The 551,160-nt window shown below is 39.7% G+C and overlaps 8 protein-coding genes and 5 long non-coding RNA genes across 19 annotated transcripts; 8 read left to right on the top strand and 5 right to left on the bottom strand.

Annotated features, from left to right (window-relative positions):
- Positions 1 to 3,439: 3,439 nt before the first annotated feature.
- Positions 3,440 to 35,185, bottom strand: SLC22A16 (solute carrier family 22 member 16). Of its 2 annotated transcripts, none has more exons than XM_061460101.1 (8): positions 35,048 to 35,185; positions 19,224 to 19,700; positions 16,309 to 16,426; positions 13,905 to 14,454; positions 11,878 to 12,005; positions 11,497 to 11,606; positions 10,863 to 10,962; positions 3,440 to 6,237 (listed from the first exon to the last, which is right to left on the bottom strand). In XM_061460101.1, exons 1-8 carry the CDS (start codon positions 35,095 to 35,097, stop codon positions 6,031 to 6,033), a joined length of 1,740 nt encoding a protein of 579 aa, XP_061316085.1. In that variant the 5' UTR covers positions 35,098 to 35,185; the 3' UTR covers positions 3,440 to 6,030. The 2 variants fall into 2 exon arrangements, with proteins under 2 accessions (XP_061316085.1, XP_061316087.1); XM_061460103.1 differs by lacking the exon at positions 35,048 to 35,185 and adding an exon at positions 30,466 to 30,503.
- A 31,601-nt stretch (positions 35,186 to 66,786) lies between these two features.
- Positions 66,787 to 202,817, bottom strand: CDK19 (cyclin dependent kinase 19). Of its 2 annotated transcripts, none has more exons than XM_061460118.1 (13): positions 202,155 to 202,817; positions 181,510 to 181,585; positions 137,903 to 138,013; positions 126,422 to 126,562; positions 99,816 to 99,873; positions 98,290 to 98,421; positions 83,361 to 83,504; positions 83,057 to 83,126; positions 81,754 to 81,826; positions 77,781 to 77,878; positions 76,138 to 76,216; positions 71,966 to 72,232; positions 66,787 to 68,371 (listed from the first exon to the last, which is right to left on the bottom strand). In XM_061460118.1, exons 1-13 carry the CDS (start codon positions 202,280 to 202,282, stop codon positions 68,240 to 68,242), a joined length of 1,509 nt encoding a protein of 502 aa, XP_061316102.1. In that variant the 5' UTR covers positions 202,283 to 202,817; the 3' UTR covers positions 66,787 to 68,239. The 2 variants fall into 2 exon arrangements, with proteins under 2 accessions (XP_061316102.1, XP_061316103.1); XM_061460119.1 differs by lacking the exon at positions 202,155 to 202,817 and adding an exon at positions 181,884 to 181,949.
- A 527-nt stretch (positions 202,818 to 203,344) lies between these two features.
- On the top strand, positions 203,345 to 214,661 carry LOC133272687 (uncharacterized). The gene is made up of 4 exons (XR_009744511.1): positions 203,345 to 203,842; positions 211,188 to 211,337; positions 212,237 to 212,304; positions 212,975 to 214,661. It is a non-coding gene; the product is annotated as an uncharacterized LOC133272687 (long non-coding RNA).
- Positions 214,662 to 231,921: 17,260 nt separating this feature from the next.
- On the top strand, positions 231,922 to 251,430 carry AMD1 (adenosylmethionine decarboxylase 1). Its single transcript, XM_061460120.1, has 9 exons — positions 231,922 to 232,460; positions 243,151 to 243,237; positions 245,311 to 245,437; positions 245,940 to 246,042; positions 246,895 to 246,937; positions 247,030 to 247,174; positions 248,163 to 248,255; positions 248,333 to 248,488; positions 249,253 to 251,430. Exons 1-9 carry the CDS (start codon positions 232,330 to 232,332, stop codon positions 249,391 to 249,393), a joined length of 1,026 nt encoding a protein of 341 aa, XP_061316104.1. The 5' UTR covers positions 231,922 to 232,329; the 3' UTR covers positions 249,394 to 251,430.
- Positions 251,431 to 268,686: 17,256 nt separating this feature from the next.
- LOC133272707 (uncharacterized) lies at positions 268,687 to 271,703 on the bottom strand. The gene is made up of 2 exons (XR_009744519.1): positions 271,348 to 271,703; positions 268,687 to 270,004 (listed from the first exon to the last, which is right to left on the bottom strand). It is a non-coding gene; the product is annotated as an uncharacterized LOC133272707 (long non-coding RNA).
- Positions 271,704 to 271,920: 217 nt separating this feature from the next.
- On the top strand, positions 271,921 to 278,458 carry GTF3C6 (general transcription factor IIIC subunit 6). 3 transcript variants are annotated; one of them, XM_061460123.1, is made up of 6 exons: positions 271,921 to 272,079; positions 273,313 to 273,393; positions 276,191 to 276,254; positions 276,798 to 276,842; positions 276,974 to 277,087; positions 277,888 to 278,458. In XM_061460123.1, exons 1-6 carry the CDS (start codon positions 272,011 to 272,013, stop codon positions 278,178 to 278,180), a joined length of 666 nt encoding a protein of 221 aa, XP_061316107.1. In that variant the 5' UTR covers positions 271,921 to 272,010; the 3' UTR covers positions 278,181 to 278,458. The 3 variants fall into 3 exon arrangements, with proteins under 3 accessions (XP_061316107.1, XP_061316108.1, XP_061316109.1); XM_061460124.1 differs by having other exon boundaries at positions 271,922 to 272,079; positions 276,977 to 277,087; XM_061460125.1 differs by lacking the exon at positions 271,921 to 272,079 and adding an exon at positions 272,238 to 272,430.
- Positions 278,459 to 279,661: 1,203 nt separating this feature from the next.
- Positions 279,662 to 293,861, top strand: RPF2 (ribosome production factor 2 homolog). Its single transcript, XM_061460122.1, has 10 exons — positions 279,662 to 279,773; positions 280,589 to 280,721; positions 281,538 to 281,575; positions 282,313 to 282,352; positions 284,849 to 284,930; positions 285,026 to 285,102; positions 286,309 to 286,408; positions 291,680 to 291,782; positions 293,008 to 293,152; positions 293,460 to 293,861. Exons 1-10 carry the CDS (start codon positions 279,700 to 279,702, stop codon positions 293,637 to 293,639), a joined length of 972 nt encoding a protein of 323 aa, XP_061316106.1. The 5' UTR covers positions 279,662 to 279,699; the 3' UTR covers positions 293,640 to 293,861.
- On the bottom strand, positions 281,017 to 317,795 carry LOC133272705 (uncharacterized). 2 transcript variants are annotated; one of them, XR_009744516.1, is made up of 4 exons: positions 317,741 to 317,795; positions 313,038 to 313,290; positions 302,441 to 302,509; positions 281,017 to 281,248 (listed from the first exon to the last, which is right to left on the bottom strand). It is a non-coding gene; the product is annotated as an uncharacterized LOC133272705 (long non-coding RNA). The 2 variants fall into 2 exon arrangements; XR_009744517.1 differs by lacking the exon at positions 317,741 to 317,795 and adding an exon at positions 317,359 to 317,697.
- A 313-nt stretch (positions 317,796 to 318,108) lies between these two features.
- SLC16A10 (solute carrier family 16 member 10) lies at positions 318,109 to 390,276 on the top strand. Its single transcript, XM_061460112.1, has 6 exons — positions 318,109 to 318,632; positions 359,963 to 360,107; positions 363,374 to 363,812; positions 384,822 to 384,965; positions 386,878 to 387,106; positions 388,161 to 390,276. The coding sequence occupies exons 1-6, from the start codon at positions 318,209 to 318,211 to the stop codon at positions 388,394 to 388,396; spliced, it is 1,617 nt and encodes a 538-aa protein (XP_061316096.1). The 5' UTR covers positions 318,109 to 318,208; the 3' UTR covers positions 388,397 to 390,276.
- Positions 329,436 to 332,337, top strand: LOC133272708 (uncharacterized). Its single transcript, XR_009744520.1, has 3 exons — positions 329,436 to 329,517; positions 331,084 to 331,163; positions 332,209 to 332,337. It is a non-coding gene; the product is annotated as an uncharacterized LOC133272708 (long non-coding RNA).
- Positions 390,277 to 398,341: 8,065 nt separating the features above from the next.
- Positions 398,342 to 409,328, top strand: MFSD4B (major facilitator superfamily domain containing 4B). Its single transcript, XM_061460108.1, has 4 exons — positions 398,342 to 398,554; positions 398,672 to 398,840; positions 401,906 to 402,022; positions 404,422 to 409,328. The coding sequence occupies exons 1-4, from the start codon at positions 398,357 to 398,359 to the stop codon at positions 405,663 to 405,665; spliced, it is 1,728 nt and encodes a 575-aa protein (XP_061316092.1). The 5' UTR covers positions 398,342 to 398,356; the 3' UTR covers positions 405,666 to 409,328.
- Positions 409,329 to 409,542: 214 nt separating this feature from the next.
- On the bottom strand, positions 409,543 to 531,398 carry REV3L (REV3 like, DNA directed polymerase zeta catalytic subunit). 2 transcript variants are annotated; one of them, XM_061460105.1, is made up of 32 exons: positions 531,245 to 531,398; positions 482,558 to 482,747; positions 479,238 to 479,312; positions 478,260 to 478,420; positions 474,056 to 474,152; positions 466,371 to 466,465; positions 465,721 to 465,825; positions 464,692 to 464,776; positions 464,457 to 464,605; positions 464,033 to 464,161; positions 461,204 to 461,438; positions 457,238 to 457,377; positions 450,129 to 454,335; positions 448,751 to 449,736; positions 448,079 to 448,161; positions 446,913 to 447,038; positions 445,190 to 445,382; positions 442,682 to 442,793; positions 433,383 to 433,498; positions 428,311 to 428,429; positions 427,551 to 427,669; positions 426,512 to 426,653; positions 423,362 to 423,606; positions 422,252 to 422,360; positions 421,173 to 421,379; positions 420,394 to 420,503; positions 419,200 to 419,314; positions 416,905 to 417,042; positions 415,845 to 416,035; positions 414,729 to 414,975; positions 413,167 to 413,376; positions 409,543 to 410,699 (listed from the first exon to the last, which is right to left on the bottom strand). In XM_061460105.1, the coding sequence occupies exons 1-32, from the start codon at positions 531,381 to 531,383 to the stop codon at positions 410,559 to 410,561; spliced, it is 9,516 nt and encodes a 3,171-aa protein (XP_061316089.1). In that variant the 5' UTR covers positions 531,384 to 531,398; the 3' UTR covers positions 409,543 to 410,558. The 2 variants fall into 2 exon arrangements, with proteins under 2 accessions (XP_061316089.1, XP_061316090.1); XM_061460106.1 differs by lacking the exons at positions 461,204 to 461,438; positions 464,033 to 464,161; positions 464,457 to 464,605; ... (6 more) ...; positions 482,558 to 482,747; positions 531,245 to 531,398 and having other exon boundaries at positions 450,129 to 454,371.
- LOC133272706 (uncharacterized) lies at positions 413,371 to 414,682 on the top strand. The gene is made up of 2 exons (XR_009744518.1): positions 413,371 to 414,304; positions 414,441 to 414,682. It is a non-coding gene; the product is annotated as an uncharacterized LOC133272706 (long non-coding RNA).
- Positions 531,399 to 551,160: the final 19,762 nt, after the last annotated feature.

Below are 551,160 nucleotides of genomic sequence, written 5' to 3'. Positions count from 1 at the left end.
CAAATGCCTAACGAGCACAGCCAGGCGGGGCTGTTTGGATTAACCTTTTCAGCAGAAAAACACAAATTTGTCAAAAGCAAACCTGTCTGGAGGATCACTGGGATGAAATCGTAGGCCAGGGCTTCCTGGCTCCAGGGCATTTGCCATTAGCAGGACATTTTGGCTAATATTTGACAGTCTGAGCTTTTGTCCCTAAGCAGGCTCAGCAAGGTGGTGTTTGCAGACCGTTTCCCTCCCTGACGCTGCCGAACAGCATTTGTCATGGAACTTCCAAATTTGTCATGGAACTTCCTATTCTTCATAGCCTTTTAAATACGGAACAGTAGCCATCCGAAGGGCATCTGTACGTACAGCAGCATCATGCAAAGCATGTGGCCAGCTGATCACCTTATTCAAAACGGCTTTTCTTTCTCATCACTGGCACTGAGACTGTGGAGAGAATCTTCACAAGAATCTCCCCTGGGTGCTGGTTTTTTCTTATTCCTGTGCAAGTCAGTTACCTTTACATGGAACATAATGAGGCAATGTTAATAATTAGGTGCCTGTAAGCACTCCGTAGCTGGATCCTGCTCATCCGCAACAAGCACCCAAGCAGCATTTCCCATTGCTTCCAATTACTCATAAACCTAGGTTAGTAATTTCTTTGAAAGAGCTGATTTTGTGTACAAACCTCTCTGCAATCATTTTTATGTATCAATCATATTGAAAAAAGGATGCCTCTCCATTTGAGGTATATACCTCAATCTCAGCTTCATTGAACTTGATGCTTCTGAAATCAGTATATCAGGGAGGATTCAAATATCTCAACTTGAGCAAATATTTGAACAATTCGCTATGTTCACTTTCAGGGAGAAACGTAAATCACCTGGCAAGGGCATACAGAGTCATTAAAACACAAATGATTAAACCAATTGATGGGTGTAACTTGATCAGAAAACATAACATTAATAAAATATGCATGGAAAAAATAATTTGCACTAATTAGAGGCTTAACGGAAGTGGAAGATAAATAGGTTCCTGAAATCAGCTAAGGGGACAAATCACAAACAGGCCTGTAAATTGCTGCAATTCTCATTTTCCTTGCACTGTCCGCCCACTCCAGTTCCTGTGTGACAGTTACAGTAAGTTTTCACATGCACTGAAGACCAAGTGGTTACAAGTTACATTGTTTTCAGTCCTGCAGTTACCTACTCTCTCTTCTGATCAACTCATACCCATTCTACACTATCTGCAGCTATTTTTGTCAGTACTGACTGTGTCTGAGGGACTACTGTCCCAGTCAGCTTACACAAATATAGGTAAAAACGAATTATATTCTTCCTGCAACTGAAATCCAAAACATGTGATGTTTTATTGCACATTTTGTCATAGTCGCCACCTAACACATTACCCAAACCTTCATTTACACCTGCAAACACAAACAGGGAAAAGACACACACGATACCTGTCAGCCTAAACCATGGGCTCTTCATGGAAGGCTGAAGCCCCAGCCCAGGTCTTGCAAGGGAACATGTACCAAACGCGGAGCTGCTGATAACAGTTCATTAAATTTCATAAAAGTGTTAAGATTAAATAACGTGTGTTTGACTTTATTCTTGCACATAATTGCAGATAATAAACACACATTAAAAAAGAACATACGTTGAATTAAATACATGTATTCTGGGCAAACAAACGCCTTCCTATGAGCACATACTTCCTCCACATTACCAAAATGCACACAGCACCTGGTACAGACTCTTGTACAAAATTATTAGATTACCAGAGCATAGAGTAGACCTCATAGCAGCCTTCCAGTGTCTGAAGGGGGCCTATAGGGATGCTGGGGAGGGACTCTTCATTAGGGACTGTAGTGATAGGACAAGGGGTAATGGGTTCAAACTTAAACAGGGGAAGTTTAGATTGGATATAAGGAGGAAATTCTTTCCTGTTAGGGTGGTGAGGCACAGGAATGGGTTGCCCAGGGAGGTTGTGAATGCTCTGTCCCTGGCAGTGTTCAAGACCAGGTTGGACGAGGCCTTGGGTGAGATGGTTTAGTGTGAGGTGTCCCTGCCCATGGCAGGGGGTTGGAACTTGATGATCTTAAGGTCCTTTACAACCCTAACTATTCTATGATTCTATGTGCTTTAATCTTTCTTCATGTGAGATGCAACAATGCAGATAATGCTTGACTGCATTATTAGAATTTTTCCAGACAGAATAAACTTGTTCTTTTGTCAACACTCTTTAAAAAAAAATAAAATAATCTTTGCATTTAATTTGTTCCCTACAAATCTGTTCTGAGATTGAGACAAGCATCTTTAAGATGTTTGTAAAAGGCATAGGAGGAATCCAGACCCTCCTGTTTGCAGCCACAAATGCCTTTTGGCATCATGCTTACGTGCCTTTTATAAGCGCTTATGAAAGACACTCACAGGCTTTGCGTGTTGATGAGCCCAATGCTGTGGAGGCTTCCTAAGTGACTGCACCTAAGAAGCTGGCAAAAATAAGCTATGGAAGATGCAGGAGAATGTCAATGAGTCCTCCACTCCATCTGGGATATGAGACCATCTTGTTTCCACAGAGCTATTACACAAAAGCCCTCAGCCTTCAGGCAGGATTCACCCCCTTGTTCAAACATTCGGGGCACCACCCAAAACATTTTACAGATTGCACAAAGTTTGCATAGCTTTCTTTTTTTTTTACATTGATGTTTAAACTATAGAAATTTGCACAAAGAAATTTAAGTGAGCTGTTGTTAAAGTAGAAAATATATCTTATCAGTTTCAAAATACAGATTCAAAATATCAAACACATTTACTCATTATTTTTCCTTAGTTATCATTAAACCAATGATAACTGCCTTCATTCCTATATTTAACCCAGAAAGTATGTCATTAACAAACTGCAAGACTGTCTAATAAAACATGATATGAAATTTAGGACAAAACCATTTGTCATTGTGCAGTAGTGACCAGCAATTAAGATGGGTAAGAATTCCAGTCTGTCTAATCTACCTCATAAACCATTATGTAACCCCCGAGACATTGATCAGCACAATTTGCACTAAGATAGAGATGGGAAATGCAAACATAAAGGAACTTAAGGACTCAGATAAGAAACTCTGAAAAGTAATTCTTTCCATGAGCAACAACAGTTAAATATACCCCACAGAGACAGAAGCCTTCTCAAACTCAATGTCCTTTTATGAGAGATTTAGATAATCTATGAATATTTAAAGAAAGACATCAACTCACCTTGTCAACACTACATTTATAATGTGTAACTAGTGTTAAACATATTTTTGTCCATATGGAAAAAACAAGCAAACAGAAATGCTAGAGACATATAGACACATGCTATTTCCTTCTCTACAGTAATATGCTTTCTCAGGTTAAAGAATAGGATAACCCGAGGCATCCTTTAAGCTATTCATGCATAAAATCACAAAAGGTGTACCTGTGGATCAATAAAAATTTTATTTCTAGGGCAAAAAGTAACATCATTAGTTCAGTGAAATCCAGATCTAATTTGAATCAAAGACCAAGTACCAACTGACTTCAGTGACAGGAGGAACTGACTTTTGGGATTAAAAGTTATCAAACTACATTGTACTTTAGAATCATCATTAGATTTTAGCTGGTAAGCATTGCTCAGTATCACTGGTTCATGTAAGTTTTTGCTTTCTTCTTTATTTTCTTTATGTATACCAGTAACAGATTACTAGGTCCTGAATCCCTCAAGTCAAAGGAACACAGAACATGCACTGTCTGTTCTTAGTAGGGTAACTCCCAGATCAGTTATTCAGCAGGTAAGGAAGTAGAAAAATTAATTTTAATAGTTCCTTAGTACCTTGCTAAAAGCAGACTTACTGTCCCCTGCACTTAAGACTAAGGAGTTTAAGATAGGACCTTGTACTAATAAAAGAGGGAGTTATCAGTGTGGAAAAACCCCAAAATAATGCAATTACTTGGAGCTGTCAAGGGGCAGGGTGGTTGCAATGCCAGACAGTACCAATTCAATTCCTTGTTAGGTGTATCGCATGACATTTTCCCTTAGCACGGTTAAACCCTTGTTTAAGGCAGAGCATGCAGGGTTAGCCAAAGGATCTTGCAGATAAGGAGAGTTCTGCTCTGTGAACTGGAGGGGGATATGAAAGCAGTGGAAGAATACTAGGTCTGCTCTTCAGCAAAACAAAAACCCACAGCATGTGAGTAATTGTATCTTCACTCATAAAAGTATGTATTCAAGTCATTATCTGAATAAAGATGTGGTTACTCATGCGGGTAAGGTTAAGCACATGCTTTTGCTGAACTAATATATTTGGACAGAAACCACAGTATTCTATGCCATTCTCTTTAGAGGTTTTCTCTGCAAATACTGGAACACCCACACAATTGAAGGAAACATGAAGATTCCTTTCTGCTTTCCATGTAATTATTACACAGAAACTCCCTGAACTTAAACTTACTGTTTTTTGCTTTGAAGCATTTTAGTCCTAATATAGGAGGTGATTTTGTCCTAACACCAGGACCAAAATGCTATTTGACGCTCTAGGACAATGCAGTGAAGAAAATAAAAATCTTTTATAAGGGGATATAAATCATTATTCTGGTTTCAGAAGTAATTGGAACTAATTTGACTGTGCAGATAGAATTGAAAAATGTGGCCACTAATCTCTACAGCATATAGAATATCTATCTACAGTAATATAGATGTCTGATTTTGGGGTAGATGGCAAAGAAGTAAACAAGGATAACTTGTTTTGATGAAATTGTACCAGCTAGTGTAAGGGTATGTGCCTAAGATGAGAAAAACTCTCATTTCAAACCAGGGATGACAGGGTTCACACAGCTCAAGCAAGAGAGAGCTGTCTGAACCTCAACATGCAGAAGTTTCTTCTGATGCTCCTCTCAAGCCAAGGGTGGCCAAGCAAAGAGGATACGGATACTCGGGCAAGCAAGAAACGCCCAGGTCTGGAGGTAGACTGAAAAAGGGGAGGTGGGACAGAAAGCCATAAAAGTAGCATGCATTCGTATTTACCAGTTTTCTGTGGTCCACAGTTGTAAGGCAGAATCACCACACCAGCCAGTAAGTGTTGATCTACACATGAGGTGTAGATCAACAGTGGGACATTTACAGACACTGACTAAAACTACAAGAGTAACTGGTACCTTCTGTTTGTGTTGATCAGTGTCCTCCAGCTAGCATTTTTAAAATTGTATTTTCCTAACTGATTTTGTGTAGTACAAGGAAAAAATGAGCTAAAGACAGCTGATCTATGAGGAAAATGGTGTAGATACCATCTCTACTAAGAAGTCTACCTCTGTGCAGAGAGCCTGAATGAGACCCATTTTTCTAAACCACTAATAAAAATACATTTCCCATTCAACAGAATGAATATACAAACTATTTGCACATTTTGCAAACTTAGTATTATTTTTTCAGTCTGAAGCTGTTCCACAGAATACTTTCCTTTATTAGTAATGGCACCTTTTCTAGTAGAAAATGGGGGGGGGGGGGGGGGGAAGAATAATAAATTAGTTTAACTTTAAAATTATTGATATGACTTAATGCAGCATTAGGGCTCCTGTCTTGAATCACAACTGTCTGAGTTTACTGTGTGTTGAAGTCTTAAGCCTGTAACTGTCAGCTGCAATAGGACAAGAGTGGACAGGGCACTTTGTGGTGGTTTTGCAAATCTAACAGCAGAAAACGTGAAGCAAAGAATTGCCATATTTTTTACCTATGTGTAATCAGGTATGTTGCAACATTTGCAGTAATCATTCCAACTCTCCACAGCAAGTCAGAAGGTTTTCTAAAGTCTGGGTAAGTTTCTAAAGTCTGGGTAAGGAACTATAAATCCTATCAAAGTTTATGCAGTACCTCAGTTGCAAAGGTCTTATATGCTTGCTCTAACGAAAAGGCAAGACGGGAAACAAAGTAAAAGGCACAGATATTATAGTACAGTAACATTTCTTGAATAAAAAGATCTTATAAATTAGATAATGATTAAAATTGGGAACAGCCATTTTGCTGTTGCTTTATTTCTCAGTGCTGACTGTTTTCTTGACCAAACATCTCTATCTTTTCTAATGGTGCACCACTACGTGCTGGAGGAGTCTTTTCTGAACAGCTTTTCTTGTTTCTTCCAATTTCTGTAGCTTCCACCAAAGTATTAGTCAATGGTTTTCCCAGTGTTTCTGGAAGCATTATTGTTAATATTCCACTCAGAAGAGCCATGATCCCAACAAGCAACTAGAAGAAATAAACAGTAGTTGTAAAGGTAGAAATGTCTTTCAAGTTATGCATATCTTCAGTCTTGCTTGAGAATATGTTTAGATTAAGCACAAAGAGCTGTAATTTAAAGCAAAGACTAAGTCTTAAATGTTGTCTGTATAAAAGGTCTCCCTTTTTGTTGCATAAATGAAAGATTATGCAGCAGAACTAACGAGGAGCAAGTGAAGTGTTTTGTTCACAAGAGATCAATACAGCACAAGGAGGAATCATTTTGAGAAAACAATACATATATCTTAATCTGGTATTTCTACTATCAGGTATGTATTTAAGAACTGATTCTAGGATTTCATACATTTATTTTTACATACATGCTCACAGAGGTACAATTTCCCTGCCACCTGTAATCTCAATCCATACTCCAGCTCCTGAACCTATTCCTCCTGTACCTGTGTGTGTGTTCCGCCTGCACACAGCCAGATCAGAATTCTTCAGTATGGCTTGTTTGCCTGATGTTGCACAAAAGTGTACTTCTCTGCTCTGGAGAGCTCTTCAGCAGATAATGAGCTAGCTCTCAACAAGAACATTTTGCTAAAATCAGTTTCAAAGAGCTGTTAAGGGTGCAGACATTAACTGAAATTTGCAGTGGGATCATATCTTGGATTTGTCCATGGTGTACACTGCTCCATAACAACAGCTTACTTCAGCATGAGTGGTGCAGGGATCAGGATTATGTGGGGTAGATACAGAAGCGCACACATGCTCTAGGAGTATCTTTCCTTTCCCTTAATTTCTGTGACTTGTTCAATGAGAACAATTCCCATTTCCCTCCTTTGAATACAGAACATTAAAACTCTGACATTCTTCCAACATTAGGTTATAAATGACCCAAATCTCTCTTGATAGAAAAACTTCTGCACAGCACATCAGGCCTGGCCTCAGTGTTTTTCCATTTTATGACTGTGCACTTTGATGCTGTATTATCCTTGTCTTGCCCTATGCTGATTCTCAGGTCTGTCCTCTTTGTTTAACACTTTCTTTCCAAGTGTGAGAGAGAACATTTGGAATCACTGTGCCTCTGTCTCTCACACACAGCTTGAGACTGTGTGTGAGAGACACAGAACTGGCCAGCTACCATCTGCAGTTAAGCCAGACTTTCTCTTTAAGTCAGAAAGGTGCTTTAAAATAGAAGTTCTCCCTTGTAGCCTTGAGCTGTGCTATTTTCATGCACATGCACCATGCTGCTTTTGCTTCCCCTCCCCTCTGACAGAAGAGGACAACTTATCTTAAGCAGAAGCAGAAGCTTTTAAAAAACAGAAGCCACACTGTTGCATACAGTCCTCTATTAAATATAGAGGCTGACAAAATACAAAAGAAAGCAAAATACTGTCAAATACTACAAACTACAGTGGAAATGAAATAGTCATGCTTTTACCATGAAAAATAAACTTTAAAAAATCCTAGCAGTAATATGACCATTGGAAGTGGCAATGAGTGGCAAACTGAAGGAAATCCTTGTAGACATAGATATGTGGCAGGAGTGATCTTTAAAAATTAATTCCAAAATACTAAGGTCTCACCTCTGAGTGGTAAAACTCTTCACTATCAAGATGTGATTTTCTGTCATGGTAAGACAGGATAAATTGACACATAGCAGCTATTCCACAGTAACCTTTCTTATAGATATCCTTTAGGCTGTTGTAAGTTTATATTTGAGGATATTAAGGGCTGTAAAGGATATTGAAGCTCATGGACACTCATACAGTTGGAGTTTAGGAGAACTGGGTCACTACTGATTGCCAGCTGAACACGGTTAAAGCAACCCTGTGTGCTTCAAGTATGTGTGTCTTCTCTGTTTTGGTTATTCTTTTAGACACTTTGCATTCTTTTCATGTTTTCCTTCCTCATGAACCTAACTTTTATTGCCCTGTGAACTCCCACTATTGGGTAAGCGTAAACACCACCAGCTTTCCTGCCTTTTCATCTCAACTCTCTTAACTCTAACTTCACCACGTGCTAGTTTTCTTTCTTTTTCAATGGGAAAACTACTGCATGCTGACTAATTCAGTGTATTTTCCTTCTCCCTCACTCTACAAAGCATTTTCCAAACTTTCCTACAAAAAAAGAGACTATAAGACAAGTCACACTATATTAACAAAAGGACTTCTCAAATGTCATCTACCTTTTCAGGGTCAGTAATCACACTTACCAATGAAGTTACTCACATTTAGTCAAAACAAGTCTGAAATCTTATCTTGGCATACTTCTTCATGAGGCATCTGACATAATTTAGCCCTTTGCTTGCTCATAAAAAACGTGTACATTTTGTATTTATGTACTATTTTACATATATAATTTAGCATCAGAAAATCTTCTTCTGATATAATCAATGAATTAAATGCTTATGGATTAAGATATTGCACAAAATATTTAAGTATGTTTAAGCTCCATTGAAGTTAATTTGACAGAAGTACCTGCTTAAATTCATTGCTTTTTCAGGGTCTTAATTTGAAATCTGACTTTCTGCTTAGTCAAATTCTTAGTGTATTCCCAGCATTTCAGTACAGCCAGCAGCTTCTAACAGCTGCCATGAAAAACTTCAAAATAAGGTTTACCACCGTTTTTCATATGTCCTCCCTATGTGGAGCAACAGTTTTAACTTCACAGTGGTCTAAGATCAGGACTTAATACATTTAGTCTAGAACAAAGATAATTTGAATTAAATATCCCTACAAAATAATACTTTTACTTCAGAGAGCAAATGATTATTCTAGTCTGCTGTTCATATTTATATCCACATCGGATGGCTCTGAACTAATCTAGATATGATCTTATTCACAAAATTCCTATTTCAACATAAAAAGGTTAAATTTTGTCCTGAAAATCAAGTACAAAGGATTTGCATTCATTTACTTTACTGAACTCAGCAGAGTTTTTTTTTAATTTATAATTTATAGTTTATCTGAGAGAAAAATCAAGCCTTTTAAAAGGCTACTGTAACATAATTCTTAACAGCTTAGAAACAGAAATAGGCTATACATAGAGCAGTTGCTTTACTGTAAGTTTTCTAGAAAGTTGTCACATGAAAAACATACTTGGCAAATTACTCTAGATTTATAGACATTCAGATGAGATGCTCGCATTATTCACAGGTGGCATAACCGTACATGAGACAGACTGTCTAGCAAATGGCAGTAGTAACTGCTTGACAATGTGTGGTGTATACAACAGATCAACACAATGTATATCAGTTTACTTACAAATGTAATCCATTTGATTTCATTTCCATTCCAAAACACTTACGTAACCTGAGACTTGCCACACTATGCTCCAACTCAAGGCAAGCCTATTTAATAAACTGAAAAAAGTTTTATAATAGGAGTTAATAATGAAAACATACTCACTGTGAACTATTACACAACTCTACAAATACTCTGATACTTTTTGTACACTGAGAATTGTTCATAGCTGAAATAATCCTCTGTTTATACTGCGATTTGCACTGCTCTCCAGCATGTTTGAGCATTTCCCCATCTGTGGTTTAACTGCAGCGCTTCTGCACAGATAAAGCTTATCTCAGCCAGTAAAGGCAAAACACTGACAACAGAAAAAGAATGCTCTCCCTTGACCACTCTGTTGTGCAAATGTTTCTTTGTCTTTCCTGGGATGATATCTTGGCTTGTATAGGAGCTTGAGGGAATAAATTAATTTGTGGTCTCCTTCATCCTCTTAATTTTAATCCAAAACAACTGAAAGTAATTAGTTTAAATAATGGAACGAGTTCCCAAGAATTATCTGAAACCAATCTCTAGCATCTGTAATTGAAGATTTTATAGTTGCAAAATCAAAGGAATACAATTCCACTTTTTCAGGAAATTCCAAACTGGTAAACAAAATTAGAGTAAGATTAAAGACACATCCTGTTACATTTTCACCTTCTGATATGAAGACAAAACCTAATGGTAGCATGACCTGGAGTTACCTACAAATAGGGTGTGCTTAATGAATCTAAGGTTCTGTTGCTTGTCAAAGTCACCATGAACCTCATCAATGTACAATTTGCTTCTCTTTTTCTATTTTATGAATTGTTTTGTTCAGTTCTTGTAAATGAAAAACACAAAAAGGAAGCTTTGGGTCAGCTCTGAAGACTAAGTATAGTAAGCATAAGATATTCTTGATCTTTTGGAAGGCTATTGCAAGGATGCAATGAAAAAACAGCCACCCATGGTGAATTCCAGAATGGAAGAACCATGCCTTTGAAAAAAGGTTACAATAAATCAGGAGCATGGTCCAGAACTTCTAGGCCTGCAAAGTAAATAATTACAGACTAAGACGCTTCCCAAATGTTATATAGTAGATGAAGTATATTTTTATGGAAAGTATTTTTAGCAATTTTATACTAGGATTCAGTGCATAAGCATTTTTATGTCTTCCATTTCAACAGATTTCAGTGACTCAAAGTTTCCCTTCTGCTTCAGCTGCATATTTTTAACAATATGAAGTTACTAATCTTTGAGACTTAAAATTTTAAACAGGAATGGTTCACTCAATTTCCTTTTCAAGATACAAGTTCAGCTTTTGGTTCCTGAAATTTTCAGGATGCATTTTCAAAACCAGAAATGTTCACCATTGAAATAAATACTTACAAGTGGCATGAAAATCCAGACACTTCTCAGATATACACAGAAAGGAGCAACCACACTTCCTACTCGACACATCATGCTTCCACTTCCAACAGCAAGTGATCTATACATAAAACAAAGACTTTGATAAAAATTCTGGCAGATAAAGGAAACAATTAGAAATGCACAGCCACTTAAAACATCAGTAAAATGTCCATGTGTCTTTAAGCAATTACACCAGGAGGCTATTGCTACACTGATGCAGATTTATATTGTAGCAAAATTCAGCTGCTTCTATAATTAAGATTAAAACCAGAGTCATCATTCAGCATCGACCAAAGGACTACGTAAGAAACCAGGACTTGTAAGAAAGGCATAAATAATGCTTAAGAAACTACTGTTCTTCTAGTTCCCATTGAGTATTCTTCTACTTCTGCAATGAAATCAATCAATGCACATGGTATGAAAACTGAGTCAAAATTTATGGTACAGCCAAGCCCTAGGCATCTCTGAAGCAGCCAAGGAACTCATCCCATCCCAAATCTTTCAGACCACTGCCACTGATGCCAAGAGCTGTTTGATCTAGCACAAGAGCGTAACAATGGAAAGGAAGTAAGAGCAAAGTAATAAAAAATACATAACTGGCAAAAGTTCTTACCTTACAATTGTTGGGTATAGTTCTGCTGTGTAGAGATATATAAGGCCAAATGCCACACCTATTGAAAATTTTCCAGCCATATTTGCCAAGATAATTAATATATTGAATTCCTATTGAAAGAGAGCACAATTAAATAAATCTCCAGAAAATAACAGTTCCAAACTTCATTTAAATCCTTCAAAAGTTGTGATCCTTCTTTAAACAAGCAGTAATAGTGAAGCCTGCACTGAAAATACAAAAATCTATCTTAGATTGATAGCTGCAATTTAAAAACCACTTTTAATCAGCTACATGCTTCAGAAAGAGCAGCTGCCATCTACAGACAAGAGCCTTTAAAATCGATTTTGACTATAGGAACACTTTCAACAATACATGACTAACCTGAGGTATGAACATAATTAAAACACAGATCAGTGCACTTAAAATAAGGAACGGAATGAGTGTGTTTCTCCTTCCCAGTTTGTCCATCCCAATGCAAGCAATGACATAGCAAGGCAACTCCACAGCACCTGTCAGGATGAAATTATTTTAAGTCATGATTACACACATTCATGTTGTAACTCTAACTTCCTCTTTATGAGGATTAGTTTAATCTAGAGGGTAATAAATAAGTGAAATCTAGAGATAAGCAGTGTGTTGGGCTAGTTCATTTGTTAACAGAAATGGCAGCAGAAGGCAGAAAACATGGCCTAAAATACGGTAGGAGTTGATAGAGGACAAGGGAAATGGGTTTCACAATGCAGGCCAGCTCTGTTTCTCTTTCAGGTGGAAAATTACACAAACCAGCAAGGCCATGACCCTGGCACTTGTGACTGAAAGCTCTCTATTTGCTGCTCTTCTGCTTCAGGTATTTTCACATCAACAGCTTAGATACCCCCCAAAGAACACTGCCAGTATTGCACTGACACACCTCTCAGGATTTGCCAGCTTCCACCTGGACATAGAACTAAAGGCACATCTGCATCCCCCAGCTTCAGCCCAGAATCACCCCAACATATAAGTCAAGCAAGGTCTCTCCAGGTCCAGTTTTTGAGTCCATTAAAAAGAGGGCAGTTGCTTACAATATCCCACTCTTACTCAGATCATCTCTTCCTAATGTCTCTTTCCAGAGAAAAACTTCTGCAGCTCTAAAGGAACTGGGGTTTCTTACCTTTAAATGAACAGGCTACAACTGTTCACAAACCATGCGTAAACATGATTTGCACCTAGACAAATTATATTGAACCTAAGCCAGTTCAGACATGTCTTAAACCCAACTTGCTTGTGAAGAACGCTGCTATGCCCAGTGTAAAATCAAGGGAGAATGTAAGATACAGCCCTGAACAAATATGTTGCACCCCTTCACTAAGCACATGTAATATGTCAATACATCTATAATAGCAGGAAACTATTTTGATCTTGTGTTGGTAAAAGCAGGTTGTAATTATTCTGTGTTTGTTAGTCTGCTAAAATATTTTTGGAAGAGGCGGATATGGTGATTTACGCGCTGTACCCCACCATGACGGTTTACTTATCTGTGCAATACTAGCATCCTCTCTTCAACATAGCAATCTATGAATATGCTATCATACATGACAACACAAACTGAATTCAGGAGAGACCAGTCCTTCTGTGTGTGTATGTACAGGAACAGTCGTGTTCACTCTACTGATGTGAATTCACTCTACTGATGTGAATTCACTCTACTGAGTGAATGTTGCATAAAGCAAAGCACATGATTCAGTTCTTCACTGGCTCAGAGCTGCGTGCCTGAACTAGAAGTCAATGGAATATTTCCACTGATCTTAACAAGCTTTGGGTCAGGCCTTTGATACACTGAGCTGCCTTTATAAACAACTTATGTACCAGAGGAAGACTATAGCCAGACTGTAGTTAAAATTAAAAGAATACTACAACTAAATTAAAAATACACTTTTGAGACAAATAAAGTTACTCTTGCTTCCGAGAATTATGAAATTATTTTCTACACAGTCATAAAATATCATGATTATAAGTGATTAAATTTTTTTTTTTCCTCTCATTTTCCTAGTTTGTGCCTTTAACAGAGCCATATAAATTTTGTGTTGCTGGACTGCTTCCCTTGGTGTTTGTGTAGATCTGCTATATGCTTGCAGGGCAAAGAGGAGACAAGAAGAATATGGTTTCACAAGCAAAGACAGATGGAGAAGAATTTTGTACACCAAAAAATTATTTTAAATTCTCTTTTTTTTTTTTTCCAGAAACAGTAATATTTGGAGTGAATGGCATTTCTGCGTTAGTCAACTTTCTGAAGAGTTAGCAAGAAACTTTTTGAAGAGGGTTCATAATTGAATGAAAACAGTTTTAAAATTGGCTGTCAAATCTATAGACGTTTCTAAATGTTATGTTCTAGTTCTGTCATAAACAGAATAAGGTACAAAAATATTTACCTATGAGAAAGAGATTTAAATATTCATTGCCTCCTAGACTGACAGAACTGAGGGAGAAGACGTAGTACCCCAAGCTCCCAGTGAACCAGATCAGCCAGACTGTGATGGTCCTTCTTGCAATGTGCCAGTTACAAAACAGGTCTAAGATGTTGTGCTTCTTTGTTGAGGATGTGTCACTGTCACCCATTCTGCCACTCACTACATCATCTTGTTGGACAGAGTAGAGTTCAGAAACTTTGCAGGGAGTGCTTACTTTATTCCATCTTGCCATTGTATGAATTACTTTTTGTGCATCTTCGTATCTTTCCTTTGACAGGAGCCAAAAAGGTGTTTCTGGGAGCATCCAGCAGCACAAGATAAAGGGAAGAGTTGCTATGGAGAGAAATATCTGATAGACCCACCAGGTCTGAACCAAAAATCCCACGAGTGCCACAACCATAATTCCCATGGCAAAAAAAGCATGGACATGCATAGAAGCCCAGGTTCGTGCTTTAATGCCAACAAATTCAGTCACATAAACAAAAGCCACAACCAGATAGCCACTTGAAACCTAGGGGTTTGGGGTGGGAGAGAGAAACAAAAACAGTAGTGAGGTTTGTATCTACTTTCTTTGTATATCAGCAGTAAAAACAAACAGCTAACAGTCTTCCACATTCATGTACGCTTGTCACTGTACTGGCATGTCCCTCACTGACAGAAAAACCCCTGCAAACAAATCAGATGGAGAAAAAGTTCACTCAAAGCTTCAGAATGCCCAGGCACTGTATTTATAAATGTGATTTTTGTATGTTTCTCTGTAGTGGGGGAGAGTCAGCAAGAAACACCTGAAAAAGAGCCTAATTTGCTGATGTCACTAAGCCCTTCACCTCCAAATATCACGTCCTCTCATGACATAGCAAACTGGATGCTGGGGAAAAGTGAGGTCCTGTGAACTAATTGCCACTTCTGAAAATCCTAACCTTGGCTTTTAAGTAGACTATTAATAATCTGTACATCAAGGAACTGCAAATTTACTGTGAATTACCTTCCAGACCCTTGTAAATTATCTCATTAAATCAAAGTTTGACAATGTTGGAAGAGAATCTCATATGGTTATAGGTTCTTATATGTTATCTACTGAATGCAATTACTGGCATGTTTTGCATTATAGTATTTCTTCATTGAATATATATTTCAATTTCTCTAGCAACAGTCAAACTCTTGGTACCTCAAAACATTTCAAAACACAGCTAGAAAATCTAGACTAGAAAATATTCCAGTATATTGTTTAGATTAGTCAGTTTTCTGGTTAAAAATATTCCAGTTAATAATTTCTGATTCTCAACCCACTTAACCTGTCAGGAAAGCTGTGCTGATCTTAGCGGCATGGGGCTAGAGCTTTAGACCTCCATCTAGCAGGTCAGTCACAGTGGGCAGTTAAAACCTACAGAATTGGTCTAGTCAGAGCTTTTTACTTTTCTAAATGACCACAGCCTCTAGCATCAACAGCTAAAGGAATCAGAAGAGGAACTCCTGATGATCTCACTGTTTAAGGCTCAAATGCCCATGCAGTTTTTCCTGCTAGGAAATCCTTCTGAGCTCTGATCAGGAAAAGGGTGCCTCAGATGCAAATGCTGTCTTGCCTAATGTACTGTCAGCAGGAACAAAATAAATTATGTGATTATTTTCAAATTTCTAACCTATTTTAAGTAAGTTGCATCATTTTTCTTGTGATAGCATTCTAATTTCTTTATGCATCATATACTGGAAGACTACAAATATACTTCTAGATGTAAAACAGCAACTCAAAATTGGTTACTATGTAAAAATATTGAATATCGGATAATGGATATATATCATACACATATATAAAATTATGTGTGTCATTACGCACAAACACGTATACTGGAATAACCGTAAGTACAGTGTAAACATCTAGGTGTTTAACAGGTCTACCTATGTATTTAGTATTTCAGATGTAGCTTAAAACACCAAAGAGATACATGGAAGAAAAAATGTGCATCTCTCCTCCATCACTCAAAACAGTAGAGATAAAAATCATAATTATAGATTCGCTATCTTAAGAAAAATATACTCCAATTCTAACAATAAGGAGAAATGCAATGGCAGCCGCAATGTGGAAATCAAAGTTTGCTGCTCACACTTGGTATTTAATTACCAGTCCAGCAGAGGTTGGGACGGAGGAAGTACCAAACACTGCTTCATACAGACGCTTTCTATTTATTCAAAGAGGTAAATTGCTGTGGTCCAAGAACATTCAGACTCTCCCTGCTCTGCTGAAATAAGTGCAACAGAGGGGACTTTAGAACAATGAAGTAGGTATGCAATAATATAAAGGGAGGTTCTCCTGAGAAGGGGTAGGAAATGACAAGTAGAAAGAACCAGGATGAACATCCTTTCTTACCATAGCAAGGAGGAAGCGCACAATCACAAAACTGTAGTAGTCAAATGTGAAGGCCACTGCGATGCCAAATACAAACTGACCAGTACTTGTGAACCATATAACACGCCGTCTTCCCAGTCTGAAAATCACAGCAGTAATAAAATTATGAATAACCACGAACATTCCATTAAAATATGACCAAAAAATGGAGTTGTATTTTTCTGCAACTCCAGAAAGCCTATCTGGAAGTGAGTCTGAAAATACTGTAATTAATACTTTCACTCACCACAAAAACATTAGTTTAGTTACCTGTATTCATTTTTCAGTACTTTCAACCTTCAAGAAAAGGAAGCTCCTATGGACGGAACTTCCATTCCACAATTCTTAGCTGGAAGCAACGTGCAGAAGGGAGAATTACTTACTGCTCATCTCCAGTTTCAGGTTTAACTTCTACGTAACTAATCTGCAAATGTATTCTGTTATTTATGAGGACAGTAGGTAAGACTCATTTTTTCACATATTTTATATTAAGTAGTATATAGTTAATAATTTCTAACACAATTCAGCTGTGATAACACATGACATCTCTTGCCAAACAACCAATTTGGATCGTAATGAAAGGCTTCTGTAACATATCTCTGTCCACTTATTTAAAGTTGAATTCCCCAATAAATGACAATCACATAGTTCCCCTGAATTTTCTGATTGCATCACAGCACAGAAGCATGCATGTGCAAATACAGAAATTCAGGAAGATCATTTACTAAAAGCAAAAATGTATGTCAAATACATCAACAACATAGTAATTTCCAGTGTAAAAGGAGGATATTTAGTAAAAAGAAACTTCTATTTGTTTATCTTCTTCCCATGTCTGAGAGAGAAAATATACCGAATAGAGCCAGTTCTCCCTAAATAAGGGAGCACATACTAGCAATAAGAAGCTCATCTGAGGAGAAAACCTAGAAATCAGCAGTATATCTACAAGACTCTATTGAGGATTCATTATATTTTATCTACAAATGTTCTGTAATACAAAATGTGTGTAATACAAAGCACCTTTCTTCCCTGATAATATTCTCTGGGACTCTTATTACCTAGTCCACTGCCAACAGCTTTTCACAGATGTGGATATTGTGTTTTCACAGACAGTCTGAAGACTTTCAGGGATGTGGGCTCATTTATCAGTTTTCCTTCATGAGTATTTCTGTATTGAAACAAACCCTATTTTTCTGCAACCTTGACCTGGAGTCATGCACATTTGGTTTGTGATCCCTGCCAGAAGAGATCCCATTGAGTCCTAGCTGACAGAACAATTCTGTTGGGAAGTCTGTTAATTGGGAATGGAAGAGACCCATAAACTTACTTCCCACCAGCCAGAATGTGTCAGAAAATAATCACTTTCAGCTGTAAAATCTACACTTGTATATCTGCAACTCAGAATGTATGTATTATCTTTACCGGCTGTCCATGGCTTGAATTAATGGAAATCAGAACAATATGATCATAACCTTATAAATCACATCTGAATATTAATTAATAAAGCTATGAATGATTTAAAGGGATCCAGAGCAAATGTTGGCACTATATTCTGGTTTTGTATTAAACACAGTTTTACAAAGCCTTGGATGGGGAAGCAGGATTGAGTCCACATGTTCTGAAAGCCAAATTAAAAAAAGGATCATCTTTACCTTTACATTGCCATGTTGTAACTATCCCACGATAGCGTTGTGCTAATGAAGGAAATCAGAAATTTACATGCCTGGTTTCCTTTTTCTGCTTATACTGTTGACTGCAGGATAAAACATAACCCTTCACCTGACAGAGCTGTTAGTCAACAAGCTCCTCTATAGAAAGAGATAAATAACACTAAACAAGCCTTCAAAGCAAAACACAGGTACATGAACTGCCAGAGACAAAACCAAGTACAACATAGTTTGGGTGTTTGATATGGATTGAGGGGCATAGCTGGGTGTTGTTCTCAGGTAGGAATGTATGTTCTTGTGTTGAGAGAGAAAACCAAAAGAAGCAGGATACAGATGTACAAACTGAATCTCTCTAATGCTTCTGAGACCTGCTCTGATGCTGGATCCCAGTGCGTGATCTGAGATAACATCCAGGGAGGAAGTGCTGGAGGGTGGAGGGCTGAAAGACAGCCTTAGTACTCTGCGCAAGAGACTGCTCAGGTTGAGTCCCTCCATGGACTGACTCTCCTCATACTCAAACAGAACTTTGTATGTGCTGGTAAGTAAGTGAAACTACAGCTCAGCTCATTGACAACCATTTTTCCTCCCATCTGGAGTAACCTTCAAGAGACTAAAGTTTAAGTTAACTATTCAGGGAAAAACTATATTTGGACAGCAAGGAAAAATACTGTATGGGTATTTATTTTAAGAACATGGGGCCTGATCAAACCCTCAAAGCCTTTTCATCAGCCCCACAGAGCCCTATTCATGACAGAGGTTAAGAAATTTGTGATTTTGAAATACACTATTTTTAATCTTCCAGTAGCCCTTTGGCTGTTTATAATATCCAGAAGTAAAAAAATATGTTTCCATAAGGAATCTCTCCTCATGGAAAATGAAATGAAAACCTACTCTCAGGTTTTACTGTTGCTATTACTACTAACTATTGCTATTCCTGTTAAACAAAGAGCCTAAAATGCTAGCTGCACAGAGCAATGGCCTAGAACAATTGATGATAATTGTAGATAAAGTACATAAAGTAGAAGTACATAAAAGTAGATGATTTGCAAATACATTTTAAAATAGTATCAGAGAAAGAAATTAAGTTAAACATAACTGTGAATAATACGATATCCAAAACTCCTGAATTAGGAGTACATAATTATGAATACACGATGAATGAGAACAACAAACAGGTAGATATACGTGAAGCTACTGCATTCTGAAGCTAGTTTTCAGAGGATGGCAATTTACCTGTCAGCAATGTCACCAAAAATCACTGCTCCAAACAAGACTCCAAGCATGAATGTAGGCTGTATTAATTTTGCAAGCCATTCTCGGTCACAGACCAGATCCCACTGTGTAACAACAGTGCTCTTCCACTTTGTATCATCATAGAGAAATCCATCAGAACAAGAAAATATGGACTTGTTGCCTTCGTATTCATATGTCAGATCCAAACCGACTTCTCGTTTGGACCTGCTGCACTGATCAAGTTCCCAAATTTCTCCATTTTCCAGCTGGACTACAATGTAATTTTCTGCTGATGCCCATAGTGTCCAGATGTCCTCTATGCTTGATCTGGAGGAGTTGTGGAAAAGAATACTACTCACATTTCCAGGGATCCCACATACAAATTTAGGAGTAACAGCCATGAACACAGATGCTAGGTAATGGATACCACATGACATAGCTTGAAAGACAGTTGCAAAATAAACACATGCTTGAAATCTGTAAAGGGAAAGAAAAATGTTTACCAAAGAAAAGCCCTCTATACATGAAAAAAAGAATAAATCAACAGAATTATTTTGCTAGGATCAGTAAATGGAGACATCATTCAAGTGTCTAGTATTTTGTTACATAGTGCTGCTTCAATATTATCTAAGCCCTGCAAGAGACCAAAGATGAGATCTACAGTAATCTGTTGCCAGAAAATAATATTACTTTTAGTCATGTGTTTAGCCATACACAGAGAAGAACATTTAAAAAGAAACAATTTTGAGTTTAAGCACTTAGTTTGAAGCAACCTTCTACCCTCTCAATTCTGTATAGTATATTCCCTCAAAATAAGGCCTTAGATTACTTGATTGGTTAGAAAAACCTCAGGTTCTGAGGGATGGAGGTATGTGCATCAAATAAAACAAACCAAATACATTATGCACTTCATTTCACCTAATTTATCCATATAAGTGTGTTCCATCTGTCTTCCATCTCCCTATTTTGTCTCCGAAAGGCAAAGAGAGAATGCATGTAGACACATGCAGAGGAAGATAGAATCTGAACAGCGTGAAATGTTTGGTACCAAAACATAGCTGTAAACTGGGTTGAGTTTTGGCTTCAACAGGGTGTGCAGTTTGCCATTAAAGATTGTATCATAAAGCAAATGTGGTAAAAGAATGTTTTATGCATAGCTTGAACTTTGGCATTTTAACAGCTTTTAAAACATGCTCAACATGCAAGTAAATCTCAGTATATAAATTGCACATGTATTCTGAATTTTGAAAGACTTGCAATGAAGTCTAGGATCACTGAATGCAAATTCTAGACAGTTTCTGGTAATCTAAGCATAAGGAGACTTTTCCTCAATTAAATGCGAAAACTATGCACATAATTAGTACATCTGTTCAGCAAAAACAACATAGCTTTGTCTTCTCTTCCACTTTTTATTTCCTGAAGGCAAATCAATTGCACTAATTGAAGAAGCAATTATTATTCAGTGAGCTTCTACATGTACATCCTTACTGCAGTACATGGTGGGCCTTGATCATATGAAAAGAAAAGCAGCTTTTTTTTGAAATTATCAGAGGCTATCTCTGCTGAAGTTCAAGGAAACGGTGCCTAAAAAATAATTGCCTTGAAATATCTTACGGGAAAAGTCAGAGCAATGCCAGTCCCCATAACAAACGTGACCTCTAGATTGCTCCTATTCAAAACAATCTCCAAAATGTACCTTTGAATTCCCATAATTAAGATCGCAGCACTATCTAGCCTAGGACTTTTAAATCATCTATCAGCACAATTTCCAATTAATTTCTAAACTATCCATAATCAAAGTATTTAAATAGAATTTGCTGAATACATTGTCTGAATGTCCAATTAATTTCTGCAATTAAACAGTTCTCTCATGTAACATAACTCCATTCACCATCCTCATTCTCCTTTGTCTTTTATCTCATGATTCCTCTTTCTTTCCTTGGTAAATGTAAACCCAGTTGCCCATCCTGTCTTTCCAATAGCATTGTTACTCTTCAGGTGCAGTGTTTTTTGGCCCCCTTTCTCTTGACAACAGCTCTATTAACTTATCCACAGCAGTCTGAAGAAAGGGTTGAATTGCTAAACCCATCATGGCAGCCTAAAATCTGGCTCCACTTCCGTCTTGATGACACTCCAAGGCAATCTCGCAGAGGTGCTGTGCTGCTTTTTCCCAACAAACCTTATGAGAGATACTGTAAAGAGAAGCTAAACATGCCCACAGCATCCCTTAAGCCTATCAATTCCCTCTCAAGAGAACAGCTTCTTAAGCATTAAGTAGCTAGCCATAAATCAAAGCAAGGCTAAAACAGTTCTGAAAGGCTTTGAGGCTATCTTGGACCACAAAAAAAGGTTATCTGAAATGTAACCTCTGTTGCCCTATTAATGCAGATAAATATGGTCAACAACAGTTTTTAGTTATTCTTCTCTAGTTTCATTTTAACTGTTCCCATCAAAAGTCACAAACACATTTTAAAAATCGCAATGCAAGACCAAAAATCAACAACTTTGGCTGTTGTTGCAGTATGCAGAATGACTGAAATCAGGACTGGAAGACCACTAGCAAGTAGCAAATTAAATCCCTAGAGCTTGTGCAGTTACATCTACTAGCTAATAAAAAGTGGTATGCCTGGTGCCAGGATCCCCAGCATTTGCAGCATCTGTCATTACGCATCAGGAAACTGCAGTCTCCAGTTGGTATTTCCCAGACAGAGGAAGAATGAAATAATTTCAGACTCCCACAGGGTCTTCTCAAGTTTCCTAATTAGCTCTTGCAGTACAAGAAATATGAAGAAATATAATTTCTCTTCCACCCAGTGAGCAGGACAATTATATTTATGACCTTTCTTGTTGGAGAGGCTTCAGAGAAGATAACAACTTCTAAGGATACAGACTGTGAAGATGTCATGAACCAATGCACCACACTAATTTTTAAAACCCAAAACCCAAGAGCATCACCAGGGCTCTGATTTGAATCAGGTCTAGCTAAGCTTAACTGCTCCCTTGAGATTTTCATCTTATCTCTTCCTGAACGATGCTTGTGATCATACTTTAATAACCATTGTGACAGACTACTCCACTGTCAAATCTTTTTGTTGGAAAGTTTCTCATTAAATCTAATCTTGATGTCTCTTTTTCCAGTGTGAGATTATTAGCAGCTTATAAAACATCCATATGCAACCTTAGATAAATCTTCCCTGTTTTTTATAATTTCTTTACAGATTTATCAGTTATCCCCCTCTACTTACTAAAACTATATACATTATGGTCCCTTACCCTTTCCTCATTTTTTCTTTTTGTCATATAGCACAGTTTCCACCCCTATAAAAAGCAATAAAGGATTTATTTAAAAAAAAATTCATGTCATGCCGTATTTCATTCATCTTTCAAGGGTTTAACTTAGAACATGATATAACTGATTTTCGTAAAACCATTCTTCCATTTTACTTCTCCTTATTTATCTCCAATGAAGAAATCCACTCTGCAGTTATTTTTCTTACCTAATTTGCAGCACCTGTGCTAAGCAAACAGAAAAAGTCAAACAGAATGCCAGATACACATTAATAGATGCAATTTATGCTGCCTATGAATTCATTTAAGAACAGGAAAACATGTTTTTTACAACAAAATGGCCATGTTGCTGCAGAATGTTGCAAGGTTGATTGAAGTGCAGTTTTTAACCTCTACATGCTCAAGCCAAGGAGTAGGCATGGGGAGAAGGAACAGGAGAGAATGAGGCCTGATATGAAGCTAGAAATATATTCGGCAGCAGCAGTGGCTGGAGGCATCCCAAACTACACAAGTGGGCTGCCACCTCACTATGGGCTTCTCCCCTGCTTGTAAAACCTAAGTACTGGTCTCTCCAGTAAAATTCCATGTTGGGCTGGGCTAAGACTCTCTGTATACATACATACATATATATATATATATACACACACGTATATATATGTAAAAAACACACACAAAGTATTCTGAAAGCCCTCTTTTGCTCTGAAGACAAAATCCATTGCCAGCTGCAGTAGTCATGTAGTCATCCCCACTAGGTGCTAGATTGAAAAGCCCAACATTACGAGCAGCGGAGACTCTCCTCTGGGTGGGAAGAGCTTTTCTAGAAAGACCTGTTGGACAGAGGTCAGAAAATTTGTTAGCTTGCACAGTTACCAAAAAGGAATTAATTTGGCCATTAGTGCAAACATAAAGAAAGCATGAAAAGTATGTGGGGAGGTTGATATGTGGGATGGAAGAATACTATAGATCCATTGAACTTTGCTTTCCAGAACAGCTGAAGATTGAAAAGGAACAGCAGAGACACAGGCCCGGCCCCGTGGTAGACATGGTAGATCTCAGGTTTCTAGAACAGGGTTTGAGGCAGCAGACAGTGCTGAACACAGAGGAACATAAAGCTATTGCCTCTTCTACTGCTAATTTGGGACCCCTCTTTTGCACCTTTGGGTGCGTGATTTTTTTTTCTCAGCCCTCTTGTCTGTGACCATTTCAATGTTCTTCTCTAATCTTAAAACCCTAGAGTCGCAGCTTCTCTTCCTTGTGGGAGAACTTGATGCTGGGGGAGCGCCGCCCACCTGCCTGGGGAACCAGGAACAACCCCTGGCAAGGCTTTGCTGTGTCAGGAGGTCTCAGCAGAACGTATACAGGTCATACACTTCGCTGACCCTGAGGCACAGGTTAAAGTTTATGCTATCCTTGATACCTACTGTAAATTATTAACTCTTTTCCTGAATTCTTAAGAACACTGGACTGATAAGTAACTCCTTGATTACTAAGCTTTAATCTCTCTATTACAGGCAAACATGTAATAGAAACCTTTTAGTAAGCTCACCAAACTCCATTCTAAAGTTATATTTCCCTGAAAAAAAAAAATATTGCTGGTCATGCATCAGAATTGCACAAAAATACCATTGCAGCAGCAATAAATGCTCTCTAAATTCACCAAAAGAAAGACAAGTCTGTGATCTGTTGTCCTGAGCTGATCTCAAAAAGGGCAGGTTTTGGCAAGGGTGATTTATAAACCAGTTATTTTCACGTGCACCCACTGGATTACATAACACATATTGCTGCAAACAGTAGTTTTCAATGACCTATTTTACAGACTTTTTTTTCTTTTAAAATAAACATGCTTTTCGCATTCTTTAAGATCTGTAAACATGATTATCCTAAAAGGTATGATAATCTCTCCCAGTGTTTTTCCATCTCTTCAGTGACTTGCCATGGGAGATAATTATTTGGCAAGCACATTTCGTCACTCTTGCCAAGAGTGTCAAATATAGAAGTCAAGAAGACTTTGTAAGTTACTGCTCTAGTATAGAGACTCCTAATGAATGCCAGAAGTCAAATGAGCATAAAACTGTCTTCACAAAAGCTTGAGCAAGACACAACATGAAAATGTTCCAGTCTTTCTTAAATATTTCTGAGAAATTTCCTCCCCATTATTCTTTTTTCAGTTTACAGCTTATAGTAAACAAGACTTTACATTTTCTAACTTTTCCTCACAAGTTTTAAGATCTCACCAGTAAGAAAAGCAACAGGTAATATGATAATGTCAATGTTGAATTGAAGAAGTATTATTCCATAAAGATAATTAACCAGATCTCAGACCAGTGGTACTCTGTCTGTAGTCTCATGACACAACATCTCTGTGATCCTGTCACTGTAAGGTATTTCCTCCCTTCTCCTTTCCTGCTGTTCATGCATCCCCTGACACACAGTGCACTCTATCCTCAGTTGCAGTGGTACTTTTTTATGTGGACCAGCTGTGAATTTTCTCTGGGAAACTGATCTAACTTGGAAAAATAAAAAAGTCAAAATAGATGATGACTAAAAAAAATAAACCAAGCCACATTAGTTGCTTGATCCAATTTATACTGCATCCATGCAAATGATCTGCAGAAGTGTATTTAAAAGGTGGTATATCTCTCATGCAAAAATACCTGAATTGGACATTGCTGCATATGCATTAGAGAATAAAACCCCAGCCTCAGACTACTTCTACCATTGTCACTTACTGCAGGGACAAAACTTACTGTTGGACACTAATGTTAAATAGAAGATGTTTCTGATAATACATGTTTCCTTGTCTGTCCGTCAAAGAGAGGAGAGAGGGAATTACTACATATTCATCAAAAGCTAATATAAAAATTTAAAAGTCCTTTTAGTGTAGGAAAGACTCACAAGGCTGTTCTGAGATTAGCAAAAGATTAGTACAATTCCACAGACTTTACAAGAACTATTTTACTGTTGTTTGTCTTTTAAACAACTTTCTTAGCAAACTGCTTACTCAGAAAACACAGTATGTTTTTGTTGTGCAGTGTACACTCACCAGGATGGCTTCAGTGGAAAGAAACTTCCAGATACTTACTATTTCTGAAAGAACTTGTTTTCAGTAACCACTTTCACCTCTGTAGCCCATCCTGGTTTGTTCTTTTTTTTTTTTATTTTTTAATGTGAGAAAAGCCATTCAGCATTCTTTCCACTCTAAACCAAAAAGCTATGATGCACTTTAACGTTCAGTTTTCAAGAGGAAAGGAGTTGAATGAGTCTCAGGAGCTGTATTTTTGTTACGGTGCAGATTTGGAAGCAGCTTTAAATATACAACAGACATTGCCTTGTTTGACTTCTAGTGTCAAGATTAAACATTTTTCCCCCCTAAGGGTAGTTAAAACTACCAGTAAGGCTTGGTCTCAGCTATTTCCAGAATTTGCTTTCAGAGGCAGAAGATGTTGTGTTGGGCATACCAACAGCACAGGTGCAATAGGAATAAGAAAACATGTAGGGATCAGAAAGGCCCCAGGAATTATGTATCATCACTGGTGATAATGTATGTATGTATCAACATGCAGTCATCAAACAGCAGATATTTACCAAATCACTCTTACTATCGTTTAAACCTGCTTCTCTGAAGAATTGTAACACTTCTATCCCATTGAATTTATGTATGTTTCACTCTGATTAACACAAGCCAAATAGTTATTCACCAGAGTCAAGAAGAAAAATACATCGGCTGCTCACTACTGCACATTTGCGATAAGCAGGTCACATTAGCGTAAAAATCAAGAATTAGTGCTACAGAATTAAAAGCCATACTTTTAAAGTACCTTTTTTTTTGGCAATTAAGGGAACAGTTCTGTGGCTGTTTAGTCAGGCACATTAGCTTTCTGTCATCACTTGTGACTAAAATAATCCAGTTGATATATACTGCTGGGTTTCAACAGTTTAGTACCATAGCTTTCATCTATGGACAGCCATGGACTGCAGAAAGGGCAGCTGCCATTAAAGATGCCCTTAAAGGGCAGCAAGAAAAAAATCCTGACATCTTGCTTGCTGTCAGGAGAAACTGCAATTTTACTCCTTCATGAATTTATAGTATCTATATTACAACTAGTAGAAATAAAGGAATAAAAGGGAAATAAGAAATGGGCATTTAAAACTATCACCAAAAACACTGGTCAGACATGAAGTGGTGCACATTAACTTCTAACCCTCTTCTGGTCAGCCTTCTTCCTGATTATCAAAATCAGTATGAAACAAATTTTTGTAATTCTGGTAAATTTGCACCCACAGAGGTACCCGTAAAGCAGGCCTTGAACTTGAGATCATGGCTCCAAATGGGTCTACAGCAGTTACCACTGGAGCAGCAATCACAGTGGGAACAAGGCTGGCAAGCAGGAATGGACTGTGATTTCAACAGCAATTCCAACACCTTCCGATGGCAGAGCTGCAGTCAGTCTACTTCGTTCTAGTTTTTCACTTGTCTTTTCTGCTTTACGTGTGTCAAGGGCACATACAAGGTAAATTAATTAGAAAAGAACATGATCGAGCAGTTTTTAAGCTATTTAGGTTTGTTTTGGAATTAGTGTGAGGTGTCCCTGCCCATGGCAGCGGGGGTGAAACTTGATGATCTTAAAGTCCTTTCCAACCCTAACTATTCTGTGATTCTGTGATGGTTACACTTGAACAGTAGTAACACTTCAGGCTCTATAAGCATCTAACATCTGGAAAATTAGCATATACTCTCTCTGCATGCTATTACTAGCGTAATTTCTCACAGGGAAAACTCAAATCTTTGGTAACACTGTTTTCTTTGGGTCAGCCTTTTTATAGAGAACAAATACAAATCAGTTATTTAATTCACTTCCACACTGTAGTGTTTCCATCAGCTTATGTAAGCAAATCATTTCACATCATAATCTGTGAAGTGTCTAGCAGAATTTAAATGCTTTTATTGAGATTCCACGCAGTTACAGACATAGGCAGTACTTCATTATAAACAGTTATATTTCATTCTCCTTTTCCCATTTAGGAAATCTGACGTTTTCTGCTGCTTACCTTGATGACAGATTGCATTAACTTTGTTGAAACTATGTAAATTTACATTTTTTATCTTAATTCTTTTATCTGATTTTTTCTATCTATAATCCTGAAATAAAACTAACTGCTTTTCATATGAATTGTGTTCTTACTTATTTGTTATTCTAGTTACATATTTCTGTTGCAAAACCCTGAACTTGGTATAGCTGAAGGTACAAATACATGGATTGAATACCATGGATTGAATACCAATGATTGAATAACCTGGTGAAAATTGTCCATACTGAAGAAAATAGCAATTAAGCCTTACTATTGCATAGTATATTATTATAGTTATTATAGCAATATACAAGTATTACAAGCAATATACAGGTCCCATTCTCCACAAGAATCCAGTAAAGAAGCTGGATTCTGCTCAGACCTACCAGGATCCTTCTACTTATATCTGGTTTTGTACCAGCTTCTCCCTCTAGTCTCAATGGATAAGTGAGACAGAACTGAGCTTGACTACTCTGATCTACAAACAATGGCACTTATCTGAGGAGCCTAAAATACAAACATAAGTGAGATGAGGTCCCAGTTGCTCTGACCCTGGAACTAATACGTACTATCTCTCTCTGAAGGCTGGAGCTGTAACAAGCTTATGGTATTTCCCAGCTCTGCTGACCTACACCAGTTACAAAGACTAAAAAAAAAAAAAAAATACAAAAAAGAAAAAGAAAAATCCAAACAAGAACTTGTTCTGGAATATGAGACATTAATATAAATCACTTAACTTAAATGTGGTCTCATCAGTGTAATCTCACCATATATGCAATGGCTTCATGTCAGAGAATGCTTTTGGATAGTTCTTACCTAGTATTGCTCATTTTTCACCTTTTGTATTTGACTTGCTCTCTAGCACTAGGCAGACATCCACCAAATTAAATATTGTATCATAGATACGGTAATGTTTATTTACAGAACAAGGGCTAAACGAGTATTATTAGTAATATTTTCCAACTTTTCACCAAGGACACAAAGATCTATGCCTGCAATTTAAGGGCTAAAAAAAATTATTTCTGCCTACTTTTTAAGTTCTAAATGATTGCATTAATCTTCCTTTTTCTTTCTCAGAAAGTTTAAGGTTTTATTCCCTCACTTTCCATACCTTTGGTATTTCATGTTTCCAGAACAGGCTTGATCTCTTATTTCTCTGATCTGAATGCTCTCCATTCAACAGTTCAACAAAATCAGTCTTTCCTGGAATTACCTATTTTCAAGGAACTGACAGCAAGTATTAATGGAAGGCTAACAACATAGCAAGCATTGTAACAGTAGTATTGTTGCATACACAGCAGTTTCTCTGATGTCTGACAGTCTTGGCCTTGCAACTGAGACATAGCTACTTCGGTTGGTATTTTTTCTGTCTTGCTATTTTTTCCGTCTTTCTATTTTTTCCATATTTCTGAGAAGTTGAGAATCTCATCTTCTCCCTCAGCTGCTACAGCTTCATGCCTCAAGCTACCTTAAATAAAATGTCAGCTGCGTATGCATCTAAGTTCCATTCTTGTTGTGTATAGCAAAATGGTAGCACAGCAATTTTCGTAGCATGTGCTGAAGGCTTCTGGGGCCTTAGAAAAACTCTCTAAATTTAACATTGTTTTCTACTTGTATCATTTCACTTCCTGCAATAAACTGGTCAAATTTTCCATGAGTAAGCCCTTTAATACAACCTTTTCCTTCCAACTTTGAGATATCTTAGTACTGAAAATCATGACTACTGTGAGAAAACTATTGACAGAAACTTTCGTAAGAGTAGTATCTCAGTCCCAGGCATTGTATTACAGGGAACACACTGTGCAGTGCCTTATATATTTCATTTTCATTCATACCATAATATTTTGGGATGGGACAGCTGATCATTAGCTCCTTGATGCCTGTGATAATTGCCTCATGCTACCATAACTATATCCATGCTACAACTTTATGTAGAAGCCACCCTGGGGAGCTGCCAACATTTCAGAGGTGCAGTCTGAATCTCAGCAGCTGTTTTACAAATCGTAATTGATTTACTAGCCTTAACTGTGGCTTGTATTGCAGGTTTTAACCTTAAAGGGGTAATGGATAGTACAAGTGTAATTTCATCCTGGTTTTATGTGGTTATTTTTCTGTTATTGTGTTCTACTTTTTAATCTACTTCTACTGTTATAATCTATTTTTTCAATCCAGAAATAGGCAGGGTGATATTGTCACCACATTCTGCTGCTGTACGCTTTTGTCTATGCAGATCCTGCATTAGACTGCTTCCAGTACAACCTGGATCCCAGCAAGTACTATTAGTACCATTTGCAGGCCACACTGAAAGTGTGTTGTCACCATTATCCAGGAGCACTTACCAGTATCCAACTGATTATGAGACTTGAGTGTATTTCTACTTTTGTCTGGTCGGGCACAGATAATAAGATCTTTGTTTAAGCTTTAGAGTCTGCCCTGTGAAAACGCATGGCTTGTCTTGCTTCTCCAAGGTTATGATACCATTCAGAAACAGGATCAAGTACTCTTTGCAAAATATTCAGACATCACCACCACCCCCAAGAAAAAAAGGAAGAAAAAAGAAATGCAGTCAGGTCCACTTATTTTATCCTATGAACATCTGAGATGAGCACAGACTGACTCAGCTTTTATAATACAGCATAGCTATAAAGCTGAAGAACACTTATCAAACATTTCTATCAAACACCACCCCTGACTAGGAGCCAAAGGAGGACTTTGATTTGCGATTCTTCTGTCTGGTACATTCCAGTAAACACAAACAGCTGTCCACTTGCACATTTTGAAAAGTGAATGACAGATATGTTGCGATGAACTTTTCCACTGTATAGAATAGCCAGTATATCACAGAACTGTTAGAGTTCAAAGGGAACCCTAGGAGATCACCTACCATAGGCAGGGACACTTTCCACTAGACCAAGTTACTCAAAGCCCCATTCCAGAAAAAGCTGGTAATGCTTCCATTTTCTAAGTTAAAGCTAATCATCTGTTCAAATGCTGAATATGACTGTCCATTTCTCCATGCTAACTTGGAAAAGAAAAACCAATTTCTTTGCATGTCCAGCAAGTACACTTCTCCAATTGAAATATTTACTTTTCTTGGGGAAGAAGCTTTCAAGACATCTGTAAAATATTTCAGTTCGAAAAATAATTGCTTGAAAGTATTCTTATTTTCTTTTGTGTGTGTGTGTGTGTGTGTGTGTGTGTGTGTGTGTGAAAAGAAGTGGTGAACATGATCTTTGAGATACTTGGGATTCTTTGTTATTTGATAAAAACCCAAGGATTCCTGGAAGTAGCATGTACGCACCACAATTTGCAGAAGATGCAATCTGATCACATGGGCTGTGAGCTATGAAACAAGAAGGGTAAGGGCATCAGCATGAAAATAGGAGGCTGCAGAAGTTCTGAGATGTGAAAAGAAGGTACACCATTTGGTGTAGGACTTTAAAAGTGAACCAAGAACGCTGCAAAGGAGGGAGAAGAGAAATGGCATTAACACTAAGTGTTCTAATGTGGCTACTATGGCACTGACCAGTAGGGCCTGCGTTGTAGAAGTCCATTGCAAGAATCTCTCTATACAAAAGTCAAGCCTTTATTTCTTCACAAACTAAGCATAATCTCTGGTCTATTTATGAACACTACAAAAGTTTTGGGGAAATTAACAAAAATGTTGAAAGCGTCGGTAATTTTATTACTCTCTACTAAGCTCCACGTTTGGCTGCAACAGGTGAGATGTATCTGAAGTAGCAGCCCTTGCTAATCCTTGTATTGGTTGCTTCTAAAGTCCAAATTGTAGGAACTCCACTGACCAGGCAACAAGTTCATATAAGACAACAACGTAAAGATATCAAGAAGTGAATAAATACACAAACATTTCAGTAAAGAGCAGTTATTGCTAATTTATTAGATAGTCTAACTACTAGTAAAATACATTATAATACCAGCATTTGGAAATCTGGATAACTTACTCAGCTTTGTAAAAGGCAGAATATTTTAAGATAAAAGGCAATCCTTTAAAAGATTCTAGAAATACTTTATCACAAATCCCAGAAATAGTGTCAATGACACTCAATCTTTCTCTCTCCCTGACAATTTTCACCACCTGCTTTTAGCTAAAGTATAAGCCAAGTCTTGAAAACTGTAAATGACAGGGAAAACTCTACATATAATGTAAGCGGCATCTCATAGCTACCAGACACTCCAGCTGGGAAACCAAATCCTTACTCTTACCCACACTTACAATAGGAGGCACCTTACCAGATTTCTCTCTAGACAGCTATTCCTGATTAGATCATGTCTCCGTTCAGCACTCTGTCATGGTGTAGATCAGAGCTGCAATATACATAGACTGTTTCTCACCAGCAAGCAGATAAGTAAGTTCTGTGTCCTAATGGCAGTTTAAAGTCACTAAAGTTATTATAAGTCCTTTAGCTTACCTGGGAACTAGATGGATGGGCAGTGTGAGCTAGCCAGACTCCAAGGCACACCTCACAACTATGCACATGTTCTGCTGCCAACCTTATGCCCGTTAGTCATGTTACCTCTTTCAAAGCACGGGGGCCTGCCAATGATGGCAACTGCCTGACTATATCCTCTTTATCTGACAGGCCCCGTGCGGGTGTTTGCAGTTGAAGTGGGTGGGCAGAAAGGGAAAGGGGAAGGGGCAGGGGGCAGAAAGGCAAAGCCCATAGGCATAGTTGGGCATGGGAGAAGGGTGCAGTTCCATACAGGCAAACTGGGCACTGTAAGGCCTGACAGCACATTAGAGATGAGGCCATTTGAGGCAGTCAGGACTATTTTTTTCATTCACCTCTGCAATAGCGAGCAGTGATCTCATGCTCCAGAGACAGACTCAAGAACAAGGTTTAAAAAAACCTTGAATTTTCAGGCCACAGATGCTACCCATGTCCAAATTCAAAGACAGGCATAAAGTTTTCCTTTAATGGCAAAGGATACAGAAGCCATTACGTTTTCATGGTTGTTCATGAAAGAGCCCAGTCTAAAGACCCCTGAAAGAACTATAGCATCACTGACACTTGAAGGAGAGTCAACTGGAAAGCAAAATATTGTCAGAATCCATATGAATGTTAATTCTGCAAAATTCACAGTCTTACAGTGGAAGTTTTACGTATGTGTATGAAAATAATGTTTCTATAACTATATATTATATACATTACATATATATAAAGCAAACATACTCTCACCGTGTATGTATTCATATAGATAAACAGCTGGCAAATCTTCACTGCATCTGTCAGGTTTTCAGAAAATAAAAACAGCCTCAAAATACTAACACTCATGCTGGGATTGCTCAGACTTTGACTGTGGCAGATCTACAGAATCTATATGCATAGCTTATACAGGCCTTATAAGAAATGATTAAACTGAAGAAGTGATCAGTTATCTGTCAGTCATGATGATGCATAAATACCAAATAATCAGTACTAACTTCAGAGTCATAGTTAGAGCAACTTACCATTTGCCTAGCAGTACTGAGGGATTAGAAGGAGTTTTTTGTGTTTGTTTGAATAGGTGCATTACCATAAGCTACAATTATACTTACTCCAAGGACATGATCTCTGAAATCTCAAACAGCCATGAGTCTAAGATGCCTATGCAAACCCTACTGAACTGCATCTCAAATATTCTGGCCCCTAGATGTGAGGTTATCACTGCAGAATTGTTCTCCCTTTAGTTGCAAGAAGTAGTTGTGAAAACTTTATCTGAAGCATAAATAAATGTTCCTAAGTAGGAAAACTACTTAAGTAGTTATTTCAGTATTCAGAGTCAAATGCCTGCTTTCCACAGACCACACAAGACAGAATAACGACAGCAACAGTGAAATAAACTGATTGCTAGGATTTCTCTCCTAGTTTGCACAGAACAAAGTTTTGTTGCTGATCCAGAACTGATAATGAATGAGATACTGTTCAGATAGGCCTGTAAATCACAACTTAGCCAAACATGTAATTTAAGCATAGGTCCCCGTTAAGCAAAGAAACAAGTCTTTCCATTCTAGGTATCTGCACAGGTTATTGATACCCACCACTACTGCTTGCACATGATACTGAAGAGCCACTTCTGATGTAAAGCTCAGGTATGCACTTCTACCATTAAAAAGGAGCTCACACTACTTGTTCAAAACACTGCTCCTACCCTCATAGACAGGAGATCAACATTGTGGGTTAGGCTAGCCCATTGGTGACTGAGCTAGAAAGTGCAACATTGCAATTCAATTGCTTGAGCTTGTAGCCAAATTGTGACACACTGGTCTGTTCCAGACATCTGCTCTGAGGAGTTTGTGGCTGCAAGATCCATGCTGACCAGCATATCATGAAAGTACAGGACAGAACCCACTGTGAAGATATGTGCCTCTTAAGCTCACATCTAAAATTTCATTTCCTCATGAAACATTTCCTCTCCATTACTTGCTATAAGAAGAGTCTCATACACCAGCCCTGCATCCACATCTACAGAAGCATACACGCACCCATCAGTGTATCCCATCTAACTAGCCCAGGCCTGCATACACACACATCAGAGCCACAAACCACATTGAAGAAACCTTGTCACTATGCAACCCACCATTTACCATATAGATAATCCCCTGCTGATAAATATGCATACATATATTACATATCCATGTATGACATACAAGACAACAATAAAAACACACTATCTACCCCATTCCTCTGTGCAGAAACAGCCCACCTGTGTGTTGCACAATACCCCTATACATACTGCTTGTACCTCCTGTCACCCCTGAAGAGCTCAGGCTGTTTCAGGCCTGGGACTCTGTGTGTGGGGCTGCATGCCGACATGTACAAGAATCATGTGAACATTGTCTAAGAGTGCATGTACACGAATGTGTGACTGCATAAATAGTGTGTATGAATGCCTATACGTGTGTGAGCCTAGTGTGACTGCTAGTGTATGCATGCATATGTGAAAGTGGCATGTATATACGTGCCTGCATAGCTTATGTGAGCATATGCATGGTTCACAACACACGCATAAAAGACTATATATGGGTGATGTGTAGAGCGCTGCGAATAGATGCACCAATGCCTAGCTCTAGAGTGTGACTTTATACACCGGGCTGCAGCGTGTGTGTCAGTTTCTGTGTGTGTGTGTGTGTGTATGCTAATATGTGTGTAGTGCATGTGTCAGCTCCTCTGTGTGTGTGCAGTGTATGTGCACGTGTGTAATGCATGTGTCAGCCCCTCCGTGTGTGCGCCGGTGCTTGTGCCTGCCCCTGCAGTACACTCCGCGACAGACGATAACGTGTTCCTGCGCCTGCCCCCTGTCCCTGTGAGTCCCGAGGGTAGCTTGCTACCCTGTCGCGCGGCTGTCCGTCAGCCCCTAAGTGCGGATGCGTGACTGCGGGTGTGACGGTGCCCGTGTGCGCGGGGCACAGGACGCAGCCCACCGCTGCGGTCCCCACTCGGGACGGGACGGGGCTGCGCCGGTACCTGCCGAAGTGTCCCAGGGAGTCGAAGAGCAGCTCGAAGCCGAGAGCCATGGCGGGACGGCAGCAACCCAGGAGCCTCCTTGTCGCTGTCCCGGCCGTGCGGAGACGGGCACCTTCTTTCCTGCCCCGTCCCGTCCCGTGCGGTGCCCCGGCGGGGTCCAGCGCCCCGCCCGCAGCCCCGCGGCAAGGGCGGTGTGCGCGGCCCCTCCGCCTCAGCGGGCGGGACGGGGGGCGGGCATAACGGTCGCCGCCCCGCTGCCAACCGTCACCCGCACGGAGCCGGTCAGCAGCCGGCGGCCCCAAACTATTGTCCCTTTTCGGAGCTCTCGCTCCTGAGCGAGTGGCTCGATCCCTCTCCCAGGCCGAGTGCCTCGGGCAGCTCCTTCTAAAAGGTGGGTCTCTGCCCACGCCGCCGAGAGGCATCTCTGTTTTCCGCACTAAAATGAACATTAAAGGAGGCAATTGTATGCTTACATCTTCCTGTGGCAATCGTGTATAATCTAATGTACTTAGGCTCTTGCGTATTTCACATGGGTGTTTTCAATCAGAGGAAGGTATAAACGATTTTCTCCTCAGGACATTACCGCGCTGTTCGTTATTTTTAGTAGCCTTATAATCTGCTCTGTTATTCGAATATATTATGTTTGTTTTTCCAAAGTTATAGTACACAATGTAAAATAATATCGTTTAATAAGGGTAAAATACGTAATCTGTCCCGTATCTGTATGACTGCCATTAGTACTCCGATTTGTCACAAAGCCTTAATTATTTTGGGGTTTACTTTTCTGTCTTACCCAGATAATAAATTTGAACTTAAGGATGAGGAAAGCGAGTTACAATGGGAGATTGTTGTATTTATTTAGCGGGTTTTGTTGGAGCAGCTAGGCTCGAGCAGCCCAGTCACTCTGGGCTCTGAGAATTAGGCAAGATATAGAAAAAAACGGGTGGAGCTGCAGCTCTCATGTTTAAGGGGTTTCTTCTCTGCAGCATCTGATTTCCCTCAAAGTTCAAAGTTGTCCCTGCTCTGATTGAGGAGATGGATCAGAGGCTGTCCAAAGCCTCCTTCCAACCTAAGCAATTTAATGATTCTGTGATGAGACGCATTTCCAGCAGATTGCATGAGCTCCTTCTGGGATGCCCTATTGAAAAACACAGGGGAAAAAAACAAATCAAACAAACAAAACCACAAGACAAAAAACCACCCCCTGAAACCAATAGAAACAAAAAAGCCAAGTCAATTCAATCTTATTATATTCATACTTCATTTTTAGGAAGCGCAGAAAAAATTGAGAAGTAAACCCCCTGTTAAATCACTGGAAGTCAACCTTCCTTTTCCAAAATCTGACCCAAAAACTTCTGCTACCTCATAGGCTGTCAGGCTCCACCGTTTCACAAGGAAATGTGCCTTTAAGAGCCTCTGGCACCAAGCAAGCACCACAACTGTTCCTCTGCACAGAGCAGATGTTGGGGCTTCAGGGTGACAATGTGTTCCAATGTAGACCTGGAAAAAGCAGATGTTCCTCAGGCTCCTTGGCTCCGAGTGACTCCTGACCAGACCAGCAAAATGAGCAAACATCACGTTACACAACTCGGAATCTGAATAATAAGGTCAGCAGAGGATTGCTTCTCACAGCTACTGTATTGTTAGGCCCCTCACCTCACCCAAGAGCTTTGAAGGCAATGCTGCTTTTGACAATGCTCCCCATACACATTTGTGCATCTGAAGAGTTTTGACACAGAGTTTGTTGCAGCTACTTTCTTAGGGAGTTTGTCGCAGTTACTTTCTTAGAATGTATAAACTAGTAAGTCTAAAGGCAGATTTGTTTGCTTTCAGTAAGATTTTTTTAATTGCTTGGGGTTTAGCTTATAAATATAGCATTAAATTTAATCACCCTGGGTTTTTTCTGGAGAATGTTTTCCAGGTTTGAAATGGTATGTGCTTGAGCGCAGCACTGGTACTTTAACAAAGTCTTTCTTTCTCCAAAGAGCCACACTAGTTAAATAGCTATTTGCAAAAACAAACACCAATGAATAGTAAACATTCCAGCTAAATACTGCATTGCTACTCATGTGCCTGGTTTTAGTGTCTTGTCTCTTACAGCAAGTAAATTCATCAGTTTTCAACAGCATTATGGTACAGGGAATATCTATTTTTGGTGTAAAAGTCAAGCAGGAAAGAAACAGATAAATCCCTTTCAGCGCCTTTTATATATATATATATATATATATATATATATATACCTAAAATGATCCATAAATAATTTTCTCTCTGTGGAATCTCTCACAGGCATCCTTGCACAAACTTCTCTGTATGCTTGCCTTTGATAATATTATGACTTTAGTGCCCATATCAGAGTAAAAAAAGGAAATTTGTACTCACTCCTATTAAAGTTAATAACAAACTTCCACATGCCTCCATTTGTAAAGGTTATTAATGTAATGTCTGCAATGTCTGCTCTCTTAAACATGTGGTGGTCACAAATTTGCCTGGTTCCTTTCAAGCCTGAAAAGATGCTCAACATGCTTTAAGCCTGCCCTCCTCCTATCCTGTTACACCAGTGCTACATGAAGCAGTAACTGTGCTTTTAGTCCCTCTTCACTAAGCTGTTTTTCACCAGAGTCACCTAGAAATAGTCATAGTACAGTTCACATAGACTACACGTGGCTCTTTCAAAAGGATTGTGCTGTGTGATAAACCCTATGCTACAGAAAATACAGGGAACATCTAAAGAAGTGAAAGATACCTATAACTAAAACATGCCAAGACTGTCTACACCCAAGCTCTACTTACTCCAGAATTTTAGGGCTTTTATTAGCAGAAGGAACTGAAAGGAGGTTATGATCTCTTCCCTATAATGTCTTTGCAAACCACTGGGATGGAAAGATTGAGGGTGTCCACAACAGACAACACTCTTCAAGGCATTCCAGAGGTTTCAAATGTTGGTCTTTTAATCCTGCAAGGGGAATATGTAATGGCGCATCACAAGGAAGCCTTCAGTTACAGGTTTAACCTAATTTCTGGTACTCAGAAGAAGGCTGTTTTTCAACTGAGCCACTTAATATTGCACAATCCTTGAGGAAAAAGTGATCTTAACTTGTAATGGGAGAAGACACAGTTTACAAAATAATCTCCTTCAGTTTGTCATTCCCACTAGGGAAAATCCGACATCTACTAGCAAGGGCTATTTCTGGTCTCCCATTTTTTTAAGTCAGATTGTAGTATCGCCAAAATATGAGAGGTATATGAGGAACATGCCTGTGACATGGCTCTGATACATTCATACATGAACACTAAGCTTCAAATTACAGCTGAACCTTAAACACCGAAATGATGTGGATGGCAGATAATTGGTAGTGTTGCCAACAGTTTTCCATGGACTCTTCATAAATGGAGATAGTTTCTGACCCATCTGTTTCCTCACTCCCTTTGACAAGGCTTGTAACCCACAGATGAGGAGCAGTATTTACAGGGAGTGCAGGGAGTGCAGCTGTGCCGAACAAGAAACACAAATCATCTTACTACTGCCACAAGCACTCGAGTCCAGCATGTGGGTGGAGTCCATCCCTTAGTGATCTCCAATGTCTGCTTTTATCACACTAGTGAAAAAAACTCCCTGAAATCAATCACAGCATAGCTTGAATGTAACATTCTCTCACCTCCTGTCGTGAAGTTACCCATTTATCTTCTCTTCCAGGGAAAACCTGCAGGACCATTGCAAATGCATTTATCAATGAAAACACAATGTAATCTTCTAGAGAGTAAGCCCCAAACGAGTCTTACTTGCATAAATGTCTGCCAGTCATTGAATTGCTGGTGTTGAAAAAAGCTCACAGAAATTTTGTCTTCATTAAAAGTAGTGAAGTAATGCAGAGTTGTTGTCTTCTGGGAGGTAAAGTAAAGCATTATATGAGTTTGACTTCAGTGGTTTTGGGGTTCTGCAATTAGACTGCAACCGCTTGTGTATCATTATACACTTAACAGACTTAAAAACATGGTTAGTAGTGCAGCAAGTTGGTTGATAGAGCAGATAAAGCATATGCGCACAGCTATGCAAAAACTTCTGTGATTCTCCTGAACTATGAGGAAGGAAGCCTGCAATTTGCTGTTTCCTTGTGACACTCCAAGCATTTTCTCATCAACCTTAAAGAACTAGAGCCAGAGCCATAATCTCTGTCTAGTGGGAGAGTGGTTTTTCAGCAGCTGCTACATGACAAATAGGCTCAATACACCTTTTCCTGCCTGCTGCTACTCAAACCAGAGGCCAGGCAGGCAAAGGCAGTTGTAGCAGTCCAAAGTAATTTGCTATGGCTTTGGCTATATTTTTTCTTCCACTGTCTCCTGGATGGGACTCTGGAATAATCACAAGAGACTCCTCTAGAGACATCACTCAGGATTTATATTCAGTGCAATAAAGGCCCAGACAGGATTTTGGAATCCTAGAGAGTGTCTCCTAGTTGTACTACAGACATTTGCAAGGGTGCATCCAACCATGATACTTCAGTGGGGGCTACTTCAGTTTCACGTTTTCAAGAGCTCGTCCTCCACAGTATCCTTTTGTCTGGAGTTATTCCAGCCATACAGATGGTGAATGCATGTGAACAGAGTACTTCATAATGGAAACTTTCTTTACTGGTCCAATATGAATAAACACCCTTCTTGAATAATCTAAAAAGTATTCAGAAATTCAGAAAAGCAAGTTGAATGTGCAGGAAAACAATGGGAGCTTTACAAGTCATTACTCCGTATAAACTCTTTGGGGTAACAGAGGCCCACTAGTCTGAAAGGAATTTGGCAATGAGAATTTATCTGAAAATGGTTTCCATTTTGGACTACAGCTACAGGCTGTACAAATAGACTTTGCCTTCTAGGGAAAGCAGAAGCTAAACTCTTATGCTGTCTTTACAATAGAGTTCTTCAGGGGTGCCTTATAAAAGTCAGAGAAATACAATAGACATCTTAAAAATACTTTAAGCAAAAGTTTAATCTAAAGAGAAATTCCAAAGGGAAAACTCTAATTAAACATAACGTGGTACACTCAAAAGCCCACCTTTGGATTTGTTCTACTTATTATTATTTTAGTATGCTTCCCCCTTTCCTGTAGGATCAGTGATCACGTATTAGCTAAGGCACAGCATCAGAAAGCACACCTAGGGATATAGTAGCAAAGTCTGGGCAATATTCTCTCTAGCTCTGTCTGCTCCAAGGTTTTCGTTACAACTTTCTCACCATTAGCGTGACCAGAAGGGTGACAACATGACCTTAAAAACTTCCCAGAGCCCTCCTAAAACAGCAGTATGTATGACTGCCCCTCTACTCTCCTTTCGTGAGACCTCACCTGGAGTATTGTGTGCAGTTCTGGTGTCCTCAACACAAAAAGGACATGGAACTTTTAGAACAAGTCCAGAGGAGGGCCACGAGGATGATCAGGGGACTGGAGCACCTCCTGTATGAAGAGAGGCCGGGAAGGCTGGGGCTGTTCAGCCTGGAGAAGAGAAGGCTGCGTGGAGACCTCATAGCAGCCTTCCGGTATCTGAAGGGGGCCTATAGGGATGCTGGAGAGAGACTCTTCATTAGGGCATGTAGTGACAGGACAAGGGGTAACGGGTTAAAACTTAAACAGGGGAAGTTTAGATTGGATATAAGGAGGAAGTTCTTTACTGTAAGGGTGGTGAGGCACTGGAATGGGTTGCCCAGGGAAGCTGTGAATGCTCCATCCCTGGCAGTGTTCAATTCCAGGTTGGACAGAGCCTTGGGTGATACGGTTTAGTGTGAGGTGTCCCTGCCCATGGCAGGGGGGTTGGAACTTGATGATCTTAAGGTCCTTTCCAACCTTAACTATTCTATGATTCCATGATCCTGTGACTGCAGCAGCACCTTTAGCAGGGTTACAAAATTGTTCTCTGCCAGTCTGTACTTAACTGGGGAACAGAGAAGGCATCTTTAGAATATGCTTCATATAGAATATCCTGCATTTTGTAGTGGTTATGATTTGCTGTTTTCTGCATACCAATAAAAGATGTTGATAAAAACATGTTTTGAAGAAGGGGAAGGGAGCTCACAGTTCTATTTTGTAATCTTTTTAGAAGTAAAATTAAGAAGTGACTAGAATTTATGCTGTGTTTGAACCTGAAAAAGAAAAAAGAATATAATTACCAAGTGGTCCTATACATTAAGCAGAGACAGAGATAACATAAACCAGAAGCTGAGGGTTAAAGCCAGATTCGTTGAAATGAGAAACAAGATCCATGCCAATATCAGATAGTGTAAATAACTATTGGAACCATCAGTCAAAGGAACTGATGAAATTTTCCACGCCTTGAAATTTTCCAAGCATCATCATTAAATGGATGTATTTCTCCATAGATAGATAGATAGACAGATAATCTCTGACAGGGATATTCTAATATAGACAGATATTTATAAAATTAGATAATAAGTGAAGTAGAAATTCTATATCCTTTGTTATGTAAGTGATCAGGCATGCAAATAGTGCCTTCTAGTTTCTAAATGTATGCGGAGAGGAAATTGATGAGACTTTTTTTTGTTGCAGTTGATAAGGTAAGCCGTGCCAGTAATTACTGAATTCCTCACACTTCTTCCATGCCGATATATGGAGCTGTTTCTGACAACTGGGGGCTCTTTGGGAAATCACAAACATTATGGTTTCTTAACAGTGCAGAAAAAAACTCAGCAACATATCATGTTAGCTTAAGCTATTTAGCATGGATAACCAAGGACAGAGTCTAACAGTGCAGAGAAAAACCCAGCAACATATCATGTTAGCTTAAGCTATTTAGCATGGATAACCAAGGACAGAGTCTAACAGTGCAGAGAAAAACCCAGCAACATATCATGTTAGCTTAAGCTATTTAGCATGGATAACCAAGGACAGAGTCTAACAGTGCAGAGAAAAACCCAGCAACATATCATGTTAGCTTAAGCTATTTAGCATGGATAACCAAGGACAGAGTCGAGAGATGTGACAGATTTAGATGAAGTGACTAGAGATGATACCAGTACCAGCTGTCTGCTCCATGGACCTCTGCTTCATGCCTCAGCAAATATATGGTCTATGAAATAGGCTGACTGAGCTACAGATTTCATATTATTTGGCCCTGTTAGAAGAAACATGGGATGGACCTGAGTGCCAGTAGTGTCTTAAACCACTGCATTTTGGACTCCCAGATCCTGTCTGTTGGTGGTCTCAGCAATGAGGAAGTGGCAGCACAGATTTCAAAGGAGAAAGGGTGCCAAGAACAAATGCCTCAGGGATCTGGAATACATACTGTGTGTACTGTGTACTGCAAAATAGCACCCTGGCTAATAAAGCAGACAAGCAGAAATCACATTACATACGTCAGCAGGAGCTACTTATTTCCTAATGTAAGATGACTTTAACATAGCATGAAAAGCAATGAAGCGTAACTGAAATTTTTGAGAAAAAAACTATTCCTCACAAGAAATGCACTAAAAAGGAGAGGTATATTTTGTGCCTATTTCAGCAAAAATCAGACGGGGATTAGGCATGGATATGCAGCCAGGTAGTGCCAGATATTCCCATAAAGAATTCCAATTTGAAGGCAAAAATTTTAGACTGCTTTGCCAACAGCTTCAAAAGCTATTGCTACACACAGTTATAGAATCATTTGCATTCTGTGTACCGGTTAGGGATACCAAACTCCACAGGTGAGTTAGCATTCACTGGACTGATTCTATTTAGGCTATGAAGAGCCAAAACAAAAGAGGCTTGTTAAGCTGAGTCTTCAAAGACACATGCAAGCATGCCTCCCTCAGGAAGTCCAATCTCAGGCTGACGTTGGCTATGTAAACATTTTACAGTTTTAAAGATTACTGCAGAGCTGAGCCAGGTGAAATCCACAAAGCAAATCCATATTCTAACTGTACAGCCTTGTCCAAGCACAACCCCATAGAAAGCCTCCTACCAAGTCCTGTTGCCACATCCATTGTTTCTTAAGAGGTATGCAAGAGCCACTCTCATCAAGCAATACTCCAGGTGGGTTTTTTCTACACAGAAGTAGTGCAAGGGAAGCAGGAGCAGGTGAAACTAATGCCAAAGCTAAGCAGTACAGATGGCAAACGCTACAGCAAGGACCTTCCAGGAGAAACCCTACCAAGCAGTGGTCTTATCTCTCCTTGCAGGCACACCATCACTCCTGGACAACAGAGGCCAGAAATTACATATTTTGTCAAAGTTTGCTGGCAAGTTTGGGAACTATGCACATAACCGGGACTCTTCAGTTTCCTGCACAGGGTAATTCATGTCTGCGTGGAGCGTCCCACAGCAGATGGAATTTCATGCTCTGTAGCACACATGCTGAACTGAAAAATCAATGCATTTCCAGTGCCTCTCTTCAGTGAGCTATCAAAACCCACTGCTAGTTTAACATGGTGCCAGCTGAAGCTGTCATTTCTTTTCACTTCTGAAATTGGTACGTGTGATTCTTCAAGATTCGTAGAGTCCTGGTGCTCTTTGGACAAACATTCAAACATTGCTGTTAAAGTAAAGTACAATGTGATCTTTGGTAGTATAGTAGCAAAGCCTGTTTCCCTACAGCATTTCTGCTGCTTTACTGTCCCTTTAATGCACTTGGCTCTTAAACCTTGCAGTGGAAAGGAGCTGAATTACACCTAGTTTTTTTCTTTTCCTTTTTTGGAGTTGCTTTTCTCCCAGTTGACCCAGTTTGTCTTTAACTGGCTGTGCTGATGCCTGCTATACGCTGAAAGACCACAGTGAGGCAGGTATGCTCAGCAAGTCCTCGCCAAGCCTTTGGGATGAACAGTTGGTTTAGTATTCCTCCTACACGCTGTCACGCTGGCCTCTGTGGGATTTCTAGCAGAAAGCAGTGATTATTCACAATGCTGCTCCTGTTGGTTTTGAATTTGCTTGGCTGACTCGGGAGGCACTGTACTAAATCTGCACATGCTCAAGGACTTCAGTCCTCTCAAGGTAATTATTTGAAGGTACTAAATATTGTTTGTGTTCAGAACAAATAGCACAGGATACACAGCTGAGTTTTCTGAAGGGCATCATTAAAACACAAGGCTTAACACAAGCACTTGATTGAAAAACCAAACCACTCAGTATTTTGACAGCTGTAACACCAGCAACTCAGGGAACTAAGGGAGTAATTTCATGACCTTACTATACATCTCGTGTTTCTCTGAGATTCCCCAACATACAAACACAAATCATCCCAGGAGAGTTACTCCCAACGTAAACTTGGGTAAAGGGAAAAATCAGGTCCTCCATTGCTGCTTCAATTTAGGTGGATAAAAAGGGCAGAAAACTGTGAAATGAAAGAAGTAAAATAATGAGGCTCTGGATTTTCTTCCATTTATTTGGGAAACATAGAGCTATGATTGATTTGAAGTGCACATGAAACAGGCACAAGGGACAGAAAGTCCAAACTTGTGGCTTTGGATATGTCACCAAAGTGTGTTCCAACAGCCTGTGTCCCTTCCCTGTTGAAATAAAATCAGGTGAAATATTTCTTAATGAAATTGCCTATTCAGTGATGTCGAAACATTCTGTGAAAAGGCTGTGACTTTGATACAGATCCAGCAAAGCCCACACATGTCCTACGCAGTCCCTCGGCACTCTTGCCTGGCTGTCTGACAAGGAGTCATGCACCCAGCAACACAAGTGGCTGTATTTTCAACTCCATAGGAGCCCACAGTCCCATAATTTCCAGGGTCTGAGACCTGCTGCTTTCCCCAGAGCCAAGGCTGCAGTCCCTTTCACAGAAAGTCTGACACACTGGAGTTTTGTGGCTAGGTGGAACAAAGCCAGGATATTAAAACACCCTGTGGCGGTGCCAGAGGAGGCCCCCAGTGCAACCTGCTTCCTCCTAACTCAGCAGTTGCTCCACCAGCTGCTGGGCACTTGCAACCTAGTGTGAGCAGCAGGCGTTGCTCAGGCTGGGACGCAGGCTGTGGTTGCTGTGGCACATTGCAAATGCACAGAACAATAGATTGAAGAGGGAGACAACAGTGATGGATGGACAGAGAGGATTTGAACAGTATTTTCTTGAAGCACAGAGGTGTTTCTCTGCTTTATGATGGCCTTTTGCAAAGAGGGGGCAGATGAGGGTGCTTAAAAAGAAGTCATAATGTCCTCAGTAAGGAAAAAAGTAAAACACCTAAAGATAAAGTGACTCTTAGTCCCTCTTCCTTCATATTGCTTTTTAGCTGGCAATCAGAAGCAAAGTCAAGATTTAGTAGGGCTCAGTGGTGTCTATCCTAGAAGTCCACATGACACACCTGCTGGGTGCTGGTGTTCCCAGGAATTCCTCTTAAAGTATTCAACACGACAGGTCCAAGTAGCTTGGGAGGAAGAGACACATCTCCTGTGCATCTTTACTGACAAGTGACACAAAGGTATGCACAGTTTCTATCCTGCTGTCTCAGGCAGCTGCAGCAACACAGAGCTCAGCCCAGGCTTCAAAACCCATCCAGCAAGTAGGGGAAATGACTGTGTAAGGAATAAAGATGTGAGCCTACATTGCACTGTAGCCTCCAGGGTGACTGCCACCTTGACATGCTCTGCATGTAAACCAAAGGTAAGGTTTTATCAGAAAGCCAAGTCACACAAGTATTTTGGGAAATAGGGCGAGCTGCTGCTATTGAAGGAGATCCCCCAACAGTGCCATGAAATCCTCAGTCAGTTTCCCAGCTGCTTTCTGATGTCACTTAACTCTATTTCCTCCCATCACCTCCCTTGCTCCACCGCTCCATCTCCCCCAGACCCTGCAGGTCCCTGTGAGCACTGGCCAAAGATGGGCTAGGACATGTCAGCAGCCCCTTGGGGAAGTTATTGCCCAAGTGGGTGAGAGTAGTCCTTCGCCTGCTGCTGGTGGTCGGTTCCATGGGCTCTATGCCCTCAGTTCAACACAAGTGTGCCCATGCCACAGGTCTATCTCGGTGCCACTGCCTATACACCATTGCCTTTTCCTGCCTTCAGTGGATGGGACTTGACAGCTATGGGAACAAAGAGATCCCATCCCCAGCGCTGTTCCCTTTATCCCTGTCTCCAGCCATGCTCACCTGCTGAGAGCTGTGCCTGGGCTGCGGGACACAACAACTCCTCTGGGGCACTTCTGGAGAGTGCAAGCCAAGCCATAGCTGTGCTTTCCCAACTTATTCAAGGACAGCAGCAAAGCTGTGGACTGTGGAGCACTCCTCTGTCACCAGGAGATGATCCCACTTCCTATTCTCCAGGCCATGGGAGCTTGTCACATCCCTGTCTGATCTCAACAGCCCATCAAGAGGTGTGAATCAAAGCAGCAAATAGCATCTTCCTATCTTCATACACTTCTGCTCTGGATTCACAGGTCACCTTGCTGCAAAGGGTGTAGCAGAAACGGAATCTTCTCTGTACTTGACACCTGGCTGGGACAACCTGGAAGCTGTCCAGAGACCTGAGACCAGCTCCAGTGGGAAAGGGCAGCTTGTTTCCTGGTGTAGCATGGTTCATGGCCACAGCCTTCATTTCCACCTCCAGACAACCAAACCACAACTGCTCCAGCCCATCAAAGTGTCACCCAATGTGATGCGGTGCCAGGAGTGTCACCCTTTCCTGCACCCAAGACCAAAGGGCAGGTACGACCACAGCAAGGGTGAGTTAGAAATACCCTGCCAGGCTTCAGCTGCTCTAATGCATCCAAGGAGGCTTCGGGGGGGGGGGGGGGGGGGAACCTCCAGGGCGAGGCAGTGCAGAGCCTCCTTCCCCTCCCTTGGAGCAGGACTCTTTGCAGCATCTCACATGGTTACCTGGCAAAAGCACAGCCAATTCTTGTATCTTACTACTTTCTAAAATGCTCTGTCGTTATCCTTTCAGCTGCCAGTAGATGGTGGTACTTTATCTCCACCCGGCATGTGTGTGTGCACTGGAGAGGCAGGGAGGCAGCGTGGTAGCCTGTCTGAGGAGAGATTGAAAAATAACAAAATGCATATAAATCCTAAAGTCAGGCTCCAGAGAACCCTCTTCTTGTGCAGACATTGATTTTGGAGGTCTAGCTAATATCCCCAGCCTCACTCAGGGATCCTGGCCAGATTTCCAGAGCTACAAAAGCTGCATTTTCAACTGCATCACTTGCTTCCTGGTGTGATCCTTTGTGTGTGTTTGAATGAGCACATGAGAGGAGCACAGCACTTCATGGAAGCTGCACAGCCTGGGCACCAGACAGATAAAGGAAAATTATTTATTGCTGAGAATGCAAATAACATACTAGCCATCTCTAACAAAGCAAAATGCTGGAGGTGTGTCTGATGATCGCATTCTCTTGAAAAGCTCCCTCTATTTTACAGATTTCTCTTCTTCAGCAAGTGAAAAAACAGTGTAAACCCCTGATCTGCACAGTCCTCTGCGGAAAATGTACTCTCACGCTTTCAGCTCTTACAAATTGCCCTAAGAGCTGTGCTTGTACAACAACTAACCTGATCATAATGGAAAAAAAATAGAGCAGATCTGGCTAACCCCTGCCTGAAATTGCAATGGCAACATTTTTGTCATTCCTGATTTATTGATCTGTCATTTACTTCGGGGCAAGACTGGTGTGGTCATGAATTATGTGGTCTTAAGCGCAGGCAACAGGAGGCAGGATAAGAAAGCCCTGCCTAACGCTAAGCCACATGGCCAGCCACCTTGCAGGCATGCTAGGAGTGCCTGAAAAAATATGGACCGCAGCAGATCTTTCCCCTGCTATTGCTCCAATTACAGGCCTGATCTTCCTGTCCCAGAAATTCTGTGGGTTACATGCATGATCATTTTGTCTGTCCTAAGACTATTGCTGACAGACTCTTACCCATTCAGCTGGGAGCCATTTTTTGGCAGGTGCATTTCTTAGATGTTCCTGTCTCCATTGCCTCCTTAGGGCCTCCTCACTAACTCATCCTTGTTTTGCCTGTATCCACTCCACAGGTGCTCCAGGTTGTGGCATCTGTGCCACCAGCCTGCGCAGGTATTTCATGGCTTGGGATTTGTCCAGCTTGTGTCCTTCAACAGCAGATGCTAAACCATGGTAGGGAGGACAGGGCACAACTTGGAACACATGAGGCTGGGCTCAATTCCTTAGTTTGCATGGGGCATTAAGATACTACCAATATGAGCCCACATTATGAAAATGGGGATCTAAAATCAGTTCTCCCTCTTACATAAACAGTCCATGTAGCCCAGGGAAGTGGGCGTCTGAGAAGACAGTGGTCTTGATTAAATCTCCACAACTAGTAGACATGGGTATCGGTTGGGTTTCGGCCTTACCTACTGCAGTTAGCAGTATGGTTTTTCCCACAAAGTACAATTTCCAGACAACTAATTTGGACTCAAAATATCTCTCTCTTTTTAGGGTTTGACGAAGACAGAAACGCAAATTAGAGAGGAACTGTTCCGATTTAGCAAGAGGCTGTAAACCTTTCACCCAGCTGAGAGAATAAGCATCAGCCGATAATTTTAGAATCCCATAAAAGAGGCAAAAGCCACCCTGGCAGACCTCAGAGAAAGACCTCCAAAGTACACATACAGAAATAGGAGATAAAGCAATGAAGTGCCATCAGTCCCGAGACACTCCTGCTCTCAGCGGTAAGGCGAGATTATGCTGGCCAGGCCCAGGAGGGAGAGAAAAGAGCAGTTAGGGCTCTGGGAGCACCCCGGTGAGGGAGCAGTGCTGGTCAGCAGCCCCAGTCTGTGCGCTTCTCACCTTCTGTGGAATGAAGTCCTGCTTTGAGTCTCTGCTGCCTGGGTGGGGAATAGTGAACTGCGGCAGCTGGCAAATGGCTCTGGGGAGAGCAGTAAAAGCTGTCATTAAAGTGAGAAAAAAAATAATAGCGAGAGCAACAGATACATTTGACAGAAAAATCACATCGGAAGCAGGTTATGGGGAAAGGCCTGTGGTGAAATTGCAGCTTCGGGCTAAAGAGGCACCTGCTGCACCCTGTTAATCAATTGCCACAGCGTCAGACGCTGCTCAAAACGCCTCACCACGGCAATGTGACGTACCATAATGTTACAGGGTGTGCCTAGCCTGTGAAAAGCTTTCACTCGGCGCATCCCGCTAAGCAGCCTGCTCTGGAATAACACCCCTCAAGCTGTCTGGTGGGACAAACACTCCCAGATAGCCTGGATCCTGCAGTTCCAGGATGGGACTGGGCCAGGTGAAGGTTCAAACACCTGTGCCAGGGGGCCTTCAAACCTCCATCGTATTAAGTCAGTGGTCTTGACACAGGCACAGGAGGAGCTGCTCGTGGGAGATGCTCCCCGCACAAACTACTCCATATGATAATATACAAGATGCATCACGCCATGCTGTGGTGGATGACAGAGCTGGACCAGCGGGAGCTGCAGCAGCATCTCCTCCCAGGTCTGTACAAGGCCGTGGAAGAGAAATGTGAATCCTCAGACCAGACACTCGAACCCAGACCAGCAGCATTCACTTCCCTGCAGGTACAGGGGGATTCTTCCTGCTAGCGCACAGCTCCTTCTTCTGGGCAAAGCCTCGGAGATGTCCCCTGGGTCAGGCTCCATCCTCTCTGCCTTCCCTCTGTCCCACTGAGTCACTCACCACCTGTGAGATGCAGGGACTTGACTGCCCCCTGCCTCCATCCTTTCCAAAACCAGGACATCATCCCACTCCCCATCCTGCAAGCCCCATGTCCCTGCTCTCTCTGCCTGGAGGGTCCAGCTGTTTGCAAGGGGTGGAAACACTGCCACAGGACACTCGGTCTCAGTGCAACATCAGGAGGAGCACCAGACCTGCGATACCTTCATCCTCCCTTCTCTCAGCACCAAAGTTTTTTCACTACTTCCATGCCTCCCAGCTCTCTTAGTCACTCCTCTTATCCCTTAATTTTAGCCATCGTAATTTATCCCCTTAATTTATCCCCATTTGTAAAATATTCTCAGAGAGGTATTTGCCATGAGAGTGGCTCCCACCCTGAGCCCCCACCACATGCCAGGGATGCAGACAGCCCCAGCTTATGGCATTTCAGTGCCAGATTTATTATTAATGACTGATGCCATTATTACAGAGCACCTATGAGCCCCGGCTGTCCAGCAAAGCCCTTGCAGAATATTAAAATGCTAATTTCCCTCCAAGAGGAGAACTTGGTGTCTCTCTGCTCATTTGTTTGCAAATGTCATTTTTCTATCAAGGCTGTATTCCCAGCAGGCATGGCAAGGAACTGCACGCATAAACAGCCCCTGTTTAAGAAACCATGTATCTCACGCATTCGTGCATTATAGCCCTAATCGGGATTACTGTGACACTAGAAGAAAACCGTATCGTTTTGTCTGATGCATTTTTAAGCTTTTATTGTGCCTTCAGAATGCCTCGATGCAGCAGCAGCTTTAGGATACATGGCGGAGGATTCAGTTTCCTCCTGCGAAGCGTGGCTTAGCTGGCTGTAATAAGTTATATTGAGGGGCAGCTCATTTTTGTGCCACTGTGTAAGTCTCCAAACGGCTCGCTGGTGTGTGACTGCTGCAGCTGTCCTGGGCTCTGCCCTGGTATCGGGTTCTCGCTTGGATAGCAGGCGGCAGCACAGCTCTTGGCAGTGGCGGCTGTCCTGGGCCAGGAGCCAGCACCCACTGGATCGATGGAAGCCCTTGTGCCACTGCCAAGGGACTCAGGGGCTAACACCCTCTCTACTGGCACAGGGCAGAAAGCCCTCTATTTTTAATGACAGCGATTAATAGGGTATGAGTTTTAACGGTAATGATAAGTGGGTCGAGAGGTGGCTCAGGGAAAGCAGGGTAAGTCTGCGGCTCTGCAAGTGAAGCAAAGAAGAGCTGTTGATTCCTTTCCCCCACAGTTGGAGAGCTGCATGTGAGGTGCCAAACCCCTGAGCATCACCTTCCCCTTTCACTGCCAAAGTATCTCCTGAAAATGCCTGGATTCTTTTCTCCTCAGCTGCATGATTTCCAGCAGTTGATGAAGTAGGAATTGTTTCAGGCTGCATTTTGAGGTAACTAAACAAGCACTCAGCTATATGGCAGAAGGAGCGAAAGAATTTGGCACCAACAAATGCAAATATGGCAGTTCGGCTTTAAACAAACAAGCAAATGAAACCAGGATCTCTCCCTGCAGGTATTTTTGTAAGAGCCTGCCACTATTATCCCTCTGCCATTGAGTAAGATTTGCAGCGTTATCTCAAGTTGTGCAATACCCCTGATGTTTAGAACTATTTCAACAGCTCTGAATCAGGGGTATACAGAAACACAGCCAGAAAGTAGCTTGGAGAGAAAGAAGGACAGTTTTTATAGCTTTGCAGCAAATGTCACACATATACATAGTACAGGCCACCTCATTAAGCAGGGTCTTCCTTCTTCTTATAGTTACAGCACTTACCCCGCTCACAAATACTTGCCTTATATTAAAGCCATGTCTCCAGGCGCTGTTACAAAGCAATTGCAGTGGGGTTTGCTGCTGCCAGATGGGAACTCTAAGTCATCAGTAATAATCCCCTCTCCAGGTTAGGGATGCGATCGTGTTTGCAAGTGTTGATTTGTTCATTACAAAATAGGCATAGCTAGCACACCTGGGCGAGACAGGAGTCAGACAGGGACAATACGTGGATAAAAAAATTACGGTTAAGATGGAGCAAAAAGCATCCCAGGTACTGGCTCCTGTAACTCTCAGGGCTAAAGGAGTGACTGTTGCAGCAGCCAGAGCTGATACCTGAGGGTGCCTATCTCATGGTAACAGAACTACTCCTGGGTTCATTTCCAAGCTGCCCACACAAAGCTTTAACTCAGAGATGGTTCTAAAAGAACAGAAGGGCCAGAGCAGACTCACTGGCTGATTTTGCGTGGACAGATGTGCTGGAATGCCACAAACTTCTAGAAAAACTCACCAAAATGTGTCTCACATGACTGCCACAGGTCACAGACAGGGTCTGGCTCTACCCCAGGTTGCCCAGCCACAAAACTGAGCCTGATCCAGCCCTAGTGAGGAAAAAAATGAAAGCAACAGAGAAATATAAATGGGAACCATGGCTGTGGTGGGCAGTGCTGTGCAGTTTATCTCAGCCCAGCTTTACATAGAGTGGGGAGCAAGACTGAGCCAACAGCACAACCAGCAGTGCTTTCTAGAGCAGGGGCTGGTTCTCGGTCTCCTGCTGAAGCCCCCGTGCTGCCTGGGGCTGGCCTCACTGTTGGCAAGATGCTCATGTGGTCAAATCTGCTGCACCCATTGATGGTGCTAATGGTGCTTGACCCGGCAGGCCTGGGCTCTTGCGATGCCTTTCCTCGGTGCATTAACTTAGTCTCCAGCATTATCTGACAACTCGGACATGAAAAAGCCAAAATACATACCCAGTAATGTGGGAAACAGGTTCCCTGCGCAAGCAGCAAAACATTGCTTATCTCCATGGCAGAGATAGGGGGAGAGAGGCATTTCCTGTAAACCACAGTGTTGTTCTGCACCAGGAACACGTACAGATCCTCTTTGACTGGTTACTCAGGCCCCAGACCACAAGAGCACTCTGATATGTAAATAGATTCAGGCACTGCTGTTGAGAGGCACAGTACTCACAGCCAGGCACTGTGAACTCACTGACATCTACCCCATTGCATTGCCAGTGCCCAGCTGCCTGCTCACCCTTGACCAGACAGACCTTGCTGCTCTGCGTGGCCCAGCCAGCAGCCCCTTCCCAGCCTGATGGAGATCAGACTCAGCTCTGGCATTGGTCCTAGTGTGGGCAGGTCAGGGGCTCATCCCTGGGGGCCACTCATGTCTGTGGCCTTGCCCTCTGGCCCCGAAGCCAACACTCTTCCGTGGGATCATCCTCATGTCATCCTCCTCCAGCCCCAGAGGAAAGGCACTGATGATGCCTGCTTTGGCAAGAAAGTGCCATAGCCCCGAGCCCAGCACAGTTTGGGGCTATGAAGCTCTGCAGAGAACAGGCGGACCCTGAGGGGTGGTCACTGTGGACCTTTCTGGAGGTGGGCAAATGTCGGACACAGAGCACTAGGATGAATGTGGGTGCCAGGTAGTGCAGATCTGGCATTTCAGGGCTTTGCTTTGCCAGGGCCACATCCCTCTGCAGCCCAGCCAGAACGATGAGGTTATGGAAACAGGTTGGATGGTAATGCTGCCTTCAGTCTTGCCAGCTGGAACCATCACTCTGATGGGCCCCACCAGAAAAACATAGTATTGTCTCTGGTCAGAATGATACCACCAAACCACAACTGCTTTCCTTTTCCAGCTCCCTCCTGGGTTCCATCCATCCCACGGGATTTGCCAGCAGATGGCAGGCAACCCCTGGCAGAGGTCCTCGCCGGCCGAAGAGGTCCTGGCCAGCAACACTGGGCTGCTGAGCTCCTCGGTCCCATCCAAACAGCAGCGAAGTCTCCCCCGAGCTTGCGCAGCACTGAGCCAACCACCTGGACCTGTGGGTGCAGCAACACGCTGGGGGAGTTTGCAGCACCGTGGACAAGAAAGGGCCGGTGCTCAGCTAAGGCTGCACAGAGGTGTTTGGTTCCAACACCAGCAGTGTGCAGAAGAGAGCACTCAGCTACCCGATAGCCATTTAGCCCAGAGAAACACTTCTGCGTTAAAATTTAGAAGAAAGAAAGAGCAGGCCTTGGACCCTGTGAAGGTTTATCTGCTCAGATCAACCTTTGGTGTTAAAGATTGGGGGTTATATAATGAAAAAGAGTCTCATTAGTGTTGACATGGGACACCATGTCAAGGCCAAACAGATACTGCACCGCAGACTTCTGTTTCAGGGCCCCCAAACCTATTCACCCTGGTTGGGCATTGCCCAGGACACAGGCAAACAAAAACATAACACCATGGAGTCTGCTGACAGAGACACACACCGAGCAGAAAATGGCAGTGGCTAGGGACAGACAGCTCATTCTCAAGCAGCTGTTTGCAAAAGCAAAGTCGGACTGCACCAGCTTTGTTCTGAAGCCTCCCACGAAACCAGCGACAAGTCTGATCTGAAAGGCTCTAGGAAAGGAATTGGCTCAGACCTGTGCTCAAATTGTTCACAGTTTATGCGATGGAAAGCATTTAGCCAAACTCCTGTTGAGAAATGTGAATTTCAACGTTTGTATGTACCTGACCATTAAGAGGGGGAAAACCCATAAAACAACCCCCCTCACTGATAAACAGCACCAGGTTCCTAAAGAACATCTCTGTTGGCTGTCCCCTGGCACACCCAGGCTCATTGGGAGCCACAGCTGGTACCAGTGGGACAGCACTGCCTCCAAAGCCATTTCAACTCAACTGTGGGTTGCTGGGCTGGGCAGCAGGGCTGCATGGCTCTTCCCTCTCCTCCAGCTTGCACATTCTCTCACCAGCTGCCAAAGAGCATCATATGGAGCCTGTATGTTATTCATGCTCTGGCACCTTGGATGTGCAGAGCCCGGGAGCTTATTTCTCACTGTGGCTCTCCTCTTGCGGGTGCACAGAGGAGTTGAGCATCTCTCCCAGCTTTGGTTAACCAGCATGACCGCCCCTTGGCACTGCCAGTGGTTGGCTGGCACACAGGAGGACTGCTGACTGCAGCATCCACCAGCCTGGTCACCTCCATCCCACCTGCATACACACACCAGGCAGGCTGGCATGCTTTCAGTGCAGCTGCACTCGCCTCTCTAGGCATGACAGGATCTGTGGCACAGCCCTCGAGGGACCAGCTCTGCCAGTACAGAGTACATGATACCTGCACCTCTCCTCTTCTATACGTTCCCACGGGGACTGTACCAGCTCCTCTGGGCCAGGACAGCCCCGGCTCTGCAGCAGTGCCCAGTGGGCACCTGTCCTCCGAGCAGAGCTGGGGTTTGGGACAGTGACAGCTCTACTGTCCTGATGCCTCAACTTGCTGCAGCCCAGCCCTGGGCAGCCCTGCGCCTGGAACGCACCAGACGGTCCTGTGCCTTTGGGCCAGCAGTGGCTCACATTCCAGGCCTTTTTCTCCCAGATGCAGGTTGCTTCTGGAGCTTTCAACAGCCCTCCTGAGAGAGGGTTTGTGAGGATCAGCTTCTGGTGAACACTGTCATACTGCTGCTGTGAGCCATATCACGAGTGTCTCTCTTGGCCTGGGTGTGTCCCCATCTGAGGTTGCTGCCTCAGAGTTGTGCTCTCCTAAACACAGCAGTACGAAATGATAATCCCAAATCTGCCTCCCGAGGTGCTGCTGCTTGACACAGCCCTGCTCACACGCAGCTAGATTTAGATAGACTTTTTACATTAAACAGGTCAGAACTCACTTATTCCCTTACACTTCACAATACAACAGGCAAGAACATTTTAGAATCATAGAGTCATAGAATCACAGCATCACAGAATTCTATGATCACAGAATGGTTTGGGTTGGAAAGGACCTTAAAGCTCACCCAGTTCCAACCCCCTGCCATGGGCAGGGACACCTTCCACTAGACCAGGTTACTCCTGGTCCCCATTCAACCTGGCCGTGAACACTGCAAGGAACGGGACAGCCACAACTCTGTGCAACTGTGCCAGCGCCTCACCACCCTCACAAGGAAGAATTTCTTCCTAATATCTAATATAAATCTCTCCTCTTTCAGCTTGAAGCGATTCCCCTTTGTCCTGTCACCACATGTCTCCGAAAAAGGTCCCTCTCCAGACTTCTTGTTGGCCCCTTTATGTGCAGGAAATCTGCTCTAAAGTCTCACCGGAGCCTCCTCTTGTCCAGGCTGGACAAGCCCAGCTCTCTCAGCCTGTCTTCATAGCCCTCTGATCATCATCATGGCCCTTCTGTGGACTCACTCGACTTGTCTTTGGACTGTGGGTGGGAGCCACTGGTCTGTGACGACCCCACCACCACTGAGCTGCTACAGCAGTGACTGCTGCAAGCTTACACTGCCCAGCTGTGCAACAAGGAGAATAAGCATGCTGGTGTTCCAAGAGACCAGTGGAGGAGTCAAAAAGGGGCTCCCGTCTCCTCATTGGAGAACCTCATGTGAAAAACAGAAGCCAGGAGAAACTCCTGCAGAATGGCATTTGCTCATAGAATCACTTTGGTTGGAAAAGACATTTAAAATCCAGTCCAACCGTAAACACAACACTGCCAAGTCCACCAAGCTGAGACAAAGCCAGCCCAGCCTGTTCCCACCAGGCTCACTGTGTCTCGCACACACACACACGCATGTACACGTGGCTGCTGAAGCGTGTTCTGGTGTCAGAGAAATGTGGGGTGATTCAAAAGAAAACAATGGAACCACTCCCACCTGCCCATGTGAACATGACTCATGTAGGCTCGGACCCCGGCCAGGTGGAAATCAGCAGATCATAAATGAAATATGAAGGAGCATCCCATGAGGGCTGCCAGCCTTCCCCACCTCTTTCCCCCTCCCAGGACATCAGTCCCTTTCATGGGATCTGGCAGGGTTTGTTCACATCATCCCTGAGTGACGCTGTGCTCATTCCCTGCCAGCACCTGCAAAGGGAACAAGTGTTCATTTCCAAGGGCCTTCCCAGGAAGGTCCAGCTCATGCCCTCTTTTGCACTGGGAAAGTCATTTGAGTCAGTGTAGGCCTTTTGCTGATAGTTTTTCTCCAAAGAAGTTGCCACCACACAGGGCAGGCAGGACTGCAGAGGGAGGAGGCCAAGACAATGATGCTTGTGGGGTGATAAGGGTCCCCTTCTGCAAAGCACAAAGGACAGGCCCCTGCCTGTCATCTGAGGCAGCAAATCATCCTGCAGCCCTGCAACGTGATGCCAGAGACTCCCTTCTTGCTTCAGCCCCTCTACTGTCTCCCTTCCCTCCCTCAGCAGGGAGCTCCTGCTCCATAAACCCTCCATGATTTATGGAGGGCTTGCATGAACCTCAACTCACCTCACCGGGAGCCCCACGTCAGCACAGCATTTACAGACCTACTTTTGTCATGGCCAAGGGACCCAGTTTTCCATCAGTCCTTTATGTTTGACTTGTAGGTCAGCGAGGTGCATTTCCTCAGCAAGACTCGTGTCCTCCATGACACAGAAGATCCAGGTTCATGGCAGATGATGTCTGCCATACTGCTGAACTGCCTGGCTCCCTCCCGTTTTCTTTCTAGCTTCCTCAGTAGTCTCCCACAAGACACATGATGCTTCCACAAAGAACACTTGAAGACAATAATCCCAAGAGGGCTCATGCCGTGCTCTGAAATGTGTGCTGGATCATCAGATGTCCTGATGGACAAACACCAGAGCTGTCAGACAGCTCCCCAGGACAGCCACAACCCAGGCAGCACTGGCAGCTGAAAACCCTCTCCATCAATAAAAGCCACAAGTGAAGCAAACCACCCAAGGGCTCTCTGAATATGGTGTTTGCTTTAAATGCATCTACCATTAGCCATAAAATGGTATCACAGAATCATTAGGGTTGGAAGGATCTCTGGAGATCATCTAGTCCACTGTCCTCCTCAAGTGCAGGCTGCCAGGTGTGTGGAGAAGGGGATTTGTGCAGGACTGGCCAGTGTGAGGCGCAGTGTGAAGAAGGGCATTTCAGCCAAAGCGTAGAGCAGCCTCGCAAGTGAGAACACAGTGGGGGATAAACATTGGATGGAATCAGACCTCCCACAACTACATTCAAATCCAGTGAACTGCCAGCTACTGTGTGGAACAGACCTTAAACACAGCAAAGCAAGGTCTGGACCTGGGGCACTGCAGAAAAACAGGAGAACATGCTTCAAAAAACATCAAAAAGTCCTACCCTCGCCCACATGTGGGACTCGTCAGATCCTCCAAGAAACATCAGGGCCTAAAACATGTTAGAAGATGGGTACTGAAGGCACACCCCATGGAGGCACGCAACCATGGAGCTCAGTGCGTCACCGTGGTCCTCACGTGGCACCTTCCACCTCTGCCTCTCCTGCCTGGAGGCCCTCGGGAGCGGCATACGTGGGGAGCAGAGGCAGTGTGCAACATGCCCATCGCTGAGCAGGCTGGCACCTTGCTTCTGGCTTCAGTCTTTTTCATGCTTTCAGCTGCTTGTGCTCTAATTTGCAGGGGTGGGAATTGTGATCGGGCTCCAGGGGATCCACAGAGCTCTTGCGAAGCACCAAGGTGTTTGTAAAGCACCTGAGAACACAGACCCGCTGCCAGACCCTCTCTGTCCCAGATGGGAGAGCAGCGCAGCAGCAGCACTACCCTCTCCCAGTTCACCCCAGGCGCTTCTGGTACCATCCCAAGACACCCACTGCCTGCAACATGTGCTGACAGCTTGCATAGAGTGGGCCTGTTGCTCCTGGGGGTTGGATAATCTCCCCATCTCCACATGCGGGTCTCACAGTTGGAGCAGCTCCACAATGGCGCATTATGTTCACCGCCCCTTGCATTCACCACTGCAGCCAGAACGCAAGAGGTGACGTCTGCACTGACCCCACTGCTTCCAACCCCCCTCAAAGCATGGGCCCACTCAATACTGTGCAAATATCCACAGTAGCAAACCTCTACATCAGGTGGGTGCCATGGTCCATGCAGGGGCTGACATATCTGTCCTCCTCGTGCAGGAGGGATGGTTCTGGTTATGAGGAGCTGGGTCTGGTGCATTGCCCACCAGCAGCTGTGGAGCTGGGTCCTGCACCCAGCTGAAGGAAGCCCTCATCTTACACAGAAAGGATGTCTGGCCCCTGACATCCTAAGCTGCAGTACATGGCACAAAACTGAAACCTGCTCTGTGAATGCTCAGCACCGTTATATTTAGCATGAACAGCTATGCTGGCTACACATGGTATCCTGTTTTCTCACTGCATGTTTGGGAAATGGATTATTCCTTAGCTCCACATTTGGATATGTGCATGAGAGGAACAAGACATAGGAAACATACGCACCTAAAGGGGCATACAAGAAATCAGGAGAGGGACTTTTTACAAGGGCATGTAGGGATAGGACAAAGGGGAATGGCTTTAAATTGACAGTGGGGAGATTAAGATTAGCTATTGGGAAGAAATTCTTTACTGTGAAGGTGCTGAGGTACTGGCACAGGTTGCCTGGAGAAGCTGCGGCTGCCCCATCCCTGTTCGAGGCCAGGTTGGATCTACCTGGTCTCTTGGAAGGTTGTAGATGATCTTTAAGGTCCCTTCCAACCCAAACCATTCTGTGATTCTATGGAACTTGGCTGGCCTTTTTATATTTAAGGGGTGACAGATGACTACCAATGCCAGTAGTTTCATCAGCCATGCTGGCCTAAACAAATTTAGGACATATCCTACTAATTTAAATGAGTATACTGCTAGAGTTCACCTGTCTGGCAAGATCCTGAAATCCAAAAGCAGAAGTGTGTTTTGTTTCCACATCAACACGCAGAGACCATTCTTGACCCCCCAGAAGAAGGGATCCTTCCCACTTTTTCCTCACTGTGCTGATCTCCGCAAGTGTGCCTTGTCACACGCATTGGAATTTTATTCCACACCAGGGCAAGACTGAATACTGCTACAGTGCATTGATTTCATTTTCAAGGTAGTGTACAGACTACCCAGAGTCACAGACCAGAGAATTGCTGGTCTCCCCAGTCACACACCAAACATCATGAAGGAGCTAGGTAGAATATAAATGGATTATCTCAGCTGTGATATGTGAGAAGCTGCAGTGATAACGTGGTCTTGGAATAGTACCACCACTGTGTATTAATAAAAGCATGACGCACGGCGACTGACACATGAGTTCGGCACGTTAGGTTGGAAAGAACATGTCTGCTTCTGATCCAGCTGGCAAGTCATTCTTACATCCTCCAGCACACACAATCCCCTGACAAGCATTTTATAAGATCTACATTAACAAGCCACAGTTGAGCATTTCTCCACAATGTATGTAAATGTTATCATGCAAGATGGAGTTCTTGGAGATGAAAGTGTACGGCCACTGTGCAAATACGATACACGTCACAATCCCAGATGACTCAAATACACTTAAACAGCTCCAACATCACTCTGGGTGATAAGAAAAGTTACCTCATTCCTGCTTCCCAGAACTGACTGTCCCAAAGTCACAGGGGACTTCCAGCTTTGAACCAGCAGCAGCACGATGTAGAAGCAAGTCTTGATAATCCCCACTGGGACATACCCAGCAGGGCGTGTTAGTAGATGTCCCCATTGTTTCTGAAATGGGTAGGGTTTTATTTCTATGCCTGTGGGATACTGCAAATACAAGAAACTTTTAAATGTTTAAACGAAAGCTTCATTATTACCGGGGGGGTATTTTTAAACCATAAACTATGCAGATTCACATGCAAACGGGTGGGTAACACCACAGTCTATAACCCCCTTGACATGATTAAGTCAGTCTGCTTGCTATGTGCAAGGAATTTGGTAATGGTGACTCACTCCTGTCAACTTCTCTAGGCATACCTTCTACAGTTGTGATGTGATACTTGGGAGATAAGCCTTTCTCTTTCCCAAGAGCTGCAGTTACTGCACACCACCACGATATGATCTGCCTGCTTGAATCAGCTCTGCTGCAGCAAAAAGAGGACACCAGCAAGGGAGAAGCCTGATCTCGTGTGGTTCCTCTTCATTAGCAGGTTAATGTTCTGAGTTTTACAGCCAAACTACTAGAAACTTACCTTTCTTCTCTACCACTGCAAGAACAAATCATACAATGAAGATAGGTTGAAAAAAGAAAATCATGATTTTGCAAACTACTCATTCTGTATCATATTAGATAATGGCAAGACCAACAACAGATATTACTGAACTGTACAACCTACCAATACTAATGTGAACTATTCACTATCATCTCATAGCACTATCTGTCATACTGGAGGACTACAGAAGCCTTCTGCAGTAAGACTTTAACCCTTTAGTATTGCAGTTCTCTGTCTCACCTTTCAGCCAGGGAAGTATGTTTTCTTTAAAAGCTGATTGCTTTTCCATAGACCTGAGTGACCCAAGCTTACAGGTTAAAAGTTCAGCGTTCACTTGCGTTGTCTGCAAGACTCCAAATTGACAACCACGGCCCTGACCAGGTCAGGCATGCAGCGTTAGAGGCCACCCTTCCATGTTGCCCACATAAGGATAGGAAGTATTTTTAACAACTTAAAAATACACATTTAAATGTACTTAAAAGTATGCCATTTTCTGGAGAATTTCAGACACCTGAACCTGATAGCATCAAAACTTTGTTACAAAATCAGAAGGCTGCACACTTCCAGTCCTTCCCCCCTACCCCAACATTCTAAGGAATATGTGGACGTAGGGAAGAATCTTCCCAATGTAGGCTCAAATGCAGGCTGTGGAAATGACATCCAAACCATACATCATTTGGCAGGATCTGGTCCATAATTAAAAGTTTGTCTGCTGATGATAGGTGTGAAGATTTTCTTTCTTCAGTGCTTCACATATTGGGTTTTTCATTACTTAAGACACATGATTAGTCTTGTGGGATGGAGACCTCACAAACTGCATTATTGCTGGCTAGTAGGTCACACCAAAGACTTGGCAGCAAATACCTGATTTTTTATATTTGTTGTTGTTCCTTATTTTAAAAAGTCCTATTTAAAAAATAATGCAGATTTTCCTTTACTAACTCATTTGTAACAGTCACTGCTAAGTAAGCAAAGCAAAACTCCATTCTGACACTGGACCGGAGCAAAGCGTAACCTTTCTGCAATGACTTCAAACACCAGTTTAAGGTTTCACTAACTTCTTACTATACATCATCAAAAGAGAATTTAGCTAAAGGAATGCATTGATGAGTATTTCATTCAGGCATGTACTCAAAATGTGTGCAATGTACACATAAAAGCTACATCCTCTCAAGTTCTCCATCCTCTTTCAAAGGTCTTCAAAGATACCTTGGAAAACAGACTACGGAATTATCACAGAAACGGCCTGTTAGAGTCTATACAACAGCCTTAAGCAGTATGCCAGTATAGAAAACTGACCCTATAGCAGTATTCCAAGGCAAGGACACTACATAAAAATTATTAGGTAGGTTGGCATTACTTTCAGACTTCAAATTATTATTATTATTATTTTAAACACCGACTCTGGATTATCTTGGGTATCTGTTACATAACTGTGGTACTCCCACAGCAATTTTGGCAGCTCAGCTGTGACTGTACAAACATCTTTCATAACCTTATTGGTGGTTTTAATCTACCTCAAACAATTATTGCTCTAATAAATATTTCTTGCAAATGAAAAAATAATTGTAGTAATCATGCAATAATATTTTTCTACATTACAATAAAAATAAAATAAATCAAAGCTTCTGTTCTTACTGTGATCTTAAACAAAGGCATGAATTTCTCTGGAGCTTAAAAAAGCTGTATTACCTGTTAAAAAACATTATAGGTAAGCCACTGTCAATCTTTGATGGCCATTGGAACAATGTTTGCTCAAGTTCTATGTTTAGCCAGATCAGATTGATACGTGGCAACAAAATGATGTGGGTTTTTGTGTTCAAACAGTACATGGAAATTTGTGTGTTGTCCAGTAGTAAAACCCCATGAGACTACAGTGATTATTATCTGCATTGCAAAGTGGCTGCAATGCCAGTCTTGAAGCTACCGTGTCAAGGCAAAACACACATTCCTGTCTCAGGGAGCTTACAGCAGGTGCACAGGGAGGTGACAGACAAACACAGATGGACTGGAGAGTATAATGAAACATTGTGATAGTTTTCATTGACACAACAGGTACACCTCATGGCCCAAAAGTAGCTTAAAATATTAAGCTTCTGGAAACATCAAAGCCAAAGGGCTTCAATGAGTGATGCAGCAGACACCTAGGAGGGAATTTTTCAGAAATTTATGCATCGGATCTTCAGGAAAAATGGGCAATTGGAAACAACATAAAAATGCTCATTTGGAAATCCAAAATGGGTGGCGTAGAGGTTGACCTTAGATAACTTCTTAATTTGAGTAAGAGGGATGGGGTAACAGCAGGCTTTGGCAGTGATGTGCAAGTGAAGAGAGTAGCTTTACATCTAATGCAACAGAGATGACAAAGCCAGGGCAGTAACACGAAGCAGGAAGCAACAAGTCAAAGCAAGAGACTAATAAACAACCTACTCTGCAACTTTCTGAAAGAGTCTGAAATCTAAGTTGCCTAGCTGTCAAGGATAGAAAAAGAAATTACACCATAATTCAGATCAGTAGGATGAGGCTGGATTAGACTGTAAATTGCATGACCAAGTAGAAAAAACAGTGAGAGATGCTGTATAAGAACAAAGACTGGGACAGAGCCAACACAGGTTTTAGGAAAGACATCCAAGTCAAAGCTGCTGAATAAGCACAACAAACAGGACAACAGACGCAGAAAGGAAACTGCTAGGATTACAGAGCTTTGCAGTGCTCAGTTGCGCTGAGGCTGAAGCAACAGCTCTTCATCCATGAGGTGTCAGAGATGCAGACTAAGCTTTTTTGGCTAAAGGCTACTTCTGTTCCCACCCTTGTGCAAAAGGCACACCAGAAATCAAATCTCTTTCTTAACGGGATTGGTAGTGTAAGTAAACCCCAATCATTCCTACCTGTGTAACTATTATGGAGAAGACAAGTAGAATTTCTGGCAGAAGTTACCTATCCATCCTATCCTATCATCCATCCATCTGTGAAACAACAGTTAGATGAAACAGAAACACACAGACTAGCAAAGCACACAAAACCCCACTTTGAAAACCCACCAATATGCTCCAGCCTGTGCTTTCCATGTTGTCACCTGAAATACTTGAAATCTTCCAAGTTCCCACATGAGGAAAAGGTAAGAGGGCATTTAGCTTTAGAATGCAGTAACCCAGGTTTTTGGGTTGTTTTTTTTTTTCAGAAGACACGTCTATAGGATCATCACACAAGTAATAATGAATCTCAACAAGTGCCATCAGCGTGGCATGGCAGGATACTTTTAAGCAGAGGGCAAAAACTAAGACAACCACTCCATCGATTCTGTTTTCCATAAGGCTTCATTCTATTTTGATAGACACATACCCATGAATATCCTTGTGGGCATTTTAAAAGCTGCAATTTCATCTGAGGTTTTGCAAGCTTTGTTTTGTGTGGTGTATGATATCATAAACATCCTGAATATAATTACAACTGCAATTTTGTGGGCTATATTTTCCCTCTTGGTAGTCCAAAGCCAATGTTTACAGAAACTTTTCAGCATGCTCATTTGATTTGAACTTTTTATTATTATTATTACAAATGTATATTATTTTATTAAAAAAAATTCACACTGAAGCAAAGTCAATTCCATTTCATTACAACCAAGAATATAAAATAAATGCAATGAACTCATAGTTTAGTTTTAACAGTCATTTCAAGAGTGACATCAGGACAACTTGAAAGCAGTAAACTCTCAATTCCAGAATGAGAAACAAGTATTTTGCTTTGTGGTTTTTCTACCCCATTGGCACTGGCACTGCCAAATGTGGCCACCACAGACCTACAGCGGCAAAATTTTGTGGCAGCATGAGGCACATACACAATAATTTCTAATGAAAACTACAAAAATGAAAGATGCGTGCATGAAACTATTAGAAAAAAAAATAACTGAAGAGAGACAGGCACACTTCCACAAATAGTAAACATGGGAAAATACAACTAGAACAATTTGAAAAGTTACTACCTTACATATATAAAAAGTTCTTTAAATTGCTGTTAAAAAGGACACGTTCTGTCCAGATTTTGTGTAATACTTTTTAGTGTCTACACAAGACAAATTTATAAAAAAATTAAATAGTATTAATTTACTACTAAATATTTAGGAGATAACAGTGCATTAAGGACTTTTTTTTTTTCATATAGTAATACACATCGCTCCTGTCTGGCGACATTTTTAGAAGATTATGTATGGCCTTATGTACATTTATTTAATCCTAAAACAATTCTCGGCTTAATGGTGTTAAAGTACCATTCCTGAAGATTATGAAGGGGGACTAAGCTTATTATGCTTATATAAAATATTATACATATTTGAACACTTCTAGCTTCCCGCCACCCCTTCCGCTACGAATGCTCTTCCCTCCCCCTCCCCAGTTACAGTGTCACAGATACAGTGCAGGACTCGCAGCTTTCCCTATATTTTTCCTTCATTGTGCAGTCTGTGCTACATAAAAACTTCAACGCAGACCAGGCTGCTCATCCCATTCATTCTCCATGCACTTGTTTCCTCTGAGCCATGATGGGAAAAGCTGTACTCAGCGCCCACTCTCCCACCACGCGACCAGGATGGAGAAGACAGCTCTGCCGGTGTCACCCACCTCTCTTGGTACTGGTGTGAAACACTTTGGTCAGGGTGTAAAGTTATGGGCAGAGACAGAGCTATGAGTACTAAGGAAACTGCACAGGTAGAAAAGAACATAAAAATGATGTGGTCCTGGCTTCCTATGACACACTGCACAATTCACTTCTGAAAGCAGAGCATTTTTACCTCACGGGATGACCCCTGGAAAGCAAGGCTTCTTCTGCTACAACTGCCACCCACTGCAGCAACATGTCAAGCTCACAAGGACAGGCGAACTATTTCACCACCAGGAAGCAACTAGAAGAGTGTGCACAGCTTAAGTTTTGCAGAAAACACTTTTGCTTTTATACACTCTCCTTCCAATTGTGAGTTTGAAGGCAACAGAGGAAGTAAGCTCGGCTTCATGCGTGCACACAAAAGCTAGAGAGGAATGGCGTGTAGTCATCTATCAAACCAAGGCAGAAACGTCAGTTCAGCTTAGAGAGAGGTCATGGCAGTCATTCTAGAAGCTGGAAGCTCACTCAATTAAAGTACCTTACATTGCTGTGAAGTTTCATACTCTACATACAGATTAATCTACACCATGATTTTGTCTTATTGGCACAAGAGCCCACCTTAAGTAACTGTATGGTAACACTTCCTTTTCCTGACATTATATGAATTTTGATGATCAGATGCAGTAGGGAGAATTGTTAGGTAACTGTACTGGAGAAGACAACAGAAGGGTGAAAAGAACAGGCAGGGACAAAAATTACTCTGCCAAAGGTTCATTTCCAGAAATGTGACATTCAAGTCACAGAAATACAGATAAATGTTACTTTATGGTACTGCCCAAATATCCATTGGCTAAAAGGTACCCCATCCTAAGCTCAGTAAGAGGTGAGACATCCTACTTAAGGAAAGAATGTAACCCCAGGCTCACTGAAATAAAATAAAGGAACAATTAAAGTCTGTTATTTCAAACAGGCTACTAGAGTACATATAATATGTAGCAGTTCAAAGGTTACACATTGAAAGTACCTTTTGCGAGATTACTTTTCCCCAGAAATATTTTTTTCCTTTAAGTTACTTAATTTCATTTTCATCACCTTCTTGCCCAGTTGATGACAAAAACAAGTTTTGGTTGCTTTTCCAGAGAAGCTGGGTATTGTCAAAACCGCATTGTGGTAGATAGAGCCAAGGTAAGCCAACTAACTGCTCACAAAAAGTATGAAAACAACACCTGTTTGAGGAGGAACGGAGCACTAAAAGCGACGGGGAGATCAAATCCAGTAGAAACATGTACATGTCTAGCTGTGATGAAAAACATTCTCCTCAGAGCAAACAGATTCACTCACTTTGTTAGGTCTGATCACAACTTGAGTGTGAATGTGTATGTATATATACGATTTTTTTTTTTTTTTTATGGATACAATACAGAAGAGAACATGCTGCAGTATAAAAGCCTGTAAGATTAACCATTTACAGATGAACTCTACTCACTTCATCTCTTCTCTGGACACTAGTTATAGAAGTTCACTGATGTTACATTGCTAGTAGCTTTCTAAAACCATTTTTCAAGGTTTTCTGCAACAAGAGCCAGCCTTATTTCTGAAGGCTGAGAGAAAAATGAAGTGGTCCCAAATTACATGTTGTGTCTCCCCGAGTAACTGTGGTTGCAGAAGTTGGACAATAATCCTCTGATTATGCTTCTGAACTCTTGCTTAATTACTGGGGATTTTCTGCCAGCTACCCATCCACTTACAATCCTTAGGCACAATCAAAATATGTTTGCTCTAGGGAAAAAGAAACATCTCAGTGCAATCAAGCGCATCTGGTGTAACTAATCTGGGTTAATCACAGCAATATGAGGGACACAGAATATGTATTATAGACATGAAAAAGGAACAATTTTCAACATGCTTTTCAAACTGCACAATAATTTCTCTTAATTATTAATTCTAATATAAAATTATTAAATGCATTTGTTTTCTCAAGTCTTAGTATTTTTGTCACCTTTACATTTAGAAAACTGGCTCAGGAATGTGAAAGAAAGCTAAATTTATAGAACTCTCATGTACATTAATCAGCTGCTTAACAGAAAAACAAAACCATCATCCACATTCCTACTGAGACTTGAGGGCAGTAAATACCTTTTCCTGACTATTTTGGTGTCCAGCCTGGGAAGACATTCCATTCTTCTGTTCCAACAGATCCTGAAAGCATCTCCTTTTCATGTGACTGTCCTGGTTTCATTTAAAATAACGCTTAGTTTAAAACTAGTCAGAGCACGATCACTGTGATTTCAAGAATTCAATGTGAATGAGTTAAGAAATATCAGCAATCTTCTGTTTGGCGTTCAGTCCAGTAGCATGAAGCATATATTTTGCTGCAGAGACTTGGGTGTTGTTTTTTTTTTTCTTTTCTTTTTTAAATTTTATTTCTTTTTTAAATTTTCTATTTTTAAGACCTCGCCTGAAAACTAGACTAATAAAAACAGAATAGTAAAATACTCTGGAACAGTAAAATCTTGCTGTTCTTGACATCCATGAGCAAAACAGTAATATCCTGTGAAAATAACATAGTGCTTTAAAAAGGTGCAATATACCTGTATAGCTAAACTGGTTTGCCTAGTATAAAACTAACTATATACAAGCTTGAAAGCCTGGGAGTTCAAGATTTTAAAACTTTAAAATCCCATCAAAGAGATTGAAAAGACAGATTTATGGCAATCACTACAGCATAAGGAAGGTGCACCAGGAATCCTTCAAAATTCCAAAGGTTAAAGAAGTTAAGTGCTGGGTTCAGATCAGAAGAGTTCATTAGAGTAACCACAATGGAGCACATGCAAGGGCAGGGAGGAAGGAAAACTTCACGAGAATCTCTTTTATGGCAATAAAGGGATGGGGGGCTATGGGGAGAGTCTTCAGTGAGTGAAGTTTTCCTTTTGTCATCGTGAATTTAATTCTGCATCATAAGTTTGTATTTTTGGTTCTTCTCATTGTTATGAACTTCATATTGCTGGAGTCTTCTGGCTTTTAGTCCTTTCCTTTGAGTCAGCCCTCTCAGTACCTGTGAGACTGATGAGATTGGTGATACTGGGAGCTCTGCTGAGATGACGTGGAATAGCCCATTGTACTCTGGGACTGAGAAGATCCCTGAATGTTGCTTTGGTAACTCAGGCGTGAGCTGGAGTGCTGCAGGAAAATAAAACGGGAACATGGGAATGAAAACCAGCCTGTTAGGACTATGCAACTCAGGAAACAAAAAAACCTCCCTGAAGCTCATTAAAACGTGACTGTTGGAGAAGCTGACTAAATACTCTTACTATTTAAGGCACTATAAAACAAGTAATCAATCTGATCTGCAATCAGCCTTAGCACAGCACACAAAATACACGAGGTCACTGGCAGGCACCTAGAAGTACAGCAGGCACACATGTATTTTTTGAAGGAAAAATACACAAGACACAAGAGAGGGCAGATTCCATCTCAGAATTCAGCTGTTGCTTAAATTTACATCTATCATTATAAGTAGAAAACCAAACTGCTAAGGCCACAAGCACCCTTTCTGAGATAGGCAATATGAAACATTATGAGTAATAGTTTATTCTGTTCCTGAGAAAAAGACAATCTTGACCTAAGAGCTACTCAATTTATCTAAATGAAAAATGTCCAGTGGGATAGAATAAAATAATTTTAGGTGAGTCTTTCAATCTGCTGCCATAACTACTAGAAGCAAGGACAACTGCTTAAAGATGGGCTTGTGTATGTGCAATAACCTAACATTAATTTTCCTGAATGCTTTTTTTTTCCCCTTCACTGTTTGGGTGGACCACAATCTCAGCAAGCCAAATTCATGGATCATTTGCAGCCTGTAGTTTGCTGAATTTGCCTTTTATTACCATATCCATTCCCTGTCCAGAATTAATAATGAGCTGCAATAAAGTGAAGCTGCAAACTAATGCAAGTTGCAAAATCACTTTGCCTGAGAAGTACTGCTCGATGGATAGGAGACTCTCCAGCAAGGTATACCCCACCCCAACCCACAAGAGAGTTTACAAAAAAAAAACCCCAAAACTATTTGCAATCAGCAAACAATTTGCTTCTAGCCAAGGTAAGTGCAGGGTCAGGCAGCCATTTGATAGAGTTCTGTTCACTGTTTAGTTAATGGGTGTTCTTGGCTGTCTCCAGGGGTCATCAGCAAGACTGTGGCCAACAGCAATCATCTAGGAAAAGTGTTAAGAACCTACATTCTGATTAAATATCAGGATTATGAGTTACAGAAAGCCTCTGGAGAAGTTTGAGTTCTGAAAGGAAATTCAACGGAGACATGGGCATGTAAGAACATCACATCCTCTGCTGACTAAGAATCTACTCAGCGAAAGCAACACCTCAGTCAGTGATCTCATTTAACCATTAGATCCCAACCAGGAGGGCTGTGAAAGCCTCCTGACAACTTCTCAGCTGGATGATGAAGAGCAGGAACCTAAAGTTCAGGCAGTGTAAAGCTTCTGCCTGTTGTTTCTGTACATAGCTTCATACCTTTAATTTTACACAAACTGTAAAACATACTAAACCTGAAAAAGATCACATTACTTTTTCTGTGTTCTGTCTAATGTAGGAATATGATATTAATGTAGGAATATAATATTAATACAACTAATAGTTGTATGGGCTAACTTCACTTGTTTGAAAATGTCCGTTTGGGAGATAACAGCACACTCGCTTTGGAAGAGATGTCTTCCAGCAGCATGTATGCCATTAATAACCAAATTATGCTTGGCCTGCATGATTAGATTAACAGTATCTGAAACCTGGAATACTGAAATTTGTCTCAAAATTCTGAAAGTTTTTGCAACTTCTAACATAAAAGAATTGTAGTAAGTTCTGTGACTTTATAAGAGCTAGTTCTGGATGAAAAACATTAGCATGGTGAGCTGAGCAGAACACCCAAGGTCACATAAGGAATGCTCAGTAAAATTCAACACAGAATTTAGACTGACATTTGTGGAAGCAGCATACACTGGAGTTGGTGAACTACAAAAAATTTCAGTGGAGACTTTAAATCACAGCTAAATGAAACTCAAACGGAATCATCTTCAAACTTCTCAATAAGGTATAATGTAATAAAATCACTGCCATAAGACAACAAGAATGTATTAACTTGCCCATGCTTATTTTTGTTCACAGAAGAGAATTTGGTTTTAACAAAGTCAGACTTGGACAAATTGCAGACATTCCTTTCTGGAACAGAAGAAAGTCAACTAGAATTTAAGGGCAGATAGCCAAATGCAGTGTAAAAATGGATAATCACACCATACAATTTAGCGAGTGACATATAGGAAACATACAGATCATCATTTTTATGCCTGTGCTGTTAAACTTTTGAAGGAAAGAGCCATGGGGTAAAAAGTAATAATCTGTCACAAAAAAAGAACCCCACAGGATATTTAGACTGCTAACAACTTATAAGGGGGAAGTTTGCCAACAATTCAGAGAGCTGTATAAGGATTCTATAATGGGTATTATCAAATGCAGCCCACCAGTCCTCAAAATACAGACCAAACCAGGCCAGCCATAAATACTGCATAGTCAGACAGCTGTAGTGATCTGTCCAGACCTCAAGGCTGTCTGGAACTCTTCAAAAAAGAAACCTAGTTGTCCTTACCCTTACACTGCCCTCAACGCCTTCATGATCATTTGTAATTAAAAGAGTAAGACAGAAATGGGAGAAAAATGTCTGGCACTGAGAAATCAATTGTCTGTGGTGCTCTGGAGGCAGCTTCAGTCAAGGCAACTCCAGAGCTGGTTTTTTATTTTAAAAAGTTACTTATTTTAAGTTTAAAGCTGCCTGACAAGACCATTCTTCATGGTGGGATCCTCTTGAAGGCCAGTGGCAAACAAAATCCCTAACATCTTTTAAAAGCTACCCTTAATATCTACATTTTTCTTATTCTGTTTTCAACTAGTTACTATCCCAACAAGTATAAACCCAAGTACTGAAGATCCTGGTAAGTTCAATGTTTTCTGTATTTAGCGTAAGTCACTTTTTCACTGGAAAACACAATTCCAGTAAGCAGACACAAATATGCAAATCCAAAAATATTTCATGCTTTTACTCATGAATGCTACTGTACTGGAAAACATGAAAGCTATTCAACTTTGGTCACATTAGGAACAATACTTGTCTTTCTGCCCTACTTCAGCATGAATCATGCTGATGAACCAAAACGTCACTCCTGTGCTAACATGCTCATTTTCTTTAACATCAGAAGTAGACTTAGCAAGATTGTAGAATAAACTACAGAACCACTCCACACATGTAACGATATGAGGTAAAATGAAGCAGGAATCAAATGTGAGAGCCTGGTTCTAACTTTGCTTCTGCTATTCACACAGAATTTAATACTGCAGAGAGAAGAGTATCCTAAACTTGATCTCACGCAGCACTTACATGCATGAAATAGTTCCAGTGGCTTCAACAAGATTACTCCCAAACATAAAATGAGTCATGTGTTGAAGTGCTTTCCTGGAGAGGACTAGTGCTTGACACTTCACAGGGTGCAGCAAATACAACTCGTACTGGCATTCTATTGAAAATTACTAACCACAGAACATAACCTTTTAACTTTAAAGCTTCAGGCCCACATTTTTGTCCAATATATCACAGCACACCCGCTGAAGTTACATGGGAAATTCATTAAAACGTGATTTATGCTTGCAGTGGGGAAGGCAGAAAACAATATTTTGGCCGTACAGTATCAGAAGCAGCAAAAACTCCAGAGGTACCTGATAATCTGAAGGCATGACAGGCCCGCCTGAGTTAGCGCCTGAAGGCCCTATGCGTGGTTTCTTGTTGGGAGGCACCTGGTTGAGGCTGGAGTCCTGGCTGTGCTGGAGCCCTGCACCTGCTCCCCCTCCTCCCGCGCCAGCGGCCCCGGCCGTCCCATTGGTCTGGGTGCTGTTCTGCTGCTGTGGCTGCGGCTGCTGTGGCGCTGCCTGCTGCTGCTGCTGAGGTGCTGTTTGCTGCTGATGTTGATTCTGCTGCTGTTGATTCTACGGGAAGAAGCAACACAGACCATCACTTACTCTGAGCTAGTCTGGGAGCCGTATGGAGCTGCCAGCCCCTGTGCCAGTGGAGAAGGAGGCAGGCCTGCTTGCTCAATGGGAAAACACAGCAAGTCCGCATGTCAGGAGAAATGTGTCCTCAGTACACTCACACACACTTTGTGGGGTATCCCATTCGTGATCATTTTGTATTTTTAACAAAGCAAGCTAGAGTAAAACTGGAAGGACAGACTAGTGCCTCCTACAGCTAGCCAAGCACTCAGAGAGGAGGATGGAAGGAACAATTTACAAAGCAGTAATTGCCTACTGAGCTGAATCAAACCCCCCAAAATTTCACTAGAGCTCAGTGGCACATGTGATGAACCATAATAAATTATTCTAAGTGTTTCAACAGCCTTGTTCACTCAGAATCAAACCCACTTTTCAAACTTTCACAAATGACGTGTTACAATAACATGATGGAGGTTGGAGCTTTACTGCCGGAAAGGTAAGCAAATTGAGGCCAGAGAAATTACCTAATTTCTTCCAGATTGTGAGGAAATTCTGTAGTAGAACCAGAAACAGGTTTCGTTACTGTTTTGCTCTACTGTGCTTTTAGGTTCCTTGTCAGAATGGTACACTAGGAACACGGTCCAGCATAGTGCACTAAGTACAGGATCAGAAAATCTCATTGAAATAGCAGAAAAGTGAAAATTGACCAGAGACAAATAGTTGAAGACAAAAGAGGCGGAAACAGCTGAAGGAAGAATTTGGCCAGGGAAGGGAAGCCAGACAATTAAGATGACATTGGGACCTAGCAGGAAGAGAGACAAAGAGAAAAGGGCCACGAAGGGGAGAAAAAAGAAGGGAAACACAAGAGCCAAAGACATTGTATTCTTCTGGCTTCAGAGGGCTACAGACTAAAAAGAGCATTAGGGAACTGGAGGGAAGGTCAGAAAAACAGCAGGGTGCAACTCTGCCCTCCATGGTTAGACAGTTACAAGGGAAGACCACCCATTTGTCTGCTTTCAAACACCAGGGATGGCTCCTCCATCAGAGCACTAAAGCACATAAGAGAATTGCAGAGAAAAGCAATTTCTCTCCAAATGGGATGTATGTCACTTGTTCATCATGGAAAAAAAACAACAATTGTCATGGCTCAAATTAGAAACTACCCTCCCCCCAGTACCCTCTAGGGAATATTTTAGGATAGTCTTTTCTCCCCTACAATATATCATGTAATTATAAAAGCTTTAGTATGGCATCCTTTTATAAAAGCCTCACTTTATTAGCTTCTCAGAAATCATGACAACCAGTTGCCACCAGCAGAAAATTCCTGATGCCCCTGATCACCAAAAGGCATTCAGTTACCTCAGATAAATGACATAAAAGATCTGTATCTATGCCATGCATCACAATGGTCTCCCAAGATACAGTCAGATGAAATTTCTAATGATGTATTCATTTAGGATTACAAAGGATCTTACAGGACTCACAGGTGGCTTGCTTGTGCCATTTCACATACAATAACGTATCCTCCTGCTTACAGTCCTCAAATCCCATCTCAGTCAGATTCTGTTTCCCAGGAGATCTAAACTTCAGTAATATTAAAAGTTAATGAAGCTAGCTTGTAAAAAAAAAAAGTAAATGTTAAGAAGCAATTTATCTTTTCATAATGGTTTGAACTTCACTTACACAAACAACTAACGCAGTAGTTGTGCCAGAATTCCAAAACTTGTGTTTTCATAGGGTGTTTGGATGCAAATAAGGTGGTTGCTACTGTGAGAGCTGAAAAATGCAGTTTTGTTATGTGTAAACAAATATTGCAGGAACTTTCATAGTTAAAGGCATGAGTTTGTCGTAGGTCCTATGTTTTGCACTTTGGATATTAGTATAAAATTTACCTGACTACTCTGAGCTTGCTCTTCTGTGCAGCAACTACTGCTACTGCCTGGATAAAGACTGGGATCTACTTTGCAGGCTCTGGTAGGGTTCTAGCTGCAACTCCTTAGTGTACAAAACCAGCTTATGCCAGCAAAAACACTGTCTTCAGGTCAGTCTAGCTCATGGCGGTCCCTAAATAAATAAACTAGTAAAAGGTCTACAGTTAGCAACATAATACCATGTTTCAACTCACAGGTACAAATTACAAAAATGAAATTCCAGTCCTACCTCCAAAGGAACCCAGCAGAAACTTGCCTAACACAATTTGAGGTTGTTTTACAAACACTCATTTTAGCTTTTCTAACTAATGATTAACCATTTTGAAGTAGAGATGCTTACATTAAAGGTTATTCAGTTCAGATGCAAGTTCCAAATAAGCAAACACAGAGAACATCTCTAGGTTTCCAAAGGACTATACAGATATTTATGGTTTTAAGAACAAACTAGAAACTAGCACTATTAAAAAGAAATTTAAATCCTTTCACTTGCATCATCATAAAGAAACAGAACATGGCACCAATCCAATTTTCAGGATATCCTTTACCTGTACATTTTCTACACTGTAGGAACACATTCAATAAGTAACGCGTGACTTGTATTACCTAAAAGGTTTCACAGAAGTTTAATTTGGAGCGTGTATAATATGTGACTGTCCCCAACAATTTCAAAGACCATTTATACAATGGCTGTTTTGAATATAAATATGCCATTGTTCCCCCCCCAACACTCCAGGAAAAAGGCAGATACCTACTTTTAAGTACACTGACTCAACAGAAGGCAGAGTAATTTCAATTCATAAGATTTGTTCTTGTTTTGAAGCTGAGTTTAAATAAAGCTAGTAACTAATTTACAATCAAATCAGGTATTTTATTTTTGCTTAGGTGTCTGTTTCCTCTTTTTTTAAAAAATAAACAAACAAACACCCCAACTATCTGGACACAAAAATCCAGGATGTTACCATTTGTTCTCAATACAGAAAAATCTAAAATGCCTGTTCTGAAACCAAAATCTGCTGTCTGAAATGTATTGTGATAGACATACTTCTAAATTCAGCTAGCATCTCCTGTTACACAGAAAAATCTGAAAACAGAAGATGCATGTAGTCAAATGGTTTCTCCAAAAGATTTACAGTCCTTCCCATGTACTCCTCAGATGATTACCATTTAAGGCTGTTTCCTTTACATTTTGCTAGCTATACATTACTGGTGGTGTCTTACTGTACAGTACTGTACATGTGAAAACAGCAAGCTGCTTCATGCACTACAGCACCATTGTCCAGGCTTCACAGCATGATGGGGCAATTCACTGCAGTCACGTAGCACAGCTGAGCTACATGCACAAAGCCGGTCAGATTATGCTGCAAACATGCCACAATTTACTCTGCACACAAACAAGTTCTTGCCCATGTCTTTGGGGCTATGGGAAAGACAGGAATCAGGGCAGACTGTCGTTACCAGAACAGTTCATGCTCCTTATTACTCCTTTGTCTGAGGGCCCTTAAAACATGATCAGGAAACTGTGCAGATGGATGAAATGTTGTGATGTAGTGCCAGAAGCAGGCTGCCACTATTTACTTGAGACCCTGACAGCCATCAACTTTCAAATGGCTGGATGTATGCCAGTCATCCACTGGAAATGACATTCTTTTCATATGATCACAATGTATTTTCACCATGTGATGCAGGAGGAGGTAGCAAGTTCCTCTTGGAATGCTGGCAGCTGAAAGCAGGCTACTGTTGACCAAACAACACATCCAGTTCATTCCCCACAGGTCAGGGCAAACTGTGCTGGTGATACTGCCTGAGACACTCCAAAACCACCTGATAATCTGTCTGGGAAGCAGTTTTGAGAGAGCCTTGCCTGGAAAACACGTTTTTGGTTAACTCCTCACATTTCATTAGTTTTCATTTGGTAGCACCATGATTCTTTCTTACTGCATACTTACGGGGGAAAAAATTAAACTATTATACCTTATCCCCTTTCTCTTCGGGTTCATCTTCATTGAGGAATTCTCTTTTAGGATATGGAATCTGACAGCCAGCAAATACACTGAAACACAGTAAACATTAAACACTTCCACAAATATATACATATGACATACATTTACTTAACACTGTATTAAAAACAAGTGAATATAACACAATTTAATTTCATGCATTTCACGAGTCCTGTTTCCCTAAGCAGCAGTGTGAGCACCCAAGACAACAGCAGATACTAGCAACTAGGTGCTGATCAGAAAGTCGGATCTCTTTCTTTGCTGTTGGCACAAGGTCATAATTTAGAAATCATGGCATGGTTGAGCATGCCCAAATGCCAGAATGACCACTTGCTGATCCAGATGGCAAAATGAACAAACACAGTGTCAGAGGTTCCATTAACACCTAGTTCAAACATGCAGGGCTCACTGAATAAAAGGCCTGATCCAAAAAGTATTAATGTCTTATAAGCCTGCCTTGGCTTACAGAGGGCTTAAATATATTTGCCAATCACAACTGCAGAGTTACTTTCAATTAGCTTCTCAGGTCTTGTTTAGAGAAAAAAAAAAGATAGATAGCTTCTAAATTAAGCTGGCTAATGAGATTTGGAACATTCCTTACTTATGTTTATGGCAGAGACTTTATCGTAATGTTACCTTGTAATCCATGGGGAGCTATAGCACTACATAGGACAGTATCAGATAAACACTAAATAGAAAATTACTGGTCGATCTTGACCAGTATCAGTTTCTTAGATTTCTGTGCCAGCACTCAGAATACAATCGGCATGACATGATTTTTTAAAGTTTTTAAACATATCTAGCTGCTATAGAGTGTTCGCTTATCCAAACAGAAAAAGAAAGAAAAGAAAACCAACCCCGACAACAACTAATCTCAGCTACACTCCTTTTGCACTCCAGTGGTTGTTCCCTCTTTTTAGTGTTGCCTGCTAGCTGAGGAAGCAGTGAAAGCAAAGGTGTAAATCCCCCTCCATTCAGCTTCTACAGATCATAATGCTACCAACCATCATGCTTCCAAAAACTGGGAAGAGAAATTGGAAGAGGAAAGTCTGCCAGTAGGAACTGAATATATAATTTTAATTTCTCCTTACAATAAAATACATAGAGATATAAAATCTGCACTCTCAAGCCTTCTGAACAAGGGACCTGTGGGAGTTTAGGCAGTCACTGATCTCTTTACTTTTCTCTCCCCATATTATTACCATGTGCAAGAGGGCATGGTTTGTAAGTCAGAGAACTGTCATAGTCCAACAGAGATGTGTAATGAAACCACGCAATGCAGAACAGGGCTCTGTGAGGCTGTGCAAGGCAGAACAGAACAGGGCACAGATGGATTCTCTAAATACTGCAAGAATATTGTCACACTAGCTTTGGTAGTACATTCAGAATTACAACATTAATGAGGTACTGGGTCACTGTCCACGACCATTCAGTTCTGGCACCAGTAGCGACAGACACTTCAGTACTACCGTAATAGTTTCAACTGACCGTGCCTGAGCTACTACTTCTTGTGGATATAGGCAGATATCTGAAATTTTCAGCTGTCATCTTGTTTCAAGGATTAGCATTTAGCAGAAAAAAGACATCCCTGAAGAGCACAGAAGAAGGAATACATACTCTGATGTAGGCAGAGGATCCTCTTGAAAGTAGGGGTCCTGCAAAGCCTGCTCTGAGGTAATTCTCTTTGTAGGGTCCATAGTAAGAAGCTTCTGAAGCTGAAAAGCAAAACATTAAAAATAGCAAAAAGCTTATCAAAGTATCATTTTTCAAACTATGACTTACATGCCTTGGACTGTGGATTGTTGTATTATTTGTAGCTTGTCCAGACAAGCCTAAGTTATCATTGCTTGCTCAGTGAAGTTCCCAAGAATTAGAATGCGCATCCATCAAAGCATGATGGCTGTGAAGCACTTTTCATGTAAGACATACAGTTAAGTCTATCAGGCAATATTAATTGCTAAGGCTGAACCACTGTGCTAAAGCAACACTAAATTCAGCTACTACAGGCTCATAAAGCATTATTTCTAAATAATGGTGCTTTGTTGTGGCACATGTACAGCTTTTATACTGTTCTGTACTGCTGATACAACAGGAAAAAAGTGTCAGAAGAGACTGAACATGACCAGAACTCTCCATATCGCTTTAGGGACAGAAACAATAAATCTTCATTTCTCACACTGGCAACATTCCAGAGTCAGAGCTCTCTGCCACTCACACAGCTTCCAGTCTCACTCTAATTGGTATTGAAATAACAAAGAGGAGGAGCAGATTGTTCCTAGTAACCTTTCTTCCTTGCTAGGAGGAAAGCAATAATAAATTTATTAGCTGGAATGCTGTTGACTGCAACAGGCTATAAAATGATTACAATATATTAGTAGCTTAAACCAGGAATTATAGGGATAACATGCTATTTTGAATAGGTACTTATTTATCACATTCTGATAAAGTCACAGTGGGAAATCTGAGGCTCAAATTACATCATACAGTATCCTTAATTCACACCAACAGTGAAAATAAAATTCTTTCTGCAAAGTGCATCTTAGCTCAAACTCTATCTTCCAGGCCTCCAACATAAATTCCCTGGATATTCAGCAAAAGAATGTGATTTTAGACTGGTGTTTGGGGCTTTCTGTCCAAGAAACAAAAAATCTGGTAACAATTCTATATTCCATATACATGGTACAGTAAACAACCTCAGTAAAAATATTCATCCTCATCAATAACATGATTCCCTGCATTTCTTTTCTGAATAGCTGTAGTTAACCCTACCTTGTAGATTACATCTCAAAATTCTCTGTACTTTTGCCACTTTCTTTCCATCCCTCCTTATTCCCGTATTTTGTGGGCTATGGATCTCAACAGACTGACAACACAACACAACAAAGAGCCATTTTGGCTGTCTTCACCTATCAGTTCATTTGCAACCAACTCCTGAACTGATTCTGGCTGCTTGTGCAGAAATAGACCTCAAGATGTTTTTGCACTGCAGACACCTTGAGTTTGCATGGTACACTTATTTACTGTGTTTTGTATTATCAGATAACCCTTAGCCCTACTTTTCCTATGTATCTTAATAAATTCAACTTCTAATGTGCTGTTTGCTCTCTACACAGTGACCTCAAATGATGCAACTAATATAGACAACAGTTTTGGTATTCAGTACCTTTATTCCAAATCACCATCTCTCCCTACAGGCAAAATTTGACAGTTTTAGTGGCTTGTGACACCATTACAGATGGTACAGATTTCTTCTCCCCAGTTCCTCCACAACGACCCCAGAGACAAACACTTATGTTCTGTGTAAGGCCACTCCTGGTCTTCCTTACCAGCTGTCATCATTGACAGAAGAGTACAGGAGATCAGCCGCTGCTCCCTGGACTCCTACCTCAGAATTGGTTGCTGCAGTACTACTCAAGAGAAAGCTCCAGTTTTCTGCCATGTAACACTGTATCACAACCTGCCTCCAAACATGACCTGCATTCTTCATCATTCAAATATAAGGCTAATGTACCACAGCAGAAGATCTAAGGATACCTTACACTTAATAGTCTGCTCATCCCCTTAGTAATTCCCCTCCATACCCAAGCATATAACCTATTTGCCCGTTGCAGATGATGCAACAGACGATACCACTCCAAATAAGATATCCTGCCTGTCAGGCTACTGTGAACCAACTTTCTTTGACAAAATCTGGTTTTCTGTAGCTTCTGTTGCTGCTAGGAAAGTGAATAAAAATGTCTGGACATAATTTGCTGCTAACACAATACAGAAAGCTTGTGAGACTGGACTTCATCAACAACCTCATACTTCTCAGCAGCTCTCAAGATTGCTTGCTCTCAGATTCTACTTTTCCAGGACAGCCTCTTCTGGATGGAAAACATTCCGCCCTTCATGTATATATCACGATTCAATGTCAATATCCTCCTCTTTGGGAAGAATCACTTGCTATCCTGCAGTGGTCTACTCAATGCCCTGTTTTCTCTCTGTGCCACATTTTCTGTACCCATTAGTACAAAGTCTAAGGACTTTGTACAGGTACATGGACCTCCCCAGTGCAGCAGTGAGATACCAAGAAAACTGTCCATGTTCCTGAGCATTCTTACACAGAGCTCTGCAAGACTGACCTACTTAAAACCAGACTCCATGTTCATGGCTGATCACTAAAACCACCCTTATTCATCCCCATTTATGAACAGGAGAAAAATTTGACTATTTGACTAAGAGAACCTACCTTGCTAAGTGAACTGAGTCTTCTTCACGATCTTCAGAAAAAGCCCCTATCCTTTTGGAATCAGTTCTCATTCTCACAATCATACTGGGGAATTCACAGGTAGACACCTACCTATTTGTTCAGTCACTCTATAATAACTTTGCCTCACCACTTCTCCATCATGGTAAGTTCATTTGTTTATATATATAAACATATATACTATGCTACAGGGGGGCAAAATATGGTTAGTTTTGTGTTGTTTAGACATCTGGTTAATATTTCCCCTGAAAAAGTAGCTTACCCACTGAAAGTGACTCTTAACTTAGTGTTCATAGCCTTGATGAATTAGCCATACAAGCTGATAGCAACCCTGGCTTTTCACCAGGCTTTCTGATGACTTCCACTTTAACTAGGAAAATGAGGAAATTCAGGTGCTAACAATGTCTTTTACGGTTATAATCATTCTGGTTAGACTCTTCCTCCAGATGATTCCAATGTGTGCCCAGTAAGTTGAGTTTGAGAAATATTAACTATTTTTTCTTGAAGTCTCACACTTCTTACATGAACACTTCCCTTCCACCCACCTGGACAAACCTATTCTATTACCACAGCTATTTGTGTCACCATCCAGCAGCTACTAACAAGTCTTCACCAGGACCCAGAAAGAAGACTACTACGCTGAATCCATAACTGAGAATGGGCCACTAGAACTCAAGCTGCACTAACAGCCTCATTACAAAGACTCCCTTTTTACAGCACTAGCAAAGTCACTTTGAACTTCATTTCTAAATTTAGACAGCACTAAATCATCACAGAGGCATCTAAAAATGATGCTGTATTAGAGCAACTCTATATTCACCTACAGTGAGTGACTCAACTAGATAACCAGCAAATAAATGTTTATGGATGTTGTTTGGAATCACCCACAGAACAGAGGTGGACTATTATCAGAGGGAAGAAAAAGAAAAAAAGGCAAAGGAAAAAAAAAGAAAAAAAGAAAAAAACATTAACTACAGGAAATAATTAAATTTCTCCTTTCCTCTTCCCTTCCTTCACAAAACTCTCTAGCTCTCTGAAACAACATGGAATCAAGGGATATAACACTATCCTATTTGCACAGCAGATATAAGGTTAAGGCTGGGTATACAAGTGCCTTGCAGCTCATAATTACATAAGACCTTCAGATCTTCAATACCAGCACTTCAAGCACACCCTCAGCATGTGCGTATGTGAAGAAAACACATCTCAAAAATTGCCAGTTAGTGATAAATATCTTTAATATCAGTGTTCACTAGAATGAGATAGAACAACAGACATGGATATTACCATCAGAAGTGCATTTCATTCTTACAATCACAGTGATTTTAAAGTTGTACCTACCAAAAGAAAAACTTTGCTGTCAGGCTTGACTTTGTGTTTCTCCATGTATTTTATGAGGCTACTATTGGCATATCTGAAAAATACAGTTAAACAAAGACATTTCTGAAATAATACAGCATTAAGAATATGGATTGTACCAAATGTACAAATTGTACAAATGTACAAATTTACCAAATTGTACCAAATGATCACAAAAACATTTACTGGTCTTTAATAAATGAGCTGTGAGAAGAACTGCTATCAGAAAACATGTCAGATATTTATCAAGCAGTTGCACACAAAGCGTGCTTTTCACAACAGGAATAACTGTGTACAGATTATTTCCATGGAACATGCAACTTCTATGGCATACAGATAAACTGTTGACATGGGCATACGACAGAGAAACTGAAGCTGAAGTTTATACTCTAGTTTTCTAAAGCATTTCCGATACAGAAAGTGTACAGCAGTTTGTAACAGTGCAAATCTGAACAATATTGTTTCCAACTGCAATCTGGCAAAGCAGTTGTTTACCATTCTCTCTCCTTGACCCCAACCTGCAGCAAACCACACAGCCTTTGTAGTTCCAAGCTCAAAAATGCCTCAGATACATATGACCTGTGTTTTGTCTTTAATCCACAAATCCAGAAATCATCTACAGTCATCTTCAAAAGAAAAGCTTTGTGCACAGATAAGCTTCACATATTGTCTAAAGCCAGTATAATGAATCCATGGCAGAGCTGGAAACAGAATCCAAAACTCCTGAATCCATGTCCTCAGAGTCTGCTCCTTGCACCCTCTGATCTATTACCATCACTTGAATAATTTAGCCAAAGCACCAGCGAACACTAAAAGTGTAAAATTCTTTGTAAAGTGCAAAAGGCTTTGCATCATAAACTACTGAACACATTATTCTCTCTAGAAGTTTCTGTCCACTGCTTTATTCTCCACAGTAAAAAAAGCTGGTAAAAAGTACCGGGGAGCTGTTTCCCTATCTTTTCTCACACAAAAAGAATGAAGTTATCCTTACCAGCTAATAGAAGTGGTTTAAACAAGCTCATTTGTCTATGCCTGCCATAGATTAAATGGCACTTATGAAAACCCCCTTCTACAGAAATGAGGAGGCCACTCAGCTGATGCTTTTAACAAGCAGCTGAAGGAAAGAACACCATTCAAGCAAAATGGCTAATTCAAATAGGACAGCAGTCACAGCTTTAGAACCCAAAAACTACAAAACTGCCCCCTCCCCCTCAGAGGGTAGGAGCCAATTTCTGCCCATCTTCTGCTGCATTCACTGAACTGTTGTTGAATGATCATCACTTACGTTGTTCTCCTAAAATCTTTCTGAAGAGTTGGGTATTCTGGCATCTTCCTTATGTCTTCCCAATCTTTATCTTTGGTGGGGGGAAAAGAAGAAGCATTTACAATTTTGAAAGTGTAAACAAGAAGGAATAACTACAGCAGTTGTTTGACTCTGTTGGCCAGTACTACTGTTCCACAATTGCCAGCATTTCCAAATCCATCAAACTGACAGCTTCTTCATACCTATACAAACAACTAGTCATCTCCTTTAGTAAAAAAATCCACTCTGTAGCATTACATCTGACACTTTAATGAAAATAAATTACCTGCAGGGAATCCCATTACACTGAAAATGCGATCTAGCTGATCATGATGAAAAGGATTACTTGTTTTGATGTCCTCCTGACGACAGTGAAATATAGGTTCTGAAGTCAACAGTTCAGCAAATATGCAGCCAATTGCCCAAATATCTAAGGAAAAAGGAGAATAACTCATGCAAGTTTACTGTACTTCATCACTGTTTGTTTCATTTCTCAACATCTGTAACACAATAAGGTAAAATGCCGCTCAGTGTAATTACAGTACTTTAAAAATAATGCATCAATGTAATACATAAAAAAGGGTAAAATCTGGAGATAGAAGTTTTTCAGTCAAAATTAGAGTCTCCAAATTCTGTTTCAAGTTGTACACTGCCAGTGCAGTACTTTATTCACAGTTACAGCAGAAACCTACGCAGCTTAAAGGGCATTCAACTGACCATCAAAACCAAACTACAGATCCCCCATAAAGATACACTGAAATAAAAGTTCTGTCACATATTTCAGAACATTTCCAAACAGATAGTTGATAATCAAATAAGAACTAAAAAGGAAAAGACTAATGATTCATACATTTAGCCAAATAATGCAAGCTAGTTAAAATGGAGAAACAAGATCTTTATTTTAATCAAGAATAGAAGCATGATTGCCAAACTTGAAAAAAATTTAAAACAAAATCCTACTTGACAACTGACTCCCACTGAAATTGTCTCATCTACATGTCATGTACATACAGAAAATAACAGGGTGATATACTGATGTTTTAATGAAAGAAAATAACTTCTATTTCATCAATTTCTCATTAATATGCTTTTCAAAATTAAATCTACTGTGGGCAAGAACATTAATGTCATTTACAGAAGACATTTCTAGATTACATGTATTCATTCTAGTTACTACTATCAACACCCATCTTAGTGTTCTGTATGACCCGAATGCTTTATTATGCATCTTAAAATGAAAGTGTGAATTTCTCAGTGAGAAGGTAAACAGCAGAAAAGAAATGGATTTGCTACATTGACAAATACATGTCTGGGATAACTCTGGAAAAAAGATCTTGAGAACAAATGAGTAATGAGCATAGATTGCTGAACACAAAAGCATGGAATTTGGTTTATCGGAGAAGACCAAGTCTCTCGTTAGTTGCAACTAATCTCAGACTCAAAACTCCATTTCCACCATGTTTCAGGTGTGGAGCTTGGTGTACCTCAATTTACAAGCCTTTCTCCCTACCTCCTTCACAGGAAAGTCTGATAACATTTTGTTCAGACTTTACAGTTTCAACACGGTATAACTTGCTCTGTGCATTACATCACTTTTCCAGGGTTTTATCTTCCTTTGATTTTCTTATTAGCCTTATCTGCATGAAAATAAGATATTTACTTCTTAAGATTTGATCTGCTCAAGCTGCTAATGCAGCATATTAATCACAATTCCTACCTGGGTAGTCAGAATAAATTATCAGCTCCAGAATGGAAATTACTTATTATTTGAAGAATAGCATCTTCATTTAACAGTATTTATTCAGTCATTTTCATAATAGATAGAAAATCCTTTGGGAGTTAGTTTATCTAGAGGCCAAATGAGTTGCAGACCTCTTGGTTTTCACTGCTTTCTGCAGTGCTCACTGTCCACCACATAGTGAGAGAGGGGCTGGGCCACTGCTTATTATTCTATTACTGCTCTATCCAGGCTGACCTTTTCAACAACCACAAAAATAAAACCTAGTATTCTTGTTGACAGTGAAGTGGAACTGCAAAATCTCCCTGTGTGACATGTCAAATGTCAAAACTCATTCCTTGTTCACCAGAAAACAGAACTACTGTGGCAACACATTCCCACTTCCTGGCTCTGTGATTTAATAACAGAGAATCCTTTGAGAATTCAGAAAGACTGACAATGTACCAACTGGATGTTAGATCTGAATAAACACTGGTAACGCCCAAGCTGGTGGTGTATTTTCTTTAATTCTGATCAGTCATTATATTATCTAGTAGTTGATAGTGCTGGGTTTCTTGCCAGATACGTTTTAGCTTCAAAGAACTAATCTAAAGTAACCCAGAATACTTAATATAGAAAAAACGAAACTAACATCTGTATGTGAAGACTGAACAGCTGGAAAAGGCCTTATAGCTGTGCAGCTCAAGCAGGTCAGGGTCTTCCCTTTCTGAATCTAACTTTTATGTAACCTGATCTTGAACACATCCTTGGCACATACTGAAACCATTCTCACAGTTAATTATTTTCTGTCATGTTTGGCTAGTCTTTTTTTTTTAAAAAAATTGAAATAACATTCATCATTTACAGTGATTATTTACCACGTGGCATTTTTCTAGCTGGAACACCTCATTAAAATCTGGCAAGTTTAAAAGCTTCATCAGTACAAGCAGTCCTAATAAGTATTTATCTCCTACATTGTTCATATTAGTTAACCAAATTCAAACATCAGCTCTAAGTATGGAAAAATTTGTCAATAACTAGCAACTTCCCTATACAGGGCCATTTCATATGTTTTCAGTTTATGGTGTCCATTCTTCCCCATCTTTGTTCGTTGTTCCCCCCTGCCCCCCCCCCCCCCCCCCAAAAAAAAACAAATTATTACATCTATTCCAAATAAAACATACTGTCCCTCAGAAGTGGGCATTTACATGGACAAGGCTTAAAATATGTAAGCAGTATTTTATGAGTACAGTGCATTATTAGTTTAGTGCATGTCATCTGTCTCTAGCACAACAGGAACTTCTTATAATGCTATATAACAGTTACTTTTTTAAAGCAACCATCAAAAATAAGGGGCAAAAATTATCCAACAATTGGGTCTCTGCTCCCCCCCTTTACTAATGATCAACTCACTGTTCCCGAGGCAAAGCTAGCCTACAGACAGTATCTACTTTAACTTGTTATGTTCCAGACCCATTGAAAACTGGGACATAAAGGTCCTACAAAGTTGCACTGAATACCGAATCTTTTTCCATTTGATGTCCTATGAGGATCCTAGTACATTTACTACAGTAACATAACACTTCCTGCAAGGATGGTCCTGTTTCCTACAGTCTCTTCTACTATCATCAGGTTTCAGGAATGATCAGTGGTAAAACGTTTTTACTTCAGTTTACACTGAACCTGAGTGCACACCAATCTTGCTCCCTGGCTCTTCAAAGAAGGGTGGGAGTGAACATCTTTGTAGCATACTCCCCTAGACTCCTCACCAAACAGCTTGCTCAGGTCCCATTCAAACCTATTCATCAGTGAAATATCTTTCTAGCATAACAACCTTTCTTAAGTACTACATAATTTTATAAAAGGATAAAACAGCCTTTTAAAGATGGTCACTTATGGCTGGTAAACACACTTTACATATATATGCCTGAGTACACAGATTATTAGAATATTTGTATGTCTGTCCATGTCCCAGTTTTCAAACCTGTGACTCTAGTAGCTCTATAGGTCAGCTACTAAAGCTGAGAAAAAGTCTGCATGTCTTGCTCTATTTCTATTTCCTGCTGTAGCCAAGAAGCATGTACAAAAGGATGTTGACATAGCTGTTTTAATGATAGGGCTGATTAAGCATAAAAATGCTCATGTATCCTTCCCTTTCTATGGAACAATAATCTCATTTCTGTATTTGTCCAGGATTTTTGGAAACATTAAGAATATTATGACCATTTAAGACAACAGGACAATTGAGCAATAGCCTTGATTCTCAAAATGACGCATCTTTTCCCATGCATTTTAACTAAAATGTTTCACTGAACACAGGACAGAGTCCAAGATGAAATACCTCATGATTCTTAACTATATCTAAGAAATATATGCATAAGCTTAGTCTCATATAATTCTGTAATAAAATTATGTTAAAGAAAGTTAAGTCAAGAATTGGAAAACGTCTGTTTATCTACAACTGACCAGAGGAATTCATCATTAGTGATGTTTGGTTTAGTAGCACCAGTACTTCAAACAACATGCTTTTTTTGTTTCATTTGAACCCCAAGTCTAGACTCTAGGAGACACCCAAATCTGGTAAAAGAAGTGAAGGAGCTGAGGGACCTCTTTATAAAAAATCTTGCATCATACACCGACCACAGCCACAGATTCTAAACTTACCCAGAATATTTACACACAGTGACCTAGGAGCACAGAGATACTATAGAAAAGAATTTATTTACTTTAAGACTGGCTTTAAATATCTCAGAATTAGAGAGAATAATATATATTTTAAGGGGAATTTCTCATTTGTTTGGTCCAATAAGGTGAACAGAACATACCCACTATATACCTGTTTCTATCACATACAGACACAAGGGAAAGATCTTCCCATTTGTACATTAAGGCTTCTTTTTGTGTATGCTTCACTTAAACGTCAGCAAAACAGTAACTAGCCTGTTAAATCTGACATTTTCTACTGAGAACTGAAAATGGGGTCAAACATTTACAGGTGACAGTTTTTTCAAAGGGAAGCAAAAAGTGGTGTCAGTGGGCTAAGGGTCAGAAATTTGCTATCACTCACTGGTAAGTTAGGCAATGTTTACCAATCTTTAACAGTATCTCAACAGAACTTGACTGAATAACAGAAGTCTATACTGTAAAGCCACAAAGATGACTGTTCAGCAGACAGAAATAATACCTCCCAGTAATGTGAAGGATACTCACAGCCAGCCAAACATGTATCTAAGAGCAGTATTTTATTTCAAGAGTGCCACGGTGCAGAGTCACGATAATTCAAAACTTTTAAAGGCAAAACTATATTCATTCAAATTAGTCATGAAAACTATTACCCCAGGTTTTTTTACCTGTTTGCCTCCATCCTAGCCTTTTAAACTAAGCTGCCCTCTTCTCATATTTGTAATACAAATTTAATTAATTTCAATTAATACAAATTCTGAGTTCATGGAAATAAACTGTAATTTTCTACAGGGCTTTAGTGGGCAAGGACTTCTTCATTCTCTCTAAACAGAGTTAATTTAGGTTGTCAAATGATTTATTTTCCTCACTTAAATTCCTATTCTTCAGTATATCACCATTAAACAAAGATCCTGGATCATATGATTTCAGTCTTCTGCTGCACATTATCTAGCTTGCAACATCACACTTGAATTACTGTGGCAAGCTTGACAATACAGCTACAATAGATTTAATACAGGGAATGGCAACAGGACGAGAGTCCCTAAGTAGTTCTCTCATGCAGCAAAAATGATTGCCAACAAAGAAACCCTGTTAAGGAACTTTAATATTTAATTTACAGAACTTCAGATCCAAAATTTTGGAAATTCTAGGTTTATGGTTCTCTACAACAGACACACAAGCAACCTTCCTCTATAGAAGCAACCTTGTATTTAACTTCTGCAACCTATGTACTCAAGGTGGGGAAAATGCAATCTTAACAACTGTACACAGAGCACAAGAATTCAACTTTAACCAACATCAGAAGCTCAAGAATTAAACTTTTACCAACATTATACTGAAAGGATTTGTAAGGATTTTCAGTGCTTGTCTTCCCAAATACTCCTCCCCTACCTGCTCCCAAATCCTACATACCACATTTTCACCAGCAATTCTTTAACTCTTCACTTGTGTCACTAAGACTAATACTTTATAAACCACAGATTAACTACATTAGCTAGCAGTAGAGCAGGCTAACATCCTTGACAGACAGCACAGAGTGATGGTTGCATGAATGCAGAACAGACTGATGGTTCCATCCTCTTTCTTCTCTCAGTTCTTCTTCCAGAAACTGGGGTGGGCTCCAGCCTCAGGTGATGTCGCTTTAGGGCAGGGAAATTAGGTCACTGGGACGAGCACTGAGTTCAGGCAAGGAAAGTGTGTCACAGCCTCATCTTCTCCCTAAGCCTAAATTATCAGATGCATTACAGATGGCCAAGGGCTATTATTTTTATGCCAATTCCTGTATCTTGAAAATGCAGTACTTCTACTTTTGTTCCAGCAACAGCAGTGCTTATACCTCAGAGGGTCCAAGAGGTACTCTGGCAGGCTGCCAAAGCTTTTCAGGGAAACAAAAAGAGAAATGCTCCTTGAGTGACAACTCATCAAAAGCACAGGAATGCAATGGGTGACAGAAAAGGCAGCTTCATGGCCTTAGGGCTACTTCCCCCTACCAAGTATCAAGCAACTGCAACAAGTAAAGGAAGTATGAAAGCTTCTCATTGCAAAGGTCACAAGCTGCTTCTATCCTGCAAAGCATTAGGCATATCTAATACAGAAATTGTTACCATTTCCTCCTGTTATAATGAATGAAGAACAGTCAAGATGTGCGGCTGTGTGGTACAACAGTATTTACAAAGCTTTTCAGGGAACATCCACAGCTTTGTATTTGCAATTTATCATATGAAAAATGATTGGGAAAAAAAATTGAGTGATGGTAACGTCCAATCATAGGACTGGAAAGCCAGGAGCTCCCGATTCCCAACCATGGTGCTTTAGCATTAATTTCCCCCCTCCTCCACCATTTCTTTTCCCCATCTTTTTCCACCACTGCAGGTAAGTCTCCGATATCATATAATCTATTTCGTACAAATATCATAGCACATTAGCAAATTGTTCCTATTTTCTGTGCTCTTCTGAACTGTAACAAATGAGAAGAGAGCAGTACATATTTTTTGAATGACAAATACTTTTTTCCTAATTAAATGCAGACTATTTTAACAAACCAGCTTTTCTATACACAGTGGAGCTCTTTGGAGGTTAGTAACTCCATACTAAATGAAGAGGGACAGTGAGTTTATAATCTGTTGTATGCTCTCACTTGGCTTCTGTCATTAACTATTACAACTTTTTACTAGGTCCAACATGTCAACACCTTCAGAGCTAACATAAGGTGAGCAAAAGGCCTGCTATCTGGCATACTGAGTTATAAAAAAGGAACATGTGTGAAGAGCACTTTCCTGGCCTGTTCCAATTCACAAGCCCTGACAGTATTTTCTGGGAGTTATTAAAGCTTTTGATACCTACCTTATTTCAGTCAACAGAGAGGAATGCATATGAAAGTAACCTGCCTCTTAGCACAGAGCAGCTTATTTGTCCTTCTAAACAGATTGCTGTACAGTATGCTAATTTCTGTTACTAAGGGGTTCAGCCTTACTGCTATTTCTAATAAAGCACTGGCCATAACTCCAACATAAGAAACTCCATTGGACAAGCAATGAAATAAACTATTATGAAATGTAAATCTGCTGTCAGTCACAGCTATTGCCAAGAAGTCTACTTGCAAAGCAATCCCACCTGTCTTGAGAACAAGTCATACTACTCAATCAGAGCTGCAGTGTTGAGTTTCAGTTGATATTGCTGAAATAATTGTGATTGAAGATCAAGCTGATAGACTAGCTAAAAAAAATTCCTCTGCACCAGAAGTATGCATCTTGTTATGATAGTAGATACTTGGTTTTCAGCCAAAGTCAACTTTTGTGAGTGAACTTTTCAGATATGGTAGTAAACAGAGCACTTGTTAGTGAGGATAAAATGTTTATGGAACAAGGTCTTACAACAGACAACCTGGATCTTTAAATGGCAACTTCAGGTTTCATTTAAAAAAATGAAACCGTCCTTTAGTCCACTGCTTTGTAAAGGAATCCTTAAAAAAAAACAAAACTGAGTCAAACATCTCTGAGCTGCGAGTTCAACTCCACAGCAAATCATTCATCTCATTCATGCTCATATACAAAAGAAACAACGTATATCACAAAGAATCACAATATATCCCAACTGACATGTACAGAATGGAATTGACTATGATGAGAAAGTAGGCAAAATGCATCTCCTAACCTTCTCTAAACGCTGAGTCGTGCTTTCTCATGTCATCATTCTTTTTCCATTTCCACAATAGGATCCATTATTTGCTCTGGGCTATGACAGACACTGCAAGAACAACTCCTTCCTTACTACACTAAATCTTTGTTTTTCAGCTGAGTTCACAGCCTAGGTTGCTTGTGGAGGTTAGAGAATCAATCCTGCTTGCTGCAAAGCTCATCTGCCTGGTAAAGGGCAAAGTCACTGAGATACTAGGGAATGAAAAGCTTGCTCATACAAGAGGCCCTATGGTTATCAGGAGTTGGGAAGAACATGAAGTTGATACTCTGAGTGGAGCATAATTAGAAGGAAAAAGACAGGGAACAGACTATTACTGGCAGGTAGGGGATTTTGGCCCCCAGTTTTTGATGTACATGGAACTAAGCTATTAGTACAGAGGATATTCTGCCTTCCACGTACTTTTATGTTATTTTATTTTTCCTGCTCTAAAACAATCTGTATACAGTTAGGTCATAATCATCATCACACAATAGCAAATCTGCCAAAATACTGAATGAAAAGGCAAAAAGCACCTGATTCTTCCCTTTGTATGTTTTGCAAGGGCAGAGAACCACAAACATGTGAAAAAGTATTGGGTGACTATGGGCAGAAGTTTACAGGTTAACTTACAGAGTAACCTAAGTAGGACAATTAGTAGATTCTTGTTGTGACTAAAGATTCAATAGTTTTGTTTTCCTTTTTTTTTTTTGGTGTCCAAAATGGGTGTATTTCTCAAGCTAACTGCAGATGCTAAGTGACATCCCAGGTTCTCACACAAATTAATCCATTCACTGAGTTAACAAAAGTAATTTGTAACACACTTGTACTGGAGTTCCCTATTACTATTAACAGATTTTATCTTCAGGACAATACCATTAAGTAGCATCTCCACTTTTATAGATAATGATAAAACACATGGGATTAATTAAATTACATGCTGTATGCTACGTAAAACACTTGGGACTGAATCAGTATTTAAATCCAAGTGTCCTGAGACCCCGCTTACTATAGTAAGAGACGAAACTTTACTGTCTGTCTCACATTAGAGTATCTCCATTGGTTTTACAACAGCAGAGACAGGTCTAACACACTGCACTGTTAACAATTCTCCTGACTATCAAGCTAGTACAAATACAACTCTCAGACTCTTCAGAGCTGGCAGCAGATGCCAGCCGTACTAGCTAATCAACACTGTTTTAGAAGGAAGAGCAATAAGAAGAACAGTTAGAAGAAGGAAGAACAGAAGGCAGGAACTACTATACTAGATCTCAAAACAGTTAATGTATTTAAATATGTAACAATGATAGGACTAGGAGGTAACAGATTTAAACTTAAACAGGGGAAGCTCAGGTTAGATACAAGGAAGTTCTTTACTGTGCGGGTGGTAACTAGAACAGTTTTCCCAAAGAAGTGGTAAATGCTACATCCCTGCAGCGTTCAAGGCCATGTTGGACAGAGCTTTGGACAACATGGTCTAGTGTGAGGTGTCCCTGTCCATGCAAGGGGGTTGAAACTAAATGATCTTAAGGTCCTTTCCAACCCTAACTATTCTGTGATTCTATGAATCCTGTGGATGATATTCCTTAAATTGTTGTCAGCATCTCAAGCTTCCCAAAATACTTATTAAAGTAGCTTCAAAATGTAAGTGACCTAATAATTGTTTATAAAACTTCACATTTCTTATGTAATTGCAGTGATAAGATTGTGGAGTATAGCAAATGATCTTCTTTTCTTTTTCTTTTTTTTTTTTTCTCCTTTTGAAGAAGAAACTTGTATAGATTTTAGAGATCACTGTCAAGCAAGAGGAAAAACCAGCAGTAAATCATCCAGCACCTACAGTAACTAGATAAAAGAGCAATAATTAATCTTTGGTAGTAAAATATTTTGCCTCTCAGAACAACTGTGATAATCAAAATGAAGAATGTTTACCACATGCCAAAACAAGTTTACCACAAAGTATCATATGAATCCAATTACTTCCCGTGTCGTATAACATTGCCCAGGGCATGAAAAAGGCTCATGGTGTAGCCCAAGTTTTTCTTTTCAGAACACATGAATTAATGTTTTCTAAACTTCTCTACTTTTCTCGTTTTTCCACAACCCCATCCCCAAACTCACAACTTCTCACAAACAGGAACATGGATTCCTATGCAGCAAACAGAAGCTGACTGACTATAGATCTGCTCTTCTTAATTATCGCTCACAGATGTTTAAAACCAGTGCCCACATTCCCATGGCTCCACAGGTAGGTACCAGGTAGGTACCTCCCCGTACATCTTTCCTGAAGACTTTTCAATCTTCTGGTTGGCTTCTTTTATAATTACTGGTTTACCAGATTTTCCAGATAGGTCTAAGTTTTTAACTCCTTCTTCCCAACCCTCCAAGAACAAGAGACCAGAAGAGCTTTAGGCATTGGTCCAAGATTTCCAGAGGCCTACAGCCCATCCAGTGTGCCAACAATCTGTGTGCATACAGCAAGGACATCTGATGCACTCGGACCGTGTGGGGCTCTCTGCATAGGCAATATGGAACACATATGCCTATATTTGCATCCTAAATCCTACATAATACACCCTATGAAATTTCCCCTATTTTTTCCCTGCATGAAGTCAAATGGAGCTGTTGAAACTCTGATGTATCCCAGCATTCGTTATAAATTCATTCCCTCTGAGATACCTAATATTTTCCTGTGACATTTGCTTTCAAAGGCATTTTGATATCTGCTTATACCTTTCACATGTTTCCAGCTTCCATAACCATATGTTAGTCTGGAAATAGAATGAGGTGGCAGTGTGCTGCCCAAGTTTTGAGTTACAGTTTCTCTTTACCTATATCTTGTTCAGGCTGGTAAATGCAGTTGCCACATGGCCATTTCTGACATTCCTGCTGACTTACAAACTAGACAAGTAAGGAAAGGTAACTAAGCAATACAGATTTCTCAGGTTCCCAGACTTATTTTTCACACTAAATAACTCCATCCTTTTCCAGTGCAGGAAAATGCTTTAGCCCTGCTTAACGGGTGGTTGAATGATCGTTCTGAAGAGCTTTTTCAACAACAAAAACCACCCATCTAGAATACTATAAGCCATCCAATGCCACTAATGAAATATACTTTAATTAATGCAAGTGGCAAAGAGAGGTAAGATAACGTTCTTGTTTGATAGCAGTACTAACTGTACAAGCTGCAACTTGATAAAAAACAAGCCTTAATTATGCCTTGATATCATGCTACAAGTTGCCCCAGAATGAATCATAGTAAAGACTGCCACGTGCCTTCTTAACCTATAATGGAGTTCTTACTAGTCCTTACCAGTTCCTTGCTAAAATATCCCTTCTTATTTTGACGTTCCCAGAGTGAAAAATAACAATAAAAACCTGATTAATGTCTCCTTTCAAGGTGAAAGCGAGCTTACCTTTTCCTTCATTTTACCACAGCCATTTCCTTTACTTTCCTTAAAATTATAGCACTGAAGTCTTTGCCTACAAATGAAAGGAGCACTGTACCTTGCCACATACTTCAACCTTGTTTCTTTAGTATTTTGAGTATAAAGGCATTTTCTTCTGTGCTGGAGACTTTCTAAAAGTTCAGTAATTTTATCAATGTGTCCATGATAGCAAGCATTTTGTATTTTTGCAGTTCAGATTACTTTTATTTGCATGTTTTACTTCTTTGCAAAAGTATTAGGATTTGATGAACACACGGAAACAGATTCTGCTTTTAATTTATAGTACTGGAAATGCGGACCAACTTCCACAGGCCACACTGAATTTAGTAGAGATTTATACTGTGGTAACAGAATGTAGAGTGACCTCTGGCTTCTACAACACCATTTTCCCAATTTGTATTTATCTGGTAAGTTAGTTGCTTGTAACTATGGTAGCAGATTATATAGGAAACTTCATTAACAACTATGGCTTATATTGTAAATGTTCACAGTTCAGGAAACTAAATGTTATTCCCCATGAAACCCTAACATGGGCTTTTTACTATCCTTTAAACATGCAGAAAGTAAAAGCTATTTCTGGTTTTCACTAACATTATTTTCCTAACTCCTGTATCTCTTTAAAAAATTATGTTACAGATGTGATGAACAACTACTTGTTCTGCAAGCAAATGAATGAAGAGTAGACTATTTCATTAGTATTAAGGGACAAATTACATAAAGGGGAAAATGTCCCTGAAAAGCTACCTCTAAATTAATGAAATATACTTATATATTGTTTTGCATAATACACAGTTCTTTCTAAACAGACCGTGTTCAAGTCCAATTTTTTCTTAAAGTTAAACCCACAAAATGTAACTAAGATCAAGTCCAAAAAACAAGGACAAAAATCCTGAACAATCAAATTCTAATTTCATTCTTTGATCATGTATGAGAATTATTTTACATGCAAGCAAGGCTTTATTAGAAGAACAAAACCAAAATGGACACTATAGTAGACAGTGTCCAAGATATTAAGAATACATTGCTAATAATTAAAATTACATGTGAAGCTAAGATAGGGAAGAGCATACTACATACAGAATATATAAAATACATTGAAAATAAAATAAAATCAAGACTAAGCCAGTAAAAACCTAAGCAAACATCTGAATTATGCAGCAATTGTTGGACAATATCCAGCGTGCTGCAGTAGGGAACTAATGACAATGCACTTCTAGTCCATGCAAACAAAAATATTTCTCATGATGACAAAATTGTAAGAGAATAGACTAAAGCTGGCATGATATTGCTTTTAGCCTGATTTTATTGATATTTTAAAATTATATAAAATTATACACTATATAAAAGGCATGAGAAAACAACTATGGAAAATCAGCAGCTACACCAAATAACATGTCCTGTCCTTTTTCATAAATTGTTGTATCTAATCACCTTCTTTCTAAATTATTATTTCCAACTGAAGAACAGTTAAATGAGAATCTTATATAATTTGAGTTGTTATTAAAAGCAATGCATTAAGGCTCCTGAGATTTATGTAATATTAAGAGATGTTACAATTCTATTTCTTGCACGGAGATTTGAGAGAGAGAGTTTTAAGAGTTGCATCCTTTGCCAAAAACATTAGCATTCAAGTTAAACTCTCACTAGCATGCTTAGCTCATTAAGATTACCTTCTTTTAAGTGCATATAATGCTAGAAGCAAAACACAAGTCTGGACTCATAAACTGCAAAAAATCACTGCTGTCATTTTGTTACCGCTTCCTCCCTTTGCCTTAAAGCTGCACATAGATCACCTCCATGCAATTTTATTCTTTTCAGTCACATGCTCTTCTAATGCTTCAGTCAGCCTACAAATCTTATCTTCCAGCTTTCCTTGTTTTCATTTCTGTAATTTTTGGTTTGCTGTCCAAAGCATTTTGAGTGCCCTCAGCACTCACACTGCACACCAGGTATTATATGACCCATTTGCACCCCCCCGGGGATTCACTGGTGTGCGTCAGATACGAGAAATAAAAGCCTCAGAAATAATAAACTACTAGCAAAACCAGATCTCCCTAGAGATCACCCTCTAAAGTTTCATAGGGACTCCTTCTCTGTGTTGTACTGTAGACTACAGATCCCTTAAGGCAAGAATCAAGTAATTTATGACATAATTAAACAAACAATAGCATTATACTAATTCATTCTTCAAAGAGATATCCTGAGATAATGGTACATATCAGTCACCTAAATCTGCAAACAATATACTATCTATCAAAAATACGTAACTGTCAGTTAAGGTAACTCCCCAATACCACACACACAGGTCAGTAATCTGGTCCACTCACTTGTGCTTTACAAAATCAACAGTCAGGGCAGTTTAAGCACCCAATTTACAGACGTTTAAAGTAATACTGTTGGCATTTTCTTTGAACACTTCTAGTAACTGTTTATACTCACTACAGGGTGCAGCAAACAGAGACTTTAGAAGTTAGCAGCCCTGTTTACATGGTGGCAGATGAAAAGCAGGCCTTAAGAATCTGCTTCAGACAACATGGGATTGTGCCATAACCATGAAGGGGGAACACTGCAAGGCTCCATCCCCAGCACCCTAGGAAGACATCCTAGGAAAACAGAAGCCTCAACTGAGACAGAGCTCCAGACGGTGGGTGCTACCACCCAGAACTCACAATTCAGGGTGACAAGGGCCTTACAACAGACAACCCTCTGATTGAGGCACTGAGTCACCAACAAAAGGAGCCATGGGAGGAGGCGAACAGATTCTGCAGCATCATGAAGAAAGAGGACACAAATAGTATTGCCTCAGGGACCATGCAAAGATTTCTGGAGCATATTGGGCTAAATTTCTTTATGCAGATACTACATGTGTCATCTCCAAGATCAGTTACTCAGGAAGAAGGAAGAACTGGTTGGGGATATGCTGGTCCACCAACTGAGATGCTAGTGTAACACACATGTTACATAACTCTTTGAACAAAGGCCCACATAGCATCTCCAAGAGCTTCTCTAACAGGAAAAAGCCTGCAACTGCCAAATAAGCCACCTCTGTACACACACGACTGATTTAACCCCATTAACAAAGGCATACCATTTCCTTTTTATTTCTCTTCAACATACAACCTAATCACGCAGGCAGGATGGTTCCTGTGCATCTCAGTGTCTTCATTCTCTAAACAGCTAGGCATTAAAGTTGACTGTGCTTATAGAACTTACTAAGCTGGAAGAGCCTAGCCCCCAGCATTTCCTGAACTTCCAGCTTCCTAAGTTGTCAGGAGTGAATGATCTGAAGATTGTGGACAGTCATTATGCTGACACACTCCATAAAAGCACCTGGACATGAAGCACCCTAGAAGAACACCACTTAAAGAGCCTTCCCTTTTGAAGGCTTACACAATTACAAGATTTCTAAACCCATGTCAGAAAACCATATAAACCAATGCAAAGAATATTTTTATTTTAAAAACAGAATGAGAAAACTTAAAATGTCTAACATTAACCTTAACTTATATTGAAAAATAAAAGCACAGTCCTCAAAGTTTCAATCTGGATTAAGTTTTACAGATTGGATCATATGACATCTGCTGCTACTTCAGGAAAAAAAAAAACAGCTGGTTAGTTGATCACTGGATCTACTACAAGGCTACCCTCCTTTACAAAACTTAAAACAAAAACTCTCTTACAGACGAACGTACCAATAGCCTTTGTGTAATGCCTGGCTCCAAGTAACAGCTCTGGAGCTCTGTACCAGAATGTCACCACAACTGGATCCAAATCTGCCAATGGCTTCAAAGGTGAGTTGAACAATCTTGCAAAACCCATATCAGCTGGGGGCAGCAGCAGGGGGAGAACATGTAAAATTTTAATACAAAGAAATCAGAATTTAAAAGTATTGACTAAAAGCAATTAATAACACAAGCTCAAAAAAACATTAAAACTTACAAATCAAAGTTTCTAAGAGAGCAACAGGTTACTCATAACAATACTGGGCCGAATTGATCTAAGGTTAAATTCATTTACTTTATTTATAAGACTATGAAGGATGATATTGGACTTTTAAGTGTTTTCATCATGGTATTGTAAAACTTTACATAACACAGATGCCTATCGATTTAAACAGAACTGTAACAGAAACCTGTTTAACTGGAGTCAATAACAGATCTGTAATGTACATTTTCTCTTTCATTTTTATATATGTTTACAGAACTGTGAGCCTTTGTGACTGCTAAATATTCACCCACAGTGCAAAACCAAAACGACTGCAATGTAGATTATTTTGCACTATTTTTGTAGGTGTACCTAAGACATAATTTGGAGGAACAACCTCCAGATGCAGGAAAAAGTTTTTAACTGTAACCAATGAAATCAGTGAGGTTCACTGTTGCAGAAGCATATTTTAAATGCAAGCATTACATAACTCAAAAATTCCCTCTAGAAACAACCTTGTAAGTAACCTTAAGAAATGGTAGACAGGAAAATACAAATTTGGATCTACATTCAAAGCCACACATTTTAATCCAAGTCTGAAACTTATCTTTTACACAACTTCACTTAAATCTTTGTCTCGAAAGTTATAAAATGCAGAGCATAATTTTCTTGCAGTTACCCATACTAATAATACAAGCATATGTATCAGAAATGATCAGCTGAATATTTTCAAAATACAGAAGTCAATTAATAGAAAAGAGGCTCCAGTACGTTACTTTCTCAATGACTGCCACATGCTTTATTAAAAACTTTACATCCACGTGACTTGACTCAGGCTTATGATCTGAAGAGGAAACTACATTTTGGATAAAGACCATTACAATTACATGTGTTTCCCACCTTGATGCCAAATACCCTTTTGCATAGCAAACCTTTGGACCTCTACAAACACATGCATTGATGTTATTTATACACAAATAATTAAGAACAAATATAATACATAAATAACAAAGTTGTACTAACTAATCACGGTAGGAGTGAAAAGAACCCTGGCTATAGTCATTGTTCTACGTGGTTATTACTTTCTTGTTTACTACAGATGCTTTTCTCTTGTCTTTTATCTATGTTTGGAATCTCTCAAGCCTGTAAACTCAATGAATAAGACTTAAAATTGAACTAGATATTGTGCATACATATGCTCCAAGAACAACGAAGATTTGTTTCCATCTTACACTGAAGATGCATTTTTAAGTAATTCCTTAGCTGTGCAATGAATTTGTTTCAAAATGTTTACCTATTTTGACTCTTCCTCTTTCAGGACCTTCACCCATTACCAGAATATTTGCTGGTTTCTGGAAAACAAAAAGCAGGCATTTAGTTCACCAGTCTTTGATGATTATCTTCAAGAATACATTTATTCTGTAACGAAAACATTTCTATGAACACCCTTAGAAGTCTAAAATTACCGTATCTTTATGTTTTCATGACATTTAGTTTTTATCCCTAGTTAACAATTTAGAAAAATAGTAAAGTGCTTTGACATTTCACAGTAAAAAATATAATCTTTAACTGAGTTTGCATTCCCATTTTTACCAGAATGGTCACATTCACTGGGGAGATTTTCTTCTACCGGAAAACTTTATATGAGGATAACAGTTATGCTACACATCAGTGATCTGGCAGGAACTACTTTTGCTCGTATAACATATTTAAAATCATGCCAAATCTTGGTATTCAAATGCACAGATAAGAGTTGCTTTTGTTATCATCATATATAACTAGATTTTTTGAGCTGTGCTTGGCTTTGGTTTATGATTGATTAAAATCACGTTGGCAAAAGTACTTTTTTCCACAAAGTTGATTTCATGCTATGAGAATTCACTTAAAACAGAAGTATGTACAGACAGCTACAACCACAAGCTTTTGACAGTGTAGACAGCAGCTTTACAGTAGAACAAAACTTTATAGGCATTTTATGCAATCTGAAGTTGTTCACACGCCTCTTGTGAACACCATACAAAATCTGCACATGACATCACAGCAATTGTTCTGCAATTAGGACCTAGGTTCCCTCAGACATCAATAGTCATTCCTTGGAACCTTTTCCCCTATTGTGTTAACAGCTGTAAAAAAGTAAACAAGTTTGAAAATATTGATTTGAATGAAGAGATGCATTCAAAGCAGAATTTTTGGAAGGTTCATCTGAACATTAATTATATTTCAAATCACTAATGCCTGAAGAGGTCTGCTCGAGGAGGAGTCGTTCAAGAATCTAGAAGAGATGTCCAGAAAGCCAACATAATAATCTCAATTTCTAAATTTGTAACACTTGCCACTATTTACCTGAAATAAGACACACAAACTTAATTTGGCTCAAAATTACAGATCCTTAGCGTTTTTTAAAAGGAAAACCAACCAAATAAAAAACCCTTCCACCTCACCCCAGTGCTAGACAGTGCTTCTTCCCTGGCTCCAGTCACAGCCTCTCTCTCCTCATCTTTGCCATTGCTTCTTTTATTCCTCCTTTTTTAATCTCAGGATAATTCTCAACACCATCCCAGTGTTTGACCAGCCTCACAGTGAAAAACAATTTATTCATACATCTGATTTACACCTATTGCCTCTCAAACTGTCACTGGATAGCATTGAGAAGAGACCAGCTCAGTTTTCTTTACTCCTGCTTATCAGGTATGCATACACATTGACAAGATCCTCTCTAAACCTTCTCCTCTTGAGGCTGAACAGTCTCAGCTCCCTCAGCCTCAATAAGACACTGTGAATCCATAAGCAACTTAATGGCCCTATACATACAGTGGATACACTAGACTAAAATCTGTGGAAAGAAAGGGATTTGTCCACGAATGTATTTTTACATCAGAATGTTTTGAAGAGATGTTTTTCCATTTTAAATTTAAATACGTAATCCACCAAGGGTCAGAACCCTGCTCAGAAAGCCAGCAGAGAAGCACGATTTATAAACTTATCAGATTTCATGTTCATTAGCTCTTGTGAATCTCTCCATCTGAGAGAATCATGGCAAGGGAAAGAGAGAGGGAACACAGAGAAGGAATAAAGTTGGAAACAATTGAAAACTTGGTCTTATTTCCAAAAGAGCAAGTGCTTCTCCTGAGATACCACCACCAATGTGGAGATGACAGGCATATTATGGATGGCATCCTGATGCCTGCAGGATCCTCACTGATGCAACAGGCTGTTGTCTCAATAACAGCTTGCACCATGGCAGCTTCCTGCAAGGTGAGATGTCTTGGTTCAAACTTGTTCCTTAAGTCAGAAGGAGAAAACATCTGAACTCCTTATTTTCCAAGAGAGCAAATCAACCACTTGATTATCAGCTGCTAAAAAGGTAAGAACTTTCCAAATTCCCCTTGCAAATCAGAGCTGTTCTGGTTAGGAAAGCATTTTCAACTGGATGTACACTGAACCACTTAAGAACAACACTAACCTGACAGGATCTATCCTTCTGAGATGAGACAAACATTATCCACCTCTTGTACCCAAGAATTTTTACTTAATAAAAATAAACAGCTTCAGGGAAGCTTAAAATTTAGGTTATTTTTTGCGTGTGGTTACCTACTACATAATAGTAGGCTACACACTGTAAAGTAGAACTCCTCACCTCCCCCACATTCCTCATGATACACAAGCCATGCTAAGAGCAACCTAACCCTCATGGATCAGGAATGCTTGGCTGAACATTGGGCACCAAGGCAGAGTAGCAGAACTTCAGGTGCTCAGGTATGGAGGAAAGACCTTGGGTTATTTCAGAGGGATTAATCTGGCATAAGAAATCCTCAAGGAAGTAGGCAATTAATGTTTCCATCATGAGGTAAGAGAGAGAACTGCTAAAGGGAATGCAAACAACTGCTTTTTGGAGAAGGGAGAACATGTTAGTCTATTCTCTGGATATATAGTAGTTTCAGTATCAAAACATTTACTCTGAGATCAACACTTAATGGTCTACTATAGAACTACAGTCTAATATAATACAGTTACTATACAGCTGCAAAAATCAGATTTAAAAAGTAGGAATCTGATAAATTAAAAAGCTCTTCACTGCATGTATGTTCAGGCTACATGCAGGTTATAAGCACCTGTCTAGTTCCTGAAACAAATCCTACTGCTGTTCATGTTATGAAGAAAATGGGATTTTAGGAGGAAAAAACAGCTTGGGAAGGCCCAAGCAGCTAAGAGACCAAAACCTGACACATATCTGTCTCTGAGAGGACAGAATTTTATTGAAGTTTGCAATGCCCTGCTTAAAATCATTAAATAACTCCTTAATAAAGGGTAAAGGTAACTTAACAAGTATTAACACTTCTGAACCAGTTACATCCCAATTAATAGCTTATTTTCCTCAAACTCCCCCTTTGCTGAGAACACAAAACACCATTTGTGAAGCAAAGTGATGATGCTGCATCTTCACCTATCTAGTTACTATAGAAACAACAGAAACAGTAAGAGTTAGAAACCTCACACTTAAGATCAGATATAAAAATGAAGAGACAAATCCCTGCTGAGAAACACACTTGAGGCTGCACTGTCTAAAGAACATTTGCAAAAAGAGCAAGGTAAATAGCAACAAACAACTGGAGCGCAAAACTTGAAGTATCTGCAAAAAGAGATGTAGTTGATAATGGTTTCTTTACAAGTAACATGCATGGATAACAGTATTTACTTTCCTGTATCAGCAGAAAGTGGGAATAAAGCAATTAACAGATCTTGGTGGGAGAGAAACGAAAATGTTGGGCTAAGAAGTATGTTTTCATAAATAACTGTCATGAATGGGACTCATAAGGACATCCATGTTATCTTAATCAATACGCTGCCTATATAAATATTTAGGCAGTATCTTTGAAGAAATGCTGAAGGAAAAGAAACCATTTATGGTCTTGAAAGAGCATAATGGATCAAAACAGGAAAAAGAGCCTAACAATAGATGGCAATACTTTAGTTTTAATGGTTATTGTTGTTATCTCCTTAAGTACAGTGGTGACACAATTCTTCAGAGATTTGGTGCAGAATTACAGTCCTGTGAGAAAACGTCCATAGGGACATGCCACTTTCCATACACCATTCTTTATTGTTTATATCCAAACAAATGTGTTTCCCTTTTGGAATGTATTACTGGACAAAGAATAATCTGGAATTAGGAGGCTTCTATTGTAAAAGAGATTGAAAGTCTTCCAGATAAAAGCTCCCACCACAATTAAAGAAACTGGCTTGTGATGAGGTCTTTTCAAGTCTCAATTATTTCAAAAAAGCAATTGTAAACAGCGCAGTGTTGGTACATGAACATACGTCTCATCTCACAAGTCAAAACAAGAGCAGTGGTGATTTTACCTTAGCTTTTAGCACACTGCTCCACAAATGACAAAGTGAGATGACAGTGTTCTACTCCGGACACTACTCAAAAGACCACCAAGCCCTCAGGTTCAGCACTAGGAAGTAGCTGCAGATTGTTCACATAAATTTGCAAACGAAGTTTTTGTTCTTCTCACCTGCAAGGAAATGTAGGATCTTCCCTGCCTTACGTCAACACTGTTCAAACTGGTTTTGTAAAAAAACAGGTTTTAATAAAATTGTCTTGAGATCAGTATGGTGGCACACTGGCACCAATGCTTTTGGATAACAGCTGATCTAATTTATGGAGGGTTTAAAAAATAAATGGTTCTTAAAAGATTTTATTATGAACTGCAAACCTCCAAATCATCATAATTTGCATTTTAATTACCTTACATATATTGAAATACATACAGAAAAATTGTTATCCATACATATGGCAAACTCATATTAAGAGTCACTGCTCTGATCTCACAATCACTTCCAACTTGTTTTGTCAGCTGTTATCCTTAATTTTCAAAAAATTCCACCCTATCCCATTATATTTTTTGCATACCCTTGTAATCCATACAGTTTACTTCCACTGTTTCTCTACACTGTTGATATGACTGACCTAGCAAAGCAGTGTCATTAACAAAGCCCATCAAGATACTTATCATTCCATTCAAATCAGTAATGTTTCTACAGATACTATCAAATTGAGAAAGGCCAAATATAAAGCTGAATGAACTAAAAAGGCAGCAAAATCACAAGGAATGCAAAATGCTTTGAAGTGGTATATTATTCAACTGAACTCAAAACTTGTTTATATCTAAAAAGGAGGGGAAAAAAATTCAGAAACAAACACATTAAGTAAATATATGACAACACAGAAAGCAAAGAGTACCAAAGAAGTTCTTTATAGGTAAATTAAAAACAAAATATCAGTCCAAAAGTTACTGTGCAATAAAAAAATGAAAATACAAACAAATGTGTACACATAAAATTTTAAAGCTAAGTGTCACCAGACTGTTATGTTAAAAAAGTGTCAAAAATGTACTTGATTATCATTAGAGGAACATTAGTGGCAACAAAAACAATTGAAAACGTACTCATAGCATGGAGGAAATGAATGCAGTTAAATACAGTTATTAATATGATAATAATATATATATGGTAACATTTAGTTTTAGCTCCATTCTTCTTTCTTATAATTTCAAAGTGAAGCGCATACAGAACTGACAGAGACATGGAAGCATGTGCCACTATTTGAGAGGGGAAAAAAAAAATCTTTTGCACAGTTCTGAGAGCTAGAAACTGGATATTCAATCATAAAACATGCTGCCAGATTACTTTACAGACTTACAAATTTCATAGCTGCTGAAATTATATAGTCAAATAGTCAATAATTTCAAATAACAAAAACTCTAATAGCTACTGGAGGTACAGAATTTACCTCAAGCTCTGAGACTGATGGTAAAAACCATCACTAGCTAGAAGTCAGAACAAACTGCATGTAAAATATCTGAAATATTTCTTTGGAATGCCTCAGACAAAGATTTTGGTTAAACACATTCCTTGCCTGTATCTGTTACATGTTGAGGGGAAAACATACTGTTTTCATACAGAAGAAATCTTTCATGTTTATGTATTTTTATAAAATTTTTCTCTGCACAAAAAGCAAAAGAATGCAGAAATACTAAAACTATGTCCGTAGTGCAACCACAGATCTGCACACATTTAAAAAAGGTCCCTGAAACAAATTTAAGGTTACCTAGCTTACAACAACAGCAAAGATGTGACTATGCAGGCTTCATTACAGACTGATTTTAAACAGTCCATGAATCTGGATACCTACCTGCAGGATCAGACAAAATCATACACTGCTTTGGGATGGACAGGACATCTGGAGGTCATCTCATGCCAACCCTGCTCATAACAGGGCCAACTTCAAAGTTAGAGCAAACTTTGAAGCTGCATCAGCTTGCTGAGTGTCATAACCAAGGGAGCTGTAATTCTTCACAGCAGCTCCTCAGGCTTCCTGGTGGGCATTTCCTGGCACTGGCTGATGAAAAATAAGTTTCCCATCACCTAATAAAATGTCTCTTGTTGAATCGTATCTTCCCCCATCTCCTTCCTCTGCACATCTCATCTTCTCTACAGCCCCCCGCAGGCAGTTGAAGTCCACTCTGGAAATACTGCTTGCTGTTGAGTGCAGCGGCAGTACAGTTTATGCACACAAAGGTATCTCCGTCACCCTGTTGTGTTTGTATTGCACCTTTGGCTGAACAGGTACATAGCTCTATGCTTAACACTGGAAACACATACTTGAGATGACAGCATCAGCCTGGAAGTCTAGAGTCTAGAACAAACATATTTCACCATGGGAAAGACCCTTCCTCCTTCCCCTGCCTTCATATTAACTAAATTACATATAACCACACACAGAACTGCCCAGTACATTCTATTCAAAGTGCTTTGACTTCAGTTATTCTCGTATATAACCACCCTTACAATAATGAAATTACTTCATTTTTCACGGGTTAGATGTTCTCTCGAGAGATAATTAAGTATATACCTCAACTGACAAATTCTTTAAATTCACTCCCCTCAATCCTATCCAGGCACACCTCAGAAGTGGCCAAAATATTCATGTTCCTTGTAAGAATACTCTGCTCCAAAAACAATTTGAAACAATGGTTTCTAAAGCAGTTGCTAGAAAACAGATTTAATTTACAAACTCAAGGTGTTTGATTGTTGTTGAAACAGGAAAAGACTATTCACCAAACTCCATTCCTTGGTTAACCAATGGGTAATATACTTGTAGTAATGTCGCTGGAAAATTGACTGCAAACACAAGGGGAATATGAAATAAAAATAATCACAAGAGGAGAATGTAATTCTGGGTTACATAAAAGTTCAGAAATGAAACAATCCTTTCACACGCCATTTCTTTCACCCTTCTTAAGGCTGATAGAGCATTAAATTACTACAAGACAAAAATGAAAAATCCAGACAACTTTGGATCCTGGGCATTGCTTCTATTATAACAATCTTCACAATGTCCTAGTGTACTCAAATCAACGAGAATGCAGTTCAAGTAAAAAAGAAAAGAACGAAAACCCCTCAATTAGGAGAAAGCCAAAACACTGACACAAATTAAATTTTGTGTTGCTATGCTACATTATCCAAAGCGTTCGGTTGGTACTAGCGCTGCAATAGCATACTTGAACTTTAAATGTTACATGTAGCCTTGAGAAGGACAAAGAACGGGAAAAGCAGAAACAAAGAGAAAAATATGATCATAAATTATCAATGAAAAATAAAATGTCATAAAGCAAATGTTTAATACAGTAAATTCACATTACCCCTGGGATTTTTAACACATTACAGTCTACACTCCAGCAAAATACCCATAAAGCCACTCAGCAATTACCTAGGGCCTTGTCTTTAGACTCTGCCTGAGCTCTTTGGGAGCATCAAATATACACAGGACAGAACAGATTGCTCAACCTCTGCTACCCCATTTCTAAGCAGTGCAGATGTGCAGGCCCATCGTATATGGAAACAGAACAAAGACTCACCTCAGAAATAATTTGGAAAAATGTTCTGCTTTGTAATGTATTACAAAGAGGAAATGGATAAATAAATTTAATTCCATAAAAGTACAGTCAAACTCTGTTGGGGCTTCAAGAGACATCCTGAATGCCCCAAGATACTGCAGTCAAGCCAAGCCTATGCATCTCTCCCATTGAGTCCTTATTAGATATTCATCATACATGGTCTTTACTCAGAATAACTACTGCAAGGCAAGTAAACTGAGAAGATATTTCCACATGTGAAACATTACAAACACTATCACTTTCTTCACCTTTTTAAAGGAAAGAGCAGAAAGACAGTAAGTCTGAAAGAACACTAACATAAGAAAGCCTACGACCATACTAACCTTCGGACTAGAATTTGAAAGGAGGGGGAAACAAGATGACGCAATTCTCACCTGATCCAGTTGTTGGAACTCTGTATTACTTTCTGTTACAGCAGCATGAAAATTAGATACTGCAATTGCTATATCTGGTAATTCTTTCAGTTGCAGCACTAAATTCCACCACCGCCAAATCCTGGTATTTGGTTTACACAATATACTGACTACTCCTCTAGGCTTAGTATGGTTATTAAGACAGGAGGATGAAGCCTCTATCCAATCAAAGGACAAATGACTGAAAGTGAGACTGCTGACACTGTCATAAACCATTTTGTTAATTGCCTTTCACTAAGTATCTTTGGCAGTAAAACTCCAATACCTCCATTCCCCTGAGAGTCTGGTAGAGTCAAAGAATTAACAAAACTTTTCTGACTGCAATAAATAACATAATACCAAATGAACAGATATAAATGTAACTCATTTTCATTACACACCAGCTTCTGCTTGGATAGCTTAGAGGGACTGAATTAGCTTGAAATATTGGAAGTCCTTTAATGTAAATTTCAGAGGAGGAAAAGAATAAGGTATCATGGTTACCTACAGAGACTAGTTCCATGTTGAGTGGCTCTTACAAGCCCCTTTTTGTCTGTAAATGGACATGGGAATATAGCTGAAGGGACTCAGAGCTACAAAACAGTTTTTCTTCTATTATTTCAGAGTATAAACTTTTGGCAAGACTTAGAAAAGCAATAAATACATTAAGTTTTACAGGATTTTAGCAATTAAAGGTTTATGTCTAATAATATTTCCTAAAGTTTAACTACCTCATGTCAGTTTACTACATACATTACTTTGTAGCATCAAGCTACATTTTTTATCCACTTTTCATATGTGCTGGTTTTCTATGCTTACAATCTCAAGGAAAAAAAGGTGAGATCTTATCTCTTCTCCCCTCCTCCTCTAATGTGGAGTCTAAAGACTAAAAAATCTGACCCTACATGATGAATTTAAATGCCTGTTACACTATAGCGTCAACTTTTCCTTTGTGTGGAAATAACCTAGAATGGTGATTTACAATGTAACCCAAATCTTTCTATAGTCTTTCTCAGAGTATCTCCTTGAAGCAAGCACTCAGCTTCCAGTATCTGTAGGGCTAAGTTAAATTTCCCTTTTTCATCATGATTTGTCCAGCAGATCAGTTTTCAGACTTCAGGAAGAAATTTTATAACCCTAATATAAGCTTTGACAGCTACAGCAATACTAACGGGAATTTAACAGTCCACTGGACTGTAAGGTCTTAAACTCACCATCCAGTTACCATGTTCCAAACAACTTATTAATGTATCAGTTGGGGCAGCACAATGTCACGTAGCTTGCCATGCTAAAAAGCAACTATGAACTGCAAAGCAAACAGATTGACAAAGTACCACCGCTCAGCTGACATGTTCATTACAAACAAAGATAAGCAAAACATACCCTTTAAAATCCATCCTAATAGAAACTCTTTCCCTAATTCACCACGACTGTGTTCGCCTCAGGCACTGGATTACATCTCTCTCCATCTCTCAGTGAGCTCATGCTGAAGCTACTCCCTCACTTCTCAGTTTTCTGACTTCTGGGGGATCCTGAGGCCCACTCAGGCACTAATTTTTAGGGAGCTGAGCACCAATGGCCAGGTTCTCTAGCAACAGTTGTATTTCAGACCTAGTCTTACAACACTGAAGAAAACGGATTCTCCTAGTTTCCCCCTGAAGGTTGTCTGAGGGTGTCTCCATCTGAACAAGCAACTGTGTTGTGCCTAGGGCATCCATAATTGCGGCTACAATTTCATTTCAGTTATTTACAAGTGCAACTGTTTCACAACATTAACCAGAACTTATAGGAGAGCAGAACACCCACAGCATCTCAAGAGCTGTCTAGCATCACACAACCTCCAGTGCCACAACTGTGCCCTGCAGAACAGGCCTTCTGGGTATCTGGTATGCTCTGCCCCTGCACCAGAAGTTTGCTCTTGTGCTCAAGGTGCTCTGTCATGGCTGGGCTGCAATGATTACTTTAGATCAAAAGGCACTAATGAGATTTTATAGGGGGTGAACCTTTCAACAAGAGACACAGCAAAACGTTTCTGGATACACTGTTATACCAGTCTTCAGTAGACTTCAATATTATGATGTTAGCACAAGACAACCAAAGTATGATGATCCTCTTCAGTCTTTTTTAGGCTATTTTCATGCAGAAGAAAAAGTTAGGCCAAGGTAACTAAATGTTTACAGATAGACTTACAAGATTTCTACTTGTTTTCTGAAGCCTGAGATTTATACATTGCCTGCCAGCTTCAGATACTCCTACACACAAATGAGACTGAGATAGTCAGCAGCACATCTACATGTTTTTACATTATGATTTTATAATATTTCTCGATACAAAGTATTTTTAATGTATTCCCCCTCTATAAAATTTAGAAGAATGAAGCATTCCCTTTCTGCTTATTTTGTAAGTAAATACTATGAAAATGAGCCTGAATCTTCACCTGTCATTCAAATTTTTATGGTATTCCTTCTGTAGTATAAGCTCCAATCTTTACTGCAGCAAAAGCTCAGGCTGACAATAAAGGTCTATATGGTCTAGATTTGACTGAAGAATTGAAGACATAATGCTTAAATCAACAATAATTCAGAATTATCAGCATGTGAAAACAATTTGAAACCTTCTCATTAAGACAATTCTTCAGGTAAAGTAAAGGTTACTGTGCTTAAGCAGCAGCAATTTAAAATAATTTTCTAACAGATGAGGCAGGAGCAAGCATAAACAATCGCAATCTATAATGTGCTTTGGTTAACAACCACATACAACTGAAAGATACAGGTCTAGAATACAGCTATTCCAAACATGAGTGAACCCCGCCTACAAAACAACCCAGTTCAAGCATTTTATTGTTCATTTATGCAATCCTTCTTTTACACAAAGAACACAATGGGTAGAGTACTGAATAAACAGCTCCTGCTTTGGAAAGCTCCAATCTGAGAGATGCCAGTGCAGCAACAGGACACAGGAGTGAACACAGAGCAGTGCACATTGTGTAGGGAAGAAACAGCAACTGCAAAGATGAGGCTCAGGGATTTGGTGTCAAGGATGGAGAGAACCTGGAGAACAGTAAGCAGAGAGATTCTTTCGGGCAGAGATCAACCCATTAAAATAAATAAAAATTAAAAAAAAAAAAAAGAAAGAAAAAAGAGGTGCAGGAGGAAGGGACAGAGGCAAGGAAAATGTCTGCAGCCATGGGTATAGTTTGTGGAGGCTGGGAAAGGTATATGAGCAATAGGGGAAGAACTGGCTTTGAGTACAGAGATCAAAAACCTGAACTTGGTTCAAGAAAAGAGAAGTTATTTAAAGTTAAGATTTAATATGCCAATTAAAAAGTTATGGAGACCACAAATTATCTTTTAAGAGTCTGAAGCATTTATCCAAGTTACTTAGCTGCTGCATGTATATAGTATAGTTCAAGACAGTTAAGTTTTCTTGTCTTGGAAAAGAGGAATATTTTCGCTTCTCAGATACCACAGTATTTACACAGCTGGATTTTTTTTTTTTTTAGTGAACATAGAACAGTTTCACTTTGTAGAATGGCATTTGTTATTTATGTTTTAGTGTCAACCATACAGCCTAAGACATATTGGAAGCAAAGGCTGCAAGTGTTGTTAGGGACCATGCCATCTTGGGCATGAGAAGTATTTTCCCTGCCCGTTAACTGCTTCTACTCTTTCCAGGTTTTCACTAAGAAAAACATCATTGCTTTATCCAGAAAAGTCTTTCTTTCTGCAGAACACTTTGCAGCCATTCATTTCAAACCAGCACCTCCAAAATTTCAAAATAAAGATTCTGCAGACACTGTGATAAAAAAGTATAATGGGCACAACTAAGAAAGGTTCTTAACTCCACAACACTGTCACTTTAGAGCTGAAAACATTGCTCCCTCTGTTCCATCTATGTATGAAGGCAACCAGGCCAGAGTAATTTACACAAGAAACAAGTAATTTCTTCAGAAATGTAGAAGAATTTTCTTTTTTCAGTAAGTACATTTAACACATTTATTTTACAATACTTAGTGTAACATACTGCTACATTTCAGATTCTAGATGTTTGGTTTTGCAGTATATTGCTAGTATTTTTATTTTACTAATTAATAAAAATGCATCAAAAGACAATTATGTTAACAGATGCTTTCATGAACAAATACATTAGGTATTATTATTACTTGTCCTCATTAATTAACTGCAAAGAAAAAAGCAGTTCTTGGCAGAATATAAACAGGTGGTACTTAAATATTATAGGCAGCCATTCAAGACAAGGTGTGGGAGTCTGGTCATTAACCGCTTTTGAAGATTAGGCTCTTTCCAAGTGACATATGCAACACAAAACCAAAAAAGTCATTAAGTCATCTTAGAAAAATTTAACCTAACACATTATCATTTATTTATTAACTTGTTCATGTCTCAAGTTAATTGCAACACTTTTTCAGTAGTTCTATAGTAGGTATCAAGACCCCTCTTACACACTGAATTGAAGTTGCTGTAATGTACCTAATACCATGTGGAAGAGTTAATTAGTTATTGACTTGGAGTGCCTACAGTTTTCAGCACCAACTATTCAAAGCTTTTTTCAATCAACTGCCAATTGAGGATGATTCTGGAATGAAGTCTGTGTTTGAAGATTTTCAGACACATTACTAACTTGCCTTGCAAAATAACTGCAAGTTAATTAATCATGATATGGGATCACCTATGTAGTCAGTAATACACATGCTTCCAATAATATACATAACACAGACATTTCTGGCAAATTTAAATGGTTGTTGTTGTTGTTTGTTGCTTTTATAATTTTGAAGTGTAAGGACAAAAAGTTACCTACCGCTAAAAAGAAAAAAAAGCCTGTCAAAGCCAAAATGGATAAAAACCTTTTTTTATTTTGTAAAGGATAATCTCCAAATGCTGTACAAGAATTAGATATAGACTAAGGCATGTCAGAACTACAGACATGCCTTAGACTGTAGCAGCTTAAAAATACATGAACATGATCACACTATTCATTCTTAAAGCTACTAATGGAATTCATAAACTAGAAGGCATATAATCTGGTTTGGGAGGCAAAAGCCTTAGAAAAGCTGGTCTCAACATCTTTTCTGAGGCACAGGCACCACAGTAGGGGCCGTTGCCAACTTCAGCATCTAGAGATCCTTCAGTTTCAATGAGTCTATGAAGTTTTTAAATGAAATGGGTACTTTTAACAAGAGCCTAAAATAAAGGAGGGTCACTTCACCTGGAATGCATGAGCTTTCACCCCTGTGTTGGTCAAGGTATGAAACATTGTACCTGTACTAGCCACTGCAGAGCTTGAAGTTGCAAAGACCAAAAGGAGGAGCAGTAATTAAGGTTGCGAAGATGAAGAAAGAGGAGTATTTCAGGAAAGTCAAAGCTGAGTCAAGGTTATATGAGTAATGTTAGAGGTGGGAAAAGGCAGATCAACAGATACAGGAATGTGGGCAGAGGAGCAGGAAGCTGGAAGCAAATGAAAGATTTGTGTCAAGAAAGAAAACACAGAAGAAGAGTTGTGAAGAAGGCTCTACGTGCCGAAAACAAAATCTGAAATAGTTCAGAACTAATTATAATATTTTCCATTCAACAATTATGCCCTTTTAAAAAACTAAAACCAACCTGCATAGACATGCAGTGGCTGTGAGATACCGCCAAACTCATGAGAAATGTTCTGTGATTCACGCCAAAAACGTAAGCATGTTAAAGTGCGGCAGGTCAAGCTGTCCTAATTTTGGTTTTTTTTTTCGTTTTGATTTGTTTTGGTTTTTTTACATTAAACAACTCCAAACACACAGTACACTTTTGAAAGAAAGACATTATTGTCCTTCCTACAGAAAATTGGCCCCAGTTTACTAGGAAAAACATCTCTGATTTTAGTGCTCAAGTTTTAAAATTTACCTCAGTGTTGATGCTGCCAATGAGTCCTTGGACATTCCTACAAAACATCAAGTGCTTAAAATGCAAATAAAACTCCCTGTGGGAATTTTTAGTATCTTTGTTTCAAACTGCATATATAGGCTAGGCACTCAACTCCTGTTCCTCTAAGCCAGATTATGACTTCTGAAAAGCCTTCTGTGCAACAAAATGCCTTTGAGAAAACCCCTAGCTTTCAGAAACCACCACCAGAGCACTTTCCACACCCTGTTACACTTTCCCATGTTTTGTATATGCTATGCCCATCAGCTGAAATTCTTCTCTATAGTTTGCAATATCCATTCTGAAAATAGTCAGATTACAAATTTAGGACCAGGATGAAAGTCTAGGGAATCTTTATTAGAGGCAATATTAGCTTTAACAGATTTAATAGCTGTAATGACCCTACTGTTAGAAATCCAGAAGCTATGAACTCATTTGACAACTTTAAATCTGATTTAATAAGATGAAAAGGGATACTAACACACACCACCCCCGAATTCTGAACACAGTTTTTTGTAAGACTGAAGTGGTGCTTGAACACTAAAGACTAAACTAGACTTGCACTGTAGGAGGACTGTACCCAAAAGCTTGAATTGTTCTACAGGCTCAACATATGGGTACCAGTTAGAAGAAAAAAATCACAAAAGACAAATATACAGTCATTATTATATTGACATTTTGGTTACCAGCATTTTCATTAAATCATCTTCAGAAACAATGTAAGGCACTAAGAAATTAAGGCAGTAACTGTCCAGTTTTAATGATGGTATATTTGGTAATTTTATCTTACTCTCATTAAGGAGAGAGATATCAAAGGACTACGCATTTTCTGCAGGATAAAAACATGCAGGTGAGCAGTTACTACAGAGCAACTAATGCAGAGTAAATCCACACCCTAGACTGCCTTGCTGTAACTTGTTCATGTAGCCATACCCTCCACTTTAGTTTAAGTTTTTCTACCAAATTAAATTAAAACTACCTAAATACTGAAGAAGGGTTCCAAGTTGTGTGCACCAAGAAAAGCAGCTGTATAGTTTCAGCCGTTACTGCCTCTAGCAGTCCACACTGTCTCTCTGCTGGAGGTAATCACCCAGACAGCAGACTGTTGCAGTGAACATACTCCTCTGCTGCAGCCCTCCAGTCCACTGCAGCACCTCAGCAAGAATTCCTTTGTCAAGGGCAAAACTTAGCACTGGGACCATGGGCTGGGACAGCTGCAGTGGAGGAGCACACGTGCATCACTGACTGTGTGGTACCCAGCACCACCTCCAGTGCAGTAGAGAGCTGGACAGTCTGAGACAGCACCACTTCACACGGGCACAGCTGAATTGAGCACAACTCAGTTTTCAGGCAACTCAGAATAGGTACAAAGAAGTTGAACATAATTTAGTTAATCTATTTCAACAGTTAATGCAGACTTTGCTGAGTGTTCCCATGTATACCATCCCGAAGACAGAGATTAGCACCAAGAATTCTTCCAGTGAAGCAAAAAGTCACAACTGAGCAGAACTGTGGGATCAGCACTACAGTAAACTACAGATCATAAAGGGATATATAACCCTATAGATAGGAATACAATAAGCATCTAAACTTCAACACTGCAGGAGGCAAAACAGCTTGAAAATAAGATAAAGTAGGAAACAGCTCAATTTGTTTAACATTTTTTTCAAACTTAACACTCCACTTGTAATATACACTCAGGTATTTTTATATCACACAGAAAAGATGACTTTTAGGTCCCCTAAAATGTTCACTGCTACTGCAAGCCCTTTGAATCCCTCTACAGAAGCTTGCACCAAAGAACAGCAGCTCCCTACCAAAGTAAGGAGACGTGCATAAAGAAATACGCTTCCAAGTAAATCCTACATCCTAGCAGACAGCGGCAGTCAACCAGCCACAGCACATGCATTTGCTGACAGTAAAATTAGTAAAGAGCTACTGCAAAATAATTAAACTATCGAGATAGACAGAATTTCAAGCACACACAGTACCCAGTACCTAGATGGGCCTGCAATTCTTTTGGATTTAACTATCAAGAATCCAAATTAATATTTACTTGACAAGCAATCTGTTTTAGGGCTGAGACTGGAATTCAAATCCTGAATTTCAAGAAGCAAAACCAAAGTTAACACCCCATTCAAGAAACTTGATTTCAGATGAGCTGGCAAAGACCTAATCATACAGTTCAACAGCCACAAAAATTACTTTGATAGCATTAGATGTCAGTATCAGCTCACTAAAATGTAACCTACCGGTGTTAGCACTTAATTCACAATTCTAACAATCATCATCTACAACTGTTAGATCAAAAGTAACTATATGAAAGGCAAATCAAAGTAAAAATGTACAAGCATGTTCCATGGATTAAAGAAAAATGTAGAACAGAAGACATTTGTGAAAAACCCACTCTTTGGCAGCAATTACAGTGTGAAACAAAATGGCTTGAGTAGCTGAAAATCCCCCATTCCAAGGGGAATTTCAGGAATGAAAAATATTGTCTGCAGAACTACCTGGGCTCAACAGTTAAGCTAGCAGAATAAGCAAGCAGAAACTTTTAATACCATCTTACTTCATTTTTATTACTATTTTAAGGGGGAAGGGAGGGAGGAAGGGAGTGGTGTTTGGGTTTTTGGTGGGTTTGGTCTGTGTGTCCTCCATCCCCTCCCTCCTTCTTCAACATAAAAAACATAGAAGTGATACAAACCCAACCAAAATTTATATTCAAGTTTATTATAGCAGAAGGAACCAAAGCATCACAGAGGAGGACTAGCCAGAAGGTGGAAAGAAGGGGTTGTTTGAGAATGCAAATCCATAATCCCAATACAAAAACTGGTTTTCAGATGGCATCTATATTTTAAAATAGATTAAAATATTTAATCTATTTTATTAAATAGAATAAAAGAATTTCCACATTCTGGGCAAGTGCTTCTACACGCCACTGAAAGGAAAACAGAAGGTAATAGCAAGTTGTGCTCTAACATCACTGAGGTGCTGAACAGTGAAATGGACGTCTGTCAAAATGACTGTCATGTATTCACATGAGCTTTAGCTTCCAGAGGGCAGAAGAACAACAGAGACGAGAAAGAACAGCTCGAGAAATTCTGTTAGTACAGGGGTTTGGTATTTTGGTATACAGAGAACTGCAAGCATTTAAGACTGACACTGTGGACAGAGCCTTGAGTGACATGGTTTAGTGTGTGGTGTCCCTGCCCACAGCAGGGGGATTAGAACCAGATGATCTTAAGGTCCTCTCCAACCCTAACTATTCTATGACTCTATGACTACTTGCACTATGACAAGCCTTTCTTGTCTGGAAATGTTCACAGCTTCACTGTTAACGGGTGAAAGAAAATTATAAATACTTTTACCAGCTGTCTAGGTGTGCTGTTCCTGTATTTATTAAAATGCCTTGAAAATTTATTTCCAAGCTGGTTTACATAAAACTCAGGAAAATACAACTAAAAGACTACCATAACCATCAATAAAGAGAAATTTGAAGACCTAATGCCCAGTTCCTGAGAGGACCACTTCACAGACTGCATGAAGGATTTCCTTCATTTTCTTTAACTGACATAACTGTGGTATTTGGTATCACAGCTACAGTAAGGCCGGTAGTTTTTGAAACATTAGCCAGAAAGCAGAAAGAATGAAGGTCAGAGAAGACAAAGAGACCCTGAGATAAGCCATCGGTGAAATAACAGCTGATGAGTCATTTTCTGCAGCAGAGCCAGTTCCTTTGACAAGGTTCCCACATATCAGAACTGAAGAGTAAACTAACATCCTTTGCTAGTCATTGCAGCTTCCTCGATCACCGATCGAAGATGCTTAATTTAAATGCAAGACAATCTGCAGCGTTATTGCAACATCTTAGTAGAGCAGTAATAACTACAGTATGCTTGCAAATGAAGAGAAATGCACAACAGAAAGTACAAGACGGCAAGGAACACGAGGAACAAATGCAGTGTTTTCATTTTTCTTGATCATATGTTGTTACATTAGCTGTCTTCATTGATTTTAACATGCTACTTTTAAGCTTCATTAACTTCTATTACTGTAATATGAACATGTCAACAGCGTGATGCCAACCCTTGTTGGCTTATTCAGAAGGGGCAATGAGTCCAAACAGAAATAATCTGACAGACATGGCCAATCTGACAGCCAATCCCATCATCCCAAGAGTACCTTCCCCAACAGAAGTGACAATTCTTTTACAGAAGAAAAACTTTTAAAAGCTTCTTCTGAACCTTGCATTTTTTCAGTTAAAGTGCAAAGTCCAGTTTGCTTACTCCAAATGGTCAGTTGCACCAATAAGCCAAATACCTCATGTATTTCCTAGAAATCTTCATACAGCATATGGTATCTGAATTGGGGCTATTAGAAAAGACAACATTTTCCTTCTGTTTTCTTCTGTACTGGGGGAAAAAAAAAACAAACAAAACCCCCTCAATAAACTCTAGTATTACTTCAATACTTTTGCTTCCATCTCTCCCTTTTTCCACCTCAGGAAGAGAGATATGAACCTCACAGGAGCCATATGTCATCTGTTGACTTTAGCAGCAAAACACAGCCAAAAGAACATTAAATCAGTACCTTTGTTACTTCTGACTCATCTGAATTTATATACAGTCAGGGTTTTATGGGCATAAGCTTGTTCATAAGCTTGTTTCAGATCCTGAGGTAAAACATTTTTCCTTCAACTGTAATTATTTTTATTAGTAAAATTAATCTACAAACATCTTCTTAATACTCTTGCCACAAACCAAAAGGTATGCATTAGTCAGTCTTGGAAAAATTGCTGTTTCCATATACTCAGAAGAGGTAATAATCTGAATATGTCTTCATACACCTTTCTAAGTCACATGAATATTAGTTTTTATAACTGAAGGAGAAAAGCGAAGTTCTGAGTAATGAGAAATGCACCATTTTTGAGTTAGGTGCCCCTCAATATATGCTTAATGTTTAAGCAGAAAAAGAAAATAGGGTATGCTGACAAAACTCAGTTTGCTATTCATTATGTAACATTTCTGGTTCATTTATCTATCTAGAAGCATGTGTCCATATAGAAACCATCTACATGCTGTTGTTTCCTCTGCAGTAAATAAGAGTGTACCTTCTATCTAACAGTCTCCAGACAACCCTGAGAAAGAACAACTATTGCATTGGTCACTACACACCACTCCAGAAGAGATGTGGAGCTGGAGAACCAGGGAAAAGAGCTGGCTGGAGCCTGTACCAGTCACTATAAGGGAGCCTCTAACCAGATACAAAAGAGGAAAAATATGTTACCCTTCCAGCTAATAAATTCATCACAGAGCCTAATCTCTCAAAATATGTAGGTTTAGCTTGCATTTCTTTTCTTTTGGTAAATCTGAAAACTGAGTATGATCATTCATAAGAGTCTTTGACACTGTGGAACATCCCCTTCACCCAAAAGAGATCATGCAGATGAAATAACCAAGGATTAAGAGGCTCAAACCCATATACAGCTAGAGAAGAGAGTTGGGAGTGCATGTCCGCACACGTGTGTACCCTCCTCACGCACACAACACACACACACGATGACACAGAATGGTGGGCACCATAATTAGAGTGTTTTTAAGAAGTGTGAAGAAACTGGCAGACAGGTTGACTTGTTATTTATTTATAGGAGGCATGTGCGCACCCAAATAAGTGCAACAGGGCCAAGCAGCTTTTCAAGCCAGTACAAAATTACTGGCACAAAGCAGGACCCAACAGTTCTGCATTCCTACACAGCAGCTGTTTGTCAAGGGAGGGATGCATGAACCTATGTCTAAATTTACCTTTGATACCAGCACATAAAAACCCTTTCTCAGAATTGCTGGTAAAATGGGAGTTCCCCACACTCATAATTTTTTATCTTTCAAACCCTTGGTTTGCTTGCTTAGCAAAATGCAGGTGGAACATTAAAAAAAAACCAACATTTTGGTTCTGCTGCTTTTTAGGTAATTTTTCTAATTATTTATTGGCCTGGAAAATCTTCCTGCAAGAGCACAGAGAAGAAAAGGAGAGAGTAGTTAAATACTATAAGCTAGTAATAATAAGCACAGAGAGACTTTTTCAATTTTCAAAGGCTTTGACATGAAAGCAGAAGTAAAAAGTATCCAATTAACAAAGTTTTAGGAAATTTTCTGGTGCCTTCATACAATATGCATATTATTTTAATTCTCAGTCTTTGTTAATGCTTCCAGCTCATTAGAAGAAGAGTATCAGGCAACAAAAACAAGTTAACTACATAAACCACAGATATTATACTGCTTTCACTTGGAAGATTTCATAGCACATAAAGCAGTAAACTATAAATTAGCCCCATAAATAGCTAACTGATTGGGAAACAGAGGCAAAAGCAGTTGAAGTGAGTTGTGCAATGTGGAAGCAAAGCCCCAGAGCAGAGTCCAGGTACAGGTCCATGGTAAGAGACTGCAGGTTTACATACTGGTTAGAGGAGGATTCTTACGAGAAAATGACTGGTTTTTTTTTAATGAACCCCTTAAATGGAAGTCAACCAGTCAACTAAAAATTTGAAAACTGCTGGAGCTTTACTGAATACAACTGAATTACTGACAATTTACTAAAATCTCGTTATTCTATACAAACATCATGATGGATCACTTAAAATATTCTGAATAAATTGAGAATAATTTCTTTTTTAAAATTACAAATTTTCAGTTAGAAGATAAAACACTAATTAGTTTAATCGTTTCTGAACTAGCTGCACCTCTGAGGAAGACAGAAGTTGCTGATTCCCACATAAAGTCATGTCTGGCCCCTTCAGTTCGGCCTTTCCCTTTCCGCTTCTGACAGAAAAAAAAACACAGTCTCTAGACAACCCTGAGAGAGAACAACTATTACATTGGCCACTACACACCACTCCATAAGAGATACTGAGCTGGAGCACCAAGTTATAAAACCTTGTTCTGGCCAACTGGAGCATGCACCGGTCACTGCAACAACGTCTCTTGGCTCTGCTTATGGCTTACCCTTGGAACGATACAGGGTTTACTATTACTGCAGTGGCTAGATATTCAGGGGACCTGTTAAAAGCCTGAATCTAGGAGCTCATGTCTGATCATCCCAAAGGCTGTCTATAGAAATTTGCTATATAAGCAGATAAGCAGAGTCAAAATTGTATCAAACCTCAGCTGCCTGCTATGTCTTCCACAAAAAATACCCAGATTAGCACTCCACAAATTCTGCAGGTGGCAGAACTGTATGAACACACCACAATCCACTCCAGAAAGAAACACAAACTGATTAGCTTAAGCACACAACGAAAATAGCTTCTGCTAATACACACAACAGTGAAGCAAACTACAGATCACATACATGATCTTCACCTGCAGATGAAGCAGGCACCAATAAATTTACAGGTACCAGGATGGTTAAGGAGAAGGATTACAAATCATATGTTTAAAACTGCCAGCAGAATAGGATAGTGCCACTGAAAATTGAAATCTATCCTTCTCTTATGTCCCATCCTTGACCACTGGGCTTCCACACATACATCCCTCTTGCCCATATATCCATCTTATCTAAACATTTATGCAATTGTGTGCCAAACCAGACTGGGGAATGAACTTGCATACAGGTCAACCTCTTCTTCACAAACCTTGCCAATCCCCAGCTTAGAAGAGGAACATAGTGGAACGGGGAGAAGTAGAAGCAGCATGGCCTCCTCCTGCATCAACAGTAAGTTACGCATCCAAGCCTGCCCAGAGAACCATGTCATCTATAATCTGGCACCCTTATACTTTAGACACCTAAATCACTTTCTAAACAGAATAATAGAAATAAAATATTAAAGTGAAAAGGATATTTTTAAAAAAATATAGATGCAATTTAAGACTCATGAGACAAATTTTGAGTTCAAACGTGTGTCAAAGATTGCATATTTTCACTTATATTACTGCTGTTCCATCTAAAAGACTTCTGCTGTAAGATAATCTGTTTTATTGGTGAAAAAAACACAGTCAGCTTTAACATTCTAAAGCTGTAGAGGGCCAATACAAGAGAAAGTTGAGAAATTCTTAGCCAATAAGTATTTAAAATTTAGGAACTTGGCTCATTTGACAAAGGTAGTTCATATGACTCTTGCAATGAGCAAGTTTCTAATTTCAGAATGCTGAAAGCAACCATTTAACACAATCATAGGAGGAAGGGGGGTAAAACTGCATTTCTCTGGTGAGTTTGTTTTCCAACATTCCTTTTCCAACCAGTAGTTTTAATAACATTAAGCAGTATTCTAAAGAAATGCTCAAGGATATAAGTGGAGTCTTAAATGAATTCCTCAATGTGGTTTCTGTGCACTTAAAACATCTCATAGATAATACCTCCCTCCAGGAAAACACATCCTATTACGTATAGAAATTGCTTTTATCAAGTTCTAAGGGAAATGGTCTCTGCCTGCTTTTGTCCTTAAGCAACTAACATCAGCTACAGAAGGGTTATGAGCACAAGAAAAAGTGCCAGAATCCTTTCTGTTACTAACATGAGTGCACACTGTGAACACTGTATGGAAGATTTCCATTTTTAGATGTCTCTGCAAAGTAAGGCCTCTGCTGAATGTTCCTGTAGAATCTAACATTTGGGGGAGGAGAAGATAAAGATATCATAACACCCTGAAATACTATACTCCATGTGCTGCATCTTCTAGTTTGCTACTGACTCAGGGTACAGAGCACAATTTTGGATCTTCAAGCAGACACTCTGTATACAGAACACTTTAAAAATCAAAAGCTTAGTACTAAAGGTTATTTCTCTAATGTCTATCTATATGAAGCTCCTGTTCATAATGAAACGTCCCAGCAGCTAGCAGAGCCAGCAAAGCCTCCCTCCTCCCACATGCAGCTTTCAGGAATACTTCTATGTTGAAAAGGCAAAATTATCATTGCCCAACAACATGCAATTCCAACAACAAAACTGCACTCCAAATGGCTTGATAAGAGAACAAGTGTATGGATTTTTACAGACTTGCATCACCTCCAAGGTGTATAAACTGCCACAATGCTACTCAAAGAAACCAAAACTCTAATGCTCCTGTCCCATATTCTGTATTAGTTTGAATCTTGCCGTAAAGAAAGTTGCTGCTGAGTATTTTTTTAACTGACAGAAATTAACATGTTGGCCAAAAAATATATCTAAATAGTCACTTAGGACCTTTTAGCTACCTTCAGGATAAGAAAGCCAGAAACAATCCTGGTATTACAAGAAGCTGCAAGATACACTATGCTAAATTATTTTCAGATTTCTAGAAGCGTAAACAAGAGTGCATTTGGTGTTATAATTTGCCTCAGTTTGGACAGTCTCCAATGTTTGGACTTGTGTTGGGAAAGTTTAAGTTGACATAAGTCTCACATCAGAAGAGATTCAAGGTGAACATAAAAATTACAGTGATTTAGAACCACAACTGAATTTAATTTTCTAAAAACACTTTCATTTTATCTAAGAATTAAAAAAGGTGCATTTTAACAATGAAATAATCTGATGTAATGGCAGATGATACTAGAATGACCTGTTGCACTTACTGCCACTACCTCCAGCCTCGCGCTTCTTCTGCGCCAACTCCTGCACACGTAAGCCATAAGCTCCTAGTGAGATCCCTCAGGGAGTTAATCCTGCAGAAATTAAGCTCTGCAGGAGAAAAGTGAGTACTTTCTGCAGGTTCAGCTCCCTGAATGAGCCCACCATGAGTCGCGCATGTCATCTGCCAGGCCATCAGAATGGATGGCAATGCCTAGTGGAGTTGAAGAGGGGAACAAGACTGTCTCCTTGTGGTAGAAACTATCCATTAGCCCAGCCAAAGGACAGGCCATAGTATTGCAAGACTGCAAGTGCACACTGTTCATAAGTTTTATTACTCTGTTATGAATTTGCCAGCTACTGCTGACTTTAAAAATAACTTGAGTAACACTTTTAAGGTATCTAAAAATACAGATCCATTGAGAACAAGGGGTTTCTAAAAAACATTTAGTATTCTGAGAACCAGGGGTTTTTGAAAAGCACATTTGGTATTCTAGCTTCTTAAAAAACTCTATGACAGCAACAAATTAAGATTTAAACGACGTTCTTCAAATAACTCCAAGCAAGTACTCTCACAAATACCTTACCTCCCATGTTTCTGTTTTTTCATTGCAAAATCTGTTAAATAGATTCTGAAGGTCATTTCCACAGCTCAGGAGGACTTGACTAATGTTATGATAAATATTCTTGGAGAATTGTTTGTGGTTTTTTTTAAGCAACGAAATAAGCGTACCATGACTTTCATGGATGTTGCCATCTTTGGTCTACATCCAAACACATGCTAAAAATAGTAAGAACAGAGTTATATTAAACCAGCAAAGTACAAGGTGTCTTGATGTAAAATTTAGTTTACATAAAATAGAAAAATATTTTTCCAGCAGATGTAAATTAAAACAGCTAAGAGAAAAACACCAGACAAACTGCACCCCACCTTAAGACACTGAACAGTTGGTATGTATGTATTATGTAAGAAACTGATCCCAGTGAAATCATGCCTGAGATACCACTCTTAGAAGCAAAAATCACAGGTCTGAGTGTATGAATGAAAATTAGGGGAATATAAAATTTTTGATTAACTGAGAATTTAAGTTGGTTACTAAATGATTACATTAACTTTTAATTTTGAGAGCAGACAGGACACATCCAGAATAATAGCAGACTTTTCTTACTGTGTTCAAGGTACAAAATAACTGTTTGAAATACCTGAATGCTTCAGGAATTCGCAACAATTTTTAAAAAGGCAAAGACTCTCAATATGCCTTTAAATCACCAAAGTACCAAAGCAGGTTTTTAAATGGTTTCCTTTCTCTCACTGAGGTATCCCAGAATTGTCTTAAAGTTATCTGCATACAAAGAACACATAAAGACTTCAAAAATTTATGTTCTCCTGTTTCCATTATGCCAACATCATCAAGCACTCTCATTCCAGAGACAAGAAAAACAGCCATCTTTTTATAACAGCAGCTATCGCCTCCTGAAGTTCCAAGAAAAAAGATGGAGATACTAGGCATCAGTTTTGTTGCAACTCATCAACACCAGATAAGACTTATCAACTAGCAGCACTAGGCACACAGAACACCTGGTGCTGCAGGCTGGAAACAGCAACACCAGCAAGATAGTTCTCAAGGGTATTCATTATTATTATATTAAATACCATCTTGTATTTCCTATTGAGATACCAAGTTCGTGTATGGCACCCGAGTGTATACATACTTAATAGTTCCATGAACACATATACTTCCCCTAAACATAGCTGAATATAGATTTTTCAGGTGTTCCTTCTCAAGTTGTATCTAATTACATCTCAGAACTCTGCCAAAGCAACAGCTGTCTCCTAAGGAAAGTAGTAATTGCAGCATGAGAATCAGGGTTGTACTTGCTTCCTGCTTTTTACAGTTACTATTCCAAAGGTGACCTCCCCCTCCTACCAAGTATACTAATATCTGGAATTTAACAGAAAAACTTACAATAAATACCTAGGAAAAAGGGAATAAATAAATAAATAAATACACACATACATAAATAAATAAATAATGCATACCAAAGCCTGAAATCCCACTGCTGGCCACTGTTATTAGGTAGATAGACAGATAGATATTCAGTAGATAGACACAGAAGATGTCTGTGACTTCTATTTCAGGCTTGCCTTAGTTTTTTCGTATCTTTTAAGAAAGCGTTTGCTCTACATTCAAAAACTAATCCAAGCCCCTATTTGCTATTAAAGACCCAAGAAAAATTTACACCTCACCAAACTTTATTAGCGATTATAACTTTCTAGTTTTACATCCCTATTTTGATGTACTAGGTCAACTATGGAAAAATAACCAAATAAAAGCAGTTTACACTACACTTCCTACCATAGTTACTACTGATGTTACAATAGCATAACTATCAGAACGGTGTCTCGTGCCACAGATTCTAGTTACAATGCAAGTGGCAGAAAACACTACACCCACATTGGTAGTAGCCTTTTTGCAACCCTTGGCAGCACTTCATTGAAGTATGAGGAGTGGTGGGAAACTTTCAAGGGGAAAAGGATAACTAAGACAAGGCAACCAGCTGCCCTTGTAATCTGCAATCAATCTTCAGAGACACTTCAGGTCATGAGAAATTTCAAGAGGACAACCCTTTCATAGTTCTCTTCCCACAGTCAGAAAAAATAACACATGGAAAAGAAATACTCCATGAAAAAGTGACTTTTTCACTAACTTTTATGGTAACTTGCATGTAAGCCAAACAATGTACAAGGGTATCAATCACTTTCCTACTTAAATGCCTTTTCAAAGTCGTGCACAAACTTATAGGCATGTTCAACCAACCCATATCAGCTGACTCATGTACTGTTTTCGGATATTGGTATCCGCAAACCTTTTACCGGATTTAGCATCATTGCCTGAGCTCAGATGACTCAGATTAAAACAATGTGAAAACATAGTTTGTTTTCATGATTAAAGTCTCCATTGGTCTTCCTGCGACAATAACAGGAAGAGCTGTACGGATCGATATGGAAGATTACTAATAGGGACTTTTCTTCTCCTATCCAGTGATATGCACGTGAAACTTTCTTAACCAGGTAATACATGTGACGCTTACCAGATCTCTGTGAAGCACCCAGTTTGCATGGAGGTAATGGATTCCATCGAGGATCTGGTAGAGTAGGGATTTAACCATAGATCTTGGCAACTGCATGGGCTTTTTATTTGCTTTTGAGGCACGGTGAAACTTGATAATATGCTAGAAATAAAACAAGCAGAAACATGAAGCATGTTATATAAGTTTTTTGTTGCAGTTTTTTTCACAAACTATTAACACTAAATAATGGAATGAAATTCAAAGATTGTTAAACTTTGCAATTGAAAGTAATAGTGATGTGCTCACAATTTTCTTAAAGTGTTTTTACTCTCTGAGTTGCTTTAAAAACACAGCTGCCAAGCTTTTGTTACTATCTAAAGACTGGCTACTTACCTTCAGTAAAGGGTCTTAAGACTTTCTCCTCCCCCCCTCCTCCCCATTTGGGATCCTCTTATCCTCAGCAGCTAGAGCAGAAACTTCCAAACCAGCAGTATCTACCAGAAAGAGGACCACATTCTGTGCTTTCACACTTTCCCTCCTCCTCTCCAAAAGCATCAGGACACTGTACTCTCAACTACTTTAGTGTTTCCCCCCTGAATCAGAAACCCAGTAAAGAGAGATTAAATAAATACTTAAATAAATTGGGAGCAGGGGGCACACAACAGGACACAACTTCAAAAACCCCACACCACATTAGGGTGAGATCATGTTCAAACATCTAAAAATGGTTATATTCTTGCTTCCAAGTTTCGGGTCTATTACTTCACTGATGATGACCAGCTAGTGTTTTTTGGATTACAGAAGTCAGTCGGCTCGTTAGAGGACAAATACCACTTGAAAACAGGGAATGCAGAAAAGGAACCCAGCATTAGTCAGTTGAAGAATGAAAAAAAAAAATTCATTAAAAGATTACTGAGATATCATGAAATATTCATAACCTAATTAATATTCATTGTAAGATCAACGTGGAGATGGTGAGTTAGGCTGGTTTTGCTACTCGGTAGAAGAAATAAAGTGGGGTGAGGCCACTCTACCTTTTCAAACCTCAGACAAGGTGGGGCTATGCAAGGCACAAACCCAATCTTAACATATTGCCATTCAGTGAACTACTAAATCTATTCGTTCTGATGAAAAAAAAGAAAAAAATCTCCTTTTTGAAGGCAATTCAAAGAAGCATCTCAGATAACAAAAGTTTTCAATTATGTGCTTTTTGAAAGACAGAAATAATAAAGGCAGTTTGCATTTTTAGTGAAAGCAATTCAAAATGCTAATTTGCAGACTGACATGACTACTAATTACCCCGTTCTTTAAACAGCATTTGCCTAGTTCAAGATCATCCCCCTCTCCAGGTTAAAGAGGTAGCTAATGGCTGTGCTTTCATTAGATCTCTGCTCCCTCCACCATCACCACCCACCAAGTCTGTCACTACTGTTCCGAATGCAAATGGTAACAGGTTAATCTCATGGTAAATGCTACCTCTGGCTGTCACCAGTTCTCTAGCTGCTGTCAAGCTGTGCTTAGCAAAGGTGTAGACAATACTGTTTAAAAAGAAATTAAAAAAAAAAAAAAATTTTTTTTAAATTTAAAAAAAAGGCTCCCACTGAGCCTTCCACACTGCATGGACAACAGTGATGGCTGAATATTTTAAAAAGTACAGAAAAGAAAGCTACATGATTATCAGTTTTTAATACCCAAATGAGCATCAGTAAACAAAACAAGAGCTTAGTACCTGATCCTTTAATTATGCAATCACTCTGAAAACTATAACGAAAAACCTCAGCGGATCATTTCCTTAGAAAAGTTTTTTCTTGTCGTATCACAAGCAGATTGCGTCAAAACTTCAACTAGGAGTCCCTGCCTTCCAGTACTGCACAATGCTCGCCAGGTAATGACCTTCCTATGTAATTACAACATGATTTATAAATCAGTAATGATACTATAAACTTCCAAATGAATACCTTTATTAATACATGGTATAAAAAAATAGAGGAGCACCAATGGGCAAAGGTCACAACACAAAGACACATAAACCCAGCCCTTTTTCAACATGCATGTAATCACTAAAAGCATAGTGTGGGGGAAGGTTTTTTCCTGCAGCAACTCATAGCAGCAGCATCCCCTTTCTTCCTCTCATTACCAAGGAACACTTAAGTGAACTTTTGAGGCAGATAATCTGCCCTTACACTGAGCTTTAGGTATGCAAGTTACCTCTAAACCAAAGCTAGTGTAACTAAATCAGCACAATGCTAAGCTAAGTTACCCAACCAGACTTGACAGCTGAGGCTTTCCACCACACCGACCAAAGCTGGCACACGTTCCAGAAGATGACAAAGCCTGCTCTTATTTGCCTCTGAAATACCACTTACACACATTTTTAAAATCATCTTGTTTTGATGCTTGCTTGTCCCAGTCAGAAAGGCTAAGAAAGCAAGCTCCTTTCTTGAAAGTTATTGAATTGCAGAAGTGAATTAAAACTGATAGTTTTAAGTAAGCATGCACTATCACTATTAGATAAAATTAAATTTCCTAATAAAGCAAATAAAAAATATTGTTGCCAACTTACTCTCCTGAAGTGTATATTTGTCAAATCAAAAACTTTATCCTATCACAGTTTAGATTCAAGAAATGAACAAAAATTAAAAACATACTGCAGGGCCAAATAATACAGGGAACTGAAAAGCTGCATTTGCCTCATGCAGTGGTTGTGACCAACTCCTACCCTCAAGTGTTTTGTAGAAAAAGCAGTTCATCCAATTTCTTGTAGGGAACTACCCACACAAAGAAAGACCAATATACATACCCAGTGCTAATCAGTAATTTTAATGGCAGTGAGCATCTAAGAAACTGAAGGGCACACCAGTACCATTATGCTAAAGGAATTTCTTAAGCAATTCTGCTGACTTTCGGAGGGTATGGAGATGTGCTCTGAGTCAAAATATTTAATACTTAAAATTCAAAACCCCAAGTGTAGAAATGGATGCAAGTAAAAGCACAAACTAGTATGTTCTTTATACAGAACTGCACTACGCAAGTGATGAGGCACTCTCTACTAGCTTCACTTCCTGAATAGTCACAAAGTACAGCCTCAAGTACAGCATATAAAGGCTATAATCTTAGACGTAATAAAGGTACGAATAACTTACAGGAATTACAGGAATTGTAACCTGTTTCCCGTTCCCTAGATGACTCCCCTAACCAGTAGGCTTCAAAACCACACTCCTCCTTTCTCTCATTCAATAAATCTTTTTGCAGAATCACAGAGCATCAAGACTGCCCCACAAGTCAGGAGTACAGATTTGAAACCTGACACATAGAATAACATTCTGCATCTCTCTCCAGGAACCAGGAGGGGCGTTTGGACACTGCAGCTTTAGGTATGCTTAAGTTCTTTGCTGAATCTTACGCCTAATGGATAACCACTAAGAATAAAGCATAAGGACTTCCACAATTCACTCAAGTCAGAGAGGAGTGTTTGTAGCAAGAAGACAGACAGAATGAAATAGCTTCAGCATTCTCCACATTTTTTTTCACTGTTGCTCTCTAATGATGACTTAATTCCCATATTCTGATAGATCACCTGGCCACAAAAGCTGGAAAATACCCAGGCACTTTCACCAAAAATTTAAGGAAGCCTTAATTGTCTGTTCCCACCATACCATGCACAATGCTACAGAACAGAAACCCACCCACACCATTATCCAGTCATAATTTAATTTAAATTAGTTCATTAGAGCACTGCAGATGCAAGCTTTCCTTCTCGTATATCTAAAAAGCTTCAAAATGAAAGAACACGTCATATGAGGCAAATGAAATTCCAAGCAATATTCAAATCTATTCAGCAAAAGTAGCCAAGTTGCTTTTCCCTTCTGCGCATCTGTATTTTCATATTCCTAAATCTTAAAAGCATGCTGACCCTGACTGGATTCCAAAACCACTGTGAGCCAATTAAGGATTCACTTTTGAAAATAAACATAATGTAAAAATATTTCTATTGCTTTTACATATTTCGTTTTAAATTCAAACAAGGCATTAACTTTGTGGCAGTGGCTTTAAGTCTATACTCTAAATAAATACTTCACCGAAGAACATTAAAGAACACAGAATGGAATTTATTAATATTCTACAAAAGTAATGAAACCTCCAGAAGCATGCTATAATTTGTTGTTTGCAATATCTGAGACTACTGGTTTTGTTTCCTCACTGCTTATTCCCAATTTCCAACTCCAAAAAATAAAATAAAATTGAGAGGAAAAACAGATGAACTGGCTTATTTCAGCAAGACCATTTCAGCTTTTGCAAAGGCAAGACCATACAAACAATAACAGAAAGAAATTAAGAGCTAAGCATTTGGAAAGAAAATGCAGTGGTGACTTATGAAACAATATTCAATCTAGTCTTCAATTGGCTTTCTATGGTACCTAATGTGTTGAGATTTATGTGAAAATTGGCTGATGAAAGAACTATGTACATTTTCTAAATCCTTCACCATAAACAATGCATGACAATATAGAACAAACTCATTTGGTTTCATGAAAACCCCTAGTATTTACCAAGCAGTTAAATAAGCATTCAAAAAGATCCTAATTTGAGCCTGCTTCAAGGAAGCCAAGCTGATGCAAACATACTCTCTGTTTGTGTGGTCTCATTCCTGATTCTGAGAATTGCTCTTCAGTATAACAGAGGTTAAAACAAACAAGTCAGACCTGGAACATCTTCATGGAAGTAAGAAGCCAGCTAAAAGAGAGATTTTATGCATGTCTGACTAAATGCAGATACAGTGTGAGGTCCCACCTAAACAGATGGGATGATTCATAGACCTCAAGGCACAAACCCCTAGAAAACCTTACTACTTGAGTTCTACTGTTTAAGGCAATGCTTGTTTCAAACTTCCATGCATCTCCACCAAATGAAAATGCAATCATGTCAACACAGATGCTTCTCCCCACTGAAATAAACTGTCTGCTCTCACACTGAAGCAAAAATCCTTCTATACAATCCCTAACCCAACCTTTGAGAATAAAACAGAATTACGTCAATGCTACAATATAAAGTAAAATCACATTTTAATATTAAAGAGATGGAAGCTTGGATGCACATTAAATCTGTGCCATGGTCAAGAGGAAGATACAGATCATACAGCTTCAAGTCCTATTTTAAACAGAAAACTATTTCCATCTTCTCTCTTCAGCAATCGATACCCAAAAAAAGGTAACTAATATTGTTGAGTGCTAAATGTAAAGCACTTAAAAGGCTATGGGAGAATAAATCAAAATCTAAAGAGGATATAAAAACTAAACACGCATTGTTTGCAAAATTTTAAAAAAAGAAGCAGCAAAGATAGATCCAACTAACCTGAGCAACACTTGTGCTGTTTCAAAAATAAATCACAGCTTCATACGGCTACATTAAGGACTCGTTTCAGACACACACACACACACAAAAAATTGTCAAGGGTATATCAAAAATAAAATTTAATAAAATCAAAAGTGGGTAAAAGTCTTTCTACAATAATCATGTAGGCTTCCAATTTTGAAAGCATTACAACAACCAGCACACAACAGCCCTTTAAAAGACAGGGAGGGGAAAAAACATACCTCGACACATTCTAAACAGCGTCAGTACATGGCCACCAAGTATCGCTCTTAGAATGTCATTAACCAAAGTGTCAAACAAAAAATCCAATTCCCAGTGACAATAAGTGAGCATTTTAAGAAACACTGAAAGGAGCTTTAATACACTAAATTTTGCTAATGCCAACTCGCTTCAAATACCTAAGCTTTGAAACACAGAGCAGATATAAACAGATTCAGCATCATTTTCCCACGTTTTGCTGGGATCTTTCCAGGTCTTCTACATCTTTCAGACCTAAATATGTCAAAATAAGTCTACACAATGATAAGAAAACCCATCAGAATTCAGCTACCCTTTCTGCAACACTCAGTATTCACACCAGTCTTCACATTAATTCTTCACACACTTCATCCTTTTTTGCACACTTGCCTCTGTCTCTGAGGTCTGTTCCTACCTGTTGTTTCCTGCAATTCTCATGCTTTCGGTACAAAAAATGAACCCACACAAAATACCCTCAAATCCCTACAACTCTGGCAGAAAAAGCAAGTTTTGTGAGTGACAAGCGCATTCTCAGAACAGACAGCTATCAGCAAGGAATGTCACTGCTCTCTGCAGGAAATCCAACCACCACTTTAGTGTCAAAAAAAACCCATCCATTATATTTGGAAAGGATAAATCATGCTGTAAAGACTTTCAGTAATAGTGGCTGACAATAAAAATTGTAACTTTAAAGAAAACAAAACCTATGCTAGCACACTCCTTTCTATGCCAGCAAATCTTAAATTCTTCTGCCAGCTAGCACAATCCTATATTGCTAAATATGCACACTGTAGAGCAGTGTGAACAAAGAATTACCTAGTGGAGCAGGACTGAATTAGAACAAAAACATATACATGATTATAGAAAATTAACAGAGATAAAAAATAACACTGCTACGCTAAGTATTTCTATGTATGTAAAAACTGCTCTTGATCAAGTAGCATCTGAATTATCCTCAAGGGTAAGAGCTAAACTGAAGCTTAGTGGAAGAATTATAACTGGTTACACCATACTTGAGGAATACTTTAAAAATCGGATCTATTAGAAAACATCCACATGATTTAACAAATGTGCAGGTTTATTGCACAAATCAGTATGCAACACCCACACAATTTCATTTAGCATTTAAGAACATTACTCAAAATGTTGTTAGCTCAAATTACGTACATTTATTTGCATATTGAGAGAGTTAGGTAGTCCTAGGAAATTCACATGTAGGAAGAATATTTTCTATTTTCCATTATTTGATTATTATTTTTAGGTACATTTGGCTATGCTATAATCTCTATCCTACATTCTTAAAAAACAGAATATATATGTAACAAGTGTTTCACATAATACAAAGCCAGTCTGGCCATATATTTTTGTTACTATCAATCGTAATTTCAAGCTGAATTTTACTCCATGTTTCTTAGCGGTATGTGCTGCTAAGCAGTTAGTTATTATTAGATTGCAGTGAACTGTTAACAAGAAAGAAACATTCAACCAAACCTAAAAAAAAAACAAAAAAAACAAACCCAAACCAACCCATATAATGGTTATATGGTCTTGGATAGTGAATGTATCATCACATACAATATTATCAAATCATAGTTAATTTACTTACTCACTTATTAAGTGACCAACAATAGTTCTTATGGCTATAAAACAGATTCAACACATTTTACTGTGATAAAAGTGTCACTGTTTTTCAGAATGAAATGACAAAAAGAAAAAGAGTAATCCAGAAGCTTCTGATTTCAGTTACAACAGAAATCTCCAGAAAAGGGGATGTTAAAGCTTTGAAGTTACACACACATATTAAATGAGTCAGCGAATTAACTCTGTACCATAGCTTAAAAAGTGGATACCCTATCAATTCAGAATATATAAAAAAAGAGAGTTACAAAAATGTTGTTTAAAATCAAAAATTAAAAATATAGAGACTATGGAGTTGAAGATATTGAATGTGTGATTATCTGCATTACAAAAAGGAAAATGTGTGCTTCAGAAAGTATTTGAAATACTTAAAATCTGATGCTGTAAAAGTATAGGAGAGTAGCTTGGAACAAAAGAAAAGCTCTATTATTATAACCTATCCGGTGGGTAAAAGTACAACAAACAGTTGACCTCCAGAGAAGATCTCATTTGTATCAAACTTTTCTTAAAATCCATTTAATTAATTATCAAGCATTTAATGTATTTTATAGAAATTTGAATAATTGAAGTGCATAAGCTTTATATAGAAAGTTCTGGACAGCAGTATACAACTTAAGACCAAGTTAAATAAGAACATACATGAAAGTTAAATAGGAAAAAAGTTATACCCTAGTTGTAAAACAGCAAAAATTCATGCATGTAAAACAACCTTTTTTTTTTTTAAAAAAAAAAGGAAAAAAAAAGGTCAAAAATTAACATAACAGAAAAATACCATTATCAGTAGAACGAATTACACTTTTTCTTGGAAAGATTTAATCCATGCATAGTTTTGTAAGACTTTAAAGTCCTAACTGTGCACTGAAAAATGTAACTTTAAAAAATGGGATCAATTTGATCTGTTGACTTAAGATGAATTCAGCTATGTGTTAACTGAATTACTTTTTTTTTGTAATTCTGTATCTTTCAACATGAATTAATCAAGGCAGAAAACCTGGATACAATTTGAATTAAAAGCATCCAAGACCTTACAAGTAGATACTAAAAAAGGCATGTCCCTCAGAAGGGAAGGAACAGGAAATGGTTCTGTGGCTATGAACATCTGAAGCTCAAAGTTTCAGACAATTGGAATATAAAGGTATGAGACCGAAGCAAGTTACCAAGAATTAAGAAAGAATGTGGCCTATCATGTATGAGATGTTCTGTGACATCTGTGGACATACACATTTTTAACCTTCCACCGGATGCTCTTTTTTGCACTGAAGTATAAGCTAAGAAATCTTGCATTCATTTCATAGCAGGAGCATATATAAGCAGCGATGACAGTGTAGACAATACACTATAAATGAACATATGTGGTACATCCAACAGTCTAAGAACTTTATCAGCTGACAGAGACTAATAACCAAGAAAAATCATAAGGAAGTCATTTGTGGATTACACTAAGAATGTTGGTAATTAAATTAAACTTGAGTTATAAATCGACTGGTCAAAAATATTTGTCTATTCTTTATTGTAATCTCATGAATGGCTTTGCATTGTTTTGCATAATGTAACTTGAGAAGTGATGAAGGAAAAGTCATGGTCTTAGTTATTAAACACTGAATATCTTTAAGGGAAGGACAACGTAATACATCTTCATCAGTACCTGTCACTTAGTTCAAATTAGCATAGCTTTCTTCATCCCTTGGTAATGCTATTAAACAGAAGTTACACCAAATTATAAAGTATGCAGCTATCTATACTCAAATTTCAGATCTGAGCAGTCTAATCCTTGAGAATTAAATACAAAGTAAAAAAGAAAAAAAAAAAAGTTCTTGCTCACCATAAAAGAACTTTTTAATAAGCTTAACTGGCACCATCACGTTTCCTCATTAGAATGGGACTTTTTTTTTTTTAGTATTACAACATGAACAGAATAAGATAGCATCTAATATAGTTTATTCATCTCTTGCCAAATGTTTCCAGTACAGAAGCTGAAAAATGTAATGATTTTAATTAATCTCATGTTTGCAAGTGATTAGCATTTACTCTTCTCATTGAAGCCAATAGGAGTCACTAAAGCTGGGCAGCTTTGAAAAGAAGGATGATTCCCATACTTACAGATAGATTTTGCTAAGTAACTCTAAGCTACCTACATTTGAAACTGTTGGTCTCTGGAAATCTAAATCTCTCTAGTGACAGCACATCCAACCTTCCAAAACTTAAACCCTTCTAAACTGATACCCACAGTGAATAGAATTATTATTGTGTTTATGTAGTGCTGGGGGAGCACACGGTACTAAGCAATAACAAAATGTGCCAATCCCCTACTACAATTTCTACCCCAAAGAGCTGAAAGGGTGCAAGCTATAAAGCACAGGAAATGCAAAACACAATACAACACAGACAGAATGACAAGTGGTTGTTATTACTGAAATGCGTTACAAAATTAAGTGGATTTTGAGGAGTTTTTGAAGGAGGATAGTGAAGGATCTTTACGTACGTTAATTGGGAGGCTGTTCCATGTGTAGGAGGCAGCGTGGAAAAAGACACAAAGTTGGGAGTGAGCAAAAGAGACAAAAGGGGAATTAAGAGCGATGCTTGGGAAGTGCTGACAGTAAAGGAAATGAAGACCAAGTTTAAGCCAGAACCAAGAATGCCTTGAACATGGCTAACTTTATGCAAGGGAGGAAAAAGAATTCCTGGCAAAGGCTTAAGAAGCAAGGAAACATGGGCTATTATACAGGAAAGGAGAAATGATTTGTGTAGCATGTACCAAAGAAAAAAAATAATAAAAGAGCATTAAGAAGTGGGAGACCAGTTCACATCAAATAACTAGCGTAACAAACATTTCAGTCTCAAACAATAGAAAATAATTAACTTCTCCGTGATTATGACTAAAACCCAGCCAGATGTGAGGAGTGGTAAGAACATTAGACTGCAGTCAGTCTTTATCTAAAGCTGTTAATCATGTGAAAAATCACCACACACTGTAAAAAACACACACCCAAAATAAATTCAAATGGAAAAGGTTAGAAAAAAAGGTGTTTTAAACATGCCATTCAATGTAGCAGTTCAATGTGTTTGTTGTGATTGTTCTATAAAATGCGTAAACTCATTTGATGCACAAATAAATTCTGTCCATACGGGGTTTTAGCTGCTGCATTCTTATTCATCATCACTGTCACCAGTTATGAGAAATACACAAACTCTCAGCATACACTAAACTTTGGTGAAGAAAATTTCTAAAATACAAAGCTACTACATTTGAAAAATCAAATGATATTTTCAAAGCATAGGAAAGGGAATGAAATACCATGTCTTTACTTGTTCTGAGCCAGAAGTACCTTTTTACACGGTCTAAATTTATTTTCCTTCCAGATTACAAATTTGTGTCATTTACAGGCACACATTAATCAGGTCTTGAGAGCTAAGTATAAAAAAAACCTGACCAATTTGTTAATAATGTTAGTAAAAGCAACTTCTATATTACTGAAGCTTTAAAAAAACGATACTGGAATTAACATTGCCAATTCCTCTCCTTGCCGGTATTTTCAAAGGAATTACAAGCATATCGATTGTTCTTAGTGTTTCGTTTCTTTTGGGTTTAAGCACAAATCCAGGTCCAAGCAACTCATACCTTATCAGTAAGTGTGGAGCTTAAATATTTGTACCTCAGTTCAACTCATGATGTCATTGATGTCCAACAGATTATATCAAACCATATTTTGCTGGAAACTTAAACATGGACATACTCTTGTTCCACACAGTGATACTTCATTAGTAGGCCAAATTAGCAGGGCTTACTTATTTTCTTTCCACTCATACTGTCGCAAATTTACTGTTCAGAATTAGATGATTGAATGTTGGTCATTTCCACTGTACCTCAGTGAGAGGACTCAGTAAAGCAGTCTCTCCTTGTTTTCTTTGTGTGTGTGCATGTAAGTATGTGCAAAACTGCAGAAAAAACAGAAAATATCAAATATATTTCCAAACTCTAGTTTAGAAGGTCTCAATTTAGGAATGCTTTCCTTAAGTCCATTTAGAGCTTGTAGAAAAATTCTTTTAGCTTCAAAATATGATTTGACTTTAAAAAAATTTACATAGCCTTTCACAGGTTTTTAAAACGTACAAATAACAGGATGTCAGTTAGACCTTTAATTACAGAGAAAGAAATACTGTATCTCTGCGCTATATGAACATACGCCATATACATGTCACTTTGAAACAGATTATATTACACTATCTCAAACACTCAGGGAAATCTCTACTTACCCACAGATCATGTTCAGCATAATCAAACAGCAGCCAAACCTTTCTGTCACTATGAGAAAGGAAAACCTTCTGCAATGCAATCACGTTAGGGTGCTTCAACTCTCGTAAAAGCTGCAGAGAAATAGAGAAGCTCTTGTTACTTCTGTGCTTGTGAAGAAAACACAACAAAACAAGTCTTAGCACAAATAGCAAATGAGTAATGCTAAAACACGCCCTAGAAGAGCCATCACTGATTGAGTACCTTATCTTCAGAAAGGTCAAAATCAGGATATACACAGCCTCTGTGGCATGGATTGCTGCTCTGCCAACACAGCTGACCCTGAACCAGCCACCTTTGTCCCATACTCAGCATACAGCTATCCATCCCACGTGCCCTCAGCTTCTATTTTTTGTTTCTAAGATGCTATTACACACAAACATAACCATTATCAAAGGTGAACACCCAGATTTGAGTATGTCAGAATGAAGCTTATGCAGCTGGTCCAGTTCTTTGTGCGGATAACACAATTCTTGATCACCACGTAATTACTGTATTACTGACAATTTGTTTTGCGTTGGATCCCTGTCTGACTTGCCTTGAAGTCCCCTGGGTTGTTGCTCTCAGAACATAAGGGCATTTTCAAAGGAAGGTTTACCAAAACCATTTTTCTAATGGTTGTTGCAGCTACTATCCTGTAATCCAGAAATAAACCCAAGCTTATTTACTGGTTGCCAGAATGAAAACTAGGCCTCATGACTAATTAGACAGCACATTAAAAGAGGCACCACTGTTGAAGTCATCCTTCTGCCAGATTAAATCAGTCTCAGGAGGAGTTGGGAAGCAGTAGTCCCAAAAACATAATTTCCATGAAATCGCTTTTTTTTTTCCCCTCCATACTGCCATCTCTAGAATGATTGATCACTTCTGTTTTATCTGTAAATTGCTTGCATCTGCAGGACTAGTATATAAATTGCCAAGAATTAATTTATAATGGCAAAACAGTAAATGGAGTAGGTTCCAAGGCACATTTGAGAGAAATTAATCTTCCCCTTTCTCACCTGACAGAAAAAGACTCAATACATTTATTTGGGGGGAAAAATAAGGAAAAGGATTAATTTGAAATTATATTATCCTTTTTCTATATAGATATCTGTCAACACAAGAAATCTTCTAAAGAATGTTACAACTGCTTAAATCTATTCCACTTTTCAGAACATTAAATCAATTAAATAATTTTTCTCCCATGTAGGAAATGTTTTCTTCTTTTTATTTGTTCCTCTCCCAAACACTGAGCATTTCTAGCTGTAAAAGAAAGAAATTTCTCCCTAATGAACTGATCAATAGTCATGTCCAGGTACCACTTATGAGACAGAGTTATAATTTTGCCACTTAACAAATCATAGCAACGTGCAGAATTATAAACTAACAGAACGCTGTAGACTGAAACCATTTCTTTGACATGCATCAAGAGATGTTGCTTGTCTTTAATAATATTAAAAACTTTTTCAGTAGGGAACGTGATGCTGATGCCTTTTTTCTTGGCTTTTTTAATAAATAGGATCTCTCAATTTAGGATAATTTTAACTAAAAACCATTATAGTAGGCATATTATTTTTTTTAATTGCTATTAGATTTTTCTTAAAGATAGTGTTGGCAGCAATAGCAACATAAAATAATTCCAAATTGTTGATGGTTTTTAGGGAGGGAAAAAAAAAGCGCATTCTCTCAAAATAATAAAATAAGTAAAACTTTGCAGTAGGAAACAGCCAAAGAGTATATAGTTCTATACCAAATGCTAGCATACAGTAAACAAGTTAACAGAAATATTATATCGAGCATAAGGTTAAAAAGAATGCCTGAAGTGTTGTGCATTTTCAGAAAGGTGGTATATGAAAACAAGACAGGAATATGTATACTCTGCAGCTCTCAAGCATCTCTGCTCACACCATGATACACAGAGAAAGCAGTGTGTACACAGCAGTGGTCACCATTTATCAGAACAGCCTGATTAATAAATGAAACCCGAAATCTCTCCTTTTCATGCAAACTAGTGCAAAAGGATACTTTCTTATTAAAGCGGTACATTTCTTATCCAGAACAATGACATACACTCATTTTCAATGAGTAAGTTATTTCTAATGAATTATTCTCCTTTCTCATTCAACACAGATGACACAACAAGCACCTTTCTCCAAACCCAGCATTTTTCACACAACAGAATCAAATTATTAGTGGTATGATCTTAAATGGCGACTTTTGCAAAAAACATGAGAACATGAGGAAGAGATCATTATGTCACTTTTATACTACACGTGTTGAATTTCTAACAGCGAACATCTGTATCTGAACTGAAGCTGAAGAATAGAGTGCTCTAAGGCCAACAAACAGGCTCTGCAAAAAAGTTCTGAGGCTCTATTTTTCAGCTACTGGAGCACTGGTTACAGTTGCAGCCACAAACGGCAAGAACCAGATTAACAAAGTCTGATTCGCAGGTTACAGGCACACTCTCTACTCACCTGCTTCTCGAGTCTTCTCTGCTCAGAAAAGCTAGCAATAATTCATTTTCAATAAGACATGTTGTAAATTAACATGTTAAAAGCAATATGGTTATTTTTAAAGTTGCAATCTAGAAGATGCCAAGATGTTCCCAACACATTAATCATAGTGGCTACATTAGCCTTATAAAATAATAATTTTTTTCTCTCAAAAAGAGCAGTTACAAACCAAAACATTTCAGAGACATGAATGCTCACCACAACACAGCTTTTCTAATAGTTATATTTAAGATATTCATAATTTATTCAGAACATTTATGGACTTGATTCCCCAACTTAAACTCATTCTGTAATTATTTATACACCAACCAATTTTAAACACTAGACTGAAACTCGCCAAATCATCTTCTTCCATCTAACAGTGTGTAACAGAAAATACTGATTAAGTTATTAAGAATATTTTTAAAAGTTTTTGTGTTATCAATTCTGTACTCCAGCAGATGAACACATTTGTAATCAAGGAAGAAGGCAACTAAAATTTTATGGTTTTCTCATGTGTCTAGCTTAAGTGAATGCTTTAGCACTTATGTATAGTAATTCTGGAAGTGCTTTTGTAGTTTCAGCAAACAGACCTTTATACCTTCTTCTACTGCTGAGCCACAACCCCAATGTAACAGGATGACGTAAGAAATTTCATGTAAAGTAGATAGATGCAAGTGGAAAGAAGTGGTGCACATGCAAACCAGAATGGCTTTAAACAGCTTTGTTACATTCTGGCCATCATGACTGGTATTACTGCAGCAGCGAGTGCTCCAGCAGCAGGAGCCAGACCAAGGAAACGCCAGATCCAGAGTTCAACGCACTGAGTCAAGAATTGGAGCTCTGCTCTAGCTACACTGCACTTGCAACGGTGCTAGACACCAACTAGATGAGATCAGAAACGAAAGCTTAGGGTACAAGTAACCAGCACAAGTCACAAACAGAAAAATTGGTCAGATTTATGCCTAAAAATAACCTCATCTAGAGACACGACTACAGCAGAAGAGAGGGTGACCACAGGGACTGAACTGATGTTATCCACAGGTACATAAAGAGTAGAGATGAGCAGAGTATTCAAAAAGCATCAGAAAGATGCTATCAGAAAGGAATATAGAGTAGAACTAAACACACAGATATGGAAATCAAGAGACAGCAAACCTGAGACAGGTGTTTTGACAAGTATTGATCTAAGGTTTAGCTAAAAGAAGCCAGAGATTTCGGAAACAGTATTTTCCTTAAAGCAGACAGGCGGAAGCCAATTGTGTGAAAACATGAGGATGTATTTAAAGCTACTTGCATCATGGTTGTATCAACTACCTACTCTCATGACTTTTACATTTGACTAGAATTTTGCCAATATTTAACTTCTACAGCAATCACCTAACTGTATTGTCATTAATTTTTGTCTAAATGGCTTAAAAATCACATATTGCCTTAAAGGATGTCAGAGCAGCACTCAGTTCTTCAGCTAACCCTAATCTTGAAAACAAAACAAAAACAACTCATCTCATGCTAGTTTGTCACTTGTGCTTTTCCACCAGCTTCTGCTGTGAAGGCCTGAGGGTTCCTATAGCTTTTGTGCAGGCTGAAAACAAACCTGACTTCAAATTCTTCAAATAAGGGAGCAAAAGAACTAACTTTTAAATATCTTGTCCAAATAGGAGATATCGGGCAGAAGTGGGGGAAGGAGTGGTGTCATAAGACTTAGTTAGGTGAGACTTTAGCTTAATCTAATGGCTCACCTTCCAGTTTCGCCCTTCCACTACTCCCTTTATTAGCTAGTTGTCATGCACCTTTTCCTGAAATGGTTGAACTTCTGTTGAACACCAAAAATGTGCATTTTAGTCCTAGCTATAAGCCCAAGGACCATGTCAGAGACATGGAAAATCATTGCCTACAGCTTTTCTGCACTACAGATTGCCATATAAATATTAAACATACAAAACAGAAAAATGAAAGCTAATACCAATTTTTCTTAGGTGTTGTGCAGAAGCAAATCAGTTTGGAGACTTGGTTAATTCAAGTCTAAAAATAGCAAGGAGAAATTAATATACTGTCCTAGTAACTGAACGATTCCAGAGTACCTGAAAAAAATTTATTGCACGTTTACACCCGTACATAAAAAAACTACTAGAATTTATTACAAAGTGAACAGAGCATCATCTTTTAATAGTTATTTACCTTACTGTTCCGCTATAATTTTAGTCACATCATACCCAACTTGCAGTAAAATGCTAATAAAAGCCTGTCTCTCAGGTGAGTTCCAGTTTCATAGAATCATAGAATCATAGAATCCTTAGGGTTGGAAAGGACCTTAAGATCATCTAGTTCCAACCCCCTGCCATGGGCAGGGACACATCACACTAAACCCCATATCACCCAAGGCTTCGTCCAACCTGGTTTTGAACATGGCCAGGGATGGAGCATTCACAACCTTCCTGGGCAACCTATTCCAGTGCTTCAACACACTAACAGGAAAGAATTTCCTCCTTATATCCAATCTAAACTTCCCCTGAGTTTTAACCCCTTACCCCTTGTCCTACCACTACAGTCGCTAATGAAGAGTCCCTCTCCAGCATCCCTATAGACCCCTTTCAGATACTGGAAGGCTGCTATGAGGTCTCCATGCAGCCTTCTCTCCTCCAGGCTGAACAGCCCCAACTTCCTCAGCCTGTCTTCATACGGGAGGCGCTCCAGTCCCCTGATCATCCTCATGGCCCTTCTCTGGACTTGTTCCAACAGTTCCATGTCCTTTTTATGTTGAGGACACCAGAACTGCACACAATACTCCAGGTGAGGTCTCACGAGAGCAGAGTAGAGGGGCAGGATCACCTCCTTCAACCTGCTGGTCACGCTCCTTTTGATGCGGCCCAGGATACGGCTGGCTTTCTGGGCTGTGAGCGCACACTGAAGCCAGCTCATGTTCATTTTCTCATCAATCATCACCCCCAAGTCCTTCTCCGCAGGGCTGCTCTGAATCTCTTCTCTGACCAACCTGTAGCTGTACCTGGGATTGCTCCGACCCAGGTGTAGGGCCTTGCACTTGGCATGGTTAAACTTCATGAGGTTGGCATCAGCCCACCTCACAAGTGTGTCAAGGTCCCTCTGGATGGCATTCCTTCCCTCCAGCCTATCAACCGAACCACACAGCTTGCTGTCATTGGCAAACTTGCTGAGGGAGCACTCAATCCCACTGTCCATGTCACCGACAAAGATGTTGAACAAGATCGGTCCCAACACCAATCCCTGAGGGACACCACTCGTTACTGGTCTCCAGCCGGACATTGAGCCATTGACCACAATTCTTTGTGTGCGGCCATCCAGCCAGTTCTTTATCCACCGAGTGGTCCATCCATCAAATTGATGTCTCTCCAATTTAGAGACAAGGATGTCATGCAGGACAATGTAGAACACTTTGCACAAGTCCAGGTAGATGACATCAACTGTTCTACCCCTGTCCATCAGTTCCGTAGCCCCATCATAGAAGGCCACCAAACTGGTCAGGCAGGATTTCCCCTTAGTGAAGCCATGCTGGCTGTCACCAAGTACCTTGTTGTTTTTCATGTGCCTTAGCATGCCTTCCAGGAGAATCTGCTCCAAGATTTTGCCAGGCACAGAGGTGAGACTGACTGGTCTGTAATTCCCCGCGTCATCCATTTTCCCCTCCTTGAAAATGGGGGTTATATTTCCCTTTTTCCATTGCTGGGAACTTCACCTGACTGCCATGATTTCTCAAATATGATGGACAGCGGCTTCACAACTTCATTCGCCAGCTCCTTCAGGACCCGTGGATGGATCTCATCGGGACCCATGGACTTCTGCACATTCAGATTTTTAAGATGGTCTCGAACCAGTTCCTCTCCTACAGTGGGTGCAAGGTCTTCATTCTCACAGTCCCTGCATCTGCCTTCCAAGACTTGGGTGGTTTGGTGAGAGCTTTTGCCAGTGAAGACCGAGGCAAAGAAGTCATTCAGAACCTCAGCCTTCTCCAAATCCTGTGTAGCCAGTTCTCCCGAGAGCTTCCTGAGGGGGCCTACGTTCTCCCCAGTCTGTTTTTTATTTGCTATGTACCTGTAGAATCCCTTCCTGTTATCTTTAATGCTTCTAGCTAAGTTTAATTCTAACTGGGCCTTAGCTTTCCTAACCTGTCCCTAGCTTCCTGGACAACATCCCTGTATTCTTCCCATGCCACCTGTCCTTGCTTCCACTTATTATAAGCCTCTTCTTTCATTTGAATTTTCCTCAGGAGCTCCTTATCCATCCAAGGAGGTCTCCTGGCCCTCCTGCTGCACTTCCTTCTGGTTGGGATGAAACCCAGATGTTTCCTGGTAACAGCACACAAAGCAGCTTAGGCAAAAAGTCATTGAGAAAGGCATCATTCTGAATTATCAACATCTGTGCAACTTTGTTCTGTACAGTGGCTTTCTTGTACACATACTAAATTTTTATTATTATTATTCTACTGGTCAAGAGAACTGTACAAGCATCATCGCTCATCACAGCTCTTCGATGATGCCACAGTCTCAAATTTTAAAATGCTGCATTTGGATAGCTTAAGTAGTATGAAACAGGCAGCTACACACTATAAACAAAATTGACTGCAATTTCTTCTGACGCCTGATGAGCAAGCTCTCACAAAGGACACCAACCATTTCCCTCACAAGCGAATGCCTCTTACAGCAGTGGAGGGGTGGGAGTCATGATGGGGAAGTATCTGATGCCTGAGAAAGTTATGTTTGCAACAGAACTGATACAGAAGCTTGAAACATTGGAAACATAGTGTCAGCAGTCCAGCTAAATTAGACTTTGCATGGAAAGTCAAAACAGTAAAGATTGTCTAGCCAAAGAAGGAACACAAGAGTGCACAAGTGGTGTATCATATAGCTTTAATAGAAAAATAAAAAACTAAAAATATTTTACCCCATGTTTTAATGACAGCTATGATACTGATCATGGAGAGAGTGAACACACACATAATGGAAATGCCTCACATTTGAGAAAGTGAAAATGAGCACAAGTCAGATACAAGCAGAACTCAGAGGCAGCATCATATGATTAACAGATAGAGCACACAGATTTATAGAGGGGACAGGGAAGGGAGATTGTCGTGGTTTAAACCCTAGCCAGACAGCTACTGCTAAACCCAGGACAGAGATGAACCATTTGCAGACCTGCTAATCCAAAGCATGCAAAAAAATTTTGAAACAATGAATATAGAGAAAAATGTACTAAAAATAAACTACACTGTTTTTCTTCTCTGATAACTGAGTTTCTACAACAAGCAGAAGATCTGTGTTCAAATTTCAACTTTATAATAGTAGACTTTATCTGATAGGAAAGATGACAAAGGGAAGAATTTTGAGGTGAGCAAGAACTTACCTAAAAAGGCAGCTGATAATGGAAAAAATTTCAAGGTAAAGGAGTTCTAGATATTAACTATTTGCAGAGTTACAAAAGAATAGGTATTGTGACTGTTAATAAAATCCATCTTAGCATCCAAACCATGAGCGTGAGTTAAATTATCTGATTAAATAAAGGCAGCATTCCCAAAGGAGTGTGATAATACATTAACTTTTATGATACTTTATGCTATGACTGAATAAACAAAAGGTAACAGAAATGGGATGAAGCACAAAATCTGAATTCATGCACTTACCAACTAACCAAGAGTTTCTACTATAAACTGAGAAGCCATCAGAAACAAGTGACAAAATGGTAGAACTGTATTTCTATAAAATAAAGAAAATTAAGAGGGTAAATCTAATATTACAAATACTAGTTGAGGTATTTAGAGAAAGAGATGTATTGATATCAATACACAAAAGGTTTCTGTGATATATTTTTATAATAGTGAATACAGTTTTCTCTTCCTGTGCTCAAATACCTTCCCTTCTACACACACGCAGAAAGATGAATTCACCCTGAAAGAGGAAAAGCGTGACCAAAGGAGCAAATAAACTATCTCTCAACAGGGAAGAAAGCTTGCTCTATTACTGTAACTGATCAAATACTGAAAGGAAAGAAGATTGGTATCCACTAAGATACAAAGGTGTTAGCACCAAAGATGAAAGACATAATTACACTAAATGACAATCATGGTTCTAGAACAAACTGATAAAACTGATAAGAGACAAATTTACCCTGCAAGATGGCATCTCATGAACAGGAAGGTCCAGGAATAGTTTCTCAATAGCAGGGAAAACAGCATATCTCGTTTGCAGCTTGATCACCATTGGAAAAAAGTTACTTGATGAATCTGATCTAACAGTAAGCCAGTAGATTCAGTAATGCAATGTTTATGCACTTCTCAGAAGCCTTCATGAAAGGTGGGTTTGGTGAGCTTGTACTGATCATCTCCAGCAGATGAAAAAAAATCATGCACTGATTGACAGTCAGCTTCCACAGTAATTTGGTTTAAACTTTGAACTTCGCCTACAAACTTCCTATCACCATATAACTCAAGTAACTTTTAAATGAAGCAGTAAAAACAACTAGAAAGCCTCTTGCTTTTCTAAGCTATAGCCTCTGCTGTTTCCCCCCCCAACAAAAACACTTCTGTGAGACAGAAGGAAGAGAGTTACGCTGTTACTAATATAAACAACATGGTGAATTATGAAAGTGTTTAGCACATGTAAAAATAGTCAGACAGCACATTTCTCAAAGAAATAACTCTCACACGGAAATAATTTTACACCATAGGATGAATAATGCTTTCTAGCTACCACCTACAAAAGCAGGGTGAGGACAGACACTTTCATCTTGCTGTGAAGGAAACCTAAGAAAAATTTGAGAAAACTGGGAGGTAAGCACTGCTCTCGCTATGACACTAGTAAAACTTGCAGTAAACACGTATTTCTGTGTCAGCGATGACAAAACCTATAATCATCTTCAAAAATTTATTCTGAGGTCAATCTCATCTAAGAGGTGTCTCTATCTTCCACATGGTTTACTCCAGTCTTTTCATCTATGTACTTAAACTGATCTGGAACCACCTTGGTAGTTTCTTTGATGGAAACGCACTCTGTAATGCATTTAACCACTTTCAGGCCTGGAGCCAAAACCTTTAACAGGCAGAGATGCAGATCATAAGAAGTCAAAGGAAAGACCAAAGCATGAGCCTGATTGTTCATAAAAGCAATTGTACAGTGTAGAATTTTAAAGTTGCCTCTTGTGTGATAAATATATTCAAAGCCTCTAGGGTCACTGAAGTTAATTTTAAATCGAAGCTGAGGTTTTCAGAGGAACCTAAAGATCATCATTTTACTTCTTCAGAAGCTCTTTAAAAATTCCCATTTACTTAGATGTTATTAATCAAGACTAGATCCTCTCCTCCATGTTATTAATATTATCCTTTCCACAAAGCCTCTCTGATGTCTACTGAGCATCAGATGATACTGAGCTCATGCTGCAGCTGCTCCTTCAGGGAGGTATGCATATATAGGACTCTCAAAATAAAAAATAAGAGCAGGCAGCTATTAATTTTCTTAAACTTGTAAGAACAATCATTTGCTGACTATAATACAGGTCTCAAAGTTATCAGGAAGAAGAAAAGAGAAATGAATTAAAACAGCACACCATATTTAAAAAATACTCAAAATTAAGCTTTGTTTAGTGATACAACTGATTGTCAAGTTCGGCATTTTCCAATTTGGATTCCCTTTTGTATTTGGAGAAAAGTCCACTTACAGTGGTACTGCATAACTGAAGCAAAATAAATAAATAAATTAATAAATTAATCTTTACCTAGTACTAAGCTTCAGACTAAGCAGGTTTGGAGAGTTTATCAGTCCTTCAAGTTGTAAACTGTCTGTGGCTGGCATATGTTTAAGAGGCCTCAGAAAGAAGCAGACAACATAAAAATGGACATGAAAACACATACACACATCAAAAAGGAAAAAAAAAAAAAAGGAAAGAAAGAAAACAAAAATTAAAATGTCCAAAGAACCTAAGAAGAAAGGTAAAAGTTTAAAGTTGCAGCTTAGGCTCTGCTTCAGAGAGGACACATTCTTTGTACATCAACCTGGTCAAGCTCTGTCTTTTGGCAGCATTTGGCACATGAAATCAAACAGGGGATGCAGACTGAAATGCCATTCTTACAGGAACTGCTAGGAGTGCTGCCCCAGTTTACAAGGCACATTCCAAATTAAAATTAACAAACTATTTAAGAGCATGAGTCCAACCAGACTCTCTTCTTCTCCCTAATTCTCCTACACAAGCAACCAATTTTCATCAGTTTTATCCCAAGCAGTCCTCCATACTGAAACATCCCTCTAACTCATTCTACAACCCTCTCCTTTCTTCATGCTTACATCTCTCTAAAGCACACAGCCCCCAAACTGAGGGCTCTAAACTTCAACAGAAAGACACAGTTTTAAAAAATAAAGAAGTAAAAATACAGTGAACAGAATTTAGCTGGTAAACTGCCAAATGTCAGGACAGGAAAGAGGACAAAAACCCGCCCCACCATCCTCTTATGACAAGGATTAAGAAAGTATTTATTCTATAAATATTTTCATTTCAGGAGCTGAAAATGGTCTGGCATTGCTAAATAACATTATTATTCTCAAACAAAAGCTTGGCAAAAGACTTTTCATAAATATTGCATTTTAACTAAAGGAATAGAAACCAGGGTAACTGCATTTTTAATTCTTGAGGTTCCCAGCAAAAGAAAACTATGTGACTTCAGCACTTTTCTTGAAGAGTATAGGCAGAAATACAGTATAATGATTCTTCCCATTTCTTAGTTACCAATATGGTATACCATGGCATAGACTTCTAAATAGAAAGAGCTGTTATAAAATGACTTCCAAAAGAAGAAAATTGTTATGTTTTTATAAAAAAATATATAAGGAATTCCAACATTAAGATCATACAATACCAATTTAAATCCACTGCACAGATCAAATATATAATTTATTTTCATCTCTCCCATAAAATAGATCTGAATTATTACTGAATTTCTGCATCTTCCTAAAGGAAACAAGGCTTCCTTTAGGATGATCGCATTCTGTGCTTTCTTCTGTTAAAGGCAGCCTTGTAGTCAAATTTAGTCAGACTGAGAGATTTAACAGTAACCATTTTCCTCACAATTGAAAGGTATAGAGAAGTTTAAGCTCTGTCTCTCTCAACTGAGATTTTTCTCCTTATTTGGCTTACAATAAAAGAATCCATTCACTCAGTTAATACCAGTAACTAAACTCAAAACATCTATAGAATAGAATGAATATGGAACGTTTGTCAGGTCTTAAGATTTTGAGATACCCTGAATTCGCATTTCGGTTGACTAGAAATTTATTGTGCTACTGAGAAGAAGAAATTTCCCATCAAACTAACAAAGACTCTCAAACCTGAAGCTGTATTAGAGCAGCTTTTAACATGGGGTGGGGGGGAGGGGGACACACTACTCTGCTAGTATCTATCTTTAGAATTCAGAAATAACATCACGTAAATCCACAACCCTACACATTCAGTCTGGGGTTTTAAACTGCAACTAATTTTCCCTTGCAGTGCTTATTCTAACATTTCTGCACTTCTCTGATTTGCTGGCAAACAGTTATCACTTTGATCGTGCACTCTATCTCACAGAGAATAAATAGGGACAGCAACTGAAGCTTCCCAAAACTGTTGTAGAAGGGCAACCAGCAAGACTGGCTATCAATTCTGATCAACTGTCCATTTTTCAACTGTGCATGAGGAATGCTATGAATCCAACTCCAGAATTTAACTCTACTCCTCCTTTGTAAATGACTTGGTGTATTATCCAAGGTCAAAGAATACGTTGCTACAGAGTAAATGTCACATCCAAGTCCTCAAGTTGTATACAGTTATTTCCCTGGTACAAAACCACGCAAGAATACAGAGCAAGTGTTATAATTAGTCTAACAATAATTTAGAATTTCCAATGGCATATTAAAAAGGCACTCTCCTCATAACACAGAGTATTAATCCAACACCCTCCTGTGATTAAAAAACTGTTTGGGGAGGGGGAAAAAAAAAAAACCAACAATAAAATCAATGATGTCTTAACTTTGTATCCACTGTTTGTATGTTAGATCAGGTATGAGCTATTCTGCAGTCAGCCTAAAGGGACCATGAAGTCCTTAGTCGGATAAACTAAAAAGAGGTTAACTCAGGTGCCTATGCCCTAATCTGGATCCAGCAACACAATAGCAACCTCCAGTGAGGATACAATTCTGTCAGGTCCTGCTCTAATGATGCCAAATTACAGAAAAAGTAGATTTTTTTAGAGAGAAATAATACAATCTTGAAGATCACACTAAGTTTTCAGTGACAGCACTATTGTGACATAAATTGCATGGGTTTTAGCATCTCAGGATTAAAATTTAAAATTACCTTTGTACAGTTGGAGAGAGAAAAAAAGAAAAAAGAAGAAAAATTAATGATTATTTTTCACATGTACTCATCCTGCTTACTTAGGAAGCAGGAGTTTAGATGTATGATTTATAGTTCAGGTCTTCCTTAAATGGAAAATAAAATCAAATCCAAGGTGTGAATTCAAAATATGTTAAGCACATTAAACCTCCGTTCCTTATAGGAATCAAAGCTGCTTTAATTCTGAATGACAGCATCCATTAAAGTTTAATGTAATTCAACTGACTTGCTTAAATGTCTTACCTCTAGTTAAACAAGCTAATAGACAAGCCTATAGCTGTAAATATAGTCTAATGTCACACTCCAAGTGAGAAACACATGAACAGACTAGAGCAGAGAGTGTGAGCACATTTTTGTTCTTCACTTCCCTTCATTAACTCGGGTTTGTTTAACGTGGCAAGTTTTGCACACAGTTTTACAATCAGGTTTCTTGTATACTGTTTCAGGAAAAGATTCACTTAAGAGTATTACTCTTTCAGAGCTTTTACCCAAGAATGATAGAAGTAATTCCGTTGACAGTTATTTACAACAAATTTAACATTTCACTCTGGAAGCACAAGGCTTGGATTTACCATTAAATTTGTTCTGCCTTTGCTCATAGGTTTTCACTTTTTACCCAAATTTTATGCAATATTTTTAGCTATATGTTAGATAAATCTAATGTGTGAAGCAAGCTAAAACAAGATGTTCATTGGCGGCCTCCCAAGTCATTAAACGCCTACCACAAGATTCCTCTCATACTCTCAGGATCAGACTGCAACTGGATAAAAAAGTCAGTTTGCAATCTAAAGCCTGCTATTTCCTCATTCTTCTATTATTGAAGAAAAATTCTTCAGTGAGCAATGTAGGAAGCAAAACCAGTATTTTCCCCAGTGAGGAGCGATACAGTTTGGGAAGGCTCAAAAGGTGGCTTCATGTAATTCACAAAATCTGGTGAGCAAAGAGATAAAAATATAAACAAGATATGGTAAATATGCTCTTATGAGAACCCATAAAGACTTAGAACAACATCAGTTTTGTAAGAGAGGTTTTGAAAAAACAGTAGGTAATAAGATAAAGAAACTAGTAACTTGTAGAAACTAGTAACTGGTAAATATTTACCACCATGAGAGGTTGGGCATATGATGTTCTGCATTTAGTCTTACACTGAACATACCCTTTCTCTAAAGTAACTTTTACTGAAAGCAACTAGGTACTGCACTGACATTTTACCCAAGGCATTAAAAGCCATGTGGCCCTAAAAACAACATAGCATGAGAACTCACATTAGACTCTTCCCAAGAACTGAGGGCAGATACTGTCCCAAGTATTATGCAGAAATGAGTAACAGGAAGTCACTCTCAAGACCTGTAACAGAACTCTTCCTGATCTAGTTCATCTCAGTAAGCATGCAATTAGCAATATCAAATAACATTTTTAAAATCCGAGGCAAAATTACAGTGTTCATTTGTGTGCATCTTATTTAGAATCATAGAATAGTTAGGGCTGGAAAGGAACTTAAGATCATCTAGTTCCAAACCCCCTGCCATGAGCAGGGACACTGCGAACTAGACCATGTCACTCAAGGCTCTTGAACACTGCCAGGGATGAAGCACTTACCACTTCCTCGGGCAACCTGTTCCACCCTCACAGGAAAGAACTTCTTCCTTGTATCTAACCTGAATCTTCCCTTCTTAAATTTGAACCCATTACCCCTTGTCCTATCACTACAGTCGCTAATGAAGAGTCCATCCCCAGCATCCCTACAGCCCCCCTTCAGATACTGGAGGGCTGCTATGAGGTCTCCACGCAGCCTTCTCTTCTCCAGGCTGAACAGCCTCAGTTTTCTAACCATGTCTTCATATGGGAGGTGCTGCAACCCCTTACCCTCGTGGCCCTTCTCTGGACTTATTCCAACAGTTCCATGTCCTTTTTATGTTGAGGACACCAGAACTGCACACAATACTCCAGGTGAGGTCTCCTGAGAGCAGAGTAGAGGGGCAGGATCACCTCCTTCGACCTGCTGGTCACGCTCCTTTTGATGCAGCCCAGGATACGGTTGGCTTTCTGGGCTGCAAGCACACACTGAACCCAGCTCATGTTCATTTTCTCATCGACCAACATCCCAAGTCCTTCTCCCCAGGGCTGCTCTGAATCTCTTCTCCACCCAACCTGCTGCTGTGCCTGGGATCACCCCGACCCAGGTGTAGGACCTTGCACTTGGCTTGGCTGAACTTCACGCGGTTGGCACTGGCCCACCTCACAAGTGTGTGTCAAGGTCCCTTTGGATGGCATTCATTCCCTCCAGAGTATCAACAGAACCACAAAGCTTGGTGTTGTCGGCAAGCTTGCTGAGGGCGCACTCAATCCCACTGTCCATGTCAGCAACAAAGATGTTGAACAGGATTGATCTGAAAACTAACTCCTGAGTTACTGGTCTCCAACTGGACACTAAGCCATTGGCTGCAATTCGCTGCATGTAGCCATCCAGCCAATTCTTTATCCACTGAGTGGTCCATCTATCAAATTGATGTCTCTCCAATTTAGAGACAAGGATGTTGTGTGGGACAGTGTTGAACGCTTTACACAAGTCCAGGTAGATGACATCAGCTGCTCTACCCCTGTCCGACAGTTCCGCAGCCCCATCATAGAAGGCATCAAATTGGTCAGGCAGGATTTCCCCTTAGTGAATCCATTCTGGCTGTAACCAACCACCTCGTTGTTTTTCATGTGCCTTAGCATGCCTTCTAGTAGAAGCTGCTCCAAGATTTTGCCAGGCACAGGGGTGAGACTGACTGGTCTGTAATTCCCTGGGTCATCCATTTTCCTGGTCTTGAAAATGGGGGTTATATTTCCCTTTTTCCAGTCATCGGGAGCTTCACCTGAGTGCCATGATTTTTCAAGTAAGATGGACAGTGGCTTAGCATCTTCATTCGCCAGCTCCTTCAGAACTCACAGATGGATTTCATCAGGTCCTATGGTTCCTAAGATGATCTTGAATCTGATTATCTCCTACAGTGGGCCTAAGGTCCTCATGCCCCACATCTGCCTTTCAAGACTTGAGAGGTGTGGCTGGAACACTTTCTGGAATAAAAATTCAGACTGCCTAGAGAAAGAGAAATACATCTCTTGGAATTTAGGAACATTTCTTACACAATTATGCCATCTCCCACTGCTAAGAATCCACAAGAATACAACAAGCCTCCTGCATGTTTGTTGCTCCTAACTTTGCCAAGCTAATTGTATGAGCTGAGATTTTCCAGTCTGGGCGCTAGCAAACATCTGATTGTTCCCATAAGCCACTCACCCATTTACAAGAACAACACTGAAGACAAAACATGCAATACATGTATGTTCCTACTCAAAGAAGTAAGAGCTGCTCTACTTGATTCAGATTCAAGATTTATTTCAAGCCTACTTATTTTCCTGCCACAATGTAGCTGATGCAAACACTAAGGAAAAGAACACACTGAGCAGCTCACAAACAGTACAAGCCTTTTGCAGTATGAGCAGTCAGAATCCAGCAAGCCACCAGATAAGAGAAACAATTTAAACCAAGGCCATTTCACTGATTTTGTCATTTGCTTAAGTAGCCCCCAGTCATATTCTTCCTCCCAAAGTCCTAACCCCCCATATCTACAAGATGGGAAGCTATGTTTCAAAGTCAAGTTATACTGGCAAGAGACTGGCTATCTTCCTTTAGTTGCCCTAGTTCTTCGGTTCCAGTAAACACTAAAAAACATTTCCTTAATTAACTTTTCCATGTAAGTCTGTGATTTTAGACCTCCTGCATCTTCCTTCAGCATCATCCCCTTCCAACCCACAGATTCCCAATCTATTTTCTCATTGCTCATATGGAAGTAGTTTTGTATCACTAACTTTATTGATTCCCCTTCTCTTTACCTTTTCTACTGCTACTGTACCCTTTCTGAGGTGGAAAGGGATCAGGATGGCACATTCAACATGTGAACGCAGCAGGAACTTATGAGGTTGACAGAGTCTGGTTTGCTCTCAGGTCTTTAGTAATTCACTTTAAAGTCATTCTACTTTGAATCTAACTTTTTAACAGCTCCTAAACTTGTAGCTGCTTCGAGAAGAAAGAATAGTGATGAAGAGTCAAAGATTCTCCCCCTACCATCATTCTGCACCACAGTAATGACTGCTCAAGAAGCCATCTCTGTCTGTAAATAGCTAGGGTTGTTTCTCTTCCATTTCCACTACATTACAATTCAATGCTGATAGAAGCGAACACAATTTTACCACACAAGCTGCTCAGTAGTATGAGAAGATATTTTGCATTTCTGCACAGGCTAGCAATGAAACAAAACCAGGCTAAGCAATTTTGTACTGTTGAACTGTCATTTGATTTTTCACTTTCCCTGTGAAAGGGGGGGGGGGGGGGGGGGGGGAAGTTATTTGTGTATACTCTGTAGAAATGAACTTATGAGACCTTTAGAACTATTTAATGACACATAGAGACAGCTCTGGCACTAAAACAAAGGAGAACGTTTTCCCCATTTTTCTCGTGCTTAGTTTAATCCCTGAGGAGAAGGCTGACGTTGTCCAGGCCTGGGACACGAAACTCACTTCAGAAGAGGTAAAAAGAAGGTGAAGGAAGAGTTGGTCAGAAGAACTGCCCCAGGAAGAAGGATACCAGCAAGAGAGGGACACAGGCTGCAGCTTACTGTCTGTTCTGGGCAGCAACACCAGGACTGGGAGGAACTGCAAAGCTGGAATCAGCACTGAGGAGACACATGAGACCTTAGAGAAAGACGCTAGGAAAAATGAAAATATTAGATCAGGTGAAAAGGATACATGAACTACAATAGTGTATCAGTGGTGAGGAATGTGACTGGCTGTGGAAACAGAAGGGAAAGGGCGGGGGGCAGAGGGCAAGGCACACTAGCAAAGCTGAAGAAGGGAATAAAGGTGTTGGTGAGGTAAGGAGTGGGAAATGAGACAAAGAGTACAAAAAGGAATGAACTACATATCAAAAACAAGACTGAGGCAAAAGGCTATTGAAGGGGAAAGCAAAGGGCAAATGCTGAAAACGTCAAAGAGGAGAAAAGCACAGAAAAGTGTCTAACACAGCAAACATCCATCCTAGTATTGGCACGAAGTCCAGAGCCTGCCAACCCTCTGGCAAAAGTGCCCTCCTCCTTCTCCTTTTTTAAGCATTAGTTCCCATGAAACTGAAGTTATTTAGGCTAATGTCTGTGTTGTGAGCAGGTTGAAAAGAAGAAAAATGAGGCATAAGGAATGGAACCACTGCAGAGAAAAGAATGGCCATAAGGAAGAAGCTTCTATTTCCAAGGACAGAAAATGGCAAAATATACAGCACCTGTCAAATTCTTTTATCCTTTCAGCATGACCTTCAGGAATAAAATCAGTCAGATTCGCATGAAAAGGGAAGGCAGAAAAAGAAGAAAGCTCAAAGAGTACGTCAAGGGTGGTGACAAGAACTTGGGTCTGGCAGTATGTGATACAACTAAAGTGCAAAAATGGAGAAAACTCAAGAAAGTAGGGGAACAATCTGCAGAAGCTGATGGTAAGATTTCATTATAATCATTCTAACATAAAAAAAAAGAAGCTGCAAAAATAGTAAATATTGCTGCTGACAGACCCTGTGATAAAACAGGAAAACATGAGGCAAATCAAAAAGTATATCAACAGAAGAAAAGCAAGCAGGCACAAGAGGATATGAGAAGTCAGAAATACTTACACACCAGATACCATAAGGAAGTCTAAGCAATGGAATATGTAGGATACTATACAAAGAAGAATATATGACAAAGAAAAAGTTTAGAGCAGGAATTAGAGACAACAGCATTTGAAAATGACAACAAAACAGCAGCTCTGCTAGTAAATACGAACATTTAAGTAGTATTGCCCCTGACTGCAGAGGCAAACACAAGCTCATACATACAGCTAAGCGATCAGATGCATCATCTGCATTAAATTACAGAGAATGAACGCAGCAGAGTTCACAGAAAGACAGCCAGGAGCCAGAGTCAGAGGAAGGACGACAAGCCAAGATTAGAAGCTGTATGCAAGTAGCCTGGTAAAAAGGATTTTAAAACCCTACAAATAATATTTTTCCCCTACTCAGACAGCAAATGTTTTACAATGGTTATTGAAATAACCGAATGCAATAAAGACATTTTGTCCCAATCAACATGTCACTATTATACAATAGGATAACTCAGCCAAATAAACTAAGAAGTGCAATATGCACTTTGTTTCCACTCATGACATTTTCCACAGTTGGATAAAAATCAAAACAGCATGTCCTTTATCAGAGCTGATAAAAACAGAGTAGGTCAAGGATTCTTCCTTTATCCTATTATTGCCAACAGGGAAAACATGTTTCTGCAATGCCTTACCTAAAAAAAAAAACATAGAATAGACCTTTTATATTTGGCAAGAAGCATGGAAAAGTTCAGGCAAGGGGCCAGATGTTTTGTTAAAATGCATAATGGTATGGCTTAGCTTTGCTGGGGACCCACAAACAGTGCCCCAAGAATCTGGTCCCAGTGCCCTCCTTTCTTATTTAAAACCCAATGTCAGACTTTATCTCAAAGGTATAAAAATGTATTTACATACACATCTCCCAGATCTCTTACAAAGGACAATAGCATATACCACGCTGTAAAGACAAAAGTAATCTCCTAGGAAGACAAAGCTATATCTATAAGCAAGATAATTAATACATTAAGTTGCTGTAGCACAGCCTTCATAAAAACAAGGCACACTGCTGATGAATGCTGCAGTGAAAGAGCTTGTTCCACAGTCCCCTTCAGCTCTCCTCTCTTTTTTGCTACTGTCACCACCTGCTCATCCTACCACGTACATGCTATGTCCCCTCCTAAGCAGCACACAGAGGTTTCATGTATATACATGCTTATATAGCTTCCCTTTTGCCCCAGCTTTTTTATGGCATAGCCCCTATCTGAATAGCTGTGCCTAGATTTTGCCACCAAAAAAAAATAAAATCAAATCTCAACATATTTACATGACTTAGAAAACCCTTCAGTCTCTTATTCCACTGTATCGTTTTACCCCATTACCTTCAGATTTTAAGCATTTTAACCAAACACAATAATTTAATGTGATATGACACAGATCTGACAGAGCAATGGGAGTCAATGATCATGAATGAGATGTTACAAATACTAAACAAGAAGACTGAATAATATTGAAGAAAATACAATGATAAATGGAAGTGTGAAAAGACACACTGATGAGTGCTATTTTATAATTGCACATAAATTTTAGAAACCTCATTCAACAAAAGCCATGCAAGGAAGATTCCTTCCTTTAAATTTTCTTTACTATTCATAGCATATGAATTGGACTGTACGCAACAACAGAGCAATTAGTTTAAATACTGCCAATATTCTCAGTGGTGATAATTGGTTGCTTCTTGCAAGAACATCTGTTCCATCTTTCTTAAGAAATGAAGTACAGACCCTGTTACCTAGACAACAGAATCCTTCTGAGCATCATACACTACAAAAGGGCAATTTCAACCTAAGTCACACTTCATATTCGTTCTCCCCATCGCTCCCTTATCGCCATTAATGCAACCAAATGCTGTGACTTTTTAACATTAAGCCCACATTTATCAGATCACATAAACTCAGGCCCACTTTCACATGAATTAAACATAACAGCTGTGTTATTGTCCCTTGGCCAAGCAACAATCACTCTAAGGCTTTGTATCCAGCCAGTTTCTACCACCATGACTGCCAAGCTGTCAAGCTGAAAATGCTGCAGCTTATGAGTACTCTGAGAGCAAGTCTTATGAAATCTAGAAATATCAGCTCAGTCCCCTTGAATGTGGTATAGAAACAGTCACCCCCAGTGCCATGCTGCTGGATTATTGTAGATATTTAAATGGTACTGGGATTTATCCCATACTGACACTCGCTAGTGCCCTCCAGCCAAATTAAGGACAGCAGCAGCTAATTAACCTTTGTTGCCTCAGGAAACTCACCACAAATTTATGAATATTGATGAAATATGAACAACAATGAAGTCCACCAGCTGACAAATTCCTCTGCATGCTTTAGTTAAAGGGATAGATTTTTTTTCCTATGTGCATGTGATGGAGGACCAATGAACATGGAAGCTCACATGGTGCGTGAAACCTAAAGATTAATCACTCAGAAAGGAAGAGAGCTCACTGGGGCAGAACAAGCTGCGAAACAACCACCACCACTCAACTATTACCCTAATTTCATCTCACTTCATCTTTCTTCTGACAGTACCCTGAACTAACTTTCCCTCCTCCTTCACCTTCTTCTCAGCTGGGAGATGAGGAGCAGCACTGTCTATCCTCAAATGCATATGCTGTAGCTGTGGGAGAAACTTCTGTAAGAAAACCTCTAAAGCTTTTACATATTTAGTTTTGCACATGCAATAGCAATCATGCCCTGGGTGTGTCAATCAGAAAAACTCAACAGCACCAGAAAATGCCAAGCAAGTAAAGGAGAAAGGCTATTAAACGAAAATGCAAGCAAGCAGTTCACCACAGACCACACAAGAGAAATAAACACTTAAGGACTTTACTAATGCAAACATGACTGGTCTTTTATGAGAATGCTCTGACAAGTTATATTTCCACTAGTATGCAGAACAACACAGAAATAATTACATGAACATGTGATAAGCAAATAGATGGCATTTTGAGCATTAACTAGAGTAACCAGGAGTATATTAAATTTGGCCACAGAAGATAAGTGTGGGGTTTTGTTAGTTTTGCAGATTCTGCAATTTTAGAGGGAATTCAAAGCAACTTAATTTGATAAGACAGAAATGGCTTTAAAGGAAGGCTTCCACAGAAGCACCTTATCAGCAGGGTTTCATAGGAGAAAGACAACATTTAAAATAATCCCAGTGGGATAGGAATATAGATTCACTTCTCAGGCCCATCTGTGCTGAAAAAAAGCCCATGAGCTCTCTATAAAAGTACTGAAGAAAGAAACTACAAGCTTGAAAATGGTCTCTGTTTGAGATGCCCAGAAGAAGGAAAACTGAAATAATCTATCTGGCTTCAAACTGAAAATCTGAACAATGGAGATAGCTGAAAAAGATTAAAACTTAAAATCACAGTAGAATTCCTTAGACTACAAATCTTCGAGCAAGTTCAGTAAATTTCTGATGTGGAACGGTATGAAAGACAATTTAGTAGCTGTAAAATATTTTTAGGCCTCAAGTATAAAATACTTAGAATATAAAGCTGCAAGGATCACTAATCCTCAGAAAAATAAAACAGACTAGATAAAACCTAGGCAAGAACAAAATCACTAATACATAACAAAAATAAGTCAAAAAAGAAAGAACAGTTATTGGTCTGAAGTGCAGAAATAAGGCAGATGGGGATACTGAACAAACCTTGGAGTTTGGTCAGAGATAGAACATTAATCACAGTAATAAGAAACTTCCAGAGTAGAAGCTTAGAGAAGTCAAGCCAAAATAGATCCAAGACAGAGCTAGAGGGCAACTGTATTGCTTGTAAATATTAAAGGCATCTGGAGATAAAGGGAGAAGAAAGCAAGGAAAATAGTACAGAAGGCAACTGAGGTAAAAAAGAAACTAGAGCAGTAAGTGAAAATATGGAAAGACAATGAAAGTTGAGAAACAAACTCTGCAGGGACCATGGGGTGGGATAAATTCATTAGCAGTGAAAGAAAAGGCAGAGGCTTCCTCAAATGTCTTCAAGAACTGGCAGCAGATGTCATATTTCATAACTGCTTATAATCGGTATTATTCTACTGATAGTTTCTTTCAATATGCTGTTCCCATATTAAAAGAAAAAAAAAAATTACTTTTTCCAACTGTATGGCCTGTCAGGACTACCTTAACATCAGTATCCTTGGGTGGCAGCATATGAAAAAATCAAAGTCAAGTATACTGAGCATATACATATACCCACAATTTAGTAGATACACTGCACACAGGCAACAGGCAGGAAGCACACTGACACTGTTAATGAGATAGGAAGGATGACCATGATGCTCTTTCTACAGGAAAGGAGGATTTTGCCAGCCTGATGGACAAGTGGAGCAAAGAACAAAACCATGATTCTCACGCCTTTCTTATCAAAGTGCAAACTAAGCAAACTTTACATATTAAAAATCTCACACTGTAAGCCTGTGGAAAATGTATCACAAGCTTAAAGACATCCAGGCTATCCATTTAGTCACCACTGTACTGTTAACTACAGGAATGGGAACTAATGAGAACAGGAGGCCCTCCCCGAGTCTCAAAATCCCCATGCAATAATATATAAAGTCATCATAAAGACAAGAGAAAACTCAGTATGATACAGTGGAAGCTTTACTTATCGGAGATATTTTTCAGCTTACCACAGAAATAGACAGAGGTTCACAAGAAAACCAACAGCACACTGAAACTTATAATGAAACTCAATGAAGATATAATAGTTTCAGTAGAAGGTAACATAACATTTTGCCTTCAATAACAAATCTGACTACAACTTACATACAAAAACTTGCAGAGTAAAATATGACTGTAGACTAAAACCACTATCAACTTAGCCATACACAGGACAGAAACCAATGCCAAATGATGTATTGAAAAAAGTAACTTTTTTTATTAACATTTGGTCAAGCCCTAAAGATTTTTCCACTAATGTTCTGTTTTCAATCCAGCCATCCCTGTTCTGTATCTAGTTTAGGTATTACTAATAACATTTTATTTCTGCCTCAAAGACTCAATGGGTGCAGAGTAGCCTCAGTCAGCTTGTGGATCAGGATTAACAGAGACAACAGTAAGGATGACATTGTGTTGGGAATACATTACAAAACCACCTCCTGAGGATAAGGAATGGGGTGAAATCTTTCTGCAACTCAAAGTCTCTGAATCACAAACCCTGGTTCTTATGAGAAACCTTAACCTCCCTGAAATCCACTGGAAGGACAACACAGCAGGGCATAAGCAACTCAGGGAATTTTTGGAGAACAGAGGCAACTTATAGAGAATACATACTGGATGTGCCACCAATGGCAGCACACAGCTGTTCTCAAACAATGAAGAACTGTTTGGAGATGTGCCCACCAAAGGCAGCTTTGGCTATAGCAACAATAGAGTCAGGAAAGCCAAAGTTCACCTTGAATTGACACTTGCAAGGAATACTGAGGCCATCAGGAAGAGCTTCTGCTATGCTAGTTATGAAAGCTGAAATAAGAAAATGTGAGCCTGTTGCTGAATGAAGCAAGGAATGTAGTAAAGTATCTGAAGACAGAGGCCCCAACTTAAAAATAATCCAAAAATCTGAAAACCCACGCCACAACCTCTCAGTCTGAGGCATCAAAACCAGTCACGTGTAATGTTAAACTTGATAAAGGCATATTCTAGAGTTCTGTGGGCTAGGGATGTTAAGGATAACAGGAAGGGATTCTACAGGTACATAGCAAATAAAAGACAGACTAGGGACAACATAGGCCCCCTCAGGAAGCTCTCGGGAGAACTGGCTACCCTGGATTTGGAGAAGGCTGAGGTTCTGAATGACTTCTTTGCCTCGGTCTTCACTGGCAAAGGCTCTGACCAAACCACCCAAGTCTTGGAAGGCAGATGCAGGGACTGTGAGCATGAAGACCTTGCACCCACTGTAGGAGAGGAACTGGTTCGAGACCATCTTAAAAATCTGAATGTGCAGAAGTCCATGGGTCCTGATGAAATCCAACCATGGGTCCTGAAGGAGCTGGCGAATAAAGCTGCTAAGCAACTGTCCATCATATTTGAGAAATCATGGCAGTCAGGTGAAGCTCCCGATGACTGGAAAAAGGGAAATATAACCCTCATTTTCAAGACCAGGAAAATGGATGACCCAGGGAATTACAGACCAGTCAGTCTCACCTCTGTGCCTGGCAAAATCTTGGAGCAGATTCTCTTGGAAGGCATGCTAAGGCACATGAAAAACAACAAGGTGCTTGGTGACAGCCAGCATGGCTTCAATAAGGGGAAATCCTGCCTGACCAATTTGATGGCCTTCTATGATGAGGCTACAGAACTGATGGACAGGGGTAGAGCAGTTGATGTCATCTACCTGGACTTGTGCAAAGTGTTCAACATTGTCCTGCATGACATCCTTGTCTCTACATTGGAGAGACATCAATTTGATGGATGGACCACTCAGTGGATAAAGAACTGGCTGGATGGCCACACGCAAAGGGTTGTGGTCAATGGCTCAATGTCCGGCTGGAGACCAGTAACGAGTGATGTCCCTCAGGGGTCAGTGTTGGGACCGGTCTTGTTCAACATCTTTGTCGGTGACATGGACAGTGGGATTGAGTGCGCCCTCAGCAAGTTTGCCGATGACACCAAGCTGTGTGGTTCGGTTGATAGGCTGGAGGGAAGGAATGCCATCCAGAGGGACCTTGACACACTTGTGAGGTGGGCTGATGCCAACCTCATGAAATTTAACCATGCCAAAGGTAAGGTCCGGCACCTGGGTCGGAGCAATCCCAGGTACAGCTACAGGTTGGGCAGAGAAGAGATTCAGAGCAGCCCTGTGGAGAAGGACTTGGGGGTGTTGATTGATGAGAAAATAAACACGAGCCGGGTTCAGTGTGCGCTTGCAGCCCAGAAAGCCAGCCGTACCCTGGGCTGCATCAAAAGGAGCGTGACCAGCAGGTCGAAGGAGGTGATCCTGCCCCTCTACTCTGCTCTCAGGAGACCTCACCTGGAGTATTGTGTGCAGTTCTGGTGTCCTCAACATAAAAAGGACATGGAACTGTTGGAACAAGTCCAGAGAAGGGCCACGAGGGTAAGGGGTTGCAGCACCTCCCATATGAAGACATGCTTAGAAAACTGAGGCTGTTCAGCCTGGAGAAGAGAAGGCTGCGTGGAGACCTCGTAGCAGCCTTCCAGTATCTGAAGGGGGGCTATAGGGATGTTGGGGACGGACTCTTCATTAGCGACTGTAGTGATAGGACAAGGGGTAATGGGTTAAAACTTAAACAGGGGAAGTTTAGATTGGATATAAGGAGGAAGTTCTTTCCTGTCAGGGTGGTGAGGCACTGGAATGGGTTGCCCAGGGAGGTTGTGAATGCTCCATCCCTGGTAGTGTTCAAGGCCAGGTTGGACAAAGCCTTAGGTGGCATGGTTTAGTGTGAGGTGTCCCTGACCACGGCAGGGGGGGTGGAACTTGATGATCTTAAGGTCCTTTCCAACCCTATCTATTCTATGATTCTATGTGAAGTCAATATACCATTCACACGATTTTAAAACTCCCCACAGAATAAACTGAAAACATGTATAAACTAATTTTACCGAACTACAGTTTAAGTACAAATGGAGGAACATAAGGAAAAAATACAATGAGAAAGAGACAATGAGAAACAGAAGAGCCAAAGAAAGGTTTATGACACAAATTCGGAAGAGAACCCAACATTTATAACATTCCAACTGAAGCATTAAAACATATACATTCATGTGTGTTCACACACATGCAATTTTGCAGGGAGTATTTAAGTTTGGCAAATAAGTATTTTTAAAATGTCTTTCCTGCATCACCCGCAGCTCTGTTGTTCTTTTTCTAATTTATAAAGTACCTATTTCCTTTCAATGCATTGCTGCGTAGAGCTTAACCTGAAGAGGCTTCGTTTCACTTTTTTGTTCATTTCTGTTGACAGCACCGTCAGCTGGTTTTGCATTTGGGTGTTCTGAGAACATTCAGGATCTGAAGTGAACAGCAAATTCAAAGTGAAAACAACTGAGCCTTAACAGCACTGAATGCCATTTTCCCTATCCAGCTGGACTGGGAATTCAGATTACATCTAACTGATGTCAAACACCAAATTTGTAGAGAAGCTTCTTCTGCTCAGTGTTACAATGGGGTAAAAGCTTTCTTTTTATTCTTGTGTTTGTTTTTTTAATACTTGCCATAGATGTCTTGAAATTGTTCTCCTGCTTTGAGCAGACACAACTTCAAGAATAAGAAAGTAACCTCTGCATGAAAAAAAAAAATATTGAATTTTGTATTTAGAAAGCAATGGTGTGCTAAAAGCAGTACTTCTCTTTTCCTTTCTCCTCTGTATGCTCTTTATTGTTGTTAAATTGCTTGAAAAGGTGGCTGTAGTTAAACAATGGAGTTGATAGCTGCCTCACATGATGTTCTACTTTCATTACAATTACGTGACAAAAAAAAAAAAACCCAAACAAAAAACAAACACTTCAAGATGTGAAACTTCTTTTCATAAGCATCACAGTGCATTTGTGGGGCCAGTAAGAATAAAGTAGATTTAATTGATTAAAACAAAAATCTCTTTATTCCACAGATTTACTACCTGTGTATTTTATTTAATTAATTGCTCTTTCAGATACAGTAAAATAAAACAAAAAAACCATCCACAGAACCCTTTTGAAGAATAACCAAAGCAGAAATGTAAGTACTCTCTCATACAAAAAAGCATTCAAATTAGACAGATTATACAAGATTAGGCAATGTATCGCAAAGAGCTCCTATTCTTCTTATGGCATGCAAAACATGAGTTGTCATGTAGCTGAACCAAAACCTTCCTTCCAGCTGATTCATACTTATGAAATCACAATCCACAGACACGTCTAGCCAACACATGCCTTAATTCTTGAATAAAAATCCTTTTTTTTTTTAAATGTATACTACCTCCAGCTATTGAATGAGGGAGTGGAGTTTCAAAGTTTCCCCAAACAAAGCTAACAATCTTTTCTAATTCGCTACTAGAGAATTTATGGGGAGATTTTATACTGCCAAATATTCTACACATTTATGTTATCTTGGCAAGGGAAAAGAAGTTCTCACATTCAAAAGGAATCTCCTACAGCAAATGTACTCAGGGACACAGACATTTTAAAGCCTTGTTTCTCCTAACTTCACCTTAAAAAAAGCCAGGGACGAAGGTTGGAAACCTATTTTTCTACGTAACAGGAAACACTGCAAGTTGCTGTGATAGCAAGGTTAAATAAAAAGTCAATACAGCCAAAGAAGAAGACTTATACCTATTACAAAATTTTATACAACTATACTTGTAATGCCTATGGCGTTACAAATCTTCAGTCTTAATAATACTGAAAAGTTGTCATTATTCCTGTACAGCTGATCTTTTCTGTATTCCTAAGAGATGCAAAGACACATCAAACAAGTTATAAGGCCAGCCTAGTCCACTGTCTCAAATTAAGTAACTTCACATTCAGTTCAATTGACTAAGCGGTTTCAAACCAGGCAGCTGAGAGCAGCTTGTAAATGACATGCAGCACCTGACAGAGGTAAAAGCGAATAAGCTTTACCAGCTCTACTAGCAAGGCATGATGTGTCCCCTTGAGTGTCCCTGTGCCATGCTGGCAGCAGCACTGCTGAGTAGCACACAGCAAAGGCACAAAGTGCTTTGAGACACAGTAAGTCTAGCTGGACTTCGCTGGCTCAGCTTCAGCACCACAACATCACAGACCCCCAAAGTCAAGAGGAGGGATACACAGCCCCAGAAAAGTTGCCTACTCGCGAAGGAAGGCCATGGACAGCAGGGAGGCAGATAAGAATATAAATATAGTGAGCATGAGCCTTGCTCAAGAGAGTCATACACACAAAAAAAAGTTACAAAAACCCATCATTTAACCTGTAAGGTTTCTGAAACCTTGCCTATCCTCAGAAACTGAGAATGCCAAAATACTTGTACCTTCTAGCACTTTTCAACATACATTGTATCAACAGGCAAAAGGCCTGAGAGTAATTTGTGCACTCTAAATTGTTTGAATGAGCTTTCAGTAACTCAATGTTATAGTCTGAATTATTAAAGCCTGTACCCATAAATGCAAGCATGAACACAAAGGCTAACTAATGTTCCCACTAGTGTCCCACAGCGCACTGGCAACATTTCAAGGTCTCCCAGAAAGAGCAACCTCTAGCAGCTTCACTAACAACCAGCACATACACGCACAGGATGTGGCAACTAAAATGGTTACACATCCCAGACCTAACATTCATGCAGGGCAAAACTGCAGCAATTCAGGGTACACTTAACCAAGGCTAGCAGAGAAATGCTGCTGGTTTCTGGCTCCACTTCTCCCATTTAAACCATCTGTAACAGCCTAGTCTAATTATTTTTCCCCACAGGAAAAAAAAATAAAAAAATGCGACTGAGCTATAAAAAATCCTGACATAGGAAAAATCCAATGAAGTTTAGAATTAAGATCTCTATTAACAGAGAAAGTGGCTAGAGCTGGTAATTTATCCTTGGAAGAGGGGAAGGTCTCTGTGTTAGGGATGAAGAGAAAAGCTGGAAAAGATCAGCAGTTGACAGAAGAGCCTCCTAGGACCTAACTCAAGCCACTAGTTCATACAAAACCTAAAGCAGGCTGTGCTTTAGGGGGGCAGAATGATCTTATAATAAGACAAACTACCCTCTTCCGGATTAAGAATTTCAGAGAAAGACTGTACTCACTGAAGTACAAGTCACTGTTACAAATACTTCACTGGTTTCCAGGACATTTTACTATTTTATTCAATATACTTCCATGGAACTGTCTCCATAACAGAACACCCAGAATATACTAAAACCACTGGTTTTCAGAGGAAAACAGAACTTATTTTTCATTTGCCACTGAATTTTTTCAATATATGGGCAACCCGTATCAGGGAAGTGTTATAAGTACTAGACTGATGGACAGTGGGATTGAGCGTGCCCTCAGCAAGTATGCCAATGACACCAAGCTGTGTGGTTTGGTTGATAGGCTGGAGGGAAGGAATGCCATCCAGAAGGACCCTGACACACTTGTGAGGTGGGCTGATGCCAACCTCATGAAGTTTAACCATGCCAAGTGCAAGGCCCTACACCTGGGTCGGAGCAATCCAAGGTACAGCTACAGGTTGGTCAGAGAAGAGATTCAGAGCAGCCCTGTGGAGAAGGACTTGGGGGTGTTGATTGATGAGAAAATGAACATGAGCCAGGTTCAGTGTGCACTTGCAGCCCAGAAAGCCAACCGTATCCTGGGCTGCATCAAAACGAACGTGACCAGCAGGTCGAAGGAGGTGATCCTGCCCCTCTACTCTGCTCTCAGGAGACATCACCTGGAGTATTGTGTGCAGTCCTGGTGTCCTCAACGTAAAAAGGACATGGAACTGTTGGAACAAGTCCAGAGAAGGGCCACGAGGATGATCAGGGGACTGGAGCACCTCCCGTATGAAGAGAGGCTGAGAAAGTTGGGGCTGTTCAGCCTGGAGAAGAGAAGGCTGCATGGAGACCTCATAGCAGCCTTCCAGTATCTGAAGGGGGCCGATAGGGATGCTGGGGACGGACTCTTCATTAGCGACTGTAGTGACAGGACAAGGGGTAATGGGTTAAAACTTAAACAGGGGAAGTTTAGATTGGATATAAGGAAGAAATTCTTTCCTGTCAAGGTGGTGAGGCACTGGAATGGGTTGCCCAGGAAGGTTGTGAATGCTCCATCCCTGGAGGTGTTCAAGACCAGGTTGGACAAAGCCTTGGGTGATACGGTTTAGTGTGAGGCTTCCCTGCCCATGGCAGGGGGGCTGGAACTAGATGATCTTAAGGTCCTTTCCAACCCTAATTACTCTATGATTCTATGATTCTATATTGGTGACAGAAAGACCCCCAAAAAATAATTTGGAAATAAAGATCAGACCCTTCAGAAATTTTCCAACAACTCTGCGTAAGATACCCAACCTCAGCAACCAGTCAGGAGCCTCAGGATAAAAGAGGGACTTCCAGCTTTTATTGCAACTTTGCAAACCAATGTTTCTTCATTGTATTTCACTGTTGAACAGTATATAATACTATTTTATTAGTATAAAACATTTATCTGCTTACTAGACATACACCTGAAAGATATGACTATTCCTGTAAATGGACAGAAATACTAGAAGATTGTTTTACAGAATCACAGAATCTTTATTTTCAAGGGACCTCTTGAGATTGAGCCCAACCTCTGTGCTGTCGTGGTTTAAACCCAGTCAGGTAACTTGTTCACTCACTCCCAGTGAGTGGTGCCAAGCTGACAACAATCAAGGTCCGTGTTCGTCTCCCCCCCCTCCCTGCACCGGGGCTCTCCCCTTCCCCGCTCCCGGAGGAACGGGGAGGAGGATCGAGAGAGTGCAACTCCTACGGGTTGAGACAAGAACAGTCCAGCAACAAATCACCACCGCTACTATCAGCTAAAACAATGATAAGGGAAAATAACAAGGGAAGAGAATACGATACCACCGGCCAAGAAAACGAGTTCCACCCGGAAGCCCGTGTCCTTCCGGGCAACTCCCAGTTACCCCCCACCCCGGGCATGACGTGCTGTGGTATGGAATACCTCCCCGGCTAGCCCGGGTCAGGCGCCCCGTCTCTGCTTCCTCACAGCCTCCCCTCCTCCCTGGCAGAGCATGAGCCTCACAAAGTCCTTGGTCAGGGTAAACATCACTTAGCAACAACCGAAAACATCGGCTTCACCAACGCTGTTCTCAAAACTAGAAGTCAAAACACAGCACTGCACCAGTTAACACAAAGGAAAAAAACATGACTGCTACTGCTGAACCCAGGACATTATCCACCCCTTATTCCATACCATTCACGTCGTGCTCAGATCCCACATTTTCAATACACCATCGCTCTCCCACATATATACATCCATATACATACAGACCAAGAGGAAAAAAATCATTTTCTTAGTGCATGGACCAATCCCTATAATGCTGCCGAGTCCATTCGGTCCATGATATTCCAAGTTCATTCTCTGTTGGGATGATGGCTGGAGGGAAGTCAGGGCCAGTCGCTGGTGACCTGGAGACATCTAGTTGATGGGCTATAAAAGCATTACACAGCAGGCAACAGCATACAATTGAGTTCACTGGCTGTTTTCCCCTAATATCAAATCCCCTTGAGGTATACATCGGACTTCCCCATCTTCCCGCATTACCCACCAAGTATATCCAGGTCCCTGAGCAAAAGCAATCCCACGAGTGGGTTTGCCTTTACCTGAAGCAGGAATAACCCAGACTGTCTTCCCCAGCAAATTCTTCATATGCACCACGGGAACTCTGTCCCCCTCTACAATATGTAAAAGTTCTGACTGGGCTGGGCCAGCCCTGTTGGCAGATCCTCTGGTGTTGACCAACCAGGTGGCCTTTGGTAAATGTGTATCCCAATGCTTGAAAGTTCCCCCACCCATCGCTCTCAGTGTAGTTTTTAACAGCCCATTGTACCGTTCGATTTTCCCAGAGGCTGGTGCATGGTAGGGGATGTGATATACCCACTCAATGCCATGCTCTTTGGCCCAAATATCTATAAGGTTATTCCGGAAATGAGTCCCATTGTCTGACTCAATTCTCTCTGGGGTGCCGTGTCGCCACAAAATCTGTTTCTCAAGGCCCAGGATGGTGTTCCGGGCAGTGGCATGGGGCACAGCGTATGTTTCCAGCCACCCGGTGGTTGCTTCCACCATGGTAAGCACATGGCGCTTGCCTTGGCGGGTTGGTGGCAGTGTGATATAGTCAATCTGCCAGGCCTCCCCATATTTATACTTCAACCATCGTCCTCCATACCAAAGAGGCTTTAACCGCTTGGCTTGTTTAATTGCAGCACATGTTTCACACTCATGAATAACCTGGGCAATAGTGTCCATTGTTAAGTCCACCCCTCGGTCACGGGCCCATCTATATGTTGCATCTCTGCCCTGATGGCCTGAAGTGTCATGGGCCCACCGGGCCAAAAATAATTCACCTTTATGTTGCCAATCTAAGTCCATCTGAGCCACTTCAATCTTAGCCGCTTTATCCACTTGTTGGTTGTTCTGGTGTTCCTCAGTGGCCCGACTCTTGGGTACATGGGCATCTACATGACGTACCTTCACCACCAGATTCTGCACCCGGGCAGCAATATCTTTCCACAGTGCAGCAGCCCAGATGGGTTTACCTCTGCGTTGCCAGTTGCTCTGCTTCCATTGCTTCAACCACCCCCACAGGGCATTTGCCACCATCCATGAGCCAGTATAGAGATAAAGTACTGGCCACTTTTCTCGTTCAGCAATGTCCAGGGCCAGCTGGATGGCTTTCACCTTGGCAAATTGACTCGATTCACCCTCTCCTTCAGCAGTTTCTGCAACTTGTCGTCCAGGACTCCATACAGCTGCCTTCCATCTCCGATGCTTTCCCACAATACGGCAAGAGCCATCAGTAAACAAGGCATACTGCTTTTCACTTTCTGACAGTTTATTATATGGTGGGGCCTCTTCAGCACGCACCACCTCCTCCTCTGGTGACATTCCGAAATCTTTGCCCTCTGGCCAGTCCATGATGACTTCTAGAATGCCTGGACGACTGGGATTTCCTATTCGAGTTCGTTGTGTAATTAGTGCAGCCCATTTACTCCATGTAGCATCAGTTGCATGATGTGTAGAGGAGACCCTGCCTTTCAACATCCAGCCCAGCACGGGCAGCCGGGGTGCCAGGAGGAGCTGTGCTTCAGTGCCAATCACTTCCGAAGCAGCTCGAACCCCTTCATAGGCTGCCAGTATCTCTTTCTCAGTTGGGGTATAGCTGGCCTCAGATCCTTTGTATCCCCGACTCCAAAAGCCGAGGGGTCGACCTCGAGTCTCCCCTGGAGCTTTCTGCCAGAGGCTCCAGGTAGGACCGTTCTCCCCAGCTGCAGTGTACAGCACATTTTTTACATCTGGTCCGGTTCGGACTGGTCCAAGGGCTACTGCATGAACTATCTCGCGTTTAATTTGCTCAAAGGCTTGTTGCTGCTCAGGGCCCCATTTAAAATCATTCTTCTTCCGGGTCACATGATAGAGAGGGCTTACAATCGAACTGTAATTTGGGATGTGCATTCTCCAGAACCCCACTGTACCCAAGAAAGCTTGCGTTTCTTTCTTATTAGTTGGTGGAGACATTGCTGTTATCTTGTTGATCACATCTGTGGGGATCTGTCTACGTCCATCTTGCCATTTTATTCCCAAAAATTGAATCTCCTGTGCAGGTCCCTTGACCTTACTCCGTTTTATGGCAAAACCGGCTTTCAGCAGGATTTGGATTATTTTCCTCCCTTTCTCAAAGACTTCTTCCGCTGTATCGCCCCACACAATAATGTCATCAATGTATTGCAGGTGTTCTGGAGCTTGCCCCTGTTCCAGTGCAGTCTGGATCAGTCCATGGCAAATGGTAGGGCTGTGTTTCCACCCCTGGGGCAGTCGGTTCCAAGTGAACTGGACACCCCTCCAAGTAAAAGCAAACTGTGGCCTGCACTCTGCTGCCAAAGGAATGGAGAAAAATGCATTGGCAATATCAATCGTGGCATACCACTTGGCTGCTTTTGACTCTAGTTCATACTGAAGTTCTAGCATGTCCGGTACGGCAGCACTCAATGGTGGTGTGACTTCATTCAGGCCACGATAGTCTACTGTTAGTCTCCATTCTCCATTAGACTTTCGCACTGGCCATATGGGGCTATTGAAGGGTGAGCGGGTCCTGCTGATCACCCCCTGACTCTCCAGTCTACGGATCAGCTGATGGATGGGAATCAGGGAGTCTCGGTTGGTGCGATATTGGCGCCGGTGCACTGTTGTGGTCGCAATTGGCACTTGTTGTTCTTCAACTTTCAGCAACCCCACAGCAGAGGGATCTTCTGAGAGACCAGGCAAGGTGGACAGCTGCTCAATTTCCTCAGTCTCCAAAGCAGCAATACCAAAAGCCCACCGGTACCCTTTTGGGTCTTTGAAGTACCCTCTCTTGAGGTAGTCTATGCCGAGGATGCATGGAGCCTCTGGACCAGTCACAATAGGGTGCTTTTGCCACTCCCTCCCAGTCAGGCTGATTTCAGCCTCCAGCACAGTCAACTCTTGGGATCCTCCTGTTACTCCAGAAATATAGATGGGTTCCACCCCTTGACAGCTTGATGGCATCAGGGTACACTGTGCACCGGTATCTACTAGAGCCTTATACTTCTGTGGGACTGATGTGCCAGGCCATCTGATCCACACAGTCCAGTAAATCCGATTGTCCCCTACCTCCACCTGGCTGGAGGCAGGGCCCCTCTAATGGTCGTCACAGCATTGGACACTTAAGTCGTGTTGAAAGGGATTATTCTTCGTTATCACAGGAGCTGGAGTAAAATCAGCTCTTCCACTCCATCTGGGAAACTGCTCACCAGAGACTGAAGCCGTAGCTCTCATGGGACGATCAGTCTTGGCCCTTGCTCCCCTCTTCAGTTCACTCACCCGTTCCTCCAAAGCTGAAGTAGGTTTTCCATCCCACTTTGTCATGTCTTCTCCGTGATCCAGCAGGTAAAACCATAGGGTACCCCGTGGCGTATACCTTCTGTATCTCCTCTCTTGAACAATAGGACGTCTTTTGTTAATAGCTGAGACGCGTGTTGGTACACGTGAGGAGCTGGATAAATCAGATACATCGTCCCTCAATTTGTCGAGGTCCTGGGACAGTTTTTTCACAGCTGAGATGATGGAAGGAGTGAGATTGTCTTCGAACTCTCGGAGTTTATGAACCATTTCATCCACTGTTAGTGGTACTATGTCATTCCAGGTCACTGTTGCCAATGAATGGGCATATGATGACGGTGCATTCCGTGTAAGTTTTCGCCACATGGGTCGTGTACATTCAACTTCATCTGGATCTATAGGTGTATCCCCGTTATTCGGCTTGATGTGATAGATCATCTCTACGATGGCCGATTCCCTCAGAGACTGGATGCCTTTGTCTATAGTAGTCCACTTGGCCGAACGACTCGTAACATCGTCCTTGTACGGAAACCTTTCTTTCACAGCTGCCAAGAGCCTCCTCCAAAGGCTGAGGGACTTTTTCTCTCTTGCAATTGCTTTGTCAATTCCCCCTTCTCTAGCAAGTGATCCCAGCTGCTTGGCTTCTGTACCTTCTAGTTCGTGACCATCGGCCCCATTGTCCCAGCATCGGAGTAACCAGGTGATGATGTGCTCCCCTGGTTGACGGGTAAAATCTTTTCGCATATTCCGCAGCTCGGTTGAGGTCCGAGGTCGAGAAGTTACTTCTTCTTCTTCTTCGTCATGTGAGGATGACTCCTGATCAGATTCTGGACCGGGTGGTGAATTCATTGGTTCTTCATCTCGCTTCACCCTTTTTGCCTCCTTTTTGCTTGTTCTCTTGCGTACAGGGGCAACTGATATTGGTACGAATTGGTCCTCTGGTTTGGCTGCAGTGATTATCACTGTGGTTTGAGTAGCGACTGTACTTGTTGCTGGGGGTGGTGTAGCTACCGTGCTTGGAGCTGGGGTAACCGCGCTGTCTGTTGCAGTTGAAGTTTGAGCAGCTGCTGTACTTGCCACTGGGGTAGCTGCGCAGTTCATTGCAGCCAAAGTTTGAGTAGCGACTGTCACTTTGCCCTCAAATCCGCCGACATTCTTTTCCTTTTGAAGGTGCTGAATAGTGTTGAACAAGGCCCTGTAAGCATAGGCCAAGCCCCAGCACGTTGCCGTGATTTGTCCATCTCTGGTATGGCCAGAATGACCACACACCTCATTTAAGTGTTTTACTAATTCTTCTGGATTTTGCAGTTGTTCGGTAGTGAAATTCCAAAATACTGGAGGGGCCCACTGACCTAGATACTTGCCCATACTATCCCACACACCCTGCCACTCATGGCTGTCCAGCCTCTGGGAAAATCTCTCGGTCCTCCTACATCGTCGTTTGACCCCAGACAAGACCCAAACCTGAATCTGCTTAACTCTTGAAATCAGTAGTGGGCAAAACACACTCTGTATGCGTGTTAGCATGGTGATTCCCATCACCATCAGCAAACAAGTCTCAAGAGCATTAAAAGGCCATTTAAAAAATTCAAAACTCTCAAATGTAAATGGTCTGGGGGGACGACTAGGAGGATAAAAGGATGTCTCCTTCACAGGTTGAGCACCTGAGAAGGAGAAAAAAGATGTGTAATTGCTAAGCACCTCCATCATATACCTCCCAAAGTATAAAGGTGGTGACCACACTGGGAACATAAACCAGATCAGTTTCATGATCAATGATTCTATTGTATTACAAGTCATTACCATAAAGTACAATGGGATAAAAACCTTAGCCCAAGCCCCACACTTGAAAAACACTAATACAGCCAATACCGGATGGACGTAAGATATGGTATACTGAAACTGTGAGATCAAGAGGAAAAACCTTGAGAGCCAATAAATCAGCATTGTGACGAGTGACTATCAATCCAGTCAGATCTGTTCTTATCTCAACCCCTCGAGCCCCACGTTGGGCGCCAAAAAGAACTGTCGTGGTTTAAACCCAGTCAGGTAACTTGTTCACTCACTCCCAGTGAGTGGTGCCAAGCTGACAACAATCAAGGTCCGTGTTCGTCTCCCCCCCCCTCCCTGCACCGGGGCTCTCCCCTTCCCCGCTCCCGGAGGAACGGGGAGGAGGATCGAGAGAGTGCAACTCCTACGGGTTGAGACAAGAACAGTCCAGCAACAAATCACCACCGCTACTATCAGCTAAAACAATGATAAGGGAAAATAACAAGGGAAGAGAATACGATACCACCGGCCAAGAAAACGAGTTCCACCCGGAAGCCCGTGTCCTTCCGGGCAACTCCCAGTTACCCCCCACCCCGGGCATGACGTGCTGTGGTATGGAATACCTCCCCGGCTAGCCCGGGTCAGGCGCCCCGTCTCTGCTTCCTCACAGCCTCCCCTCCTCCCTGGCAGAGCATGAGCCTCACAAAGTCCTTGGTCAGGGTAAACATCACTTAGCAACAACCGAAAACATCGGCTTCACCAACGCTGTTCTCAAAACTAGAAGTCAAAACACAGCACTGCACCAGTTAACACAAAGGAAAAAAACATGACTGCTACTGCTGAACCCAGGACAGTGCTCAAGCACAGCCAAGTAGAGCAAGCTGCTCACAAATTTGTCCAGATGAGCTCTGAGCATCTCCTCAGATGGAGACTTTGCACCCTCTCTGGTTAACCTGTTCCACTGCTCAGCCACCCTCACAGTACAGGAGTGTCTCAGTATTCAGACGGAATTTCGGGCATTTCAATGCATGCTCATTGCCTTCTGTCCCATCCCTGGCACCACAGAGAAGAGTCTGGTCCCTGCTTTTTCATTCCCTCCCATAATTTACACACACTGGTAAGATTCCCCAAGCCTTCTCTTTTCCAGGCTAAACAACCCCCAGCTCTCTCAGCCTCTCCTCTTATGCCAGATGTTCCAGTTGCTTTGTCATTTTTATGGCTCTGCACTGGGCTCACTCCAGTTGCTGTATGCCTCCCTCATACTGGGGAGCCCAGGGCTAGACCCAGCACTCCAGGTAGGTCCTCACCAGTACCAAATTAGAGGGGAAGGATCACCTTCCTTGACCTGCTGGCAATGCTCTGCTTAATGCCCATTTCTGCGTCTTGTTGAAGTCCCTCTGAACAGCAGCACAACCATCTGGTGTATCAGCTATATCTCAGAGTTTTGTATCATCCCCACTATCAGCTTCTGGGTTACATTACCAGTGACTTGTCTCCAACTGGACTCAGCACCACTGATCACAATCCTCTTGGCCCAGCTGTTCAGCCAGTTTTCAGTCCACCTTATTTTCCACTTACCCAACCTGTACTTTGCTAGCTTATCTGTGAAAATGTTACAGGAGACAACATCAAAAGCCTTGCTAAAATAAAGATAAACAGCATCTGCAGCATTCTTCTTATTCACCAAGCAGTTCATCTCATCACAGAAGACTATTAGGTTGGTCAAGGATGATTTCCCCTTTGTAAATCAATGCTGACTACTCCAAATCACCTTCTTGTCCTCCATGTGTTTCCAGGAGGATTTTCTTCATCATCTTCCCAGCAACTGAGGTATGGCTGACCAACTTGCAGTTCCCCTAATCTTCTTTCTTGGAAACAGAAATGATATTGGCTCTCTTCCATTCCTCAGGAACCTCTTCCAGTCACCACAATCTTTCAAAGATAATTGAGAATGGTCTCATAATGACATCCAAGTAGCTTCCTCAGCATTTGCGGGTGCAAACCATCAGGTGCCACAGATTCATGTATGTCTAGTTTGAGTGCTCCCTAACCTGGTCCTCCTCCACCAAAGGTACATCTTCCTTGCTTGGCTTGTCCTCTGGTCTCAGGAGCATGAGATTCCTGAAGGCTAGTCTTATTGGTAAAAGGTGAAGCAAAAAGTTATTGAGTACCTTGAGCTTTTCCGTATCATTTGTTCCCATTCAGCAGCAGGCTCACATTTTCTTTAGTCTTCCTTTTGCTGTTTATGTATTTCTAAAATCCTTTCTTGCTGCCCTTCAGGTCCCTTGACAGATAACTCTAGGCCAGCCTTGGCTTTCTTAACTCCTATTCTTGCAGAATCAAACAGTAACTCTATATTCCCCTTGTGTTACCGATCCCTGATTCCAACTCATGTATGATTCCTTTTTATGTCATAGTTCAAAAAGGAGCTTTTTGTTCAACCATGCAGGTCTCCTCCTGCCCTTGCTTGCTTTCCTGTTTGTTGGGGTGGAACTTGGTTTTGGACATGGTGACCCTTGAATACCAACAAGCTCTCCTGGATCCCTCCTTTCTCCAGGGTTGAATCTCATAGGATTCTTCCAAGCAGATATCTTGAAGTCTGCTTTCCTGAAGTCCAGGTTTGTGATCCTGCTTTTTGACATGCTCCCTTCATTTAATATCCTAAACTACACCATCTCAGCTAAATAAGCCGATAACAATAATCATACTGTAGCTCCTCAAGTTGTTAGAGATTGCAATTCTTCTAAGAATTTACAGATTAATCTCTACTACCATTCAGTCTTTGTTTTCTGCAGTTCCTTATGTGAAAAGCAACAGATAATCACAAGTTCTGAACGTGACTTAGCCACTAACATAAATTCCAATGGAGACAGCTGCAAACAGCGTGCAGTCCAGCAGGATAAACCTAAAATCCACTGTCCAAATCAGCCATTAAATTTCTAAATTCAAAAAAAGAAAAAAAATCAAGCAAAAACATTTTACTGCTTTTTTGTGCTCTCCTTTTATTAACACAATGAGACTGCTCTTTTCTTGTACCATTAGAAACAACTGCACTGAAGTTCTTCCATGCTCAGAGACAGGCTACATACCCAAGTACTTTAAAAGCATCCAGTGAACAGCACTGATTAAGAAAAGACCTATATTTTCCTTTCTCTGACTCAGTTTTTCCAAAAATCCACAATCACAACTTGATAGTCTCTTCACTGTAGAAAGCAAAATACTTGAAGTAACCAGCATAATCCTCTCACAGGAAATAAAGCCTTTGGGACAAGAAACCTCAGATAAAGCTCTATTACTCTGGTGATTTTGATAAACAAATACAAAATTCCATTACTATTAGCTGTTCACAAACTTTTAAAGTTATAGCTATTGGTCCATAAGAGATGATGGCCAAGATACTCCATAGAAGAAAACAGCCCTAACAAATAATACCCCTCAGGTCTGTTCTGGCTCCACTCACTCTTCCAAGAAGCCTATCCTAATAAGGTTGAGGAGCAAAGAATAAAACACAAAGGCAGCAGAACTGAACAAAAGTCTTACCTTCCCCCATAAAGTATTTGTTACTTTTTCAACATAATGAAGAAAAAACTTACACAAAACATGCACTGGATTATTTCTAAATCCAGTTTATTATCCTTGTCTACCTTCACATTCAATTATGTTCAACTCTTCAGTTTCCTTATTCCACATCAAAGGATACAGAAAAGTTCATTCTGCATCAAGAAATCTAGTTCCTCATCCTAACACCCAGCAGCACAATCACATGCTCTTTTGTTGCATAGTACTTCCAATGTACCTTTAAACTACCTCGCAATGAATATGCTCTGATGTCGCACCTCTGAATAGAAAGGAACAGAGTTTTCTTAAGGTCTTAACGGCTAAAAATTTATTTTATTTCTCTTCCACCATCTACACTGCAAACTGTAGTACCAAATTCCTAGAGCCTCTTTGTCTACAAATTGCTTTAAGAATGCACAAAATTTTTTTTCCTCACTTTACAAAAAGAATCAGAAATCCCACCCTGTTGTTCAAGCAATAATTTGGAACCATCACTTATTCCACAATAAGCTAATATAAGTAAGTCTTGAGCTGAAAGAGGTGTCATATTTGTTAACAAAATAATCATGTAAAAATGCAAACTCTGTATTTCATAACTCTCATTCATATTCTATAACACTACTCTTCAGAAACACTGTTGCTTAAGCCAAGCAATAATCTGCCATGTAGCAAGAACACAGAAATAGTTGAAATTTCAGTTATCTTCAAAATAAACTTGAGTTTTCAGGAAGAAATTAGTTTCTCCTCCCCTCCAATTCCTTAATATCTAAGAATCCTCTGCAGTTCTTTCATATTCAATACAACAGAATTGGCTGAAATATGGGTTCTTTCAGCAGGTATCACCCCACAATTGAAAGTAATCAACACTTGCCTGAGAAGCCAATATGATGTTTTCACTGACATAAGCCTCTTTCCAGGAAAAGGTCATATTAGTAGTGATAAAAAAAAGTTTTTCAAAATCCTAAGCACAGAGACCAACTTGATCTGTAACACCAAAAGAGAGGAGTCCTCTGCCTTTTCTCTTAGGGAAAGTTAGCCTGAAGACCTTATTCTGAGCATCAAGGCAATACTACACACAAAATTATCTTGGACTGCAAAATTGAATTCCTTTTAGTTCAGCGGTATGTTATTTGTCAAGTATCTTCAGGTTACAGAATTATTAAAATATTCTGAACACACACAAACCCACACATATTAGTGCTTCTTTCATTTCATTTTCTCAGCTTCTATAGAACATGGGCGTGGTTTGGGGTTTGTTTTTTGGTGTTTGGAGAGTGAGGGCTGTAGCATGGAGGCTTCAATGTCAGAAGAACTGGTCATGGCATTTTAACCTGGCCTCTTTCCAGGCTAATTATGTAATCACTAAACATTACCATCTTTATTACCTATCTAAACCTTTAAATACAAGATTAATTATTAATGCATTAATTATAAGTCTGCTTTTCTTTATGGGAAATGCACCTAATTCTGCTTACCTCTGTATGACAAAGTTCAGATTTCTTTTTCAACTAATTCACCTTTACCTCTTTCACCTTTCTAATATTTGACCAACACGAAATTCAACTGAGGCAAACAGTGGTTTGCTACATTATCTCAGGTTATTGAGTATTACAATAAAGCCTGAAGAAGAGTAAAGTATCATTCAAGGAAGAATTACAGGAAGAACCATTCAGAAGACTCAAGCAATTTACACAGGAGTTGTGAAATTTCCCAGGCTGTCCTGAACTTGGTGGTTTGTTTGTTTTTTTTAATCAAGACTGAAGTGGTGATGGATCATCCAAAGAAAAAAAAACAATTTGACACACACTACTTCCTCACAATGCTGTGTCCAGGTATGACAGAACCAGCTCCATACCACATACCACAGTGCTATTATGACAACAGGAAAGTCTCCTTCAGACTATTCCACACATCATCTCTATAGCAGTACAATTTAAAACAAAGGACAAGAATCAAAGAAACCAAGAAACAAAAATCTCAATGTTGTCAAAACCAACTTTATAGTAAGAGAATATAATCTAGTATTGATCTTAAGAGGATTACTTATTTCTTCCAAAGTCAGAAATATTAGCAAAAAGGTCACAGATTCTTGTGCAAAGTGACTGGCAGCAATGCAGGCAACTCTCAAATCCACAAGTGACCTTGACCTTACAGTGACAAGCACTTAAAAAGGATAGTAGTTTTATCTGCTAAGTCTCTTCACACAGAATTACCATGGGCACTAAACATCACAGTACAGTGGTTTATTCAGTTCGTGAACATCATGAGTTTCTAATGCCTCACATTGCACCGCACACCTGAATGCTCTATTTAAATGCAACACTACTGGATTATAAAAAGCTTAAGGCACAACCTTAACATACATTTCAACGGCCCTCAGCATAGTGACAGCATTAAAACAAGGTAAATACTTCATCAAGCAAGTGCACTTTTGCAATGCAAGAAATTTTTGCGTTACAAAATTGTACTCACTTTCCAGCACTGATAGTAATGCACAATTTTCAGTTATAAAATAAATATTTAAAGATCAAATTATTTGCTTCATATACTTAGAAGGAATTATAGGCATTCATGTCTATATATGTGCTCAAAAGCATATAATCTCTGAATCCATTTTTTCACCTAAGACACATGTAATAAAAATACAATCAAAACTGGTTTTTATCTTGCTATGAAATTTCTCCTTACTTAACAAAACAAACAAGGAATGAGGAGAACAAACTCTTCTCAGGTACTAAAGAAGAGTAAGCTACCATTAGTCTGAAACAGAATACATTATTAGCAAGAAGACTTGCAATGATAGTTGTAATCTTTCAGAACTTTTTCCCACAAGTTATTTTAAAAACATCCCTTCTTAAAAATAAGTCTTAGTTAAAAGACTCACGTGTATACTCCTCTCAACACATAAAAGCAGATAAAACAAAATTATACCAGGAAGAGGTGTATTACCTAGATCTTTCCAGTAAAAGAAACAAAACCAAAAAACAAACCACTATTATTTGGAGAAAGCATTTTAAGAAAAGGTCATGTTTGAATAACTTTCATGCTTGCATACTTTAAGAAAACATTTAGATAACCTTTATATTACTTAACTCAGAGAAAATTAAATACTTGTTGAATAATAATGTCAGTAACTTTCATTTATGTACACTTACTGCAATCTCTCTACAGGCCGACATGGATATTCCTGTACCTTCAATTTGTTTCAGTGCATACTCCTTTTCATCTTTTCTGTAAAAAAAATAAAAAAATAAAAATTTTTAGCTCCGACATATGACAATAATCAATAAAAGTTTAATGATTTATTTCAATTTGGTCTGGATCACAAAGCTAAAAAGCCAATTTGTTTTTACACATAAATTACATATTATTAAAAGCAAGTTTCCTTTTAACACACACTTCAGAAATTCCAAACAAACATAAAGAAACTTTGTTAACCTACAGCCATTTCTTTCTGAAAGCATACAGATAACTACAAATATGTCTACAAAGAACAGTTTTCCTGAAATTCCAGGATACTGTCTACTACCATGAAAAAGCCATGCAGCAGTATCCCATGCCTGGAAGAATCTCCTAGAAATACCCATGAACCACAAGGTTCTTACTTTTGCAAGCCACTGTCAATCCACGTTTACTTCTGAAATACTATTCTTTTAAATGAACTATACTTACTATATAAGCACTGGCTACTGACAGACCCCTTCAAGGCATATGAAACTGTGTGCTCTGAAGTACAAAGCTGGAGAGCATGATAACGTTCAACATGAACATTACTACTACCCTATTAAATAATCACAGTTTGAAGTGATTTAGAGAAAAGACCAACAGAACATGAAAATTAAGTAGTATCTTGAAGCCCTTGCAATACAATGTAACCAGCTTACTGCTTACAGTACAGTTTTGCAGGATTCACCTGTCATCAATAGATGTTAAGCACCAATACCCACAGCGCTGATGCACTCGCCAATTACCAGCAAACAAACCACAAGCCCCCATCCAAATTCCATACGGCATTTCTGGTAGACTTCAGTTTCCCCTTCTACTAGTCCCAAGCCATTTTGGTTTGCTACATTGAAAAGTTACCTTGAATTCCTTTCAGCCACGACAGGTTTTAATTTTAAGCCTGCATCCTGCGCAACACCAGTCTCTTTTCCCACCCTCTTCCAGACCCCCAAAACTCTGAAATTCACTGGATGTGAAGTGGCTGAATGGAGGAATGTGGGGAGAGGATGAGATCAACCAGAAATTATAGTTGTCCACATGTTTTAGTGACTACAGGTGATCATTATTCCCAATAATTTTCAGTAGCAACTAAACCCACAAAGCATACCTATAGTTAACATCATGCTTGGCTCTGATTTTGCACTATGTATTTTGAAGCAAAAAAAAAAACAAGAAAACTTCCAGAAGTATCCTGACTACACATGAAAACTCAGTGCACTGCAACTTTTGCAAAAAGTAAACCCACCTCTGAAGAAGTAGGAGTCACTCAGCAGCTGTTCCAACTATGAAATCCAAGTTCTGGGGCTTATTCCTCTATGCTAATTAGAATGAAGCAGTTTCATACTGCAGTATTTTAAGCATATAACTCCTGAATCTGTACTGAGGCAGAGGGGGCTACCACCCAAAACTTTTCAAAGGCAAAAGAAAGCCAAAGAAGTTACCATCACTAAAATGAGGCCAAATACTGCATTAACACCTTACCAGAGTAGTTCAACAAGTACACTTTCACGAGTAAATTCAGAAGCATACGTGTCAGCTTCCCAAGCAGAAGGATTCACAAGAATCTACTGATACAGTGATTTGGATTCCTTCTTTGCTCCCCATTGGGCTGCCCTGTATTTTCATGAATTAGTCATTTAAAAGAACTTGGCTCAAGATATGGATGCAGAACCAAAACGCATGTAACTTTTCAGGTAATCAGTTCATACCTTATCTCATAGAAACTGGTTTTATTTTATTAATCATTTCAAATGTTAAGGAGTAAATAATAAATGCCCATCTTCTCTCATACACTGTTCTGCTATCTATCTATGCAGAAGCCTGTAAACTGCAAAGTATTAACTCCATAATTTGGATCGCTTACTGAGACTGTGAAGACAAAATTACACTGTCTGCAGAACCAAAACCAACTCTGGACATTTAAAATTGGTCATGGATTTTAAACTGCAGTCATGCTTAAAACAACATGGTACAACGCAATCCCACACATACCATCTTGAATCCCCCAACAAGGTAGTCACTACAGCACTGTAGTATACCCTTTCTTTTAGCATGCCTATTTAACCCAGCACACCACCCCACTAATACAGCTACCCTTGAACTAGTTCTACAGATGCAAGCATTGCATTCAGTTACTCAGCCCTTCACTTTACTCAGACTTTCACACACTAAAGGTCACTTCAGAGGCTGAGCATGCCATTTGGCACACACTGCTTTCAAAAGTACTGCTTAACACCCCTGTCACTGCAAGTCTGTCATCACTTAACAGCCAGCCACTCTACACAGGATTTTAAGATACAAACAAGAAATTATGAAAGATGCTTAAAAAAAAAATAAACAATCCAGCGACTTAAGGTATAACAGCACGGAAGGGGGAGGAGGGAAGATAATCTTAGAGCTGCACACAAGATACTTCTAGGACACTGGGGTTTATGAACAATGAGTGAAAATGGGGATAACGAAATACCTGAAGTAAATGAGTATCAAAGATAAAGAACTCCAAAGTTGCCATATTCTAGATCTCTCAAATTTTTTTTTTTTTCCTCTAACAGCTTCGGAATCATAAACATAGCCTCCTTTAAATACATAAATACCATTTACTTGCTTTGGCAGAAATGCAAGTCTATATGAGTACTTTTCCAAAGTTAACTGTTCTTACTATGCAAATATAATAGCTGTTTAAAGTACTTTCCAGAAGATTTTCACCAAGTGGTATTTCAACTACAAATATTTCCTACTTAACAGTAATCTCAAGATAATTTGAGAAAGAAAGAAAAAATACATTTAAAATTTCAATGCCAATGGAATCTGATGAAATACACCATTTTATTGAGTAACCTGAATTGTATTAAATTGCCAAAGGAGAAAAGAAGAAATAGGCACTCTACTTACACTTGTAAAAATTCAATAAATAACGTCAAATGGTGTGTGTGATAGGTAAGTATACTATTTAACTCCCTGAAGACCTATGCTCTTGTGAAACACTTGAGGCAGGGGAAAGTATTTCAACTTCATGTCAAATATACAGAAAAACTCCAGTAAACTCTGAACACATTTCAAGAACTTGTACAGATTATATACACAGCAGGAAAGTTCTCATAGAAGCCTTTTCCGACAGATCCTATAGCAGTACATTTTTCACTAGAGAGCAGAGCAAGCATGATCATGTTTAAAAACCAAACCCAAACAACAACAAACTACACAGCTCGGGTATGAGGCAAAAGACAATGCTAGGGATATCCAAGGAGAATCAAGGTTTGTATCCATAATCACTTTCATCTGGTCCACAGAAATACTGTCTTTGGAGCAGGCCAACTAACTTGAAGGTCCTGTTGTTGGGGGTTTGCCTGAGGGCATGGAGCAAGAGGCATAGACCAAGGTTTAATCACAGAATCATAGAATAGTTAGGGTTGGAAAGGACCTTAAGATCAGCTAGTTCCAACCCCCCTGCCATGGGCAGGGACACCTCACACTAGACCATGCTGCCCAAAGCTCTGTCCAACCTGGCCTTGAACACTGCCAGGGTAATCAAGCAAGTTCTATTAAACAGTCAGCCCAAGCTAACGGTGGCAATGTGCTCACTGAATCTGAGATGAAAAACACAGCAAAACAGAATTGAAAGGGAACACTATTCCTTAAGAGGCTGTGACTTCACAAACTTTATTAAACCTTTTCAAAATCATGCAGAAGAATCTGCCTGATAAAACAAGTACCATGTCACACCACCACCAGGTTTCCCCACACTTCCAGTTCACTTATACAAAACTAGGGGTAAAGATTAAAATCAACATTGTTTCCAGTTCCAGAAGCATTATAATTCATGCTATTTTAAGAGGGACTTACTTCTTACAAAAAAATTAAAGTGCTGATATGAGATATCCCCACCCTGAAAACTACCTGATTCTCTAATTTAGATTGACATAGGCAGCATCCAAATGGAAGGCTCCTCATGCCTACCAGCAGTAGCTGAGAACATCCTTCTGTTATAAAAAAAAAACATACCAGTGTAAGGCTGTAACTTGGTCTTTGAAATGAATCTTTTCTCCCTCACCAATAAATATTCCATTGTGCAATACTTCAGGTTAATGTTAACATTTTAATTTGTACTGTGCAAAGGAAATTTCTGTCCTCTAGCCCCCAAAAAAATTTAACTCAGCTGGCTTATGTCCTACTGCAGTAATCAATGCAGAAAACAAAAATATGATTATTTCTTGTTCTGGATAACGCTTTCAGCTTCCATTTTCCAAATGCTTTGGAAAGAACAAATGTCCTGGGTTCAGCAGTAGCAGTCATTTTTATCCTTCTTGGTAGCTGGTACAGTGCTGTGTTTTGACTTTCAGCCTGGGAACAGAGCTGATAACAATGATGTTTTGGTCTGGCCAAGGACTTTGTGAGCCTCATGCTCTGACAGAGAGGAGGGGAAGCCAGGAGGAAGCAGAGACAGGACACCTGACCCAAACTGACCAAAGAAGTATTCCATGTATTCCATACCACAGTACGTCATGCCCAGGATGTAACTGAGAGTGACCTGGAAGGGTTGGGAGTCTGCAGGGTTGGAGGAGGTATCAGCCAGTGCTTGGTTGGGCTGGGGGTCAAGTTATCAGTCAGCTGGTGGTGAGGTATTGTATTCTCTTCCCTTGTTATTTCCTTTATCATTATTATTATTGGTGGTAGCACTAGTGATTTGTGTTATACCTTAGTTACTAAACTGTTCTTATCTCAACCTGTGGGAGTTGCATTCTTTTTGATTCTCCTCTCCGTCCCTCTGGGAGTAGGGGGAGGGAAAAAAGGAGGGGAGTGAGTGAATGAGCTGTCTGGCTGGGTTTAAACCACGAGAACAAAGTAACAAATTCACTTTAGAAAATTCAGAAGATTTTGAATAATTAAAACCTTTCAAAGGAGTTAAAATGTCTTAACTATTGCAATTGCACTTCAGAGTGCTCCCATCATATGAGAAACTACTTTATAAACAAGCCGATGGAAAACTAGAAACAACTTGCCCAGCACCATAAGAAGGAGGATTTGCAAATAGTGCATGGTTCAAACTATTGTTTTATCCCTATTATCCAAATTTTAAAACTTTTAATGATAGTCCTCTTGAATTCACAGATATTTTAACACACATCCCAAATTCAGAATTATTTATGTATCTCAAGGAACTGGCTTGAAAGACTGCAATCACACTGAAGCTACATCTGTAGCACATCAGTTAATATAGATATTAACATTACAGTATAAACTTTGTCAAGTGCACACTACCATAAATAATGATTAAAGTGCATGTTTTCTTATACAAATGAAGTGCATCATAAATGCATTCCAACACCTAGACAGAAAAAAGTAACAGAAAGCAACAATTCACTCTTATAAGCAACACTAACAGAATTTAAACATTTGTGACTTCGTAGGAGAGAGCCTGGGAACACTGAGCTCAGTGTCCTTCAAACACAGTGGAAGGACAGCATTCATACAGGTATCTTGTTATGCTCTAACCGCTTTGTTTCATTGCTTCCATGAAGCATGAAGTTAATCACAGCAGGAGATCAAGAACAAGAAGTACAAACTATTCCCCATGCCGCCTCTCCCCTCACCCACCCCCCCCCACCCCCCCAAAAAAAGGCAAAAAGATGACACTGAAGTGCTCCTAGAAGTTAACTGAAAAACTCACCATGGTATTTGAAACATGGCAGCAAAGCCGCTAAACTGATCACATTGAACACTGATTAATTTATGCAAGTTGCTCACAGATTTAATTCTACATATAGCACATAGCCACAGCCCTTTACAAAGGCAGTATTACCAGAAGAAGTGTCTATGAATGACTGGGAAAACAGACCTAAATCCTTCCCCAAAAAGTGATGAGTTCCTATGCTTTAGTGTATTTTATGCATATAGAAATAGCCACTAAGCCCAACGAATTACAAGATCAAAAAAATCCAGACATGGCGTCACTAGGGTACATGTTCTTCAACAGACTAGGAAAGTAATTTTATCATTATCCTCAAACCATATCAAGCCTTATCCAGCCAGCAGTTCACCCAGCTCCTTTCCATCCCTGCAGCAACCAGTCACAAATGACAGAAGCTGGGAATCTACAGGTTGATCTTAACTTATTTCTAGAAAACTGTACACATGCTAAATTTCAATGCATATATATTAGTTCATTTTGAGAGGCTACATAGGAAACTCAAAATGTGAAACAGTAAGTACAGTAAGCAGAAATCTAAAAATCTATGACCACTTCAGCCCTTTAAAAGGTTTGTCTTTCTTCACCTTCAAGGGCAGCAGTATGCTGCTCTGCTAAAAAATTTCACAGCAGCTACAAGTTGCTCCTACAGCCCAGTCCCAGACAAGTTCAATATGACATGGATACCCAAGTTACATTTGGCTGGTTTTGGCATGAAAAGAATGGATGAAACTAGAAGACTTTTACCTCATTCTGCTATGGTGAAACCATGTCCATGGACATTGTGTTACAAACAGAAAAGCACACATGTGTAGGGCACAGGAAGGGACTCCTCATACAGAAAGACATGTTTGTCATGTCATCTGCTCAAACCTGGGCCTGGACTTTCCTCTTAGGAAGCCAACCTCCCTAGCAGGCAATGACTATACAATCTTTAAAAGTTGAGTTTTCATCTTGTCTGAAACAACACCTAAAAGTAAACCTGGGGAGTGGGATCAAGGCAGCAAATCAAATAGGCCAGTCTTTACTATGCAATATGAAAAGAGCTGGAGTGAAATGAGAATCTCCAAGGCTGATCCAGGTACACACAAGAAAAACACCCTATGCAATGAAAACAATATGCTACATTTCATACTGCGTTTCTGAATCTTTTGTCTCACAAAGTCCTTATAATCTCCATTTTCAAAAAGGGCCCTGACTGCTACACAGCTCATTGGTGTCATTGCCTGACGATACCCACTAAACTCTGCTAGGTCCCCCTTCAAAAGACCCACGTGACACCAGCTATCTCAGCATATACATACAGTAACACAAGAAGGCAGCACTTTACCTTCCATTACATCCAAGACTTCAGGTTCACACTTTAAGCCCTTCTGGAATGTCTGAACACAGTAGTAATAAAAGACAAGTTTGTGTCATCTTAAATGTTACTCTTCCCAAAATGCACTGAACACCACACATAGTTTCCTTCTCCATTTTCCGATAATGTTATGCACTTGCCAACATCAGGTACTTGCATAAATGTATGCCCAAAAGAAGGCTAACTCAGGACTCATAATCTGGGAATTTTTAAAAGTGATTTTTTTGTTGTTGGTGGTGGTTTAAAAATAAAAACCTCCAATTAAAAAGGAGAACATTTGGTTGGTTGAAATTAACATGCTAAAATTAAGTCTGCCAGAGACATTCAAATATAGAGCAACTGATTACAACAATCAGCCTTTTCTTAAAAATATCTGACTTCCATTACGCATGTTATAAGAAACATGCAGCACAGCAGCTACACAGAGTTTAGTCTGCTGGAAAATCTGGCATGTTCCAGCCATATAAAGGAGATCATATTAAGAGTAACACTGGCATCAGATTATGAATAGACTGACAGTGTTATCACAGTATATTTAAAAGTGAACTATACTCAAATTTTGTTCTATTATCTATAGGATATCCCCAGATGTACCTTTAAAAGCCACTGCTGATATGAGTACCCTTCTGTTTGTTTATTCCTCTGTAAACCAGTCTATGAACAGAAGGAAATGTGTATGTTAAAGAACAGACAAGTTCTTCAAGTGATGCTAAGCTACTGGCCATTAAACACATTCATATTGTATGCTTCCACAGTCTCAGAAAAGATGATAAATACTTTTAAAACGCCATCCAATCTTTACTTATCATAGGTGATGTGTTCTTTCTGTACAAGATGACAGCTGATTAATAAGACAAAACTGTGAATCTGAGCTAAGATTTTCTATTATTAAAAGAAAAATCTACCCAGCTATAATTTCAATAGATTGGGAGTGGGAAGTATAGGTCTCTTAATAGCGACACAAGGAGATTGGAACTGTTCCAGAACCATTACAAACAACCTAGCTATGTCCTCTTCCATCTTTCCAGTAGTTTCTAATTCAGAAAATTAAAAGCAAATCTTTGTAGCATAGATACCTTCTGCTAGCAACAGTTTCAGACTATTGCACAGTCACAACCACAGATTTTTAACATCTCTGTAGTATCAAACCATTGGCAATCTTACTAACCTCAATCTTAGTAAAATTTAGTGATAAAATTCACACTGTAATAACAAAAAAATTGTATTTGTAATGGAAGAGAACACAACTTCAGTCAGTGCACCCTCACCCCAAACCTACTGTTGAAGATTCATGGAGCTTCAACCAGCTACATGGTTGCTGCCATTGCTTTAATTAGACTGGCTCTAAAATATCCTGAGTGACTGAGAACTGTGAAATTCATACGAATGGGTTTATTTTATAACAGATTGGCATAAGCAGACTTGACAGCCTGTTTATAAAGGTAAAAACTGAAGCATTTGCATTAAATCTTGAAAGCTGTAAAATTATTCTGCTGTTCCAGGTAACATCTTCCAGCATTTGCTACATTAAAGCAGGGGATAGAGCTGTACCCAACCTTACAGACAGGCTTGATTATAGATAATGAATAGATTAAGGAAATACTTCCCCTTCCAGAAAGGATTCTGCATCCAAGGATTTGTTACTTTAAAATAAGGAATAGCAGCAGCAAAGAAAAAAAAATACCACTGAAATAAAGACAAAACAAATGTTTATTTATCAGTGAATTATGTACCAAGGCCACAGACACATGGTCATCTAGACTATGCCAGAGAAGCATCTGCCAGTTGTTTCATAAAATCACATAAAATCAGAAGAATGTTTGTGATTAACTATAAACATCAAGAACATTAGCTGTCTGCTTTCAGTCATTTTATAACTACAGATCCTAAAGCCATACTGTAAGTACACAGTCCAGCTTGATGTGCACCACATCCCTTTCTCAATGGCTAAGTATTGCAGCTTCAAAAGGTAGGAAATTACTATTAAGTCACCAAATACTAGGAAGCCTGTATTTCTTTGGGGTCTTTTTGGTAAGAACCTGTTTGAAACACCAAATGCAGATGTTTTTTCTAAACCATTATCAAGCATTAGGTTCACTAGTAGCAGAAAAAAAAAATTTACTCAATGCAAGACCTATCAGGAGGACAATGGCCTAAAAAACACAATTATTCACTTTTTCTTTTCTAGCTCACAACATAATCAAATGCTTCCTACAAAGCATGTTGAACACCCAGATTTATCAGAGATCTGTCACACAATTTCTGTTCTTTTTCTTCAGACTTCCCAACTCAAATGATCTGGTGTGAAATCTTTAGTTCTTGTGGCCAGACCTACATGAAAGCTTACCAACACAATGTGGATGTAATTTTTAGTTAACAAACTAGCCTTTGGATACAAAAGCTGGCACCCAAATCATGAGTAACAAGCAACACCCAACATTCTGTAGGGGCAGAGTGAGACAGAGCACATTTGTTACAACTGGAAAGTTGCAGAGTTGAAAAAACACCCTCACAAGAAGAATTAAGGACCAGAATCAAATACTACACAGTCACCATGAGGTCTAATGGAATTCAGTCTGAAATGGTGGGTGGGGGGAAATAAATAAAAATAAATTGAAAAAAAAACACATAACTGGTAATCAAGATCTCCAATTTTTTTCCTCATTTCAATGCCAGGTGAATCGGATTTCATGAAGTTACAGATGTCTTTATTCCAGCCACTAACAGAGTCTTCCTACCTTCCAACAACAAACAAGGTCTTTATTCAGCAATCATCGTATCTGTTCCAGGGAATGCAAGCCATGTTCCACTTCCTTTGAACTTTAAAACTGCATGCTCCATAGTCAGAATAGGCTTCTCTCAAGCTCCTTCTGTAGTTTAAGTGCATCACTTGGATAAAGTTTTACATGGATATTTTTTTCCAACCACTGAAATCATGGTAAAGGTAGAATAAACGGCATTCAACATGGAACAGTCTTTTGGTTGTTCAGAACTGAAGATCAAATTAAATTTCATAATTTGTCTGCCTCTTTTCCTTATTTGGAGCATGACAGAATCAGGCAAAGGAACAACTGGTTATCCTCTGCAATGAGTGGTTTTAATTAAAAGGTATGAAAATAAAGCTAACTTTCAAGTCTACAACACCCTTGAGAACACGGCAACAACTCATTCAGGAATTCTGTTCCAGAAATAGACACATTCAAAGACACAGGCTAAAACCCACTGTCAGCTGCACTAATGATAATTAACCAAAGCAACAAACATGGCATTTTGAGTAAGCAAGGTGTTGTGTCTTACCATGAATCTATGATAACTCATGGAAGTACTAACAGGGGTAAGAATTTTCTCTAAACACCGCTGAATATGCAGAATTCATGAGATAAGAAGCAAGTATTCCTCAAAACAAAATCCTTGGGAGTGAAATGACAAACCTCATTCTGGTAGAATTCCATACATGAGTGGCCTTTGTATCGTTAGATCTCTTCAGGCACTTGGACCCCATGACATACCAAACAGATGGGAGAGTCAAGGACCACTGCAGTTGGAGCAGAGTCCCAGCACTACCTGTGTGAATGCTTCCAAGTGCTCTAGTAAAGACAGGATAAGAAAGGAGGGCCAAAAGAGGCAGAATAACTTCTGGCCACACAAAAAGGATTTACTCTTCCTGAAATTAACGCATGAGGAAACCAGATACACTGCTTCAGAATAATGAAAAACACCTCTGGATGTAGTTGCAATTCCAGCAGATCTAGCTCCTGCCTCCAAGTCAATTGCCTATAACACTTATCGTCACTTGACTATAAAATGAAATCAACAGCCTCTTCTACTGAAATCAGCAGGGGATGAACAAAAACTAATCATATCACACAAGACCAAGTTTATGGCAACACATGTTTGAAGCCATACTGTCTGAGATTATCCCCATTTCCTATCTGTGCTCTTTGTAAACCCAGAGCCCTTACCCTTAAGCAAGCAATCCAATACTCACAGGAAGCACAGGCAGGAATCTATAGCTGTTGCTTTGCCTATTGGAAAGCCTGAGGTCAGTGTGGCTCCACCTACAAGATTAATAACCCTAAGATATTTCAAGATCACGAACTCTGCAGAAAACAGATGACAACTGAGGGAGAAACAAGCAGTTATGCATAGCCTCATCTGAAAATATTTATTTAAAACTGCTAATCTGAGGAAAGACAGAAGCAAACACGAATAATGCCCTTCAGAGATCTACTATTGTAGTAACCTCATCTCCTCCAATCTTTCCCACAACCAGAAAAGTAATTTCTGCTCTCTAATTAAAAAAAAACAAAAAACAAAACAAAAAAAAAACCCACCTCCCACAAAAACCTAGACCAGCCAAAAATCCCAACCCACACTTACAGACAGCAATTTTGCAAAGGTGAGTTAGTGTTATTTCTACAACATTCCTTCCCTTTCAGACAGTCTTATTAAATACACTAATATTTCATAAATTCTCAAAAACAAAAAAATCCCACTGCTGAATGAAAGAATTATGCTCCCACAGACAAGGCTAAGAAAATATTAATAAGAAATTCAGATACAGAAGTTAAGTATTTGTTGAACACTTTCATGGGCTTTTATTAACAGATGATTTTGATTTAAAGGGTTTGCTGTATTTTTCCTTCTTGAAACTGTTGAGAAAGCTGAAGTTCACAAGAGGTATAATAATTTCTAATATCACCACAAGTAGTATTTTTATATGTCAGCCATATAACCTACAGTCAGGCGATGCATATAAACCAAGTCCCCAGAGCTGGAAGGTCTTTTTTAAACCTTAATTATCTAGATGCATGACACTTTTACGTCAAACAGACTTGTCAGTTTTTGTGTTTGCTATACAAGTAGAACAAGAGCTGTTCTTCATTTCCTAAAGTCTCATGTTGAGTTAGCCAATTTATCCTAAAAGCAGTTGCCCTGAACCAGTTTCAGCATTCCTGCTGTTATTGAAACAAATAAATCTTTTTTAAGTTCTAATACTTTATTTCAGTAAAAGAGAACAAAAAGTTGCAGCCAGTTTCAGTTCTCAAATGCCAGCAAAGAACCTCAAGAAACAACGTATCTTTGGAAGCAAAATGTAAAATCTGCCAATCACTTCTACTAACAATCCCTTCCTTGATCATACCCATAGACCACATCATCTCCTGAACAGTACATTAAGCAGCAGTGAGCACATGCAAACAGAATCTTATTTCACAACACAGAACTCGGCAGTTAAAAATAGAGGAGAAAGACTTGGGTCAGAAGGCATCTATGCAAATCATGAGCTGGATTAAGTCCACAGAAGATGCAAACTCACCATTTCAGTAGGTATTTTCAAAAGATATGAAGAAATTTAATGTTACTAACAAATCTTTAGTGAAATTTGGTTGGAACTTACCAGAGAAATTCTGGTTACTTATGCAAACACAACTGTAGCATTCTGAATAATGGCATTTTCTGGGGCTTGGGGATTTTTGTTGGGAGTTCTTTGTTTGCTTTTAAATCATGCATGATGTGAAAATATTCATCTTGAACATGAATTTATGAATGAAACTTTACAACACTTCTACCTACAATACAACAGATTAGATGACCAAGAAGTACACCAACATACTAAATTTGAGTCTAGTAGTTCACATGAGTATTTGAACTTATGAACTAGCCCCTGCTCTACCTTGCTTTGCACCCTCTTACCAAGTGGGGGGCAGAAAGGACTCTCTCCTTCCCCCTCAAGCTCTTACTTCCTTTTCCTGCAGCACTATTAGAAAAATCTTAACCCCCTCACTCTGTAACAGGAAATCTCTTACCCTCTTCATCTCTTAAAAAAAAACAACAAACAAACAAAAAAAAACAAACAAAAAAACAAACAAGAAAACCCACTAAATCTTGAGAGGTTTTTTCATGGGCTAATTTATGCATGAGTATTCCTCTGCAAGCTTGGCAAAAAATTATCAGATTCCCTCTCAAATCTAACCTCTTTTATGTCTCATCACCCACACTCACCTCCTTTCTCCTCAAACTCCTACCACCACCACAATACCTTTGTGCTTGCCACAGTAGCAAACAAAATACCAGCTGAATGCATTTTCTTTCTGAAAGGCTATGGGGCTCATTTCTGCACTCAGTTTCAGGAAGAATAACAGAAGAAAGGACAAAATAGCCATGGGAGAGAACGTATGCAAGAGTCTGTGAGAAGCACAAAAATTACTCAATCACCACTTGCACTATCCTCTTGGGCAGGAAGCAAAGCCATAGTATAGTTGCACCAGCAGCTCTCAGTAAAGCATAGTTATGAAATACTAATGACCTCTTCCTAGATTGGGTATTTTCATTAGAATGCATTGCAGGCAACTAGTTAGACAGGTTTGGGTTAGTTCTGCTGCTTCTTCTCACACATGAGCACTTAGTGTTTTCAGGATTTGCAGGTTTATCTAGTATTTAGGTTTACTTAACTATTGAGACATTATAGTGAAGCCTGAACACCTTCAGCCATTTTACCTTCCTCAAGATAGTAAGTTTCAGCAAGAAAAAAAAAGTAAGAAAGTAGGAAGAAAAACAGCTATTCAGACACCATCACTAGTAGAGACTTTCACAGAATCACAGAATAGATAGGGTTGGAGAGGACCTTAAGATCACCTAGTTCCAACCCCCCCTGCCATGGGCAGGGACACCTCACACTAAACCATATCACCCAAGGCTCTGTCCAACCTGGCCTTGAACACCACCACGGATGGAGCATTCACAGCTTCCCTGGGAAACCCATTCCAGTGCCTCACCACCCTGACAGGAAAGAATTTCTTCCGTATATTCAATCTAAACTTCCCCTGTTTAAGTTTTAACCCATTACCCCTTGTCCTGTCACTACAGTCCCGAATGAAGAGTCTGTCCCCAACATCCCTATAGCCCCCTTTCAGATACTGGAAGGCTGCTATGAGGTCTCCATGCAGCCTTCTCTTCTCCAGGCTGAACAGCCCCAACTTCCTCAGCCTGTCTTCATACGGGAGGTGCTCCAGTCCCCTGATCATCCTCGTGGCCCTCCTCTGGACTTGTTCCAACAGTTCCATGTCCTTTTTATGTTGAGGACACCAGGACTGCACACAATACTCCAGGTGAGGTCTCACGAGAGCAGAGTAAAGGGGCAGGATCACCTCCTTCGACCTGCTGGTCACACTCCTTTTGATGCAGCCCAGGATACGGTTGGCTTTCTGGGCTGCAAGCGCACACTGAAGCCAGCTCACGTTCATTTTCTCATCGACCAACACCCCCAAGTCCTTCTCCACAGGGCTGCTCTGAATCTCTTCTCTGACCAACCTGTAGCTGTGCCTGGGATTGCTCTGACCCAGGTGTAGGACCTTGCACTTGCCATGGTTAAACTTCATAAGGTTGGCATCAGCCCACCTCACAAGTGTGTCAAGGTCCCTCTGGATGGCATTCCTTCCCTCCAGCCTATCAACCGAACCACACAGCTTGGTGTCATCGGCAAACTTGCTGAGGGTGGACTCAATCCCACTGTCCATGTCAGCTACAAAGATGTTAAACAAGATCGATCCCAACACTGACCCCTGATGGACACCACTCGTTACCGGTCTGCAGCTGGACATTGAGCCATTGACCACAACTCTTTGTGTGCGGCCATCCAGACAGTTCTTCATCCACCGAGTGATCCATCTATCAAATTGATGTCTCTTCAATTTAGAGACAAGGATGTCGTGTGGGACAGTGTCGAACGCTTTGCACAAGTCCAGGTAGATGACATAAACTGCTCTATCCCTGTCCATCAGTTCTCTAGCCCCATCATAGAAGGCCACCAAGTTGGTCAGGCAGGATTTCCCCTTAGTGAAGCCATGCTGGCTGTCACCAAGCACCTTGCTGCTTTTCATGTGCCTTAGCATGCCTTCCAGGAGAATCTGCTCCAAGACTTTGCTGCAGAGAAAGGTTCAGGATCAAATACATTGCTTTCTGATTTGGGTCAACATTTCTGTAATTTAGCCTGTCACAGGAATACATTACTAAACAGCAACTACAGCTGCAAACTCAAATTACTGACATTCAAGACAATCTCAGAGGAAATAAGATGTAAATACATCAATTATTATAGAATCTTAAATATCTTACAAGTATGAACTTGCATTGGTACACTCCAGTTTCACATTCAAGAGAGTATAATCCTTGCCACATCAATGAGTTGTCTCCCTCTTAACAGTAAATGTAATGGCAGTACTCACATAACCATTCCCCTGTGATTTTACTGCCAACATTGTTCATCTGCAGCATTTAGTCAACTTGAGTGCAAGTTTCATTTCCTGACACACTCATGCTATATGACTTCAGTAATTTAAGTTCTGTAGAACAACAATCTGGAGAGAAGAGTACACAAATTACTGCAGTGTGAATACTGATTTAGGAGATTAAGCAGATTAGCTTTGCCTTTCTACACTCAAAGTTTTCTACCACCATAGTGATCTTAGTAGTTAAGTGTGACCAGATGCAACCTCTGAACAACATAACGATATTAGCAGAAACCCCAACAGCAGCAAATCACCCCTGGAGAAAGCCTGTTTTTCCAATCAAGCTATGCCTCACAGCACACTACTTTTTCTCTTTTAATCAATATTTTTCCACTTCTGCTCCAAAAAGTAAGATTTATCAAACAAAAAATCCAAAACAAGCAAAAGCTTACATGGCCAGGACCACAGTCAGCATTCCTAGGTTAGGTGATACACTTGCCTTGGCTATATACTTCATTTTCCTTTCTCTTCCCATGCTCTAACTTTCAGTCAACTCGTGTGTGGATTTAGATGCTCTAAGCACTTAAAATCCACATTAGGAACTCTACATTGATGCTTCTGCACACCGGTATTAGTCCAAGGAGGAAAACAGACTCTCCTCTTCAGCTGCAAGCTTTTAGTACTCAAAAATTGGAGACAAAAGGGGGAAAGAAGATTTCATTTGTCTCCCCCCTCTTATGCCTGTCCTTTACAGGGATGTTTTCCGACTTGCATTACTATTGCTCGATTTCCAAAAGGGAATTCCATCTTTGGCAGCTAAGGTGAAGTCTGGTTTATACCAATTCTCTTTTCAGATTACTTCACTGTTAATGTATTTGTATCTTTCAAACAGCTACAAAGAATCCTTTTTTTTTTTTTAATTAAGTGTATTACTATTCTAGCATATAAACCTACACACTTCGTTCAGCTGTACAACACAGGGCAGTGGCAGACCTTTCATACTTGCCAAAAGATAACATGCCAGAAGGCGCTGTCAGGGCAGCATCAGCTGCTGAGAAGGAGAGGAGCCTGAGAGCTGCCCAGGGTACAAAACTCCTGCCTCTTCCATCATCTTGGAAGCTGATCACTCGGTAAGTCTGTTCATTCCCCCCATAACAACATTAAAAAGCACATACCTGCTTTTTAAAAGGCACTTTGAAATATACAGATTAAAAGTATTACCTACATACTTACTTGGAAAGGAAAAAAAAAGCAATTTTATTTTAATAAACCAAATCCCAGGTGTGAGTCAAAGAAAGGTATCACATAGCCACAGTGTGAGAGAAAGCAACCAGCTTAGTTGTTTGTTTAAAGGTAAGCAGAAGCAGCAATAACTGGAAAGGTATTATTCACATGAAGATTTCAGCTTTTGCAAGCATTGTATCTGCTGTTGCTGCTACAGAACTAGGAACAGAGTGGCCTATTTTCTGTTTGACTCGTGCATCCCATTATTACTTGCACACTCCTGACTAGCCAACAGCAGTATCTTTTCAGCTTGCTGACTCATCCAAACCTCCTGCAGGTGAGCTGACATCCTGGTCAAGGAACAGAAATACTCTGTAGTGGCCTGGACTGACAGACTGATCTTTCCCAAAAAGTAAATGGAAATAACCAAACAAATCAAACAAATAGAATTTCCAACACTTACTTCATCCTAAAAATTGCCTCTCATATGATAAGGAGATACAGGAAATGAAACAACTAAGCACAACATTGTGACTTAAACTGTGATCAAAGAAGTGGCAAGGAGCTTCATGAGAGGTCAAAAGTAACATTTTCCTAACTGTGACTGGAAAAAAAGCATTCTTTTTTTACTGGACGAATGTGAACAAGTGTCAAAAAAAGTTAGCGAAAGCCAACATGATGTTTTGAGACAGCACACACACACAAATTCTAAAAGATTTTCAGCTGCATAAAAAGCTGGAAACTTCACACTGACTACTCAACTGGAATCACGAGGCTTAGTATTTCCCCTGCTAAAAGCCTCTGGTCCAGCTTCTGTGTACACCAAAATAAGTTTTGGTGGGTTTTTGGTTTGGTTTTTTTTTTGTCTTTCTGGACTACAGAGATATTAATGAAAACTTTTGCAAACCCAGGTGCCTAATTTAGGTAATACCTCTAGACCTTATCAGACCATACAAATACTACTGAAGTAAATGGAAGCTGCAGGTACTCAATATCTTTAAAAATATGCTCATGCAGTGCACGCAAATGTCACACCAACATTGTTCAAATCTGCCTATGAAAAAACAGAATAATAATCTTAAACTGTCATAGAAATCAATCAGCTCACTAGAAACATGCTCAAGTGATATTCTACTGAAGGCTGAAAAAGCCAAACTCAGCTGTTACTTTGTTGAAAAACTGCTTTTATGCCCAAGCCATTCACGGAGATCTAAGCAATGCAACCACTTTTTTTTTTTACAAGCATTTTACCGAGCAGCTTGCCAAGCTCTGTATAAACACATTTTACTATTTCATAAAATTTATATGCCAAGTTTTTGAAACACAAAGTGACAGGCTCTCAGTGGAATTTCTGCAGAGCTACGAGGCTCTTATTGCCCTCAGCCCTCTTGAGACTGTAAATTGACTATAAGAAGCAAGTAGCCAGGATCTTTTTCTTTCACACAGGAATGCTTTGCAAACCTGAAATACTAAAACAGACTCTATGATCGGACAAGGAAGAATTTCTTTACACGAGGTTCAAAATCCCCCAGTGATCAGCACACTATAAATATGCAGCATTACTAGGTTTCTGTTGCCAGCAGTAGAAAAAGTTTCTCTCTGCCATTAAAGACCCCTTAAAGTGAAGAACTAATACTAAATATCCTCCACCCCACAGAGATATTTTAGCTGGATATTTTCATAAGAAAATCACCTTATCTCAAGGATTTAGGTTGCTTTCTAGTTTTCATCTAACTTGCTCACAACTTGCTTTCACTTGAAGTTACACAAAAGCAGCTGAGAGCAAACTCACCAGTGCCATAAAAAGAAAACCCAAATGAAGAGAGAATAACCTAGTTTCCAAGCTTCATGAAGTAAAAACTCTTGAGTATACAGTACAATTGCATTTGTGCCATATCATATCACATTTCAATCTATACTGCCTACTGAAACTTTCCACTTCCTTTACCAGACAGTTTTCTTATGGCTCCCTTTGATTATTCCCAGCTCTGACAGATTAGCTATCTTTTTACCATGATTACTTTTGCTTTATTATCCATCCATTTGCATTTATAACACTACTATTATTGTAAGGATTCTGAAGACATGTCCTTTATGGTGCTCTGCAGTATCAATGCAATTCTTGCAACGGCTTTCCATTGCCAATGATGCAAATGAAACAGGTATGTCAGAAACTGACAACTTCCTTTATTTTTTTTTTCCATAAAATGGTAAACCCAAAGCTCTTCCTCTTCTATGCTGTTCTTAAAAGCAGTAACTTTAGAATTACCATATCAAGGAACAGCAAAAACAAACAAACAAACAAAAATTTAGCCAGTATTTTGGGTGTTTCTATTACCACTTCCTCTCTTATAGGCAGATAATAAAAATAAATGAAAACTTTAAAAAAAAGGACATGACTACTAAACCCACAAATATTAGAAGACCTCAGTGGCAGCTCTGATACCCACAAAAGATTTAACATTCCCTTTTCAAGTTAGCTATGCTCTAGTATTTTTAAGGTTGCAAAGCAAGCTAGTCAGAATCAGAGCTCGTTTTCCAGCATTTAATCCTCCACCTGACTTAGTGTGCTTCCTTTCAGTTATTAATCACTTTGATACTACATCCTCTTAACTCAAGTTTAAATTTTGAAGACACACATGAATGCTATTTACTCCTACAGAAAAATCCCTGACTTCTCAATCTAAAACAGCAGCAGTCATTAACCACTTTCAGAATTCTACTGAAAAAAATGCCATTTTTCTATAGTTGATCTTTTCTTTTTCAGTCACCTACAACAGAAGGCTTCTGCTCTTTAGCTTTCTGTTAGAAAGGTAATACCTCCAATTTGCAAGCATATTTTATCAAACTTTAAAGTATGCTTTGGACACTTATATAAATACAGTCCGTGTTTGTTCATTGTCCACATACAACAGTGAAAAAATACTTAACGGCCTTCTGAAATAAAAGGATTGTATCTGGAACCTGCACCTGCCCGAGAGCCTTACGCAGGCCTCAGGACTGCTCCTCTTCAAGAGCTGTACTGGCCAAGCAATCCCAAATTGCAATCTGAGTTCTCCCTTGCTCTCTTAACCACAGTACAGAGAAAAAGGCATCCATGGGACACCTATCCCATGGTGCTAGCTGTCTTCTCCCAAAGGAAAAGAAGAAAGCGTAGCTCAGCCACCGTACATGGGCTTAACGGCTAAACAACCTCAGGATCTAGCCAGTAGCCAGGTATCTGGGGATGCGGACAAGTGCCATGCTCTCACAGGGGAAACAGGTTCCGATGGAGACACACCTCCCACACACCTCTTGTGTAGGTACTGTCAGATGCTGCCAGCTCTGCCTGTTGGAGCCTCCCAGACAGGTCACCAAGCCAAGCCTGCCAGGCTCCGTCCAGCCTAGTACCTGGGGCTGGATCGGTGACCAACACACGCCCGGGGGTTTCTTGGACCACTTGGGTGCATTGGCCTGAACAGGAGAACCCAGGGAAAGGCGATGGGCAGCCAGGTGCTCCTCGCATCAAACTTGCTTGTTTCTCAATGCCCTGTAAGTTCTCAGATCAAAACGTCAAAGCACAAACGCAATCACACAAAAGACGAAAGCCATGACCTGAAGCCTGATATGAAAACCAAAGGAGATCCCACCGGCACAGCCTACAGACACAGCACCCCTTGCCTGCTACGCCAGCGTCGGGAGCGGGGGAAATGTGCAGAACGCGACGCGCCACCTCGGCCTCGGTCACGGGCGGGATGGAGGGCACGGGTTGGGGGCGGTGCGGCAGCCGCGGGGCAGGGGCGACCGAGCTCAGCTTCCCTCTCACGCGTCTCCAGGGCTCGGGGGGCACCCGCCGGCGGTCGCACACGCACTGCAGAGCCGCGGGCCGCTCCCCCCACCACGGGGCCAAGGCATCGGCGGCCCGCACCCGGAGCTGGGCGGGGGCTGCCTGGACGGGCTCGCGTTCCGGCCCCTGCGCGCTGCCAGAAACTTTCCACGGAGGGGAAGGGGACAGGGCACAGACGAGAGGAGAGCTGGGGGGGGGGGGGGGTTACGGGAGGAAAGGGGGGTCCCGCCGGCCGCTTTCGGCGCGGCCCTTACCCGTCCTTGCGACGGGCCTTGTAGACGTGCCCGTAGGTGCCTCTGCCCACTTTGCAGCCTTCGTACTCGAACAGGTCCTCCACCCGCTCGCGCTCGGCCGCCAGCTTCGACTTGAACTCGTAGTCCATGTCTCACCCATGGGCGGGGAGGGACGGACAGGGGACACGGCGGCCGGATCAGCACCCCTGGCTGGCAGAGCCCCCTCCTGGCGCCGCCATTTCCGGGGCTCGGCGGGCGGGCGAGGGGTTGGAGGGCGGGCGGAGGGGGGGCGGTTTGTTTTTGTTTTGGTTTGGGGCTTTTCGGCGGGGGGAGGGGGCGCGCTCGGCCGCCACCCGCTTCAACTGGGCTCCTCGCGGCGCTGCGCGCGGGATGCCGGGAGTCGTAGTGCGGCTGTGGGAGCCTGCCCCTGCGAGGAGGGCGGGATGCCGTGGCGGTAGAACTACACCTCCCGGCATGCCCCGGGACGCCCTGGTTAGGCGGCGTCGGCGCGCTGCGCTCCCCGGAGACAGCGTTTCAGCGGCCCTTGGGGACTTGCTGACTCTTCCCGTTGAGGGCAGAGGCGGCAGCGATGAGCGCGGCTGGTCTCTCACCGGGGAAGGACGGAGACCGCGCGCCCGCCACGGCTAGGCCTCGCAACGCGCACCGGGCTGTGGGGCCCCGAATAGTGCGGCACCTTGTTTATCTCGCGAGCTGCCACTCACGGCTCGGCCCCTCCCCCGTGCTGGATACTGCCCTCTGATTGGTCAAGCTCGCTCCGCCCCGTGGGGCTGCGGCTTTGGGGAAGAGCCACTGCTCGGCTGAGGGGTGGGGGCGTGGCCTCGGGAGCGGTGGTTGCTACTGGTGACAAGTGGCGCGCGGAAGCGGCGGTTGGGCCGCGTCCAGTGCCGGCAGCTCTCGAGCCACGGCCCGCCCAAAGCAAACGGCTCCTCAGCGGAGCGGCGGCCTCACGTGTGTGCCGGTCCGGCGGGGCTGCACTGCAGGCCCACGGCCGTTTGGAGCCAAACGGGAAGGAGGAGCGGAAAGCGGCAGTAACCTTTATGCGACTCCCGTTCCATGTTGGAAACACGGATCCTTGCAAGGCGGATGGATGTAGTCAGGAGCTGCTGAATAGTTCACAGTGAGGATCGCAGGGGCAAATTGCAGTGTTTGCATCCAAATACGAACTCGGGCTTATTGCTGAGGCTTTCAGTACAGCAAAGCTATGTCCCTTCAGCCCCGTGCAAAGAGTTTTTAAGCCAAACATGATGCTACTTTCAGGTTCAGATTTCATGCTAAGTATTTTGAGATGATGGAAATGTTTAGGCATTTTGGAATTATGTCGTCTCAGGTTTTTCTTGGTGAAAAACAACACTCTCTGCACGTGTATTTGCATTACGGAAGCACCACACAGAACTAACAAAATACCAAGGTTATATCCTGTCATGCAAGCAAGTAATAATCCCCACCTTCTGTATTCAATCTTGGCTAATAACAGCAGCAAGTAAGTGAAACAGAATGAAATCAGAGAAGTGTAAAACCAGAAGCTGTCCATATACAGAAACCGTCTCGGTTCATCACCTGCCCAGCCAGCACTGGTTACCTCAATGGAAAGTTCTCCCACTGCCTGACACTGTATGGGAGGGACTGGCGAGCTGGTGAGAAGCTGTCAGTGCTGATAAAGCAAAGGGAGGGGTCAGCTGCAGTACGAGGTAAGGTACTGTATATGATTACTAGTGCATAGCTAAACTGTGAGGTCCTAACCAGAAATTTGTTTCTCAGCGAAGGCAGAAGGAGTGTAACCATTTTGAAGTGATTATTTCCTCCAGAAAGTAATAGATGATTCAGAATTTCCCTCGCGCCAGGTAAACAACAACCTAAATTCTCAGAAAACTTAATCACTCCTTTACCAAAGTAATATTTTCCAGAGAACTACAAGTGCTTTTCTCTGCAGTTGCAGGTACAGAACAAGGCCTGATCATGATCTGGCAAATTTCCTGAGCACAGGAGAGAGAACACCATTCAGTGTCAGCATTAAAGACATTTGCTAAAGTTAGAGCTTTAAATTTTGCAAAGTGTTTACATCTTTGTGTCCCTTTCTTCTCAGTGTTGGCTTTGACTACTAGGTGACCAGACTTAAAAGGGCAAGCATGTACCTGTAGAAGGTTATGCTACCCATATATATTAATTCAGTCTTAAAGTCATTAGGAATAAGGACTACCTTGCAGTTGGTAATAATAAACTCTTCAAGTAGTTCCCATTTCCCTCTTGGACCAAAAAAATAGCTGTTACTGCCCATTTTCATTACTAAGGTTTTCATTTTCTACTCTTACAATTCCAACATTTAATGAAAAGATTGTTCTTCACTGTTATTTATTGTATGTCCACAGCACAGGTGAGAGAGGGTTAACAGCACCCCTGGTTATGGAAGCCCAGCTAGGCTGGCATTTGTAAGCCAAGACAGCTTAATTTCCCTCTACCCTATGCTACCTAGCTCCCTAGTGTTGTAAGCACCCCTTTTATCCTTTCTTCCACAAACTGATCATTGTGAGTAAGAGTTTTGGCCTTTGCTGCTGCTGCTAGGAGGCTGTCTGAGAGAAACCTCTCTAACAGCTGGAAGACTTTTTAAAATTTCAAACCTACAATTCCTGTGACCAGTCCACATCCATCTTTTCTTTCTCTTCAAATACTGTCCTGAAGTAGCCTTTCTTGCTCTCCTGTGTGTATCCCCTGCCAAAAGTGTTTATAGATAGCAATCTCATCCCCACATAGCCTTTCTTTTGCTGGACTAAACAAACCATGCTTTTCTCGTTTCCTTCATGAGCCCCCCCAACAGAAGCTGGACTGATGCAAAGCTAGTTGTGGAAAACACACAACATGATCTGTGCCCTGGTTCCTTGTCTTGTGACAAAGCCCTGCTTCTGGTTTCTGAATCCTTACATTTGCCACATAAAAGCCACTGAAAGTGTAGAATCAACTAAGCAGCTCCAAGTGTAGGTCATCTCAGAGGCCAGTAAGAATGAGGCTGCCTTCTTATAATGCAGAAGTTTTATCAATCCATGGTTAAAAGATGGAAAATGGGCGCATTTGTTTCCTCTTGAGGTTGGAGCACATAGCAGGAATCCACTTCAAGTTCATGAAGGTGGAGAAAACTGTTTATACAGGCACATGCTGTCAGTCCTGTTTGAGAACAGCTTCCTGACATCTCCTCTCCAGGTGGGTCCCAGAGGAGGACCAGTGGCAGGCAGCTATTTACAGAGCAGAGATGAATCTCTGAGTAGTGGCAAATGGGCTGAGAGAAGGAGGCAGAACAGTACCATGACATTACCATTGCTCTTCCATGTTTGTAGAATGGTTATGACACTGGTAATACATATTTAATGGCATTCACAGAGGTTTATAAAGTGTTTTATTGTATTATTCAATTCTAGTCAGAAGGGAAATTACTGTGATGTTTTTAATACTTAATGCCCTATCATTTGTTAATTGTGCTGATGTAGAATGTCTGAGTAGCCCCACCAAAGAAAATAGAAAATGACAGGCTTGCAGATTGCAAGCATGATTTTTTTCAGCCTGCCAGCCTAACTGAAGATGCTGGGCTGTTGCTCATTCAAATCACCATTTCTTCTGAATGTCAAGTCACTGCATTCTCTCTTCATATATTAGTGAGACCAAAAAATGTGTGTGAGTTTTGTTCTGTTTTGGTTTTGGGTTTTTTATTTTTAATTTTTCTAGGCCACATCTGGAAGTATTTGCACCTTTTCTTAACTTACTCTCTCTGTAAGCTTTTACTTGTTAACCCAGTGGGAAATTTGGGACTCTTATGGATCAATACAGCATTTTTTCAGTAGATCTTTAGTGGGACATTAATAAACATACACAAACAGTGTTTACTGACATCAGTCACATTTAAGCTGATGTTGCTTCACTTAAGAGTGAAAGAATACACCTCAGAAGTCTGAGGAATAAGAGTAGAGAAAATTCAGAACAAATATGGGTCTCACATGAACTGTATTATCATCTTTACAGAAGCAGAGAAATACAGTTCTATTCCAATAAAAGTAGAAATATACTAATTTTTATATACTAATATATAAATATACTAATTTTTAAACATATTAATGTAAGAATGTGAATAGCCTAATAAAAGCAGGATAGTATGCCAGACAATTTCTCATAGGGGTGGATTAGAAAGTCTTCTACTGGCTGCAAGTTCATACATTGTCATTCCCAGTAAAACTCTGAATTTTGGAATCTTTTATGTCAGTTAACTTCTAAACACTTATTATAAAACTATTAAGATTATTTTACAGGTTTAGAAAACAAAGTACATTACTAAGAGGCGCTACCAAGATTTTACAGTAAGTCTAGAGTTCATGCTAGGAACAGAATATGGGAGTTCTGACTTCTGCTCTCATTATATAATTATTTGGCTAGCTTTGGTTTTGGTTTGGTTTTTTAATTAATTTTTATAGCACCATAATCCAAATAGTACTAAAATAGAAACCTTGTACTGCTTTTCTTGAGTGTAATCCAAGAACCTGATCTCAAAATAGGCTGTACTGTTTTTCCTCATGATTTTTCCTGAGAAAAAAGAAAACCCTCACAAAATCACAAAAGCTATTACCTACTTTCTCTTTATGGACTGGTCAGATTGAGCAGTTACATAATATAACCAACAGAATTCAGCATTCAGCCACTAAAAACAGTAGGACACAGCAAAGTAGAAGTGAAATAATCCTGCATTGCATGGTGTGCCACAGTTTATCATTGCACAACTACAATTCAACCTGATCGCTGACCAACTATGTATAACCACGTGTATATCTTAGCATATCACTCCCTGTAAATTGTGAAGCAAGATGCATGAGCTTATTTCATTTGCCGTATAGCATGCAGTGTAGTGTTTAAATTTGTCAGAAAAAAAAAATCCAAAAAGCTAGAGGATACTATCAACAGCCATTGCATTCCCATTTGAGAATCAGCGTGACAGCTGGTTTAGAGTGCCAGCCAATACCTCCAAAGCAGAGATGCAGAGAAAACCTTGATTTCTAAAAATGTAGTTGTTGCCCATTATGGAGAAAGCATAAACTCTAATTCTGAATATAGCAGCCAAACTTTGCATATTTTGAAGCTGCACTGTTGGTGTAACTGAGCTTCCTTGGCTTTGATGATACACATGCTTTCAATCCACCGGCATTGTTGGCATTCTTATTCCAGCACCACCATGTTCCACCTGCTCTATTTCCTTGCTAGTTGTTAAGGCTTTCAGAGGCTAAAATAATTCTAAATTTGCCTGTAGAATCCACTAATCTTTTTCCATGAAATGAGAAAATCAGTAGCATGTAATGAAAAAGGAAAGATGTTTCTTTGATTCACAGAATCCTAGACTGGTTTGAGTTGGAACGGACTTTAAAGATCATCTAGTTCCAACTCCACTGCTATGGATAGGCACACCTTTCACTAGACCAGGTTGCTCAAAGCCCTGTCCACCCTGGCCTTGAACACCTCCAGGGATGGAGCATCTACAGGTTCTCTGGGCAATCTATTCCAGTGCCTCACCAGCCTCATAGTGAAGAACTTCTTCCTAATATCTGATCTAAATCTACCCTCTTTCAGTTTAAAACCATTGCCCCTTGTCCTATCCCTCCATGCATTGCTCCCTCCATGTCTTTGTAGAAAGTCTCTCTCCAAATTTCTTGTAGGTCCCTTTAGGCACTGGCAGCTGCTCTAAGGTCTGTCCAGAGACTTCTCCAGCCTGAACAAGCCCAGTTCTCTCAGCCTGTCATCACAGGAGAGGTGCTCTAGCCTTTGGAGCATCTTCATGGCCATCCCCTGGTCTCGCTCCAACAGCTGCACGCCCCTCTTGTGTTGGGAACCACAGAATGCAGTACTGCAGAGGAGAGAGCAGAGTAGAGGGGGAGAATCACCTCCCTTGGCCTGCCAGTCATTATTCTCTTGATGCAGCCCAGGATACAGTTCGCTTGAGGAATATAAAGGAGGATACATCAAAACTGCACTGTCTGATAGCTTTCTGAAGTTAAATCCATTCCCACAGAAGAAACCGAACTGTGCTAAACAGATAACCCAAACCATATCAAGTTCTACTGTTAGGCTTCCAACTTTTTCCATTGGATATAATAAGTTTTATATCACTTTATCAGCAAAATTCATCCTAAAGACAAGCTATGGCTATAAAACAGTATTTCATGACAAGTCTATAGAACATATCTAATATATAGAGAACTATTATAATTTAGTGTTGCTCCTAGCCAAATAGTGATGTCTTATTACAAGTGTTCTCAGCAGCAAACGTTCAGAAGTGCTTTAATAAATTGTCTTTGTACAAGAAATAACAAACTTCAGTTATACCAAGTGCAATTTATATATAAGAAAATCTTTGAGTGATAAAGACAGTTAGATAATGAAATTGTCTGGAGATAATGTGTAATCATTAGACTAAAACTGAAATAATTAGATATTTTTAAGAAAAGGTTAGATAAACCTATTTTAGAAGTTTTGTAGGTAAGGTAGCATTACCATGATGAGGAGAGTAGCTAGAAATTAGATTTCTTGGTTTTCTTTCCAGCCCTATTTTTCTATGAGTTTGTTATTCTATATGACATAAGAAGCCTCATTTCATGGACTAATCAGTTAAAAGACAAAACTCAAAAGACAGAAGTGAACTGTGAGGTTTTGTGACAGAAGGATTATCCCACAAGGATTTGTACTGAGTTTGTAAGTGAACTGGGAAAAGGAATAAATGATGACGTGACAACATTTGAAGAACATGTTTGATAATTCAGATCTAAAGCTGATTGGAAATACACAGGCTCCCACAGCACTGTGTGAGTAGCGATAGTTGAAAAGCAGTGTTCCAGAGTGCAGTGTAATAAACATGGAGGAAAAACACACAGATACGATGATGACTTCTAAAAGCTAGTGTCAGTCATTAAAACTCTTGAAGTCACTGTGAGCAGTTGTATGAAAAAAGGTTCCGTTCTCAGAGGTGGTTAATAGTACAAGAAAGGTAAACTTTTTTAGAAAAAGGATAAGGAAAGAAATATAAACCACAGTACTACATACAACTGTGGTGCACTGCTTGCATATTGTTGTCAGTTCTAGTCACCTCATCTCAGAATCCATAATTAGGATTAGTAACATTCAGATAACTAAAACTCAAAAATATTAAATGGCAAAATGATGGGATACAAATACATTAGCAGCTTTTAAATACAAAATACTGTCTCTGTTTTAGCACTTCTGAAGGACTCATGTTACTGGAAGCTGGGAAGGCACACAGAAGAGATTATTGCTGTCTCCTTGCCCTTTTTGTATACTCTCTCATCATGTACTAGATGGGCCTCTGGTTCATCTACTGCAGCCATTCTTATGATCCTACAAGATGAGGCTAAATACATTTGGATTTTTTAGCTGGGAAAATAAGTTATTGGAGGGGGGTGATAAATGATTTAAAAAAAAATTTAGCCAAAAAGCATATTTAATTAATACTGTGTCATTTGTGGCTATTGTGTACCAGAGGAAACTTCCAGATCAGGAATTCACCAGAACGCAATTTGTTAGAATCTGAGGAGATGGATGTGTTAACAGAAAAAATGAGTGATCCAAGAGCTGAATGCCTCCTGCCTGTGAATGATTTTGTGCTTTGTGAAACTATGACAGAATTAGATTCAAGAAAACCTAGGAAAATATTGAGGCTAAGAGCCTCAATATTTTGCTGAAGTTCTGGTTTTCTTATTTCCACCCTAATTTTATTATTTCCTAACTCCATCCTTGCCTCAGTGGCAAAAGCCTACATTATCTAGATTCCAGAACTGTATTTACAGCCAAATAGGAAATGACGGCATTGGCTGTTGGCTCACAACGCTGAAGAAGTTGAGCAACTCTGAATTTTAAAGGAAAGCCAGATGGTTTAATGAGAGGAGGAACAGGAGTTCCATTGTCCTACATGGTTTTTATTTCTTTGAGGACCAGGTTTTCTATATGTAATGTAAGGCACAATATTTCTACATCCTTAGGAAAACTTCTGGATTCAAGTATTACTGAAAATATTGGTTAGCTTTACTAGCTATGTCCATTGACCAGTAAAAAATGTGCTGTCAGCCAAATTTCAGCCTGAAAAAAAGAACTGACCAAAATCTTTTTATACTTCAGGCTATGATCTTGCCAGTACAACTTGGAAAAAAAAAGAGATTATCCTGAGAGAAATACCTAGTGCTAATGCCTTATATAGAAAAGACGAAGCACTGACTGTTGAAGCAAAAAATACTTTACACCCTTACCACAGACATCAAAAATTTTATTGTCAAACCCCTACAGTGCTTCTGGCTGGATAAAATACCATGGAAAAGGTGACTGTGACTTTAGCCTCACAGAAGGTGCAGAAACAATGGTTGATGGAAGGGAAATATGGGGATGATGCACACAAAGAAAATCACTAGCTGCTCTTACTACAGAACATGAGTGCCCTTGCTGCTGAGTAAGACTTCTTGTCACTAGTTTCTGTCTTTTCCTCACTCCAATTTTACACAGTAAAATTAAGGCAATCAAAACTATTAAATTAGTTTTAATTCTAAGCTGAAGTACTTTCAACTGCCATGTTAATGTTTTTTTGAAGGATAAAGTGCCCTTGGTTCCCTGTAGCCTCTGATAGTATATTGTGTCTGGTTGGGATGAGGTTAATTTTCTTCATCGCAACCTGTATGGTGTTGTGGTTTAGATTTGTGACCTAAACAACGTTGATAACACACCAGTGTTTTAGCTACTGCTGAGCAGTGCTTGTACAGCATCAAGGCCTTCTCTGTTTTTCATCCTGCCCCTGCAGCAAGTAGGCTGACATGATCTGACCAGTGAGATACTGCTTGCTATATAACATCATGCTCAGTGATAAAATTGGGGCGGGGGGGAGTTTTTGCAAAGTTGCCATTGCTTGAAGACTGGCTGGGTACCAGTCTGCTGGTAGGAGATGGTGAGTGAGTGGCTTTCCACAATTTATTTGTCTTTTTTTTTTTTTTCTTTTTTCTTTTCTTGACTCAGGAAACTGTCTTTGTCTCAACCCATGCATTTTTCTTGCTTTTGCCCTTTGGAGTCTCTCCCACATCCCACTTTGGGGGCAGTAAGTGAGCATCTAGGTGGGTGTTTAGCTGTTGGCCAGGGTCAACCCACCACCTATAGGAAAGCCCTAAGGTAAGAATGAGATGGGATGCAGCTTACTAGGCTAATTGCCATGCCTCTCATCTTTTACTCTGTATGTGGAAACTACCAAATCCTTTTTATTAGGACTGAGTAGAAGAAGTCACACGTCATTTTCTCTTCCCCAGCTACTAGTGCCAGCAAGAAGACAGTATGGATTATTGTTTACCCCTGAGTCTGTTGAAAACCTTATTGTTACCACCAGAAAAATTACATCATATATGTTTCAATTCTTGGGTCCATAAAGTAGGAGTAATAACATTTAGATATCCTTAATGGATTATCTCAAATCTAATTGGTAACTTTGGATACTCTGATTATTAACCATTATTTTATTGCTATTATTTTATTGTAAAATGATAGTTGCTAGCATAAACAAAACTTTCTTCATATAACCTATTGAGTCTATCACTTGCGATGGAGTCTGTGTATAACACAAAACACAAGGAGCTGTAACTTTAGTATGCTTGGTTTAGAAGCAAGCATGCTTGAAAAAGAAATAATTATGATATCAATGGCAACAGAAACAATAGCAGTAGACTAAAATCAGATTACCAAATTGTTCTCAGGAGTGAAGTCCTGAACGCTGTATGTAATGAACTGGATGCTTATGGAAAAGAAGATAAACAAATATAAAGAAAGTTTGTTGAAATGGTGACTGTTGTGCTGGTGTGCTGGTTAGACTAAGAATGTACTTTGGGTGGTAAGTTCATTTCAGTCTGCTTAATTTTGATGTGTCACTTTCGACTCAAGTCATTCCCAGGTAGAGAACAAGTTGTGTTTTTAAGAGATGGCAGGAATTAAGCCCTGATTTCCATTCTTCCTCCTTTCCCAGTGACCACAGCTCCAGCTCCCTGCCCATCATGAGTCTTCATTTCCCCCAGTGTTCACAGCTCCCTCCTCCTGCCTCCCAGCTACCAGGCAGGTGAGAAACAAGGAGATGTGGTTGCTTTTGAGTTAGGTATGTACTGGCTTACCGCAAACTAAACATCATAAATAATGTTAGAGCTCCAGCAACAGCCTTTCAGTCACAGTAATAATCGGAAGGAAGTAGTCTTTCCTCTACTGAGCGGTTACATTTCATGAAACTTGGAGGAACTTCATAACCTGAAGTTTTCTATTTCTGCATCAAATGTAGTTGAAATGAACTTATGGGTTCAAAAGTTATTAAAGGGTGTCTGATAAGATACGTAGGCAAACAGCATATCACCTAAACCCTGTTTCCTGAGGCTCACAGAGACAATTCTCAGCAGTTCATGAATAAGGTTTGAGGATGAAAAGTCTGACTAATATGCAAAGTATCAGTCTTGGGAGCTTCCATACCATTTACAACATTCAAGAGAGATCTCCAAAGCCATTTAGTGGCAGCATAGCAGAAAAAAATACACTAGTTTTGAATTGTTTGGATTAATACATTAATTAGTAAAGCCTGGCAGACAGGCATAACATGTCTTTGTTCAGTGTTTCTGCTCCAGCAGCGAGGCATCATCTCCCAAACATATAAAATTGTAGTTTGCTGTCAGAGCCTAAGGGGAGAGGGGACATTTAAAAATAAAATTAAAAAAAAAAAAAGTATTCATAGGTCCATACCATACAACTCTACTGAATGCAGTATTTTCACTGCCTTTCAGACTTCCTGCATATGAAAGACCTACTACCTGAACATCCACAGATAAGAATCATATGGTTGTGTATGTATGAGTTGATTTTCTGCCTCACATTAAGTGCATTCTTTCTTAACATTTCCAGATTCCTAGACTGTATCAGACATAAATTCAGATACAAAAAAACTACTGAACTGGGTTGGGCACAGTGCAGGTAACATGATACCTGTTCTAAAGTCTGATAAAATTGCATGCTTTCTTTTGTGTGTAATCTCTTTTCCTTTATATCACTTAAATATTGATACCACGTGTCATCATTATCCCTCTCAGAACTCATTGAAGGGAGTTGGGGGGGAAGGCAGACGTCAAATTGACCTTGATTTGACTTTGATGGAATGAAGACAGAGATATGAACTGAACTGAGTGACATTAAAAATGAACTTGTTTTTGTCTGTCAATAATTCAGATTTCATTAAGACTAAATCAGGTCACTGAAATGTTAGGAAAAGCCATCTAGTGTCAAAAAGAGGTTTAAGAAGAACTTAATGCCTAAAAGCAATCTAATGGCTATACCAATTCTGGATACACTGAAAATCAAGGACTAAATCTGCTCAGTTACTGATGTAGCAGTAGCGCAGAGACTATAGCTTGTATTGGTCAGGCAGCAGGGCACATAATGTACTTACACAGAGGAAGGAGCTAACAAAGAAATTCTGCACATCTATATGAGAAACAATATTGAAAATAAGGATAAAAGATGGAGGAAAGCCACAGAACTTGAGGAATTTTATTTCCCAGGTCAAACTGTTCATATAAGAAGCAGAGCTGTGGCCACTGCAGAGCTTTCAGCGGGTCAAATCCCATATTTCCTACATACAGAAGCTATATGGACTTAATTCAAGCAATTTTAACTGCATTATCTCACATTTTTTGTGTGGTCTCTCTTTTATTGACTTAAAACTATTTTTATCTGTCAGACTTATGACAATACCTTTAGACCATAAGCATGAATTAAGCTTGCAAATAGTTGCTTCATTCAAAGTCGTTACTACTCCCCAGCCAGCTGTTCACCAATGACCTTTTGCAAAAAGCCACTTCCACCCTCAGTTCTGCCAGCCTGTGCTCAAATGGGTCCCTTGGTGCCAGTGAGGCTGGTGAGTGACCTCAGTGAAGTGTCCAAAGGGCACCTACAAAATAGGTATGGGTACAGTAACCTGCTGCTGGATGGTGACAAATAGTGAGACATTGTATCTTCATCTGTTCCAGGAATTCTGGGATGGAAACTGCAGTCTGCTGCCCTGTTGATGGCTAAACCTGTAGAAACAGGTCTGAACCATGCTAAAACTTCGATTGCACACAGCCTTGTGTACTGTACTGTTCTTGCTATATGGATTTGAAAATCCTGCTAACCTGGAAACCCCCTTGTACAAACATATTTATAGCATTCTAAAGGGTTTGTTTTAACTGATGTGATATCTGTATAAATTTATCTCTAATACAATAGCTATTTTATCATAATCTACAGCAGGAAGTTGTGCTGCATCCTGAGCCAATATATAAGCACAAAAGAAGATTAGATCTTTATCTACATCTTTTCTTTGTCATTCTCACAAGCCCATTTTAATTTAATTTTATCTAATCATACTGTAATGTAAAGTAGTGCAGTATTTAAGTGGTTCTAGGAGGCCTTTATTAGCTTAATGGAGAAAACACCAAAAAAAAACGCTGAGCAGAGCCAAATGAACTGCAGCAGAGCTGGGAGGGACAGACTGTAAATTATCATATTGTTCCTGTGCTATATGGCATAGAGTGTGCCACACTGAGGAGTGCTAATGGCTTCAGCTGTAGCCAGGACTCCTGAATGCTTTTTTTGTGGCACTTGAAAGGATACAACTTGAAACCAAGTAAACCAGCAGATTAAGTGGATAACTTGACGTTAAAATCCTTCAGTCCCAACATTGTAATTATTATTCAATATATTTCTAAATTATGCTCCTTATTTAAAAAAATCTGCCTCGAGAAACCTCCCAGAAGTCATTACTACATGCATAAATACATAGCATGTAAAATTATATTTTTCTAATCATAAGATTGCATTAACATGGTAAGGCTGCTTACTCTATTCTTCTACGTGTACATTTACTTTGTGGGTGTGCTTTATAGCAGCATTGTGTGTTATGTGCTTTATAACTGGTGAATTAGTGCTTGAAGTGTGACCTTCAGGTGCAGTTTAGCACCATGCCTTCTATGTGTTTCTATATCATTGTAAGGGTCTGCCCTTCCCTTTCAGTTCACCTGAATCATGAATTCCTCAGAACTTAACTTTCTGCTGAGTGGGGTGAGTTGTAAAGCTATACAGCGCACAGCAGACCTGGAGAACCAATACTTGCAGACAAGTAGTGCATATTCAAGTACTTGCCAATGCCTGTGGCCCCATGGTGGCCAAGTAATTCCATACTGTGGCCATCAGACACCCAAATCCTTAACGGTGTAAGAACTGAGTGACAGTCTTCCCAAAGGCAGCATTACTGAAGAAGAGTTAGGGACTCCAAACTTAATAAAAGCTCCACCTAGGCACTCTACATATCTTGGGAATGCAAATATTTTGCAGCATGCTGATCCTGGTAGGAGGTTCCTTCTTTGTAATCTTATAACAAATCCAAATCCAATCATTTTATCCTGTGGGGCAATTTCTGCATGAAAATAGCAAACTCTGATATCTTTCTTAGTCAGAAGATTTGAAGCTTAAGTCATTCTGAAAGCTCCACTATAACGAATACAAAAAAGAAAGAGCCTGCTAATACAAAAAATAGCAAGCCCAGCATATGCAGGCAAGAACCTTAATTTCTTTATTTGAATTATTTAGATACAGCATTAAAGCAATTTAGACAATATATGATCTTTCTTATGTCTTAAGACATGAATCTATCTATTTTTCTAGCCAAGATTCAATTTACTGGAATGAAAACATTTTAACAGACAGGTTAACAGACACATTTAAAATGAAAACATTTTAACAGACACAAAAAGAGGTGTCAGGAACTGAGATTCTGATAATGATGGTGCACTGTGTAAGGGTATCCCAGAGTAGAGGTAAATCCTGGGTCTGCACACTGACAGGCATAATAGTCACTTAATCCTGGTGGAGTTAATGAGATTACCACTACCCTTCCCTGTTTCTCCCCTGGTATCTTTTTGCATGAAGTCTGTCAGGGAGAGTTTGATGGAAAATGTACATGTCTTCCCAGCTCAGGAATCAGAAACCCATAATAAGGACCCTGAAGATGAACTATCCCTGACGCAAAAAAATTGCACTTCCAATTAAAAGTAAAGACAAAAATAAAACTTGGCATGCACACTATGTCAGAAAAGGTTTGACAGAACGTGACTCCAAATTGCTCAGCAGCTCAAAACAACTGGACCATTTGGTACTCTGAGTTTGTAGGCTACAGCAGCTCCCATCACTGCTGCACTCTCTTGATTTGTAAAGGCCACTCTGTACCATCACACTTGTTGATAGAAAATAAGGGAGTGGTATATCCCTTTATTTCAAAACAGATGATCTCAGCTCCTGGCAAATTTGACGTGTGTTTCTCACTGCCCAGAGTTCAAGTAGATCAACGTGTGGCTGTTCTGTACCAGGGACCACAGACCCCGAGCCTTCACATTATCCCAGCGAGATGCCTATCTCCTACTTCAGTGGCATTTATGCAGAAAATGCGGGAACGCTCAGAAGCTGGTCCAGGGTGTGTCCCTGATACACATAAATACCTGGTAGCTGTTTGCATAAAGTCTCACAGACTGCGTTAAATCAGTACAAGGAGCAACACGCCCCAGAAGGCTAAACAAACCCAATGTCAGAGCACCAAATTTATGCACAAGCTTTGCCATTCCTTGAAAGGAGTCCCATTGGAGGTAGGGTTTGACAGGAAGGTAGTCTGTCACTCAATTTACAGGCTTAAGGTGCTGTAGGGGAGCCAGTTGTGACTTCCAGAAAATCAGCATGAAATCAGAGAATAAGGAATTTGTTGTGTCTATTGATTTTTTATACAATGCAACACCTAAGCTGTGTGTGGGCAGGTTTTCAGAACGGTTTCAACCTTTGTATAGTCCCCCTATGATCAGTTGCAATTACATGGCAAAATTAGCCACTTTAGTCTTGTACCAGGAATGCTACTTTTGTGTTACATTTATTACAGTATCTTATATACTGACAATAATCATACATACTCTCTCTTTTCTTATACTGGTATTTTCATGCATTTGTGTCCTTTTAAAAAATCAATAGCTGCATTATCTTCAGGTTGCCTCATATATTGCAGCACTGTAAGAATCTAGGTGTTGGAAATAAAATGTTAAGCCACCCAAAGCCACTGCAGATAATCATATTTAACACCTGACTAAACTGGGCTCACCCAGAGCTGTTGGTAGGATTGGAAATAAACAATCCTGCTCAAGTAATTCTGTTGTATTACGTGAGAGCCCATTAATAGCTGCAGTTTCTATTAAAGCTGGATGTAATTCTAGAAGCCAAAGACCCTGTTTAGGAATATTTTGTACCTCTTATTTCTCTGATACAGCAGGTCTTGGAAGGGACTACCATTTATTTTTCTATGACCTACAGACAATTGATCATAAATCTATTTGCTTTTAATTAATATATCATAATGAAAAGCAGATGAGAGAAGATTGCAGAGAGAATGATTTGCTGGTTGACCTTCATAGTAATGCCACAGCACTGAGTTGCTTTTTATTTATTCCTGGAATCTGTAATGAAAATGTGCATACTGTACCACAATTAAAGTGCTAACTTATGTCATATTTATCCATATTTCCACCACCAAACTGAAGTGAAAACTAAGCTTTTGTGTTGCCTGAATAACATAATTCCCCAAGTCCACACACTTGAAATTGAACAAAACCCCTACCTCTGAAGAGCCAGCAGAGAGCAGAGTGTTAAGGCAGGGCAGGCACCAGTGTGGAGAGCCAGAGATTCTTTGAAATGGGGTGGCATTAGAGACCCACTCCCAAAGAGTCAAAATTAGTACAGTAAGGAAAGGGAACAGAAGCTCAAGGATGTCCTACTGCATTTTACTGTAAAAGGTTTGCTTTTTCTTTTGTGGCAATGCTTGAACTCGACTTCTTTCTCTTCAAAGGAACATACTTTTCCTATGCAGCTTAGCATAACAAAGGAACAGGCTTTTAATGGTGTCTTGCTTTTTTTTGGTTTCCAGACAAGGGAAGACTTCTGATTTCCTCAGAATATATATTTTACCTATAGAAAAATGGCCTTTTTATCCTCGTGGATCCTTTCTGATTCTTCCACATAATTTTCTTAGGTTCCCATGCTTATCTTCACTGCATGACGATATGCCCTTGGATCTTCCCAAGACATGGTTGGGAACCTGCAACAGTGTGTACCTGGTGGGCCTTTGTCACTGCTGGGGACATTCTGGTGGTCATAACCACTACTGCTTGTACTAAGCTTTATATTGACTACACTGTTCCAGTGCTCATGCATTAAGATCCTCTATATCAGTTCCCCCTTTCATAGGACTCATATGCAATCCTCAGCAATTTTGCATCCCTGCAGCAATGTCTTTACCCAGATCAAGCTGCCTGGAAGGACACAGACCTTCCTGCAGAGAAAGAAGTCTCAGGAGTTTCCAAATTCCTTCTCCTTCCTGTTTCCAAGCAAATTTAACAATCTCTTCTTTAACAGAGAGTGCTAGAAAAACACAGCTTCCCTAACTGCTGAAGGACTGATGCATATTAAGGGGAAAAACAGGTCAAACAAAGGATAATACACTTTCAGAGCCTCTTTATTCCACACAGAGTGCTGACCTGACTGGGAGCATACACAGTAGAGGGAGAAATATCCTGGGGAGATCACAGGAAAAATCCTGTAGCTGAAACCAACACGCTTCAAGAAAAACAGAAAGGCAGATAGGTGCATCTGTTACCAATCAGCTCTCTAGACAACAAGTTTAGGAGCAAAAGAAACAAGCTTTCCCTCAGGCTCAAATTCCACCTTGGAATTTCTCAAACATCCATGGTTGCAGAGCTGCAAACAGCAGCTGTTGCCAACCTCCTTACCAGCCTGACCACCCAGCCAGGGAAACCAGGAAAAAAATTGGTTACCTGTACAGAAACTATCCTGGCTAGCTGAGAAAAGACACAGTTGCCTAAGTAGCACACTACCAGGTTTAATCCATTAATCCAACAAAGTGCTGATCAATTCCTGATCACACATGTGATCAATCACTGTTTTTTTTGTTTACTTTCAGTAAGAATATTTAAAGTACAAAATTAACTCCCTGTGAAGTTGTCTGCAGTATCAATTCAGCTTTTCTCCCTGAGAATGGAAAACTGCAGAGTACATTACCACTACACTGAGTGCTCATCTACCAATATTAAAAACAATCAAACCCCAGCAGCTTCCTTAGCAAAAAAAAATTAGGTTTCTCTTTGTAATGACAATGCTGACTGCATAGCAGAAGTTTCTGTAACAACACTCACATTTAAAGCTTGCACACAAGCCCTTGTACAACACCCTGGTGCCTAAGGCCCTCAATTCTGGCTCCTGACTCCATCCTCAAACACCTCGGCTCTAACTGCAGGCAGCCCAATCTGTCTTGCCTTTATTTGTCCTTCTTGACTTATTGCAGGTAAGATGGTTCTTGCCATTGGCCACTCCAGCACAGTGCTCCCCTGTCAGCTGTTACAAGGAGAGCAAAGCCTGAAGTGATGAACTCCTGGAGGCTTGGAGAGAGCAGAGGGAGCCTCAGGAAGAACAATCTGGCCATATAGAGAGTCCAACCACATTAGTATTTTGGTGTGGAAGATCTTTGTTCTGCAGATCCATGCCTAGAGGTGTGCATCATGTGTGGGTCAGAGAGGGGAGGACCCTCCAGAAGTACCCTGCACTGATGCTGCATGTTCTCTTTGCTTCCTGAGTGTGTTCTGGTGTTCCTGGACATTTCCAAACCCTTCCTCAGCCTCTGGACTCTGACCTCAAACTGAGGAGACTTCAGTAATGAATGTAGTTAATTTGAAACTGATTATTATTTCTAAAGTCAATAATGGGAAAACTGACCACAAGCGAACAGCCCTTCTGAGAACACAGCTCTACAAGGACCCCCTAATGTTTCCTTTAGGCAAACAATGCCATAGTAAGTAACCAGCTGCTTGCCTACTTGACCTGCCAATCTACTGCCATGGTTTTCTATTGCTTAAAGCAGGCCTCACAAAACCTGACTTGAAAGTATGCAACAATTACAACCAGCATGCTTATTTCACTCAGATTACGCTTAATATAATGTGTTACTTGTGAATTTTAAGTAAGTAATCCAAATTCATCTTGCATTTGCTGGAACAAATGTTGAATCTCCTCCTTTTGTTTTTCTGCATCTGGGAAGCAAAGTCTAAGTTTCATTACCCACGCTTCAATAAAAAACAGTCAAAGAAAAATGTTTCCTGTAAATACTGTGTATCTTCCTTGATCAACCAAGGATTACATCATGGACAAATCAAACATGCCCATTTGTCATCAGAGGATGCAGACTCAGGATGCATCCAACCTATTTCCCTACCACAAACTTGCCATTCCCCGCTTCAGATTCCTCTGTTCCCCAGGCACTACCCTGATTCATAATCTCAAGAATTAGGAGATGCTTGATGATCTTGCAGACCTGCACAACAACTGTTTTCAATGGGGATTTTCCAGCCCCATTGACTGCCCACTATCTTCTTAGCAGGCTGGCATTGCTAACTTCCAGAGCATGAACAGTATTTGCTTATCTGTCATCAAAGTGCCTCTCACCCTGCTGTCTCTTTGATGAAGTTTGGGGCCAATACCTCGTCAGCATACGATTTCATTTATGTGGCTTTCTTCACTCTGAATTACCTCATCCACTGCTAGTCATCCCAAACCTGCAACACACAATTTCAACTTCTGCTGTGTCTTTTAGGCCTAGAAACATTATTTGGTAGCGTGAAGTTATTTTTTCCTCCTCCCCAAAATGTCATCATTCTTGTCCCATCACTAATCACCATTTTAGAAGGACTTGCTTAAGTTCCACATATATGAAAGATATGCAAACCAGAAATTTAAGGTACATTACCTTTTACAGACAGCAGATGCATGCTGATGGCACAGAGAAAACTGCGAAGTATGGATTTTTATTAAAAATAAATATATAAAAAAAAAGAAAGAAAAATTGTACCTTAGAAAATACTTTGCAGTGGAGAATTGTGGGAAACTGATTCCAATATCTTGATACTGGAACAATTCTGCCCAGAGGAATGCAGTGTAAGTTAGCACAGGGAGACCTCCTCAGATTTTGGTGTGGCTCCACCCAGTACAACCACACTTGGAGAAGCTGGGCTCTGTCAGGATGAGCAGCTATGTATGAATGTACTCTAATGTTGCGGTGTCAGCAGTTGTAAGCTGACAGCATACTTTCTCATGTAGTCATATCTTAAAACCTCGGGGTTGTCAGTTAACTCTGCTTTGACTCGAAGTCTGGAGAGCTAGCTCAGATGCAGACATCAGTACTGCAGACACCTACAGTGAGATAATGCAAATTCCAGTGCTGATGCTGTAAAGACAGAAGACAGATGCTCTTAGATCAGTGTTCAGCAAGGGGATTTGTGCCATTCTTTAATTTTTTTCTAAGAAACTTATTCATATTTTCTGCGCAGTAAAGATGCATCAGTCTTTCAATCCCTGAAACAGGCATGGTTTTATGCAGTCATTTCAAGGGGCGTTCATGCAAAATTCCTAGCAGTTTAATTATATTAATAAAACAAATTGTTTCATAGGTTATTATTTATTATAACACAGTTTGTAGTGTTCCTGGAAATGTGTAATGAAGCTCTTGGTGTTTCTGCACAGGTTCAGTTCTCACTCTTCTCAGATAGGCCATATAGTTTCACTGCCACCCTTATGCCTACTCTTCCAGTAGAACAAGTAGACCCTTTGGTGTACCTAGGAAATGTAATGAATCCCTGTCTAAAATAAGTCAGGTGATTCATGCCCTAAACCTACCTGTTCTTCTGTATTGACCACCAAGGGAAGCCCTGGGTGACACAACTTAGTTATCAACATCTGCACTGCATATGTAAAAGTTAAATGAGATTAATTTCTCTGGTGGTGTCTGTAATTGCTGCTTCAGGCATTTTTCATAGACAAAAATGAAACATCTGACACCTTCCAAAGAGCTCAAATATCTGGTTTTTGAAAGCCAAGCAAGGACTTGAAAGTTCTTTGACCAAAGGAAAATACTGATCAGCCTTTTCATTAATCTTTTTGCCGTGGAATGATTAACATCTTAAAACTGTCCGCAAAGTAAATGCACACAGACATGGTTGAGAAGCATACATCAGCAAGGAAAGGTGCAGAGATCTGGAGCAGATAATCTAAGGCAGAGGAAACAGGCAAAACCTGGAGAGAACTGACTGAGGGTCTACATAAAGAGAATTTTCCAGTTTTCAGTGTAAAATTCAATATGGAAAGTTCCTCAAACTGAAATATATCCTGCTCTAGGCTAGAAAATTAAGCTGAGAAAACAGTAAAATTTATCACTCTAGTAGTTATCTCAAATGACATAGTGTTTGAATGCTGATTTACATTATTTTCCTGATGTAAACAGGCCTGGATACAAAGAAAGATAAATAAATTCTTAGGTTACTTGTCTAAATCTTGCCATTTCCCTTATAGAACTAAGAGATTGAAGAGATTGTCCAAATTAACTTCTTGCTGTAAATAACAGAAATCTAAAGTAATGTTTGTACAGGTTGTTTTATAATGTGAAGAACTACTTTGAAGTCATTAACCTCTTGTACGCCAACTATGTTGTGTGACTATGAAACAAGAAAATCAGTACTATCTGCTACCGCTGTTTATGTATGTCACTCCTGCTACAAGGACTGAGCTTCCTTGTTGGAGGCAAGTGTGGGCAGAATATCTAGTTAAGAAGAATTCTTCAGATGAAAAGACTTGAATACCTTGCTGAAATCGGGATTAAAGAGACCAGAGAGAAGATAAGTAGGAGAAGAAAAGCTATTATTTATTTCAAATGTACAATCGAGGTATGTTATATGTCGCATGTATTGAGTTTAAAAAAAAATAAAATCAAATTATTGTGATTAAACTGAATATATTGCTTAAGATCTGCCTTTTTTTTATAACCAGGTAGCATATAGTCTATGATTGCACACAGAATGAAACCAATAGTAAGAGATACTTTGTTGATCAAATGTCTGTCTTCTGCACTTGCGGTTAGTAGTAAGCGTATAAAAGTTCAGTGTGTGTGTCTTCTACCACAGTTGGCCTAGCTGGTGTACAAATTCAAAGCTGCAATCAAAGATAGCTGTGCAATTCAGACCTTAGCAAGTATTTTGAAAACATAGAGGCAGGGGTAGTATTAAACTACTAAGGAAATATGTATGAAAACTGAGGGCACAAACTGCACTCCGGTTTAATGCTGTCCATAGCAAACTAAAAAGGAGTGCAACCATGAAAAACTGGTATTTTTTTGCCAGCACCTTGTTGGATGTTATGATCAGCTCCACTTTGTAGAACTCTGTGTAAAAGCTTTGCCTTCCAGTCTCCAGAACAGGTAGATTTTGTTTTGTATCAGCCAAAACTATGCCTTCTCTCACAATTTATCCCAGAGCAACTTTCAGAAATGAGACACAACCTTTGTTTAAAGGTTTCCTTTTTGAAATACTGACACCAGCTCAGCTACAGCATTGTCAACAGGGAACACTACTACAGAGAGACTTAAATGACACTGTCAAGGTAGAGTAGAATAAATTATTTTAATTGTAGACCAGCTAATTATATGTTAAATCTTATATCTACTCCTCTTTGTTATAAGAAAGGTTTTTCCTGCTATGGATGAAATACAGTAGTATGCATAAAGCCATATGAACAGCCATTTTGGTTTTATCATATCAGTATCCCCCAGTGTCTCATTTTAAGATTTGTACTTCTATCCATGTGATAGCCTTGTGTTTTCTTTTGGCCTCAGCTTCAGAGTTTTAAAATTTTGAATGTACACATTGACAAATACCCCAGAGGTCAAATCCTGATTTATTAATGTGTGAAATCCCATTATTTTTTAACAAATCTCATTAGTTTAAGACCTAACTGGTGACTTTTTATGCTTAGGCTTATTAAAATTTATAATATTATAACCAGTGTAAATCCTTGCTTTATATCAATGAGCAATTAGAAACAATGTAAGCAATTACAAGCTATACAAATATTTTTTCATTACTTTTGTGATAAAGAAGATGAAATTTTCCCTGTGGAAGGCTGATTGTAAATCAATCACAATCACTCCCTGCAGAAGCAACCGGTATAAAGGAGAGACAGCCTGGCTTTCTTCAATCAAGTCAATAAGGAAAGAACATGCTTTACCTCCCAGACCAAATGAAATAAAAAAGAATATCATTTTAAACTGAACTTTAGATATACCTATGCACTCTTGGGAGAAACATGGCTTTCAGCATTACAGTGTTGTCTCCCTGAAAATCCTTGTACCTTTAACCATTGGCCTTCTATATGGGGTCATAAAAAAAGGGGTGCATCTTGTTTACTCTATGTACATAAAACTCCTCTGTGTAGTTGATGTCACATCCCTCCCAGGTCAGCTCCTTCAAATCAAGTTTTCTATACAGTCTAGTTTGGGTGTTTGAAAAGATGGAGTTTTGTCTTTTCCTTAAAGTATAAAAAAATCTTTGCATTATTTTTCTGAAACAAATAATATGTTTTCCCTTTGCCTAATGCACCTTTCTTGGTTTAGCTGCTTATCAGAAGATAACGAAGAGGTCTCAGACATGAACTCTTAATAATCTACATCAGAGCAACGAGACACAGAAACTTTTTTAAAAATCTCTTGTGCGTTGGTTCAGTATTTACCTCCAGTACATGCCAATGCAATGAAATAATTTAACCAAATATCTAATTTTTTTTGTGATGCTTCCCTTGCTCTCTCACCAGGGGTGAATGGAGGCGAGAGGCTAGAGCAAACAGAACCTCAATTCCTATTGTAAAAATAAGGAGAATAACATTGTGTTTTGACAAAAAAAAAATAAAAATCATAAATAAGAACCAAGGGCGTGGCTCATTTTCCTCCCTCTCCAAAAGACAGCTCCGATCATCCTGTATCCTAGTGACAGATGACAATGCATAATACTGTAAACTACTTTTTCTTCCTCTCAAAGGAGCTAAGAGGAATCTGCCTTTCTCATTCCATCGTGCATACTTATACCTCTGTGCATGAATAGCTTCACAGATTTTGTGTGCTATGATCAACTTCAAAACTAGTTTAAAAGTTAAACATGTAAATCTTTGCAGGAGCGAGGCCTTTGTTTGTGTATTGACTTCCTTTAGGTTGGACTAAAATGACCTAGATTACCAGGGGCATTTGGAGACTGTGGAAGGGGAGAAAGCATGAGTTTTGCTTTCTATTCACTGACAGCCTTGTTTTCAAGTGCCACAGGGGAACACTGCTACAGGAAAACAGTCGGTAAGGCAATCTTTGATACTTTTAGGACCAAAAATGGTACTTTCTTTATTTGTATTAGTGACTGCAAATCAATATTGCTTCAAAAATGCAACTGATGCCATAGGGAAGAATAAGGGAAGTTTAAGTGGGTCTTGTTAATTATCCAAATGCAGAGATTGACACAAGTTTTTAGAACACTGAAAAAATAACATCAGTGAGAAAACAATCAGGATTACACAATTCTCTTTCCTTGAAAAAAGATGGAAGTTCCTCTTTGAAGATCACCTGTAGCTTATTTTGAATATGGTTGAATATCAGGTACAAATAGAAAGTGAAGGTAACTGCAACTGAACTAAAAGCATTTATAAGTAAACTTCGTAGATAAAAGACAAAACATTTATGTTGTCATCCTTACATTATAAATTACATTCATTATTGCATTCAGTGCACTGTATTAATTAATCAAATGCATATGAAAAAGTGTATAGGCATGATAGTCATTGCCTAACAAAGAGAAGTTAACACTAATGACAGAAGAGGGCTACAACAGTGTCGTGGTTTAAACCCTAGCCAGACAGCTTGTTCACTCACTCCCAGTGAGTGGTGCCGGGCTGAGAGCAACCGGGGCTCTCCCCTTCCCCGCTCCTGGAGGAACGGAGAGGAGGATCGAAAGAGTGCAACTCCCACGGGTTGAGACAAGAACAGTCCAGCAACCAATGTACAACACAAATCACCACCGCTATCACCAACGACAACAATGATAAGAGAAAATAACAAGGGAAGAGAATACAATACCGCTGGCCAAGAAACAAGACCCACCCCGAAGCCCGTGTCCTTCCGGGTAACTCCCAGTTACCCCCCACCCCGGGCATGACGTGCTGTGGTATGGAATACCTCTTTGGCTAGCCTGGGTCAGGCGCCCTGTCTCTGCTTCCCCAGGGCTTCCCCTCCTCCCTGGCAGAGCATGAGCCTCACAAAGTCCTTAGTCAGGGTAAACATCACTTAGCAACAACCGAAAACATCGGTGTTATCAGAACTGTTCCCAGGCTGGAAGTCAAAACACAGCACTGCACCAGCTACCACAGAGGAGAAACATGACTGCTACTGCTGAACCCAGGACACAGGGATAAAACAATTCGATTAGGTCAAAACTGTTTTAGGGAAACATAGTAAGATCTTCTACTCCAAAAGTACACAATATTCTCAGTTTCAAAAGGATAAGCTTTAATAAACAAAGGAACTCCCTTGTGAAATCAGGGACTGAGGAATTAAAATATTGAGGATAATATATATTAAGTGAAAGGAATAAAAGTATGCAGACTTTGTGTCTTGAGAAAGCAGGAAAAGTTCTACCAAAGAGAGTTAGTTGAATAAATAACCACAAGCAAACCCCAGAACATTTACAAAAAGGGAAAAACGATTAAGCACAAAGGAAATGCTCTCTAAGGGATCAAGAAAAGGAAGGATACAGTAAAAATTGCCAAAAGTCAAACTGAGGTAGACTTCCAGAAAGGTACAAAAAGTAAACGACAAAAAAGATTCTTCATCCCCATAAACAAAAAACATTAAAAGAAGGGACTGTAGTGCTGTGGAATATGAAATCAAGACAGAGGGAAGATAATCCTGGCAAACATAAACTGCACTTCCCTATTGATCTGTAAGAAATACATTGCCATGTTTTTTAAGGAGTACAATGACTGTACATGGGACCAGAGACAGTTTAGATAATGGCAGGAGTGTGTGGAAAAGCATCATTCAGAACAAAAGTAGAGCAGAACTCAAGAGCATGAATGCAGCCTGTCCAAAAGGCCACATCCTCCCCACCCCATTCCTGAAAGGAATAAGCACATGAGCTCATGGGTCTGCTGCCAGGTGAATGGAGAGGAGCAAAGTTCACACCTATCACCAAAGTTCATTCCATCAGTGGTGTTTTTATAGCCCATCACTGCGACATCCAGGCCTGCAGAACACACGTGAACTAATAGCAATTACAGTTTAGGCAAAAATTGAAATTCCTAGCCTTTTTATTTCACTTACCTTTTCTAGATGTAATTGAGTGATTATTCTATTTGCCAAATATTTGTTGCTGGATATGAGAGCTAAACTTTGAGAAGCTTTGGTGATTTCATGTTTCCAATAAAACATAATACAAATGTCCAAGTATTAAATGTACGCTACTTCTACTGCCATGATTTAACTTACACAGAATTTTACAGGACTTATTTAATTGTCAATTCTTTTGTCAGCAATTGTCATTTGCCAGGAGATAAACTGTGTGGCAGCACTACACTTGAAAGTATCAGTCAAATCTGAACTAACTGCAGAGAAAACTTTCAGATAATGGCATCCTGAAAAGGCTTTCAGAAAAGGACAACTCTTTGTATTTACTTTCCTCATTTAATTTAGAAGAATATTGGCTGGTTGTAGACAATAAGTTCATTTATTTGGTAGAAAATAATCATATGAGGTGCCTGCAGTGACTATTTTGAACTAAAAATAGCTTGAGGTCATTGCTGCTTGTTACTATGATACAATTTAGGATTTCTATCATGTAGAAGAACAGCTCAGATTTGCTGAGAAATTCTGTTCCACAACTTTTGACTCTGAACTGTGAAGTTGGCTGCAGTTGCTGTCCTCTTTGTAAACAGAAATCTGAGAAGTGGGGCAAGTAAATCAGAGTGGGAATGGAGGAGCAGTGCCAGGTTGGCAATATTAGAGATGAGTGCTTTTGGGTTTGAAAGAAGAGAAAAAAATGCCTTGAAAGTCATGCATTATCTGTGCCTACGCTGGCTCTGTAGCAACTTGCTTTTCTGTTCTTTTTGTAGCAACCATCAAAACAACTGAGGAAGACAGCAAAAGTGCTCCTCCTCGCAGCACAATACAGTTTCTGCTTCTCACTATCACACACTGGGGTTGCATAGAATTAGCGTAACATAACCTTTACATAAATATTAACAATAAATGTTTCCCCTCACAAAGAGCAAGCACAACTCTTTGCTGCCCATTGGGTGGAGGGTTGGTAAAGGCAGCTTTATTCCATATTTGAATCTTCATTTTTCTTGACAATGCCTCTCACATAAGTCGGCAGCTCTAGATTACCTTGCTGCCACAGCCCCCTATGGATCATTGCAGCAGCTCAAAATAGGTGTTCAAAGTGAGGAAAGCTCTACAGAAGGAGTATTCCCAAGGGAGAAATTTCAAGAACTCTCCAGCCCCTTTGTGCTACTGGGAAAGTGTAAAGAGACTGGATAAGAATACAGAATTCATCATTGTCCTTTCAGTACAATAAAACATTCATACTTTCTCATCTTTCTTTCTGGACTTGATTATTTATTGACACCAAGCTTGCCCTGTTCAAGAATATGGATAAGAACAAATACTGCTTCATGCAAACTCCATGAGCTCTGTGTTCCGCAGCTGGTTTAGCAATTAAAATGGGGAGCAGCTTTGGCAGCATACAGGCTTGCATCCCACTTCTGACTGTCCCAAAGCTCTGTTTTGGCATGCAGGAACTCTGAACTGCTCCAACTGTTGGGCTTGGTCACACACCTAACATAAAAATATGCCAAACAGAGCTGATGTAATTACAACAGTTTTTTTTCTATGTGGAATTTCCTCCTGCGCATAGGGCAATGTACCTGTTGTGCCAACAATTTACTACAAAGGAACTAGATCATAAACAATTTTTGGCCCTGTATCTCACAATCATATGATGATATCTGAGCCTTCCTGTCCTCCCAAACCTTCCTTCATCCAAATTCAAATGTCTGATTAATATTATTAAATCAGTTTTAAAACTGTTGTAGTTAAATCAGTGCAATTCCTTTGAATGGACAGTTTCAAACCTGCTAGTCCTTCAGCTCCTCTTCTGCCCTTTATCCCTGGATAATCTCAGTTGTAAACATGAATTCAGCGACCATCTTTCCAACGATGACTCACAGAACCTCACTCTAATCCACAACAATCTCCTTCTGTCCTTCCTGAAACCTCAGCCTGTCTCTCAGACAATGCTTTGTTCATGTCTAGTTGTCAGTCAAGTTCAAAAAGGAGCTTTCAGTGTTTCCCTCCTCCACCTGTTTTGTGTGTTGTCAGCAACCCAGCCTCTCATGAAGGAAGGCCTGCAGCCTTCAGCATTAATATAAATCTCTTTTTAGGTGTTCAAAGCCATACTCTCTGGCTCCAAATACACTACATCACCCTGCTACTTTTCTATCGCATCAGACAAAGTACTTGTCTTTGTTTTCAAACTCTTTCACTGTTCCATCTTACTCAACATTGAGATCATTTCCCTGCTCATGTCAGCTGATGATACTGGGCTGTATTGTCCCTTGTTAAACTTTCAGATGAGTACTTCACACTATTCCATAGGTTCTCCCTCATACCAAGGCGCTTCCTAGAGATAAAAAAGAACTGACTTCATTTTTTTGAGTCTTGCCCTTGTCTGGAATGTCTTAGAAACATGATTGGTGTGCCTTAAAACCACAAGACAACAGTAACAGCTGGTAGGTGAGGCCCACTCTGGCTGATGTCTGGTAGCAGGTGAGAGGAGGTTGAAGTCCTGAATTGGAAAAGTCAGGGAAAGCAGTAGTTAAGTGGGGCAGACAAGCACAGTCAGACTTCAGGAAATGCTGAAGTTTGTGTGCACATAGTCCAAGACACATGGTGAGACCCCACTACAGCCAAAGATCAGGAAGTCAGAAATATCATACAAGACAGGATCCAAGACAAGAATAAGAAATCTGGCCGGCAGTGACACACAGATCACTTGCAAGCAGAAAGCAGGATTGAGTACCTGAGTGAAAACCAGAGACTAACATTAAAGCAGCAGGACACAGGACTCAGGAACAAGTGTTACAGATCCAGAAACAAGGATGGGGTGACTGATATTTAAAAAAAAAAAAAAAATGGGGAATATGGCTGGACAGAGTCCACAAACTCTTAACTGTAGTTTCATAAACACTTTAAGCCAATTATAATTCATCATGGCTACTGAAACAAGTGGTCCTGCACTCCCCATCCATAATTTCTTGTGCATGTCCAAGCATAAATTCTTATTTATACCAACATGAGCATTTATGTAGCTGGGATGTGAATCAGTTTGGGAAACTGATGCACATTAATCTGATCACAAAAACTACTAACTATGCTTAAAACTAAGTAGTTCCCATTAAACCTGATGCAGTCACTACGTAGCTCACAAGTGCTTGTATCGGCACAAAGAAGGAGGCAGCATGCAGGCAGAAATAAACGGAAGACCTTTTTTATGGTAGTAACAAGTTAATGAAAGCCAGTGAAACCACAGGACTGGAGGACATGTTCCTCTGCCAGCTGTAAGGCTCTGCTCGGAGTGCGTGCAGTGGCGACTAGCCACCTAGGGAATGATTCACATCCAGCTGCCTTGGGAATGACTCAAGGACTCAGTGAGTCAGAGTGGACAGAGCCCACTGCCTATTATGTTCTCTGATACTATCTCACTGTCTCCTAGCAGGGACTCATTCATCTGTCCTCAGCCATCTGCTGCTGCTTGTCCCGTGCTTTACACTGTAAGCTCGTTGGGGCAGATAGTACTTTCTGTTCCTCACTTGGACGATGAAGTATTGCAATTCTGAACTATAAAGTGTTGATGCGCATTGATGTATATATATAGATGAAAAAAAAAAAATGTTTTAAAACACCATAAAGCTGTCTGCAACAATGTGTTCTAGATACAAGAAATACTAATAGTGCCGGTAGTTAAATCTTTGCGCCCGCACATACACCCGCTCCACCCGGCAGACGCTGCCTCTCCTGTGTGGCACATAGCTCCACATGCCCTCCCCGGGCATTTCTACACGCATATAAATTATAACTTCTTACTTTCGGTCACACACACAGAGCTCCTGGAAGGGAAGGGGGAATGAGAATTCCGACTGGGCGCTCAGTTAAGCTTCCCCTTCACTAGCTAGCAATAGAGACAGCGCAAACGCAAGAGGCAGTAGATGCAGAGGGAGCGTTACAGCTTCGGCCCGAGAAGAGGCTTTATTCTCGGGCTTGCTTTTCGCTACGCGGTACTTGTTCCGGGGTTTGCTCCCATGTCATCTCTCGGCCATGTTCAGCCCTGCTCCCCCTCGCACCCCCACGGATCGCTCACTGCCGACCACAGTCCGCCCATCGCTCCCCGCATCCCAGCTCCGCACCCCGGGGACGACCCGTCCCCGTCGCGCCTGCCACACGGCGGCCCCGCGCGCTGCCTCAGCCCTGCCTCAACCCCGCCGCCGCCCGCGCTCCCTCTCCCGCTCCCGGCGGTCGGGTAGGCGGGCTGCAGTGGGCGGGGCCAGAGAAACCGGCATATGCCTCGACAGGCATCAAGATTCTCCAATGGAAAGCGGGGCACGGCGGGCCGGAGCGGCGGCAGCCCAATAGGCAAGCGCGATCCTACGTGATGTGGTTACCTGCGGAGTATAAAATGGGCTACATGCGCACTTAGTCCCTCGCTTACACAGTATGGCCGGCGACATTAGCTAGCGCTCGCTCAACGCTCTTCTCTGTAACAGGGGAACACACGGACTACAAGGAACCGAACCGCATCGCCTGCCCGCCCGCACCCCCGCTCGGACTGTAACCCTCTCACATACGCTCACGCCGCACCCGCCGCCGCGCACTCGGGTGGTTCTCGCTGGTTTAAAAAAAAAAAAATCCTGCTTATTATTTTTTTTTTTATTTTTAATATTAAGCGAATCCCCTGGAAGGTGAAACCCGCCCGGGACGGACTGGGACCCGGCGGCGGCAGCGCAGCTCGTGCAGCAGCGGCAAACGGTAGCGGCCGGGGGCGGTAGTTTGGTTGTCGTTAATTTCTGTGGTTGTTGGTTGCCGAGTTGTTTCACCATGAAGGAGAACGGTGCACACTTCTTCGAAGGGACCGAGAAGCTGTTGGAGGTGTGGTTCGCCCGGCAGCAGCCCGCGCAGCAGGAGCCGCACCAGAGCAAGGGGTCCGGCGATCTTCGCACCATACCCAGGTCCGTTAACGGCTGGGGCGGGAGTAGCAGCGCTGCCCTTAGCAGCCGGCGGGCGGGAGGGGCCGTTGAATGGCCGGCGCACGCGGGGTCCGGCCCGGGCGTGGCGGCGGCAGCGGTGCGGAGCTGGGTGTGGAGGTGGCGGGGGCTGGCGGCAGCGCTGACGGGAGGATGGTTCCGGGGTGGCTCGGCACAACCGGTGGCGGCGGCGGCCGCGCGCGCGCGCGGCGGGTTCGGCCCTTGCGCGGCTGCCGGCTTCCTTACCCCTCCCTCAGTGACAGCCCCGTCCTCTCCTGTCCGCCGGCGCAAGGTCGCCGCAGCCGCTGGAGGGCAGGGGGTCACCTTCCGCTGCCCTCCAGAGACCACCCCTTCTCCCGCAGAGGCAAGGAGCTTTCCTTAGTCCCGACAGGGGCGGCGGCGAGGGGGCTGGGAGGGGGAAATGGCAGTGCCGGGGACGGCGTGGAAGCCATTCCGTGCCGCCACCTCGTGCAGCCCCGTGCGGTGCCTGCTGGCAACATGTGGCGGCGGGAAGAAGAGAGCCGGGCGTGTGCCGCGCAGGGCAGGAGTGTCTGCCGGGGGGGGGGGGGGTGGGGGGGGGTGGCGGAGTGTCGCAGTGCTGCTGGCGGCCGGGGGCATCGCAGCGGCGCCCACCCCTCTGCACCAAGACCCCGCGCTCGCTGCGGCTCCGGGCAGCCGGCTGGTAGTGGCTGAGCCGTGGGTCTCCTCGCGATGGGGCCTCGCCCCGGCCGGCTTTGGGATGGGAAGGCAAGGCTTGGAAAATCGCTGCCCGTTGGGACCAGCTGTGCGGTACTGCGGGGAGTGGGGGATAGGAATCTCGTTCTCAGTTCATGAAAGCTAGAAGGGGGAAAAGGGAGATCCCTCTTTCTGTCGCGACGAGGATTGATGGTCCCCTCACGTGGCCGGTTTCGCAGCCGCTCTCGGTGCTGTGTAGCTGGACAGGTTCATGCAGCGGCCCTCACGTAGGGAGGGGGAAGCGGGCGGTACGCGGGAGCCCTTCTCGTGTCTTCCCCGCGGCGTGGCAGGCGGCGGAGGGATCCCCCCCTTTCCGGGAATCGCGGCTAGAGCCGCGGTTTACACGTGAGTGTCTTGGTTCCGCTCCCGGCTCGCGATGCCTGTTCCCCCATTGAGAAGGCCGGGCCAATGGGAGCGGAGCGCCGCGAGGGGGTGGGCCCGCGCCCGTCACCCAATGGGCATGTGAAGAATGCGCTGGCGCTTCTGCCGCCGCTCGGGGGGGCGGGGCAGGGCCGCGGCCCGTGCGGGCTCCCGTGCACACGTGTTCCGCGCTCGGCTCGCGCCGGCAGGGGCACTCCTCCCGCGGCGGAGCTGTGCTTCGGCGGCACTGCGAGCGCGCTGGTGCGGAGGCACCTGCCGGCAGGCGGCTCCTCCTCGGGACCCTGCCTGGCCACACCGGACTGAGGTGTCCTTGCCGTACGGGATCACCGGTACGGTGTTTTATACGGGGGCCGTCTGGAAACGCAGTAATTACAGAATGGTTTGCGTCGGAAGGGACCTTAAAGGTCATCTGGTACTGACGCCCCCCTCCCGCCACGGGCAGGGACACCTCGCACTAGACCAAAGCGCTGTCTAGCCTGGCCTAGAACACTTCAGAGTCCCAAGTGTAGAGCTCCAGAAAAGTATGTTCTGGCGGAAGTGTCCAAAAAGGGTAGGAAGATCATAGCTGCAAGCTACAAAGCAAAGTTGGCTTATATAGCCTAGAACAGACCCAGACCTATGTACTGGTTTGTAGGGGTGATGGGATTGGTATGCAAATGTAATTAACTAACATAGTTGAAAAGAGAGACATAGGCTTGTCTTGTGCAGGGCAAATTTGAAGGTTATATTTACCTCGGTAGCTAACTATCAGCATAGTAAAGTGCTCAGCTTTTTCAGATTCCGAAAGGAGCTGGAGGATGTTTTCAGTGTGTCCAGATCTGATTGTGCATTACGATTACTTGCTGGTCTGGTCAGGTAGCTTGGAGGCAGCCTTGCTGTGATGTACTCAGTGTTTGGAACATGTTAATGATAGTAGTGTGCCTTTGAACGGAGATGCTTAGCATGTGCTATTTGTCTTTTCCTTTGGTGTTTCTCAGCAATTTTTCTGTTTACATATGTATAGAGTTAACTATCCAAAGATCTGAATTCCCAGTAGGCAGGTGCCTACTGCCTTTCCCCCATGTTGTGTGTGTGTATATATACACACACCACTAGCTCATGGGTAGCGGAGGCATCTGCTATGCCAGGAGCACTAAAGAATACGTTTGGCACTGACCTGTTGGTGTACTGAGGTAATTTTTTCATGTAACTTTCACATGTCTGATTTTAGACCTTTCTGAATAATGTGCTTAAGATGGAAATAATTAGATGTGATTATATAGTTCTTTTGAGATTTAGTGGTGTAGCAGATAATCACAGGGTAACAGCTTGTGCAGTCAATGATCAGGCAATCCCGGAAGACTATTGCAAATTCTAGCTGAAATATATGCTCATCTGAGTTATGTAGGCACTTCAGGTTTCATCTTGTTTTACTTGAAATGTGGAAGATGTCAAAAATACTCGTTTGACTTTGTGTTTATATACTGGAGCTTGAATATACAGATCCAGTTTAGAGATGGCGTTCTGCAGATGCTTTCCTCGTTGACACATTCATGCTTTCTGGTGTTCTGCCTGTGAGCTCAGGCTCATCTTTATGGAACTTCAGACTTAACTTCAAAACCTGCTCAAGAGCATTAAATGTAATTGCAAGGCAGGTATTGTGACAGTTTTTGCATGGTTTAGATATGGCTGTGAAGCTTTAACAGAGTACATACAAACTGCTAGCTGTGAAATGTGTTCTTTAACACAGTTTCAGAGTGGTGAACAAGCTTTGAAGGCCTCTGTGTTAACTGGTTCTTAATACAAGATATTAATTGAGGCTGTGTACTTTTTGGTAGGAAGCTGTGACATGTCTGAAAATGGCCGTTAACCTGTGTCCAGGAGCAATGATCAGTGACTCTGTATGAATGTTCTCTTTTGGAACACTGTCAGAATTAAATTATTATAGTTGATAGATGCAAATGAAAAAATAATGTGACAGCATAACCCTCTGCTAATTCTGTAAAGGTGATTGAATAAGCTGGTTCTGTTGAACTTGAAATCAAAGCTGAAATTGTAGAACAATAGCTAAATTGGAATCAAGTTCCAAACCAGTTGAGCTTGCCTTTTATATTGTAATACCTGCTTAGTAGTGAAATGTGAGCCATTCATCTACTGAATGACTAAGCTGGTGTTCAAACTTTAAAAAAAAAAAAAAACAAAACCGTGTAGCCTGTGCTTGCTAAGAATTGGATATTTTAAAGTCTTTGCTGGATATCACCAGGAAAAAAAAAGGGAAAAAAGCTCAAGAACTGATTCGATTAAGTGTTTTTTCACTTGTTTGGGTTTTTTCCTCCTGTGGGGGCAAGCCTGCTTGCTAGAGAAGAGTTGGGGTAGGTGTCAAGTGTTTCAGAAGAGATCTATACTGTTTAAATACACTCAGTAAAGTTCTCAACTATAAACTTAAAAAGCATTGAGCGTAGGCTTTGCTGTTCAGGTGGGGGAATCATTTGCTAATCAGTTCTGTTAAAGGTTCTTGTGGTTGAAATAATGGCAAGCCCCAAAGATGTCTACCCTGCTTGTGCACAGAAGTGGAATGGAGTTAATGGTTTTGGTGGTGTCAAAATAATTTGCTTTAACTTCAGTACTTGTTCTCAACTGTGCTTTGTAAAGCATGTTTATTTTAAATAATAGCCTTGAACTATATATAAAAAAAGTTTGCTAAAATTAAGGAAAAAAACAGCCCACAAAATTATTGTGCCACAAGCCCTGGAATTCTGTGGTGAGTCAGTAGTCCATTCTGCTATCCCCACAGTAAAATAATCTGTGTATTCTTTGAGATGGTGTGCAACTGTGCATTTCCCATCTCAAGGTGTATCTGGAGCATACAGAAGTTTAAAACATAAGTTAATGATGCAAGTGTTAAAAGTCTGTATCTAAAGCATTCAACCCTGAAGAATACTCCGAAATTAAGCTTGTTTATGGACCTTTAGTGGGCTTTCTGTATGTCTAAATTATGTGGACATGCAGGAAACTGGAGAAAAAAGTGTGGTGATGAGCAAAAGGAAGTGACGGTGACATGAGATTCTCATCCTGCGCTACATGAAAACTTGCAAACACCAATACAGTCAAGCATCTGATAAGTTCTGTAAATACTTGCTTTGTACTGCACCCTGTAGCCTGAGTCAACTCAGTGCTGCAGTGCTGCTGCACCTCTAACCCTTCCTCCAGTCTAAATAACAGCAGTGTTGTTTGCTGTCTCAAACAGTGAATGTATAAGGAGACTGGGCCATGAGCCCTACTCTGCTCTTAATCCTGAGTGCTTTGGAGCAAAATAGTGTAGCACTGCTCTGTGTGGAGCCTGGGAAGATGGCAGGGTTGTGCCAGGAAAAGGGCTTCTGTCATTGTGCTTGCTAAACTTTCTTATGTGGAGGTGAAAGGTAGTCTGGAGCATGTAATGTAAGAATTCAGGCTTCTCATCATCAAAATTGATATTCATAAACTAGATTTCAGTGAACCAGTTCAAAATCAGAGGTAAAATGAGTGTGACTCAGTTGTAATTAAATAATGCTTTCACACAAAGGAAGCAAACCCTTTTACACTCACTATTATTACTACTGATTGTGATACTGCTTGCAGGAAGTTAAGACTTCTGTTGACGGCTTTTTGGTTTTGTCCTACCTTACCACTGAAACTGCTAAAGAATTTGGTTAGTCACTTTGTCAAAAATTTGGTCCCTTAGTGAGACTCCATAAAGCATCCTATTGAAATATGTAGCTACTGGTGTATTCCTGAAAGGGATTTTCTAAAGGCTGTTTAGTCAGCCAGGAGGACAGAAAGATTTGAGACTTATGGTAGATACTTGCTGCCTTACAGTATGTTCCTTGTGGAAAAGATGACTTTCAAACTTGCCCTGAATCTTGTCTGTAAGTCTTGTGGAAGCCCTGATGTGCCTATTGGAGCTCATGCTTCCTTAAACATTTTGAGTGTCAGTGATATCCATTAAATATTTTTGGATGTAAAGCATGGAGTTGCCATTCCATATATACTGCTGTAACTGCAATAATAAAAGGCCTGCAACAGAAGTGTGCTGACTTTAAAGGACTGTCTGTGACGATCTTTGTGCCATTGCTGAAATATCTTGATGCCGTTTTGGAATTTTTGGGAACTTCTTAGTAGTTGGCTCAGGACCTTCTAGTTAAGGAACATTTTGGATGCAATTTTCCATTCAGATGCCTGTCTTTAATTCAAGATTAAGTGTGTGTCCCTGGAAGGTTTCTTAATTTAAAGATAAGGGAGATGCAGGCAGTCTTCCTATGTATCTATGTTCAGAGCATATAGAGGGTGTGTGGGTTTTGTGCACTCCACAGATACTGCTGAGGTAGAATTATCAAGTTGCCAGTGCCTTGTGTCTCCGGGTGTGGACATAGTTAAAGATAATCCATCTTATACAGCAATTTATAAACTCTGTTATAATTCTCATAGGAAATAATTCACATGCAGTTGTCTGCATGTGAATTACACGAAATACATGAGTTGCTAGGAGGTGTTTTAAAGAGCTTGTGGGTTTTGTGTAGTTGCTCTGTACTGTCATTTACCTGTTTCAGGATCCATGGAACTAATATTGCAACTGCCGACACTGATACTTAGCCAGCTTCCACATGCCTTGGCTACGTCTTCACTGCATTGTCAGTTTAGGCAAGGCATTGAGTTTGACTGCTCTGGACCGTGGCATTGGTAGGAATTTGCCTACTGAACTGCAGCCTGCTAATGAGGTAACTGATATATCTGGCTCCTAAAAAACTTAGTAGGTGAGGGAATAATAAGTTGCTCTGCTCTGCAGTTGAATGCTTGCTTTTAAAACAAGATCTTGCACTAAAGTACAAGATGAAAATGCTTATTGCTGTGATTACTATAGACCTGTCAGTTGTCTTGATGAAAAGCTGCGCTAGAGTGTGTGTGCAGCTTGAGCTGTCTGCAAGAGTTTCAGAGGATTTAGTTCCTAAGAATTCCTGCCCTACTGCAGAATAGCTTTTCTTCCCATTCCCATGCTGTTCAGGCTGCCTTAGCAAGGTACTGTTACTGGGGTGGTGGGATGATATGCTTGTAGAAGCTGTTAATCACTGATAGGAAGAACTTACTGATGTAGTTCTTTATCTTGTTAAATTGCTGTTATTGCCTTCCCAGCTGGCCTGAAACAGCAGTTTTGTGTTACTGCCTGATATACTAGACTCCTGTGTTAAGAACCTGTTCTACCCTTGAAGGTAAAGGCTCAGAATAGGCCAGTAACTTCCACTCAAAAGTATCATTCATCTGGCAAGGGAAATTTGATTCATGTCTTATTCCTCCTTTATTTCTCAGAAATATGAAATAAGGGAGCAAACATGATGGTTTTGAACTTGGTAGAGAGGGTTTGATTTCATGAAAAGCTCAAAGCATAGTTCCTGAAAATAAAATGCTTCTCTGTTCTGATAGGTTTCCTGTACTGACATACTTGGGTGGCAGTTTGCATGAAAATCATTTGCATTCTGGTAACAAGGCTGTGCCAGTATGGCACAGGTGTAAAGTAGATTGCTGAGCTTTGTTTTTCTCTTGCATGTTCTGCTGGTTAAGTATAGAGGAAGCAGCTTTCTACTATACAAATATGGACTGCTTTTCTACATTTGAGTAGATGTATTCCATTTTAATTTGGTGTTCTCTGAGCACGTGCAAACATTTCAGATGCACGCTTTGTCTGCTGGAGAAACTGTTTTGGCTTTTGGTAGGTGGCAGTTACTTGAAGTTTACAGTTTTGGAATGAAGTGTGACATAAGCCTACCTAACAGTGAGGAGTTGGTCACAAATGCATTTTTGGTTTGAGTTCCAGTGGATACAGATCTGCTACAGAACTTATTTAGCTACAAGTGATTTGTGCATCATTTTCTAGTATGCTTGGCTTTAGTATAGGAGAAAAGTTTCTAAAGTGTCCGGGATTGTTCTCATGTCTGGCTATGGGAAGTGATTTGGACATAGTAATAACCATTACTACATCCAAATGTCATTGAGAGGGGAATTTTGAAGAGCAGAAGCTCATGATAGCATTTTATTGAGAAACAGTCTCTTTGATGCTCTTTCTTCAGTTAGAGGCTTTGCTTGCCAGCTAAAATCAGTTATGAAATAAGTAGTAAAGTTATCAAGTATTTCCCAATTACTAACTTTTAGGATATTTTTCATTTGCTAAAATAAAATAGGATCAGCTGCAATACATGTACTGATAACTATTGAAATACTATTTGTAAGGTGGATTTTCTTGTATCTACAGTAAGTGTGGATGGACATAGATTGTCTCTAGTAACAATTACACAGATTAAAGAAAAGGAAGAAATGCAAGAGTTAGAGTTCTGGTGAACTGTCTGCTTGATAGAAAGTAGTCCCAGATGTTCTTCCTTAGCTCAGCTTTAAACAATGGAAAATGTCAAATACTAAGGTCATCTTGTTTAAATAGATTATATTGAAATCAAATGCAGCATTTTTATGGCCTTTCTGCAATTTTCTGTGCTTAACCTTAAAATACGTAAGGTACAGGACAGCATCACTGCAAAACTTCTCCCAGGTCCCATCCTGGGTGCTGCAACCCGTTGTTAGCCTGTTACATGTCTGCTGATGAGTCAAGCCTGGTGTCTTTTATGTTTCTCAACTTGCAGGCTTTTTTTCCTAAATAGATCAAATTATGAACTTGCCCTTAATTTCTTTAAAGGTTCAACACATGAAGATGTAGCATACGCTTAGCTCTGGTTTCTGTAGTGAAATAGTAAAGAATTGAGCAAAGTTTTAAGAAACAAAGTCTTGGGCAACTGCAAATTTCAGCCGTAGTATCTAAATGCCAGCTGTAGTACTAACAAGTGTTAACTAGGGACTTTCTTAGGCTTTGGACTTAACATGCAATATTGTATTGTTGTTTGTGTGCTGTACTGATCCCTCATTGCTGGACTACTTGCACACCAGAATTGTTACATCTTTCTCTGCTAATATGTGACTGAAACTTAAATGAGCCATTTTCCTGAGGTGTCTGGATGGAACTGCTGCACTACAGTGATGCTTGTTTACAACTCGCTTGTCTGACTTGACTTGTCTGTCTTGACTCTCACTTGTCTGCATAATGGTAAGGTTTTGACTGACTAGGTAAGAAGCTTGTGAAGGCCAAGATGTATGCTCTTGCAAAGCTTAGATAGTTACATACCCATTGATTTATACAAGTACGAAATCAGATTTGTAGTAATGTACAAATGGGGTTACTGCAGCTCAGCATCAGGCAGTGCAAGGGAACTCTGCCTCATCTTCCATAAGTGCTATGTCAGACACTTAATGACAGATGAAATACCGCCCTTAGTGATGCTGGAGTGATTTGAACAAATTGATGCGTTACCTAATTCAGTTTATAGGAAGAGTATAATAGGATGTTAGAGGGAATATACTAAGGCTGGCCAACTTATGCAGGTGTGCTGTAGCTTACAGAGAAATCGATGTCCTTCAGTCCTCAGCAAAATAGCATGATTGTCTAGGAGCATTTAAAAAATAGGTGTAGTAGAAACTATTTCACTCTTCGCATTTTCCAGGTTTTTCAGAGATGAGAAGACACTTGCATTTTCATGTAAATTTGAGTATCAGAAACTGAGCTAAACTCAAGTCAGTGACATAAGTGTAGAGCTGAATGAATGTGTGGAACTTCAACTGAGCATTAAAAACAGGCTGTGTTTTTGGTTTTGTGGGGTGTTGCGTGGAGTTTTTTGGGGTTGTTGGTTGGGGCTTTTTGGTGGTTTTTTTTTCTTTGTTTTGTTTGTTTTTAATGACATGCAGGTTCAAGTGGTCTGGGCTGCTATGTTTGTAGTTGCAGAAAAGTATTTCATCAAGGTTCACTAACTGGGGAGGTAGGGAAAACCTGACTTTGATTTGAAGTATCTGGTTATATCACTGAGTTCAGAAACTTATTCAGCTTGACACTTAATCCTGAGGGATGTTAAGATGTGTAGGATTCTCTTAAACACATTTTTAATAGCTTCAGTCTTGAGTAAAAGGAGGCCAGAGCGCAAGTCTCATTTAAGTATATTGTGGTTGACTTCTGTATAAATATCCTGGTTTAGTGTAACATACACTTTCAAGGGTAAGAGACTTAAGTATTACTGAAGGTACAGAATTTAGTTTCAAGAGGCATTCTTTAAGTGAGGGAGAAATTAAGACATTTGTTGGGGTGTTTAGAGAAGCAAAGAACATATGGATATTTTACCTGTATGTACAGCAGAATCTGAAACTTCAATTTTGTAAACTGACCAGTTTTCCAAGGGGAAAAATGGTGGCTGCTGGTGGAACTCTTCTGATAGAATTAATAGCGAGTGCTCTGTCCTGAAATACAGCTACAGTGCTTTTGTAGTGTCAAAGGGAGACAGACCTACTTCTGAGGAAGGATTAGACTGACAGTTACATGGGCAGCTGAGCTAATCTAATAGTTTGCTTGGTGATGAAAGAAATAGCAGTTTTGTGCTACTAGCTGCAATGGGTCCTGTATTTGTTCCAGCCCTGATGGGCAGCTTTGTTTTAAGCTGGGTTACTAAATGTCTTGGCTCATGACAGGTCTGAGCATAAGAGCCATCACAAACCTGCGGGTGGAGTGTGCTGTGGGAAGGGAGGGATGGGAGAAGTAGGGCAGCTGGCAGCCTGTAATTTTGCAAGTTGAGGAAGCTGTATCTGTTCCTGTCTGCTTTATAGCAAATTCTGCTATGTTTGATTCTACTGATCTGGTGTAGATACAAGACTGTAGTGACAACCAAACTTACTCCCCACCCCACCCAAGTCTGTCATTCCTCATGAGTACTTGGAAGTGTTTGGGCTTAATTTGAGCCCTTTGATTTTGATTTTTTTTTTTTTAATAAAATTCCCTGTAGAATGAGTAATTGCATTGAAATCCTGAATTCCTACCACAAGACTGAAGTCTAGCACTGTAGCTTCAACTTGCACTATATGAAAACAGTTCCGTTTATTTCCTTGTCAGTGTAGTACTGCAAACTATATGCTACAAGTCTTCTATATTTTCTACAGAGAAAGAATTCTGTGGTGCTGATTGATCAAAGAGGAATTCAGGTCATTAAGATAATTTAATTGAAAACCAGCCCTAAAAAAACTATGAACTTGACTCTAAGCTGGGCACACTAAACATGTTAACTTGCTGATTTATTACTCTGGTAGCTGCCAGTGGCTATTGTGATTAAAGTACATGGACATTCAACCTAAAGCATGCCTTAAGTTACAGCAATGAATTCTGTCTTAGTACATATGGGATGCAGGATTGAAGGTTATCCTGATTTGCCTAATTTGGTGCTTGGGATTGCAGTTGGACAATTGTCCTTGTGTAGCAGATTACCCTAACAGATCTTGAGCCAAGAATTCGATATTACTGTATTGTGGTACAGTTCCTATATAAAAAGTCTTTGCCTTTCATGCTCTCAGATCCAGCAACTCAAGACAAGAGCTGCAGCCTTGTTTTAGGCTATACTTTTCACCCAGGGTTCCACAAAGCTTCAGTTTGTTTAATAGTTTTTTTTTGTGTTCTTCTATAATTTCTTTATAGGATTGAGTGGGACAAACTTCTGGAGAATGTGCATTGTTTGATCATAAGTGTGACAAAAACTGACAAGCAGGAAGCTTATGTACTCAGGTAAGCCTCTAGTTTATTCTTTCAGTCTCCAAGAGGTAAAAAGTTAAAGATGTTGTATGGGATCCACTTGCCTGAGAATCCAGCCTTGGGTGAAGATCCTGTTCTTTGTGACTACAATTTGTAGGGGTCTGCTAAGCATCGTACTGCCATGCTTCTGTTCAGTAGTGGAAATGTTTTCATAGTTATCATAGAATCACAGAATGGTTAGGGTTGGGAAGGACCTTAAGATCATCTAATTCCAAGCTCCTATGCCATGGGCAGGGACACCTCACACTAAACCATGCCACCCAAGGCTCCGTCCAACCTCGCCTTGAACACTGCCAGAGATGGAGCATTTACTGCTTCTTTGGGCAACCCATTCCAGTGCCTCACCACCCTCACAGGAAAGAATTTCCTCCTTATATCCAATCTAAACTTCCCCTGTTTAAGTTGGAACCCATTCCCCCTTGTCCTACCACTATGGTCCCTAATGAAGAGTCCCTCCCCAGCATCCTTGTAGGACCCCTCAGATACTGGAAGGCTGCAGTGAGGTCTCCACGCAGCCTTCTCTTCTCCAGGCTGAACTGTCCCAACTTTCTCAGCCTGTCTTCATAAAGGAAGTGCTCCAGTCCCCCGATCAACCTTGCAGTCCTCCTCTGGACTTGCTCAAACAGCTCCATGTCCTTATGTTGGGGACACCAGAACTGTACATGGTGAGACCTCCAAGTCCTCACTTGAGCACTCCAAGTCTCATGAGAGCAAAGTTTTTGTATTTTTTTTTGTATTTTTTTATTTAGCTAATGAGTAAGGACACAGCCATGGTATTTCTGCACTTGATCACTGAATTTTGTCCAGAGATAAGTAAGTCTCCCCAGTTAAAGAGGTTTAGGATTGCTTCAGCAAAATAGTGCATGTCATTTTTGGATCGGCAAAAACTGTGCCAGCAGATTGGCTTTAACCCCAGACAGTGCAGTCAGGGGGAACAGCTCCTGCAGCTGAGCTAAGGACACCTGTGAAAATGTAGCTTCTTCAAAATCCTGGAGGTTTTGTGCTGTTCAGCAGTTAGTTGTAAGGATGCCACTTTTGATACATGTTTTTCATCGTGCAGAACACTTTCATACTTTTTTACATGAACTTCACAGACACAGTGACATTTTCTGCTTTACTTCAGATTACAAAACTGAAGCTTTTGTACTCTGAAGGACTGTCTTGAGGGCAAGGTTGGGCTAAGCAAGCTAGTCCAAGGAACTGTGCTGAAGTCTTGATTCCACAAGCTTTGTATATTTGAAATAAAATTCTGAAATGAATGTAATTTGTTACAACTATGTGCTGGATAAAATAGAACCTTCAAATTCTTAAATTCGGTTTGGAATGCTGTTTAAGCTGGACTTGTATTCCCATTGTTCAGTTATTTGGTGAGAAGATACTTGTTACACACGTGTAAATGTTCTGGATGTAGTATCTATGCCTGTCTCCAGTTCAGTGGGACTGTAGTTAAGTATCTGACTTATGGTTTATGTATAGTTCACTTCTGAAGCTTATGTATAAAGCATATCCTATAGCTATGACTATACTTTCATTATGAGTCTTCCTGTTCTTGTGGATAGGTGCTGATTTACCACTTTTCAGGAGAAGGTGCAGGCAGTTTATGAAATTAGGGCTTTTGCCTTTTTTGAGTTCATGTTTTCAGAGGCTTTATTTCACCCAAGTAAGTCAGATTTCAAGCTTGACTCTGTGTCTTGGTTAAGAAGTTAAATAGAATGTCTGTTGTGTACCTGCTTCACAGCATGTTTGTAATTCCTTGAATAGATTGAGGATATGTAACACATGTAGTACCTCTCTTCTTGAAATGTGGTTGCTGTGCAGTATCACACTTGCTGCAGGTATTTGTTCCAGGAAACCATGAACAGCTCTCAAATGTTAACTGAAGTGTCTTGGTTTGATCCATTTGCCAAGCTTGTTTATGTACTGTATGCTGAATTCACTTACAGTAATGCATTTGGTTGGGATGAGAAGCAAGATCTAACTAGTGTCTCCAGGCTTTTATGTAGAGCACTTAATATATTTTTAACACACCTTTTTTTTTTTTTACAGTGAGAGTAGCATGTTTGTCTCCAAGAGACGTTTCATTTTGAAGACGTGTGGTACCACCCTCTTACTGCAAGCACTGGTTCCCCTGTTGGAGCTTGCTAGGGAGTACAGTGGGTTTGACTCAATTCAGGTGAGGTGTCAGAAATGCTTCATCTTCCTTAGAATGTACAAAGCTTTTTATGAGTATTCCAAATTCACTGATTTTATTAAATATTCTGAAACTTTGTCATTTATGCTTCCCATAATGGGAAAATTGAAGTTTAAGATTGCTTACTTTGCTGTAGTATTTGGCCTTCTATTTTCCTCTTAAAGGATGCTAACTTACAAGTGCTATTGTGCTGAGTTAAGGTTACTTAAGGGTGAAAGACTTCCATGTCTGTGTTGTCGGTGCTGAAGTAACGGACATTTTCTTGTGGGAAAACAGATTTGGAGGTGTTTCCGGAGGCTTAGAAATTAAGCTAAGAATAACCATATGCCTCTGAAATAGAAATACAGGTAGCAGTGTTTTGACAATGAAAGCTTAGGATCTGTGAAAGCTAAGTGCTTGCGTTTTTCTAGATCTTCATATTCAAGATGGATGGGTATGTTCAGTAGTTGTGATGATGCACTTGTTTTTTTCCTTCTTTTTTCAGAGCTTCTTTTATTCACGTAAGAATTTCATGAAGCCTTCCCACCAGGAGTACCCACATAGGAATTTCCAGGAAGAAGTCGAGTTTCTTAATGAAATTTTCCCAAGTAAGTTCATGAAACTTAAGCAATATTGCGCAGCTTGTATGAAGTGTTGGTGTGAAGTGGGAAGTGACACATACAGACTGCCAGGCCATTCATTCCTCAGTCCTTGCGGTTCTGCAGCCAGTACAAGCTTGAGCTGCATAAAAATCAAAAGCTGTAAATACTTACTTTCTGCATTTCTGACACTTAACTTGCCAAGGTCAAAATCTAAATCCTACAAAACTTGACAGTCAGTACCTTGTCTTAACTGAAGTCTGAAGACTTCCAAATGGAGTGTAGTAAGTCAGTTTGCAGAATCCAGCTCTTACTGGATTATATAATGCCCCATTAAAAAGGTAGGATGGTAATTTAAGGCAACTAATATGCTGAAGAAAAAAGTCAGCTTTTCTCAGGGAAGCCACTCATGAAAGACTGAATTTAAACATTTTATACAATGTAAAGCTTACAAGAATAACACTGAATTTTAACTGACAGAGAAGCTTTCTCAAGGAACATAAATGCTGTAGTACTTGCCCAAGTTATTTTGAAAATAAATGGTAGTCATAAATTCATTAAATAGATGCTTAAGAGTGCCAGGGCTTCTGTCCATGCAAAGCCAAAGCTGTCATCTGAATTTCCTGGTAGTAGACTCTGAACTAGGGTGCCCAGGCCACCTTCTGGGGGAGCCTGTTTTCCTGATTATCGGCTTTACATTCCTAAAGTTAAATGCCTGGTTATTTGATGGAGAGGCTGACTGTATCAGTGCACTGTTAGTGTTCTGCAGAAGACTTCTGTCTTTAAATATGAAATTAAGCTAACCTTTTCCATAAAGGATTAGTTGTTGTGCATTAACTGGAGACTTTTTTCCTTGTCTAGATGGAGCAGCTTATTGCATGGGGCGTATGAATTCTGATTGCTGGTATGTATGTGGAGATTTTGAAATCTTTGGGCCTTACAGTAGAACTTGGTGCTGCTAGTATTTATTACATACATGATCTGTATTTTATGCAGGTACCTGTACACCCTGGATTTCCCAGAGAGTCGGATATCCAATCAGCCTGATCAGACACTGGAAATTCTGATGAGTGAGCTTGACCCAGTAGTTATGGACCAGTTCTACATGAAAGATGGTGTTACTGCAAATGATGTCACTCGTGTATGTTCACTTGAAAACTAAGCATTTGGGGGGAAATGTGGCAATAAAACATTTCTCCATTCAATACAAGGTTTATTTTTGGGGTAGAAAAGATGCTGTAGAAAATGTTAGATTGCTGTTTTGGGGATTTAATTTAAATCTAGAATGTTTTGGGGAGTATAATTTTAACATTTTCAATGCCCCTGCTTTTAATCTGTTGAGAGGAGCAACTTGCAGTGCTTTGCATGATTGGAAGCTTGTCTTCTGGAAAATGGAGAAGTAGAACTAAAACCACGATTGAGTAACTGTTGCTGAAGGATGGAGATTAGGAGGAGTAAGACTTAAACTGAAGATAATGAATGCCATGGGAATCTATGCGTCAGAGTTAAGGTTAAATTCTGGAGCCATTTGGCCAGGGAGGGTTAAAGTCTAGGTGTAACTTGATGGTTTTGCTTCATTTTTCCAATGGGAAGGTCCTGTGACATAAACAGGTTTCTCTGACAAGTACATTGACTTGATCTTAGGCTTTGTTTCTCATACTGTATTTGCTATTGAGATTTGGCTGTAGCTCAGCTACCATGTGGAGAATCAAAGTGCTTGGGATTGTACTTCATTCTAAAGAAATATGTTGTTACTCTGGAGTAAATGGTAACAGCCTTCACTTTGTGGATACTGGTTGAACAGGAGCTCCATTTTCCATTTTAGTTGAAGAAGCAACTAAACCATGCCATTTTAGAATCCTGAGCTGTTCCCTCGTCTTGGAGGTATGCAGCTTGGTTCAGTGGGAGGCAGTGTATCTGATAGCTTGCATGCAGCTTGTCAGTCACTTAGTAAGTGGCAGGGTGCAAAACAAGTTCATCTACAGTGGTACACATTATCAGACTGACTTGTTACTGGGAGACTTCTGGTGTCCTGTTACCTAAATTGTTTGTCCTGCCTTTGATTTAAATCTAAACAAATGTAAGGGTGTATAATAAACTAAATGGTGTAATTTTAATTTCTATTTCAGATGAGTGGAATTCGTGACCTGATACCAGGTTCTGTTATTGATGCTACAATGTTCAATCCTTGTGGGTATTCAATGAATGGGATGAAATCAGATGTAAGTTTCACACTTAGGGATAATGAATGTTAAAATAAATAGTTACTATTTGGTAATTTATTTTTTTTTCTTTCCAGGGAACTTACTGGACTATTCACATCACTCCAGAACCAGAGTTTTCTTATGTTAGTTTTGAAACAAACATAAGTCAGACCTCTTATGATGATCTGATTAGAAAAGTTGTAGAGGTTTTCAAGCCAGGAAAATTTGTGACAACCCTCTTTGTTAATCAGGTGAGGTTTTTTACATTAGGTGGTCAGACCCTGAAATGCACAGATGCAAACAAAGCAAGGGTAGAGTTTGTTTGGGTTTTTTTACTGGAGCATGAGTAGTTTACAGTTTCTCTGTTTGCATGGTAGTTTCTTTGGAAAGTAGAAATATTCTTCAGTATTGCTTTGGTGTATATACTAAATCTGATCTCCAGGAAACTTAAGGAAATGCTAATATGGGGCAGCCCAATCTCAGTGCTCTAATGACTTCCTGTGCAGTTCTGTATAGGCATAATTTCTTGCTTCGGTATTTTTCTGGATTTGGCTTCAGCTGTCAGTTGTACTATGGTGATGTTGCCAGCTAGTCACAGAATCCTAGGTTGGTTATGGTTGGAAGGGACCTTAAAGATCATCTAGTTCCTACCCCCTGCCATCAGCAGGGGACCTTCCACTAGACCAGGTTGCTCAAAGCCCTGTCCAGCCTGGCCTGAACACTGCCAGGGGTGGGGCAGGCACAGCTTCTATGGGCAACCAGTGCCAGTGCCTCACCACCCATGCAGTAAAGAACTTCTTCCTTATCTCTAAATCTACACTCAGTTTAAAACCATTGCCCCGTTGTTCTGTCACTACATGACTCTGTAAAAGGCTCTCCGGCTTTTCTGTAGGCACTGGAAGGCTGCTGTAAGATCTCCCTGGAGTATCACAAGAACCACATGTAAAATACATGCATTTACTATCTCTAAATGCTAAGTTTACAAAAGTGACGTTTTCATTCTTTTGTTTTTTAGAGCTCTAAATGTCGTACAGTGTTCTCTTCTGCCCAGAAGATTGAAGGGTTTAAACGTCTTGATCACCAGATTGCCCAATTCAGTGATTACAACTTCGTCTTTACCAGTTTCACAAAAAATCGCCAGCAACAGCATAGTTGATTAAGAATGAAGAAAAAGCGCAAAAAGAAATCCCATATAGAAGGTGGTGGTTGCTTTCTAGTTAATGATTCAGGGGGCCACGCTTTCCACTCCCACCACCTTGTAGCTGTGGAAAGCCCTAGGTGTAATCATAGTATAACCATTTTGAATTGTATGCATTATTATATCAAGGAGTTAGATATCTTGCATGAATGCTCTCTTCTGTGTTTAGGTACTCTATGCCACTCTTGCTGTGAAATTGAAGTGCATGTAGAAAAATCTTACTGTATGAAACTTTACAACACTTGTAAAAATGATTCAGGTAGAATTGCACACAGTATAGTTTTTCTCCAGGTATCACCAAAAATTCCCCACAGACAAGGCTTTCGTCCTCATTAGGCTTTAGCCTCCACCTGCTCACTGGGGACAGTTCTCTGTTAAATCGTCACTCTTTTTTCGTTTATGTTACGATTTCAGTCTAAAACAGTTTTTGACAAACTTTTATGATTTCTAATGAAACTGATTCCTCACTAACATGTCCATGTTTGGAAAATTCTTAAAATATTTACAAATAGTTTTGCTACTACAAGTGGTGGCTCATTTATTTTTAAATCAGACTGACTTTTCATGCTCTAATAAAGCTTAAAGGAATTTGCTCAGCTGTATTGCAGCACTGGGCTAATGCACTGGTCTTTCACCTTTAGAAACTTGGGTCTTGGTACTAATGCTGGTAAAATTTCGTCTTACCTTAATGCCTCTTTATCTGTCCACATCCCCGAGTGTCACACTACTACACAACGGCAGAATTCGAAGAAGGTCCAAGGCTTGAGAGGGGAAATGCTGAGTCAGGCTGTAAGTGCTTTGGTGTAGTTGTGTGACAGCTCTGCAAAGTGCAAGCTCATTTTGGCACCAGACATTTTCTTTCCTAATCACCAGTTATGTCAGACTAAGAGGCTGGTGCTTTTGGGTGCTGGCAGGTAGATCTAATGAAGGAGCGGGATTTGCCAGTCTGGATGTGTTGATTGATTTGGATTACTCTCGGTAAAACCTGTGACCTACCACTTCTGACTGTAAAGAGTGCTTCTAAACTGGTCCAGTGTCACTTCATTTTGTTGTTCAAAGCAAAGCTAATGCCTCTATCTTGTGACAGTCCTGTGACATTGTTGTGCATGTGACTTATGTTGTATTTGAGTGTTGTGACTTCATCTGTTTTTTTCCTCCTAACTACTAAGGTGGTTCCTCTTACGGTGACTTGAGGGCATTAAAGTGAAGGCATAGAACAAGAACTGTCTGGGACACCTGGACAGAAGTGAAGTAGAATGCTATTCATAGAGCATGAATAAGTATAATTCAAAGTCACTTTAATGGTATTGACTAAAATACAGGCTTGAAAGAGGTGGCACACTTTCAGCTATGTTTGCAAATACTGGGATTTTAACAGCTGTGAGACCAGCATGTTAACTACAAAATTGAGATTATTTTTTTACCCCTCTTGTCCTAGTGACGTTTTGACTTTCTCTGGTTTGACACAATGGTTGTTTTTTGGGTTTTTGTTTTCCTTCCATATTTATAAATGAAGCACTTTTCCAGTGCTTCTAAACTAAAGTCTACTTGGTTAGAAATCGAGTGGTTGGAACAGCTTGATTTTTTTTTTTTTTTAAATATATTGTTGATGTTCTTTACCAATGTTATGGATTACATGCTGTAAATGGCACTAATGCTTTTTGGTGTTAATATTGAGGACCAATATTTCAGTGGTTTTTTTTTTGTTTGGTTTTTTTTTTTAATGTTGTCCCAACTGACCTGACATTTGTTGGCTTGAGGTCCTTTAAGAAGACTGAAGATCCCTTTTCAAGTAATACTGAAGTAGACAATTTACAGATAGAAGCATAAGCCTAAGCTATAAAAATGAAAGCTGTCGAATGGATTATTGAACTATCTAGGGTGATCAGGATGGGGGGAGTATGGTGTTTATAATTTCTGTGGTGTTAGACTTTGATCATTTAAAAATATCTGTACCACAACTTAATGCTTCAATAAAAGTTCGCTTAAATTGTTTGTAGTGATGATCCAGCAATTCTACTCTTCACGCTTCATGCTTTTTGCTACCAGATAGTTTAATTCTGAATTAATTTGTGCTTGTCCTAAATTACTTTAAATTTACTTTGCCCTTGTAGGGAATGCATCTCAATGGTGAGCATAGCAGTAGTTAAATGAGACAGGATGTTAAAGGAAGCAAAATGAAAATGATGCCGTTATTGAGGCTAAAAATATTTGCCTAAATGAACACCTGAAAACTTTAGATTTGGTGTCTTCATCTAACCTGCATTTTTTTTCCTTCAACATTAAAAACATTGAACACTTAAAATCCTTCTGAAGTAGGATAACTCTTTTCTTCTACTGGTCTTAAATAACAACTCTCGCCTATATCTATGGTACTTAAGTTTAGACTGACTTGGAGAGTTCAAGGTGAAGCTTGTCTCTTAAGTTGACAGAAGTATCTAATCTGGATAGTAAACTAGACAAGAAGCTAGTGGCTAGGAATGTCAGTGCTAAGCAGATGCAACCAACAAGACCTCATCAGTTCCATGTGATCAGTCTTGCAGGAAAAACACCTGCAGTTCAACCATCTCTGCAAAGCTCTAGCAATGGTGATATCCCCAAAGTCACACAAATACGGAAAACTTGCGTTGCTGTTGAAGGCCTAATGCCTTTAAATTGCTAGTTTCTGGGTACAGGTTTCATTAGTTTCACAGAACCTATTCTGTGATGCTAGACTTCTCTAGCAATTGCTTATTAAACAGTTAAATCCTATTTATTTCAAGTAACACTCTTGAAAAAGCCTGGGTCCTCTATGAAAAAAAGTAATTCCATCTTGTAGCATCAAGTGATCATGTCTAACAGGCTCAGCAACCTACCGTGTAGGAACTGTTTTCTAGACTGACTGCCACGAAACTCAAGATTTGTCTAAACGGTTTTCTATTTTAGCTTTGCCTGGAGTTTACAGGTTGTCCTGGGTTCAGCAGTAGCAGTCATTTTTCCCCTTCTTGGTAGCTGGTGCAGTGCTGTGTTTTGACTTTCGGCTGAGGAACAGAGCTGATAACAATGATGCTTTGGTTTGGCCAAGGACTTTGTGAGCCTCATGCTCTGCCAGGGAGGAGGGGAAGCCAGGAGGAAGCAGAGACAGGACACCTGACCCAAACTGACCAAAGAGGTATTCCATACCACAGCACGTCATGCCCAGGATGTAACTGGGAGTTAGCCGGAAGGGCTGGGGGACTGCAGGCTTGGAGGAGGTATCGGTCGGAGCTTGGTCGGGCTTGGGGGGGCAAGTTATCGGTCGGCTGGTGCTGAGGTGTTGTATTCTCTTCCCTTGTTATTTCCTTTATCATTATTACCATTGGTGGTAGCAGTAGTGATCTGTGTTATACCTTAGTTACTAAACTGTTCTTATCTCAACCCGTGGGAGTTGCATTCTTTTTGATTCTCCCCTCTGTCCCTCTGAGAGCAGGGGGAGGGCAAGAAAGGGGGGGGGAAGTGAGTGAACGAATTACCTGACTGGGTTTAAACCACGACACAGGTCTCTTGTGAACTCACCTCCACATTTTTCATTTTCAGTAGTGTTTTTCTCTTCAATAATATTATTCTATAAATGGTGCTGATAACTGACATGAGAATATGGTACGTACATAATGCCATCCATTATGGCAACACGAATGGAAGGCTTGCCATAGTCAGTAGTTCTGATAGATGTTAGTATTTCTTACAAACAAGTGGAGGAGATGGAACTGGTTGCAAGTCCACATCTCCACTTGGTTTCTGTGAATAAATCAATGAAATAAAAACCTCCTGTGAAAGGAAGTGCTTTCTACAGATGTGCTGCTGTCAGATGAATCCCCTCCAGTCTTGTGAGTTTGTGAGGTGTCCAGCTTTAATAGTCTCTAACTTTATGCCACTTGTAGACAGAGCACATCTCATTCCACAAACTACTGCCATGATCTAAGATTTGTGTAGTTTGAGACTCTCGAAACTTAAGCCCTCCACTGAAATGTATTAATGCCAAGGAGATAAATTTTAGCTGCTGTGGTACTCGGGTCTGAGTGCAGGGTGACTTCAGGAGCATGCTGGCTGTCAGTCTGACTGCTGCTTTGGTGGCGTGGGATTATGTGTTGACAGATATGTTGAAGCTTCCCAGCTAGGAGGCTGTAAACAGTTCTCCATAGTGATAGTCCTAAAAGCAATGCCATCACTACCTAAAGGCACAAGGCTTGAACTGCTGCTCCAGGAGTGTGGTTGTCTCCCAAGCTGTACAGCTGAAACCGCTTTAGAGGCGGGAAAAACTGCTTCCACACGCATTATGTAGCATCTGAAGCCCGTCAGGGCCTGTGGCCAAAGCCCAGAAGAATATGCTACTCCAGCACTGCCCCTGTTAAGCTCCTGTGCAGCCACAGTAATGACAATTCAGTAGAAAAGTTAATGAACTGGGGAACTGCTTGGACTCGGCTACATGTAGCTAAGCAAATAGGATTCATGTGTAAAGGAATTAAGAGAATCGCCTGCATATTCTTAAACACAGAAGTACTCCCATTTTGAATGCTAGTACAGCAACGCTGTGAATGCACTTACAAGCACTTGAAAGAGAATGCTGTCATTAGAAAGCTACTGAGACAGGCATTTCCTTGCGATTTGTTCATTTGACTTTCAATCACAGGTTTAATTTCAGGTTAAGTTACACTTGTGCTTTTTCTTTCTGCTTAACTTTGTTGAATTACTGGTGCTGCAGTCCGTGGGGTATTTTGCATATTGCTTACAGTTCAGGCAGGCCTCTGCTATCTGGGGCAGATAAAGGTAAAAATTGCGTATAATGTTTGCTGTTAGTGTACTCCATGCCCACAAAGAAACACGGCTGGAAATGAAGTTTAGCCAAATTTCAAGTTAACTGTTCCATTTTCTTTTATTTTTTGTTATGTGCTGCACTTACAATACCAGAGCTGCTGTTACATTCAATAAAAACGCAGGCCCTAGAGAATGTTGCTTCTGCAGCTGCCCGAGAGCTATATCGTGGTACAGATTTTACATTCTTTATAAAATGCTTTGTTCTGCTTTTGGTAGCTGCTATTAATTTTAAATCTATGTATTCAAGTGCAATACAGGAAATCATATTTAGGAGTAAATTCAAACCATATATTGGTATTGCCATTCCTGGATTAACCAGAACATGAAACCACATTTTTGCTATTATGTAGTTCCTAATGTGCAGGGTTTATCTAATTACTTTATGTAATTTATAGCATTACTGTTAGTTTCTCCACATACCTTTTTCTAGGTTGTATTGATCTTCTCAGTTTATCCTTCTAAACGTCTCTTAAAATGCTAAGATTTCAAAGTATGACACAAGGCATCTGCCCATGTGAAGACATGCACTAGAATACTGCTTTGTCTGTCTGGAATAATGAAGTATACCAGTGTGAGATTCCCAGGGCTCAGTTGAAATCCAGAAAAAAAAATCCACTCAGCCTGGAGAAGCCAAACTGGATCCTTTCCAGACAGTCTAAGCAGGGAGCAACATGTTCTGTGACTGGTGTCATTTCACTTACCAGCTCATAGGCTTCTACAGTCTTAAATGCAACCCAGGATAGAAGTGCAAGTTACTCCTTTCCTACCCTTCTATCCACTACTTTGCTTGCTTTGAAGAGTTGCAGAAACTTCTTAGTTGCAACAAACCGGAGGCCAGGTACAACTATCAGATTATCTGCAGTATGTAACCTAATACTGTCTGATTCACAATGATGTTTAACTTTGTTTTTTTTAGCAACATTTTGAGATTTATATATTTAGGAAAAAAACCCAAACCACTGATTTATGATGTGCAGAGTGTTGGACCTCAAAGACTAAATTAGAAACCCATTTGATTTTCAAAATCTTCCCACACAACCCATTTTGCTCGATTAGTGGTCATGTGCAGTATAATGGAGTCGAGTATCACCTGTGAAATACATTTTGTGTAAATACATAGTTGCTGTCACATCAGTTACTGCAAGTTCATAAGCAGCACCGTGTGTTAGTTAAGATAATCTTTCTCGAGCGTAGTGAGAAGGCTGATGCAAAGGTATAAGGCATAGGCATGACAGACAACCCACACCTGCAGACATACACACACACCTTTGCTTCCTGAGTTTCTGCATCCATTTGAGCAGAAGCCAAAGCTTATCAACCAGACTGCGGAAGAGCACTGGGCCTTCTTTTGAAGGTCTCACTGGCCAGAATAGGCCGGTTCTTGAAGGTGAGTTATGAAAGCAGCCATCCCCTGTTACAGCTTCTTAAATGGTTTGCACTGAAGTAAAGCTTTCACAGGGGGATACAGTGCTTGATCTTGGTTTACAAATTAAAATCAGGCCAGTTAAAAACTGCAAGTTGTCTGAGCTGCTGGTAGCTTGCTTGTAAAACATGTCTTCTTATAAAAACAAGACACAACAGACTGAAATAAATTTAAATTCCAGAACCAGGGGAAGAAGTATCAAAACATCAGAATACTGCTTCTGTCAATTTGCTGTTCAGTTTCCTACATGCTTGAGAACAAGCATGTGGAGATAGGAAACACCATGATATTTATGCCTTCAAATAATAAATCATTAAATATTAGTTCATTCTATGATCAGGACTTGCAGATGCCTATGTCTAAGTTTCATGAAGCCAAACCCTATTCTCTTTTAAACAAACACACTCCTGAATATTAAAACTGGGGGGAAAAAAAAACAAAACAAACAAACAAACAAACAAAAAAAAAACCTTTTTAAACAGTTGAATTTTGAGATTTTACCTCAGAGTACTCTGTGAAATCATGCCCTTGTTTAACTTGTGGCTTACGTTGCTATTGACTGAAGTGGGAGGGATAACAGGGCACTACGTAGTGATCTGTAATGAATAATTGCTCTTTTAAATGCAATCCCAGGGAGCTCAATGGGATGATTTACATGACAGCGTGTTCCATAGCGGAATTATAACTAAGTCCTACAGTTCTTATAAACATCTCTTGCATTTCACACTGGTGTCAAAAGTAATGGTGCGTTTTAAGTAAGATGATCCTTAGCAATCGTATGTCAGAAATGAAGGGGAATTTTAAAACAAACTTCCCTAAAAGTAAACAGCTTTTTGACTTTGAGAGTGAACTGGATATCATTACTACTAAACCTAGTTGGCCACTTATCTATCGAATCCTAAAATAGAGTATCTGAAGTTGGAAGAGACCCATACGGATCATCAAGTCCAGCTCACAACTACTGAGGCACTAACACAGCTAAGTTAGTTATGCAGACTGCATAGCTGTTAATGCAATTGCATGTTACAGCTCATCTCTCTGAGAACTCTCTTATTTCATAGTTTAAAGGAAATTATGATGCAAACAGATCACTATAGGATTTCTGCTTTCTAAGTGAAGATGTTGGTATGTGCCTGTGTGTTAGAAAGGTGCAAAGTTCTGGTTTGAGTTTGCAGAGGAGCCATAGAAATGGAGTTCTGACTCCACTGGTCTAATTCCCATCTGTTAAATTTCATTGTCTTACTTATTTGCAATAGTAAGGATTTGGTACTTGTTTTACGCTGTTAGAAATGCTGCACCAGCAAAACTGGAAGACAGGAGAAAACCAGCATAGGACTGAACAGAGTTGTTAGCTGAAATTATAGGGCAAAACTCTAGCCTCTTTTCTGAGTGTAGTCCTAGTGTGGACAGGAGTTACTTACATGGATGTAACAGAACAAGGCAAAATGTTCCAAGCCCATTCTTCTTGCTCATAAACTTAGAGCAATATAGTGCCTCTTCATCATCTGCTTCTTCTAGAAGAGGCACTGGCCTCTGTGCCTGCTAAAGGTTACTCTTTAAACGCACCATATGACCACTCCATCTACAGCTAGCCACTGTAGCTTTACAGTTGACTCCAGTCTGTAAGTTTGGATCTGGTTTTTCAAAGAGGAACTTCCTGTGTATCTGTCAGCTTCACTAGACTCATTGTTAACAGCACATGTTCTTAAGGGTTAGAAAATGTTCAGCCAAATGCAAGGTCAGATTTCCAATTACAAATTAGAATCCAGGCTTTAAAAAGGTAGATAAAGCTAGACTCTACTTAGCTAAAAGATTCCTTCTTAGCTGCTCTAGTTCTTGCAGCCAGAATGCCTAGCAGCCTAGACAGCAGTAACATACATTTTCCACACTATTTCAGGATGAAACTTAAAACTAACCACAGGGCCTAAGCCCTTGAGGGCAATTCTCTAATGGTAACCCCCTCCAAATTCACTCTCTTCTCTTTGTTAAAGATGTCTCCCTCCTGTTATTTCCTGATGCCATTCTAAAGCAAAGATAGTGTTGCTGCATTATCTGAGAGGAGAGGGAAGAGTGTGTTTTTATTCAGTTACTAAAGCATTCCCAGTGCTGCTACAATATCATGCAGGGCATGTATCGTAATGAGTACTCATTGTATGTTCATTTGATTAGACTTTGAGATTTGTATTCTTTATACAAATCTAGCTACATAATGTCCAATCCCACATTATTAGCTAGGTTATATATAGGATGCTTTGTCCTAACTACTTCAGTAGCCCAAATTTGCGGGTTTTAAGGGTTCTTACAGACCTGTATTTTACAGACACATTCAGATAGTGCAGAGGTTGGGGATTTTTTTCTTATTTGAAGATCTAACATTTTATAGTTTCTAATTATCAAATTTTATTTAGAGCAAAATCCTGATGCAAACTAAAAAGTGTTGATAGAGTTGCTGATTTAAATAAAAACTTCATTTATTTATTCTCCCAAAACTGTTGTGAAATACAATACTGGATGGAAGGGGAAGACGCAGAAAAATAAATTACTAATTCCCATTCCAGAAGGTATATTTTACCCAGTGTGCTGTAGTGAAAGCTGGCATTTATAAGAACAAGACCAAGCTACAGAAAAGCTTTGGAGTGCAAATGCTGAAGCTGCAGTACCTACAGCTGAAGGATACTGGGCATGAGGCTGACAGGGCTAGCGAAAACAGTAAAGCAAAGTCATGACTGTATTTGTCTGTACTCTTCTATGATTAATATTGCTTTAAAAGTTAGTATTTAATTTGTTGAGCTGTGCTTTCACTGTTTCTAAGCAGATAATAAACTAAGCTCATAGGTTTTAATATTCTACTTTTAAGCTTGGTAAAACATTTATTTGCAGCTGTACTCTCTGATTATAGGGCATAACTTGGAAAAGCTGAACAATTTATATTTATGCCTTCCAACTCTTCCATTTAGTGTGCTGCTACATAACAGGAAGATGTGTTTTCTGATTACCTGCTCTCTTAACATGGTAATCTCTTAAATACTTAATTCCTGAAATATTTAAACTATGCAGACCACCCGGAAGGGCTCAGCAGACAAGAAGTTACAAACCCATGATTTTCTCTTCAGCTTCTCATGTTACTATGTCTGTCAAGCAGTAGGTAAGAAATGAATCAGCTACTGGAAAAGCTATCTATTTTTATTTTTAATAACGAAAACGTGACAGAGACACATAGAAATCACATGTTTAAACTAGCTTTCATAAACTATGTCCTAACTCCTTTTAAAAGCATTGTAATCCTAACTATTCTTACTAAATTTGGACAATGCTACATCACTGAGCCACTTCTCAGTTTCTTAAAGTACTAAAGCTTGATGATAGGAATTTAATGTAAAAGGTGATCTACAGATTACATTTGTTTCCTGATCTTACAGATCTCAACCAAGCAAAGGCAGGAGAGCACTTCATCTTACATAACATAAATATACTTTGTATGGTAGAGAAATGTGCTAGGATTATTTTTAAGCAAAGCATGTCATTATATATTTCGTTAAAATTTGTTGAAACCTATCTATAATTACAAGCACTGCCTCTCCGGGTCAAGAGTTCTCCAAATATGTCATTGCCTAAAATAAACATGTACATAAATCTGTTCAGAAATCAGAAGGGTGTTGAGGGTACTGCCTGGTATGATTCTGTGTGTATTTATGCGCACATGTGTTTGTTAGAACTGACATGAGAGGAACAGAGAGACAGAGAAGAGCTCAGAATATGAATCTTAGAAGCATATTGATAAAACTATTAGGTTGAGTGCTGATAGAAAAAGAGTGAAGGCTCTGAGGAGGGTGAGTCTACAATGTGGTATTGTATACAAATCCCTGGGGAATTCAGAAGATTTGGGGAAAAAGTTGAATTCAATCACAAAAAATAGATGGTTACAGACACAGACGATCAGCCCATACTGAATGTCTCAAAATATTCTTCAGTTTATGAACTGGTGGCTTTAGAAATTAATACAATCTCTCTATTCCACCTGTAATATATATTATAGATACGAAATAAATACATATATGTACATTATTTATATATAAACATGCAAATGATAAACATACAAAATAGAAACAATTCTAGAATAGCCTTTTTGTAACAGTTTGTCAAGTTTAGTTGGGGGTTTTTATGGGGTTTTTTAATCCTTAATTTTCAAGACTAAAGACACTTTGAATTATTTTGACAATTCTGTCTACAAATCTAACCAAATTGCCCTTGAACAAGAGCCTGAGCTCTGAGACAGCATGTTGTACATTATATGTCCCATACAGTTTCCCAATAGACATCTATAAATCTGCAGAAAGATGTATTTTCATGAATCTTGGGATGGAAGGGGAAGATTTGAAGTTAGGCCTTTTTGCAAATGGTGCATCATTCCTTCCACCACCAGAGGAACCCTATAAGAATCTAAGGAATGTTTGCTTATATGCTGATGAGAATACAAATAATATGCCCGTCTCCCCCTTAAAGAATACTTTGACTGCAGCCAAGCTCCCAAAGAACAACACAGCACAAAGCATAAGTACAAGCTGCCATACAATCCAAGGGATACATGCAGGATTTTACTGTACTGATAGGCATCCCAGAATACAATTAAATCTTACATCATTTGAAACCACCCAGGAAGACAGACAATTGTCTGTTTAAACTACTTAAGGACTAAATGGGAATGAGTCTTCATCTTGAAACCTGGATTTCTAATGAGTCAGTGGGAACTGCCTGCAGGAACAGAAGTCCTTACTCCTTTCATGATCTTGCAAACCAGTCAGTATGGAAATAAGGACAATCACTTGACAGAAGCACCAGTGCCAACTAGAATGTTAGAAACAGTGGCAACAGGCAGTGGCTGAATGAAATGATCCTTCATTAGTAATTACCCTGATGCCCCAATATAGTGAGGATTCTTTTGATAAGGCAGTCTTAAGACTACATAAGCATCAATATGTTTCCTAAATTAGGTCAAGAGATCTGAACTACTCACCCTCTTCTGAGTAACCAAAACAGCATTATTAAAGTTACCAGCCTAGAGATGTAGAGGTTTACTCTTTCTTTAAGTTTTTTGCCATCTCCAGCAGTGAAAATACTCATCACAGTATCTCTTGTTTCAGTGCTGAACTAGGATTAGGTTTGTAGTTTCTAAAATTCTTGAATAAAAGGATACAGTTGGGGAATTCCAGAGAAGCAGCAAAGCCAACTAAATGAATCATTTACTGCTGGTTGCTGTATGTATTTGCTAATATGGGAGGAAGAGCTAGTTGGAATAGCATAGAAGGCAGCAAGAGAAACTGAAGTGCAGGAGAGGTGTTGGCAGTGAGCACTGTTCTTGCTAGCAATGCCAGATCTGGTCCTTCCGTAGCCGCCTGCCAAATGCGCAGTCCCTTGCCCAGTCCAAAGCTGGTCTTTCCAGCAGAATCTTTCCACTTGGTTTTCTTCCAAAATGAAGATGACAGAAGGGTATTTGTAATGCTTTGCCTTGCTGTTTCTGGTTTCTAGAACAGTGATTGCCGAATGAGCTTAAGGAAACTGAGATGGTGCCAGTTACACATTGTTATGTGTTTTAACACACTGAATATAAGGGAAAGGAAGTCTAAGGTGCTAGTCTGTAGCTTCTACAATGGGAAAAACTTTTCTGCTTCCAAATGACTGGGCATACTTTCATGCAGAGTAGAAGTGTAACATATTATATAACTATTACTGAAAGACAGAACATCTTGAGTATTACCATAGTATCTTTCAAAAAACTGTTCTCTTAAAAAGAAAGTATTTTGGCATCTTAAATTGGTACCCGATGTTGTCTTCATAAGAAGATACGTATCTAAATGCCAACATAAACTTCTCTTTGTTAAAAGAGAAATCTCTTACTTCTCTGTAGGGGAATCCTGTGCCCATGATAGATAATAATGATGGACCTTATGGCTAAGATGTTCAAGTCTGACAGTTGGAATGTCATATTCAGTTCTTTAGGAGGATAAATCAAAAATACCATATCAAAATACAGATATGACAGTATAAACTTATAGAAACCTTTTCTCATCTCCTATAATTCTGTTGCTCAACTACAGTGTGAAGACCCTGGCAAATAAAGCAGCAGTTAATGGCAATCTTTTTACAAAACCCCTCATGTAACACATGTTCAGATGAATGTTCTTTAGCAAGTCACTGTTCAATTAATAATATTTTATTCAGTATAAACTACTTAGAATGCAAGAACTGCAACAAAAAGTTACAAAGTTAGTAACAAAAGAATGTATTGGAAGTTCACTCACTGGGGACCAAGCGCAAATATAACACATGCCTGTAAGAACAGAAATAGGAAAAGAAAGTCCTGAATTAATTATGTGTAGAGATTATAATACGTGTGGGACTGCTGACTGCAGATGATCCTAAGTGTCGATAATGTGCCTTCAGAATCTCCAAGAGGGCAAATAAAGAGAGCAAAAAAGGCCAAGGCCCACAGAATTCAATATTCTCCTTTTTAATTGCAGACTTGTACAGAGTAGCTCAAGTCAAGTTTCACCATTCAGAAATCCGCAAGAGGAGGTATAAATTCTTCTCTTCTCAAAGCAGATCTCCACAGGAAAAAAAAAAAAAAACCCAAAACAAACAAAAACAACCAACCACCCCCTCCCCCCAAAAAAAAACAATAAAAAACACCAAACACCCCCCCCCCCAAAAAAAAAAAAACAAAACACCACAACAAAACACCACAACTGAACCCCACCAAATCAGCAGGAAGTACTGCTGAGGCATTTGCAGACAGCTAATAACTCTCTCGAGAGCTGACATTTTTATCTCCCTCTCTCAATTTCTTGCTTTGAAAAAACAACTATGCTTCCCTGAAGATGTAAGTAATAAAGGATGGTGAGGTCTTTAGGCCTTAAGGCTAACAGATCTTGTTTTTTTTTTAAATATCATGAGTTTACTGTAAATCAAATCAGATAATTGTTTATTTTTTTTAATAAAGGCAAAAAATTTCATTGACAGCAGCTATACAGATATAGAGAAATTCTCTCAGACCTAATCTCCTGACCTGCATTTCTGACTAGCTTACACAGGCAGTCATGTCTTTGCTCTATTCACGCTCTGAGCCAGCTGGACGTAACACCAGCTTCTTTCCAGAAATCATGTGGCCACACTAGCACAGCTCTGAGCCCAAGCTAATATATCCTGCCTCACAGACAGACTTACTAGCTCACACTCAGGAACACACAAAGCACAGCTACATAGCCACAGGCTCACAGCTGCCTGGTTCAGGGCACATGCAGAGGGAACTTGCCACTGTCCGCACCCATCCATGTAGATATACCCTCAAATCACCCTGGGCATTGTGTGCTGTAACAAAAAGCTATTTTAAAGAATTGGTTCTTCAAATAATTGTCCTTTAATTACATAATACAAACCACATTAGAAATGAAATGAGAAGATCTTACAGTAGTGTTTGTGTCAACATAGCCACAACAGTGTGGCACCTAAGCATGCCTATGAACTCACTTAAAAACACTGAACTGATCCATTAGCTTGTTGAGTTAAACTTTTTTCATTATTATTGAAAACACATACAAAAATTTATATCTTGTCCTGTATCAGGAAATTGATACTCTATAGAATGCTTCTACATTGCCATCTAATATGTCATTTCTATTGTTGCATATAAAGCATTACTGTCCTCTTAAAACAACCATAGATGTAAAACACTTTAAAAGAACTAACTGTCAAGGGAAGGATTATCACATTGCACTGGTTGCCTTAGTTTCCAAACACATCCTCTCTGAAGCAATGAGGTGAATCAGAAAGGTAAGGATTAGTAAAAGAATGTGGTCAACCGCGACAATTTCCTTCTTCCCATTTTTTTGTCATTTCTGAACAGTATTCCTCAAGCAGGGGAAATGGTAAATGTGCTTTGCTGTAGATTCAGGTTCTGCTTCCCATTCATTACCCTCACTTCCTCTTGAAAACAGATGTAAGATGGTGTGACTGTGCTAGTTTTGCATCAGACCAAGCCAACACACCTCCTCAAAATTACCTTTCCAATAGCTTTAAAAGCTTAAAAGTCATTCACAACAGCACTTTTCACAGTCTTCCTACATAGAATTCCTAAAGAGCTCAGTAACAGCCTTTTTCAGGAACTGATGCCTTCCCAAGTAAAAGCAGTAATTGTAAGCATACCAAATGTACATTAACTGACAATGGGATCTTCAGAGGGATTTCCAACTCTCATCTGCTGTGATTTATCTGCTGTGCTATATTCCTCTGCTTCTGTACAAAACATAGTTGAGTTAAATAGCTGTAATAAAAAAATGAAACTACTAATCAGAATTTAGGGTTTATACAAGGGTATGAACCCTAAATCTTTTGGGTCTAGCTAGCTCCTATGCTGTCCACAGTAGTGGTCACCTGGTGAAGAATGCAAGTATATGTGGTGTACTGCCAGCTGTTGTCAGCTCAGTTGATGTGCTCAGCCTGGTATGATTTGCCCATTTTATTATCCCCAGTGTATCCCTCCTTCAACTACTCGTCCAGTCTCCCAGTGAGTTAATGTGAATTTTTGCCTTTACAAACCCTGGAAAGGAATCTAGCAGGCTTATTACCTGTTTGGTTTGTCATTCTGAACCAAATTTAAGAGCCCAAACCAGCCACACACTGACCTAGATCAAAGATCTGCCTAGCCAGTACCCCTGTCACCTAAATCAGCCCACAGTGAATACCTGGAAAAGAGCAGAAGAACAGGCAGGACAGGCACATAAAGGTATTTCACCTCGTAAATCTCAGCCTTCAGTAATCTTTGGCTCAGGAGTTCTCTAGCCAGAGAATAGCTGCAATTCACCTGCCATTTTACCATCCAATCATTCATGCGCTAATCACCGTAAACTGAAAGAGGGTAGATTTAGATATTTAGGAAGAAATTCTTTACTGCGAGGGTGGTGAGGCACTGGTACAAACTGCCCTTAGAAACTGGCCGCCCCATCCCTGGCAGTGTTCAAGGTCAGGTTGGACAGGGCTCTGAGCAACCTGGTCTAGTGGAAAGTGTCCCTGCCCATGGCAGGGGGCTGGGACTGGATGAGCTTTAAGGTTCCTTCCAACCCAAACCATTCTATGATTCTGTGATTCTATGAATCATCACAATAAGCTTTCATTTTTATAATCCCCAAACCACAGTATTATCATCCAATTCCAGTATCTCACTTCCACTGCTTTTGGTTTTTTTTTAAACAAATAATTTAGGGTATGTTTAACACTACAAATTTCCATGGAAATCAACTAATGATCTCCATTTTGAAGACAGACCGCTTCATTCTACCCTTTGTTTCCCACCATTTAAACATTAATCAATCCGTAAGAACAACTTCTTACTCCTTAGCAGCCTAGTTTCTTTTAAGGGCCACAGTCCACAGTGCTCTGTAATTCAAACAGAACTTTATTTTGGCGCAAAAGCATCAGCTGTAAGTATATTAAGATCACTTCAGAACAGCTCTTCCATAAAAAGTTTGAAGTGGATCATACACAATGGTGATCAAGAACCAAGTCCAGAGTTAGTTTCCATCATGTAGGTTCCTTCACTATTCACTCCAAGAAGCCTAAAACTTACAGCACCAAGACTTTTAGTCTCATCTCATTTAGAATTCATATAAATTGTATGTTACTCATTTTTAAAGTAATTCTGATTTGATTCAACATCCTTTAGCATTGCAAAAAGCTGTTTTTACCTTCCCTGCATAATTTATACCTCCTTTTCTCAAAGGTCTAGCATGCACAGTATCTCCTTATGCCAATTTAAACTATTCTTACTCTCCTATTCTGGATGTGGGGGCTTTGGTGTACTTGGAGCAATAGATTTTTAGTACTTATAGAGATGCACATGCAGATAACAGAGTCAGTGAATCCTTCTGTTGTACAACTGGACTTATTTGTCCAACTACTCTTCACTATTTCCTACCTCACTTTTGTCAGATCTGTCCTGTTCTTTGAAGATATAGAATGCATTTAATATTTTACTCACACAGTATGAACTAAGATTGAAAAAGGAACATTCTAACACCTCGTAGTAATATCACAGTAAGAAAAACAAGTTCATACAGTGTTTACCCTCAGGCTTGAGCAATGTGATTCTTACTTTTTATACTGGGGAGAAATACTTTCCATAGGTCAGTGGGCATACCTAAAAAAACACTGAACTACCAGGAATTCCAAACTGCTGCCAAGTTACACCTCAATAAACGCTTACTGAATTAAGACTCTGATGTTTCTGATGCAGATTGATTAGTAAGTATTTTTTATTTCCTGCACTGCAAACCACTTTGGCAGTTCCTGAGGTTAAAATAAAAAAATGCTTTTAACAGTACTTCAGTAACAAGCAAAGCTGTGTTCATGTACAAGGAAAACAAAACACAGTTCCATAAAAATATTTCACTGTAATAAAAAGTAAGCCTTGGGAACATTGATCAAAATCAGTAAATAAATATGAAACAGAAATAACCTTCTGCTTTCACATAATTGTATAAAAAAAAATCCAAGTGCCTTTTATATCAGTTTGTTTTAAACGTATTTTAAACAAATACAGACAGGCCAGCTGAGATTAAATAAGAGCTTGGTCCTGAAAAATAATGAGTATTCCCAGTAACCTTTGAAGTCAAGGGCATTCAGCCCACCAGGAGTAAGAATTTACATCTTGGTATCTCAAATAACTGATGCCAAATAATCTGAGGTCATGTAAAGGATTCCAACGTTAACATTTCATAAAATATCAAGTCAATTCTGTAGATAGACATCCCCTTCTGATCTAGCTGGGTAACAAGTAGCATAATTTACTCCCTGCTTGTTACCACCTGCATCAGAAGATTGTCACCTGACAAGTTTTACTGGATGGGAGCTGAGTTTTAGGACTCCATGCAGGATACTGCAGCAGTGCTCAACTCTACCACACCACTCTCCTCCTGCCCCATTGCTCATAGACACAAAGATGCATTTCTCCCAGATGTGGATACAGCCCCAACTTCCCTCAGGATCTTCCTACTGCTCTTTCCCTTACATGCTTCAGCACAGGATACCAGCAGGTATACCCTTCCCTGAGGAAAAGACAAGACAAAGTAAGCCTCTTCAAGGACAACCGGTGGATTCCCATGGGGATAACACCCTTGACAGAGGAGGAGGTCCAGAAAACCTGGTTTCAGTTTCAAGCGTCACCTCCTCCAAGCCCAGGACCTGTCCACCCAAATGAGTAGGAAGGCAAGCAAAAAATGCCAGGAGGCCTGTGTGGATGAACAAGGAGCTCCTAGCCAAACTCAAACACAAAAAAGGAAGCGTTAGAGAAGGTGGAATCAAGGATATATACCTGTGACGACTACAGAGACATTGTCTGAGCATGCAGGGAACTGAAATCCGTGAGGGATGTCAGGGACAACAAGAAGTGCTTCTGTAAGTAAGTGACAAAAGAAAGGCTAAGGAAAATGTGAGCCCAGGACTGAATGGGGCTGTGGCTCTGGTGACACAGGACACGGAAAAGGCTGAAGTATTTAGTGCTTTCTTTGTCTCAGTAAGACTGACCTTCAGGAACTCCAGGCCCTAGAGGCCAGGAGTAGTCTGGAGCAAGGAAGAGGCACCTTTGGTTGAAAAGGATCAGGTCAGGGAATACTTAAGCAAACTGGACATATATAAATCCATGCACCCTAATGGGATGCACCCACCCTTTCCTGCCTCTTCTTTACCATTGATTCACTAGCAGAATTCCCCTTTCACAGCTGAGATGCAATGTGTGGTAAGATGCTCCCACACAGAATCATACATTCAACTAGGTTGGAAAAGACCTTTAAGATCATCAAGTCCAACTATTACCTCAGGACTGCCAAGTCCACCACTGAGCCATGTCACTAAGGGCATCAACACATTTTCTGAACACTTCCAGGGATGGTGATTGCACCACTTCTCTGGGAAGGAAGCCTGTTCCAACACCTGGCCACCCTTTCCATGAAGAATTTTTCCTAATATCCAACCTCAACCTCCCCTGGTGCAGCTTGAGGCTGTTATCTGTTGTCCTATCGCTCCTTACTTGGGAGAAGAGACTGACCCCCACCTCACTGCAAACTCCTTTCAGGTAGTCATAGAGAGCTGCTTCTCAGCTTTCTTGCTCCTACCATGACAGACCTCGCTCTGAGTGTCTGCAGAAATTAAATGGAAGAGATGGGGAAGCAGAGGCCTGGTAACAAGCACCTGGGCAGACTAACCACCTTGTATAATAAGTGGGTCTGTGACACCTAGACTGGCATGAAGCCTTCAGACTCCCGAGCACAGAACTTCGGAAATATCTGACCCCTTCTTTAATCTCCTTCTACGCTGGCATCTGATTCCAGACACTAAAAATAAAGCAGAAGGCCAGCAAACTGCTGGAGGATCACCTGTGCCAAAGTCTCCATCCCAGAGAAAGGACTCCTTCACTCAGCTTCTTCCTTCCCTCCCTCCTACTGTACTGCATCTCACTCCACAGTCTTAGATTAGACATAATAAAAAGAATAAGCACTGTGGAAATTCAGCACCCCTGATTTTACCCTACTTCTCTGACTGCTTTGTCTAATAGTGTTGCTAGGATTTCCTTACATAAGCTGTAAGGAGCTTTTTGAAAAGATAAAGGTACACATGCAAAGGATGCAAAGGAATCCAGCAGGTTGTTTTTTTGGTGGTTTTTTTGGGGGGAGCAGGTTGTTTTTTTGGTGTTTTTTTTTGGGGGGGGGGGTAACCTAGTAGCTGCTTTGGCTTGCAAATTCCTAACTGAAGAGGCTTAGCAATGTAGCTGCAGGGAAATGGAAATCAGCCTCTGTAATACTATCAGCAAATTACCTTTGTCCTGGGGCTGATTTACCTTTTGTAACCCTGACCAGAGCCAGAAACATACACTCGTCTCCTACAAGCCGCCTTCTGCATTTGTCTGCATCTTACAACACTGTATCATCACACTTAGTCACTTCACATGGTAACATTGAGAAGTCTGATTAGGCAGTCACCTTTTGTCACATCATCAATTTTAGTTACATTTCCAAATTAAAATAAGCCTAGACACCAACAACACCTTTCTCCTGAGGCAGTCAATTCAGCAAATAGTACAGATGCACAGACTATATGTATATATAGTGTGTGTGTGTATACATGCACACATAGGCTCTTTTAGCATTTTTTAAATACTAAATTCTGTGGAGGTTTTATTACACAATTCAAAAGTTTTTTAACCAGAGTCACAGTCCAAACAGACAGATAAAACTCAAGAACTTAAACAAAGACTCTTTCCCACTCCGTGTTTTTACAACACATCTAACCTTTCACTTATATAGACTAGTGCCAGGGCCTCACTGAGAAGGTAAGTGTTCAGGAGGGCATGGAGAAAGGGTGATTGCCTTCTGCAAAAGGAGAATGAATTGAGAAGGAAGATAAAAATAAAAATAAAATGAAAAGAAAAAAAAAAAAAAAGACAAAGTAGCCAGAATTTGTTCATTATGTGTTTCAGTAAACTTTCTCTGATTTCCAGTAATGTACCTTAAATGCAAAAATGGCTACTTGTTAAAATAGTCCACGTATCTAATCTATGAACCTCCACAACAAAAATTTGCAAACTACCAGGCCCAAAATATGCATTAACATGCTTAAATTGCAAGTGAACCCACTGAAACTAGTGCATGCATATTGTGTACCTAGATCTCGGACACGATCATTTATTTTAAATTTACCATTTGGTCATCACTGACTTAAACTGCCCTAAGTGCCAGCTGGGTACTTGCCTCTGGCAGCACACACACACACACACACACAAACCTGTTCAAGCACTGACAGGATTGTTAGCTGAGGCTTCAAGAAACCCCAAACCTGGATCTTCAAAATACGTATCTCCATGTTTATCTCATCAAGCGTTCAATCTCCCCAGCAGACTCCAAGGACACTCTCTTTAAGAGGTAAATTGCTGAAATACTCTTGCCAGGGTATGGAAGGCCCCAGCAAACCACTAATGCCCATGACAAGTTTGGCCTCGCAGTGAGGTAGTCTCCTTTAAAATACATTTGGCACTAATGCACCAAAAATTTCTCGTCATCCAGCTGCACAGCCTGACCCATGGTAACTAGGAGATTGAGACGAACCTGGATATTACATGATACTTAGGCTGTTATAAAGGCAAACGAGTGTACTGGTTCCTTCTTTGGCAGTTCATGCCTGTCCATGATTTACACAGGCTTATCTGGCCTACATTTATGTTCTTGTAAGGGCTTTCTGTAGTTCTAGCCAAGGAATTTAACCTCCTCCCATCTATAAAAAAAAGAATGATGGTGTTAGTGTAACAGAAGCACTGTCAGTTCTGACAATTTTTAAATATATATTTGTGATTGAAAGTTTATTCTGCTTTATTCAGAGAGAACTTTTTTAAAACAACAAAAATTTTATCTAAAGGCAGGAAGACCTGGTGCCAAATATAATGATTTAATAAATAGAAATCAGTAGTTAAGAACTATTAAAAGACAACATGTATTACTACACATGTACTCGTATTATGCAGCATAAGACCAACTAGCTAAAGTTACCAACACTGACATATAGCTTTAGAAGTTAGAAGCTCATTAAAAACCTCTCTCAGAAATGTTGAGCAAGCTCTCTAAACATAATTTTATTTATCTATCTCCTTCTAGTGGCAGAACATGAAAATCAAACCTTATTTTTGTTTTCTAAAAATGCTTAGACACAGCAACCCACAGTAAGCAAGTGATACAAACTATTATTTTAAAATATTTGATAATTAACACTTGCTATACATCAAACACCTGTTCACAGCTATTATCCCCTGCAAATTCAAGCAATTCAAAATTCAAACTTTTGCCATTTGCCTGGCAGAATGGTGCCATGCCACTGCATTTTTTTCTGTATTTAGAACCAATCCAAATTTATAGGCTATTCTTACCACAGCAGTATTCAATATTCTAAAACAAGCTGTAAGAAAGAATAATTTAAAATATGAAGCTTAACATATAATGAGATGAAGCCTAATGCTGGCTTCCCAGAGAAAAATCCTGCTAAACTTACCTGATATGTTTAAGATCAGTGATTTTTCTAGGAAAATGAGAAATGCACTAAATCACACATATCTGGATGTTGTTAAACACTCGATACAGTGCTACACTGACATTATGTTTATCTTATGGACGTTAAGTAGAGGCTGGAAGAAAATGTACAGTGAAGCCCGTTGGGTTTTTATCTAACATTTTCATTAATGACTTTGGCACAGTACATAGGAAAACACTTCTAGTACAAAGTCAGAAACATAGCATACAGAAGGAAAGCAACAGAGAATTACATTACAAGAAACAGCACGAGACCAAGGATTACGGAGTGCAACGTCTAACACATCACGTCAGGAATACTTGTCAGATGGAAATCAAACGAGTGTATTTGCTGTATTTAGCCTAATGCTTTCTGGTTGTCTTATCAGACACGCACACAACGACACACAAAGCTTTACACTTTACAAGGGCCTGGCATGATTCAATCTGCAATGGTGAGTGCGTAAGGCGAGCACACAAGGGAGAGTGGCACAGGTGCAGAGGCAAACTGCTAGGGTGAAAAGGAAAACGAAGAGAGGATGATGTGCCTCGTTCAACCTGACAAACGAGGACTGAGCAACGGCGTATGATTCCGCTCTGGCAAAGTACGGAGTCTGTGGAAAACCTCACAGACAGTGGAAAGCTCGGGTCCAGGCGACCCGGTGGTGACAGGAGGACAGAGGGGTACGGCACGGCTCGCACAGGCACCCATTTGAAACCGAGCCGCTCAGGTCCTGGAAGCCGCTTCCCGACGCAGCCGCCTCGCCTCGCCCCGGCCGCAACCCCCGGGAGCTCTCCTCCTCCCTCGGCTGCCACTCCCCCTCTGCCCCGCCTGCCGCTGCCTGTTCCTCTTCCCGTTCCCACAGCCCTGTATCTTACCCCCTGCGCGCACTCCAGCCGCGGGCTTCTCCCTACCTGAGAGCTTCATCCTCACGCCCTTCGCTCCGCCGCGCACCCCGGCAACGCCACACTTTCCCCCTAACACCCCCCCCCGCCCCGCCCGGAGACCCCTCCTCACACCCCGCCGTTTAACGATCACTGAGGCGCGCGCCTCACTCCCGCCACCTGCCGGGGGCTGCTGGCACGTGCGGCAGCGCGCGCACGCCGTCGGTGCCGCTTCCAGCCGCCGCCCGCAGGAGGCGGAGCCTGGTCGCACTCTGAGATGGCGGAGCTGGGGCCACGTGGTGCACGCTGAGGGGAAGCGGGGCTGCTTCTAGTGACATGGCGGCGGCGGTAACAGCAGCAGCGGGTATGGAGGAGTACGATGAAGATGAGGAAGAAGAAGTGGAGGTTGGTGGATGCTAACAGCTGGACACGTTCGCCGGGCGTTCTCCTTCGTTGCCGTGGCTTTAGAGGAAGGGACGCGGCTTAGCTGGACCGACCCCCTCGGGGCGTGTCCCTCCTGCGGGCCCGGCGCAGCCCCCTCTCCCTTCTGCTGGCACTGAGCGATCCGGAGCGGGATGCCTGTCAGGTGCCCGCGAAGGGACGTGCGCCCGCCCTCCTGTGGGCTGCCGCGGCCAAGCACTTGCTATGAGGCCTCGGTGTAAGAGGGGCTGGCTTTCCTCCTCTCACCGTGTCCCTGTCTCTCCATACCCCCGGTAACCGCTTTCCGCCGTCGTGCCGCCGCTTGGCGGAGGGTTGGTAGGGCAGGCCGGACGCGTAGGAGAGCCGGGGGTCGTATGGCTGTCCCCGGGCGGGAACCGAGCGAGCGCCTTTCCCGTGGCCTATCGGGAGTGCTGTCCCCGCGCAGCGGTGGTGTCTCTGAAGCAGTATCGCTTTAGCTGTTGTTTCAGGTTTTCCGGAAAACGGCGTTATCACTAAGCAATCTTCCAGTTTCATTTTCTTCCTACCCCCATGACATCCGAACATACAGTTACTGTTATTATTCTGTGTATTTATGTGTGCTTAGTTGACGGTGATTCTTGAAAACTCTTCTTTCTTTTCCTTGAATAAACTAACTTTTTCAAAGTGGCTTTTTTTTTTTCTTTTTTCTTTTCTTCAATTTCCTCACCCCAAATTGTAAGGCATTGCAAACAGGACTTGATTTCAAAGCAGTATGCTACAAAGAGTTAAAAGTAACCATTTCAAGCAACATGTTGCTTAACCTCTCGCTATATTGTCTTATTTAGCTAAGTACTAGAGCTTTGGGAAAATGTATGTAAGTGGTTGTACTGTTATAATTCATAAATAATTTACCATTATTGTTTGTTACTTATAAAGGGTGTAAAAAGAGCTCCCTTCCTAGCTAAGAAGAAAAGGCCATGAAATTCAGGTGCGAACCAGGTGTCTGGTGGAGTAGTAGGTCACTGTGGTTCCCTAGCTATCCATCTGCCATTTTCTTTAGATAAAATGTAGAATAAGTCAGATATGGGGGCTCTTTATTCTGAAGGTCTAGGTCTTTGTATGCTCTTCTTTTTGGTTTGGGTTGCTTGTTGGGTTTGGGGGGGGATGAGACATGCTTTTTTTCTTTTTTTCCCTGAGTTCAGATAGATCAGTGATGTACACTGTAAACTTACCTCGTAGGAGCAGCTGGTCATGGTGGAACTGTCAGGAATTATTGATTCAGACTTCCTAGAGAAATGTGAAAACAAATGCAAGATTTTGGTGAGTGATTACAGCACAGTAGGAAAGGGGTAAGTCAGTACATGTGTGAACAAGGGACTGCGGCTATTTCTAGATTCTTGAAGCTGATAACATTTAGGTCAAATCTTACATGCGCTATCTTGGCCTTGTTTGGCTGCATGTTGTGCGCTCTAGTTCAGAAATGGCATATGGTCTTTTGAATGGAATATTACATAAATATAAGGTAACATTTTTAGAAGTATTTATAATCTGGGACCATTATCCACTCTGACTTTGAGCTTTAAGTCAATTTTTTTTAACTGACAGATTTTTCACATTAAAAAAGAAAAAAATTGTTAAGCATTTTTGTTCAAATAACTTGAATACAGCTGACAACTAAAGCCAAAATCTTTCTGAATTGTACTGTTTATAATAGGGCTTCTGCAGATACTGCCTGGCAAGTTCAAGTGTTGTAAAGGATAACTGGGTGTTAAGCATTTGGTAAACAGTTTTGGATGTTGTTTGCTTCATTGTGAGGTTATTTTAAAACTCTGGCGTACTGATCCTTTTCCTTCTGAATAGTTTAATCATTTTCTCTGTAGGGGACAAATTTTATTTGCCCTTCAAAACCTGTATGGTCTATGAGAGCTCTATAGATAGTATAAGTACTATTGATTTACAAATACTTTCTGAAAATAGACCTTTATTATAGATTGAGAAGATGGAAGAGCACACTTGAGTATGCCACTGATCATGATTATATGTGAGGTGGTAAAGCCAATTCTTAAAATGTCAAATGTAGGAATACATTAATAATTCATAAATTATCCATCACTGGATACGTTTTTATAAGCAGATTTGCTTCCTGGACCTTACTTAAGTCACTTGAAATATATTACACAGATGATTCATGACTGGTGGCTGAATAACTACATAGTCTTCAAGAGCATTATTGGGATTCTTTTAAATTTTGTGCTTTGAGATTCTATTGTAATGTTACTAGAGCAACTTGTCAGTATCTATACTATAATCTGCTTGTATCCAAATCTACCTTTACTCACTCCACAGAGTAACCATTCCTTGAGTTTTTTGATAATGGACAACTGTTGCTAAAACTCCAATAGAAGATTCTTTGTGTTATTGTTTAGCAAATTTTCTGTGATGCTGGTCACATAAGGGGAAGACAGTCTCCATTTTTGTGTAGTCCAAAAAGGAATGCAAATAAGCCAAAGAAATAAAGTGTTTAATATTAAAAACCTTAATGCTGTTGCCTGGTTCTGATGTTTTCATTTTTAAAATTAATTTCCTGTAGTAAAAAGTACAATTCTACATGTTAGCTTAATGCTACTGATATTCTCAGCTTATGCAGCAGAAAGAGAATCCCAGAGCTTAAATCTTCCTGATCTTATATACTCTATTTTTTTTAAGAGTATGAGAGGAAAATCACACAAATTCCGACTAACCTGTGTGACGTTCTGGATTTTACGCAATTTACCAGACAGTGCTTCATCTTCAAAACTTTTAGTGTGTGCTTATTCAGGACATGAAGATAATGTTGATGTCCACAATGTACCATTAAAAGACATTTTCCCTTAATTAATGTGTTCTGATCAGACATCAATTTTTATCAAAATACAGTCTATAGGTATATTTTATATAAAGGATAATGGGATCCTGGCCTGTGTATTTGAAAAATCTCTGCTCTGAGCTGACAGAACTGCTGCCTTACTCTCCTACTCCTTATTTAGAAAAAAAAAAAAATCAAATAACATTTCAAACTCCTTCATGCTATAGACACACAGTAATCACAGAAGCTTCTGAGATCCTACAATTGCACTTCTGGTGCTGGTGTAATGCTTTATGCCACACTTCTTCACTTTGTGTATTTTGAAAAGTACTTTTGAAAGTTATTCTGCTTTATAGAACTTACACTGATTGGAGCTTAGAAAATAACATCTTTTTTCATGCAAATATGTGTATTTTTAATTATTAATTTAAAATAGAGGTGAAATTAGTTTCCTAGAGGACATAACAGCACTTTAGATTTATTTACTGTAACTTAAATATGTTTCAATTTAATTTGAATTTCTTTGATCCTTTTTAACATACTAGAGCATTTTCTACACCAGTTCAGCACTGTTGGTTTTGTTGTGATTTACTGTGAACAGTATTATTTGGTATATTCTTTGTATTTAATATACTTAAAGTAACATACAGTGATAGACTGAAAAATTGTCATTACATTTATTGTTTTTTTAACAGTACACTGATTCTACAGTAAGATTGGCTAAACCCTCTGTCACAGTTGTTATCACTGCTTAACGAAGCTCCATATAAAAACACAAAGAAAACCCCTTCTCCCCTCACCCCTATGTTTAACACTGCAGAAGACCTCAGGGTCATTTGTAATGACTAAAACATCTTTTATTAAACTTTTTTAAACTAATAAATATTAATGTAATTGCCATTTTTCAGGAGCCTGCTAGCTTCTGTGAAATCATATCCACTCTTAACCCACTTCCAGAAATCCTGTTTTAAAGATGTACTCTTTGTACAGTTAAAGCTGACAGTTTCAGACAGTTTTGCAGTCCAAAATCCATTCCTTTTCCCTTAATAGCAAAGGAAACTTGTTATTTCACATTTACCATGTTAGGGAGTACTTATTTTGCTGGTGGTTTTTTGGTTTTGTTTTGTTTTGTTTCGTTTTTTTAATATATTTATCTTTTCAAGGAATTGATGGAATCTGGGTTCTGCTATATGTCTTCTCTGGCTTTACAGCAAGAAATCTTCCTGGACTAAGAGACCTGACATATGTGGAATTTTGTCCCTCTTTTTGTAGGGAATAGAGACAGAGAAACCCATTTTACAAGTGGACAGATATGTATTTGCAGGAGAATATGAAGGTAGGAAAAGTAATGTGGATAAAATCTCTCCTTTTTCATATGACCCAAAGAACTTTAACATAGGTTAATTGCACTGCTAATGGTGAAACATGGTCCTGTGAGGTGCTGAATTTCTGGGTGATGTTTGTATAACACCATATGGAGGTGCAGCATGCACCCATGTTACTTACTGGAAAGTGTGCCTTGGAAGCTGACTCCAGGCTGCACCAGCTTGTATTTCAGCAGGGAAAAATGTGGGACGTAAATGCCTTGAAGGGTTTGCTGTCTCCTGTATAAGCAGGACCGACGTGTTGTGCAACCGGTAGTTCTCCATTTGCCTCAGGGTGACAACACTAGTCTGTAAGAAAATGATCTGGAATCCTCATTTGTCATGACTTTGAATGAGTGTGATACTCCTGTCCCTGAGTTGGCAGTGTGGTTATCAGTGCTGAGCCTTTGTGAGGAGCTAGAAGTTGGAATGTTCCCACCAGCTGTGCCGGTGGTTACAGTATCTACAGGTGATATAAAATAGCCTCTAAGACTTTCTCACTTTGTTTTCCATAGATACGCTGGGAACCTGTGTGGTTTTTGAAGAGAACACAGAACATGGTAATTGTGATTTCATGTCCTGTTATGTAGTGGTTGCCAGGAAGGTTAAAAGTATGTGTCTTGCTTCAGTTGATCTGGAATTCACTATAATGATTGGGGTTTGGGTATTGTTTTTTTCCCTTTCTTCATAGTAGATGCAGAAGGCAACCAAAAAGTACAGCTGAAATACAAGTGCCACACAGTGAAGAAGTTGAACATGACACGGACACTTTTGACAGAAAAGAAGGAAGGAGAAGAGAATGTTGGTTAGTACCTCTGCTTTTATGCACAGGGATGTAGATGGGGATTATACTTAGGAGTGTCAGCACTAAGTGTTTGATTCAAGAGCAAAAAGGAACTTAGAGGAACTTTCTTCTTTAGGCACCAAATGTGTATATTTAAATACAAAACACGCACAAAGAAATTTCTTCTGATCATACTGCCTTTAGAAGTGGCTAGTAGGAGATTCCTACAGAAGCGTGTATGAGCAGAGCAAACATATAACATATGCTGATGTTCCCTGGTGTATTTTTCTGTGTCATGTAAAAAAGTTTTGGCACTAATTCTACAATAAGAGGTGCTGCTCTTCTCCTTTTTTTTTTTTTTTTTTCTTCTAGTGACTTTTGGAGTCTGTAATTGTTGAAAGTCTCAGAGATCCTTAGTAAGAAGTTTTGTGTTGTATGTACTACAACTGAATTGTTCTTACTGAGTTTACAGTTAAGTGTAAATGAATAAATTAAATTACTTCCAAAGACACACCTAGCAGAGCATTCATGTTGATTTTCATTATGTAGGCAGAACTCAGTGCTCATATGATTGCTTTATTTCAGTGGTCTTTTGTCATACAGAAGTTAGTGCTTTTATTTGTTTGGATATTGAGTACCTTGCTACATATAGTAGTATTTATTAGCACTACCCTTTTGCTTTTCATTTGTTTTGGTTTTTTTTTATTCTTAAATGTTGCTCAGGCTCATCCTTAATAACGGTGAACTTAAACTAATTAAAAAACTGCTGCTAATTCTTAACTGCTGTTGTCACCAATATCAGTTTTCCTTCTTTGCCTCAGGGGGAGTGGAGTGGTTACAGATCAAGGACAGGGATTTTTCCTACAGCAGGCCTAATACGATATGCAGCTTCCTGCGTGAAAAAGATTCTGAGGAGTCCACTCAGGCCCATGACAAATTGGCTGAAGAGTTAGAGGGAGAGGTGAGTGGTGGGGGAAATTCTGATGTGAATTGTGATCTGGAGAAGCAGCACAGCTTGGAAATGGATGTCTCAATTCCTCTGCCTGACAGCCCTGCTTCTGGGGCAGAGGATTCTCCTTCTGGAAGTGTTGCCTTAGATGATGCTCCTCCATGATACTAGCTCTGATCTTTTCAGGACTTGTTCATGGAGTTAATGGGCCAATTTTTATAGGCCATGACATGATTTCAAATTTATCTGAGCAATTAATAGTGGAAAAATGGACATTGTGTTCTTGTGCATTGCTTTTATGTTTGGCTCATAGTGGAAAGGGCTTAAGTGTTTGTTTGGTTTTTTAAATGCTGATTGGGAATGTCTGTATCTCTACCTCAGAATTGAGGAGGAAATGGTTACATAATTAGAAAAGCCCCTACCTTAGAAAAATGTTGATGTATTGAACATATTTTGTTAAAAGAAAAAGAAAAATCATTGTCTAAAATAAAGACCTGAATTTCTCAAATATAGATTCACCTTGTGTGTCCTGTTCAGCCTCATACTGTATCTGCTCTTGTACTGCAGTTACTGAAAGAAAAAAAAATCAAGTGTGGCTTTTACTACTTTTGGGGGGTTTGAATACTCATCAAATTGCTTAGATTGGATTCTCTCCAGCATCCTTTTGCCCCCTTGACCAATGTGGTGCATTCACAGAATGGTTTGGGTTGGAAGTTCCTTAAAGATCAACTAGTTCCAACACTCTGCTGTGGGCAGGGACACCTTCCATTAGACCAGATTGTTCAAAGCCCTGTCCAACCTGGGCTTGAAACTTCCAGGGTTTGGGCAGCTTCTCTGGGCAACCTGGGCCAGTGTCTCACCACCCTCACAGTAAAGAATTTCTTCCTAGTATCTAATATAAATCTACCCTTTGTCAGATTAAAGCCATTTCCCCTTGTCCTGTCACTACAAGGCCCTTGTAAGAAGTCCCTCTCTAGTTTTCTTGTAGGCCCCCTTTAGGCACTGGAAGGTGCTCTAAGGTCTCCCCAGAGCGTTCTCCAGGCTGAACAAGCCCAGCTGTCTTAGCCTTCATAGGAGTGGTGCTCCAGCCCTCTGATCATATTCATACCATAGAGGGTAGTTATAGCTGGAATAACGATGGTGGGAATGTTATGAACTGGTGCTGCGGGGAGTGTTTGTAGTGCTTTCTTGTACCTTCAGTTTTTAACTTGAGAAGCAAAAGCGGCAACCTGAACAAATTTGAACAACTCTGACAGAAGGCCTGCAGGCTTTGAAATAATCAGAAACTTTCCAGATTTAAGAGTAGATACTGTTTTTAAAGTGATGCTACCACACTAGGGATGTTAGAAATAAATCTTTGGCATTTGGTCTGTATTATGTGTGAGGTCATGTTCCCCACTCGTAACAGTCTTCCCAAATAAGCAAGTTTGGGGGGAAATGGCCACATCTTAGCAGCACAGCTCTGATGTGATTCCCAGCACACCAGGGTGAGAGGAGGGTACGCAAACACGTCAGAAACAAGTCGAGCAGCCGCTGGGGCGCTGCACCCTTATTTGCCTGGTAACTGACACGCATAGCTCATAGGGCACCCGTCCCCTCACCGCGAAGCTCGCTCTGCCCATGCGCGCTGCCCCAACGCCTAGAGCTTCCTCCCGCCCTCCCCGTGGCGGATGTGACGCACCGGATGACAGTGTGTGACGACGGCGGGGCGTGCGCGTGGAGCGGCTCGGTAGCCATGGACCCGCTGGACCGGGTGGTGTGAGTATGGCGGCGGCGGGGGGAATGGGTAAACGGGAGGGCGGAAGGAAGGAAGAAAAACCGAGCGCTACCGTCTCTTTGTCGGTGTCAGACAGCTCTTGCTCCGTAAAGGAACCGCTTTGAGCGGCTGGTAATGGATTTATTTGTTTCTCTACGTGTGAAGGAGCTGTCTTCATCTGCAGGTGGAAGTACCTGTGTGAGGTTGATTGCTTCTCTGTAAAGAAAACAAATATAATGTTTCATGGAGGAGATATTAAAAGCTTTATATCTATTGGAGAAATGCAGCTCTTAAGCCACCTAGTTATTAATTTATATGAGCACTGTGCCCCTGCTAAGGCAGGTGTATCTCACCTAAGTAATGCCCGTGCTACTCTCTGATTCATGCCAATAGATGTGCTGCACTTGAGCTTTTCTTGTGGATGTTGTTGGTGGTCTTTGAGGAACTGTGTTTTCTTCTCATGTGCAAGTCTCTGACTTGGGGAGGGCAGGGCGCTCGTGTGAGGGGTAGATTTAAGCCCGTCAGTCTGTAGGAACTCTGATGTTGTTTAAGGTTTAAATTAGCAGAAACTGAAAAGCCCAAGGTCTTAAAATCTCCTTTGCTAGTTTAGGGAAACAAAGAGGAAAAGGAGTAACAGCAAAATACATTAATCTAAAACTAGGTATTTAGCACAGATTGTAATTCTGCAGGTTGGGATTAGTTCGAGTTACTGAAACAAGTTACTTGAATACACTTGTTCCGATTCTTGCTGTCTCACTGTTTTCTGCAGTTGGGTGTTGTTACTAATTTTATGTTTTTAATTCTTAATTTGTTACAGAAAACCTAAAACTAAGAGAGCAAAAAGGTTTCTTGAGAAGAGAGAACCCAAGCTGAAAGAAAATACAAAAATTGCTATGCTCATAAAAGGAGGAAATGCAAACTTAAGGGTGACTGAAGTGCTTAAAGACATTGTAAGTGGCTGGATATAGAGAATGCAGCCTTTCTTTTTTTCTTAGAATTTGCATGTTCTCAGATTCAAAATCAATATTTTTATACTCTCCCCATTTCCCAAATCGGATTGACCAGCACTCCAGAGGTGTCATTCCCTACCCTGCAGTGGAGATTATTTTCTTCCAATTTCTTTGTCAGAAGTTTTGAGCTTAATCTCTTCATTGTTATTTTTTCCATGATTGTCCAGTATAGAAGGTGAAATGTTGCAAGTTTGTTTGAAAATAAAAGGATTAAGTACAGAACTGGGACTGGATCACTCAGCTGAAGTTATATCCCAGAATCCTGTAAACTGCTTAAGTGTATTGATAAAGAGCTTTCAACCTCTTGTAAAACTCGAATTTACCAATCCTAACCAGTCTTCTGACTCCATACCTGAAAATATTGTAGAGATTCGTACACTCTTTTCTCTCCTTGCTTTGTCATTTTCTTACCACCTTATGCTGTTGATAATCAGGTTGCTGTTCAATCCCAGTTTTTCCTCATGTCCCTGGATAGAAGCAGAAAGATTCCATTACATGGCTTTGATTTTAGGTCTTTCTCAGTTATTTTGTTATTTCATTGCTTCTACAAATAAGTCCTGTAATTAACTGGGGACCAAGTTTTCTATCAATTTGAAAGGCATTATTATGATCAGGCCTTTTGAGGTGTCTTCTAGACCCATTTGCACAAGCAATCACTGTATTTTTTGTGATCATGTAAATTGCAGGGTTTTAGAAAAAGTAGTGCTGTGTACTTAAATGTTTTGGAGATAATGTGTCTAAATTTCTCTTTTGCAGTATGCTGTGAAGAAGCCTTTTGCTGTACTGTATAGAAAGTAAGTGGTCTCACTTTGACATCTTTAAGTCTGCTGACAAGGCAGCTTTTGTTAATTTCAAAGTATGAATAGCGATGCTGGCCAGCATGGGGGCTCAACCAGTGGAAAAGGATGCAGAGGGTGACTGGGATTCATCATAAATTTCGGTAGACTGGAAACAAGTTACGCTTTATTGGTGTTGGTGCTTAGCCCACTGCTTGTGCCTGCTGTTACAAAGCAGGATTTGGTAAACTTGAACAGTTGGCTTCTCCAACTGATCTGTGCAAACAGCTGGAGAGGTTCTGTCAGGTGGGTAGGCTGGAGTCCAAATTCCTATAGATTTGAGTTATAGATTATAATGATAGATAAGTCTTGCTCAAAATGGGAATCCAGTATCTGTATGTTTGTAGTACAGAAACATTAATTGTAATAACTAAATTCAATGTTAGATGAATAGGCAGAGGCAGTTTATGAAGTGTCATTGGTGGTGGTCTGGAAGCAGGCCCCAGGAGACAGGAAATATGGAGGAAAGTGCTTAAAATGGCAATGGTGGCACTGAGATGCTCTGAGCAGTATTAATAAGGTTTAGTTCAAACCATAAGCCTTATGGTTTGTACTAAACCTGAACTTCTACTGTTGGAATTCCCAGCAGAATGCAGAATTTTGGTGTTATCAGAGAACTAATTAGAAGTGCTTGTCTGGGCCTGGGTTTGGTTGGTTGTTTAAAATCTTACTTTTTTTTTTTTTTTCTTCTTCAGGAAAAATATTACCAGGCCTTTTGAGGATCAAACATCATTGGTGAGTATAAACCACTTCTCTTACGATATTTTACAGTCAAGAAGAACTTTATTGGAGGATATTTGTTTTTAATGCTCTGTGGAAAGCTAGATGAGCAACAAAGTTTATAGGGAGTTTGGATAAGTGGGAGGTTGGACTATGTCTAGATTTATGGTGTCGGTAGGAATATTTTTCCTCCAACAGAATCATGTTGTGATGACTTTGTCTTTACTGTGAATGCATGTTTCTGTAAACTGACAGGCAAATTTAGGAGCTCATCTAGTTCCAATGCCCCTGCCATAGGCAAGGAAACCTTCCACTAGACCAGGTTGCTCAAAGCCCCATCCAGCCTGGCCTTGACCACTGCCAGGGGTGGGACAGCCACAGCTTCTTTGGACTACCCATTCTGGTGCTTCACCACCCTCATAGTAAATAACTTCTTTCCGTGTATCTAGTATAAACCTACCCTGGTTATATGTCCCATCTGGATTTGGTGTTGATTCAGTGCTTTGAGTTCAAGATAATTTATGATCAGGAAGGCAAAAAATAAAGGGGCCAATCCTAAGATTATTTCTTATGCATTTGCACTTCAATCGAAGCATTACTTTAACTGCTGAAATATGTCTGTCATAAAAGCAATATATGTATTTCCTTCAAAATGAGAGAAAGAAGATAGTGATGTAGCTTTACAATAAAGACAAAATTAATTATCCCAAAATTAGTTGTTTGGTTCCTAGTGATTATGATTTTTAAAGTTTGTTCTGTGTCACTGCTAACTTGCATAGGGAAGAAAGGGTCAGCTTTTTATTGCCTGAGGCAGTTACTTAAATACCTTATTGAAGATGCATGATGAAGTTGGCAGTTTTGGGGTATTGTACTAAGTAAATTTGTGTGTGAAGAGGAAAAATATTTATGTCTACACACCAGGCACAAATGCGCTTTCTTGTCTGAAAGGGATTGTGCAACTAAAGGGGAAACATATCTAAGGAATCCCCTGTAAATCAAAAGGAAGAGGAGAGACAGCTATGGATCATTTTTTAATAGTGAGTGCTAGAGTAGCAGCTGAAATTGTATTACAGTCGAGTTAAGGCAGTTTTAATGCATTAAAAAACCATTGTGGTTGTGGCCTAGCTACACCAACATAAAATGTTGCTTCATCTGCATTAAAACTGATGCTGAGGTGTTTCAGTATGTGCTTCTGTTTCTGGCATGAAGCACAGTTGGGCAACCATCTCTAAAATACCGTGAATGGAATGGAAAACTTAAGAGTAGGTAGCAAGGAAAGATTTGTAACATCATTTGCTGAAGCTATACCTCTTACAGTCCCATAGCTGACTGACTTGGTTTCACAGTCACATAGGAACTAGCTGATCCTCAGCTGAGTTTTTAATAAAATATCATACTTCTGTTAGAGAATTCACATATATCAGCACACAGTGATTACCAGAGTTCTATGAGCAAATGTTTCAAGGGGAGTCCCCTCTGGTCTGTTCTTGATTTGTCTAGTCAGTATTGTTCAGGGACCTGATGGCAGAGATCAGTGCTGAGCTGCACGATTTGTATGTGCAGCTATTCCAGCCTGCGTTTGCCCCTGGGGACGTCTCTCCTGACCTCCTGAGGGGCAGAGTTGCATTGTCCTCTCTGAGCTGCTGCTGTTGCAGAGGTAGGAGGTGGTGCAGTGGCATTTTCTGCTTCACAGCTGCCAAGTGCAAGTATAGAAACTCTGGTGCTTCTAGAAAGTACAGGATAAATAGCATGTGTGTATATCTAGGAATCATGGTTGATGCACAGAATGAGGGGCTGCCTAGAGAAGCAGCAGTGCATAAAAAGGTTTTGGAATTAGACATCCTCAGAAAGAATTGCTGTTATAGTATTCTGACTAGAACTAACATAATAGGTTATCCATCTACTCAACCTGGAGAAAAGATACCAGTGGTGATAGTCACCATTGGCTTTGTTTTAAGTAGTGTCTTAGCCTTAAGTAATCAATAGACACAAAGTTACTCTGTAGTAGTACTCTCGTTCCCAAGTGTGATATTTGCAGATGTTCCTAGGTTTGCTGTTGAGGGAATTAACTGGATGCTCAGAAGCTGTTAGGCAAAGCAAATATGCTGCATAAAGCTTATCTAGGTGACTAAAATGAGGCATTACAACTGTAGACAACTTGCAAATACTTATCCTTCAGGCAAGGAGAAGTGGTTGAAGGTATTTTAGCTAAAAACGAATAATGAGGAATTATGAAAAGGGGCATTACATATAGAATGGAGAGAAAAAGTTACCTGGCTTAATCTTTAAGACTGCAATGGGAAATAGAAATGATTTGTTATTTGAACCTTGAATCTAGCTGTCAATTTTAGCTTATGTGAACTTGGCCTTGCTCAAAACTCTTCTGGTAAGTGCAGTTGCTCTTCTCATTAAGCAGCTCCTAAACTCATGTGTTTGTGACATGTATCTTCACAAAGTATTTTAAATGCTTCAAAGTGGAACTCATGAGTTTTGTTCTTTCCTCAACTGTAGGAATTTTTTTCCAAGAAATCAGATTGTTCTTTGTTTCTGTTTGGCTCTCATAACAAGAAGCGACCGAACAACCTGGTAATAGGTAAGTTATTTCACTTGGATTTTTATTTGAGGAAAAGGTCTGATTTTTCGATGAATATTTAAATAGCTGGATTTTCTTGTTTTTCACTTTCACAGGTCGCATGTTTGACTATCATGTCTTAGATATGATTGAGCTAGGCGTTGAGAAGTTTGTATCCCTAAAAGATGTTAAGGTAAGGAATTGCTAATTCAGTATTTCCATGACATCTACTGGTGGTTTTTTTGGGGTGTTAGCTTTTTCTGTGCTTTGAAGTAAGGACAAGAGCTGTTCAAAAAAAGTATTTCATGCAGTCTATGAGGATTGCCGATTTGTGGATGCCAAAATGGTATTTTTTTATGTACTGCTTTTTACTTTATTTTGGTTGTTTTGAGCAAGCTTTCAACTTTCTTTGCAGATTCTTTTTTTAGACTCAGTTTATTCCTTATATTTTCCTTTTTAATGAAAGAGTTACATTTACAAAATTCTGTAGTCACGTTCTGCTTGTGGTAGGTTCCTCTATAAACTGTCACAGGCTTTGAAAAATGAAATCTCTTTTTCCAAATTGTAATTAGAGAGGGTCACTCTGCTGACTGAGATGATTCTGAAACTTTCTTTAGCTTTCAGTAACACGTAAATGGCAGTTTTCAGAGGACAATACTTAATTCAGGCAGGAAGCTAACATCTTGATTATTTAAGCCTAGAGAAAATTCACCTTTTATGGCTATGTTAGACTTATTTTGGCAAGATTAAAACATATTTCATATGTGTGTACATTTGTATCAAGCAGTTCATACACTGCAAAATAAGGAATTTTTTATCATCCCTATTCTTATCACAGTGTATAAACTGGCAGGACAGTCTAGCGAGTTAGTGAAGAAATTACTGTTTACAAAGGTGAATATTACCCTTGAAGTCAGATTGTGATGTGTATCTACACAACACTGTTTATAGCAGGAAAGTTATAGTTAAGTAAATTTATTTGTTGGACAGAATTAAAATCAGGTGATTGACTGAACTGTAACTTGCCTTTTTCGTGTACTCTCTAGTGTCAGAAGTACAATGGACTTGTTGGCCTGTAATTTTAGTTTTCTTGTTAGTAGTTGTGAAATTTCACTCATTTTCACCAGAAGGTATTATCTATTACATTTTATAGTAAAGAAGCTCTCTTTTGTTAATCGAGCACAAAGAATAACACAATTCACCCTTTTAGATACAAAGTCCACCCATACGCCTACAGTGGTGTTCAGTGAGAAAACAAAAATGCCTATTCTGTCCATACTGATCCCAGGTCACAGTAGTTTTTCATTCAGTGCTGAATGGCTAACCAGATACTATGGCAATAATTTGTTCCCTGATGGGGTCTAAATCTTTGGTCTGTTTTAAAATTCTTGTTCCACAGAACAGTAAGTGTCCTGAAGGAACAAAACCGATGCTGATATTTGCTGGTGACGTGTTTGATGTAAATGAAGAATACAGAAGACTGAAGAGCCTTCTTATTGGTCAGTATTTTGATTATGTGAGCGATAAGATTGCATAAATCTGTAGTAATGTGTTCTGTTGGGAACTGCTAGTTTGTCAATAAATGTTTGCTTATATTCAGCACAGAAAGAAAACAAGAACAAGTACTTGCAGGTTTCATGTCATGTGAAATTAAAGTTAACTAATCATCATGCCTGTTACTGGGGGTGGGCGGGAGGGGAGTCTAGCCTAAAAGGCTCTCAAGTTGAAACTTTGTGTTCACTAAAATTCATTACTTTGTGGGGAAAAATAATTTTTGAAAAAGTCTTTACCATGTAATCACTCTGGGTCACTGCTTTTCTAACCAAATAACATTTTTGAAGTATCTAATCTGAAATCAATGGATTAAGATCAGAAATCAATGGATTAAGTTTTTGCTTACAAAAAAGTCAAATCCATATAATTGAACTTGTGTTTATATGATGAAAGGGTTTTCTTTTGGAAATGTGACCAATTCTTATTAAAGTGCCATTGATTAGAGTACTTGGAAAGAGCAGGCATAGTAAAAAGCAGCCTGTAGATAATAGCTGTGTCATAACTTCAAAGCAGGCTTGGAGCTTAGTCAAAAACTGGCATCAAGTTTTTTACTGTCTCAAGGTCGGAGGCTCTGGAAGATAAAGCACATTGTGGGGTCTTTCCGGGGAACTACAAAAATGATTATACTTAGGGTAGCTTCTGAGGACATGGAAGTCATATGGCACTGTGTCTCTTGACACTTAAAAACCGCATCTAGCTTGGTAGAACTAGGCCTAGTAAGTAGGATGTTGTATTTTTTCTTTTTAATAGGTTTCTTAAAAGTAGATTATTTTTTAAAGCTCTGGTAAAGTACTGAACCTTTCCCAATAAGAGCAGCTTAGTTCTTTCAGTTCCATTCTTAGGTTGTACCAATTCATAATCTTACAGCTTTGCAAGATCTCCCTTTGACATAAAATAAATATTAGTTGGGCTCCTTTTTTTCTAGGCAAACGAATGATTGCTCTTTAGAAACAGGGTTGGGGTGTGGTTGTGGGTTTGGTTGGGTTTTTTTTCCATTAGACATTAATTTTTATTCCCCCTTAGTGGTGTAATGCCTTAAAGCAAGGTATTTCCTCTGCAATGACTGAAAAAGGAGCAGAAAAGGAGAAAATTTCCATCCTCTCAGTACAGCTGACTGGGTTTTGGGGATAGATGAAGGGCTAGTAACTGTGCTTATATGTATTTGAAGGTAGTGAATATTGACTATCTCTTTCTCTTCTGATTTTTGTTGTCTGCTGTGTGGCAGTGCATTTATCACAGTATCACAGTATCACAGTATGTTAGAGATTGGAAGGGACCTCGAAAGATCATCTAGTCCAATCCCCCTGCCGGAGCAGGAACACCTAGATAATGTTACACAGGAATGCATCCAGGCGGGTTTTGAATGCCTCCAGGGAAGGAGACTCCACAACCTCCCTGGGCAGCCTGTTCCAGTGTTCCGTCACCCTCACTGAGAAGAAGTTTCTTCTCAAGTTTAAGTGGAACCTCTTGTGTTCCAGTTTGTACCCATTACCCCTTGTCCTATCATTGTTTGCCACTGAGTAGAGCCTGTCTCCGTCCTCGTGACACTCCCCCTTTATATATTTATAGACACTGATAAGGTCACCCCTCAGTCTCCTCTTCTCCAAACTATAGAGACCCAGCTCCCTCAGTCTTTCCTCATAAGGGAGATGTTCCACTCCCTTAATCATCTTTGTTGCCCTGCGCTGGACTCTCTCCAGCAGCTCCCTGTCCTTCTTGAACTGAGGGGCCCAGAACTGGACACAATACTCCAGATGCGGTCTCACCAGGGCAGAGTAGAGGGGAAGGAGGACCTCTCTCGACCTACTAACCACCGCCCTTCTAATACACCCCAGGATGCCATTGGCCTTCTTAGCCACAAGGGCACAGTGTTGGCTCATGGTCATCCTGTCATCCACTAGGACCCCCAGGTCCCTCTCCCCTACACTGCTCTCTAACAGGTCATTCCCCAACCTATACTGGAACCTGGGGTTGTTCCTGCCCAGATGCAGGACTCTACACTTTCCCTTGTTATATTTCATCAAGTTACTCCCTGCCCAACTCTCCAGCCTATCCAGGTCTCGCTGGATGGCAGCACAGCCTTCTGGCGTATCAGCCACTCCTCCCAGCTTAGTGTCATCAGCAAACTTGCTGATAGTACACTCAATTCCCTCATCTAAATCATTGATGAATATATTAAATAATACCGGTCCCAGTACTGACCCTTGAGGCACTCCACTAGTCACAGGCCTCCAACTAGACTCAGCCCCATAGACTACAACTCTCTGGCTTCTCTCCTTCAGCCAGTTCGCAGTCCACCTCACTACCTGATCATCCAGTCCACACTTCCTCATTTTAGCCGTGAGGATGCTGTGGGAGACTGTGTCAAATGCTTTGCTGAGGTCAAGGTAGACCACATCCACCGCTCTGCCATCATCCATCCACCGTGTTATTTCCTCATAAAAGGCTAAGAGATTGGTCAAACATGATTTCCCCCTGGTGAAGCCATGTTGACTGCCCCTCATAACCTTCTTATCCTTGATATGCCTTAAGATGGTACCAAGGATAAGGTGTTCCATCACTTTCCCAGGGATGGAGGTGAGGCTGACCGGTCTGTAGTTACCCGGGTCCTCCTTCTTGCCCTTTTTGAAGACTGGAGTGACATTTGCTTTCCTCCAGTCCTCAGGCACCTCTCCCGTTTCCCAAGACTTGGTAAAGATGATGGAGAGTGGTCTAGCAATGACTTCCGCCAGTTCCCTCAGCACCCGCGGGTGCATCCCATCTGGACCCATGGATTTATGGATGTCCAGATTGCTCAACTGGTCTCTAACACATTCCTCATCGACTAAGGCAAACCGCTCCGTTAACCTGACTTCATCTAAGGTCTCAGGGGTACAGGGCTCTTCAGGACTGCCCGCAGCAGAGTAGACAGAGACAAAGAAGGCATTCAGTAACTCTGCCATCTCTTTATCTTCTGTCACCAGGGCACCCATCCCGTTCATCAGTGGGCCTACATTGCCTCTGGTGTTAGTTTTGTCTGCCATGTATTTAAAAAAGCTCTTTTTGCTGTCCTTGACCCTTCTTGCCAGGTTTAATTATTTATGATGCAAGTCCTTAGAATGCAGCTCATGAGAGTCTAATAACTTTTTATGCTTAGATTTATAAAATGTTTCACTACTTACTACATTGCCTGTTCTCTAGTTCTGTTATTGCATACCCATTTAATACTAAAAAGGGAGAGGCACTGCCTGACTTACTTACACACTTTCTAAAATGTTGGTTTCTAGGAGACATCTACAATTTCAGATTGGCCATCAGCTTGTTCTTCATACAGTCTTCTTCACACAGGCTTCTTTGACTCAGTCTCAGAAGTTTGAACATTCCTTCTGGCCAAGAAGGGGGATGGCTGGGAAATGTCTGGGACAGAGTTTGAGCTCCACTAATGCTAACTATAGCTACATAGGTTACAGTGTTACCAGCTTTTTCATAGAAATTGATACAAAAAGAAGTGTATAGACTCATGTTCCAAAATAATTCAGGAATTTAGTCTGGAAATTGGGAGGTCCTGTGAAGCTCTCTGCAGGAAAAAGTAAATTAGAAGTTCTGGAAACATGTTGAGGACAAGTGGGAGAAAGGACTAGGGAATGGAAAGAAAGGAGAAAGCAAGTCTAGTCCAACCAAAGCAAGAGTTGTAAATTAAGAGTACATTAAAAAAAACTTCAGCTCTCTGGGCATCCCAGAGCCTGAGGTTTCTGCAGCTGTTCAGCAGTGCCAGGAAGCAGAAATTCCTGACCACCTGCGTTTGTTGGAAGAGATCATCCTGTGGGTGAAAAGATGTTTTGATGCCACAGGAAAATATGAAAGGGAGATGTTGCCTGTAAAACCACTGTAAATGTTAGCTTTCATGCCCACAGAGAACTAGTCAGAGGGCAAATACATGCCAGAAGTGACCAAAGTATTTTATTTGCCACTTTATCTACAAGCTCGACCCACAAGAGGAGGATTTAGTTGACCACAGAAGTTTCCTGGCTAGACTCCAGCTGCTGTCTGCCAGCAAGACTTTGTTTTGGATGTCACTTCAGTGCTGATACTTTTGAAGAAGGTAGTGGAGGAAAAGACAGCTAGCCCAGGGATCTGAAAGTGGGACAGAGCGGAAGAGACTGATGTGTTTTGCATCTGTTAGCATTTCTCCTGTGTTTCAGCATTACCCTGTCATGTTTATTAGCACACCTTGTTCCCATAGCCAAGGTCACATTCTTTCTCCGCCCTCTGCATATGTTGGACAGATTGCTGTGCTTACTGCAAGCTCTCTGATTGCACAGTATTTTTTTTCATAGCCTGATACAAGAACCTCATTAGGGGCAGCTCGTTTTGCATTTAAGCTGTATTTCGGTGTTCTCTGTGCAAACTAAGCAAACTGTGTTGCTTAGTAAATAGAGAATATTTGCGGTGATGAGTACTGCTTTGCCTGAAGGACAGAAGTGCTTTGTTGTGTGGGAGGTACGAAAGAAACAATATATCTAAACTTTTTCCCAAGTCAGAGAGGGAAAATACAGATAAGAGTAGATTATAATATGCAGTTTTCTATCTGTTTTGTACTGGCTTTTATCCTTCTTTGTACTCTTCCAAAATCTGACTCTAATTAAGAATCTTAAGTATCAGGTTTTTTGAATGATGTCTTTAAACAGATACCTGAACTAGTGCTTTCTCCCTATTGATCTATGCTTCACTGAGCTTAAACTGGCCTAAAGATACATTTAATTTTTCTGACTTTAGAGCTGAGTATTTAAAGGAATAGACAATGCAGTTATCCCAATTAGCTTAATAAAGCTAAGTTACTGCTCTGAAAGTATGTTTGCTCTTCTCCATGAACTTACCATGTATGTTGCTAACAAACAGTCTCTGGGAAGTCACTGTATGCCTGTCAGGGTTTCTACACGTTTGGTTTCACCACTGCAGGAGCTAACATGTGCAATGTTAGGTTTCTGTGCTGTGTTTTGGCAGGACTACAGTTTTAAGTAGCAGCTGTTTGTGAGAGTCACATAAAGCATACAGATTCAGCTTCTCGAGAGCCATCCCTTGTATAGCCTCGTGTAGTTAAAAGCAGTAAAAGTATCTGTATAGGCAAGGAGTTCACATCAGTGGTGTGATGCAGGTCCATTACGAAGTAAAGCAATTTGTTACAGTCATCTGCTGGTTTGATTTTCAGCCAAGAATGCTGGCATTTATTCTTTCAGATTTCTTCAGAGGTCCTACCGTGCCCAATATTCGTCTGGCTGGTTTAGAGTACGTCTTGCATTTCACAGCTGTAGATGGGAAAATTTATATGCGAAGCTATAAGTGAGTATGTGTTTTATCTATTTGCTTGCTTCTTGGTACATGCCATGGTTTAAGCCCAGCTGGTAACTCAGCACCACGCAGCCGCTCACTCATTCCTCACCTTCCTGTTCGGGTGGGATGGGGAGGAGAATCGAAAGAACGTAAGCCCCACAGGTTGAGATAAGAACAGTCCAGTAACTAAGGTATAATATAAAACTACTATTGCTACTAACAATGATAAGGAAAATAAGGGGAGAAAATGTAAAACTAAAAGGGGAAGGGAAAAAAAACAATAAACACAAGTGATGCACAATACAATTGCTCACCACCCACCAACCGATACCCAGCCTGACCTGAACAGCGATCTTGGCCTTCTGGGTAACTCCCCCCAGTTTGTATACTGGGCATGATGTGCTGTGGTACAGAATACCACTTGTAGAGCAGAAGGAAAACACTTAAACCCTAAACCTGCTGCTTCCTTTCTTGTTGAGCTTTCCCTGCTAGCTAGGAGGATTGCTCTTTTGTGTGGTTGGATTAGTAGGGTGGTGAGAATTAACTTGGTGAATTCAGAGTACTGTCTTAGACTTCATAGGCTTAGTCTGTTCTCAGGCTAATTCTAGGACTCTCCTCATTTAGGTGTTTGTTTGGAGAATGACAGGTGGATTGCTGCAGCCAGCGATACGCTAGGAAAAACAGGAAATAGCAGAACAAGACAGTCTTGTCTCAATGTGTTGGTGTTCAGCCTCACAGATCATGGCCTTGCCTTAGGAGGCTGTGAGCATTTGTAGCTTGTGTTCAATGTGACTTTGATTTCTCTCTACCTTTATGAGTCTCATTCTTCAAATCAAACAAACAAAAAATGTTATTAGTTAGTGCTCAGGTTATTTTGCTGTAAACTGTAGTAAATGTTTTTCATGGCTGTTAATACCCAGGCCAGTATTTTGAATTTGAGGAATTATATGGCTTTCAGGTTGCTGGGACTGAGTTTTAACAGTAAGACTGATAATACTGTGTGTTCAAATTGTGGTGGGATACGTTTAAGATATTACAAATTGTTATTGCCAGACATCATCCTCAATAATGTGTTAGCGTTAGCATTAGCTAATTAGAGTTAGGATTAGAGTTAGCATTAGCAGTTGTTTTTAATAGTCTTCTGAACTACAGGACTGAACCTGCCCGTTAGGTAAAGACGGATGAATCTTCATCACAGAGGACAATGTTGATTTTGATTGGCTTTCCCTTCTAGGGTTCTTCTGAAGAAATCTGGCTGTAAAATACCAAGAATTGAACTGGAAGAGATGGGACCTTCATTAGATCTGGTTATGAGGAGGACACATTTAGCTTCAGACGACCTTTATAAGCTGTCTTTAAAGCAGCCGAAAGCCCTGAAGGTATGTACCTTGGAAAATACGTTACTTCCAGATCTGTATGTCAAGAGCAATAAAAGCTGAAGTATTAATTATTTGACCAAAGCTTACTTTTATATATTACTTTTTTGTGAGACTTCTGGAGCCACAGCACTTCTGTGATGATCAGCTGGCGTACAGACACTGCTCTGGAAGCCCATAGAACGTACAGATCAGATCTTAATCTCTAAACTCCACTGTATGTGGCCTCGCTTTTAGGCACTTTACTCTCACCCAAACTCCTGGCACTCTCTGCTGCTCAGAAATAACTGATGTTGTTCTTCCCTTACAGCCTAAGAAGAAAAAGAATATCTCCCATGATGCGCTCGGTACAACTTACGGCCGAATCCACATGCAGAAGCAAGATCTTGGGAAACTGCAGACACGGAAGATGAAAGGGTTAAAAAAGAGGCCAGCAGAGAAGGCAGCTGAAGATAGTGGGGTTAGTCCCAAAAAGTCAAAATCAGCTTGATAGTCAGGAACAGCTTTGAAATCTTTTTGTACCTTCAAATTTGGTATATATACTGTAATACAAATGTGTCAGACGTAAGATTTAGATGCTGTTAACTTTAGTTTTATACAGAAGTCTTTTTAATGGTTTGTCATTTTAGAGGGACAGGGGGGTATTGAGCTTTAACACAGAACTTGGTAATTTAAAATAAAAAATGTGATATAACTTGCTTAGTTTTCTGAAGCTGAATATTTATTCTCTTGGTGTTAGCAAACATATGCTAGTCAAGCAAGTGACTCATTTCCCAGACAGTTTTATGGATGCTATGTTGGGAACCCATGGTCAATCAACTCATCTTGTAAATTCTACACTGGACCAGAGTAGTGTATATGCATTAATATACACAGCACAACTTCTCTGCTCATTTATTGTTTCTGTATTTCAAATTTTGCATGACTGCACTACTCTATAAATTCTTTTCTAAAGTGGGAGCTCACAGTATGTGTCTGATACCAGACTTAGGTCTGTAACTATCACACCAAGGCCTACTTTACACTTGCAGAACTGGGAGTGATTACAGTGTTTTTATGGTGTTCATCACCATGGTAGCAAAGTACCTGATGTTTGTTTTAGGCAAATGAAACCTTAACAGTTTGGATTTCAGCCTTTGATGCTTGATTTGTGCTGAGAATGGAAGCATGCGAAGCAACCATGAAAGGTGGAAGTCTGTTCGTCTTACTCTTGCTTTTCTTCTAACTTTGTGCTCATGAGTTAGCGAAGACTCCTCGGTTAAAGACTCTTGTTTAAGAGCTCAGTGAGACTCTGGTGTGGTTTTCCATGGTTTGGAACATACTGAAAAACCTTGTTTTTCCTTCTACTTGTTTCTGTGGAAGCTATTACTCTGCCCCTTAGCATAATTATGATAAAAGTATGCATACTTTATCATGAACATAATAAGCTTGCTCATCCTAGTTACATTTTTAATACTTGATCTTTTCTTATCAGTTTTCTCAGTGTAGTTGTCTGATGTGTCACGTTAGAAACGGGCAGTTTGTTATTTTCACTGCTGCACCATAGATGGAAGCTGCTTTCCATGTGTGAGAGCTGAGCTGTAACTGTGACTGCAAATGCTACACATGATGTTCCTGCTATGCTGGTTTGATAAAGCTTGTGTGAAAGAGAAAGCACTTCAAAAGTTTGGGATCTTTTTGAGGGCACAGACATTGATCTTCCATGTATTAACTTATTTTTATGGTGATTTTTATGAACTTAACAGCTGTAAAAGAAATAGTAAAAGCATGCCTGTCATCATAAAAGACTTGGGCTTTTTAATTGTATTTTCCTAATTTGGAAGCTAATTTTGTTGCTCAATTTGGTGTTTAAAACCTGAATTTCATAGCATTAAAGTAGACCATCTAACCTGTTATTTCTTAATGTAAAAAGTGAGACGGTTGTTCAGTAGTAGCCTCCAGAGATAAGCTGTTGCATCCTGGCATTGATTTTGTTTCATGCTGGGGCACATGAGGGCTACTGCACCTTCTGGCAACTGTGTATGGTTACTGTGCACTTTCAGAGATGCAAAGTGCTTGAGCAGAGGAAATGGGTCTGCAGAGAGAACCCAGGTGCATCTATTCACCCTATGCGGGGTCTTCTTGCTGACTACAGGTGCATCCTGAAGTGCCTGATGTCCCACATCTGGGGCTGTTTGTGTTAACAACCTTTTATTTGTAGTTCTTGTACTGGTGCAATACAGCCACATGTGGACAAAAATGGTTGAGATATGTGAGGCAAGGAGAAATTCTGTGAGGTTTGCTTGTTCACTTTCAAGTTACATTGCTAGCAAGGATTAAAACTTGCTCCGTTTCTAGTAAGTACATTGCACTACTCAAAGTGTTGCTGTTTTGGTGCAGACTCTTGACTGGGAAGCAGAAATGTTCTTTTTTTTTTTTCCTCATGACACAAATGAACCACTCTGATTTCTGCATGACGAGATAGGATGAAGCCAAATTAGCAACTGAGTTCACCTCACTTCTTTCAGAGAGGTTTCAACCTTGCTGTGAAGCACTGATTAAGCCACAAGGCTGGTGGCTAATGTGATTTTAGATGTACAGCATGTACAACTGCACAATGTATGGTTGGCAACTGCTTCATTCTGAATATCTGATTTAGCTCAAGCTGAATGGAGATAGGAGGGCTAAATATAACGTTTCTGGTGGCATGTTCTTATTTTCCAGACTCTTTTAAGGTGTGATGAAATTTGTCAGGTGCTGCAATGTAGCTGTGTGCATGAAGAACGTGCCCAAAGGGCAGCTGATGAAAGGGGCTTTGTCTTGCCTCAACTGCCCCTTGCTTCCAGAGTTCACCAGGCTCTGAAAACACATAAACATGCCCCGGGGGTCTGCATGGCTTGGGCAGGGCATAACTGGCATGTTCACCCCTTTCCCCTGGCTTTCATCTTCTTACCTCCCAATGCACTGAAGAGATAGCTTTATTTGTGGGTTGAGTGTGGTAATAGATTTGGTTTCAAGAAAATCCCTGTGGGCAAAGTGTGGCTCCCGATGTTGTACCTGTGCTGTAAAATGGAGGTGGAGCTGCTAATTGGCAGTCAAGCATGTGCCGTCTTTAGCTGGCAGGATGGCAATAGCAGGGAGGGTGTGATTTGTGCCTCTGTATGCTAAACTGTGCCACTGGCATATTCGTTGCTCCTCTTAAAGAGTCTACTGTTATTATGGATAAGTAATGATAGACAGAATTTAGTCTACCTGCACTGCAAGTTCACTTGGCTGTCTTTACGTGTGGTGCAATTTAAAAAAGTAGGAAGAGAGGTAGATACAGTTAAGTGGCCATGATATGGTAGGTTCTTGAGATTCCCGCATTTTTGGGAATCAGTCCTGGACACATACAATCACAGCCTTAGCCATTTGCTAGCCTGATGTGACAGACTGAGCACAGAGCAGCAAGTGATGTGTGTTTGAAAAGAGCATATGAACTCCTTTCTGTTTCCTGGATTTTGTGGGTTTGAGTTTATCTTTGCTGTTCCTTAGCAACCTTATTTGTTTCCACTCAGTGCTTTCTGGATTTGACTGTGAGGGTTTCCTCCCTACACTGGCTTGGTTGCAGCTGGGAGGGTTAGCAAAGAGTGTGAAGGGAGGACATTGCAGACACACCAGGTATCGCACTGACTGCTGCATCCTCCAGCTAGGGAGGAAAAGGCTGACCATTTCTTGTTCTAGATAATGTCAAATATAAGGAAACTAGAGCAAAGCTGTGTTAGAGGTACTTTTACTATTAAAAAGAGGGAAGTGGAAAAAGCAGCTGTGCATAATTTATATTCTATAGCCATATGAAATACATACTGACATGTGTATTACCTGTGCCACAGATAGTTCTCCCCTATCTCCAAGTATAATTAATCTCTTGCTCTTGGACTTTGCTAAAGTGCCTCTAGCAGTAGTGACACATCCCAGCTGCAATCCAGAGGCATAGCTGAGAAATAGGTCAGTTGTATCAGAAGTCAGGTTTCCTAAAAGAATACAGGGAATAGAGCCACGAGGCTCCTGAATGTGAAGCCTGTGTAGGATTGCCTTCCTAAATGGATGAATGTTCAAAGTTAACAATATGGCTAATGCTGTAAAGGAAAAACAGCTTTGCTGTTATGCATCTATGCAGAAGACCGCGAGGGGGAGCTGAAATTTTTGGGAGACAGAGCTTCTGAGGGACCTAGGGGGGGGAACTGATTATCTTGGAGATCATGGTAGGCAGGAGGAATCTAAGTGCTCTGTGGGCAAAGAAATGAAGATAGGCACTGGGAGAGAAATTTCTCAGTAATCTGGGATTCAGCCCTATCTTAAATAACATGGGAATCATCTACTTGGAGCCGTCACTGAGCACGGTACATGTATGCTGATTGAGACAGTTCTAAGGCACCTGTTCTTCATCCATTCTTGTTTTCTTTGACTTTCAGTCCTGTTCAGTCTACTTGATCTTTCTATTGCCCTGCTTCTCGAATATAAGCACAAAGTAATACAGGAGATGTAGAAGTGAAGTTTTGAGCAGAACTTAACAGAAAGCATGTGTGGTTAATGACATTCCCCAAATTCTCATTATGTTCCCCTTTTCCCTTCTGATAATCCCATAATTCTTCCTCTGATGTCACACACCACCTATAAAACCTGGATTTCTCACTCTGTCCATGATACCAAAGTACACCCATATGGGCCCTAGCTACCTTCTATTTTGATTGCTGCAGTTTTCTCCTTTTGACTTCTTTTATTCTCACAGCCTTCAAACCAGACACCGCTGCACTGACCCGTTTCCTGCTGTTTGTCCAGATCATCTCTTTGTACAGGCAAGGAGTTTCTTGTGCTTTATTGTTTGTGGTGATACATCATCAATCTCTTCTTTCTGCTCTGCTAGTGGTCACAATATCAGTCTCCCTCATCTTTCTCAGATGTCTTCTGTACTCTGAACTGACCATTATTTGCTTAATCAGCTTTCAGTTAATCACTGTAACAACCAAGGCACTTACTGAGAGCATCTGGGCAAAGTGAAGTAAGGTACTGGGGAGCCACATTCAGCATGAGAAGTCAAGCTACAAAGCCAGTGGTCAGGAGCCAGAATCAAAAGAGGGGATGAGATGAGCTTTCCTGTCAATTACAAGATCAGGCATGTCAGTCGGGCAGGGAAATCTGCAGGAGATGTCTAACCCATTTCTCCATTCTCCATTCTCAGCCCGTTTCTCCAGTTGTTACCAAATGGGAGAATTTGGGCAAGAGCACTGACCTGTTGGTATCAGTGGAAGGGGTGCCAGGCTTTGCTCAGCACACTCAGAAGGAGATCTGTGGTTGATTATCCCCTGCCAGCGGGTTGTGCACATATGCCTTGTGTTACATTGCCTGTGAAGATCTCAGCAATGCACATGAAAAAAAATATTTCTTTTTTTGCATATACAGTGCTGCAATGCAAAGAAAGATGGATGTAAAAATCTATCATCTCCCTTTTTCCTAACATTGATGTGTGCTCCATGGAGAAGGCTGGTGCTTGGCACATGTGCAGTAAAAGAACCTTCACTTAAGGCTGAGCCCTGTATCGTCAATTCTAAGGCACCTTTAGATGCTGGTGTTATTTGTCTCTTTTTTAAAAACTCTAAAATTCAACCATTGCTTCCTGCTGCTGGCCTCTGGACAGGGGAATTACTGATGCTGCCTTATGCTCTGAAATTATGGCTGGCAACAGTGATTACGTTAGCTGTAGATAGGCATACTGGGGCCTAATGTCAGCTGTTGCCAAAAGATAGTTTAAAAGCCTCTTCCCTCCCTGCCTCTTTTTCAGATAAAGGCATATTCCTTGTACTAAGTTGGGGCTTCTGTTTTCCTAATCCAAAAAAAGTCCATGAGTAGTTAGTTATATCTTTTCAGTTTTGATTGAAAGTTGCTAATGTTTTTCTCCAGTGGAAATGGAGCTCCTTGGCACAATAGTTGTTCTCTCCTCTGGAGGAAGTTGAAGTGAAAGCAAAGATTCAGGCAAAATGTCTCTTCTCTATCCTGGTGTATCACGCTCTTGCGTGTGATAGAAACTAATCCAGTGCAACAAAGCAATGTGTTTAGCAGTATAAATTCAGATGAAACATCTCTAAGCAAAGTTGAGCTCTCCTGGTTCTCAGGAGCAAAGAGGTGTTTGGTGTGTGTCACTGCCAAAAGATGGGCACTCACATCTGCAGTATCAGGAAATTTGTATTGGGATGGTTTGCTGCAAAAAGTGCAATGCAGAACTTGCATCCATCTCCCATCACAGCCCTTTATTTTTCTAATTGAAAACAGATTATTACAGAGAATTAATTAGCCCCTTCAAAGTGCACATGCAGCCTGCCCATAAAGAGTAATAAACTTTCAATTCATAAGAGGTAATAGATTTCAGGTCCTGTTGGCTCACTTTGCACACAGGAATAATCCCTCGCTCATCAGGGTTATTTGAATTAGGCAGACTTGACTTTTTTATGCCATTAAAAGAAGTTTGTATGTGCCCCTTTTTCTTTCTTCACATTCTTTCTTGTCTGAGCATACCTGAGATGCCTAAAGGCTTCCAGGATATCATAGGCAAACAGCTGTTCAGCTCAAGTGTGCTCTGTAGTTGATGAGTGGGGGATTTCTGTTTATATTCCAGAGGCTCGCTTGAAGAAAGATTCAGAGACCTGGTGACTGCTGAGCATTTCCTTCTCGTTTTCCTTCCAGAGAGAGGGATACCCACCCTTCCTGCCGTTAGCTTTCTCCAGTTTCTCCAAGGCAGTAGGTCATACATAATGATATTTCTTAAAAAAAAAAACAAACAAAACTGCAAACCCAACGTGTTATAGATAACACCATGTGGTTCAGCAGCAGTGCTGACGTAAGGGATTGTGAAGGTGCAGCTGTTTGTGGGACTGGCATCCAGATGAGGCAATTGAACTAGCTTTAAAAAGTGTGGGGTGGGGGGAAAAAAGGAGAAGTTCTTTGTTTTGAAGCTAGATCAGTTCCCTGATCTGGCTCAGCACAACTGGGTGGTGCACTGTGTGCTAGGGAGGAAGCAAAAGGCTGGGAGTGGGATGGGAGACGTGAGGTAACTCCTGAAGCTTGTGCTGCTGCCTGCAGTATTATCTGTATGATGGTGCCTGAGTTTGAGAATGACTGCGGTTCAGTCTGTGCTTAAGGAAACCAGTGGTTTTGGGGACCTGCATTTGCCAGTGAGCTTCACATCTTTCCCTGTGATCATTACTTTTAACATCATTTTGCAGATGTGAAAGCAAAGGTCAACTGACTTTTTCAGAAGAGAATTGCATTGTGAATAAAGGTAAAATGTGAAAGTTGTGAGTTCCCTATCGGTGTGGCCTCTGTTGGTGGCTTCCATGTGCCTTCCTGGGGCTGGAGTCTGTGCTGTCTGTGCTGTGGTGGAGCTGGAGCAGCTGTCAGCAGTGCTTGGCCAGAAAGAAGCTGACCTAAATGGAACTACTCACTATTTGTGATTTTATTTACAAAGAACACCTCACAGAAATGTTGGATTTTTTCAACAAAGCCCACCACCACCCATCCCTGGTCACTAGTAAGAGAGATACTAGTTCATCTGTGTGCCTTTTAGCACAACACAAAGAAATCTGTTCAGGTTGGTTTAAAGGGAACCTCCAAAATAACATCCAGGAAGCTTCTCCTTTCCATCACCTTCTGACAGAACTTATGTGGCTTCTAGTTTAGCCAGAAGGATTTTCTCTACTATAAAGATTTTTCAACATACTTCTTTCCCCTCCGATGTTATGGAGCTATGGCATGAAAAAGATTATTTGAGCTGCATTGAATGATTCTGTTTAACTAACTTGAGTAAAAGATTGTCATGCTTGTTCTAGTCTGAGCATGATCAGAAATACTGCATGGTGGTATGTTATGTTTGGAAAATTAACACTGTGTCTTAGCAGGAGCCTCAAATCTTTTGAAGGCAGATTTAGTTATTTTCTCCAGTTATGAAAAATATTTTCAATTTAATTTAAATTCCGTTAGACCCATGTTGCTGTTTTCAGGAGGTAACAGCTGATTAGGTTCTCAGTTACTTTTCTTTCAATTCCTGGAAGGAAATCTATTCTGTGGTTTATGTGGTAAAGTGACTGAAGAGTTTAAGTGCATGTAGACAAAGCTGTCCCTGTTAAGGAAAAAGTATAGTTAAAGGTATATTATGAGAAAGTGACAAGTGAAATGTTTTTTCAGCATGTGGGCTGCATAGGACACGACAAACCTACCCTAAAGATGGTCTCATGCATGAGATTCTGTCAAAGAGAAATCTTCCTTTAGAGACTCATACTTGAGGCAGGAGACTTATGCGACCTGCCTGGTATGCCTGAAGGAAAAGATGTATTAAATGCTAGCAGAGAAGAAGGAAAAAACTTGTCAAAATTTGTGGTTTTTTTTTAAAAGGGTGCCAGCATTTGGTCAGAGCCAGCTACACCAGACTTGTGATCGATTCTGGGAGCTGAGTTTACAGGAAAGTTTTGTTGTTCTGTTAAGAAATAGAACAGGATGAACTTTTCAACCTAGTAGGTAGAGAGCTAATTTCCATGGGCCTAACTCTGTCGGCAAGAAAAGTGAGTGTTAAGAAAGAACAGGCAAACTGTTAAGACAAGGCATTAGGTGTTTTCTCACAGCAAAAGCCAGATGACTGGAATCAGAAGACCAGAAAGTTTCTAAGTCCGCTCATGCACATTGAACTAGACATCTGACTTGAAAGATAGGAAAAGGAGAGATAAAAACTTACATGATACTCATGTATGTAAAACCAATTTTGAAGTCTATATGAAAAGGGAGGTTTTGCAGAGGAGAAAGAATCATCAATTGTAAAGTTTAAGTTGGAGCAAAATCTTTAAAACCTTTTCCCCTATGTCACACAGAAAGCTGTCATCATGTGTCAACCCCTACCCTGAGCTGCATGGATTCCCGTGAGTGCATCACAGTATAAAGTGTCATATCATTCCTACCTAAGGATCTTGAGTCATGTTCCATTTGTAAAAAGTCTTAGGCCCCACTGACACTTATTTAAAAAACAAAAGCAAACAACAAAACCCCCAAATCCACAGCTTCCCAAGTTTGTATTTACCTGACACAGTCTGTTTTGTAGCAGACTTGTGGAGAGGTTTGTCTTAAATCTTACTCTATTCCTTTTCAAATCACAGTCCAACCTTCAAGAAGGTTTTGAGTGCTCACAATTATTTATTGTAGAATTGTAATACCCAGGCTCCTCCAAAAAGGATCCCAGAATCTCGTTGTGCTCAGCAGAGTGAAAAACACAATGTAAGGAAAAGTTCTCACCAACATACTGAAGTGGCACATGGCTCTTCAGAGACTGAAAGTGGTTTTCCCACATTCTGGTAGTTTCTCCTGAAAAAACAAAAACCAAGACACCTTAAGATCTTATCCCTTGAGGGCTCCTGTTGACTTGCAATCATACATTGCAGAAGAGTGTTCAACACAGTCTGACCTTAAGAACCCTGTTTCTTACTTCTCTATTGCACTAAAGAGAACAAGTGTTCCTGTTTCTTTGGAGAATAATTATTCCTCTTTTCTACTTTGTGCTTGCTAAGAAGTACTTGTGTGATTAAAGTGGTTTGTTGTTTTAGACTGATAGTTTGGGTGTGGGATAGGAGAATTGCTGGATCCTCCTTCCATGGACCAGAAGATCTAAGTGAGCTCATTGCCACTAGCTTCATGCCAAGGGAGAGATCTTAGTGGGATCACTAAAGATTAGCAGTTGCATGAATAAAGATACCTACAAGAAGAACGTTTTGAAGTGGCACAAACCTTCCTTTTCCAGACAAAAACACTGGCATTTCATAATCAGTCTGTGATGAGGAACAAATTGTTAGGAAAAAGGAATTCCTGGGAATTGCAACATTGCAAACTCTGTTCTTCCGAATCAGAATGAATAGCCAGAACATCCCACTGAATGAAAATACTGGGGATTGGAAAAAGTTAATTTGTGACAATGGAAACATTTCATACCTTTATATTTGGTGTAACCTGATGATAATGCAAATATCCAGGCTAATGTTTCATAAGTTGAAGAAATTCAGTTATGTAAAATCATAGTGCTTTACTATAACATTTTTACTTCTACCCACTTTGAATTTTCACCCCTGTTACAAGACAAAGAACCACACTCCATTCACATCAATAGCTCTTTTCATCTGGGGGGACATGATTTAGAGAGTAGCTTTCCCAAAGGTAAGACTCACCCATTACCTGCTGGATGGGTTTTCTGTGTGATTTCCCCAGATATAGGAAAATAAACTGGAGTGTCTGTGGTAGCAGGGAAATACTTTTATCTTCACCCTGGAAGTTTAAAATGAGCATTAAGTCTCCTGTTCCAGGTGCTTTAGGAAAGAGTATGAGAAACTTAACAGAGCTTTATTTCAATACCTCTCCTGCTATTTCCCAGTATACTACTCCATAGTATAAAGAAACCTGAAGTATATAAAGTTCTTGAGCTGGAGATGATAATCTCCTGCATGTTGTATTTTGTTGTTATGGCATCTTTCCTCTATGACTCTTGCTATTGTTTTATTGTTAAGGAAATAATTTTGGCATTTCAAGTACTTTGTATTGATTAGTTTCATAATTTAGTTTTCTTGAGTGACATAGTAATTATTGGGTTAAACCTGAGGCCTGATAGGGTTCTTGGACTCCCCTTAGGTCTTGTGTTTGAGAATCAAGAGATAAATATTTCCCTTCACCTTTCATGATTTTTCAGGCCTCAGTTTCCTTACTGATTTCTTTCCCAAGCTGGAGAGTCTTGGCCAATTTAAATGCTTTCCACAATGAAGCTGTATCATATGGATAATTTGTCCTCTTTATACTTCTTCTACTTCTGTTATATTCTTTCTGAGAAGAGAATTGTATGTGATAACAAAGGTATTGTTGCATGACTAATTCTGACATACAACATTTTCTTTTTGATTTTCTCTTCTTAATAATGATTAATGGTTTATGTGCCTGTTAGACACTATTGTTTAGGGAGCTATTCCTGCCAGAGAAAGAGCCAAAATAAGTCGAGAAGATCTCTCTTCTCAAATGAACATTCTAATGACAACAATATACTAGAGACCATTATTTTATGTACCCAGAGAAGGTTTTATTTTTTTTTCTTCACATTTATGTTTCTGAGCATTGAATTTAAGCTGCTGTTTTGCTTCCCAGTTACTGGCTATATCCAAATTCTTCCACAACTTGTACTTTGATAACATGATGTGACAAAGTTTGCTGCTGATGTTGGATAAATTGGTATTGTAAAGATGAGTGCCACCTGCAGAGATATCCAGAAGACTTTTCTGAGGGTGCCATTCTCATACCACTCAAATTAGATTTGGTGTTGGTACGTACAAATGATGAACAAAGCTGACATCAGCTTAAAAAAAAAGTAAATGACAAGTGTTCCGAGCTAACAGCCATGCCTCTTTGGGAATGAGACCTTGACATTACATCAGAGAGTGAAAAAGTCACTCTGATAGTCAAAAAAGTAAATCAAACATTAAGGATTAGTATGGGAAAAGAAGAATTAGTGGGAGGAAAATGAAATAGAGTACAGGCATTTGCTCCTGTATAAATTCAAATTGAACCCATACCCTGACTGCTGTGTGCAATTCAGCTACCCCTGTCCTACAGCTTTAAAGGGGACATAACAGAGCTAGCTCAGAGAAGGCCAAAGATGACCTAAAGATATGGAATGGCTTCTACAAGGAGAATGACTCAATCAGCTCCTCTGCCTGAGAGACATACAACTGACAAGGAATATCACAGAGATATATTAATTCATGGATGATATGGAGATGGTTAATAGAAAAAGGTTGTTCTTGCATGGGAAGAGATAGTTAATTTGGGACTATCCAATGAAATTTACAGGAAATAAGTGGCGCATGAAAGAATGTGTTTTTTCTCACAGGCAGTGAAGCTATGGAACTCCTGCCAGAAAATGAGTGATATATAAGTCCATTTATCATAATTCCACTAAGTCTGGGAAACACTGAGAGGAAGTTACTGCTTCACTTCTTTGCCACTTGTGCAGTGGGATGGTCTGTACCTGCATGAAGCTCATGGATGATATTGAATTGGAGAAAGGGGTCAATCTACTGGAAAGCAGCATGGATCCTTCCTCCAGCTTAGCACATTCCTTCTGAATGGCCAACAAAAACCTACTGGAGTTCAGTAATGGAAAATGCAAAATACTGCACCTAGGATGCCATAACCACATGCAGCAGTGCAGGCTGGGGATACACAGGATAAAAAATAGCTTTGCAGAAAGCTGCAGGTGAGCAATCAGCTGAATAGGCAGCTGCAGTTTCTTTTGCAGCCATGAGGACTAACTGGTCTGTATGACCAAGAGCATGGCCAGCAAGATGAGGGAAGTGATTATTCTCTGTATTTGACATGTATGAGGCCATGTCTGAGGTACTGTGTTTGGATTGGGTCACCCTAGTGCAAAAGCAATATTTACAAATTGGAGAGGGCCCAGGAAGGGTCACCAAGATGGTCAGGATGCTGCAGCACATACTGCACAAGTGGAGGCTGAGAAAGCTGGGTTTGTTCAGCCTGCAGATGAGAAGAGTAAGGGAGGGTCCAATTCCTGTCTTCTAACTTCCAAAGAGTAGAGAAGTATTCAAATGAACTTACATCTGTGTTTCCCAAGACATGTCATGCCTTTCTGCACCCTCTGTCTTACCTTTACTTTAGACAGGTAGAATTGTTGTGAGCAGGAGAAGTCAGGAGGCTGGGGCAGGTGTGGGGGCCTGCACTGAGGGCTGGGGGCAAGAGGTGTACTCTGCAGGCTGGGGTTTCTTGCAATGAGAAGGTGGGGGATGCGGAAAAATGTGAGAGTGGAGGAAAAGAAGGAAATCTGGTTAGGAAAAAGAATTTAGGAAAGGATGGGAAATGAGATGGAAAATGTCAGGGGTTCTGTATTGAAAGAATGAGGAGAAATTGGCTCTGAGTAGGGGTGGGTTGCAAAATGAGTTTGGAAACAGAAGGGCTTGGGAGATAAAAAGTCACAACTAGGAAAAAGTAGACAAGAGGGGAGAGTCAGGGGATGATCATGCTGTGCTGGACAGGATTTGGGATGAGAATAGGCAGGGATTACTGTGATGCCTCCCTCCTGCTTCTAACCAGCTCAAATCTGCGGACAGAAATTTGCAGAGACCTGGCCTTCCTCTCCCTGCAGCAAGGGATTTGTCTCTCCTACGTTCTCTTTTTGTCACTCAAAAGTATAAAATTTAAAGTTCAATTTCCAGACAAGAAGATAACAATAATTTTGCTGGCTATCTATTTTTAAATCGACACCTCAAAAAAACATAGCAATGTCACAGAACCCTCAAACTCAGCTCCTCCTTCACAGTTTTTCTGCTCCTTTCCAGGATGAGATGGGACACTCATCAGTCAGAGTGCAGACTCGGCTGCCAATTGCACTGTCACCCTTGCCCGAATCCGCTTCCAAATTTAGCCAGACGAAGTAAATTCTGGACAAAGACCATTCCCGGCTTGGCCGGCAGATGGCAATTACTGCTCTTAAAGGGATCCTTAGGCGGCCTTTAAAGTATGGAAGAAAGGGATTTGCAGTGGCTCAGTCTCCTTAATATTATACTGAGTGTAAAAACACCTCTGAAATTTGAGTTCAGCTTTCCTGTCATCCACTAACAGATCAAATATCGGAGCTTCTCAGTCTGTGGAATAAGTACTGTCATACATTAAGGAGAAAAGCGCTTAATGCTGTTTTGTTCATTTGGCAGTTAACTCTGGTATGCTTCGGTACCATGTAGTACAGGAAGTTTTGGTCCCTTTTTAAAGGTACTGTAAAATCTACATTGTTTATGGGATGCTTCCTGTCACATCAAAGGGTCCTGATATGCATTGACATGGAGGGTTGAAATGAAAGAAACAGTGGACGTAATTGTGTGTTTCCTATTGTTACAGATCCACAGGAAATGAGCCACGTGATTTCAAAAGAAAGAAAAAGCAGAGCATGCAGGTATGGATAATATATGTAATAAATGACAAACTTCTGGAAAGGTTAGCAGAGAAGGCTCTGCAGGAGAATAATGGAAACTTGAGTAAGGTTCTTTGCTGAATAAGGAGAATATTTCTGGGATGATGTAAAAAGTCAGCAAGACAGCAATCAGAACTATAGCTAATGGACAAATATACTGACATTTCACTTTTCCTTGCCTGAATTCCTCTTTCAATCTCAGTTTCTTAAATCATTCTCTGATGATCTTTTTGCCTCAAGATGCATAAATAGAATATGAAACAAGCTTTACCTAGCTTTGCATGGCTTAAGGTTTAGTTCCTCTGATATGAGTCTGAATTGCTGAAATGAGCAAAGAAGAAAAACTAGTGGGAAGACAAACATGGGATCATGCCAAAAAGGCTGGTTTACTGTCAAACACTCCATATTTCAGACTGACTGAAATACTATGTTTTACTTCCCAGTCATACTGATATAATCAAATTATAATGAAAGAATGAATTCCTAGACTGAGAGTGTAATTAACAGTTTTTAACTCAAGGTCCTTTCCCAAGCTATTGCAGACAGTCCAGAAGTGTGTGATGTCTGCCCTTGTATTTCTATGGTTAGTGGCCAGAGCTCTGTGAAACCCTGAGTTAGAAGCCCTCTCACTGTCAAAAAAAGAAAGTGCTTCTTTGAGTAAGAGAGAGTCTGTACCGCCAGAAACAAGCTAGTCAAAACAGAAGTCTGGAGGGGCTGTGTGGCCTTGGGCTTCAAAGGAAGTCCCAGATCTGCTGGTGGTGAATAGTTTAAGCAGACTGCAGGAGCTACATTCAAAAAGTTTGTTTAAAAACAAACAAATCTGTAATTCTTACATGTTCATGGGTAAAAGTGTGTGCCCTTGGCTTTAACACCAAAGTTGATTCTGAAAACTGCTGTTAGGAAACCATGTTATTTGGAAACAGCAAGGTAGACTCAGAAGGAATTTATCCAAGAAATTAAGAGGGTTGGTTTGGGGGTAAGAGACAGAAAAGTTTCAGGGTAATGAGAATGGGGTCAAACATGATTGCTATACCTGGAAATCTGCTTGCGAAATCCAGAGTTAGGAACACTGGGTCTATATGCATCAGTGAGTCTTTAAAATGTGGGAGATTGAGGATGGAGACAATCACAACAAATCCAGGTCTAACCAGAGATCAACCCACCTGTGACAACAATTAATGCTTCCAGTTAATATCTCATGCATATATTGCTCCCCAGAATGAGCTTGATATCTCATCTTTATGAGAAGCACACAGCTTGGCTAGAAAAAAATCAAGTCTAGCTCTCTCATATTGCACTTGCATGTCAGGAAAAGCAAAATGAGAAAAAAAGGCACTCAACCCTTCCAGTAGGTTACCCTGAAGTATCAGTGCCACTGTGAAAGCTGAAGTCAAACACAAAGTTTGGGGTTTATGCCTGTATCTTAAATTCCTGGCTATTATTGGATTCATTGCTCAACCAGAAAACTGCTTTTTCCAACTGATAGCCTTGTAAAATCATAGTGGAAACAGAAAATACTGTGTACTTTGGCTGAGGCATTACCAACCATAAAGATCTGGCAACTGCACCTTGCGAAACAATTTTGCTAATTATATTTAAATTGGAGTGAATCAACCCTTCCAACTCTGAATAAAGAGCAACTTTATTTTTCCCAAGGAGAAAAGCAGATGGGAGACGGGATGCATTCAGGTGAGCAGGTTTTTAACAGGTGCTCCGGCACTGAGATGTAACACCACTCTAACAATACCCATTCACTGGGCTGGTGCAAGTTATTACACTGTGTAAAGTAAAAGAAGATCTAAAGTTAAAGCTCTGTAGTTACTCCACAACAGCTCATGTGTGAACAGAAGGTAAAACTTCGTAATTACTCCACAACAGTTCCTATGTGAACAGTCTGATATCAGAGTATCATTTTCTTCTTGGTTAACTTTTTCTGCATGTCCATGATATATTAAGCTTGTTCATGAAAAAAAAAATATCCCTCTTCTATATGTGAATATACATCAGTTTTTGTAAGAAAGGGCTGGTAGTCCTTTAGCTTCTGCTTTTCTACTGACTGGTGGCAGTACATCACGTATCCTGCAGAAGTACAATTAGCAAATGCCTTAAGATCAAAGGAACTACAGCATTTTAGAGTCTGGCAACAGAGTGGGTCACAAAAGGTCAGAAAGCATTCTTTCTGTAAAAATAAGTGTCCCGAGTTATTTTTAAGATCACCCATTTATGTTAGAAGCAACTTTCTCAGCAAGTATAGTAGGCATGTTTGGATGGTGATACAGAAATCTGAGATGACTAAATGAGTGATAATGTCGTTCTCCATAGTAAATTTACCTCAATGAAAAGAATTGTACAACATATTGTACACATTTTTCATGCCCAATCAGTAGCATTATAGGTTTTATTAATTGTAAAATCCTGTTAGTACCCTGTAGTATACTGCTGTAAATTCCAGCAAAGTGAATTTTGGAACTCTGATACTGCTGCTTGTATGGTTCTACATCAGATTCCTACGTGTTTAGGAATCATTCATGTGGTTTAAGTGGTTTGGGTTTACATCATCTTATTGCTTATTTGGCCCAATTTGAGCACATGATCTTTCCCTTAAAGGGTGGTACTCTGTGTACTATGTTACTCAAAGAGTTGGCAACTTCTTAAAGATTTAAAAGATGCTACTTGTAGAGCTTGGAGGAGTTGAAGGCTTTTAGCAAAATAATTTAGGTGGAGTGTTGTTTAATTAATATTACTATCTCAGGGAGAATTTACTCTTATAGAAGATGACCTTGATTTCACCCTTGTGAGAGAAGGAGGGAAGACTCACCTTTCTCATAAAGGTGTTTTTAACTACAGTATAAGACCCAGCCAGCCACCTAAACAGTTAGACATTTCACACACTGAATAATTCTGCCTGAAAACTGGTGCTGCACCTGTTGTGTCACAGCTCTATGATCACATGGTACTGTAATGCATAATCTTTTCATAATCTTTCTTTTAAATAATCGGGATCATTATGGTGATAAAGCAAATTAATTATTAATTTTATCCATTTTAGGGAATGCAATCTAGGTTTCCCAGACAGGAATTTTAGTCTATTTGCACCCCTTGAGTTACCAAAAATGCTATTTCAGAGGGAGTGCAAATAGGACTTAGGAGTTACTGCATCTGGACAATATACATCTTCCTTTCAGGTAAATGCTGCACGATGAATGACCAATTATTTGGTAACTTGGCAGTCCTTGTGCATGAAGCTGGCCAGGGGAGTGCGTTGTCTTTCTCAACCTAAGCAATATGGGAGGCATCAACAGTTAAATTTAGAATTCCTTTATGAAATTGGCTTGTGTGAACAACATAGATCCTTTTTTTCTGTATCCATTTATGTTATTTCTATATCTAAAGTAAAGGTTATCTCATTCCTCTGGATGGATTTCTATCACAGCATAAATAGAAAACACAAGGCCTATGTGCATGCTTACTTTTGAACAAGTGCCGTATTTTTGCTTAGCCACCAAGTAAATATATATTTAGAGGAATGGCATTGATATGAGACTTATTTAACTTAAAAAAAAAATCCCTGTTAATTCAAGGATTAACATAGTTCTGCTTTTGAAGGAGAGGAGATATGTGATGGTACCAACAAGATTCGTTATGTTTAATTCACAAAATACAGTTATTGCAGACTGAATGAGGAATTTCCATATGCCTTTTTTTTAAATCCATTTTAGCCATATTACCAGATATGGGATGAATTGTGAGGTAAATAATCCACCAACTGCAGATAACTGAACCAGAAATAGTATGTAAATTCTGTTCCGAACTCACCTGCAACAGACTGAATCTTTTGCTGTGGGATACTCAACTTCCCAACTTTAAATTCAGGATTTCAGATAGATAATAGTTAAGAAATAGATGTAGACCTAGCACAATAATTAAAAAGAGAGGAAAAAAAAAGAAGATTGCCTCTCTGTCAGTCTTTCATATATTAAAGCAACTCTTTGTGAGTAGAAAGTAGAATGAAATAAAGCTCTTCTGGGCCAGCTGCAGGGAAATTTATCATGTATTTAACATGTCCTAAATATTTTAAGTATTTCAGGATAAATTTGTACGACCTGAAAATATTTCTTCATATGTTTAATATCCTCATACTACTCTTAAAATGTTAGATTTTTTAAATTCTGTATTTTTCAACACAAATTTGCAAAGGCAAGTAGACTTTCTACATGGAAGACTTTGTTAACAGTTTTCATATGCCTTAATATTTGAATTGAGTCACTTAGATAAACAGTTCTGTTTATCTAGTAAGTGAAATGCTGATTGTGTTGTAAATCATATCTTGAAATGGGGCCACTAACACCTGCTATCCCTTGCTATAGCCTTTAACACAAAAGCACTTTGAAACTGACAAAAAAGAAAATGGTGGTAAACAACATTCATTTAACTTGAATAGAAATCAAAATTCTTTAAAAAGCAAGAAAGCAAGATTAGTGTCATCTATTCTTGGTGGTTTGTTGCTTAGGTAGGACTGTTGGAGGTAGTAGCTCTTTGCTTTTTTGACATTTTGCAATCTGACAAGTTAGTTGAGTAAGTTGAGTAGCAAATGAGTAGACAACCAAAATCTGCTTATAAACAATCAGATTGAGTTTATTTGATAAAACATTTGCTTCTCTGATGCTCCAAACTTTTGTTGAAAACAAAATTGAATTCTTGAGGTCGCAAAGGTGGTCTGGAAAATATTAAATCTATATAAACAAAGGAAGGAACTTTGAGGTGCTTAGATCCTATGCTAATAGATGCAACATGAAATACTTGACCTGGATAGTGATATCAAACCAAGCCTGAAGCCAGCCTAAAACAATGGCTTGAAGCAATTCCTGCACATTTGAAAGAGATGTTAACTTTGAAGCTGCATGAGAATGTTGCCAACAGTGTTAGTTTTTTCGCTGCCAAGAATGATCATGCTAGGACAATGTAATCTTCACACATACTCATTAAGCAATAGGATCAAATCAAACATCATGTTTGGGGTCTAAATAAACATTATCTTAGGATGCTCTTCAATTTAATATTCATGGGTGGTATTAATTTCACCGAATTTTAGGTGCCTAGGGTTCTCACTTATACACCTAAGCTAGTCATCTGAGGTCCTTTAATATCACTTACCTCACCATAAATGATAATGTTAAAAGTAATTTGTCCCCTGGAATTCCCTATTCCCTCATACCAAGACTATATAGATGACCAGCTCTGATCAGATGTTCACAGTGGAGACAGTGATAAAGTAGGATGGAGGGATATTGCACTAAAAGTCTGCCACAAAAAAAAAATTAGCTTTGTGGAACTGGAGATTTGCAGGTGGACTTTAACACTTAAGAGCTATTACTTTCTTTCACTTGCCTACCTTTAATAACAGCAGTTATATGTTAACTGTGTCCCAGATAACAGCCTGTCAAGTCCCATCCACGCTTTACTGAACAAAAATCTAACCCCAAATTTAATCTGTAATGGAGCCAGACATGAGGCATCACCCATCCTTCAGGTGAACCTAAATGAAGAAATGGTAAGTCTGAAACTCTTACTTTAAATGAACACAGATGTGGGAATTGGAACTGTTACCCTCAGCTTCACTAATGAGACATTTAAGCTACTCTCTTTCCCTTTCTCATAGTGCTCACTCCTTCTCTTTTGAAAGGACAAAAAAGAAAATTCTCCATTATTTGTGAAGCAGGAAGGAACCTGTACCTTGACAGCTAATAGCACTGTAGGAAACTTTTACTGTAGGTATTACCAAATGCTAAAACTAACGTTAGACACTCCCAATGCTCTATTGTGCTTTACAGTAAACAAATAAAATCTGTACTTTTTATCTTTGAAAATGTGACTCACTCACTTCAGCAGTGAGATGCAGTCCCTGTACTTCATACAACACAGCTGGAGCCCTGTCTGAAGCATCAGTAGAACATCCTGTCTGGCCACACGATGCATAAACACTGCTCACTGAATGGGACTTAATCTGATGTTGATCTTCACGCAGTTGGTGATACCATATGTTTTTGTGTTTTAATGGTTATCCTGTTTATCTCATCTTTCTGACTTAAGGCCAAATCCTTCTGTTGAATAGATACACTATTAATACAAGCTGAAAATTAAACAACAAAAAGGCTTAATCATTAAGAGCATGCGTTAGTCTAAGTAAGTGGTCACAAAAGTTTGTGTTAGCCTCATGTCCTCTCTGAAAAGTGCCCAGCTGTCTTGGGTTTGCGTCTATTGTACCACTTGCTGCAAATCTGTGAAAAAGTTAGGTATTTTACCAAAGATTTTTTTTATTTTTCCTGGATTATGTAGGTATACCCTTTTCATTGATAACAGTACAAATTCCAATCAAATCAACACAAGAAGGAAGAATTAAACTCTCTGAAAGGGTACTCTTTCACACTTGGTATCCTGTTCATTTTACCTTTGCAAAATACTACATAATTTTGAAATACTCTGCATATAAAGTGATTAATGGAAAAGGCTGTCTTGGTGTGTCACTAACCACATACTTCAACTATATAGGTAAATTTTTTTAAAGTAGTTGGCAATTGAAACATTTGTTATGGTGGAAGAAAATACTGTATGTGAGAGCTACTGAAGTATTGGTGTACTTTCCATAGCTTGTGAGTGAGTAAATATTTAATAGGGGCTGGCTAGAATTTCAGATAGGGTTGCAGAAGATGGTGGGTTGACTCTGGCTGCACATGAGGTGCCCACCAAAGCTGCTCCATCATGGCCCTCCTCAGCTTGACAGGGGAGAGAAAATATAACAAGAGGCTTGTGGGTCAAGATAAAGATGGGAGAGATCACTCACCAGTTACTATCATAGGCAAAACAGGCTCAATTTGGGAAACATTAACTTATTACAAATCAAATCAGAGTAAAGACTCCTCACGCTCTTCCCCTTCTTTGATGTAGGGTCTTTTCCACAGGGTGTCCTTCAGGAACAGGCTGCTCCAGCATGGGTGCCTGTGAGGTCACAAGTTCTGCAGCAAACCTGCTCAGGGGTGGGCTTCTCTCTCCATGGGACCACAGGTCCTGTGAGGAGCCTGCTCCAGCATGGGCTTCCCACGTACAAACCTAGTACAAAATCTTAGACAAAACCAAAGTGTTTCTCACATCACATTTGTCAGCTTATTGATTCACAACTGATATTTTCACTTTCCCCTCTGTTTTATGTTGGTCTGATGATTTTTTCCCCTTGCTTGTAACAGTTTAGCTGAAATAGTTACTTGCATACAAGTCTGTAATCTTTTTATTTTCACTGTTTTATGGCAGTTCTCTCATGTCTGTCTTCCTTCTTTTTCCCTTTCTTTTTGAACTGTTTTTCTTGTGATCACAGGGCTCAAGTAACAGACCCACAAGGGTGGCTTTCCTGTTACATGTCTTTACAGAATTAGGTTGGGTTTTTAATTTCAAATAGTCACGTTTTAAATTCTTAGATAGCAAGAATTTAAACACCAGTGCTTTTATTGTGAATTATTTTGGTTACAAAAATTTTAGAAATCAAACTGAAATTGAACCTGCCTGTCCTCTGTTTGCAAAATCTATTTTCTAAGGAAGGTGGGGATTGGAAATTATCTGACTATGAAGAGTGAGCCTTTATTGTTCTTGTTCTTGGGAACTACTAGGGAAATAGCTGAGATCTCAAGAGACCTCTCTTGAAAGGGAAGAGACTTAATTCTTGACAGGAGCAGAATGTACCAAAGAGCAAAGGGGTACAAAATTTCCCAAGATATATACTGAAGGCCTGTAAAGGAAGGCCCTATGTGCCCTAATTTTTTGATAATATAACCCTCTTTTTTTAGTTTATATAAATAGCAATAGGACAGTAAGATACAGAATGCTGAAGGAACATGCAGAGTAGTTATAGCCATCAAATTTATAAAAATTGTATACACTGATGAACCAGATTTTTGTGACTCTTCATTCCAAACAGTGTGAGGAGAAAGGGAAAATAGTGATTTCATACTAATCAGGGGTAAGTAACACTTAACAACTGGAAAATATAATCTATCTTAAGACATGCCCAGAACTAGAAGTTGCACAGAATATGATTTTAACCCCCTCCCCCATCTTTTATGTTAAAAGTGGGGGGAGAGAGTCATCACAGTGTTTATGGGAAACAGGGAGATGAAACTGCAATACATAAATATTACACTGAAAAACATGTGGAGAAGGAATTACTTTTGTGCTTAATTGAATGCTGTCCGAAAGAGGAAAATTTATATGGTTCATTTCTCAAGCTGATTTGACTGTATTGTACAGGTCACAGGCCCCCATTCAGGGGTGTAGTAGAAGTAATATAAGGAGTGAAACTAAAAGTTAGAAACATGTTTAAGTGCTATTAATATCATTAATTATATTAATTATTAATCATATATGCTATTAACTATTATTAACTATTAATGAGAATTATTAATTATCATTAATAATTATTATCATTATCATTAATAATTATTATCATTAATTATAGTTATCATTAATAGCTATCATTAATAAGTGCTATTAGTATCATTAATATCAGTCCTATTAATATCATTAAAATCCAGTAATTAATATAATTAAAATCCAATCTTGGTTTTTGCCCTTGTTTATTCCTATGCAGCCCAAAGTTTTATTAAGTTAACCATTGCTGGCAAACATAATGAGGATTGAAACCAGTTCCAAAAAAGTTTCACTCTGTCCTAACTGTTCAAAAGTGTTACATTGTGCTTGGTGAAGCTTGATTTATTGTAAGAATGCACTGTAGATCTGGACAACAGCCTCTGGACAAAGACTTGCTGAGAATGTGAAGCGTTAACTTTTGCATGTTAACTTGCTTATGAAATATTCTGAGCGTATTTAAGCTTATGATAGGTTGGGGTTTTTCATAAACATTGAAACTTGTTCCTTGGGGGGAACAGATGTGCTTTTCAATGGTTGGCCAAAAGTTCTCTATTTGCTTTGAGAATTATTATGTATTTCATTCAGCTACATTGCATTTTGCTACGGGCTCTTATTTTTTCCGTATTCTACTGCTGTTGTATATGCATGTGTAATGTTTTTATGTTTAACTTAGATGGGCATGGTAACAAGACAAAGGGCATCTATAAAATGCACTTTATTATCATAAATGTATTTGTAAAGTTTTTTTTTAAATATAACTTACTGTAAAACAAATTGGAGGACACTAAACGTGGAAAATTAAAAGTATGAAGGTCAATTAATTCTGAAAGCCATTCTTAAAGCTGACACCAATACAATGTGCATCATTACACAGGCTTTCATTTTGTCATTACATGGTTTTCTTTCGTTAACTACTGCTTTTCATGTGGAGAGTGGCTGAGTAATTTGTGCTGAACGAGGCATTGTCTTAAGTCATTGTTTGGACTTTATTTTGGACTAAGTTTTGTTTCCCCAAGTGGACACTGGTAGGTGGGAGAGAGAAGGTGACTCAGGGTCCAAAAAAGGAGGGAAAAAGCCTTAACAGGCAGGAAGGGGAGTTGGATGCTGCCACTGACATAAGCAATAGCAGCTTAGGCTCTGAGGGGAGAAATGGGGATGGCGTACGAAAGCAAGAGACTCCTCTGAGCCCTACAGGTCTCATGGGGAAGGACGAAGTACCCAGATTTAATCTGCTGATTTTCTTTCAAGCAGCTCCTCGTTCTCATCAGACCCAAACTGCTTAAAACGTAAGTTAAAAACATAGCTGCCAAACAGATGAACAGATGTGCGACTGAGAATTCGGAAGCATGATCACCAGTGAGAAAGTCTGTCATTTAACACTCCTGACCTCATCTTTCCCCATACTCTCACTTTTGCTGGCTGTGGAGAGAAAAGGCATCAAGAGTTGATGCCTCTGTACAAGTGGGGAGCACTTAATCAGGTGTTCAACTGCAGTATTTTCTCTTCCTTTGTAAAAAAAGTATACAACAACCAGGGAAAAGCTTTTTCGCCAGTGTCACTCCTGGCAAAGTGCTAAGGGTGACCCAAGAGGAGGTGCACAGCTCTCCCGAAGAGCAGCTCACTGGAGGGCAGCCGATGCCCGGAGGGCCCTGGCGCTGAAAGCCCGGAGCCCGGGCCCTCCCCTAGAAAGGGAGGGTGTACGATGGAGAGCTCCTCGGGGGCCAGTGAGAGCGGGGCAGGGCCGAGCAACTGCCATGGGGGAGAGCAACGGCTGTCAACATACCGGGGCTAAGCGGCGCCTCTCGCTTAGCGTTTTGGGGTGTTTGTTCTTTACTTGGTCACTGTCAGCAAACTGCAGGGGAAGGAATTTCAGACTTTCTCCTCAGCGCACGGCTGCCTAGAGGAAGAGCAGCCGCAGCAGGACACCGCTGGGTGTAACTGCTCTGCCTCACGGCGAACGAGCTCGGCCTGGAAGCGGGGCCAGGGGCTTGTTTACCGCTTTGCCCGCCGAGGCTAGCAGGGCAGCGTGCGGTACCTGTGTGGGGCGGCTCGAGGCGCTGGCCTCCCGCCCAGCGGCGGCGGCGGCGGCCCTTGACTCCCAACCTCGCGCTCGCCCCTCGCCGCTTCCCCTCCCCTCGCCGGCCGGCGGCGGCAGGAGCACTTACCGCCGCCGCTGACACGCCACGGCCCCGCCTCGCCCCCTCCGCTGTAGCGGGAGGGGGGGGAGAAAAGAGCAGAGCGTGAGCTCGCCTGCCTTCCCTCGCCTCCCCCTCGCCTCCCTTCCCTCAGCCAATCGGTGCGGAGGAAAAGCCCTCGTGCCGCTGACGCCCCCACGGGAGCCCCCCTTTTAAAATAAAGCGGCGGCGGCGGCTGCCGGTCACCCCTCGGCGTGCGGCGGGAACAACGCGGGGACGGGCGGGCGCGCGTGTGGGGCTAGACGGGCGCGAGCGGCGGGGCGGCCTCGGTCGCGCGCGCATACACGGACGGACGGACAAGACAGGCAGAGGGCTGCGGGATGCCCGCGGCGAGGGGCTGAGGGCGGGCGGGGGCCCAGAGGTCGTTGAGGAAGAGAGGAGAAAAGCGGGAGCGGCTCGCGGGGAGGATCTCGCGCCCACTCCGCGTCGCGGCTGAGGATGGCGCCGGTGAGCGAGCAGCTGGAGCCTCGGGGCGCAGAGGACCCCCCCATTGCTGCCGCCGACCCCCTGCCCGGCCCGCCAGCAGAAGAGCCAGCAGCAGCAGCAGCAGCGGCGGCGGCGGTGGCAGAGCCGCGGCGGGAGAACGGCGGCGAGTGCTGCTCCGAGAGTGGCAACCCGGCCGCACCGAGCGGTGAGAGTGGGGCTCAGCCGCGGGCAGAGACGGAGGACCCTGTGAGTTCGGGGTGTCCCGGGAGCGAGGGGCCTGAGCCCCCCGAGGGCGGCTGGGGCTGGGTGGTGATGCTGGCCGCCATGTGGTGCAACGGCGCCGTCTTCGGCATCCAGAACTCGTGCGGAGTCCTCTTCGTCTCCATGCTCAAGCTCTTCGGCGGCGGGGACGACAAGGTGCTGGCGTTTAAAACAGGTGAGGAGCGGCAAGGGAAGGGCTCGGTGTGGCCTTTTCCGCCTCGGCCTCCCCCCCTGTCCGGTTGCTTCGGCTGTCAGTGCTCGCGCCGCGCAGGGCTCTAAGGGCCGGCCCGAGGGCGGTGGCGGCGGCTGCTCGTCCCGCCCGCCCCTCTGGGCAAGCAGCGGGACCCCTCCGGGCGGTTGGGAGGGCCGGGCCGGAGCCTGCTCCGCCGCAAGCACATGGGGCCAGGCCGAGAGATTCGAAAATGATCGTTCAGCACGGCACAGAGAAGCTCCTCTGTCGTCACTGCGAGGTTTTGCGCTCGCAGCCGTGCCCCAGAGCCAGGGCTTGGGGCACCAAGAGAAGGTGCAGGGGAGAAGGTGCAGGGGGAAAAAAGCAGGTGTGCTCTGGCTGCTTTCACAGCAGTATTTTTAGGCATGTCATTGTGCATTATGGGAGTGCATACTCTTGGTCCCAGAAAGTTTTATTCCCCGCTCTCATTAGCCTGCTGAGAAGTCTAAATGATTAAGTAACAGTGGGGTATAGTGGCGCTTAAAATACGTCAAGAATGGGTTTAACAGTTGCCAGAAACGTCATTTAGATGTGGGGATTTACTGCTGTAAGCAGTATCCTAAAACTTACCAGTAAAGTTAATGATGTTTACTAAACTCTAAAGACATAGCGGTATTATCCCAACCAAATCTCCACTCTGCCATTACTGACTTAAATAATTCTGGACACCTAAGTATAAATTCAAAGGTGAATGTATATTCTATCTTGTGTAAGTTATCTTTGAGAAGTCTTGTGCTTTGACTTTGTAAGTTAAGGAAGTGCAGTTTTTGGCTCTCAATAATAACAAATTAAGAATTATAATTTATTATGGCAAATAATAATTAAGGTGGCTTATTTGAAAGGTAGTTTATGTATTATTAAAATGAAATGTTAAAGAAAACCAAACATCGTCTTTTATGCTTTTGTTCTTTACTAAAAGAAGGTGTTTCAGCTAAGTAGCACTGCAGGGATATAAGCCTTCTAGGAAATTTTCTCAGTACAGAGTGGTGTTACAGACCTTTAATAGCGTTTTGGAATTTGTCTTCCTTAGTATTGGGATAAATGGGCCTGAAGTTGAGATGTAGGAGACAAGGAAGCTAATTTTCCTCCTCCGAAACTTTTTTTTTGTCTTGTCTGAAGTAGAAAACCAGGGCAGGTGTTTAGACTGGAGTAAGAGAGCTGGAAAACTATGGTAGAGTGTAAAGTGATGTACTCTCCAGCGTTTGGACTGTCTGTGATGATGTACAAGGTGTATTGCAGGGTGTTCTTGAGGTAAAAAGATGGGCAGCTATGTATGTCTATGTGTCAGGTGTGGCAGTGCCCACTTTGAAGAAGGGAAATGCATATCCAGAAGTGGGTGCCGTGACTCCTTATCTTCTATAAGGTGCTGTGAATGTTTGTGTACTGACCTGGCAACTTCTGGCTGGTCAGAAATGCAGAAAACACCTGGTGGTTAATACATGGGTCTGTTCACAGTACAGAGGTGTAACTGCTTTTTCTGAGGAACTGGTCTTTTGAGATACTATTTGAGGCAAAATTCCTCTCCCTACCCTATGAGACTGCAGCAATCCAGCTCCAAGAGTCCTAACCACCACCAAAAAAAAAAAAGGTAAAAAATTTACTTTTTGGTACTAGTGCAGTAGTCAAAATAATCAACAAGAGGGGGACTGAAATTGTTCTCTCCTCCCTTCCAGAAGGCAAGAGATAACGCACCACTGCTGTTCGAGTGAGGAGAGATTGTTGGTGCGCTCCACCCATGTGTTTTGAAAATTTGCCCGAGTGGGGGGAAAAGTGGAATCAGAGTTTAGAGCCTAGTTGTTCTTGCATTCTGTTTAGAAGAGCAGGAAGAGTTCTGGATTCTGGATGCAGCCAGCACCTCCTGCATCACTACTTCTTTATTTTATTAGGGGTGAAGAAAATCCAGCCAACCTACAGCTGCATTTTGGTTTGCTCTGTTAGATGTGCTCTGGTTTGGGAGATGCAGAAGAACTAACTGCGTTTTTAAATCCAGATGGGTTTAAGTTGGGGAAAATAGCACAAGATGGCTACCTTGACTAGATGACTTGTGTGCATGGGAAGGAGGACCACAAGTACAAAAGTGCCATCTGCTAGTTAGCAGAACAGCAGATGAAAGAAGTGTCCTTCAATACTTGAAACTACACTGAGTCTGCACACCGTAAAGGCTAAGCAACTGCTGTCAAGCAATACTTTTGGTTCTTGAGTGTTGAACTTCATTGCCTTGAAACTGTTTGCTACTTTTTATCTTGTTTAAAGCGGGGCCAGAGTGAACTAAAATTCTGATACAACATTTAGCTTTCCGCCAAGGGGAGCTGCCGTCAGAAAGGGCAAGTTGCGCTTAATGTAACTCTTACTGAACACCCATGGATTAGCTGGCATGCTGTAGAAAGAAAAAGAATGATCAGTATGATGAAGTCAGTATGATTTTGGTGTTAGAAAAAAATCCAGCCAGATAATTTCCATGTTATTGATTATTGCATTTAATCTAGTTAGACTCTTGTGCTTGGACTGATAGCAACTCAAAACTGGCAGGTGGAGACTTGAGCTTGAGTCAGGTTTAATGAATTTGAAAACTGGGATTTGTAATGCAAGTTTCCTTGCTCTGTGGTTTTGTTTTGGAATACAAAGTTTAATATTCCAATCCATCTGGAAAAAAATTATTTCTTTAAAATCTGCAGTGCTGATTTTTGAGAGGCATGAATATTCAGATCATCTCTCCTGGGACCTCAGGTTTCTGTGGAATCTTGCAGTTGATCCAGAGTACCATAGACTTCAACTTTTTTTAACTACAGTATTACTTAGCTGTTGCCAGAAGAATATGTGTCGCCAGAGATTTTTTGGGGGCCTGCTCTTTTGGGACCAGCCAGTAGTTGTCCCTTGCCTGGTGTTTTCCTAAAAAAGAGAAATTAAATAGACTATAGTATGTACTATTTTGTTATCTCTTAATAAAATTTTGTAATCTCTTAATAATGGATGCCTATATATGTGTAGGGCAAAATGGGAGGGAATTTAGTAATAGGAGTATGTGCTTGTTTTGTTATTTCTTTAGTAGACTGATGGATGTTTATCAGTATGAAGGGCAAAATGGGGGGAGGCAGAAGGAAGGAGGATGTAGTTAAGTGACTGCCTTGCAGATAAGGAGTGGGAGGAAGTAAAAGTACAGTCAAGGCAGCAAGGCTATCTCCAGAATTCAGCATCAGCATTGGATAAATAAGATTAATAATTGTAACATTGTTGCAGGATTTAGGATTATTAACGGAAAAACTTGTGCTGTGGGTTATAGAGAGTTCACAGATGTCTTCAAGGGATATCTAATTATGGTTCACATTTTTAAAAAAAATTTTGAACCTAACTAGCACACAGTATTTTGGTATTCATGTTAGTAAAAAGCTTGTTTCTTTGCTTATGTAGTGCACTATGTAAGTAATTCCATTGTTTCCTTCTGTAGCCAGGTGTTTTTGTTCAAGAGCTAACTGGAGCTAACTACAGAAGAGGCTCTTAGTCCTTGGAAACTGGGCAGACTTGGTGTAGGCCTAAGCATTCAAGTGCAGCTGTGGTCTGATCGTCCTTGAAGGGACAGGTTTGGGCACTAGGGCCATTCCAGGTTCTGGCAGGAAGAGCACTTGGTTCCTCTCCCTGTTGGCATTGGCACAGGGGGGCATGGAGCACTGATCCAGCCCCTGTTTTATCTCACTTAGAAATCTAGCATTGAGTCCTGTGTTGTGCTCTCTGGATTGATATTATATAGGATTTTGTGTGTGCATGTATGCATGCCTGTTTTCAAAAGGCAAATAAATTCCGAGATTCTGGTTGCAACAGAGATTAAGAAAAAAAAAAGATAAAAGTACTAGTTCTACTAGTTTAATTACTCTGTACTCTGTGATTTATAGTGCTGGTTCTGTAACTTCACTGGGTTATTCACTCATCTGTTTGTTCACTTGTACAAATAGCCTTGCTCAGGGAGTATATACTGCTATTCCTGTTCTGCATACTCATGTTTGTTTTGCATTAGTAGGTGTTATTAGAAGACAGTGCATCAGCTGGCTTGAACTGGTTATCTGTGTGCTTGTATTGTGTCTGCCTTATAAGTAGCACACCTTATAAGGTGGAGTGTTTGGTGATGTATCTGGATATCAGAATGATTGGTGGTTTATTGAGCTGGTTTAACACCATTGGTACCATCAGGACTCTTGGAGCTGAACTGCTGTGGTCTGACAGGGCAGGGAGGGGAATTCTGCCTTTGTTCATATACAGGCTATAACTCGGATACTGGAAATAATGGATGACTGCAAAGATCTACAAATGTTGAGAACAAGTGAACCACTACTGTATATGGAAAATTAATTTTGCTGAACAGGGCTGGCTCTTTTATTTAACAGAACAGTTTGAAGTTGAATTTTTTTTTTCTTTAGTTTCTTTTAATCTTTTGCTGTTTTCCTGAGCTTCAGAGATAAAAACACCATCAGCAGTTTTGTTATAATTCAAGACCTTGTTCTGTAACTGTCTTTCAGAACCAAACTTTAATTCTATGGGATGTGGTTTACAGTGAATTGGAAAGCTTGTCAAGATGGAACTATGTCTTATGAGAGAGCAGTTGGCTTTTTTTCTCTCGCCCTTTTCTTCTTTTAAGAAATAGAATCAGTTTTGGAACATAGAAGTTATCAGAGCACACCAGCTGTAATTTGTGTGCAAATTACATGAAAACAGGCTGCTATGTAACAGTTTAGTCAGTAAGGACCACATTACAATGACAGATGTAATTCCACAAAAACTTGGACTGATGGATATTGGTACTGCTGTAGTCTGTCATCCTTCCCATGTTTGTGTGGCTATTGAAACCAGACCGGGGAACTAGCGATGGGAACAGATTGTTTGAAAACTAACCTCATGTAAAAGTAATGGTTAATTTTATTCAGCTGCAGTCATTTTTTTACTCTTTTGACCTGGCTTTATGATTATAAATAAGTATGTAAATGAAGACTCTGAAGTAGTTGAAGTTATGACTGAGTGAGACTGGAAAGTTGAAGGTAGTTTCTTTAGTATCCTGTCCCTCTTTAGGACAGACTAGTTAATACTGTTACTTTTTATGCATACACACATGCACATATATCTTTATGCCTCCATCTCTGGAGCATTTCTGTTGTACTCTTGATGACTAGCTTGCAGACTGATTAGCTTTGTGCCTGCTAGTTAGGTAGTCTTTTTGTTTTTTCTCACTTTGGAATTTACACTGGTTGGATCTTTTCCTGTTCCAGCTGCAGATCAACTTGCAACAAGTTCCTTAGTTAGGGAGAATAATCTTCCTTGTGTGTCTAAAAGCTAGTTACCGGTTTATTTTTGTGGGCTTTTTGAGAGGCAGTACTTTAATTTCACATCTGAATAAAATTCTAGGGGTGGCTCGCTGTTGCCATCGCTCTGCATTGAAAGCACATGCCTCAAGTTATGAGCTTTAGTGCAGCTTTTCAGACAAAGCAATCCTCAAAAATCTCCTTCAGTCAAACCCACCTAAATACTAAGATTTTACTGTGCTTTATTCATGAGATTAAAAGTTAGATGAAAGCAGAATATTATTGAATGCCCTGCCAAGTAATTTGCTGTTAGTGTAACCTTATCAATGAAGGTGTTCTCTTAAAGCTGTTTGGTACAACACTAAAAAGCTAAATGTAATTTAGTGCCTGCAGCTATGCTAATCTAGTTACATGCATCAAAGTAAGGAAAAAGTTCTTAAACATGAGGTTAAAATATTTTAAAACATTTTTTTTAAATAAAGTGTTAAAACGAAACTTTTTTTTGTTTATTTCTCATAAGAGAAATGCCCTGATGGTTTTTAAGATAGTGTTAAAACTGTTTTTCAGTCTCATCTTTAAATGGCAAATTTCTAAAGGGTGTAGGCAAAGTGTTTTTGAATGCTCTTATTTTGAATCCAAGTAAGCAACAGGATCATGTGGTTAGATTGTTATGCAGATGGTAAAGACTCAAACATGGTTTAATTTCTAAGTAGCAGAAGAAACCTTTTCGTCCTTCATTTTGAACATACGTTATCTACATGGCTTGCTGGTCTGTCATCTGCCGTTTATTTTTTCAAAGTGGCTTGGGACTTCTGTGTGTGTGTGTATTTTCATGCGTGTGCCTCCTTACATCTTTTCCTTGGGCAAATCTTTCAAGTTTTAATAGTTTTGTTTCATGTGGAACATTTATCCGTACTCTCAGTTAATACTATTTCTTTGTTATCATCTGATACTTCTATAATCTTCTGTAATATGGAGAATGGTACTTTGTGTCACATTCTAAATAAGGCTTTGCCGTTTTACAGCATGACATGATGTGCTATGATGACATTGTACTATCTAGGTTGCATTATTTACACAACCTAATGTTCTTGCTGTTTTTTATTAGTACCTGCATTCAGTGGCGTTTCCAGTATGCATTGCTCCTTACTCTTCAACTTTGTTTTGTTTAGTTGGTGCCTTCAGTCTGTTCAATGTCGTCTTCATCCATTTTGGCTGCCATTCCTGGAGGTTGCTCAAATCCCTTTCTGATTTTTGAGTTGGCCTAAATAGCTGCTGTCTAAACAGGAAGTTAGCAAAATGCGTATATTTATCAATAGACCCTCTTAGACTTAGCAAGACATACCAGTGCTTAGTGCTGTTTGCCTATCCATAAAGAAGATTTCATCTCTTAACCTAGCCTGCTTTGTCTCCAGACATTTTAAGTTTCTTGATAATATTCTGTCTCTGCTCTCATGATTTGATTTCTTTTGTCTCTTGAGAGGAGCATTGTTACAGGCCAACTTGAATTTTTGATGTTGGTCTCTCTTCCCTTATTCAGTTACTAGTTTAAATGGAGAAATGTAGCAGGTTGTTCTCAAACTATTATATCAGAATTTTGTCTAGTTACTCTTTTAGTTAGTTTTATTCATTAATTACAGATAACAAAATGATTAAAGTTTTATCCTCTCTGCTTGGAGTAACATCTACTAGAGAGCAGGTTGCCCCAGTGAGGGGTCCCAGACTTGCTCAAATGCATCCTTCCTCAGGAGCACTTTCTGGGCTGGGACACATGGTGTCACAAGGGACAGTTGCTCCAGTGGCTGCTGGGGGCTGTACCCTGTGGCACTGCCACGGTTGAGCAAGTGTTTGCTGTTCTGGGAAGAGCTGCTGGCCTTCTTTGTCATGCCCTGCTGTTGGCCAGTGGCTGTGCAAACTGCTGTGCCTGCCTGCCTTGGCTGTGCTCTAGGCCAGCCCCTTTCATAATGTGAGGGTTCAACGACCATACAAAATCTAGTATTTGATGTTTTCTAAATTTTTATGTAGATACTATTCTAAGAGCTGCATGCCACTCAGTTCCTCAATTAAGATTATTTGCAGTTCAGGTTTAGCTGTCAAATTGTTACATGCTTAGAAACTATTCTAATCTGTATTTGAGTTCCTCATTTCTAGATTTAAGGATTAGTTTGTTAATACTTATAAAACATTTGGGAATAAGTATTTGGTCAGTCACATGAAAGCATCTTTGGTTTGCTAAATGTTAAGGAAATTTTGTTATTGGCATTCCAGATCTTTTCTAGTCTCTTAAACAAAATGTATATGTAAAAAAAGTTTTGTTTTCAGAAACATTTATGTAAATCTTAGTCTGAATTTTTAAGACTGTTTTTTCCACATCTTTATGTAGTGTAATATCATAGGGAAGAGAAGGGCTTGTTGGTCTGAATTATGAATAAAAACTTATAACAGAATTCAATACCTCAAAGATCATGCTTTGAAATGAGAGGAATATTTGTAAAATTCTAATTTACATTGTTCCTTGTTGCTATGGAAAATAAAGATTTTCAATAAACACATTGAGCTGTAACAAGTAATTGGCCAACTTGAAATTGCTTTTGCTGTGTGAACTACAAGGAAGGAGATGTACCAATTGCTTGCATCTAGGATAATGTAGCACTGATAATAAAACTGATTTATTTTTGAATACTCATTGTGTCAGAAGGAATCATATAGGTTCTTTCATGTGTCTTGACAAATTTTTTTAGTCTCTTTTGCAAGCATAGACAGTTAATGCAGCCTTAGATTACTGCAGTTTAATCTTCAGGAAATACGTATAGAAAGGATAATTCTATGGGAAAACATTCCCTTGTGATCTTACATTATCTGTTTTATTTCCAGATACATAATTTATTACAGGAATAGCAGCTCTGTTTTATATCTTGCTGTTAATTTTCATGGGAACTGGATAGGCATGACTTGTTCTAATAGCGAAGTCAGAGTAGCAGCTCTTCAGCAAGGATGGGACCAATTTAAAAATTGTCAGTGTTAGTTCCCACACACAGGAAGGCATTACTGGGATGTTGAGTCGGAATCTTGTTATCAGCAACATGTCTGGAACGTGATATCCGTTAGGCGGTGGAGTTGTGCTTGGACTGCAAGTTGTAAAGCAACTTTCTTGTAGCCTTTTTGCTGTAATGTGTAGAAGTAATGAAGTTCTTGGCTATCTGTCTTCCCCAGTGTGCTTTGTTCAGCAGAGCTGTGTTTTCTGTGTGTTCAAAGTACCTCAGAATAGTTTTGTTTTTCCTTTTTTTTTTTTTTAAGAACATATATGTATGAATAAAGTAAAAACATGCTAGCTGCTGATGTAATTCCCTTAGACTCTAACTACTTATTGTCCTCTTGGAAATGGCTTGTCAAATGCGCAGTAAGGATTGTCTTCTGGCTCATGGTCTGGGTTTTAGTCATTTTTTTTCAAGGTTCTTCAATAATAAGGTTCCAAACAGGAAATGCATTAGGTAAGTATCAAAAAAAAAAACCAAAAAAAACCAAACCAAAAAACCAACCCCAAACCAACAATAAAACAACCCACTTTTCTAGTTCATTGTTAAGTATGTTGATAGCACAGTTGACATACTTTACACATTTAATATTTTTAACTCTATCGATACTGTAACTCTGAGCAAGGATAAAACACTGTGGTAGAATGTGCTAAATAAACTGTGAAGCTTTCGTCTGCAGTCTAGAAGTAATGAACAGTTCCTTCTTGTTGAGCAAAATATAGCTTTCATAGTTGCAAGTTCATTATATGATGACGAGGAACAATGTTCTTGTGTGGAAGGTACAAAAACTGCTCTTCTGCAAAAAAGAGCCAACCACAACATTAAAAAGGGATTCTTGTAGTTAGAGAAGTCCTAGTTTGAGCTCTTACCATATTCCATTGAATGCTTAAGAGCCAAAGAATCCAAGAAGAAAAGAGAATGTTAGTATTTGTTTAAAAAGTGATCTTCAGTGAATGTTGATGGGCTGTATCTTTGGAGATTTCTCTGGTGTTGGCACTCCAGAGCCCCTTGTTGTCCTTGGGCTGACTTTTGTAACTCTGTTTGTTTTCTATACCCAGGCATGTATTACCCAGATATTTCTTAAGAAGGTGCTTAGTTTGTTCTAGACTAGCCTGGATTAAAGCTAAGAGGTACGCAGAATGAACAGTTGAACAACAATGACATTGGTGTAAAACAGAAACCGGTTTGGTTTGCCCAAGGAGGCCTGTGTCTCCCAGCAAAAGAATTAAAAGTACTAAGTGTTCTTGGGCCACACAACCAGGATTTCCTTGGACAGTATCCTCAGCCTGTGTTATAATTAAATATGCTGAAGAACGTGCTGGGATTGGAACAATCTCAATGGGTTACGTAGGTGAGACTGAAAGCCTACTCATTGTCAGTTTGCTCCATGTTCAGCACATACTCTAGTAGTTTCAAAGTGGTTTGAACTGGTTGATTACATCAGCTGCTATATAATGCTGCTTATTTTTATGAGAGGAAAGAAGGTGTGGTAATGGCACTTTACCTAAAAGTGCTATTAACCTCAAAGCAAGTGAGATTGAAATCAAGAATCTGAACTATGGAGCATATTTTGGACATGTCTGTGGTACGTGTTCAGAGTAACAGCCTTCTCAGGAAGTCGATGGAGTGTTGCTAGATAATATTTTTTCAATTATTGTGTACTTTATTGTCATCATTTATATGATGACTTCTGGGTTTTCCTTCAATTCATTTGTGACAATACTGCCTGTGGCCCCTTGAGTTCATTGTTTTAAATTGTCATCTGTGAGACAAAACTGAAGGTATGTACTTAACGAAAGCCTTTATGGTTTTGGCACATGGAAACAAATTTGAAATTGTCCGTTGTTCTTTTATACCTCCAAGTCATTTCCTACCTTTAAAATACGTGTGTATCTTAGGTTTTGAAAAACCTAACACTGCATTCCAAACCTGAAAGAAATCAGAACTCTCAATTTATAATTTCTGACACTGCTGGGTGCAGGCAATGGTCTAGAAAATTAAATCAATACAAGGAAGTTTTCTGGAAGCTTAAATAAAATGTGCAAGGTTGAGATGAATCTTCTAATCTTCTAATCCTGTCAGAGTAACCCCATTTTTCACAAATTGAAGCAAGGAGCTTCAATTAACAGCTTTTTACACCTCACTCTATATCAAAGTCTTTTGCTCATAGTGCAGCAGATTAAATGAACATTCAGTTTCATGCAGTGAAATCACTGACCCTTGAAGGTGTGTGTGAGGGGGACAGGACAGAACTGTGTAGCTTAACTGGGAAGCTGGAGTACAATGGCACAAAATTGATATGGACAGTGTCAGTCTTTGTATGTACAGTTAGAAATTTAGTCGGCATGACCCAACTCTTGTGCTCTGAATTTTTATTTCTTTTTCTAATATTAGGCAAAGGATCTAGTATGTTGTGTGCACTCCATGCTACAGCATTAATTTTTTGTACATGTGCATAATACATTTAATTTAATGTATGTTATGTGATACAGGTTTGGTCTCTACATCAAGGTCTGTGACAAAACAACTGTAGAGTGTATTAATACTCTTTTAGCTGAACATATTCAGCTAAAACATTATTTCAGTAATTGGTTGAAATAATTTTAATTATTTTGTAAGTAATTCTATTCATTAAGGATAATTGTATTGGGAAAATACAGGTAGGGACAGGCAGATATCCTACAAACTATCCTTTTGCTTGTTCTTTGAGATACTGTCATAGCTGCCTCACGAGCAGCTGAGGTCTCAGGTTTACCAGTCCTGTAGGTGCATATTTTCCTGATCACGATAGGTAAGCATGATGCTATAAGCAGTAAACTTAAAAGCCAGGTGAAAAATTGTATTGTGTCTTTAAGACTGCCTACCACTGGACTTACGTGGTTGTTCTGGAGTTTCAAACAAAAAGGGTGTGGATTCTTAATATGAAAGCATTCCTGTAGGTTTCAAATTGAAGATCAGAATGAAAAGGATACAAACTTAATTTCAAGATGAAAGTATGCTGCAAGTTTTATATGGCCTTCTGAAGGGATGAATCTTATCGTTTCTCACTGCTTTTTTTTGTTTATAAGCAGTGTGGATTCTGTTGGAAGCCTTGGGTGTTAGATCTTTGAGGTAGGAACTCAGCCTAAGAGATTTCTGGTTAGTGTTTATTGGGGAGAAGATGTTGGTATTATGAACAGTGTTCTTAGAGTGAAAAGGGTTTCATTGTTTTTATGAAGATATTGCTTTAAAAAAAGTTAGTGTGCTACTTTTCTTGAGCTTTTGCAGTGCCCTGTAGAGTGCTGCATGAACTATTCTGTAATTTCTTTTAAACATAGTTATTTCTGTTTTTCTGGGAGAGAACAATTTCTGTGACTGAGGTACCACAACTTGGTCATAATGGATGAAGGAACCAGTCACTGCTTTTCTCTTGTGTGTTAAACTAAAATCTGAAATGGAGGAGGCTCAGTGGGCTTTAACAGATAACTAAGAGTGGTTGTTTTTAGTCTTAGAAATTGCTAGTAACCATAATGTGGACAAGGTGACTCATTTGCAAATCTCTGGCTGGTGTGGTTTTAGCTGATAAGTAGATTAATTGCAATCTCCCACAAATTTAGTAAATCATACTTTTTTCCTTCTAAGATATTAAATGCTAGGTTTTGTCCATACAATTTTTAGCAATGTTCCATATGTATTTTATCAGAATCATCACTAGTTTATATTAATATACTTAATCCTGATAACCTTTTATATTCTGGATCTTCAAATGTATCTTTGAATTTTGCTCTGCATCCTGGTTAATAGATAAGTACCGTGTTGTTAATTTTTACATATATAACCTCTATGATAGAAAAGCCCATAAGCCTTTCAACTAGAGGAGGAGGAGAAGTTGGCCTATAACAGCTACTGTATCATGTGTATACTTCGTGTTTCCAGACAAGCTATAGACTTTCACTGCCTACTTTTGGTCTCTAACAAAGGCAGTGCGTCTGCTCTGTAATGCAGGACTCTCCATCAGTTTGTAAACTTTACCTTTTAACTTTAAATTTCATTTAAGAGGGGCTTATAGCCCTTATGATTCTTCTAAGTTTTTCTCAGGCTCCCCATGCTATTACCACCAGAGCTATCCCTGTCTGTGCAAAACTTGGAGTTTGAGAATGTGATCAATTAATTTTAAGGTAATCTTGCCACTAAGTGTGAAACTGCTGTAGTGGCCAACCTTTTAGTGAGGGGTTGAGTGTAGCTTTGTATAACACAAAGGCATTGATTGAGGAATGGGAGCAAGGGTTTGTGATTGGGTTGAGGGCATGAATGTTTTAGTGGGAATCTTAGCAGGTGGTTAGAGAATGGCTTAGCAGTGTTTACACAAAGTTTAAATGAAGGGGGACTGGACTAACATAAGTGCAGAGGAAGGAAGAAGGAGCCTCCACCAATTGTTAGGGCTGGTGAAGAGATCAAAGGTGAAAATCAATCTGCTTATTTTAAAGGTAGGGCTCTTTTTAAGCCACCTTCTAGTGAGAATGCTGCAGCCATACAGATTTATTTGCTTGATAATATAAGCTCTTATCTTGCAAATGGACTTGTACTGCTTCTGATTGCAGCTATGCGTTGCTGTTGCATTGTCATTTGTTTTAGCAGTTACTTTCTCTTCATCTACTCTCTCCACTGTTCTATGAAGTTATTTCATAATTGTAAAGCTTTTTTTTCTACATGCAGTTGATTTAACTTAGACAGGCACAGGCTCTTTGAAATTCTGTAAGTAGTGTATTTCAGTTTACTAAGACAAAGGCATCACAAATCTTTCTTAATAGTGCTGTAGGATTTTAGAGCTCCTCTGTTCATATGCTTGTCTCCAGTTTGTGGAGTATCAGTTTCAATGTTATAGTTGCGTGTTTGCCAGTAGTAGTAATTTCTGGCATGTACTAAAATCATAAATAGGTAAAGTATATATAGTTGGTCCCCTCCTTGCCTTTCTTTTTCATGTTTTTATCTAGGTCACTGGGACTGTTGAAGCAAATGTGGTGGTCAGAGGATTTTTTTTTTTGTCTGAAAATATGTGTGATATGTACTGAGGTGCAAGGCAGCCTTCTTAAATGTTACTGATGCCCGTCATTCAGTAATATCTGGCATCACACTGGACCAGTAATGTGCACTTTGCTTTAAGGAGCTTTTGGTGTTTTTTCTTTTGCGTTGCTCTGCTTGCTTGTATGTTTTGGTGCACAGGAATGTTGAGTGACACAGGCATGTCAGCCAGTGATGCAAAATGTGCAGTTGTGATGTTACACCAGGGAGAACTGGCAAGGTACGGGACTCAACTTGCAGGTTATAGTAGATGGAGATCTAGCTAGGGCATTCAGTATGTAGTGGTTTGAACCCAGTCAGGCAACTTGTTCACTCACTCCCCCCCCCTTCTTTCCCTCTCACTACTCCCAGAGGAACGGAGATGAGAATCAAAAGAATGCAACTCCCACAGGCTGAGATAAGAACAGTTTAGTAACTAAGGTATAACACAAATCACTACTGCTACCACCAATGGTAATAATGATAAAGGAAATAACAAGGGAAGAGAATACAACACCTCACCACCAGCCGACCGATAACTCGCCCCCCCCAACCTGACCAAGCACCGACCGATACCTCCTCCAACCCTGCAGACCCCCAACCCTTCCAGGTAACTCCCAGTTACATCCTGGGCATGATGTACTGTGGTATGGAATACTTCTTTGGTCAGTTCGGGTCATGTGTCCTGTCTCTGCTTCCTCCTGGCTTCCCCTCCTCCCTGGCAGAGCATGAGGCTCACAAAGTCCTTGGCCAAACCAAAACATCACTGTTATCAGCTCTGTTCCCAGGCCAAAAGTCAACATAGCACTGCACCAGCTACCAAGAAGGAGAAAAATTACTGCTACTGCTGAACCCAGGACACAGTGGAATCTAGTGAGTTACTCAGCTAGCCAGGTGCAAGTTTCAACTTTAGGGTGGGCTGAAGCTCTGCAATTTACCCTTAGCCATGCTGACTAGATCTCCACTGACCCTAGTGGGAGCTCTGACTCCTCCACTCACACAGACATCTTCTACACTTGAGTGCTTCAACATGGAAGCTAAATCCAACTTCAGGTGTCCTCTGTTGTCCCTCGGCGTTTTGGTGATGGGCACAACAAAAACCAGGCATACACTTTTGGGTATGTGCTACATCTGTACTGTCTTTGCTCTGAATAGCAGTATCCACACTGACATTCACACCAGTGCCTGCTAGTTAGAGATAACATTTACAAATCCAGTTAGTTGGGTCTTTAAGGGTTTTATTGTGAAAGTTATCTTCCCCTTTGAAGGTTTACCAGAGCCTGATAAGATTGGTACAGAAAACAATGCCCCATAGAACTTTTTGATGCTCTGATGTTGTATGTAGTTACTGGTTTAGCTGTATTTGCTGAACTGTCTTCTGTGTGATATATGAGCTTCAACCTCTAATTGCTCTAGATTTTAGTTCGTGTGGAGTATGGAGAACAGACTGATGCAGGGTTTGTAGCCAATGCTTTTGTATGATTCTGTTCCTCAGAAGTAAAGGTAATTCTTTAGTTGGACTGCTTAAATTTGTTTATATAGCTACCAACCGACTGTAATTGTGGGTGCTGCATTATTTTCAGCCATTTTCAAATATGAGACAGTTGTAGACATTTTTTTCCAGGCATGACTGTGAGCATTGGTTGGTTGATGTGCAAAGTTAAGCTACACAGAAGAAAAAAACCCACTGTGAATATATCAAGGAAGTTGGAGTAGTTTAGAAGCCAACATGGGTAGACTTCTAAAATGTGTTCTCAGCAATATATGGCTGCTCAGTGCCTTGTTTGTTTTTTGCCTCTGTAACCTTTCTGTTTCCACTTTTAATCTTGTCAGGATTACAGAAACCCTGGCATACACAGAGGCCAGACAGTGCCAAGTCAGTTATGTCTTGTCTCTTTAGAGAGAATCCATGCTGAGCCCCACATTTGGTAGGAGCTGGAAACTGAAAATTGCTTCCTCTCTGAAGCAGTGTGTTGCTCCTCTGGAAGCTGTCATGGCAGGGCATAATGTTTTGGCAGAGTATCTGGGAGATGCCAGTTGGTACCTGCCAGTCAACTGTTGGGTTTTTTGTTTTGTTTTGTTTTTTAAATTTTAAAGCGTTGGCTGGGCTAATCTGCTATTTGAGACTTTCAGTTATATGTTAATTATATCTCATGAAGATGACCAAATACTTGTAAATGAAGTTTGGAGGGTTTTTAGGAGGAAACTGTCTAGTAAATAAATTGGCTGACTAGGGTTTTGCTGGATATAAGCAACTACAAGTGGAAGTATTCTAGTAATTTCTTAGTCTAAGTAAAACACTTAAGAAAACATTGTAGCAAACAAAGCTTGAAAGTATTCAGCTGTAACATAGAGTTTGTAGGTATTTTTGGGGTTGGTGTTGGTATTAGAGGCTAAAACAATTGAAAAACTGAATCTGAAATCTTAGACATTAGGTATGCTGATCTCTTAATGTAAAAAGTCCTGATTGTGGTGATCACACTGGTAGTCACTTATGCTGAATATAATTAAAAGGTTTCTGTTTTGTTTTTTATCATTTATTTAACTTGAGCATTCTACTTTTTCTGTTCTGTAATGCTTTCAGCTTCTCTGAAAATAGACCAGTTGCTATGAAAATAGATTGTTGGCACAGTGGTGCTGCCTGGCTTTGGCTTAAACAGGTGCAGGCAACCAGTGGCACTCCCAAAGTTCTGCATGCATTTCCTTCTTAACTGTTATTGTCTGTATATAGCAGCACCTGGAAAGGTCAGTGCTGCTCTGCTAGTGGCTTGAAGAGTATTTTAGGTTATTCTCTCTGAAATTCTTACCTCTTTCCCCTAAGTAAAAACGTTATCTGGACAATTTGTCTCAAGATTTTATGTTGTTGGTCTTCAGCAGCAAGTTGTAAGGTTCCTGACTTCCTGTATGTTTTGGCTCTCAATACTTTAATGATGCAAATTGCCAATACGAAGCACTGGTTTCTACATTTTCTGTAGCTGAGTTGCTTGCAACTATTTGCTTTTCCAGGCTCTCAAACCAGAGAAGAAATGCAGGAGAACAGAATTACTCTTCTGTTATTTTATTAGCTTTACTATTATTTTTACTTCATTTACTTTTGCATTCCTCATATTAAATGAGGTAACGTGTTCTCTATCTTCAACTGGGAAGATAGAAATATAAAAGTAACACTTAATCCAATTAATGTATTTTCCTGCTCTGATTCATTGTGATGACTTTGAGCATCTGGTAGTAACTGAGCATGAGCTGCTTAAAGTCACAGAAACCCAATTCCCATTATTTCTGCTCATTGAAGGGAATAAATGAATTACCAGACACTAATCTTTGGATAATTGCTTGCTGAGCAGGAGATCTTAGTTCTTAAAGAAATTAGTTTTGTAAGTTTATGGAACTGTCAGAAGTAGTGAACTGTTTCAAAAGGTTAACCATAAATGAACAGAAGCTGAACTTTCAGTTTTTATTCATAACTATTGCAGTTGAACCTTGCAGTGTATATAGTATGTGGAGATAGATATCTCTCCCGTTATGAGATTTAGTATAACTTACCAACTGAAGTTTAAGCTGAAGATTTAAATTCATGTCAATGTTTCTGGTAGTACGAGAGTTAGGATGTATGTGGAATAAGATATGTATTGCTGTTTTGAATGACCAGACCATTTTGGGTTTGAAGTAACTCATTTTGGGTTGGTCTTCTAATTCAGACATAAAGGAAAGCGTGTGTTTTTTAGCTGTAGACAGTCTACCCTGTGGCATTACGTCATGCATTGTAGCTTTCCCCAATTCTCCTTTATTTGACATTAAATTAGGCAGGTTAGCTTTCAAAATTCTTTTTGTTCTTGATAACTGGGTGGACTTGTGATTTATGTCTTTGTGGTATTGGTATTTGAAAGTCATGCTTCTTGTCACTGGTGGTCATCACTCCTTTGCCTTTGGGGATCAACCTGAAAGAGGGTGTTAGGAGTCATTATTCATAGCTCCTACTCCTTAGCTCTAGGCCACCCTTATGCTTTTGACCTCACTGGAATCTTTTACTTTGTCTAAGAGCAGTCTTCCTCCCCTACACATACATCTGGAAACATTCAGGGCCCCAAAATAATCAGATAAGCAAGCCTTAAATCTATCTAAACATGCTGTATCAGAATACAATGCCAGTTAATTTCAATATCTTCTATTTGCAGGATAACTAAGGAGTAATATAAGTGGTTCCTGGATCTTTCTGACCTGCTGAGTACTTTGTCTCTGTAGATTGTTGCTACGGCCAGTTTATGCAATTTTTTTAGGCTATGAAAATCTGTATTTGCCTCTGTCAAATTCCTATTCTGCAGCTGGTCTTTACAAGTAACAGTATATATTTCCTCTGATTCTCTTACAGTGTATGTTACAATGTTTATTATGTTACATCTTTGATAAAAATTTCACAGGCATCCTGGCAAAGGGATAGCAATACCCTGGTTAACTCATTTAAAATACTCTGATTGGAAGTAATTGTTCTATGCAGTATGTTTCTGCCTCTCAATGAGGACTGGACTTCTTTCCTGTAGACAGTCTTTTCATTGTGGAATCTCTGCTTGAAATTTCCTCAATTTAAAGAAGTAGGCTTTATTTAATCTACTGCCATTTATTTTAACTGCTGCCAAAATATTAGGATATAGCAGACTTGCCATATAAAGGGCATAGAGATCTCAGTAAGTCATGCATGACTGAAATTTAGAGTTTTCATGGAATTTCATGTTAATACTATTGTAAATTTTTCAAGTGGCATTTTAATAAAAAGGAAAAAAATACTGAATCTTTTAGACTTCACCTCGTTAAATTTGTGCCTGAAGAAATCAAATGTTTCTATACCCTAAGGGCTAAAGTGATATCATCCACAGTTTTAAATACATTTTTAGTTACACCACTGGTGTTAGGGATAGATAAAGCTATGCTTTTGAAACCACTTTTCTTTAGACTTGACCGTCGTCAGACTCTCAGTTGAGCAGATGGGTTTTGCAGCTGTTCTTACCACACTACAAAAGAGGGAGTGTGTGTATGCATGCTTTCCTCTCCAGAGAGAGGTTACAGCACTCCTCTCACCCTAGGAGGAGAGGGTGCTAATGACTCTGCGTAACTCCCAAAGGCTATGGAGAATGCCTGCAGTGAGCAGGGGCAGCAGGAGGAATGTGGGCATGGAGGTTTCCATGCACTCAACAGTCAACCTTCAGATAACACGTAATGGTAGAAGTGTAAAAGGTATGTAGTCTCGGACATACTTGCTGCGATACATAATGTTTATTCTTAAACAGAACCCAGCATTTACTTTTGCGCACAGGAACTAATGTTTCTGAATGCACACATGTACACATTTTTAGGAAAGTACAAAAGCAGAATCAGGCAGCCTGATGTTTCAGACTTGTTTCTGCCATGGCAGCTCCAATGGGTTGTTTTTTATAAGGCCTGTACATAGTGGAAATATACTCATTAAGGGAAAGAGGTCAATATTATATGTATTTGTAATTGCAGATCTGAATTTTGATATTAATACTGATTATAGTAATAAAACCTATGTACAGGCTGATACAAAATGCAGAGGTATGTGATTTCAAATTTATGGGTCTCCTGTACCATGCACATGCCACTCATGTTCAAACCAGAAAATGGCTTATTCTTGGCAATTTTCGGTAGTTAAGGGTGTTGCACTGTGCACAACTTATCAGAAGCAGGGCAAATAGAACAGTGTTAATTTTCCCCTGTATTGTCCTTGAGTTTGTATTTCAGCATTTTGCTTTCCTATACTACTGCTAATAGAGACTTGTATGATTTGGTATTTCCTAATGTCTTTTTATTGTTAACTTGGTGTTAGAATTGCTTTATACCTGCCTTTAACCCTTGAAAGGTGGCTCTAGACCCAGATGGCTTAACTTCTGAATTTTACAAAGAAGTTAGTGTATACCAAAGAATCTCCATATATGTATGTATAATAATTGGCATGTTTTAGTTTAATAAAACAAAATGCTTGTGTGGGAGGCTAGAACGTTTGTTCAGTGCCATAGTATAAGTATAGACATAGATCCTGAAATAGCAAACTCTGCTATAAACCAACTACTTAAACTGTTAGACTGCAGAGAGGTTTCCAAATTAGACTGCAAACATGGCGTGCAGTATAAATGACTGCTGTTCTTGCTGATGCTGGGCTTCCTTTTCCAAGTTCTTTTTCTAGCTGGTAAGCTAAGGTTTTATTTGTCCACATACTCTTTGAACAGTTTTTGGTTCATCTTTACCATGCTTTTCTGACTTTATAATAATTTACCTGATGAATGTTTATTAACATGTTTATTAAGGTTATTATCATGTCCTAGATTATTTTTTTTCTGCAAAGCTTTAGGGATGAGGAATTCTATTAAATTTAAAGTCAAGAACTACTTATACATAGCTATTAATGGAATTAGCATTGATTTATTAATAACAACTGGTTTGGATTATTGTGCAAGCTGGAAATTTGATTTCTTAGAACTTCCATTCACATGCTCTCAGCCTTAGCTGTTAAGATGCTTGAGTCAAAATTTGATCGCACTGAGACTTTATGGTTGCATATATCCCTGATCATGTAACTTACTGCCTTTTTTTTTCCTTCTTTTTTTTTTCTATTTTTTTTCTTCCTTTTTTTTTTGTGGGATTTGACTTGTGACTTATGAATGGTTAAATTGTGTCAGCGCTTAGTGGTATGACTATGGTTGAGAAAATAAACAATCCTGGTGTTAAACCTGATCACAAAGCCCTTTGAATAATTGAATTCAACTTTTGCCTTTTAAAGTGGTATTTTTACTTGTTTAACTCTTTCAAAGAGAAATGGGAGCTGCTGACAGAAATATGTAAATCAACTCTTAATTTTCTGGCAGAAATTTGATGATAAATATTCATGTATTAGTTATCAGCTTGAGCCACTTGAGCAAGCCTGTAAATGAAAAATAGTTTCATTTATCAAAAAATATGGTTATTGTTGTTTCAGTTGTTGTATCTTCTTATTTGTATTTGGTAGCTATGGAGAAGAGAATCTAATAGCATAAAAACATTCCAAAGCCTCAATTTATAATGCTGTGCTTGCATGGACCCTCCTACTAATTGCAAAAAAGCTCTATGACCTTTTCTTTGAAGTGCCCTGGCAGTATTTTAGAGGAAATTGAGAAACTTTTAGCTATGGTGTCTGTATTCATAGAATCATAGAGTAATTAAGGCCGGACAGGATCTCTGGAGACCATCTTGTTTGACCCCCTGGTCTGAGCAAGTTATGTCAGATGAGATTCCTCGGGACCTTGTCCAGTCGAGTTAAGATAGACAGCTATTGCTCTGGATAACACATTCCATTGTTTGATCACCCTCATAGTGAAAAATACCACATCACGTCTTCTGCCTCTTGTGCCATAGATGTGCACCTCTGAGTGTGGTTGTTTTCTCTTTTAGGTAAGCTGTAGACAGCAATAAGATCTACATTGCTCCTGCCTCCCAAGCCTCTTCTTAAGCTGAAAAAATCCAATTTTCCCCAATCCTTTTCCCCTGTATTGTGTGCCTTAGCCTTTAATTATCTTGGTGGCCTTCTCCTGCACTCATTCCAGTGTGTCAGTGCCTGTCTCTCATTCTGGGGAGCAGAAAACCTGGTACGTGTTGTGGAAGTGGAATGTCTGTGTCCCTTATCCTGCTGGCAATGCTGTGCTAATGCTGCCTGGAACGCAGTCAATTTTTGTTGCTGAATAGCACATTGCTGACTCAGCTTCCTCTTGTGTCCATGAGGTCCCTCATGTCCCTTTCTGCAAATGTATCTGAGCAGTTGACCTGCAGCCTGTACTGGCTCCTGTTGTTTTTCATAGCAGGTGCAAGACTTTGTCTGCCTTTTAATTTCTTCTGGTTCTTGTTGGCCTGTTTCTCAGGACGTTGAAGTCCTTCAGCATATCAGTCACTCTTTCAAATATGGTATTATCAAGACTTGGTGCATGTGAAGTCTTTCTTTTCATCCATATTATCTCTTGTAAAACAAGTTGTATGGCTTTAATGCTTAATAAACAAGACCGTAACTCTACATATTCATGACTGGTTCATGCATCAGTAAATAGAATACGTCACTTCAGATTTATTGAAGCCACTGTTCTGTATCCAATACTAGTAACTGATGCTTATGAAGCTAAAAAAGTAGTCTTTCCTCCTATATACCTTCTTCCCTTTGGCCAGTCAATAGTTTTATGACTTGGAGAGATAGAGAAGCCCACACTGTATCAATTGCTTTTTTTCAAAGTAGTTTAATACCTGTGGTCTTCAGAACACGTAACTGTAGAGGATGCACAGTTGAATTGATTTTCTTAACATAGTTCACATTTCCTTGTGTCCTAAATGTGCTCTCTGATTACTTTGGGAGTCCCATTCCATTGTTGCTTTATGACAAACTACTACTAGTAAAATCATCCTCTTATTCATATATATTCTTTCTAGAAACAAACAAATCACGAAAAAGCCCTCCCTCAAACCAACCTTCTGGTTATGAAAGACAAAAAAAAAAATCTCTTAGTTGCAGTCACTTGGGTTTAGCTTTAAGATAAGGAGTTTTGTCCCTTCAGCCTTTCTCCTTTTTTCAAGCGATTTGTTAATACTACCAAACAACAAGGGGCTTACCATGGATTCTTTCTGAATGTTAGATGTAACTGCTCTCTGAAAGTGAATTTGACCTCCTTTTGTTTCTTTTAGCCAGTTTAGTCATACCTCCGAGGGCTTTTCCTCTCATCCAATGGAAACATGTGTTTCTCTAAGAATCTTCTGTGATGGATGAACCTTTTGTTAAAAGCTTTAAGAAGTTCTAAGCAATTAACTATTAGATAGACTTATTTTGAAAGGCATGTTACTTCAGCATATCCAGATAATTCTCACTAAGTGATTATTTCTAAACGCTGTTGTTTTTTGTTAAATCTCTTTATTCAAAGTATGTTTAAACTCACTGATTGATGAATGATAAGTATCTAAAGCTGCTTTTAGATGTGCAAAAGCTCATGATACTCAGCCACTTTGAAGAGGACAGGTATCAGAGGAGGTGGCTTCCTCATTATGGTGAAGAAATACTTTGGTTTTATTTTAGTGTTTTCTAGAATAAAATTCAGATGGAGGATTTTCCTTAAATGAAAAGAAAATAAACCTTGCAAAATAATAAGATAACTAGCTTTTTAAAGCTTTATTTTAGCATTTAACAAAGTGCAGAAAACATACTTTACAATTTCTCAAATAATTTACTGAAGTGCCTTTGTTCTTCTAGAGGATTAATTTTTAAAACAATTCCTAGTTGTGTGTCTGCCATGCGGAAATGCTGTTTTGGTTTTGGGTTTTTATCCTGAAACAGGATGATGTTTTTTCCTGTGCCCATCTTTTGGGGGTTTTAATAATACTTTTGTTGTATCTTTCTGTATGAAAGCTATGAAAAGGCTAAGTGTTCTTCATCAAGCTCCTACTGGTCTGCATCTAAAGGATATTTAAATGATTATTTATGGTTACCAGTACTGAAGTATATGCCATCATCTGTTCGCCTTGTCAGGATTATGTGAAGATATTTGACTGAGGGTGAGGGACAAGGGGGAAAGATGCTCTCATGTCTTCTTCCTTGCAGGCTTTTTAAGAGCAGTAATGACCCTGTTTAGCAGAAGCCATCTTGAGTATGAGAAACTTTAGTGAATTTGTCCTCTGTTTTCTAAGGCGCTGTCCCTAAGGAAGGTACAAAGGAAGACAAATACTTAAAAATAACATTGCTGGTTTGAGTCTTTTTATGTTCTGGTTTCTGTAATTTCTCATATGAAGTCTAATATTCTTGAGAATAAACTAGTTGTAGAACTACTAGAATACTTTGTTTTCTTTATCGGGTATGTTATTAAGGGTTTCTTTTCTCTTTTAATTGAGACACTTAAGAGCTCCTGGAAGTAAAAGCCATTGCCTCAAGCTAAGCATGGTGTTGGCAGGACCTATGCAAACTTCTTTGTGAAGTTTTTGCCAAAGAACCTCATTCTTGACCTGAAATATCTCTGCTGTTTCCAGCTGTGAGCTTCATGAACAGGCACTGAGTTTTGACAAGCTGATCATTATTCACGCAGAATAATTTATTAGATCAAATTCTTGTCCTAATTAGTTTTCCTTTGTTTTTTAACAAGCTTTATTTTGGTTTTGTTTTCACTTGTTCTCTTAATAAGTCTTACTTTTTGCCGGTTTCATTGGGTTGAGTGGGTGATACTAAGAAATGACTGAAGGATGCAAATGACTTGATGTTGCATTGTCTAGCTTAAATGGAAGGCAGCACATGTAAGTTATCATCAAAAAATGTATTAAAATGTAGCATTATTGTACTGGTGTATGGAATTGTCTGAATTGGTCTTTGAATTGTGAGGTTCATAAGCCAGGAATATCCAGAGAGAATTTATTAAATTGGAGCTTTAAAAGAATATTAAATTTGGAGTGGTTTGGCATTTAAAGTGCTGTATCAGATTTGTTGGTTTGGTTTTTGGTTGGTGGTGTTGTGGTGTGCTTTTGTGGTGTGTTTTGTTTTGTTTTTTTTTTTTTTTGTGTGTCCTCCCCAATAAACTAGTGTTTTATGCTACTGAGGAAAGCAGGAATCTCTGCTGCAACCATATCTTCCCCTCAGTCAAGTACTAGGGAATGTTGAGTCAGACATAAATGGTCTATAATGAGGCTAGCATGTGTGATTTCTTAATGCCTGGATAACATATCTAGGGTTGTTACGGACTATTTCCCTTGTTGCTATAGTATCATTTTTCCCATTACCTGTCCCATTCATCACCCTCCATTTACATGATAAACATTGTTGTAGCAAAGCCTACAGGTGTCATCAACACATGCTATTCTTTAAGGGCTTTCTTCTGCCATTTTTTCCGGGGTTTCCACACCCAGGTATCCCCATTCATTATCCAATCATATCACTCTTAATGTTTGTTACAAAATGTCTCTACATTTGTAGAAGAAGGGAGAGAACATCTGCCTCTGTTTCATGCTACCAGCTGTTTATATGTTACTACCCTTTAAGCTACCAAAATACATGTATCAGACATAGTGTCTGAGTTATTAAAATTACTCACTTCAGCTGCGTTCAGCTTATATGGGGCTCCAGTTTGATTGCTAGAATGTTTTTATGCCTATCCTGTCATTCAAGAAATCTCTCTAGTCTCCCCCTTTTCTTTCTTTTCTACCTTGCTGGTGCCAGGGGAAACACAGGGCTCTGCTGTCACACTAGTTTTAGTTCTTGGGATTTATCAGCTTAATCCTTTTCCTTAGTATTTCAGGCTTCTGTCTTGTTCATTCATGCAGACTTACCCATTTTCAAACCATGTTAACATGCTTGATAATTACAATTTCTGTGTCGTGATCCGTTTCCTGTCATGGGCTGAGTATGAATTCCTTGCACAGTGAACCTTATTTGTCTCAAACTCTCTGAAGAGCAGCCACCTTCTGGAGATGGATTCCTGGAGGACTGGTGGGTAGTCATTACCGAATTTGAACTGCCAAGGGCTCCTCACATTACTGCTGCTTTCTAGCTCCTTTGGCACCCAATGCTTTTTACTGAACAAAGCACAAATGAGAGCTTTCTGCACTCCAGTCTACAGGGTGAACTGTGGTAAAAGTGGGCAAGTGGGCGTTGTTGATTCTTTTTTTTATTTAGTCTGGCTAGGGGATGCTGACTGTTAACAGCTTTTCTTTGAAGCACCTCATCTAAAGTAACACTCATAGCATGCTTTAATTTTTAGTGTTTTTTCAGAATAATTGAAAAACAGATACTGTTCTTCTGCTGTCCACATTCCCAATAGTTAATTACTTGGGCAGTCTATTTGCAGTCTTACTTTAAAGTTCTTCCAAACTGTACTTCTATCTTTTTTGAAATAATCTTTCCAGTATTTTTTACCTAATGCTCTTTCATACCATGTTATGCTATCAAGGTGAAGTTACGTGCACCAGTTTTCATATTTCTGAGGGATCCAGTACGTTGAGTTCTGCTGTTTATTCCATAAAGATGTTTAGACTTTGCTACCCTTTGGATGGTTTGCTTTTTATTTCTTGGATTCTTTGGCTGGTATAGTTTATAATGGCAGGCGAGTTCCCAAATTCCCAAACTGTATTTCAGTTCTTGCAAGGAGAGTGTTCTGTCCTAGCAACTCGTCCTACACTGTGAGAGACCCTGGGAGGAAGTGTAGAGCTTTCCAGAGATTTTCTTTGAGAGAGTAATACCAGTAAGTACTTTTTTTTACCAATATAAAAGCTACTTGTGAATTTAACTCACAGGAAGACCTCTGGGGGAAGAGCATTATTTCAGTGCAACTGAGATGCGCTCTTCTTCCCCCAGTACTATGTAGCACTTCTGATGCTACATCAGTAGCTTTTAAGGAGGATAAGCTTGTTTCTGAAGGGATATTATACACAGAAACTCCTTTTAAGATGGTGGGATTAAAACTGAACTTTCAAAATTGAAATGATCTTGGCAGCTCTACTTAAGCTTTACTGTGTTATTGGTTTTTCAGTCTCTTTCGTAAGATGTGTTGGAAGAAAGAAATAATTGTTCTTTTATGACAAGTGCAACTTCCTGAAAATACAAGTTTGGACCAAGACAGAAGGACTAGTGTATTTTAAACAGGACTATAGATTTATATAATATATATATTTTTTTTCTTTTTCCTAAGTATTTGGGAAAATATCAGGCCAGACCCCAAAACCCAAGAGAAGTGAAGCTGCTGCAGCTTTGTGTCTCTGGTCTAGCCTGACAGTGTATTTCCAGTACGCACAGTTGTAGGGTCCACATGCACCACATGTATATGGGGCAAGCCACACTGATGAACTGTCAGGTACTCAAATAACAATGCTCACATGAACATAGCACTAGAAGCCACATCCTACTCCTCTTTCTAGTTGAACGAATGGCGGTCTGCTACTCAGAATATGTATGTGTGTAATGTATCTATAATGTATGTATATGTGTTTGCAGTGTGGATCCCTCCATGTGCTGGGCTCAGACTCGGATACATGCACAGTTGGAAAGCCTATTGCTTTGGAAAAGGTTAAGAAGGGTTTTAGGAAGCAGGCAGGACAGGCTGTGCTGATTCCGTAAAAGGCAGGGCCAGAGAAGCAAACTCGTTATACGGACCAGTCCTATTTATCCTTCTGATTTTCCCATACTTGTTCCTCCCCAGATTGCCCAAATTCCCCTCTTTCCTAAACATCCCATAATAAACTCTGTGCTATCCTGAAACTCTTTTCCCCAACATGCCCTAAGGCACTAATCCCCTTCAGTCTTGAAAGTGCCCTGGCATTGACTCATCCTGGTGGGCATCACACCTTGATGAAGCGGCTGAGGTTGTCCTTGGAGAGCCCAGTAAGGCACTGGACAGGGTGTCTCCTCTGAGCCTACAGCTTGGGTTCCTGTCTGCCTTTGCCCCTGTGCTCCCCTGAGCACACAGACAGGCTGGTGCTATCAGGGGTGATGGCTCCTGCAGTGGGCCTGGCAGGAGCCAGGGCAGGATGTTACTGGGGAGCCCTCCTGCCATTGCTTCTCTGTGCCCCTTTGCGGGTGTGCAGATGATCTTTCACTGCATAATCCAGCACTGCACAAATGGAGCTTGGTGGAAGACAGAGTCTGATACCTGTTACCATCAGTAGCGATGCCTACATCAGGCCTTCTAACAAGGTGAACAGAGCTGTACTCCATGAGAAGCAGAACTTAAAAGATTTTGTTCAGGATCTTGCATGTAATGCATGTATCTGCAGTCTTCCTTGTTCTTCTGCTTTTCCTGCATTTTCTTCTATCAATATATTTGTCAGTGGAAATAGCACTGTCTAAGCTTTTGTATCATAGGAACTAGAAGCTTTCTTTTCTTTTGCGTTCTAGATTAGTAATGCCTGCTTATGTAATATTAGCTGTGAAGTTTCCTGTGAAGTGTGGATATGTACTGTATGCACATTATTAATTATTCACATTATCTAGTAGCAATTACTGTTATTAGCTTTTACCTATATAAAACTTAAAAAAACCCTAAAATACTTTCTTCAGAAGTATATTCAGTATTTTGAGAACTTATCGGATGTCTTAAATGTAATGAAATAATTTTTGCAAAGTAATACAGTACCATAAAGGAGACCACTTGTAATGCTATTATGAAATATAACTGGGGGGAAAATATATCTCCGTACTGAATATATACCAGTTCTTGCCACTGACACAACAAAATGGCAAAGTCACTGCAAGAAAGTGTTTGATTTGCAAAGCTTAAGCAAATCTGTTGCAGTTGCCAGGCAGAATGGTGGATTTAGGCTTCTTTTCAACAGATATAGAGATAAAGATTCTCTAGTGGATGATTAAGGAGTAATGCATCAAAAATCCCTAGAGTCTTCCAATCGTCAGTTATTTGGAGGAGATGGCCAATTCCAGCAGTTTTCTTGACTAAATTTTATGGTTTTTCTTAGAAGGAAGAAAAGAGGCTTTCATAATTTAAAGAGCTAACAGACAATATTTTAATCCAGGATGTGAGAGAAAAAGTTTATACTAGACAGTGTGTGCCTGTGTCTGTTTGCTCACGGTAGGTACAAAGAGTCTTTTAATACAGCCACCCAGAAGCTTGAAAAGCTAAAGGCATTGGTGAAAACTGGGGGAGGAAATGAACCAGCAGTGTGATTGGCTCAGAATTTTGTGCTGTTGTACCTGCTTATTTTAGAAATAAGAGCTTTGGACTTCTGATATTTTTCAGAACACAGCCAAATATTCAGTAAAATCATTTGGTTTGTTTTTAAAGATAGCAGGATCTTTACCAAGCAAAATGATTCTTTCTTTAAGAGAAGCTTCAGTAAGTTTTATCTGCTAGTTGAACTTCGGTGGTTTTGGAAGCAGGCATCATAGTTTTGGTAAACAATCACTAATAGGTGGATCCAAAGTAAAAGAATAAATAATGTAGTAAGAATATTGTTGGAATAGAAAGACGTGTTTCTTGATTTGAACCACAAATTTATTTTAGTTAGCACTGTATATATGCTTTTTCTGTATATGAGATATACACTTTAATATTGCCTTTTTTTTTATTAAGTTTTAGCTATCTAAAACTTTGGGGAAAAAAAACCAAACCCAAACCCCAAAAAACAACCCAAGCCCTTAAATATTTTCTTTAGAAGTAGGCTCAGTCTTTTGAGAACTGACTGGGTGTTTTAACAGTAACAAAGTATTTTTTACAAAGTAATATAGTATCATAAAGGAGACCACTTGTAATGCTGGAGAGTAGCTAGGTATGTGACAAATGTTGCAAAATAAAATTTGTGCCCTATCTGAAGTAAATAGAATTTTAACTTGAAATATTATGGTTCTAAAATTACAAAACAATGCTCAAGTAACTCATTTACTTGCCCATTTATTTGTATTTTAAAATGAAATTGCTGTGTTTTGCTGGGGAATTATGTGGTGCTGTGCATGAAATATGGAAGTTATATGAAAAAGGCTATGAAAAACTGAGTTTAAATTGGGTTTTTTGGATATACTCAGTAACCTGGATAAACCTGTGGCCCTGTGGGGAGAGGAGCCCATGCTGAAGCAGGTTTGCTGGCAGGACTGGTGGCCCTATGGGGGACCCACACTGGAGCAGTCTGTTCCTGAAGGATTGCACCCTGTGGAAGGGACTCATGCTGGAGCAGCTTGTGAAGACCTGCAGCCTGTGGGAAGGACTCATGTTGGAGGAGTCCATGGAGGACCGTCTCCTGTGAGAGGGACCTGAGGTGGAGCGGAGGAAGAGTGTGAGGAGTTCTCATTGTGAGGGGGAAGGAGCAGCAGAGACAGTGTGTGATGAGTTGATCCTAATCTCCATTCCCTGTCACCCTGCACAACTGCAGAGGAGGAGGTAGAGAACTGGGGAGTGAAATTGAACCCAGGAAGAAGGGGGGGGGGGGGGGGAGGGAAAGGTGTGTTAAGGTTTTCCCTTTTTTCTCATTATCCTACTCTAGTAATAAATTAAACTCATTTCCTCAAGTTCTACTTTGCCTGTGACAGTGACTGATGAATGATCTTCCTGTCCTTATCCTGACCCAGGAGCCTGTCCAGCTGAGGAGAAGAGTGACAGAGCGGCTTTGTTGGGCACCTAGCGTCCAGCCAGGGTCACCTCACCTCATATTTAAATTCTCAGCTGTAGAATATGAACTTAAAATGAATATGGTGCACCTTTAAAATAGCTTTGAGGAAGTGTTTGCTTTCATATTTGACTCTTTAGCGTTTCCTAAGGAAAAAACAAACAAACATTTTAATGGTTGAGAGAGAGAGCCTGTGATGCAACAGCTTAACAGGAAGCTTCTTGTGTAAAACTTTTTTGTACTTTATTAACTGTAAATACAATCCAGATTGTAACTGTTAATAGTAATAAGTATTTGCAGTGTCTAGAGACCCTAGTCAAAATTCTGATGGTATTATGAATAAATACACCTTTTGCTTTTCATCTTTCCTTGCAAGCTGGATATTAGACTAGATCGGGCAGACATGAACTCCAAATACGCTAAGAAGTACTTCAACAAGCTGTAGTTTGTGTGTCCTGTATCCGTCAGACTGATTTATTGCAGTTGCGTATGTGAAATACTGTGTATGCAGCAAGTCACATTCCTGAGGGTTTACCAGCTGTATATCTAAGATAAAATTACTTTGTGTGTGCAAAGTAGCAATTTGCTCAGGTTTTCTAGATGTATGGCAACTTGGGTATTTGGATTGCTGGAAAATGGATAGATAACTGCCTGCGCAGCTGGGCACTAAGTAAATGAGAAGTATTTTACTGTCCCAATGAGTAATATTGGCAGACTTGAAAATTTTGGATGGAGTTGAGCTACAAGAACAAGGTCAAGAGTTACAGTGGCCGGTTTTCTTGGTTACAAGGGTTGCAGAGTGCGCAAGCCTAGTCACGTGTGCATGTAACTGATATAAAGGGCACCTACTGACAGTGACCCTGTCGTATATGCTTTTTCTTGTATTTGCTCTTACCATGCAAATGACTTCCTGTTAATCTTCTGAAAGGCACAATGCCGTAACCCATTTGCTGTGCAAAAACTTATGGTACCCCTGTTATTTTATAAAGTTCTTAATATTTGAAGAGAAGAGAATGGGAGATATGGGTTAAAGAAAATATGATGCATATAAATCAGCCTGTGAAAATAACTGGCTCTTAGTGTCACTTAAAAATAGTCCAGGTTTGGACTATTTCTGTTTGGCAGTGTATTTGTGATGACACTGATATATTTATATGTAAACATTGAAAAAAAAAAAGTAAGCATGCTTCATGAAATGTGGGCATACTGAACTTAATTTGTCAGCTCACTTTACCTTGCTGAAAATGAGACTTTTTTTGTCTATAAAGCTCTAAATGTGATGCTGTTAATAACAGTCTTGGAGTAGATGGGGGGGTGGGTTGTAATATTAGGAGAACTTTTTGGTAACAGTTTGAATTTTGAAGATGTATATTTAAAACCTAAATTCAGCTTAATTATTCTGTAGGAGCCTACAGAATATAAAGTGGATACATGTTGATGTAATTGAAGAATACATCCTATTACAATCTGTCCTGGGGATGCTCACAAAGTTACTGAGGTGTGATGGGTTCTTTTGGCCAATTCTGATGGATTCAGAAGATCTTTGCATGTGAAAAGTTAGGGTTAGTTTGTGAGCTGCTTGCGGCAAACTGTGCTCCTGAACTTCAAATAGCGCACCAAACTTACTTGTGAACTAAAATTTCTTTATCTTCTCTGGTTTTATCTTCATCGTGGTCTCACAAGAACTTCTGATGGTGTAAAAGTGAAATGTATACCTTTGCCATTTCAAAAGCAACCTTGATTTGTAGGTCTTGCCCTAATACAAGTGAGGTAGGGGAAAGGAAGAAGGCTAGTATCTCTATTAAGTTAGGAATTTGGCTCTTAAGGTCTAATCTGTGCTATAGCTCTAGAACATGAGGCCATTGAATGACATGCTTGGTTGCAGGTATGTTCAGAATATGTGTGTAATTTGGTTGTGAGAGAAATTGGGATTAAACCTTTCTGGAAAACCAGCCTGTCATCTTTGATGTTAATATCTGCTACTTCCGTATGCAGAATATTATTGATCCTAAATCAAAGAGAATATGGTTCTTGGTGTTCAGCTGTTTGGTATAAAAAAAAAAAGAAACCAATGTTACCAATGTTAATTTGGGGGGGAGGGAAGATAAAAACTTGTCTGGAAATCGGCTCTGGAATTCAGTTTTTTAGGCCGTTAGTTGCAAATGTGATTACATTGTGCTTTGAAAACTGTCTTAGACAGCAGAAAACATTCTTGTATGACTTCTAAAAGGAAAAACAAGTAGTTACAGCCATTTCTTATCGATTTGTTCCTTGTTTATTCTTCCTACCACAGCATTTTCAGACTTTATTAAGTGTCAAAGGTCAAGCTCAGTTTGCCATGAAATCCAAATGCATGTGTTTTTCTGTTAATGATTGACTTCAGCTTTCCTTTAAAGGTTCCTGAAGGCTTAATACTTATAATCTCCACCAGCAACATTTTGCCTAACAGGGCATTTTTTACTTTTGAGCTTTGAGTTTTCACTAACTTGAGCATGTGTTATTTTCCTCTAACTTTTTAAACTACATAGAATATCTGCAGTCTCTGTAGTAGTAAAAGTTGTTTGCCTGTAAGAATATCTCTTTCTTCAACTATCTCAGGTTCCTCTTTTGTGCCTTACAGTTTGAAGAAAGTGTTGTGGTCAGTTTTCCCCGGTACTTGCTTTGGGTTTACCATTACTATCCATTTTATTGGTTTGTTAAAGGGGGAACCAATAAGCAAAAAAGACCTTGAAACTCTGCCTAAGCTTGTGTTGTTATAGCGAGTGTAAATTAGATGGTAGCTATGTTGCAGTGATACGGGATGTTTTGTCAGCGCATGAATACCCTTTTTTTCTGACTTCTCTGGTTTTCTGCTGCTTATGCTCATAAGGACTTGATCTCAGTAGAAATTCTCATCTTGCGTTGTTATTACTTACGAAGGCAATGAGCAAAACTAGTCTAGTCCAATATTTATACATGGCAAGCTTGGGAGGTATCACTGTATGAAGGGTATACCTGAATCTCTTCTGGCACTTGGTCTTTCATCTGTCGCATACCATGTCAGAGAACATTTGACCATGTATAAAGCGTTGGAAAATACCAGTTGTGGTTTAAGCCCAGCCAGAAACTCAGAACCAGGCAGCTGAACCCAGGACATCAGTTTATGTTCTGACTTGATACAGTGTTTGTTTTTTTTTCCTTACTCCTATTATATGACCTTATGTTGCTAATTTTACAATGTATCAGCAAGTGCATGCCTCTTTCCTCTTTGTTTCATTAAGCTTAAAAAGGGCATGTACAGGCCTGAAGTAGCGTTTTGGACTGTCACAAGACATGCATACTGAAGAGATGCTATGTGTAAGCACAAGAAAGTTTTCAGCTATTTTTGAGGTCTGTGAGTTCAGTCAGAATAAACTAATTTCATTCAGAATAAAGTAATTCAGATTGCTAATGACTTAATGTCTGCTGAAAACAGGTTTATGCTTTGATGCTTGTATGGAAACAGGGTGTCTGTTCAAAGATCTCTATCAGGATCTGGTGGGTCATATATATTTCTTGGTTTCTGACTCATTATAACTACTGGTATTCTTCAGTAATAAGGTTATTGAATAAAACACTTGTTCTTCAGGGACAAAAGAAAAAGACAGTGGGGAAAAAAACAATGTCTGTTGGATGCTTCCACTAGATCCTGGTTCATAAATCTTTGTGTATTTGCCATGATCTCTTTGAGCATGTTGTGGAAATCTAATTGATCCTTTATAGATAATTCTGAGTTTAAAAGCCTGTTCAAGACAGCTTTGGTGTCCAGAAGAGATGGTATTTCCTTGCACTAAATTATCTTTGTTCCAAATATTTTAGAATTTTCATTTAAATTGGGATTTTATTTTTTATATATAATATTGTTTTAAGGGAAAGCTTAACTCAGACATACAAACTATACACTTCAAAGCAAGCAAACTGAAAGCTGTAGTTATGCAACCTGAATTTAGAGTATAGGATACTTCCTATGTCATAAATTTATTTTTAGTCCTTAAACATGTGCATTGTCTAATGGGATCATCAGATCTCTTGAATAGAAGAAGCAGTGCACTTCTCTGACAGTAGGAACTCTAAATGTGTCAATACATATGTTTCAACATCTGCTTTTCTTTTCTAGTGACCTACTGTTCTGTGATGTGTGGATTGCTTAGTAGTGGGAGCAACTATGTGGAAATGCAGTTGTTTTCCCTTTTGCACCCACAACTAATGAATTTTTTCTGAATTCATGAGCAAGCTACTGAGCAGGCTCTGAAACAATTTTCACAGGTGTGTGTAAGCAAGGCATGTAGCACAAGGCATTTGACATCATCTTTGGGTAGTGATAGGTTGGATAAAAATAGGGTTGGCAGTTTCCAGGAGGCTGACCTACAGAGGCTCTCTGTGGACATGGATACTTGCTGGGTCTAATGGTCTCTGTTGGTTACCTAATATCTGTTGAACAATTCCTTCTTCTGGAAATGACTCTTTTTCCTTGGAGAAAGAAAAATAAATAATGGATAAGAGAGGATGTATCTGGAGTGCCTTAGGCAAAGGGTAACCCTGTGCTTCTGGGCACAGGCAACAGGAGTAAAACAGTATTGATGGATAAAGTGCATCATTAGGAGGGAGATGCAGCTGTTCTGAGCAGTGAAGCTTACATCTATAATGGTTACAATAGGTTTCATAAGGTCTACTTTGGAGGATTTAATGGCTTAGAAGTTAAGGATACCCTTAAGTCCTTCCCATGTCTAAAGGGGAGAAAAAGGGGAAGTTAATCTTATGGCTTAGTCTATATATATCTATATCTATATATAGATATAGATAGGTATCTCTCTCTCTCTATTTTTTTTTTTCCTTACCTGAAGGAGTTTTTATATTTTTCTAAGATTCATAAATGAATTGGAAGAGTCTCTAGCTGTCTGGTCTGACACCTTTCACTCAAAACAGGGCCAAATTTAATAAATAAATAAATTGAAATTCTGAGTTAGATCAGGTTGTTCACAGCCTTGTCGAGTCAAGTTTTCAATATATCCAAGGATGGAAATTCCACAGCCTTTCTGGGCCTCACGTTCTGGTGTTTGAAAAATTGTTTCATAACATGTAATTGGAATATTGTTCATTGCAGTTTCAGTTGTTCTTTGTCCTGTAACTGTGCACCACCGAGAAGAGACCAGCTCTATATTCTGCAGTAATTACCCATTGGATATCTGGAGGCGCTAATTAGATTCCTTTTGAGGTGCTGGTCTTCTCATCTGCAGGGTGAACAAACTCTTTGTAGCATCTCCTCATATGTGAGCATGTTGGTGGCTGACTATTAGACTTGCTGGGTTGTGTATTGCAGAGCGATTAGCATGGCAGATAAAATTCAGCGTATGCATGTATCCCATGGGGAGAAATAGAATTGAAGTACATGCTGGAAAAAGCCCCTACATTGATCACTGCCATTAGCGGGAAAATGAAGTCATGGATAGTGTTCTAAGTATCTTTACTCTGAAGTGGTTGCAATATATATAAAAAAAAAAGAGGGGGGTAATTAGGAAAAAATGGGGAAAAAAGAGTTGCTAGCCCAACTGGTTGGGCTAGCAACTAAAACTTATTGTTTGCCCCATATTAAATACTATATGCAGTTCTACCTACCCTGTCTCAGAAACAGTAAGATACAATTGGACTTAACATAAACGGGAAACAGGGAAATGTATATCTTCAGTACAAGAGAGACTAAGTCAAAAAAATGCTTCAGAAGAAACTAGTATGAACAGATCTGATCAAGGCATATAAAAATCATATGTTGCAAGAGGAAGTTTAGTAGGCATGATTCATTTATATTTCTTACAGCAGAAGAGTTAAAGTACGAGCAGGTTCAAAACAAATGGGAGTTTATTTTTCATGTGATGTTGAGCATGTTCTGTAACTTATTACAACAAAATACACTGCAGCCAAAGTAGTAGTGATGGAACTAAATGTTCTTGAAGAATGGTTAGATGCAACATCCTGCTTAGGAGGTTTCTAAGCTGTTTATTGCTGCATGTTGGGAGAATATAGCCAGGGAAAAAGTATTGTAGGATGCTAGCCCTTTTTCAGATGTTCTTTGTCTAAGTATTTTGTGGTGGTCAGAAACAGGATACTGGGCTAAATCAGTCTTTGATCCACACAGTATTGCAATTCTTTTGTTCTTAAAAGTAAATGCCATGTAAATGTGATTATGCAGGCAAAAAATTATTAATACTAGCTGGAAATGAGCAATTATCTCCAAAAATAACTTTGAACAACAGCTTCTGTTTCCTCCAAAATAGGATCTTTCAAATTCCCAAGCTACACTACTAACAAATCTTATGGAAGCCAATCTTCTGCTTTGCTGAAGAGGATGTCCTTGTATGTAAACGGCCATAGTAGAAGTGGAGGTCCTTCGCACAGTCCACAGTTGAGTTATGGAGGAAGTTTGCTGTAAGATGTTGCAGATGCTGAAAATGTTTAAGTGTTTCTGGAGAGAATGGCAGTTCATGGAGAAGAAATGGCCAGAATACTGATAAAAACACTGGGTGGGGGGGTGGGGAGGGAAGTAACATCTAAATTCGATCAGTAGAAAAACTCCCCAAAACCTGGCTTATGAAGTCCCTCAGCTGTTACTGGTTTGAGGCTGGGAGAATACATACAGACTTCCTTCTTCTTGCTTATTCATAACTACTAACTTAATGGAAGCATGAAGATTTTCATATTGTAAATATTGTCCTTCCCTTTTCTCCAAGTATTCTTTTTTTTAAATATAAGGAAAACCCTCCTAACTATTATTCAAGTTTAGCTTTCAGAAGATGCTAAAGTGCCATTACTTAAGCAGTTATATTAACTCTGCCCTATGACTTTATTGTAATAGGTTACTTCTGCACAAACCTTTTTAGTGAGACAGTGAAACATTTTTAAACATCTGCCATTCATATAATCTGTTTTGTATTATTTATTTTACACAATAATTTTAAATTATTTTTCTTAGAAATATTTGTAATTTCCACAAAACACCAAGAATTTCATACACTTTCAGTATGAGAAGAAGTATTTTCATTTTATAAATTAAGAGATTGATTTGGAAGCAGTTTGTCTCAGATTCTGTAATTTCTGTTCATCATGAGTTAATGCAAGAAGTTCTTATTATCCAGCATCATTATAGTTTGAACTTAAAAGTGCTAACAGTATAGTGTGGCCTGATCTACCCTACTGTTTACATAATGAGATGGTGGGAGAACTGATTTTTAGGAAAGATGTCTTAACAGTGAGCAGAGGTACTAGTTTAGGGGATAATTGGCCAGTCTATTCTGCAGGTGCTCAAAACCTGCGAAAGTGTAGCTATAGGTCTTTCCACATGAGAATCTGTTATATTAATGTAGAAAGTTTGTTTTCACTTTCCCCAGTCTGTATGTGTAATGCCAAACAGATTACTCTCTGAGCTATTCACTGCTGTCTCGGTTTGCTGTGTCAGCTACACAGACACATCTGATTTTTGTAATGTGGGGAAACAAAATATTTAGTTGATTTTGAATCCTTAATTTAAATATCCTTCTCTTCACTTGCCTCATATCACTTCTGTTCCAAACAGTAGTAGCTTTTTATTCCCTGTCTCAACCAGAACAATGTCAAGGGAAGATATTAAAAAAAAATCTTGAAGTTCATTAAGGAATGGTGTTATTAATGTGTTAAGCCAACCACTTGAAACACACTTGTGAGGATAAACCTGACGCAATATAGTGTTAATGTTTTCTTTTATATTGCTTTGTAATTCCTAGTGCTTGAGTCTAAAGAATGAACTAAAACATTTAACAACTTGGTTTGTAATTTGGTAGATAAATATGTATTGCGTAATCTGTGACAATGGGAATGATTTTGTGAATGCGCAGATGTTAGATACTATACTTGAAGACAAAAGACGCCTAAAATAAGGCTGATTCTTAAAAACTCATGGTGAGAGAGCAGCATATTTGTGGAATATATTTTTGGAAACTACATGGTGTAGTTTTATTGCTATAGACTTTTGAACAAGGAAATAAAGTATAAGAACATACACTCAGATTATAGTTGAAGTGGTTTCATTTTGGAATAATTTTTAATTGTAATAGTTTGGGGTTTTCTTGTAAGAATAGGCTCTTGGTCTAATATTTTCATCTTAAGCATAGCTTCTGTTCCATCTTCCAGGGAAGCTTGAATTCGTTATTCTGCAATTACATGTTTTGAGGAGCTAATTCTTAACTTCCAGTGCCTTAAGGAAGGCTTAAATCCTTAAACTAGGAATAGCTTTTCTTCTATAGCAATCAAAGTGTTTTGTGTATGAATATGAATGCAGTTATATGTAGCAATTAAGTGCTGTTATTAGTATCTGAATTAGCAGCTCTGGAATGTAGCCAGCTATGCCAGGAAAGCAGCCAGTAGCCTGGAGGAGAAATGTTTTAATTAATATGTAATGACTGCTCTAGAGAACTCTCATTATTCTGGCAAACTGCGGTTGTTGTAATTTTTCATATTACTTATTTGGGACAATTGTAATTTCTATTTTTAAAATGTGGAAGAAAATTCATTGTACCTTTTTCATACTAGGGGAGAAAGAGTAAGAATGCTTGAAAACTGACTTGAGCAAACTGATAGGGAAAATTACTTGGATCTTTTGAATGTATTTTATAGCCACTGATTTCTTAATAGGATCAAGATATTGCAGCAATAATTTGCCCTACAGAAATTAAGGATTTTCACATGTGCTGTTCTGTTTTTATCTTAATTCTTTCTGGTGATAGGTTTCTTCACAAAGTAGGAATGCAATAGGCTTCACTGAACTATGCATGCATGTGAAGTTAAACTTCAAGAACATTCTTTTTGTTAAATAATAAAGTTGTGGGCATGTCTTGTATGAACAGCATCTCTTTAAATTTCAGTAGGACACAAGAGCCTCATATTAAAGTCATAATTGAAAGGGCTATAGTTTCCATTAGGTAGGTAAGTGGTAAAGCATGGACTTCCACTTCTGCAGTTCAATCACAGTGCTGTTCTGATATGCTTCAGATAAGGCCATTGTCCTTCCTCTTAACTGTCTGTTGTGTTGAAAATCAGTGGGAACTTTTCTTCTCTTTTTAGGGTTCGACTGTCATTGTTCTAATCAAAAAGAGAGTCAAGTGAGAAGAAAGGCATATTTCTTTCATTAAGAAGCATGAAGAGCCAAAGTCAGCATGTTGTTAACTGAATGTAATTTGAGTGGAATGTTTTCACTTCAGGCTTTTTTTAAATTCCAATTATTTTATTAGCTGTATAAGCCATTAAGAAGTGCTGTAAACTTTGATTTCACTAAGTAGAATGCTAATTGAATCACAGCCTGTGCTTACTGGAAATTAGGACTGCTGGATTTGTATCTGTGGCTCTGAAGTGATTTGGTCTATGACTTTATGCACATTACTTAAACTCTGTTTCAGTTGTCCAGTTTCTTTACCTGTTTGTCTGCATGAATAGGGGGCACATACCTATCCAAGTGAGGTTGGATTCTTGTAACCAGTAATCTCTGGGCTTGTCTAGCATCACAGCTGCCTTTGTGTCTTCTCATACCTAGGCAGGAAGGTTTAACCATTCTTTGGAACCTTCATACCACTGTGAATCTGTTGATGATGTAAGTCTTGTAATGCCCACTTAAGATTTAGCTGTCTTTTCTCTTGGCCTTGCAGATATCCCAGGTGTCAGATGTACTCCATGATTTTTAGTGCTGCCCTGCAAGTCAGGCAGAGATGCTGAGGTCTGCTCATGGCTGTGGAGCTGCCATTTACTTGGGGGGATGGCAGGAAGCCATGGACATACTACTTTCTAGTGTCTGCAGTTCCCTTTGGACAGGAGAACTGCAGTCTCTGTATAACTCACTCTGGGAGGGATAAATAAAAAGGTAAGGAATCTTGCAGAAGTTGGACTTCTTGGAAGTTTTGTAACTGGCTGTTCTCCTTGCTGTATGAGAGCAGTTTACCAGTTGTAGTTAGTATAATGCTGTCTTGCAACATTAGGAGCCATCTGGGCTGTAAGATGGGACAGATCTCTTAAATCATCTCTTGTTACACCCAGTGTGCATTTGAACCTTCCTTGACTGCAGAGGAAGAGAAAGGACAGACCTTTCATAGTCTTTGCCTCTCAGTCAGTGTCACAGTGGCCCTGTTCTTCCTAGTCTTTCGTGCTTTCCCTTCAAACAGAAGCTCAAGCTTCTGCGCCAGAGGTGCAAGGCTGGCAGGGTTAGTTGTACCCAGGAAATACCCATAGAAATAGCTCTTCTTCACATTGCAACTTGAAACTCCATTATATTTACATCATTCTCAAAAAAACCCAGTAACAGTCCCCCTGCCCCGAACAGTTAGGTCATGGCTCATTGAGACCATTGTTCGCCCTAAAATAAAGGGTTGATTTCTTATACTCTCCTTTCTGATTTTTGTTAGCCATCTGTTCTCTTTTGTCTTTCATTTACATTGTAAATTCTTTGAGGAAACAATTACTGGTTTTTGTTTGCTTGCTTGCTTGTTTTGCTGTTGTCTTCAGTGCCTTGCACAATGGGGTCTTCATCAATGTGGAGGGCTTACTGGCACTTTAACAACACCATGGAGTCTTGATATTGATGGATGTACTTGCAAATATTCTTCATTAGGTTTCTTGGTTATATTTCTTATACTGTTTCTCCAGCTGTGTCTTTAGGAGAGATATGATAAAAAAACCCACAGTTTCACAGATTTTAATCCATTACCCGTTGAAAGAGATCTTTCATCTTCTGCACAATTCAAAAAAAGTAAAATTTTTTTTCAATGCGTCTTGCATCGTTAGCTTCTCCACTACCTGTTTAGACTTTTTTTTTTTTCCAAATAGATGAGGATGTTTATCTACCTGAACATATTTGTTGTACCTTTTGTGCTACAGCAGCTTGATTTACCTTTATGCCCTGGGAGAACTGTTGGGTGTAACATCAGTGATGCATGTTTGAAAGAGTGAATAGATGATAGCAGGTAAATGATGTGGTTCTGAGCCCCTGCATGAAGTGAAGCACAAAGTTAATTTATAATTCAAAATGAATAAGATTCTTTTCTGCCTAAGTTACATGAAGATATTTTTAGTACACTTGGAGCAAAACATAACACTTGTGGCAGAAACCACAGTGTACTCACCTGAACTGAATCTTAATGATCTAATATTCATAATGATTTATAATATTTATAAAAAACAGTACAGTTTTAACAATGTCTGTAGAACTGGAGCAGCATCAGATGTAGTGACATTTTCCCATTAAATAGGGAACTGCTTGTACTAGCTTAAATTTGTTTAAAGTAAAATCCTATTTCTAATGTGTATATTACAGCATAAAACCCTATTTTTTTACTCATAATTATAATTCAGTATGATCTAGATCTATGTAATTGAGTTAAACAACTTTCTGGAGTCATTAAAGTTTAGAATTAAATGAAATGTGTTGATTGATGTCAGAATGGGTATGGAGCCTCAAAGGTATCTTTAATGGTTTAGTCATCAGTTTGAATACTAGGCTTACTGGAGGAATAATTGTTATTTAAAAAAATAAAAGTAATAACTACTTCTGTAGCTAACTGTGTTCTTTGAGCTGGTGAAGTCTAAATTAGTTGATTATGTAAATTGCTTAGGCTTTTTTTACCATGTTAGGTAAATGTATTTTTAAATCTGTTTACATATTTAAAATTTACCCAATTTTTCTCCAACTTTTATGTAAGATTGTATGTTGCTGAACCAAAAGAAATACTAGCTGAAAGTTTAAGTCACTTGTTCTTCTAAAATTCTGTCTTTTTCTATTCTGCAGCGTGGGTGAGCTCTCTTTCTATGGGGATGGTCTTCTTCTGTTCTCCAATAGTCAGCATATTCACAGACTTGTTTGGTTGTCGAAAAGTAGCTGTTGTTGGAGCTGCAGTAGGATTTGTTGGACTCCTTTCAAGTTCTTTTGTAAGGTAAAAAAAAAAATTCTTTATCCTTGAAGTATTTTGTCAATTTAATGCTGGAGGGTATAATTCTGATACTGTAAGCAGAATATGAAAGAGTAAGCAATGCTACTTTATCTGTTAGAGTAGGAACTTCGGCTTATTTGGTTTTGGTTTTGTCTTTTTAACTATGACTTGTAAAAACTCTCAAGTGGTACTTTCAACTTGAAAATAATTTGAAAAATATAATATAACTTTATAACGGCACTCCCTATTTAATAGGAACCACTATATATAAATGTATCAGCAGCAAGACTAATCCTGCAAGATCAACAGCATTGTCCTGAATAAACTTGTATGTTTCTTAATGTATGCTGTGCTGTAACAGGTACATAAACACTGTCTTCCTTCCCAGATCCTGTCCCCTCCATTTGCTTTTAAAACACTTTTTTGTGTTGATAAATATGCAGTAGAACCTCCACGAAGGTGTTAAGGTTCTAGTAAAATCTGATATTTTCTGTCATTACTTGTCTAATTGCCAAACACAGGTAGTGTATAATGGCATATACTTAGGGCTTAGTGGCTTTATACAGAAAATTGCAGTTCTTTCTTGTGTTACTGAAAAAACTTGAACAGTAGTTGTTGTTTTTTTTTCCTCTAGATTACACTTCATTTTATACATTTCTGTAACTTTTGCAGAATAAACCATAAGAAGTTCAAGAGCAGCTGATTTCTTGGACATTTCCTGTTTCCTCATCTTCTACTGGACATTACTCATTTATTCTAATCACCAGCAGAAATTGGTTAGTGAAGATAGAGTAAGAAGTAGCATAGCAGGAAAATAAGCCACAGTTACCTGTAGGTCTTGGTCTGCTTCTTACTCCACCCTTAGCAGAGTAAGTGCAGGAAAAACCAAAAGCAAAAATTCAGAAGAGTTTCTATGAAGATAAAAGTGTATCAAGAGACAGGCTAGTGGAAACGTGTTTTCTGTTCCTGTACTCTGAACCAGATGGATGAATAGCCATGCTATGTGGCACTATGAGCTAATACATCTAGTTTGGGCATATGTTCTCTAATATGGAAGCTTATACACAGGTTTACAGGAGAAGACAAATAGTTCTGTCTTAGGTACTGAGACTAGTGTTTATATTTATTCTTGGAATAATTTACATTTGTGGGGAAAAAGAAAGCTTTGTTACTTGAACAAGCTTCTGATCCTGATTTTTTTTTTTTTCTATTTTGGTGTTGTTAATCCAAGTGCAAATATTTTCCTTTATTTTATTAAAACAAACAAACAAAACCCCTACTTCCTGATATGTTTTAAGAGGCTTGTTAACCACAGATGAGGTTAAAGCTAAAAGCATGCATCTTGGAAAGTCTTTTTTCCCCTTTGCTTCCCAGTAGTGTGTTTAAGTGCTGAATACTAAAACAGTCGAATAAATAAAAACTTTTCAAAAAGGAAAGATTTTTCTTTTGTTTTTTTGAACAAATGCTGTCATCCTTGTGTTTCCCTGACATCCAATGGAACATGGGCACAAGAGGAATGCAAAAGGAATATTTTGTAAAATTTTAAAAAATATTTTAGCTTATTTAAATTTTGTTTTAGAATTTGAGGACCACTTTGAGGTGAATTCCTGTTAGAGTACATGCCATGTTACTGTGCATTCTTGGTGTTCTGTTACTTACACTAAGCATGATTATGGTGTCACCAGTTAATTGTGGGAGCATAGTTCAGATACAAAAATCAATGTTCTAAAAGTAAAATATTATATAGCAGATAAATGTAAATTTGATTTACTGCTTTTGTTACATACTTATTTCTTATTATAATCTTATTTCTTAGGAAACTGAGATATAAGAATATTTGTAATACAGGAAATATATTGCTGTGTATGCCATGCTGCAAATTCTTGTAATGAATCTACAGATGTATGCAGAAGTTCCTGTCCCTAATGCATTATGTTTCTCCTCTCATTTTATAACTTCTGTTTCTATTTTTTCCTGGTTATTTTCCATTGATAAAGGTAATCAGTCTTTTCCCTGTATGTTTCTGCTCTCTTACCTTGTGTATGTTAATACAGTACACAAAGCCAGAGTTCTGGTGTCAGACGTTTGTTAGTCAAATACCATTTTCCAAGAACTTCCTTAATGCATGGGAAGCTTACAGAGAGATGCTGGTGGGTAATCTGCAATAAGAAGCCTATTAAAAAAGCTCTTTTAAAAAAAAAAGTTAATATATTGGCAAACAGTTTAAATAATTTTCTATAACTGCTTTAAAAGCAGTTGTTAGCTGATAGAAAAGAGCCCACGATATCTTGAAAACATAGTACTTAAAATAATTAAGTCAGTCAGCGTGTTTCACCTCAAATCTTGTATAAAAACATTTTTTACATGTTGCCTCCTTCATCTACATGTAAAAAAAGTTTCCTTTGACTTACTAATGCTATAATACTAATTAATTATACTAACATTGTTATTTCATGCTGTTAAGGTTTCTCACACAAGTGCCTTTTAATGTCACATGTCTGCCTGTTATTTAATACACTGGCTCTGCTTCATTTCAGTTTTATAGGATATGGTAATGGAGGAGAGCCTTGTGATAAAGGTGGTCCTTGATATGAGTGAAAATGTTTCATTCTTTTAGTGTGCTTTTCCTTTCTTAGCATATCCAGTATCTGGTCAAAACACTGAATTTAGAATAGGTATTAAATTTCTTAAATATTCTTGTTTTTATTAAATAAAGTCTATCATTTGTTAATATGTTGTAAAAAATTGACAGGATTTTTGGCTTCTCTTTCACTATTAATGACTGCTTTTGCTGTTTTATTTTTATAGTAAACTATGCAATACTTGATTTTCTGGGTTCAGGGGGAGTGTTCAGCATTCCATTTGAACTGCTAACAGAGTGACATAATATGACAAACCAAACCAATACCGTTTTCTGCAAAAGAAAAAGCCAAACCCCCAGCAATGGTCGAACTTACATTAGGTTAATTCACCCTGACAATGACTTTTTTTAAAAATCTTTCTCTTAGTCTGACTATTTAGTGTAATTATACTTAAATATAATATTTTTTTTAATCTGTTCAGTTAATTCTGTGAAAATCTTGGTGGAAGGAAATGGAATAATTGCTGAATTATACTTACACAGTGTATTTCAACTATAAGTACATACAAACTCTTAAATCCTGTAAATGTATCAATTCATTGAAAAACTGTCTTGCGTATGGTAGGTGCATGCGAGCATACAGTGCTGTACAAACACTAAGGATTCTTTCGTTCTTCTTTTGATCTAGCACCATTGAACCTCTGTATTTCACCTATGGAGTTTTATTCGCCTGTGGCTGCTCATTTGCGTACCAGCCGTCCTTGGTCATTCTGGGGCACTATTTCAAGAAACGCCTTGGACTAGTGAATGGCATTGTCACTGCAGGCAGCAGCTTGTTCACTGTGTCACTGCCCTTCCTCTTGAGAGTTTTGATTGATTCTGTTGGTCTATACAACACCTTGCGGGTCCTGTGCATCCTCATGTTTATTCTGTTCCTGGCTGGCTTTACATACAAACCCCTTGTTTCCAACGCCAAAGACACAGAGGGAGGAAAGAAGGGAAAGTGCAGATTTCCTCCAGGAAAAAAGATTTGTAATTTCTCAGTTTTCAGAATTCTCAGTTACCGAATCTGGGCTTTTGGGATTCCAGCAGCACTTTTTGGATACTTTGTGCCTTATGTTCACTTGGTAAGTGCATGTTTCTTCTTACATATGATGTATTTAAAACTACAGCTATTTTTTTTGTGTGATAGATGATAGGAAGCAATAGTTGTTGCAAGTTGTTGTGTTAGGGAAAAACATGAAATTAATTTTGATGTTGTCTGTGATTAAGAGGGCTCCCATCAGAACTGTTAGTGGAGTCAGGTAAAATTTTAGTTCCTTGTTCTCAGTCTAGGGTTTAAAATACTTTAACCATGACAAGAATCATTAGAAAAGTATTGGTAGAGCTGCATACATGGTCAATGATACTTGTGTATTTCAGTGGAGTAATGGAAGGAGTGAATAAGAGACAAGAAGTAAAACTTGTAAATTTTGCTCCTTAAGTTGAGGTGTGTGTGTGTTAAAATTTGCAAATTTTAGGGTGCATTTTGTTGACCATTTTCCAGGTTTATTAAAAGAAAAATACTTGGATTTCCCGGTCTCAAACTTTAGCTTTGTTGTTTACTGCTATAGCACTCATATAATTAATTATGTTGATGCCAACCTCATGAAGTTTAACCATGCCAAATGCAAGGTCCTACACCTGGGTCAGAGCAATCCCCGGCGCAGCTATGGGTTGGGTAGAGAAGAGATTCAGAGCAGCCCTGTGGAGAAGGACTTGGGGGTGTTGGTTGATGAGAAAATGAACATGAGTTGGGTTCAGTGTGTGCTTGCAGCCCAGAAAGCCAACCGTATCCTGGGCTGCATCAAAATGAACGTGACCAGCAGGTCAAAGGAGGTGATCCTGCCCCTCTAGTCTGCTCTCAGGAGACATCACCTGGAGTATTGTGTGCAGTTCTGGTGTCCTCAACATAAAAAGGACATGGAACTGTTGGAACAAGTCCAGAGGAGGGCCACAGATGATCAGGGGACTGGAGCACCTCCCGTATGAAGACAGGCTGAGAAAGTTGGGGCTGTTCAGTCTGGAGAAGAGAAAGCTGCATGGAGACCTCATAGCAGCCTTCCAGTATCTGAAGGGAGCCTATAGGGATGCTGGGGAGGGACTCTTCATTAGGGACTGTTGTGACAGGACAAGGGGTAATGGGTTAAAACTTAAACAGGGGAAGTTTAGGTTGGATATAAGGAAGAAGTTTTTTCCTGTGAGGGTGGTGAGGCACTTGAATGGGTTGCCCTGGGAAGCTGTGGATGCTCCATCCCTGGCAGTGTTCAAGGCCAGGTTGGACAGAGCTTTGGATGACATGGTTTAGTGTGAGATGTCCCTGCCCATGGCAGGGGGGTTGGAACTAGATGATCTCAAGGTCCTTTTTAACCCTAACTATTCTATGTTATGTGGTGCTTCTAACTGCCAATTCAGCTGGTTTTTATTGTCATCTACAATGTTAGCTTCTGATGATGGGGAAGCTGGGAATCAGCAATTTCTTATGCATGTAGTAAAGTTAACTTGTTTCCCTAGCAGGGTTTGGGTTTTTTTCTTTCTTTTTTTTTGAGGCAACTGGGATATGCATTGCATGAAACGTATCTGGCTGGCAGTCACTGCACTGCTTACTTAAGTGGTGAATTATTTTTGGACAGCTTCCTGGTGGTACTGTCTGAACTGAAGAGGTGCAAACTAAAAGGCTTAAAAGGGAAAGGGAAAAAAACAAGCCAAAAGAAACCAAAAGCCCACAACCTGCAATGGGGTGCTCTACTTAGAGCATTACACATATTCAGGCGAGTTTGATAAAGAGCATGAACTGATACCAGCTATACAGATAGAAGGATCATATTAGTTTTTATTATTCATCCATGATAAAACAGTAGAAGTAATTATAATAAATGTCTTCAACTCCTTAAAAGCCTATGGATTTGTGTGCAATATCACAAGTGCTGCCACCGCTTTCTGGTAATACATTAGCAAGGTTACTGACACTGCATCAGATACTCATTTTAAAAATTACCTTAGGGTGGGGGATGGTTTGGTTTTTGAGCAGCTGTAAACTGCCTTTTATTCATGGCTGGTTCTTGTTACTTAATTTTTAATTGTGTAGATCTCATTCTACAACACTTGGAATTGGACTATTTCAAAAGACTGTACAATTGGATGACTAAGCTGTTGTGACATCTTATGCTGTTTGCCCAGAAGTGTTGTAGAGATGTTTTGAAATGAAACAGTGTTCAGAGGAGAATAAGGGGGATGTTTTAGAGAAAGCTCTTGGATAGGTGGTAAATGATTGTCAACATTTGCAGAGAACCAAGGAACAAGGCTATATAAGGAGTCACATAGAATCTCTAAAATACATTTATTTAACAAACAGCTCACAACTTCTTACCAAGATACTTGTAGGAATGTTTCTTAGTTTTAGACTCAATTGAAGCTGCTGGTTGACTGACAGAGGACAAACCCCTCTATTTTTATATGATATTATTTTTCTTTTTATAGTGTGCTTTCACTCTTGCTGACTGCACTTTTATTTTTTTTTCCCCTATATCAGATTGGCACAAATTCTGATTGCAAAATACAGCTCTAGTACAGGAAAACAACTTGATTAATGTGGTTTCTGATACAATGCTTGATCAACACTAGAAAACAGTACGGTTAGAATCTGGTATTTTTAAGATGACCTCAAAATAATGCTCCAGATTTAAATGGCAGCTTGCCAGCTTTTTTTTGTTGGATTTTTTTTTTCTCCCCTCAGTTTCAGAGGAACCATGAACCTGAAGTATGCTTAACTATTTATAACACAGTCTTCAGTGGTAGTCAGTTTGATCTGTATGCTGCTTTTGAGAGGGGAGGCTTCACCAGCTCTTAGGAATTCTTCCCTGATAAGCTTTATTATCAGAACCACCTCCTGCAACCACAAGTTTTTGTTTTAATTTGCTTGTCTGTAAATACTCAATTTTCCTGTATAATTCTCTGGTCCTCCTGTAAACCAGTGAGGGAAAATATTAAATAATTTACAGTAAGGTCCCACTACTTTTATTTAAAACCATTCTAAACAAGAAGCTTAGGTTCCATTCTTGGTTTTGCAGATCGCATTATTAAATGGAAACTAGCTTTATTTTTTTCCTTTAATATCTTAAAACATCCGATTTAAATTCAATGCAAAACTTAGTTTAGGTACCTTTCAATACACGCAAAGAATCTGTGGAGGACTGAGGTACTACTTAACTTGTGTTATGTACCCAGGACTCTTAACCGTACTTTGAAATATTTAAAGCCTAAATGGAACTTTGATCAGTGCATATGATAGGGATGGTAATAAACAGTGTGAATTGGAATAAAAATTCATGTGTTTACACTGATTAAAAAAAACTATGTAAGTAACATCAATGTGAGATTTCTGTTTGCTTATATATATGGTCCATTTAGTACTATGTGAGTGCTAATCTTTCAGAAAGCTTGAAATAGAAATAGTTTAATAAAATAATCCCTAGCATTACTGATGAAAATTAAAACTTGCATTACATAAATAGCAGTATTTCTGCTTCCAGAATGTATTAAGATGTTTTCTAACCTTAGTCTTGGGTAAATGACCAGTATGAAAAATGTTTTAATACCTCCAGGTCATATATTTGATTTTGTTGGTTTTTTTAAAAGGTATTTATTTTTATGAAAACATGCATAAGTGAAGAACCATAGCATTTATTGCTAGTGGGCAGTGACGCATGCTGGGGGGCTATTTAAAATCTTAGAGAGTTTCTGTGGATTTGTATTTGAGGAAGTGTCTAGATCAGTCTTCATCAAAGGACAGCATGGATTCTGCCCATCAACACAGGTACTTCAACTCCAGTAGATAGCTCTGGACTTCTGTCCTGGGTTCAGCAGTAGCAGTCATGTTTCTCCTTCATGGTAGCTGGTGCAGTGCTGTGTTTTGACTTCCAGCCTGGGAACAGTGCTGGTGATACCGATGTTTTCGGTTGTTGCTAAGTGATGTTTACACTGACCAAGGACTCTGTGAGGCTCATGCTCTGCCAGGGAGGAGGGGAAGCTGTGAGGAAGCAGAGACGGGGCGCCTGACCCGGGCTAGCCAAAGAGGTATTCCATACCACAGCACGTCATGCCCGGGGTGGGGGGTAACTGGGAGTTACCCGGAAGGAAATGGGCTTCGGGGTGGGTCTTATTTCTTGGCCGGTGGTATTGTATTCTCTTCCCTTGTTATTTTCCCTTATCATTTTTGTCGTTGGTGGTAGCGGTGGTGATTTGTATTGTACATTGGTTGCTGGACTGTTCTTGTCTCAACCCGTGGGAGTTGCACCCTTTTGATCCTCCTCCCCGTTCTTCCAGGAGCGGGGAAGGGGAGAGCCCCAGTGTGTGTGTGGGGCCCTTGATTGCTGTCAGCCTGGCACCACTCACTGGGAGTGAGTGAACAAGTTGCCTGACTGGGTTTAAACCACGACAACTTCCTTAGTCACAGCTTTGTCTACTTTTTGATTAAAAAACCCACATTTTGTGTACTGACAGAAGTACATAAAAGTACGTACTTCCAGATAAGTCAAAGGCTATAAGAAAAAAAAATAACTTTCTGCTGATACATCTACCAAACCTGAGATTACTTTCCTTGGTTTTTGAAAATGAAAGGTACTATTGTTCCATTGTTTACTGCATATTTTTGAAACTGTAGCAATACTGTAAAAGAGATATGGCACTTGGACAAGTGACAGTTTCTGTCATGCTGAAACTCTTGAAATTTTCCCACCATTAGGGTTGACCAACAATAGCTAGACTGTTAGAATGGGATGCTGCTTCCAAGTGCCCTAAGAGAAAACATTTCAATACAGAGCCTCGTGCCTACAGTTCTTCCCTTTGGCCTCAGACCTGGTTACTGTACCTAATCAGGTCCCATTTTTCCCACCTGGAAAGGCAGTTTCTGCTAGAGTGTCGGGTCCTCTTGACCATGTGGTGAAAGACAGGTGCTACAGGTCCTACTGGTTTTGGTCACTGTGTGTCACCACTCCATGGCAGCTGGAGGTTGCAGACTTGGTGTGCTCTTGTCACTGCACATCAGCTGCTGTCTGCTAGCTTGCTGCAGCAGAGGAGCTCCTAGTGCCTCAGAAGCACTCGGAGACCCTGCCTGGGACAAGCCCTGATTTCTCTCTTGTGTTCCTGAAGCATATGGGAAGAAAAAAGGATGCACATTGTGACACTTGTAGTAGGACAGAAATAAAAGCTCTGGAATAACAGAATTAGCCAGGACTTCACAGTTTTAACCATCTGTACCATATTTTCTAGGTAGAATAAAGGATATTAAAACCAGACAAAATAACCTGCTCCTTGAGTAAAGTTCTAACTAAAACTAAACAAGTGAATTATGGCATGCTAGATAGGATTCATAACAAGCAGCTGGCAAGAATTACCAGTCTCTGACTGGTAGATACAGCTGCCTGTGGAATAGGCATCATATTCCTTTTGGCTCTCACAAGGGAGAACCAAAAAGGGAGAGCTTTTCTTATCCCAGTTTAATTGGTGTCAAATTCCATTAGTAGGTGTTCCATTCCATGTGATTTTGGGGAACTGGGTTGTGAGAAATACTATAAATAGGTTTTGACTTACAATATGGAATGGTTTGGGTTGAGACTTCTAAAGCATTAATTCAGGTTGTTGAGGATCAAACTGGTAATTCATAGGGTTACTAAATCAAATGGTTGTTATTCCTCTCAATTTTTAAACTAGTCTAAACTGCAGTGATTTGAGAGTTTTTTCTTTTAACATCTCCCTAAAATAGGCAAATAAAAACTAGTCTAGTTCATTCAGGTTTAAAATATGAGTCCACAACAGAAATGCAAAACACTTTCGAAGTTGTATTTAAAGGACTATCTCAAGGAAACGATTAAGTGTATTTGGAGCAAAGTATACCTAGCACAATGCAGTAAAAAATGTGTATTGATAAAGTTTACTTTTCTAAGTCTAAACTGTTTTTTAATGAAGAAAACACTTTAAAGAATAACTACATCTCTTGGAAAGTTAAGCTTGTTGTTTAAATATGGCTATAGGCTTGTATGTAATTGATATGCAGTGTGAAAGTTACCATAAGACTGACTGTTCTCTTAAACCTTTGGAATAGCTCAGGAAAAATGACTTCAATATTTCTCACCCTGCTTTGCTACCTATTCCTTGATTTACTGTGTAAATCTGACTTTAATGCTTATCCACATTCAAATTCTGTGATGGGTGCATATTGGCATTTGTAGAGATTTTTGGTTAGCAGTAGCTATGTGGAGTGTGTGCTCTCTGTCTGTGTGCTGCTTAAGATTTGAAAAAATGGTGTGTGCCTGGCCATTTTTTCAAACAGCTTCCCTGGGAGAATCTGTCTTCAGGCAGACTCAAATACTGGATTTATTCTCCTCCATAGATAGATACTGAAGATTTAGAGTCTCATTGCTACTATGAATCTGCACTTGTCAGGAATAGGTTCAGCTGGACTTCCAACAAACAGGGAAGCGAGACTGCAGACTTAATGCTTGGGAAAGATAAGTAGAACCTGCCTCAGATTTTAAAAACTGCCACTGAGAAACAAAGTATGATTTTGGTCTCTACTCTAAGGTTTGCGTCAACTGCATAATGAAAAGTAAAGAGGCTTCCAAGCAGCTGACCAGCTAAAAGGTATTCCAGAGAGATACAGCAGCCCCAGGGCCATTGTTTAAGTACAGACTCTGAGGTTCTGCTGGCATCTCCTTTGAAAATAGGAGGTTAGCTGGCTCTGCTCCTCAGTTGCCTTTTCAGATTCCTGAGGAAACTTTGTGATGATAAAGTGAAAGTTTAGTCTCTAAATAAGCCTGGATGCCAGTAGTGAACCCTGTATAGCTGTTTTTCACTGGAAAATAAAAATATTCCACAGTGTATATGTCCTCTGTGGTGCTGTGCTTTGCTGTATGAAACCAGGAATACACTGTGTCTGGAAGAATTTAGAGGAGATCCCTTGTTCCCTATGGTATTATATGTTGCATGAAGGCAATCAATTTGACTGCCTTTTCTTTTTATAGACCTTAGGAATGGCTGGGAAGACGTGCCAGTGATGACAAGCATTCTTACCAGGCCACTAATCCCCTGCTCTGCTCAGTCCATAAACAACTGTGACAGATTGAGAACCTTGCTGTGTTTCCTTTAGAGACTGCTTGGACCATTTTGAGCATTTGAGTTGTCATTACCCAGTCATTTTGGGCTCTTTTTCACCTGGATAATCCTTCTAGTTCAATTTGTTTCCTATTCATTGCCTTCCATGGTGTTTCAGCTGCCCTTCCAATGACACCTTTTACAATAGCAAGTTTCCTGCAAAGTAGGAAATAACTCATTTTCATTTCCAAAAAAAAAAAAAAGCTTTGGGGAAATCTATTCATTTGCAAACAACTGAAATTAAACATAATTGAAACTGGTTCTTTTGTCATGACTTTCATAATTCAACATTTCCATTACAATGCCACATGTGTGAAGCTCCTCAGCTTCTGTTGGGTCAAAACCATTAACAATAACTAGGCCCTTGTCATCTGACTTGTTGACAGCTTTTAGGATTTTAACCCAGGTCTTTGTGGTAGCTGACTAATTCAGACAGATGTTCTCTACAGACAATATTTAGTGGTGAAATATTTAGAGACCTCAGTAGGGCTTTTAAACCCTTGGAGAAGTCAAACCGTTTCCCTTGGTATGAAGGTGATGGTGGCCTCTTTGGTTTCCACATTTGCAAGGGTGTACCTTCCTTGTGGTAAGTTCTGGAGTCTGTTCAGGCTTGTGGGTCAATATGCAATAGTGAAAATGTACACTGTGCCACATACCAGGCTGCATGTGTGATCACATGGGCTGCTGAAGGTTGGCCTGTTCCACAGGCAGGTATTTTATGTATAGATATATATATATGTTTCTGCCCTTGTGAAATACTAGAAGAGTTTCTTAAGTGTCTGTGGGGGAACCTCCTTTTGATATCTGGGGCAACAAGTTCTCTTGGGGAAGCTCACTGGTTTTAGTGACAGATACAGTACCTTCAAAATGTAAACTGTCTTCAGAACTCAGGAATCTGTTCTCTAGACAATCTCTGTGCTTAAAGATAGTTATGAACAATGCTGCAGTTGTAATTTCTGTTATCAAAGAGAAAGGTCATGATCCTTTTGCTGTGTAGAGAAGCTTTATAGCAATGTATTTCAGAGATATCTCATCAGAACAGATGATAGGAACTTAAAGGTTGAATCATCTAGGCAGTCTGCTTCTCAAGTGGAAACTAAATTACGTTCAAAAATCTTTACCATCCTAACAAGACACATATTTTTGTTCCTGGGAGGGGCATGGAGGTGGTTGGAATAGCTGTAAAGTACTTGTTAATCATAAGAACTTCTTAATGCATAGGGGCAAACTAATTTTTAGGCTGCCTCACAGAATTACACAGCTCAGATAATATTAGTCTGTTCTCTGTGTGGCTTAGTCTCTCTCCAGATCTTTTGTGTGTGTTACTTTGAAGTTGCTGGGGCTAGTACTCTGCCTCGATAGTCTGTCCTTAGACAAAAAGATAGTGCTGTCTGCTGGTCTGTACTTCCTAATCTGTTGCTGGAACATCCAGTTTGTTCCTATTCTTTAGCTAAGAAGTTTTATCCTCCCCCATGTTGTGACTCTCCCCCCTCTCCCCCTTAGAAACAACATAATGAATAGGAGGACTTGCTGATATGGGCTATAGAAAATGCAGCTCTTTAGCAGATTTTACGCACACACACACACACACACCCCCAATGCCTTCATGTGATTTAACTTTTCTACAACTGTTTACCACATTGGGGCACCTTCCTAACATGAATCAGGGTAACTTGTCCTTCAACTCTATTCTTTATCAACCAGCTGTTTTGACTTGTGTCTACCCATTTCTCACTCTGTATCACTGATGTGCCTTGTTTTTCTTAAGAAAAGGTCAGATTCTGCTGTGCAGATTCAGTGTTTGAACTTTCACCCCCTAGAACATGTGGCAGTAAAAACTGTCCTCCTGTGTGATCAACTTGGAGAAATGAAGAGCCAAGGTCTCATTAGATCCTCTGTAGCCACAGTTTGTCTAGGAACTTCGGTGAAATTTTTTCCATGAACTTTAAAACTGTCTTAACTTCCATATACCAAATTTTTGAAAGGCCTTATTTAGTCAGGACAAAATAGTCTCTATTCTGCTCAATTAGAAGAATAATAATTTTCCACTTGTAGACTTCACCCTCCCCAAGCAAAAGCTTTGAGTCATTAAGAAGAATTATACTGGAAAATATGAACTGTATAGAAATCACCCAAGATTCTCCAAGCAGATCTGAGCTACCATATGGGAACAAGCTGTAAGATAGTCAGGATGAATCTCACTGCAGTAGTTGATGCTCTGCCCAACAAGACCCTATCATCATCATCATCTGTAACATTGCTTACAAATGTTTTTGTAACTCTTCAAGCCTCCTCTACTCTTGCGTTCCCTAACACAACAAGATGTCAGGTGCAGCATGTCTAAATTAGACTTCTTATTTGAGAAACCAGTTTCATCTGCTCTTCTTGTAAGAGTGGTTTCTCTGCATAGAAATTGATAGTTGCTTTGTATTCCCTGCAATGGGACACGCATCTGCTCAAGAAACCATAGTAGAACAGAGTTGTGTATCTTGCAATAAGCAAAGCTCTTCAGGTTGTGCATTCTGTGTGTACGGTCCTAATCCCGTACCTCTCTCCTCCCTTTAAGTCCTAAGTCCCTGGATTCCACAGTGGATACAAATAGAAGCACAGATATAAATGTTGTCCTTTATGTCTGAGTGCAAAGCATGATGAAAAGTATGATAGTAATACTGCATGGAATCTAGTAACCAAAAATCTCTAAACTTAAACATATCCACGATAAAATGTGTACGCATAGCACATCTTGAATAAATTTACTTCTTGTAAGGTAAGTACTGTCTCTGTTTTGTGAACCACTTGTGTTATGTCATGACTTGCTACTTTTAGAATTTTGTGTAAAATAATATTTAATATCTAATTGTTACATCTGGATTTTTTTACTCGAACTGGAAAACAACCAGCCTCCATTACTACATTCACTTGCTTTTATGGGCTGCTGTTCAAGAAACCTGTTCATTTCTTCAGATTTCCTGCATCAGTCATTTGTCTGAAGTCTTATCACATCTTTTATTTCCCAGGATCTTTCAGGTTGTTGTGTAATGATAGGTTTATATCTTTCAAATTATGTTCAGTACTAACAGATAACTGTGTGTCAAGCAGATAATTCTCTATACTGTAGTTACTCTAAGAAGTTTAAACTCTAGATCTAGTTGTCAATTTTAGCACCATCGCCTTCCTCATCCACTTAATCTGCCATATTTGTCTCCAGTGGAAGACTAACAAGGCATTGGTTTTGTAAAGGTCAAATATAATTATTAAGCAGATACCTCTGACACCCCAGTGCTTTTCTAATCTTTGCATTTATCTCCCTTCAGATCTCAACATCTGCTGCAGTTTTACTGCCCAGGTTAGTGAAATTTTCCCCCTTTATCCACTTCTGTAACTATCTTGTGCGCCCATTTTTTTCCCAGTATTCCTCAATGTTGATCTGGCAGATATATTCTTGGCTAGACTGTCCATTTTTGACATTGGGGTGGGTGGAGATGGGAAAAGAGATTATTTCCTGCTTGTAGCTGTAATGAAAGCGTATTTAAGTTTTCCAAATAAGTACTAGAAAAGAATAAAAATCCGAAGTACAGAAAGAATAGAAACTGAAAAGAATAAAACACAGAATAAAAATAGTTCTGGGTTTTTTAGAAGTAAATGAAAGTTTACAAAAAGTATTCTAGGTAGCGGGTATACTCAGGTACAAACAGCAAGATGATATTGAAGGATAAGAGCAAAACATTTCCTCAGGTATGTGCAATACTAGCTGATTAAGAGGTCTGAGTACATTACAGTTTCCATTGTGTCAGTCTCTAAAAGCACACTAGTCAATGTACTCTTGAATACAGATTATTCTAATAATAAACAGAGCATATAGTTTGAAGTCAGATTAAATCGTAAAGTGTATTCTCTCTCTTTTAAATCTTATTTTAATGGTAAACTCAGCATCCTGTCTTTGGTTGCTTGAAGCATTCTGACCTGAACTAAACTATTCATGCTCCACAAGTGCCCAGAATCCTCAGATCACACTTTTTTCCTTCCATCTTCATACAGACTAAAGAAAACTAATCACCACAATTAAGAACCTTCCCTTACTCATACACAGACCTGTTTGTGTCCAATTTCTGCTCCAAAAATTGCTGCATAGAAACTCTCTTTGCTTTTTAAAGTCCTGTTCAGGCTGCAAATTTCTTTCCATGTGTTTTCAGTTTTCTTTTGAGGAAATCCTGGAACCTAACTCTTTCCATTTGATTGTCAGTAATTGTCAAGCTGTGAGCTATTATTCAGGTTTTTAATAAATGATTAAGATTTGTCATTGCTACTCAGTGGAATATTTCCTAGGAAAATGGAGAGATGGTTTTTGGATTGCTCTAGGCAGGAAAGAAAATCAAGCATAAATGTCTGTATCTTGAGTAAAGGCTATATCTCTATGAAGAGCAGGAGAGTATAATTATAATCTTTGTGGTGTTTTAAATGAAAATATGACTACTTGATTCAATTTCTCTGGGCCCTGATCTGGTAGATATTTGGCAGTGTGCTTGGGAATTTCATCTACAATTGAGACTTTCACAAGAGCTTTCTTCTGTGTTTCCCAGTAGAATGAGACAGGTGCTTCACCCAGCTCTGTAAAAGCTGAGGTGATGGTGACCATGTCCACAAATAGACCTCTGATATCAAAGTGCTATGGATGCCCTCATAAACATGTGGCAGTTGAAAAAAGGTTTGAGAATCTGTGTTTTGATTTTACTCACCTAAGGAGTCTAGTCCTGAAAACTTGATAAAAGTAAGGAAGTCGGTCTCTCTTAGAAGATGACAGTATCATTGTAACATTTAGATGGATGGATGAATCCCTACTTTACTAACCAGTTAACTCCAGTTTAGTTGTGTATGTGCTGTTCAAGAAAGGTAAGAAATTCAATTTTCGTAAATTTTAGAAGAGGCTACTGTAGTAAGTCATTGTTTTTTGTGTGTGTGTGCATACCCTTTTCCCCCCTTGTCCCCCTCCCAATGAGTCATGCAATCTTGTCTGGTAATCTTACTGCTACTTCTACTGATGGGTTGGAAAATTTACTTAAGGTAGCAGTGCTATTTTGTAAAATGGAAATCCATTCTTTAGTAAAAGCTTTTTGTTCCTGGTTAATTTTACTAATGTAAATAAATGCTTATTTTCATTCCGATCTTAGTCCAGCTTCCCATGTTTCTCTTTGCTTTTGTCATCTTCCTGTCTGAGTAGTTACAGAACATGAGTTCTCGCCTGGTGAGGTTTTCAGTATGGCAGGTTTCAGAGGCCTTGAGTCAGTTTTATTAGCTGTCTTTCAACACGTTTTGCAAGCTGAGGGGTATTTACTGGCCTCACTTGACTCAAAGACCTTTAGTTTTACTAACTCATCCTTATGGTCTAAAGAATAAGAAGATTCTCCAGAGAGCAATTTGGAGCATCAGGGTCAGGCTTCTGAATTGCCTCTCAAAGAATCTGCCTTTTTTTTTTAATCCGTGAGGAAGACTAGCTGGCTAAGGCAGATGTCTGAAGTTCAGCAGTGAGAAGACATCTTTTTGTGACACGTAAATGTTGTAGCTAACACAATATTCTAATAAAGGTCTTGCTTGTTGTATTATGGTGTTAGCACTCACCTTTTTTCACTTACTGCTGCATTTAATTGGTTAATACACAGTCCCACTTGTTCTCCCATAGAGTCAGTTGAGAGTCAGTCTCTCCCATAGAGAGAACATAAGTCAGTTGTAAGCTTACCTTCAGCTTTGCTGAACTGCATTGCCAGAAGCTAAATACATGCTTTCTATGAAATTTATGCAGTATATCCAGCAATTCCTAATTTAGGCAAAATTAAGGAAGGAAATCACTTTTGTTAGTGTATCCTTGTACTTATTTCTGGATAAATAGTATATGCTGTTACAGAATCGTAGAATCATAGAATGCTTAGTGTTGGGAAGGACCTTAAGAACATCTAGTTCCAATCCCCCTGCCATGAGCAGGGATGCCTCACACTAAACCATGTTGTCCAAGGCTCTGTCCAACCTGGCCTTGAACATTGCAAGGGATGGAGCATTTACCACGTCTTTGGGGAACGTGTTCCAGTGCCTCAACCCCCTCACAGTAAAGAAAGTTATGTATTCCTCTTCTCAGTGTTCTCATTATTTTTATTTTTAAACTTGGCTAATAAAATTTTACTTTATTTGTTCAAAAGTCAAGGCCAAGGTATTATCACTAGACAGACAAGTACAATAGACGTATTTTTTTTTAAAGTTGGGGAAGACTAAACTGAATATGTAGCAGCAGACTTGTACTGCAATTTTACTTAAATATGCTAAATAAAATTAATCCATACTATAAGCTTTTAATTTAATATTGTAAGAGGATGAGCTTACTATATTAGGTTTTAGTTGCTTTGCTCCTATTAGCTACTTTGAGAATCCATCTTAAATTGTGTTTACCAAAATTAGCCAAGGTGGTTATCTAAAAAGTCTGGTGTGTACAACATTAATCGTCAGTGGTTAATGAAGTATTTTCTTGTTACTTGGGTATTTGTATAAGTTATCTTAATCCATTGCTTTGATAGCCCCTAATTTCTTAATCATAGCATATCATATAATGTGCTTAGTTTTAATTACGTGTTATAAACCGATAACACTTTAGTGTTATCACATTAGTAAATGCTGCAATGATTTGAAAAGAATGACTTGCATTATAGAATCATAGAATAGTTAGGGTTGGAAAGGACCTTAAGATCATCAAGTTCCAACCCCCCTGCCGTGGGCAGGGACACCTCACACTAAACCATGCTACCCAAGGCTTCTTCCAACCTGGCCTTGAACACTGCCTTTAAAATTTAAGTTGTGATGTCAGGTAGTTGCTTCCTTCAGTCGTAAGGTTACTTTTAATCAAATGTGCAGGAGAGTTTTACCAAGCTAGAGGTAAAAAATAAATAATAATTAAAAAAAAAATCAAGTTATAACACTCAGGAAGTATGTATTTGTGACTTCTAAGACACCCATCAAATTACTTCAGAAAGCATAGAAAATATGAGTAGAGGTATCCCAGTATTTTAACCAGTTTAACCATTTTTTTGAGTTTACCCAGTTTATTTTGAGTACCGACTTACTTTGGTAAAAGACTTTTATTTATTTATTTTTTTTATTTTATTTTTGTAAGCAACTCATGCTCATTAAACTTCTGCTTATTGCCAGATCTTTCTTTTGGATTCTGTACACTTGGGTCCATGACTTTAATAGTGAGTAATGACCAAACCAGCACATAATAATTCAACTGAGGCCTTACTGGTACAGAGCAGTATGTGAAGGTCACATGTCATGAATTGATAAATATTCTGTTATTTTTGTAATACAATGACATTGGAACATGCTGAAGTTTTATCTGCTAAACCTTCAGTTCCCTCTCTAAAGGTCTGTTCCCAGATTATTCTTCCATATTGTATTCATGCATCTGATTTTTACATCATATAGTGTTTTTTGAATATTATTTCCTCAATGTCTTTTATGGAAATTAAGCACATTTATTTCAACTATTGACTTATATGCCAGATTGCCAAAATGATTTTGAATTCCAGTCTTTTTCTTTACAGTACCTGCAACACTCATCATTTGATGTAATTTGCAAATTTAATAAGTATATTCTCTTTTTCACTGTTCACATCATTAATGATAATGTTAAATAGTGATAGGTTTGGGCAGGTTTTTATGGAGCCTTCTTTGGCATATTTGGTTTGCAGTGAATCTCTAATTAAAAATAGCTTTTCCAAATGTTTGAACATTCATGTTTACAGTTGTTCTGTTTAAGTCATATGTTCCAGTCTGGCTCATAAGAAATTTTGTTTGAGGGAATTTCTAAATGCTGGCCAAGGTCAAGATTTGTTAATCTGTCCTTCCCCTTGTTGTCAAGGTTTGCTACCCTACCATGTAACAGAGGAAAATTAGGATGTTTTTCTTACCAATCTGTGTTGATCCTTAGCTTATGAGGTTAGATAAAACAGTTGTGGGTTGGTGGTTGTGTCTTTTTTTGGTGGGTATTTGTGCGTTTTTGTTTGGTCGGTTGTCTTTTTTTTTGTGTTTTTTTTCCTGCTGTTATTTTGGAAATTCAAGTGAATGTGACTGACCTGTAACTCTCTAGGTCTTGCTGATAGAGCTGATTTTGGACATAGAGGCTAGTTGAGTTTTAGAGTAAGATAAGCCCAGGAAATAGGTGGCTTTAGGCCACAAAGAACAAGCAGAACTAAGACTGCAAGCTGCGGATTGTAGTCAGAAATGAGAAACAATTTAAAAAATATTTTAAAAAGGGTAGGTTATTTGACCATTCAATTCTCAGCTCTCATTTACATGTAAGCAGTTCTTACCTACCCCTGGCTTTTTTCTTCAACCTTTTTCTCAATCACTGTAAGCTTCTGCAGTTACATGCGTGCCTTAACTGTCTTGCTGCTGCTAAGTCACACCAATCCACCACTATCCTTGTACCAGTTTCTTTTTGCTGTCTCTTGTGGCTCCAGTGGGTTCCTATCTGTTGGCATCTCTAGGAACTATTGAAGCATAGGACCTGAAAATATCCTGAGAGATGGAGTGGAAAAGGGAAAGAACAGAAATCATGGACTGTCTTGTGCTGCAGTGTAAGAGTTGCTCCCCATGCTTCAGGCTTTCTTCAGTTCCCAGCATGCTTTCTGGTACTATTCCCTGACTATATTTCAGGTCTACACACTGGCAGTCATTCTCTCAAGACATGAACACTGGTTTAATGTCTTTAAAAAGAATTAGCGTTTGTAACTCTAAGTAGGAAAACCATTTATTGGTTAACAACCAGTGTCTGGGTTTTTCCATTTTAAGTTTTATGGCGTTAGTTGCCTATTTTGATCTCTGGGATCATACTTGTCCTTCACAGGCTCTTAAAGTGAACAGCTTTGAGATGGTGATGATTATGATTCTTATTTATGGCAAATTTCTTCAGGACTAGCAATTTTTCTTTGGGAAAAAAAACCAACAAAGTTACTTTAACTGTGTAATTGTCAACCTCAGTCTGTTTTAACCTAATCTAAATTCTTAACTTTTTAATGTTAAATAGGCTTAACTTTTAACCTGTTAACTGTTATATTCAGCTTTACTTAAGAAATCCAGATTATATTTGTTTTGTCTCTTCATGATATATGGATTATTCTGTTTAATCTTCTTTGCCTAGTGGAATAGTAGAAAAATTTCCTGATTGCCATGTAACAATCAACTTGTTTCTGTAATTCTCTCCTTGTTCATTATGTAGATTAAATTGACCAGAGATAAAGAAGTATTTTCCCTGTTGTGGCATGTATGTAAACAGGAATTATCTTGAAGATGAATATATATGCATATTTTTGTCATGTGAAGACATGATGGCATTCCCTTACAAATGATCTACATTAGGTTTTAACATTGCTATTTTATGTCTCTTAACATTAAGATCTTTGTTTCAGTAAATGCTCAGGAGTCAGGAGTTTTGCCGGTTTGCTCTCTAGGTTTTGGATCATCAGCAAAAGATTCTTTGGTGGAGTCTGGACCAGAATTGTATTTGTGTTGAATTATCTTTCCTGTGCCTGGTATTATACAGTTCTCTGGCAACCAAGTTTTTATGTTTTTTTTCCTTCTCCCTCATTTTTGTGGTGAGTCCTTATCTATAAGAATAAACAGCGATTTGTCCAGAGTTACTTTATACCTTGTTTTTAGGCCCATCCTGAAACTTTCAGTCTGCCAGGTCAGTTCACTGCAAATTTCTTGATCTTTATCAAGGCCACCAGTTGGTGTTTTTTTTTCCTTCAAGGCCTTTGAAGGAATCAGCTTGTTCAAGAATGTGGTTGACTCCTTCATTGAAGGAAGGCTGCTGTGTGATGGCACTAACAGCACAGAAAGTTCTGTATATCATCAGTGAGGTTGTTTTTATCAGTGGATGTGAGTGAAATAAGCCTAAGCTTTTATGTTTCTGAAATTTTGAGGATCTAATTGCACTCTTGAAGATGAACATCACTATAATCCTTCTGCCCATTCCACTTGTGTCCTGTCAGTTGCCAGTACTCTTACGTGGACATGCACTTAGTTTATTATTGTTTTTTGCCTTTTCTGCATTTACAGCTTGGGAAAAAAAAATATCTTGAGTGATGGAATAAAGCCATCATCTCATCTAGTCATACTGAATGGGTTTTTGAAAGCCATGGCAGTTATAATCAAATCAGTAGGTTATGGAGATATTGCCGTGCCTAGAGTGATGGCCAAGTCTCATACATTATACAAGTCTAGAATTATTTTGAGTGTCTGGATTTGAAACTGTTGCGTGGCTAAGAGGGCCAATTAGTACTGGAAAAAACATTATTCTTGTTCTGGATATTACAAGTGCTTATACTTCAGGGGAGATTACTTTCCTGTCTTGGAAAGAAAAATCAGAACCAAAAGAACTCTCATCCACTCTTTCAGGGAACTTAGTTTGGAGCAGTTAGGAATGATATGTCTGATTTATGAATGGTACCAGCAGTACTCTGTAAATGTTTCCTTTATCCTTGCACTGGTTGTGAATGAAAGTATCAGACATCAGGATTTGCATCAGGACTTAAAAATGGTGATTTGTGTGTGCTCAAACTTTTCTACGCTATATATTGCTGTTGGCCATCTCTTTCAGTGAGAAAGAGATTGCATTGAATTTAGCCTACTAAAGCTTTACTTGAGTGGAAATTCCTAAAATGGAATATACATAGGAAGAAAGCAGTTGACAGAGAGAATTGTTTCTTATTCGTTCCTTACTGCTTTATTCAGATTCAAGTTCTTTGTGTTTGGAAAAAGGAACTGCAGCTACGCTCAGATTGCTCTCTTTGATTTAGTGCATGAAGACAACTGAAATGTGTGCACATTGTATGTGGAAGATCTTGGCAAAATCTGGGTCTCAGTTGGATGGACAGAGGTTAGCCAAGACAGTATATGTGTCAGTCACTACCAAGTGGTCAATCTTTTTTTCTAGTCTCATCCTAACAATAACGAGAATTTGGAGATCTGTGTATGCATTATGTTGATATTAAGAGAGCAAGGGTATAAGGTAGAAAGCTGGTGCCAAGGATGCATTCAGTTATACTGTCCACTGTCTATGTCTTGATTTGGAAAACTGGATTATACAAGGACAGCTTATTTAAAACTAGTAAAGGAGCTGTGCTAGTCTGGACTGGTTGGCTCTCGCCTTTTCTACATTTGGAAAGAACAGACCTGCCATTAGGCATGCACGCAGCTCTGAGTGAAAAGCTAGCTATGTTAATGAGAGCAGGCGGAACCCATAGGGAAATGCTTTGGCTTTCGATGTGTCTGTGTGCCTGGGTCCCCGTTTGACTGATAGACATAGATAATGCCTAGAGTCATTTAATTACAGCCTGTTTAGCTCTGCAATGACGAGAGCGTTAATGCATGAAATGTTGCCTGGGAAGATTCACAAGTAATTGCCCATCATGGGATTTTTGAGTAGTTCTGACAGCTGAAAATATGTGGAAATCTGAATCTCATTAGAACTACTTCATTATAAATATATTTAACCTATTCTTACAAGAAGTGTCTGTAAGACCATAATGAGTTAGCACTTACAGTAGTGAATTAATCCTGAATCATTGCATTTTCAGATATTCAGTTAATAATACTGCTGTTACAGCTCAGTGACTGGATCACTGGATGCTGCTAAGGACCAGAGTCAGCTCTCAGATCAGACAGGTTGCTCAGGGCTTTGTGCACTTGAGTCTGGAAAATCTCTGGAGACTGAACTATCTTGGTGGCTTATGCCACTGCCTACTGCCCCCCTCCTTACATTTAGCTGGAAGCTCTTTTTAATGTAAGGGTGTGCTTGAGAGGGGTGAAAGGTAAAAAAAACAGAAGCCTCTAATTTATATATTTGAAGATTGAGATGAGTAGTGGTTATTTTCTCCCACTTGTCTAAAAGGACTGCATTTCACCCTGAGTGCTCCTTTGAGAAATCCTACTCGGTTACAGATGCAGGGTTAAGAGTTACCTAGATGGAGAGCTTTATCTTACCTCTTGAAAAGACTCCAGGGAGTGAGTGAATTGGGTCTGCTAATTAAACAAGCTAGAGGCTGCAGAAACATGGAAGTGGAACAGGTGACATGAATGGCAGAAAATACCCTGGCTTCTCTTCCTGGCTGAGCCAGCAGGTTCTGACAGGCACATATAGGTAAGGGTGGGAAAACTGTCCGCTTTTCCTCTTCTCCTCTTTGACAGAAAGGGAATAAATAGAACAACTTATATTTTATATTGAAATATCATTCCAGATGCAAAATAATATTCTGTTCCCAAATGTGTCTTAAAAAGCAAAGAAAAAGCAAACTAAAAAATAGAAAGAGCAAGCATGTGTTCTCAATTAAAGTTAGCAGTTATTTTTTTAAAACCAAAACGAAACCACTAACCCTTATTTTTTTTATTTCCTTTCTGACAAAATCAATTATGGGACAAATTAATATTGGATTCAATAGACTTTGTGACATGTAAACAAAACCCAGCTGATTTTATACTTAAGAAAATCACCATCACTCAGCATGTCTTGTTTGCTGGAGAAAGGGGGGTGGGGGGGAAAGGCTCTGCTTGTATATTAAGGCTCTGGCCAGGAAAGAATCTTGACTGTTTTGCTCTAGAAGTATTTACTAAAACTGGACTTTGAGATTTTATAGATGCAATATTAAGGGTTCTGTAGTTCAACACATTATCACATAACCAGAATTAATAACAAAATTGGTATGCAGCTTTTGCCATCCAGGTCTGTCAGCCTCTTGTTCCCTGGTCTCTCAAATGTTTTTACAACATCTTTACTTAAAATCCATCTCTTCTTTTTGCTTCTTCACACCTCCGAGTCTTTACAGTTTCTTGTTTGGAACTAGGTATGAGCACAGAGACTGCAAGACTACACAAATGATTTTTGCATCTCCTAACACACACTTTGGCATGTTTGGTATTGCCATGTGCGTTTCAAAATGTGATTGTGCAAAAAATCTTTCTTATGAGTAATTTCTGGCCTTCATCATTGATTTAAAATAACAACTACAAACCCACAACCAACCAATGCTGTGGAACCAATTTTTTTATTTTTTTTTTTTCCTTAACAACACTTGAAAGGTTAGAATTACTGACACTGGTAGTTCATCACGTTATAGTTGATGACCTACTATCAAGACCGTCAGTCAATACTTTAGTTCTTCAGGTTGGAATAGCTGATAAATCATTCTTTGCCTGCCTTATTCAGTGCTGCTGTAACTGCACCCTCTTCTGCAAGTGCTTGCTATTGTGTTTGGCACTGCAGGTAGTTCCTGCTCTCTTCCTTGCCCCTGGATGTCATGGTGGTTGTGCATGTCAGGATGAGGCAGTCTGGGGGGGCATCTCCTACTTGCACCATCTGGCCTTCAACACTCTGCCCTTCTGCTTCTTGCTCCTGCCCTGAGCTATGTTTACAAGCTTGGTAGCATGTATCACTGTCTTAATGCACAGAACAAGACTGCAATGATACTCATTAATCATTCAGTGCCTTCAGACCTCAGAGCATGCCCCAGCCAGTGAAGCAGCCAGTTCTAGACAGCCCTTGTGGATTCTGCGTTACATTAAATGCGTGACTAGGAAATTAAATGGGGTTGAGGAGAATACCTCAGGCTCTATTCAATTTTCTTGGTGTTAGATGCAGCCATATTGTTTCTTGAATTAAGTTTCCTAATTGTGAATAAAGCAACAATGTGGCTTAGATTGGTTTTATTGTATTGCACTTAATACTGATTAAGCCAGTGCAAGACTATTCTAAAATCCGTAAAAGCAGAGTAATTTAGTTGACCATTTGTAACCATATTTGTAAGTCTGAGATTCACAGATTAGTTCTGTTTAACTCAGGTTTTCTGAAGTTTATCCTCCTTTTAATTCTAAAGCTAATTTATTTTTTTAACCCCGTTTTTAAACAGATGCAGCATGTAAAAGACAGATTTGGTGACAAAGTGCCACAAGAAGTGCTTCTGCTGTGTCTGGGCATTACTTCAGGAGTTGGCAGATTGATCTTTGGCAGAGTTGCAGATTATATTCCTGGTGCAAAAAAAGTTTACTTACAGGTACGTCTTCACAGCATTCCATGGCAATAGTCAAACAATATTCTGAAGGCTTTGGTTGCAGGTACAATTAAGTAAGCAGAATTAACTAATTGGAGACTCAAATTTGAGAAACATCAAAAGTCCAGGAAACTCAATGTATGGGCTTTGATACCAGGAGCCTTTGGTGCAAAATTCTTTTTTTTTTTTAATTATATTTTTTATGTTTTTAATGCTAAGGAAACATGTCTGCTACATGCTGGCTTTTTTCAGCTTGGAATGTAAGGAATTACTAACCATTAGCATTTGAGAAGACCTTTGGGAATTCTCTAGATTCTGCTTCCCTATTTTATTTATCCCATGGTTTCATAATGGTTGCAGACAATTTTTTTTTTTTTTTGGGTGGGTTTTTTTGTTTGTTTGGGTTTTTTTTTTTGCTTTTGTACTTTGGTCATGTTTTCCTGTTAAGGATTTTGGATCTCTTCTTGATAGATGATATTTTAGTGTTAAGTATGCTCTCGGTGTGTAGTGCACAGTGATAAAGCCATGGGAAAGTGAGAGGTGCTGAGCTGAGGAAATTTTGCTGAATGAAGAGGGTTACTTGCAAAAAGGCCCAGCTTCCAGAAATGCTGAAGCTTGGAGGTGAAGGAGAGCATACACTTTTACCCTCCACACTTATAAATGATATTTTTTGAGAATGTAGCAGTGTTCATGTAGATTTTTGGAAAAGCTTTAGCTAAAAACTTGCACGTTGTCAACCGCTGGGTGTTCTTGTTATTTAAAATGAGTAACAAGGGAGACATCTAATGGCTATTACCTGTACTACATTACGGAAAACAATTCTTACAGGAGAGCCACCTTTCTGAAGATGGAGCATTTGTTACCATAGTTAGGTAACTTTAGATTCTCCGATGAGAGGCTGGTACTGTGCATCATTCATTCACGCTGATTTAATACCCATTGTTACACTTTTAGGAAATGTCAATTTTAAGGTGAAAAGTGAAAATGCAGATAACTGCATTACAAATAAATTAACTAAAAGAATTGCTATGCTGTCCTGTAAATTAAGTTTCATGTATCTCTCTGCTTGAAGACTTTTTCTAGTGAGTAATTTTTGATGTCACTTATCCATAAAAAAAATTGTGATGTGTAGTAATTCTTAAGTGACAATGTTTTTCTTTAGTGGTCTGCATGTGCAATTCATATGTCTTGTTTGGAAACTATGTTTGCGCAGTTAGGTGGGACATCAGTTTCCTGTCCTGACATATGGATGGTGCACAAGCAAAACTCTTTACCTTTTTGTTTTCTTTCTAATTCAGCTTTATTTTGCTGGAAGACAGTTTTATTCCTTTAATTTACAACAAACATAACAATCTTAATTTAAGATTAAAATATAAAGTCTTTGTAAGTATGCATGGCCACAGAAGTACAGGAAAATACATGGAAAAATTGAAATGAGACTTCCACATTACACTTCTGTTGACAAGCATCCTGAAGTAATCACTCATAATACTGATATTTTTACCTTTAATTACAACAGTGATGAGTCCAATTATAGTGCATTAGCTGTATTAAACTTCTGGTATTTTTGTGGCTTTCATTTGTGAAACAAGCAGAGAGTAACTTCAAAAACTGTTGGTGCACAAGAAATGGCCTTACATAATCCCTGCACTATAGTTCATTACAAATGCATTTTGAAAACTTGTGAAATGGGTAGTGGAATTTTTTTGATTGCATGTTATGACAGTTGTATGTGTGTGTTTTATCTTGGTATGTAACTTCTGATGGTGGTAGTCCATGGATTCTGCTTACATTTATTTTAAAGTAAATACAGGCAGACAGCTTAATTCACTACAAATGTAGGAAAGCCCACCTATTGCCTTAATCTTTGTCGATTTGATGCAACATATTTTTGTTTCTCCTTGATCATGTTTAGGTGGCCTCATTCTTCTTTATTGGCCTGATGTCTATGATGATTCCACTGTGCAATGTCTTTGGAGGTCTCATTGCTGTCTGTCTCTTAATGGGCCTGTTTGATGGGTGCTTCATATGCATTATGGCTCCTATTGCCTTTGAACTTGTTGGGGCTCAGGATGTCTCCCAGGCCATAGGGTTTCTACTGGGACTTATGTCAATACCTATGACAGTCGGACCACCCATTGCGGGTAAGTATAGATATGCTTAAACATAACAGATATGCATAAACTTGAATAGGGGAAGTTCAGGTTAGGTGTTAGGAAGAAGTTCTTCACTGTGAGGGTGGTGAGGCACTGGAATTGGTTGCCCAAGGACGTTGTGAATGCTCCATCCTTGGCAGTGTTCAAGGCCAGGTTGGACGGAGTCTTGGGTGAGAGGTTTTAGTGTGAGGTGTCCATGCTCATGGCAGGGGGGTTGGAACTAGATGATCTTAAGGTCCTTTCCAACCCAAACCATTCTATTGTCTGTAGCTGCTAATATGTTTTCTATGGTTGCATGTCTTTCTGGCTGTATTTTCCATTCTACATAGTATGTAGTGCACTTAAATTGGAAGATTTCTCAGTATGTGCTACAGAGTATATGGTGAATTTAAATACTGCTCATGGTTTATTAATTTATGGAACTTAGATAATACTACAATACTCTCCATGTACTACTCCGAAGTTTGCTTCAGTCTTTTTTATTAAGTTATGCAGGTGTAAAGCATTCCTCAAAAAAGGAGTACAGTTGTATTGAGGACCTCACATTTTTTTTGTGCTGTCGAGGTGACAGTGCAATAAGCAGGGACATCTTCATCTAGGTGAGGTTGCCCAGAACCACATCCAGCCTGGCCTTGAATGTCTCCAGGGATGGCACACCTACCACCTCTCTGGGCAGCCTGCTCCAGTATTTTACCACCCTCATTGTAAAGATTTTTTTTTTTTTTTTTCCTCACATCCAGTCTGAATCTCCCCTCTTCTAGTTTAAAACCATCACCCGTCGTCGTATCACAACAATGTCTCCATGATGGGTGGTAATTAAGCAGTGGAGTGGCGACACACTGGGTTCTTCATTACCTGGAATCTTTAAATCAACTCTAGAGTACCTCTCAGTGTATATAGACCTACATTTGGCCATCAGGAAGTCTTATCAGTGGTTATAATAATCTGTGCCAGCTCTCAAGTTTCTGAATCCAAAGAAAATACGTATTTGTAGATTCCCAAGGCCCCATTACTTATTTGTGGTAACTTCCTGTCTTTACAGGTTTGTTGCATGATCACCTTGGCAGCTATGATGTAGCCTTCTACCTGGCTGGAGTCCCTCCCCTTATTGGTGGAGCTATATTATGTTTCATCCCCTGGGTCCATGAACGGCAGAAGTTAAAAGAAAGAGTAAAACCTGTTGATGCAGAAACTACTGAGAAAATGCTGGAAAATGAAAGTGCTTTGGTGTCCAGCACTACAGAAAAGCCAGTCAAAGAAATGGAATCTGGGTTTTGATGCTTTCTTTTCCTGCACCAGCCCGGCCACCTTCTACTGAAGCTAGACTTGTACTTTTTGGCTGAAGATACTACATGATCCTGAAGAAGTCTTCAACTATTGCTCAAATAGCAAAACTGCCATATGGGGTTTTATACCGTTGAACTTTTTTATGAGTCATTGAGTTTGATTTCAAGCCACATTCTCAAGGTATTTGAAGTTTTGTAGCATTAGTGTGTACATGTGTAGTGATTCTGTGTGTGAAGAGAGTATTTTTTTAGTTCATCAGAACCTATTTCTGAGAGTGTGAAAGCTGGTTTTGGTTCACTGACCCAGGATTCTTCAATAACTTTTTTGGTTCATCCAATGCAGGAACAGCCACGGGTGTTCATACTGGAAAATGTAGTAGCTCTGATGACTGATGTGATTTTTGAAGTTTCTCATACTGTTTTACAGTCTTTTATAATTCTGTATCATGAATATGCATATCTTTAATTCCCTTAACTCCTGCTGAAATCATCTTGCATTAGAAAGCTAAATTATGAACCATCTGTTTAATTTCCTCTAAATAGCCTAGTCTGCTCAGTTAGCTTGAACAGTCGCCTGCTTTTGCATTTGCCTTTTCACAGTAGCCAAAAAAAAGAACATTAAGGATGGAATTTTTGATGGGCTCAGGTTTTGAATATGTGCAAACTCAGCTCCAAGTGCAAACACATTCAGAAGTAAAGCTGCTGAATGATAGGGGTTTTTTTATTTGTTGAAGGCAATACTATTAATGTATATGTGTGTGTTTGTTTTCAGCTAAACCTCAGAAGAGCTGACAGTTTGGAAATTGTACTGACAGTAAGACTTTGGAACAGTATTGTGAATTAGTCTAAATTTCAAATGATTCTGTTGTACTTGTTACATTTATTTTTTTATTCTTAAAACCAAGACAGCTTTAAACGATACATTCTAAGTGCAATAATAAGTTGTTTTTAATGTCGAAATGTACACAAACTGTTAAAAATGACATTTAGTAGTTAAAGATTTTTTGCACTAAGTGAACATGCAGGTTTATTATAGGTCTTTATAGCTGTGTTCAATTGCATGTAGGATGTAGCACCATATTTTATTAGCGTATAAAATGTCTTTGCCTCTCCTGCTTCTTTCTTAACATACTAAACATACAGACCTCTTACTTACTTATGTATTCTTTGGTATTATGCACTATTTTTCAAGCAGGTATTTCTGAAAACCTCCTTGAAAAATATTTGAAAGCATAATATTTTGAGATGAAAACACTGCTTTTCAGTTTATCATCAAACACTTCCAAGTACATTGTTTGTTTGTGGATATGGATCATCAATGCAGTGGAATACATAATCATTCTTTATTTCAGGTCTGTTCAGTATGAATAACTTTCATTTTCTTGTTTAGATATGTCATAACAAAGAGTAAACTGTGATCTGAAGACAAAATGCACATTTAAGTGCATTTTCTTAATTAACAGCAACAGCTGTTTCTTACATAAACCACAGAGGCATACCATTTTAAGATTGATTTTTATTGTTCTATTTTAATTACTTTTTCCATAGTTGTAGTAAAATGCTCAGAAGACCCATGTACGTTTGTGATATAAAACACTGTATTAGCAATACTATTAAATAGAATGTTTACATCAACTTAAAGTTCCTTAAATATAATCATGAAAAGCATCCTAATTGTTGCAGATCAAAGCTCATACCTTTTATATACTGCAGAATTTCAATCCTTGTTTTACATGAGAGAACTAAATCTTAAAATGTTAGATGCATATGGGAGGGACTTGAACATAGCCAAAACCACCAAACCAATCAGTAAAATTTACTTTGTAAGTACTTCTAAAAATGTCATTAAAATATTCATACTATTAATTAAAATGGCTATAAAATGCTGTATTCATTACAAAAAGTGATGTCAACAGCCTATTCTGTTATTGTCTAGAGTATTTCTGCAGAACATGACGTTCAGTATTATCTATATGGTCAATGCAGGTCTTGAGTAAGTGTGGTAAAATCCTCTTGTTTCCTATTGCTTTGTTATGAAAAATAAGTGTTTATCACAGATCTTGCATTTCATGTGTTTTAGCATTGAGTTTTTAACCAAAACAAGGCTGCTTTTTAGCACTACTGCCATTGGAAATCAATGTGACCAGATATCTTGATGTAATTATAGCATCTTCTTGACTTGTTGCTCTATATCTATATAAATTATCTGGGAGGGAACCTAAAATAATTGTTTTAGAAATGATACATACATAGCATAATGATAGTATGAATTCATTATTGCCATATGCTTTTAAAATGTATCTGTACATAAAAATCCAAACTCATACTTAAGTAAAAATGTAAATTATGCTCACAAATATGAAGGACAGCATTTTAAACAAAGAAATTGAAAAAAACACCCAAACCAAACCCCAGAGACTCTGGGAAGAGGGTACTACAGTGAGTGAGTAGATGTTTAGGACTGGTTGTTATGTTAAAAACAGCTAGTGATTGGGATGTCAGACAAGAAGGAAGCAGACTTAGGGGTGAGGAAGCTATGCTGCTGTGCTTATATAGGAATAATGAACCTGATTCTGATGCCAGTGCTTGTTTTGCAATGATGCTAAAATTGAAAAGGCTTTAGCAGAAAAGAAGACTTTTCTGAAGAGGTTAAAAACAAAAAAGATTAATGCATGAGAATTAGTTAACATCTTTAGTGTTAGCTCGTAGCTGTGGGGAAATGTCCAATAGAAATGCTCTTTATTGGACACAAGCATAAGAAGATTGTGTCCTAAAGCTGGGCAAGATGCTGTTAAAATGAAAGTAAATTTCAGCTTATTAGCAAGGAGGCTAACTAACCCCTGAGAAACTTACTTAGAGATATACTGGATTCTACATGCCCTGAAGTTTTAACAATGAGGTTAGCTGTCTGCCTTTAAAAACAAACAAAACCCAAAACAGCAAACCCCAATACAAATAGCAACTATTTAGTATGCTTATTAAACAAACTCCCAAATGAATAATGTAGAAATGGTTGCTATTTTGAAATTTAGGAGACAAAAAGCACCAAATACTCAATTTTATTTTCACTGAGTAAATGTAAATAAATTTTTGTAATAATTTAATTTTAGGCGTGAAAACCTGTTCATGGGAAACCTGCTGAACTCTTTTGATGACCTAATTCATGACAGATTTAATCTTGTTGGGAGTAGTTTCAAAAGCTAGAATACTAGCTTAGTTCAAAAAGGCCCTAAGTCATTCAGATGGATCCCTCCCTTGAGAACATTTCATCGAGTCCTCTTTGTAGACATTGCTTTCCCACTCTCTAAACAGAGTAATCATTTTTGTTCCGTCAAATGTTCTCAGGGTAAGCTTCAGAAGAAATTAGGTAGAAAGAGGTTCACTTAAAATGGCAGTGTGAAATTTCCAGTCCTACTTAATGCTGCAATTCAATACACCAGATCATGAAACAAGGAGCAATTTTGAGCAGGGGGGTGGTTTTATGTTTGACTGACATGTCTTTTCGGTAGGCATGAGATCCTTGTAAATCTTTAATACAGCTGTTCAGCAAAGAGTCTGAAAGAATGAAAGCCCTTCAGGTTCTTACTTACATCTAAGTAATGCAACAGTATAGACTGTATAATTAATAAATATTGTTGGATTTATTCTGGCTACATCTTAAAACACCTGTACAAGTCTCAAACCAAGACTTCAAGTGAACATACTCTTGGTAAGAATTTCTTTCCTCCAGTTCTTTGTCTGTTCAGTGTTAACTTTTTTTCCTAAGTATATTTTCAGTGAACATTTATGGACCTTCCTGAATTGTTTATTCAAGTCAGAGGTGGTGACAGCCATTCTGTGGCCATCCTTCAGGGCATATTCAGTATAAGATGAGATAAACAACTGATATTTTTCTCCTTTTGGCTCTTCATGCACAATGTCTAGGCATATGCATTCCCCCCTTCCAGTTGGAGACACTGGATTGTCAAAGATGATGTGTACCATACTTGGCATGGACAGTACTTTCCAGCCTTCCATTCTCAAACTTCTGCCCTGCATTAAACCTTTGAATAGCCTGGTAAGACTAGGCAAGTTCCTATGAAGTGGGAGATATGATGTTGCTCAGTTCTTTGCATCAGGTAGTACACACCAAAGGGACAGGAGGTGCTTCCTTGCAGCCCCAAAGGATGTATCTAAGGATGGGAATCAACACTACTATCCTCACTATGATAGAATCATAGAATAGTTAGGATTGGAAGGGACCTTAAGATCACCCCCCTGCCATGAGCAGGGACACCTCATGCTAAATCATATCACCGGAGGCCTCGTCCAACCTGGTCTTGAACACTGCCAGGGATGGAGCATTCACAACCTCCCTGGGCAACCCATTCCAGTGTCTCACCACCCTAACAGGAAAGAATTTCCTTCTTATATCCAACCTAAACTTCCCCTGTTTAAGTTTTAACCCATTACCCCTTGTCCTATCACTACAGTCCCCAGTGAAGAGTCCCTCTCCAGCATCCCTATAGCCCCCCTTCAGATACTGGAAGGCTGCTATGAGGTGTCCACGCAGCCTTCTCTTCTCCAGGGTGAACAGCCCCAACTTCCTCAGCCTGTCTTCATACGGGAGGTGCTCCAGTCCCCTGATCATCCTCATGGCCCTCCTCTGGACTTGTTCCAACAGTTCCATGTCCTTTTTATGCTGAGGACACCAGAACTGCACACAATACTCCAAGTGAGGTCTCCTGAGAGCAGAGTAGAGGGGCAGGATCACCTCCTTCGACCTGCTGGTCACGCTCCTTTTGATGCAGCCCAGGATACGGTTGGCTTTCTGGGCTGGAAGCACACACTGAACCTGGCTCATGTTCATTTTCTCCTCGACCAACACCCCCAAGTCCTTCTCCTCAGGGCTGCTCTGAATCTCTTCTCTGCCCAACCTGTAGCTGTGCCTGAGATTGCTCCGACCCAGGTGTAGGACCTTGCACTTGTCATGGTTAAACTTCATGAGGTTGGCATCAGCCCACCTCACAAGTGTGTCAAGGTCCCTCTGTTTGGCATTCCTTCCCTCCAGCATTTCAGCCGAACCACACAGCTTGGTGTCATCGGCAAACTTGCTCAATCCCACTGTCCATGTCAGCAAAAAAGATGTTGAACAAGATCGGTCCCAACACCAATCCCTGAGGGACACCGCTCATTACTGGTCTCCAGCTGGACATTGAGCCATTGACCACAACTCTCTGTGTGCAGCCATGCAGCCAATTCTTTATCCACCGAGTGGTCCATCCATCAAATTGATGTCTCTCCAATTTAGAGACAAGGATGTCATGCGGGACAGTGTCGAACACTTTACACAAGTCCAGGTAGATGATGTCAACTGCTCTACCCCTGTCCATCAGTTCTGTATCCCCATCATAGAAGGCCACCAAATTGGTCAGGCAGGATTTCCCCTTAGTGAAGCCATGCTGGCTGTCACCAAGCACCTTGCTGTTTTTCATGTGCCTTAGCATGCCTTCCAGGAGAATCTACTCCAAGATTTTGCCAGGCACAGAGGTGAGACTGACTGGTCTGTAATTCCCCGGGTCATCCATTTTCCCCTTCTTGAAAATGGGGGTTATATTTCCCTTTTTCCAGTCATCAGAAACTTCACCTGACTGCCATGATTTTTCAAATATGATGGACAGTGGCTTAGCAACTTCATTCTCCAGCTCCTTCAGGACCCGCGGATGGATTTCATCAGTCCCATGGACTTGTGCATATTCAGATTTTTAAGATGGCCTCGATCCAGTTCCTCTCCTACAGTGGGCCCGAGGTCTTCATTCTCACAGTCCCTGCATCTGCCTTCCAAGACTTGGGTGGTTTGGTCAGAGCCTTTGCCAGTGAAGACTGAGGCAACGAAGTCATTCAGAACCTCAGCCTTCTCCAAATCCTGTGTAGCCAGTTCTCCCGAGAGCTTCCTGAGGGGGCCTACATTCTCCCTAGTCAGTTTTTTATTTGCAATGTACCTATAGAATCCCTTCCTGTTATCCTTAATACCCCTAGCCAAGTTTAATTCTGACTGGGCCTTAGTTTTCCTAACCTGGTCCCTGGCTTCCCGGACAACATCCCTGTACTCTTCCCATGCCACTTATCCTTGCTTCCACTTATTATAAGCCTCTTTTTTCATTTGAATTTTCCTCAGGAGCTCCTTATCCATCCAAGGAGGTCTCCTGGCCCTCCTGCTGCACTTCCTTCTAGTTGGGACGCAACACTCCTGAGCTTGTAGCAGGTGATCCTTGAATATCAGCCAACAGTCTTGGGTCCCCCTACCCTCTAGGGCTGTATCCCATGGAACCTTACTAAGCAGGTTCCTGAAGAGGCCAAAGTCTGCTCTTTTGAAGTCCAGGGCAGTGAGCTTGCTGCACGCTCTTCTCACTGTCCTGAGGATCTCAAATTCGAGCATCTCGTGATCGCTGCATCCAAGGCTGCCCTGGAGTGTCACGTTTCCAACGAGCCCTTCCCTGTTGGTGAGCACAAGGTCAAGCATGGCACCTCTCCTTGTTGGCTCCTCTGTTACTTGCAGAAGGAAGTTGTCTTCCACACAATTGAGGAACCTCCTGGATTACTTGTGCTGGGCCGTACCGTCCTTCCAACAGATGTCAGGGTGGTTGAAGTCACCCATGAGAACAAGGGGCTGCGAGCGTGAGGCTTTTCCTGTCTGTCTATGGAGTGCTTCATCTGCAGGTTCTCCTTGATCAGGCGGTCTGTAACAGATCCCCACATCATCCTTACTGGTCAGCTTAACAGCCAGGTTCTCACTGTGCTGGTACAGGGCAGTTCCCTGGTTTGCGGGAGCCCATGCAGGGGAGCTCAGCTGTCCTCTCGAAGCAGGGAGTAGAGGTGCTGCCTTGTTCGGGGGCTGCATTTCCCTTCAGGGAGCTGGAAGTATTATGGAAGCTGACTTCCAGACATCTGAACTCTTCTCAGATACTAAAGAGTGCGTGTGTATGTATATATATAAATACAATGTATTTTGCCCAGGGTATATACAAACATTATGCATTTAACTACAGGAGCTGTGGCACTGGAATGTGGGAGACATGGGAGGAAAACATAATTCTTTTAATTTGTGTGTTTCACTATTGACAAGCACCGCACCACCTCAGTTCCATACAGTCCCTAAATTTCTGGTCATTGTACACTCTGGCATATTCTCAGTATGCCTTTTAGTCTTTATATATATATATTCAACAATTTTAATGTCTTAGAACTGTCTATGCCAAGATTAGGGTGTTTTTTATACTAAATGTGTGCTAATATTGATAACACTGACATGTTTGAGTATCTTTATAGACATATTTTGTATGTTGTTTTTGATATTAAAGAATATACATTTTGCTAGCCTTAACTCCATTCTTTAAAGAGCTGCTTTGTTAGAAGGGTAAGAAATGTCTCATGTTTCTCATGGTGCTAAAGTAACTGTGATCAGTCTTCAATTATTCAGAATAAAGATGGTGGTTCTTAAGTGCCCCGTTTATTACTGCATGCATAATTTTTAGTCTTGTTCTCCTGTAAAACTTGCCATTTAAAAGAGTAATTTTGTACTATAATCTGGTAATTATTGTCTCATGCAGACTTTATACAAAAAGTATTTATGGCTTTTATCACAACTGTATTCTGATTGGAATGTCCCCATTACATTTACTCCTAAATTAATACATGGTGCAGCACATTTTATTCTGATTGCAATGACAATCTGTTTTAAGACCAGTGGTTTATAAACCTAAACTACTGACCTAGAGTTACTTGTTTCTGAAAATGTTATTTGGTCTATTTTCCAATTTGGGCTTTAATATCAAATTTAACCGTTGTCTTCACAAAAGGCAGAAGTAAAATTGAGGGAGGGGAAGCTGATAAGAATAAACTTGAGTGGCATTTTAAAATAATTCTGTATTTTCTGCTTCATGAACTGCCAGTGTAATTCAGTGGAACCTTTGATCATTTACTGGCCTACTACCAATTTCACCTTGGTTTACCTCGGCAGCATGAAGTGTTTCCTCATTGACAGCTTCAGTAAATCACGGGAGTTCATTCACCTTCCCTTTGTACTAGGGCCAAATATTTCCTTCTCTTTAATAAACATACCTGATAAGGTATGTTTAATGGCAATATTTCCCATTCCACCTGGGGTTAGTCTCTAGCTCGATTATATTGAAAAATATGCCCAAAACCTTTATATGAACCTTAGTGCCGTTGCAATTTGTACACTCTCGAGGTGTACTCTTTGTAAGTATTTAAAAGAAAAATTAGCCTATAGAATACATTTCAAATACTTCTGTACTTTTTAAAGGAAGCTATTTTTATACAGCATTTGTAATGACGGCTAACTAACAAGGCAAAATACTAACATCTAAAAATGCAGTCTGACTTTGTGGTTGGTTGATCCTTGAAACACCTTCCCCTCATCCCTCCCTCTTTCCCAAGCTCAACTTCACTCCCAATTTCTCAACTCCTCCCCTGCAGTGGCAGAGGAGGACAGGGAATGAGGGTTGTCATCAGTTCATCACAGGTTGTCTCTGCTGTGCTCCTTCCTCCTCAGGAGGAGGACTCCTCACACTCTTCCCCCGCTTCAGCGTGGGGTCCCCCTCACCGCAGACAGTCCTCCATGAACTTCTCCAACATGAGTCTTTCCCATGGGCTGCAGTTCTTCATGAACTGCTCCAGCATGGGCTCCTCTCTCCAAGTGACCACTGATCCTGCCAGAAGCCTGTTCCAGCTTGCTGTGGGGTCACAGCCTCTTTTGGGCATCCCCCTGCTCTAGCGTGGGGTCCTCCATGGACCTTCATGGGCTGCAGAGGACAGCCTGCCTCACCACGATCTGCACCAGAGGCTGCAGGGGAATCTGGTGCCTTGGAGCACCTCCTGCCCTCCTTCTGCACTGACCTTGGGGTCTGCAGGGCTGTTGCTTTCATGCATGCTCCCTTCTCTCTTCTGACAGCTGCTTGTGTTGCATAGGGTTGGTTTTTAGTTTCCTTTCTTAACTCTGTTATCCCAAAGGCCCTACCACTGTCGCTGACTGGCTTGGCCTTGACCAGCAATGGGTTGCTGTTGGCGCTAGCTGACATTGGCTTTGTCAAACACAGGGGAAGCTTCTGTCAGCTTCTCATAGAAGCCACCCCTGTACCCAACTACCAGAACCTTGCCATGCAAACCCAATGCAGACTTGTATATCATGTTCAGAAAAGTAATACTGTTATTTCATACTTGAAGTAATTTCAGTTGGAAGTCTCTACTGATGGACCTATGAACAGCAGCTCAGCGGTGCTCTGTGGACCCGAGATAGACTGTACTCCTTGCAAAGATATTAACGTGGCTATGAACAACCAGATGCAAACGCTATCTTGCATGGTTATTTGCTTGTACCCACGTTCTTTTTTTCTAATGTGTACATCCCCTCCTGCAGGTTATCCGCACTTGCAGTTGTACCCGCACCACGGCAGCCAGTGCCAGGAGAAACAAGACGAGGCTGCTGCAATTGATATGCAATGTCTATTTTAATTCTAGCGTATATTTCTGTTCTGAACAACATGGAACCCAAGACAAAAAGATCCAGGTTCGAATTATCTTGGACTGGGTTGTGAGGCCTAAAATTCCCAGTGGAAGCGCTGTATCACGGGACTGTAGCTGTTTGCAGCATGCGAGCTCAGGTGTTACTGCCCCCCTGCTACCCATCCTAAAATCCCCTTTAGAGCGGGCAGACGGCGCAAAACTGCGCAAATAACCCCAAAACCACCTGCGGTGACACAGCGCCCGCAAGCGCGCAGCCGCCGCCACCTACCCACCCATGGGGCTGTCTCCACGGTAACGGCAGTGGGCGGGGCCCCCGCCCCCGGCGCAGAGTACGCCGGGAGCTGTAGTTCCCCCCGCGCCGCCATGCGAGGGGGCGGGGCCGGGGCTTTCCCGTGCTGCGGCCGTTGGTGCCGCGGCGCGGAGGGCCATGGCGGGCGCCGAGCGGAAGAAGCACGTTCGGTTTGCTGCACCGGGACACGCGGCGGCAACGGGGCCGCGCTTCCCCGCCGCGCCGCGCGCGGAGGTGGCCGTGGTCGGCGGCGGCTGTCGGGGCGGCCGGGGCGGGGACGGAGCGGTGCTGCGGTGGTGCATCTCCGGCGCGCTGTGTGCGGCCTTTCTGGGGCTGGTGAGCGTGGGGGGAGAGGGTGGGCTGGCGGCCCCCGGCACCTGCAGCTCGGTCTCCGCCCGCTCGGCAGGAGAGAAGGGGGTGTGCGAGGTCATCCCCCGTCCAAATGTGTTGCAGGGGATGAGCATCGCGGTGCTGGGGCCCACGTTCCAAAACCTGGCCGCTAACGTCCACAAGAACGTCAGCGACATCTACTACATCTTCGTGGGCCGGTCTCTGGGCTACCTGGGCGGGTCGGTGCTGGGCGGGCTGCTCTTCGACTGCATGAACGCCCCCCTCCTTCTCGGTGAGTGCCAGCCGCCGCCAAAACCGTGCCCACCCCCCCGGAGGGAACCCTTGGGACGGGTTTGCCCTCTTACTCCTCGCGCTGCCTCGGGGGCAGACGTGGCGTCGTGGCGGGACACTGGGCCCCGGGGCGTGAGGTGCCGCTCCCCATAACGTGCCGCAGTTCCGCTGCTGCTCGCTGTCGCGACGGTCTGCTGGGTTCGTTTGTCCGGCGCCACGTGTGTCCAGGCATCGCAGCTGTGCAGCAGGGGTTCCAAGTGGTTGGGCTCACTGGGCTTAGTAATTGTGGTAACTGTTACGAACTGACAAGACCTGTTTGGATTGACCAGAAGGTGCAGAAAAGAGTACAGTTGGCTTAACTTTTACCCTTCATATCAAACAACAGGCTTAGTATAGATCTTCTTGGGATATACAGTTTTCTATAATGTCACTCTGAAATGCATGAACAATGGGGAAGCTGGGCTTTGGCTTTCGCATGCACACACCAGAGACCTTGAACAGTCATGCTGAGGCATGGAGAGAGCTTTGTAAAACCCTTCCTTTTCCAAAAGCTTGCCAGGAGTGCTCGGGTTCACATACAGGAAAAAAGTACTGAGATTTTGACTGGAGGGCCTTAACTGAATTAGAACTTATTTAAAGTGGAAAAACATAAAGTAGCACCTGCAGTGGTGGAAACTTGCTGCTCAGTTTCTGCCTAGCTATGAAAACATAAACTTCATAGGAGCCCCTATTTATGATCGTAACAGTTTTCTGGACACATGGAAACTGGCCTATAGGAGCGTGGGACTGGCTTTGCTCTGGCAACGTGGGGCTGCTCAGCTATTAGAGGCACGCTTAGCATCCAGAGATAAGTTGCTTCTTTTAGAGTTGTGTTAGTGTCTTGTTCAGGTGGAGATTTTCACAGTTGCTGTGAGCACACACCTAAAATAGTGGACGCTCTGTCTTGTTTTCCTTTCAAGTGCAGTAATGTCAGCGTGTGCCTTTGTGCTCTAAGTTAGGGACTAAAGGAGTCTCCTTCCCATGCTTTTATTCAGGGAGATTCAGACAGAACTAGGTGTTTCTATAGGACTGTGCTGTAATCACAGGAGTAGTTCAGAGGATATGAGAAAATCCATTTTCCATTGCTAGTTTTTGAGCTATGTCTCTTCTTATCCCTGTGTGCCTTTTTCCTTCTAGCAGGAGCAGTCATGGCATACAATGTCTGTCTCTTCTCCCTTTCCCCTCACCCCTCTTCTTGTCTTCATCTTCCTGGCTCAGTTCTTATTTGCTCTTGTTCTAAGATACCTTTGGTCTCCTCCCTGTTCTTTATTCCTCTCCTTCAGAACACCAGTAAAGCGGGTTTCCTTCAGCCTCCTTGTGCATCTGACAAGGTCAGAGTTGCCTGTGTCTGGCATAGGAGACTTTACCTTCCACAATGGCATTGATACACCTGTGGAAGTTAGTGTTAATTGAAATAGTTTAGTACTTGTTTCTGTTCCTCAGGTACCACATAGGATAGCTCTTTGTCAGCAGCACCTGGAAGATGATTTCATCTCCTGATCTGTTCAAATTTGGTAGTACTTATGGCAAAACCACAGTGAAGCAACTGAATCATCTCTCATGTTTATTGTTTGAGAACTGCTGTAAGAGATTATGGCTGGTGTAGTTTACCTCCCGCCTTTAAACTGCTGATACTCTGCTACTGTACAGAGAAAAAAATGAAGACATAATCTGTCAAGGAAGCGTTTAGGTTCCAATCTTGAGGCACAGAGTTGAAATGGATGACTGAGAAGTTGCTTCTCAGCTCTGAGTGGGGCATCTGTGAAGCTGTGCTTAATGCACCCATCTTTAGCTTTTTCTCTCTGCATCTTGGTATGCCAGCTTTTAAAAATGTCCTGAGATGTGTATGCTGAGTACCTGGGTAGGGCTCTAGGGCTCTGGATATTTATTTTTTCCTTTGTTAATGATGATGTTGGTTTTGTTTGGAATCACAGATTTATAGAATAGTTTGGGTTGAAAAAGACCTTAAGGTCACCTAGTTCCAACCGCCCTGCCATGGGCAGGGATGTATCACAGTAGCCCATGTCAACCAAGCCTCTGTCCAACTTGGCCTTGAGCACTGTTGGGGATGGAGCATTAACCCAAGGTCTTAATTAGATCAGTCGCCATTGATCTGTAAGTATTTGCCCCACCTAAGCATTGATTTGAAAAATAATAGAGATGTGTGAACTGGTACAGGCTTTCTAAAAACCTAATACTGTATATGCAAGTTATTAATTTCAGGTTATTTTACTGTGGTGATTAGAAGCATAGAATTTAGCTGCTGGACTTCTTCCCAAATGGGAATTAAAACGATTTCCTTTGCTAAAAAATATTTTTGAAATGGTATGTTGTAGGTGCAGTTAATAATAGCAGAACCGATACAGTTAATGAACTGCTGCTACATTTAGGAAGAGAAATTTTGTAGTTCTGTGTCTTAAAACTCCAGAAAGCCTTTGGAATACATCTCTCATCTGAGAACAGAAAAGAAATGAAAGTCAGCATTTGTGCGTGGAGGTTGCTTGCTGGCCAAGGTACAACCTCTTTCTAGGTTTCTGCGAGTTCAGTGATTTGGGTTCTTTTAAAATAGAGCCAAATCTAATGCTCTGTAGTTCTTGGAGGGAACACTTCATACTGTTCAAGGCCACATTTTGCTGCTTTTGTGGTAAAGTAACATTTCTAGGTAAGTTTGCAGAAGATACTATTTTATAAGTCAAAAGCTTGCAGAGGACTTGTTAGTGTTGTAGCAGCAGATGCTGCTCCTTTTGCAAATAAAGCTGTAGCAAAACAGGTTTTTAATGCAGTGTTTAGATTGTGTTGAAATTCCTGTTTTTCTAAGAGAAAAATTACTCTTCTGAACTCTCTCAGCTGCTCTGCTAATCGGGAATTGAGGTAGCTGGGTTACATCATCACCTCTTAAGATTATCTGCAACTTTAAAAATTATGAGTTATTTGTATTTCTTGGGTTTCTGTACGTTTTTATGGAAACTCTGGGTGTTTTGTGTTTGATTTTTTTTTTTTTTTTTTTTTTTTTTTTAACCTTTCTAGCATTATCCATGTTTGGAACAACCGTTGGTCTGTATGGGATACCCTGGTGTAAGAAATCCCTGCTGCTAACTGTCTTGATGTCAGTTATTGGAGCTTCCATGGGAATTCTAGACACAGGTAAGGGACCACGTGGTCTGACAGTTCCTTCACCACACTCATTGGAAACTTCATGTGACATGTCTTGGATTAAAAGAAGGAGCTGTTTTACTAGGCTGGGATTCTTGGATTATTCTGATCCCAAGACTTAACAGTGTTTGTGTCTTTGTAACTGATGTGGTAGCTGGGTACCTCCTGCTTCCTGGAGATCAGTACACATTTCAGTGGGCAGTTACAGGCATAAGAGAAAGTCTCAGGTGCTCTTTAAGCAGTGTTTGCTTTAGATTACTCAGCTACAGAAAGCTGGATGTGTCATGGGTCATTAACGTTAGCTGGAGGTATGTTAGTCCTGGGCAAGCAGGCCCCGGGTGTTTGAGATTCTCACAGTTGCTGTGTTGGAAAGTTGCCCACCTAAAGCTGGGTAGGCAGCATTTGGGGATTCACAGGAGATGGATACTGCCATAGGTGGCATCCATCTCCCTGAATTAAGGAATATTTACTGCCCTTGGCCAGCCTCACTTCAGTGTTTGCGAATACAAATTTATTGTATCTCTCAAACTGAAAGTCTGTGGTATGTGCATACTGCATATAGCCTGGGGAAAAAAAGATCCCCCACTTCTGTTGGAAACCTGCTCAAACCCAATTTCTTAGTAGAGATTCCCTATGGAGGACGATGTACTGGTAGAGTGCAGAGTAAATGTCTGGAGGTGTGGCTGGAAAGGTCAGTTGTGCCAGAGATATGACAAAGAAACTCCTACAGGAATTACTTCATTGGACATGGCTTAGGATGGGTTAATGATGGCTGGCAGTTTGGATCAGGAGGCAAGGCCACCTCAACAGACTTAAGCACGCTTAGGGACGTATGGGTGATGCTGGTGGACTTGCAGGTAGAGATCAGGAAACAGCCAAGAATACGCTGGCAGCAGTGTGCTGGGGAGTTGCTATAGAGTGTGGAGCTGCAGCAGGCAGCTCACTTGGCACCTCAGCAGTGCTCTGCCAGCAGCATGCTGGCTTGCCTGGCTTACTGAGGGAGCCTGTGGTTACCAGCCAGCAAGGTACTGCTGGGTCTGGTTCACCACTTTGAGGGCAGGCTTATTTCTGAGAAAGAGCTGGCTGGTGTATTATCCTAGCTACCCACACAGCTCTGGAAGCATCAGCTGGGGCCTGGTTTTAAAGACTTCGCTGGTAGGCAATACAGAGGAACAATGGCTGCACATGTGAGCCATCTGCTGTAACTCTGTGGAGTTTGAGGGAACTGTGTTAACAGTAAAGAGAACATGATACAGAATCCAGCAGTGAAAAAGGTGGTTTTGCATGGCACAGGTTATGCTAAATAACCTGAGTGCAGAGGTGTACTTGCTGCCTCTGGCAGGATCATTATACATGGCACTTGGTTTAAAAATCCTTCATATGGGAAAATCTTGTCAGGTAATTGTAAAAATGTCTCCAGGGGGTGGATGTGCTTTTGGATGTCAGAGCCCTGAGGCAGGGAGGCTTCCCAATCTGAGCAGAAATAGCAGGAGAAACTCAGAGCAAGGCAGTAGAGTGTAACTTAATTAATTCATTTGGAAGAGCGCTGCTGTATGATTACTGTTTTCCTGCGTTCTTCTCAGGAACTAATTAAAAACATGTGAGACCTTATTCTCTAGCATTATTGTTATCCGAGGGTGTTGTAGTTTGGTCTTTGCAACTTTCTGCTTCTGGAAAGTCATGTGAGTGCACTTAGGGTAGTCCCAGCCCCTCAGAATCAAGTGATTCTTGATGTTTCCTGGGATGTTGTTTAATGAAGCCTCTGGTTCTTCACCTTGCGCATTGTGGCTTTTAATATTTACATAAATGAGAAGCAGTTAAATTTGCTCTTTTGAAAACCGGCTGAAAAATGCTGCAGATTGTCAAGTAGGGTAATTAGAATCATAGAATGGTTTAGGTTGGAAAAGACCTTCGAGACTATCGGGTCCAGTTGTTAAACCAGCACTGCCAAGTCCACCACTAAACTAACATCCCTTAACACCACATCTGCACATCTTCTAAATCCCTCCAGGGAGGGTGACTCCACCACTGCCTGGGCAGCCTGTTCCCTTTTGGTGAAGAAACCCTTTTGGTGAAGAAATTTTTCATAATATCCAATCTAAGCCTCCCCTGGCACAACATTAAATACAGCCATGGCAGCTTGGAATAAGCCATTGCATGGCTCCTCATTTTGACTGCTGTGAATTCCCTCCTAAAGCTCAAGCTCTTACATGGGTTTAAGATGCTCAGAGGCAGAATTTCAGTTAACTACAGTTTTGCATATTGTATTTGCTAAACCTGCTGTTATTGCACATTGCAACTCTAGGTTATGGTTTGGTTTATTTTGTCTTTCTTTAAAATAATATCTGTTTTCAGATTAAAAGGACTGAATCCTCCTCTTTGATCTGCAGGTGGCAATGTACTGGCCCTGAACACATGGGGAGCAGAGGCTGGGCCTCATATGCAGGCCTTGCACTTCAGTTTTGCTGTCGGTGCTTTTGTGGCTCCAATCCTGGCTAAAATGGCCCTGGGAGGCTCCGGCTCTGAAGACTTCGCAGCTGCTGAAAAGACAAACCAGTCTGTGCTGAGGTCTGTGCCGACAACATCAGCTGCATCAGCTATGTCAGCACTGAGACATCGTCTTGGTGCAGATTTTCAGTGGTCCTATGTTGTCATAGGCACCTATCTTCTGTTAGTCTCTTTCTTCTTTTTTATCTTGTATTCAAAAGGCAGCTCAGCTCGGGACAAATCCAAGGCCTCTCTGCAGAAGTGCGTGTTTGCCAAATACCACTCTGCACTTATCAGTCTCCTGTTTGTGTTCTTCTTCTGCTATGTGGGAGCGGAGGTCACGTATGGCTCCTACATATTTACTTACGCAAAAGTCTTTGCTGAGATGAAAGAAAATGAAGCGGCCGCTTTGAATTCTGTCTTCTGGGGCGCGTTTGCCGCTTGCAGAGGAGTGGCGATATTTTGTGCTGCTTGCTTGTACCCTGGCGTCATGATTCTGGTGAGTATCATAGGCTCTGCTGTCTCCTCTTCATGCTTGGCCTTCTTTGCGAGGTCCCCAGCCTTGCTCTGGGTTGGAACTGCTGTCTATGGAGCATCAATGGCCACCATCTTTCCCAGCGGCATTTCCTGGATAGAGCAGTACACAGTGGTGCAAGGGAAATCGGCTTCTCTGTTTGTGACTGGTGCTGCGCTGGGCGAGATGTGCATCCCTGCCGTGGTGGGCTATCTTCAGGGCAGGTTTCACCATGTCCCTGTGGTTATGTACACTGCCTTGGTAACGTCTGCAGTCACTGTGGTGCTCTTCCCTCTCATGTACAAATTGGCCAACTCTCCCAGAGAGAGCAGCTTTAAAGAAAGGAGTGAGAGTGAGGACCGGAAAGCTTTGTTGTCAAACGTGGGGCTTAATGAGGATGAAGAGGATGAGGAGGATGCGGGGGAGTGGAATGAAGCAGACTTTGAGGTAATAGAAATGAATGACACGCTGAGAAACTCTGTGATAGAGACCTCCCGTAAGATACCAGGGGACTCTCCAGCCAAAGTCTTTCTCCAGCCCCGGCTGGACAATGTGTTGTGTGATTCCCCTGTGGTTGCTGGTGGCTCCCCTGGGAGGAAAAATGTGAACACTGAGCGGGAGAAGAACGACTGAAGTAAAAGGTGACTGTTTTTAAAGAGAAATGGAACTGAATTGCAGCTGTTCTTGTAGAGTGGTTCAAGACTCCTTTCACAGCGGTGCAGCGCTCAGCATGTTTGTCTCTTTCATTTTCAGTCTGCATTGATGTGGCTTGGAGTGGGGAAGTCCACAGTGACATGAATGGGGTGATGACATAAAATGTAGAGACTATGCCAAAAGCATTAAAACATAAGAGTCATTTTCTAAATGTGAGGCATGTATTGAAGTAGTGCATGCCAGAATAAGAACTAGCAAGGAAAGAAGGAGACTGCTCACACCACTCAGGTTTTTTTTTTTTGGGTGGGTTCAGAGGTGCTCAGTTCCTGGTCACAAAACATTTGCATGAGAGAGGAGAGAAATCCATTACCTGTGATGCTGAACCCTCTTACCTTGTGACAGGGGAATGTTTCTACTGCTTTGAAAGTTTGTGTGTGACGTAAACCAGGAAATCAAGTCAAATTTCAGGCTGCAAACTGGGGAACCTGTTGGCAAAGGATATACTTTCCTGGTTCTGTCACTAAGACGGGGAAGAACCCCTGAAAACCAGTTGTCAGGAGCAGAGAAGTATGCCTTTGGGTCATTTAAAAGTGTGGTATGGGAAGGGAGACAAAATGGGTTCTATTAATCACTGTAATGTGCAATTCTGATTTACTCGTTGAACAGTGGTGACAAATCTCAATAGTCCGAAGTACTTGTGATTGTAATGACTGCACTGCCACTGGAATCAACCAGTGTCTGAAGACGATAAAATCATCTGTATAAGCAGATTACTTAATAGATGGTATTCAGATAGGGATGTGGTATTTTAAGCCAGTTGTTGAAATTAAGGTTCTAATAACTTTTCTGACTTCTTGTGCCAAGGGATGTGTTAAAATGAGAACTGGAGACTGAGGGAATTCTTGATGGGAGGATCCTTCTGGGTTGTCCTGTACCATGATTCCTCACCCCTTTCCAGTTTGGATTTTGGTTCTTTGAGTGGTGATTTACAGGTGGACGCTTCCTAGCGGAGCAGCAGCAGGAGTCTGAGGAGGGAGACCCCGGTGGTGAGCCCTCACCAGAAGAAACTGCAGCAGCTCAGGGTAGACTGCCTCTGAACAGTCTATTTGTCTACCTGAACCTCTCCACATTTGTAGGTTGAGTATTGTTTTTTTTTTTAAGGCAGTGTGATCAGAATGTACTCATGTTTAGGGTCTTTTTACTTTGACTTTTGATAGTATTTTTCTTGCTAAAAAGTTTCATTTATTAATGAAGGAGCTGTAGATGTTAACAGCACAGGACTGCAGGTATTCTGTGTACTTTCGGGTCTGGTTTCGTACCCTCTCTCATCTCCTGAGTGTGCAACCTGGACTCTTGCGGCTTTTTCCTTTCTTCTGCAAAGTTTGTAAGAAGCAGGAATCAACTTGTAGTGAAAATGCACAATTGTTTTGCATCTTGCTGTGTCACAGGGCCTCCCTCTCCCTCTGCTATTGGCACTGAAATGCCCTTGTGTTTTTTCCTGAATTCCCTTTTACCTTGTGTGTTTATATGCACTTCTGTGGCATCTTACCCAGTGCAATGCATGAACCTGCACTTTAAAATAAGGCTTTGTTTCACTTGTTAGGCTCTCCTTTGTTTAAACTAATGGTGAATGTTTTGAAGTGTAAGGCCATCTCCTGGCCCTGGTACATGCGAGACCGTTTGTTCAACAGAAGCAAGTCTGTGTCACCCTGTGTCTTTTGTTTTATATGACAGCAAATGGCACAGGGAGCGACTACACAAGTGCAATGAAGCCTCAGTGGCTTCAACTTTTTTCCGTTTTTTCTGCTGCAGTAACTGCTTTGTGTGTAGAAAGTGGGAGGTGTCACCTGATGGTAAGTACAGGTCCCTCTGCTGCCTGGGGAGGAGTGTGAACTGCGCCTGCTCTGCTTTTGGGGTAGTTCTTGGCTTCCCGTGAGGGCAAAGGTGTCCTCTGGCAGAGGCTGCTGACTTTGGTGCAGGACAAACAACACGAGATGCAGAAACGGGTCCGTGGCAGGTCCCTGCTGTCACTGCAATCCACAGGCTGTATCTGAATTGACAGCGATGTAAAAAAGTTTCCCTGTACCTGAGACCATGTTGCCAGAAGCAAATTAGTTTGAGAGACACACCTGGCAACCAGGAGGATCTTAAATAATCCATACACTAGTTTTTGGAATGGAATTCCAAACTGGAATGTCCTGCACATAAGATTGTTCTCAGGGATAGTTTACACATCTTCCATAATCAAGTACTAAAAAGAACCAGAAAATTAAAGATGCAGTGGGAAATACACTGTAACCTCTTTGAACCTTATCCAGTTACTGCATGTTTTTCTGTCTTCCCAACCAATGCAAAAATATTGTGCAAAAGAAAGATTTTATTTTTTTATTATTTATTTTATTAACCTCTAATTCATTTGAATTCATCCCCATTTTCCTCCCTCCCAGAATCAGGAAGCCCATATAGTAGGACTGGAGCAACAGCCTGGAATGTTGAGGCAAGAGCAGCCTTTTGCCCAAAGACTCCGAAAAAGCACTGTCAGGAAGGGAGTTAAATTATCTTGACTGCTACCATGCAGCATCATGTCAGATGGGTGTATGAAGGCCTTTGTCTGGATGATGTCTACATTTTGGGCCATCTTAGCGAGCACTTGGAGCCTTCACTGTCTTTAATTCTGGCCTCAGACTTGAAATGGAATATACTTCCAGGACTTGTTCTCCTTGTCCCCTAGCAGCTGACTCTCAATAGCAGGGGCTGCCCTGTAATGACAATGGAATGTTTAAAGCAGTATAAGATTAAACAAGATCTAGGACATTTTTAGTTGTGAGCCCAACTCACAGCAGTTCAGACATCCTTGATGGTCAAGGCTGTAGCTTTCCTAGTTTGTGGATTTTGGCATTCCTCAAGGCTTGTTTTCAGACACTGAATGTTAGTTTTCACATGTTTAAATTTCTGTCCAAAGTAAATTTTATCCTGGCATATAGAGGTAGAGTGAGGATCTGTTTACAGTGTGGCTCTAGTTATGGTGTCTTTTACATTACAGATCCTCTAGAAAGCTTAAACACTTCAACTTACTTAAACATTATTCTGGGCTGAACTAACTTGAAGCAAACTCTATTATCTTCACCCTTCCCTTGCTTATGCTAGAGAAGTCATCTATCTGTTGAGGACAAGAGCTGTGGTCCATGGACTAGAAATGTGAATTGAGTAAGGAAGACTCCTGTTTTTAGCATCCATAAACCCAGGAGTGGGTTGAAGATGAGCACATGCCCATTTGCTCCAGGGTAGAAGGTAACCTGCAGCTAAGTGTCCTTTGTTGGTTTGTGTTACTTTTGTTTTTCTCCGAGGCACTGCCATATGGTTAGTCCTGGCACTTGCACTTTGATTCTGCACATGAGCAATGCTGGAATGCAAGAGCCAGCAGAGTTTTGTGCCTTGATTTTACTTTTTTTTAGTGACGTTGCACAAAAATGCATTGCAGTCTGTGGCTGTTTTAGGTTTTATGCTGCTTGGTGCGGGTTTACATTGTATGGTGTGCTGTGAAATTTAATAGGCTGACTTGTATCCTGAATATAATAAATTCTTAACAGGAGAAGACACTCAGGTTCCATGATGTAAATAAAGTTTGTTCTATTTTTCAAAGTTACTCTGGACTTCTAGATTTGAAACTTACTCCTGTTGTGACTACCGTTTCTCTTTGGATGTGGGGAAGGCCTCCAAGAGATGATACTGAGGTTTCAGATCCCAAAGCTTGAGCTGGATTTGCGGTTTACTTGAGCAGTCTGGGTTTTGTGACTGTGGGCCAACCAAAGGCAACAGAGGTGGCTACAGCTGAGGGTAAATATAAAAACCCATGTAATTTTTACCATATCGTTTTATTCAACTTTAATATGGTTTCCATTATTAACTTCTAAAACAAAATGATTTCCAGTTTAGAAAACAATGCACTGACCACATAATTCCTTTTCCATTTTATACAGTTATACAAATATTCTAAATACACATTTTGTCAAGATGGTGGCAAATAAGATTTAACTGTACAGTACATAAGGAAAGAAAATATTTTAAGCATATTTAGAAGCAATAGAAATGTCTATACAAAACAAGCAAAAATGGAATAAAATTTTATATTTAAAGTATTGCAACAGTCCCACAGGTTTGTAACAAAAATGTCTTTGCACAGTTCCTCACAATGCCCCATTAATAGCTAAAGCAAGACAGCAATTCTTAGAAAAAAATGTTTTAAAATGCTACACATGATACTACTGCCTGCACAGTCTGATCAAAATAACCATCTACTTGGAATCAAGCAAAACTCAGGAGGAGATATACCAACCAACTTTAAAATTATCTGTATAAAAGTCATTGCACATTATTTTACTCAGTTGTTTGAAAAGTAAAAAAGTGTATTTACAAAATATTTCGCAGACAAAATTATAAAGTGAATGGATAATATCGAAGTAACACGTCTTGATACTGACAGTTCAAGAACACACACGAATGGTTGTATCGGTTCAAGAGGTTTTCAGTACTCCTTCCTCCAGGAAGTAAACTTGACTTCTACTTGAAAATGGATTTACAAGATGTTACACATAGCTATTTATTTCAACATCAGCATTAGAAAACAGTATGTTAGAAACATGAAAGAAGGAAGAAATTTGTACATCTTAAAAAGTGAGCTGTTCATAGGTCAAATGTTTGTTGGTTTTTAATTTAGTTAGGATAAGCGTTCATTATTCTTCAGATAATAAACAGTTAAAATGGCAATCCTGGACTAGATGAGAATTGAAAAGCACCATGCACAATAGTCTTAGTGTGGTAAACACTGAAGGGAAAAACAAGTAGCACCTGGAATCCTGTGACTCAGCTTGTTTAAAACTGGTCGAGCAGCTGGCGAAGATACGGTGCCTTGGACAGTTCTCTGCTGACTCTGGAGAGCTTGAAGAGTACGGGACAGTTGAGGGAGACACACTGGATATGTCGATCAAAGCAGCCTGTACAGTTCTTGCATATCTAGATTGCATGTCAAAAAGCAAAACAGATTATTGCAAACTTGGAACAAGGAAGGTATAAATCACTTGTGAAGTTCTCAGCACTAAGTGACAGCAGAAGAGGGCAACCCCACCAGCACCATCCTTTACGCAACACAAGAGGGCTCCAGAGCAGCTCTGCTCTGGGTATGGAGCCTCTCCTGCAGCTGCCAGGCTGCTCCTTGTGCTGCCGGTGCTGGTGCTTGGGCTGGCATCAGCTGCCCCGCGCTGGGCAGCAGAGTTGAACAGCTCAGGCCTCAGTCCTGCTCATGGAGTTCTACTCGGATGTGGTGGCATATGTTAAGGAAAATGAGTGGATTAAGTGGGGCAGTGTGTTATACCCATGATAAACTTGCCCTGTAGAAAAGTATTCTACCGAAACAAGACAAAACTTAGTCTGCAGTTATTCTAAGCAGGAAAGGGACTGGATAAACTACTGTTTCAAGTTAAGCTCCCAGGTCGTAGTTAATCAATCCCAAGACAGAAATGCACAGGGTACACAGGTTCCACTGCTCTCCTCCTTCATGGATATTCCTTAATGTAGTTAATGCTGCTTGAAAGTACTTTCAGCATGAGATACCTGATGGAATCAAACAGCAGCAGGCACAGGGTTTCCAAAGGTAGCTGCCTTGAGAAAACTAAAGGCCCCTCTTTGCTATTTTATTTTTATTCCTTTCCAGCATCTGCCACCTCTGATGGTTCTTCCAAAAACTCACCAAGTTGCTTCCAGCCACACTTGTGTTTTGTAACATCAAAACATTACACAGCGTTACCGCACCATTTGCACCGTTTCAACAACAAGTCAAAATCTTAGCCCTTTGCTTTTAAAATTAGTTACTTTCCTTCTTTCCACGTTAAAACTATCTGGGTACCAGCAACCCTCTTGGCCAGACCTTTACCACCACTGAATCCCTGTGGACCGTAAATTCACACTGACAGCAGCTGGAGAGGAGCCACCCTGCTCAGCCATGTCCCACACATGGCACCTCGGAGGATACCAGGTCTCTGCCCTGCAACTGTGACCCAAAGGAACGGGATTTAAACCATTTGTTCAGGAGCAGGATTTAAGCTATTTGTTCCAGGTTTGTAAGCACTAGAAGAACCTCAGAAACAAGCCCACCCTTGTTCTGTTGTAAGGCTGTGGCTGGTTTGAATGCAAGGGACCACCTAAAATGGTACTTGAGACACTTTCTAAATTCAGTTTGTGTAGAGGGGAGCCGTCTCTGGCCTTTATCTGTGGCACATAGTTTTTTCGTGTGTTTTAAACTAATGTAGCATTCAGTGTTGTATCAGTTTTCTGCTGGCTCCGGCATGTCTATGATGTAGTAGGGCCAAGAATGTAAACTGTGAAGGATATATACATCTTCATATTAAAATGAGACAGACACTCTTAGAGAGGCTGAGTCATCAGATGCTGATTACAACATCGATCCAGGCCTTGCCAACCCGTTGGGTGTTGCAGAGACAGAAGACAGTTCTGATGGGAACACTGACCCTTCCATGGGGCTGACCCCATCTGCCCGGGTCTGAGTTATTCCAGAACAAAAGCAATGCAAAAGGTTCAGAGTACCACAGAAAACTGCAGAACATGCATCGCCTTCCTCTATTGCCATTTACAATGCAGGTCACAGCAAATGTTACAAAATACACACTCCTAATGCAGTATTTATGAATAATGAACAGTAATGGTTTTCTAGCAACGGAACCCCGTGGGAACCTGTCAAATCAATGCCTACACTATAGGAACATTCATATCCCTGCAATTCAGACAAGTCTTGAACACGGCTCACATGCTACTGCTAAAAATACATTGTAACAGAAATATTAATGATAAGCTACAACAGTACGAAAATGAGGTGAGGACAGACACCTTTCTGCAAGGGGAGGCTCTGTGCTCTGCTAGAATATACTGGTGAGTGCAGTGAGCCATCCTCTGCACTGACTTCTAGCTCAGGGGGCAAAAAAAAATAACAGCTTGGAAAATTCCTACGAGAGGAAAGATAACAAGAAAACCTCCAGGCTAAAACACATCCATATTAAACACATAAATAAATGCATTTCTTGGGACAACATTTTTGTTACTAGAACATTGTCAGTTATTTTAATGCAAAAAAGGTGACTCATACTTTCACAACTCTCCATCACTGTCATTATAAAAAGGCACCTGCAAACTATTCTATGATTCTATGATTCTAAACCATGTAAGATAAAGAAGAAAAGCATTTTTTTTCCTGATCTCACCCCCCTTTTGCCTTCAGTTTTATGCAAAGCTAAGGAGAGGAACAGCTGCTACACTGCCTTCAACAGCAATGGGAAAAAGCAAACAAGCTGCAACACGTTTAGCACCTAGACTGTGCTTCCCATTTCGGCTGGGGGCATTCAGTAACAGGCTGCTTTGAAATTTCAGCCCGTCTTTGGCTGACAGACATCTGACAGTGCTTTAAGCGTACCTTGACCAGCTGTTCCTGCTTACGCTCCAGCTCTCGGATTTCTTGGTTGAGAATCACTGCCACATGCTGTGGCTGGCTTCTGCATTTATTACAGATCCCATACTGGGTCAGTTCATCGCACACAGGACAGTGTAAGGTCGTGAAATACTGGGAGATTGTGCCTTTGCGTCCTTCCAGCTCGCTGTGGGCAGCTGTAGCAGCTTTCTGAATCTTAGAAAAATAAAATTAAGAGGTAATGAACTTTAAAGAGAACAGCTCACCTTATTCCTGTGTTACACAGCCTCATTTTTTTGAAAGGAGTATGGAAGTGCAACACAGCCTGCAGGGCATGGCTTCAGACACAAATTATTAACATGGATCTCATCACCAAAGAGCGCAGCATTGCCCGGAAGTGATACACAGGGTAGAACACACCCACACCTATTTCACAGCGAATCTCACCAAAAAAGACAGAGTAACCAAGGAAATCCTCAGTCACATGCTAAACTCCTGATCTCATCTTGAACTCTGCCTCTTGCAGAGCTCCTTTGTAGGTGTTGATCTGCTTCACATCCAAAGGTGTTCCTGGCTGCAGCCGCAGTCGCTGCCTTCTGGATACTGCCTCCATCGAGTTTCTGTGCCGGTGTAGTCCTCGTCACAGAGCTGCCACAGAGCCCATGCTCTGATTTTTCCAGACGAAGCTCCACTGCTGCCCCCTCACCCAGGGAAGTTTGTTCTCTGCACTCACTCCTAGTGCTGCATGACTTGTGCTTTGTGTTATCCCACACTCACTGCTTCAAACACAACCTCTGCTCGGTGCTCTCTGGCCTTGCGGAAAATCAGGGCTTTTTTTGCTATTTCAGAGCAGCTTGTTGGAGATACTTAAGGTGAGTGTTGCAGTGCCACTGGAAAGGTAGAGAAGCAGAACTGAACTCCACCAAGGCTGTATTAAAAGCGTGCAGTGGAGAACATGATGTACTTCTATGCTGCTGAAGTCTACACTAAGCAGAGTCACCAAACTACACAGATACCATCTTTCACCACCTGTTTTTGTCAGGGGAATCACAGACTAAAATCCAGCTAATACATCTCTTTCTTCATCTCGGAGATTTCTTTAACTTTCAGGAAACTCACTTTTGGAAATAGTTTAGAGTTTCTGGTGATACAGTTTTTGAAAGAAGTGTTCCTGCTGCTGGGGCATTACCACCTTTTCTATAAAAAAGAAAGATCTTCAGAACATCTTGGAAAAACAGAGCACCAACATCTACTATAGTGAGATTTCAAACGTGGCATAGCCAAACAGATGCATATGCTAGTACTGCTAAAAAGATATATGGTTATGGCAAAATACTCTTAAACTATTGGAAAGTAGGTGCTGACACTGTGGTTAACTCTGGGCTGGCCAAAAAAACTGATTTAGTAAGTGGGATCTAAGAACCAGGTCTGCATGTCTGGGCATCAAACGCTGCCCTGTAAAATAACTTTTGTTGTTGCTTCATATAAAGCTCATTCCATTAAAAGTCACAATGAAACCAAACACGCTATAGATGTGTTGCATTTGTAATCTGTTTCTGAACACTTACTCGTGGCAGCTCATGGTACCAGCTGAAGACGTCTATGCCAATAAGTGAGAAGATCCTTGCCAGTGGTGGCAGAATTTGTTTGGTGATATAGTAAGTAGCGTTCAGCCTCAGGTTGGGATCCTGCAGGACTTCAACGGGCCGCCTCACCAGCTGGATGAGGGGCAGGCCGGGCATGCCGTACACGATGACATAGGGCACTCGCTCCCCAACTCGTGGTTCCGAGCGACGGTCGTAAGCGAGCATTCTCCTGTTTAAAAAATAGCCATTAGAATGCATCCAGGGACAAATTCTTAGTTACTTCCTTTGTTTGTAAACTTCCCCATCTGATTATATCAGTACCTCTCCATCAGACTGAAGTTAGTGCCTATTATGAAGCACAGGATACAGACCCATGAACAGACCCGAATATTAAAACTTGGAACATGAGCCCTAAAGATGTCTTCTGTTTCCGGTCACTTGGGTTTGCATGCAGGTTGCTTTCCAGCTACCTCTTCCTTAAAGAAGTATTTTAATGAAGAGCAGCCAGGGTACTAAAAGGAGCTCAAGTACGCAGAAAGAAAAGAACAATCCAATTTGAAGTAGGTATCAGTCCAGGACTTGAATGTTATTGTATTCAAAAAGCATAGCTTAACTTAAAGACCTTTTATATTAAGCAAGGTGCAAAATGTGCCAGCTCACCTTATCAATTATCGATAAACAGTATCAACAGTATGAAATACTAACTTTTAGTAAGGTACTTTTTAAAGCCTTGTGATGTATCTAGCAGCACTGAGAGATGTCACTGTTAACAGTTTTTAACACATCTGCTATCTGTGAGTGATGGGCATCCTTGGAGAGTCAAGCCCTTGGACAAAACCCAAAGCTTAAGTACCAGCAGTGAACACACCGCTGCAGAATCTTGACAAGAGGCTTTACTCTTTTATGTGCGTGGCTCTTTCAAGGACTATAAAATGGCTCTCTAGCACTATCTGATGCTGATCTCTCTTCACATGTAGAAGAAAGTCACAGCCAACTGCTGCAACAATATCTGAAGGAGACACCCCACTGCTAACCTGTAACCTGGCAGTACAAAGGTCAAGATAAAAAATACCTACGATTAGCACTTAATCTCCTTACCTGGTGATTTCCAGGGCTGGTACACAGGATCCAGGTCTGTAAGCTGAGCTCCCTCTGTACTCTTTTGCAAAGATGAAGTCTTGTATGCTGGCCTTTCCTTCCAGTAACTTCATGCATTGATTCTGAACATACTGTTTGATCTGACTTATATCTCGTGTTTCAAATAGCAGCTTGATAGAACGCTCAAGTATCTTTACAGCCAAAGGAAAAAAGTGAGAAAACCTCATATGCTTAACTAAAAGATAATGAATTCCAAATAAGTAAGCTACATGGAGATACTGACACAATGCTTAGAAAAAGTATCAGTTGTGAACTAGAATGTTAATATGACAACAGGTTACATTCCCTTCCATGAAAAAACATTCATAAACATTACTGGACAACTTTTTCCTCGGTTTGACACATCTTTCATGACATTATCCATCCTCTGGCACTAAGAGTGTTCAACAATTACAGAGGCTTTCCAGAGCATGAGAGATGTTTTTTTTCCATCATCTAAAATATTCTACCATGGCTTTCTGACCACATCAGCAAACAAAAAGAACTCGGATTAAAAACTGAAATAAATCCTCCTAAGTGGCTACCATTTTTACTGGCATAAATTTGCTCTGATTAGGAACAAAAGCCTTTTCTTTTTAAGCCCCCAATACACAGCTTCAAATAAACAGGTAAGGAAGTTTATTTTAAATCAGTTCTTAGCTGAACTAGATTTATGTAAGTGAGCTGCTTAGCAGACACATCAGTGTGCCCCGCTCATCTTGGAGTAATACTTCCAGTTAAAGTGAACTTGATCAAGAATGGTCTCCTAGAGAACTTACATGGATGGGGCTGAGGGCTTCTTATGGGGATTTTAGGGGCTGATAGACAATAAAGATGGAATGTGCAATTCCTTGTAATGCTGTGCAAGATCTTCAATTTGTCTTTCAAATGGCTCATACCAGAAAAGCAGATGAAGTCTCAGACAGCTCACAAGGACTAGGACCTCTGAGAAAGGATGAACACGCAAAGCAATAATAGAATCCTCTAATTACTTTCAGGAAGAGATGTGTGAGTATTTTACCTTGGAAACAGCAGGACAGGAGTCCCTTCGGACTGTCTCTATGCCTTTTGCGTCAAATACTGGGTCCTTCTGGTCCAGTGTTTCATACATGTAACCCACGTACCTCTTTTTAGTTTGCAAGACACATGGCAAGTAGACCTGGAATGTTAAAAAAAAAGATAGCCCAATCCAGCATGTGTTGGGAGTATTAAGGTGGCTCTAGATCAAGAGACTGTTAAAGGAACAGATGAGGAAGTTGGGATTCAGTGGTGTCCCATTCTTCGATCACTTCATCTAGCTGCAAAGGCTAAGCAACCTGAAGCTCAGATGAAAAGCAACACACAGTGTAACTTGTTTTGAGTACCCTTACTTTTCTGGATTGTACCTGTCAGCATTTTTGATGTAACCATATTATCTCTCCTTCGTAAAAAGAGAGTAATTTCATTTTAAACATCGGAGAAGGAAACTTCCCCAGCTAAAGTAGTGGCTTTGAACTTTCTATTTTCAAACCTCATCTAATTATGAGGTTATGAACCTAGAACCAGTCAGTATCCTGATCTGAGGAAAGCATGTTTATTAAATGCTTATGCTTGCAGAATGGTTTCCTCATGAATGGATTTTTAGGGTCATGATCTATTTTGTTTTATCCAACCTTTTATTTCATTCTTGATTGTGTCAGTATTCCTTGACCAGTTTTAAAAGAAACAATGGAGAACAATATTCCCAGGTTTGCACACAGTGTAACACCACATCTTCCTGACTCTCCTGGAAGAGGGAGGAGCAGCCAGTTTAGATTGCCTCAAGCTGAAGAAGGTCCTACACGCAGGTGCTCCACTTCTTGAACAGTGCTCCAGCTTCAAGGCATTTTCCTTTTCCTGTGCTAGGAAGCCACACTAGGACAGAACTCAGTACTTTGACCCACAGGTGAATAAGAGCACTTGAAGTGAAGCACTTGGCCATCTTCTCAAGTATATCTTTGCACCTAATCTTTTTCTGGCCAATTCCTCCTTCAGCTTAATGACACAGATCGCCTCACATTGGAAGGGTCCGTGTATACTGGTCACTGAGGAAATGCTGCTGTGCCTTCCATACGTATCCTGACCTTCTTGCTAATACTTATCTGCTGTATTTTCAGTGGAAAATGGCAATTTGCTTACAAATTCTGACTCAACCTGTTGAGTTGTGTATGTACATGTAAGTATCTAGAGCACCTGAACTGATTGCTAATGACTTTCCATTATAAACTTCCACCAAAATCAGTATAACATAGCCATGTTCTTCTATAAAATGCTTATTGTCATTAATACTTCTGAAAGCTTACTGAATGGAGTTTTATGAATTTTCATTTTATCTGCATATGTTTCACATGGACATATCCTGAAGTGTGCTAAATCTGGCTGAAGACTAAATATAAGGCTTGTAATTAATGCACTGGAATCGCTTCAAGGGATGATGTACATCTCCTCTACCAAATTGCATACATTGCTTTGATTGTACGTAATACAAAACTGAGGGAGACATTATGCACTTGCAGCCCACAAAGCCAACCATATCCTGGTCTGCAAAGACAAGAAGGACATGGACCTGCTGAGGCAAGTTCAGAGGAGTGCCATGAAGACGATTAGAGGGCTGGAGCACCTCTGTTAGGAAGACCAGGCTGAACAACTGCAACTTTCTCAGCCTGAGAAGGCTCTGGGGGGACCTTATAGCGGCCTTCCGGTACCTAAAAGAGGCCTACAAGAAATCTGGAGAGGGACCTTTTATAATGGCAGGGAGGGATAGGACAAGGGAGAATGGCTTTAAACTGACAGGGTTGATTTAGATTAGACATTAGGAAGAAATTCTTCACTGTAAGGGTGGCGAGGCACTGGCACAGGTTCCCCAGAGAAGCTGTGGCTGACCCATTCCTGGAATTGTTCATGTTGGACAGGGCTTTGAGCAACCTGGTCTAGTGGAAGGTGTCCTTGCCCATGGCAGGGGGGCTGGAACTGGATGAGCTTTAAGGTCTCTTCCAACCCAAACCATTCTGTGATTCTGTGATTTCTAAATATTGATGAGAGATGAATTTCAGATTGCCTGGTGCTGCCAAGTGCAACAGGCCATCAGGGATCCTGATGGCAACACAAGAATATTTATTGTTGCTCATGGCTGCAGCATTCTGACAAGGAGCTTGCAATGTACTTGCAGAAACAGTACAGCACACGACTGCTGCATATCCTTGTGCTACATTAGTGTCCAGAAAAATCTCCTCTCTTCACTTTTTAAGATAACAATGTTTTCACTCAGCACACTTGATGCAAAATATTTTCATTTTACCTTTTCAAACTTCAGTTTAACAGGTTTGGGGTTTGTTGCTGTTACAGCTTCAGCAATTTCTTGACCAATCTTAAAAGACTGCTCCTTTGTGGCTCCTTTCAAGAGTACAAACATGCTACAAGAAATCAAACATAGGAAATAAGCACAAATCTATTCCATATAGCTCTCAAAATTTATAAGCTATAGTTTCTGGGTGGCAAGGCAGAGATGTTGTTATCAATTCTGTTCCCTTCCTACATAGAAAAGCCAAAACCATGAGAAACTTAAGCATTCTGAAAGAGATTAGAAGTATCAAAGACACAACAAATGCTGTGTCTCTGCTGAGGCAGGGAACGTGACTGCTCCTGTGCTCTGCAAAACCTGAGTTCCCAGGGGAGAACTGTAAAGAGCTCTGGTACATCGTTTTTTCCCTCACTATGGGCAGCAAGAGAATTTTACTTCCCTTCTCCAACATTTTTTTTCTTAATTCCTTTTTTTCATGAAGTTACTATGAATTCAGTATCTTTGAAATTTCAAGTCTTTTGTCAAATCTGGCTGAAATCAGAGTTGTGAAGTTATTACAGCAATCAAGGTATTAAGGGTAGACAGCCAGAGAAGCTTTGTTTCCTATGGCTGAAAAATTATCCAAGCCTAGTCCCAGAGATGGATACGCCCAGAGCATGGCGAATATTCAGATGAAAGACTGACTGGGAAAGGAGAGCTATTCATATGATGTATTTCAGGCAGCCTAATCATATCTTTGCATGCTCTGGTGGCTGCTTCTGAATTGTATCCACTTTTGAAGCTTAAAATAGTGCCTTCCTCTAAATATCAACATGCAAAGCCTACTATATTATGAATACTGTTTTCCAAAATAAAAATGGCAGCAGCAACAGGCACAAAAATACTCATTTGATAAATAAGACACATTAATTCACAGCTGAAAAAATAAGATTTCCTCCCCTTTTTCTGTTCCTCATGATTTTCAAAAGAAAGGAAACCCTCAAAGTTCTTTCTAGAAGTCCTAAAAGAAACTCCAGGAAAATAAACATTATTTTAGTTTGTATATCCAAGCAAGGCAGTAAGCAACATCCAAAAAAGGGTCCACACACTCTTTTCAGTATCATAAATTCCCCTATTTGAGACAAAAGAAAAATATAACTACGAAGAACTACTATGATTTTAAAGCACTGCAAGAAACAGACCACTGATTACCTGTCAGTGTCGCCATACACAACATGAGCACCCCATTTTTTGGTATCGTTCACCAGTTTTATAGCACGCTCCAATGTTTCTCTGGCTTTGTGGACAATGCTATCCCCAACCTGCAAAGTTGAAGATTAATTGGAAATCTTTACTGCTAAACCAAATACTAGCTCCTGGTAAACACAGTCTAAACTTGCTTGATCTGTTTATGAAATGTATTATATTGAAACAATCTATATTTTATTTCATGGTTTAAATGCATATAATAAATAAAAAGGTTGCTTATGTTACCCCAAAATAGCAAGAATTACAGCAATAATGATCAAAAATTACAAAGAACTAAAAGAAAGGAATATTTGGTTTAAACTTCTTTAGGCTTATTGGAAGTGTAAGGAGCAAGACAAGATCACTTCAGATCATTTTCTCTAGTTTTTGGATTCTGCTGATCCCTCCTTTTATGAAAATTATGAAAGAGCTACAACGTTTTATTTTATTTATTTCCACTATTAGAACTGTAATCCCATCTACCTCTGGAAAGAGTTCTACAGAAATGCCAACTCCAAATGTTCTTTTATGGGAAGAAGAAATATTAGTTGGTTTTTAGGGCTTTTTTTTAAGGATCGCAAATAAATCCCAAGTGGCTGATTTTCAGTGCTACAACTAAAAGCAGCTTTTAAGAAGGTATTTAGTTTAAATAAATTTCAAATCATAATACTGCGATGTCTGACTGTACTTTATGAACAGTGTCTTTTCCAGAGTTTTTCTGCATTTGTATCTGCAACCCTTACCTCAGTGCACGGCATCCTTCCAGAAAAATTAGCAGCAGTATAACCAAATGTAACATTAGCTATAAGTTTAAGGCCCAGCTGACGAGCTTCAAGCATTCGAGTTATAGCCTTGTCATGCTTGTAAGACTTCATTGACTGTTTCACCATTATCCTAGTCTTCAAGATTTCTTCTAGCATTCTTGGCAGCACACCCTTTCTTACTGAAGGCTGCCATAAAGGGAACAAAGGAAAAATTATGTTAAAAAGCCAAACCTAAACAGTTAGGAGTAAAAGCGAAACTCTGAACTGTTAGACAACCACTGTTAAGAAGACAAATGAATTAAGATGCCCTAGGCACCAACGGTTTGGCTCTTCCCACAGATAATACGAGCAATCTAGAGCACAGGCAAAGCTCTTAAAAGGCAAGGTGAATAGCTTTTTGTTCTTTGTTTTCATCAGCCCTGCTAATGCACTGTTTAGATAACTTTATTAACTAAAATGGGACTTCAGTATCAAACTGTTGATTCTCAAGATGTTAAACACTAAAGGAATACTGTATTTTAAAAATCTGCAAATATTCTTTACTGAAAGTTTCTGGTTTACATTACATATGTGTATGCTGCTGACTGGCTACTTACTTGTAAGAGCTCCAGGCCATACTTATTAATTTGTTACAAATCAGCCAGCAGTACATATAACATAAAATGTGAACAACAGAAGCCAGTCAAGGGAGTTTCATCTCCTGAGCCATGAGCCTTTTCCTAGGAAAGTATTCTGCTATGCAGCAGGAGAAGAATGAAGTGTTACACACACATAATTACTGTTTGATCCCCAAACTGCACAAGTAAAGTACAGTTTAATTATAGATGAAATAAGCCTTCAGTATAAAGGAAAGCACAAAGATGACATTTTATTTCCTGTGCTGCCAGAAACTCAGCACTCTGACAAATATCAAGAAACACTGGGAAATGGGAGGCTGAACCTCCCCCCTTCTGTCTGCTCTTAATGCAGCAAAATATAAACTACAGTATCATTTCGATCTTAAGCTAGTCAGCCAAAAGGAAGTGAAAATGTCTGTCACGGTGCAGTAATAGAATTACCTTGACAAAAGCTACTCCACTGGGTGACACTGTGATATCATGCCTAATCTGGTAAAGTAAGTCGGGAGGTACTCTGAGAGATGTACAGCCAAATTTGAATGCATCATATCTAATAAAGAGAAAAAAACTAAATATGAATACAGTTCATTCATTTAAAGCCTGATCAAGCAAATGCATCAACTCACACTAAAATGCTGATAATGCAAGGACAGAATCGCGATTATAATATCAGGTATAAACAAACATACTTTAAAATTTCGTAGCTACATGCAAAAGGCTCTAGGAATGAAGTAGTAATAAATGGCTCAATTCCACACATGTAATTTACCAATTCTGTTCTGCATTAATGCATTATTTCCAAATGCTGTACTAGTTGAGGCATGCATTCATACCATAATCCCCTACGGAAACCCTGCATGTTTACCAAGCGACACATTCCATGTATTTTCTTCTTACAAGTTCAGAATTTCCAAATCAGAAACTTGAAAACCTCATGGTGACACCTCGCAGTCATCGCATGCAGCTTCCCATGCTTCCAAATATTGTTATTTGGAAGAGAGGTAATTATAATGAGCAATGAGATTTTTTTCCAATGAAGAGAATTACTGTTAAGCTCAGTAAGAGATGCTACACAGAATAACTCACTGTATCTTTTCATTTTGAATAGTTAAGACCAGTGTGAACTACAACTGTTAGAAGAGAACAACAATTTATTAACATACAGTGGATTAGTAGCGGCCCAGTTTTGAAAATAGGTAGTGGATTTACCTAACATTTTAACTTACTCTGAACCAATATTAAAAACCAGTACCACCACAATAAAGGAGCAGGTATATACACATGCACAGGTATTTTTTTTAAACAGGACAGAGTCTAATTCTGTATTTAATTAAAAATACATATCGATGTGTACATGTGTATGTCTGAGTGTGTACACACAAAAGCACACATCTACACAGAGGATCTTTATCATCTCTATTGTGTAACAGAAAACAGTGCTGTTGACACATGCCCACTGCTTCCAGTGACAACCGAGGGTTCTCAGTACCTTAGAAAAGGTGATAAAGTCTCTATGGAACCAAAGTTTGTGAGAAAAGAATAACAACTTACTTTCCTAAGTTTTCAACGTGTCCCAGGCAGGTTGAAAAGCAGTAGTTGTATGCTATCACAATGGAAGGATATAACGACTGAAAATCTAATACAAGAACAGCATTGCTGTAGAAGCGGGATTCTGGCTCCATTATTAAGGGAACACATTGCAGGGCTTTCATTTGAGCTCGCTGCTGGACACTGGGTGTCACAGGAATATAATTCATTGGCTTTGCAACACGCAGCATCATAGACTCCACACGATACTGCAAAACAGTATGGATATAATCATTACAATTTAAAAAATGCAGAACAAACATGAGTGTATTAAAACTGTGTAAATATGCACTTACATTTCCCAAATTTAAAGCACAGACAGCTAGCTTTCCGAAATATACATTAAAAGCAAGAGTATGGCTATTTTCTGTCACTTCTAGTAGAACTTTTCCATGTGTTCTTTTATCATTTAGCCCTAATCATTAACAATCAAGTACTTCCAATTTTTATCTATGGAAAAAATAAACATTCAACATGCTGCAACAATATAGTGAGGGCCATGCTACAGTCAGTGAATGAGTGTTTGCTAAACTGTAGTTTTTTAGACCTGCACAACACTGAAGAAAACAAATACATGGTTGACAAGCATTTTCCATAGGAATCTCCTCAGCAATTTCATTCCAACATTTGGGAGAACAGAGAAATGACATGTGAGCTGTGTAAGTTGATAACTGTGCCTCCAACCTTTTGACCTTGAGAAGTAACTAGGATGTACTTGTCAGCACAAGAACCAATGGAAGAATCTAAGTCAGCCTGTTTCAAAAGTGTGCTGCTTTGCACTGGGTAGTGTGCTTTCTCTCTGATGTTGCCACACATAGTACAGGAAGCGTAAAGCAACAAAGAGTTTCTGAACTTTCAGCTTGTTCAAGACATCACAAAATGTCACATGTGGAGGTAGCAACATGAGAAAAACACAGCCCTATTTACGTATTATTCAGGGTGTTAGTAAGGCTTTAAAAGCGCTAATAACCAGGTATTCACTCTGCTCACTGACAATAAAAACCAAAATACCTGAAAATTACATACAAGGGTTGCAAAGGATGGAAAAAAAACCCCAAATATCAAAGAATAAACCAATGTAATCCTAAAATCCTGTGCTTTATAAACAACTAAGTTACTATTCAAAAGCCCTCTGCCTGACGCAGTACATATTCAACCATTGTACTGAATAGGTTAGGTATAATTGATGTTTTAAACGAACTTACAGAACCAACAGCTTTAACAAGATTCTGACCCCTTACAAACTGGTTGGGGTTTGAAAGCATACTTTTGCAGCAGCATACACTGCTGCTGCCTTGTACTAATTGCACATTGATTTGTGTCCAGGGATCAACTCAGATATGTGATGAGGTGGTCAGGGACTAGATCTGGCAAGAGCTAGTTTGGGTGGTTTTGGGTTTTCACCAAGTTCTTCAGTCACCTGACTAATAATCTGTATGCCTATGACCACCTCCATTCACTTGTTTAGTCTACTATGAAATATATTCAAGATAGCTTAATAAAATAAAATTAAAAAAAACCCCACCTTTAAAAAAAAGGTCTTATAAAACTTTGTGAGATGCACTAAAATATGGAAAATAACTTAAAATATCTGAAATCTGTTCTTAGTACTATTCCATTGTAACATCTTTTTCCTCTAAGGAGAAAAGGAGTATTTCATAAAATGTAATGATTCTTCTGAGTGGAAAAAAACCAATTATTTGAGGTGACAGGGAACTGTTGCCACTGCCGTCTCTGTGATTTATAAAGTTTCAATGGAAACAAAACATACGTGCACAGAAGGAAAGAAAAAAGAACAGTCAGGACAGAAAATGCAGCATGTTTCTGCTGCTCACTCCCACTCACAGCCATTTGAGAAAATGACAGGCAGAACAGTCTTTGTGGGCTGCAATGATGACAGTTTAAGCATATCTACGCTGGCAGCAAGCCAGTCCTACCATCACTGGCCCTAACTGTGCATTTCTTTTTCCTTACTCCAAGAGCACTACTGTTCTGGTAACAAGGGAAAGCAGATCATGGAGCTATACTGGCAAATATCCAGTGAATGCCACCATGGTTCTGCTGCTGAATATACGGCCAGTACCAGCAAGACCAACAAGAACCTGCACTGGGTCAAGAGATGACAGAGGCTGTTGCAGTCAAAGGAAAAAAGGTGGAAAAATTCTTTAATTTGGGTTGAATTGTTAAGGATCTGCAGCCTCAGACACTCCCATTTCTGCCTGGCTTAAGATGATGCTGATCCTGTTAGGACATCAGTTTTTAAGTTTTCTTTTTGTCCTCAGAAGTTGACAAAATAATCAGTCCTGGTCAACTCAGCTACCCGTGTGTTCAAATAGAAAGCAGATGGTAGGAAAGAAGAATTACGGTATGAAAGAAGACAACAACAGAACAGACACACCTGAGTGAGAGTACTTGTGTCTCTTGCAGGGCTCATGTGAAGCCATGAAAACCAGTCTAGTTAGTCTAGTCACTCAGAACCTGGGCAAGGAAAGCTTCTGGTGTTACTGGAGACTGCTGCGGGTCTCAGAGAAAGAGCTGTGTGAATCTCACTCTGTCCTGCTCCCTTTCCCTCTGATGCTAGTATCAAAATAACAGGACCACACACATCTTGCATGACACATTTACTTAATAAAGCCAGAGCCCTTCTTGTCTTACCATCAAATCTCACTCAGAGGTCTGCTTCACAGGAAATGTCACTTAGAACATATTCAATGCAGTTTTGTCTGCCCTGGAAGAAAATAATCTCATCTTTCTAAAACATGCTCAATTATATTTCTTAATGTTTTAAAAAGTATTCATTTGCAAACTCATCCGAGTGTGAAAAATACCAACTCAAAGGGAAAATGTAGCACTCCCCAAGTCAGCAGAAGAGACCCACTGGCACGATTACATTTGGGGCATTCTATTTTATTTCTAATCTCCGAGACAAAACTATTCAATCCATTACTACTGGTTTTGAATTGCCTTTCTTTATGTTTCAATTTCACATTATGCAAAACAGCCTTCTGTGACCTTATGAATGTACGTATACTGACTGAAAAGCTGCCAAAGAAACTAAAACATTTTGTGAAGACTATTTTGTGTTTGTGAAGTATACGAAAAACTAAATCATACCTGGGAGCCTCTTGTTAAGACGTGCAAGAACTGAATGCCAAAAAGTCTCGCCATTTCACTAGTTCTGTCAATCAAATCCAGTTTGTTTAACAACTGGAGATTCCCACGGACCCGGCTAACATAATGATCGACCATTTTCCACCTGTGAAAATGAATGCCTCATTATAAACCATCACGAAAGTGCTGCTCTTTCTAATAAGAAAGACATGTTTTTATGATAATTTGCTACAAACCAGCAAATAGAATTTCCCCTGGGACATTTTCCAATGGCTCTTCCAAAAATGTGGTGCACATAAGCATACACTTACACTTATCTAAAGATAGACACAGAATGAGTTACAGCAAACTACTGTTAAAGCATATCTCAATGACATGCTATATCCTGTTTTCCTTAGTACCCTAAAGGATTACTGAAATAAATATAAAGAAATAAATTCGCATTTCTCTCCATCTGTTTACATGTTTTTTTAACTGAGTGGACTTTTGTGGAAACATCCTTCTGTATTAAGAATACCTATCTTAGTTGAACACACATTTGTAATTTCAGCGCTAAACCAAGTTTCCACCTAGCTAAAGAATACTTAACTTTTACAGAAATTAAATGTATGTCACAAATGACGTTCAGATCAGTACTCAAGTTTTATGAATTGTTCATATCACACAATACCAAATGAAGACTCCAAGAAGAGTGAAGCCCAGTGAGATACATGTCATAGGAAGTCCTTCTGATTAACAGTATATACAAAATAAAGACCTTACAGAACTTCAAAATAGTACCTCTCTTCAGATACATTGAAACTACAATTGAAAATGTTTTGGCTTTGTGTACTTTAAATGGAAAAATACAGTGATGAAATACTGAGGGTATAACTACACAGCAGAACAGCAGAGCAAATAAGCTCATGTTGCTGCATATAGACCATTCTAGTACCTGAGCTAAATTGATTATTTCTTCCTGTGCTGACTTTAGATTGTACCTATCCAATGTTAAGAATATGGCCTTAAAAATAACAAACAAAATGGATTAATAGGTCATTACCTGTAGACATCTGCCTTATTATCAAACCAATCAGACAGAACTCGGAACGTAAATAAAGGAAAACGCTGATGAAGAACATGAAAGCCCACATTTTCAAAAGTGTAATTCATTAGATTCACCTAGAAGGACACAGAGGACCTGTTAACATGCATGAGGTCTTTCCCAGTTGAAGAAATCTCTCCTTCTTAAGAACTGTAACAACTGCATTTATCAACTTTTTATTAGAATTCTTTCTTACAAAGGTGAACATTTATAGTTTGAAGTCCCTAACTTTTTACAAGTCAGGAAAGAATATCTCTCATAAATTGGAAAAGTATATGTGGAATTAAGAAGATCACAAAGACCAAACGTGAATTTGGTCAGAACACAATTTGTAAAGACTGAACTATTTAAGTATTAAATGTAAAGTCATAAACAGCAAAACAGTGAATAAGTCTGACAGCTTAACGTAAGTTCAAGTAATTAATTTACTAAAAGTCCCATACTAGACAAATTGCTAAAACAGGTAAGTTATTCTCAATACCCATGAAGAAGTGAAAAGAAATATCATTAGGAAACACTACTGAAAGATTAAGGGCTTCAGCATTTTACATTTTAGCAAAATGCAAAAATCCACTTTCACAAAGTGGCAGACTCCTCCATTTGAAAAGGTATACAAATAAAGAACAAAAATTACCTTAGTGACATGAAATTTTCAACAACATCTACAGGAATTAACCCCCCCAGTAAGTCAATTACATTAACCTTTTAAAAGCATTACCTCATTTCTCATCACTCTCCAAATATTTAAGATAATTCGCCCAACTATATTTATTTCACTCATTGTATCTGATCCATATTCATCCAGCTCAGCCGCAAACCTGTTCTCCTTCTTGTCATCTAAAGACATTAAAAGCAAATATATTTAGACAAGTTATAAGAGTCAAGACCAGATCAACCTGTCCCTCTTCCTGTTTGAGCTCTCTAGAAAGATACAAATTATTAAAGACTGTTACTGATTGCACAAGATTATTTATTTACCAGTCTTCTACATGATCTCTAAATAAAACTCCACCAGTTTTTCCTGCTCTTGCACACCCCTCTGAAGATAATTCTTATTTCAGTTTTACTGGAATAGTGCCCATGGCAATATATCCTCCACAGCGAATATTGGTTAAGCAATGCTGAATGTCACTTGAGAGCCAGGTGAATGTACGCTAGTGTGCAACATTTAAAAAAAAAAAAAAGTGATTTCTGCCCTATGGAGTTTATAACTCAGAGCTTTACTTGGAATCTTACACAGAACATGGGAGAGAAAACTCATCCCCTTTCATACAGTAAAAGCAAGCCTACTGCAGTGGGAGCTGGCAGACCCAAGTGCTGGATAGCACAAACGGTGAGAGAAGAAGTAGGAACAAATGCGTAGGCAGAAGTAGCACTCTGAGTCTTTCTGTAAGACAGTGGTGACAACATTACAGGAAAGATACCCTCTTTTGCCATCCTTGAGTTTTCTCATGCTTTGAAATACTACAACATAAGAGAAGACAGCATTTTCGGTATATGTTTCTTGAAACTGTCTTCTTTTTCCAGTCATCCTAAGGCTACAGTTTTAGTATTCTTTCCTGAGTTTACACAGATGTTTTTTAAAAGGTACAACACAGGTTAAAATTCAATATGGAAACACTGTATTATTTGATGTTCCAGTCTCGTTCCTTCTTACTTGTTGAGTAAGTTCCTTCTTACTTGAAAGAGAAAGCACTTTGAGGCAGTTTTCCCACAATTCTAAAGGTATACCATTTTTCAGCTGTTGGTTTTGTGCGCTGCTACTACTCATGTATCAGATATTCCTGTAGAGTACCCTAATAAAGAGCAGAACATTTTGGACAGAGTGTATAGACGTTTGGATATACAGCGCTTTGCAATAATGATCAGAACTGAGTGATTAGTTCCTCAGACAGCCACAAAACGCATTTACCCTTGAAGACTGAAGTAAAAATTGCCTGAAATTCTGCAGAACTATTGCCAAACAGTATAATTCAGACTAATTTCATATGTTGCTATTTCAAATATAGTTAAGGAAACCTATTTTTCATTTAGTGACCCTACCAATAAATCACAGAGCCTTGACAAAATCTAGCAAACCTTTCATACACTTTATCAAAATGCATGCCATGTTTTTAGCCTCCTTATTGTTTCAGATTTTCAAGAAGGAAAAGTAACAATCTGTTTTCATGTTTGGATGGACAAAAAGCCCCACAAGCAGCAACATTTTTTCTTCTGCTTTTCTCCATTTCCACATGCTAGATGTCCTGTGAAAGTGAGGAACTTAAATTTTTTTTCCCCTCCTCAAATTCTTTTTAATTGAAAAACAGAAACTATCAGTTCTACTTTCTGCAGTGTCATCCCTGTTCTCTTGACTTGTTCAGGAGATTCCCTATGTTTCTTAAGTTTGGTTATGTCTTGCTGGTAAAGACAGGTAACAAAGTATTAATGCGGTCACAAGAGAGACCCTCTGCCCTGATGAGCAAGGGACTCTGCATGTGATGAGCACTGCAAAATTACAAAAGCCTGTAGTGCTCTGCAGCTGCTGTGGGGAATTACCACCAGAACAGCAGGAGCCTCTTTGAAAACAGCTGTTAAGAAGGAGAACTGGACATTCTCCCTATCTTTCAAGTCCATGAGATGAAATAGAAAGAAATCTCCTCTCATCCTGTTACCCACTCCCTAACTTTTGAGCCGTGATGCGAAGGAGGGAACAAGAGGCCACACACAAAAAATGCCACTACACACAGGTACAGTACACACTTCTCATGTGGTGTGTCCTCATGGCTTATGAATACAAATGGCAGAGGCAGCAGCAGCCAGCCAATGAAGCAGAACCAGAGAGAAGTCCAGCTTTCTTTTTGTTAAGTTGAAATCACGGGAAAGGGAAGGAAAAGTACCTTCCATCTTTATTTCAATAGGAGCAAAGAGGAGCATACTACTTGAAGGAGCACTTCCTGTTCTGAAAATACAGCATGTGAAGGAAGGGAAATATGAAGCACATGGGTTGGAAAAGGAAGAGGAACACAAATGGGGTCAAAACCATGGACAAAGAGGCCACAAAGCAACACAAAACATTTGTACATTTAGGGTCATGCATGCAAGCCTATACACTTATGGTATCACATTTCTGGTAGGACCTCATCAGTGTGAGCATTTCCTTATCTTTCTCCTGCTGTTCAGTCAAAAAAGAGTAATTACTTACCTTACAACAACACTAGTTCTTAGAAGCATTTTAAGAGTATTCCATTTCTGGGTGTGCATCTACCACCCAGTAAACAAATATCTGTACTATGAAAATCAGTGCTGTGGAGATCACACCTATGTTCTGCACGCCCTATTTAAATTTATGTCCAAAGAAGTTAAGGGCTACAGCCCTGGTTTCTTTCACAAGAACTGAACCCGTGTTTTGTGGGACTTCACAGTGTAGGGGAGGAAGCCCAACTGTGAAATACATAAGGACATCACCATTAAGAACCATACAGTTCCCAGAGAAGTAAGCTTTCTTCTCTGAGGAACTCTTTATGTGTACCCCAATTTCAGTAACTTGAACAACAGCTTGTGTCGTGAGGATGGGTACAACAGAGAGCTTTGCTGATGTACCAGTTGATTCTGCATCAACTACAGTGCAGACACAGCTGTTCTGCAAGACAACAGCTGTGACTCAGCCTTTGAGAACAAAAGCAGAGGCACATTAGTTACCTGTCCCAAACTGAAAAGAGATTGTTCAGCCATACTTCTACAGTAGAGCAGTAAACCTTTGTGATCTTTGGAGGTTTAAGAAACCTTTGACTGCAACACTTACTATTCCTCTTACAAAGATATTGCAAACCTTGAAGTGTAAGGGGTCCAAAGTTCTTCTGAGCATCCTTCAACACCTTGGAATACTGTACCCAGAGGCATTATTGCTGCAACCAGCCTATCATCTCAATTTGAGCCATCATGGGGAATTTAATAACAAGGTTCATGCAATCAGTTATTATTCCTGAAGAACAAATTTGAGACCTTTGTGTTGAAGAAGGAAACTTGTGACCTTTGATAACCATGTGTTCCTGTTTTCATATATTAAATATCTAAAAATTCACCAACAGCTTTAAACCGAAGATGCAGATTCGTTCTCATATTTTCTTGTCCCTGGGAGGTCTCTCTAACTCAGACCTTTTCTAAACAGGTCACAGGTATCAAAAGCATCAAAAGATTTTGAAGACATCAAAAGAGTGCATAAATATTTGAACCTCAAGGAAGGAGTGTGTGAACACAGGTCTTCTAAAACACCATGTTCTCCTGGCCAGGCACACAGGAAGCCAAAGTAAAAGATGCTATTGCTATGCTGGGAAAGCATAAGATGCAATTAGCTCAGTATCGTGTTCTATGAAGTACCTAAAAGCAGATGCTTCAAGAAAAGGGAAAGCAGCTATTGCTACTTCTAACAATTGCAGCTTCCAGGCATTATTTTCACATGTATAGTAGTTCCCAATGGATTTTTCTTGGAAAAATTTCTCTCTTCTTAAAGCAACATACATTTTAAGCATTTGCACTATCTTGTGCCAAGGAAAAATCAATTCCTATACTGTAGCTGCCATTGCTAGCTTCAGTTGATGTTGATGGTTTCTGATTCTTGCATTGGAAAAGACCATGAACAATCAACCCATATTTCTCTTTTTGTCACTCAAGAGTTCATAGGCTTTTACCTTCCTCATCCAGTTACATCTCTTCTGGAATCCTTACTTAACTAAATTACTAGACACATCTGGATCACCCCCCTCTTCTTTGCCAGTTCTCCTATACTCATTTTCATAGGGAAAAGGTTATGAAGAGACTAGATCAGCAGTATTTAAGGTGCAAGCACACTACAGATTTTTACGTTTACAATCACTGTTTTATATTTTCCTTGCTCTGTAATTCCTAGCATTTAATCTGCTTTTTCAATCATTACCGAGTAGCAGGGATCAAGTTTTTAATAGGAAAATCACAGGAAAGCACTTCTTATTTCATGGCTATTTAGTTTCTGCATAGATCTTTTTCAAGAGCCCTGACAGAAGTGGCTTTTTCAATTGTTTTGATTTTTAAAATCAATTTTAAATCTCTCTCATCCACATCTTCCTGGTGACTGCAAAGAGCTACAATAAATTTTTGAAAGTTTTTAATTCTATAAAGGTCATCCTGAGTCTTCTCAGGTGCAACGCATTGATTTAGCTGCTCACTAACTGCATTCTTCAGAATCATAGAATGGTTAGGATTGGAGAATGATAGCTTCTATTGAATGATTGAGTGTACACACTAACCTTTCCCCAGGTTTTCAAGAAGAGCCCAAACAGGTCTTTTTCTGAATGTTGGAGGAAAGCATCAGTACTTGGGCCAGTAAAATTTGCCCACAGTACAAGACTGGCTATTTAAAGTAAGAATTTTATTACAGGCTAACCAGGATGACTGCTGCTCAGGCGCATCTTTATGTCCTCATATCCCAGCTACACAGATGTCAAATAATGAATATGGTAGGTACCCTGAATGACATATATAATTGAAATCAAGAAGAAGCAAGAGAAGGTTTGGTAGCAGAAAACCTCCAAGAATCAAAAACTTAACACATGCAACTACTGAAAATGAGTTTAGGTTCATGGATACATGACATACCCTGAAGTGGAATACACAAGGAATTTAAAAATTCAGAACACAGTGAAAACCAGAATCTCATTGGTATTAAAAAAAAACAAACCAGTCCATCTGAAGAAATACTCTGCATCTATTTTTTTAATTTATATTACAATTTGCTCCTACAGAACTGAACTGAACCCCTATACAGTAACTTACCTGGCACACGAGAAATCATCCGGCATAAATCAACATTTAATGCAGCAGCCCTCTGAAAGAGATAACCCCAGGAATGCATCTGGACTTCATAGCCTAACAAAATGTCTGGGTCATATCTAGAGAGGGGGAGGAAAGGAAAATGAGTTTCATATTATTTAAGAAAATACCTTCCATGAACAGTGTATAACAGGATTTCATTCTAATCATGTTGAGTTTAAGAAAAGAAGCAGCCACAATGGATTTCTATGAAAGCAGCATCTAGACTAAGAGATCATATTTAAAACAATCTTTTAGGATATTTAATAAAATTCAACTAAAAAATTTTCAGAAGGAATATTTTAATTGGATTTTTTAAAACGTATTTCTCTTATTTTTCTTATTTAGCTTCTATTTCTAAAGAACAAAATTAGGTCAAATCAGGTTTTATGGATGGAATCGGTCTGTATCAAGCATAAACTGAAACATAGCTACCAGCATAAGACAGATGCAATGAAATAATAGTCCAGTCTTCAAACACTGTTGTACTATTTTCCTTTATGAAATAGAGTAGAATTAATTATCTGCAAAACATTCAAGTAGCCTGGTAACAATGTCTCACACACACTGTAGCGTAGCTTACAGTAATCAGAGGAGGCTTCTGGTCTTAAATGGTGACTATTGGGAAAGTTACAAGCCACAGTTAAGTGAGAGCTGCCAAAACTGAAAGGTAGAGAAAAGCAACTCTATCTACCAGTTCTATTTAAATACTTCTTCCTTTAACTTAACCTTCTTTCTGCAAGATACACAAGAAAAACTCATTTTATGTTGTATTTCATGCCAGGTGGAAAATCTGACTGGCTTAGGTGCTGCAGAAAGAAAAGCTGAAATTGTCTTCTGACAGTCCCTGCCCATCTTCCACTGAGAAGAGCTGACTAGGCAGAAGGACAGTCAAGGTGGCCTCAGTCAAAGCATGGGTGGGACTTGGTTCGGAAGAGCCCGGATCGCCTACCTGTTGAGTAGGCACTATTAACATCAGAAGTCATGATCTGGTCACTTGCTGAAGAGCCCAAGAATGATTTTCTTGGGCTGGGCAGAACGAGACTGGACAAAGTAGCACCAGATAGCTGTTATTTTTATAGTAAAAAAGAAAAGAAGCTTCACTGGGAACAATAGATGCTTCTTTCAGTGCAGCTCAGTCAAGGGATTTTCAGTTCCAGCAAGCAGGCAGCATTCAATACAACAGAATGACAAAAGGGCAGCTGCCAAGAGGTAGAGGACAGGATAACAGGCTGAGGGTCCTGTACCACAGTTTATGCCAGATCCACAAGAGGATGCAGGCTTGTAGACCTTGGTTTATGGAAACAGGCAGGGGCCTTGGCTTATGAACAGGATCTCTGTACTTTTTGCATTATTAAAGGCATCAAAAGATGCCAACACTTCCTGCCTGTCGGATATAGGAGAATAACTTTTCCTGAATCCTAAATCAGAGTTGTATCACAGACATTACAAATGAAGCTTCAGACTTCATCATGACAGTGTTCTCCTTGCATGTGTGTCCAAATGCAGATGACAACTCACTTGGAAGTAACTAACCACTCTGAAAATAGCTCCAGGAAAGAGCTTCTCCATACTTCTGCCATGGACACTAACTTTTAATTGAAAATAAAAAGAAAAGTACTTGAATCTTCTTAATCTTCTTAATCAGCATGGCTGTCCTCTTTATTACCATTTGGGCTTTTGTACCAGTCAGCAGAAGTTCCAAAAATCCCTTTTACCGTCTATTCGTACCTTTTAAGGAATGGGTTTATAAAATTTTTGGCTAAAGCAGAAGATTCTAAAGTAATCTCTTGATTTCTAGCATTCTAGAGAAAGTAGAAGAACTATTACTTTGCATTTGGTGGGTATTTTGCCATCTGCTATTAATGTCAAATGAACAATTCTTTGTTTTTGGAGACAGGAAATGATCATCAGGAATGGAAGTAGTAAACTCATTTTGGAATCCTGTTGTACCAGTGGTACAAACCCAAAGCTACTTGGAACAATTTATGGACAAACGAAATGACGCTAGCCTGCAGTTCCTTCCAGCACCAGAATCCGCATCAGAAAGAGTTATGACCACTTGCTGCTCGCACAACATTCAACGATTGCCAACTGAGGCTCCAAAATTACGAACAGCTTCATCTAAGCTTTGAAATAAAGAGGCATTATACAATGCCTTTTGTAGGCAGACCAGTCGTAGAATAAATGTTAGAAAAATTAACATATTTTCACATTAATTCTTGCAGCTAAACTTTCATGGTCCTAGCATATTGCAAAACACTACTGATTATTTAAAATGAAGGAAATAGTCATTTATGTTCAGATTTGAAAATGTAACTCAATTTAATGTAATTCAAAATGGAAAATACTTGTAGATTTTACACAGGGCAAGACATTATACAGATGGGTTCCATGATAAATGCAAACGTGAATGAGAAACTTGAAGAACTGCTTATGTGGCACATATGCCAGTATTCATTATGCCAGGAATTTGCTTGCTCTTTTAAGCCTGTTCTGAACAGAAACAAGTGTACTGTTTGAAGCAGTTAAGTTGCTGTAACTGTATGAAGTAGCTACCACCTGTGATTAAGGACAGTTACTTTGGGTCTGTCCTTGTTCAAGTAGTATATAAACTTCCTCGCGTCCTACTTCACCAAATTTTAGTGGGCTATTACATTACTACTGCAAATCCCCCCATTTGTATGAATACATTTCATCAATTCTTGAGTTAATCTTACTATTCTCTTTTTAATCTAATGCATAAAATGACCTCGGTAAACAATCTGCATACTATCTCAAGAACTGCATCCTTCAAATGGGAAGATGTTTTATAGGACAAGACATAAACCCACTTTAGGTTATGATGTTTTCAGATACATGAATTTTCTTATAGAAATAAATTGTATCTTAGTTCAATATTTTAACATACTTCTATGCAAAGTCACATGAAGATTTGAAAGCTTATCACTCAAAACATTGAAAAAAATCAGCATGCTAGTTTTGAACTCATTCTTGCTTGTGCAGGCCATTAGGGATTGCCCATAATGGCACATTACTGAGTCACAGGGTATCACTTTACAGCGCCTTACTTACTCTGGTCTTCCTTCCCAATAAGACACTACACATGCATTAAGGGAAGGGTCTCATTTCTACTGATTTTGGCATCGTAAGTTTTCTAAGCTGGTCTCCTTATTGTCATTGAAGAAAAATGGCCTCTGGGTGATCTATTACTTAAAAATATAAGCCACCACCTGCAGAATAAGATTCTATTCTTTTTGTATAGCATACATGACAATTAAAAATAGATGTCCAACTTTCGTAGAGTAATAGAATCATAGGATAGTTAGGGTTGGAAAGGACCTTAAGATCATCTAGTTCCAACCCCCCTGCCATGGGCAGGGACACCTCGCACTAAACCATGTCACCCAAGGCTCTGTCTAACCTGGCCTTGAACAGCGCCAGGGATGAAGCATTCACAACTTCCTTGGGCAACCCATTCCAGTGCCTCACTACCCTTACAGTAAAGAACTTCCTCCTTATATCCAATCTAAACTTCCCCTGACTAAGTTTCAACCCGTTACCCCTTGTCCTTTCAGTCAGACAACTCTCATACAAAGTAACCTACATGGAAAATCAAGGTAGAGTAGCTAGTAAATGGTGAATTCAAACCCTAGTTTCAATTACCCTTATTTAAAACTTGGATCCAAGTCGTGTCCTCCTGAAAGGATGAAAAATGATAAACACACTTCCAGCAACTGAGTGGCTCAGATAAATATATGTGTGACTTACTGCAGTATTTTGCGTGTCTATCTCTATACATTCACAATGTATATGCACGAAGGATTATAACCAGTATTAACAAAGTATGGATACTTAGGTATTTCCTTAACTTTACAATCAAAATAATTTTTGGTTGAGTATCTCTGAATTATCTTAGAAGGAAAAAACAAAGCAAGATCAAACTCAAGTAGAACTCCCTTCTACTGAGCAAAACTTGGGACCCCAAACTCCTGTATGCATAAGGTTTACCTTATGCGGTAAGTTTAACAGACCTATCAGATTTCTTGCACCTAACATGAGGCGCTGCTGTTCTTGCTTCTTATTTCCTTTCCAATCAACTCTATCTCAATTTATGCAGCAGAATTGCTTTCTCCTGCAGCCCAATCCCGTGTACAGCTGTACCAGTGGGCCAGTTGAGACCTCCTGCAGTCCTTTTGCAATTAGGGAAGAAGAGATGCCTGGAGCCAAGTTGACATTATTCCAAATGGGAAAATGAACAGGTAAACCTAAGGTTTACCTGATGTGTGCTCAACTGAAGCCTTATCTTTCATTTTCTCCCCTTTTCATGTGGTACCACAAAGATGACAGACTGTGAGCTAAAGAGATTACAAGTTTTATACTTTTCATCCTCCCTTCTCACTGTTTTTACAGTATACTATCCAGTTGGTCTTCATCATCAGTTTAAACTGTTCTATTAAAATAAATTGTATGAGACCAGCTTTTACACCTGCAAGAAACTGGTAAGTTACAATGCTGAGATTTGGAAGCTGCTGGCTAGGGCTAACATGACAGGAATAAGAGATGTGCCTGCCAACATAGTGCTCTTTTGTTAAAAGGATGGGCACTGATACTGCTTTGCATGCTGTTGCCAGTCTCTCTGCAAAGATGAAAAGCAGCATTTATGCTGGCTGGATTTAAAGACGACAGCATTAGCATTCCACTCATACATGCTGCAGAGAGAAGAAATGTGATTATTTTCCTTTCTAGCTGTCGTTATGTGCTGTTATGCCATCTCTTCCTCTTTCTCATTTGCTAATTTCATGAATGAAAACTAAAGCTCCCAGTTTGCTGTCCCTTCTATTTATGTGTCTGGTTTTCCTGACTGCTATTTTAGTTCCAGCTAAAATTAAGAGAAAAGGGGTGGGGGGAGGGAATAAAATTAGGCCAGAGCTATGATACAGACAAAAGCAGTAACTGGACATGGCAGCAGCACACTTGGTGACTCAAATACATAACTGAAATCTCTGAAAACATTTCTCCAGTTTGCTTCAATAATAAAAATCCATAAAGTTGATACAGTCGATACATTAAGTAAAGATTTCTAGAGGAAAACACCACAGATGACAGCAGTGGCCTGGAAAAAGAAGGTTAGATTAACACATCTCGATTTTAAAAAGGAAACACTGCTAGACCATTTAGAAAAGAACAAATACAATGTATTTCATAAAAAAAAAAGTTATCATCATACTTTACAAGAAAAACATTACACAAGATATTTAAATGATAAGTATTAGCAACTAGTTTACAGATGTTTTATCTCCAGTCGTTAGGAAAAATCTTACAATTTTATACCATTTTTGTACTTTTATCAGAAACTACTTCCATGGGGACAAAGTGCTGTGGGTGGCTGGTGAGTTTCAAGTAGCAGCGAATCTGCTACTTTTTTTCTAATGTGTCCTGTTTCCACATCCTCTATGTGTCAAAGATGGGGACTCTACCTTTCCACATGAATTCCCCAGATTTTGCCTCTCTCATGCCTGCAGGACCAGCCCTTTTCAGCTCTCTGGTAGTATTTGCACTTACAGAAGAATGGCACAATTTGCCTTAAAAGTGTAGGAGAGGCACAGACATTTCATTTCTCTTTCATGGGAATCCACTGCTCCATCAGGCTTGGACATCTCTAGTTTCCCTGGTTTTTTAAATCTCCAAGACAAACATTCTTGCAGCATTTCCTTCCTCATCCCCCTCCTCAATGTGCCAGCTTTCCTGCATTTTGCAATGAATGGTTTATGGAGCGATGTGAATGCATTTACTCTTTTCTCTGCCTTCAGGTTCAGACAGAAGGCTGGTTTCATTTTACATTTTCAAGCAGACAGATTCTTCCAATTTTCCTCCCAACTCATTGCAGCTGACAGCTTATGATACAGAGAGGGTCTATTCAAGAAGGCTGTTCAGGCAGCATGACACAATCCCTTAGTATAGCAATATAGGTGCAAGCTCCCTTTCAAGAAAAGATACAATTTCCCCTATGACAACTCCAAAGAGCCTACAACTTGGCTCTCTGTGCTTGTAGATCATCCACAGTGGCTGCACAGGATGGGAAGGAGGCTGTTTCTCAGCTGCTTTATGCCAGTTCTGAGCCAGAGGACAGCTTACTGAAGAATGGAAAATTGACCTATGTAGGTAAAGTTTTCTCTCAAACTCCAGGATAGTTGTCAGGGTACCAAGAACACTGTAACTATGTTTTTCTTTGTTGTAAATCTACAGCTCTTCTTTTCAAACTGTTTCCTGCCTCTCAACCCTCAAAGAGCTCAGGATTTCAATACCTTTTAGAATTAAAGAGAATTCTCAAATTCTCTTTATAATGATGTGCTTTCTTTTACCTGCCTCTACATAGATTTTGGTACTCGCACTTACAAGTACTCTCATTTCACAGCTGAATTACTCTCAGTAATAACTTCCTAGAAATAAAGGTGCTTATTCCCCTCAATACTTGGACAAATGTGCTAGTTATCAGCACAGATGAAATCACAGATCATAATTCTGGAGAAGCAGCCAGGTCTCCTCCTGGTCTACAGACCTCAAGATGACATTTTCATTTGCCAACTGCCCACAGTTAATCAGAGACAACATCTACTAATTTCACAGAAGACCATTTAACCTGGTATTTACTTTATAGACGTCTAGGTGGAAAGACATATTAATCTTACTGTGGTCATTCAGATGCAGCACATGCTGAACAACTTCACAGTGAAGTTATAACTGAATTCAGCTTCAGATCACGAATTCCAGTGAACTTTCTGAAGCAATACTTAGTGAACATGTAACAGAGCAAATTTAGCTCTGCTATAAAAAGTTAGCTTTGGGAAACACAGTGACAAAATGCCAGTGGTGCAGCCCAAGAATAAAACACCAGCAAGCATTAAAACCTCATCACTCTTTGCTTCAGCATCTGTGTCCCTCAAATCAGCCAGCATGTTAGAAAGACTATTCGTATAGATACTCTGGGTCATTTGTTCAAAGACAAAAACACTTGCGGATTTCTGATGGAAAAACAGACTGATGAAATAAGAGCAAGAATTAGGCCAACTACTAAGAGAATGATTAGAAACAGGAACACGAATTCTTCAATTGGACTGTGTAAGAATTCCTCCCACAGTTGAGGTACCCTTTTTTCAGAGCACCAACAAAGCTAATGAAGTCTGTTCCTGGTATTGATGATCAAGACTGAATAGATACTATGTCATTCATTGTGCTAGGAATTTGGAATTTCACTCTTCCACCCTTCCCTCTAACAGCCAAAGATGCCAAGAATACGAACCAAAGTCAAGTTGCAGTCATGCTTCGTATGCCATTTGGTCACAAAAACCTATTAGCCTCTGGCCTGATAATACATCAGTATATAAGATACTGATATGGTTCTCTGCTAATAAATTAAGGTGATTTTGAGTTTTGTTCCATGAGCCCAAAGTGGTAATGCTTCTTGAACACTGCCTAATTGTTTTCTTTCTCTAACTTAACAGACCTACCATTACGTGTGCCTACACTTGGAGTATCCATAGCTTGTGCTGGGAAAAATAACACTAAGACCAGCAAAAAAACATTGTTTAAAAAATAATTCCTGTTGCTGAAAGTTTTCATTAAAGCTGTTTGCTTGTTCACTTCCCATTGAGAAAAAAAAATTGTGGTCCACTACTTTTTAATTGAGTAGTTTTACAGTATTTTTTCCTTCAGTTAAAGTTGCTCTGGATACAGACACCTGTTTTTTTGCTTAATATAAAACATTTACACCAGCAAAATTTCTTATTCTCTTTTGCTGCGGCTACAGAAAATAAAGAGGGAAAAGCACAGCAAACTGTAGATGTGGTCCAAGTTTTAAAAATGTGTTTGTTGAGAGTTCAGCAGAAGTCTGATTCATTAAGTAGTACTGCATAGAGGGGGGAAGGAAGTAGACTAAGATGATGACAGCAGTCTGCTTCTCCATTAATAGATCAAATCTTTTCTCTTTCAGGAATACAAGTTAACTAAATCTGTGCAGGCACGCTAGCACAGTGTTGAAAGAGAAGATCTCTTAAGAAGAGATTTCTCAGACAGCAACCTGGTAGTTGGTACACTCCCTTGAAGTATATAAAAACTGCATGCTTTTTTCATTCCATAATGCCTTCAATATGTACAGATGTAGATGACTTCTATTCTTCAGTGATATATACATATTCTAACTGCTGAGTTCTGTCTTACTCTTTATGTACTAGTACTTTTTAAACTTCCACATAACTGGAGAATTCTTCATTTATTGGCCATTCTCAGTAATTTTCCTAAGTTTGATGGAGCACTAGATTTCCAAGAAAGAGAAAAATAAAATTATGTTCCTTACCTGAATTTTGTCTTTTCTGAACAGGGATCTGCTGCTCTGTCAGGACCCACCCTGTGTTGGTTGCATTCAGCAACTCTTTTTGCATTCTGGCTTCATGGGCTTGGTCAATGCCTTTCTCATCAGAGGTTTTCTGGTTGGAGAGAGAAAGAATTGCAAATGTACTCTGCCTAGTACACATTTTTTCTTGTGGCTCTATCACCACTCAGCAGGGTGACTCAGAGTTTAAATCTGTTTATTTTTCCTTGCAATTTTACAGCTTTGCACCTCTGACAGTAGGGCCTGGAGAGACGTCTGTGGTTCCACCTACTCACCAGCTGAGAGGGCTACCAAACAGGCTTCCCAGCCTTGGTGGAGATGGGGGAAACCAGCAGTTTTCCAAGTCTGATGGAGCAGGCGATTTCCATTCAGAGAAGACAAAACTAATGAGGGAAACTGATTTTTCAACTACTGGTTATTTAAATCAGTCAATAGTAGTTTCAGTACCACGTAGGGTTTTCTCTGTCTTGCCTCAGAGTCCCTAGAAAAATTCTTCCCATCTGAGGGGTTTTCTATAGCTCTCAGCATTGTTAATATCTACTAAAGTTTCGAAGAGATGTGTAATGAATTCTGGTATTAACAGGAAAGGTTATATGTTAAAGAAGATTACTTATATGGCTGATTAGTTTCAAGACTGTAACTCAGCTGCTTAGGAGGATCTGAATGCTCTTGCTGTCAGAGAAAAGGAAAAGCAAAAAGTATTTTTATTTGAAAGACCACCATGCTTGTCCACTCTAGAAATAATCCTTTGAGGGAAACAACAACACCAACATCAATAAAAACCAGTATTTGAGAGACTGGGAAGGGTTGAAGGAGCTAAATCTGCTGTACCAAGCCTGAAAAATAAAAGCAGAACGTACAGATATGCTACCTTTTTACAATATTCACTACTTCCTGGAAAAGAGTTCTTTCATCAGTAGCGTAACTGACTTCTAGTCCTGTAACTCCAGATCTTGTGAGCAAGGGGGCTTGGTCTCTGCTCCCTAGAAAATAAAGTAAAAAACCATCATTACAATTTAGAAGTCATTCATTCATTCATTCATTCATCCACTACTTCAGCCAACAGTACTGCTTTAGAATAAAATATACAACTGAAAAGAAGTATGGAATGCAACCTATTTTTATCTTTAACACTAATGATTACCACGATTAATTTCATGGACTTGTCTTGTTCCTCTTGGGTGGAAAAGTTTGGTTTTTTACACTTTGTAAAATTCTACCATAGTGGTAATCTTGCACAAATTCTCTGATATAAATTTTATTCAAGAGAAATTTCACCATTGTCCAGGTACAAGAGTCCAGATATTAGAAAATTATTTTTGAATACAAAATGTTGCAGGACCACAGTTTTCATGCAAAATACATACTTTAATTGCTAGCTGAGAGCCCTGCTTTGCAAAATGCTTTGAATAATGAAAATGCTACACATGAAAATGCTACACAGAAATAGTATAGCTCTTTTTTCAGTACATTTCTTAAAAAAAATCTGTTAAGTTACTAATAGCAATGGAAAACATGAGCAACTGCTCACTTACGGCATGTTAAGAGTGTCTACGTTGATAAATGTGTGAACAATAGCTGAATTTGTGTGCATGCAGGAACTCAGCATTTGCCTTCCATATAAAAAACCCCTGCTTTACTAATATGCAACACATACTCCTGGTTTTCATTTTCTTTATACAACAGATAGCAATATCTCTGATTAAGGCAACAATCTGGAGTTTTTAAAAGGCATTCCACTTTTATTCTTAAGAACTTGGTAATTAAAAAAAGTGTGCTTTCAGAAATAAATTAAAATGAGTACTGTAACTTACAAAGCAATAATAATACAAAAAGGGGGAAAAAAAAGGTGTTTCTCAATGTCAAGTCACTCCACAGGGAACTCAAAAGTTCTAACCAAGAAAATATTAACAGCACACATCAATTAAAGGAAGGAATGGCACAATAACATTTAAACATGTCACTTTCACTAACAAACCCAGATCAGAACCTCTGGCTTTTCAAAATATTATTGGACCTCTTCACAGAGAGCTTTTTCTTGATAATTTATCAGTGGCACACACCTAGGGAGCCATAGTGGCTATACTGTGGAAAGTCTCACTTAGTAAGATAGTAACAAGCATATAATAGCACAAAAAACTTCACTGAGAATAATAAGAACTTAGCTTAACATGATACAGTATCTACAATACTTCAAAAAATAAAGTGGTTAAAAGAAGGAACTGTTGCCTTAATGCTGAATTTATTTTTGGTAGGCTTTGTCTACGCTTAGATTTTAGACAGTATTTTGTGGTTTAATACACATTCACAATGCCAAAGAAACCCTGAAAGAAAGAGGACTTTTGGTTTTGGGTATTTTGTTTGGTTGTTTTTTTCTTTTACTAGCCTAAACCAGTGGTACTCAACCTTTAACAGCTGGAGAGCCACTTCTTTATTAAATGGAGTTGTAGAGCACCATAAAAATCAAGTATCATCAGTGTGATTTTTCTTCCATCATGACACTTCAATGTGTGATGATGCCGCCTCAACATCATCACATATTGATACATCACGACATGACACATCAGCATCCTCTCTCCCAGCAGCATTCTGTCTTCAACCCCTTCTGGCTGCTAGGAAGGAGTGGGGTGGAGGGATAGAAGGGGCAAAAGGGCGAGTTTTTCCCCATTCTGCCCCACGGCTGCTGGGTGGGAGGTGATCTCTACTCTTACCTGTGGGGGGATCCCAGCAGCTCCTTTTCTTTCCCCCTATGGGAGGGGGAACTTCAGCGACTCCCACACTGCTGGTCCATTTGCTCAGTGCTCCCCGCGCTGCCTGATAGAGTGGAGCGCCGATCAGACGCCTACATTGCGAGAGCCGCCTGTAGGGCCATGAAGAGCCACATCCGGCTCTAGAGCCACAGGTTGAGTATCACTGGTCTAAACAAAGCCAAAAAGGTACAATAGAATAAGGGCCCCTGTTTAGATCCTAAAAGGATCAGATAAAACCACAAAAATAACCCTTAAGTAAAATATAAAACATACTGTCTTGCTTTTAACATTTTCTACTTGCAGCTATCCAGCAACTTGAGTAGGAAACTGAAGGCAGGTTTTCCTCTTTATACTTTTAGAACACTGCAGGAGCTTTTCCACAAGTAGGCAAACACAGATATTTTGCACATATGTATGTTATTTGTGGTTTACAGCCCACGCAATAGTTCTTTAAAGATATAAGCAGGAAAACTCTATGTTTAATATGGCCATTCATCCAACAGTCAACAAGACAAAATTAAATGAGCTACATAGTAATATAGATACTCGATTATATTTTGCTTGCTACTGTTTGATTACTATGAAATAAATATTTCTGTAAAATATGTTAAGAAAAAAGAAATAAGAACCTTGGCTTGAGAGTGTCCTGTCTGCATCAATCACTATAGCACCAGTGATTTCTTTTTTATCAGTATTTGGCAGTGCTGTGTCTGAAGAGATGCAATAGAATAAAGCACAGATCGGGTCAAACTCTGGGTCTGGTTCCAAATCTCGTCTGGTTCGAGCATGTAACTCCATACTGATGAGGGTGAGGTGCTGGATCTACCAAAAAATAAATACAGTAAGTTAGTGTGCTTTGGAGCTTTCTTAAAAAAATGTAAGAGGACATTATTAGCAGACATTTATATGGTCACATTATACTATAACTAAGAGGTCACACCAGAAAATTAAAAGTTATTAAACATGCATCTCTGGATCTCACTTTTTTGCAAAAAGCATTACCTTACAAAAAAAGATTAATTACAATATATTTTTATACACAATTGAGTATTTGTTTCTGAATATTACCTTCTTCTATCAAAAGCAGAAAATACAAACAGAAATATTCAACAATTGCAAATTCCTATGTTTTCAAACAGCTTTGCATATTGAGCTGAATTAAGTTTCCAGATCTAGAATAAGAATCACTGTTGGTCTTTATCCTCCTTTCCCTCCATCACCCAAGACATGCAAACTACCTTGAAGGCTAAGTCACTTACAGGAAGATATGAAGAAGAATACCTATCTTTCCCTTCACTGGCATTAATTTACTTCCACATCATGTTGCCACAGCTTTTTGAAGAATGGCTGGCATTAAGAAAATGCTAATCCCTGCATATTACACAGTTTTATGTCTATAATAAATACTGTAGTATTTAATATTGTGTCAACGCTATGTTGGTGCTCTATTGTCTTGCATAATATAGTTGATAATGTGGACTAATAGCCAAACTGGAAGGATGAAAAGGAAGAAGTTACAAATACTTCTGAGTAAGCAAAGTGCCCTGGGGGCAACCTGATTTCCTCTAGATTTGCATTCTAAATCACTACAGCCATCGCTGAAATGAAATTTTATTACCAAGCTCTAGCTCCATTTCCTGCAAAATCATCAGATTCTTGTGGCTTCTCCTATGTCATCAAGGCAGTGCATAAAACTGCTATCTCCCCATCTCATCTGTAAATTGGTCAACAGCTAATTCCAAGCCACAGATGTGGTGACTGGGAGCACATACATGCTGGCTGGCCAGCTAGCAGCCAAACACAGTAGTACTATATTCACACTGAATCTCTTTCTCCAGCACCAACTGTGATCTATCTTCTCAGACCAACCACCGATCTACATGAAATATGTAGAGATACTCATTGAGGTATGTATGTACCAGTTTGTTAGATGTAGTAGAAACTGGCCAACAGGTTCAGAAGGTAGCATGCAGAGATACCAGGCGGGCCTGACTGAATGATGTAAGACGCTTTGTTTCTTAAGGAAACAATCCATGAAAGTTTTGGTCAGCTAGTTTTTCCAGTAATGTTTTTATACAAACCTAACTAGTTCTTCCTTCTCATTTTTCCCGTATTTGTATTTTTTTAAAAGGAAAATTTACCACCTTCTTAACAAAAATGCTGTGAAATTTAAGTCAATCCTACTAAATAAAGGTACTTGGAGATCAAGCTTAAACTGGTAGAGAACTTAAAGCTGTAGCCCTCACACACTGATTATGTCAGGAAGGGACTGAGGAGAAAAAGGTTTTTAAATTCTGCCATTAGAAAACTGGTCTGATTAACTATCATTTTATAAATTAACATGTAAGTTACCTCATGTAAGGATTTGGCTTCCTGCAGGTTTTCCACACTGACTTTAAAACCGTAAGTATTATTTAAAGATGGTCCTTCTATCTGAGAAGTGTCTTTCTTCGGAGCACCAAGGGCAGCAAACTGATTCTTATTGGGGGAAGAGAAGGGAAAGAAGAAAGGCATAGTGTAATACTGAAAAAACTACAGGTTGCTAAATTCAGATACAATACTCAAAACAAATTTATCAATGAAAATGTAAATGATATGCTACACTTACTAAAAATGGCTTTCACTATCTCCTAATGTAATTTTTCAACAAGGACACAACAGCTATATCTTTCTGCCTTTTAGGAATAATTTTAATGAAACCTCATACTAAAGCAATATACAGTTTGAAAACCCCACAAAAATCCACACATATTGACTTGCTCAGAAGCCTGAGGACAGAGGAACCAGAAAATCTCTATTCCCTCTTGAGCAACAATTCATCAAAAACCTCCGTTTCAGTCACCACTTTAAGGCACTGAATTAAGGGTACACTTAAGTATCCACCTGAACTGAGTGAATATTGAGAACAAATGAAAAGACTACTGGGTCATTTTCATAATGCACCTTGCCTACCATTCCCTTTCCAATGTGGGAAACAGAAATATTGTTTAGGGAAAACATGTGAGCCTGATAATTTTATGCAATCCATTCCCCCTCTGCTCTGTCAGCATATCAGTGCTGTTCACTGCCTATGTTGTTTTCAGAAAATGCTTAGAACATTGTCTGAAAACTAATACACACAGAGACACATAAATATACACGTCCATGTGTACGTAGAAAAGGGAAAATAAAAGTATAAAAGCTATATAAAAAAACCCTATAAAAGGTATATAGAAGGGAAATCCCAACAGAACTTAAAAAGGATGCAGCTAGAAGAGCAAAACATTCTCCTTACAGTCTCTTTAGTACCTCACTACCCTAAAGCATAGGACATATTTACGATATCCGGCTTTGCCACCCAACAACTCATCCTAGCTCTAAGTGTATACTGATTCTACAGCAATTGCACCCTATCACTTTAAACGTATTTTCAAGTTCTTGACAGCACAAGAAAAACAAAAAAAAAACCAACACAAGAGAATGGAAATTTGTATGTGTGGCATAATAAAAATATATCTGTACATAAAATCTTAATTTACCTTCATTTGTGTGGTTAGAAGTACTCTGCGAAGACCATCAGTATTATTTCCCCTCTTGTGGCTCAGTTTCTGGGCTTTTGGTTCTGGAAACAGATGTGAGTGCAAAACTGCTTAGTCTCATTAATATTGCCTACACATTAAACAACATTTTAGAAACAACCAAAGGCATTTGGTTAACATAATAAACAAACGTCATATTAAAACAAATACAACTTTATTCTCTGTCCAATCCAAAGCAAAACTATTTCAGTTTGGTATCTATGGACACTAAGGAACATGTAATGCAAGGCTAGTAAGTTACCAAGCCTCACATGACTACCATCTTAACACCACAATGTTATTCACACTCTACATTTAGATTACGCTTGAAAAAATGCAAGCAATGTAAAAAAAAAAAAAGATTTCAAGATCCCCCAAATAAGATATATTTTAATTTTTAACCAGCACTTCAGAGTTCAGATACTAGAGACCATCACAAAGCAAAAGGGTGTTCTGCTTCTACACTTTTCTCATAACTCAGTAGTTACTTTAACAAGAATGCAAAGGCCTTTTTCTTTCCAAAACTAGTTTTAAACTTATTTTTGTGGAGACATAATTCTCATTATGTCAAAAGAAATATAATGTCCTATTCAGATTTTTTTCTGCATCATTAGAATCATTCAATCAATTTACCTGTGGATAAAGGAGTAAACCCAAGAACTTCAGGCACTCTATCTTGATTTTTCCTCTGCACAATAGGAGTACTATGTAGGCAAATAGATTTTGAATTTCCAGGATCTTCATTAACTGGAAATGGAGAATTGGCAAAGGATGCCCTATCGTCCTCGTGGGTGGATGGAGAGTTTTGTGCACTTCCCACAGGTACTACATCATTTCCTTCCACAGATGACAAAATAATATCCTGACTTTTCCACTCTGTGTCTTCTAATTTGGACTGCTTGGGATCTGGAGATGCTACTTGCTGCCAAGGAGGAAGTACTGGAGAATCTGGTGAACTGTAATTGATATAATAATCTTCCTCCTCCTCCTCCTCCTTATCATGTTCTAGTGTTGAATTAACAAGTGTCTTGCTTTCAGATAGAGTTTTATTAGAGTCCATGTAATTTTTAGTATTTACAGAAGTTCCTATAGTGCTTATAGACTTGTCACAGGTTTCCTTGTTTTGCATTTTTGTATTTTCTGCCAGAGCAGCAGCAGTATTCTCTGTAGGCAAAACAGGTCTTTCATCTTCCAGGCTCGATAAATTTAAATCTTTAGCTGCTTTTACTACTTCTATAGATTTCTCTTCAGACAATACTACAGAGCTGAAATTCTCAGCTGCCTTTGCCAGCTCAGCGGGATGAGTTTTAGGCAATTTCTTGAAATGTTCATACTCTTCTTTGGCATGAAGCCACATCTGAACTTGCTGTTGGCTTGGAGCACACTTGCATGGCATTATGACTATTTTTTTGTCTTCGCTAATTTTATGGCTATTACTTTCTCTTTTATTAACAGTAGAGTGACCATAACGAGGAGGAGACCCTGGTCTAGGGTTTTCTGTCATTGCTGAAAATGCAGTCTTCCAGAGCCGTAGACCTTCTAATGAGAAGTCCCCCTCAAATTCAAGCAGGTCATTTGGAAGCCTAGTTTCCACTGTGAGAAGCCGTCCTCCAATCTCCCTGTGAAGAAAATAGCTTGAGTTATTGTTTTACTCTCAATTGCATTACAGGCAATTTAGAGCAAAACAGTCCTCAAGATGATATACAGGCAGAATCTTGCTAACTAGTTTTCGCACTATGCAATTCCTGTGGGCAGTGTCTTCCTTTTACAAACCAAGCAGACATATTCCCACTTACTACAGTAATATGAAGCAATAAAACACCGAAGTGTCAAGAATGAAAAATGGGTATTTGCACGGGAAGTACAGTAATTTTCAACTTCAAATGTACTGGTATCAGATGGGATCTTTCATGCATCTGTGCCACATAACAGCACAAAATTGTTTACAGGAATAAATTAAATTTAGTATAATCACAAGCATATGTAGACAGAAATGTATTTAACACAGTACCTTGGCTTTTCTGGAGCATCTGAAGGATTGCTGCAAAATGGTTCCTGATAAACTGTTTCTGCGAGATCATGATCCAGCAAAGTTGCCATGATTTCTTCACGACTGGGTGGGGACATGAGAGGCTTAAGAACGTGAGCGGTCCGAGGTGTATAACTTCCATTCTTTGACTGTGAGGGAGAACTGGTTGATCTTGGTGAACTATCTGGAGTTGGGGTTAGTGCCTCGTTGTTTCTTGAAACATGTAGTTCTAAATCCTCAGAAGCTGCATCCATAAGCTCACCATCAGGAGAAGATAAAATTGATGTAAAAGAGGTATTAACTGAATCAAGTGGTTGGCAGGGTTCAAAAGTGGTTTCTTTTCTAATGTGGCTTTGAATCCAGTCTGAGGTGGTTGGCTGAGGAAGGTTAAGAAATCTCTCTTTATTACCTGTATTTCTGTTCAATTTAAATTTTTCATTTAAACAAACCTCAGTCTCTTGTGCACGAAAGATATCGATGGAACTAGACCTAGAAGTTGAAGGATGAACATTTTTCCTCCACTGGCTATGGCAGTGGCTCTCATTACTATCCAGTGAGGTTTTCTCAAAAAGCTCAGGGCTCAGGGAACCAGTCCGTATCCATTTACTTGTGCTTGGAGAATGCTGCTTTTGTTCCTCAGATTTTTGGTCGTTATGACACACAAAGTCATTTTCTGCTGTTTGTCCAGAACCAAGATCTTGAATTGCATCACTCAAGAATTTCTGGGGCAAATTTTGATCTGCTGGGACAAACTGGCTTGCAGAATAAAAACTGCAAAATCCAGTTTGTCCTATAGCATTAATATCAAAGTTGTAACTGTGGTCGGGAGACAAGCTGTCTTCAAGCGAGTAGCAGCTTTCAAAACCAGGGTCTGAAAAAATAATGGGGCTGTCATCAGACATAGAGTGATCGATGCGACTCGTGATCTGCTGGCTTAACGACTCTATTTTTGAAAGTTTTGCTGGTTTTTCTTTAGGTTTTGTGCTCCTGGGAGCACGAGATTTTCTTGGCGATGCGACTGACCGCGACCTTTTGATTGCCTTATTCTGCTCAAGAGGGCATGGTATACTCCTGCTCAGCTGTGTTTTAGCTGGTAATGGTTGCTGTGTAACATTAGCATTCTGAGCTTTCTGCTGTCTCTTCTGGAGCAACTCTTTCAAAACAGCTAGGCCAGACTGTCCTTCACTGAATGCTGATGGGGCCACTATAGTCCTGTTTTTATACTGGGTGATGGGTTTTGGTTGCATGGTTGTTTCTGACAGAGACCTTTGTTTTACTGTTTCAGGTTTAAAATGTGACATATCCAAAATAAATCCTCTCTGGTTTTGATCCCAATTTAACTGTTTCACTGGACTCTTCAAAGATGTTACGAAACAGTTCTTAGGCAACTGAAGTGGCCCAGGGCTTTCCTCAGATGACTTAAGAATAGAAGAACAAGGATCAGAATGCTTGGATGCCTCTGGTAAGCAAAAAATCTGCTGTTGACTATTGTCTTTACAATGAAAATAGTTAGTGGCATGTAACTGATCCATCTTTGCTGTGTCCAAAGAGTCACGAGTTTCAGTTAATTTCTCAGCTGGTGGTAAATATCTGTTTTGCAAATTTTTTGTGTCTTCTGCTTTTGCAGAAGTCTTATCTTTAGAGATGCGTGTGTTCTGCATTACCTGAGTTGTGTGATTAGATGGATCAAATATGTTTTGAATGACAGCAGAATCCTTCATTCTAAACACAGCACTTTGAGTCCTGGGCCTTTGAGAGCTCATTTTTGGTACTTCCCTTCCAGATGCCACAGGAGTAGATGTGAAAGATGAATGAGGGTCTTCTTGTGAAGCAGGTGCACGCTGTGCATCTACAGGCTTCTCAATTTCCATCAAAGAATGAAAACAGCCTGATGAATTACCTTGTGCATCAGCTGCTGAGGGGAGCTGTGCGGATGGTAGATATCCTGCAGAATAGCCAGGAAGAGGACTGTCTTTCCGGTTATGAAGTGGCTGCAAGTTGGCAGAGTTGTAAGAAATCTCAGGCAGATCTTGATGTTTCAGCACAAACTTTACCTCTGCAGTAGAGTTAGCATTTCCTTTTTCATGTTTAAATACAACACGCTTTCTTGAGGTTGCTTTTTCAACTGTTTTTTGCCTTTGTTTTCTCGGTTTCTTCTTTACATCATCTGCTGTTTTATCAGTCTGGTTGATTTTTTTCTTTTTCTTAGTAGATACAGTGGGGCTAGCAAATTTCTTTTTACATTTCTTAACCTGAGTTTTTGCTCGACTGCTTTTTCCTGCACTAGAATTAACATTCTTGCTGATGTACATATTTGGTCCCCTATTAAATAAAGCTTCTCTCTCCAGGTTGGTCAAAATTTCTTCTGCTTTTGGATCAGTGGGAGACCAGCAGCGAGGTGGAGATGTGTTTACTGGGCTTGTGCTTCTCTCAGAAAGAAAACCTAACTTAGACATAACATCACTATAGTTATAGTCACAGTCTTCAGCTTCAGCATTGTAGGATGGTGAAGGAGGAGAAAGAATTGCATGAGTCCTTTTTCTGAAAGATAAAGTTCTTTTGATATTTTTACTACCAGTTTTTTGTGGCTTTCCAGCTTTTTTCTTGGTTGACTTATGTTTTGCTTTCCTTTTATGACTTTTCTTTGGTGTTAGTGGATAAATAGGATATTTGGTTGCAGGAGAGTCAGGAACTTTAGGCCAGAAGTCCTTTAAAGGTGCAAGCTTTTTATATAAGTTCATCTTTTCCTCTGTGAGTACTACTCTTTCCTCACTAGAATCTACTTTCCCTAGTTTAACAAGCATATTTTTTCTCCCTCTAAATCTATTGATGATAATATATTTAATAATAACAGGTGGCAACTTTTTAGAAAGTTTTCTACGCTTTCGAGACTTCTGAGACCCATCCAAACTTTCAACACCTTCTATCATTTGAGGTAGATTAATTTTTGAGTTGTGTGCGACAAAGCTTGATTCACTGTCTTCAGTCTCATAATTTACCTTCCGTTTCGTTCGGAGTGTATATTTATTCCCACATAATCCAAATGACTGCTCAGTTTCAAGAGATCCATCTGAAAACTGACAGTCAGTATAATTAGCAGTACTCGCAGGCATTTTGTTTTCAAAAACTTCAAGAGGAACTTGAACAAAGTCACTAGGTAAAGCACTATCCTTATCAGGAATGTTACTACAAGCATTACCTTGTGTATAGCAGCTTTCCTTCACTGATACAACATCATTTACACTTAAAGGCTCCTGATGACTGATAAAATTATGCTTTTTTTTATTCAGCTTCAACCTGGACTGTTTGTTGCCTTGCTGTAACTTGTATGTCACAGGAGCTAACTTCTGTGGTCGACTGAGACAATTAGAAAGAACAACACTAGGAAAGAACATATAATGTGCTGCTTGTTGACTGAGGCTTGGCTTTTCTGCCTTATGCTCCTGAAATTCTTCATACCTAATTTTAAGCTTATTAAGGCCACCTTCATCAGTGTTATTTTCAAGTGAATGTACCACAGTTCGACTGCCTCCTGAACAAGACACCAACTCACAATTTTCTGTAACTGCTGCTGGAAAAAAACTATTTATACTTGCACTGCTGGATTTTTCATTTACTTCAGAGGACATTTTACCTTTGGAATGGCTGGAGTGGCTCAAATCAGAAAAGTTAAATAAGTTTTTATTCAACATGCTGTCACCAATGTGGCGGCCCACATGCATAAAAGAGACATCCTTTTCAGCCTTTCTGATGCTAGTATACTTCCTATTAGGTATCTGTCTGTTCACTGATGAAATATCATCTTCATACTCAAAAATATTATTTTCACATGAAGGAACTGTGAGAGTATCTTTCTTGTTACTCTCTTTGTGCGAGTTTTCTGCATGGGTACTACTGCTGAATGGAGTTGGATATTTTGCTGAGTAAGTGCTTTCTTTTGTAAGAGAATGGACTGAAAGTTCAGGTCTTGTTTCTGTGTTTGGTTGTGAGAGGTCTTCTACTAAATCTTCATTATTCAAAACATGGTTAGAAAGGGCACTTGTGTGTTTACACTGAAAAGTAATTTTAGCAGAAGATGGGGGTTCTAGCGTAGCAGCATCTTTGTGAAAGATTGAGGTCTTTACAGACATTTTGCTTGTTGCAATGACGGAGGAGTGAGTTCGAGAACTTTCATTATTCAAAGGATTGTCTGAAATGGAAGACAAGCAATTTTACTCTAGTTTTTCTGTAAAAAAAAAACAAAACCTAAGGCATTAACCATTTTAATTACACTTCCCTGAAAGTCCTACCACCCAAAGAAGAAAAAAAACCAACCCTCTTCTAAATCACATGGCATTTATGATCATGACAACAGATCCTGAGTACGAGATTTGCTTTATCAAAATCATGTTGTTGGCACATTTGTGTCTCAGCTGTTCTGTCAGTTACTCCTAAATGGTAGGCTTACAATTGCTAAAGATTTCATGCTGGTTTTCTGAAAGAAGGCTTCTAAAATCACTTTCGGGTAACTAAATACAGATTGATTTCTATAAAAGCTTGTATCCTGCTTTGTCCCTGAAAAGCATGCATACTCATTGGCTCTGAAAAAACAAAGAACTTTGATGACTTTCCCTATACAGAAAGCTAAAGTACTATCTAACAACATGGCAAGGGCTTTGAAATATTTGTATTTGTCCTGTGCACTAAGTACACATAATTTGCTGCACATTTATGAAGCAGAGCAATCCACTACCTATTCAGGTTTTTATGCAAGGAGCTCACACCATTAAGTTATATCACAACTTTATAACCATGCATTAACATTCCCACACAGATCTGTGACCAGCATGTGATGCAGTAACTGTCCTGTGCAGACTCATCACATGATACCTGGGACAATTTCAGTCTCTTTTGCTAATACTTTTACCACATTTCTTGCAGGATAAGTGTGCACGGGCAGGTGGTAAGTAACAACAACTGCTTTGCAGCAACTGTGTGCTTGCTCATAACTGCGATAAACATCAAGTAATTTAAAAGTGTTTATTCCTGTGCAAAGGGTCAGTTACCACAGAGCTCCTGGCACACAGCAATTTGTTCATGTGTCCACATCTTTAGCTGAAATGAAGCGGGGATAGGAGTTATGAAACATGCCGTATGACCTGGAAGCACACACTGCATGCTGTCATACCGGACGGGGGATCCTTTGGGCCTTCACTGTAAGTCTCAACCAATCTGGGGATTATTTTAGATTCATGCTGCCTTCAGCTTACCAATTTATTTGTTGCCAGGTGAGAAAAATAAAAAGGAAGTCTCAATCTGTTTCTAATCACATTTTCTAATGTTTACACAGAGTCCCTGAGCTGTGAAACACAGCTGGGAGATGCTGACTATGATTCTTTGAGGGTAGAATTCCACACAAAGAATGAGGATGATTAACAGCAAACCAAGAAAATAGGAGTTGGATGAAATATCAGTGAACGCTTGGAAGATATCTGACTATTCAGATACAAAAATTGCAAAAATACTTGTCCATCAGTCAGATACTGCAGACACAGATTCATGTGTGGATAAACATTTTCTAATTTAGAGGAACGGAGACAGAGATCTATTTTGAATTTGAAAAAGGCGTAAAACTTCATAGTAATAAGCTTATTCTGAAATTCTTCTACATGTGATATTTCATGCACTTAAAATATTCAAAAATTTAAACAATGATTTAAGATACAGTCTCATCAGACAGATTCATTTCTTTTTACATTAAATTACAAAGCACTGCAAATAAGTAAATTACAATTGTATATTTTGTAAAGCCAAATAATATTAGTAGTACCAAATCACCTATTAACCCTAAGACTACACCCACAAAGGTAAAGGAAAAAGCAAACTTCAATGCTTTAAAAAGTGAGCACAAAAGAATAGCTATGGTTGTCTATACAATGAGATCATATAACTCGCTTTGTCTAATAAAGAATTGCTAATAGATGTATTAAGATGTATGTATTTTATATACTACTAGATGATGTTTGTTATTTTTGTCAAATAGCTTCAAAAGGCATAAACTAATACAGATATTTTGTAAAATATTACATTCCTGCTCTAAAGAGCAAATGCAATGATAGGAAGTTAGGTACATGCATGAGCACAAGGAAAATTTTACATTAACCAGTCTGAACTATGGATTAAGAATAAAGCTTCTATACAAGGTGACGTTAACAAATTCAAATTCAAAATTTTAAAGGCAATTAAGTATGACTAATATGACATTTCTAAATAAAGAACAATTACTGCTGATTAGACGAAGAAGAAAAGTGAACCTAATATTGAGAAAACCTGGAAATAGATATGTATTTTTCCCTCAAGAGATCCAAACATTTATCACTGTTCTGCTCAACAGCAAAAGATTGTCTAATTGTAGATTGCCTAATGAAACCAGCAGTAATATTTATATATTTGCCTAACCTCAAAGTGTGCATTCTATTAACTCAGGTTAGCCGATCAAAGACAGCAAGTTACAGATTTATTTATTTATAGATTTTGAAAGGCAGTTAGTTTCTTCTGCATCAGCTTTGCCACTGCATAGTTTTAACGCATGCAATCCCCAGATGTGAATATGCAATCTGTTAAACGAAACATAGGCTCAACTGAAGGCTCACTATATTTAAGAATGTGTGGCAAACAGTTGCAAGCAAAAAGCCATTTAAATTTGCACAGTAATACATATAATATTTACAATTAAATCCTAGCAGGATAAATGATCCTACAGAATCATTAATTTTAATACCATATTTGCATAACAAACTAACAGAAAAATACCTCTTGCAACAAGGTAACTATCTTTTCCATAAGAATAATGAGACAATGCCCATTTTTCATCATTAATACAATAGGAAAAGCCGATTCTTGTAATTCTAGAGGGCATTGAGATTAAAACATTTTTGGCTAATAAGGAGGATGTTAAGGGCCTGCTTATGCAATCTGTTGAAAGCATTTCCTTCCAACTGAAACAAGAATTGAAAAAGATTAATACTTTTGAGAATCAGCAAATTGATCTGAAAACAAACTACAACCCAGGTAATAATTCAATTTCCAAAGCTGTTTTTCTATTTACTTACCACCATTTTCATCTGCAGTCCCATCTAACTGAGGTATAGAGAGATTAGTTAGGAGCATACTGTTACCACTCCACTCCATTTCTTCCTCTGAAGATGAATCCTCTTCTGTTGAACTTTGATGCACATTTTTGCCAGCTGACCTAGAGAAAACGAAGGAACTATGTGATGCACAATACTTCTCCCACAAAATACCAATAGCCATAGGGAACCTTAAAATCGAAGTGGTGTGGTGCCTGCCATAAGGTGTAATTTGGGGAAGCAAAGTGAAACAAAAATTGTTACAGTTCCACACAGAAACTCAAGATATTATTAAGTGTTACTACTTTAAGAGGCAACAGTGGTAGTCAACTATTTAACAACTACAGACAAACTAGCTTAAGAAGTTAGAGGAGAAAGCATTTAGATGCTTAATTTTATTTCAACTTTACTGGAATTTCATTTCATTGTTTGTTTTTTTGTGTTTTTTTTTTAAGGCAACTTTGCTTTATTATAAGTATTGTAAGAATTCTCTCTCTTGGCAGGCTTAACTAAAGCACAACCACCAAAACAATGTTTGTTTCTGTAGTTCTTTCGACAGTCTGAAGTTGCTGTTGCTAATACTTCCGTGGCTTTTTAAAAGTTAACTGATCTACACTGCCATTTTTGCAGTCATAAATCTGCTGAGGGAAAAAAAAACACCACAACCCACCCAAACCAAAAAAAGGAAATCTGCAAAGAAAAGCTTGTACGAAGTCTCCAGGTCTTCAAGTTTTTAAGGTGGTATGGCTTTATGGGGGAGGGGAGAAGAAAAATATAAAAAACCTCCAACACCAAACCCCCTGGTATATTATAACTAGAAGCACTTAGGAACTTCATTTTTTCTTCTTTAAAATGAAGTGTGAGATGGATGCAATTCTTCATAGAAATAAGCTATTTTACGGCTAAATGAGAGAAACCCAGATAAATGTTAAGGAACTGAGATTGGGGGGTGTACATTTTGTTTTTTTGTTTGTTTGTTAAGATGCAGCTTGATATATCAGAACGTTATTGTGTAGTACCTTAGAAGGCATAAATACAAACGTTTTGAAGTTGCAGGAAGGAAAATCCACAATAATTTAAATACAGTCTACTTTTGAAGATCTCTTTATCTTCAGAGTTCAATGAGAGCATGAATTGTATGTATCAAAACACCACAGACACCTCAATGTGCTCAACACTCTGCCAACAAAAATCAAACCATAGTTCAGGAACAATAGGCTCAAATATGGCTATATGATTTCCAGACTAACTCAAGTCTGGAAGGAGCAGGACTTGGAAGAGATGCCAACCAACAAGCACAGCTAGATATGCAGTAGCCATGATCAAAGTGAGCTTAATTCTCCCTATTCTACATTCCCCAAACATGGAAAAGCACAGTGCAATGTCATTCAGGTCTATATGCAAATGAACATCAAACTTGGGAGAGCAATCAATACTCTTGAGAGTAAGGGCTGCTATTCCAATTGATCTCAATACACTTGGGAATGAGCTGACAGCAACCTCATGGACATCAAAAAAAGACAAATCCGTAAGTCCCACAAATGGGATTAAATGAACCCATGCACTGCTACAGCCAGGGAGAGTGCTGGCCAGAAAGTGGCTTTGCAGAAAAGGACACAAAAGCCTTAGTGGACAAGACCGCTGAGAGTATGGAGTGTGCCTTTGTAGCAAAGAAGGCCAGTTGCATCTTTGGCTGTGACTGCCAGACTGTAGCCATTTTCAGCAGTTGTGAGGCTGCATCTGGAGTACTGTGCACAGTTTTGGGCATCCCACTACAAATTGGAACAAATCCAGCAGAGGAGAGCACCAGGGTGATGGGGGCTGGAACACGTGATGTCTAAGGATAGGGCTAGGGACCAGGATTTATTTGGCCTCGACAAAAATCTAAAAGGAGATCCTGTTCCACTTGTCAAGTATCTGATGAGGGGGTGTAAAGAATATGAAACCCAATTCAGAGGTTTCCAGTGACATGATAAGGGCTATGGGCATAGGGCTGCCTTGGGGAACGTTATGTACAATGAAAACATTCTTCATTATGAGGGTGTTCAAACATTGCGACGTTGCCTGTGTGGGCCATGCAATCCCTGCCTTTCAATATACTCAAACCCTGACCAGACAAGGCCCTGATCTATTCAAAGCTGCTTCGACCAGGGCACTGGACTATGTAGCATGTAGGTGTTTATTCCAACCTGAGTAATGATATAATCCTCTGCACGAAGCAAAACTTTGTCAACATCAGTAAACCTATTCAAGCTGGAGACTTGGATTTCTCTACATTCAGGTCCATCAGTTCAGACTCTAAGAAAATCTGTGTAACAGCATTATACCCATACATGAACTAGTCCAGATCTTGATGGGCTTTTTTCTCTAGTTCAGCATAAATCAAACCCAAGCCATTTAATTCAGTCAATAGGGTGTTGTTGTTCCTCATTATCTCAATATATTTTTTGGTATAGTGAAAGTTTGATGAACACCGAATAACAGAACAGTGATAATATGGATAAAGTAGGATGCATTAGGAAGCAGTATAGGTAGAATGAGCCTGAGCAGAGTAAGGCTGGATCCCTTGTCATACTCAAACTAGCTCTTTATGCACAAGCAAAATCATGAAGGGGCAGGGATACCCAATGCTCTCTTCTGAAGTCAGTCCAACTCTGCAGAGATCACATTGAAACAAAGCTCATAATTCTCTCTGAACATGAGCTGACTCCCTGTGGAGGCACCTGGTACATTCACCCTAGTGCTTTCTGTGTGGGATTAAGATGCAGGCACATATGAGCAAGTTATTAATGAGCCAGCTCATAAGTTTGCTGAGTTTTTAAACAGGATTCTTCACTGCATAAAAGCGATTAATTGCTTAAGGACCCTACCTGAATCCTGAAGTCATGCCCATACAGAGCTCTGCCTGAGCCAGTAACTTCTGCAAGATATAAGCTGGTTTTACACAGACACTACCACTAAACTGAAGATTAACGTCAAGTGTTTTAGATGGAAATTTCAACTTTTCAGACTACTGTGAAGGAAAAAACCCAAAGCGAATCAAAGGTCAGAAAGGAAAACTAGCTTTAGAGATGAATTATGTCTAGAACGAGAAGACTAATAATTTATTATTAGTTCTGATTATGTTACAACTTTTCTGTATGTCTTTCTATGTATTTCTGTGTATATTCTGTATGTATTTCTATGCCTCTCTTGGTCTCTAAATCCTAGTGTAATTACTATTTCCAATGGGGAAAAAATAATCCATAAATATCAAAATGTTACGTCTGTGAAACCTTTCAACCACAATTATAAATACCAGAACGTCTGCCCAAAGCAGGTGTGAGAAGAAACTGGATATAGCTGCTTTCAACACCTGTCAGTGCAGACGGCACAAAAAGGTCATTACAACCTGAGAAGGTGTTCCAAGAATCTTGGACTTTAAAATATTCAAGCTGCTGACCTTTAGCAGTCCAGCAGACTGAGCAACATTCATGTTTTGATTAAAGCTTTGAGCATGGAAACAAAGGGGTGTTTTTCTCAGGCCTCTGGGTCAGTCTTCATACTTCCTAAATACTCACTTCAGTAGAAGTTACAGGCACATGAGATATACATTAACATTTATACTACATTCAAGGTGTGACCTTAAAAGGAGGTTACAACTAAAGATTTTTGTATCTGGACTTGTAGAACAAAAAAAATCTATTCAACTTTTCTGCAAACAGCAAACGATAAGCTTAGGTCTAGCCAAACCTGAACATTCAATCTTTATTTCCATATAAAACTGACAATTCACAGCATCATCTGAACAACTGCATTCTATCCTAAGATCTGCATAGATTTTTCCAGTGCTGTCAACAGAGCCATCTCTACAGCTCACTGGGCTCATAGCACACTTGAAAACAGGGTGGGAGGGAGGAAGGATCTGGCAGAAAAGAACATATTAAAAAAGAAAATTGCATATTATACCTTCTTTTTGGCCCAGGCACTTCAATGCTACTGTCCCACCGTTGGGACATTAACAAGCTAAGTTCCATTTCTTCTTTCTCACACTGTGGCTCATTTTCTTCATCATCACTGTTCTGAGAATTTCGACAGCTTCCAAGAGAGTGATGGTGAGAGAGTGTTTTGTGGCGTCCCATCTGATATCCATCATTCTCCAACCCAGCCAAGAGATCAATCATGGCCTCGTCAGCAGTGTTCACTGCAAAAAGAACAGAAACAAACCCATACAAGTAGAATCTGTATTTTGTTCCACTTGTAAATGACTAGTTACTGTCTACCAATAAAAAACCAAAACCAACCAAACAAAACCAAAAACCCTTCAACAATTAAAAATTTGCTGGTTTGTTACTGTCTAAAGCAAGGCAGGCTACAAAATCAAAGCTCTTTCAATATTTTTTCAAGGTTTATGACTTGTTATCTTTTCTAGCTCTTTACCTAGAAACTTTACAACCTTTTTTTTATATTTGCCCTTTTCTTCTGAAGAAAGCAAATACACTAAGTGTAGTACATTTAGTGGAAGCACTTATCTCTCCTCTCCTCTCTCTCTCCACCCTATTACTTTCTCACATTCAGTAAAGCCGCACTCTTCCCTTTTATTTCAGCATGAGTTTCTGAAGCATCACTGCCTTCTCTTGCTTTCACCATTTCAATGGCTGCATTAACACTGTTGAGTACTTCTCTGCGTATCACTTGGAAAACTTTCAATCACTGCATCTCATGAAAGGTGGTGATTTTGATCAACAAATTCTTCTTTCCATCTGTCCTTTATAATATTACTTCACTTCATGTCCCCTTTCTTCTTACTGTAACCTACTCTTTTCCTAGGTTCCTCTACACACTCAGTTTACCTGATTTCACTCATCCCTTAAATTTTATTAATTTCCTTTATTTGACCCAAGCTGAGACTGACTCATACACTTGCCTTCTCATTCTTTATTTCTTACGCATCCTTCCAAGTTGTGTTTTTTTCTCACTCTCCTGCTTACCTTTCATCTGACCTCATAACCAATTTATGATCTAGAGTCCACCAGAGATCTTTGCTACTTCTCTTTCCTTCTCCTCTGGCTGAAGGACTACAATCTCTACTTTCCTTCCTCAGGATATATCATATGATTTACAATGACCCTGAGAATCATTTAAAATAGGTCTCAACATTGATGAGGAAGGCATTTTCTGTATTTTACAAAGGCTTCACAACACCATGCAGCTATTTAGAATGGAAATCATCCCCTTTGCCAGAGTTCTGAATTAACCCACTTTCAATTGTACCTTCTATTCTTGGCTCCTTTGCCCTTTGTGAGGGCCATCATTAAATTCCAACCTTCACTTCCCATTAATATAAACCTTGTTGTGTATTTCAAGGCAGCAGCAGCAGTGCACTTCACAGTGACACTGAAACTCTACAAAGGCATAGTAAAGACTAGTCTATGCTATGAGAAAGCATAAGAGACGCTAAGATGCATCATATGAACTTATGGTCACACAAGACACCAGCAATTTGTAGCCCTGTGTTAAAAAGTGTGGGGGAGAAGAAGTCATAAGATCTCCATTTGACTACCTAATCACTGGACAATTGCAACATTCCTATTCAGTTGAGCAAACCAAACACATAGTTGTAAAATGTACCCTATGTATTATTTTAGCCACTTCTCAACCTCAGCACAACCTTCTTCCCACTCCTCCAAACCCAAGATAAATCAATGCTCATGTTTCCCAGCTTCCATATAAACTCTTTACTTACAGTTCTCCTGCTAAATCAAAATCCTTGCCTAGAAAACTTCCATAACCAAAATCTTATCTATTTTCTGTAAAAAAAAAACAGCACTGAAAAATACTCCTAATCTCACTCCACTTTCTTGTCCTTTCTTTGCAAGAAAGATTGTATATTGTTGTATATTCTATTATCCACAGACATATATTGTTGCTCATACTGTATTTTGCTGTCCATGCATGTATTCATACCATGTATGTAGCAAAAGCACTGGAGGCTATGTATTTTAGATACTCTCCTGACCCCATTTTATAACAACTGTAGTGCATATTAACATTATATTTTATGCTTAAATGAGAATGTATATATGGAGAATACAGAGATAGCATGAACCATGTACTTTTCACCTCATCTAGAGTATTTGAACTATTTCTACCTGAAGTAGCTTTCATGCAAGCTCCTTTGTTATTTTACTGTTGTTTCCTCCTCATGCCATACACATTTGTTTGCTATCATAGGTTTTCCCCCCTCTTTAACGTTTTTCTTTTTGTTTGTCTTCAACTACTCTTTTGTAACCATAAATTTTGCAAAATGCTCTCCTGCAACTTGCCTCTCATTATCAGCCTACTCATTCCCCAGTATCTCCAGACAGCTGAGCTTCTAAACGTAGTCCTGCTCACTACTGTAACTGTAAGAAAGAAGTGGTAACTGCAAGGCTATCATGGATAGACAGTCAAAATCTTATTTATTCTGACAGTTTTAGTTCTATAACCCTAGGAGCATAAGGAAGAGCAATACCCATAAGAGACTGCATTGAGCTGACCTGGCAAAAGGACAAGCTTAGCAAACCAGTAATGCACAGTAGCCTCTACAAGTACACTGTTCTGGTGACATTGTTTGAAAACATAAGGTGGGGTTTTTTTGGTGGTAGTGGTTGGTTGCTTGTGTGTGATGTCCCAGTTTGCCTGACAAACTCCCTGAGGTAAACTACTTTCTTGCATGACTGGTAACGTAACTGAATACAACAAAGATGGTGGAACAATAAAATAGCCTGGAAGAAAAGACTTTCCAGTCATACTCACTAAAAACTGGAGTCTGACTCAGTCTTTGAGACAAAGGCTGAAAGCTCTGACTATTCTCCACAATATTTAAAATTGCTTCTTCATTAATAAGTGCTTCCTCTTCTTTATCAGTGTGCATCCTATTGGATTCTTTAGAAGAAAAACAAAAAGAGAAAGCATAAAAATTCAAATAGACACAGACTTCAATACATTATGAAAGCAAGCTACTTTAAAATGTATTTTACTATTCAAGTATCTTTCCATTATTTGCTACGGCAATTTTAAAAAAGCTTACTCTAACAATGATGAAAATAAAAGCAAAAGTACTCCACATTTTTCATAACTGACAATCAGATCCTCCTTGGCTTACTTCTGCTTATAGTATGAACAGCCCAAGCATGACAGAGATTTATGCCTAAACAATTAAGCTATTAAAAATACTCACCTTTGTTCATCTTTTTATCTTTATGCACTTCTACCATATTAGCTGGTGTACACTGAAAGGCTTCAGGAGAAAGTACCTCAGAATGTAGTGTTAGCTCAGCAGAGAACTCCTCTGATCCATTACTGTAGTCCACTGATCCTGACAACGTTCTAGTTAATTGAAAACCAATTTTTAAATGCATATTTAAGGTTTGAATAGAATACTATACTTTTATGACAAATGGTTAAACACTTACACAGAGAAGTCATTTTGCTTGAGGATTTCTTTAAGTCTCTTCTGAAAAAAATTTTCACTCTCTGTTGCTGGCACAAATCCACGGTCTTTAAAATTTGAAAAATATTTGTTATTCAGTTTTACTTTGACCTCTCAACACAGAGAGCAGCTATAATTAATAATTCTATTAGGAAATGGCTCAGAAATGAAGTGCCTGCTCATTTTCAGTGACAAATTTGAGGGCTGATTTTTCAAGTGTATTTAAAAACTTTAAAGTACTTCACATACTCCCACGGATCTCATTTGCAACTGTAAGTTACAACAGCATTTACAAATCATGTTGCAATTACACCAAGGTGAGCATCCAGGAAAAGAACAATCAGTGAACAATTTTGAAAAGTCTGGTTTATGCAGTGTGAATAACATTGCACAGAAATGCATTAAAAAAAAAACCCAGTCAGAAAGCAGTCTGCTTTAGCCAGGAACCTGCCTCTTTCCTCCTTGCAATTCTCTGGCTTACTTGCCAAATATCATTCATATTTTAAAAGAAACGTGGCCCAGGTTCTGCACAGAAGAGCTCTGCTCATTATGCAAATAATCTGCAGAGCACAGTCTTACCTGTGCAATGAATTTTACATAAAAGTACAGGGATCTGTCCATCCTTTAAGAATTTTCATCTAACACCACCTTAGCTGTAATTTCACAGAAATTCAAAAGAACTGCCCTTGTGTGTAAAATACGCTTCAGGATAAGAGATTCAATTTTGCCAGTATTTAAACATTTAAATGTTTTCCATCATAAACCATACAAACTTAACTGTCATTATCATTCATTTTGCCTCGAATACTTTGCAGCTAGCTGAAGCATGATGTTTTTAGATTAAGTTATCTGTCTTGCACATAGTGGGCAATGAGTAAACTTGGAAATGAAAAAATAGCACATCTAGGAAGCCCTCAAACTTGATACACCAATTAAAATCTATCCCGTTTGCTTCTCAAAGTTTTTGATTAACAGCTGCACTATTTATTTATTTATTTATTTATTTATTTACCTTGCGACTCAGGTGACTTAATCTGAGAAGGTTCACATTTCTGTCTCAGTCTCTGCTTTTCATCCTCCCATATAGCTTGCAAACCAGGGTTCCTGCCAATCTGGGCTGAAATATAAAACAGTACATGAAGAGAAGTCTGACTATGTGATGAAGCATCCTTCCCCACAAATTAGATTCTGACACTTCATCTCTTTTGTCATTCTAAGCTGTTAATTATTTATTTGCAATTCTTGCCTTACTCTAGAATTCAGTATTATGTAAAAGGTAAGGTGTAGCTTTGTTTTCGAGATCTTCTGTTCATTAATCTAGATCTTCAGTTTTTGCTGGTCTTTTCACTAAGTATGTGCGTATGCATGTACAGATAGATGTATGTTGCCACTTCAGTTACTCTCCTTATAGATCTGAAGCCTTCTGCTTATGCATTAACAAAAATCTCTTTCTATTGCTCTGACAATATGCTATTCCTATAACCTGTTTTCTTTCTGAGTTAATTCAACCTTTTATTTTTTTTCTTAAAAGTATAAATTTGTTGATCAACAGTTCACCAACACTGAAATCTGGATTGTGTCTTAACTGAGATGAGCCTTAAAAAAAAGATGACAATGTAGTTCCTGTCCTAAAACACTCTACATGGAAAGTTAACACTTCACCTTCAACATCCAGTTGATTTAAAATGTCAGCAGCTACTGCATCCACCTCCAATTCACAGGTACTTTGTGGCTCAACACCCTTCAACATTAAAGAACTGTGACAACATAAATACCACAGGTTAATTTTATCAGTACGTTGATTTTGAAACATGCATCATCACTGTTTTCTATCTGGGCTAACATTCAAAATATTTCAGCGGGGATGGGGATGAGTATCTGAGTACAGAATTAGCAGTTCTCATCCTCATCTGCAAGTCCTTAATTAATGGCCATATTCAAATCTAGTTAGATAAGAAATTTGTATCTTCAACTTAAAGGCTTTTTCTTTTGAGAGAAGAGAAAGAAGTAGTAAACAACTACTTCAATTCAACTACAGCAATTCTGATAACGTTCTCCTCCTCAAATACAAGATGAAATGTTCAACAGAACTCTCAGCCAATAGGACCATCTGTGTTCACATGATCTTGTGCCCAGAAAACATAGCGCCAAGAATCTTGCTCTCTTATTCACAATTAATGCAATGCAAACCAGTTAAATATTTCCAATCACGGAAGTGAAGCAAAAAAAAAAATATTATTATTATTTTTTTTTTAGCTAATTAGGGGGGTTAGGAGTAGCCTGGTGACTATAAACAGAGCATCCCAAACACAAGCAGAACTAAGGGTAACAGGCTTGGACAGTCTTAAATACTAGAAACAGGTTCAACCTTGTTGTATAATGATCTGATCATCTTCCTGCTGTGCTTTTTCAGACCTGCTAAGGTCAGTGGCTTTCCACCTGTTGCTGTCAGTGAACTAATATTAAGGAGTCCATGGAGGAAACTAAAAGAGAAATCTTCTCCCAGGTTTATGTGTAAGTCTGTTTATGCTTGGAAAATTTTTAGGGAACCATAGAAAGTCCCCTGAAAACTCTCCATCGTTGAAATAATATTCTTCAGGACCCTTTGTCTAAGTTAATTAACTGGTGACTTACAATATCCACTTGTATTCCTACATTCCCTGACATATACAGAGCCTCAGATATCTCAGTATGGAATCTAAGATTTAATTCATTAATATTTTCAATGCCATCTATAAGCTTTGAACAGAAGTCACCATAGCACAAGGGAGTAGTAGATGATGTAATTAAAAGATGGATATCCCTGACACCTTCTTTGAAAACTGATTGAAAGCAGCCCTGAGGAGAAGGACTTGGGGTACTGATGGATGGAAAACTGGACATTAACTGGCAGTGTGCACTCACAGCCAGAAAGCCAACTGTATCTTGGGCTACATCCAAAGAAGCGTGACCAGCGGGTTAAGACAGGTAATTTTTCTCCCCTGCTCTGCTCTGGTGAGTCCGGAGTCCTCAGCGCAAGAAAGATATGGATTTGTTGGAGAGTGTCCAGAGGAGGGCCACGAAAATGATCAGAGGGATGGAGCACCTCTCCTATGAGGAAAGGCTAGGAAAGTTGGGGTTGTTTGGCCTGGAGAAGAGAAGGCTCTGGGGAAACCCCTAAAGGGGGCCTCCAAGAAAAGTGGAGAGGGACTTTTTACAAGGGCTTGTAGTGACAGGAAAAGGGAGGATAGTTTTAAAATGAAAGAGGGTAGATTTACATTTAATTTGTATTGCTAGTTCAATTGCTCAGCGGATGCATATCTTGACTTCTAGGGTAAGAAAGAAATATTCTCCTTCGTAAGACTGATGGTGTTTAACCATGATAACCTCAACCTCTCTACAGTACACAGCTTTCAAGAATCATCTTCACTCTCCTCCTGTATCACACTATAATAGTGGAGTTTTTATTGGAAAACAAAATCCTATCTTATGCACAACATAAAATGGAGAAACAAAAGAGAAATCTCAGCAATTGGATTTTTAATGGAGTGAAGGAAAAGAAAAAAAAGAATAGGCAATTAGGAAATATCTGACACTTAACATTTTGAAAGCCTATAGCTTAAAGGCAGGGAAAGCAAAGTTTCCAGAATAATTTCTTGGCAGGCATACTTTTAAAACTTGTGATGCCACATTCTGTGGCTACCTTAATACAGTAAATGTATTTCTTGCTACATGCACATGTGTGTTTCATTCAATTGGCAGGACAAGGCGGCAGAGCAGGATATTTCTTTATTCTAAACATCCAAAAATAACCTGGCAGAAGTTGTGAAGTACTTATCATATAGAACACATTAATGACTGTAAAATACTATGCATTAATATATGATCACTAATCCCTCCAGTCAGCATTACTGTTTCAGAGTCATTCTGAGAATTAAGAAAGCAGATATATAACTCCTAAACCAAAGCAGGTCAGCCTTTTAGCAGAAGTAGACTGCTCACGCCCTAATGCACATTAAAGGACAATCCAGTGCCATCACTTCCCTCCCTTCCCAATCACACTGACAACTGAGAAACAATATGATCAAAATGCGTAATTTTCACGTCACACACTGTGGGTGCTCATATTCAAAGCATTCAAACAGAGCCTGCCTGCATGATGGGCAACAGGAACTGCAGGCATGCTGAAACTTGCACTTTGATCACATAAGGACAAAGAACTGCAAAATCACTGGGAAACAAGAATTAAGGAGGCCAGAAAAAACCCTTGCCTGCTCCCTTGATGAAATCAAAGCATTTGATTTGAACAAGTGAAAAGGGACCACAATACACAATGGTCATTGATATCAGAAATCTGGTCAAGATCTGTCTTTGACTTGTTTGGTAGATACAACAGCAAAGCTCTGACCTTTCCGCTTTCACTGATTTCCTCTTTTAAAAGAATCCAATTAAAAAAAAAAAAAAAAAAAATGGTGGAGACAAAAAGAAAGTTCTTGAAAAGTTAAAACAAAATAAACCGTTAGTGTCAATGACATATTTTTGAATAGTCTGTTTGACGACTAAAGCCATTAACTGAAGTAATTTGCCTTTCCTCTGACAAAAATAGTCTTCTATTCCTTTCCCTTTAACTAGTTGGGACATTTTGTCAAAAACCAAACAAACACCTCTACGTTTCCCACATCCCTATCAAGAATGTGGCCAGTAATTTGTCTTGAGAACTGATCAATACCACAGACAGAATTGGCCAAGAGCTTTCCAAATAATCAGATTTCTTATTTATACAAGATCCTACTATGGATTTATCCTATAAAAATAACACTAAATTCAGCATTGCTGAATTCAAAACAAACTGTAGCTTAAGTCTTTTTCCATAATAACAGTAATTTGAAGCATGTTCTTTGTCTGCAACTCACTCATTTGGGCAATTAGAAGTAGAAAAGCTCATTTTGCCCAAACTCTAAATCAAACAGACATAAGGACTTTCTGTTAAAAACTACAGTATTCCAATTAACATGGCACATTATTCAAATTAAAAACACTGAGCTAACAAGAGCCCCTTTTTTTCGAAACAAATTTAGGACTTAGCACCACAATTCTCATTAAATTTTTCAGTTTTAAGGCAGGCCTAGCAGTCAAAACTGCACACTCTAAAGGCTGATGTGGAGGCTGATAAAAGACAACTGACACGTACAGCAAGATTTCTGTGAGAACTGAAAAATGTCTGCTCAATACAACCCGGTCATTAACTTGGCATTTAACATCCTTGCCAAGGTGAGTTGCTAGACACTTGTACTAGCAAAAGTCAGAGAAGTAGCACTACAAGCTTCTGCAACACCCAGGTAAGCCACAAAGGCCAAGGAGCCACCTGTTCCCACTTTGAGAAAAACCTCAAGAAGTACATGAAAGCACAGCAGCTTTAACTGGCTCTTCTAACATTTTAATTTACTCTGATTAAAACAAAAATGTCAGGGGAGAAGGAGGAGTACAAAACTGTCCTGAAGTACAGTTATTTAACATGATTATGTGCATAAACTAGTGTTCAATAGCAAATCTAGGATTTAGAAAGGAAAGTTTTTCCCAAAAGTGTTCTACTGATCATTCTGCTTTTAACACATCACGTCCAAGTGATAAACTTGACTGGCAGATTACTCCAAGCCTGATGGTTAAGAAAGTTCTCTCACTGGAATTCATGGATGTGTTTCACCATCTATTGTCAGCTACTTGAGGGATAACATAAATGTGTCTCGTGAAGAATTCCTCTTCAAAACCGTTGGATAGCACTGCAAGGCTCAGGTGACTACTGCCTATTTTAAGTTGGGCTTTGTAGGTTCCAGCCTGATAACACTGGCAAGTATTGTATCTAAAAGCCTTACCACATCAGGGATTCCTGGGCACTAGTACCATTGGATATTTGTCTATGTTTTAACAGAATCACTCCAGAATTAGATTAAGAAGAACTGTCCCTGGTTTAATACAGTATGCTAATTGGAGCAGCAAGTTTGTAATTCAGAGATCTGCCAGCAGCAAGACAGGACATGTCTGGGTTAAATACTGTTCTGGAGAAATGGCAGAGTAGCAAGGTGCTATCTAGCACTGAACAGTGAGTTTAGTCACCAAGAAGCTTTGGTGTAATTTCAAATGTTTTTTTCAAATAAGGAACCACTACTGGCATTTACTCATGCAAAATGCTGGTAACATTACATATATACCTACCAGGCATCCAGCAACATATTTCAGCCACCTGATATACTGTACTACAAAGTCAAAAAATGCCAAATCACTGGCATTGGTTATACTAGAGAACTTGCCAACTGCCACTTGCAGCAAAGACTTGGCAGATACATGCTGGACTACCTTTAAAATTTATCCTCGATGTGCACAAAACCAAGGATAGCAAGTCTAAACAGACAATCACTAAGAGTACAGCCCTAGAAATTTTGCAGTCTTAAACAACATTTGATTGTCTTTTCCCCTTTTCTTTTTCTTCAAAGAACAATGAAAGACTTAAGTGTACCAGTACAAGGCATAAAGATCTCATAGATCTTTCCCTATCTAACGGACAAGCAAAAACTTAGAAGTTCAGCACACATAGAAGAGCCTCCAAATGATGCTGAAAATAGCAGTCAAATGGTGAAATTAAGTGAGTGGCTAAACAATTCACAAAGCAGCTAAACATCTCAACATGAACTCAAGAAGACTGTACAATAAAGCAAGGGGACTGTGCTGGTATTGTGCATGAAACTAGAAATCAATACAACTATACACAAACCCCAAATGTTTGGAATACAGAATATACTTTGTTAAGGAAAGACAGAAATAATGGAACAATGTCAGCTTTACAGATATCAAGTAATGTTGTGCACTGTAAGAATAAAAAACACGTGGAAAAAATCTGAGTCATGATCATTTTAGGAAACAATTACAAGGGTTCCCTTGGATAGATATCTCATATACTATCTGGGTCAGATTTCACCCTTAGCAACACTGATCACAACAATTAGAAGTCCATTAAACCAATCTATGTGCAAATTTTCAGAATCTTAAAGGAAATAAAGTAGGAAAACAAACTACAGTATGGGTTTGATTAAAGGGCACTATTTTAAGTTGATGCCTCTCATAAATAATGCAGGAGAAATTATAACAGGCAATTAATTTTGTGTATATACAGAACAGAGTAAAATCAGGAATGGAAAAGAGTTCAGGTTCATTATATTGCAGTGGCATGTACATCCTACACCATGGGGAAAGACAGCCATGCTAGAACAACTTTAACAAAAGAATTAACCTTCTAGACAAAGGAATGTTTGACACTATCAAATGGGAAAGAAACAATTTCAGTTGGAGATGTAAATCAGTTCCTAAATTGTTAAAGCATTTTAAGATGTGGCTAAAGGGGAAATTCCTATTGGTTATACAAAAAAAATAAAAAAAAGGAAGATGGAGGGTTAACACACAGAGCTGAATATAGATCAGAATATTGCTGGCAGGAAGTGCAGGAATAAATATACTAATGAAATATGCTGATAAGGCAAGCTGGTGGACATACCAGATACATAACCAGATCACAGTACCATAAAACAAAAGCGGGACACCTTAGAAGTAGACTAATAGAAACAGGATGAAATTTAAAAATGGGATGCGAGACCCTATATGAGCTTCTAAGGGGATTTCAAACAGAATATTATCACTTGGAAAAATGGAAGAGAAGAAACATCTTGTACTAATAAATACCAAAATGTTTACAAGCCAAAATGGCATGGTAAATGATATTGTAAAGCATATCAGGGAGAACACTACCAGTACCGTTGCATATGGTGCTACAGAGAATTTGTTTGGTATACTATGTAGCAGTATTCAGGCTTTACATTCAAGAAAAAACTTTCTACTGGCAAAAGTACGGAGAATGAATGCTAGGGAAATGGACAGGCTTAGTATCTGCCCCATTACTGCTAACGTACCACTGCTGGAAGGTGTGAGAGCTGGAAAAGGACTGCCACAAGTGAGGGGCTGTACCCCTGGCTGAATACACAAAAGTGTGGAAGGAGAAGGAAAGAAGGCTTATGTATACAGCCATGAGGATGAGTGCCTTGGCTCCCGCTATGCTGAGCTGTGCCCTCTCTGGATTTGACAGCCAGGAAATGCTACTCTGCTTTCTTTTTATCTGCCTTCCCCAGATCTGTATAAAGCAACATCAGATAATCTTGGTCAAACTCACAATGCAACCCTCCAAAGGTTAAGTAACTTGGCTTACAGAAGTGAGGCAAATAAAGGTTGATACAGACTATGAATGAAGTATGCAGCCATAAAAGGAGAATACACAGCCCAAGAACAACTGGATATGAGTCGACCTGGAGTAAAACCACAATACAACCAATGAATACAAAACAAATGAATGTTGTTTCAAAATCTCCTTATAGTAGTAGAATCAGAAAAATAGATGCTACCTTGTGGAAGCTCAAGCTTCTGCACACTAGAAAAATCTGAAGTATGGTTTGATTTAAGGCACTTACTTTCTGCTGGGGAACTAAATGCTCCCAGTATGTAACGCCAGCAAACAGCATGGCATATTGGGCCTAATAAGCTATTCAGAGAAGAATGAGCTACCTAAAAAATGAGAAGACTACTAAATGACAGAGTATTTACAGGATCTGTCAAACATTATAAAGTAGGTTAAACAATGAACTTGCTAGGGGTAAACTGTACAAATTGAGGTAGCACCAGATGCTGTCTGTTCCCCACCCCCTGGCCTCCAACCCAAGTATATTCCTTCTCTCATGAAAGTAAAGCTATTATAATTTACAAGCTGTTAGTCTACATGCCTACAAGTTAGTCTACAAGCATGTTAGTCTACAGCATTACTTGATTATCTGTAAATGTCTAGAAAAAAGGAAGAGTATGGGAGATAGACATGAAAATTTTAATCTGAGATTCCTAGGTAGCTACTACTTGAAATGGATAAATTGGGATACTCTGAGAGCACGCTTCATGTCAGTTACAAAACCAGAATCTGTTAACTGATGTGTTAAGTATTCTCTGTAACTACTAAACTTGCTCAGCTTTTCATCAAGAGTCATTAGCCAGGAACATACCTTCCAAAAATCAGAAATTTGAATTTACCACATGTATTTTTATTGTTATCTCCCAATTGGATTTTTACAACCATGTACCAGAAAATTTCAAATTGCCAAAACTACACAAACACACTAAGTAATGATTATCTGTGTCACATCTTTTGGTTTTGGGGTTTTTTTTGAACATACAAAATGCAAGGGTCCTTTAAATGAGAGACTGGAACTCTGCACCATATGCAAGTTGATGCATAAAAGAAAATACAGCCTACATAAAAAGTAAAAGATTGTCATGCTGACCTTGGTATTTCATCTTCATCCCATTCAGCAAAAGATGCATGGTTTGAATTTTCTGGCAAGTGAATTCTATAACTTTTACTTACAGCTGATGTACCACCTAGAAAATAAAAATGAATGAGAAATTAATTAATTTACTTGATAACTTTTTTTTTCTCACACATATCCTTAAATAATTGCATTTAATACTACCAGTGCAAATGCTCCTAAAGAATAGAGCACTACATTTCATCATCTTTAAAAAGTAACTCTGGTATCATTTAAATGATTTAACTTTCTAACATGTAGACACATGTAAAAATAAAAATGTATTCTGAACACACTGACATCATTAGAACTACATTTCCTGTGTTCTAGTTGTATCTTAATCTAAATTCCATCCTTTTCTATCCACATGAATTTCAAAGTAAATCATGCAGAGCCTGATGTAAATTTCAGAATTCCAAGTATCTGGGTCCTCAGGACACATCCCAGTGGAAATTAGAAGCCAAAGAAAATACTAAATTCTACTCCACACTTTTTCCTATCTGTGAGCTGAAAGAGAATACACAATATAGTCCAGATGCAGTGGCAGTAGCAGTATGTGGAAACCTGTAACGAAGGTAGATGTTGTCTGACCTACAAATGAAGAAAACACCATGTAAGTTTGTTTGGAGGTCTCAGTGTCAGGAAGCATGCTCCAAAGTCATGCCGGAGAAGTCTCCTCTGAAGATTTACTACCTCCCTTGTGGTCTCCTCCTGAACCTTCACTCTTCAGAGGAAGAAAAGACAATATACACAGGATTTGGCACAACAATGAAAAGAGCCTAGGAATGGAGTTTTGGGAAGGCAGAATGGCAGAAGACCATGAAAATTATTCAGTCTCTCACTTCTGTGTAAAAGACCAGCTTGAACCTTGAATTTTCTCAGCTGTGATGGTGTCACACACTAGCAGGGTTTTTGTATTCGACTCACCTTTCAGCAATAGAGAACACTTTTGCATTTTTAAAAAAAACACATTAATGGAATAATTCCATTATCAGAGGCCTTCCATACATATTTATTAGCACATGTATTTTTATTTTGTAATTTCAAAGTTTATTTCATAACAGAACCTTACTAATGTGGATTAGTTGGAATTCCTACTTGGAAGAGCAGGCATAAGGATATCTCATGTAGTAAAAAGCCCAGAATAATAATATAGTTACTACAGAAACAACTGGGAAACACCCTGCCAAAAGCACCTTAGAAGCTACAAACAGAAGCAACTGAAATCCAGCAACCTTAATTAATGGTTCCAGACCAACCTTACTGCACCCAGACTAATTCTTGCAAACCTTGCCCCTGCATCAGACTCCTAGGCACACTGATACAACACACAAATACTAAAGTCACATGGAAAATGTGTCACTCTGTGATGAAAACAAATGCTTGTGTTTATTCAGGAGCTAGCTCACATTCAGCCACAAGTGCATTAAGATGGTCTATGCACTGCGATGCTTAAGCAAGTGATTCCAGAAAGATAACACAAAATACCAGATCCCCCTTCCACAGATGCTGCTCAAACCAAAGGTAGCACTGTGTTGGTGCTGTTCAAAAGCGACAACATCCCCCTGGGCAAAACTGGTCCAGGAAGAAACACAGCCATGTTTTTATTGTGTGGCATATGAGCTAAATCTCCATATTAAAATACAAGCTGACTATGCATGGAAACATCTCTTGTTATTTTTTAGCTGGAACTTGATTAATTTGAGTTGATGAAATGTGACTGGACAGTTGTGTATTTTAAAGGAATATGTGTATTTTAAAGCAGCTATGCAAGATTATAGGCCAACTGGTAAAATACAATTATTTTTAAACTCCATGCATTTCAAATACTACACTAAAGTAGTTTCAGTGAAACACCCCATTTCTTATTCCCCATGAATATACTCATGTTTTCAAATATTTCTGAAGAAAAAAAAAACAAAAAAAAACCCCAAACCAAAACCAACCAAAAAAAAAAACCCCAAAAAAACAGCCCAAAAAACAAACCAACCAAAGAAACACCAAAACAAAACAGAGACTCGAATTCCTGCATCTCTTTATTTCTTCAGTAAAGTTAGTCCTGTGGACAGAGATGTAAGGATACTTAATTTCCCCCTTCTCTTCACTTGAAGATCTGTAAGAACAGTAGGAGTGACACATCCAAAAACAGGACACAAGGTCTTTCAGAGTCGTATTTCAGAAAATATTCAACTCCTGAAAATGAAAGTTTTATAATAGTCTTAGTAGCATGTGGTGTGCGAATGAACTTGCAGCCTTCTGCCTCACCACACAAAGAGAAGAACTTGAATAAAAGAACTCCTGCATCTTCTGGAAACAGGCTGACGAAAGCAGAGTATCCCTGCTACTATAAATTTCCCTGCTGACCTCTCTCAGCCTTCAAAGCAGTCTACTTATTTCAGTGAGAGAAATACCACTGGAAACAGTCTCCTGAGGCTGTTTGCTTACATTTAGTAACAGACCTATTACTGAATTTTCTGTTCCTTGCCAGAATGATTTTTATATCATCATCTGCAAGGGAAGAAAAGTATCTGCTGCACATCTTTAGACAAAGGCTTTTAATGCCATCTAAGAAACACTGTTCAGCCTGGCCTGCATGGCCACGCTTGACTAAAACGAATGCAAACTCCCAAGACACAGAAACTGTGGAACATTCAGGTAAGTGCGTCAATCATAAAGCAGAGGCTGTGCCTTCCACTCTGCTCCAACAGATCTGAGCGTAGAAAGGATGGCACTCATGAGGGCTGCTGTGTAAGGACCGGCCTCTTGACAGAGCTGTTCTATAAGGTTGTGCCAGGGACAAACCACTCAGCTGCTGTGCTAGGAGTTGTAGATAGCAATCATGCACCTAGGGACTGCAACAGTCTGAGGTAGGCTACTTATACATGTGTGATGTGGAGCTACGCAAAGCAGTATGAGTCTTGCTAAGAGCACTGTTGCCATTATCTGATCAAGCCAGGACAAGGGAGTCATTCAACTCATGCTCCTTTTTCACTCTCTTCTTCCCATTCAAGACCTAGGTCTCTCATCCTTAAGTAAGTTATGAGGATAATATAGCTAGCTTGTGTCTTTCATCTATCATCTGAAAGAGAGAGGAAAAAGCTATGGAAAAAGAATGGGAGCAACCATTCGACACAATCACACTGCATGTCTCTAGAAGGCCGCTTTGGATGTTTGGAAGACCAAAGTTACCTGACCATACTGCCTCAGGACTGAATATCCTGAAGATGCTCTGTCTCTGGCTGAGCTTTTTGTCTTCCTACAGTTTTGACACCAGCAAAAAGTGTGGTTTATCACTGTGTATGAAGAGTATTTTTCTTTATAAAAGAATCAGTTATGAAAACCCATGCACTAACCTACTGGCGTCTGACTATACATGCATAAAAATAACAGGACAAAATTAAAGTCGGCATAATTCTTACTTGCTGTTTTTACAGAATGATGCTTTAACATTCTTTTCAGCTCTTGTTTTAGCTGTAGGAACAATTATGATTTAAATAAACAATACTTACTTTTCTGAATGTTAAGTACTAAAGATATTATGGTTTTCCTGCTGTTATCTCCCCTTTATACTGAAGTATTTAGATAACATTACGTGTGTACATTCAAAATGCCAAAATAACTTTTTAAAATGGAAATTCAAAACACCTCCTTTGCTCAGACAATAATATTTCAAATTTCACCTAAGAGCAAATGAGCCTACAAGCATTTTAATTTAAAATATTGTCAGCAGAGTATAATGATTACCCATGATCTTGTAAAGACACTACTGCAGCAGAAAGATTAATTAGAATTGATACGGGGATCAAAACCAAATATAATAAAATTAAAACCCCAGACACTGCAACTAAATAGCAAATATTTTTTAATCTTCCAACTTGAAAAGGGGTGTGGTCATTTTGTGAAAATACTCACAGCTGCACTGCTGACAGATCAAGTTTTAGTTAATATATAACATCTCCTTTCAGGAAGCAGACTCTTCCTCAGTCCCAATATACAGGCACAAAACCAAAAAATGGTAGAAAACTACACATGGACTTAGTTTTGACACAGATTGCAAACTATAGGGAAGCAACACAGAACACTCATTCAGCCATAAACTATGGCAATTGTCCAACAGCTAGTGACATTTTGTTTTTAGCCTTCAAAACAGTTATTTGGTCTGAAGAAATAAAACCCTTACTTTTTCTCCTTGCCTTTCTGAATTTGACAGCAGCCAGGTTTATTAAATTCATTCCATATAAGTTGTAGTCTATAAAGAGTTGAAGGAGGTAGGGAATATGAGCTTCGTGAGGCTGGTAAGATTTGTTCATTATGGCTCCACCTTGCAGAAGCTCACATACTCTAAAATTAAAGACAAATTAGAATGTAAACACAAAATTATTCCAATACAACAATGTTGATAAATTATTTTAATCAATGTAATTCAAACATGAGAAGCTCCAAAGTTCAAAGTAAGTACCATATCATACAGGCATATAGGTTACACTAAAACAGAAATTAACACAAAATTTTACTAGCCTAGAACAAAACCCAGACAATCCTAACTTATGATCATGTGTCAGATCTTTAAAATAACCCCAACAGTTCAGATAGGTAATACTACACACTCCAGGGATTTCAGTTTATGCTAGAGAAGTAATTCCTCCTTATTTATTCCTTAATTTACTGCAACTACTGTGACAGTAAGACTGAGGTCAACTGTGCCTTCTACTCTATTGAGAAACAGAGAAACTATCTAATAACAGAAACTATCCAGTTTTCCAAGTATTATTTAAATTTAATAATGGGTGCTAGAAATTAAAAACTTCAAATCTACGAAAATCTACTTCATAATACATCAAAGATTTCTACATGGTTTTCCTTAAGAGTTACAGGAAAAGTAACCTGATGCAAATTTGTTCAAGTGTTAAAGAATTACAGTTAATACAAGAAAATGAAAGTCAAGTACATTTTAGTCTTGCTTTCCTAATATGCTACTACTTTGAAAAGATTATCTGCATGCTTAAAATACATAATTTGTTAATGTGTTTTGAAAAATTTGCACAATAATGTTCTTACTTTTATTTTAGTAATATGTAGGTGAATTTTGCTTCAAAATTGTCTTTTTAACTCAAGATATAAGGAAATCTGCCAGAACTTCATATCACCACATCCTTACCTTTTTACCATTGCAGGATTGTAAAGATATATCTTCATAAACTGTCTCTCCTTTTCATGGTAACCATAAAAAGGCCTGGAGAGTAAGAAGCAAAAGCAAGAAGGTAGACAGTTATGCTGAGGCATTTATTCAACCACATTTTACTATAAACACAAAATTAAAATCTAGGAAAAAACCAAACCAAACAGCAACAACAACAACAAAAAAACTTTCATATCCAGGAGAATGAAAATTCACATATGTCCGGCCAAAGGGGAGCACTATGTTACTATATAAAAAGAATAAGCCCTATACATATCAAAGTATCTTAAAAAAAATAAATTGAAATTAGAATGCACTTCTGTCTTAATGTTGTTTCTCTCTTTCCCCACCTATTAACACACTTATGGCCCATTGTCATAAAAGTACTTTTAATATATTAACAATTAGTGCTGGACTGCTTCAAAACCAACATTCAGCCTTTCTGATAAATGCTGTAACAAAATCCTTAGGGACATTAATTCTGCAGTTCAGGTGTAAATGAGTAAATACTGGCCGTGTAATATTAATAACTGAACAATAAGAACAGCTTAAAAGAGTGAATAGCTGCCCCTTTTCAGTGACTACTAATCATCTTGTGCACTAAATGAGGCACAAATCCTGAAGAAAATAGGATTTGAGAATGCAATTAAAAAAGACATTGAACAATTAATATGTCAAGACTAAACTGAGGTTGAACAGGCAGCATTAATTCTGTTATTACTTGACTGAATTACTGACTTCTCAGCATCTAGAATTCTAATCTAATCTTACATACTTGTAAAACAGCATGTTACGGAAACAGGCCATAATTCAACACATGGGGTGAACGCAAGAAGTCTACAGTAATCATAACCAAAATCAACAGAAATTCAGGAAAGCATACATTTAAATGTTACCTCTACAAAATAAAATCCCTGAAAAAAAAATATTACTAAAAACGCAACTGGAATGCTTACCTGCTAAGTCAAAATACTGACTAGTTAACTAGTAAGAGGGATTTCAGTCCTAAATTAAATGCAACCTGAGCAGAATTGCACAACTACAGTATTAATACTGTTATCCTTACTATGGTTAAATATACACAGATTTAGTACCTCCAAAAGCTAGGCAGAACTGTTCAAAAAAATGTTTATGATGTTAAAATTGAGCTAAGTTGAAACAACAAACTTAAAGCTGTTAAGCTGAAAAGGAGGTAAGATCATGTATACTGTATAACCCTCTTTCTTATAAACCCAGTATGAACCTAATAACAAGTTATACAGATTGAGTTATAATGACTCAATGTGCTGTAGGCATGTAAATCAAAAGCTACATTGAAAAAACAGTACTTGGATGGCAAGGGATCTGTACTGACACTGACATGGCAGCAGGAACAGCAAGATTTACACCACTTCCAATATTATCTATGAACACCTACTTTAACTTCACAGTGCAAAAAGGCAGCATATTTTGCCTCTTTTTTATTCTTGTACCTCCACTATGCTTGGAAGTTCATGCAACAAAAATCTTACATTTAACTTATAAGGGTTCAGCAGGCATCTTTATTACACAACAATTCTCCTGCTAACACAGAAAAGAATGGCTAAAATAATCTCCAAGATTTTAAAAAAACCTCCAGCTTTCTCAACAATAATATCTATAAAGCATAATCTGACTCAGGTCAGAACAGAAGAAAACAAATAGATTTGTGTGACTACATAAGCGTATCTATTCAGGTAAAGATGAAGATGTATTACAATTTCTGTTAGGTGCTTCCCATTAGCCTCTTACTCAAGCACACAAAATACATGGAACTCTCATTCCTACTGCAATGAGCACCTGATTTTCAGTAATGACTGACTGGAAGCTCTTAGGGCTAGAGATATTAAAAAAAAAGTAGGTTCTCCTAATGTCCATCTGTTGTTTTCTCACTGATTTGAAGAAATACTATCTTCAGCAGTTTACTCTGCCCAGCTTTCACTGTTGAGATGAACAGCTATACTACAATTCACATAGTTCTCACAAAAGTAACAAACATGAGGAGTCTGGTGGGTTACCTTCCTTGTTACTGCAAGAAACACATCAGAAAGCTCTGATTAAAAGTGAAAATGAAATTGCAGCCACTTTACTATCAATATCTAGAAGATACTACTAGAACTGGCTGGGAACAGAATGATTATCTTCCTAAATTTCACAGTTAGAAAGAACATACTTCAAAAGTGAATGAAGAAAAACAAGTAAAAGATAGTGCTGCACACTACTGAAAATCAGCATTTACACTGTTTTGAAGATGAAAAATTCAATGCATGTATAGATTAACTGTGTTCCTCCAGGACAGCTTCCTATTAGTCATTATGATAAGACGTATTTTTCAGTACTTGGTTATGTAAGTTAAATAGAATTTGATTAAGAGACGATTCAAAATGGAGAAGAAAAGGCTGTGTGGAGATCTCATAAGAAGCCTTCCAATATCTGAAGGGGGCCTACAAGGATGTTGGAGAGGGACTCTTCATCAGGGACTATAGTGACAGGATAAGGGTCAATGGGTTCAAACTTAAAAAGGGGAGATTTAGGTCATATATAAGGAAGAAGTTCTTCACTATGAGGGTAGTGAGGCACTGGAACAGGCTGCCCCAGGAAGTTGTGGATGCCCCATCCCTGGCCATGTTCAAGGCCAGGCTGGACAGGGTCTTGTGCAACCTGGTCTAGGTGGGAGATATCCCTGCTCACGGCAGGGGGATTGGAACTAGATGATCTTAAGGTCCTTTCCAACCCCATCTATTCTATTATTCTATTCTGTGATTCTAAGTTAATATTTAAAAGCCTTCATTTTCATGGCCTCTGCTGCTGGGAGGATCGGATGGATAAAAATGACCTGACAAGTCTCTTGTGATGTGCTTCCTAAAGTTGTCATCTTAGATGAACAAAGAAAAGGAGGCTTAAGAGTCAGGCTCCTGCCTGGTCACAGGGACCCCAGAATAACCCAGACAGGTAGAAAATGATGGATGGACAGAACTGCTGACATAGCAGAGACAGAAAAAGCTAAAAGGAATCTCACTATGCTAAAGATCCTCCCTAGGATCTAAGTTTAGGAAAAATGGTTGTGTTGAGCATTAGGTGGAAAACCTGTCGATGATGTTAAAAATCAAAGCAAGTGAGAAAAGTTATTTAGTAGTTGTACAGGCCCTGTATGATGACACAGATGGGGTAAAAGAGAAAGCACTGCAGTCACCCAAGTCCATTAGTAAGTGCTTCTATGCAGTACAACTACAAAAACATTTCAAAATAAATAACCAAAAATCCTAACAGGTCATACTTACATTCCAGATACTAATGACACTTTGAAAACATGCTGAACAGTAGAAGATGGATTGCCTAAAGCCACATTAAGTGCTCTGTCAATGCTGAATGCCACTTGACGAAGATAATATTCTGGATGCTGTCCAAAACCATCATATGGTATATAGAGGTAAGGAAAGATGCCATGTAAGTGGAGACAAGTCTTCTGACCTAAAAAAAAAAAAAAAAAAACAAAAAAACCCAAACCAACAAATCAACATTTATTTTCTCATGACTACATCTTTTTCTTCTTTTAAGTACTCCCTATATTTGATTTTTTTTCAGGTTATTTTTCAGGTTCTGCAGACAGGATAAATTTATGAAACAAGTTAAGGTGTATTTCAAACAAAAGGTACCAATTTAGAGCAGTTCTCACATTTGATTCATTGACAAAAGCAATACAGAACAAATGTGGTTACATGACATACACAGGATTACACTTGTATAAAAGCAGAACTTGCCATTAATGATTTTCTTTGTAATAATAATACACCACTCTTGAGAATAATTTTGCATACTGAGCCACTGTCAGATGGTTAATGGTTTCTCAGCCTTTGTGAAAATTTTGCAGTATCAAAAGTTCTTCCCATTCTTCACTGGAAAGAGCATACAAACCTCTCAGAAATTAAAAACAATGTCTAGAGCATCTATGAGACTATGGCATAAGTTGGGATATGGGAAAAAAACAAGTGATTTTCAACTTTTAAAATGTGTGGATCCTTTAGAGGGCTCTACGGCGTGTTCAGATTCGAGCCTTTTAACAAAACACTTCTCAGTATTAGCTTTCATGAGCTTTCAACAGCAGAATGAAAGAACAGACCACGAAAACCACTGTGCTAGACCACAGCTTCAGGCTTCTGCTTCAGACAAGGCAGTACAGTGTCATGGACCAGGATCTCCCAAACCTACCATGGTTTCGAGGGGGCAAGTCTCAACTGCAATGTGTATTCTCTGTTCTTTCCTCACCACAATACAACAGAGCATGTATTCACTGCTGAAACCAACATCAGACCCTGCTCATCACCCTTTCAGCCCCAAAAATCATTCATGACTTCTCACTGCTCAATGAGAAAGTTTATGGAAAAACAGAATGAACTGATTAACCCCCACTGCACCGTAATGACAGGAAAAGTACATCATCTTACATTTTGTCTGGATGAAGTCCCTGCATAAAGATAGCAAAACAGTATTTGAAGGCAGTGCTTTCATCAACTAGGAGGTAAATATTACAGACAGAAGAGGCAGCACAACTTCACTGGTCCACAAGAACAACTGGAACACTTTCAAAGTCCATCCTTTCAAACTGAGATTAATTCCCAGCAGGTGGACCTTGCCTGAACTATTTACACTCATTCATACATACACAGTGCACCATTGGCCACTAAGTGCAGACTACTCTAAGTCCATTAAAGCACAGAAAAAACAGACCTTCAGAATCAGGTCTGCTTCCAAATTTTTACACCTATGCAATGCATTCCTCCAAATACCATAAACAGCATCCCTTTTTTTTTTTTTTAACTGGGGGTCAGATGTACTGTTCTTTCTTCAAATATTTATTAGACCTTCACGTCATGTCTGGAAATGAAAGAAACTGCTCAAAGGATAGTACTACAGTCCATTTTCCCAGGTGAATTTTATTCTTTCTATTAAGTCACTCCCATCACGTCTCTTCAGCAATGTTTAAATACAACTTATACATGCATTCATAATGTTGAGGTCACCATCTATGATGAATTCTGCCCATGCTTTTTAACTATTTCAGGAGAAGAATTTTCTTATTTATGTATTATGTAGTTCAAATAATAATACACTAAGAAAAAGAGGAAACTAATGAAAGAAATTATAAGCTAGAGGTTGGGTGTTTTACACTAACAGCTATAAGCTTTTGTTCTTTTTGATAATATTTGAAAAAATACCTTTGGTTTAATGGTTGCCCAAATATTCTGAGTTACAGTTAATTTATGTTCCTCCAGAAAACAAAGTTGCAAAGTACCAGAACAAACAGAACAGAAAGACAGTCAATGTTTACTATACTTAAATTCAGGTTTCTTTCAAGTTATGTAAGACAAATAATAATGCTTTTACAGCTAGCACCTCATTACTCAAGTTAATTAAATTTAAAAATCAGTCCATTTCTACTGCAGCTATTTAACAATTCTTGCTGAACTGATATGTCGTTTTATTGTTGAATAAAAAAAGAACACAAAATGCTTCCTTCTGTTTCCTTCTGTCCCCTTCCCATGCACTCCTTTCAAGTGGCCAAAGAGTCAAATTACCACCTAACTTCAGGGAAATATTAAAAAAACATGCACACTAGGCTGTTTTCGTTTTTGACTCTGCCAAGACAGCAAACAAGCTACTGCTGATCTAAGACTCTTATTAGGCCAATAGCTGTCAAGTTATGTGGGTTTATAGCTACTCACTTTGATCCTTGCTAGTATTGACTCATTTACCATGATGTTTGGGGTCTTACCCTCCTAGTGGTAAGAACAAAGTAATTTGCTTCCATCATTTATATAAAAGCATCAAATTGCACCAAATGTCATGCTGTTGAGTCTGAAGCCCAGACTCCAGTAATAGCAACCAGGGTTTGCAGTAAGCCATTACAAATTCTAGTGTATTCTTTCCAATAGAGCCACAAGTAGAAAACAGATCTACCCACTGAGGATCCCAGGCCACAGAGACTCATCAATCAACATAAATTAAAAACTTGGCTTGGGATAAGGTTAAGAAGTTTTATGCTTTAAATGTGCCAATCTTACGTTCCTGTTTCTTTACAGCGATACAGACAGAAGCAAGTTTGTACCACTGTAACAGCAGCGACTGTTACAGCCACCAATTACAGCAACCAGCAGATGTTATTTTTACATCTATGCATCAGTTTCTTTACATCTGTAGAATCAATGGAAGTAGGGATCAACAGCAGATTCTGCAGAAATGCCATGCAGTTTATGTGATCACTCTTCTCAGAATTTCCCAATGCAAAACTGGTCACCTGGAATAAATTGCCAGTTTTCAGATGGGGTAGGCCACCAGTATGTTTCATGCCGTGGCCTCATCATGCATCTACTGCGCATATGCATCACAACCATGCTGTACACAAGACAAACATGGTGTCTCAACGAACAAATGAACATGATGTGTAGGTAAATGCTGGGACTGGTGGTGATCATGCATTTTGACAGCCGAGAGGAAGCTGCTGCTCCAACAATTTCTCTGGCCCACACTCTCTTAAAAGAATGGGCTCTGCACTGGCTGAATTATCTGCAGGTTACAAATCAAGCACCCCAGTGTATGACTCAAGGGGCTGCTACATAAACACACAGAAAAATAGAAGTAAAGCTGAGGCTTATTTGCAAGTCTTTTTCAGACACCGAATGAAGTGGTAAATGAAGGAACACAAAAACTGATCACAGAACAGAGAAGAGGCAACATACAAAGCCTTGAGATACTGGCTATTTTCTCTGAAAAGGAGAAACTGCCAAGTAAACGTCAATATAGATGAACAGACAGAATAATAATGAATCAAAACATAAAAAAATAATATAAATGCAGTATTTTTAGACAGTAAAGAAAATGAGCCCACCCCCTAAACCCATACTTACAAAAGCAAGTGGCATAAATGTTATTGAAGTGTTAAGCCAAAATATAGCATTTTGCATATTCAAAACCCACAAGAGAGATTAAGCCAGCCAGCCTGCTATTGTTTTTTGAAGATGGTCGCTATATGCATTACTATTAGGAACACGTAACCAAGCATAATCCTTGAATCTGTAGTAACCCTCAAGACAAAGAACTTCAAGATAATTAGAGAACTGAAACCAGTATGATAAGGGAACACAAAGTTGCAAAACAACTACTCAAGAAGATGCAGGAACTGACAACATCTGACCACCAAAAGGCTCAGCCATACAGGACGATATGTATGGATAAAAGTGAGATGCAAGCTATACAGAATCACAGAATGGTTGGGTCATCTGGTCATTTGGCCCAGTCCCCCCGACCAAGCACAGAAACACTGGATTTCATAGCACAGCTAGCTAGAGAACCTGAAGATTGCTATTCAAGTCTCCTCAGATAAGTGCTTTTTAACCATTTGAAAAAACTGATTCTGATTTAAACTTCTAAAAATTTCTTTCCACGGAGATCAAATTGGAGAAACTTTTGTACAAAAGAAAAATGTGAAAATTATGGATAAGGGATCTTACTGTATTGTCCAATTCAGGACTAAAGTCTGCAAACAAGTTAGACAAGGAGCACCTAAGGATTCACCACAGCTAGCACATGAAAATCTGCGTAGGTATTCAAGGAGGAGAAGACAGAAATCCATCTGTTCTGCAATTCCACACACACAACTACCTGCTGATTCATATTCTAGCAAGGGGAGAGCTCCTGCAAATAGTGCCTCCAGTTATCGCCTTTAGAAGGCTTCTACTCTCATGGGAAAATTGTCTGAGCAGAGCATGTACACGATTCTAAACCAATGCAGTTTGTAGTCTAGAATAGTGAAGTACACTGGAGCCTACAAGTCAATACTGGGGTCAAGGAACCCCAAAGAAACCACACACTACCTTCTAGGGTCTGTTCTACTTATGAATAGCCAAATCTAATGCTTTCACATTAGACTGACCTCACAGCAAGACTACAGGCAAAGGTCTGCAGACCTGAATTTGTACCATCACAGAGAGGAATGCAGTAAGAGCTTGACTCCGCAGGTGAGGCATGTTTTAGCCTCAGTACCCTTTATGCATTATAGGATGATTCTAAAATAAAAAATCCCTGAATCTGAGATTTCTAGTAATGAATGAGAGCATGCCCTACAGTTGTGATACAGTTTTACTAATTTCTTACAAATCAAAGCCATTAAACTCCTATCCTGTAATTCTCAATTTAGGAGCTGACTATAGAACCCTCACAAACGGAAGTCAGTACTGGAAACATTTAATAGACATTACCTCATTTAGGATTTAGAATTAGATAACTACGATTCAGAAAACAGCTCAATGCCGGTCTACGTGCAAACATTTTGCTGTGGTATTTCTGCCACAGAATAATCTGATCCCATTATAAGAAGCTAAGCAGAGCCATAGGGAACACTACATGAAATCCACTCCTATATGTAAATGAACAACTAATTTTGTTGAAGCTCTCCCTGAAACTTTTATTTTAATTGCTGAACTATGATCCATTTCTCCCAGATGATTGTAAAATACAGTGGGATGGGAGTAATAAGGAGAATGCAGCAGCACTTATATACATGGCAAAATCCCAAGATTTTAGGAAAATTCCGGATGGAGATTAAAAAAAAGATGGAAGACAAAGAGCTTTTTATACACTTGCTGTCTACTAAAATGACTTCAAGTGCTGTTTTGTAGAGTGGCAGGACTAAACGCGGAGAGTATTAGCAAAGAAATGCACACAAATGTGTCACTGCAGGATGCAGAAAAGTCTAGACAGTCACAGGGGATTTACTTCCTCTAACAGCAATAGTAAAGCAAAGTCATTAGAAACCAAAAGACATAACACTACCATCTTTAAAACATAACAGGCATTTTCAAGTAACTCAAAGATAAAAAAAGATAAAAAAAAATCCAAACAAACAAAAAAACTCTAAACAATGATGACAACAGAGAGTGAGAGAATCCTGTTAGATTTTTTTTTTCTAACAATCCTGTTAGAAAAAATATTCTAAAAATTAAATTTTGTAAATGGGATATAAGAATCTAATTTCAAAGTAATTTCCTTCCCACAATTAAATCCCACAAACAAAAGTTACCATACTATGTAGGCAATCTCAGTTACCCTTTCTCCAGGAACAGGCTTCAGAGAGCAACACCAGGTTATAACAGGAGCCCTTCCTCTACCTTGCTAGGTAGGTGTAACATGAGCACCTTCTGCACAGTTTAGATGGTGCTTGAAATTTAAGCTATGTCACTTAAATGGTTAGATATGGGGTGGGCTTGTCAAGGCCCTGATCACTGAACATCACTCAGAACTGAGCTACTGAAAATGGATAGGAGTCAATTACTTTATAGTGCTAATACAGCCTATGAAGTCAAAGTCACCATTCTTTACCTCTCACAGAAAGTAAATGAATCACACACACAGATTAATACAAGTAAGGTAATACTCTGATGAAGACAAATCCCTTCTCTAGCAAGACTTGGGAAGGTCTTTCCCTCTTAAAAAGTCTGCTATGTCATTCATCCATGCAACGGTTTAACTTTTTAATGTCAAAGAGTTCTTTAGTAGTATATTACATTAATGTAACTTCTTCAGTGATTAAATGAAACTCTCAGACTTTTCCCAAAGTCGTGAATCAAGTCAGCTTTTTTTCCCAAGGGGTGAGAAAAAGGGAAGACTACGCATACTGTAGTCTTAAGTACTGAATACTAGGAAAATAAGAATCATAAAACCATAGAATAGTTAGGGTTGGAAAGAATCACAGAATAGCTAGGGCTGGAAAGGACCTTAAGATCATGTAATTCCAACCCCCCTGCCATGGGCAGGGACACCTCACACTAAACCATGTCACCCAAAGCTCTGTCCAGCCTGGCCTTGAACACCACCAGGGATGGAGCATTCACAGCTTCCCAGGGCAACCCATTCCAGTGCCTCACACCCTTGCAGTAAAGAACTTCTTCTCTGTATCTAATCTAAACTTCCTCTGTTTAAGTTTTAACCCATTACCCCTTGTCCTATCGCTACAGTCCCTAATGAAGAAGTAAGATCTTGCAGGAGCAAGATATCCTCAAAACAAAATAAAGAGCAGAGCTCAAAGACCATATTTCATATATAATATTAGGTATTTGTGTCAGGGCTTTCATTTTTTCCCTGTTATGTGAGAAAACACTTATTTCAGTAACTTCTGTACAGGACAGAAAAAAGGTATTTTTAAATTATGTCTGCTTGAATCCAAATGGAGTGTTTGATCTATGTCTAATTCTTTAGTCAGTAACTGTTCCTTGTAACACACAATACCTCTACTCTCATGAAAAAAAAAAGAAAAAGAAAAAAGAAAGCTTATCCACTAGGAAATGAGGGCCTATGACTCATTAGGACTAGACTGTTCCTCACCCTCGAAGTAGAAATCCTTACAGAGGGAGAAGGGGTGGGTTTTCTATCTGTAATTTAAACTAGAAATCTCTGTGTAACTAGGCACATATTGAAGTAAAATCTAGCCTACAATCAAAGAGACAGAAGTTCAATTCCCATCTAGGAAGACTTCACGCGTAGCCTCAGGCAAGCTACTTACCACAGATGATGCACTTTCTCATTGTGAAATGGATATTAACAGTACTTTCATATTAGAAAGATCTATTAAAGGGATAAATATACAAAAGGAATACTCTGAGAGAAAAACAAGACTGGTGTTAAGAGTACACAATAACTAGGAAGGCACAGGACAAAATATTCAAACAAGCAGCAATAGGCCATTCAGGATATTGCCATGTCTGTGTCAGCAAGCCTGGAAGGAAAGGAAAGCAAACTTTCACGAGCATTTTGTAGGCCTAGAATCACACTACTAAACATTGTCTCCTTCAAATAGCAGGCCCCCTGCAATCTTTATTATTTCACACCACCAAACCCTGAAACTATACCCAGCTTCCTTCAAAACTTTTGCAACAGCAAAATTGATACAACCTGACCATATGAAAAAAAATGACCTCAATTTTCCATCTACAAGGTGGCTCAGTACAGCAAGAAAAATAAGTCAACAAATTTGTTCTTCCACTTGAACTATGGGCAAAATCAGAGATGAAATAACAGCAGAATATTTAGATATAAAGTTGAATTATGTTAAAAAAAAAACATAACAGAAAAAAGTTGAGAGAAAAAAAAGTAAATCAGTATAAGTAAAGTTTCTCACTATATTCACAAAGATAAAAATCTGGAATAAGCATCACACTACTTCAGTAAGCTCCTAAAAGCAGATGTAATCTCACAAATCAGAAGAAAATGCAATGTATCATTTGTTCTAGGGACATTTGTTCCCTCCAAACCCAGAAGTGTAATTGTATTATTGTGCTTTGAAAGTGGCACAAAGATCCTCATCCTAGAATCACAGATCTCTGGGCAGTTTCAGATTTGACTGAGAAGTTCTCAAGTTTCCTTGCATCCATTATCTTCCAAAAGACAAATTCCTCTCAAGTTCTCTAGCAAACATGCCAGGTCCCAAGGTGCCGAGATCTGAGAGCCCTGGAACAGATGTTCCTATGGCTCAGAGGTTCAAAGTTATTAGCATATCTAACACCAAAAAAACTACATTTGCAACACTGATTTTTAGTGAGTTTTTAATCACACACTTCAGTTATCACATATCCAACTGATATCTAACTGATATCCATACAATTAATTTGCTCAGACAGCTTTTTATATCAAATATGTTTTCTTATTGATTTGAAACATTTAGCCTAAGAGACCACCTGGTTCACCAAGTCTTGTCTTCTCTAGTCTAGAAATCCATGCAATTGTCAAACAAAACTGAAGTCCGCTAGGCACTTTGAACTGTGAGGTGGCTAGAAAAGAAGTAAACTCTAGCCTGAGAGAATTCAAAGGTTATACTGGGCATTACTGCTGATGGAAAATACAAGTTGTAAGCCCTAAAAGCAAGGCTACTGTCTTTGTCTTACTTAGAATTTTTAACGTGTATTTCTGATTCCAATATGCAAGAGAGGCTCTGTTATTCCTTTTCACATAAATAACAAGCAAACCCCAAGAAAAGCATGAAAATTGAGATGGGATATTTAATGTGTCAAGTCAGTGAAGATATTTTCATGATCTCCACAAAAATACCTCCTCCTGCCCTGAATTGATTAGGACCTTTTCTGAATTCCTGCTGTGATGTTACTCACAATCTAGTCTCCAGTTTCTGAAGTACTACTGATAAACCTAACCATTTATAGGATGTAAAAGTACACCATCAGAAAGGAACAGCTATTACCTACAGTTATCACCAAGCAAAAATAACTGAATCCATAGGGAAAAACACAGAAAAAATATACAATTAATGAAATTTACTGTTGTGCAGTCAAACTAGAACCAGAGAAGTCCAGAGATGAAAAAGTTAAGAGTACAGGTCTCCTGAAATAACAGAAACCAAGGAAGTTAAGCACCTGAGATATCAAGGATGAGCTAGATATCAAGGATGAGATATATACAAATCATTCTTCACAAGCCTGATGACTTGTGAAAAATGGCAACAGTATTTTCTTCTTTTCTTAGTAGAAAGCAGCAGAGACACAAGGAGAGGTTATGTATTTGCTTATTAAACATGTATCTACAAAATGAGCCATACACAATATGTTATTCTTTGCTTACTCTATCAACAGCTTACTTAGGTAAGCAGCTGGACAATATCAGCAATATTTCTAGAATGAGTGTCAAAAGTCACTAGGATGCCAGCTAACATGAACTAAACAAAACTAAATGAAAGAGGAAAATGTAGCTGGCCCCAGCTACAAATTCAAGCTATCATACTGAGCTCTTGGCATGCACAGGCTGGCAATACAGGCCAAGCTGCTATTTCAATAAGAAAAGCTACCACATGAATGCAACAGAGGCAGACTGTATTAAACCACACTGCTGCCCAGAAAAAGATTGTATTTACTAGTCCCAGATAAACTAATGTTTTTTTTACAGGTTGTTTACCCACATCCTGTAAAGGATGACAATTAAGTTAGTAGTAAAAAGGGGGAACAGAGTAGTTTCCCAGCCTTTGGCTTCCATTTCCTTCAACCAGCTTTTATTAGGGATTCTTACTGCTACACCAGTTCTGTTAGCTATCTTATGGGTCTTGCCTGATGAACATAACACAAGCCACATATAAATGGAAACTGGTGCATATATATTCAAAGGAGAAAAAGTTCTTGGCTGATAACTGAACTTTTGTCTCCCTGTGCAACTTATCTGCCTATTAAATACTGAAATGAGTGTGCACTGTTCCAGTCACAATTCACCCTTTTCGTGTGTCAAACAAATCCAGTAGAAACATTCTTATTCAGAGGTATTTTCCTGTCAGCTAGATAGCTAGTTAGGAAAAAAGCAGCATAAATTATTGCCAAAGACTATTTGTTACTCTAAACTGTAGACAAAGAACTCTGACATTAATTGTGATGAGGTTAACAGTGTTTTCATCAGTATTATCTTTTGTAGACACTTTTCAGAAACACTGACTACATATAAATTCCTGAACACCATCAAGCTTGTGTAATTCAGAAAAATGATACACTGTATACACACTCTCATGAGTCAGATTAGTTTATGCTAACAAGCAAATGACACCACATTCCATTTCTCTTCCTCTGTTCTTCAAATGGTACTAACTAATTCTATGAATATTTATTGGATTTTTTTTCTTTTCTTTTGTATTTGCATTAAGATCTCCCACTCACAGGTAACTGTCATGTCAGCCTGTTCCTCTAGCTGATGAAAGACAGAAGACATGCTCCACAAAAACAAGCACTGTTCATTGGATATCCATAAGCAAACTTGTGACACTTGACACTCCTTATCACACATACCCTTTTATTTCATTAAAGAAGTTCTTAACATCTTCAGTATGTTCAAAGATCATAATTTTTGGACAAGCAGCAACTTAAGAAATACTTCCTTTAGACACCTTTTAAATTCCTCCACAGGTGTTTGAAAGGGCTATATCATGTGCGATAATAATAGCAGGGAACAGAATTCACAACCCAGAAAATGAACTATGTCCTTAATATCTCACTAACTCTGTGTTCAGGGTTTATGTGGTATGCTGTTGGTGTGTAGGGGGCGACCTGTATGGGTGGCCACTGTGGGAAGAGGCCAGGAGGTGTCCTGTGCAGGACACAGCCAGATCCAACAGACCCACCACAGAGCACAGCTGAGCTCCTCAGGCAAGCTGGGGCACCTCTGGTGAAACATGTCTAAGAAAGGGAACACCAAAGTCAGAGAAAGGAGGAGGAGGAACAGCTCCATGGCAGAGCAGATATCCCCTGCATTCTGCGGAGAACCCCCCAGTGGAGCACGAGGACATTCCTGAAGGAACTGCAGCCCATGGAGAGCCCACACCAGAGCAGAGGAAAGATGTGAGGAGAAAGCAGTGGCAGAGAGATACCAGTAAACCACTGAACCCCTGACATCCTCCACATAAGAGTGCAAGGCATGCAGTTTGGGAAGTCTGAAGTGAAGGAACGAAGCTGAGCACGGGAGAAGGAGGAGGAAAGATGTGCTGTTTTAATGTTTCAGTTTGTTTCTCACTACCTGAACTGATTTTAACTGGTAGTAAATTAGTTGATTTTCCCCAAGTAGAGTCTGTTTTGCCTGTAATGGTAATTGGTAAGCAATTTCCCTGTCATTATCTCAACCTATTGTTTTAATGTTTCTGGTTTTCCTATTATAATCCCCTGCTTTACAGGGTGGGGAGTTTTGGCACAAGCAGCTGGGTGGGAATTTAGCTGTTAGCCAAGCCTAATCCAGCACACAGTGGTTAACAGAAATGATCCCTTGGATGTCCACCGCTGGAGCCTGAAAACTATTTCAGCAGGCTTGGAAAAGGTAACAAAGTAAAGCAAGGCTTCGTGTTCATAGACTTACACCTGCTACCCTGCAATACATAACTTCACCAGAAGGCTTCAGAGCCTGTTACAGTTGCTTTAAACCTTTACTCAGAGTAGAAGGTTTCAGCCTACCCGTATTAACTTAATAAAAACCAACATATATCCCCAATCCCCAAAGTAATAAAACCTTTCAATGCAATGTTAACATATTTAACCACAAACTTTCAATGAATTAGTCATATTGCCATAACTTACATTAAATAACATAATGGTATAAACATTGTCCATTTGTCATATTAATATAATAATTAAACAATGTTGGAGAAAGTGTTATCCTTTAAAACAAACCTACTGGAAAATATATTCGTGAAGATATGCCTGTTCATGGGTTTTCCAGAAAGGCTATGCATGAGGTTGCAGAATGTTCAAGATTATTTCCAGCAGGGGAGGGAGAGAAATAAGCTACAGCAAGCAGATGGGATGATAAAATGCTCTAATCCATAGAAGCTTTCAAAAAGGATGCTATAAATCGAGATTGTGCATACCTCAATTCCTCATTCATTTTTTTTTTTGGTAAGGATTCTCATGATAGGACCCTTCAACCAGCTACACAAGGGAAATGATTTTCAGCTGATACAGCAGCCTTTGGTTTGCTATGAACTGATCCCAAGCCAAATTAAATACTACAGAGCTGTTACAGAGGGAGCAGCTCCACAGACGATTTACAGAAGCTTGTGTGCAGTATACTTGAAAGCTGGTGGTCTGAACCTGATACATCAAACAGAATTGCAAATCCTGAGCAATTCTATAGTTTGTATCACACCCAATTAAAAAAAAAAAAAAGAAAGAAAAAAAAGGAAATCTCTTACAGCACCTTTTCCTGCTCATTTTTAACCTCCTTGCTACAGTTCAATAATTATTATACTTATCTCCAGTAGCTATTGGGGATTAACTCAAGAGGTTCTGATGAGTGCAAAATTAACTGTTTAAATAGTAGAAACATTAGCAGCATTAGAAAAATCAAATTAAGATTACAGTATTTTGCAGGACTTTTTTTTTTTATTCTGATGACAGATGTTCGCCTTTACACTTGTCCTGGGTTCAGCAGTAGCAGTCATTTTTCTCCTCCTTGGTAGCTGGTGCAGTGCTGTGTTTTGACTTTCGGCTGAGGAACAGAGCTGATAACAATGATGCTTTGGTTTGGCCAAGGACTTTGTGAGCCTCATGCTCTGCCAGGGAGGAGGGGAAGCCAGGAGGAAGCAGAGACAGGACACATGACCCGAACTGACCAAAGAGGTATTCCATACCACAGCACGTCATGCCCAGGATGTAACTGAGAGTTACCTGGAAGGGTTGGGTGTCTGCAGGGTTGGAGGAGGTATCGGTCGGGGCTTGGTTGGGCTGGGGGGGCGAGTTATTGGTCGGCTGGTGGTGAGGTATTGTATTCTCTTCCCTTGTTATTTCCTTTGTTATTATTGGTAGTAGCAGTAGTGATTTGTGTTACACCTTAGTTACTAAACTGTTCTTATCTCAACCTGTGGGAGTTGCATTCATTTTGACTCTGCTCTCTGGCCCTCCGGGAGTAGGGGGAGAGCAAGAAGGGGGGGGGGGGGGAGAGTGAGTGAACGAGCCCTCTGCCTGGTTTTAAACCACGACAGTTCTTTTTGGCGCCCAACGTGGGGCTCTAGGGGTTGAGATTACAACAGATCTGTCCGGATTAATAGTCACTTGTCACAATGCTGATTTATTGGCTCTCAGAGTTGTTCTTGTTGATCTCACAGTTTCAGAATGTTGTAACTTACTTAGAGCCGGTATTTGCTGTGTTAGTGTTTATCAAGTGTGGGGTTTGGGCTAAGGTTCTTGCCTCACTGTGCTTTATGGCAATGGCTTGTAATACAGACGGGCTCCAGCAGCAGGGCGGGATGGACGTGGCCGTGGACTTGTACCTGGCCGTCCGGCTGCTCTTCACCGTCCTGGCCCTCGCCCTCGCCTCCGTGTTCGTGAGGCCGCGGGGAGCCGAGGGGGAGCGGCCCCGGGAGCCGGCGGCTGCTGAAGCGGCCCGGGAGAGCGGCTCTGGGGACCAAGCGGCGGGGGAGAGGGGCCGGAGGCCGCGAGGGGACGGCTGCCGGTGGAGGAGGTCGGGGCGGTCGAGGAGCGGAAGGAGGCGGCTGCCGAGCAGCGGGAGAAGGCGGCGGAGGAGCCGAGCCCCGCGACGGCCGAGAGCACCCCGAGAAGCCGCCCGCCGAGCCCCAGGAGGATGCAGGAGACCACGCAGCATTTCCCAGCAAGGCAGAGGAGGAAGAGCTGGACTCAGGAAAAGAGAAGCTGGTGGTGGGAGAGCCGGCAAGCACCGCAGCTACACCAACCCCAGTGACAAGTACAGCAGCATCGTTCGAGAGTTCTGAAGGTTTTGAATAGCCTTTGGGTATCCTTGGGACCTGCCTGCTGATTGTGATGGGGATCAGCATGTTGGCACACACACAGGCTGTGTTTTACCCACCACCGTTTTGTCTGATCTCAAAAGTTAAGCAGAGTCAGGTTTGGGTCTTGTCTGGGGTTAGACGACGATATAGGAGGACCAGGAGATTTTCCCCAAAGCTGGACAGTCATGAGTGGCAGGGTGTGTGGGACAGTATGGGCAAGTATCTAGTCCACTGGGCCCCTCCAGTGCTTTAGAAGTGTCAGAGATGGAAGGCAGCTGTATGGAGTCCCCAGCAACAAGCTGCAGAAACTGCTGAAGGGGCCCATCACATTCAGGCCATCAGGGCAGAAATACAACATAGAGATGGACTCATGATCGAGGGGTGGACTTAGCAAAGGACACTATCGCCCAGATTATTCACGAGTGTGAACACTGCACACAGTCTCTCCTGCTCTGGAAGACTGTTACAAGAGATGGAGACTGACATCATGGACCAGATGGATTCAGCAGCTTTATAGGGACTGGTCCATGCACTTAAATAAGAGTGATGGTATTATATTGAAAATGTGGGGTCTGAGCATGACGTGAATGGTATGGAATAAGGGGTGGATAATGTCCTGGGTTCAGCAGTAGCAGTCATTTTTCTCCTTCTTGGTAGCTGGTGCGGTGCAGTGTTTTGACTTTCGGCTTGGGAACAGAGCTGATAACAATGATGTTTTGGTTTGGCCAAGGACTTTGTGAGCCTCATGCTCTGCCATGGAGGAGGGGAAGCCAGGAGGAAGCAGAGACAGGACACCTGACCCAAACTGACCAAAGAAGTATTCCATACCACAGCACGTCATGTCCAAGATGTAACAGGGAGTTACCCGGAAGGGCTGGGAGACTGCAGGGTTGGAGGAGGTGCTTGGTCTGGCTGGGGGGGGGGGGGGGGGGGGGGGGAGTTATCAGTTGGCTGGTGGTGAGGTGATGTATTCTCTTCCCTTGTTATTTCCTTTATCATTGTTATTATTGGTGGTAGCAGTAGTGGTTTGTGTTATACCTGAGATACTAATCTGTTCTTATCTCAACCCGTGGGAGTTGCATTCTTTTTGATTCTCCCCTCCGTCCCTCTGGGAGTAGGGGGAGGGAAAGAAGCGGGGGAGTGCGTGAACGAGTTACCTGACTGGGTTTAAACCACGACAACACTACAATAGTGTGGTATATGGGAATCATGATACAGTAATGTTATTTCTCTGGTTTATTTTGCTTGCCAAAATATTCGCCTGCTTGCTTGTCAAAAGGTATGGGAGGGCAAGAGTCTTAAGAGAAAAAGTACTTGAAACCAAAAGTAAAAAATTCTGTATTTTAGCTTCTTGTCTTTTATTGTGAATGTAGACCTCAGATTTCTGCCGCACCCTCAGCTGTGGTTATGAAGAAGCAGGCTCTACTTTTGCCCTCACTCCAGGTAAGCAAAAACCTTAACACCCACTAAAGTCAAGCGACCTTAAATGCAGGTACAGCATCTGTCACTCTTTAAATGTGATCTTTTTATGCCTTTTTCTGTTCTTTTACATATTACAGAACATGTAAATGCATGTTATTTCAGTAATACAACTGGTGTTACTATTTTACTCTGCACATTTCACAATATTATTAAGTATCTTACTTCCTATTTTATTTTCTTCTGTGATATGCTTCATCCTTTCCTCATCTTGAATTGGGCATCCATCCCTCTCTTTTCATTCTTTTGTAAAGTCTGCTGTCTCTTGGCAGCACTTGAAGGGTTTCATGGCTTTCTGCCTGCTCTAGCCTTTGTTTCTGCAACAAATGCCCAGTCTTTGTAGCACTCTTATCTTAGGCTTGTGGCAGTCATTAATTTGTAACATACACACTGTTCTAGTTCACATAATTAGAACGGGAAGATCTTTTTCTGTTTCGGTACTACAGGAAAAAAAAAAAAAAGGAAACAAGAAACATGTGAGCCATTTACAGAAAGTGCATCCAACAACTGCTTGCCTTGTACAGATCTTTTTATGTGGTTGCCTTGTATTTACTGAGTAACTTTCAGAGTGGTTGTAAAGGCTGTGTAGACTGGATGCTCCACTTGACAAAACAAGGTATTTATAGCATTCTTTAAGAAATGTTTTGAAGTGTTACTCGGAAGTTATCTGTTGCTGAAGTAATATCACCCGATCCAGGTATTCCTACTTTACAGGGTCATCTCATCAGCTATCACATTTTAAATTGCTGAACACCTGTGCACAGCACAACTCTAAGTATTACCTTTCTGCACTAACAAAAGCTCTCATGCACATATAATTAAAAAAGGACAAGGGGAGAAAAAACAGCTAGCAATCTAGCTTCGTATTTTCAGATAATCCAACAAATACTCAGAGGGACTACTTTATACTAGTCCCTCCCATGCTCTGTTCAGATCTGAATCCTCTCTACCCCGCTTTTCCCTTTTCCCAAACCAATGACAGCAGTTAATATGTAGGCAATATGTTTTAACACTTCTTAACTAGCCTTCCAAGAAATGTGTTCTTTACGCATGACCTTAAGATTTTAAGATCATGAGTAGAATATTATCAAAACTGACAGAAATGTGACAAACTCATTCCAGCACTGATGTGTTGTCAAAAGGGTGTTTATTTTTCTCTACCAGTCCACAGCTTTTTCTAAAATGTAGTTTTCTGTTAATGCCCTAACAGATTTCCTGTTCTTTTAAGAGTCAGGATACTATGCTTTAGAAGCTCCCTTCATCCTGTGTTTTGAATGGCCTACCACAGACTGAAATCAGGCAGAGAAGATAAGAGTATATGTACTTTGGCTATAATCAGCACTATTCGTGTTCTAAAAAGGTTACTGTGGAATGAACTCACTACTTAGGCAGCTCACTAGGAACAGTCCTCGAGTATTAATACCACAGATGCATCCTACACCTACTGAAAGATTCTTATTACCACAGTTATCACTGACAATTCAATGGACCGTGTATCCACATATTTATAGTGACAACCATGTGGATGATCACATTACTTTAAGGTAGTGCTACATATGCAAACTCTTCTGGTATTTGATTTTTTCTTTAACGTAGCACCTTGTTCGGAGAAAAATTAACAGCAAAAAACCTGGATAACTGCAAGACCAAGTAGAGGAAAAGACAAATTAATACTTTGTGATAAAGACATATACTACACACTAAAAGTTTTCCTTTAAAAATAAAAATAAGACCTAAGCAATAATGGTGATTTCTTCTGTGATTTTGTCCAAAAGCATTAATAAAGTATGCAGCAAGAGCAAAATAACTGCAGTGAAATATACAGACTCCCCTTCCCTGGGTTCTCAGTAGCCCCACTGCTGGTATCCAGGAATCCTATAAAGAAAGAAAAAACAAAACAAGCAAACAAAAACCAACCCCTACATACCAACCCCCAAAACCAAACCATTAATGGAGAGGGGGAGCAATAAGATAAACAGATAAAGCAACACAGGGAGAAAACAGGAAGGGGTGTGAGAATGACAGGAAAAATACAGGGAGCAGTCTGACAGATGGTAACAGCCTGAAATCAACTTGCAACTAAAACACCCAAACTAGTGACAGAAATTTTAGTGCTAGAACTAAGTGCTACTAGTTAATCACAGAATAGCTAGGGTTGGAAAGGACCTTAAGATCATCTAGTTCCAACCCCCCCTGCCATGGGCAGGAACACCTTACACTAAACCATGACACCCAAGGCTCTGTCTAACCTGGCCTTGACCACCGCCAGGGATGGAGCATTCACAGCTTCCTTGGGCAACCCATTCCAGTGCCTCACCACCCTTACAGGAAAGAACTTCTTCCTTAATATCCAATCTAAACTTCCCCTGATTAAGTTTTAACCTGTTACCCCTTGTCCTATCACTACAGTCCCTGTCCCCTGTAGTGCTGGGGAGGGACTCTTCCCTATCACTAGTCCTGAAGTGATAGGGAAGAGTCCCTCTCCAGCATCCTTATAGGCCCCCTTCAGATAACTGAAAGGCTGCTACGAGGTCTCCACACAGCCTTCTCTTCTCCAGGCTGAACAGCCCTAACTTTCTCAGTCTGTCTTCATACAGGAGGTGCTCCAGTCCCCTGATCATCCTCGTGGCCCTTCTCTGGACTTGTTCCAACAGTTCCATGTCCTTTTTATGTTGAGGACACCAGAACTGCACACAATACTCCAGGTGAGGTCTCATGAGAGTAGAGGGGCAGGATCACCTCCTTCGACCTGCTGGTCACGCTCCTTTTGATGCAGCCCAGGGTACGGTTGGCTTTCTGGGCTGCGAGCGCACACTGAAGCCGGCTCATGTTCATTTTCTCATCAACCAACACCCCCAAGTCCTTCTCTGCAGGGCTGCTCTGAATCTCTTCTCTGCCCAACCTGCAGCTGTGCCTGGGATTGCTCCAGCCCAGGTGCAGGACCTTGCACTTGTCATGGTTAAACTTCATAAGGCTGCCATTAGCCCACCTCTCAAGTGTGTCAAGGTCCCTCTGGATGGCATTCCTTCCCTCCAGGGTATCAACCGAACCACACAGCTTGGTGTCATCAGCCGGCCAGGCTGGACAAAGCCTTGGGTGAGATGGTTTAGTGTGAGGTGTCCCTGCCCATGGCAGGGGGGTTGGAACTTGATGATCTTAAGGTCCTTTCCAACCCTAACTATTCTATGATTCTAAACTAAGTTTTTACTTCTCAGGTACATGTATTAAGTAAAAGTTTAATTGTGCAACTGGCAGTGATTTTTTCACAAAATCTTCACTTAACCTGATACACAGGAAAAGCCTGGAATCTGCAAGTAATTCAGAACTACATGCTGAGTGAGTTGCTTGTATAATGTGTATCTCGTTTGTCACAATAGTTAGAAATTTATGCCAATACAGTAGGCACTGACACATACAGAAAGATTCATCATTGAGGCAGGCAAGAATCATTCTCGAAAACAAATACCATTCTCACCTTTCTCTTGGAATTTTTATTGCGATGCTGAGTAAGTTGTAATGTAGGTAAAGAAGGTGGAAGGAGCCCTTTGTTTTCTTTTTTACACTGAGACAGCTAGAAATTATTTATAAAACTTCTAAGTATTTTTATGCTTACTTAAATCATTAAGCACTGTAATTTTATAAAAGCTTAAACCATAACACTTTCAAGTTGAAACCTCACAAAAGTTCAAACTATTTTAAACCTAGTATCTTCATCTTGGAATCTCAGCTCTTCATTTACAAGATAATATCATTACTTCAGCTCAGACTTGCAGGTAACTGTATTACAAGAAAAAAAAATATCTCTCAAAGTGAAAGTTTCATTTGGGTTGAATTTTTGATTGTGGACAAATAAGATTATGCCTGACAGCTCAGTAACTGGATAAAAAGTCACTGACCACAAGATGCTGCTAATTGCTAGAAAGAACGTGAAAAAAGTAGCATTTGATCACAGTACTGAAAATCATCCTAATACTTTCACACAGGGGAAAATATCTCTGGCAACTCTTCACACTTGTTAGTGACTGCAACCCTGGTGATCTTTTAATAAAGCACTTCAATGCAACACTGATAAACAGGGACTGCAGAGCTCCTAAAGAAGATGAGCAAAAGATGAGATGGGAAAGGAACTCATTAAAATTTGGCAGCTCTGAACGCTGAAGATGCACCTACTCATTGAAAGGCGGTTGGACTAGATGACTTTTAAAGGTCCCTTCTAATCCAAACCATTCTGTGATTCTATGAAGGTGAAAAAACAATCTGAATTGACCACTAGATGCCACCTGACAGACCCTTCTGAGCTAGATCAAGAAATAAAATAATACGCTCCTTCCCTCAGGACACAGAAAGACCAAAAGTATTATCAAAATTTCTGTGGAATTTCCAAGGGTCCATAAGCCTGTATTTCTCCTTTGTAGCTGATACTTCAGGTTAGGCCTCTGATGATTTCCTATATTTTGATAAACAGTATAAAGAAGCAAGCCAATTAACAATAAGACACTGAATAATGGAAGAATTTGAGATAGGTAAATTCTAGATGTATTGCACCTGAAAGCATCAATATACTGAAGTTCAAGGTTGCTGGTAAACCACAAGATATAGGAAGCAGTAATATTACCAACACATAAAGAACTATGCAACCATAAATGGTATCATGACATGTATGCTTTGCGAGTGTAAGAATGACATAAGCTCTTACATGTCATTTCTGAGAACATCTACCAAATGCAAACTGACTGACACTGAGTTCAACCTCAGTACAACTGACATCTATCACACTATTTAATCTTCTCAATCAAACCCAGACCAGGCTAAAAAGAGAGAACCTGACACATTACAAACAACATTTGGTTCAGCTATTGCTGTATGCTGTCCTTTATTGTCAATACATATTTTCTCATGTAATTCCAGCCCTTATAAGAGCAACATATCAGTACAAGTCACCTTGTAGCTGGGATGAATAATGTACTAGATTCCTTATGAACTTTAATCTAAAACCAGCTTTATGACAGTACTACATATTCAGCACTTGCACACATCAACTTCAGCAAATGTATCAAAAGGTGGTATGATGAATGCAGTTGGTTGCAAATACTACAGCTGAATTGCTAAAAATTCACTTCTCATACCAGCACATCAGAAGCTACATTACATAGGTATATACATTCATTTGAGTTAGAGGTACATTACTTGCTTACTGATTGTTTTTTCCAAATTAAAATGGCAAATTTATCTAAATATGACCAAAATATGACATACTGCTGAAATATAAGCATGTTTTATTACATTTAAAGAAAGTTTTTAAAGAGATTTATTAAAGCCTCTTTTAAATCTATCATATAGCAAACTGTCCACTCAGATCTAAGTTTTTTGGATTCCAGTGAACTGAAAAGAAAACATCTCAATGTTCGAGCTACTACCTCCTTTCTCCCACCCACTTTTAACATTAACAGCACTTGGGAAGAAGTGAAATAACATACACCTATACAAAGCCAAAGTATGAAACCTGCTATATATGCTCCTTAGTTCTAAATGTTTGCCCTTTTATTCTTCTAGGACAGAAAGGAGAAAGGAAAAAAGCAAAACACAGCATAAGAAAAAAAAACAACAAACCACCCACAACAACCCCAAAATCAACTTTGTGCTCCGAGCGTTTCAATACAAAAATATCCTCCAGGTGTTTATGCAGAGAGAAGACATGACACAAACCCCTCATTTTTTAGAAAAAGCAATTCAGCTGTAGAGACAAAATCAGATGAAAACTAAGCTGCCTTTGTCATCTGCTCTTGCTCCTATTCTTCATTTCTCTTTTGAAACTGCATGAGACTTTGGACATTTGCACTAGGAATTGAGCTGGAACAGTGATCTGGCTAAAAATTCATCCTGCAAAAAAGATTACCCTTTCAACATACATCAGTTCCCAAAGTTCACCATAAGCACAACTTCTTGTGCCAGCACACACAGAGGCAAAGCTTCACAGAGCAATTCTGTGCAGTTCTTGCTTTGAACAGTATCAGTGTCAGCTAATAGCATAAGCAACATTCAAAACTAGAAACTAAGAGTTTTCTACTTTAAAAGCAAAGGGAAACAATCCTCTACTGCCACATTCATAAAATGGGAAGGAACAGTTAGACAGTGTGCACACCCATATAGCTTTTATGTTGTGCCCCCTCCATGATTTTACTAGAGAGGTAACAGGCAGTATTTTCCGCAACTACAAGGAAACACCAGAATGCCAGTTAACTAACTGCTATAAAATATTTGAGCAAACTTTTTTTGTGGTCAGCCTTTCAGTAGCTATTGACAAAAAACTCTTAAGGGTACTCTAAGTGGTTTTAAAAACAATAATGATCTCTAGATATTCCTTACTTTTAAAGCAAGCCAGACAGTATTTTATGATAGTTCGGCAAAGCAGATTGACAAAGCAAGTAACTTCCAGAAACTAATAGAACAGAAAGGGATTCATTCCACATCTTAAGACACAAATCCTGTTATTCTTACGACTTCTAAACAATGCAAGATGACTTGGATTTCATGTGGAGAAAAATAATCAATTAATCCAGAGTGTAAATCAAATTAAGTGTTTCTAAAAGCAGAGTAATTATATCAATATTGTTATCACTGGATCAAAGTTAGGACAGTGCTACTGAATGGCAAAACTTTCATTTCTGCCTTAAAAAAAAGAAAAAAAGGAAAAAAGGGAGTGTGTGTGTATGTTTGTTCATAATCAAGAAATGTACCAGTAAAGCTTTATATACATTGCAGTTATTTATCGTGAAGTAATGTGTTCACACTTTCAGGCTCTTTAAAGCATCACAATACACCAGAAATGAACAAACCCAGCAGTTTCAAGTGCACCGCTTCAAGACAGACTTCCTGAACACCTACTGGTCAGAAAACAGCCATGACTCCCAGCCTCACTGAAAGAATTAAAGAAATTGAAAGTGACTGAAAGAATTAAAGTGTCATACTGCAAGAATTCCACTTCCCTCTCCCCTGCCCCCCATAGTGAACTATTTTTGGGAATGTCCTTTATAAGATCTATACAATGAAAACAAACATGCATGGAAATTCTCACAGAAATGATAGCACAAGAAATTGGCTCGGCATTGGAGATTCAAACACATCTGCACAAATGAAGCAATGCTTCCTCAGGATCGCACAGCACTCTTTCTAGTTACTGTGTCAAAATTATGATTTATGAGGCGAAACAAAAGCAATCTAAACTCTAATATCCTCACAATAGAGGATTCAAGACACACCCACCACAATCTGTAGCTAAATATGCAAAAGAATGCCAATTTACTTAAACATTCAGAAAAACCTAAGACTATTGTTAAGAAAACTTTTAAGAGGTACTGCTGATAGAAATCAACATTATGGCTTGCCATGTGACCATGCTTACATTTTTGCTCCAAAGAAATTTGAGGTTAACCAACTAATAATTAACATCTGCACTCAACTGGAAGATATATAGCTCTAGGGATGTGTATTACAAAACATGCTATTTCTAAAGTCTCTTTATTCTGGTTAAAGAAAAAAAAAAGCTTAACAGTCTAATTTGCAGCTCATTGCATATAAAAAAATTGTGCAGACAAGCCCCCAGTGTACACTATAAACATGCATAAATGTAACTTTCCTTTTTCTAATGGAAACACATTTAATAAAGGATTGTCTAACATCAAATGGAGCTAATACAGTCAAAGTGAATTTTAAAACTTTCCTAGTCCCAAGTCAGTTATTTCAGTAAAAGTGAAATCATTGCAAAAATAAGTAGGCACAAGACAATATACTGAAAATTATTCTTCATGTACTTATCATACCATGTATGAATGACATAATCTGTCTAGTTATCTGTCTGCACTTTTAGGGCCCATGCATCCTGTCTACATGTGTGAGGTTCTTTATTTGCTGTTCCCTATCTGGGCTCATTTCACTATGGGTACTTGAATCCAAAACTTGTATCACATACTTTGTGCTACTCTTCACCCCATAAAGACATTTCCATACTGTTGTCCCCTTGGGGATAAAAGAGTACATTATTTTCATGTGCCAAATGTCAACAGAACTGTACATGAACCTAACAGTGAAAGGAGCCTAAGGACTCCTACCACTGAAGTCTGAGCTACAAGGAAAAGGTCAGTGTTGAGAAAGAATCACAAAGGAAAAAATAAAAAATAAAAAACAGTAGGAGCAGCACAATCGTATCTTCCAAGTTGCATATTATACATACCTACTCTGAGTCTGACGGGTCTTTTTTCTTAGTCCAGAGGTCTACCTTTTCTTTAAGCATGAGGTTCATCCAGTCTAATGAGTTAAGTAAGCATTATGCTGCTTCTGTGTCAGAGGAATAGGGGCAGATGGACCCCTTCAACAGGTAATTCATCCTATTTTAAGATAGCAGTTGTACAGACAACATCTCTCCAGGGTTTCAGGGACACAATCAGCTACATTTAAAAACAGCTAGAAAGCAAAATAGCAACAGAAGATGGAAAAGTAGAAATACATTTTACAGGCATGTTATACTCATAAAGATTTGGAAGAGCTGGGTGAAATTTCAGGCTGTCACCACCAGATGCACTAACACACTTCCAATACTTTTCTCCATGTTCTAAAGTTGCTTTACTTTTCATCTCTGTGCTGTAGTTACCAGATGATATTATATTGTTTTCCTATTGTTGTCCAAGCTAAAACTTCACACCAATATAACATGAAACAGAAATGGAGAACCACTTTTCGTCATGTTATTGCTCTCCTTTGAAGTTGAGGGGGAAAAAAACAAAATAACAAAAAGATGTTTTCATGAGCGCAAAGAGAATCACTTCTTTGTGATATTTGTGAAATTTTAAATTAAATTACATGCTTCACTGTCTGCCTTAAGCAGAGGAATGCTCAATGGGCACTGCCTCCTCAAAGTCTTCTTAGGAGCACATTCTGCTTAAAGAACCACAGCAATGCAACTTCAATTGCCAAGCAAATAATAGTGACTCTATGTTATGAAGCTTTGAGAAACACAATTAAAAGTGCTTGCCAGTTTACCACTAAAGAGTATAAAGTCCTCTCAACTAAGATCAGGTTTTTGACCTCTCTTTTGGCCCTCAGAAAGATCTGGCATAGTTTTGCAGTTTAGTGAGTTTCTGAGTCGCCTGAAGCCTCAAACTGATAGATGAAGACTGCTGACAGAAGGGAAACAATAGGCAAATCGCTGATAGCTAGACTGGCCAGAAAGTGATCTTCTAGCAAATAATTTCCTCCTTTATTACTTTCTCCCCTTTAAGAACTAGGTTTCAACCAGGACAACACTCACTCAAACTGCCGTGTATACTCCACGAAGGACATAGATGAACAATACCGGATTTGGTAATTATTCAGTGAATGACATCTGACTTCAGAGAAAACAAAGGAAGCCAGTTATCTAGAAGAGGCTCACTTTTCCTGTAATAGGTGCAGGTTCTGGAGTAAATATGATAATGTTAGCTGCTCCTTGACTGACCACATTATTTCTCCATTCCACTTGAGATTTCTCCAATGATTCATTCTGACTTGTATTTCATCAACATGGGTTGTGTAATCTATGACTGAGTAAAAAAAAATCTCTGAGAGCAAGGGGTGAATTTTCTTCCGCAGATGGGCTTGACTATTTGGAAACATTTGTTTCCCAAACAATACTGTCCAGTATTTTGAAATGACCTCTCACACTCTCAGGAAGGCACAAAGGCAGTGCCAGGAAGGTCTCTCAGTGCCATAAATCAGAGCAATATCAGTGAAATGCTAATACTGCCATAAATAAACAAATCTGTCTAGAAATAAAGATAACTGTTTCAAATAATACTGTGATACTGTATTTTGCGTTACCATACTTGATGCTGAAATGCTCAACATCAACAGGAACAAACGTACACTCGCTTTAGAAAAGAACAGCAGAGGCTTTCTATTTGTATTTTACACAGCACAGAATCAAACCATCAGGTCTGGCCTGATCCTGTGCTCTACTGAAACTGCTTTTTACAGTGTTACTTTTTTATACACTAAAAAGAGGCTGGAATAAAAATAGACTGGGTATGCCAAACTACATTTCTGTTCACTAAAATACTAGCTTTATTTTGCTGAAACACCTGCCCAAATCTTTCTGTATATCTAACCAGATCAAACACTACCTGAAAAAGTATCTCATGCCTTTTACCTCTTTTTGGAGAAGGGTTTCATGACACAAAGGAAACAAGGAAATAGCATCTGCCAAAATACAATGTGCATCAGAACTACTTAGCAATAATGAATGCGTAATAAAGTCAGTGACTCAACCCAAACACTTCTGGCTTTTTACCTGGCCATGGTGTGAGAACATGCACAATACTGGCATCTTCTCTTAGGTCACAAGCAGTCAAAAGAATCCAATCCTACACATGCTAAACTACTGATCAGATGCATTTCTAAGGTTAAGCACATCTCAAAAATTGGTTTATTAAGTTAAATTTTACTCAAATTGTGAATTTAACAGCTGCTTTTGGAAGACGATACAGGTTTCCCTGCTCTAAAACACTAACCTCCCTCCCCCATAGTAAGATAACAGCAGAAAGAGACCTAATTACCCCAAGACACATTTGACAGAGAATGTACATTTAGCTTCAAATTCTGGTTCCACTGTGCCAGTGCCCACAATGACAGTTACACAAGATGAACACACTACAACCACTCAAATGCTTTTAAAGCACAGGCATGATGTTTTGCCTGTCGCCCCTGGAAGCATGAGCACAAACACAAGTTACAACAGGTTAAACTAGCACATAAATTTACAATGTATCAGCTGCTCCTGCCATGTCAGTTTGCAGAGGCGTTACTACAGGGTAACACCATTAGAATGGTGCTGCAAAGCTAGTGAGCTCTCTCACCAGCTCCAAGATACAGAAAACACAATCCTCCTACCCACGGATTTTATCTATATTCCCAATACTTGCGGTTGTCTCTTCACACACAGATTAGAACAGCACAAGCCAGTAAGCTTTGAGATAACACAAGGAGTGTAATGGGGAACTGGAACTCATACCTTCCAGGATATTACAAACCCAGAAGTTAACCTGGTCATCCAGTAAGTCATTCTAGAAAGATCCATTTAGGAGACAAGAAGGCCATCAATCTCCTTTAACATGCAGTTCAAAATCCCTTAAACTCCTCTCTCTCAAAAATCTTCTTTGCTTTATATCTGTTTGAGCTGTTGTTTGAATTTGACTAGCTTAAATTTCAGGCATTTGTTCTTCCCATGGTTTTCTACACTAGACCAGAAGTTCTCATCATTTCTTCACAAGCTCCTACTACAATCTAACCAAAATGTATCTTAATATCCTCTAGAGGAGGAGAAAACATGTTTGAGCTATCTATGGAGCCTTCCATGTTTTTTCAACATAATTTAAAATACTGGCACAGAAACTGGACACACTGCTCGTCACATCTGTTTCACAAACACTACCTTCAACCTCCTAAGCATTCTCCTGCTATTAACGTAACCAAAAATGACATTAGCTCTTTTATCATTACACTGATACTCACTCAGCTGCTGGTCTTCAATGATCCAAAACTCTTTTTGCAGTCACTGTTTTCTGTATGATGGGCACTGTTTACACTCTTTGTTCTTACATACAACATCCCACTCTGAATACCCAAACTCTATCAGGTGATTTACATAACTCTGTATGGCTGTTGCACTGTTTCACTTTTTGCAATTCTTTTCCTTCCTTGAATTCTATTATACATTACTGATACAAACTAATTTCACAGCCATTTTGCACTAAAAATAGCTTATCATATGAAATATTTATGCTCTTTAAAGTGATTAAGCCCCCTAAGTTATTAAACTTTCCTAAAAATCAAACTCTAGATCCTACTCTGCAACTACATATAATTCAGAACAAATTAAAGCATACATATAAGGTGACATGCTCACCCTAAATCACTTTCACCAGTTTTATTACAATTAGAATCAATATTGTTCACTAGGCCACAAAGAGCCAGTATGTTTATACTTCCTGGCACATGGTTAAAGAACAATAAAGCTGCAATAAAACAAACAGTAGAAGAATACAAATATAAAAATACATCAATAACAATACCAAAAACATATGTGCAAAAGCATACAAGAATTAATGTTTTTATCATAGAGCTCAAAACCAGTCAAATTGAACACAAGATAGATTGTATATTAAAACAACAATAACATTTGTAATCATATAGATTTTATTTCTACATGTGGCAATTAACAGCATGTGTGTGCGTGTGTGTGTGTGTGTGTTCAAACAAGGAGCACTCCAGTTGAAATGTCTGCCTTCTAAAATTTTACTTGCAGGACTAAAAGAGCACTGTCAAACTCAGACTTCTCTCATTCAAAACTTAAGAAGAGCTGAAAACTTGTTTTTAGTTTCAATTCCATTAACAAATACTATGTAGAAATGACTTGGGTATACTTTCTTTTAATTGAATCCAACAGAATACGTTAAAATGCTTCAACAGAACAAAGATGTAAACATGAAATACAAAGTAACTGGATAAACTTATTTTAATGCAGGTATATTAAATGCAATTCTTCTGTTACAGAACAGATTGACAGAACAGTTGAGGTGAGAAGAAACCTCTGGAGACCATCTAGACCGGTTGTACTTTCTAAAGCTCAATGAGTAAAAGTAACATTTTAGAACATCACTACTGGCACTCACATTGGCATGGTTTTGAGAACTGGTTAGTTCATACCTCAGAATTACTGTTTCAAGCCCTCTGACAGCTCAAGCAGACAGCGTTTCATTAGATTGACTTGGTTTTGGCATTGAATGTTTCTTCACAACTACAACTGCAGAACTGGTTCTCATTTGAAAACAAAGTTGATAAATCAAAAAACTCAGGTCTACCTGTCTTCCCAGGATGCTTTCTTTTATGCCCCCTGGGATTGCTGCTATTATTTTAAGAAATTTGGCTTTACACAAAAACCTGCTTAAATTGAAGATGGCAAGGAATAGCATGTATTACACTAACAGGACTTTGTTGATTCAGGTTTTGAAAATTTATGTCTACTGATTACCATGTTTAGAAAAAGGAGTCAAATATCATTACAAGTTTAATATAAGTATTTCAAATCTTACTGTATTAACCTTTTGAGTTGAATGGACCATCAAAAGCTACAGGAATGATTAGAGAATGCAACAGAACTTGTATTTCCCATGCACTGAGAAAATAACCATCATCATCATCTAATTGGATCAAAGTGAGACCTCACTATTTATCTGTAATCAGTTTAAAAGCTACATATCTTAGTAATAGGATGGGTAACATTCCACATTCAAGTTACCCATAGGGCTTCATTAAGCTCCTCACTACAACCTGATAACTGAAATAACATCTAAACAAAACACAGACATCTCACTGCATTAATCAAAGGTCCATGTGGACTAAGGAGTTACTGCACAAAAGCGAGAGTAGTTACTTATCAGGAAAATAAATAGAAAAAAAACCAAACCCAAAACAACAAAAAGCATGTTGGAAAGTTTTAGGACTAAATACTAGCTAAAAGAGGGAGCAAAGCGATAGGAACAAAACTCAACAAAATATAATCCATTCAACTCCTAGGACACTGTACATTTTGTAAGTAAAAATGAAGTCTTCTTTATCACAGTAACAGAATTTGGAGACAACACTGCAGATTAGTTATGAGAGGTAATTTTATGCATTTCAAATATAATTTTTGATGAAGCTATTACCAAGTAAACATTTGAAATTAGTTTATTCCATATTAATAGTGTTTGTTTGGTTTGGGGGGGGGGTGTTTGTTTGTTTGTTTGTGGCTTCATTGCTTTTTACCCAAGGGCTTACAGAAACAAGCAACTCTTAGGTCTTTTATTCAGCTGAAGGCAAAATACACATCTTGTAATCTTCTCAGACCATTGTTTTCCCATGCTACAACTACTGGAATGGAACAAGCTAGACCTAAAAGAAAACAAAAAGGACTAGAAGCTACTAAATACTTTTCCTTTCCTGTCGTGGTTTAAGCCCAGTCAGCCACGCAGCTCACTCACTCACTATCCCCCCTTTCTCCCCCTCAACTCCCAGAGGGATGGGGAGGAGAATCGAAAGAATGTAACTCCCATGGGTTGAGATAAGAGCAGCTCAGTAACCAAGGTATAACACAAATCACTGCTGCTACCACCAATAATAATAAGGGAAATAACAAGGGAAGAGAATACAACCGCTCACCACCCACCGACTGATACCCAGCCTGACCGAGCAGGGATCTAGCCCTTCTGGGTAACTGCCCCCAGTTTATATAGTGGGCATGACATGCTGTGATATGGAATACCTCTGGTTAGTTTGGGTCAGGTGTCCTGTCTCTGCTTCCTCCCAGCTTCCCCTCCTCCCTGGCAGAGCATGAGACTCAGAAAGTCCTTGGTCAGAGTAAACATTACTGAGCAGCCACTAAAAACAGTGTTATCAGCGCTGTTCCCAGGCTTAAAGTCAAAAACACAGCACTGCACCAGTTACTAACAAGGAGAAAAATGACTCCTATGGCTGAACCCAGGACATTTCCATTGTCAGGTGATTGTCTCCGTATCTTTGAAACGGCTTTTGCTTTATTCACATGTGTTTAGATACCCTTGCAGCTGGTTACCCCATGGAAAACTCAAAGGTTAGCAACCAGATCTGAAGCCCCAAGTTAACCCTGTAAGACACCATTAAGTGATTATGCATCTTCAATATTGGTTTTGTTCATCCGTATATTTCTGTGGTATATTCTACTTTTCATGCCGAGGTCCTTTAAGAGCTTTTATGAGCACATTATGTCAGCTTACATGCCCTTCGAGAACAACTGCAGCAACAGGACTGGAGGACCACAGGCCCTCAAATAATTTTACCAGAATAAACCATAGCAAGCTTGAGAAATAAACAGGCTTGAATTCCAATGCATGACTTTCCCTAAAGCAAGCAAACTTGACCAAATCTGAAAGCACATGCAGGTTTTCAATATACATGGCATGATATACTTTTGGGCAAGAAAAAAAGCACTGTTGCTAATTACTTAGTGAAGACACACCTTAAAAGAGCATTTAGTTTTCCTCAGAAGCAATTACTTACATTTCCAAGAGTTGAACAGAAAGGCTGTCTGCCTGAAGCCATGAAACAACTTCACACTAATTGTCCAGTGTCAGGAGACAGAAGTAGTTTATCCAGGTTCAGAAGTACACTGACAAATCATACCTCCTTATTTTTTTTTTGTCCCTGAGGTCTGTTGGACAGTTACTGGTGCAGTTAACTCACAGTCCTTAAAGATTACTAATTAGTAGAATGTTTTGGGGCTATTGAAGTGTAAAGTCAACATCATCTCATACTCATTAAAAACAAAACAAGATTCTCTGGGTGTATCCAGTTCTGTAAAGCAATAAAGAGAACTATATGAAGCCCTAGTTAAAGTCTAGAAAAATCTCTGAGGACACCACTATCACAGAACACAAATATTCCCGTTTCTGTATTTCAGATTTGGAAGTATTTGCATTTTATTTCCAGTACTAATGGTATCACTTTAATTCTGGACAATGAAGTCTATTTCACTGTCCCAGCTCCTGGTCCTTTTGAGAGAAAGGTTTAATTTAATCCTTTGAATAACAACAATGGCATTGTCAACAGTGAGTTTAAGAAACAACTGACACACTTAAACTTGTTCAGGCATCCAGAACAGAAGAACTTGGAAGTACTGACACCAAAGTTCAGAATAATGAAGAAAACGATATTTATTTGCAATTAGACCAAAAAGTGAAAATACGGTAACGTAGATCCAAATTATTTAGATCAGATTACCAGTGCAGCACTGTGCCAACTTATAAAATTAGGACTTTGTTTCTACTTTGCTTTATATCTCCATAGATGTAAGTAGCATTTTCCAAAGCCCTACAGGAAACTCATGGGAAAACAAAATCTGAACTTTAACATCCTAACCATCAGACTCCCCTTCCAATGCTATTGCTTCCAATGGACATTCAAACACCTGGACACCTGGAGGAAACAGACCATAATCAGGAATAAAAACCTGTGCTTAAAAAGCATTTTGCATAGTTAACACAAACACCTAACTGATAATTTCAAATCATAGTCAATAAACTTGAATATATCAGAAGTAAAACAAACACAAAGTGCATCAAGAGCAAAACATAGACCAATGGGAACTTCTCACACAGGTGACCACTACACCATAGTATTAATAGTGATGGTTGTGACCTGGGAAAACAACCTGAAAACCTTGTATTGAGAGCAAGTAATAGTAACTCTTGCGCGACTCTAAAGAGAAACTGACTATTAAAACCCCTGGAGCCCTAGCCCTTTAAGAGACAAAGAATTCATTTATTTCTTGGAAAAGCAGAAAACAATTGCATCAAGACCACCAAAAGATATTGAGATTTAAGAACACAGGTAAAGCTATTTATATTTTGTCTTGTCTTTGGTCAGAAAACCCTTCACCAGTGTCACTGGGGTACCTCTGCACTGTCCTGTTCTAAAATGAACATCTCAGCAAATTTTACATTCTGTTTATTGCCACATACTATTTTCTTCGGGGGGGGGGGGGGGGGGGGGAGGGGAACCTTTAAAAGAAAAAACAAACCAAAACAAAAACATTGTGCTTTTAAGTCTTTGATGACAAAGGCAGACTTCCAAATAAGAATCATTTCAACCCTATGCCTGCAGAAAAATTGCTCCTCTGCCTCTAATGTTGCTATTCATAGATCTCTAAGCAGCTACTAGTCCAGACCAGATGACTGTAACAAATTCAAACACCTCTGGCAGAGGCGTGTTTATTATTTTCCAATAGGATTGTCTGCCAAGTTTCCTTGTCCAGGATTTTTTTTTAAGAAAGAAACTGTGTGAGCCAAACTATGTCAGGGGCTATCCTTCAAACAATTCTTTCAGAAAGTGGAAGTGTACTAGCATTAGTACACTAGATTTGCGCTTGAATGTGGTTCAAAAATATGGGAAGACACAGCACAGTCAAAACTTTAATCTTCAGAAAATAAAATGCTATGCTGTCAGTCTTTGAAATGATTTATCAGCACAGAATACTCCAGATCTTTAACACTTCATGAAAAAAGCACAAACTTGAATGGAATAAGATGAAATCCATGAACACAACCATCTTTAGTGCCTTCAAAATATAACCTTTTAATAACACCTTTTGTTTATGATTTTTCAATACATATTCTACAATGTCTGTTTCCAGTCTATTGCTCACTTAGTTTAGCTGGACAAATCTACACACAGTATTATAGCATAAAGGCACATTTCTTGTGAAGAATTCTTAGAAGCACTGGTGCATATCATTATATTAAATGATGGTCTTTGATTAAGACACCTAAAGGCAAGAAAAGGAGGACAAATACCACTTCAAACCCCTCATGACCTTGCACAAGTCATTCAATCCTTCTGTCTTCATTATACACCTTTAATAACTAAATTAAAGAATTACTTCAGTATTTTGAAACACAAAATCATTTGCTAACTGCATATATGGCAGACAGAAATGCAGTAACGTACATATATATGAGATAAATACTCAAAAAAACCCCCTCTTTGCAGGAATAGAATTAAAAGAAAGAAAAGTCAAATGTCTTTGCAAATGTTCTGCATGTAATTCTCAACTTTCAACCTGATCATAATTTTGAAAGGCCAACTTGAATGAATTATTCTCTTCCAAGAGTTTAATTCCATTTAAAATAACTTTAATTAGTAGAAGTATAAAGTAATGACCAAACACAGAGATATTACTTAAAAGGGCAGTGGTTTGATATGGCAAGCCTGTAGATTTATCCCACTTCTACCAGGTTTTCAGGTCTTGAAGTATAACATTCTGTGTAGGGCAGTTGTGTGGGAGACAAAAACTTGAAGTTACAACTGCATGAAAAAAATAGCAACCACTTAAAAATTATGGTCATAAAGAACAAAAAGCTTAATCTCATACCCAAATCACACATGAGACTGTGACTTCTGCTTATTCTCTCTTACAAGTAAGTAGCCACCCCTGACAATCATGCATGAGAAGAAACATAGGACTCTAATCACTGTTTCTAAATAAAAACATTTGTAGAACATTTCTGTCAAAAAAGTGGCCGTAAGGGTGGAACTCCTGGAGATAACCAGAAATACATTGATTTTATAGGAACTGTAAATACATACTTTTGAAAAATCAAGTCATGATGTTATGGAACCACATTAGCTAAATCATCTACCGACAAACTTACTTACACCCAACTTAAAATTGTCCCTTGAAATTTTAACAATGTCTCAAATATTAAACTGTCTTAAGACAAAGAAAGATCGAATACATGATTTCCTACAATAAGGGCAAGTTAACAAAAAAACCCAAAACTTAAAATGTGACATTTTTGACACATTAATCCTATTATTGTGGCTGCTACTATTCAACAGTGAGGAATCAAGATCTCTGTTAACAGACAATTACAGAACATAAATATTTGTCTCCCCACTGGGAAAAGTGCAACCCATTTCCACATAAATACTAATTATAATCATCATCATCTGCATTTCTCACTTTTTGTCACCTTTCACTTAACGGAAATCAGGAGTTTTAACTGCACCCACAATTCTTTTTGTTTCAGTTCATTTCTCACTTTTGGAAAAGATCACTCCATTTTCATCACATTGTTTACCAACAGTAGAAAATGTCTGATTTTTTGTTTGTTTGTTTACAGATTTCTTAACTGCTTGAGCAAATTTTAAAACAAAACTGCAACAATTCTAGCCATTGCAAACCTCTTTGGAGTAAAGCCTTTTGTCTATTACTGGGCCTATGCAGAAATACCTAAGCCTCATGAGAGATGATTTTTGGAAGCATTTTAAAGTCTAAACAGTTAAATGTACAGCTTGGCAACGAGCGACAATGATGTCCAGTTGCAACTAAGCTTATTCTAAAATGTGACTGAAGCTCCTGACTGGAAAAAGAGCTCTTGACCTCACTGTGCTTGCTACAAAAACAGTCAAAGAGCAACCATTTTCACTGCAAATGTGACCTATGCTTCATTAACTAAAGAACTTCAAGAACTAAACTTGAGCTAACTCACAAAAGCAGAAACTACCTCAGATCAGATTTACTTCTGAGCTAGGGATGAGCGTACACAGAAGCTATCTGCCAGAAAAACACTTCATGCAGTTGGCGCCCTATCCTTTTACATGGCTAGCCTCCAATATCAACTTGGAGATTTCCTTGTTCTAAATGCTGGCAGCTACTAGAACATAGGTTGATGAAAAAACACTTTTCTCCTGGTAAAATATGTAAGGTATCATGGTGATGAATTCTTTCGGTCAACTAGAAACTAATCAAAAATAGAAAAAAGCCCAAACAACTCAGCATGTTAAAAAAAAAAAAAAAAAAAGACTGCTTCCTTACATACAAAAATCTGTATTCTTTCAATTCCGATCCCAGCTTGCAAACAATAGTATGAGAGAGAACAAAAAGTTCCTTTATATTATGTATTAATTATTACAATACATTAAACAGTCACATTAGAGACTGCTTAAAATATAATGCTTTGGAAAAAAACAGTCATTGTAATCAGATGTGTAAAACAGCTGCTGTACTTCAGAATATGAATTTTTTTTTCCTTTCATAAAATGAATTTTTAAGACATTACATAAAACTACCTCCAGATCTCACATTTCTTTCAAAATTGGGAGAATACAAGTGCTACAATGAAGAAAGAAAAACTGTACTTTAAAAAGCATCACTTCTATAGGAGTTTACTAGAAGTCATTCCTTTTGTATAGGTAACACTATCATCCTTGATGACAAGTTTTACCGTTAAACTGATTTTTCAAACAATTTTTTTTTTAATATTTTCATTTTTCCTAACAAACTCACAGTGACAAATGAAACATACACTTCAAAGTATAATCAGAAGAGGCTGCACTCATACCCAATCACTCTGATACTGATAGAGCCAAAGATTTAGTGGATAACTTCTCTTCTCCTCTCCTACAAACTACAAGAAAATGAAGGATATCTACACAACAGTTGCAGAAATTTCCAATTACAACTTAACTGGAAAAAAAAAAAGCTGAAAAAATCAAGTGATATTAAATTTTAACATGCAAAATTTTGTTGAGGACTATTACAAGATTTGTAACCACTATACTAGCTTCTAGTCTGTCAAAAATACTACGGTTCTAGGTATGCATTTAAATACACAATTCACAGATATTGAAGAGCCAGGCTTATATCCAGAGTAGCAGAATATTTAAGTCTATCACGTCTAGTTACATTAAGGAATGGCTGTTATCTACAGATCACTACATAGTTGAAGAAATTAAGAAACTGTTTTAATAATGTTTAGATGGGAAAAAAGTTGAGATTCCTTTATGAATGCATGTGGAATGGACTTACAATTCCCTAAGTTTTATGTTTACCTCTTTTTTCTCTTCATATATGTAATCCTCACATGAATACACTACCTCTAGTACTAGCAGTATCCTGTTTCAGTTTTGATGAACTGAAACAGCAGAATTCTTATGCAGAGATTCAGTGTCTGCAATAATTCAGAAAAAACAATTGGTAGAAAATTATCTACTTTTCCTTAGTTATTCATTACAGCATCAATAAGCAGCTCACAAAATACTTGGAAACAGTAAGCTATTTTCAGCTGTAGATCAGCTGAAACCTCAATTACACCGTGCTAATAAAGAACCCAATTATTTGAGGAAAACAGACTGAGTCTACCTCCATAAAAAAGAAACACACACTGTCCCCCAAGCCTCATATCAGCTCAGCAAATCTATTGCATCAGTCTTTTCCCCCCTCTTCCCTCTCCCCCACAATTCTAAGTGACTTCCTAGTGTAAAAACACTAACAAATAAACACATTGTGCATTTGTCCATGCACAAGGCAAATAAAATCACACTGCTTCAGAAAGCAACATTACTGCAATGTGACAGTTAACTGCATCAAACTCTTTGACTAAGAAACTCCTGTTTAACACTGCATATCGTAAAACATTTAAAATCATTAACTAAATATAAAAGAAAAAAATCCAAATGACTGGATCGGAAAACTCGGGTCTCAGAAGCACATGCAGATTCAAGCTTCAGCTGATAGCTGCTGCACAGCAGCTGTAAAAACAGCCAAAGTTTTGTAATGCTCAGTTTTAAACATTACTTGTGCTTCTCCTGACCCTTGTTATATCAAATTATGTATCTTCAGATAATAAAAGCATTACACTGCAATCTTAAGTCACTAGGTTTTCTCCTAAACCAACTTCTTACTAAAGGTTCTCTAGCCACTCTGATCTACTGTTATTTTTCCATCACCATTTTATCTCCACAACTTTACTGTCAAATGCATAAGCTTCAACCTCTCACTATCAATGTACTGCTACGCAAATATCAAGTCCCTGGTCATGAAAAAAAAAAAGAAAAAAGAAAAAAAATTGCAATCACTAATCCTTTCCTTTAAAAACTATAGAATTCAAACATTCAGTGACATTAATGGTTTAATGAGTTATATGGCTACAGAAGCCAAATTATTAATAAAATTAAAACTCTGCATTGCTAGTGGTTTCCATAAGAGAATGACACCCTAAAAAAAGCCAAAGACTAACTTGTAACAAGGAAAATGTGGCTAAGGTTTTTCTTTCAGCAAATCAAGCTTACACAAAAACAAGTGCGATTTTTATAGAAGCAAGTGAAGAATATGACAAACAGGCTACAGAAAGCTCATTTACACTAAAGAAGATCAGTTGAAGAAATGACCTGCTTCTGTTTTTTGTTCTATTTTTTTAAATCTGCCACATACACAGCTACATTTTTCAGACCCACCTATCTTTCTCTGCCAGCAAAAGATATATTTTCTTGTACATGCATCATGCTGCAAAGTCAGGCTTTAAGTCTGGCTGGTTTTAGCTTATTTCTACTGGTACACTGGGAAGATGAACACCAGATATTCAGAAATAATTTTGTTTACAATTTCGCATCCCTTAACCTAAAAATAATACAAATTTCCATGAAAGCAGGCAACATTGAACATGCTCACAAACTGCACAGTGCTCATGAGAATACTGTAGTTCTCTGCTATGTTCTATACCTCTTGGACAGTTCTCAGTCAGTCCGGGGGGGGGGGACACGACGACGGACTGACTGACGACTTTGTTTTCTTTCTTTCTTCTCCCACTGCACAGAGCAATAAACCTCATGTAACACCTCATCTACTTCCAGCCACAAGTCTGGAGATAAGAAATTCCAGGGGATGAATCAGCCCCATGAGCCAAAGCAAGTGAAACCAAAAGGGAGAAGCCTTAGATAACTGGTCCCTGTTGTTGCAACTCTAACATCAGTATTTTCGCAGTCCTCGCTCTCAGCACTCTCCTTCCACCAACCCCCCCTTCCCCAGCTCACCTCACATGCTCTACATACTCCTTTCCATTCCCAGCCTTCCTTTCAACACATCCTCCCCTCCTCCTCTTTTTCCATTCAGGCAATCCCTCCTACAAAATTCCACTTCAAAATAATGACTAACAATATTACCATGCCATCTGTTTTCGTAACATATCACTCTTTCTACACCTTCTAATGCTCTGTTTATACAGAACATAATTTTTTTTTGAGTGAGGACTATCCACCATTATCTGCACACTGCCTAAAACAACTGGTTTCTGTTCTTAAGTCTTTCATCATTAATACAGCAGTGGTTAAAAATTACTATTTATTTCCTTGATTACACTTCCAACTGTTTGCATAAGAACAGAAGCTCACCTAAATCTGACATGCTGGCACAATCTGTAAATGCTTAGCAGAACTTTATTCTGTTCTTCCCATCTATACTAAGGTGGGGAGTTCTGTGAGTGGGGTTTCTGAGGTTTGCTTTTTGTATTCTTTTGGGTTTTTCAATGCATCAGATCAAAACAGGAACATAGACTGTAAAGATACTAAATTAATCCCTGCATGGGAACTGCAGGTTTACAGATGTACACATGAATGCACAAATTTTATAAGAATCATACATAAAAAAATAACCCAAAGACCTGAATTACCATGGCAAACTAAATTACGTTATGCACAACATATGCCACTTTTCTGACGCAAGAAAAACACGGGACATTTAAAACTGTATTTTTGACACAGAATACCTTTTTAGTCAAATGATGACTTAAATTCAGTTATTTTAGATCATTCCTATGTTTTCTGTTCAGGTAAAACACACTATCAAAACCCAGAAAATATAGACCTAGGATTCATTACTTTTACACAGTTATACCATACCTGAGATAGCTACATAGAAATTTTATAAATGCTACAAAAGAAACCTTGCTGTAATAAAAAATGAAATGAAGTGCATATACTTTCACCTCAGAGGATGGCATGTTAAAAAAAGGAAGAGGTAACAACAAAACACACACTGGAGAGCTCTAAAACAGATTTAACTCTTATGCAGTGGGGAGAGAAGCAGCCTTGCAATAATGGAACATGGGAGTCCAGTCATTTGTTGTGTACTCTAGAGGTCGATATTGAGGCCAATATTGTTTAACAACTTCATTAATAACCTGGATATTGTACAGGTGTGCCCTCAGCAAGTTTGCAAATGATAAAATCTGGAGGAGTGCTTTATACAGCAGAGGGTTGTGCTGACATTCAGCAGGACCTTGACAGGCTGGAGAAATGGTCAGAGAGGGACCTCATGAAGCTCTCCAAGCATGGAGCAAAGTCCTCACCTGGGGAGGAACAACTCCATGCATCACTGAGGGCTGAAGGCAGACTGTCTGGAAAGCAGCTTTGCAGAGAAGGACCCTGGGGTCCTGGATGAACAGGAGCCAGCAATGTGCCTCAGGCAAATGGTGTCCTGAGCTGCATTAGGAAGAACACTAGCAGGAGGTTGAGGGGCGTGACCCTTCTATACTCAGCACTGGTGAGACACATCTGGTGTGCTGGGTCCAGGCCTGGGTTCCCCAGTACAAGACAGGCATGGACATACTGGAGAGAGGCCATGAAGATGATTAAGGGCTAGGAGCATCGGACATACAAGGGAAGGCTTCATGAGCCAGGAATTCTGTAGCCTTAGGAAGAGAAGGATTGGCGTCAGGGCAGAAGGATCTTAACAATTCCATGTATATAAATACCTGATAGAAAGCAGAAAAGAAGAGTGAGTCTGACTCCTCCTCAGTGGTGCCCACTGAATGGACAACAGGCAGTGGGCACAAACTGAAACAGAAGAAACTTTAAAAAAAAAGCCCAACCTTTATGCGGGTTTGGGTTCCACATTCCCCCTGCCCTCCCTCCTCATTTGTTTTATTTTACTATGAGAATGGTCAAACATGGGAATTTACCCAGACAGGTTGTGGCATCTCCATCCTTGGAGCTGGTATACCTGACCCTGCTTAGAGCAGTGCACCTGGACTAACTGTACGATCTCTAGAGTTCAGTTCCAACCCTAACATTAATCTGAGGGTAAAGACACACTTCTGTTGTTGGAAAGACAAACAGATAATACAGCAGAAACAGGTTGGTTTTACTGCTACCATTTCAGTCTACTAGTAAAGACGATTAAGTCTCAGTTCTACAAAGCTAATTCAAACATTCAAAAACCTAAAGTATCTGGTATCAAGTATTTCTAAAAACAGATTAATTTTACCTCAATGTATGAAACTGCCTGTGAGTTCTTCTAATTTCCTACAGACAGTAGTAAAACAGGTTTCCCTGCTTACAAATGTGAATGCCACAAAACCATTTGCTTAACAGCACAAGAACATGAAGATTCACCTGCAATGAAAGTCCTTTGTAACATTTTTGCTAGGTTCAATTGATAACTTTTAAAAAGGAAATATAAAAGGTGCTGTATCAGGAACTCCAGGAAATAACCTCTTCATCTGGATAATATATATAATAGGGTGGCAGCAATAGAAGTTTGTTCATTACTGATCTGAAAGCAGTACCTGCAGAAGTGAGGGCTGAATCATTTCCAATTCCCACTGCTTAGATCTGTGCTATGCAGAAACCCACCTAGGTAGTTTCAAACACAAAATGAAAGACTCATTATACATCTCATTATACAAAATTCAGAAAACTTGTACTGTAAACCTCCCCCAAGGAGTAATGCCAAGTATTATGGATTAGGTGCAACATTCCACAGCCCTTTCAATATTCTCACCATCACATGTTGATATTGAGCCTAAAATAGGACATACAACCTTGCTGTAGTAAACACTGGTTTAGTCAGCAAACAGTAGAGGCATGACTTGAATGTAAATAAGCAGTGGCTGCTCCTACTTTCTTTGTAACTTTTAGGAAATGAACTTGTCACTGGGGGACAGTCACAACCTGGCAATGGTCTCTGTAGTGAATATTCTTTCATTTCTTCTGCTTTCAAAATCTGAATCAGTTTTCACTAACACTGCCAAAACCTTACAGTAAGTTTCACAGGTGTAGGGTAATCAACTCAAAGACAGCTCCTTGGCAACCTTTCCACATCATTTGGATGCAACTGTGTTTACCTGGACACAAGAACAGGCTGTACAGAGCACCTGGATACTCACTGCTGATGAGAGTAATCTCAGTAATCACAGAATGGTTGAGGTTGGAAGGGACCTCTGGATGTCACCTGATCCAAAACCCCTGCTCCAGCAGGGGCATGTAGAGCTGGCTGCCCAAGAACCACAGCCAGATGGCTTCTGAATATCTCCCAGTACGACAACTCCACAACCTGAGAATCTGAGAAGGCACGCACATGTATGCCAAGGTCACATAACATGAACTCATAAACATGCAGTCAACATGATGGACTGCATATATATATATATATATATATATATATATATATATATATATCTGAGCAGGGGAAGAAGTTATCTGAAATGGCCGTCTGCATGCTGATTACAGAAAGGCTGGAGCATACAGACATCAAACGGTTCCCTAATAAGCCATATGGTCCACCCCAGCCAGCAAGTGTGAAGTTTTATTTAAATGCCCTGCCAAAACCCCCACAAATTTCTACACACCTTATAACTTTCTCTGTAATAAAAAGCAGCTCTCGAAAGAAAAGAACCTTAACAAACATGCATGAATGAAGCCTATGCAAACACTGGCATTTCAGACAGTCCCTATATCTAGTACAAACTTTCCCGGTATTTGTTTAGATTCTTGAATATTTGTGCTCTATCCTCAGTCTTGAAGTAACTGTATCACAAGCAGAGAAATACCGCCTGTTTGCAATCTTATATACTAGATTATTCTACTGCATTTCTCAAAATTATTGGTTTCACCAGAATACATGTAGGTATCATGAATAACAGTGCAATTACAGCTGAACTATACAGATTTCATGCCAGATCTTTGCAATCAGTCCTTGGACCTTGTTAATCAAGCCTAGGCCTTAATGCTGTAATTGTTATCACAACTACCTTTGACAGCATATTAAAAACCATTATTTTATTGTTTTGATTAATTTATTAGTGGGCAGGGCAGCAGCACAGAAATACCAGTGCTTGTAGACAATAGCTTCTTCATTGTACTATCAGTTCTGCAACTGATTTGGTGTAGGACCCTAAGCAAATTCATTCTTTTCTTTACGCAGGTATACCTAGCTGTGTGTCTGTCATGAACATGTCCCTGAAATGTGAGACAGCATTTCAATAGACAGTGAAACATGTTTTCCCCATAGAATGTATTTAATACAAAGGAGACTTATACAGGAACTTAAAAAATGCACACAGTTGTAACACACAGGGACAGTAAGTATGACATGGAGGACAGAGAGAAAGAAGCAAGTTCACTGGTTGTCAACTCAACATCCAGTTATGACAGATAAGGAGGATTAGATGTTGGCTTTGCAATAGATGGAGATACAGAATGCTTACCAAAAAACAACCAAACAGCCAACAACAACAACAACAAAAAGTGGAGCTGACTAATCATCTCCCATAACATGGGACTGAATCTCCAGTGACCCTGTCCAATCATTCTGAAAGATTTCAGTTGCTTCATCTGTGAGACTGAACATCCACTGTAAATCTTTTAGCATGAGTATTCATGCTGCCATTTTCCAAATGGTTACATTTTCATTGTCATCATCATCTTTCTCAGAGGCCCAGTGCACGCAGAGGCCAGTCAAGTCAATCAAGGGTAAAGGACAAAACCAGGATAATGACAACAGTTAGCAGAAGAGGGTATTAAATGATCAATACTGGAACTCTGAAATTAGATACTAAGAAGAAATGAATAGCATGGTGCTACCACACCTGTTTCCTTCTTCCACAGATTTATCTTGTCTACTCAGACTGAAAAAACTACTAAGCAAGAGCTGTGTTTCTCACTGAGTGTTTACAGATTGTCTAATCCCACCAACTTCAGTTGTGATATGTGCTACTCTGATAAAAATAAGAGAGACAATTTTCAGGCCAATGTGCTATTTAGAGGAGATTCATTTTACGCACCGAAAAATAAGCTTTTTCAACAACCAGTAACACAAGTGAGTATCAGAACTGGAAGTTGTAGCTGAGACAGATAAGCTTTTAGTGTATTTCTGGGACTCTTACCATAAAAATCAGTCCCAAGTTAGATATTAAACCCAACAGAGATGCTGCTGATTTAAAGTCTGCAGCTGATGGAGTTATAAGCACATAGTGTCAGTTATACATGTATTGTTTTGACTGAATTGCAAAAGCACAAATATATTCAGTGACTTGACCAAGAGGTACTCTACAGTAGCAAACAGTATCCTGGTTATGAAACCAATATCTGGATTCTAGTTACAACATTGATTTTGTCACAGTATTTTAAGGTTTCTTTAAGAAACAGAAATACAGCAAGCTGTATATACATGGCTACTAAATTTGCTACTTAACAGGTTTCATGCCAGTGGAGCAGAATCTCACAGTTTATTCAGGCAGCCTCTCACTGCTCAAACAACTCAGCAGGCAATCTATACAAAGCATGTAATGAATGACTCAAAACAAGGAGAATGTTCTTAAAAACAAAAAAAAAAACAAAAACCACAAAAAAAATCTGAAATACGAAACACTCACAACATACTAGAAAACACATCCTTTTAAGAACCAACTAAGCCACAAACTAATGACCTCCAATCACATCACTGACAAAATTCAAACACTGGAAACAATCTCGGAATAAATACATTATCTCGAATTTCTCATTCCTACACTAGCCCTTTTCACATCTCATAGAAACTATAAACCTCTGGAGATAAGAGAAACAAATGAACATGAGGCTATTTTTCAAATAACTCTTCAGAAGTAGGAGGAGCCTGCCAGTGCAAGATGCAGAAATGGTACGCTGGAAGTAGAGCTACACTGTACAATGCTAGAAATCTTCTAGGCCATGCTGCAGTCCACAGAATAACCCCATATCAAGAGTTGTCTGCTGGTATATTTTAGGAGAGGGTGTGAACAGGTAAGGCAGAGGCATAAGCCCCAGCACAATGGCTGTATCCTATTTTGCATCCTCTCACTATGAATGGAAAATTGTTAACAAGTGCCCACTTCTGGGAAATGGAATATGGGAAGTAGCAGCAACCAGAATGATGTTTGGCTATGAACACTGGGATAATGAATCAAGGAGAGTGCAGGGAATGATCACTGTGGGATAGTGCCTGAAATGGTAGCAAAAATGAAGGGGAAAAAAAGTTAATCACAAGCTGAGCATAGAAAGAAGGAAGTTCCTGCAATGAGCTCATTCCTTCTCAAGTGAGCAGCAATGGAGCAAAGACACTGGGATGGAATGAGATATACTGCCTATCCAGGTCAGTGAAGGGGGAAGGGGAGGGAAGAACAGAAGAAAGAAGATAAGCAGGCCCCCTCAGTGACTCATACCAGAGCTGCTACTGCTGCTGGAAAGGAGCCAAATTTGAGCTGCAGCATTTGCCTCTGCTTTTTTTCACCTCTCAGAAAACCAAGGAAAAACTCTGACATCTACCTGAAATGCATTCAGATTTAGCTGCTGTAAACCCCTACTCTAAATTACACCTAGCCTCAGAAAAAAACTCATAATCAAAACCATGTAAGAGTAATTTAAAAACATCCTCCTCTTTGGCTGAGTTTCTGTGCTGCCCTGAAGTAAGATTCACTCTTGGATCAGTGCTTTCATACTGTAAAATACAAACCCTTTAAAAAGAAAAAAATACCGTAAGTGGCAGTTGAGGACAGCAGACTCATACAATTTCTCAAATTACACATTGATTTTCTTAGGTAAATTCCTAATCTACCTTCTCCAAAGGCCCTCCTGTCAACTGCACACACATTTCTCAGCCTAACGCAAATGATTTTAAAATGTACACTTACTTCTGTAAAGTTTATCACGTGTATCGGACTCAAATCACACCCAAATTTTCTCATTTTTAAAAAGTATTTCAACTATCTGTCAAAATCATCAACTCATCAGGTATCTTGTATGTGGTTTACGATTAGTATCCTCAGCTACTTGCACTCGGTCTTGTTAAGTGAAGCAATAACTTAGCAACCTCAGCTTGTTTGTTCACGTTTCTCCTAATATGACATCTAGTCTCACTCTGATTTCTTTGTAGATGTATTTACAGTTTGGTTCTGTCTTCCTGCAGTTGAATAAGCACATGACAGAAACACCCAACTGAGCATCTGCATACTTATTTTGAAGTGGTCAGTGAAGAGCTTGAAATGGCCAAAAGCTAGCAGGAAATAAACCAAAACTGTGATACATCCATACACCACAACTTTGCAACAAGAATGACAATTCAAGAATTACCAATTAAAAAAAAAGACCATCCATAAACAGAAAATTCAATTTTTCATTATGATTTCACTCTAATAAAGAGGCCTTGCAATTTCTCAAAGGTTTTGTTTGTGTTTTTTTTTAATAAAAAGTATTTATAGAAATTCCTAGCTAGCAGACAAGAAACACTTTCTGAGAAGACAATGAAACTGTTTCATAGATGAGCACTACCTAATGAATTAAAACCTATTCTTTCTAAATGTAAGCAGCAGTATTACAGGACTCCTTTAGAGATACAAAGAATACTATATTCAATAATTTCTACAATCTTGTACAATAAAGTATTAACACTGCTTTCATTGCATTACCACCATGGCAGTGCTGTAGAATTTCTGAAATTATACTTTTGTCCAAGTCACTATGCCAACAGGCATGCCAGTCTGCTTCAAGCACAAATGGCTAAAATGAAATGGCTCAAACAGCTAAGATGCATTCAAACATAAATTCAAGTAATGCTTCACCTTTTCCTACTGTAGTCAGAATTTTACTCTTTATATTTCACAGAACAACAGAAAATAACAGGCAGATCTTTGAGCTTAAATAAAACCTTGATTCCTTGCCCTTCAAGCTCTTACTATACAAAAATGTAGAACATCGAGAGATACCTCACATAATGTTGCCAAATACAATAAAATTTCTTCTTTGAAAGACCTAAAAAAGTTGTCAAATATTATTGCCAACACAGTCCATCCTTTCATTATTTCTAATTAAATGTCTAGGTTTTACCTCCCCCAACCACCATGACACAAACCACTTTAAGTTTTATAGATTGTACCAGCCAACCTTTACAAATCAATTGTTGAGTACAAGATTACATGAAAGCCCTCAAAGATAAGAACACTGGCAATCCTTGGCATTCATATAATACACTGAGCACAAACCCCACAAGAGGCAGAAAGCATGGACTTGTGCCTTCAGAACCAACATCCATAGCTGATGCTAGACACAAGATACAGTGCTGCTAGACATTTGACTTTCTAAACGTCTGCATAAGCCATTTCCACATACCAATCAATCCCCCTTCACTCAGCAGGTGGAACTTGGAGTCTGCTCTGAACCTGGCTTCCAATTAGCTGCACAGCATGGACACACAACTTTAAACATACTAAGATTTGTGCAGAGTTAATCATGCTGGAGGTGAAGCAGCCTACATGGACATAGTAGTTTGCTGTCATGTAGGCAGCATGGCAACTGAACACCTTTCCTGCAGGCAAGACATAAAAGTTAAACACAATGAGAAGGGTTATGCTTACCCAGACCCACTCAAGTGCAGACATGCATCACACTGCCTGCAAGCCAAACAATAAGTACATCCCACTGCTATACAGTGTAAGTTTTTTTTACTATTTCTTCTTCCTCAAAGAAAATGTCAATGTAGATGTAAGCGGCTATACTCAATTTCATTTCATATTTCAACTTTCAAGTGAGTAACTGGATAGCCCTCTCTTTGTAGTTACACTGCTTCTGACAATGACTGCTTAGGTCCAACACCTCTGAAAAGAGACAGAGTTTCACTTGTCTCCTTCTTTTTAAAAAAAAGAAAAGGATAATGCACAGATGTAACAAGAAGTCTTTTAGCTTATTAGCACACATGAAAGGTACAGAAAGGAAAAAAAAAGCCATTAAAAAGTTTAACAAGGAAATAAAACAGAAGATAGCCAAGTCACACTTCCTTTGCAGACTGTAGTGAAGTGTCTTCTCTAACCAAGACAAATTAGAAACACTTCTATTATGCAAGCTTATATTAAAGTTTATGGTTTGGGAAGCCAGAGATTTCCTACTGTGCTCCTAATAGCTGGACAACTAAACTACTTCACTGTTTACTTTATGATGCCACATTCATGATATGGCACAGCCTAAACATTTTCTTAAAAGAAATAAGCCTTAATGAGTTAACCACACGCATGCACAGAAAGCCTGCTACCTGCCAGACAACCTCAGGCTCTACATTTTTTAATAATGAAATAGCTACTCATGCCATTACATAAATATTATTACATAATATCTCTTTTGTATGCAAAATTAGAACTACAATAAGATAGGTCCCACTATTTCAATATTTTATCTATTCATCCCACTCATTCGCTTAATAATTTGGAGCTCCAGATGCATCAGATCATAACAGCTTTAATATCTCATGCTCCTCTGGGCCTAAACAGATAATTCCAAATAAATAAATAAACCCCAAAACCACCACTCCCCCCAAAAAAAAAACACACACAAAAAAAATCTGCTTAACTATAACTGGGTGAAGGGAATTACATGCTTTTTTTATTATGCTTTTTCTCGCTGTCTTGCCTAATATTTAATGTACATACCAATACCTCATTTTCAATACCTAAGTCAATAAAATATGTAGAAATACCTTAATGCCCAAGGTCAGCATTACACAAAATAATCGAAAAGGGATCACAAGCAATGACACTTATTACGTCTAACATCTCAAAGAACAGGTTGGTTTGTTTTTTTTTCCAACTTGGTGCTTAACGTATGGGTAAATTAAAAAAAATATTAAATTTATTTTCCTAAATATTATATTTGTTAGAAATCTGTTCTGAGGGTCAAAAACATACTGCAGATGTGGGAACACTATAACCACGAGTCCATTGAGAAGAGGCAATGAAGAAGTGGGATGTGACATTAGGAAGTCTCGGGGGGCAACATGTGGCCAGCGGTTAGGACGTTCCCTTCTGCACTGCAGCACCAATGCCTACCGTTTTACGCGATGTGTACCACGCTAGCGTAAGATCAACATAAAACCTCACTTTGTAAGTACTGCAGAAGTCTCACTTGTAACCACGTTCAAAGGTTTCCCCTTGTACGGTCTCCCTTCCGCTATTCGCCCCGCAGACACATCTCTCCGTGTGCCGCCGCCGCCGCCGCCACCCCCCGGGCCCACACGCCGTTATTCTGCCCTTACCGGGGGTGTGGGGGGACGCGGAGCGGGCGGCTGCCCCCAGTGTTTGCACAGCTGCAGCCGCTCGCCCGGAGCAGCCCCCACGCCGGCCGCGCCGCGCACAAAGCCCCGGCAGCAGCGGGTTCTCCGCCCCGGCCCCGCAGCTCCCCGCCGCCACCAGCCCGGGGGGGGCGGGAGAGATGCGCGGCGGGACATGACCCCTCCGCCCGCGGCGGCTGCTGGGCTCCCTCGCGGGGACAGCCGGGGCATGTCCCTTCCTCGCCGGCCGCCGCCGCCGCCCCGCGGCGACGGCTGGGCCCGGCGCGCTCGCTGGCAGGTGAGACGCGCCGCAGCGGCGGGTGCGGGTAGACGGGCGGGGGGGGGAGTGCGACCCAGCCACAAAGAGCACGAGCCACCGCTGCCTCCGCCACGGAGGGGGGGAGCAGGGGGAGCGGCGGCGGGCCCGGTGCCAGCAGGACCCTCGACGCAGCGGAGTTGTCCCCGCCCGGCCGGCGGCAGCGGGGGGCGGCGGCAGCAAGGACGGGGGTCCCTTACCTGCAGGGGTGGCGCCGAAGACTCTCACGACGGGCACCCGCTTGGTTGGGGCCTCTCGGAAGTGGGACTGGCAGGGGTCCAGGCCGGGCAGCGGGCTGCCCATGTAGTAGTCGACAGTCACGATCCGCACTGAGAACATGTTGCTCGTCGCCGCCGCCGCCGAGGCACGCACTGAGGGAGGGAGCGAGCGAGCGCGGAGCCCGCACGGCTCCCCCCCGCCGCAGCGAGCGAGCGCAGCCCCCCGCCTGCCTCTCCTCTCCTCTCCCCGCCCGCACGCCCCGCCGGCGCGCGCACAGTCTCACGCACGGGCGCGCGCCCTCGCACGCGCCTTCTCCTTCTGTCTGTCGCCCGCTCTTTTCCCCCGCCCCGCCGCCGCCTCCTGCTGCCGCCGCCGCCGCCGCCTCTGCCCTTACACACACGGGCGCGCACTTGGCTGGGGCGCCCCGCGGGCTCTAGAGCCCGGCCGTCCGCAATGGCCTCACGGGCAGCGCGGGCCAGTCTCCCCGCAACACCACAGACACGGCGGCGGCGACTCCCCGGCTCCTGGCTGCAGCTGTTGTTGCCATGATGATGATGTCACGGACGCAACCATAGGGGGAGCGGGGAGGTTGACGGGCCGTGTGCTGGGAGAAGGCGGCAACGAGCGGGGGGGGGGTGTCACTCCCCAACACACACACCCGCCCTTCCCCCGTCTTTCGGGTGGGAGCGGGAATCTTTCCCGGTGCTCACCCTCCTCGTCCCGGTGGCGGGCGGGGGAAGGGAGTGTGTGTGCTGGGGAGGAAGGGGTAGCGGTGTGTGTGTGTGTGTGTGTCGGTGATTCGGCGATCGGCCGCGCGGGCTGGGGTGAGGCTGCGGAATCCCGAGCCGAGGATGGGGCGGGGAGGGAGCTATGCTGGGACAGGATAGGTTTAAGCTGGGTCGGCCGCCATTTTGGACGCCGAGCCGCCTGGCTGCGGGAAGGTGAGACTCCGCACGTTGCGGGGGCTAATAAGGCATTGAAAAGAAATGGTGGGGGGCAGAGAAGGGGGCGAGGATGGAGAAGCCTCCTGCCGCCGTTACTCACGGGGGCGTAGCGGCACCGCTCAGGCAGCGCTCCCGCTGAAGCCTGCGCCCCCTTTGGTTGTAATGGCCCCTGCGTGCGGCTTGCGGGGCGGAGGCGGAGGGGACGGGTGGAGCGCGGACTGTGGAAGGGCGGCGGCGGCTGGTGCCGTTGCCGAGAGCGCGGGTGGCGGCGAGGCGGGGCCGGGCGCGGAGCGGCGGGGGCTGAGCCGCGGCCGCGTCCTGTTAGCACCTCCCCGCCGCCCCTCCGGGCTGATCAACCCCGCGTGAGCGGCCGCCGCCTCTTCCTTCCCCTGTTCCTGCCCAGTGTCTTTGCAGCATGCTCCACTGTCGCGCTCCTCCCCGTTCGCTCTCCCCACGGCCACCGGCAGCCGCGGTTCTTTTTTCGCCCGCCCTCCGGTCTCCCCTTGGTGGCCCGTTACCTTCCTGCGACCCAGGAATAAAGGTCCGGCTGCGAGCCGCCCGCTCTGGTTGCTGACGGGATGAGGGAGCGGCCGGGAGGCCATCACCTCGGGCCCTGTCCGCCTGGGGATGGGCGCCCTGAGACTGGGGTCAGCCTTCCTGAACCCCATCAGAACTGGACGAGATAGCCCCTCTGAGACATGCGTTGATCGTGAGGAAGCGAATCCCGAGACTTAGGTGCCTCCCTGCTCCCCGACGTGAATTCGGGTAAAATTTATGAGGATTTAGGTTTCTCTCACTCGATCCTCTAGGACCTCTTTTTTGCATTTTCCAGCCCTCATGCAGGGTTTCATTCAAAATAAGGCAAAACCCCTGAGCTGAGATTCCTGTTACAGTCTCTTTGTCTCAGAGCTGAGGATTTGGAAGCAAGAAAAAACCCCAACCCACACCAGATATCAAAAGAGTTGGCAGCGTGGAGTATCAGCCTATAAAAAGGCCAAATATTTTTACATATATTTAAAATTATATTGTTGCATATGCGTGCAAGAGTGGATGATAGGAGACAAATGTACAAATCTATAAAATCTGACAAAAGTCCAATATGTAGAACATATGTTTCACATTTTGCTTACATATGTTTTGGTTTTAGGTTTGAACAAAAGACAGGTCAGGCAGTTGCTACCCTTCATTTTTTCATTGTAATGAACAGGAAGCTTGCCTGTCTACTCAAGAGTAACTGGTTTCCTACTCTTTCTTTGTAAGCTGTTTATTTTCTCTAGCTCGCATCTGTTTTCCTCCTTAAAGCTCCTTTTTATGCAAACACAAAAAAAAGTCAAGCTACCTAGTCATCAAGCAGTCTTGTGTCACAGAAGCGAGTAGTTGAAGTAGGGTTGAAACCCAAACTATTTTCTTTGTATCTAAAAAACAACTAAGCTACAACTTTAATTTTTTTACAGTTATTTACATTGTAAAGCTAATATTTGGAAAACCTCTAGAACTGAAAGAATACTCTTATGAATACTTAAATTTCAGAAAGGCTAATAAATCACTAGGAGGTTACTGGTGAAGCATGTTAACAAATAGCACTCTTGGTATTAGAATACATTTTGTGCTGCTGCTTAACTAATACATTTTTCTCATTTTCCATAGGACTTTGATAGGGACACTGTTGCGTTCCTTGTGTTGCTCCATTCCATGCTGAATGAGTTCCTGAAGCTCCTTTCTGAGCTCTGTTATCTTCCCACCACTGTTTATTTCAATGACAACTTAATATCTTAAAACTCATGCAGATGTGCTCTGGTGCCCCTTTCTGCATGAGTTTTAAGATACTATGACATTAGCAGTACACTTGTGTGCTAGTGGATAGCCGGCCACTACTATATTATGTTCTCATATATACAGGCAGCAGAATGTGATAGGTATCTGCTCCTCAGATGGGTTGGTATATAATCCAAGACATTTAAGCCACTGGAAGGTTCTGGCATCTTCTAAAAAAATGTGGTGCATCAGGTGTAGGCATAAGTTCATATTTTATAGTCCTGCTAAAGAGAAAGCAATTGCCCACAATGTGATAGTGTTAAGTAGCTGGAATAATAACTAATTTTTTTAGAAGCATAAAGCAGGACTCATTAAAGTACATTATTCAGTCATCTATGTCATACAGTTTTTTTAATATTGTTTATTAAATAGGAGATAACCATACTTTGAATTATGAAGAACTATTGCAAACAGAAGGCACCAGAACTGAGAGAAGAATCCAGGGCCAGTTTCCTGTATGAGGTTTTGATTTGATATTTCTGAAAATTTTGAAAGTTACTCTCAGAAAAAAAAAACAAACAAACTAAAAACAACCTTTCCTTTTTGATGTAAATAGTTTGATCCAAGTGGTAATTTTACAGCCAGACAAACATCTCCATGGAACTCACCTGCTTTGTGACCTGTATCTTTTCAGTTTCCTTTAATTTCTTAGGGCACACTTCTACTTTCATATTCTTCTTGCAGTCAAGTCAGTAAGTTAGTCTGCACGGTCACACCAAGGTAAGAATATATTTCAGAAAAGGTTTGAGTCAGCACTGTCTCAGGAGGTCCTCTGCCCTCCTCCTAATGTCAGTGCAAGCATTTGAATAGTTGCATTAACAAACTGGATTTGGAAACTGATCCGGGTAAGAAGTGATCCAACTAAGAAATATGTCCCTGATATGCCTTATTGTGTAGGTGTGTGAAAGCCTTTGCTTGCACAGTGGAGGAGGCAGTGCAGGGGCTGATTTTTGAGCATCAGGAAGAAAAAGAGAACACTTCTTCCAGCAGTCTTGGCTTGTGGTAGCTGAAGTTGATCACTGGTTTCAGTTACTAAAGTCTGAAAGTCAGTTTAACCCTTACAGTTGATGACAGATTTCTTTTCAGAACATGTGTCAGGGTTTGTCTTTAGGTCTTGTTTATTTGTTGTTCATGCACATGTGGCTATGCAGCTACTACATATCAATTTCCTTGTAGCTTATTACCTGAAAATGCTACCATCCTAGGATGTCAATAATTGCAAAAGGAAACATCATGGTTAGAAGCACTGCCACCCATTTTCTCTGGTATCTTCAAACTCTGTATGTATTCTCTCTAAGGTTTCATACAGTTTCCTGTTATAAAGCAAGTCATCCCATTTCTCTGTTCCTCCAGTTGCTAAGCAGCAGCTGTTCTCCCCATTAGCCAGCCATGTATTTGCATGAAAATAATCAAGCTTGAATATATATAACTGCTTCTAATTATGCTCAGTTAAACAGCTGTACAATAAAAATTGAGTATTAATAGTATTAGTTATCACCATAACTGATGACTGTCTTAAAAGTTAGAATTTCTCTACAGAGTAGAATCAATCAGTATGGTTTTGTCTTCCTTCTTTTTAACAAAAGGCACGTCAGTTTTATCTTTCTTTTAATTGTTGCTATGTACCTACTTTTAAAAATCCCACGGTCACAAAATTGTAGTTCACGAAAATTATAATGCAAATATGAATGGACACAGAATCATCTAGTGACTAAACACAATGGGGTCCAGGGAAAAGGCAGAAGCTTTCTCTTGAGATTCTTAGTTTGGAGTCCTCTTTTACCTAAGCAGGTACAACATTTATCTTATTTGGGAGATAAAAGAACAGGGAAAGATAGCTTCCAGTTGAGCAAGTCTGGGATTTGAAAACAGATCCGCATTTCACGTGAGTGCCTTAACAGTGGTTTAAGGGATGAGCTAGTGCACCTATTCAGAATATTAGTAAAGATTGATTTCTGGTGGTCTTTCATGTTTTAAGAATGCTTATTAGGTTGGATATCATAGGCAAGGTGTATACAGGAGGATTCCTTGTATGAGAGTTCTGAGAAGCCTTGCTTTTACACAATGTAGTTAGGCCCATTTATGCCAGAATCTGAGGCAATATTGTGCATGTCCATCGTATCAGCTGAAAGTCAAGTACTGTCTGCATGTTATCAGATAAAATCTAAGGACAGCACATGAACAGCAAGGGATTGAGCAACTTTTGGATACCAGACTGGCTTGAAGTGCCGCTTAGGCTGCTGAGTGTATTTGTGGAAGTAACTATGCTTTGGAAATAATGCTTAAGATCCTAATGAGAAGATCATGAGAATTCGGTTTGGTTTGTTGTTGTTTTGTTCGGGGTTTTTTGATTGTTTTTTATTCTGAGTGAATAGATACAGGCTAGGCATTAGGCTCTGAAGTGTAATGTAGTCAGGTTCTGTCACAACCAGGGTAGTCACATGTTTAATCAATGGCCTTATACCAACGCTGTCTTGCCAGTAGAAACCTGATGGAAAAACTAACCTAGGTCTCAATTATGGAAATACTAGAAGTGTTCAAGACGTCTTTTAGCAACAACCTTTAATAAACCTATCAAGGCAAGAATGGTGCTACGTGATTTGAAAGTAACAAAATACGTTTGAAGGAGAGCTGAAGGAAGTGTTTTATGCAGTCTGTAGGGCATAGGAAACAGATTATAATGTAGAATAAGCAAAGGCATAGAAGTAAAAAGGAAAATATCTTTGGTGTAGTAAAGGTACATATTGTAATTTTTTAATAAAATAATTTGTTGACAAAGGAAATTAAGTAGATTTAATCTGTACTTCGTAGAAAGATTCAGTATAGTGTAATATAACAAGTAGGATGCATAATGTAAAGAATTGCTAATGGGAAATGACAGTGGATTGTGTTGAAAGAAGGACTATAAAACTGGAAGTTGGCTACAATTAGAGTCCACCCATTTAATGTCTTTTGCATAGTCCTATTTAGCATATAAATAAAAGTTGCTGGTAACCTTAAATTTGGAGGAGAACAGGCATATCCTATAGGAAGAGTTGTGTAGTTTAGATTGAAATAATAGAAATGTCATAACATCTGGCATATGGAGGGCAAGATTCTGCACTTTAAAATTGCTATGAGTTTTCTGCTCTGAACTAGAATGTCAGAAATGACAGAAGAGAAGATCTGGAATTCGTAGTAATATGAATATACCCCCATGATGCATCATAAAAATAAGTACAGTTCTAAACTACATGAAGTGGGTTACTTCTTTCAAAGCAAGTGATATATCAATGTGGGCATATGGGATTTTGGTCATACCTTGTTTGGACTATTTTTAAGTAGTCAGGAGGGATGACTTTAAACTAGATACAAAGTGGGGTACTGAAAATGGTCATAGATATGAAAAACCTGTTTTATCAAGATAATAAAAAGAAGTTGGCTTTATCTAGAAAAACAAACAAAAAACAGACTATAAGTGAGCTAACTTTGGAGTAAGTGAGAAAAATGCTGAAGACAAAGAACAGTGTTGCTGTAGAATGATTAGATATAAACTGGAAATTAACTTGCTACGAAAGAAGGTTTCTAACCAATGGAGGAATGAATTTCTTCTCTTAGTAGAAGTAGCAGGGCCGAACATTTTAGCAAGATTTAATATGGAGGTTGTTCAGGTTATGGAGAGGGGTATATGGTGTTTCTTGGTTGTCGCACATGACTGCAACTGATGATCAAAATTCTAGAAGGATAGTATGTAGTTCCCTAAACATTTCAATAGTGGAATTCAGTCTTTAGGGTGAGTTTTCATCATCGTTGTGCAAAAACAATTGCATACCATGGCTATGGTATAGCTTTCTGTTTCAGAAAACCTTGACTTTGGCATGAAATGCAACCCTGTTGCAACATGCATTGTGGCTTTATGTGTATGTTCATATCTGTAAAAGAGTTGTGTATACAGATTCACATAAATAATGTTTATATGAAAATGCAAAGCTGCCTTTGACTGCATTTGTTTCCTGTGGGGTTGTATTTACATTTAGTAACTTTCAATCAAAACTTGTGCTTGAAATGTAAGTTACTCAATTTTTTGTTTGTTTTGAAAGTAACATCTTTCTTTTTCTGTTTTCAGGTCTTGCCGTTGCCTGATACCAGAAGAACCTACCAGTGAATGTGCATACAGGAAAACTCATAAGTATTCAAGAAAATTATATAAACTGAAATGTAAAAATTAATAATTACACATGTAACAGTGTAGAAATATGCCACTCTTTTTTTTTAATTGACAAAGTAATTAACTGAGAAGCAAAATATGTATAATGGAAGAAAATTATCATTAAACAATTTTAATTCTGAAGATGAGAGTTCTGGTATGTTCTGTGCTAACAGAATTCTACCTGTCAAGAAGGAATTAGTGTTCTTCCCGTGCTTGGAGAATGACCTATTGTCAAGAGCAAAATATTTATATGATTGCATAAGGAAGTAAGTTTAGTGTAATAAGAACATACACATTGCTGAGGAACAATTATCAGTACAGCAGTTAAGTGAAGTTTGGTGATTGGTTGTAGGCCAGTGAGAATTTCGAGGATAAAATTTGATTAAGATTATAGTGTTAGAGCTGGTTTCAGGAGTGGCATTGCTCAGTCAGCATAATATAAAAACCTGCTGTCTAGTGTTTGCGTCTGATGATTGTAAAAGTTGGGTATGGACTTAGAAAGTTGTATGCAATGGCATACAGCATTTGAACATTAATACTGTTTGTGGGAATGGTATATTTGACAGTAAAAGTTAATGGCAAGTAGTGGAGCATAAAGGGAAAATGGTTGAGTGTTTGAATAGCTTTTGTTGTAAAAACAAAAGTAATTGGTTTATTTTTGCAACAGAGATGCCAGTTGAACGTGCATGTGGTTGATCCTTCCATCATCTTTCCAGGAGAAAGAGTATGTGACTGGGTGGGGTTTATTAACTTTAAAAGTGTTTTTAGTTTATATGTACACATATCTACATGTGTACCTATCCGTTTCAAACTCTGAAATTTCTATTCCATAACAATGCAGCTCAGGTAAATGGTTGTAAGAATTGTTTTTAAACAGGCAAGCAAAACACAATTTTTCATATTCTAGTTCTGATAAATAGCTGAAACATTTATTTGAAACTCTCAGTTGAGAATTATGTCTGGTGTGAAAAGAGTTGTCCCAAGTGGTTCAAAGAGTAAGTAATTAAAAAGATGCCATAATGGAAAATTTTCAAGTGCTAGAACTGCTGAAGGCTCTATCAGTCTCGTATAACTTATGTAGCTAAATATGAGTATGTGGTTATTATTTTAATTTTTGTTGCTTTAAAATGTGTAGTGTGTTTCTGTGAATGAATCACAGAGATGGGGCTGGATGGTAAGTGGTAAAATCCATTTAATTTTAGATGCTGTATTTTTTTCCTGTCTGTAAGTCAGACTACATTCTGCCATGTAATCTGACTTACGGGAGGCATTTCTCATTCATGCATCAGACAAAGTGAAAGAAGCCTCAGTTAAACATGTGGCTCACAAACAGCCATCTGTTATCCAAAAAGAGAGGAGTGTCACCACAAGACTAAACTTAAAATATTTTAAGATTAGATTAGGGATGGCAGAGCTCCATTAAATGCTTTGCCCATCTCTGTCAGTAATACGTGAATGTGGCAGTTTCAGATGCCTCCTATTTTTTTGTATTAGGACAATTACCTGTAGTTTAGAACTCTGTATGTGTTTCCTGTATTGTATAAATCTTTCTGTTCTTAATTAAGTAAGTATATATAACCTTTTATCACCTCAAATAATTATTTTTCCTTTTTGGTTTTTTTTCCTTTGAAGTAATATTCCAGAACGAACAATGTTAAGAAAAAAGCATTTTGAACTTCTTTCTTGCTTAACTTGAGCAAGTAAGGTAACACTTGTTTAGGTTTGTAGCATTTTCTTTTGAGTCTTTCTGGCTCCCAAAGAATTTCTGTTATTTTTATGTGAATTCCATCCAATTTGCAGTGATCTTTCTTGTAATATGCCTAGAACTTATTGGTGAATTCCAGGCGTTATTGTAAAGAATTGGATGAATTCTTCATGGATGAAGAATTTACAGTTTATGTCCAGATAGAGCTTTTTAGTTAGTTTCACATGTCCATATGACCTCTTTGTGTGGGTATAATTAATTACTTGAAGGACTTTGTTGATTGTCCAGAAATAAAATGTTCTCCATTCTGCCCTACAGCAGAATACAGAGAAACTGTTGCCTTCCTGCTCCAGGATACAGTGCTTCCAAGTTTGCAAGTCAAATCTAATTTTGTCTCTTTGTTGGTACTCCGTTAAAAATCTATTTCTAGTTTCTGCTTGCTTGTTATCCTTAGATCCTTTACAAATATATTTTAAAAATATTATGCCTTGGGGTATTTCCAGCCTACAGAATATATTCCAGAATCTGTTCCAGAATATTTGTCTCAGTCTTTTCTGTAGTAGTAACTTGCTTTTTCTCGTACTCAGTTTCATTTTACTGTTTTCTGACGGCATTTTGGCCACACTAAATTACTTTGAGGTATGATGTCCTCAAAGTTGTCCACATTGTGGCCTCTCAGGGATTAATGAAGATGTCAAATAAAACAAGACCTCACAATAGTTCCTGTGGTGTCACGCATGCAGATAGATTGCTACTTGTTCTTTATCGTGGATTCTTTTATATGCTGTCAGTTTGCAGTTTTAATCTTGAGCCCTACAACACTCACTGTTTTCCTTAAGCTTCAGAATTTTTATACAGCCATTGTGCCTTTGTACCTCTCATTCAGCATTGTAAGCTATCCAATGCACTCTCAGTGATTTTTGAGGTTTCACGAGAGCACCAAATGCTTTCCTAAAATTGAGTTATGTAATATCTAAAGATTTCCTTTGTATTGTGTATTTGTTCTGGATTTTGGGGAAAGTAGTAGTGTTTGGCTTATTGTAAGTTAAATATTGCCTAGTAGTCTGTTGCCCTCTGCCAGTAACATTTTCAGGCTTTCTTGGCCTGAAATGAAGTCTAGTACAGTTTAGGATTTCAAAGGTAATACTTTTATCTAGAGGTTTAAAAAAATAATTTTATGACTACTGAAACCTAGTTTCAAAAATGTTCACTTGCAGAACACTTTTGCTAGTGTTTTTTGTTCAGTACTTACATTGAAAGGATGATACGATAATATTATATACTGAGATTATGTAAGAATAACAGCAACAGTTATAATAATACTACTAATAATATAATCTACCAATTTTAGTAGAATGTACTAAAGGATGACACTGAAAATGCAGGCCCTGTCAGCACACAGATCTACGTCAACAATTTTGGAGTCTGGCAAATAAAATTAGCTTCCATACTAGTGTATTGATCATTTTATATCTCAAAGCATAAGATAGCTACATGTGGAGATACATACTTGGGAAGAAAACAGATTTATAGAGTAGATCTGCTAGATGTGATACGTTAATTGAAGTTAGGAAAGATTGAAAGGAGAGACACTGTGAATCTGTTTTCAGATTTTTGGGAGGGTAGTTATGTATGTTGCTTACAGACTCCTAGTCAAGTATATAAATTCATAAATCCTGTCTGGAAGCTGTGCAGTTAAGTGACTGAGAGTGAATCCTGTTATGATATGGTGCATGTTTCCTGCTGTCTCTTGAGTAATTTTGCAGCTGCTTTAGTTAGAAAATCGGTGATACTTGTTTTTGTCCAAAAGAAGGAACTTGATGACTTGGCTAATAAGATTAAACAACACAGCCCCCAAAATCTGTAAGGTATTAAGTGCTATGCCATATTCCAGTCTCCCTACCCCCTGCACCTCCACCTTCTTTTTCCTGTGCTACTTTCTAAGCTGTTTGGGGAGACACTATTTTGTGTAACTGTTTTATCTGAAGACAGGACTTAGGCTTTTGGCCTATTTAATTTGTGTTTTTTTTTCTCTGGCAAGTGGTGTGTTTGCATAAGGACCATGCTTTTTTCAAAGAAAATTATTATTGAGTGCTAACTGAATACTAATACTCGGGAAAATAGGAAATTGTTATGCTGCAAAAATAACTTTGAAAGTGTCTCAGATTGTTCAAGAGCGGGAAGAGAGTCTTCCAAGAAGTGATCACATTCTCACACTCAGCTTTACACACATTCTTTATCTTTAAAAGGAAACAGAAGAGAATCAGTCAGTAAATCAAGTGTAGCTGTGGGCTTGTCTGCAAATCAGTATAATTTTAAAATAAGGCATTAGGACTGGACATTTGAAACAAGAATTGTCAGTGTCAAGACCTCTTGTGCTTTGAGAAATATGGGTATGTCTTTCATTAAACAATACCTTTCCTGCGTCCCCTGTTTTTCTTCATCATTGTCTAAAGATAGCAGCTATGGTGGCTATTCTGGGTGAATCCTTAGGTACACATTAAAAATCAGACTGCATTTTTATACTGCAATGAATAAGCTTTTAAAATCACTGTAAGGTTTGGGCGGGTTTATATCCTGTTTGAACAGGAAATTGAATTTCATACCAAAAAATCTACACCTTTTCTTAGTTGTTGAGGAAAAAAAAAGTACATGTTAAAAGAGCACGTGTCCTACCTGAAACTTTTTAAACCTGTTTTGTGATAAAGATCACTATCCTAGTTTCTCTACTGTACTGGCACAGGATTGCTAGTCAGTTCCCTAATTTCTTCTTTTTCTGACTGGCACAGAATTGCTTTTTGCCTGGAGTACTTCTGAAATTTATTATTTTAAACAAATCAATAGCAACCACATTTTTTAAGCTTATCCAGAGTACCTTTTACCACAGTTTGAAAGTATTAGTACTTTTTTAATTAAATAGTTCTGCTTAGAAGTAGATTTCACTCAGATAAAGTATAGCAGTAGTTGTCAAAAGGGATAAAGTGCACTACCTGGAAACATACCCTTTAGTTCTTTTGTTTTGACAGAAAAGGAGAGGAATGAGCATGTTATAGGTTCAGCTTTTCTGTAAATATTCTGTTGTTGTAAGCACAGTTTATTTTTATGTCCCCAGTAAAACAAAACTTTTTTAAGCTCATTTTAATCATATATAAAATGATGACACTGCTGCTTCAAAGGTTTAACAATTTAAAATGATTTGGTGTGAGCTGTATTGTGACAATAGAATTCATAATTTCCTAAATTGGCTTCTTTGTGATGTTCCATAACATGTATTACATCTATACTGTGAAATAAAAAAGGTCTAGGGAGAAGGCTGTGTCCCTCTGCCTCCAAATGCTATCCTCTGAGCAGCATGAGAGCACTGTTTCAGATGGTACTAGTTGTTTATGGGCCTGCATGCTGGCAGCTTAACAGCGTGGGTGATGGGCAGCCTGGTGTTAAAGTTTGTTCCTTGGTACCATTTTACGAAACAGAGCAGCAGTGTCTCAGATAAGGTTCTTTAAAGGTGCCAATTTGCTAAATTCATAACAAGACCTTTAGGGGTATTCAGTTCCACTGATTTCTTGCTTTTCTAAGCACTTGAAATATATTAACTATTTTTCATAACATCCAAATAAATGAGTAATAAGGCCCCCTGCTTAAAAGTCCGTAGTCCCTCCACTCAGTACTGTGTATGCAAGCTATACAATTACAGTTTAATGAAAAAAGCATAACCAAGCCTAGGAGATTAAAGCTTCCTCATTATTTTTGGCCCCTTAGTGTTACATTCCTCAGCACTGATTGGCAAAAACTCAAGCTGGAGGTAATACATGCTTCACACGCAAGCACCTGCTGATAGGGCACTGTCTTAGGAGACAAGAGAGGCTGGTCCGGTGTCCTTTGGGCAGTGGAAAGCCTAGTATCGAATCTACTGTTGCCTCTTCAGCTGCTATTGAATAATGCAATATCCTTTCATGGGAGTTTGCAACAAAGGTATGTATCCCAAAGGAGGGGGAGATAGCCTTGACCTCTGCCAAGACTTAGTTCTAAAAAAATTCGTAGGCAGCAGATGTAAAATTTTTGCCTGATGACTGACGTAAATTTCACCAGGGAGAGAGACAGACTGAACAGCAATAAATGGCCTTCTGCAACTTGCTGTCCAAGCTATCAGGAGTAGGTTTCTGATAAAGACTATAGAGAGTGCCAGAGTTCTCTTGCATTTCTGAGGCTAGGTAGTGCTGTTAGAAGACTAAACTCTCTAGCTCCGTACATTCACCCATCTTTGTCATTTGGGTTACGTGCGACTTAGTGTGAATAGCAGCATTCTGCATGCATGGCCATAAGTGAGTACACAAAGGACAAAGTTCTAAAGAATTAGGGCAGCAGGTTTTATATCTAATTATGCCTCTAATCCTACAAATGACTTAGGGTTTGCATTATTATATGTTTATTGTGTCGTAAATGGAACTACTCATATGAGTGAAGTTATGGATGTAATTGCATGGAGGATTAGATCTGGACGATCACCTTTTAGCTTATTATTCATACTGTAGCACTGTTACAAATCAGATATCTCTGATGTTACCCTTTGTTCAGTTAGGGTGAGGGGGTATCTGAAACTGAATATTTTTCTGTGTAATGCCTTGCACTCCATTTCCTTGCCTATCCAAACGAAGCACTTGTACAAAGGCACGTCGTAGAGAGTATTCTAACTTTTAACAAGAGTTGTAACGCATAGATTTTCAATGCAGAAGGTCATGAGGCTGCAGTTTCACTAGGTTATGTGCTGCATTTGCACAGACATATTCAGACAGTTAATGGTAGTGCAGAATGCTTTAATGATTTTTATTTGCATCGGGCTGTTCTCACCTCTTCGAAACATTATGGATAAATAAAAGAGGCCTTTTGTTTGCTCTTCATGAATGTTAACAGTGATTAAGTGGTGCTGAAGGAACAGACTCATGCTGTCATTAAAAAGAAAAGGCAACAAAAACCAAAACCCGACAACAAAACTGCCCATCAAAGCTGACTTCAAAGTGACCTACTTCATTTTGATTTAAAATGGTAATTGAATAATTTATTTTACTGTTATGCACATTTTGTAACTCAAAACTGGTCACACCTAACTGAAAATACAGAAATAGTTATTACATCAGACACCAAATAGTCATAATTTGTTAGGGTACTCTTTATAGTGTGGAATTACAAACAAAGCTATGTACACTGAGATCAGTTTTTCTTACAAATGGATTCAGCAGTCAAATTTACTATTAAAAATTACATCCAGAATGTAGTTGTGGACGAATCAGTACTTCTTGTACTATGGTATGGTGTTTCATAAGAAAGTCTATGCCAGGGCATGCTAGAGAAAAATGTTGTCATCATTCCTTACCCTCCAAGATTTATTCTTAAGTATGGAGTCTCCCTGTGGAATATTTCTCCAAACCTTCCTGGAACAGGGCATGTTCTCGTAAAGGTGTAGAGATTTCCACACTCTGTCTTGGCCCCCTGCAGCTCAGCATCAGCTTCTTGGGCTTCTCTGTCCCACGCATCAGCCCCAAGCCCCCTTTCTGAAAAGAGCTTGAAGTTAGTATAGTTTCTGGCTATATTTTTGGCATTTTCTGAAGGACTTAATGTGCAGTTCAGTCTCTTTCAGTGTAATCTTGAAAAATACCCGAGTGCTTCTTTGGGAATAAAACTCTGCTCTTAAATATCTTTGTGTCAGACTGATCATGCTTAAATTTTTGTTCCTGATTTATAGGCACACATCATGATTTCATTGCCCTGATTTAAGCATTAGCACTTTGGTGCCAGTATTTTTTGCTTATAATTTTCCAAATTTGTTAGAGTTTCAGCAGCTTTACATGTCACACTGAGAAGCACAGACAAGACACTCTGTATCTCAAATACCCAAAATTCCAGTAGTGTCCATTTAGGGTCCAAAGCTACAACGTTCCTAATAACAGCTAGGATGAGCAGGCTTTCAAGTACTTGGGTCTTTTGTTTTCAGTTAATAACTTCCAGTCCTTTTGGTTTCTAACCCCCTGACTTTGAGATAGTGATCTTGAGTACTTCTTGTGGCATTCAACTTCTGTCTCTAAGGCTGTGTAATTTAAATCAAGATACAGACCTTGACTTAATGTATTTGGAATACCCTCCATTTTCACCGAATTAATAGGATATTTGGGGAACACAGAATATGCAAATTCAGACCTGCTGAATACATAATTTTTATGGCACTTCTGCTTTATATTGGCTTTGTAATTTGTCCAGTCTTTAACTGAGGGCTAATTAAATTACTGAATTTTCAATGAGAATATTGGTCCATCCTTCCCTTCACTGATTTTAATTATTTACTCCTCCAGTTAATTTTCTTTTAAATCTGTCTCTGTGTTCTCAGTGTGGCGTAAAAGGACTGGTCAATGGCCTGAATACAGGGGCAGTTGAGGGAAAATTCTGTCTGCTATCAGTCTTTCCGCTGCAGGAGGAGTGCTGGGCATCCTTATATGTACTATAGAGATGGCTGAATTCAGTAATCACTGCCTGACCAGTATAACAGTTCGTCAGCAATTTATGGCAGGTTGGGAGAGCAAGGGTTTAGGATTACATCTAAGAAGAGATCTGTGCATACCAGGATATGACTCTTATCTTGGGTTAGGAATAAAAGGCCTGTTTGGAGCCATGTGTAATTTGAATGCATAGTAAAATGCAAAGTGTCTTCCCACATGGAAATAAGATCCATTACTGAAAATGTGTTTCAGTGTGTGTAGGTAGAAATCTGTTGTCGATGTAGGTTTTTTACATTTTGTGTGTTTGCAACTTCACAACAGGCTTGAACATCCTAATCTTAGTTTTTAGTCATGCACTTATGTGCAATACATGGAAACAAAACTCACTAAGTATATATGACTAAGGCAATATTCCAGAAACAAATCCTAGAAGTGAAGGTGAAGCATTTTAGCTGATTCTGACAGAATTACTGCAACTCCTTGCTGTAGTGGGAAAACTGTGTTCAAACCCAAAAATGCTCTTACGGTTTTAATTGGGTGGCAGAAAATGACTTCTGTGTGGTCATCCCTAAGAGATTCTTTAAAACCAACATTTTCCAAGTTTCCGTGTTTATTTCTTTTTTGGCCAGTAGTTGCCTCCATGAATTGGATTTATAAATCATGAATCTCAGGCGGATAAAATGTTTTCTGGGGAATTTGATCCAGATGTATATTACATTTTCAATAAATATCTTTTAAGTATTTAGGCTGAATAGGGTTTTTTGTTCGTGTTTTGAGGTTGGGGGGGGGATTATTGGGGGGGGGGGGGAGGTGGTTATCCTGGTCAAATCAGAAACAGACAGATTCTTGCTATGCAGAAGTCCAAGAAAGTCCATAGTGTTTCAGCAGGGATTCACGTGGCCCTTGGGTTGTGGACTGTATCGTATTGCAAGCTCCTAAAATAAGACTGCTCAGAAATCTACAGGCTTCCCATCTTTTTGTCTGGAAAAGTTATAAAATGGAACAGGCAGGCTTTTCACTGAGCTGCTGAGAATGCAGTTCTGGCTATGCAATCAGGACTAAATAAGGAGCAAGATCTGCACTAAAAATAGAAATGGAGGCTGATCCAACTGCGGCGTGAGTTGTAATTCTCACACAGCGAAGGACTGGTAGGTTCAACTGAGGACACTCAGTTGCAGAGAATCAAACTTTATCCTGGTCCTAAAAAGTCACCATACCATAGCTTTTCAAACCAGATTTTTACCAGTCAGCAGAACTATTAATCATTCCTGAAAATTATTTAAATTGTTATTTCAGATTCAGATTCTTTTTGTTGTTGTCGTTGTTGTTGTTGTTGTTAGAGAGAGGATTATATTTGCCACATAGTAAGAGGGAAATGTGGGTTGGGTTTATGTAACTGTGTTTGAAGAACATCGGGAGAATGACGTAGGGGATTTACTGCACTTCCCTCACAGATGGTTAAATACGTTCTTGCCACTCTTTGGGGGTTAGGCTAACGTGCCTGTTGACAGTACGTGACTCGAAGTGGGCACACTTGAGGTGATATGGGTATCTGGCTAGGCATAGTACCTTGTCGCAAGCTGCACTGTTCGGAGTGTGTACATCAAGGGAAATGACTCTGCTTGTTTCAGGAACAAAGTACAGAAGGGTGTAGATTATTCCTGCCTCCTCCCCTTTTTTGGTAAAATAATTCAGAACATGTTTATCTTTTATTTGAGTATTTCCTGTCATAAGTTTAAGCCAAAACTTGCCTGGGGAGTTCAAATATATCCTTTGATACAGGGTAGATTATTATTGCTTATTTATTGTTAGGAATATTTGTCTATTAAATATTTGGATTGCATGAGCACAGCCAGCTACAGCTATGTTCTGCTTGCTTTCTTTGCCTGTTCCTGTATCTCTTCAGGCAGTGATACAGCATGCATAAGCAAATTCCTGTTACTCCAGTCTTAAAAATGAGAGATTCTGTAACAGACTTTGGTAATTCATCATATAATTTCAATTTCTTTAAATATCATTACATATGAAAATTTAAAAAAAAAAAAGTAGACACAAACCAAACTCTTCTACTACCTGAATGTTAAAAATATTTGTATCAATGTCCTGTGTTCAGCTTTTAGTTTTCCATGAGCTGCAGAATTTGTTACTGAAAACGCACACTGTTCATGTACCTCTTGCCTGTTAATCAGAAGAGTAGCTCAGTTAAATTGGAAGGCAGGCAGTGGAGGAGAAACATCTGGGTCATTCTGACATATGGGAAAGCTTAGACAGCAGTGGGAGTATATGGAAGAAGACCAGAAGACAGAGATAATCAAACTTGCACAGGCCAGGAACAAGGCAAATAAAACACACAGCGTCAGTGAGTCACAAATCAGTTGTTTAGTTGCATTTTTCTTCCTTATCTCCCTCCCCACCATAATATGAACTGCAATATTCCCTGTTCCCAGACTCCAGTCCCAGCAGCCGTATCTCCTCTCTTCCACATCCCATACTGAGCGCACAGCTTAGCAGAAGCTGCGAGCAGCTGTCTCACAGAAAGGCAAGCTGATCCGCACCATCTTGTTGATGGGGAGGCAGCAGCCTCCTTTTTCAGCTGAGTTCAGAGGCCTTTTGTTGTTGTTGTTTTGTTGCTGTTGTATTCTCATTACTTGTGCTTGTATTTGAAGATCTGTAATTTCTGGGGAGAAAAGGAGTGCGTGCAGTCCGGCAGGTATAGAGAGGGGGTGGTGATCGATAATTGCTGTGAGTGCTGAACAGTGAAATACGTGTATCATTGTGGTTTCGTACATTTAAAACTTATACTGATTAATTATTTCGTTTAACTGACTTCAGCTATATCTTTATAAGACTATATAGGGCTTTGCATTAGTTTAACTATGGGATATGCACACCTGTTCCAAGTAGGTAGCAGTACATGGAAAGCAGGTTATTCAAGGTTATACAAAGAAGAAATGGAATTATTTGAGCTGACAGTTTAAAGCCCAGGCAGAGGCTTACATGAATGTCATACCAATTTACAAAGAATCTTGTTCTAGCTTAGAAGACAGTGGTGGTATACATGTGTAGTATAAATGAAAATGTTAAGAGATAGCTCAAACACAGAATATGAACAGGTGTGCAGTTCTATCTCAGCTGCCTTCTCACTGTTAAATTTTGGATGTAATGAAAATGTGGAATAATTCTGTGGGTTCTTACACAGAATGAATGAATTAAAATTAAGATTTTTTTCTTAAAGAGGATTTGTTTTTTGTCAGAGCCCTTTCAAAGTACAAGGAGAGGTCACAGCTGTTGTTTTCATTCACATGTAGTCTGCTAAAACAAACAACATATGTATGGGGCATAAGAGTTTAGCACTCACAACATAGGGATTTATATATGACTTTGAAAACTGTAAATAACAAATTATGCTTAACCTTTATCCTACTGCCCATCAACCTGGTTTGATAGTTGGAATTGAGGTTTTCATGAGTTATATTGTTCAGAAAAATAAAACTTCTCTCACCAAATGCAAGATAGCAAGGCCCACATTTACATTCTCAGTCTTAATTCCAATAAAGTCTTCTAGATTTGCATAATTACTGCATTTGCATAATCACTTAAGACCTTGATCTGTACTCCAATGAAAGGAGACCCAAAACCTTGCTGAAAATCACACTTTTTGTACAGGGAGCATACAGGACTGACCAGAGATATGGGCGTATTGCCTTTTCTTTAGAGCATGTTGGCATCTGCATACCTGAGTGAGTTTGGAAGGTTAGTGCACCCGCATGCTAACGCTCACAAGCAGTCTGTTGGTGGTCCTTGCTGCCATCATGTATCTGGAGTGGGTAGGGCCAGGGGGGAGTGGGTACAGATTATATCATGCTTAACTTCTGGTCCAAAGGACTTTTTGTTCTGTTACAGTGTAGACATAGCTGTGGTGGTCTCATTTCCCCATGGAGATAGAGCTTCCAAGCATGGAAAATTAAAAAACCAACACTGCATCCCTGTTTCTTCCAAGTCAGGCGGAAAGATTAGCTGAATATTTCACAAATACAAATCAATTCATCCCTCAATTTGTTTTTTCTTATTGGAGACAGCGAACTACAGAAATCCATCAATTTGCACACTGTCACAAGGACATCTGCTCAGTTAATTTCCTTTTGACTTCTTCAAACCACAGAATCCTTACCTCTCATTTTACTCTAAAAATAAGCAAGGAAATTATGCTTGCTAGATTGAAATATAGAAAGTAGACAGATATTTCACTGCAGAATAGGTGGTTGCTGTTCTGATACATGGTAGTACAAAGATTAATTTCCTGTAGGAAATGGGTAACTCACAGGATATAGGTTAGATCTTGATACCACACAAGTCATGACAGAAACTTACTGTCAGCTGGTAGTTTTTGGATGGCCTCTTTACAGTTAAGTCAGTCCCTTAAGCCAGTTTCTAGCAGACAGATACCTAAAACAGAAAAGCCATCATGATTGTCAGCAATTTTCTCACATGGCTTCATGTTAATGGTGTGAGAATGTGGCATCACTCTGTGATAAGAAATTAAATTACAGCACTTGCATATAACCTTTTTTGTGTTGTGCTTAGTCTGCAGGATAACGGGGTAGAAGATTTCAGCAGACACTCTTCAAAACAGACAGGAAGTCAGAAACATTTGAAGGTATCTTCTCAATAGAATTGTCCTGAATGGACATTTTCACAGCACAAGTCAACAAGACAAATGATTTCCATGCTCCAGGGATAGCTTTTTCCTTTTATA

The sequence above is a fragment of the Pezoporus flaviventris genome, unplaced genomic scaffold (assembly GCF_033815535.1).
Source record: "Pezoporus flaviventris isolate CSIRO_AGI_PZ_B2104156 unplaced genomic scaffold, CSIRO_AGI_Pfla_v1 ptg000031l, whole genome shotgun sequence".
In the NCBI taxonomy this organism is placed as follows: domain Eukaryota; kingdom Metazoa; phylum Chordata; class Aves; order Psittaciformes; family Psittacidae; genus Pezoporus; species Pezoporus flaviventris.
This window is presented reverse-complemented; position numbering and strand designations above follow the sequence as displayed.

What these genes read in the sequence shown, in the direction of transcription:
- RPF2 (XM_061460122.1), top strand. Translation starts at nt 279,700, where the DNA reads ATGACAGTGTGTGACGACGGCGGGGCGTGCGCGTGGAGCGGCTCGGTA. An exon ending in GACCCGCTGGACCGGGTGGT is followed by an intron (nt 279,774 to 280,588) that starts GTGAGTATGGCG and finishes AATTTGTTACAG; the next exon opens with AAAACCTAAAACTAAGAGAG. An exon ending in CTGAAGTGCTTAAAGACATT is followed by an intron (nt 280,722 to 281,537) that starts GTAAGTGGCTGG and finishes TCTCTTTTGCAG; the next exon opens with TATGCTGTGAAGAAGCCTTT.
- MFSD4B (XM_061460108.1), top strand. Translation starts at nt 398,357, where the DNA reads ATGGCGGGCGCCGAGCGGAAGAAGCACGTTCGGTTTGCTGCACCGGGA. An exon ending in GAACGCCCCCCTCCTTCTCG is followed by an intron (nt 398,841 to 401,905) that starts GTGAGTGCCAGC and finishes TAACCTTTCTAG; the next exon opens with CATTATCCATGTTTGGAACA. An exon ending in CATGGGAATTCTAGACACAG is followed by an intron (nt 402,023 to 404,421) that starts GTAAGGGACCAC and finishes TTTGATCTGCAG; the next exon opens with GTGGCAATGTACTGGCCCTG.
- CDK19 (XM_061460118.1), bottom strand. Translation starts at nt 202,282, where the DNA reads ATGGACTACGAGTTCAAGTCGAAGCTGGCGGCCGAGCGCGAGCGGGTG. An exon ending in AAGAGGAAGAGTCAAAATAG is followed by an intron (nt 98,422 to 99,815) that starts GTAAACATTTTG and finishes TGCTGCCCCCAG; the next exon opens with CTGATATGGGTTTTGCAAGA. An exon ending in AAAGATTTTAGGAGAACAAC is followed by an intron (nt 81,827 to 83,056) that starts GTAAGTGATGAT and finishes TGTATTTTTCAG; the next exon opens with ATATGCCAATAGTAGCCTCA.
- SLC16A10 (XM_061460112.1), top strand. Translation starts at nt 318,209, where the DNA reads ATGGCGCCGGTGAGCGAGCAGCTGGAGCCTCGGGGCGCAGAGGACCCC. An exon ending in GGTGCTGGCGTTTAAAACAG is followed by an intron (nt 318,633 to 359,962) that starts GTGAGGAGCGGC and finishes TCTATTCTGCAG; the next exon opens with CGTGGGTGAGCTCTCTTTCT. An exon ending in AGTCGGACCACCCATTGCGG is followed by an intron (nt 387,107 to 388,160) that starts GTAAGTATAGAT and finishes CTGTCTTTACAG; the next exon opens with GTTTGTTGCATGATCACCTT.
- SLC22A16 (XM_061460101.1), bottom strand. Translation starts at nt 35,097, where the DNA reads ATGGCTCTCGGCTTCGAGCTGCTCTTCGACTCCCTGGGACACTTCGGC. An exon ending in TAATTATGTTCATACCTCAG is followed by an intron (nt 11,607 to 11,877) that starts GTTAGTCATGTA and finishes CTCTTTCAATAG; the next exon opens with GAATTCAATATATTAATTAT. An exon ending in CTATACCCAACAATTGTAAG is followed by an intron (nt 10,963 to 11,496) that starts GTAAGAACTTTT and finishes TTTTATGTATAG; the next exon opens with ATCACTTGCTGTTGGAAGTG.
- AMD1 (XM_061460120.1), top strand. Translation starts at nt 232,330, where the DNA reads ATGAAGGAGAACGGTGCACACTTCTTCGAAGGGACCGAGAAGCTGTTG. An exon ending in CAGGAAGCTTATGTACTCAG is followed by an intron (nt 243,238 to 245,310) that starts GTAAGCCTCTAG and finishes TTTTTTTTACAG; the next exon opens with TGAGAGTAGCATGTTTGTCT. An exon ending in TCTTAATGAAATTTTCCCAA is followed by an intron (nt 246,043 to 246,894) that starts GTAAGTTCATGA and finishes TTCCTTGTCTAG; the next exon opens with ATGGAGCAGCTTATTGCATG.
- REV3L (XM_061460105.1), bottom strand. Translation starts at nt 531,383, where the DNA reads ATGTTCTCAGTGCGGATCGTGACTGTCGACTACTACATGGGCAGCCCG. An exon ending in AAGCCAAATCCTTACATGAG is followed by an intron (nt 445,383 to 446,912) that starts GTAACTTACATG and finishes ATTTTTTGGTAG; the next exon opens with ATCCAGCACCTCACCCTCAT. An exon ending in AGCAGGAACAGCTGGTCAAG is followed by an intron (nt 410,700 to 413,166) that starts GTACGCTTAAAG and finishes CATGCAATCTAG; the next exon opens with ATATGCAAGAACTGTACAGG.
- GTF3C6 (XM_061460123.1), top strand. Translation starts at nt 272,011, where the DNA reads ATGGCGGCGGCGGTAACAGCAGCAGCGGGTATGGAGGAGTACGATGAA. An exon ending in ATGAGGAAGAAGAAGTGGAG is followed by an intron (nt 272,080 to 273,312) that starts GTTGGTGGATGC and finishes CTTACCTCGTAG; the next exon opens with GAGCAGCTGGTCATGGTGGA. An exon ending in TGAAGAGAACACAGAACATG is followed by an intron (nt 276,843 to 276,973) that starts GTAATTGTGATT and finishes CTTTCTTCATAG; the next exon opens with TAGATGCAGAAGGCAACCAA.